The sequence below is a fragment of the Lissotriton vulgaris genome, chromosome 11 (genome assembly GCF_964263255.1).
Source record: "Lissotriton vulgaris chromosome 11, aLisVul1.2, whole genome shotgun sequence".
Classification (NCBI taxonomy): domain Eukaryota; kingdom Metazoa; phylum Chordata; class Amphibia; order Caudata; family Salamandridae; genus Lissotriton; species Lissotriton vulgaris.
Genome location: NC_141699.1, coordinates 830,527,958 through 831,104,673, shown reverse-complemented (window position 1 = coordinate 831,104,673; position 576,716 = coordinate 830,527,958). Strand labels below are relative to the sequence as shown.

Sequence of the window (576,716 nt, the reverse complement as noted above, 5' to 3'; positions counted from 1 at the left end):
GTTCACCCATAGCACAAATTCATTCAAAGATTCGCAATCTCCCCTACATATGAAAAAAATGTTGTTGATGAAGCGCGACCAGGCTTGCACGTTCTCGAAGAAGGGTGCCATTTCATTGTAGATGCTGTTATCCTCACATTTACCCATATACAGGCAGGCAACACTGATGGTAGAAGAGGCCCCCATGCTGACGCCTTGCACCTGGTGAAAATACTCTTTATCAAACTCAAAATAGTTTTCACCCAAGACAATCTTGAGGCAATTCAAAATCAGAGGGGCATTGGAGGATTACTCTGGTTCATCAAAATTTCTTCTAGAACCTGGATCGCTCCATCCTTAGGGATGTTTGTATAAAGCGATTCAAGGTCCATTGTCACCAAAAGTTCAGTCTTACCATCAAAAGGCATCTTCTCCACCTTGGAGATGAAATGTCCAGTGTCTTTCACGAACGATTTGAGTTTGCTTACCAGAGGTTTTAAAAACTGGTCCGCATATTTAGATAGGGGTTCTGTAGCCACCCCGATCGTAGATACGATCGGTCGTATGGGGAATCCCTTATGTCCTTATGGACCTTGGGTAGGCCATAAATTATGGGCATTTTAGTATGTGTGGGGGTGAGATATTCTGCTACCTTAATTCAGATATATCCTTCCTCTACGGCGGCGTTACCAAGGCCAGGATACGATGTTTTAAGGGTTCCTCCTGGCACCTCATTATTCGATGGTAATGTCTCGTGGACGAGAGAAGTGTAGTAATTTTTTCAACATAGGTTGAAGTTTTGAAAACCACAATCCCCCCACCTTTGTCACAAGGTTTGATTGTAAGGTTTTGGTTTTCACGAAGTTCCTTCAGAGCCGCATTCTCTCCAATCAGCAGATTGTGATCAGACTTGGGGACAAACTTTATCATTTTTTCAATCTTTTTAGTCACAGCCTTTTCAAAGATTCCCACCTCGGGTCCAAGAAGGTCCAAGCTGGGAGTAAAGTTCGAAGGTGGTTTAAGGCCTGATGTATTGTCTGATCCCAAAAGGGTTGGACAGGTGAGAAAGAACTTTTTAAGACGTATTTTCCTAAAGAAGGAATGAAGATCTTTAGTGAACTCAAAACGGTCAAACCGAATACAGGGTACAAATGAAAGCCCTCTCAATAGGAGGGTCATGGATTCAGCAGAAATTTGGGCATCAGACAGTGTCTATGGCCAACGGCAGCACTAGCTTGCTGACAGACCCGATAAAACAGTGTAACAGGTTTGGCGCAGCCATTATATAGTTAGACATCTCATAATGACTGATGTCGACTATATGTCTTAAAATGGCTGACCACACTTACACTGCCTGGAGAATCGACTCTGGGGTTTGTAGGGGTGTACTGCTCATGCAGGGGCACACTTACACTTAAAACCAAGCAACCTTCACTCAAAAATAAAGGGCTTACCATGGGGTGACTTATAGGTTTTAAGTGCAGTGACTACAAATATTAGACTGTGCAAGCACCATCTCACACAGGCTGCAACGGCAGGCCTGTAGTTAGAGTTTAAGCGGACCCCCATGGGCAGCACAGTACATGCTTCATCCCAAGGGAGACCCCTGCCGTAGTTAATGCCCTGGGTGCCTTCGTATCATAAACTAGGGACTCAATAGGGTACCCCAGTAGCCAATTGTGAAGGTACCAAAGTACTTACCGAAAGCCATTTTGAGAGTGTGAGCTGGGGTCCTGGTTAGCAGGATCCCAGCAAATTACAGTCAAAACATACTGACAACAGCCAAAAAAAGTGTGAGTAACCATAAAAGTAAGAACCTACCCAGGTGGTCAAGACCCGCATTATTCAACATAAAGATAGAATCAGGCGTCAAGTTGAAAATGCCCCATTTCAAAGGTTTTAAACCATGTTAAAAACAACTTTATGTGGCAAGCAGTGACCTTTACTTCTACAATCTGAATGACGCTGGACTTCCTGGTGCAATCTGGTCAACACTGGCCTAAACATTTTAGAGAAATTGAATTGCATGGTTTCTACCTGAGCCCTTTGGATCCTCTTGCTATACTCCAAATTTGCAGTAGGCTAACTTTGATCTGCCCTTTAAATTTCTGCCTCTGAACTAATTATGTTTTACTACCTTGTGTTGCTATCACAGTTGATGCAATGATGAAAATGTACCTGTTCTGTAGCCAGCACAATCTAAAAGATTGTAAACCTCCAAGGGATACACCCTTTTGCGAGCCACACTCCCCTACAAACTTCTTTCCTTGGTCAGTGCCCCTGGGGCACCACGCATGCTACCACTTTGCAGTTTGTCAGTGGTCCAGTGTAAGGAACAAATCCAGGCCTATAACTGCTTTTACACCAACCCGGCGCACACCTCCTGATTCGTTGAGGACACACTGTGACTTTGAGCCCAATGCTGCCACCATGTTACCAGGTCATTTTGTTTTGTGTTTTCCTCAATCACTTGCCCCCACCGCCTTCCGCACCCTGCGTCCAGCACATGCAGAGCATACGTGTTTGTCTCTGCTTACAGATTCATTCTTATGTCACGACAGCATACCAATTGAGGTTAATTTCTATGCCTCACCACTCTCTGACGTATGCCTCCTGTAACTCACTGACTGTCTGAAGGAGATTGTTCCCATACCGATCTGCTTCCGAGTGCACACCACCTATATTATTACAGGTCGGTACTAGCACAGATTGGAGCTGGCCTTTAATAAATGACGCTTGCACATTAATTAACACTATTCAATTTGAATTTTAGATCCACTCATTACTTCCACTGGCAGCTCCCACAAGGACAATTAATATAATTCGCTCCAGCGTGGCATCCCTCCTCCTTGGAGGTTATACTCACCATGTAGGTGAGTTTTTTGCCTGACTATTCAGGACTTTTTATTTCATTTGCAATACAAACTGAGTACTGACCGTTGGCTGCCTGCTTTGTGTTGACAGCTATGAATATAGCACACATTTCGGGCCTTACACACCCCACTTGGAACTGACTCGCAACTCTTAGAGGGAACGCAGTGGCTCCTCTCTTCATTCTCTGGCGACCAGCAGTCTGGCTCAGACCCGGGCTTTTACTAATGACCCCCCATATATACCTCTGTGACAAAATAGTTGTCTAGAGATTTTAATTTTTGATTTGTGGATCATTATAGAAGTAATTTAGCTTGGGTAGGCATTGCAGAACCGGGACGAATACTTCTGGACTACATTTGTAAAAATGGCAGGAGTGCTGAAGTGATGATGGTATATTTCAGGAACCATGAAACCTACATACTTCATTTTGGTGTCAAAACATAGGTTTTTGGGGGTCAAGTAGTCTTATAGAGACAGCAAATGACTCTTCAGAACAACCTTTCTGGCATTTTCCAATATGGCGCCTATAATAGAGAATGAAGAGAAATATATGAAAAATGAAACAAATAATAATGTTTTTTAATCCTGTTATGTATACACCATACCAAGTTTATGATCTGCATATAAGAAAAAAATGTTTATCACACCTGGTTCAGACATATTTTCATATTTCACTTTATTTATTTGTTTCGGCAGTCGCTCGTGGTATATTTGGCTAATGTTAAACATATGAGAAGAGCATATTGACAGGGACATATTTTTGTACCTCAGGTTTTGCAAGTACATGTACGTGTAAGTTCTGTGGGTAGAGGCTCTAGAAATTTCATAGGTTTTTAGCACCCCCCCCCCCCCATCAATATCTTTGCAACCAAATTCAGACTGCTCTTTCTCTACATATGCATGATCTGAAACATGTACACAGCTTCTGATCAAGTAGAGCTCTCTTTTAATGTGTCTACGTATGAAATATCATGTTATCGAAGTTCATTTAGCAGGATTGATCTCTTGAACTCATTGTACTGAAGATTGTCATATGTGTGACAGTTAGAACTAGTTTTCCACACATGCACAAGGTGTTTTTCTTCCTCTTTAAAGTCACATTCTTCTTCTGTCTCAGAAAATCCTTTTAGAAACTTCACAGGTAAAGCAGTTAAAGCTTTAAGCTTTGCTCCAAATTTGCTCATGGTGTCATCATCCGTAAAAATATGTCTTTATAAGAACACTGCATCTCTGGTTTAAGTTTTTTGTACAGAAAACGAAGCAGGATTTAGTTCCTTTTCTGGATGTTACATAACGTATCCGTAACTCTGACAATCCTTGATTTATGAACATTGCAACAAGTCTATGTAGCATAATATTAACATCTGTGTCATTTGGCATTAAAATAATTCAATTGGAACCATTTTGAACAGCCCACTCAACATGTAGCCCCACACGAAGGTCAGCTTCCTCCAATTAGCTGTTAAGTTCTTGAACAATACACCTTTTGAATATATCTCTGCAGGCACCAACTCCTCTTTGACAATCATTGTTGCTAGCAATAATTGGAAATGCAGTGTTGACTGAAGCATCAGCAAAGATTTGTGAGTTAACATCTACAAGTTCATCTTGTTCGGTGTTGATGACTAGAATTTATCAAGTTGCACAAGTTTATCAAGGTGTCACATTTTTTATGCAGGCAAGGTCAATTGTTCCACTTGCAAACATCCATCTGATTCTCTCACATTCTCCGACAGATAGTTCAAGATAACTTTCAAAGGCAATGTGCAGTGCTTGCAAGGTGCACACTGATTTCGATATATGTAGAACAGTCTGAAAGACGTCTTCAAAGTTTTACCTGAATTAAATCTTGAGCATTCCTGAATAGCGACATACAGTCCACAACAACAACAGTTTCCAGTGAGGACACCTTTTCGAATTAAAATTCTTCAGGGGAAAGGTTTTTTAGTAGCTCTTGTTTGAGTTTGTGCTTCGCTGGTTGGCTTGCAGCCTCTATCAAATAATGTGTTTGTTGGAAAAAGATCATGCAAAAGAATGTCCTTGATAAATGTACCCATGTCTTTTGCTACATCCATCCATCTATGTGTTTTTGCAGCGGTTGGTTAGAAAAAAACTCTTACTATGGCAATTAAAGCATGGAAGTTTAGATTTAGTGATTATGTCAAACAGCTTTTTCTTTTTCAATACAAATCTATCATGCTTCAGTTCTTGGTATAGTATATAGTTGTGATCAATGTTCCAGGACATCTAGTAGACATGTCTTTATATTGTTATCCACATATTGTTTGGTCACAAAGTTGTGTAGTCACACAGGCTCAGTTATTTTGGAGGGGTTTCCTTGCTGCTGCATGAAATGAAGAAGGCTGTCAATATGTTCACAAAATGTTCCCCTCTCTTTACCAAAAGTTCGTGGTGAGGAAAAGTTGCACGATAGCCTACTCATTTTGAATTTGTCATCTCTCGGATAACATTGCAAATAGAAAGGACTTTGTAGTAAACTAGCTGCCATTGAGCAACTTATTCACTTTTACTTGTCTGACGAACAATTCGCTTGGAGCTTTTCTGTGATCTCTGGATCGTATGCTCCAGTTTCATATCTCGAGCCTCAGCATTCAACCTTCCCTCTCTGTCTTCACCACAAAATATCTTTGGATGAATTTTCGGAAGAGGTATGTTTTTAACACCTCTAGCTTCCTCAGTCTTTCCAAATACCAGGACCCATATCTCAGGTAGCTTATGCAATTGAATGTGCAAAACACAGTGGGCGAGATGTATGAACACATTTTCCCATAGACACAGAATGGGTAAAACTGCTTGATACATCTGGCCCAGTAATCAGTAACTTCACAGTCTTCATGTGCAGCTCCCAAACACCTTCACCAATCAGCATGTACCAAGTTTATCAATAGAGCTATCATGTGTAAAACTTTTCCCCAGTACTTGCAAAGTTCAGATTTTTCTACACATCTTTGAGAATATCTACGAACTTGGTTTTCTGATATTGAACTGAGTGTATTGAACATTCCCTCGCTTTGCATTATGCCTTTTGTATGAAATGCACCCTGTGACTTGTTCAATTCTCAGATACGATATGCAAAACCTAATTTGTCATTCTTGTTCCAGAAAGTAGTTCAATGCAATGTTTCTACAGCCTCATATATAATAAGTATACCTTGTAATGAGCGAAAATAATGAGTTCTGTTCAATACTGACCGGATAGTTTTTCTTCCAAAGATTTCAGCCTCAATAAGTGCATTGTCTATGCCACATAAACTGAGATAGCTTCCACATACACTGAGATAACTTCCTGCACACTGCAACACAACTTGTGTCATATGGAAAACATCCATAATTGGATAAAGATCTTCAATTTCTTCTGGATTGCTCATACAAAATGTCAGTTACAATATGGAAAACACCTTCATCACAGAAAATTGGCAGGATAGACTGATCTTCAAGCTGAGCACAGACATTTTGGATTTTTTTTAGAGCTGTGTATACTGTTGCGTAGTTTGTGACTGGAGAAGGCATTACTGGTGAAAACCCAACCTTCTTCAGTAGGACGATATGCTGGGAGATCAGAAAATGAGTCCAACCCATGGAGTGTAGGAAGGTGGATACCTGACTATGGTTACCCCAGATTTTTTGCCCAGTGTTTAGCTGGTTTTCGACTTAGGTGGCCTGGGAACCTGCTAATCAGGGCCCCAGGCTATCCGCTCTCTCTTTAAAAATGGACTCCATGTACCCTAGGTACATCTCCAATTGGGATTGGGTCACCTTATCAGCCCCTGTACAGTGTACTATAGGTACCCAGGGCATAGGTGCATCCAAGGCCTACCAGGGGCTGCAGCATATCTTTTGCCACCCCTGGCTGGCCATCCAAACTGACACAACTGGCTGATCACTCAGCTGGGGCAAGGTGGTGTAATAAACCCTTGCTTAGATATAGTATACTTATGTCTAAACCTATATCTGGACACATATACACCTATAAGTCACTCCTATGGCAGGCCTAAACAATCCTGGAGGCAGAGTGCTTGGTTTTATGTGAGATGGTGCTCTAGCATGAGCTGAGCCTGTATGCAGCTTTTGGAACCATGTCCTTATAGATGTTCTGGGATATTGCCATACCATATACTCTTAAGTGCATTATGAACCTTGCGGTTAAATGCTATCTATGGTTTGGCTTTATCAAAACATGTCGTGTAAGGTGTCATGCGCTTTGGAATACTACCCCCTTGCCAGTCCTGGCAACGGGGGTAGCATTCCACCCTTCTAGAGGGAGAAGACATGTTACTTTCCTTAAACGCGGTTAAATCTAACCAGAGCCTCAGCATAACAAAATGGATGCTGCTGCCACAGACACAAGTCTGGCCTCCTGCTGCTGACCGAAACTCCGGCAGGGGAGGCCTGGACAAAAGGTTTACTGTCACAGGGAGGTGTTACACCACCCCAGACAGAAGATAGTGGATTGGGGCAGGGAGGGCTGAATGAAACTAGACACTGCCTGGGGCGCACAAGGTGTCCCAGGCAAAGCCCAGTTCAAACCGGTGCTGGGGCACTCCAGCCCCAGCTCTGGCGTGAAACTGGACAAAGGGAAAGGGGTGTAACCACCCTCTACCTGGGTCCCACCCGTAGGAGGGACCTAGCAGGAGATCCAGCCCCTTGATTTGGAATAAAGGTAGGAGCTGTGCCCATAGAGATTAGATCATCCTGACTGAAACTTTGAAACAAAACTCTGGACCATTCGACATCCTACTCGATGTTGAAGACTGAAGAATCTCCCTTGTGATCAAGGAGAGGACACCCTGTGCAAGCAGGCACCATCAGCGCTCAAAGGTTTTCTTTGCCGTTGCTCCTGCTGGAGCTCGAACAACAGAGACTGACAAGACCTAGTCTCCCAGACTTCCAACAGCCCGATCCACAGTCCTAGCAAAGCTGAGACCCGTGGAGGCGACGTCTTGGAAAACCAGCAAAGTGCTTCCTGTGCAGTTCCTGAGGCACCCTCGAAGCTGCGCATTGGGGATTGAGAAGCACCAGCCCAGAGCAGCCTGTGCACCGAAGATTACTTCTTCACACTCACCGAGTGCTGCGTGGGGCCCTTTTGCACTTTTCCTGCTCGACGTGTTGTCTGGTCACTTGCCTGTTCAACTTTACACTGCTGGTCTGGTTGCTCTAGACTGGCCCTAGCTCCCCTGAAAAAGAGCCACCGATCTGACCTTGCTGGTCTGATCCAGAAGCCATCTTTGATTCCTGTGTGGGTTGCTTTTGCCAAGGCCTGTTGACTCCGATTTGAGAACTGACACTGCCAACAGCGAGAGCCTTTGTGGGACAGCCTGTGTTCAACTCCTGGTTGTCCTCGATACTTCCTGGTCCACGTGGCAGTGGAGACAACCTACTCAACATCACCTGATCGTAACCCAACATCGCCTGGTTCCTTCCTGGTTCCATCCTGGTCACTGGCTAGTGACCTAGACTCTGTCCCCTCTGCTTTCAGGTACTCTACATCTTCAATCCACCCTTGGATCTAACCGGACTCTTCTTTCCTGGTAAAATGTAAATTGATACTTGTATAGCGCACTACTCACCCGCAAGGGTCTCAAGGCGCTTGTACCAATACCGCTGTGGAACCCATCCTGGCTTTCCCTGTGAGGCGTCTACTCCTGGGCACCCCCAAGGTGGAGGCCAGGCATCCTTAGCGTTGTGGGGGCCGTTGTGGAGATTAAGCAAGCTATTGCCCAGAGTTGCAGAGTGGGACTCCATGATTGGAATAGGCACCGAGGCGAGAATTATCAGGTCCGTGGAGTTTTGAGCCCAAGACCCACCGAGGCGGGGAATTGAACTCTGGTCCCGGGCTAGACCTCTGCATCAGGGTCTGCCGCTCTAATCATTGAGCCACACTTCTCCACACAGCATCGCCTGCAGCATCTTTTCCTCCAGGCTCCAAAGAACTCCATGACGAAACCCGACGCACTTTGACACCTATGCACCCGCTTCCTGTGGGTGAGGTAACGAGAGTACTCCGGTGCTCCTGTAGTGGTTTACACCTCTAGTGTCCTAGTTTTACGTGGTTAAGTTCTAGTCCAGTTGGAAGTCTCCTAAAACAGTAACTTTCTAACTTTTACGCACCATTGACTTCTATCGGTGCAACGGTTGCCTATAGACATTGCACCCGTATCCTGTGGGCCTCCCTGACCTAACCTTCATTAGTCCAGTGTAGCCCCAGCGATTCTCAAGGCCCTAGGCCTTACCATTGTTCGTGACGTGGTTCTTATACCACTATTTTAATATATGGTTTGAGAGGCCACCCGGCCTATCCATAATTGTGCAACTTTTGTATGTTATAAGAAGTTCTTTGTTTAACGCTTGTGCTTCTGTGCACATAAAGAGTATAAGGGATTATTCTAGTAATAAATACATATATTTTATAATATATAACTTGTGTGGTGTCCTTTCATTTGATATTAAAAGGATTGCATATGGTAAAACAGCTGGCTTCACATGCCCTCTTGAGTTTAGCCTAAGACTGCTTTTGTCCATGCTACCATTAGGATAGCTGGTCTATAAGGTTGACTTACAACCAATCACCATAAGGGTCGTTTGGACTGGTGCAAGGTGCTCACTGGAATAGTGATCATCATATACCAGGCCAACTTCTAACATTGGTGTGCAGCAGTTGGGATTTGAGCTTGCTGTTTGTTTTACCAATTGTAATCTTTGACAAATATCATTTGAAAGATCACTTCAAGTACCTTAGGTACATATAAACAAAGCTTTAAATACTTAAGTTCTACTGAACTTAGTGGTTGTAGACCAAAGGGCTTAGCACACCCTGACTACAACCTCTGGAGAGGTTCAAGTAGGAAAACACTTAGTGTAGGTAGGTGCACACACCCACACCTCACTAGTCATGCCTGGCACAGGTCAACCATCCAGTTCTCTACCTGTGAAAGGTGACCCTCACAAGGCACTATCCAGCTATGAAAAACTCAGCTTCAGGGACTTGAGTGCCTTGTGCACTGCATGGGGGCTGAGAAGGGGTCATAACCCCACCATCCCAATCCTGATACATATCCTGGAGACAGCTGATATTGAGAAGGCTGCTGAAGCCCTCTCAGGTAATGCAGGAGCATCCCCCCCCACAGAAGATGCCACCATCACTCCAGAGGTTGAGGAGGTAGATGGGGATGAGTCAGATGATCAGGGGGATGGCCAGGTGCAGGTCAGAAGACTGAGCAAGGCTAACCTAAGCCTACATGGGGATGGAGAAGTGTTACACCTTCCCAGACCTAATAGTAGACTTAACCCTGGCAATAGAAGGGATAGATCTCCTTCCAGGGAGTCTAACCAATCTAATGCCTCAAGGGGATCTCAAAGGGGAATGACTTCCCCCCAGAGAAGAGAACATGAGGCTAGGATGAGAGCTGTCCAAATTAGATAGAGAAAGAAGAGATAGCCCTGGCCCAAGCTAACTTTGCTTTAGCAAGGGAGCACAAATTAAGTGTATTGGATTCCACTGGTGGCAGCAGTATCCCTAAGGATAACGACAGGTCCTATGATCATAGAAACCTGAGTAAGATTGTGCCCCCCCTACAAAGATGGGGATGACCTCCACAAATGGATAGCTGCTCTGGAGAGAGCCTGCATGGTACAACAGGTCCCCCATGATCAATGGGCAGCAATCTTATGGCTCTCCTTTTCAGAAAAAGGGAGAGACAAGCTCCTCACTGTTAGACCTGAGGCTGCTAAAAACTACACTGTCCTGAAGAGTGCTCTTATTGAGGGGGTTTGCCTAACCACTGAGCAATACAAGTTGTTGTTCAGAGATACCCAAAAAGCTCAGACTCAGGACTGGACTGATTTTGTAGATTGTGCTACAAAGGCTCTGGAAGGTTGGTTGCTTGGCAGCAAAGTACATGACTATGCAGAATTATATACTTGATTATGAGGGAGCAGATCCTTAGTAATTGTCAAAACCAGCTTTTACACCAGCACCCGGTGGGCTTAGATCTGACCTCTCCACAAGAATTGGGTAAGAGGGCAGACAAATGGGTCAGAACCAGGATTAGGCCTAAGAATCAGGGTGGTGACCAGAAGAAAGACAGTTCCAAGACTCAGGAGAAAGGAGGGGATAAATCTAAAGACAAGACTTCCCCAGGGCCCCAAAATTCCCAAGATGGGGGTGGGTCCCAAAACACTTCCTCTACAGTTAAGAAACCTTATTGCCTTGCTTGTAAAAAGAAACCTCTCCCTCCCACCAGACATTAGACGAGAGTCAGCCTTCTCAGGGAACTGACCCTACCCCTTATGAAGGAACTGCCCCAGAGGTAGTCAGGCCTAGCCTGGCAGAGCCTCTAATGTCAGTGGACCCTTCCAAGGTGGGACCCAGTCTGGAGAAGGTAACCTGCCCCTCTCTACTCTGCCTCAGTTAGCCCAGGGCTGTAGAGGTCAGGGAGGCCAGTGGTGGACCCCAAAGGGCCCCCTGTCCACAAACACCACCCCATCAGCATATTAGGTAGCAGCCCTAGCAAGGTGAAAAAGTCAAAAACTCCTGAGGGATCTCCCTTACACTTAGTTAGGAGCCTCCCCCAGATGGATTCTGTTGGGCACAGCCAAACCTCGGACCCAAAGGCCCCAAACCTGACTTGTCCCTCCAGTAAGCCAACAAAAGGGACCCAGCCTCCCGCGGTAGGCAGCCAGAGGTTGACCCTGAGAGCACAGTGCAACTCAGTCCTGGAAAGAAATGCATCCATGGCTGATAGTGATTGGAGGAAGCTGAGCCCTACATTAGTGGAGCTTCACTTCAATACTCCATTCCCACACCAGCCTTTTACTTTGCCAAAACACACCACAGGTAGAGATTCCCTATGGTGGAGACCCTCTGATACCCTTAGGGTGACGGATTGCTTAGTGGACCATGAGACAGGGGGTAACCATGCTAGTGCAGGTACTTCCTTATATGGCCACTTAGGCAATATAGGCTTACCTGGTCAAGGATAGCCTTATCTCCTTTCATTTGGGGGGGTTATGTAGGAAGGTGGATACCTGACTATGGTTACCCCATATTTTATGACTAGTGATTAGCTGGTTTTCGACTTAGTTGGCCTGGGATCCTGCTAATCAGGGCCCCAGGCTATCTGCTCTCTCTTTAAAAATGGACTCCATGTACCTTAGGCACATCTCCAATTGGGATTGGGTCACCTTATCAGCCCTGTACAGTGTACCATAGGTACCGAGGGCATAGGTGCATCCAAGGCCTACCAGGGGCTGCAGCATATCTTTTGCCACCCCTGGCTGGCCATCCAAACTGACACAACTGGCTGATCACTCAGCTGGGGCAAGGTGGTGTAATCACCCCTTGCTTAGATATAGTATACCTATGTCTAAACCTATATCTGGACACATATACACCTATAAGTCACTCCTATGGCAGGCCTTAACAATCCTGGAGGCAGAGTGCTTGGTTTTATGTGAGATGGTGCTCTAGCATGAGCTGAGCCTGTCTGCAGCTTTCGGAACCATGTCCTTATAGCTGTTCTGGGATATTGCGATACCATATACTCTTAAGTGCATTATGAACCTTGCGGTTAAATGCTATCTATGGTTTGACTTTATCAAAACATGTTGTGTAAGGTGTCATACGCTTTGGAATACTACCCCCTCACCATTCCCGGCGACGTGGGTAGTATTCCACCCTTCTAGAGGGAGAAGACATGTTACTTTCCTTAAACACGGTTAAATCTAAACTGAGCCTCAGCATAACAAAATGGATGCTGCTGCCACAGACTCAAGTCTGGCCTCCTGCTGCTGACTGAAACTCTGGTAAGGGAGGCCTGGACAAAAGGTTTACTGTCACAGGGAGGTGTTACACCACCCCAGACAGGAGATAGTGGATTGGGGCAGGGAGGGCTGAATGAAACTAGACACTGCCTCGGGCGCACAAGGTGTCCCAGGTAAAGCCCAGTTCAAACCGGGGCTGGGCCACTCCAGCCCAAGCTCTGGCATGAAACTGGACCAAGGGAAAGGGGTGTAACTACCCCCTTCCTGGGTCCCACCCATAGGAGGGACCTAGCAGGAGATCCAGCCCCTTGATTTGGAATAAAGGTAGGAGCTGTGCCCATAGAGATTAGATCGTCCTGACTGAAACTTTGAAATGAAACTCTGGACCCTTCGACATCCTACTCGACGTACAAGCCTGAATAATCACCCTTGTGGTCAAGGAGTGGCCACCCTGTGCAAACAGGCACCATCAGCGCTCAAAGGTTTTCTTTGCTGTTGCTCCCGCCGGAGCTCGAACAACAGAGACTGACAAGACCTGGACTCCCAGACTTCCAACAGCCCCATCCACAGTCCTAGCAAAGCTGAGACCTGTGGAGGCTACGTGAGACGTGGGACCGGCCATCTTGGAAAGCCAGCGAAGTGCTTCCTGTGCAGCTCCCGAGGCACCCTTGAAGCTGTGCCTTGGGGATTGAGAAGCCCCAGCCCCGAGCAGTCTGTGCACCGAAGATCACCTCTCCACACTCACCGAGTGCTGTGTGGGGCCCTTTTGCACTTTTCCTGCTTGACACATTGTCCAGTCACTTGCCCATTGGCTAGTGGCCTCTGTGACAACGATCCTTTGACTTTACACTGCTGGTCTGGTTGCTCCAGACTTGCCCCAGCTCCCCTGAAAAGGAGCCACCAATTTAATCTTGCTGGTCTGATCCAGAAGCCATCTTTGATTCCTGCGTGGGTTGCATTTGCCAAGGCCTGTTGACTACGATTTGAGAACCGACACTGCCAACAGCGAGAGCCTTTGTGAGACAGCCCGTGTTCAACTCCTGGTTGTCCTTGATACTTCCTGGTCCATGTGGCAGCGGAGACAAAGTACTCTACATCACCTGATTGCAACCCGACATCGCCTGGTTCCTTCCTGGTTCCATCCTGGTCACTGGCTAGTGACCTAGACTCTGTCCCCTCTACTTTCAGGTACTCTACATCTTCGATCTACCCTTGGATCCAACCGGTCTCTTCTCTCCTGGTCACCTGCAGCATCTTTTCCTCCAGGCTCCATAGAACTCCACGGCGAAACCCGATGCACTTTGACACCTATGCACCCGCTTCCTGTGGGTGATGTAACAAGAGTACTCCAGTGCTCCTGTAGTGGTTCACACCTCTAGTGTCCTACTCTTACGCGGTTAAGTTCTAGTCCAGTCGGAAGTCTCTTAAAACAGTAACTTTCTAAAGTTTACGCACCATTGACTTCTATTGGTGCAAGGGTTGCCTATAGACACTGCACCCGTATCCTGTGGGCATCCCCGACCTAACCTTCATTAGTCCAGTGTAGCCCCAGCGATTCTCAAGGCCGTAGGCCTTACCATTGTTCGTGACGTGGTTCTTATACCACTATTTTAATATATGGTTTGAGAGGCCACCCGGCCTATCCATAATTGTGCAACTTTTGTATGTTATATGAAGTTCTTTGTTTAACGCTTGTGCTTCTGTGCTCATAAAGAGTATAGGGGACTATTCTAGTAATAAATACATATATTTTATAATATATTATTTGTGTGTTGTCCTTTCATTTGACACAGCTGGCTTCACATGCCCTCTTGAGTTTAGCCTAAGACTGCTTTTGTCCATGCTACCATTAGGATAGCTGGTCTATAAGGTTGGCTTACAACCAATCACCATAAGGGTCGTTTGGACTGGTGCAAGGTGCTCACTAGAATAGTGATCATCATATACCAGGCCAACTTCTCACATGGAGGATCTGACTTTTCTTTGTCCTTCAGTCCACACAAAAAGTGATCTGATAAATTCAGTTAAATCAGCTTTGCAGACCACAGCATCAGGTAGAAGAAGATCCATGTCCTCAGCTACTTTGAAACTTTCTGGTGGACTTGAATGTGTTGATGGCCTGTAGTTATTTTGCACATGTTGGAAAGGCAGTTGGGTTATATGTTTGCTGCTTCATTTGTTTATGTCTAAAGCTGACACAGCTTGTTTTGCCAGCAGCTACTTCATCGGTACAGGCTTTAAAAAAATCAGCATGGCAGTATTATGTGTGATGGATGTTCCAGACAAAGAAGAGCTGTCTACAAAATCAAAATTATCAAGAGCAGCAAATTGTAAATCCTTTCCTGGTAAAGTTACTTGGAAGTGGTGTGCTGTTGGATTCACAAGATTTTACAGACATGACCTGCTAACAAGTTCCTGCTCCATACTATGTCATTATAACTTGTTGATACACCAATCCTACTCATTGAAGCAATTACCTCACTACTTTTGCATTAGTCATTGATTGTGTGGGGAGTCATCATGTGTGGCGGAGTTTTCTTTTTGCTTTGATGTAATTCATGAAACATGATTTGGAAAAGACAGTAGATTTGCACATATCTTTAAAGCCATCATCAATATTGTCGGCTTCTGTTCCGGACTCAAGAACTTTAGTTTGAAACAGTAATGATTTTCTGATATTAAACAATGATGTCAAAAATGTTAAGACAACACCATTCATTCTTGTTAACTTCCCATGAATTGCTGAGCTCTGAGCTTCACAAAAGTTGTAATTAAGTAAAAAAAAATGTTATTGGTTCTGGCTGATTTTACTGCATCCTGTGGTCTTATTTTGGTAACAAGAACTTCATTAGTCAAATCAGGTGAGAACACCATAAGTGACACATTCATTGTGTTAGACTGACAAAAATTAATTCTGTCATTGTACATTCTCACAAGAAAAATCTTAATTTCATTACTATGGATCAATACAGTTTAATCAATGTTGACCATTATTTCTCTGATCGCACTAAGTGTAAGCAGCACACCAGAGTGACTTTGAAACTTCATTTGCTTTTTCAAAGAGTGCAAACTTAGCTGAAGGCTGGTGGTTACGTTGCTGCTGAGAGCTAATTTTACATTCATATTTTCAAATGTATGTATGCATGTGGTTTGGGTGAGCATACAAATCCACTGCAAATACATTTACCTCACTGTTTAGATCAGCTACTCAGCTAAAAACTTCATCTTGGAAAAAACTAGCTGCAGATTAAAATATGTTCACCCTTTGAGACCCACATGCTCTGTACTTTGTTCTTTCGTCAATCCTTTTGGCCCTTGTTCTGGCTAAACCACATTGAAGATCCGCTGCTTCCTGATCAGTTGTTGGGGGGGAAAAGGGGTAGCCATCGATCCTCAAAATCTTATTATGATTCATTGGTTTCTGCTATTTTTTTACAATTTGTTTTTTCATCCTCTTCACCCATCAGTTTCAATCTTTTGTGAACTTTGTCTTGCCGTATTTCTGCTGCATCTCGAGCTCTCTTCTGTCCAGCTGCGGTTTGATGTCCGCTTTTCTTTCAGAATAGTTGGCAATGATCCATTTTTCTTTGTTGAAGGAGTCCTCAGATTTTGAAATTAGCAACACTCTGTCAGGAGGTAAAGACCCTCTGTTACCACCTGCTTTGCTCATGTTTACATAGTTGAATCAACAGAAAAGCTGAATAAAAAACAATATTAAAATAAAGTACCAATATGATGGCTAAAACATATCATTCTAGAGCAGCCATTTTGGAAAATGGTGGAAGGGTTGCTCTGAGATGTTATTTTCTGTCCTTATGAGACTACTTTAACCCAAAAACCGATGTTCTGACAAAAAAAATTAAGTATATAGGTCTTGTGGCTCCTGAAACATCACATCATCAATGCAACACATATCTCATGCATAATAATTTTGCAAAATATTCCCCATATGCTGTTTTACTTTGTCTTTCACATGTTTCACTTCTGCCATTTGAAGGAAGTGACCCAATTAGGCTCACTCGGGTCACTCCTGACCACCACTCAGCCTTCCTGACAAATTAAGAGTCGGTCAGACAGTAGAGAATACAAACCAAAGGTGTTGATTAGAAGTATACTTGAGTGGAGTCCAGTCTGACCAGCCTCCTTGGATTGCTGCAGAGGGACTGACTAATATTTTGGGAACGGTCTATAGCCAAGTGAATGTGCTAAAGATACAAAGCTGTATATCTAAAAAACCACCACTAATAAAGAACAGAGTGTTGCCCAACAATACACAAACTGAAAACCCATGTGATGATTCAATCATTCATTTTATTATTCATATATTGTATTATCTTTTTTATAGAAAAAACTTTTTTATCTTGATTTTATTTTTTTCTGTCTCTCTTCTTTTTTTGATAAAGTTAATACAATTCATGTACAAAAATTTTAAAAATGCAATACAAACAAAGGCAGTAGATATGGCAGATGATGGAGGCAATGCGGTATGAACTACGTGCGTTTCGGCTTGGCAGCCTTCCTCAGGTGACCGTCTATTGCACTAAAACATTAAAATCACTATGGGTGAAAATCTTACAAAATCAGTATATGTACAGTGGGCACAAAGGGACAGCAAAATAGTATATCATATACAATTCAAGGTACTGCATATAAATGTATCCTTCGTATATATTTCATGTAAACAACCATTATCTCATTGTATTCTGTTTATTTTTAAGTGGCATAAAAGCACCAGTAGACATGATATGGTTGAGTTATGTGAACATAACATCAAACAGGCACTGCAGTAGAATTCATCATAGTGTGTATTTTTAAGTAGCATAAAAGCAACAATAAACATGATATGGTTGAGTTATGGAGACATAACATCAAACAAGCACTACAGTAGAATTCATCATAGTATGTATTACAAGTAGTAAATGTTAATGTTAATGTTAAGGGGATGCTTCCATAGCGCACGGCTACTCCGAGGAGTGTCCCGGCGCTGAAAGAGCCTCAGCAGGCCAGAGAATAAAAGAACGGATGGGTGACAGAAAGCATAGAAGCACAAGCGGTGTCTATTGCAGGAAGAGGAAAGTCTTCAGGTCTTTTCTAAAGGCAAAAAGATTGGAGCAGGATCTCAAGGAAAGAGGGAGATCGTTCCATAACTGCGGGGCAAGGAATTTAAAAGAGCGCTCCCCACAGCGGGCACGCCGGATCCTGGGAATCGCTGCCTTGGCTTGTGAGGAAGAGCGCAGAGATCTGGCTGGAGAATAAAAGCGGACCCATTTCTGAAGATAACGGGCACCTATACCATGCAAGGCTTTAAATGCAATGGTCAAGGTCTTAAAGATGATACGCTTCTTCATGGGGAGCCAGTGGAGAGTTTTCAGAAGCTCACTGGCCCTTGATCTCCTGGGGAGGCTGAAGATGGCACGGGCCGCTGAGTTCTGAGCCACCTGCAGACGCGATAAGAGGTATTCAGGCAGACCGAGGTAGAGAACGTTGGAATAATCCAGCCTGGAGCCGATCAGGGCCTGGACAGTGATCTTCCTATGTTCCAAGGACAAGAGCGGCAGGAACTTCCTCAGCATTTTTAAAATGGCAAAGCATTTGCCGACTAAGCCTGAGACTTGGGCCCTAAAGGAGAGACAATTATCAATCTGAATACCCAGGTTTTTAGCAGCTCCAGAGTCGCAAGTAGGGGGAAACATGGCTGCCAGCCACCAGTCTTTCCATTTAGGGTCGGCGGGGCAGCCAAAGAAAAGAACCTCGGATTTGTCGGAGTTGCACTTGAGACTGTGCCGACTGAACCAGTCAAACACAGCCCCAAGGCAGCCCCGGATGGAAGCCCCGTCGAAGTCCTGTCCCTTGTCACAGGTGAACAGGAGTTGAGTGTCGTCAGCATATGAAACGATCTGGGCCCCTAAACTCTCCACAAGTGCCGCCAAAGGGGTCATATAGATGTTAAAGAGTGAGGGGCTCAGTATTGAGCCCTGCGGCACTCCGACCTCCAGAGGCGGCATAGCGGCAGAGAAAGGTGGAGCCCAGATTGTTTGCTGCCGGCCAGTGAGGAAGGACCTGAACCAACTGAACACCGTCCCCCTTAGACCTATCTCCCAGAGTCTAAATAGGAGGCGGTCATGGGGGACGGTGTCAAAGGCCGCTGATAGGTCTAGCATCACCAGCATAGCTTTTCCTCCCCTGTCCAGGGTCTCTCTAATCATCTCCGTGACCTCGAGCAAGGCAGTTTCAGTGCTCAAGTTAGAGCGGAAACCAGATTGTGATCTATGCAAGATGTCATGGGACTCCAAAAAATGGGACAGGGTGGAATGAACATGTTTTTCGGCCACTTTCGCCAATGCTGGCAGAAGGGAGATGGGTCTGGAGTTGAGATGAAGCTCTGGTGACAAGTTGGCCTTCTTCAGAAGGGGGAGGATGAGGGCCTGCTTCCAAGCTTGAGGTACAACGCCTGTGTTAAGTGAAAGGTTCAGAATAGGATTAATGATATGATTGAGGGTGGGGGCCATGCGTGCCAAAAATTTTGCGGGGCACGGATCAAGAGGGGAACCTGACTTTAGTTTGGAAAGAAGATCAAGAGAGGACTGAAGGGAAAGTGGGGGGAAACTCCAAAGGGAGGGAGTGGGCAAAGTCTGAGAGGGGTCAGAAAGACTTGACAAGAGGGGGGAATCCTGGGTGATGGTTCCAAAAGAAGCCTGGATGGCCCTAATTTTATTAGTAAAGAAGTAGGCCAGTTTGATGATCCATGACTCCGAATGGGTCAGTTTGGGAGTGACCCAGGGGGGTGAGATGAAATCCTTAACTATTTTGAAAATTTCTTTACAAGAGTTGGAAGCACCCTCAATTTTACTAGCTAGATAGGATTTTTTACAGGCTGCAATATCATGGTGGTAATCCCTAATCAGTTCCCTATAGGTATATTTGGCGCTGGCGTCGTAAAATTTAGGCCAGGTCCGTTCTACTTGTTTGCATTGTCGACGTTTAGCGGCTAGCGCCGGGGAGAACCACGGGGCAGAAGATCTCACAGAGCGTGGCTTGGGAGGAACAGGGGGGGCAAGTATGACCAGTTGTTTCGTGAGCCAGTCCTGAAAAAGATCAAGGTCGGTAGAGAGTGAACCTGTCAGTGGGCAAGGGTGAGTCTTGAGTGAATTGGCCAGCATGGCTGGAGTAATATTCTCAAAGACCCTGGATGGAAGCGCATCGCGCCAGTGGCCTTGGGCAGCTTTCCTAATAATAGAAGGGATCTCAAAGGCCGCTAAGAAGTGGTCTGACCATGATACAGGGTCAAGGGAGGTAAGCATGATAGGGACAGTGGAAAAGATTTGGTCTAAAATATGCCCTTTACAGTGGGTAGGGAGACCGAGATAAGGTAGGAGCTGAAGGGTAGAGGTAATGTCTTTAAGTTTGAGGTTGTCTGGGTCGTCCTCCTTATCCATGTGGATATTGAAGTCGCCCAGCAGCAGACAATGGTCAGCTTTAAGGCATAATGAAGAAATAAGTGCTTGAAGTTCTTCTAAAAAGGTGCCCATAGGGCCAGGGGGTCTATAAATCAGCAGGCCGATACAGGATTGGTGAGGAGGTAGTGAAAGGGAAAAGGCAAGAACTTCACAACCAGTGATGTTATCGACTGGAATAATAGAGCTTACAATAGTACTGTCAATGATCATGGCGACACCACCCCCCTTTCCCTTGCATCTATCTTTCCTATGGATCACATAGCTCGGGGGAATGGCGCAGGCAATGTCCGGTCCCGAGCCCTTCCCTAGCCAGGTCTCAGTCAGGAAAATCAACTATATATGAGAGTTAGATTCTAAACGATTGTTTAGTTGGTTCATGCTAATCACATTGCAATACATGAAGAAGTGCAGGTAAAATGATACTTACAAAGAAATAATTGTCCAGACCATATAGATGGAAGGGGGCATACGTATAAATATCACCAAAAATAGAACGCTGACTTCCTTTGTAAAACTAATATGAAGAAAAAACATATGAAGAAAAAAATAAAATAAAACCATACATGATACTTGATCTCAATACTATGGTTTGGTGAAGAAAACATGTTCGTATGAAATGCTTGAAAACAATTTGTTAGGGTAACTTCAATTATCCAAATTCAAACAGATATAATGGCCAAACTGGGATAATATAGAGTCCCAAAAACACCGATATGATGAGTTACCGCGGCATAAATACTCGTTGTCACAGTATAACTGTCCATTTTTAAAACTAACCGATTAGAAATAAGGAGTATGCCCAGTGATTAATATCACGACCTCTGGTGCTGTAAGTAGATATTCCTAAGTAATAAGAATAATAATAAGACTAAATATAAAGTAAAGGGGTTTGCATATAATTACCGCACAGAATGGGCGTGATAATGGCGTAATATGCTCCTAAATGCTGATGAATTACACCTCAAGGTGGTGCTCCGTGTTTCTAAAAATAGTTTGATAAAAATTGATAGCAGGAAGAAGAAGGAACATAACTGTGAGGGCAGAATCCTTCCAGTCTAAAAAAAGAGAACGCTGCTGTGGTCAGAGGGTCACAATCGATCACCAGTAAGTTAAAGACAAGTTAAGAAGTATCAATGAAAGTACCTAATTTTGTTGGTTTGCGGAAGGACGAGAACCGGAGATGCGATAATATTTGGAAGATGTTGACTTCTAATGAGAAGACAGACAATAATAACTACTCATGTGTCATATATGAATATAAGCGTAAATAACTTATGATAGCGGATTTAAGACAAAAAAGATCTAATTTGTCTAACTAACGCTCAAAAACGTGCATATCTTATTTTAAGAGCCATACGCGAGAGCAAGGGCTCGAGCATAATAAACGTTTGGTGGAGAAATGACAATCTGAGAGTACACACGAGCCGCATATAGGCAGCAGAGTCAAATCAGTATGTATGGTACTATCAAGCACATTAAACGCGGCGCAGGTACGTCGCAACTTACCCTGGTTATATGAGTTGAATTCAGGATACGGTTCTAGATAATGGCAGGCACAATGCAAGAATGCTGATGTCCGGTGAATGGCGTGGTACAAACGGCCGCGTACCGATAGTCGCCATCTTTATATGGGATGGTGTAACAAGTTGACCCGGAAGTCGAAGAAGGACCATAACGTAATAATTAGAAAAGAGCCAGGTATAGAAACTAGCGACTAGCGTCAATTTAGGCGCCATGTTGATATAGAGCGATATGTGCGACCAGCATGACATTAAGCGCCATATTGGTGTAAAACAATATATAAAGATGGGATTGCAATAAATGACGCACAGTACAGATTCCAGATAAGAGATCAGACAAAGAAATGGGACTAGCACACATCAATGTGTGTGTTATATTTATGTACAAATTCTCGAAAAACCAATACTAAAAGACTTAACCAGGTTAGATGAAATGACCACGAAAATCCACAAATAATCCACAGCCTATGAGTTAAGCACAATTACTGGTCCAAATCTGATATTGTTGTCTTATAAAACATAAACCAATGTGCGGAATTTGTTTATAAAAATATATATAAAGGATGCAAGCCTGCATCTAGTGAGCAAAAAAAGCATGTGATCGCGCAACTGAGATCATGAATAGAAAAGTTCTGTCAGGGGAATCTGCTCACATATACGGAAAGTGCCTTCAGCAGATAATATCAGTGTATGTATAGGAAGCTAAAAAACGACCTAAAGTGACATTGCGAATGGAATCTGACAATAAAGGTATTGCAGTGTGAATAGAGTATGGCTAAAGAGCATAACAGAATCTGGGGGGTATGCAATTATATACCACTTATCCAGAAACTTGCATTTATATATATGATGTTCCTATGTTTACAAATGAGAGTTGAATAAATTAAGATAAAAGAAACATATTGCAAAGATGTGATTCCATGATATAGGCATAACAATTGATCTCCACCTAAAAAACCAACAATATACAAGTCAGTACTTGTGCAAATAACATGTAAAAGAATTACATATACATGGTGAAAAAGTAACATCATGGGTCATCGCTGGCAAATAAACTTATCAGATAATGGCTTGATCCCATGGGATTTCAAGATTCAGCCCATTGTTGACAGTATTTAACATGAAGATATAATAAACCTCGCACTTTCTTCTCACTTTGTCACAGCAGAGCCCTGCTGTCGGAATGATTTTTTCTAATAGAAACCAGCGTATATCATCTGTGAATGGTTATTCTCCAAAAAGTGAGATACTAATGGCGCAGTAAGTTTCTGGGTGCAAATGGCAGATCTATGTTCTGTCAATCGAATGTTCATAGATCGAGAGGTTTGTCCAACATATGCTTTTTGGCAAGGGCATAACAATAGGTTGACAAGATTCTTTGATTTACAGTTAGTGATTCCTTTACTTTCCATGGTTATGCCGTTGTAACATATAGACTTGCTTTCAATGCATTGAGAGCATGACTTGCAAAGACCACATTTAAAATTCTCCTGAATTGGAAGAGAGTCAACTATACTTCATTGAGTCAATTGTTTAGGGGGGGCATTCGAGATCTGACTACTAAGTCCTTGATGTTCTTCTTCTTGCGATAAATGACCATAGGTTTTTGTATATAGTCCGTTCGCAACTTATTTGTATTCAGCAAATACCAGTGTGAACATATTATTTGCTGAATTTGATCATTAAGGATAGAATGTCTTGTAACAAAGACCAAATTGTTATCTGTAGAATGAATGTGGTCTGATAAGAGATGTTGGCGGTCAAAGAATCGTGCCCGTTTGTAGGCATCACGGATAACCCTATGGGGGTATCCCCGATTTTTGAATTTGATTTTCATGTCATCAGCTCGACGATCATAGTCTGTTAATTTAGTACAATTACGACGTAGTCGTAAAAATTGACCGAATGGAATGGCATTTTTTGCTTCAAAGGATGGAAACTGGTATGATGTAAAATGGTATTTCGAGCTGTGGGTTTTTATATACAAGTCAACAGAAAGGGAGCTGTTTTCATGCTTTATCAGGATATCTAGAAATTCAATTTCAACATTACTGTGATGTGAGGTAAATTGAAGGTTATCATCACATAAGTTGAGCCATTGAGTATATTCTTATAATGTGTCCTGATCATCGTTCCATATAAAGATGATGTAATCTATGTAACATGACCATTTATGGAGTGTCTCAAAGAAAGGCGCCTCTTCTTTAAAAATGAATTGGTGCTCAAAGAAAGTTACATAGATGTTTGCTATTGTTGGGGCACAAGATGTGCCCATGCTAACACCTTTGGTTTGCTTATACAGTGAGCCATGGAACTCAAAGATGTTTTCTGTCAGGAGGATGTTAAGGCAGTCGATGATAACTTTACAATTGCAGTCTACTTGGTATATTTCAATAAACCATGCTACCGCTTTAAGGGTTCCTTCACATGGTATATTTGAATAAAGACTTTCCACGTCTAGAGTCACTAGCCACTGGTTGTCTGGATTGTATGGGGTCCCTTCAAAGGAATTAATCACTTGACAAGTGTCGTTTATGTACCCCGGTATGTCTGCATTATACGGGCAGAGAATAGCATACAGATATTTCGATATGGGCTCAGAAACAGAACTGATGGTGCTTACAATAGGTCTGAGCGGTGGGTTAGTAACATCTTTATGGACTTTGGGGGTCCCATAAATACAAGCTAATTTGGGAGTTTCTACATTGAGGTAATCGTATTCCTTTTTGCAGATTATATTGTTATTGAGTGCCTGAGTGGTTAGACGAAGAATTTTTGACTTAGTAAGGCTGATGACATTTTTAGTGATCTTGGAATAAAATCTAGTATCATCTAACATATTTTCTATTTTCTCAATGTAGTTTGTGGGGTCCATAAGGGCTATTCCTCCACCTTTGTCGCAACATTTTATTGTGACTTCTGAGGAATTTTGAAGGCTTTTTAATGCTTGATGTTCTTCATGTGAGATGTTAAAAGGAGTTCTTGGAATATATTTGCTAGCTAGTAAAAATGTATTATAGACTACCTTTTCAAAAATTCCAACTTCAGGGGCAATCTGGTCTAACATGGGCATGAAGTTGGATTTGGGTGCCAGTCCTGATTTATTGACCCCTTGAAGGTCGAATTGATTTTCAGAAAAGAAAAACTTGAGTCGGACTTTACGTAGGAACGCCATGAGGTCTGAGTATAATTCAAACTTGTTAATGCCAGAGTGAGGAACGAAGGATAGGCCTTTAGATAATAAAGACAGGGTGGGTGGTATGAGACTAGTTTTGCTCAGATTGAAGATTGAAATAGTGTCTACTGCCTCCAATAACGAGCGTTCCTGGTCTCTAGGAACTGATTGGGATTCATAATTGGAGGTCCCTGGAATTGATGGGGATATGGGGCCTGCGGTTGGTATTGAATAGGCTGCTGAAAGGGTTGTTGTTGATGATTGTAATTCTGATATCTTGGCCTCCAAATCCCTCTGTAAGGGTTGCATTTGCCTAAAAAAGGCCGCCCTCCTTGATTATATCTAGATGTATATCCTTGTCCTCTGAGGTCTGAAGAAAAAGATCCTCCATCACTGTCTGAATCTGATGAATTAGAAAATGTAGTAACTTTTCTGTTACTGTTAAATGGTCTATTAGACTGATTTATGGTTGGATCAAAAAGTGTATCATCAGATTGATAGTAGAATCCATCGGCCAGATATGGATAGATTTGTTCCTTACTAAAGTATCTGATGTCTTTCTGCAACTTGTCGGTTTTACGTTTGATCAAATAGTCATTGTATGAACATAGTTCTGTCTCAATATCATCAAGGGCTTTTTTTGCATCGGCCAATGCTGGAGATGACTTGATTTTACTTTCTAGCTCCTCGATCTCTTTGAGCAATTGTAAAATTAGATCTTTTGCTGTTTCAACAATAAGCATCATAAGATCTCTTGAACAACGATTCGCTATTTGGGACCATTTATCTAATAATGCTTTTATGTGACCAAAGAGCCCAGGAATGTTTTTAATTTGTAGGCCTTGTGGAATTATTCCGGCTCTGAGATATTTTAACATAAACTCTCTGTGTAGCTCAATTTGTTTAGTTTTCTTTCTTAGATCTAAAAGCTTTGTATATTCAGCATTGTTTCCCGTATCAATAGGTGTTCTGTTATCAAAGGATGCAGATGTGCCTACCATTGATGTCGTAATTTGGCAGTGATCGGGTTAGCGTTAAGCTTTGCTACACGCATTTACCCTTAACTTGACTATGGTTGTCGGACGCCATTTTGAACATGACGGCGGCCATTTCATATGAACGCGTTGCCTCGTGGCCAGCATGCCCTTTTGTCCTTTCTCTGTACCACTGACCACTCGAGTTTGCCCAGCAACAGGCTATTTTTAGTATTGGTCAAGCCTGCACATGCGCAGTTAAACCCTCTGTACTGGTGGACAGTCATCACTTAGGAATGTCCCTCCAAACTGACCAGTGGTGTTGTAACTCCTCCCATGAGTTGGCTATGTTCCAAAAATGACCATATATGTACCTAAAACTCTGTAAATGTGTTCCACCTACATTTTTATTACTGTAAAACTGTATAAAAGAGGTCTCGCACCGATGTTCGGGGTGATACTTCTTGCATTGCCGAAGGGTGCTGTAGGAATGTACCACCACCCCATGGGGTCTTAATAAACTTGTCTTTTGCATTTTCCAGTTTCCGTGCCAACATCTGTTTTATGGTGTAGCGGGTTTTGCGGAATATGTAGGCCTGGAGAGCCAAATACCACAAATTGGCGACCACGAAGGGACTCATCGGCGACTCGGATGCCCGAAGGAGAGGTCGTGACGAAGGATTGGAAACTCGCCATGGACGCGTACGCTGCCACTGAGTGACCCGAGTCTTGGTACCCACAGTATTTTTTTCCTTTCCTTCTGATCTGACCTTCCAGGTGGCGCCGGTCCTCGACTGAGATCCTGGTCGTTCGAGTTGTCGTATAGTGCCGATTTGGATGATTCGATTAAAGACCTTGGCAGTTGGAACCTGGATATCTGAGAATTTGGTAAGCTTGTGATTGGTAAGATAGTCTACGGACGCTTACTGTGGCTCTTTGAATATGTTTTGAGTTAGCTAACATTTGTTTCTATGATTTGAATTATATGTGCAGTGCACTTCACATAGGCGGGCATGTAGAGATATTTCTCTAAATTTGTTTTGGTTTGAGCAGCACATTTGAGTGGAGTATATTAAGTGCCATTTTTGTGATATCGCGTTTTCGTGATATTTTTGACATGCCTGTTTTAAGCACACTTCGAGGAATGTGCTGTCTTGGAAATGGTACCAATTATCGATTAAATGAATCTCAGCCGGCTCCCCCAGAGGGGACTCCTAATCGGGAAATGTATATCAAATTTGGCCTTCTCCCTATATTATACAGTAAATTGTGGAACAGGTACACAAAATCTGATCCCGAGTTGCAATGGCCACTACATGGGTCGTTTGATTTACGAAAGGTTCAGTATGGGGAGCAATGTTTGTTTCAGCGTAGGTCTAGACAAGATATGTTTGATTGTGTACGAATGTGGGAGAAAGCAGTGTGCGAACGAATGAAGCGTGAAATAGCCTTGGCGGACAAAGAACAACGGAAGGCTGCTCGGGATAAGGCTTTACAGCTGGAGGAGAAAGAGTTGCAGGAAAAGAAAGAGAGGGAGGCACGGGAACGTAATTTGCAAACAAATGGTCAATTCCCTATTCGACGTCCTCTTTATCCTGTCCTTACTAATGAAGTTGATGATTTTTCATTATTAGATCGGTGCCCGCCTCCGTATGTTCTGCCTACGGCCACAGATGAGGAATCGGACGGAGATGGTCAAGGGAGTAGTCATGTCAAGCTAAGTGCTAGTGAGGCTGCGGAATTACGCAGTTTTGCCCGTAAACTAAATTTGAACAAAATTACTATGTCAGAGATTAATAATGAGATGAGTAAGTGGTCCGAATGACAACGGTTGTATTTTTTGAGCCAGTTTGGAGATGAAGTTGTAGAACGATTTAGGAAACATTCAAGTGATCTAGAGCCTAAGGATATATCAGTTAACCGTGAGAATATGCGTAAAGGTTTATTTGTTATTGCAGATGCGGATGGGTTTTTCCAGCGATTGGTCCAGCTACGAGATGAGGCGTCAAGATTACGGGAAGCACGAAAAGTATCAGACGTGCATGCACCGGGGTCGACGGAGATATCCAAAGAGTGTTCTATCTTTGGAACAGATAAGAGTTCTACGGTTCATGTTATGCCTATGCGTGAAGCTGCACCTTTGTATGTCCCTCCTAAAGGGCAAGGTACAAGTGACGATAAATTGTCCGGGGATGCTAAGGGCTATTTTTGTATATAATTGGGTTTATACACCTTGGAATAGAGCAGATGTTATGGCACTGAAAAACGCTTTATCTGATCCCCGTAAAAATCCGGCAGCTTTCTATGAAGGAGTGGAAGGGGCTATTTCCTCATGTGTTATGACGTTAGTTGATATTGATCTTTTCTTTGGGTTAATATTGCCCCCTGATATGTGGAGAGCGATTCGTAAGTTTGACGATCAAGCGACCTGGGGAGCGGATTGGAAAGCTTTAGCCAAAGCAAATTTAGACAGGGAGCCTGCATGTAAGCCGTGTCAATTAATATTAGATCTTCCGACGGCTATTTTAAACAAATTAAAAACGCTTGTCCCCCCTAAAAAGATTGATTGGACTATGTTAGCGTCATGCAAACAGAAGGCGGATGAGTCGGTGTCTAACTTCTTCTCACGTTTTGAAGAAGCATTCCATGATTATAGTGGGCAATTATTAACAGATGACACGGGTAGGCATTTGTTTATCGACAAGTATGTGGCTAATCTCCTGCCGGAGATTGCAAAGCGTTTAAAGACTAGCGAAAGTTCCTGGACCACGGCGACCCCTGCGTCCTTATTGACTATGGCCCAGTATTATGAGCGACAGGAATTAGAGGCCAAAAAAAGTACTGATAAGAAAGCGAAGGAATTAAAGACGAAAGTGATGTTGGCTCAGGTTCGTGCTACACAGCCGAGAGGGAACGATAGAGGCAGGCATGGAGCGTATGGTTCGTCTTCTGGTCGTACCGACATTGCTGAGGATCAATGTGCATATTATAAAGAGTTTGGACATTGGGCTTCAGATTGTCCGGTGCTTCGTGAACAATGTAATCAGCGTGGTCGAGGAGGTGGAAGGACACGGAATAGTTATTCAGAAGCGAGGGGCGGTGCAAGTGATCGTGGTAGGTTTGAGGCGAGGGGTCGTGGTCAGGACGATCATAATACCTTTGATCGACGGAATCAGTATCAGATATCGGAGGGTGAGAATGTGGAGTCTCAGGACTATGTGCATGCATAGGATTGCGTAGGATGGGGTGTGGAATCGGTTGAAGTACCAGTAGATCAAAGAGGTCCATATGTATCAGCAGGCGTTTTGGGTTCTACTGATCAGTTCCTGGTTGATACAGGAGCTACTCGTAGTGCTCTGTCTAAAAACTTGGTTCCAAGGGCTCCCCTGTCTGGCGAAACGATTACTTCTATAGGGTTCGATGGAACACCCTCTCTTAGCCCATCGTCACAACCCCTTACGTTTTACATTGACAGATTCTTTGGTCCGTGCCCATTTTTACTGTCACCGAATACTCCAGACAATATTATGGGCATAGATTTGCTTAAATACTTCCGAGCGACAATACGCTACGCTCCTGAAGGAGTGCGGGTTATTCTGAATGACAATTACCCAGATGTAGAGAGATTATGTACTATGCAGGAAATTGAGGCGCTGGCATCCCTCCCACAGACGTTATGGGCTACTTCGGATACGGATGTGGGACAGATGCTTATTCCTCCTATTCTAATAACTGTTAAGGAGGGTGTGTCTCTGCCACGTGTACCACAATACAAAATCTCTAGGGAAGGTGAAATTGCCTTAACTCATATTGTACACGATTTGATTATTGCAGGAGTAGTGGAGGAAGTTCCCTATAGTGTCTGTAACAGCCCGATTCTTCCGATTTTAAAGAAAGATACTGATGACAAAGTCTATTGATTTAATAATGATTTGAGGGAAATTAACAAGATTGTAGTGCCCCAGTACCCGGTGGTGTCTGATATTAACACCTTACTCACTTTGATTCCGCCCACTGCTACCACGTTTACTGTGATAGACCTCAAAAATGCCTTCTTTTCCATTCCCATACATTCCGATAGCAGATATTTATTTGGCTTTACATTAAATAATAAATCGTAGAGATTTTGTCGAGTTCCTCAAGGCTATACAGAAAGTCCTAGCATTTATAGCCAGGCTTTAAAAAGACAGCTCGATTCTTTTGATTTGCAGTCTGGAGTGGCTCTCATTCAGTATGTCGATGACATTTTACTGGCAGCAGATACGCATGAACAGTGTGAGGAGAGTACTCTTGCTTTGCTCTCCTTTCTTGCTCAGAATAATCATAAAATATCTAGGAAGAAACTACAATATTGTAGACCAAAGGTGACCTACCTCGGTCATCTTTTGTCTAAGGAGGGGCGTGCATTAACATCTGATCGAATTCAAGCAATTTTAGATACACCAGTCCCCCGCACTCAGAGAGATGTGCGCGCCTTTATAGGCTAAACGTCTTTTTGTAGGCAGTGGATAATGGGGTTTTCACACATTATAAAACCTTTGTTAGCGTTATTGTCCAAAACTACACCAATGCCCCTTGAATGGACAGATGAATGCCAGAATGCTTTTGAACAATTGAGACAAGCTCTTTGCTCTGCACCAGTGTTAGGTACACCAGATTACACGAAGATTTTCATGTTGTATGTACACGAGAAAGATGGGTGTGCATTGTCAGTTTTAGTGCAGACACACGGGGATAAGCAGAGGCCCTGTGCATATTTTTCGGCAATACTTGACCCTGTAGCACGAGGATTACCTGGGTGCTTTCGAGCAGTTGCAGCAACAGCAGTGGCTATACGGCAGAGTGAGGGAATAGTTTTGTCACACAAATTGCTGGTGTTAGTTCCCCATGCGGTAGATGCTCTGTTAAACCAAACAAAGACCCAAGATCTCACGAGTGCGCGTTTAACAGGATATGAGCTCACACTGTTGGCGCCACACATCACACTGAAGAGATGTGCTACCCTGAACCCTGCTATTTTATTGCCGTATCCAGTTGCTGAGGGCCAGGAGGAAGAACACCATGATTGTGTTTTCCTGACTGAAGAACAAACAAAGGGTCGTGTCGACTTACAGGATACGCCACTTCCAGATGTGGATGGGGAACTGTGGGTTGATGGATCGTGTATGAGGCTGCCAGATGGTACAACTTCTGAAGCATATGCAATCACGACACTTAAGACAGTGGTAGAAGCAGCACGAATACCACAGAAATAGGCCCAGGCAGCGGAACTGATAGCCTTAACAAGAGCATGTGAATTGAGTGCTGGCTTATGTGTGAACATCTTCACTGATAGCCGTACGCCTTTGGAGTAGCGCATGATTTTGGCCTACTCTGGAGAGAGCAAGGGTTTTTGACCTCGCACGGAGTGCATATCATGCACGGAGAACTAGTGCGTGATCTCTTGAATGCGTTACTTTGTCCAAAGAAAGTGGCGATAATCAAATGCAGTGCGCATAAGAAAGTGACTGACAAAGTTGGACAAGGAAACGCCTTTGCAGATAGCATAGCGAGGGAAACTGCTATGTTACGAAATGCCTCGCCAATGTATGTAGTGAAATCACAGGCTGAGCGATGGCATGATGCTAGAGAGGAGATATTAGATATTCAGAAATCAGCGTCTGAAGCAGAACTCGCAACCTGGGCAACGGAGGGAGTGCTGGATGATGAGGGTTGTTGGAGAAGTAAAGATATGGAAAGATGGAAATTGCCTGCAGCCTACTTGCAAGCGATGGTTCAAATGACACATGGATTGGCACATGTTGGAGCTCTTGCAATTACTTGATTGTTAACGCGAGTTTGGGAGCATCCTGAGATTGCCAATACGGCCAAAAGAGTAGTGCAGACCTGTCTGATATGTTTACAACACAATCCTGCCAAGGGGACCCATACTCCGAAAGGAGGGTTTGTTCCACCTACTGCACCATTTGAGGTACTACAAATGGATTATATCCAGCTTGAGCGTTGCAATAACCTTAAGTATGTCTTAGTGGTGGTGTGTGCTTTCAGTAAATGGATTGAGACCTTCCCCACGAAGGATAATACAGCGCTGACAACAGCTAAGGTTTTGCTCAAGGAGTACTTCCCCCGCTACGGTGTTTGTAAATTTTTGTGGAGCGATAACGGTCCTCATTTTGTTGGGAAAATTGTGGAATATGTAATGAAGGAATTGGGAATTCAGCAAAAGTTCCATGCTGTATTTCATCCGCAGTCAGCAGGTCTCGTGGAAAGATATAATGCAACTCTGAAATTAAAGCTAGCAAAGATCGTGGCATCCACGTCTTTGAAATGGCCGGATGCTCTGCCTTTGGCATTGCTATCTATAAGATCAGTGCCCCATTCCGGAACTGGCCTCACACCTTATGAAGTGGTGTTTGGAAGGCCTATGAATATATTGGGAGTTCCTAAGCCTCGATTGTTACATGATGTGCCTTGTATAATGATGAACGATTATTTGGCACGATTAACAAATGATTTACTTTCCATTCATCAACAGGTTCGAGAAGCGCTCCCTGACAATTCCATTGGAGAGGCTCACAATCTTCGTCCTGGCGACCATGTGATGGTCCGATCCTTTGAGAGAACAAGCAGCTTGGAGCCGAGGTGGTGTGGCCCCGAGCAGGTGTTACTCGTAACTCGTACGGCTGTGCGAGTTACCAACAGGAAGCGGTGGGTGCACTCAACTCACTGCCGCGTGTCTCTCCGGATCTGGTGAATCCAACAGTGCTGTCTGATTATCGAGACATTCTGGACGCGGAGAAGAGCCCAGCTGTTACGTCTACTGAATCGGAGAGAGCCTTCCTGGACCACACCGTCTCTGGAAGAGAGAGATACAACCTGCGGCCGAGAGAAGCAGTTATTTTGTGCGAGCCTGGTTGAGTTACCGCTCCAGGTTTGTGAAACGGAAGCCGGAAATATCAAGGGGGGGGGGATCTGTTCTGCCAAGTGTAGCGACAACCGTCTTGAATCTCGGAGAAGAAACCAACGGCTACCTCGGAGCTCAGCACTCATATTTTTATTTTTTAGTTGTTTTTTGAGACATTTTGAACTTTTGAACTATGGCATCTTCTACAATGCGAAATAAGAGAATTCTTGGTGCAGTACTATTTGTTATGACAATTGTGGTGATAGCTGTGATAGCTTGGGTAGTAGAACTCCTGGTGCCGGCAAGAGAACACTTATTGCCAACTACCCCAATTCCGTCTGAGCATTTTCATTTTACTCTGCCTTACCATGAAGAACGACACAGACAGACTTATTTGAATAACAGTTTCATCCAGATTCTGCATCACACCCATAATATGACAAATACTTCGAACTGTTGGGTATGTGGGATGTTGCCTGGACATCAAAAGAAAGGAGGAACACCACTTATTCCACTCCCGTTTTCCCATAATGGTTCTTGTAATGCCTGGTATACACTTTTGTTTACTTTGCGATGGCCAACGAAAGGTGGACTACTTTTCCGACTTAATAAAATTTGTTTTAATGATCGAGATGGTTATCCACAAGCTGAAGGAACTAAGTTTGAATGGGAAGAGTACCGTCCTGATAATGTATCCTCACCACGAATTTATAGCAACCAAAGAAGTGTAAATATGTCTAATCTGCACGTGATTACTGTTATTGATACAAAAGCTGACTTATGCGTTCGTAATAAAGGTACAATCCCAGTCGGAAGAAGTGAATTTAACACCACTCTCACCTTTGACACTCCAAATGGTATTACGTTTGTGGCCTCACGAAACACATACTTTATTTGTGGAAATAAAGGTTATCACCGTCTCCCTGTAGGATGGTTAGGAACATGTTATATATCCTTTGTATTACCTCCTGTGTTTATTGCCCCGCCTATGTATCATAATGATTACGTGTTGTATCATGATTTTATATTGAATAGAGTGAAGAGAACATTAGTTCTCGAGGAGATCGACCAAACTGACACTTCTCTACAACAGTATGTTGATTTTAATTTAGGCCTCTTTTCATTTGTTGGGGCTGCTTTAAATAGTCGAAAAATAAGACGACCGACACGTGTTGTAGAAGCTGTCGCTAATGAGACAGTCTTCGCCTTAGGAAATTTAACCGATGAACTTCAGATTACTAGAATTGTAACGCTCCAGAATCGTATGGTGTTAGATGTAATATTAGCTGACTGTGGAGGTGCATGTCATATTATCGGAAGTAGTTGTTGTGTATACGTGCCAGATAATTCACCTTCTGTATATGATGCAATATCTAAATTACATAAAATTGCTGCTGAGATACATCCTGGTAATGGTACTTGGACACTTTTGGGGTGGTTTTGGACATTACTTAGTACGTGGGGTTGGAAGTTGCTGACAATTCTATGTGTAATAATTGGGATATTATTCTTCCTATGTCTCTGTATTCAATGTGGCCCTATGTTGTGTTCTATGTGCCTTTCTGCCTGTATCCCGTCTAAACGAGCTATTGTAAAAAATGAACAAATGATTCATAGAGAAGTAGTGAAAATAATGTCCATTGATATTGAGGATGAATATCCTGATTATGTCCACTATGAGGTAGCTTCAGCTAAACGCTAAAAGGGTCGTCTGTAGTAATTTGGCAGTGATCGGGTTAGCGTTAAGCTTTGCTACACGCATTTCCCCTTAACTTGACTATGGTTGTCGGACGCCATTTTGAACATGACGGCGGCCATTTCATATGAACGTGTTGCCTCGTGGCCAGCATGCCCTTTTGTCCTTTCTCTGTACCACTGACCACTCGAGTTTGCCCAGCAACAGGCTATTTTTAGTATTGGTCAAGCTTGCACATGCGCAGTTAAACCCTCTGTACTGGTGGACAGTCATCACTTAGGAATGTCCCTCCAAACTGACCAGTGGTGTTGTAACTCCTCCCATGAGTTGGCTGTGTTCCAAAAATATATGTACCTAAAACTGTGTAAATGTGTTCCGCCTACATTTTTATTACTGTAAAACTGTATAAAAGAGGTCTCGCACCGATGTTCGGGTGATACTTCTTGCATTGCCGAAGGGTGCTGTAGGAATGTACCACCACCCCATGGAGTCTTAATATACTTGTTTTTTGCATTTTCCAGTTTCCGTGCCAACATCTGTTTTATGGTGTAGCGGGTTTTGCGGAATATGTAGGCCTGGAGAGCCCAATACCACATTGACATAAAATCTGCATCACTAAATCCAAACGTTTGAAGAGTGGCCATAGTGGTCGCTACTGATGGTACTCTCTGGACTAAGAAGTTTTTTTTATTGTAGCTAGATGCAAAACATTGGTAATATGTGTACCAGTACCAACTAGAATATTCAAACCAGTATGGCGGTTACAAATAATTATCAAAACCTAATGACTCGGTGCCTGTGGAAGAAAAAGAAAATAGGTCTACCAAACCACAACTAGACAACCAGATATTATGTAGCAAGATTAGTGATTGAGGTAATGAAATATGCAGTACATACGTGAGCTGTCCCGTATTTCCTTCAGTTGTTTTAAACCATGTAAGGAAAAAATTGCAGAAAAATTACACAAAATTGACAATAGACAAAACTATACATAATATCCCCTCAGAGAGCAGGCTATGAGATTAAACAGTTTAGAAAGAAGGGGACCCCTATATAATAATATACACTTGCTATACATAGGGAAAATAAGTAATTTGGGAACGGTCTATAGCCAAGTGAATGTGCTAAAGATACAAAGCAGTATATCTAAAAAACCACCAATAATAAAGAACAGAGGGTTGCCCAACAATACACAAACTGAAAACCCATGTGATGATTCAATCATTCATTTTATTATTCATAGATTTTATTATCTTTTTTTATAGAAAATACTTTCTTATCTTGTTTTTATTTTTTTCTCTCTCTCTTCTTTTTTTGATAAAGTTAATACAATTCATGTACAAAAATGTTAAAAATGCAATACAAACAAAGGCAGTAGATATGGCAGATGATGGAGGCAATGCGGTATGAACTACACGTGTTTCGGCTTGGCAGCCTTCCTCAGGTGACCGTCTATTGCATTAAAACATTAAAACCACTATAGGTGAAAATCTTACAAAATCAGTATATGTACAGTGGGCACAAAGGGACAGCAAAATAGTATATTATATACAATTCAAGATACTGCACATAAATGTATCCTTCGTATATATTTCATGTAAACAACCATTATCTCATTGTATTCTGTATATTTTTAAGTGGCATAAAAGCAACAGTAGACATGATATGGTTGAGTTATGTGAACATAACATCAAACAGGCACTGCAGTAGAATTCATCATAGTGTGTATTTTTAAGTAGCATAAAAGCAACAATAAACATGATATGGTTGAGTTATGGAGACGTAACATCAAACAAGCACTGCAGTAGAATTCATCATAGTATGTATTACAAGTAGTAAATAATTGCAGAATTCTCATTAGGGGAAATGTAGTTGGTAAAAATCATTACAAATTACTAGATTGGAGAGAAGAAAACTTTTACACACGTATCATGGAATTAAAATACTTTTATCGTGATGGAATTTTACAAATTGAACTCAATTATATGCATAGGAAAATCAACTATATATGAGAGTTAGATTCTAAACGATTGTTTAGTTGGTTCATGCTAATCACATTGCAATACATGAAGAAGTGCAGGTAAAATGATACTTACAAAGAAATAATTGTCCAGAACATATAGATGGAAGGGGGCAAACGTATAAATATCACCAAAAATAGAACGCTGACTTCCTTTGTAAAACTAATAAGAAGAAAAAAATATGAAATAAAAAAATAAAATAAAACCATACATGATACTTGATCTCAATACTACGGTCTGGTGAAGAAAACATGTTCGTATGGAATGCTTGAAAAACAATTTGTTAGGCTAACTTCAATTATCCAAATTCAAACAGATATAATGGCCAAACTGGGATAATATAGAGTCCCAAAAACACCGATATGATGAGTTACCGCGGCATAAATACTCGTTGTCACAGTATAACTGTCCATCTTTAAAACTTACCGATTAGAAATAAGGAGTATGCCCGGTGATTAATATCGCGACCTCTGGTGCTGTAAGTAGATATTCCTAAGTAATAAGAATAATAATAAGAGTAAATATAAAGTGAAGGGGTTTGTATATAATTACCGCACAGAATGGGCATCATATGGGTGTAATATGCTCCAAAATGCTGATGAATTATACCTCAAGGTGGTGCTCCGTGTTTCTAAAAATAGTTTGATGAAAATTGATAGCAGGAAGACGAAGGAACATAACCGTGAGGGCAGAATCCTTCCAGTCTAAAAAAAGAGAACACTGCTGTGGTCAGAGGGTCACAATCGATCAACAGTAAGTTAAAGACAAGTTAAGAAGTATCAATGAAAGTACCTAATTTTGTTGGTTTGCGGAAGGACGAGAACCCAGATGCGATAATATTTGGAAGATGTTGACTTCTAATGAGAAGACAGACATTAATAACTACTCTTGTGTCATATACGAATATAAGCGTAAATAACTTATGATAGCGGATTTAAGACAAAAAAGATCTAATTTGTCTAACTAACGCTCAAAAATGTGCATATCGTATTTTAAGAGCCATACGCGAGAGCAAGGGCTCGAGCATAATAAACGTTCGGTGGAGAAATGACAATTTGAGAGCACACATGAGCCGCATATAGGCAGCAGAGTCAACTCGGTATGTATGGTACTATCAAGCGCATTAAACGCGGCGCAGGTACGTCGCAACTTACCATGGTTATATGAGTTGAATTCAGGATACGGTTCTCGATAATGGCAGGCACAACGTGAGAGTGCTGATGTAAGGTGAATGGCGTGGTACAAACGGCCGCGTACCGATAGTCGCCATCTTTACATGGGATGGTGTAACAAGTTGACCCGGAAGTCGAAGAAGGACCATAATGTAATAATTAGAAAAGAGCCAGGTATAGAAATAAGCGACTAGCGTCAATTTAGGCGCCATGTTGATATAGAGCGATATGTGCGACCAGCGTGACATTAAGCGCCATATTGGTGTAAAACAATATATAAATATGGGATTGGAATAAATGACGCACAGTACAGATTCCAGATGAGAGATCAGACAAAGAAATGGGACTAGCACACATCAATGTGTGTGTTATATTTATGTACAAATTCCCGAAAAACCAATACTAAAAGACTTAACCAGGTTAGATGAAATGACCACGAAAATACACAAATAATCCACAGCCTATGAGTTAGGCACAATTACTGGTCTAAATCTGATATCATTGTCTTATAAAACATAAACCAATGTGTGGAATTTGTTTATAAAAATATATATAAAGGGGGGGCGGAGCTTGCCGGCATCCATGAAAGACGTGTGAGCGTTGAGCTCCTCGCCTGAGCCCCGTTAAAATCCGTCAAACTTATCCTTTTGGCACCCAACTATCTCTAAAAGTTGGTGTGTACTTTCGGACTACGCTCCAGTCCGGTTGGAGTTCTTTGTCCCGCTGTAAATCGGTGCGGTGGAGCTTTGCTGGTCGAGAGACCTGGCCGGGGCGGACCAGGCCGGCATCCACGGACTTTCCTGCGGGGCTGCCCTGGGCTACGTCACGCTACGTGCGGTTCGCCGCACTGAAGAAGGACCGGTGCGACTGATCTGCGGCCAGGCACGGGTGGCTGTGCAGTGCTGATAGGAACTGCTCTCCAGTGACGGTGGGGAAAGTCGGCGTTCGTCTAAGTGGAGACAGGGGTGGCCCGCGTGGAGGTGTTTGCAGCGGTGCTCGCCGCCCGGGACAGTGATCAGCTAATTGCCCTCCCCTTGGGGCGATACCCTGTCCGGCTCTTGGACGGTGTGGTGGACGGGGAGTGCTTTCACAGTGGAGGACTCTGGCGGTTGGGCCTACTCGCTCTGCCGTGCTGACGGCCGCCATTTTGGGCTCACTTTCTTGCTGCGCAACACACTGCTATTTGGCGCCAACTGACTGAGCGGCTCCTGCTGGCCCTCCCTGCTGTACACTACAGTTGGCTGTGTGACCCACACGGATGTCTACTAGGAACACTATGGGGAAAGGCGACGGGACACAAACCAAACTGTCGTTTGACCAAAGTAAGACGAAGGGGACTGAAGGGACGACCCCGAAACTTCGCGCCGTACTGCCGCCTCCGACAGTTCATTGTATGCAGATATTCGCAAAATGCTGGTATCGATGGAAAAAGGCTTACAGGACAGCATGGCGTCGCTTGGTACTAAGCTTGACGCCCTGACATATCGCATGGATCGCATGTCTGAAAGAGTCGATAATCATGCAGAACGGCTCGACATGGCGGAAAGGCGTCTGACGGAGGCGCAGGAGGCACAGACAGAATGGGATAAGGACCGCAAACAGTTTGGCAGACTCCTACAGGTCATTCAAGACAAGACGGAGGACTTGGAGGCGCGCTCCCGGCGCTCCAACGTTCGCATCACTGGGGTGGCGGAGACCACCCACACTGGCAAAATGGAGTTGTTCGTTGAAAAGTTGCTGCGGGCACTGCTAGGGGACGATGTCTTCTCCTCTATGTTCATCGTTGAAAGAGCTCACCGCACTTTAGGGCCGAAGCCACAGCCGGGAGTCCCTCCGCGGCCGATTATAGCAAAACTGTTGAACTACCGTGACAGGGATCTAGCTCTTCGTCTGGCCAGAGAAAAAGGAGATCTACAGTATGAGGGTATGACCATTTCCCTATACCCGGATTTCACGGCAAAAGTGCAGGAGGAGAGGAAGCGCTTTGCTCCATACAAAAAGCAACTGAGAGACCTTGGGCTTGACTACGCCATGATGTACCCCACGAAACTCCGTATTAACAGGCAGGGGCATTCACATTTTTTCACTGATCCTGCGGAGCTGAAAAAGTCACTGAAGGAATGGGCTAAGGAGCGGCGGAACAGTCCGAGGAGTCAACGAGAGGACGCCGATGCCACCTCTCACATGGAGGAGCAGGAGTGAACAGGGATGCGGAACTGGATCGCCCCATGATGTCTCGCAGGGACGGAGTAGGAATGGAACTACTAATACGACACATAGCGGGACAAATGTGGCCCCACGGACATTGGAACTCGAAGGGCGTGTGCAGGCCCAATATGAAACGCTTCCAGGGTGAGACCTTTCCGGTTAATAATTGCACTGCTTTGCTTGTTCAAGGGTGATTGTTGGAAGCAGGGTCTACTGAACACTTGTTTGGGCGGAAGGTGCCCTCCCAGAAGCGGGAGTTTACTTGTTTGACTGCTGGACGAAACCTATTGTGGGTGCCGATTGCTATCAGGGAGCAGGGTGGAGGAGTAGCTGAGCATTGCAGTCACGGACTAAAGTTGAACATGTTGTCTGGCTGGGAACCTCTGCCCCTGCGCTTTAGGCATTTGGCTCTGTTTAAGAGGCACATAAGGGTTTGTTGGGTTGGCTTGTTGTGTGGGGGGAGGATGGGTGGTAGCGGGGTCTGTCTGACCTGGTTGGGGGTGGTCGGCTGTGGGTGGGGGGTGGGTGTTCTTCTCTGGACTGGTTTGGTATGTTCAACTGGAGCAGTTGGGATGTTTCTTTTTTTAGGCCTACGACGGGAATGTGTCTGCGATCCAATGTGTATGAGTTCACTAAACAGGTCTTATTGGAATGGCTGACACTGAGATCTTAGAGTTGGAGGGCGGCCCCAACTCTCTTAGAGTGATAACTTGGAATGTGAGGGGATTGAATGACTACCGTAAACTCCGGAAAATGCTGAGCTATTTACAAAGACACTGAGTTGACCTTGCACTCCTCCAGGAGACGCACCTTCCTCTCTCCAGCCCTATGCTGACGACCAGAGGCCTTGGAGGCAATTGCGCAGCAGCAGGCTTCACCACGCATGCAAGGGGGGTGATTACATGGGCCAATCCCAAAGCACAACTGAAGTTACTGCAGCTGATCGTGGACCCGGAGGGTCGTTATCTAATTGCACGCTGTGTGGGGAAAGGTCACGATTTAATTGTTGTGAATGTCTATGGCCCTAATTATGATACCCCTGCCTTTTACTCCTCTCTGGCAGCTTTGTGCGGATCTGGATAGGTCGGCTGGCTCGGCTCGCTGTCCGGCGGCCTCGCGCTACTTATGCAGACTGAAATGATAAAGCTCGATCTGGTGGATGTATGGTGCCATAGACACCCAGGGAGGGGAGGTTACACACATTATTCGGCCTATCATAACATACACACGAGAATTGACTATTGGTTTGCATCCCACTCACTACTCAACTCAGTGAAGGGGTGTGTGATTCTGCCCCGTACGCTATCGGACCACTCGCCATTACTACTGCTGCTGGAAGCCCCGGCTAGGAGAATTCCCCCGTTCACGTGGAGGTTACCCCCATATTCACTCCTGGATGAGGTTTTAAGAGGAGAGTTGGCTGAGGACATAGATACATACTTTGAGACCAATATAGGATCGGTGGATAGTGTTCAGACACTCTGGGACGCATTCAAAGTGTACATCCGAGGTATGACGATGGCTAAACACTCTGGGGTGCTCAGAGCTATTAGGCAGAGGCTGAAATACTTAGAGACACAGCTATCTGAACTGGAACAGCAATCTAGTCATGCAGGAAACACAGACGCTGAGGAACGGATTAAATCCCTAATAATAGAATTTAACGAGGAAGCAGATAGAGAAATACAGCACATGGGGAAGTATGCCACGGCACGCACCTATGGGGAGAGGGATCGCCCTGGTTCACTCCTGGCTAAACTCATACGCAACAGCAGGCCACAGTTGGTGGTTGAGGAGTTAATTACATCCAGTGGTGAGGTGGTCACAGAGGAGGGCGACATACTAGCGGAATTCCAAGCTTACTATACTGAGCTCTATCGATCACGGTCTGGTCAGCTTGAGGAGGAAAAAGATGACTATCTCAGTTATATCAATATGCCCTTCCTCGCCAATTTCCAGAGTGAATTTCTTATGATGCCAATCCAGAAGGAAGAGATATTAGAGGCGCTTGAGGGAATGAGATCAGGCAGTGCTCCGGGTGCCGACGGGCTTACGGTGGCCTTCAACAAGGCTTTTCAAGATAAGCTTATTCCGCACTTGATGTCTCTCGTCGACGATATTTGCCAACAGGGTAGTATGCCAAAGTCTATGAGGGAATTGCAAACAAAACAAGTGATGGACCGAATGTGGATCAATGTCACACATTCAACCCAGTCAAAAGATCTGGGCCCAAATCCATCGTTTTTTTGCACTCCACACCACCCTGGGTTAGACAATGGCGATATGCAAATCAGCTCTGACCCTGTGCCCCATGGGAACAGTCCAGTCCGAACTACAAAAGCCATGTCCTTCCCAGAACGGAATCAAGCATCCGAGGACCGGACCGGTTTCGAGGTAACACCTCTCATCAGCCCGGCTAGCTTGACTCCAGTGGCGTGGAGTGCCTGGGACCCACGTCTGAGCATCCCCAGCGCACTTATGGCGGCAATTGCAAACAAAACAAGTGATGGACCGAATGTGGATCAATGTCACACATTCAACCCAGTCAAAAGATCTGGGCCCAAATCCATCGTTTTTTTGCACTCCACACCACCCTGGGTTAGACAATGGCGATATGCAAATCAGCTCTGACCCTGTGCCCCATGGGAACAGTCCAGTCCGAACTACAAAAGCCATGTCCTTCCCAGAACGGAATCAAGCATCCGAGGACCGGACCGGTTTCGAGGTAACACCTCTCATCAGCCCGGCTAGCTTGACTCCAGTGGCGTGGAGTGCCTGGGACCCACGTCTGAGCATCCCCAGCGCACTTATGGCGGCAATTGCAAACAAAACAAGTGATGGACCGAATGTGGATCAATGTCACACATTCAACCCAGTCAAAAGATCTGGGCCCAAATCCATCGTTTTTTTGCACTCCACACCACCCTGGGTTAGACAATGGCGATATGCAAATCAGCTCTGACCCTGTGCCCCATGGGAACAGTCCAGTCCGAACTACAAAAGCCATGTCCTTCCCAGAACGGAATCAAGCATCCGAGGACCGGACCGGTTTCGAGGTAACACCTCTCATCAGCCCGGCTAGCTTGACTCCAGTGGCGTGGAGTGCCTGGGACCCACGTCTGAGCATCCCCAGCGCACTTATGGCGGCAATTGCAAACAAAACAAGTGATGGACCGAATGTGGATCAATGTCACACATTCAACCCAGTCAAAAGATCTGGGCCCAAATCCATCGTTTTTTTGCACTCCACACCACCCTGGGTTAGACAATGGCGATATGCAAATCAGCTCTGACCCTGTGCCCCATGGGAACAGTCCAGTCCGAACTACAAAAGCCATGTCCTTCCCAGAACGGAATCAAGCATCCGAGGACCGGACCGGTTTCGAGGTAACACCTCTCATCAGCCCGGCTAGCTTGACTCCAGTGGCGTGGAGTGCCTGGGACCCACGTCTGAGCATCCCCAGCGCACTTATGGCGGCAATTGCAAACAAAACAAGTGATGGACCGAATGTGGATCAATGTCACACATTCAACCCAGTCAAAAGATCTGGGCCCAAATCCATCGTTTTTTTGCACTCCACACCACCCTGGGTTAGACAATGGCGATATGCAAATCAGCTCTGACCCTGTGCCCCATGGGAACAGTCCAGTCCGAACTACAAAAGCCATGTCCTTCCCAGAACGGAATCAAGCATCCGAGGACCGGACCGGTTTCGAGGTAACACCTCTCATCAGCCCGGCTAGCTTGACTCCAGTGGCGTGGAGTGCCTGGGACCCACGTCTGAGCATCCCCAGCGCACTTATGGCGGCAATTGCAAACAAAACAAGTGATGGACCGAATGTGGATCAATGTCACACATTCAACCCAGTCAAAAGATCTGGGCCCAAATCCATCGTTTTTTTGCACTCCACACCACCCTGGGTTAGACAATGGCGATATGCAAATCAGCTCTGACCCTGTGCCCCATGGGAACAGTCCAGTCCGAACTACAAAAGCCATGTCCTTCCCAGAACGGAATCAAGCATCCGAGGACCGGACCGGTTTCGAGGTAACACCTCTCATCAGCCCGGCTAGCTTGACTCCAGTGGCGTGGAGTGCCTGGGACCCACGTCTGAGCATCCCCAGCGCACTTATGGCGGCAATTGCAAACAAAACAAGTGATGGACCGAATGTGGATCAATGTCACACATTCAACCCAGTCAAAAGATCTGGGCCCAAATCCATCGTTTTTTTGCACTCCACACCACCCTGGGTTAGACAATGGCGATATGCAAATCAGCTCTGACCCTGTGCCCCATGGGAACAGTCCAGTCCGAACTACAAAAGCCATGTCCTTCCCAGAACGGAATCAAGCATCCGAGGACCGGACCGGTTTCGAGGTAACACCTCTCATCAGCCCGGCTAGCTTGACTCCAGTGGCGTGGAGTGCCTGGGACCCACGTCTGAGCATCCCCAGCGCACTTATGGCGGCAATTGCAAACAAAACAAGTGATGGACCGAATGTGGATCAATGTCACACATTCAACCCAGTCAAAAGATCTGGGCCCAAATCCATCGTTTTTTTGCACTCCACACCACCCTGGGTTAGACAATGGCGATATGCAAATCAGCTCTGACCCTGTGCCCCATGGGAACAGTCCAGTCCGAACTACAAAAGCCATGTCCTTCCCAGAACGGAATCAAGCATCCGAGGACCGGACCGGTTTCGAGGTAACACCTCTCATCAGCCCGGCTAGCTTGACTCCAGTGGCGTGGAGTGCCTGGGACCCACGTCTGAGCATCCCCAGCGCACTTATGGCGGCAATTGCAAACAAAACAAGTGATGGACCGAATGTGGATCAATGTCACACATTCAACCCAGTCAAAAGATCTGGGCCCAAATCCATCGTTTTTTTGCACTCCACACCACCCTGGGTTAGACAATGGCGATATGCAAATCAGCTCTGACCCTGTGCCCCATGGGAACAGTCCAGTCCGAACTACAAAAGCCATGTCCTTCCCAGAACGGAATCAAGCATCCGAGGACCGGACCGGTTTCGAGGTAACACCTCTCATCAGCCCGGCTAGCTTGACTCCAGTGGCGTGGAGTGCCTGGGACCCACGTCTGAGCATCCCCAGCGCACTTATGGCGGCAATTGCAAACAAAACAAGTGATGGACCGAATGTGGATCAATGTCACACATTCAACCCAGTCAAAAGATCTGGGCCCAAATCCATCGTTTTTTTGCACTCCACACCACCCTGGGTTAGACAATGGCGATATGCAAATCAGCTCTGACCCTGTGCCCCATGGGAACAGTCCAGTCCGAACTACAAAAGCCATGTCCTTCCCAGAACGGAATCAAGCATCCGAGGACCGGACCGGTTTCGAGGTAACACCTCTCATCAGCCCGGCTAGCTTGACTCCAGTGGCGTGGAGTGCCTGGGACCCACGTCTGAGCATCCCCAGCGCACTTATGGCGGCAATTGCAAACAAAACAAGTGATGGACCGAATGTGGATCAATGTCACACATTCAACCCAGTCAAAAGATCTGGGCCCAAATCCATCGTTTTTTTGCACTCCACACCACCCTGGGTTAGACAATGGCGATATGCAAATCAGCTCTGACCCTGTGCCCCATGGGAACAGTCCAGTCCGAACTACAAAAGCCATGTCCTTCCCAGAACGGAATCAAGCATCCGAGGACCGGACCGGTTTCGAGGTAACACCTCTCATCAGCCCGGCTAGCTTGACTCCAGTGGCGTGGAGTGCCTGGGACCCACGTCTGAGCATCCCCAGCGCACTTATGGCGGCAATTGCAAACAAAACAAGTGATGGACCGAATGTGGATCAATGTCACACATTCAACCCAGTCAAAAGATCTGGGCCCAAATCCATCGTTTTTTTGCACTCCACACCACCCTGGGTTAGACAATGGCGATATGCAAATCAGCTCTGACCCTGTGCCCCATGGGAACAGTCCAGTCCGAACTACAAAAGCCATGTCCTTCCCAGAACGGAATCAAGCATCCGAGGACCGGACCGGTTTCGAGGTAACACCTCTCATCAGCCCGGCTAGCTTGACTCCAGTGGCGTGGAGTGCCTGGGACCCACGTCTGAGCATCCCCAGCGCACTTATGGCGGCAATTGCAAACAAAACAAGTGATGGACCGAATGTGGATCAATGTCACACATTCAACCCAGTCAAAAGATCTGGGCCCAAATCCATCGTTTTTTTGCACTCCACACCACCCTGGGTTAGACAATGGCGATATGCAAATCAGCTCTGACCCTGTGCCCCATGGGAACAGTCCAGTCCGAACTACAAAAGCCATGTCCTTCCCAGAACGGAATCAAGCATCCGAGGACCGGACCGGTTTCGAGGTAACACCTCTCATCAGCCCGGCTAGCTTGACTCCAGTGGCGTGGAGTGCCTGGGACCCACGTCTGAGCATCCCCAGCGCACTTATGGCGGCAATTGCAAACAAAACAAGTGATGGACCGAATGTGGATCAATGTCACACATTCAACCCAGTCAAAAGATCTGGGCCCAAATCCATCGTTTTTTTGCACTCCACACCACCCTGGGTTAGACAATGGCGATATGCAAATCAGCTCTGACCCTGTGCCCCATGGGAACAGTCCAGTCCGAACTACAAAAGCCATGTCCTTCCCAGAACGGAATCAAGCATCCGAGGACCGGACCGGTTTCGAGGTAACACCTCTCATCAGCCCGGCTAGCTTGACTCCAGTGGCGTGGAGTGCCTGGGACCCACGTCTGAGCATCCCCAGCGCACTTATGGCGGCAATTGCAAACAAAACAAGTGATGGACCGAATGTGGATCAATGTCACACATTCAACCCAGTCAAAAGATCTGGGCCCAAATCCATCGTTTTTTTGCACTCCACACCACCCTGGGTTAGACAATGGCGATATGCAAATCAGCTCTGACCCTGTGCCCCATGGGAACAGTCCAGTCCGAACTACAAAAGCCATGTCCTTCCCAGAACGGAATCAAGCATCCGAGGACCGGACCGGTTTCGAGGTAACACCTCTCATCAGCCCGGCTAGCTTGACTCCAGTGGCGTGGAGTGCCTGGGACCCACGTCTGAGCATCCCCAGCGCACTTATGGCGGCAATTGCAAACAAAACAAGTGATGGACCGAATGTGGATCAATGTCACACATTCAACCCAGTCAAAAGATCTGGGCCCAAATCCATCGTTTTTTTGCACTCCACACCACCCTGGGTTAGACAATGGCGATATGCAAATCAGCTCTGACCCTGTGCCCCATGGGAACAGTCCAGTCCGAACTACAAAAGCCATGTCCTTCCCAGAACGGAATCAAGCATCCGAGGACCGGACCGGTTTCGAGGTAACACCTCTCATCAGCCCGGCTAGCTTGACTCCAGTGGCGTGGAGTGCCTGGGACCCACGTCTGAGCATCCCCAGCGCACTTATGGCGGCAATTGCAAACAAAACAAGTGATGGACCGAATGTGGATCAATGTCACACATTCAACCCAGTCAAAAGATCTGGGCCCAAATCCATCGTTTTTTTGCACTCCACACCACCCTGGGTTAGACAATGGCGATATGCAAATCAGCTCTGACCCTGTGCCCCATGGGAACAGTCCAGTCCGAACTACAAAAGCCATGTCCTTCCCAGAACGGAATCAAGCATCCGAGGACCGGACCGGTTTCGAGGTAACACCTCTCATCAGCCCGGCTAGCTTGACTCCAGTGGCGTGGAGTGCCTGGGACCCACGTCTGAGCATCCCCAGCGCACTTATGGCGGCAATTGCAAACAAAACAAGTGATGGACCGAATGTGGATCAATGTCACACATTCAACCCAGTCAAAAGATCTGGGCCCAAATCCATCGTTTTTTTGCACTCCACACCACCCTGGGTTAGACAATGGCGATATGCAAATCAGCTCTGACCCTGTGCCCCATGGGAACAGTCCAGTCCGAACTACAAAAGCCATGTCCTTCCCAGAACGGAATCAAGCATCCGAGGACCGGACCGGTTTCGAGGTAACACCTCTCATCAGCCCGGCTAGCTTGACTCCAGTGGCGTGGAGTGCCTGGGACCCACGTCTGAGCATCCCCAGCGCACTTATGGCGGCAATTGCAAACAAAACAAGTGATGGACCGAATGTGGATCAATGTCACACATTCAACCCAGTCAAAAGATCTGGGCCCAAATCCATCGTTTTTTTGCACTCCACACCACCCTGGGTTAGACAATGGCGATATGCAAATCAGCTCTGACCCTGTGCCCCATGGGAACAGTCCAGTCCGAACTACAAAAGCCATGTCCTTCCCAGAACGGAATCAAGCATCCGAGGACCGGACCGGTTTCGAGGTAACACCTCTCATCAGCCCGGCTAGCTTGACTCCAGTGGCGTGGAGTGCCTGGGACCCACGTCTGAGCATCCCCAGCGCACTTATGGCGGCAATTGCAAACAAAACAAGTGATGGACCGAATGTGGATCAATGTCACACATTCAACCCAGTCAAAAGATCTGGGCCCAAATCCATCGTTTTTTTGCACTCCACACCACCCTGGGTTAGACAATGGCGATATGCAAATCAGCTCTGACCCTGTGCCCCATGGGAACAGTCCAGTCCGAACTACAAAAGCCATGTCCTTCCCAGAACGGAATCAAGCATCCGAGGACCGGACCGGTTTCGAGGTAACACCTCTCATCAGCCCGGCTAGCTTGACTCCAGTGGCGTGGAGTGCCTGGGACCCACGTCTGAGCATCCCCAGCGCACTTATGGCGGCAATTGCAAACAAAACAAGTGATGGACCGAATGTGGATCAATGTCACACATTCAACCCAGTCAAAAGATCTGGGCCCAAATCCATCGTTTTTTTGCACTCCACACCACCCTGGGTTAGACAATGGCGATATGCAAATCAGCTCTGACCCTGTGCCCCATGGGAACAGTCCAGTCCGAACTACAAAAGCCATGTCCTTCCCAGAACGGAATCAAGCATCCGAGGACCGGACCGGTTTCGAGGTAACACCTCTCATCAGCCCGGCTAGCTTGACTCCAGTGGCGTGGAGTGCCTGGGACCCACGTCTGAGCATCCCCAGCGCACTTATGGCGGCAATTGCAAACAAAACAAGTGATGGACCGAATGTGGATCAATGTCACACATTCAACCCAGTCAAAAGATCTGGGCCCAAATCCATCGTTTTTTTGCACTCCACACCACCCTGGGTTAGACAATGGCGATATGCAAATCAGCTCTGACCCTGTGCCCCATGGGAACAGTCCAGTCCGAACTACAAAAGCCATGTCCTTCCCAGAACGGAATCAAGCATCCGAGGACCGGACCGGTTTCGAGGTAACACCTCTCATCAGCCCGGCTAGCTTGACTCCAGTGGCGTGGAGTGCCTGGGACCCACGTCTGAGCATCCCCAGCGCACTTATGGCGGCAATTGCAAACAAAACAAGTGATGGACCGAATGTGGATCAATGTCACACATTCAACCCAGTCAAAAGATCTGGGCCCAAATCCATCGTTTTTTTGCACTCCACACCACCCTGGGTTAGACAATGGCGATATGCAAATCAGCTCTGACCCTGTGCCCCATGGGAACAGTCCAGTCCGAACTACAAAAGCCATGTCCTTCCCAGAACGGAATCAAGCATCCGAGGACCGGACCGGTTTCGAGGTAACACCTCTCATCAGCCCGGCTAGCTTGACTCCAGTGGCGTGGAGTGCCTGGGACCCACGTCTGAGCATCCCCAGCGCACTTATGGCGGCAATTGCAAACAAAACAAGTGATGGACCGAATGTGGATCAATGTCACACATTCAACCCAGTCAAAAGATCTGGGCCCAAATCCATCGTTTTTTTGCACTCCACACCACCCTGGGTTAGACAATGGCGATATGCAAATCAGCTCTGACCCTGTGCCCCATGGGAACAGTCCAGTCCGAACTACAAAAGCCATGTCCTTCCCAGAACGGAATCAAGCATCCGAGGACCGGACCGGTTTCGAGGTAACACCTCTCATCAGCCCGGCTAGCTTGACTCCAGTGGCGTGGAGTGCCTGGGACCCACGTCTGAGCATCCCCAGCGCACTTATGGCGGCAATTGCAAACAAAACAAGTGATGGACCGAATGTGGATCAATGTCACACATTCAACCCAGTCAAAAGATCTGGGCCCAAATCCATCGTTTTTTTGCACTCCACACCACCCTGGGTTAGACAATGGCGATATGCAAATCAGCTCTGACCCTGTGCCCCATGGGAACAGTCCAGTCCGAACTACAAAAGCCATGTCCTTCCCAGAACGGAATCAAGCATCCGAGGACCGGACCGGTTTCGAGGTAACACCTCTCATCAGCCCGGCTAGCTTGACTCCAGTGGCGTGGAGTGCCTGGGACCCACGTCTGAGCATCCCCAGCGCACTTATGGCGGCAATTGCAAACAAAACAAGTGATGGACCGAATGTGGATCAATGTCACACATTCAACCCAGTCAAAAGATCTGGGCCCAAATCCATCGTTTTTTTGCACTCCACACCACCCTGGGTTAGACAATGGCGATATGCAAATCAGCTCTGACCCTGTGCCCCATGGGAACAGTCCAGTCCGAACTACAAAAGCCATGTCCTTCCCAGAACGGAATCAAGCATCCGAGGACCGGACCGGTTTCGAGGTAACACCTCTCATCAGCCCGGCTAGCTTGACTCCAGTGGCGTGGAGTGCCTGGGACCCACGTCTGAGCATCCCCAGCGCACTTATGGCGGCAATTGCAAACAAAACAAGTGATGGACCGAATGTGGATCAATGTCACACATTCAACCCAGTCAAAAGATCTGGGCCCAAATCCATCGTTTTTTTGCACTCCACACCACCCTGGGTTAGACAATGGCGATATGCAAATCAGCTCTGACCCTGTGCCCCATGGGAACAGTCCAGTCCGAACTACAAAAGCCATGTCCTTCCCAGAACGGAATCAAGCATCCGAGGACCGGACCGGTTTCGAGGTAACACCTCTCATCAGCCCGGCTAGCTTGACTCCAGTGGCGTGGAGTTGCTGGGACCCACGTCTGAGCATCCCCAGCGCACTTATGGCGGCAATTGCAAACAAAACAAGACTGTTCCCATGGGGCAACAGGGTCAGAGCTGATTTGCATATCGCCATTGTCTAATCCAGGGTGGTGTGGAGTGCAAAAGAACGATGGATTTGGGCCCAGATCTTTTGACTGGGGGAATGTGTGACATTGATCCACATTCAGTCCATCACTTGTTGTTTTTGCAATTGCCGCCCTAAGTGCGCTGGGGATGCCCAGACGTGGGTCCCAGGCACTCCACACCACTTGGAGTCAAGCTAGCCGGGCTGATGAGAGGTGTTACCTCGAAACCGGTCCGGTCCTCGGATGCTTGATTCCGTTCTGGGAAGGACATGGCTTTTGTAGTTCGGACTGGACTGTTCCCATGGGGCAACAGGGTCAGAGCTGATTTGCATATCGCCATTGTCTAATCCAGGGTGGTGTGGAGTGCAAAAGAATGATGGATTTGGGCCCAGATCTTTTGACTGGGGGAATGTGTGACATTGATCCACATTCAGTCCATCACTTGTTGTTTTTGCAATTGCCGCCCTAAGTGCGCTGGGGATGCCCAGACGTGGGTCCCAGGCACTCCACACCACTTGGAGTCAAGCTAGCCGGGCTGATGAGAGGTGTTACCTCGAAACCGGTCCGGTCCTCGGATGCTTGATTCCGTTCTGGGAAGGACATGGCTTTTGTAGTTCGGACTGGACTGTTCCCATGGGGCAACAGGGTCAGAGCTGATTTGCATATCGCCATTGTCTAATCCAGGGTGGTGTGGAGTGCAAAAGAACGATGGATTTGGGCCCAGATCTTTTGACTGGGGGAATGTGTGACATTGATCCACATTCAGTCCATCACTTGTTGTTTTTGCAATTGCCGCCCTAAGTGCGCTGGGGATGCCCAGACGTGGGTCCCAGGCACTCCACACCACTTGGAGTCAAGCTAGCCGGGCTGATGAGAGGTGTTACCTCGAAACCGGTCCGGTCCTCGGATGCTTGATTCCGTTCTGGGAAGGACATGGCTTTTGTAGTTCGGACTGGACTGTTCCCATGGGGCAACAGGGTCAGAGCTGATTTGCATATCGCCATTGTCTAATCCAGGGTGGTGTGGAGTGCAAAAGAACGATGGATTTGGGCCCAGATCTTTTGACTGGGGGAATGTGTGACATTGATCCACATTCAGTCCATCACTTGTTGTTTTTGCAATTGCCGCCCTAAGTGCGCTGGGGATGCCCAGACGTGGGTCCCAGGCACTCCACACCACTTGGAGTCAAGCTAGCCGGGCTGATGAGAGGTGTTACCTCGAAACCGGTCCGGTCCTCGGATGCTTGATTCCGTTCTGGGAAGGACATGGCTTTTGTAGTTCGGACTGGACTGTTCCCATGGGGCAACAGGGTCAGAGCTGATTTGCATATCGCCATTGTCTAATCCAGGGTGGTGTGGAGTGCAAAAGAACGATGGATTTGGGCCCAGATCTTTTGACTGGGGGAATGTGTGACATTGATCCACATTCAGTCCATCACTTGTTGTTTTTGCAATTGCCGCCCTAAGTGCGCTGGGGATGCCCAGACGTGGGTCCCAGGCACTCCACACCACTTGGAGTCAAGCTAGCCGGGCTGATGAGAGGTGTTACCTCGAAACCGGTCCGGTCCTCGGATGCTTGATTCCGTTCTGGGAAGGACATGGCTTTTGTAGTTCGGACTGGACTGTTCCCATGGGGCAACAGGGTCAGAGCAGATTTGCATATCGCCATTGTCTAATCCAGGGTGGTGTGGAGTGCAAAAGAACGATGGATTTGGGCCCAGATCTTTTGACTGGGGGAATGTGTGACATTGATCCACATTCAGTCCATCACTTGTTGTTTTTGCAATTGCCGCCCTAAGTGCGCTGGGGATGCCCAGACGTGGGTCCCAGGCACTCCACACCACTTGGAGTCAAGCTAGCCGGGCTGATGAGAGGTGTTACCTCGAAACCGGTCCGGTCCTCGGATGCTTGATTCCGTTCTGGGAAGGACATGGCTTTTGTAGTTCGGACTGGACTGTTCCCATGGGGCAACAGGGTCAGAGCTGATTTGCATATCGCCATTGTCTAATCCAGGGTGGTGTGGAGTGCAAAAGAACGATGGATTTGGGCCCAGATCTTTTGACTGGGGGAATGTGTGACATTGATCCACATTCAGTCCATCACTTGTTGTTTTTGCAATTGCCGCCCTAAGTGCGCTGGGGATGCCCAGACGTGGGTCCCAGGCACTCCACACCACTTGGAGTCAAGCTAGCCGGGCTGATGAGAGGTGTTACCTCGAAACCGGTCCGGTCCTCGGATGCTTGATTCCGTTCTGGGAAGGACATGGCTTTTGTAGTTCGGACTGGACTGTTCCCATGGGGCAACAGGGTCAGAGCTGATTTGCATATCGCCATTGTCTAATCCAGGGTGGTGTGGAGTGCAAAAGAACGATGGATTTGGGCCCAGATCTTTTGACTGGGGGAATGTGTGACATTGATCCACATTCAGTCCATCACTTGTTGTTTTTGCAATTGCCGCCCTAAGTGCGCTGGGGATGCCCAGACGTGGGTCCCAGGCACTCCACACCACTTGGAGTCAAGCTAGCCGGGCTGATGAGAGGTGTTACCTCGAAACCGGTCCGGTCCTCGGATGCTTGATTCCGTTCTGGGAAGGACATGGCTTTTGTAGTTCGGACTGGACTGTTCCCATGGGGCAACAGGGTCAGAGCTGATTTGCATATCGCCATTGTCTAATCCAGGGTGGTGTGGAGTGCAAAAGAACGATGGATTTGGGCCCAGATCTTTTGACTGGGGGAATGTGTGACATTGATCCACATTCAGTCCATCACTTGTTGTTTTTGCAATTGCCGCCCTAAGTGCGCTGGGGATGCCCAGACGTGGGTCCCAGGCACTCCACACCACTTGGAGTCAAGCTAGCCGGGCTGATGAGAGGTGTTACCTCGAAACCGGTCCGGTCCTCGGATGCTTGATTCCGTTCTGGGAAGGACATGGCTTTTGTAGTTCGGACTGGACTGTTCCCATGGGGCAACAGGGTCAGAGCTGATTTGCATATCGCCATTGTCTAATCCAGGGTGGTGTGGAGTGCAAAAGAACGATGGATTTGGGCCCAGATCTTTTGACTGGGGGAATGTGTGACATTGATCCACATTCAGTCCATCACTTGTTGTTTTTGCAATTGCCGCCCTAAGTGCGCTGGGGATGCCCAGACGTGGGTCCCAGGCACTCCACACCACTTGGAGTCAAGCTAGCCGGGCTGATGAGAGGTGTTACCTCGAAACCGGTCCGGTCCTCGGATGCTTGATTCCGTTCTGGGAAGGACATGGCTTTTGTAGTTCGGACTGGACTGTTCCCATGGGGCAACAGGGTCAGAGCAGATTTGCATATCGCCATTGTCTAATCCAGGGTGGTGTGGAGTGCAAAAGAACGATGGATTTGGGCCCAGATCTTTTGACTGGGGGAATGTGTGACATTGATCCACATTCAGTCCATCACTTGTTGTTTTTGCAATTGCCGCCCTAAGTGCGCTGGGGATGCCCAGACGTGGGTCCCAGGCACTCCACACCACTTGGAGTCAAGCTAGCCGGGCTGATGAGAGGTGTTACCTCGAAACCGGTCCGGTCCTCGGATGCTTGATTCCGTTCTGGGAAGGACATGGCTTTTGTAGTTCGGACTGGACTGTTCCCATGGGGCAACAGGGTCAGAGCTGATTTGCATATCGCCATTGTCTAATCCAGGGTGGTGTGGAGTGCAAAAGAACGATGGATTTGGGCCCAGATCTTTTGACTGGGGGAATGTGTGACATTGATCCACATTCAGTCCATCACTTGTTGTTTTTGCAATTGCCGCCCTAAGTGCGCTGGGGATGCCCAGACGTGGGTCCCAGGCACTCCACACCACTTGGAGTCAAGCTAGCCGGGCTGATGAGAGGTGTTACCTCGAAACCGGTCCGGTCCTCGGATGCTTGATTCCGTTCTGGGAAGGACATGGCTTTTGTAGTTCGGACTGGACTGTTCCCATGGGGCAACAGGGTCAGAGCTGATTTGCATATCGCCATTGTCTAATCCAGGGTGGTGTGGAGTGCAAAAGAACGATGGATTTGGGCCCAGATCTTTTGACTGGGGGAATGTGTGACATTGATCCACATTCAGTCCATCACTTGTTGTTTTTGCAATTGCCGCTCTAAGTGCGCTGGGGATGCCCAGACGTGGGTCCCAGGCACTCCACACCACTTGGAGTCAAGCTAGCCGGGCTGATGAGAGGTGTTACCTCGAAACCGGTCCGGTCCTCGGATGCTTGATTCCGTTCTGGGAAGGACATGGCTTTTGTAGTTCGGACTGGACTGTTCCCATGGGGCAACAGGGTCAGAGCTGATTTGCATATCGCCATTGTCTAATCCAGGGTGGTGTGGAGTGCAAAAGAACGATGGATTTGGGCCCAGATCTTTTGACTGGGGGAATGTGTGACATTGATCCACATTCAGTCCATCACTTGTTGTTTTTGCAATTGCCGCCCTAAGTGCGCTGGGGATGCCCAGACGTGGGTCCCAGGCACTCCACACCACTTGGAGTCAAGCTAGCCGGGCTGATGAGAGGTGTTACCTCGAAACCGGTCCGGTCCTCGGATGCTTGATTCCGTTCTGGGAAGGACATGGCTTTTGTAGTTCGGACTGGACTGTTCCCATGGGGCAACAGGGTCAGAGCTGATTTGCATATCGCCATTGTCTAATCCAGGGTGGTGTGGAGTGCAAAAGAACGATGGATTTGGGCCCAGATCTTTTGACTGGGGGAATGTGTGACATTGATCCACATTCAGTCCATCACTTGTTGTTTTTGCAAAGTCTATGAGGGAGGCGCTCCTTATCACAATACCAAAACTGGGGAAACCCCCCAATGAATGTGGTTCCTATAGACCGCTCTCCCTGATAAATGTTGATGCTAAATTATATGCGAAAGTTCTAGCTGCGCGGCTTGCCATACTGGCCCCTGAGCTAGTTGCCCCAGAGCAGGCCGGGTTTGTCCCTGCAAGGAATTTGACGTATAATGTTCGCATGGTGTTAGGCACCATACAGCATGTTCGGCAGGAAAATAAGGCGGTTGCTATATTCTTGGACATGGAAAAAGCTTTTGATTCGGTGGAATGGCCGTTCATGCTCAGGGTCCTGAGGAAGTATGGACTGGGTGAACCTTTCTTGCAGATGCTGAAGGGGGCCCTATACTACAAGCCGACGGCTAGACTGAAACTAGGGAACATGGTCACCGCCCCAATAGCGATCAGTAGGGGCACCAGGCAGGGCTGCCACCTTTCCCCTCTTCTGTATGCCTTGGTAGCGGAGCCACTGGCGTGCGCTATCAGGGAATATCATGGGTTTGAGGGGATTAACTTCCCCACCTACAAGATTTGCATTTCTACGTATGCCGATGATACACAGTTATACGTTCGGGAGCCGGAGGAGAACTTGGTGTCTGTATTGAGGGAGGTGGTGAGATTTGGTGCATTGTCTGGCCTGCGAGTCAACTGGGATAAATCAGTGGCGCTTCCCCTGACTCCGGTGACTCACCCGTTTGAGTCGGAGTACCCACTACAGTGGACCACAGACTCCATACGCTATCTTGGGATATGTTTACATACTGACCCCGAGATCCTTGTGCGTGAGAACTATGGGGTGGCGTACTCTAAACTTGTAGATGACGTGGAAGTGTGGTGTAGGCTCCCATTGTTACTGATGGGAAGGATAGCGATCATGAAGATGGTGGTCCTCCCCAGGTTCCTCTTCCTCTTTACTAATATCCCGGAGGTGCTGTCTAGGGCCTTTTTCCGGCAGCTCACGCAGACACTTATCAGACTTGCGTGGGGAGGTAAACAACCCAGGGTCCAATGGCAGACCTTAATGTTCCCCTATGACCGAGGGGGATTAGGGGCTCCGTATTTAGCGCGTTACTACAGAATAGCGCAGGCGGCTCATCTTCACACCTGGATCCATGGGAACCCCGATATCCCGCACATGAAATTGGAACGCTTGTTTGCGGACCCCACTCCTCTCCCGGCTACGATATGCCGCCAAGTTGATTGCAGGACTGGGATCTTGGACTCTATAGCGGCTACGAATCACGCCTGGCATGAGCTGGTCCGCATGCGGGAAAGTGAGCTGCTGTATTCACCCCTCATGCGTGTGGAATGGGCGGTGTGGTTGGCCCCGTTGACAGAGAAGGGGGTACTTAAGGCACTACGATGGGGGATTTCTTCTTGAATGGCACTGTGAAGACTCTCCAACAGGTACTACAATCCCAGACCAGGAAGACGCTGTTGCACAGTTTTCAATGCCATAGGGTTCGTAGCGCACTACAAGAGTTGCTTGGCCCGGAATTGGCGGAACCCCCTGAGGTGCCGGAACTCACCTATGTTATCAAAACTCCATCATCCAGTAAATTGGTCACAAACCTCAAGAAACTGGGGGACCGACACAAGCAATGCCCGATCTCCAAGGCCAGGCTGGCTTGGCAGAGTGATTTACAGCTGACGATTACGGACGAGATGTGGCAATACTGCTGCACAAACACTAGAAATGTGTCGCTCAACAGCAGGCATAGACTGATACATTTCAAATATCTACAGCGTGTTTATTACACCCCGGAAAGATTGCACAGGTACGGCTTGAGGGACACGGCGGAGTGCGAGCGATGCCACATTCCATCGGCGGACTTTCTTCATATGGCTTGGTCTTGCCCTGGAGTTTACAAATTTTGGCAGGGGGTTTTCTCCGAATTAGGTCTGATGTTGGGAGTAGACATCCCACCATGTCCGGCCCTGGCTCTACTGGGCTATTCCAAGTCACTGCCGGTAGCCGTGAGGCGCCTGGCGGATATTGCACTGCTGACCGCTAGACGCCTGGTTGCTATATGTTGGATGAGAGGGCCGATACCAACCAAGAAAAGGTGGGTGGTGGACTTAACTGCTGCACGCAGTCGGAGACATACAACGAGCTGATGCCTCCGAAGAATCGGCCCAAGAACTTCTGGGGGTAATATAGGACTTATCTGTGTGCCAAGGATAGTGGGGAGTCGGAACCGGACTCGGAGAGGGAGGAGATGGGTGAGGTACAGGAGGGAGGAGAAGAGGCTTTGGAGAGGGACGCACTACACATTTAGCTATGGCATAGAGGGGAGGTGGTGTTCCGGTCCTCCAGGGCTGTCGCTGGCATTGAGTGGGGTGGACGGAGTCAGGGGGTGAGACACATGAGGCTGGCAGTTGGTGGTCATCACAGTAGGGACACTCTCACACAAGTGGGTATGTAGGAGCTGTAACTGTAGGGCATAGTGTTAGTCATTAGACTTCCAGGGATGACTCAAGTGGGTAGGTAGGCACATGTTCATGTAGGCTGGCTGTTGGGGGGGGGAATAGATTAGTGGTAGGAATCACTGTACTGCTGCATGGAAAATGCTGATTCTTAGCGTGAGGATTTGTTATGCACTGACGCACTAGCTGAACTGAAGCTGCACAATATCATGCGGTCCTGGGTTGCACTACGAGGCAATTTTATTCCATACTTGCTAGATGGCCGTGCTATGCAGGCATACTACTGTCTTCGTCTATGCCGCCAGGCCCCCGGGATGCTGGCACTGAGGCTGTGTAAACTGTTTTTGAGACCTAGAACAGATGCTTTCTACTGTAGCCGCTGGCCTCCGGGTTGTGGGCGATGTGTGCTGTGTGTTCACTGAATATGCAATAAAGTACAAATTTAATAAAAAAAAATATATATATATATAAAGGATGCAAGCCTGCATCTAGTGAGCAAAAAAAGCACATGATCGCGCAACTGAGATCATGAATAGAAAAGTTCCGTCAGGGGAATCTGCTCACATATAAGGAAAGTGCCTTCAGCAGATAATATCAGTGAATATACAGGAAGCTAAAAAACGATCTAAAGTGACATTGCGAATGGAATCTGACAATAAAGGTATTGCAGTGTGAATAGAGTATGGCTAAATAACATAACAGAATCTGGGGGATATGCAATTACATACCACTTATCCAGAAAACTGCATTTCTATATATGATGTTCCTATGTTTACAAATGAGAGTTGAATAAATTAAATAAAAGAAACACATTGCAAAGATGTGATTCCATGATATAGGCATAACAATTGATCTCCACCTAAAAAACCAACAATATACAAGTCAGTACTTGTGCAAATAACATGTAAAAGAATTACATATACATGGTGAAAAAGTAACATCATGGGTCATCGCTGGCAAATAAACCTATCAGATAATGGCTTGATCCCATGGGATTTCAAGATTCAGCCCATTCTTGACAGTATTTAACATGAAGATATAATAAACCTCGAGCTTTCTTCTCACTTTTTTCACAGCAGAGCCCTGCTGTCGGAATGATTTTTTCTAATATAAACCAGGGTATATCATCTGGGGAATGGTTATTTTCCAAAAAGTGAGATACTAAGGGCGCAGTAAGTTTCTGGGTGCGAATGGCAGATCTTTTCTATTCATGATCTCAGTTGTGCGATCACATGCTTTTTTTGCTCACTAGATGCAGGCTTGCATCCTTTATATATATTTTAATAAACAAATTCCACACATTGGTTTATGTTTTATAAGACAATGATATCAGATTTAGACTAGTAATTGTGCCTAACTCATAGGCTGTGGATTATTTGTGTATTTTCGTGGTTATTTCATCTAACCCGGTTAAGTCTTTTAGTATTGGTTTTTCGGGAATTTGTACATAAATATAACACACACATTGATGTGTGCTAGTCCCATTTCTTTGTCTGATCTCTTATTTGGAATCTGTCCTGCGCGTCATTTATTCCAATCCCATCTTTATATATTGTTTTACACCAATATGGCGCTTAATGTCACGCTGGTCGCATATATCGCTCTATATCAACATGGCGCCTAAATTGATGCTAGTCGCTTGTTTCTATATCTGGCTCTTTTCTAATTATTACTGTATGGTCCTTCTTCGACTTCTGGGTCAACTTTTTACACCATCCCATATAAAGATGGCAACTATCGGTAGGCGGCCGTTTGTACCACGCCATTCACCTGACATCAGCACTCACGCGTTGTGCCTGCCATTATCGAGAACCGTATCCTGAATTCAACTCATATAACCAGGGTAAGTTGCGACGTACCTGCGCCGCGTTTAATGCGCTTGATAGTACCATACATACCGAGTTGACTCTGCTGCCTATATGCGGCTTATGTGTGCTTTCTCCACCGAACGTTTATTATGCTCGAGCCCTTGCTCTCGCGTATGGCTCTTAAAATACAATATGCACGTTTTTGAGCGTTAGTTAGACAAATTAGATCTTTTTTGTCTTAAATCCGCTATCATAAGGTATTTATGCTTATATTTGTATATGACACAAGAGTAGTTATTATTGTCTGTCTTCTCATTAGAAGTCAACATCTTCCAAATATTATCGCATCTCCGGTTCTCGTCCTTCCGCAAACCAACAAAATTAGGTACTTTCATTAATACTTCTTAACTTGTCTTTAACTTACTGTTGATCGATTGTGACCCTCTGACCACAGAGGCATTCTCTTTTTTTAGACTGGAAGGATTCTGCCCTCACGGTTATGTTCCTTCGTCTTCCTGCTATCAATTTTCATCAAACTATTTTTAGAAACACGGAGCACCACCTTGAGGTACAATTTATCAGCATTTTGGAGCATATTACACCCATATCATGCCCATTCTGTGCGGTAATTATATACAAACCCCTTCACTTTATATTTACTCTTATTATTATTATTATTACTTAGGAATATCTACTTACACCACCAGAGGTCGCGATATTAATCACCGGGCATACTCCTTATTTCTAATCGGTAAGTTTTAAAGATGTACAGTTATACTGTGACAACGAGTATTTATGCCGCGATAACTCATCATATTGGTGTTTTTGGGAGTCTATATTATCCAAGTTTGGCCATTATATCTGTTTGAATTTGGATAATTGAAGTTACCCTAACAAATTGTTTTTCAAGCATTTCATACGAACATGTTTTCTTCAGCAGACCGTAGTATTGAGATCAAGTATCATGTATGGTTTTATTTTATTTTTTTCTTCATATTAGTTTTACAAAGGAAGTCCGCGTTCTATTTTTGGCGATATTTATACGTATGCCCCCATCCATCTATATGGTCTGGACAATTATTTCTTTTTAAGTATCATTTTACCTGCACTTCTTTATGTATTGCAATGTAATTAGCATGAACCAACTAAACAATCGTTTAGAATCTAACTCTCATATATAGTTGATTTTCCTATGTATAAAATTGAGTTCAATTTGTAAAATTCCATCACAATAAAAGTATTTTAATTCCATGATACGTGTGTCAACGTTTTCTTCTCTCCAATCTAGTAATTTGTAATGATTTTTACCAACTACATTTCCCCTAATAAGAATTCTGCAATTATTTACCACTTGTAATAAATACTATGATGAATTCTACTGCAGTGCTTGTTTGAAGTTATGTCTCCATAACTCAACCATATAATGTTTATTGTTGCTTTTATGCAGCTTAAAAAGTACACACTATGATAAATTCTACTGCAGTGCCTGTTTGATGTTATGTTCACATAACTCAACCATATCATGTCTACTGTTGCTTTTATGCCACTTAAAAATAAACAGAATACAATGAGATAATGGTTGTTTACATGAAATATATACGAAGGATACATTTAAATGCAGTACCTTGAATTGTATATGTTATACTATTTTGCTGTCCCTTTATGCCCACTGTACATATACTGATTTTGTAAGATTTTCACCCATAGTGTTTTTAATGTTTTAGTGCAATATACAGTCACCTGGGGAAGGCTGCCAAGCCGAAATGCACGTAGTTCATACCGCATTGCCTTCATCATCTGCCATATCTACTGCCTTTGTTTGTATTGCATTTTTAACATTTTTGTACATGAATTGTATTAACTTTATCAAAAAAAGAAGAGAGAGAGAGAAAAAAATAAAAACAAGATAAGAAAGTTTTTTCCATAAAAAAAGATAATAAAATCTATGAATAATAAAATGAATGATTGAATCATCATCACATGAGTTTTCAGTTTGTGTATTGTTGGGCAACACTCTGTTCTTTATTATCGGTGGTTTTTTAGATATACAGCTTTGTATCTTTAGCACATTCACTTGGCTATAGACCGTTCCCAAAATAGTTATTTTCCCTATGTATAGCAAGTGTATATTATTATATAGGGGTCCCCTTCTTTCTAAACTGAGGGACTGACTTCTGCCAACATGGTAACACATTGTAAGGATCTCACCGATTTGAAGACAGGTCCACAACTTCCCACCAACACCCCGTGTCAATCAAACTCTAGATCATGAGTGTGCTTGCGGGGAAGAAGGGAAACAAAACAAGGAAAGGTTAGGGGAAGAATCTGTGGAGCGATACCCTCTACTGGTTGATGCAACGATCCCCTCCACCGGCTGGCTTTAGCACTTGGCAGGAGCTGAAAGGAAAGGAAGAAATTACAAAGACAGCAGAAGGGGGTGTGTACAGGAAGAACCTGAGGGTGGAATAACTACCTAACTTTTTTCTCTGTATGCAAAATCAATTGGTCGGTGTGAAGGTTGATAGGTCTTCTTGGACTCAGGTAAGGGTAAAAAGTTCCTATAATAATAATGGAGAACAGAATGACCTTAATACATGTAAGCTGGATTACAACCTTCTAGCTCCCATCATCAACCCTTTATCTCACCATTTAGTTACATGAAGGGGTATTGCCAGGGATCTGTTATGGAGCATAAACAGTGCTTCTTCACCAATTACATTTAAAAAGTCACACAGGAGGGAAAAGGATGAGTATTAAATATTGTTGATTTATAGTGGCAAAAATATAAGAAAGAGCAGGGCAATGCGCTGTTATCAGTCTTTGTGGATGGCTTCTGGCTGGATTGGAGGCGTCTTGCAGGTAAGCAACCAACAAACTGGGTAAAGGGCTCCACGTAAGATGGGTCAACTGAAGGGGGGAATGAATAAAGGAGAACAAGGGTATGGGCAGAACTCCAAGACCACTAGACCCCCCAAGAGACCAGCGGAACCGCCCAGTCCAAGTCCGGCGGCCGACGAAACAACAAGTCCGGCCGGCGGGCGTAACCCGACCAGGAACAGTCCAGCTGACTCTCGGTGATCCAATGGGAGGAGTCCGGCCCCAGGATGATTTCACAAGGCAAGGGATAACTTGAGCTGCTGGAACCGTGCAGCGTGACAGCTTCCGAGGAATGCGGAACACGAATACGGCGTTTCAGGGCACAGCACCATGAAAACGAGAAATCTTCTTGAAGTGGACGCGAGGAACGCGGAAGTGTGAAAACAGGAACTTCAATGTCTCGGAAGTGACGGGTATCGGCAAGGCTAGAACGCAAAGTGTTGTGTTGAGGGGAACGCAGGCTTTTAAGCCTGCTTGACCTCCTTGCGCATGTGCGCTGCCGAGCTGCCATATTGCATACTACGGGAGCAGTTGTGACACACATCATGTACATCTTCAGAACCACTAAAGACACGTGCAGACTGGAATTTTTCAGTTGGTATCTGGTGAACAAAGGAGATACAGAAGGATGAGCCTCAATCCTCGGACTGGGCACATGCTATCTCAGCATCAAGGTTACTTTGCCTGTGCCCCACTGCTGTAATGGTGGGAGCAGGCCTATCTAGTGAGGAAGGTATGTCATGAGAAAAACAGTCTATTCATGAGTAGAGCTAAGCTCAACCTTGGAGAAATACAAAAAGAAAAATATTGCAGCTGATTTTTGCTGAGGCAGACAGATTGAGACAGAAATTTGTTCCAATCATCGCTCAACATTGCGGCTCAACTTAAAATGGTGCTGAGAATGTTAACATTACATAGAGCAAAATGCAAGCAAAATGAGTGCATAACATTTACATTTCAACAGACCCTGCTAACCATTGAAAGTTGACAGAATTTGGAGTGTACATGACATGTATATAACAAATGATCTTCTGAATTCAGAGCAATCGGGGGTGACTTGCTGCCAGAAGAAGATGGCTGCTCTCCGTTAATGCTCCGCGGCAGCTTGGGAGGGTTTTCGACCTCCGTTCCAGTTGTCTGCATGTTTGGTTGCTAACTAGATGCCTTTCAACCCGTGAGACTTCCCTGTCAGCACTGAAATGGATTTCGCCGACTAGTGAGCAGCCTTATGACTCCTTTTCTTTTGAATATGCAGCGCATTTTCTTCACGGGACTCGCGTGCGCCATTTTGTGTTTCTTGGCGGAGTCTCAGTTCTCGCCGCAACGTTGTTGTTTCTACTGCATACTCCCTCATTGATGTAAAATAGAATATTGATTGAATTGTTTTGTTGAAGTCACAGCCTTTACACCTCAACAAGCACCTGTATGGTCTTGTGGGCTGCCCCTATCAGATAGAACACTTTTTCCTCCTGATGATTCCAATCTCTGAGGACAGCCGCCTAACTTGCAAGCAAATATTTTAAGGAGACCAAAGAAATACTCGTAACTGGCAATAGTCATGAATATTAATTAAACTATTGAAGTCAAGGCGAATATCTTGTCATGATGCTGCATTGTTTCTATGCAGAATACCACTTGTAGTTGCTCTTTATTCATACAGTGGCAAGACAATTCATCGAGGCGTGGCTTGACTCCAAGAGAGGTTGGTCGTTTCTCTGTTGGTCATGTGTGATATATTGGGAAGTTTTTCGCCCTCCAGTCCAACTGCCTATTTTTCTACCTGCTGGCATGGGCTTCCTCAACTCATAGACCTCGCTGAAGTACAGAGGTCTGGCTTCATTGATCGGTGAGCAGCTTTGTGCTTCTATTTTTTCTCAGGTTGCACGACACGTTTTTATTCACTGGTCTTGCGTCCAACATGTTGTTTTTTCCTGACAGAATCTTTGCTCTCATTGCACCGTTGCTATTTTTGTTGATTACTCCTTTCAAATAATTTCATTATTTTTTTCGATCAGCATGTCTCCATGATACATTCGCAATGGCTTTCATTGGCTCACATTATGTGTAAGAGGTTTTTTTTCCAGTGCTCAACTTTTTTGCTATAAAATATACTGTACAAAGTATTTTCTTTCACAAATCTATTAACCTCTTCCAATAATTTTAATCACCCTTGTTGTGTGTGCGCGCTGTATATTTTATGGGGAAAAAAAAACAGTGAGGCGTTCCACACAATTGTCTGCTTCGTCACCTCCCCTTGAAGACTATAATCCTTTCAATATTCTTCAGTCCAACATGGAAGAGAGTTCTAGTAATAGTGTATCTCCCCAAGTGGGCACTTTTTCATCGTCTTCTAATATTCCACTTCCAACGACAAAGCCATTGCTCACAAATATCTCCGGGGGAAATGATTTATTTTTGTACAGTCTTACGTATCGATTGTATCTTCCCAATTTACACTTTTTAAAAAATGCATTCCATATTTTAACAGCAGCCAATAGTGTCTTAAATCTCGTTCTTTTGAAGTATCCATAATTTATACAATTTAAAAAACAGTCGCCCGCTTCCGCCCCTGCTACCGTTATATATATTTTTGTAGAAAAACAGCCAAACCTCGGATCGCTCCACCTCATAACTGACCATAGGAACTCCCAGGAGACCCTGTCAAATGCTTTTTCAGCATCTAAGAATAACGCTGCCATAGGGTCTCCTAGGGTATTTGCTGCATCCAACATCGTTATAACCTGCCTTATGTGCTGCGTTGTGCCTTTCCCTGGAATGAAACCATGCTGGGAGGGGCAGACCATTCTTTCTATCACCCTTGATAACCTTTTGGCCAATATTTTTGAATACATTTTCACATCCGAATTCATCAAAGTTATTGGCCGTTATGATCCTGTGTTAGTTGTAGGTTTTCCTTTCTTTGCAATTACAATAATGACTGCCCCTCCCCATGATTCCGGGATCGACTCTCCATTCTGTGCCTGCAGCATTATATTGAACATGTCCCCCTCTAGAATTCCTTTAAATGTTTTGTAAAACTCCAACGGTATCTGGTCTGGACCAGCGGCTTTCCCCGCTGGAAGTTCTCTTAGTGCTACTCCGAGCTCCTCTAGATGGAAAGCTGCCTCAAGATAAGTCTTGTCCTCCATCGATAACTCTGGAGGGGATATATCGCTCAGATATCTTTCTACCTCCTCCGTTCCTGCTGCATTGCCTGTGTCATAAAGGCCTGAGTAATAATGCCTAAATGCCTCTCTTATCTGGTCTGAGTCTTGTACCATATTGCCTTGTGCATCTTTGATCTCCCTAATATCGGATGTGGCCCCTTTCTGCCTAGTTCGAATAGCTAAGATGTGTCCCACCCGTTCACTAAGTTCATACACACTCTCCTTTCTTGCCAGATATTTCTCCACTGTCCTTTTAGCAATCCCTTCCGCTGCCTCTGCCTTTAGAGCTATACCTTTTAATAATATCTGATCTAGTGGGGATTGTTGTCTGATAGCCAGCTCTAGTTCACTCTCTGCTTTCAGGATATTTCTATTCATTTCTTCTAGTTTCAGTTTTTCCCTTTTTTGTCTCGAAAAGACATAACTCATTGTCTCCCCTCTTACTCCCGCTTTAAATGTATCCCAGACTATGCCTGGGGGTGCGGTATTCCTATTTATATCCCAAAAACTTGTCATCCAGTTTGTCATAGCTATTCTATATTCCTGATCCTGCAGCAAAGCTCTTTCGAAGGTCCAATGTGTCTCTCTTCTTTGGGTTTGCCCTAGTTTAATTGTTAATATTAGTGGACTGTGGTCTGATATGATACGTGGGTGTTTTTCTATTTCCGACCCTATTACCAAGCTATTTGAAATAAGGAAGTAGTCTAACCTGACTAAAACCTGATGTGGTGCTGAAAAGAAAGTACTTCCATCCAAATTCGGATGCCATTTTGTCCATGGGTCCGTCAATGCATTATTTAACACCATTTCTGACAAGGCTTTAAACGTTTTTTTCTTTCTACCTTGGTACTGAAATCCTGGTTGTAAAAATGTACTACCTGGATCATGTAAATTAAAATCACCACAACATATAATTGGTTCCTGCCATTGTGCCAGTTCTACATCCAGGTATTGGAACATATCCGGATCGTCATCGGTAGACCCATATACTGATACTAACGTTAGTATCTCCCCTTTAAATGCTAGCTCCAGTATTACCCATCTTCCCCATTGGTCTTCCTTTTTCCTTTTTACCTCCGTGTCCTTCTTTCTGCCCAGCACCACCACCCCTCTAGTTTTTGTCCCTTGGTTAGTTTTTGCCAACACTGCAAAACCCAGCTGTTCCATAAGTGATGCATTTTTGCCTTCTATGTGTGTTTCTTGTAAACAAACCAGATCTAGTTTCAATGAATTTAATAGTGCGGATACTCTATGTCTTTTGTTTATATTATTCAACCCACAAACATTTATTGAAACTATCCTACATGACATTGGAATTTAGTTTCATTACCATTCCCAATGAATACCACTATAACTTTGCTTGATCGTAGATAACTTTTGACTATGACTGTTGAGTATATCTGTGTATTATATACATTTTGTTCAACTTGTATTTCATGCATGTATTTCATCATACCTCCTCCTGTCCAAGTGTGCTGTGTCCATTTTGAAACTTTCCACCTTTGTGCCTCTTTCCCCCCCTTTGCCCGCCCCAGTCCTTCCCTCCCTCCCCCCCCTTTATCGCCCCCCTCCCCTCCCTCCCCCCCTTTACAGGCAAATAGGTCGTCCGACCTATATGTGACTGCGTTGAGTTCTGCTTGTCACCACCCCCCTCCAGCTTATTCCTACTGTCCTCATGCTGTGTTACTTTAGCTTAAACTTACATTTAACTGAAATTAGTTAGTTGATATTTCTGATTAAATGTTTTTTGAACAATTACGGTGGTTATTGAATATGTTTTGTTTCTACCTTCTTTTAAACTGTGTTTTTTATTATTTAATGTGTATTGTCAAAAATCCCCAATAAATATATATATATATTTTATATAATCACGTAGTTATTTATGGCAACTTTCCTTAGTTAAGACAGTATGTTAGTCTTCGATTAATATGAACACTCTTCTATGCATTGCACTTATCTTTGCCTAATACTACATCTAAAATCAGTTCAGTTCAAAGACTTTATTCGGTTATAAAACATTGATAACCATAAAAGTACATAAAAACACATATTGAAACACAATTTGTACGATATGAAACAGTTAAAATGTATATAAGTTATTAAAACACATGGGCTCAGTATAATTCGAAAGAACAGACTTTAAAACATTATCGATTTCCTTGAATAAAAAGCATTTCTAAGGAATATAGAGACAGATGCTACCGTGAATATATCTTCTAGTTTCCGGATTGCCAGAAAGGCTGGGCGGCATTGTCTGAGGTTCACATATTTTAAAATTGGCTTGATCCACCTCTCCCTAAGTGCTGAATAAAATTTACAAAAAAATAAAATATGAATATCCGATTGGGAGGATATATCATCACAGGGACATTTGCTTATACAGTATGAACAGTCATTATTAGCAGGAAAGCTCAATGTTCTAAAAATAATCCCAAATCTAAAATGTACCAGCAAAAACCTTTCATGTTCCGTCAACATCCCAAATCCTTTGGGAAAGAGCCAACTTAAAAAGAACTTGTTGCCATTCTTCCTCTCCTGAGCATCTTCATGTTCTTAAGATTCTGATATTGACTGTCCTGCAGTCTCTCCACCTGCCTCTCTTGCACTCTCAATGATCTCTCAAGCCTGCTAGATCTATACCACTTGTATGCTCTAATAAGACCCCACAATCCAATCACACATGCCACAACAATAATAAGAGGTTTCAACACATAGCCAAGGAACGCTTTCCCTGAGCTTGAAAACCAACCTCCTATCTTGCCAAATCCCTTTCCAACTTTCTCCCACACTGTTTCTTCAGTCAAATCCTCAATCTCATAATGAATCGCAGTGATGTTACTTATATATTTCTCCAGATCTTTGCTGTTATCTGGAATATAAGTACAGCTCTCTTGGACCTTTAAAGGTTTACAGACTCCTCCCTCTTTTGTTAGAAGGACCTCTAAAGTAAGACAATTTTGTAAAACCATGGTCCTTATCGATAACATCTCACCTTCAACCAACACCAATGACTTAGCTGTATTCATCGATAACTCATCCACAACAGTCGCTAACCTTTGTATCTTCACATCATTCAAATCACTCCCAGTGTTGGTATCATTGCTCCAAAAATATCTCCAACCATTGCTCCTGCACTTTCACTTCACTTTACCCTTACATGCTGTCCTCCTTCCAAAAGCTCCAAGTCTTCTGCATGGTAAATTTTGGGGGAAATGATCGCTAAATAACACGTTCCATACAATTTCGCAGGCAATCTCACATAGGCATTTCTTCCACAAACAAAATACACAGTTGGAATTATCTGAACCACACTTTGCAAAAAGTATTTCGCGTAATACTCAAGTGTAAAGGTATGTTCACACGTGGTCTGACCCACATTAACATTCTCATAATATGTCTGTGGTCGGTGTATGCACAACTTTCCCTTCTGCATCTCATCTAAAGCAATCGGACCATAACTCCCCTTAGACTTGTGTAACTTCTCTTCATCCGTCCAATCCACTTTAACCTGTCCTGAATCTCTTAATTGTTTCTGCTTCCTGTACCTATCCTCTACCTGATCTATGAATTTCTTCTCCACATCTGACAACAGACACGTCAGATTATGGCAATGAGCATAGCTGTATCAAACTCTTTAGTCGAAATGAAATACATTCCCAATCTATCTTCTGATTTGTAATAATCTTACTTATTCAAATGCTTGTAAGCGGGCACTTCAGGAAGAACTGCATCATAATTCAAAAATAAATACTCAAAATGATTTCGACCATAAAAAATGCCAAGCAATAACTACATGAAATACCATAGGTCAATGGAAAATGATGGTATCTGATACCCTCATCCACTGAAGCAGGTAATTGCATACACACATAACAATCTTTTGCATCCATTGCATCAATGTATTCATACAACAGCTTTGCATACACATTAAGCTTGAAGTTACCTCTAGACAAATCTGCATGTAATCTACGACTCTCCTCTAGTAGCAAAGCTCTTTTGTCTCCTATTTTGACCTCTTTCTGGCTAGGAGTGCTAGGTGTAGGTGTTCCCTCTACCTCTACTGCCTGCTCATGTGGTGCTAAATATGAAACTACAACTACCAGAATAATGAATAGTATCACTCCCCCTGCAAGTGTGCCTACAGTGCACCTAGCTCTACGACTTGGGCTTCCAGCCTCCATGGTCTCAACACGTTTTCAGATTCTTAGTTCAGCAACAGCACTCCAAAGTCTCTTTTCTCCTTCCGTTGCCTGAACCAACTCGAACCACACCTCAGAAGATGAAAGTCCCCTTTTAAATTTCAGCTCCTTATTTACAGCAAGCCAAAGACAACCCTAACCCTTCTCCATCCTCTATGGGAAGTCGCTAAATGTCTTCTCCTTCCACTGGGACCTAGGTTATCTTTTTCACTTTATTTACAACAAAGTCTTTTTAATCCAGAATAACATTTGCTCCAACAGCTTCTAGGACATGCTGCAAAAGTTCAAGACGAAGAACAATTGATTCATGAGATGGTATTTCAGTCCCAAATGTAGGAAAAATCAGTCTATTCAAAATCAGATTGAGAGTTCTGCTTAGTATCGGAGGATTAGGGACTGTGATGGTCAGCACTCCTTCAATTTCAAGTCATGGTACCAACAATACCACATCCAACTTCATATTAGGGCTGGTACTAACCACTGCTACTGTCCTCACTCTCTCGGACCACAGTACTCCTGGCATTTGTCACCACGTATGACCACTCTGGAGATAAATACTTTCCGCTAGGCACCCTCGTTCGTCTTGATCTCCTCAGACCTCCACAAGCTTGCCCTTCTTCATCTCCATCTGATTCGGAGTCTTCAGACACCGGTGCAAGATCTCTCTCAGAAACCAACCTCAGGTTCAGTCACCTCTGTCTCTCTGGCCGCTGCTCTGCTGCTCTGCTAATTGGCTTGCTTTCTTCTTGCTCACCCTGCTCACAACTTCTCTCAGCTGAATCTGACTCCGGACCACTATCACAGCAACTTTCCCTTTCAGTGGCGGTTTCAGTGTTGCTGTTGTTGTAGCCCTCTTCGGCTTGGTCTGGTGAGCAACCAGCTTCGTCAGACACCTTCACAGCTTGGCTTGTCCCCTCCTGTGGCCTTGCCACATCATCTGGATTTTCATTTGGGAGAGGAACTGTTTCTTCCAAGGGTGCTGAAACTCTACGGGTGTGAGAGGCATGCACCAAATTCGGCAGTCCTGCACACTTCACAGCAGTATTCCTTACCAGTATAATCTGATATGGGCCCCTCCAACGAACATCCAAGCAGCTCTTTCTCACTTTCTTCCACACCAGCACCCAGTCCCCCGGACTCAGGTCGTGACAGAGATCACTTGAAGCCAGAACCACAGCAGCCTGCACCTGATGGGACACAGAACGGACGACATCAGTGAGTCCCTTGCAATAATCGAGAATCAGATTATCTGTGATGCTCAATAAGGCTGTTGATGGCACCGCCGGTAACCTCATAGCCCTCCCCATCAGCACTTCATGAGGTGAAAGACCTGTTCTCCTGTCTGGGGTACTGCGCATACTCATTAATACCAAAGGCAAAGCATCAGGCCATTTCAAGGACGTGGATGAACACACTTTTGCCATGCGAGCTTTCAATGTCCCATTGATCTGCTCCACTATCCCAGAAGCCTCTGGACGATACCTACAATGGAGTCTTTGATCAACATTCAGTGCTGTGCAAAGTATCTTCATGATTTCACTGTGAAAATGTTTTCCTCTGTCCGATTCCAAAGAGGTCGGGTTCCCAAATCTAGGAATGAGCTCCCTCAACAACAGCTTAGCTACTGTGAGTGTGTTGCACCTGCATGTTGGGTATGCCTCCATCCACCTTGAGAACACACACACCACTACCAAAATGTACCTCAAATGATTGCACCTAGGTATCTCAATAAAATCCAATTGAATCCTGTTGAAAGGTCTCCCTGACCTTCCAATGTAACCACAGTCTTCTTTCCAGCATTCATTTGTTGACGCGTAACACATCTCTGACACACAGCCTCAGCCACTGCTTGAAATTGTGGATTGTACCACGTTTGTCTGAACACTCGCACCATCGCATCTCTTCCTAAATGCACTGCACCATGAATTTGTCTTGCCATCAGGCTCGACAGTTCATCTGGCAACACTGCTCTCCCATCACTTGAAATGAAATTAAATTAAATGAAATGAAATTAAATTTGATTTGTAAGGCGCATGGCTGCCCTAGAGCGCCCCAGCGCTACCTAACTGATAACAGAAAACTCTAAAGGATCCTGAATTTAAGGGGTTTTAGGAAAAAGAAAATTTTTAAGTGATTTTCGGAATTTAAGATGGCATGGTTCAGTCCGGATATACCTAGGGAGTGCGTTCCAGTTTTTAGCCGCATTTATGGAAAAGCGGCGGCCTCCTGTGCGGGCCTTCCTCACTCACGTCTGATCGGAGGGCCCGGGCGGGTCTATAGGGACGAATCAGGCTCCTCATGGCCGGAGGACCTTTGCCTTGAAGTGTCTTATGGGCGATACAAGATGCTTTGAAGGCAATTCAGTCATGAACTGGAAGCCAGTGGAGAGCTCTCAGCAGTGTTTTGGCCGATGCTCTTCTTGGCGCCCCCATAAGCAACCTGGCAGCAGCGTTCTGCACCCGCTGCAAGATCTTAATAGTGGCTTCCAGCGCTGCCAGAAAAAGAGCATTGCTATAATCCAGTCTGGATAAAATGAATCCCTGGATTAGTAGTTTCCTGGACTGAAAAGGCAGAAGGGGAGAACTTTCCGTACTGCCCGAAGCAAGCCGAAACACACACCTGCAACTTTCTGGGCGTGTGTCCTAAAGGTTAGCTCGGGCTCAAACCAGACCCCTAGGCTTTTAATTTTCTCCTTTGATTGAGGCAGCTCGCCCATACAGGGCGGCCAAAAATCTTTGGGCAGGGATGTAAATTGATGGCCCAAGATCATGATCTCGGTTTTAGCTCCGTTCAATTTGAGCTTTGACCCGGTCATCCAGGAAACCCAAATATCCGCATCTCCTTTCTCACAGCCTGAATTGATCCACACATTCTTCTCCTGATATGAAACCTGTTCCTGCAGGCACTTAAGTTCGTCCCAAGTATCTGCCATGGCAAACATCATGCTGAACTCGGTTCTTTCTTGGCTCCCTCCTATGTCTTGTTCAGTAAGGGCCCGATTCACAGAACTACCTTAAGACAAAATCCTAAACTTACTACTTTTGATATTCATAGAAGTTAGGATTTTGTCTTAAGTTTGTCTTAAGACAGACTTAAGACAAAATCCTAACTTAAGTCTGTCTTAAGACTATCTTAAGTCTGTCTTAAGACAAAATCCTAACTTCTGTGAATACCAAAAGTAGTAAGTTTAGGATTTTGTCTTAAGTTAGTTCTGTGAATCTGCCCCTAGAGGAGTAACCTTGTTCGGCACAGAAACGTGCAACTTCGTCCGCATAGCGGTTTCCAAGTGATACAAAGTTTATTCCCTTCCCATGTATTCCCTTCCCATGAGCCGTGATCTTGACAACTGCAATTTCCTTAGGGCGTTGTAAGGCCTCTAAGAGCAACCTCACAAACTCCCCGTTTCTTATTGGCGATCCAGACGATGTCATGTAACCTCTCTGGGACCATAGCTGTCCGAAGTCATGAACCACACCAACCCCGTACTGGCTGTCAGTGTGAATGGTAATTCAAATCTGGTCTGCTGCTAAGCAGGCACGAGTCAAGGCAATTATTTCAGCTACCTGAGCAAAGTACATTCCTTCCAGGCAGGCAGCTTCAACTACTCCCGTAATGGTACATACAGCAAATGCTGCTTTTAATTGACCAACACTGTCTCTTATGCATGAACCATCAACAAAGAAAATTTCATCAGGGTCAGACAATGGTTCATCAACAATGTCCGGTCTTGGCTCGGTGCAAAGCTCAGTCACATCAAGACAATCATGGTCCACACAATCTTCATCAAGTGTGTTTGGCAACAGCATCAGTGTGGAAGGATTCAAAACAGAACACCTCTTAAGGGTCACATTCTCTGCAGCAAGTATAACCTGCTTATAGCGTGTGAGCCTATTTTTTGTCAGGTGCTGTGTTTTGGTCCTGGTCATCAACTGTTCAACAGAATGTTCAATTTTATGGCACATGCGAATAAAACTGCGGCTTCAGCTCATATTGACCAACACTGTCTCTTATGCATGAACCATCAACAAAGAAAATTTCATCAGGGTCAGACAATGGTTCATCAACAATGTCCGGTCTTGGCTCGGTGCAAAGCTCAGTCACATCAAGACAATCATGGTCCACACAATCTTCATCAAGTGTGTTTGGCAACAGCATCAGTGTGGAAGGATTCAAAACAGAACACCTCTTAAGGGTCACATTCTCTGCAGCAAGTATAACCTGCTTATAGCGTGTGAGCCTATTTTTTGTCAGGTGCTGTGTTTTGGTCCTGGTCATCAACTGTTCAACAGAATGCCTCAATTTTATGGCACATGCGAATAAAACTGCGGCTTCAGCTCATATGAAATTGAGAATGATTAGGAAAATACTACCTTTCCTACCGAACACGGCCGGGAAAACACTGGTCAGCTCACTAGTCCTGTCCTCCTTGGACTATTGTAACGCTCTATTCTTAAATGCCCAAGTCCGAGTGACAAATAAGATGCAGTCAATCCAAAATGCAGCCGCACGAATGCTGGCTGGGATCCCCAAGTTCGCACCAGTTACAAACATCATTAGGGATCTCCATTGGCTCCCGATACGCAGCCGTATCAAATTCAAATCGCTGTGTATTGTTTACAAGTCACTCAATAATCAAGGTCCCCACTTTCTCAAACAGAATCTTCTCCATCATGTCCCAACCCGATCTCTTCGTTCCTCTATTCAGAACTTCTTGGCTGTGCCTTGCACTAGAACAGTCACCTGGGGCGACAGGCGTTTCCTGGTTGCCGCCCCTAGACTCTGGAACACCCTTCCTGCACATATCCGAGCAAGTCCCTCCCTATTCACATTCCGCAAACAGCTAAAGACGTGGTTATTTGACCAATAGCCTTGTATATCTTCTTTACCCCAGTTGCTGATCCATCACTTAACTAGCGCCGAGACGCCCACGGGTATTCGCCGCGCTCTACAAATGTCAATAAATAAATAAATAAATAAATGTGGTACGTGTACGATTAATTGGTGACCCATAACAATACTCTCACATCTCTCAATGCTTACACCCGTTGCGGCAACGGATTTGAGACATCCGGGCAACGCTGAAGCTACTAGATCTAAAGTAGCTGATAAGTATGCAACTGGTCTACGGACACCCCCATGATCTTGCACTAAGACTGCTAATGCACAACCTTCTCGCTCACAACAGAACAGTGAAAAAGGTTCGTTATAATCAGGCATTCCCAGTGCCGGAGCACGACAAAGGTCCTCTCGTAACTCCAAAATCGCCTTCATACAGGCGTCGTCCCATGGTACCGGATCACTCACATCCTTGTGCGTCAGTCTCTGCAAGGGCTTTGCCTTCAATGAGAAGTTGGCAATCCACTGACGACAGTAGCCAACCATCCCTAGGAACATCCTGACCTCTCTCTGGGTAGAAGGCACCATCATACCCATAATTGCTTCAATCCTGTCAGGTGACACTTTTCTATTGCCTTTCTCTATTCGGTGTCCCAAATACTGCACCTCATTCAAGAAGTACTGTAGCTTGTTCGGCGACACCTTATGTCCATTCTCTGCTAAATAATTCAGTAAAGCAATGGTATCAATCCTGCATGCATCCTCAGTTTCTGATGCAACAAGGAGGTTGTCTATGTACTGGAGGAGAACAGAGTTCTGCGGCAGTACAAGTCTCTCAAGATTCTTTTTCAAGGTATGATTAAAGATCGATGGACTCTCTGTATACCCCTGTGGGATAAAACACCATGGTAAAACACTGTTTTCCAGCTTAATCGCAAAGAGAAATTGGCTCTTTTCATGCAATGGTATTGAAAAGAAAGCCTGACACAGATCTCTCACAGTGAACCACTCCGCTTGACATGTAATCTGAAACAGTTTTACTGATGGATTCGGTACCACTGGACAACATGGAACAACAATATTATTGATCCAGTGCAAATCCTGAACTGTCCTACATTTTCCACTTGGTTTCTGCAATCCCATGATAAGCGAGTTACATGGACTGCCCATTACCTCCTTCAGAATTCCCTCCTTAATCATAGACTCAATCACAGGCTTTATCCCTGCAATCATCTCTGGTGTCAAATTTTACTGTGGTGTTCTGGGGAAATCAACATTTGGTTTAATCTGTATCTTTACCGGCTCAACTCCCTTAATCAAGCCTATGTCCTCACCAGTTAAGTCCCACACCTCTCGTGAGACTGAATCTCTCAGGTCAAGTGGAAATTCTTCCACTGTCACAACTGGGTACATTTCGATACACAAATGCTGATTTGTGACCTTAAAAGCAGCATCATCATCATTGGTTTGCAGCTCCACTCCCTTAGTGGTGCATTGATGGTGCAATTAAGCTTACACAGGAGATCTCTCCCTAGCAAACATACAGGACTCGAGTCACACACAATGAATTGATGTCTGGTTCAAAACTATCCTATCTTTACAGGAATTGGCTCAGTCAAGGGGTTCGTCATTTTCCTATTTGCAACACCTACAACTTGGGTTGATTGTCCCGAGAGGAGACAGTTAGGGACTACTGCAGATCTCACAGTAAAACGGGTAGCACCAGTATCAACCAGAAAAGTGGTAGGGTGACTATCGACCTCAGCTTCCACAAATGGTCCCCTCTGGTCTACCTCCAAGACTGCCCCAGGAGTATAGTCTTCCTCCTCTCTCAGGCACCGTCATGCCAAAGGGTCTAAGTAACAGTCATCTGACTCATCAAAAAGAGGCATCTGCACAAACAGTCCGAGTCCCATGCAGATCTTCGGGGGCTGTGGGACCTTTCATCGATCTGGGCTAAATTACAACTCTGGCCACTTCAGGCGCAGACGCCTGAACTACATCTTCCTCCTGCTGTAGCTGGTTCGCAGGATTAAAGGGACATTCGCGTCCGATCTGCTGACACTGATGGCACTCGGTAGTCTTCTTCAAAGTTGCAAAATCTGCCCTTGGTCTAGAATCATTTCCATTTCCATTTTTCTGACCATTCTGTTTCCTCCCCAGAGTACCTCCTCCTGACTGTACTTAACCCCCTTTGTCAGCCGATTGCATCTGAACCAGCATCAGCTTGTCTTTAAGTTTCCTGTGCTTCTAATCTATTTAATCACTACAATACCCAGCATACCTCAGTATTTCGTCCAGCAGCTTGTTCTGCCAACAAATTAAATGCTACTGGATCATAAGGCAAATGTCAGGTCTCAACCCTAGGACAAACTTCAAAACAAACTGTCCCATATCTTTAGGGTCCATTACATCCAGTCCACTGCATTGCTTAAAGACCTGCAACAATCTCTCATAGTACTCATGCACTGTCTCTTTTGGTTCCTGGACCATCCGATCTATCTTCACCCAGTCAATATCCTGTGGTGGTACCTTAGATTTCAACCATGTAATCACCTGTTCATATTTTTTCATCACAACTGGTGCTGGACCATTTGTGACGACATCTCTGTCCGGTTCAGAAATGGGCCATTCAATAGCAACTTTAAATGCTACCCACAAGTCTCCTGGACCTACAATGTTAAACAATGTGTTCAAATCAATCCACAACACCTTTGAGATCTTAATAGACCTCTCAACCTGTTTGTACCACTCAACTGGGCTCTCTCTCAACTTCAGAAAGTCGTTCGTGAATGCTGATAAATCCCCTTGACTCCATGGCACATGCACATATCCTCCATTAGACACTTCTCGCATAGGATAACTCCCTATTCCTGGTGTTTGCCCTCCTGGAGGAGGTGTCTCTCCAGCGTTCCTCTTAACACTCTTTTTCTTGGACCATCTTTCTTCCCACTTGTCAAGCCTACTCCATCCATGTATCCCTATGATCAACTCTCTAATGTGGATCTTCAGTCCGATCACCCTCTTTTTGTCCAAATCCTGATCAGTGTATTGTAACCTGTGACTTCCCTGCAGCATTTTAGACAAATCCACATCATACTTGCTTGCCAATTCAACCAATTTCTCATGGGTTGACCGTGCTTTGCGTGTCACATCCTTGCTACGAACAGCAACTCATCTGGCTCATAAAGTTCCACTCTCTCTATGGGTAGGTTTCCTTCGACAATCTCATCTACTTCTGCTTTTAACCACATCACATCCAATTTCTTTGCCCTAATTGCTGCACTCAGAGTACCTCTATTAGATGCACACATTGACTCTCTACAACCACTATCCTGTTCACTGCACCTGATCCCCTCGGGTGTCTCTCTAGGAGTAATCCTATTCTGTGTTGTCCTATTCTCGGTCCACCCATTGTCCCAGTCCTCCCTGGACCTATCACACGGTGTTCCTGCAACTGCTTCCCATATTCCCAAGTCTGACCTTAAATCAGCAAAAGACCTCGGTCTCTGACCCCTAAGATCCATCGGTCCTCTCAATTAATCCGCTGTAGCTGGTAAGGGGGTGCTTGAATCTACAAGCCTTGGTGATTGAACCAATTCGTCCCCTAGACAATTCCTTCCAAAGCTGGCATTCCCTTCCGTTCCTGTCTGTGATGTATTTCCATTCCTCACCTGCTCTGGATTGTACACCACACTATGGGACCAATGGTAACCGGTACTGTAAGAGCATCCGGCAACCTTTTAGAATCATCATTCTCCAAAACTCTGCATTCCCATACCTCCTGTCGAGAGTTTACCCACTACTTCATTACTAGGTGGACCTTACTTCCCTCCATCTGGGTCGATTTTCCCCCCTCCGACTCTGGATTGTATGGAGGTGGTCTCTCAGATAACAACCTTTCTATCAAGCTGTCATCAGTACCACTGTCATCTTCTTTGCCATCCTTTTTCTGGGTACCCCCTGTCTTAACCATCAACGGGAATAGCTTATCCCCTTCAATCGTCTCTACCCTCCATCTTTTCTCCAATGCGTCCCACCTTGCATCTTGGAAAGCCCTGACTGATCTTTTCACTCTTTCCTGTTGTCTGTCTCTGTTCCTTTCATGTGCCGCCCTAATCCAGGCATGTAATGCCTCAAACTGTGTCGTTCTAGGCAGAGGTCACAGAGAGGCCATAATCGATTTCAACTGATACAACACTTCGGATCTAAATGTTCCATAACGGGGAAAGGTCAATTCCTCATTGCTTTCAGTCATTTTGCAGCAATTCTCAAGCCAAAGTATAGTGTGCAAACCCACATTCATAGCCATGTAATGAGCTGGTGTGTCCTCGGGCGGAGCCACCCCCCCCGGGGTTCTAATCTCTTTTCCTTTTTTAACAAGTCTCTTAAAACTCTAAAACATTTCATGATGAAACCAACGTTCCCTTGTTTACAGCGTTCTTTCGCTTCCTGATGACAATCCATTAATCCAAGCGCGGCTTCACACCAACCACCCTATCGCAGCGCGGCACCACTTGACGTCACTCACCCCCACTTGCAGCATTTCCCCGCCTTTACAGTTCAGGTCTCACACACGCATACGTCTCATCCATACACTGAAATGACCACCTATATGTCCAAGCAATCACTTTGCGGACTGTACATTCACAGTCTTACTGTACGTCCACAGTCGTGTAATTGTCTACCGAAAACTGGCAACTGCCTGTCCACGGAAAGACCGGACAATCACCTCAACTGATAGGTTGCAAACACTCAGCAACCCATGACTAGCGTCAGTTACTCACGCACTCACACATTCGTTCCCCCTTTCTCGGTCCAGCGGGCAATCGATCATACCTCACGATTCCCTTAACAATGGTCGACAATTACTCCGGGTGTCTGTTACACCCAACTGCTTAAGCTACTCCTTGAGCCTAAGACTTTCCCTGCGCGCTCTTACAGCCTGATCTCCTTTCATACAACATGCATTCCAACTCCGCAAGACATTCAAACACAAACACAAAACACTGCAATCTAACAACATATACCCCAATTCATACTCACTCTCCGTGAACTGCTGCTTTCACCGCACCGTCACTCTCTGTCGGTTTCCATAAAACATCGTCTTCCACTGATAATCCACTGGGCAATAATCACCTGAATTCTATGGGCATCAGGGGAACTCTTATCCTAATCTAGATCTCCCCTTACTTTAAGACAACCAATTTCACTCCAGATCTCCCCTTACATTAGAGACAACCATCCTCTACGGCTACCAACTGGGACAGGCTGGATTCTTTACTAGATTTTTCCTTACCAATCCTTAGAATCCATGGTCGACTGGACTTTTATTGTCTGCTAGGAAGTGTGAAGGGAAGATCAACACAAGCATAACTCATGACAATTTAATAAATTACCAAGTCAATCCCAATTCCAAAGGACCACTGACTACGAAATACAATTTCAAAGATTTATTATAAAGCCAAAAACATCTGAACATACAAGCACCTCAGCAAGAGGTTTAGAAAATAAACCGGAACTAGTACAAAGATAATCCTACGCAGCAGTCTCAGATGACTCAAGATAAAAATCAAAGTAAGCTCTAAAAGCATTAAACAAACAATAAGAACTACTACTTGAGATGTTAACTGCATTTACTCAAAAGGAAAGAAAAAGCGTTAATCTGTCCCTACACTAGCTCTAAGGTGACATCCCTACTTAACATCCCTCCCAAGCAAGAGAAAAAGATGTCAGCAGTGAAGACTTCCTAAGAAGTACATTCACTATTTCCACGTAAGTGTAACCACGAAGCTCGTTCTAAGATGCTCCTTCTTACCCCTCCCCTGCCTGTTTCTCTCTCAAATCAAGCTAAGTCTACCTACATCCTGCTCTGTCAAACTCTCCGAACTGACTCAATACTGCCTCAAGACCAACTCAAGACTGACTCTCCACCCTAGGGTGCTGTCCCTAATACAAAACCCCAAAAAGAGTAACCACGCCTCGGCCCCTACTCCATGGGCAGGTATTAGCTCGTGGATTTTTCCAGTCTGGCTCCGTCTTCATCCAAAAACTGTTTCTGCGTCCTTGGGACCCAGGCACCTCTCCGCCAAAAGTATCGCTTGTACATTCCGATTCACTCCCTCCGTTCTTGCTTCTACCAGCCTAACTCCCAAACAAAGAGTTATTCTACCTAACAAACCAAATGTCCTTGCACCTGCAACAGAAACATATGAGAAACAACCTTACATACATTCTAAGTTACAAATGTGAAATTCAACTTGAACCAGAGCCTTCTCATGGAAAGCAAAGAAAAATAATTCTCCAGGCCTGCAATGTGCAGCTAACATAGAACACAATCACTGCCAGACCTGCCGTGAGGGGAACGGCCAAAGCACCAAAAGTACAACTACCTTGCTGGGAGCCTCGGAGACGCCATCTTCATGCCGCTAGAGCCGCGGAGCAGCCGTGAGGGGAACGGATCAGCGTACTTGCCATACTACAATTCCCAGAAGCCCCTGCGAGACACAGGGATCGTGACGCTGCCGGAGAGCGACAGAGGCCCTCATAACCGGCCCGTCCCTCCCACAGTGCTGGACACAATCACTGCCTGACCTGCCGTGAGGGGAATGGCCAAAGCACCAAAAGCACTCCTACCTGAAGTGTGGCTCAATGGTTAGAGCGGCAGACCCTGATGCAGAGGTCTAGCCCGGGACCAAGGTTCAATTCCCGCCTCAGTGGGTCTTGGGCTCAATTTCCGCGGACCTGATAATTCTCGCCTCGGTGCCTATTCTAATCATGGGTCCCACTCTGCAACTCTGGGCAATAGCTTGATTAATCTCCACAATGGCCCCAAAAATGCTAGGATGCCTGGCTTCACCTTGGGGGTGCCCAGGAGTGGGCACTTCACAGGGAAAAGCCAGGAAGGGTTCCACAGCGGTATGCGTACAAGCACCTGAGATACCCCTTCGAGGGTCGATTCGGTGCACTATACAAATACTACTACATTTACATTTACATTTACCTTGCTGGGAGCCTCAGAGACGCCATCTTCACGCCGCTAGAGCCGCCGGAGCAGCCGTGAGGAGAACGGCTCAGCGTACTTGCCACACTACAATTCCCAGAAGCCCCTGTGAGGCGCAGGGATCGTGACGCTGCCGGAGGGCGACAGAGGCCCTCATAACCGGCCCAGCCCTCCTGCAGCGCGGGACACAATCACTGCCAGACCTGCCATGAGGGGAACGGCCAAAGCACCAAAAGCACTACTACCTTGCTGGGAGCCTTGGAGATGCCATCTTCACGCCGCTAGAGCCGCCGGAGCAGCCGTGAGAGGAATGGCTCAGCGTACTTTCCATACTACAATTCCCAGAAGCCCCTACGAGGTGCAGGGATCGTGACGCTGTGGAGGGCGACAGAGGTCCTCATAACTGTCCCAACCCTCCCGTAGCACGGGACAAAATCACTGTCAGACCTGCCGTGAGGGGAACGGCCAAAGCACCAAAAGCACTCTTACCTTGCTGGGAGCCTTAGAGCCGCCATCTTCACGCTGCTAGAGCCGCCTGGAGCAGCCATGAGGGGAACAGCTCTGCGTACTTGCCATACTACAATTCCCAGAAGCTCCTGCGAGGCGCAGGGATTGTGACGCTGCCGGAGGGCGACAGAGGCCCTCATAACCGGCCCTCCCTCAGCGCGGGCCGCGTGCGGGCCAAGGGCAGGCCTGTATCAAGCCCGTCCCAAGCCGGAAGAGGCCGGGCCGGGCAACCCCCCTAGCCTCCCTGGATCCTGGGCCTCCGCTTTGAATCCCTGACCATTTGCTCCACCGCCTGGGCCTTCCTTGTCATGCATCTGAGGAGGTGAGGTGAGGACATCTTCATTGCGCCCCCGCCGTGACTGTTTATAGCCTAAAAGTCTCATTATAGTTGGGGGAGCAAAACTACCACTGTGGACTTTTTACCCCGTGGGGAGACACAGAGGAGTGCAGTAGAAGCTTTATAATGCCTCATAGACTTTGGACTCTGCTGCCTGGGTGGACAGTTATTGGGTAATCAGGGGTCATTTGTGATTTGCGATTTGCTTATCGAGTAGGATGAGCAGGAGGAAGGCGAGGAATTCCATGGTGGGGGGGAGTGCAAAAGGGACACTAGACGCATTCCTAGTGAGGGCGGAGTCATTATTAGTGCACGAGCTCCAATTCGCAGAGAGGAGACTATCACTGGACTCACTTGCATCACAGAAGAGGTCATCAATGGGGGCCATAGAATTGGCCAGGTCACCTAAAGCCGACAACTCAGTAGACAAAGATACTGTAAAGGGCAATTATATGGTCAATAGTCCAGATGTTGTGGTTATAGACTCACAAGCAACAGAATCGTCAGTACAGGCAATTGAGGTATTACAGGAGGGGTTGAGCATGATAACACCAGTAGGAGAGGAGAACGAGGGGTGTTGTGACCCACAAATAGTATCATCATGTGGGCTAGGTCAGACGAAGGGAACGCCTGCATTGGCAGTGTCTTCAAATAGAAATGGAGAAATTTTAAGGGAAGATGGGGAGGTGGTTACTCGATCAAAAAGGGCACGACTAGATAAAAGTGAGATTGGTCGGGTTACTTCCCCACAAGAGGTCCCAATGGCAAAAACCAAGCGAACTTGAGGGGTCAAAAGGAGAACACTAACTCCAAGAGGAAAGGAGCTCTAACCTCGGCCAGGGATACAACCATAGAAGGGCAATTGGAGAATTTCCAGTGCACAAAATGTATAATGGCAGGTAATATGGGGGCAAGGGCGCAGAAATGTGGTCCAGGTTGGAAATAATGCTTAGTACCCACCTAGGGCCCTTTCAGGAAAATATTACCCTAATAGAAGAGAAAGTGACTATGTTACTTGCCCAGACCAGTAATCATATTAATGTTGTAAGGGCACATACAGTAGACAGCTTGGGGGTCCCAGAAGTTTCTGACCTTCAAGGGGCCGTGCTGCCCCCAGAGAGACACAATGACACAACACATGGTGGTGAACAACTTCAGGGAATAATGGAGCTTGCCTATATAGATTTATTGGCAGGATCCAGGGTGAGTAATGTGCCATGTGTAAGACGTGATGCCAGAGATACTAGTTGGACAAGAGATGGAACCGAGGGTCAGAATCTGAAATCACATGGGGGTTTAGAAAATAGAGGGGATTGAGTAGAAAAAGTATCAGAAAGACAGGATAGTCGGTCTGTGCATGATGACTGGGTTAGGGGCTTCATGGCTTTGCCGGTTATAGATCTTTTACCAGCAGCTTGCCCTTATACACGTCTTGACAGGGGTTCCCGCGTATGGTGGAACTAAAGAGGAAACCTCGCAAATGTTAATCAATAAGTCTGCCCATTGGCTGAATAGGAACTTGCAATTTAATATTGCCAATCATAGGCACATCCTAATGGCGAGACGGGTGCCCTGGATCGGTCGCACCAGGAAGTGCTTTCCAGGAGACACTGTGATTTTAAACTTTAGGTTTCCTGGACTGGTACAAGATCTCCTCATTCCGGGCAAGGGGCTCTTTCAAACAGAAGACGATTCGACTATTAAGATGTTACCACTGGGGTTCTTTTATAGAGATAGGAAGGGAATAAACTCAGGTGACAACCAGACGATTGTCCAGGCAGATTATGCCCGAGGTGCCACCCCGGTTCACTTATTCAATCGATATGGTCTGTTTGCAAAAGTCTCAGCCTTAGATGACATTGATTGACGCAAAAAGAGTAAACTACCTGGGGAGGATGGAGCTTTGTATGCTGCATCACTGAATACAGGCAGGGGAGGGACACCACGACCACAGGCTGAGGGGCCTACGTCGCAGATTACCGTTCGAGATTGTGTGTGTGATTGAATGTTTTTTACTGGTACTTTTATGGTATTGTCTTGATGCCGAATAAGGTTTATATGATGATGAACATAGAAATCACATTTAGGCCTATGCTGGCTTCTTCACGTTAACAAGCCTTTGCACATTTAAAATGCACATCCATTATAAGCATTACAATTCAAACTCACTTCAAAGGTATTACTTCTTAATTCATTTCTAAAGCAACACATTTCTAACATTAGCATTACTCTTGTTTTGATTGTATGCAGCCTATACGTGCAACTTTAATATGGCACGTTTAATCTAATGCAACATTCTATACATAAAGCAATAATTTCTACATTATTTATGGCATCTTTCCTTAGTTAAGGCACTATGTTAGTCTTCGATTAATATGAACACTCTTCTATGCATTGCACTTATCTCGGCCTAATACTACATCTAAAATCACACGTTAATATAATCCTCTAAATATGCAGGTGCTGACTACGGGTGATTATAGTGCACCCCTACAATTTTCAAAATAACATGGCGTTCTATCATTCCCTTACCCACATTGTCAGTAATTGTCTTGTGGGCTCTGCACTTTACCATTTACCATTTCCTGGGGAGTGTCAAAGCCAACAAAAGCGGTTCTATGTCTAAACAACTACTGCCTTAACCACGACCTCCTGATCCATGAAAGCTTTACAACGAGCTATGCTAAACCACAATTTTTTTTTACAAAGACTTCCTTAACCACGAAAAGTATCTCCTCGTGACTGGCCATTAGATGGCAGTATTGTAATAACAGAATTAAACAGAAGGAGGTACCCCTGATGTCTATAGCAGGGAAGGGGGTCTTTGTAACAGAAAACAAGAATCCCTGTTTGAACAATTGTAGGCTAGTGTGGCCAAACAGAATAGTTCTGGACGGGGTAGGAGATAAATGAGTGATTATTCTTATCTAAATTAACTCATAGTAAGCTGTTCAAGCAGGCAAGGACTAAACATTCACACAGCAGTATTCAAAAATGTATAAAATATATACTCCACGGGTCAAGATTTGTTGGTTGCACCAAAATTAAAATAATTTATTCCCTCCCAGTATGGGTTACAGTCTACACATAATAAAAAACAGTGAGATTAAAAACCACAAAGGTGGTGATACAATTAATATATGGAAGAACAAAACAGTTGACGCGGCGTTTCGGTGTATTTCTAATTCTTCACACCTTCTTCAGGACTTTTGTAAAATATTCATTCAGTATAAAATAAACATAAACAGATCATAAGAAAAAGATGACCATTCTATCACATTGACGGTGGCTCCTCTGTGTACACGTAGGTTCTCTTCAATTTAATGCGAAGCCCATGATACACTATTGAAAGCAATTCAAGCTTAAAGAAAAGGAAAATTTAAAGCCTTGTCCGTATCAAATCAGATACTGAATGAATATTTTACAAAAGTCCTGAAGAAGGTGTGAAGAATTAGAAATACACCGAAACGCCGCGTCGACTGTTTTGTTCTTCCATATATTAATTGTATCACCACCTTTGTGGTTTTTAATCTCACTGTTTTTTATTATGTGTAGACTGTAACCCATACTGGGAGGGAATAAATTATTTTAATTTTGGTGCAACCAACAAATCTTGACCCGTGGAGTATATATTTTATACATTTTTGAATACTGCTGTGTGAATGTTTAGTCCTTGCCTGCTTGAACAGCTTACTATGAGTTAATTTAGATAAGAATAATCACTCATTTATCTCCTACCCCGTCCAGAACTATTCTGTTTGGCCACACTAGCCTACAATTGTTCAAACAGGGATTCTTGTTTTCTAGTATTGTAATAACAATATTTCCACGAAATATGTTTAAATTGCTCTTTACCCATTTTTTCATATTTTATTCTACGTATATTTTAATGTATATTCTTTTTTTTTCACACACGCCCGTGTTAATGTTTATTAACCTCTTAATATAAATATTACTTTGTTTTGGCCTATGTACTTACTATGTAAATAATGTGTGTATGACTGTATAACTATTATTTGTTATGGTTGACTTGATCCCCTTTGACTTTCTTTCAAGAATGGTTTTCAAAAAAGATGAGTTCTCTACTCGTTAAGAAGTTTTTCATGTAGTCTTGACTCTCTTCCTTGTTACTCATGCGAGGCATTTAGCTGCTGTTTAACCAGGAGCAACACGCTCTGTCACTGCCGTGCACGCTTCACGAGGCGCGTTCCGTCTTTATATGCGTGGCCCAGCACACAACCCTATTGAACTTCCTTCCAGTTGGACACAGGTTTATCGGCGGTGAGTGAAATAACATTTACGTTACCAGTATGGTCCGCGAGCCAAATGCAATTCTGCCCACAGCGTTAACAAGTATCTTTTTCCTCTTTACGGTACTTTAATAGCCTCTTTTCAACACAAGCCCAATCAATATCACAGATAATGGTTTCGCCGCTACTGCGGTGAGTGAAAGAGGAGCTTATCTTTATCATTGATGCTACTTTTACGGTCCACGACCCAACTACAATCCTGCCCACAGCTTTGACAATTATTCTCTGTGCTGGACTTTAACAGCCGTTTTTCAACACAGAAATTCTTCGGTGTTCTGAAAAGTTGTTGTTCCGACCTTCATTGTTCCAGACTTCGTTGAATGTGAGTCTTCGTTGTTCAAACTTCGTTGTTCCGGTTAGTCGTTGTTCTGACTCCGTTGTTTAGGATGTTTCCCAACAAAAGCCTATGAATAAGGAGGCCATTCTGGATTTTCATCCCATGGGAAGTGAGAAACCCTCTCTCTACCCAGAGCCGCCCAAAATTATGGACGACTCCAAAGGCATACTCACTGTTAGTATAGATATTGACAGCCAGTCCCTTACTCAGCTTGGATAAGGTCAATGAGCTCTGCAGCTTGGGCTGACTGATAGGGAACTTGTGACGTCTCAACTACCATGGACAGTGTTGTGATTGCATATGCAGCTGTCGTAGTGCAACCTGTAGCTTAAAGCAAGAGACAACGATATATAGTTCCCTTTAGGGGGTCAGATAAGGGAACATCAGTCAAGTCTACCCAGCCTTTTGTCCCTTCCTCCGTCCGTAAGATACAATCATGTATAACATTTTCTCACTCTCAGAAGGGAGGGGTAGTAACGTGGCTGGGTTCAGAGTGGCAAAAAACACAGTTGATGGACAGAATGCAGAACAATGTCTTACATTCTCCCCAGTACAAAGATCTGGGCCTAAATCCATCATTTTTTTGCACTCCACACCACCCTAGGTCAGACAATGGCTATATGCAAATCAGCCTTGACCCTGTGCCTCATGGGAACAGTCCAGCTCGAACTACCAAGCCATGTCTTTCCTAGACCGGAATCAAGCATCCAAGGGCCGGTTTCTGGCTATCAGTCTTCTTCAGCCTGGATAGCTTGACTCCAGTGATGTGGAGAGCCTAGGACTCACGTCTGAGCATACCCAGACCACTTGGGGGGAAAACTGAAAAAAACACAGTTGATGGACAGAATGCACAACAATGTCTTACATTCACCCCAGTACAAAGATCTGGGTTTAAATCCATCGTTTTTTTGCACTCCACACCACCCTAGGTCAGACAATGGCTATATGCAAATCAGCCTTGACCCTGTGCCTCATGGGAACAGTCCAGCCCGAACTACCAAGCCATGTCTTTCCTAGACCGGAATCAAGCATCCAAGGACCGGTTTATGGCTATCAGCCTTCTTCAGCCTGGATAGCTTGACTCCAGTGATGTGGAGAGCCTGGGACTCACGTCTGAGCATACCCAGCCCACTCTGGGTGAAAATTGCAAAAAGCACAGTTGATGGACAGAGTGCAGAACAATGTCTTACATTCAGCCCAGTACAAAGATCTGGGCATAAATCCATCGTTGTGTTGCACTCCACACCACCCTAGGTCAGACGATGGCTATGTGCAAATCAGCCTTGGCCCTGTGCCTCATGGGAACAGTCCAGCCCGAACTACCAAGCCATTTCTTTCCTAGACCAGAATCAAGCATCCAAGGACAGGTTTTTGGCTATCAGCCTTCTTCAGCCGGGATAGCTTGACTCCAGTGATGTGGAGAGCCTGGGACTCAAGTCTGAGCATTCCCAGCCCACTCTGGGTGAAAATTGCAAAAAACACAGTTGATGGACAGAATGCAGAACAATGTCTTACATTCACCCCAGTACAAAGATCTGGGCCTACATCCATCGTTTTTTTGCACTCCACAGCACCCTAGGTCAGACAATGGCTATATGCAAATCAGCCTTGACCCTGTGCCTCATGGGAACAGTCCAGCCCGAACTACCAAGCCATGTCTTTCCTAGACCGGAATCAAGCATCCAAGGATCGTTTTCTGGCTATCAGCCTTCTTCAGCCTGGATATCTTGACTCCAGTGATGTGGAGAGCCTGGGACTCACATCTGAGCATACCCAGCCCACTCGGGGTGAAAATTGCAAAAAACACAGTTGATGGACAGAATGCAGAACAATGTCTTACATTCACCCTAGTACAAAGATCTGGGCCTAAATCCATTGTTTTTTTGCACTTCACACCACCCTAGGTCAGACAATGGCTATATGCAAATCAACCTTGACCCTGGGCCTCATGGATACAGTCCAGCCCGACCTACCAAGCCATGTCTTTCCTAGACCGGAATAAAGCATCCAATGACCGTTTCTGGCTATCAGCCTTCTTCAGCCTGGATAGCTTGATTCCAGTGATGTGTAGAGCCGGGGACTCACGTCTGAGCATACCCAGCCCACTCAGGGTGAAAATTGCAAAAAACACAGTTGATGGACAAAATGCAGAACAATGTCTTACATTCACCCCAGTGCAAAGATCTGGGCCTAAATCCATTGTTTTTTTGCACTCCACACCACCCTAGGTCAGACAATGGCTATATGCAAATCAGCCTTGGCCCTGTGCCTCATGGGAACAGTCCAGCCCGAACTACCAAGCCATTTCTTTCCTAGACCGGAATCAAGCATCCAAGGACAGGTTTTTGGCTATCAGCCTTCTTCAGCCTGGATAGCTTGACTCCAGTGATGTGGAGAGCCTGGGACTCACGTCTGAGCATACCCAGCCTACTCGGGTTGAAAATTGCAAAAAACACAGTTGATGGACAGAATGCAGAACAATGTCTTACATTCACCCCAGTACAAAGATCTGGGCCTAAATCCATCGTTTTTTTGCACTCCACACCACCCTAGGTCAGACAATGGCTATATGCAAATCAGCCTTGGCCCTGTGCCTCATGGGAACAGTCCAGCCCGAACTACCAAGCCATTTCTTTCCTAGACCGGAATCAAGCATCCAAGGACAGGTTTTTGGCTATCAGCCTTCTTCAGCCTGGATAGCTTGACTCCAGTGATGTGGAGAGCCTGGGACTCACGTCTGAGCATACCCAGCCCACTCGGGTTGAAAATTGCAAAAAACACAGTTGATGGACAGAATGCAGAACAATGTCTTACATTCACCCCAGTACAAAGATCTGGGCCTAAATCCATCATTTTTTTGCACTCCACACCACCCTAGGTCAGACAATGGCTATATGCAAATAAGCCTTGACCCTGTGCCTCATGGGAACAGTCCAGCCCGAACTACCAAGCCATGTCTTTCCTAGACCGGAATCAAGCATCCAAGGACCGCTTTCTGGCTATCAGCCTTCTTCAGCCTGGATAGCTTGACTCCAGTGATGTGGAGAGCCTGGGACTCACGTCCGAGCATACCCAGCCCACTCGGGGGGAAAATTGCAAAAAACACAGTTGATGGACAGAATGTAGAACAATGTCTTACATTCACCCCAGTACAAAGATCTGGACCTAAATCCATAGTTTTTTGCAATCCACACCACCCTAGGTCAGACAATGGCTATATGCAAATCAACCTTGACCCTGGGCCTCATGGATACAGTCCAGCCCGACCTACCAAGCCATGTCTTTCCTAGACCGGAATAAAGCATCCAATGACCGTTTCTGGCTATCAGCCTTCTTCAGCCTGGATAGCTTGATTCCAGTGATGTGTAGAGCCGGGGACTCACGTCTGAGCATACCCAGCCCACTCAGGGTGAAAATTGCAAAAAACACAGTTGATGGACAAAATGCAGAACAATGTCTTACATTCACCCCAGTGCAAAGATCTGGGCCTAAATCCATTGTTTTTTTGCACTCCACAGCACCCTAGGTCAGACAATGGCTATATGCAAATCAGCCTTGACCCTGTGCCTCATGGGAACAGTCCAGCCCGAACTACCAAGCCATGTCTTTCCTAGACCGGAATCAAGCATCCAAGGATCGTTTTCTGGCTATCAGCCTTCTTCAGCCTGGATATCTTGACTCCAGTGATGTGGAGAGCCTGGGACTCACATCTGAGCATACCCAGCCCACTCGGGGTGAAAATTGCAAAAAACACAGTTGATGGACAGAATGCAGAACAATGTCTTACATTCACCCCAGTACAACGATCTGGGCCTAAATCCATCGTTTTTTTGCACTTCACACCACCCTAGGTCAGACAATGGCTATATGCAAATCAACCTTGACCCTGGGCCTCATGGATACAGTCCAGCCCGACCTACCAAGCCATGTCTTTCCTAGACCGGAATAAAGCATCCAATGACCGTTTCTGGCTATCAGCCTTCTTCAGCCTGGATAGCTTGATTCCAGTGATGTGTAGAGCCGGGGACTCACGTCTGAGCATACCCAGCCCACTCAGGGTGAAAATTGCAAAAAACACAGTTGATGGACAAAATGCAGAACAATGTCTTACATTCACCCCAGTGCAAAGATCTGGGCCTAAATCCATTGTTTTTTTGCACTCCACACCACCCTAGGTCAGACAATGGCTATATGCAAATCAGCCTTGGCCCTGTGCCTCATGGGAACAGTCCAGCCCGAACTACCAAGCCATTTCTTTCCTAGACCGGAATCAAGCATCCAAGGACAGGTTTTTTGCTATCAGCCTTCTTCAGCCTGGATAGCTTGACTCCAGTGATGTGGAGAGCCTGGGACTCACGTCTGAGCATACCCAGCCTACTCGGGTTGAAAATTGCAAAAAACACAGTTGATGGACAGAATGCAGAACAATGTCTTACATTCACCCCAGTACAAAGATCTGGGCCTAAATCCATAGTTTTTTTGCACTCCACACCACCCTAGGTCAGACAATGGCTATATGCAAATCAGCCTTGACCCTGTGCCTCATGGGAACAGTCCAGCCCGAACTACCAAGCCATGTCTTTCCTAGACCGGAATCAAGCATCCAAGGACCGGTTTATGGCTATCAGCCTTCTTCAGCCGGGATAGCTTGACTCCAGTGATGTGGAGAGCCTGGGACTCAAGTCTGAGCATTCCCAGCCCACTCTGGGTGAAAATTGCAAAAAACACAGTTGATGGACAGAATGCAGAACAATGTCTTACATTCACCCCAGTACAAAGATCTGGGCCTAAATCCATCATTTCATTTTTTTGCACTCCACACCACCCTAGGTCAGACAATGGCTATATGCAAATAAGCCTTGACCCTGTGCCTCATGGGAACAGTCCAGCCCGAACTACCAAGCCATGTCTTTCCTAGACCGGAATCAAGCATCCAAGGACCGCTTTCTGGCTATCAGCCTTCTTCAGCCTGGATAGCTTGACTCCAGTGATGTGGAGAGCCTGGGACTCACGTCCGAGCATACCCAGCCCACTCGGGGGGAAAATTGCAAAAAACACAGTTGATGGACAGAATGTAGAACAATGTCTTACATTCACCCCAGTACAAAGATCTGGACCTAAATCCATCGGTTTTTGCAATCCACACCACCCTAGGTCAGACAATGGCTATATGCAAATCAGCCTTGACCCTGTGCCTCATGGGAACAGTCCAGCCCGACCTACCAAGCCATGTCTTTCCTAGACCGGAATAAAGCATCCAAGGACCGTTTTTGGCTATCAGCCTTCTTCAGCCTGGATAGCTTGACTCCAGTGATGTGGAGAGCCTGGGACTTACGTCTGAGCATACCCAGCCCACTCAGGGTGAAAATTGCAAAAAACACAGTTGATGGACAGAATGCAGAACAATGTCTTACATTCACCCCAGTACAAAGATCTGGGCCTAAATCCATTCTTTGTTTTGCACTCCACACCACCCTAGGTCAGACAATGGCTATATGCAAATCAGCCTTGACCCTGTGCCTCATGGGAACAGTCCAGCCCGAACTACCAAGCCATGTCTTTCCTACACCGGAATCAAGCATCCAAGGACCGGTTTCTGGCTATCAGCCTTCTTTAGCCTGGATAGCTTAACTTCAGTGATGCGGAGAACCTGGGACTCACTCGGGGTGAAAATTGCAAAAAACACAGTTGATGGACAGAATGCAGAACAATGTCTTACATTCACCCCAGTACAAAGATCTGGGCCTAAATCCATCGTTATTTTGCACTCCACACCAACCTAGGTAAGACAATGGCTATATGCAAATCAACCTTGACCCTGGGCCTTATGGATACAGTCCAGCCCAAACTACCAAGCCATGTCTTTCCTAGACCGGAATCAAGCATCCAAGAACCGGTTTCTGGCTATCAGCCTTCTTTAGCCTGGATATCTTGACTCCAGTGATGTGGAGAGCCTGGGACTCAAGTCTGAGCATACCCAGCCCACTCGGGGTGAAAGTTGCAAAAAACAAAGTTGATGGACAGAATGCAGAACAATGTCTTACATTCACCCCAGTACAAAGATCTGGGCCTAAATCCATCGTTTTTTTGCACTCCACAGCACCCTAGGTCAGACAATGGCTATATGCAAATCAGCCTTGACCCTGTGCCTCATGGGAACAGTCCAGCCCGAACTACCAAGCCATGTCTTTCCTAGACCGGAATCAAGCATCCAAGGATCGTTTTCTGGCTATCAGCCTTCTTCAGCCTGGATATCTTGACTCCAGTGATGTGGAGAGCCTGGGACTCACATCTGAGCATACCCAGCCCACTCGGGGTGAAAATTGCAAAAAACACAGTTGATGGACAGAATGCAGAACAATGTCTTACATTCACCCCAGTACAAAGATCTGGGCCTAAATCCATCGTTTTTTTGCACTTCACACCACCCTAGGTCAGACAATGGCTATATGCAAATCAACCTTGACCCTGGGCCTCATGGATACAGTCCAGCCCGACCTACCAAGCCATGTCTTTCCTAGACCGGAATAAAGCATCCAATGACCGTTTCTGGCTATCAGCCTTCTTCAGCCTGGATAGCTTGATTCCAGTGATGTGTAGAGCCGGGGACTCACGTCTGAGCATACCCAGCCCACTCAGGGTGAAAATTGCAAAAAACACAGTTGATGGACAAAATGCAGAACAATGTCTTACATTCACCCCAGTGCAAAGATCTGGGCCTAAATCCATTGTTTTTTTGCACTCCACAGCACCCTAGGTCAGACAATGGCTATATGCAAATCAGCCTTGACCCTGTGCCTCATGGGAACAGTCCAGCCCGAACTACCAAGCCATGTCTTTCCTAGACCGGAATCAAGCATCCAAGGATCGTTTTCTGGCTATCAGCCTTCTTCAGCCTGGATATCTTGACTCCAGTGATGTGGAGAGCCTGGGACTCACATCTGAGCATACCCAGCCCACTCGGGGTGAAAATTGCAAAAAACACAGTTGATGGACAGAATGCAGAACAATGTCTTACATTCACCCCAGTACAAAGATCTGGGCCTAAATCCATCGTTTTTTTGCACTTCACACCACCCTAGGTCAGACAATGGCTATATGCAAATCAACCTTGACCCTGGGCCTCATGGATACAGTCCAGCCCGACCTACCAAGCCATGTCTTTCCTAGACCGGAATAAAGCATCCAATGACCGTTTCTGGCTATCAGCCTTCTTCAGCCTGGATAGCTTGATTCCAGTGATGTGTAGAGCCGGGGACTCACGTCTGAGCATACCCAGCCCACTCAGGGTGAAAATTGCAAAAAACACAGTTGATGGACAAAATGCAGAACAATGTCTTACATTCACCCCAGTGCAAAGATCTGGGCCTAAATCCATTGTTTTTTTGCACTCCACACCACCCTAGGTCAGACAATGGCTATATGCAAATCAGCCTTGGCCCTGTGCCTCATGGGAACAGTCCAGCCCGAACTACCAAGCCATTTCTTTCCTAGACCGGAATCAAGCATCCAAGGACAGGTTTTTTGCTATCAGCCTTCTTCAGCCTGGATAGCTTGACTCCAGTGATGTGGAGAGCCTGGGACTCACGTCTGAGCATACCCAGCCTACTCGGGTTGAAAATTGCAAAAAACACAGTTGATGGACAGAATGCAGAACAATGTCTTACATTCACCCCAGTACAAAGATCTGGGCCTAAATCCATCGTTTTTTTGCACTCCACACCACCCTAGGTCAGACAATGGCTATATGCAAATCAGCCTTGACCCTGTGCCTCATGGGAACAGTCCAGCCCGAACTACCAAGCCATGTCTTTCCTAGACCGGAATCAAGCATCCAAGGACCGGTTTATGGCTATCAGCCTTCTTCAGCCGGGATAGCTTGACTCCAGTGATGTGGAGAGCCTGGGACTCAAGTCTGAGCATTCCCAGCCCACTCTGGGTGAAAATTGCAAAAAACACAGTTGATGGACAGAATGCAGAACAATGTCTTACATTCACCCCAGTACAAAGATCTGGGCCTAAATCCATCATTTCATTTTTTTGCACTCCACACCACCCTAGGTCAGACAATGGCTATATGCAAATAAGCCTTGACCCTGTGCCTCATGGGAACAGTCCAGCCCGAACTACCAAGCCATGTCTTTCCTAGACCGGAATCAAGCATCCAAGGACCGCTTTCTGGCTATCAGCCTTCTTCAGCCTGGATAGCTTGACTCCAGTGATGTGGAGAGCCTGGGACTCACGTCTGAGCATACCCAGCCCACTCAGGGTGAAAATTGCAAAAAACACAGTTGATGGACAGAATGCAGAACAATGTCTTACATTCACCCCAGTACAAAGATCTGGGCCTAAATCCATTCTTTGTTTTGCACTCCACACCACCCTAGGTCAGACAATGGCTATATGCAAATCAGCCTTGACCCTGTGCCTCATGGGAACAGTCCAGCCCGAACTACCAAGCCATGTCTTTCCTACACCGGAATCAAGCATCCAAGGACCGGTTTCTGGCTATCAGCCTTCTTTAGCCTGGATAGCTTAACTTCAGTGATGCGGAGAACCTGGGACTCACTCGGGGTGAAAATTGCAAAAAACACAGTTGATGGACAGAATGCAGAACAATGTCTTACATTCACCCCAGTACAAAGATCTGGGCCTAAATCCATCGTTATTTTGCACTCCACACCAACCTAGGTAAGACAATGGCTATATGCAAATCAACCTTGACCCTGGGCCTCATGGATACAGTCCAGCCCAAACTACCAAGCCATGTCTTTCCTAGACCGGAATCAAGCATCCAAGAACCGGTTTCTGGCTATCAGCCTTCTTTAGCCTGGATATCTTGACTCCAGTGATGTGGAGAGCCTGGGACTCAAGTCTGAGCATACCCAGCCCACTCTGGGTGAAAGTTGCAAAAAACAAAGTTGATGGACAGAATGCAGAACAATGTCTTACATTCACCCCAGTACAAAGATCTGGGCCTAAATCCATCGTTTTTTTGCACTCCACAGCACCCTAGGTCAGACAATGGCTATATGCAAATCAGCCTTGACCCTGTGCCTCATGGGAACAGTCCAGCCCGAACTACCAAGCCATGTCTTTCCTAGACCGGAATCAAGCATCCAAGGATCGTTTTCTGGCTATCAGCCTTCTTCAGCCTGGATATCTTGACTCCAGTGATGTGGAGAGCCTGGGACTCACATCTGAGCATACCCAGCCCACTCGGGGTGAAAATTGCAAAAAACACAGTTGATGGACAGAATGCAGAACAATGTCTTACATTCACCCCAGTACAAAGATCTGGGCCTAAATCCATCGTTTTTTTGCACTTCACACCACCCTAGGTCAGACAATGGCTATATGCAAATCAACCTTGACCCTGGGCCTCATGGATACAGTCCAGCCCGACCTACCAAGCCATGTCTTTCCTAGACCGGAATAAAGCATCCAATGACCGTTTCTGGCTATCAGCCTTCTTCAGCCTGGATAGCTTGATTCCAGTGATGTGTAGAGCCGGGGACTCACGTCTGAGCATACCCAGCCCACTCAGGGTGAAAATTGCAAAAAACACAGTTGATGGACAAAATGCAGAACAATGTCTTACATTCACCCCAGTGCAAAGATCTGGGCCTAAATCCATTGTTTTTTTGCACTCCACACCACCCTAGGTCAGACAATGGCTATATGCAAATCAGCCTTGGCCCTGTGCCTCATGGGAACAGTCCAGCCCGAACTACCAAGCCATTTCTTTCCTAGACCGGAATCAAGCATCCAAGGACAGGTTTTTGGCTATCAGCCTTCTTCAGCCTGGATAGCTTGACTCCAGTGATGTGGAGAGCCTGGGACTCACGTCTGAGCATACCCAGCCTACTCGGGTTGAAAATTGCAAAAAACACAGTTGATGGACAGAATGCAGAACAATGTCTTACATTCACCCCAGTACAAAGATCTGGGCCTAAATCCATCGTTTTTTTGCACTCCACATCACCCTAGGTCAGACAATGGCTATATGCAAATCAGCCTTGACCCTGTGCCTCATGGGAACAGTCCAGCCCGAACTACCAAGCCATGTCTTTCCTAGACCGGAATCAAGCATCCATGGACCGGTTTATGGCTATCAGCCTTCTTCAGCCGGGATAGCTTGACTCCAGTGATGTGGAGAGCCTGGGACTCAAGTCAGAGCATTCCCAGCCCACTCTGGGTGAAAATTGCAAAAATCACAGTTGATGGACAGAATGCAGAACAATGTCTTACATTCACCCCAGTACAAAGATCTGGGCCTAAATCCATCGTTTTTTTGCACTCCACAGCACCCTAGGTCAGACAATGGCTATATGCAAATCAGCCTTGGCCCTGTGCCTCATGGGAACAGTCCAGCCCGAACTACCAAGCCATTTCTTTCCTAGACCGGAATCAAGCATCCAAGGACAGGTTTTTGGCTATCAGCCTTCTTCAGCCTGGATAGCTTGACTCCAGTGATGTGGAGAGCCTGGGACTCACGTCTGAGCATACCCAGCCCACTCGGGTTGAAAATTGCAAAAAACACAGTTGATGGACAGAATGCAGAACAATGTCTTACATTCACCCCAGTACAAAGATCTGGGCCTAAATCCATCATTTTTTTGCACTCCACACCACCCTAGGTCAGACAATGACTATATGCAAATAAGCCTTGACCCTGTGCCTCATGGGAACAGTCCAGCCCGAACTACCAAGCCATGTCTTTCCTAGACCGGAATCAAGCATCCAAGGACCGCTTTCTGGCTATCAGCCTTCTTCAGCCTGGATAGCTTGACTCCAGTGATGTGGAGAGCCTGGGACTCACGTCCGAGCATACCCAGCCCACTCGGGGGGAAAATTGCAAAAAACACAGTTGATGGACAGAATGTAGAACAATGTCTTACATTCACCCCAGTACAAAGATCTGGACCTAAATCCATAGTTTTTTGCAATCCACACCACCCTAGGTCAGACAATGGCTATATGCAAATCAGCCTTGACCCTGTGCCTCATGGGAACAGTCCAGCCCGACCTACCAAGCCATGTCTTTCCTAGACCGGAATAAAGCATCCAAGGACCGTTTTTGGCTATCAGCCTTCTTCAGCCTGGATAGCTTGACTCCAGTGATGTGGAGAGCCTGGGACTTACGTCTGAGCATACCCAGCCAACTCAGGGTGAAAATTGCAAAAAACACAGTTGATGGACAGAATGCAGAACAATGTCTTACATTCACCCCAGTACAAAGATCTGGGCCTAAATCCATTCTTTGTTTTGCACTCCACACCACCCTAGGTCAGACAATGGCTATATGCAAATCAGCCTTGACCCTGTGCCTCATGGGAACAGTCCAGCCCGAACTACCAAGCCATTTCTTTCCTAGACCGGAATCAAGCATCCAAGGACAGGTTTTTGGCTATCAGCCTTCTTCAGCCTGGATAGCTTGACTCCAGTGATGTGGAGAGCCTGGGACTCAAGTCTGAGCATTCCCAGCCCACTCTGGGTGAAAATTGCAAAAAACACAGTTGATGGACAGAATGCAGAACAATGTCTTACATTCACCCCAGTACAAAGATCTGGGCCTAAATCCATCGTTTTTTTGCACTCCACAGCACCCTAGGTCACACAATGGCTATATGCAAATCAGCCTTGACCCTGTGCCTCATGGGAACAGTCCAGCCCGAACTACCAAGGCATGTCTTTCCTAGACCGGAATCAAGCATCGAGGACCGTTTTCTGGCTATCAGCCTTCTTCAGCCTGGATATCTTGACTCCAGTGATGTGGAGAGCCTGGGACTCACATCTGAGCATACAAAGCCCACTCGGGGTGAAAATTGCAAAAAACACAGTTGATGGACAGAATGCAGAACAATGTCTTACATTCACCCCAGTACAAAGATCTGGGCCTAAATCCATCGATTTTTTGCACTTCACACCACCCTAGGTCAGACAATGGCTATATGCAAATCAACCTTGACCCTGGGCCTCATGGATACAGTCCAGCCCGGCCTACCAAGCCATGTCTTTCCTAGACCGGAATAAAGCATCCAATGACCGTTTCTGGCTATCAGCCTTCTTCAGCCTGGATAGCTTGATTCCAGTGATGTGTAGAGCCTGGGACTCACGTCTGAGCATACCCAGCCCACTCAGGGTGAAAATTGCAAAAAACACAGTTGATGGACAAAATGCAGAACAATGTCTTACATTCACCCCAGTGCAAAGATCTGGGCCTAAATCCATTGTTTTTTTGCACTCCACACCACCCTAGGTCAGACAATGGTTATATGCAAATCAGCCTTGGCCCTGTGCCTCATGGGAACAGTCCAGCCCGAACTACCAAGCCATTTCTTTCCTAGACCGGAATCAAGCATCCAAGGAAAGGTTTTTGGCTATCAGCCTTCTTCAGCCTGGATAGCTTGACTCCAGTGATGTGGAGAGCCTGGGACTCACGTCTGAGCATACCCAGCCCACTCGGGTTGAAAATTGCAAAAAACACAGTTGATGGACAGAATGCAGAACAATGTCTTACATTCACCCCAGTACAAAGATCTGGGCCTAAATCCATCATTTTTTTGCACTCCACACCACCCTAGGTCAGACAATGGCTATATGCAAATAAGCCTTGACCCTGTGCCTCATGGGAACAGTCCAGCCCGAACTACCAAGCCATGTCTTTCCTAGACCGGAATCAAGCATCCAAGGACCGCTTTCTGGCTATCAGCCTTCTTCAGCCTGGATAGCTTGACTCCAGTGATGTGGAGAGCCTGGGACTCACGTCCGAGCATACCCAGCCCACTCGTGGGGAAAATTGCAAAAAACACAGTTGATGGACAGAATGTAGAACAATGTCTTACATTCACCCCAGTACAAAGATCTGGACCTAAATCCATCGGTTTTTGCAATCCACACCACCCTAGGTCAGACAATGGCTATATGCAAATCAGCCTTGACCCTGTGCCTCATGGGAACAGTCCAGCCCGACCTACCAAGCCATGTCTTTCCTAGACCGGAATAAAGCATCCAAGGACCGTTTTTGGCTATCAGCCTTCTTCAGCCTGGATAGCTTGACTCCAGTGATGTGGAGAGCCTGGGACTTACGTCTGAGCATACCCAGCCCACTCAGGGTGAAAATTGCAAAAAACACAGTTGATGGACAGAATGCAGAACAATGTCTTACATTCACCCCAGTACAAAGATCTGGGCCTAAATCCATTCTTTGTTTTGCACTCCACACCACCCTAGGTCAGACAATGGCTATATGCAAATCAGCCTTGACCCTGTGCCTCATGGGAACAGTCCAGCCCGAACTACCAAGCCATGTCTTTCCTACACCGGAATCAAGCATCCAAGGACCGGTTTCTGGCTATCAGCCTTCTTTAGCCTGGATAGCTTAACTTCAGTGATGCGGAGAACCTGGGACTCACTCGGGGTGAAAATTGCAAAAAACACAGTTGATGGACAGAATGCAGAACAATGTCTTACATTCACCCCAGTACAAAGATCTGGGCCTAAATCCATCGTTATTTTGCACTCCACACCAACCTAGGTAAGACAATGGCTATATGCAAATCAACCTTGACCCTGGGCCTCATGGATACAGTCCAGCCCAAACTACCAAGCCATGTCTTTCCTAGACCGGAATCAAGCATCCAAGAACCGGTTTCTGGCTATCAGCCTTCTTTAGCCTGGATATCTTGACTCCAGTGATGTGGAGAGCCTGGGACTCAAGTCTGAGCATACCCAGCCCACTCGGGGTGAAAGTTGCAAAAAACAAAGTTGATGGACAGAATGCAGAACAATGTCTTACATTCTCCCCAGTACAAAGATCTGGGCCTAAATCCATCGTTTTTTTGCACTCCACACCACCCTAGGTCAGACAATGGCTATATGCAAATCAGCCTTGACCCTGTGCCTCATGGGAACAGTCCAGCCCGAACTACCAAGCCATGTCTTTCCTAGACCGGAATCAAGCATCCAAGGACCGGTTTCTGGCTATCAGCCTTCTTCAGCCTGAATAACTTGACTCCAGTGATGTGTAGAACCTGAGACTCAAGTCTGAGCATACCCAGCCCACTCGGGGGGAAAATTGCAAAAAACATAGTTGATGGACAGAATGCAGAACAATGTCTTACATTCACCCAGTACGAAGATCTGGGCCTAAATCCATCGTTTCTTTGCACTCCACACCACCCTAGGTCACACAATGGCTATATGCAAATCAGCCTTGACCCTCTGCCTCATGGGAACAGTCCAGCCCGAACTACCAAGCCATGTCTTTCCTAGACCGGAATCAAGCATCCAAGGACCGGTTTCTGGCTATCAGCCTTCTTCAGCCTGAATAACTTGACTCCAGTGATGTGTAGAGCCCGGGAATCAAGTCTGAGCATACCCAGCCCACTCGGGGTGAAAATTGCAAAAAATACAGTTGATGGACAGAATGCAGAACAATGTCTTACATTCACCCCAGGAGAAAATCTGGGCCTAAATCCATTGTTTCTTTCCACTCCACACCACTCTAGGTCAGACAATGGCTATGTGCAAATCAGCCTTGACCCTGTGCCTCATGGGAACAGTCCAGCCCGAACTACCAAGCCATGTCTTTCCTAGACCGGAATCAAGCATCCAAGGACCGGTTTCTGGCTATCAGCCTTCTTCAGCCTGGATATCTTGACTCCAGTGATGTGGAGAGCCTAGGACTCACGTCTGAGCATACCCAGCCCCCTCGGGGTGAAAATTGCAAAAAACACAGTTGATGGACAGAATGTAGAACAATGTCTTACATTCACCCCAGTTCAAAGATCTGGGCCTAAATCCATCATTTTTTTGCACTCCACTTCACCCTAGGCCAGACATTGGCTATATGCAAATCAGCCTTGACCCTGTGCCTCATGGGAACAGTCCAGCCCGACCTACCAAGCCATGTCTTTCCTAGACCGGAATCAAGCATCCAAGAACCGGTTTCTGGCTATCAGCCTTCTTCAGCCTGGATAGCTTGACTCCAGTGATGTGGAGAGCCTGGGACTCACGTCTGAGCATACCCAGCCCACTCAGGGTGAAAATTGCAAAAAACACAGTTGATGGACAGAATGCAGAACAATGTCTTACATTCACCCCAGTACAAAGATCTGGGCCTAAATCCATTGTTTGTTTTGCACTCCACACAACCCTAGGTCAGACAATGGCTATATGCAAATCAGCCTTGACCCTGTGCCTCAAGGGAACAGTCCAGACCGAACAACCAAGCCATGTCTTTCCTAGACCGGAATCAAGCATCCAAGGACCGGTTTCTGGCTATCAGCCTCCTTCAGCCTGGATAGCTTGACTCCAGTGATATGGAGAGTCTGGGACTCACGTCTGAGCATACCCAGCCCACTCGGGGTGAAAATTGCAAAAAACACAGTTGATGGACAGAATGTAGAACAATGTCTTACATTCACCCCAGTACAAAGATCTGGACCTAAATCCATCGGTTTTTGCAATCCACACCACCCTAGGTCAGACAATGGCTATATGCAAATCAGCCTTGACCCTGTGCCTCATGGGAACAGTCCAGCCCGACCTACCAAGCCATGTCTTTCCTAGACCGGAATAAAGCATCCAAGGACCGTTTTTGGCTATCAGCCTTCTTCAGCCTGGATAGCTTGACTCCAGTGATGTGGAGAGCCTGGGACTTACGTCTGAGCATACCCAGCCCACTCAGGGTGAAAATTGCAAAAAACACAGTTGATGGACAGAATGCAGAACAATGTCTTACATTCACCCCAGTACAAAGATCTGGGCCTAAATCCATTCTTTGTTTTGCACTCCACACCACCCTAGGTCAGACAATGGCTATATGCAAATCAGCCTTGACCCTGTGCCTCATGGGAACAGTCCAGCCCGAACTACCAAGCCATGTCTTTCCTACACCGGAATCAAGCATCCAAGGACCGGTTTCTGGCTATCAGCCTTCTTTAGCCTGGATAGCTTAACTTCAGTGATGCGGAGAACCTGGGACTCACTCGGGGTGAAAATTGCAAAAAACACAGTTGATGGACAGAATGCAGAACAATGTCTTACATTCACCCCAGTACAAAGATCTGGGCCTAAATCCATCGTTATTTTGCACTCCACACCAACCTAGGTAAGACAATGGCTATATGCAAATCAACCTTGACCCTGGGCCTCATGGATACAGTCCAGCCCAAACTACCAAGCCATGTCTTTCCTAGACCGGAATCAAGCATCCAAGAACCGGTTTCTGGCTATCAGCCTTCTTTAGCCTGGATATCTTGACTCCAGTGATGTGGAGAGCCTGGGACTCAAGTCTGAGCATACCCAGCCCACTCGGGGTGAAAGTTGCAAAAAACAAAGTTGATGGACAGAATGCAGAACAATGTCTTACATTCTCCCCAGTACAAAGATCTGGGCCTAAATCCATCATTTTTTTGCACTCCACACCACCCTAGGTCAGACAATGGCTATATGCAAATCAGCCTTGACCCTGTGCCTCATGGGAACAGTCCAGCCCGAACTACCAAGCCATGTCTTTCCTAGACCGGAATCAAGCATCCAAGGACCGGTTTCTGGCTATCAGCCTTCTTCAGCCTGAATAACTTGACTCCAGTGATGTGTAGAACCTGAGACTCAAGTCTGAGCATACCCAGCCCACTCGGGGGGAAAATTGCAAAAAACATAGTTGATGGACAGAATGCAGAACAATGTCTTACATTCACCCAGTACGACGATCTGGGCCTAAATCCATCGTTTCTTTGCACTCCACACCACCCTAGGTCACACAATGGCTATATGCAAATCAGCCTTGACCCTCTGCCTCATGGGAACAGTCCAGCCCGAACTACCAAGCCATGTCTTTCCTAGACCGGAATCAAGCATCCAAGGACCGGTTTCTGGCTATCAGCCTTCTTCAGCCTGAATAACTTGACTCCAGTGATGTGTAGAGCCCGGGAATCAAGTCTGAGCATACCCAGCCCACTCGGGGTGAAAATTGCAAAAAATACAGTTGATGGACAGAATGCAGAACAATGTCTTACATTCACCCCAGGAGAAAATCTGGGCCTAAATCCATTGTTTCTTTCCACTCCACACCACTCTAGGTCAGACAATGGCTATGTGCAAATCAGCCTTGACCCTGTGCCTCATGGGAACAGTCCAGCCCGAACTACCAAGCCATGTCTTTCCTAGACCGGAATCAAGCATCCAAGGACCGGTTTCTGGCTATCAGCCTTCTTCAGCCTGGATATCTTGACTCCAGTGATGTGGAGAGCCTAGGACTCACGTCTGAGCATACCCAGCCCCCTCGGGGTGAAAATTGCAAAAAACACAGTTGATGGACAGAATGTAGAACAATGTCTTACATTCACCCCAGTTCAAAGATCTGGGCCTAAATCCATCATTTTTTTGCACTCCACTTCACCCTAGGCCAGACATTGGCTATATGCAAATCAGCCTTGACCCTGTGCCTCATGGGAACAGTCCAGCCCGACCTACCAAGCCATGTCTTTCCTAGACCGGAATCAAGCATCCAAGAACCGGTTTCTGGCTATCAGCCTTCTTCAGCCTGGATAGCTTGACTCCAGTGATGTGGAGAGCCTGGGACTCACGTCTGAGCATACCCAGCCCACTCAGGGTGAAAATTGCAAAAAACACAGTTGATGGACAGAATGCAGAACAATGTCTTACATTCACCCCAGTACAAAGATCTGGGCCTAAATCCATTGTTTGTTTTGCACTCCACACAACCCTAGGTCAGACAATGGCTATATGCAAATCAGCCTTGACCCTGTGCCTCAAGGGAACAGTCCAGACCGAACAACTCAGCCATGTCTTTCCTAGACCGGAATCAAGCATCCAAGGACCGGTTTCTGGCTATCAGCCTCCTTCAGCCTGGATAGCTTGACTCCAGTGATATGGAGAGTCTGGGACTCACGTCTGAGCATACCCAGCCCACTCGGGGTGAAAATTGCAAAAAACACAGTTGATGGACAGAATGCAGAACAATGTCTTACATTCACCCCAGTACAAAGATCTGGGCCTAAATCCATTGTTTGTTTTGCACTCCACACCACCCTAGGTCAGACAATGGCTATATGCAAATCAGCCTTGACCCTGTGCCTCATGGGAACAGTCCAGCCCGAACTACCAAGCCATGTCTTTCCTAGACCGGAATCAAGCATCCAAGGACCGGTTTCTGGCTATCAGCCTTCTTCAGCCTGAATAACTTGACTCCAGTGATGTGTAGAGCCCGGGAATCAAGTCTGAGCATACCCAGCCCACTCGGGGTGAAAATTGCAAAAAATACAGTTGATGGACAGAATGCAGAACAATGTCTTACATTCACCCCAGGAGAAAATCTGGGCCTAAATCCATTGTTTCTTTCCACTCCACACCACTCTAGGTCAGACAATGGCTATGTGCAAATCAGCCTTGACCCTGTGCCTCATGGGAACAGTCCAGTCCGAACTACCAAGCCATGTCTTTCCTAGACCGGAATCAAGCATCCAAGGACCGGTTTCTGGCTATCAGCCTTCTTCAGCCTGGATATCTTGACTCCAGTGATGTGGAGAGCCTAGGACTCACGTCTGAGCATACCCAGCCCCCTCGGGGTGAAAATTGCAAAAAACACAGTTGATGGACAGAATGTAGAACAATGTCTTACATTCACCCCAGTTCAAAGATCTGGGCCTAAATCCATCATTTTTTTGCACTCCACTTCACCCTAGGCCAGACATTGGCTATATGCAAATCAGCCTTGACCCTGTGCCTCATGGGAACAGTCCAGCCCGACCTACCAAGCCATGTCTTTCCTAGACCGGAATCAAGCATCCAAGAACCGGTTTCTGGCTATCAGCCTTCTTCAGCCTGGATAGCTTGACTCCAGTGATGTGGAGAGCCTGGGACTCACGTCTGAGCATACCCAGCCCACTCAGGGTGAAAATTGCAAAAAACACAGTTGATGGACAGAATGCAGAACAATGTCTTACATTCACCCCAGTACAAAGATCTGGGCCTAAATCCATTGTTTGTTTTGCACTCCACACAACCCTAGGTCAGACAATGGCTATATGCAAATCAGCCTTGACCCTGTGCCTCAAGGGAACAGTCCAGACCGAACAACCAAGCCATGTCTTTCCTAGACCGGAATCAAGCATCCAAGGACCGGTTTCTGGCTATCAGCCTCCTTCAGCCTGGATAGCTTGACTCCAGTGATATGGAGAGTCTGGGACTCACGTCTGAGCATACCCAGCCCACTCGGGGTGAAAATTGCAAAAAACACAGTTGATGGACAGAATGCAGAACAATGTCTTACATTCACCCCAGTACAAAGATCTGGGCCTAAATCCATTGTTTGTTTTGCACTCCACACCACCCTAGGTCAGACAATGGCTATATGCAAATCAGCCTTGACCCTGTGCCTCATGGGAACAGTCCAGACCGAACTACCAAGCCATGTCTTTCCTAGACCGGAATCAAGCATCCAAGGACCGCTTTCTGGCTATCAGCCTTCTTCAGCCTGGATAGCTTGACTCCAGTGATGTGGAGAGTCTGGGACTCACGTCTGAGCATACCCAGCTCACTCAGGGTGAAAATTGCAAAAAACAAAGTTGATGGACAGAATGCAGAACAATGTCTTACATTCACCCCAGTACAAAGATCTGGGCCTAAATCCATTGTTTTTTTGCACTCCACACCACCCTAGGTCAGACAATGGCTATATGCAAATCAGCCTTGAGCCTGTGCCTCGTGGGAACAGTCCAGCCCAAACTACCAAGCCATGTCTTTCCTAGACCGGAATCAAGCATCCAAGAACCGGTTTCTGGCTATCAGCCTTCTTCAGCCTGGATAGCTTAACTCCACTGATGTGGAGAGCCTGGGACTCACGTCTGAGCATACCCAGCCCACTCAGGGTGAAAATTGCAAAAAACACAGTTGATGGACAGAATGCAGAACAATGTCTTACATTCACCCCAGTACAAAGATCTGGGCCTAAATCCATTGTTTGTTTTGCACTCCACACCACCCTAGGTCAGACAATGGCTATATGCAAATCAGCCTTGACCCTGTGCCTCATGGGAAAAGTCCAGACCGAACTACCAAGCCATGTCTTTCCTAGACCGGAATCAAGCATCCAAGGACCGGTTTCTGGCTATCAGCCTTCTTCAGCCTGGATAACTTGACTCCAGTGATGTGGAGAGTCTGGGACTCACATCTGAGCATACCCAGCCCACTCGGGGTGAAAATTGCAAAAAACACAGTTGATGGACAGAATGTAGAACAATGTCTTACATTCACCCCAGTTCAAAGATCTGGGCCTAAATCCATCATTTTTTTGCACTCCACTTCACCCTAGGTCAGACATTGGCTATATGCAAATCAGTCTTTGACCCTGTGCCTCATGGGAACAGTCCAGCCCGACCTACCAAGCCATGTCTTTCCTAGACCGGAATCAAACATCCAAGAACCGGTTTCTGGCTATCAGCCTTCTTCAGCCTAGATAGCTTGACTCCAGTGATGTGGAGAGCCTAGGACTCACGTCTGAGCATACCCAGCCCCCTCGGGGTGAAAATTGCAAAAAACACAGTTGATGGACAGCATGTAGAACAATGTCTTACATTCACCCCAGTTCAAAGATCTGGGCCTAAATCCATCATTTTTTTGCACTCCACTTCACCCTAGGCCAGACATTGGCTATATGCAAATCAGCCTTGACCCTGTGCCTCATGGGAACAGTCCAGCCCGACCTACCAAGCCATGCCTTTCCTAGACCGGAATCAAGCATCCAAGAACCGGTTTCTGGCTATCAGCCTTCTTCAGCCTGGATAGCTTGACTCCAGTGATGTGGAGAGCCTGGGACTCACGTCTGAGCATACCCAGCCCACTCAGGGTGAAAATTGCAAAAAACACAGTTGATGGACAGAATGCAGAACAATGTCTTACATTCACCCCAGTACAAAGATCTGGGCCTAAATCCATTGTTTGTTTTGCACTCCACACAACCCTAGGTCAGACAATGGCTATATGCAAATCAGCCTTGACCCTGTGCCTCAAGGGAACAGTCCAGACCGAACAACCAAGCCATGTCTTTCCTAGACCGGAATCAAGCATCCAAGGACCGGTTTCTGGCTATCAGCCTCCTTCAGCCTGGATAGCTTGACTCCAGTGATATGGAGAGTCTGGGACTCACGTCTGAGCATACCCAGCCCACTTGGGGTGAAAATTGCAAAAAACACAGTTGATGGACAGAATGCAGAACAATGTCTTACATTCACCCCAGTACAAAGATCTGGGCCTAAATCCATGGTTTGTTTTGCACTCCACACCACCCTAGGTCAGACAATGGCTATATGCAAATCAGCCTTGACCCTGTGCCTCATGGGAACAGTCCAGACCGAACTACCAAGCCATGTCTTTCCGAGACCAGAATCAAGCATCCAAGGACCGTTTTCTGGCTATCAGCCTTCTTCAGCCTGGATAGCTTGACTCCAGTGATGTGGAGAGTCTGGGACTCACGACTGAGCATACCCAGCTCACTCAGGGTGAAAATTGCAAAAAACACAGTTGATGGACAGAATGCAGAACAATGTCTTACATTCACCCCAGTACAAAGATCTGGGCCTAAATCCATTGTTTTTTTGCACTCCACACCACCCTAGGTCAGACAATGTTATATGCAAATCAGCCTTGAGCCTGTGCCTCGTGGGAACAGTCCAGCCCAAACTACCAAGCCATGTCTTTCCTAGACCGGAATCAAGCATCCAAGAACCGGTTTCTGGCTATCAGCCTTCTTCAGCCTGGATAGCTTAACTCCAGTGATGTGGAGAGCCAGGGACTCACGTCTGAGCATACCCAGCCCACTCAGGTTGAAAATTGCAAAAAACACAGTTGATGGACAGAATGCAGAACAATGTCTTACATTCACCCCAGTACAAAGATCTGGGCCTAAATCCATTGTTTGTTTTGCACTCCACTCCACCCTAGGTCAGGCAATGGCTATATGCAAATCAGCCTTGAGCCTGTGCCTCATGGGAAAAGTCCAGACCGAACTACCAAGCCATGTCTTTCCTAGACCGGAATCAAGCATCCAAGGACCGGTTTCTGGCTATCAGCCTTCTTCAGCCTGGATAACTTGACTCCAGTGATGTGGGGAGTCTGGGACTCACATCTGAGCATACCCAGCCCACTCGGGGTGAAAATTGCAAAAAACACAGTTGATGGACAGAATGTAGAACAATGTCTTACATTCACCCCAGTTCAAAGATCTGGGCCTAAATCCATCATTTTTTTGCACTCCACTTCACCCTAGGTCAGACATTGGCTATATGCAAATCGGCCTTGACCCTGTGCCTCATGGGAACAGTCCAGCCCGACCTACCAAGCCATGTCTTTCCTAGACCGGAATCAAACATCCAAGAACCGGTTTCTGGCTATCAGCCTTCTTCAGCCTGGATAGCTTGACTCCAGTGATGTGGAGAGCCTGGGACTCACGTCTGAGAATACCCAGCCCACTCAGGGTGAAAATTGCAAAAAACACAGTTGATGGACAGAATGCAGAACAATGTCTTACATTCACCCCAGTACAAAGATCTGGGCCTAAATCCATTGTTTGTTTTGCACTCCACACCACCCTAGGTCAGACAATGGCTATATGCGAATCAGCCTTGACCCTGTGCCTCATGGTAACAGTCCAGCCCGAACTACCAAGCCATGTCTTTCCTACACTGGAACCAAGCATCCAAGGACCGGTTTCTGGCTATCAGCCTTCTTCAGCCTGGATAGCTTGACTTCAGTGATGCTGAGAACCTGGGACTCACGTCTGAGCATACCCAGCCCACTCGGGGTGAAAATTGCGAAAAACACAGTTGATGGACAGAATGCAGAACAATGTCTTACATTCACCCCAGTACAAAGATCTGGGCCTAAATCCATCATTATTTTGCACTCCACACCAACCTAGGTAAGACAATGGCTATATGCAAATCAACCTTGACCCTGGGCCTCATGGATACAGTCCAGCCCGAACTACCAAGCCATGTCTTTCCTAGACCGGAATCAAGCATCCAAGGACCTGTTTCTGGCTATCAGCCTTCTTCAGCCTGGATATCTTGACTCCAGTGATGTGGAGAGCCTGGGACTCACGTCTGCGCATACCCAGCCCACTCAGGGTGAAAATTGCAAAAAACACAGTTGAGGGACAGAATGCAGAACAATGTCTTACATTCACCTCAGTACAAAGATCTGGGCCTAAATCCATTGTTTGTTTTCCACTCCACACCACCCTAGGTCATACAATGGCTATATGCAAATCAGCCTTGACCCTGTGCCTCATGGGAACAGTGCATACCGAACTACCAAGCCATGTCTTTCCTAGACCGGAATCAAGCATCCAAGGACCGGTTTGTGGCTATCAGCCTTCTTCAGCCTGGCTAGCTTGACTCCAGTGATGTGGATAGCCTGGGACTCACGTCTGAGCATACCCAGCCCACTCAGGGTGAAAATTGCAAAAAACACAGTTGATGGACAGAATGCAGAACAATGTCTTACATTCACCCCAGTACAAAGATCTGGGCCTAAATCCATTGTTTGTTTTGCACTCCACACCACCCTAGGTCAGACAATGGCTATATGCAAATCAGCCTTTACCCTGTGCTTCATGGGAACAGTCCAGACCGAACTACCAAGCCATGTCTTTCCTAGACCGGAATCAAGCATCCAAGGACCGGTTTCTGGCTATCAGCCTTCTTCAGCCTGGATAGCTTGACTCCAGTAATATGGAGAGTCTGGGACTCACGTCTAAGCATACCCAGCCCACTCGGGGTGAAAATTGCAAAAAACACAGTTGATGGACAGAATGCAGAACAATGTCTTACATTCACCCCAGTACAAAGATCTGGGCCTAAATCCATTGTTTTTTGCACTCCACACCACCCTAGGTTAGACAATGGCTATATGCAAATCAGCCTTGACCCTGTGCCTCATGGGAACAGTCCAGCCCGAACTACCAAGCCATGTCTTTGCTAGACCTTAATCAAGCATCCAAGGACCGGTTTCTGGCTATCAGTCTTCTTCAGCCTGGATAGCTTGACTCCAGTGATGTGGAGAGCCTGGGACTCACGTTTGAGAATACCCAGCCCACTCAGGGTGAAAATTGCAAAAACACAGTTGATGGAGAGAATGCAGAACAATGTCTTACATTCACCCCAGTACAAAGATCTGGGCCTAAATCCATTGTTTGTTTTGCACTCCACACCACCCTAGGTCAGACAATGGCTATATGCAAATCAGCCTTGACCCTGTGCCTCATGGGAACAGTCCAGCCCGAACTATCAAGCCATGTCTTTCCTACACCGGAACCAAGCATCCAAGGACCGGTTTCTGGCTATCTGCCTTCTTCAGCCTGGATAGCTGGACTTCAGTGATGCGGAGAACCTGGGACTCACGTCTGAGCATACCCAGCCCACTCGGGGTGAAAATTGCGAAAAACACAGTTGATGGACAGAATGCAGAACAATGTCTTACATTCACCCCAGTACAAAGATCTGGGCCTAAATCCATCATTATTTTGCACTCCACACCAACCTAGGTAAGACAATGGCTATATGCAAATCAACCTTGACCCTGGGCCTCATGGATACAGTCCAGCCCGAACTACCAAGCCATGTCTTTCCTAGACCGGAATCAAGCATCCAAGGACCTGTTTCTGGCTATCAGCCTTCTTCAGCCTGGATATCTTGACTCCAGTGATGTGGAGAGCCTGGGACTCACGTCTGAGCATACCCAGCCCACTCAGGGTGAAAATTGCAAAAAACACAGTTGATGGACAGAATGCAGAACAATGTCTTACATTCACCCCAGTACAAAGATCTGGGCCTGAATCCATTGTTTGTTTTGCACTCCACACCACCCTAGGTCATACAATGGCTATATGCAAATCAGCCTTGACCCTGTGCCTCATGGGAACAGTGCATACCGAACTACCAAGCCATGTCTTTCCTAGACCAGAATCAAGCATCCAAGGACCGGTTTGTGGCTATCAGCCTTCTTCAGCCTGGCTAGCTTGACTCCAGTGATGTGGATAGCCTGGGACTCACGTCTGAGCATACCCAGCCCACTCAGGGTGAAAATTGCAAAAAACACAGATGATGGACGGAATGCAGAACAATGTCTTACATTCACCCCAGTACAAAGATCTGGGCCTAAATCCATTGTTTGTTTTGCACTCCACACCACCCTAGGTCATACAATGGCTATATGCAAATCAGCCTTGACCATGTTGCTCATGGGAACAGTGCAGACCGAACTACCAAGCCATGTATTTCCTAGACTGGAATCAAGCATTCAAGGACCGGTTTCTGGCTATCAGCCTTCTTCAGCCTGAATAACTTGAATCCAGTGATGTGTAGATCCTGGGACTCAAGTCTGAGCATACCCAGCCCACTCGGGGTGAAAATTGCAAAAAACACAGTTGATGGACAGAATGCAGAACAAAGTCTTACATTCACCCCAGTACAAAGATCTGGGCCTAAATCCATTGTTTTTTTGCACTCCACGCCACCCTAGGTTAGACAATGGCTATATGCAAATCAGCCTTGACCCTGTGCCTCATGGGAACAGTCCAGCCCGTACTACCAAGCCATGTCTTTGCTAGACCGGAATGAAGCATCCAAGGACCGGTTTCTGGCTATCAGTCTTCTTCAGCCTGGATAGCTTGACTCCAGTGATGTGGAGAGCCTGAGACTCACGTTTGAGAATACCCAGCCCACTCAGGGTGAAAATTGCAAAAACACAGTTGATGGACAGAATGCAGAACAATGTCTTACATTCACCCCAGTACAAAGATCTGGGCCTAAATCCATTGTTTTTTTGCACTCCACGCCACCCTAGGTTAGACAATGGCTATATGCAAATCAGCCTTGACCCTGTGCCTCATGGGAACAGTCCAGCCCGAACTACCAAGCCATGTCTTTGCTAGACCGGAATCAAGCATCCAAGGACCGGTTTCTGGCTATCAGTCTTCTTCAGCCTGGATAGCTTGACTCCAGTGATGTGGAGAGCCTGGGACTCACGTTTGAGAATACCCAGCCCACTCAGGGTGAAAATTCCAAAAACACAGTTGATGGACAGAATGCAGAACAATGTCTTACATTCACCCCAGTACAAAGATCTGGGCCTAAATCCATTGTTTGTTTTGCACTCCACACCACCCTAGGTCAGACAATGGCTATATGCAAATCAGCCTTGACCCTGTGCCTCATGGGAACAGTCCAGCCCGAACTACCAAGCCATGTCTTTCCTACACCGGAACCAAGCATCCAAGGACCGGTTTCTGGCTATCAGCCTTCTTCAGCCTGGATAGCTTGACTTCAGTGATGCTGAGAACCTGGGACTCACGTCTGAGCATACCCAGCCCACTCGGGGTGAAAATTGCGAAAAACACAGTTGATGGACAGAATGCAGAACAATGTCTTACATTCACCCCAGTACAAAGATCTGGGCCTAAATCCATCATTATTTTGCACTCCACACCAACCTAGGTAAGACAATGGCTATATGCAAATCAACCTTGACCCTGGGCCTCATGGATACAGTCCAGCCCGAACTACCAAGCCATGTCTTTCCTAGACCGGAATCAAGCATCCAAGGACCTGTTTCTGGCTATCAGCCTTCTTCAGCCTGGATATCTTGACTCCAGTGATGTGGAGAGCCTGGGACTCACGTCTGAGCATACCCAGCCCACTCAGGGTGAAAATTGCAAAAAACACAGTTGAGGGACAGAATGCAGAACAATGTCTTACATTCACCTCAGTACAAAGATCTGGGCCTAAATCCATTGTTTGTTTTGCACTCCACACCACCCTAGGTCATACAATGGCTATATGCAAATCAGCCTTGACCCTGTGCCTCATGGGAACAGTGCATACCGAACTACCAAGCCATGTCTTTCCTAGACCGGAATCAAGCATCCAAGGACCGGTTTGTGGCTATCAGCCTTCTTCAGCCTGGCTAGCTTGACTCCAGTGATGTGGATAGCCTGGGACTCACGTCTGAGCATACCCAGCCCACTCAGGGTGAAAATTGCAAAAAACACAGTTGATGGACAGAATGCAGAACAATGTCTTACATTCACCCCAGTACAAAGATCTGGGCCTAAATCCATTGTTTGTTTTGCACTCCACACTACCCTAGGTCAGACAATGGCTATATGCAAATCAGCCTTTACCCTGTGCCTCATGGGAACAGTCCAGACCGAACTACCAAGCCATGTCGTTCCTAGACCGGAATCAAGCATCCAAGGACCGGTTTCTGGCTATCAGCCTTCTTCAGCCTGGATAGCTTGACTCCAGTGATATGGAGAGTCTGGGACTCACGTCTAAGCATACCCAGCCCACTCGGGGTGAAAATTGCAAAAAACACAGTTGATGGACAGAATGCAGAACAATGTCTTACATTCACCCCAGTACAAAGATCTGGGCTTAAATCCATTGTTTTTTTGCACTCCACACCACCCTAGGTTAGACAATGGCTATATGCAAATCAGCCTTGACCCTGTGCCTCATGGGAACAGTCCAGCCCGAACTACCAAGCCATGTCTTTGCTAGACCTTAATCAAGCATCCAAGGACCGGTTTCTGGCTATCAGTCTTCTTCAGCCTGGATAGCTTGACTCCAGTGATGTGGAGAGCCTGGGACTCACGTTTGAGAATACCCAGCCCACTCAGGGTGAAAATTGCAAAAACACAGTTGATGGACAGAATGCAGAACAATGTCTTACATTCACCCCAGTACAAAGATCTGGGCCTAAATCCATTGTTTGTTTTGCACTCCACACCACCCTAGGTCAGACAATGGCTATATGCAAATCAGCCTTGACCCTGTGCCTCATGGGAACAGTCCAGCCCGAACTATCAAGCCATGTCTTTCCTACACCGGAACCAAGCATCCAAGGACCGGTTTCTGGCTATCTGCCTTCTTCAGCCTGGATAGCTGGACTTCAGTGATGCGGAGAACCTGGGACTCACGTCTGAGCATACCCAGCCCACTCGGGGTGAAAATTGCGAAAAACACAGTTGATGGACAGAATGCAGAACAATGTCTTACATTCACCCCAGTACAAAGATCTGGGCCTAAATCCATTGTTTGTTTTGCACTCCACACTACCCTAGGTCAGACAATGGCTATATGCAAATCAGCCTTTACCCTGTGCCTCATGGGAACAGTCCAGACCGAACTACCAAGCCATGTCGTTCCTAGACCGGAATCAAGCATCCAAGGACCGGTTTCTGGCTATCAGCCTTCTTCAGCCTGGATAGCTTGACTCCAGTGATATGGAGAGTCTGGGACTCACGTCTAAGCATACCCAGCCCACTCGGGGTGAAAATTGCAAAAAACACAGTTGATGGACAGAATGCAGAACAATGTCTTACATTCACCCCAGTACAAAGATCTGGGCTTAAATCCATTGTTTTTTTGCACTCCACACCACCCTAGGTCATACAATGGCTATATGCAAATCAGCCTTGACCCTGTGCCTCATGGGAACAGTGCATACCGAACTACCAAGCCATGTCTTTCCTAGACCAGAATCAAGCGTCCAAGGACCGGTTTGTGGCTATCAGCCTTCTTCAGCCTGGCTAGCTTGACTCCAGTGATGTGGATAGCCTGGGACTCACGTCTGAGCATACCCAGCCCACTCAGGGTGAAAATTGCAAAAAACACAGTTGATGGACAGAATGCAGAACAATGTCTTACATTCACCCCAGTACAAAGATCTGGGCCTCAATCCATTGTTTGTTTTGCACTCCACACCACCCTAGGTCATACAATGGCTTTATGCAAATCAGCCTTGACCCTGTGCCTCATGGGAACAGTGCAGACCGAACTACCAAGCCATGTATTTCCTAGACTGGAATCAAGCATTCAAGGACCGGCTTCTGGCTATCAGCCTTCTTCAGCCTGAATAACTTGAATCCAGTGATGTGTAGATCCTGGGACTCAAGTCTGAGCATACCCAGCCCACTCGGGGTGAAAATTGCAAAAACACAGTTGATGGACAGAATGCAGAACAATGTCTTACATTCACCCCAGTACAAAGATCTGGGCCTAAATCCATTGTTTCTTTGCACTCCACACCACCCTAGGTCAGACAATGGCTATGTGCAAATCAGCCCTGACCCTGTGCCTCATGGGAACAGTCCAGCCCGAACTACCAAGCCATGTCTTTCCTAGACCGGAATCAAGCATCCAAGGACCGGTTTCTGGCTATCAGCCTTCTTCAGCCTGGATAGCTTGACTCCAGTGATGTGGAGAGCCTAGGACTCACGTCTGAGCATACCCAGCCCACACGGGGTGAAAATTGCAAAAAACACAGTTGATTGACAGAATGTAGAACAATGTCTTACATTCACCCCAGTACAAAGATCTGGGCCTAAATCCATCATTTTTTTGCACTCCACACCACCCTAGGTCAGACAATGGCTATATGCAAATCAGCCTTGACCCTGTGCCTCATGGAAACAGTCCCGCCCGACCTACCAAGCCATGTCTTTCCTAGACCGGAATCAAGCATCTAAGGACCGGTTTCTGGCTATCAGCCTTCTTCAGCCTGAATAACTTGACTCCAGTGATGTGTAGAGCCTGGGACTCAAGTCTGAGCATACCCAGCCCACTCGGGGTGAAAATTGCAAAAAACACAGTTGATGGACAGAATGTAGAACAATGTCTTACATTCATCCCAGTACAAAGATCTGGGCCTAAATCCATCATTATTTGCACTCCACCCCACCCTAGGTCAGACAATGGCTATATGCAAATCAGCCTTGACCCTGTGCCTCATGGGAACAGTCCAGCCCGACCTGCCAAGCCATGTCTTTCCTAGACCGGAATCAAGCATCCAAGGACCGGTTTCTGGCTATCAGCCTTCTTCAGCCTGGATAGCTTGACTCCAGTGATGTGGAGAGCCTGGGACTAACGTCTGAGCATACCCAGCCCACTAAGGGTGAAAATTGCAAAAAACACAGTTGATGGACAGAATGCAGAACAATGTCTTACATTCACCCCAGTACAAAGATCTGGGCCTAAATCCATTGTTTGTTTTGCACTCCACACCACCCTAGGTCAGACAATGGCTATATGCAAATCAGCCTTGACCCTGTGCCTCATGGGAACAGTGCAGACCGAACTACCAAGCCATGTCTTTCCTAGACCGGAATCAAGCGTCCAAGGACCGGTTTGTGGCTATCAGCCTTCTTCAGCCTGGCTAGCTTGATTCCAGTGATGTGGATAGCCTGGGACTCACGTCTGAGCATACCCAGTCCACTCAGGGTGAAAATTGCAAAAAACACAGTTGATGGACAGAATGCAGAACAATGTCTTACATTCACCCCAGTACAAAGATCTGGGCCTAAATCCATTGTTTTTTTGCACTCCACACCACCGTAGGTCAGACAATGGCTATATGCAAATTAGCCTTGACCCTGTGCCTCATGGGAACAGTCCAGCCCAAACTACCAAGCCATGTGTTTCCTAGACCGGAATTAAGCATCCAAGGACCGGTTTCTGGCTATCAGCCTTCTTCAGCCTGAATAACTTGACTCCAGTGATGTGTAGATCCTGGGACTCAAGTCTGAGCATACCTAGCCCACTCGGGGTGAAAATTGCAAAAAACACAGTTGATGGACAGAATGCAGAACAATGTCTTACATTCACCCCAGTACAAAGATCTGGGCCTAAATCCATCGTTTCTTTGCACTCCACACCACCCTAGGTCAGACAATGACTATGTGCAAATCAGCCTTGACCCTGTGCCTCATGGGAACAGTCCAGCCCGAACTACCAAGCTATGTCTTTCCTAGACCGGAATCAAGCATCCAAGGACCGGTTTCTGGCTATCAGCCTTCTTCAGCCTGGATAGCTTGACTCCAGTGATGTGGAGAGCCCAGAACTCACGTCTGAGCATACCCAGCCCACGCGGGGTGAAAATTGCAAAAAACACAGTTGATGGACAGAATGTAAAACAATGTCTTACATTCACCCATGTACAAAGATCTGGGCCTAAATCCATCATTTATTTGCACTCCACACCACCCTAGGTCAGACAATGGCTATATGCAAATCAGCCTTGACCCTGTGTCTCATGGGAACGGTCCAGCCCGACCTACCAAGCCATGTCTTTCCTAGACCGGAATCAAGCATCCAAGGACCGGTTTCTGGCTATCAGCCTTCTTCAGCCTCGATAGCTTGACTCCAGAGATGTGGAGAGCCTGGGACTCACGTCTGAGCATACCCAGCCCACTCAGGGTGAAAATTGCAAAAAACACAGTTGATGGACAGAATGCAGAACAATGTCTTACATTCACCCCAGTACAAAGATCTGGGCCTAAATCCATTGTTTGTTTTGCACTCCACACCACCCTAGGTCAGACAATGGCTATATGCAAATCAGCCTTTACCCTGTGCCTCATGGGAACAGTCCAGCCCGAACTACCAAGCCATGTCTTTCCTAGACCGGAATCAAGCATCCAAGGACCGGTTTCTGGCTATCAACCTTCCTCAGCCTGGATAGCTCGACTCCAGTGATGTGGAGAGCCTGGGACTCAAGTCTGAGCATACCCAGCCCACTCGGGGTGAAAATTGCAAAAAACACAGTTGATGGACAGAATGCAGAACAATGTTTTACATTCACCCCAGTACAAAGATCTGGGCCTAAATCCATCGTTTTTTTGCACTCCACACCACCCTAGGTCAGACAATGGCTATCTGCAAATCAGCCTTGACCCTCTGCCTCATGGGAACAGTCCAGCCCGAACTACCAAGCCATGTCTTTACTAGACCAGAATAAAGCATACAAGGACCGGTTTCTGGCTATCAGCCTTCTTCAGCCTGGATAGCTTGACTCCAGTGATGTGGAGAGTCTGGGACTCACGTCTGAGCATACACAGCCCACTCAGGGTGAAAATTGCAAAAAACACAGTTGATGGACAGAATGCAGAACAATGTCTTACATTCACCCCAGTACAGAGATCTGGGCCTAAATCCATCGTTTTTTTTGCACTCCACACCACCCTAGGTAAGGCTATATGCAAATCAGCCTTAACCCTGTGCCTCATGGGAACAGTCCGGCCCAAACTACCAAAGGTTCAGAGTTGCACATCTTTTAATCGTGACATGTGGTGCAAAGAGAGTTACTCAATATTCAATAATCTTTATTTCGGTTGTAAAAAAACATAAAAGATATACATACAATAAAAACAGTCAAGTTTCAAAATCCACGCCCATCTCTTCCAACAGACTTTTCAATATACTAATTGAAGGCCCATTAAAGGTTAATGCAGGTATTTAAAAAAAAATACAATTTTAGAATCTAAAATCATAAAACATCCAGAAATATAATGGTCATAACCTTACGATATTATCGATTCATTTGAACCAACTATAATTACATCATGTTATTTCATTTTTTTAAAGATACAAATTTTTGCATTTCTGACATTACATTCTTAAGTCCATATCATACCTTTAAATACTTGTTTTACCTCCTCTAGGGGTTATACTGCAAGTCCCTATAACTTCGAGCCCCTTCTCCTCTTTACTAGATCCACAGAGAAGAGGTATCTACTTTTACTAAAGACAATCGATTGAGTAGTTTCAGTTTTAAATATTCTTTCCGCCTCACTGAAACGTCTAAATCCCAGAAGACGGCAAATAGGTTTTATCCATTTTCTTCTAGGGTGGATGTAGGCAGGACAAAAGAATAGTAGGTGGGCTTCATCCTCCTTTGCCCCAGTGTTACAAAAATCGCAACTAGCCACGTCGTCCTTTCCTGCGTTGCACATCCAATTAGTAGTATTTGCTTTGATCTGCAAAATACCATAAAGAAATTTTAGGTACAGGCCTGGTAGAATTTCGTCCATAAAGGGCTCAAATCTACTGTCTGTTTTCATCTCAAGATACCTCAATGATAAAGTGTCTAGTTTGGGGTTATTTAAGTTGGAATTTAAAACAAACACCCAATACCTTAGTTTTAACACCTTTTTACAACTCAAAGTTAGGCTTTCAGTGTCTTCCCAGTAATGTTTCAGCCCCAACTTGATGAACCAGTCCTCAATGTGGGTCAGCCATGCCAACCTCGTGTTATTTTTTATTCTCAGGATTTCTTTTAGTGCTTCTCTATAATCGACTAATTCGTCTGTCGACCACACGCGACCCCAGTACAGTAGGGGCCTCAGGACTGCGTGGTCATCAGTACGATGAATAAGTAGATCCATTATGAGGGGAAGTAAAGGTGTACGCCATGGAATACCTAATAATTTCCTGAAAAAAATATTTTCTTGTAGCCTAAAAGTACCCCATAATTCTGCCCCATAAAGAGAGGCAGATCGTGCCTTAAATTTATATAGCTCTAAAGCTTGGGACACAGCCTTGGATTGGCTACTCTTATGCTGCCTTGCTATCTGGACTAAGTACTGAGTAAGGGTTGTTTTACTTTTGTCTATTTGCGACTTCCAATCTAATTTGGTGTCTAAAGTAATGCCTAGATAATTAAAATTGTGCACATATTCGATCCTTTCCATGTTCACAGTCAGGGTTTTTTTTAAAGTTCTGAGAGGATTGACCGCCATATATTTGGTTTTAGATGAGTTAATCTCCAGACCTTTAGTTTCTAAATAAAATCTGAAAGTATCATGTAAATTTTGTATGCCTTTTGGTGTCTGTGATATTGAAATAGTATCATCTGCGAACAGGAGTGCTGGTACGTGGCCCCTGCCATCTTGGGAGAATCATGTTCACAGCCCAAGAGGGAGTCTGGTATATCGTTCACATATAAAGAGAACAGTGTTGGGGCCAACTCTCATCCTTGCCTTACGCCCCTGTTCACATTGATGCGGTCTGTCAATTCTCCATTTGGGCCCCACCTCACCCTGGCATAGTTGGCCTCATGGAGCCTGACGATCTGTGCCAAAAGTTCCCCAGGGACGCCCTGATCCCTCAATCTTGTCCAAAGTGCGCCCCTGGGGACCACATCGAAGGCTGCCCTGAGGTCAACAAATGCAATGTACAAGTGTGCCCTTTTTATTTTAATATACTTCCAGATAATGCAAGGAAACCTAAACACCTGGTCAATTGTGCTGATTTTTTCTCTGAAACTTGCAGGGTACTTGGTTAAAACTCTGTTTTCTCCAATCCAGGAGCTCAATTTAATTAAAATTTGCTTTGCAAATACCTTTTGTAGGACATCAATTAGACTAATTAGTCTATAATGGGCCGGGTTCAAATGGTCCCCCTTCTTAAAAATGGCTACAATCTCTGCCCCCCCGCCATGAATCAGGGATAGGAGCACCCTTTGCAATGGCATTAGACAGGCAATTAATGTACGGGCCCATATCATATTATCATGCTTCCATAAGTCCCCAGGTATCCGGTCCAGCCCAGGGGCCTTCCCTGGTTTTATAGCATTTATGGCTTCCATAATTTCCGACATACTAAAAGTCAAAGGTTTCTTCCTTAAGTTGGGAATTAGGACACAATTACCAAGGGTAGCCTCGCTATTAGTGGGAGAGTATAAATCTGAGACATGGGATACCCAAGTATTGGCGTCTAGATACAAATCCCTTAGTCAAGTTCCAATTCTATTACCCTTTGCGATCAAGCGCCAAAACATTGCCTGGTCATTTATTTTGCATGTGTGAAGTAACTCAGACCAAATGATCTCATCCCAACATTTCTTTGCCTTAAATACTGCGCCCTTGTAGCACCTCCTTTTCTCCTTAACCATAAAACATAATTACCTTTTGCTGCCTCTATAAGTTCCTTTTTGGCATTGCAGCATTCTTTGTTAAACCCTAAGTCACCTTTAAGTGGTAACTCTGGTTGTCCATCTTTTGGGGGCTTTGGGATGTTAGTTAATATTTGTACAAGTCCCTGTAACATCTTATCGTGAATCCACATAATAGGAATCTCTTTTATTGGAAGATTGGCATATGGGGAGACTAATTCTACATATGTCTCGTAGATTTTTTTTACAATATTTTCGTTCCCTAATACTAGCGGCCATTTCAGAGCTCTGCAATTATTTGAGACCATAGGCTCCATCTCGTTATGCATAAGGCTGTTTTTCCCCTTGCCATTAGAATTGAGTATTGACGCACTAAGAGGCAAAGTAAGAGGAAAATGATCACTCTCTATGCGTTTTTCCACTACAAGATCACTTGCCACAGACCAGAGAGAAATTGAGACCATTACGTAATCTATATAGCTGTAGCAACTGCCCTGCTTAAAAGTTGGCTGGCTTGGACATTCTGATGGTAAGCGCCCATTACAGGCACGTAGGCCATGGGCAGCAGTCAATCGCAGTAACTGTGCTACAGCAAGCGAGCAATGGAATGCAGGACTGGTGTCAATTGCAGGAATATTATTTGCATTATCCTCTGCCTCAAAAATATTTTCTAGACCTACTATCGCTTCAAACTTACGATTAAAGTCCCCCCCAATAATTACCATAACTCTCTGATCAAGCGTGGAGATAATTTTATCTAGCTGTTCAATAACTTCCACTTCTTTCTTGGCAGTGGACAGCCTGCTATAGATATTCAGGATGCAAACCTCCCTTTTATTGGGGCCTATGAACTTAACTTCTAATATGTCCTGGCAATTGGAATCAATTTGCTTAAGGTCAATGCCCAATGTAATTTTTGTCCAGATTACCAGGCCCCCGAGGGTCTTCCTTTAGTTAAAGTGGTGGCAGGTATCCTAAAAGTTTTATAACCCAGTTTAAACAGACTTTCAACGGCCCATGTTTCTTGAAATAAAACCATTTTGCTATTATCAATATACTCTTGCCACATGGGATCGCTTAATTTTTTCCTAATGCCCGCAATATTCCAAGACGTTGACTGTATATTTAATTTTGCGCCTGTGTCGGGTATATTATCGTTTATCCTTACATTATTAGTTTCTACTGCTTGTATAGGCTCTGTGCTATTACATGAAACTTTACTAATACTAGAATGGCCTTTGATTTTGTCATCCTGGTTTTCCATCACGATGTATTTATCGTGCATCTTCCCTTTAGAAGTTAGATGTACATAACTTCTAACGTTGGATCTCTCATTATTTGTCTCGTTAGACGAGACCTCAGTATTTGTAAAATTTAGGATTAAGGGCTAGATGTAGGTAATTTCTATTTACCGATTCCTTAATACCGAATTTTACCGATTCAGTATTTAAGAATCGGTAAATAGAATGTAGGTAAACAATCAGTAAATTTTACCGATTCGGTATTGTTCGTTATTACCGATTCTGTATTTACCGAATCCGTAATAAGGAATACCTTCCCATTCATTCATATAGGCCTGGAGGCCCATAGGAATGAATAGGAAGCCCTTCACTATTACCGATTTGGTAAATACTGAATCGGTAATATGGGGAGCATATTCAAGGGTGGCAGGGTGTCACATTGACACCCTGTTGCACCCCTGAATCGTGCATGTGTGCACATGTGGCGCACATACATGCCCTAAGGGCATGTATGTCTGCCACATGGCACTTTCAAAAAAGCACAAAATTGCTTTTTAAAAGGTATTCTGTATTTACCACCAACTTGTAGTTGGTGGTAAATAACGAATCCTTAAACCAAAAATGCACTAATTTGAGTGCTCCCTACATAGGATTTAAGGATTCTGTGATTTACTGATTCCTTAAATTACAGAATCAGTATTTTACCGATTCCTAAAATAACGAATCAGTAAATTACCGAATCCTTAAATCCAGGCTCCTACATTGCAAAGGGCTAAATACCGGTCGGTAACGGGAAATTTACCGATTTTCGGCCGTTACCGACCAGTATTAGCCCACCTACATCTAGCTCTTAGTCCTCTATAATACTTTTAGGGGGGAGTCAAGGGCCATATTGCTAACACTCAGAGGTTCTAACGCCTTAGAGTTTTCAGAGGACACCTCACTACAAACACTTACTATTCTATTGTCCATAGTACCAAAGCCTAATGGTATACTATTGTCCTCAGTCAATCTACTCCTTCAAGCCCGTATAGCAATTCAAAACGGTTAGTAGTGGGAATATTGAAGTGGTTTTTATACCCAACCAGAATCCCGGCTTGTTGTGCCCCAAAAGGATTAGGATTAGGATTAGATGTTACAAAGTCAGTTTGACAATAAAAATAGCTTAAGTCATAAGTCTATATGCCACTATTGCTTCTTTGATAGTGCGGGTCACAAATATGGCCAACCACTCACCTATCCCTAAAGTTGACAATAATGCAGTCTCCAGCTATGTCTTTAGGTCTTCGCCCTACCCAGCTTATTCTTCGGGCATACAAAATCTCGCCATCTATGTGGCTCGGGAGAGGTCTGTTCTTTTTTAACCAAAAGGTTACCTTATTTTTTAATTCTGGGTAAGTTTCTATTTTACCATTCTCTAACTCAGGGACCCCAGTAAGTACATCTTAGCACACATTTTTGCTTTATGGTATTAGGTGTTTCCTTGGCTACAGATGTGCTTTCTTTAGTCTGCCTCGCTACACCATGCCCCTGAGCCAACCTCCCCTGCCTCACCCCCGGTCGGCCCTCTCTCTCTGGAGTCATCACCCTACCTTCTAAAAGTGTGGCAGCTTGGCTATTTCTATTTAGTGTCAAGGGGGGTACATTAACTACAGTCGGGGTAGACAAGAGGGGAGCTGTACCTGATATTTCTTGTGGTATATTATCTACCGCTATACTTTGCCTAGGTATACACTCAAGCAATTTTTTCAGGGTGCCAACATTTTCTACCGTAGTTTGTTCGAGCTTCCCCAGTCTTTCACTAATTATCTTAGTCCTCTCTAAAAGGGGTAAAATTAGGGACTTAATCAATTGCTCAACATGTGCCATCAAACCCTCAGCAGTTTGCGTTGGTGGCAAGGTGAGATCAACCGTCTTGGTAATTGGAAGTATTGAAGATGGGGTAGGTGGCAATACAGATGGTGACAATGTGGTAGCTCGAGGGGCCAGGGCTTCATCTGTACTATTTTTAAGTGCTTTAGAAGTTTTTATTATCTTTGGGCTCCTTCCTTTTTGGGGGCCACCTCCACATTTCCTCTTGACAGTGTATACTATTCCTGCAGTTTGCTTTAAGGTTTGGGATTTAAGATTTTGTTTAGGTACAGACCTTGTGGAGGAACGTGGGGCAGCATCATTAGATGGATCCTCCATGAGAGAATTATTACCTAAAACAACAGGACTACTCTCATTTATTGCAGGTAAGTCAGGGGAGTCAGACGGCCTCTCTATCTAGTATACATTTCTGTCACCCGCATTATTGTCTCTGTTGTGCGAATACATTTCCAAATGATTTGGTGAGGTGGCCGACATTATAGTCCCAGAGATGATTGTCTCAAATACATTGGTTCCAGTGAGAGGTGACGTTCTGTCAGGGCTATTTCATTTTCTAGCACTGATGTTGCCCTGATAATGAATTGGTCTAATGTCCCATTGATAGAACCCCCGTCGCATCCCTCCTTCCTTTCATTAAAGTAATAAGTTTCACTGTAAATAGTTACCTGATTCACCTAGCCTACCCCGAAGCTGTAACCTAATAGAGTGTCAGTTTAGCACAATATTTACCATCAAATTATCGGTATCCTTACAGTTCAGCTAAGGTTCGTGGGGTGGCCCAGGACAGCCTCATCCGGGCTATGACGGGCGTGGACAGGCCCGCCCTTGGCCCGGGCACGCCCACGCGCGTCACGCGCTGCGGGAGCCCTCAGTTGAATTTAAAGCACTGCCCGGCGCTTGGATGATGAAGCGCGGCTTACGGTGGAGGACGCTGGGAGTTGAAGTCCTCGTCCCTGTAATGCAGCAGCACAGTAAATACAGACCCTCCTGGGACCGCAATGGCGAGCAATGATAGCAGAGCGGCAGGCAGGCTCAACGCAGTCTCTCCTGGGGCTGCTCCAAGATCCGGTAAGTGAAAAGAGCCAAATCTTCATGAGGGACATGTGGTGCAAAGAGAGTTACTCATAACCGGTCAGACGTGCACTGGTGAGGTGCTGTGTCTTGGTCCTATTCAAAAGAGTATCCACAGCATGGGCACCATTACTGTGAGGTCAGTATCAAGTACGAGCCTAGCCGATTGCCTTATAGAGACGGCCACAGCCATGACAGCTCTTAGACAGCGTAGTAGAGCGCTTACGAAAGGGTCAAGAAGGGCAAAAAAATAAGCGCATGGCATTTGCTTACCTCCAAAGGCCAGTATTAAAACAGAAAGCGCACAACCAACCGTCTTGTGTACGTTCAGCACAAACGGCTTTGCAAAATCAGGTGTACCAAGCACAGGCGCAGAGCAAAGCGCAACTTTTATTTGCCCAAAAGACTGCTGACATTCAGGCATTCAAGGCAAGGGTTCATGCACATCTTTAGTGGTTAGTGCGAGCAGGGGTTTTGTAAATAACTAATAGTTAGGGATCCACTGACGACAATAGGAAGTAATGCCAATGAAAGCACTCACATTCCTTTGAATTTTTAGGGATAGGCATTTTAATAATGGCGCTGAGGCGCTCAGGGGTCAATCTCCCACCCTCCTTCGACAGTAGGTGACCCAAGTAGGTGACCTCCTGTCGACAATATTGAATTTTGGAAAGGGACACTTTATTTCCGTGGCGTGTCAAAGGCAACAATTTAAGCGTACCGTTTTTGCAAACTGTGATGACCTGTCTCTGTGTGTGGTCTGGTTCCATGCTAGAATTTAGAGCTTGGAACCATCTGTCACCAATGTTCATCTAATATGTAAGTTCCATATTTGTCAGTTGTTAGCTGACTGTTGGTTGGGGCCGAATAAATACTACATGTTAACCTTATCCTGGATGAACCCTACTTTGTTACACTGGCGATGTTTGAGGAGGAATCTACATGTGCAAGTCGGCCTCAACAACAGGTGTATAGCTAAAGGAAAAGAGGAAAACTCACTTGACTGCTGTGTGGAAGAAGGAAGGTCAAACGATATCTTCCAGGAATAGGTGTGGCACAGCGAAGGAAACGCGGTGAGAAACAAAAAGAAAGAAGAAAATGCGGCGAAAATCGGCAAAGGTAGACAATTTAAACGGTTTAAGAAGGAAAATATGTAAAAAACAAAGTTTTAATGTGACGTCGATTTTCGAGGGTAAATTCCCAAAGAAAAAAGACTATTTGTTGGAAGAAAGTTGGCTGACATCTTTGAATGGGAAAGTTTTGAGAGAAAAAAACAAGCGAGATTGGCCAAAGAAAGAGGTACAATTGTTGCGTGGCGGCCATTTTGAGTCGGTCTTAAAAAAAAAACAAGCTCGAACAACCAAAGAAAGAAGTACTAATGTTTCGTGGCGGCCATTTTGAGTTGGTTTTTAAAAAAAAGAAGCTCAATCTACTTAAGAAAGAAGACCGAATGTATGTGACGAATTAGTGGGGGCCATCTTGAGAGAAATTTTTTTTTGTTGTTTTTTTTTCTGTTAATTCGAGAAAGAGGACAACAGGAAAAGCGGTAGTTCGGCGTGTGGCATTGTCGAAATTCAAAATTGAATGGTAAAAGGAGGACAGAAAGGCCTGTTGGGCACAAGAAAGAAGGAAAAAGTCGTCTTAGAAGGAGTGAAAAAAACGGAAGGAGGAGTGAAGTCGGAGGAGCTTGTTGAACAGAGAAAAGCACACAAACTGAAAGAGGTGGCAAGAAGTGCTTGAAAGGAGAATGAGGCTCAACATGTGAAAACTGCACGGGAAACTTGGAGCCTGTCAACGGTGATGGGCACACCTTTTGGGGGAAGAGAGGAAGTACATTGATGGCTAAGGGTATAAAGGGGAATAAGGTTAAAGTGTGTTAAGAGGAATAGGGGTAGCAAAATGTAGAATGTAACTGCGCCTCCTTTCTTTCTGATGGAACCAGGGGAGCCACTGATTAGGTGGAAAAAATGGAAGAAAATATTTGAGAACTACGCGAGGGTGTGTGGTGCGAATTTGAGTGGAGAAAGAAAGCATGCCTTATTAATGCATTGTTTGGGTGGAGAAGGCCAGGAGGTTTTGGAGACTCTTCCACTTATTCCACAAGCAGATCAAAGGGGGTTGAATGAGTTTGAAATATGTGTTAGGCAGTTGGATTTGCATTACCTTCCTAAAGTAAGTACCATCATGGAAAGGTACTATTTCGGGTTACGAGAGCAAGGTAAGGAAGAGAGTGTTGAGGAGTACATTACTGCACTAAGAAAGCTGGCATCAAGTTGTGAGTTTGGGGGTTTGGTGGAAGAAAGAATAAGGGATCAGTTCGTTTTGAGATGTGTGAGCGATAAAATAAGGGAGGAGTTGTGGTTAAAGGATGAACCTGCACTTGAAGAAGTGATAGGTATTGCAAAAAGGGTTGAACACATGTTAAAATGCGTTGGAGAACTGAGAAAGGAGAAGAAGGATGAAAACCCAAGTAGTTGTTCAGCACAAGAAGTGGTGTGTCAGGCTGTGAAGAGAGATGATGAGAAGAAAAAAAAGAAGGGTGCGAGGGAGAAAAATTGAAAGGGGAGGTTGATGGAGGTAATCCGAAAATACAGACAAGTAAGAAATTCACAACGCCTTTTCAAGGAAATTGCTATAGATGTGGGAAATATGGGCATATGGCGAATGCGAGAGAGTGTCCTGCCCTTAAGTTCAATTGTAATGTGTGTGGAAGAAAGGGGCATATTGGTAGAAATTGCAGATCAAGGGTTGGGAGAGATACGAGGACAGAGACTAAGTTGGTTAGTTTTCAGATTAATGATGATGTTGTAGAACATCCTTCTGATTATGTGTTGGTTGGGGAAGCAAGTGTGTTGATGAAATTTGATTCATGCTCACATGTCACTTTCATTTCAAAAGAGGTGTTTTAAAATGTGTTTGAAAAGAAAAAGACTTTGTTGAAACCAGATATAAGACCAACAGGTTATCAAGAACAACCCATGAATATAATGGGTTACTTTTTTGACTGCATTGAATATAAGGGGAGGTTTGTGGAAGCAAAAATTTATGTGGCAAAAAGGGGAGACAACTTGTTGAGTTGGTCTCATCAAGCAAGGTTGGGTGTGAGTCTCAATCCAAATGCTCATCCAGTTATTCAAGTACAGTCTGTAGATGATGAAGAGAATAAGTTTATAAAGGATTTTAAGGAATTGTTCAGTGAAAAACTTGGATGTATAAAGGGTTACAATCACAACATCAAACTGAAGTTGGGTGCAGTGCCTGTTGCTGCTAAAGTAAGGCGCATTCCAATTTGTGTAAAGGATGCTGTGGGAAAAGCGATTGAGAGGTTGTTGTCGACTGGGGTTATACAACCAGTAGAGGCAACTGAATGGCTCTGGTTCCTCCTTTACCATCAGATCTGATCACAAGCCACTAAAGGAGGTGTTTGAAAAGAAGGGGTTGGACTCAATCTCGGCGAGAATTAGGAGGTGGGTAATTTCTTTACAGGAGTTTGTGTTCAGGTTTGAGTATATTCCAGGAAAAACTAATGTCTCGGCTGATTGTCTGTCAAGGCTGGTGGATGTCGTAGAAAATGTTGATGAAGCTTTGGTTGACTATTTTGAGTGTGAATTAAAGGTGTGTGACGTTACTTTGGGTGTGGTGAAGGAAGATGCTTGGAAAGAAGAGTTGGGTAAGGATGCGGAATTAAAGGAGGTCATTATATTGTTGGAAGGAGGTATGTCTCGTTCTCTAAAGAAACCTTGGTCAATGGTTGCTGATGAGTTAGCAATGGTGGATGGTTTGCTTATGAGAGGTCCTAGATTAGTCCCACCTGTTAATCTCAGAAGTGTTCTGGTGGACATGGCTCATGAAGGACACTTGGGCATTTCTAAGACGAAAGAACGCATACGAATGGACTTCTGGTGGCCAGGTATTGATTTGTTGGTGGAACGTACAGTTAGGGATTGCTCTTCTTGTCAGGCAAGTGATAAAGTTTTGAAAACTAGGTTTTCCCCAATGGTTTGCAGGAGGTTGCCTAGGTCCCCCTGGGATGAGATTGCAGTTGATATTGTGGGGCAGTTACATGGTGAGCATCAAACTCAGTTTATGTTGGTTTTATTGGACTTGTATTCAAAATGGGTGGAGGTTAGTTTGGTAAGGGAGATTACAAGTGAGCCTGTTATTTCTTTCTTGGAGTCTGTCTTTAAGCGTGAGAGTTTCCCGAACTCTATTCTTTCTGACAATGGGCCACAATTTTGTTCTGGGAAAGTTGAGGATTATCTCAGTAGGTGTGGCATAGTTGACAAGAGGATTTCTTTGTATCATCCTGAGGCAAATGGTGCTTTGGAGAGACTTAACAAGACTTTGAAGGAAAACATTCAGTTGGCAAGGGTTAACAATTTGGACTGGAGAAGGGAGTTACAGAACAGAATTTCTGCTTATCGATTCTCTCCACACTCAACTACAGGAAAGACTCTGTTTGAACTCTTCAAGGGTAGGGCGCCTAATACTTGTTTATGTCCTGCCTGGATGGCTGCAGACAAGGGTGTAAAAAATAATGATGTGGGTGCATGGAGAGAAAGGGAATTGAAACTACAGAGGCAAAGGAAGATGTATATAGATAGGAGAAATTCTGCAAAAGAATCCAAATTCAAGGTGGGGGAAGTGGTAAAGATCAGGGCTCCTGTGGGTTGTCAAAACTGGTCAAAGTTTTCTGTTCCTAGAACCATTGTAAAAATTTTCAAAAATGCTGTAAAGACGGAGGATGGTCGTATCTGGAACAATAGTCATGTTTCTCATTTTGGGGGAAAAGGGAAATGTGAAGACAATGTTGTGGTTCCTGATTTGCATACTGATTCTTCTCGTAAGAGTGTGAGAGTACGCAGGCCTCCTGTTCACTTGCGTGATTATGTATAGGAACCTTCTCTTTTGTTTCTTCATATGTTTCTGTTGCCTATTTTATTGCTGGACATGTAAACCTGTTTAGTGTTTAAGAGGGAGAAGTGTGATGACCTGTCTCTGTGTGTGGTCTGGTTCCATGCTAGAACTTAGAGCTTTGAACCATCTGTCACCAATGTTCATCTAATATGTAAGTTCCATATTTGTCAGTTGTTAGCTGACTGTTGGTTGGGGCTGAATAAATACTACATGTTAACCTTATCCTGGATGAACCCTACTTTGTTACACAAACCTATTCAGTGTCAGAAGCGATGAGAAGGTTGTCTACATGTTGGAGCAATACATTACCTGGAGGAAGCTTAAGGGAGTCCAATTGGGCTTTTAAAGCTTGACTATATATACTAGGGCTCTCAGTTTAGCCTTGAGGAGCTCGACAGAATTTCACATTTCTGCCAGCTAGGGTAAACCCAAACAAGTACCTGCAATCTGGATGGATCGGAAAACTAAAGAATACATGTTTTATTTCAAAGACAGAGAAGAATTTAGCAGTAGAAGGAATCGTTATCAAAAGGGCAGTGATGTCAGGGACCACCGGGAACTGGGGAACTACTATTTTATTTAGTGCGCGCAAGTCAATCACAAAACAATAAACATGTGGATGATCATCAGATGAGCCCAAAGGTGCCCTCATAAGAATGGGAAGAATAGGGCCATTACACACATTAGCAGTCGTCTCCACAACAACTCCTGACTTAATCAAGTCCTGTATAATTTGTAACAAGGCTCGCTCTCCTGCTTGCAGTATTTTGTACAGAGGAATACGAAGCAAAATAGCACTGTCTTTAAATTTGATAGAAACTAGGGGTATCTGCAATAGTCCTATGTCCGTGTCACCCGTTGACCACAACGTGGGCGGCATGTCCTTAAATTCAACAGGGAGGGGCGCATCTTTGGACAGACACTGATTAGTGCTGACCACATTCGGGCCCATCGTCATGTAAACACCTTCCGGGGAACAATTAATAGCAGCATGCAGCTTTATTAATAAATCTAAGCACATCAGATTTTCTCCGTAATTAGATGTCAACAAAAATGGCGAATCCACAGTAAAAGGACCAATAGTCAGTGTAAGAGGCTTTGAAATGAGGCTCACAACCGGTACACCACAAAATCCTACTGAAACATTATTCATGGCACCATTATCTGCACAAATTCCTTAGCCGAGCCATGCAAATCTGCATAATGTAAGGACCCTGCTGTTCTACAGGAATCTGAACTGGTCCCTCACCCTGTCCCTGAATGTCCCAGCTGTGAGACATACCTGTCACCTCATCTATATCATAGTCATCATGATAATGCTGGCCGCCCCTATTGTCATCAAAGTAGTTACTATCCGGGCGATCCTGTAATGTTGCAGTATGCTGAGCTCTGCCTGTCCACTAGCTCGATGACCCCGGCCACGAGAACCTCGTCCTCTAGAGGGTGCGATTTTTTGCCACAACAACAGACACTCGCTACACCAATATCCCTCCTCTTTACAATACACACACTAATTCGGCCCTACAGGCATAGTATTCTGGCTAGTGTGTGGAAGCTGTCAAGCCATACCACCACATCCTCTACCATTCCCTCATAAAGCCTGCTGCAACAATGCTATTGTCTTCAATTATTTATGCTTTTTATCCACCTTCTCCTTCTCCTCATTTTCCCTGTGCTCATAATACTGTGCCATACTCAAAATTAAAGAAGAGGAGATGGTAGTCATGTGCTCTCCGAGGCCTGTTACTGAGTCGTGATCTCAGGAAGCAGGTTCGTAATAAATCTAATAACAAACAATCGGACACCCCCCTCCACCGACAAATCCTGGCTGCTAAAAACACGCCTTCAAACCGAGTGAAAACATTAGACACACTTTCATCCTTCTTCTGACGACATGCTGTTGTCATTCGGAATCTCCCTCCATCCGGAGTGTTATTTCATATAACTTATGTGGAGAACTAACCCTAGTATCTGCAGTTTCAACTTGAACTAATTCATTCAAGTCCGCTGTCTCCAGATGATCCTTCAAGTTCTTGCGAGCTATGGTGACTTCTGCTGCACTGTCCAGCATCGTCTGAGCCCATTCCCCGTTCTTGAGTTGTGTCCTCAAGATCCTCGGCATGTCTGATTTTTAGACCTGCTACCTTCTTATTGGTGAATTGAGGTTTCTTGCTTTTCTGAACGTGTTGATCGTCTTTGGAATTCACTCATTCTTCCTTGTGTTCTGAATGTCCTCTCCTTTCGGATTTCTGTGATGAAGTCTGAAAGGTACGATAGGAACGTGTATCAGTATCTTGATATCTATCAGGTTTTCTCAAATTATCCCTATTCCTGAGGTTGTACCTCCTTTCAGAGGGCTCCTTTTGGGGAGACCTACCTCTTGAGTGAGACTGCTTCTCTTTAGAAGTTTGTTTATTATTCTCCCACTTCTTTTTAGAAGAGGTAGGAGTGCTTTTAGTAAAGACCTTTTTAGGACTTTCAGACAGTGGGAGTTTCACTGGTTTCCCTGCCAGACTCTCTCAGCCTAATTCTTCATAGGATTTTTCTATTATTCTGGCTAGTTCTTGTGGTTGCTCAGTTACATCAAATTCCCTTAATTTCTGGCGGATCGCCATGGATGCTGCTTCACCTTTAATATTAGCTAATATTATTGATGAGACCTGTTTGAAATCTTTCAGTAGTTTCATACCTAAATTTAAAGCAGGCTATGCCTCATATTCATTTTGAATCCGTTTCAGGACGTCTGGTATTACCACCATAGACGGAACACCATGTGTTTTGGTGTAAATTGCAGCAAAGACTGTACCCCAAGTGTCGCAGTCCACCAGATGTGGTGCGATCCCCATTGTCTGAGAACACACCTTAGACTAATCACAGACAGAACCTTAAAAGGCCCGTTATGCGTCTTGCTGCTCCCGTAACCTGTCTCCGAGAGAGGACGCCGCTCTGCGGTCCGTGTGGAGCCTTTGAACTGAGGTAAAAGTGTGCAACGCCCCCCCCCCTAGCGACCTTCCCCGTGCGCCCCATTACCAGCTGTACCCTCTGTGTTTTGAGCATTTATAATATCGGACAACCACCCATGAAATCTGATCCACTTAATTGAAAAAAAAATGTTATGTCTGCCACAGGGCCCTAATGCACTATATGCTTATCAAGCCCTCGTCACATCTTTGACTGCGACCATCACGCCCATCTGCCCTTTTAAGAACACGCCGCTTTGCGGTCCCTTCTTAATCCCGGGAACTAGGTAAGAGCGTTCTCTCTTAAGCAGTGCCGTGTAACTGTTACGCTAAGCTTTGTTATTAAATGAGTTTCCTTTTTCTTTTTACATTGGATCCCTCCACTTCTCCCTTAGGTTGTGGACCCTCATCCTGCTCCCTGTGCGTCCCGCTGACCTTCCGGTGATTGTAGCATTATCGAGTTTCCTCCTCGAAGGGAGGATCTCAAATCTCATTAGCATTTATCTATATGCTAATACGATGCTCTTAAATCAGCATAGCATCTACCCGACGCATCTTTCCAGCGCTGCATATATCCTTTAGAATGAACCATAAATCTTCTGCATACATTCTATCTGCACTGCAAAAAACGGCAATCAACCTAATTAAACACCGCCTAGCCTTATGTATATCTTCTAAAGTATATGACAACCTTTTGCAGACATTTCTTCCGAATCTCTGAAAACAGCTACTGACTCAATTTAAAGCCCCCACCCAGAGAAAGAAGCCGATCCTTCAGACTGGGACTATTCTGCACACCAACAGCCCTAGGAATGGTACTTGATTGCTTGCTTTCCGTATGAACTCTTTTGCATTAGGACCTGATAGCACTATGGGAAACTCCTAAAAGAACGCTATGTGATGAAGTTACATATATAAAAATATTATCCCCCCCCCAGACTATCTTGATCCTAATTCTATCGAACATTCTTCTACTCTGGCCTGATTAAAGATTCTAGCACCCCTGCGCATAAAAAGCCTTTGTCTTCGCCTATGCAGGAGAGGATCCCTCATCACAAGTACTCTATTTATTATTGGATGAATTAGGACTAACGACCTAAGACCCTTTCAGCCCCCAGATGGGGTAGATTTAGTTCTCATAAGATGCGGCTTCTCTCCACAGATGTCTATCAATTATTGACGCCGCGAGAGCTTGTTATCCACCGGGTATTTACCCTCTTCGTGTTGTTTGGAAACTGGTAACCGCCTGTTCCCCACTCGGGATAAGACCCCACTGTGATTTATGAACATCCCTCATATTGAAATTCCCGCCCCCCTCTCTGACATACTTAGTCACGATCTTTTCATATGATAGGATCTCCTCCTTACTGTGCTGTCCCTATTGATTGAAAGATGTTATGCTTATGAATGAATGGAATAATTTGTCTCTACTGGTTTTCTGCCCGCCCGCCTCTATTGTCCATTAGTGTTGACCATTTGTTCTTACCCATTAAGGAAGAACCTATATGCTTTTGAGTGACTATATGATATCAGAGCCTTAACACACATATTGGTGAAGTAAACATTATGTATATTCTGGAATTGTTTATCAAATGTATCTCTTTATAACCATATGCAATTTTAATGAACATTTTTTTTTATCTACAGTGTGTGAGTCCCCGCCCCCTGGTCATCACCGCCCTGTTGAAGGTGCAGCCTTGATAGGCTCAACACCGAAACGCGCGTCGGCGTGATCGTTGTGGATGGCGACTTGTCTAGTCATTGTCAACTATTTTTTTCTATCCACTTGCCTCCACTACCTGACCTTTGTCCATGTAGCCACATGATATTCTTTCTGCAGGCCTTGATGCACCGTGATGAATGTTATGAATAGATGTATGTGACTGTGAATATCTGTATGTGGTGAGTCTGAAAGTGATTGTTAGTTTAGTGGATGTGTCTGAGAGTGTGTGGGACGTGTATATATATTTTATGAACTCCTCTTGGTTCAATCAATGTTTGTGAAAAAAACGTCTATTTTTTCCTTTTATAGATGATATGAAGAGTTTAAAGTAACCCATGTCAATCTAAATGATCTAGATGAACTTTTCATACAAATTTAATAAATAAATCCAAAAAAGCTAAATGAACCTTGTATGATGTGTATTTGGCTCTGATACATGTTTTATGTCACCACCTATTGATATTTAAGGATTCTTGAGGGGACCATAAAATATCACCTGGAAGGGTAGTTGCTGATTCTATTGTATTAATTCTGTGTTTCTCATGAGGGCTAGTATTAGGAAATACTGCTTCCGTGTAAGTCATTTTTTGAGCTATCCAGAATGGAATTTGTTCCCATTTTGCGGGCGACTTACCAAAGACTGAGTGTAGAGTTTATGGCGTAGTTTTTTGTGTGTTCCCCTGGTGGGGGGGGGGGGGGGGGGGATTTTGTGGAATCATTATTGCAGGTTTGACTGTAAGAGTCCTCATGACATATTGAACCAATTGTATTTAGATTTTAAATAGCTCTTTGAGTTGAGCTCGTAGTTCCACATCTGTCATTTCATTAATTTCAGGATGTGGTGTATAGCTAGCCATGTTGCTCCTGGTCTACCTAGGGACCGAGCCTGGTAACGTGATTTAAATGTTTTAGGGGGCCTTTAAACCAGAGCGCATGCTCTTGGTATGTTAGTGGAATTTCTATATCCTCGAAAGGAATGTATTCTTCCAGTGGTTCATCTTCTTTGTAGAAGTGGAACATTTGTATTACTGGATTTGCTTCGGAGAAACTATCCATGAATAGAAAAACCTCTGTCTGGTGATATTTGTGTGCCTCTATCACACAAAGTACCCTACCACCTCTTGCTGATAGGTCATTTTTTATAAGTTTTATAATGATGGCTTTCCTTAAATTTAGAGGCATCGCTATAGCATCCTCGTCGGTTTCTTGTAAACCTGAAATAATAAAAGCTGGTACGGCAACAAGGAAACAAAGATAAGGTGCACAATATTTGGAACAGTGTATCCTTCAACGTTGAACAAACCAAAAAACTAATACATAAGATTCTCGCCCTACTCAGCTATGGTGAATATTATCCTTTAACCCACTCCAGACATTTATTAGAGTATTTTACAGGAAAAAGGGGTCTCTGAGAAAAGCACGACTGAGTTACTTTAGTATCTAGCGTTAAATTAGTGCCTTACCAAACGTTGGGTGCCAGGTAGTGTAGTTGCTTTATTCCCAATAGGCTCTGCGCATTGGAATAATATATCCTATAGATATGACGTAGGACTTAAGTCAGTAGGTCTCTATCGAATATTCTAAACCTAATTGTGAATGCCAGCTAGCTCAGAGGTCACTAGAAACCTCCTCGAGTACACAAGAAGGGATTCGTTTCTGACAACCGCATAAACATTTCAACTTTGTTTCCCCTAGAATTGGAACAGTATCTTCAGAGTTGTGGAAACAATAGATAACTATTTTAGTCAGTCAATCGTGCATGCTTCGTTGCTACAGGGTTGCAGAGAAATAGAGAGACGGGCGTTTTCAATAAAAGGGTTTATTGAACAGTCTTCTTTCTCATGCAAGAGAGGTAAACTGCTACAATCGTTAGACAGAATGCAAAATATAATGCGTACAGCGTGAACAGTAATATAAAATAATACTGTAAAAGCATTGTATGGTTTCTAAGCCATATAAAAATACATACATAAATAACACAGGCTAAAATACTCAACTGGTGCTTCTAAAATATGCCTACCCCAATGTACTTAACCTAGGTATAGTACGAGGGAAGAAGTAAGTATTGCTTACCATAAGTTTTAGTTCTTCCAAGAACTGCCAAAGGTTTCTCTAGGTTCTAATCAGCTCCATACCTTAGAATGAAAGAGGTTTAGTATCTTTGTCTTGGACTTGATTTCCCAGGGGAGTCAGAAACACTAGAGCTGGATTCTTGGCAGGAGGATATCAGCTGCTGTTCAGTGTGTCAGCTGGAGAGTTGGCTTCCTTCGGCACTTGCTGTAGTGAGCTGCGTCGGGCAAGTAGGTAGTCGAACTGCACCGAACCACACCGCACTTTGCCATAGCACGTGAAGGTATATTTATACTTTGAAGGTGTTTAGGAATGCCATCTTTGATGTAAAATCGGGTATATGAACGTCATGGATTAACCCCTGGTTGTTCATGCATAATAATGAGTTTCTTGGAAAAATCAATATTTAGGATAGGGGAAGTCCCTTCTGCTTAAGAGTCTGGTTTTCCAAGAAATCGTTGTGACGTTGATGAACGGATGGAAGTAGCCATGCCTGTATTTGGGTAGCATGGGCTACGCCTAAATAAATGCTTGATTTCTAAGCCTATATAAGGGCAACGCGAATTGTACCTATATAAGGGCATGAATCGGGAAAATTCATTCGGAATCTAAAAACGCCATACAACAAACTTGTCCCAATCTACTCTTCTTGGTAGAATAAGAGAATGCATATACGTAATAATTCGGCCAGGCAAAGCTAGTATCTTGGCCTAAGGCTTCAACCAGGCTTCCTCTCCTGGTCCCATGCTTTAATCTGATCCTAGATACCACCCAATTCCACAGCATGGTCCTGTGTATGCACCTGTCTCCAAATATCAACGGGCACCAATAGACCAAAGACCATCTCAATATCCGCAAGCGTCATCACTATTGATGAGGCAGCCTCAGTCAATTTCTTATAATATGCAGTTGGGTTTGTCCTTTGACAACTAAGTGTTAAGGGATAAAACTTCACTCCTTTTCCATGGAGTGTAGACCCACTGTTCTTGGAACCGGGCCTCTACCCACGGTCTAGTAACAACATTATGTTGATCCCATAGCTCTGGTATTTCAGGGTGATATATGGGGTGGACTTCCCTCATCGGAAACTGGGAACTATCGTCTGGCTCTTTCTTAAGCAACCTATAACGATAAGCGATCAACGCCGCAATATTACTAAAAACTTTGCCGGGTGCCATATCAGCAGCATATACATGGTCCCTAATATCATAAATAATATGGGGTGCTACATCATTGAAACACTGTTCCCACAGTCCAATCAAAGTAGCCGACATGTGCTTAAAGGCATTCTGCTGCACAAAAAGCTCATAATCTTTCATCACTCTCCAGGCATCTTTCACACTGTTAATGGGGTTACGAGACCACTGGGCAGCCTTATTGTCTACTATGATTTTCTCTTCATCTCCCACATCTGATCGTATCAATATCCTGCCCAGTTGTTCCCTAGCAGTTGCCAAGTCTCCGTCCCCTAGTCCACGTACCGGCGTTCCGCTGCACAGTAATGTCGGGGGATGTGGGAACAGGGAAGGAGTAGCGACAGATGTAACAGGCACCAACGTCACCGCCGGCTGCGACGTAGGTGTAAGGGCTGGAGAGAGAGATGCCGAAACAATAGGCGTAGCAGGGAGACTGGCAGTCATCATAGCTGCAGAAGGTGAAGTTAAGGAAAGAGAGGAGGCGCTGTGGCCGAAGTAGCTTGATCAATAGCAGAAGAAACAGAAACAGCAGAGACAGAGGGAATGGATGACTGAGGCTGGGGCATGGTAGGGTATATCCTCTGTGGGGTCTATGGGGGTGGAAGTCGAGTATCTAACAATTCCTTCACAAAGGTATCATTTCCTTTTCGGGCAACGTAAGACTTTTCACATTGTAATCAAATTTCCTATCAGCACACTCTATTCCTTTTTTTCTATTTTCTCTCTATCATGCGCTACAGCTTTCGGTGTTAAATGTCTGCATTCTCCCCTTCCGGGACTTCTTCTCTGCTTTCATTCATCTCTGTTTAGCCTCCTTTTGCCATGTTCTGAGGTAATCAAATATCGACTGCCTACTCCTTTTTGCAAAAAAACATTCTTGCAGGAATTAATATTCTGTTCATCAGAAGTGCCCGTCAACGGCCACTGAAACTCGCTTCGTCCCTCAGATATTTGTGCCAAAACGTACGAAACATATTAGGGCCAAGGCCATGTTTTACGTACATGTGGATATTCGGAGTACCTTCTGGAGGCGCTGACTGACTTTCTTCCAATCGAGCATCAGTAGAACAACAATGACAGCCCAAACAAATCAACTTACTCAAACAAGGCATTTTCAAAAAAAACAAGTTCACTACTTATGCCTAACAGATATTTGCAAATATCTTTACCAAAATCAGTCTTCAGACCGCATCAAATACAATCAAAGTGGTACCATGTTCATAAAGAACTCAAAATAAAATTAAAGCGCTTGTCCAAAGACAGTCCTCAGACCACGTCAAATACAAATTAAAATGGCACCCTATCCACAAAGAACCAAAACAAACTCACCTGGTGCACACAGGTCAAATGAGTTTTTTCTCCACTGCCGACTCTTCGGACCAAATGGTCAGATCCAAGGGTTTCGCCGTTCAGGACCCCAGTTGGAATGATCGCAGGACGAGGCACCGCCTGGTCAGACAGACGGGTCAGCTGCGAGTACAAGACTCTCTCGTGCAGGGATCCCGTCAACCCGTTTGACCTGACGTGGCCCGACCCCCTCACCTGTCCGCAGGCAAGAATGGGTCACCCAATGAAGCACTTGTTCGGGCACCAAATGATGGAAGTGACCCAATAAGGGTCATTCGGGTCACTTATGACCACCACTCAGCCTTCCTTGCAAATGAAGAGTCGGACAGGCAGTAGAGAATACAAACCAAAGGTATTTATTAGAAGTACACTCAAGTGGAATCCAGTCTGACCAGCCTCCTTGGATTGCTGCAGAGGGACTGACTTCTGCCAACATGGTAACACATAATGTACATCTTCAGAACCACTAAAGACACGCCCAGACTGGAATTTTTAAGTTGGTAGCTGGTGAACAAAAGAGATACAGAAAGATGAGCTGCAATCCTGGGACCGGGTACATGCTATCTCAGCATCAAGGTTACGCTGCCTGCACCCTACCGCTCTAAGGGTGGGAGCAGGCCTATCTAGTGAGAAAGGTAAGTCATGACAAAAACAGTCTATTCATTAGTACAGAGAAGCTCCCCCCTGGAGAAATACAAATGAAATATATTGCAGCTGTTTTCTGCTAAGGCAGACAGAATGAGACAGAAATTAGTTTCGATCACGGCTCAAACTGCAGTTCACCTTATAATGGTGCATTGAATGTTAACTTTACATAGAGCAATAAGCAAGCAAAACAAGTACATAACATTTTCATTCCAACACGTTTTAATATTTCTTCTTGAGCACAATGTGTTCACCTTGCATTTAATACACATTCTAAAAGCATGGTTGATGCTGCATTATAGCCTGTGCGGCATACTTCTATGCCTCTATTGATAATAGTAGGGTCAAGACTGATTTGCATATGGCTGGGTGCAAACTGAGGTGGTGTCGTATGCAAAAGAACAATGGATTCAACTTAGATCTATTGACTGGTGTGAATGTTTTATTCATTCAGCATTCTGTTCATCATTTGTTGTTGCAGCTCTCTGTTGATAATATAACAACATTTAAATGAAAAGTTGGGTCTGCGTGTTTTGTGTTTCTTGCATAATTAATTTACTCTTTGAATTGTGCCCTTCTATTGACTCCAATTGAAAAATCTTTGCATGACAGTATATACTCCCAGGTGTCGGCTAATAATATTTGCTCTACATGTGGCAGCAACCTGCAGCCACAGGCGTTCTCCCTTGAGCGGCACTGCAAGCTTTACCCAGTGATCAAAGACTCTCCCAACCTGTGAAAATGAGGTAAGTCAATCTTCCCCACACAGGAGGGGATTCAATCCTCTAGCTCCTGACCGGACCAACATCTTTTGTGGCATCCTTTCCGGTCCTCGGGTGGATAGTCAGTCAGGGGAAGGTCGTGGTTTGCGGGATTCCCCCTCTGGTCACAGCCGCAATTTTCTTCTGGGCAACGGTTTAAACTTCTAGAGATTTTGGTACTGGCAGCTTTTTCTAGCATACCGAATTGCTGCAGTACTTTCTGGCCTCTGCGCAGAACCCTTTGTTTCAATCTCCAACACCACGTCGGCCCCTCTTAGCAGATGGGGCCAAAGGTAAACATGAGTCTCAATGCACTGGCAACAGAAACTTTAACAGTGGCCCTCTCTGGCATATGGGCTCACTACAAAAAGGCAGTGCAGGTTTGGCGCTTCCATCACATCATTCACTACACATCTTAGTCAATGGCAGCCCTTTTATTGGCATATAGGCATGGCCAAAGCACTGGTGCACAAGGGTAACTACCCAATTGGGGCACAACCATTTCCTCACACCTTGCTCAGGGAGTCCTCTTACTGAGGTTTCTCACTAGACCTCGCTCCCCTCCAATATTTTCTACTTTTTCACATAGCACACTGGTATTGGCTAGCAGGCAGGTGCTAGAGCTTCAGGTACCAGGGCAGGTGGTCTTGGTTTTGTTTGATGAGGTCCCGTCACCCAGCATGGAGACTAGGAGACCTTGCCCCCCAGTCTGGTCACAGGCAGACTTGAAGAGCCTCTCCTCTCATACAGCCCATTCAGCTGATTGGCAGATGACAAAGTTATTGTTCTCAAACTCCCCTTCTTATAGTCCATCCAGAAACCAAATATGGTTAAGGGCCTTGGTCTTTGAAGTTTTAATTTGAGGTTCTGCTTCTTTTGAAGTGCACACTCTTCTTTATCTTCTTTCCTCTTGAAAGACTGTCTGTCACATCAGGAAAGATTCCAGAGCTGATTATACCACAAGAGAGGACATGGGAGTAACCAGAGTTGACACCTGGATGTCAACCACAGTGCAATTAGCACCAATAGCTTAATTCTGGGCTCCCAAGCATACTCTTTATGATTACCTTATCAGCCTCATCTCCTTACTGAGATGTGTCCAGGCCCCTTCCTTAGGATCTATCACTGAATCAAAAAGAAACCTTTTGAAGTGTGAAGGGGGAGTATCATTTTACCTTCCTCCAATTTGTGCCCCACCCAGCACAAAGGAATACAGCAATACACAAATCTGTGGTAACTCGTCTGCTCCTCATGTCTTCAACATGCAGGCCTTGGCTTCCCAAAATGGAATATAGGACACTCCATGTAATGTACCGTCCCAGGCACACTTGCACTCAGTATACTTTCACAAAAGACATACTCCAGGACTGTTACCTCCATGCATTCTGATACTACAGACACACATCCAGTCTGTACACATTGTTCAGTACTGTAGCCTGTACCAGGGTGTGCTGCTTGCAAACACACACTTACTGCCCGCACACACACACTCACTATGTGTATGGTCACAAACCTTCAACCTTCATGTATTGCATTTCTTGCAAGAACACATACACCTAGCACGTGTTTCACTGCACATACACTGCACAACACTACATCTTTCATGTAATGTATTCCTCTCAGGCATACATTCACTCAGTACATGCACTAATTCCACATGTACTTCTCAATACAGCTCTACCTCTGCACTGTACCCTTCCCAGGCACACATATATCCAGTTCAGTCACTACTCCTGTGCTACGCAGCACTCTACACATGATTTAGGACAAGGATGAGTTAAGCACACAGCACCAGAATTTTAAAAGGATGAGTGATCCTGTAGGCTGCAGTCCTGTGACACAGGGTAAAAAGGACTTTTTCACTCCTACTGATCATGCACTTGTGCTGCTTAACTCTTGGTGACGGCAGTAGCCTTCCACCACTATGAGGGTTGCGCTTTGGGTGCCCCTCCTGGTCCAACAATACCGCAATCCGCGAGACAATCCTATGTCATGGCTAACACGCATGATCCATGTTTGCCTATGACAAAAAATCAGCATTAGGGACTCAGACAACAGTACACTTGGACACTCAGGGCAGGGGTATAGGTCTCTTGCCATGAGAGGACTTTTCCATCCAAATACCTTGACAAAACAAAACAAGCTTTGACAAAGGTAAGAGGCTGGCAGACACTACCTGACCTACTTATTTTGTCAATGCTTGTTTTTTTGACAAAGGAAAATTAGTATTACAATGCTTAGAAAAGAACTTTAGAAACCCATGGCTGTGATAACAGTAGAACTGTAAAACATATACTAAACAGTATACCCATAGGATATCCATAACATAATCCTTTAACCAACCCTACCACAACCTGTCATTAACATGGATCTGTTCTTGCAGCAAACAGATGATCAATCACAAGCATTGTGAACAATTGCGGATGCTCAGGGTCAGAGGAGGGGTGGTAAAAAGAATAGAAGTTCACCTGGGAACAACTGATCTGCTGAAAATATCATCGTACCTCGGATAGACTGACTCTGGCGGTCCTTCGGCTAAAAGACATGAAAAGAAATTAACCCTTTCTGTGGAGAATGCATACAAGCACCCGCGTTGAATGAGATATTGATACCAAGCTTTTGAACCTTCACGCAAGCCAGAAAATCTAAAGGACAGCCATTGTGCATCCCAGAATTGCTGCAACTCACACACTTATTAGGGAACCCGGCTGGGTTTCCTGGTAAGTATTTTACTTCACCTGCACACAGTTGATCACATGCACTACGAATACTCTAGCAATTTCAAAATCCGATGTCCCCCACATCATAGGTCCTGAAGAGACCCTACATCCATATTAGGGTCGAAACGCCATCGACAATTAAGAAAAAGCGAACCATTGCAACTGGCATTCTATCATCATATGGATGTCATGTACTTGAAAAATGAAAAAAGATAGTGGTCGCTTTTTGCAAACCACAAAGTGTATCTGAAACCGCACACATATTTGCCATATAAATGTTATTCTTATGGTTTTGGTTCATAATTTCACTTGGGACACACAACACAACTGTAAATATTTCTTGTACATCGTTTAAAATTGTTTTCATTGAAAAATGTATTTTTAATACAAACATTGAAGAACCGAATCAATGTGTCTGTGTCTCTCTCTATCTGACATCTCACCCCAATCCCTGCATATATACGCGAACTTTTCGCCAATTCTTGAATCAGCATTTAAGTAACTTTTCCCACTGGAGCCACTGTTTTTTCTTATAATACTTAATCACCCAGGCTCCGTTGTGAGTAGGGTTCCATTGTTTTTACTTTATGAAAATATTTAGAAGGCTAGGTGTAAAATCCAAGCCCTCCTGGAACTCGGAGGGCCACATAGGGCTCTCTCGAGACCCACACTAATGCCCCGTTAAAACCATGCTGTCTTGCTTTGCCTTCCGATAATACAGAATATGCCACACAGTTGCTCAAACACAGCAGAGCAGGAGACATAAAACACAGCAGCACCTAGAAGGGGCTTTACTTTACAAAATACAAAGACTCTCTTTTTAGAATAAGGCTTGGATTTTTATTTAGGCAATGCTCTCTAACAGGAAGGTTTACCCAGACGTCAAATGAACCTCATTCAAATGTATATAGAGATATATATTTATATGCAAGCAATAATAACTCACTAGGCTAGGTGTAAAATCCAAGCCCTCCTGGAACTCAGAGGGCCACAGATGGGGTCTTCTCGAAACCCACACTAGTGCCCCATTAAGACCATGCTGTCTTGCTTTGCCTTTCAGATAATACAGAATCTGCCACACAGTTGCTCAAACACAGCAGAGCAGGAGACATAAAACACAGCAACACCTAGAAGGGGCTTTACTTTTTTTTTTGTAAGACCTTTATTGCACATTTGTTCTTTTGAACACAGCATTGCGCCTACAACCTTAGAGGCCGGCTGCAGCAATCACAGGTTTCTCACAGTACTGTTCGGAGTTACGCAGCCCTTTAGCCGACAACCATAGGTCCGGCGGCGTGACAGAGGTATCATGTGCAGATTATACTTTTTGGTATAGAATAGTTGTTGTCTTACAGTTTTTCTAAACTTTTGATTTGCGTACTAAAGTGAAACAACAATAAAGAAAAATAACATCGACCACTGCACCACAGCATTCTCCCTCCCATCACCTGTACAATGATATCATTAAGCTTCCAACATCATGCCATACATGTTGCCTGTACTCCACTCACTTTGTTCCGGCGACTGCGCATTAAGATAATCAAGTAAATAAAACCAATAGTCTTTGGGACTTGACCTTGCCGGAAGTTCTTTTTCATATGTTGCTAGTGTATCTCGACAATAGACTAGGTCCTCTAACCAGTGCCGTACCGTTGAACATCTTCTGCCGTTCCATTGGAGTGAGACTCTGCGCTTAGCCATCAACAGGGCAATAATACAAAACTTTCGTTTCCTTGCTCTGACCTGAGGAACGAGGCCTAGTAAACACACACGCATCGTACAGTCAATTTCTGTCTCCAGCATAGTGCTGAGTGTTCTCGTCACCTGAATCCAGTAGTCTGCAACTTTCGGGCAATGCCATGCCAGGTGAATAAAGTCAGCATCTTCCTGCCTGCATCGCTTACACCTAGAATCCACACTTAGCCCATATCTATAGAGCCTATGTGGCGTATAATACATTTGATGCAAATATTTGTAATGAATGATTCTCAAATTACCATTTGGAGTCAGCAGGTTGGTCAACATACACATTGTGGACCATTCCTCTGTGGATAAAGGTTCAGACATAGCAGTGCTCCATTTATTTCTCATTGTCTCAGTGTTGCCTGCAATATCCTCGTGTAGCCTAGCATATAGTCTCGATACTATGTGTGTTGCAGTGGGCGTCGTCAGTATAAACTGTAATGATGTAATTTGTTGGGGCTCCTCAGGATATGTCTTATAGTGTCCTTTTACTGCTCTTTGCAAACGATAATACGTGAAATTGAATAATAGTGTGGGATTACTGATATAACTGAGTTTCGCTCGCGGTTTAAATACACCTTCATGATACAGATCACTCATTCTATCTATGCCCGCTTGTCGAAGTAGGTCCATGCCCACAGGCTCTTGAGTGACTGAGAGTGCCGGGTGGTGTGGCAGCGGTAATGCCAGAACATATAATGGTAGCTTACCCGCTTTCTTGCCCATCAGTCGCCAAGCTTCATTAGTGGTGTCTATAGTGTTTATGTCACAATTGTGTAATTTCGGCTGCTTATGAGGCAGTATGGCCGATAGTGGGATCAGGAACGCATCCCCTGTCTCGCGAGGCCGGGATCGCTGTAGAACCGTGCTATCTGCTCCGTTGCTATATGTACTTGCATGGAGAGGTGTAATCAAGCTTGGGAGCAAAGCAGCTTGCGAACAGTATCTTGCCACTACGCAAAGTCAATAGTGTGGGTCCCAGCTCCACAACTTCAGCGTCGCAGGTCCTCCCTCAGTAATATACAATGGGCACCCCAGTAATCAGCCTGGATGTCGCTTCACAACGGCCCTTTATGTTAATGCGGTATATTCGTGAGTCGTGAGTGCCGGTGCCGCTTTGGTGAAAGGCGCTGACGGATTGGTGTCACTACAACGCATGCTTTTACATCGCATGCCTTTACAACGCGGTTTTTACCACGCAGTCCATTACAACGCATAATGCTTTTAGGAGCTGGATAGTGAATTATTTAATTTACTATTCCAACTCCAGTCCCCGTGGATAGCAGGGAAGGTGTTGGATAGTAAATTAAATATATTCCCTATCCTAGAGCGCCCCCCAGTGCAATGCGTTGTAATGGTATGCGTTGTAATGGTTGCGATGTAATGGTAGTGCGTTGTAAAAAATGCGTTGTAAGTGATGTTCCCCGCGCTGACATGTATCGCTGAGGATCCGGCCCTATTGCTGAAGCCGATGCATAATCGCTTACAGTCTATGTTCTCTGCATTCCACGTAGCAACAGCACCATTTCAGGAGGGAGCCGCCAAGTTCACTGGTCACTGTGACAGTGGCATACATGCGCCATTCAAAACATTAGGGGGATCCAGTTACACTGCCATCTAAGCGCTCGCTTTCCATGCCATATTTCGCCGCCTTTCACAGATAGGACTCTGCCGCGCTAGTGTTTGCCCACCGGGAGATATCTACATGCAGGCGGCTTTGTGGTGATGTCCTATAGTCCCTGCTGCTGTCAGCAACACGGTGCAGGTTGACCCTCCGTTTGTGCTTGCCTGCTCTTATCAGCCCTGAGTGGTATGGCGCCTCGTCTCCCCTTCTACACAGCGGTCACCATCCCGAATTTTCGTGCGTTCCAGCAGCGCCGCCATCTTAGCCATTCATATCTCCTCTTGGAACGCATAGCCAGCGCACCTACCAACCATGCCGAATTTGATGTTTGCGGCCTTCCGCTGTCATCCGCGGCCAGCCGCTGTCCTCCCCAGGCACTCGATGTTGATTTAGGGCAGTCTTCCACGGGGTGTTAGAGTTCCACTACCTCTCGGCTAATGATCCCGAGCACCGCCATTTTGTGCCCGCAAGATGCGATCACTCTTTTTTCATCTAATGTATCTTGCCAAGTAATCAACGGGGCCACAGATCTTTTCCCGTTATTGTCCCGGCATTCCGATCACAATATCTGCCATTAAAAGTCGCCGTAGCCAGCGCAGCACCACTTTTTTAGCAATTTCAGGCACCCGTCCGGCAGAGCTGCCTCAGGAGCCAGCAATCCCGCAGTGCGCCCTCTAGCGCCCCCTAGAAGGGGCTTTACTTTACAAAATGCAAAGACTCTCTTTTTAGAATAAGGCTTGTGGTTTGATTTAGGCAATGCTCTTTAACAGGAAGGTTTACCCAGACGTCAAATGAACCTCATTCAAATGTATATAGAGATATATATTTATATGCAAGCAATAATAACACACTTGATAAATGCAACAGTTAAATGCATGGATAATAATATGAAAAATAAGCAGCAAATAATATGAGATAAATCTCAAGCAAATATACTGGATGTCCTGCAAGATATCAGAAAGATACATATTCACTAAATACATCAAATGATTACTTTGGATGTGCACTCTGATTCATTCACACACCACAAAGAAAACACCTCAAATGAAAACAGCCACGGGATCCACGCATCACAATGGCACTAGTCAAAAACAAATCACCTCACCCGATCATTCACTCAACATCCTTGCCAACTCAAGCTGGGAGAACCCATTACAGCCAGGCAATGGTCTCTCGATCAGGACTCAAATCCAGATTCTTGTGGCAGTACGTCTATTCCACAGGTGAACTCTCACCCTGGCTGTCAACAACCCTCAGCTTTAAAGTCTTAAAACACACTAGAAGGTTTGAGACACTTCCCTTCAGTGCCAAGGAACTTACTGGAACTGGCCGGCTTCCAGGCGTTCCACGGCAGGAAGGAGTTCCCACGTTCCCTCTAAATTCTCACATGTTCCAGCCTTTATCTTGATGAAGTTTACGAAAGCATTTCAGGGTACATTAAACAATCTCTCACAAAACAATCCTTGAACGTGATAAACCCAAGCAACTTGCAAACATTCTGGGGGTCTGTCTGTGCACTTGAACGTGATTAACCCAAGCAACTTGCAAACACACTGTGGGCCTGTCTGTGCACGCAGAAAAGCTCAAGCAAGGCAGAGTCAGAAATCAGGATGACATGAGGCCATGTCAAAGCCAATAGAAAGAAATTAATAATACTGGCCAATGTACAACATAATGCTCATTTGTGCACCAATGCTTATCGCATCACATACCTCATCTCTCAATGTACAACACAGTGCACATTTATACACCACTGCTCATAACACTGCACTTCGTGACCTAAAAGTACATTCTGCACCCCTCTGTCGCTCATGCTTTCAAATTCGCATCCCACATGTTCTGTTTTTGGCCACGGCTGTTCTACTCAGTGACAGCTCCCACTTCAAAACTACTAGAAGAAAAACAAGACATATGCAGGATGCCGTACATTCAGGCTAGGATCAAATAACACACCACAGTCAATTAAAATGATAGTAGTCAAATGTAATGACGTTGAGTCCCACCATAAGAGTGTCTCTAGCACTACACATGCCCATCTAAGATATTCTTATCACAGCGTACATTTGTATTATATGCCCAACTGACAGCCGTGCAGACTTGATGATAGATCACATAGGTAGCAGGATAATGAAGTGGACAGATTTGTTTCAAAAGCAGCCCTATCTCAAGTTTCATGAATGAAATCAATTTGGATGGGAGCTGTAGTTAAACCATACATACAGAAGTAGGCTGAAATATTTGCCATAGGTAATACCTAAAATGAGGAGAAAAAAAGGAGAAAAGGAGGAGAAAAAGAGGAGAAAAAGTCTGCAGCAGCAGAAAACTCAGCTGGAAAAGAGTGAGTTTTGCTGGAAGCCATTGATCCCTCTCCCTGACCCAGGCAATCTTAAGACAATCCTTTACAGAGAAACGAAAGTCCCTTAATCCACCCATGACTCATGCACCCCAAGAGATTAGGTAACCCATATTGTAGTATAGCAAACAGCACAGGGTTCGTTGATATCCAGTAGAAGCTCAAAAAACATATATTCCTCCTATTCTTGAATGCAACCCACACCGTTGTATTATAACTAAAAAAATAGCCAAAGGTGGGCTGAATTTTAACCGCTTTAGAGTTAACTCTAGACAGAGTTGCCGTAACAGGAGTAATCCTAAAATTGAAATAGCTGAAACAATAAATACAAAAAATTAAATATGTCAGATATGCTATTCGATTCTGTGAAAAAAATATTTGTTAAAATACATAATGACTTGAATTTAAGTGAAATCGAAACATGAATGATTTTGGACAACAGGATTTAGGGCCAAATGTATGACTCATCCGGCTGTTTACGACTAGTAAAATGCCTTTTCAAATGCACCTACCCTATTTTGCTAGTCCATAACCTATTACCGACTCGCAAAACAGGGTTTGCCAGTTGCTATTAGGACGGGGTAATCCAAGGGCATCCCTTGCTACTAGCGAGTCGCACTGGTATGGAAGAATGTTTTGCAACAGTTACTACCATTTCAAATTGATGGTAAGCCATTTGCAAACGGGAATGGGTCCCCTAGGGACTCCTTCCTTTTTCTGAATGGGGCACCAACATTTTTTCAGAGCAGCAAGTGGTCCCACGGACCACTGCCCACTCTGAAAAAAAAGAAAAGAAACTGTTTTATTTTATTTTTGAAATGCATCCTGTTTTCCTTTAAGGAAAATGGCCTGCATTTTAAAATATTTTTTTTTTTTGAAAAAGCAGTCACAGACATGGTGGTCTGCTAACTAGGGTGACCAACCGTCCATAAATTTCACGGACAGTCCGTAATTTCGGCCGTCTGTCCGTTGTCCGTGAAGGATTCTTTAACGGACGCCATTTGTCCGTAATTTTAACCCCGGGCACCGGTCGCACTACCCTAAAGCTGGCACAGCTTCCACCCTCCTCCCTTCTTGACTCTGATGCAAAGCTCAGATACCCCGCAGCATTGGAGAGGCACAGCGGGGATGGCAACCCTCACACCTCCAGCCCTTGATGAGCTGTTAAGAGGTGCTTGAAGATGACCAAGAGGGAGGGGCGGCAGCTTCAGGAGCAGGGGCATCTATTCAGATGCAAACAGCCCTGGATGCGCCATGTCTCTGCGATTTAGGAGGGCTTCACACATTCCATTTCTGCCCAGGGCCCCAAACATCATAGAATCGGCCCTGATTACACTGCGCAGCACTGGTTCTCTTCACAGGGCTTAAATACTACTGTCACTAAATTGTAAACAAACCTCGTTTCTTCTAACATGCAGTCTTAATGTAATAAAATTAAGAAATGTCACAATCGCACCCACACTGATTAACAAAGCATGGAGGACAATCAGTTAAATCAGTTCTCTTGGAGCATTTCCTGTAAGTACTGTACATCACAGTGGGGGATGGCAAAACTAACATTTTGGAAAGAGCCTGTATTCTCTTTGTCTTGTCCAGGAGGGGGTGAGGAGCCCTACCCCACCCTGGAAGAGACCAAGATTATATTAGAATACTGCATGCCCACCCCTGTGCCCACCCTGGTGGATCCTGTTCCCCCTCCTATGATTGCTCCTGTCCCCCCACCTGCCCTCCCCATGTGATGGCTCCTGTCCCCCTCCTGTGGTGGATCCTGTCTCTGCCCTAGGTGGCTTCTGTCCCAGTCCTGGAATGGCTCATGCAGCGAGGGTGAAGTTCTTGATGGGCCTCTTGTCAAAAAGGCTCAGCTCAAAATTAATATGAAAAGGTGGGCGATGAGTAAGTGAAGGGATGAGTGGATGGCTGGATGAATTAGTGAAAGGGTGAATGGTTGAATGAAAGATTGAATAGATGGATAATGAGAGAGGATGGATGGTTTGATAAGTGAGTGGAAGGATGGAAGAGAGAAAAGGTAAATGGCTGGATGTATGGGTGGAAGGGTAGCTGGATGGGTAAACGGGTGGATGGATGAGTGAAAGGATAGATTAGTGAAAAGGTGGATGATGAGTGAGTGAGGGGGTGGATGGATAAGTGAAATGATGGATGGATTGATGAATTGATAAATGCAAGGCTGAATGGATGGACAAATGAGTGAAAGGGTGGATGTAAGGATGGATGAGTGAGTGAAAGGGAGGGTAGATGGACAAAAGGATGAATAGATGAGTGAAAGGATAAATGGATGAGAGAAAGGATGGATGAGTGATAGGGTCAATGGATGGATTCATGAGTGGATTAGTAGATGGATGGGTGGGTGGATGGATGGATGGAAGGAAGGATTGCTAAGTGAAAGGGTCGATGGAGAGAGAGAGGGAGGATGGATGGATGACTGATAGAGTGGAAGGGTGGAAGGATGAGTGAATGGGTGCATGGATGAGTAAGTGAAAGGATGGCTGGATGGGTGAAAGGGTAAATGGCTGGATGGATGAGTGAATGGATGGATGGGTAGAAGAGTGGATGGATGAGTGTACAGATGGATAGGGTAAAAGGGTGGATGGATGGATGAGTGAAAGGATGGATGAGGGGATGGATGAGTGAAATGATAGATTGAAGGTTGCATGATGGATAGGTTTGCAAATTGTTGAATATGTTTGGATATGGCTGGGCTTACTTCTATACTATTGCACGACCTCTGATGTGTCTGTAAAACGTGTCCAATTGTCCTGAAGTTTTGTCCTGAATTTTGACCTCCTGTCCTGAATTTGTGTCCTGAATTTCGACCCTTTGTCCTGAATTTTTACACTCACCGTCCTGAATTTACACCAATGCCAGTTGGTCAGCCTAATGCTAACCCGAAGCAGGCCACCATCTCTGTGAGTGCCACATGAATATTAATGAGGCAGGTGCCTTTCCACCCATTTGTATATCGCAAACCGTGTCTGAAAAACTGTTGTGCATTTAATTTTGGGACTCGTTGATTGTGATTAAAAAAATCAACGCTATTTGTGAGTGGGAAAATGAAATGATCATAAATGTGGACCTGTTTCCTTTATTACAACAAATGGTCCTGGCACTACGAAACGTGGGACAACCTTGAAAATAAGACCGTGTTCTATCTCGAGGAAAGCCTGGACTGCTGGGATTATCAAAAGTGATTTGAAGATTTCAAGCAGAATTCCGATTGAAGGATGTGAATCACAGGCGTCTATTACTACCTGAGTACTTGAAGCGTAACTTACCTCTAAAACGATCCAAGCAACGAATTATATTTATCACATGAAGACTGGCGAATCTTTTATAATGTCTCATGTTGCCCGAAGCCGCCAAAATGTGAAGGATTTTGGGGCATATTATCAAGGGGGTTTATCTCCGCTTTTTTGGCTTTAAAAGCCAAGAAAGCGGAGATAAAATTATCTCCCTATTACCTAGCTGTCGCTAACACCAGTTAGCGATAGCTAGTAGGAGATAGCGACCATCTTGAGCCCCACTTTGCATGTCAGTGAAATTTATCACTAATGACATGCAAAGTGGGCGTGCCAAGATGTTAGCGACTGGAAACAGTCGCTAACATCGCTATCTCCTATTACCAACTTTTGGAGATATTCGCGCTAAGCGCAATTATCTCGAAAAGCTAACACCTGCCCCTGAGCAGTTCTTAGCCATGTTATCCAATGGTAGGTGGATAACATGGCTAAGAGCATTAGTTCGGTAATGCATGAATATCGCTGACTTTTCAGCGATATTCATGCATTTCGGACGATTTTTATCGCTTAGGAGATAAACCTTGAAAATAGCAAGGTTCCTAAGCGATAAAAATCGCCGCAGCTCGGCGATAAAAATATTGTTGCTAAGCCAACATAGCGATAATTATCGCTAGTTGTTGGTAATATGCCCCTTAGTTTCTCCAAATCGTGTTTCGTGTTGTTCTTGGTCTGTTATCTTTGCCGTTGGAAGCCATGACCCGGTTAAGTTTTATTTGTTAATCACCACCGGGTCAACTAATTTTCAGCCTTCTCCAAAAATATTTTTTTTGCAAATCCTGAATCTATTTTCTTGTACTCAGCTGCGTGTCATTTTGTGCGCTCACGTATTTTGTCACAAACTAACATATTTGTGGTAGAAATAGAATCAATGTCCTGCTGCTACAACCGAATTGTTTTTTAAACAGATTACTTTTTAATATTTGTTTCTGTGTCAAATTCATACCCTGTTACTTTAATGTCTTGATCTAAACAGTGATTGAGCTCTGTTGCATTCTTTTGGCTGGGGGTTGGAGTATCTATTACTCATCTAGGAAGAAACATTTTATATTCGAAAGGCAGAAGCGGCGCCACGCTACAGAGAAACTCATGCTAGACAGAAACGTTGATCAATAAAATACTGTCGACATGAGTTGCTCAGTCGCTTCTGGAAGTTTACCAGGGTTGGCTTTAGCTGTGGTAGCACGGGTCACCCTCACTGGCAACGCCCCCGAGGAGAGAGGCATGTCGTGCAGCGGGCTACCCTTTGAATAGACCTGTCCCGCACCCCCTCGCCGAGCCCTCACCTTGACCACTCCGTCTGCTCTGTCTTTACGTGCCAGGATGAAAGGGCATTGTGCACAAAACACTGAGGAGAGTGGAGGTGGAGTAGATGAGCTGTAACTGGAGATAGGGGTTTCAAAGGGAAACTTTTGGGAAAGGACGATGGGTAAACACTGCGAGGTCACTGCTCCTATTTACGCAACTAATCCTGCCCTCCATACAAAGGGCATCGCCGCTGCCTGGGCGCCACACTCTGGAGGGCAGACATTGTGACCACACACTGCGGGCGAAGGAAGGGAAATGGCGCCTGTCTTCCGACTTACGCTCTTCTTTGGTCTGATTGGTAAGTGATCGCGGGTGTAGTTCTTAATAGTGCAGCAGGTGCAGTGGCACCGGGGCAAATGAGTGTGAGGGGCCCACTAAAACAGAGCAGGATGGCCGAGCATGACCCCAAACTGTCCTCACGGCACCATTCTAGTCTTGGCCGGCTGCAGGGTGGGGCTGGTTTGAAACCTTTCCAGGGCATACATCAGTTGCTGGGCTCTGCATTGGAAAGTCTGAAGGGCATTGTTTTCATGTCGACTTTATTCGGGGGACGGGTCGTGTTGGGACAATAGAGCTCTCAAGTTACTACTGGGGCGCTTGGCACAAATTCCTGTGCACAAAAGAGCACTCAGGGACATCACAGAACAATGTGCCAGAGAGGGTGCCAATAACGAATCACAGACTATCATGGGCATTTCCCTTTTTGTGATCTCATCTCTTCTGGTTCACCGAAAGAATAACATTACAAGGCGAATGTCGCATGTATGTAGGCCTCACTATTGTGGTTAAGAAGGGTGGAGAGAGAAGAGTGAGAAGGCAGAATTGAAAGCCTTTCATTGACAAGATAGGCCAGCGAACCCGGTGCCTTCTGGCATTATGTGATCATGAGTTCAAATCCTTGCAAGCCCTACCGACCGCTGTGTACTCGCAAGTCAATACATTGAGGATAATTGCGCTCTAAATGTAAATTGATACTCTGTAATAGAAATATTAACACCTTAAGATTACAGCACTTACAAATTTCAAAACTCGAGTGAATTTCTACCGATAAAATCCATTTTTTTGTACTGGTGTAGGGGGTGCATGGGCACCATTTCGTTGCACGTGCTCGTGGCGGCATTCCTGATTGTGTACCAGCAGATCGTGTGTGATGCGTTTTCAAACCCACGAGGTTCATTGTAGAACAAGGGAGGAGGCTGTAGACCAGGGCTCAGGCGAAGTGGGGAGATCCATAGGTGAGAGACTGCAGAGCATTCGATGGGGATGCTTTAGGTTATAGTAGAGGCACATTGAGAGAGGTGCTTTGCCCATCAGCACTTAAATAGAAGGAAATGCTTGATGGCCCGTGAGCGCTACATTGCCACTTGAAACGTTTGTTTCGCAGTTGTGTCTCCCAGAGTAGAGGGCCAACTCTCAGTGATTCTTCTTAGCATCGGGGGTGAAAAACTATACTTTCGGCAGCACATTCATTTCATGATTTCTTGCTGGTATTATTTTGTTGTTAAAGTAGAAGAAGCATCATCATTTGTGTCTGCTGTCTGCCGTGCTCGGGTTACATGAGCACTAATGAAAAAAAAAATGATGCCATGCACCACTCACAGCTCCTTTCTGAAAAGAGATCAGCGAATCTGTTAATGAAGTATTACAACGGCAACACCCTTGCCTTGCCACGTGAAAGAAGACCAGGTACACACTTTTGTTTGTCTTTTATACGTCATTGAATTGTTATGTTCATTTCCAGGGTTTTTTCAAATAGTGATCACTACTCCTCCCCCACAGTAATGTGTATTTTGGCAACAACATGGATCTCCCCTAAACATTCGTATTGAATTGCAGAAATTATATAGAGCATCATATACATTGGTGGAGAACTGAAGCATGTTATTGGACATGTGGCATGCTAAACTATGGGTGAGTGTGGTTGGCAGAGTGTTGTGTTTGTTGTGATCCTAGTGGGAAGTGTTTCAGGGTTGTATGTGAGTGGTCGGGGAGGGGCTCTGATCTTGTCGTGCTGCGCAGTGCCAAGCAGTGTGATAGAGGATGGATGACGTGTGAGACAAGCTCACACAAAATATAATAGTGAGCAATTAGTTTATATGCCATGATGACTGCAGCAGACAGGCCAACCACTCTGCAAAGCTTTGTGAATCTGTTAGGAAGCCAGAGGGAGGGAAGAAGAAACGGGAAAGAGGATGGATCTACCTGGACCGTATGTGTTATATGTAGGGCAGTTGCAGGTGGTAGGGGTGCTCAAACAGAGCTACCCGCACAGCACAATCATACCCAGAAGGGCAGCAGGGTACACCAAAAATGGGGTCATCAGAGACGGCCCAGTCATCCACATATGAACATGCACAAGGCACGATGCTGTTGAATGAGTTCAATGGTGACAAATGGCCAAGAATGTAATGTAATGTAATTGCCCATTTATACCGCGCTACAATCGCTCCAGGGAGCATCTCGGCGCCAATGTGAGGTCAACCTGATGTCAAAGTTGTCTTACTGCTTGGAGTGACCAGGTGAGATGTGAGATGATGACATGGGCAGTGGACATGCACCTTTCTTAAGGCAGGGTTACTTACAACTGCTGTATTATTCACCTTTCGAAGGAGGAAAGAAGAGGAAGAGAATACAAGTTTAGCAACATCACCAGAGACTACACAACCATTAAAGTCCTGATTTCCCTTACACTTGCTAAGCCGAAGGGACCATGATTTTGGGCAGGGTGTCAAGTCTGAAGATCCTCTTATGCTCATGTAGATAGGCGATCGCTAGTCAAGTCATTGCTCAGACCGTGACAGACTGGCACACTGTCCTCGCAAGGGTGTGAGATGAAGTGCTTAGTACATTGGTCTCCAAGGGTTCAATTACAAGTCAGTTAGCCATATGTTATAATTTTTTGTATGTCCCATAAATCCTTGCTCTTTCATTTCGGGCTAAGGAAAGGAGTTGTGGCAGCTTGTGTCGTAGGTCGACCCACCCATCTTATTTGCAGGCCTTTAACACAGTCTGTTTCTATCTTGTACTAGATTTGCAATACCTTAAGGGATTGACCTGGTTGCCTAGAGAGCGCACTCTAAGCATGGTCAGGGTGCCAGGAAATGACAGGAGCCTCACTATGCATAGAGGTCTGCATGAAGCAGCCAGGTCTTCCATGTCCCGTCACTGAGAATCCTCAGTTTTGGAAGTCCATCTTCAATGTTTACGTGAATGGAGACTGACTTCCAGTGGGTGTCTGTGCCACTGCTGCTAGATGAAAATGACTTTGAAACCTCCGTAAAATGCATCAGCACTATGTACTTTATTCACAGATTCTGTAACAGGTGCCTTTTTGAAGCTTCTTAGCACAATGCATTGGAATTTTGCCCTAATTACCTGTGCTCAATTATGCACTAGGGGCCAGATGTACGACCATTTGCTTTTGCGACTCACAAATTAAGGAAAATTACGAGTCACAATTTGCGAGTCACAAAAGCAAATATACAATGGTGCCAGAGACACTGTTAGTGATTCCCAATGGGGTCGCAAAAAGCGTGGCTCATGAATATTAAAGAGCCACTCGCAATCTGCAACCCGATTGGGAATGGCTGGCCTTTACATGGATGATGGCCTGCTGGGCTCAGCAGAACGTCATGTCTGGGACTGCTTTTAAATAAAGCAGTTTTTTAAAAACAATGCAGCCCGTTTTCCTTAAAGGAAAACAGGATGCATTTAAAAAGAAATACATTAAACGTTTTACTTTAATTTTTTAAGGGCAGTCAGTAGTCTCTGGGACCACTGCTTGCCCTTAAAAAATATTTTCCCATGCATTCCCAAAGGGTTTGCATCTGGGGACTCCTACCCATTTGTGAATGCTTTACCACCTACTTGAAGTAGGTGGTAAATTGTGGCTGCTTTGCGACCGCAATTACGGTCACAAAACAGCCATACATAGGGGTCAGACTCACTATTGGAAAGAGACACCCTTGAAACACCCCTTCCTGATAGCTAGTCGTAAATCCTTATTAGCGAGTCACAAATAAATCGTGACTCATTAATTAGCATTTTTTACAAGGGCCATTGGTATTTTTGCATGCGCAAACGGGTCACAAACCCGTTTGCGCATGCAAAAATACTTCATACATCTGGCCCATAGAGATTTAGTTAGTTCTGATATACATTCTGGCCTAGGTCGACATTTAGCAGGATGTGGATCTTCACAACACTCAGACCTTACCCCAATCAGAAGAGGCATAAGACAACTTAAAAATATTAGATATAATTTTTTTTTGTGTTTTAATCAAACAACTATTTGCTGATTCTATTGTAATAACTCCAAAGCCCACCAAGCTAAAGGCGTAGTACCCAGACACTTGAGGTAATACAGTTGAGGGTGGAAGATGGAAAAACATCAACAAAGAGGCAAAACAGAGAAGCTAACAACTAACAAAGACCTACACAAGAGAGAACCAAAAAGGGGAGAAAAACAACAAAGATGTGGGTACACAGAACTCATGGGAGTGAGAAGATAGGAGCAATTAATGAAGTGTTGCCGGGTAAAGGTGTCCTCAGCAAACTCGCTTTTTGTGCTGATGTTTTCTACCCTGGTCTGGAAGAGCATCAGTCTGACCCAGCTGTCCCACTCCATGGCCTCTGACAGGCCAAACACCACATGCCCATTCGCCACAACTCCCTGGCTTTTGATCTGTTAATTCTAGACGCAATGTGATTGTGATGCGGCATGAAGTGGACTGCATGTGAAGAGTATCGGACGTAGTGGTGCTGTGACTATCATGTTAATATATGCAACACAATGGCAGAGATTTGCAAACAGTTTTCATTACTTTTTTACTGCAAACTCGATGCAAAGTGTAATGGTGGTATTTGCAGTCCGCCCCAAATCATAATTTGCGTTGGATTGTATCCAAAAGTAACACAGTGCAGCATAATGCACTGCCTTGCGTTACTTTGCATCAAATGGGCGTTCCATGGGTGATACAGGGGTGTCCCATCCAACCAACCATGGGGGAAATTCACAAGGAAGTGGCGGAGAGAGGCGTTAGCCTTCTTGGCTTAACGCCTCTCTCTGCCACTTCGGAAAAGCAAGGCTGCACCATATTGGCAAGGACATGGTTCAGCCTTGCTTTTCCCCCTGCGATGGCGCTAAGTTTCACAACTTAGCACCAATGCAGGCACTGTTGCACCAAGTGCAAGGGTGTCTGCAAGCAGGGAAGTTTGTTTATGTACAGGAAGGTGTCCCTTCCTGCACATGAACAAACCGAAAATGCCAGTTTGTAACTTACATGTGTGCTGCTTCATGCAGCACACATGTTAGTTACAAAATGGTATTTAAAAAAAAGGTTTGTTTATGTACAGTGAGGGACACCTTCCTGTACATAAACAAAAATAGCACATGGCAGCACACATGGAAAATGCAAAATCGAGGAGACATTTTTTTTTCTCTTCGTACCGCCAACTTAAGACCAGAGTTTTCCTGGTCTTAAGTTTGGTGTTAGCTCATATTTACGCTGCCCTTGTGAATAGAGAGCAGCGTGAATATCAATGGGTGTTGCGGTGGAATGCCCACCACAACACCCACTTTCACGTTAAACACACCTTGAAAGGGGGCCTATTCACAATACAGCGTTAAGCACCATCAAGTGGCTTATCGCTGCCTTGTGAATAAGGCTAGGCCCCTATTGCCACTGAAAGTGACATTGTGGTGGCGATAGGGGCTTGTGAATCTGCCCCCATGTGTCTTGATGCAAATTTATTTCTGCAAAGATTAATTTATAGGAATTTGTATCAAAAGCCTATGCCTCCTTGAGCAAGGCATAACAAATGATTAATTTCTTCAAATTTTTCCCTTTTTATATGTGGGCTGCATTCTACAACACACATATAAAGTGGGAAAAGCCTAAAAGCATAGTCTCTGTACTGAAAGGGACAACCTAAAACCAAACCTATGCCTACCACAACGCAAACAGCCTGTCACTATAGCCCAAGGGAGTCTACAATGGTGCATGGCAGACAAAAGTGCGTCAGCGCAGGGAGGGAGAGGACACCGCCACATCTTAGTAGATAAGGCGTTGTTCTCTTTTCTCCAGTTCACGAAACACAGTGCAGCAACTTTACTTGCTGCACTGTGTTGCATGATATTTTTAGTAAATCTGGGCCCTAGTTCCTTGCCTCAACCCCAGCAAGAGAGCTGACAGTTACCTAATATCTTAAAAAACATTATGATAGGATTAATATATGGGTCATAATTTGGATGAAGTGAGTTAAGTGTCTTCACGATATCCACACAGAGTAACTGCTTCTAACCAACAATATTTACTATTTTTTGCTATTTATTATAAATAGTCTTATTTTTTTATCTTTTTTGATCTTTAGTAAATGTGCACTTGAGTTTGAGTATGGGAGGTTTAAACTACTATAGAGTCTTATGGGGGTTAAAGCAAAAATAACAACATGGTTTAAATTAGTTCAGAAGACCTTACATCAAAGTAGATGAGGACCATAGAGCCCCAAATAGCCAATTCTGGTTTTGAGCTCTTGTTTTGAAGTGACTGTATTAAGAGGAGAGATGGACACAATATCCTTCATGGGGAAATCATCTAAGTGTTCATCAAATCAACGAAAGCTTTGTTTACTAGAATAATCCGTGTAACAGCAAACTCTATACATTTACAAAGACTATATTTGGAGTGTTATATTATTTGTAAATTTGAAAAGGAAAAAAATAGTTCTAATATTCTTTGAAGATTCAGACACTATTCATTTCGAGGGAACAGAGCCACAAAATCTACAATTGTAGAAGAAAAACAAATTTGAAATGCTGGCTTTTGGTCTTTGTAAACAGAAAGATGTTTTATAATACCAGGTGATCAAACACATTGATTTATAGAATCCTAAATCATAGTTTCAAACTGCTGAGTAGGACTATTTACAAAAGCTGGAACCTGTTGAGTTCAACCTACATTGCAAACTGCAGAGTGAATAACTGGAGCCTCAGGTTCAGAAATGGCCACGACAAATGGCCTGTAGATCGTTTTGGAGAAGGGAGCAAAATCACTTTTGAATTAGGCACCAAAAATGACAACATTCCCTCGGAGGGAGGCATTTCGACCATTCTCTTCTTTTTTGCCTGTTATATTTTAGCAAGATTTCTGAATTCCTTGATTATAAAATAGAAAATACATTTCCAGCTTTGAGGATTTCACAGAATGTCCATGTTATCCCAATTTATTTTATTTAGTTGTTGATGATAGAATCTGAGCAACATTGTTTAAAAGCATGTATTGGATCTTGCTTCTGTAGGCATTTTAATGCTGTCTGAATTTAGAATTCTTCTTTTTGCTTCGACTCACTACTGAAGGATCACATTGATAAGTATCACACAGCTCAACTTGTGAGCCATGACTGGAAAAAGCCATCAAGGCCCGCTGGTACGGATACCTCATTTAATGTCAAACCCTTTTGAGTAGAAGACAATGTACAAATTATATTTTTTTCTTGATTAGTCAGTCAATGCCTTCAGAATGTAAGAAACCACAAACAGGCTCGGTCACAGTTTATAGTTGTTTTTTTTATAAGATTTAATAAAGAAGGTAAAACTCTATTCAGTTTAAGCAGTGCTCAAGAGAGGCCAAATGAGTCGCCTGGGAAATGGTAAGAATGAAACACATTAAAAATAGGAGAAGCTATTAAATTTAACCAGTGATTAACTTGCCCTATCAAAGAGACACTTGTTTCCCTAAAGGCTTCTTAAGAGTGTGGCGATGAGTCCTTAATGGGGACAATGCTATAAGAGTTGGAACTAGGCGTACCTTACCTAATTTAACCTTAAAATGGACCTCAATGTCTGGAAGAGAGTAATCATGCATATTCAAACTCAACATTCTTTTTATAACCCAATTGCACCCGAGGGCTAAGCATAGAGGGCCAGATTTAGATTCTTGGTAATGACTAACTAACGACTCGTTGACTACATATTAACATTCAGTATTTCTGTTTCAACCTGTGATTTCACAACAACCCTTTCTATAGAACAAGATGCTTGATATCGGTGCAGGTATCCACTGTAGAAATAAAAGTTAGTAATACAAAACATTTTTATCACTTATTGGGAATACGTTTCGGTATATATGATTTTCTCTAGTACAGCACTTCTCACTTTATTTCAAAATTGATATAACTTCTTAAGAAAATAGAACACTCATGCAGCACCTTAATAGTCATTTCAACATGTGGATCCAGATGCAAAACAGGCCAATCCAAATAACAAAATAAATAAGTAAAAAATACCTCTATGTTTAGGAGCTAAAAAAATGTAAATTGGGCAGAATTTCAGTCCTTTGTCTACCATCTGGTTGACTCACCAGCAACATAGTTAGCACACTTTGGACACTGACAGCTTGATCATCAAAAAAGGAGTAGATGAGTTGAGTCAACTTGAGCAGTAGAGAAGCGGTATGGGGCGAGGCAAGGAGCAAGTCAATTAATCACAGCATAAAAGACAGAGACACTGTTTTCCTGCTGGGCCCTGGTGCACTATCAGTCTGAAGCTTTACCAGAACATAGGAGGCTAGTTCTATATGGTGAACTGGTTTAAATAAAGTGTAAAGTCCAAAGTTGAAATTCCAATGTCCCCAACACTCCACAGCATCTCAAGAGTTAAAGTGAAGGCAGTGGCTAAATCCAAGGGAGGGTGCTAGTAATTACTGATTGACAGACAGGGGCTATTGACTTCCTGGAGGGTCTAGGCATTGCTGCGATCAGCCTAAGGCTATGAGGTGCACTCATATAGACATAGAGTAAAGTCATACGCACTTCCATAGATAAAATTAAAATGTAAACTCATGCTCTGTGTCAGCTCAAGTGTTAAAGAGTTGGAGGCAGGTGGAGTGAAAGTGGCAGACAGTCAATCAAAGTGCGATAGAACAGGGACCTTGACTCCTTGTGGGATCTTGGCATTTCAAAACACTGAAGTTCCTTAAAGTGCACCTTTGCTGACATAAAGTAAAGTTAGACAGAGCTGCAAAGTTGAAATTAAAATATCCACTTCTTATGTGTTTCATTACCCTTTTAACATAGAGTCTAAACCTGCATATTATTGGACAGTCAGCAACTTTGGCTCATCCTTGATGCATGTGTAGTCTTCACACTGGATGTTAAGACTATTACAAATTAATATTAACTTATTTCTCAAAGTACCTTTTCCCCAGGGCATCTTCTTGCCTTCTCTCAACTTGATTGGTAATTAGAGTTTTTGAGTGGCTTCTAAACCTCGCAATCCTTATTTTATTGTATTTTTCAGAACATAATTTCGAAATATGCACAACTTTTCCCATTCTTTAAAGCTTTTTTTGCTACATATAAATATCTCCTGATCTAAACTTGCCCAGGAATCCTAAAATGTTCGAAATGGGTACTTGCAAATAAATACACATAAATATTGGACTTTTATTATAATATCTGGTTGTTTTGCTTCATATATTTACATTATTTTTTTTCAATGAACCTTTACTTGCTCTTCAGCCTCTCCGAACACATTACATTTGGCTGCATTTTGTAATTACCAGGTTTTCTTTACACAGTGAGATGAATTTAGTCTATGGGAACTCCTTTGACATCACCTCCAGTGAATTCTAACCGAAAAGTTCTGGTGCGTTGAAACATCCCATCCCATGCAGGATCCTAAAGCCGTAAATAGTTTATGTTCTTGTTTAAATGCAGATAGCTTTTCAGTACACTAAATATGTGCAGGTGCTTATGTTCCTGTGTCAAGAACACCTTGTACAAATACCAGATGTTCTACACTGATCAGAACTGTTACAATAATTCAGTACAAGTTTAGTTGCATGGCATTTCCCCAATAGGGCATATTAGTAACACAATTAAATGGAGATCTTGAATGGGGATTCTGAAATGTAAATACTAATAATGTCTTAGCATAAGTGGCTTCACTTACTACCTACCTATTGTCATATTCTGAATATTTCAGCATTTTTAATATGATTTCGCATGTAGCCAAGATACCCACAGAGAAGGCACCCGCTAGAAGCTACTAGAAGATGTATCAATTCTCCAGAAATCCAACATCAATTACCTTTGTACAATGTGTTCCCATAACTTACATGCATGTGATTTTGCCACATGAGACATATTTTCTAAACAGTGTCAAACTCTGCAATTTCCTTTTTAAAAGACATTTTTGGTGCTGTGCACAGGAAAAATAATATGATCCACCCATGTATTTCTTCTGAAAGACTTGACTGCTAAATTTTTTTGCAGTGAATGATGTCAGTATCACTTTGAATAACCACATTTTGGGAAGAAAAATGGCAGCATATAATGCCACTTTTTAAAAAATATTTGGTATGTCATTTCTGCTTTATTCTTGGCAATTTGTAACAACTAAACATATTGAAGTCTTTGAATTGAACTGAACCACCACTGGTAAAGCTTCAAGTGAAGTTTGATTGTATCTAAATCTAATTGCATAAATGCAGTATTGTGAACATGTCAACACCTGAAGTTGTCAAAGTGTTTCTATTGTTGTAATTTAATGGACGCCTTCATCTCAAATGGATTAAACATGACACAAGTCTTTAGTCTCCATCTAGCAGTAATTTGCGAGACCTACCTGAACTGCAAACTTAGAGGGACTCCGAAATCTATTGATGGTGGAGTAGAAAACCACGGGAGAATTTTAAATGCATATTCAGATGGATGTAGTGCACAGAGGAATTATTAAGGACCACAACTCAGGGAACTTCATAGCACAAACCTATGCTGTTGAGCCAGAACTAGTGGAAGCAAACTATAACATGGATTTCAACATTGCCTGTTAAAATAATTAGAAACAATACTTTGCATGTTAAACACATTTAATCATGTTGAACATATGTTTATATGTTTAAAATACAGTACATTTGTCAATAGAATTGTGCAGAGGTGGCGCAAAAGGGGAGAGGGAGGTATTTGTGCAGCAATGTGCGAAAGTGAAGGTAAGTTAGAAAGGGAGGGCAGCAACCAATATATACATCAAAACATGAATGGCCTATCCAGCCTTAACCAAGGCTAAAACTATTTACCGAACCATAATGTTAGAATTGACTCAGGGAAGTTATCACTATCGTCCACACTTGGCACATAGAGTGGAGCTGTCGACATTTCGACCCAATGGGAGTGTAGGAAAAGCCAATCTTTACAGGAGGGTCTTCAGCAGGACTGTGAAGGGCACCTGAGGGTTATTAAGAGGGACCTTTATTGTATTCAGGGGATGGATAGAAATTTGTTGTAACAACATTTACTACAAGATAATGGGTCGAAAAATTACCCTGTGCCCACCAATTTATACAGTGGAAAATTGACAATGCAAGGCCCCTGGGCTCCAGAGTCAAAGAGGGATTCTTATGGAAGGCTGAAAAAACGAATATCAAAACATAAGCGTTTCGAAAAGAAGTATAAGGTGTATAAGGTAGACAGTCAAATTACATAAAGGAAGAAGTAGATCTGCCACGTATTTAATCAAGTATAGGCTCTTATAGAGTCCACAGTTTTCAATAATCACCCATTTAAGCGCTCACCAATTAGTCAAGGCCAGATTAGATTTAGACAGAAGCAATTTTATAGAAAAAATATCATTTTTATTCTTATTTTCTTCATATATTTTTATATAGCACAGTTATACATGATCATTTTGAAAAAAAATCACAATTACAAGGTAAAACAATATATATACAACCCATCAACCTTCCAGCATTCAAACTTCAACATATTCATACATCACATCCAGTCATACTCATACAATATTCATTCGTACATTCAACTCAGATAAGATTTAAGACAAATTGCACTGAGAACATCCTGAACATTCCTCTCAGCCATAGGTCGGGGATAGATGATAATAGGTTCAGGGTAGATGGTTTCAACGCCGACGCGCGTTTCGGTGCCAGGCCCCAAGATAGGCCGCACCTTCGTCAGGGCAAGGAAAGGGAAGGAGGGGTTGTACTCGACAATAGGGAAAATACTTCTGATATCCAGGCACTCTGTAGAGAAAACACATCTTTTAGTATAATGTTTAGCCCCTATTTGAAGCAACATTTTACAATAATATATTCTGTGCTGATCACATAGTAATTAATCACAGTGAAGGATCCACAAGTACGAGAGACACTCATTGGTTATCCTCATCCTTTTCCTTTTTAAACAGTTTTCAGTATATCGATACATAGGGGAGCTGGTTGCATAACACTTCAGCACAATGGTAATATCATACATTGGGGGCATTGGTGAGCTCGAAAAATGGGTGACATACAGGATAGGGCTTAAAAACACACAGTTATTAGTAAGAATTCAAGATATCTACAAGACCGATGCAGTGGACCCTCATACACACAATCATTCACCTGTTTCATTACTTTTATACGGTGAGCATTGCTCATAAGAGCATTACTCCATTCATCTATCTTTTGTGTATAAAAATATACACACTTACGTAATCTATCACATGAGGCCTGGTTTTTAGGACGCTAATTCTTTCAGCATGTTTTCAAACCCCATAGCACATCACATTTGTTTATTATGGGCGTTACCTGGCATTCAAATACACATCCGCGGATAGCGTGCTGTTGGAAAAAGATTGATGGCGAGTGGGATAAACTTTTTAACTTAAAAAAGAAATCTATAAGAACAGAAGCCCATGCTAAATTCATGCTAGACTATTTGAAGGCAGGCACAATACCTATAGGCCTAAGGGTTAAAAACATCCCGGGCTATTTGTGGAATTACGCCACTTTCTGGAAAAATGGACTCTAATCTCCAACAGATGTAGCAGGGACTATATGATGCTCATTATTGAGACTGCACATGAGGTCCTGTCTATGCTAGCCAAAGAGATCCAAGAACTAGAAGAAAAGCTAAAAAAGGATAATCCTTCTGACCTTGGGAAACAGATTCTCGGGGAAATAAACATCGAACTGGACTCTTTTGCTGACTATCTGTTAAAGAGAAAAGTTGAAAAGTTCAGAAAAGATGTTAGACTTTTTTCGCAAGAAAAAGCATATCCGTACCTGAACCCCCAATTCTATACCACCAATGGAGGGACGAACCAATTTGGTAACCAGAGAGACACTAAGAGACGAGTACAAACGTTCTCTAATTCAACAGACTCTGAGGGCGAGAATGAAATGAACAATGACCCCAATTACAACTATGGGTTTCAACAATACACTGAACAGTTCGATATATCAAATGGACAGGATCATTTTTTAGGCAATCGCCGGGGCAACCATCGTCCGAGAAGTCGGAAACCTCAATTTGTTCGAGGCCAGGGACCTCCGCAGAGATACATCCAAACCCGGCAAACACAGTACTGGAGGAGGTAAAAGAGATCCCGGTCTTCAATCTATCTGACCTTGATATCTCTGAAGAATCATTATCCCTACTTACTCATGGTCTATCATACGTCCCCTCTACTCAGGTCGATAGGTTTGGGATATTCAGAGACCTACATGCCTTCTTTAGAAAGATACGTCTAAAAAAAATCTTTCTAAATAGACCTGATTGTGAGAACACTGATAACATGTCTGGACTAAAACCTCCCTCTAATTTCACCCCCGGTCTTGACACTGTGGGACCGGAAGTAGGGGTCTTTGAAAAGGCGGTTGTCCTTAAACTGACAAAAGCACTAAAATTCACTCCCTCCCCCAAACATAATCTTACTGTCAAGGAGACGATGGGCTTGAAAGCCCTAAGAAATAACTCTAATTTAACGATCAAGCCATGTGATAAAGGCGGAGGAATCGCGGTTATTGCGACCAGCGACTACATTGAAAAGATGGACAGCCTTCTGGCCTCAGATGCCCACTATAAGCGGATCCTGAGATGCCCTGAGGAGAACCTGAAGCGACAAATCCTAGCTATTGTGACAGAAGCAGCAGATGAGGGGATAATCTGCACAAAAGAAGCAGAGAATCTAACCCCCACACACACAAGAATGCCCATTATTTACGGGCTCCCTAAAGTGCACAAAAGCCAAACCAATCCTCCCATGCGTCCAATTGTCTCTACTATTGGATCTGCTACGGAACCACTGTCCAAATACATTGACAAGTTCTTGAAACCCCTAGTGTGCAAACTGAAATCGTACATCAGGGACACGGGTGATTTCATCGGGAAGATGGAAATCTGTGTATTCGATCCGGAAAAAGAGTTTATGGTTACCATGGACGTGGAATCGCTTTATTCTAACATTCCTCAGGAAGGAGCCGTTATGGTCTTGGAAGAACTGCTTCTGAAGGAAGATGTCTTACCCAATGCCCAGCTCCTTATCGAATTCTCGAAAATCGTACTGAACAAAAATTACTTTGAATTCAATCAACAGTTCTACCACCAGGTCAAGGGGGTGAGCATGGGGGCGTCATGCGCACCGAGTATAGCTTGTCTATACATGGGCCAATTCGAAAACAAAAACATCTACAACGAAATGGCCCCGTTTTTGGAAAATGTGAGAGCCTGGTCGCGCTTCATAGATGACATCTTTTTTATTTGGAGTGGCGACCAGGACTCTCTAGATGAATTCATCAAATGGATCAATCTAGCAGATGAACATATTAAACTCACTGCCAAGGCGAGCAATACACAAGTCGAGTTTTTGGACTTATGGGTGAGACACAATGGCGAATGCCTATATGTGTCATTATACACTAAACCCACCGCCAAAAACACGCTCCTAGAGTATGGAAGCTACCACCCCCGTTGTCAACGGGACTCTATCCCTTTCAGCCAGTTCTTACGACTAAGACGAAATTGCTCCCGGATGAGTGACTTCTTAGAACAATCCGACCTTCTGAAAGTCAAACTCATGAAACGAGGGTATCCCCATCGTTTAATCAAGGAGTCCTTTAAGAGGGCCAGATACTTTAATCGTGAAAGCATGTTCCAGACCCAAACAAAAGGTGAATTAGACAGACTGGTCTGCATCACCAATCACTCTACGGTGAATGACAAAATCCGCCAAGCCATAAACTCTCAGTGGCATATCTTGAATGGCAATGAAGGGGAGGGAATTCTTACCAAACCGATCTTTGCTTTTCGGCGTAACAAGAATTTGAGAAATCATCGTGTTCAAGGTGCAGTTCGGAGCCAAGTTGGCCCAAAACAATTAGGCATATTTGTCCTATCGCCGATAAAAGGAAACCATCGATGTGGTAGTTGCCACATATGCCCTAACGCCATTTTGGGCGAATCTCTCAGCATCGGATGTCGCCAGATAAAACTGAATACCATGAGTAACTGCCGATCATCCAACATAATTTATGTGATCATCTGCCCCTGCGGATTGCCATATGTGGGCGAAACCAGTCGAGAATGTAGAACCAGAGTGGGTGAGCACAAAGGAAACGTCCGAAATGAAAGACAGGGTGCTCCCCTCGTTGCCCACTGGACCAAAATGAAACACACTGAAGATGACATAAGATGGTCCATCTTAGAAAAGATCCGAGAAATCCCAGGCAAGAACACTACCTCCATTCGGAAAAAGAGGGAGGTCTTCTGGATCTTTTTATTGGATGCGGCGAACACAGGCCTGAATGAGGCATGCCCGTGGGAAAATGCGATTTACTAAAACCCTGCTTGCTACCATAGCACTATGTAAAACCCTGTTTGCTACCTACAGCACTATGAAAAATTAAAATAAAAATCCGAATTGCGGCGATCACAGACCGAAATGAGGCATGCCCGTGGGAAAATGCGATTTATTAAAACTCTGGTTGCTATTTATAGCACCTTGTAAAATCAAAATTAAGATCTGAATTGGCACATTCCGCCCCGGGTTTTGTGAAAAACCAGGAATCCGATCCGGAGTTTCCAACTCGCATGTACCGCTCATTGTCCGAGCGCACCTGTAAGACGTTTGGCACTGATTTCACTCCTTAAAAAGGCGGAAGCGGTGGGCTGAGCTGTCGTCCACCGGCTGCCGGATGTGAAACGAAGAGGAATTTCCACGAGCACTGGCCGTGTAAGTACCACGCTCTGAAACTCTTTTCAGTTAAGCGCTAGAAATCCAGACTAGTCGAAGCTCACTGAAGGTGTTGCATTTATCTATTTTTATCGAGCAACGCAAGATTGTATTAAGTTGCTGTGTTTCTAAATAATCTCTCTACACGCATATGTGTGGTAACGTGTAGTTTAAATTTAAATCTTTATTTGCGCCTTTTTTCCGGTAGACCCCGACGGCACCCCTCGGTGAAACCGCCGCTTGGGCTGACCTTCTAACCATAACGCGGATGCGCAGTGTGAGCTGTTAACCGCACGAGCATATCGGTATACAGAGGACGGAAAGCTATGTAACCGTTTAAACTGCAAACGCAATCTAGCAGGTAACCCCTGACCTCCAGTCATCTATGCTCTTTATCCCAGCATTGGAAAGGAGGGGCTATTAACACCTTGGCTGCTAGGGCGTTTTCCCCTCCGGTGCTGAACATCGTTATTTCCCATTATTCATGACAAGGTCAACTCGTCATAAGCACAGGGCAGGTAAAGCCCATGACGAGTTGACCTTGTCATTAGCATGGAAGGGGTTCATTGATTTCTCTCCCTGTTTCAGGCAGACCTCGATTCTCGATCCTAACCTGTCTCTACGCCCCGCTTTTCGTCCACCAGAACCACTATTTAGGTAAGAAGGGAGGTATATAAATCCTAGAGAATAGCAGTTCAGTAAGTGGTAGACTGGATTCTGAAATATGATAATCACTTTTATGTAGGACATCAGGGAGGCGCCGAAAACGTGCCATCAATTAAAAAAAACAGGCCATCAATTTCCAACAGCACGCTATCCGCGGATGTGTATTTGAATGCCAGGTAACGCCCATAATAAACAAATGTGATGTGCTATGGGGTTTGAAAACATGCTGAAAGAATTAGCGTCCTAAAAACCAGGCCTCATGTGATAGATTACGTAAGTGTGTATATTTTTATACACAAAAGATAGATGAATGGAGTAATGCTCTTATGAGCAATGCTCACCGTATAAAAGTAATGAAACAGGTGAATGATTGTGTGTATGAGGGTCCACTGCATCGGTCTTGTAGATATCTTGAATTCTTACTAATAACTGTGTGTTTTTAAGCCCTATCCTGTATGTCACCCATTTTTCGAGCTCACCAATGCCCCCAATGTATGATATTACCATTGTGCTGAAGTATTATGCAACCAGCTCCCCTATGTATCGATATACTGAAAACTGTTTAAAAAGGAAAAGGATGAGGATAACCAATGAGTGTCTCTCGTACTTGTGGATCCTTCACTGTGATTAATTACTATGTGATCAGCACAGAATATATTATTGTAAAATGTTGCTTCAAATGGGGGCTAAACATTATACTAAAAGATGTGTTTTCTCTACAGAGTGCCTGGATATCAGAAGTATTTTCCCTATTGTCGAGTACAACCCCTCCTTCCCTTTCCTTGCCCTGACGAAGGTGCGGCCTATCTTGGGGCCTGGCACCGAAACGCACGTCGGCGTAGAAACCATCTACCCTGAACCTATTATCATCTATCCCCGACCTATGGCTGAGAGGAATGTTCAGGATGTTCTCAGTGCAATTTGTCTTAAATCTTATCTGAGTTGAATGTACGAATGAATATTGTATGAGTATGACTGGATGTGATGTATGAATATGTTGAAGTTTGAATGCTGGAAGGTTGATGGGTTGTATATATATTGTTTTACCTTGTAATTGTGAATTTTTTTCAAAATGATCATGTATAACTGTGCTATATAAAAATATATGAAGAAAATAAGAATGAAAATGATATTTTTTCTATAAAATTGCTTCTGTCTAAATCTAATCTGGCCTTGACTAATTGGTGAGCGCTTAAATGGGTGATTATTGAAAACTCTGGACTCTATAAGAGCCTATACTTGATTAAATACGTGGCAGATCTACTTCTTCCTTTATGTAATTTGACTGTTTTTCCCCCGCAGACCTGCCTCATATCCTACCCCGGGGGGCCCCTCACTTTGTGACTTATTAGATAATGTATAAGGTAGACACTTATCATTAGTAGTGTCCCCAGTAAGAGTGAAAAAGCACTTAATCAGCTGATTGAACTATTTCATTTAGTTCAGTTCAGTTCAAAAACCTTTATTTCAGTCACTAGGACCATAAAAGTATACAAAGATAAAAAGAACTAACATTGTAAATTTAAAACATTACGTACTGTGCAAAAAACACCTATTCCATCGGAGATAATTTGCCTGCACATGACAACATTAACATTTCCTTCCATACAGTACAGTGCTAAAGAGGCAAAGAGGAAGGAAAGAATAACAATACATGGGCAGAATACCAGGTAGCAGATCAATTCATTTAGTGTAAATAACCCAATGCATACGAGACAACAGTGGTAATAGAATAAATAATTAAAACTACAAGATTCAGTTAAGTCAAAAACTAGATTCAACATAAACATTTAAAAGCTGTTTCCCATTAATGAGCGACACAATAAACTATGCATTGGACACTTGTGTAGATAATGCAATCTGGCTAGCAATTTTTAATTGTTTTTCCTTTTTTAAGAAAGCCCATCTCCTCCACCACATTGCGTTTAGAAATCGAGAGACAGAGAAGACAATGGGTTTGGAAGTGTCATGCTTCAAAACTCTAAATGCCGCCTTTCATTGCACAAACCCCAAATTCCCACACAGTTGTATGAGCCAACACCGCCTTGCTGCTTGATACCCAGGACAAAGGAATAAAACATGCAGTTCAGACTCCTCCTGGTTATTGCATGCCGGACACCCACGTAGTGGCAGTCCAGCCCATTTGGAAGTAAAAGCCAGAAGGGGTAGAGTACTGTATCTGAACTGAACATATAATTTCTTTGCTGAGAAGGGTAGGATATCATCCAGAAAGGGTTCTAATGTATAGTCCCGCTTAACAGTGAGGAACTGTGTGGTTAAAACACCTAATTTCGGATTTGCCTGGATGGCCTCGAGTTTTTAGATTCAATAAGTTCTCAGCAGTTCAGCTCAAGAAACCAAAAAGCTGGTTTCTTCAGGATTACTCCACAGGGTTGGTTTACCTATCCTTACACATTCATGCCTTACATGCGCAAACCAAGGAACTTTTTTTAATTCCCCTGGGTAGGCTAATAGTTCCTTGGTTTCTGCTTGGTACTCTGCCAATTCTGGGGTCACCCACAGCCTACGCCAAAAAGTAAGGGGTCGTAAAGCAGCCTCATCTTCGATCGGGGCTATGCAAGGGGATTAGCGGGGTACTAGGTGGGAGGCCCAGAATTTGTCTAAGGAAACTGTTCTCAACTTTACTTAAAGAGGCAGAGGAACAGTGACCCCAGAGTTCGGCACCATACAGCGTGGCTCCCCTCGCTTGCGCCCTATAAATCTCAATGGCAGGGCCAAAAGGTTTGATAGACGATTCCGTTATCAATTTAGCTATACCCCCAGAGGTCTGGGCTAATTTTATCCTGGCTTTGGCTATTTGGGGCGCCCACTCCATGTTTTCAGTAAGGGTAACACCCAAATATTCAAATACAGAGACCCTTTCCAGTGTAATGCCATTTAATTATGGATTTGGGCTTGTTTTCTTGGGCGGATTAACTACCATGAACTTGGTTTTCATGGTGTTAATCACCAGGCCTCATTCTTTATGTGGTTAGGGCATGGTTAAATCAAGATGCTCCAAGTATCTTTTGATAAAAGTAAAATTTGGAAAATAATTAGCTTCTCCACCAACATGGATGTTGACTGAAGTTTGTTGTTAAATTAGTGTCTAGGAGCAGAGGAAGAAACATAACTCAAGAAGAAAAACATGTCAGTTCGCTGGCTTGCAAAACGGAACACTGAGCACGTTCATATTAAATACTAGCTGTCAAGGCCGGGAACGTGCACGCGGTACGTTCGGCGGCTAGCCGCTCAGTGCTGTTCTCGCCTTACTGGGCATGGTAATGGACCCAGTCGGGGAGCCGAGCGCTCCCTGGATCAGAAAAGCCTCCTGTGGAATGTGGTTTGGCTGTAAGCAGTACTTGGGGGCTATGTCAATGAGACTGCATGTGACATTTCAAATTGCGTAAGAGTGAATATCTTTTAATACCTGTGACAAGAAAATACATATAAACAGAACCTCCTCGTGGGTTCTTTGTGGCTCTAGACTTCGCCCACATGAGACATTAAAAAATCACATTGCACAAAAATGAATGTTGTTGCGTTCCAGTGACATGACAAAACATTTACATCAATCACTCAATCAATCAATCAATCAAGAACATTTGTAAAGCGCGCTACTCACCCGCTAGGGTCTCAAGGTGCTGGGGGGGGGGGCTACTACTGCTCGAAAAGCCAGGTCTTGAGTTGCTTCCTGAAGGAGAGATGGTCTTGGGTGAGTCGTAGGTGGGTGGGGAGGATGTTCCAGGTCTTGGCCGCCAGGTAGGTGAAGGATCTTCCTCCGGTGGTGGCTCTGCGGATCCGTGGGACGGTGGCGAGGGCGAGGTTGGTGGAGCGGAGCTGGCGGGTTGGCGTGTAAAACGTGAGGCGGTTGTTGAGGTAATCGGGGCTCAAGTCGTGGAGAGCCTTGTGTGCGTTGGTGAGGAGTCTGAACGTGATCCTTTTGCTGATGGGGAGCCAGTGCAGGTCCCTTAGGTGGGCGGAGATGTGGATGTGTCTGGAGATGTCCAAGACGAGTCGTGCTGAGGCGTTCTGGATGCGCTGGAGTCTTTTCTGTAGTTTGGCGGTGGTCCCAGCGTAGAGGGCGTTCCCGTAATTCAGACGGCTGGTGACGAGGGCCTGGGTGACCGTTTTCCTGGTTCCAGTGGGGATCCCGCGGAAGATCTTAAAGAGCATGCAGAGTGTTTGAAGCAGGAGAAGGTAACAGTGTTAACTTGCCTGGCCATCATGAGGGAGGAGCAAGGATGAAGCCCAGGTTGCGTGCGTGGTCCGTGGGCTTGGGTGGGGGGCCCAGAGCAGGGGGCCACCAGGAGTCATCCCAGGCAGAGATGTATGGGCCGAGGATGAGGACTTCCGTCTTGTCTGAGTTCAGTTTCAGGCGGCTGAGCTTCATCCAGTCTGCGATGTCTTTCATTCCGTCCTGGAAGCTGGCTCTGGCAGAGGTGGGGTCATTGGTAAGGGAGAGGATCAGTTGGGTATCGTCGGCGTAGGAGATGTGATGTTGTGCTTGCGTGCGATGGCTGCGAGGGGGCTCATGTGGACGTTGAAGAGGGTGGGGCTGAGCGAGGAGCCTTGAGGTACGCCGCAGATGATCTTGGTGGCTTCTGCGAGGAAGGGCGGGAGACGGACTCCTTGGGTTCTGTCGGAGAGGAAGGAGGTGATCCATTCCAGGACCTTTCCTTGGATCCCGGCGTGGCGGAGGCGGGTTGTCAGGGTGCGGTGGCAGACCGTGTCGAACGCAGCCGAAAGGTCGAGCAGGATGAGGGCGGCGGTTTCTCCGTTGTCCAGCAGAATCCAGATGTCGTCGGTGGCCGCGATGAGGGCGGTCTCAGTGCTGTGGTTCGCTCGGAATCCGGACTGCGATGGGTCAAGGGAGCCGTTCGTCTCCAGGAAGGCTGTCAGCTGTTTGTTGACGGTTTTCTCGATGTCTTTTGCAGGGAAGGGGAGGAGCGAGATGGGGCAGAAGTTCTTGAGGTCTGAGGGGTCCTCGGTGGGTTTCTTTAGGAGGGCGCGGATCTCTGCGTGCTTCCAGTTTTCCTTGAAGGTGGCGGATATGAAGGAGTTGTTGATGATGTCCCGAAGTTTGGGTGCCATGATGGAGTCGGCTTTGTTGAAGATGTGGTGTGGGCAGGGATCGGCTGGGGAGCCCGAGCGGATGGTGTTCATCGTGGGGGTGGTATCTTCCGTGTTGACCTGAGTCCAGGCGCACAGGGTGGTGGTGGGGGGTGTAGGTTCAGTGGTGGGGTACAAGTTCTGAGCGCCGAAGCTGTCGTGCATGTCGACGATCTTACGGTAAAAAAAGGTGGCCAGAGAGTTGCAGAGGTCTTGAAAAGGCGTGATGTCGTTGTTGCTGGCGTTGGGGTTGGAGAGCTCTTTCACAACGTTGAAGAGTTCCTTGCTGTTGTGGGTGTTGTTGTCCAGTCGTTCTCTGAAGGATGACCTTTTGGTGGTGCGGATCAGCTGGTGGTGTTTGCGGGTGGCGTTCTTGAGGGCTGTAATGTTTTCCGTTGACTGGTTGTGGCGCCAGGCTTTCTCGAGGTCACGGCAGGATTTCTTGGAGTCTTTGAGATCGTTGGTGAACCACGCTGCTTTCTTGCTGTTGAGGTTGCTGGGAGGGTTGTTCAGTGGAGCAAGGGTGTCGACGCAGTCAGTGATACACTGTGTGAGGTTGCGGGCTCCTTCGTTGGGGTCCGTGGTGTTGGTGGGAGGGTTTAGGCTCAAGGAGGTGGTGAGTCGGTCGGTGGTGATCTTGCTCGATTATCTTCGGGGGGTTTGTTGAGGGCCGTGGTGGGTCGTTGTTTTCCTGAAGTTGAAGTGTACGCAGCTGTGGTCGGTCCAGTGGAGCTCGGTGGTGTGGCTGAAGGAGATGTGGTTGCTGGAGAAGACGGGGTCGAGCGTGTGGCCGGCGTAATGGGTGGGGATGTTGACCAGTTGCTTGAATCCGAGGTTGTCGAGGTTGTCTAGTAGGGCGGTGGTGTTGTTGTCCTGGTCGTTCTCCAGGTGGAAGTTGAGGTCTCCTAGGAGGATGTAGTCGGGGGAGGCAAGGGCGAGCGGGCTGATGAAGTCTGCGATGGCCTCGCTGAAGTGTGAGCATGGTCCCGGGCATCTGTAGATGAGGGTTCCTCTGAGGGTGGTCTTGGGGTCGGTGTGAATCTGGAAGTGCAGGTGCTCTGCGGTGGCGAGGGTGTGGTTGGTGTTGGTCGTGATGCGGATAGTGTTTCTGTGGGCAATGTCGATGCCTCCTCCGGTCTGGTTGACGCGGTCCCTCCGGATGATCTTGTAGCTGTCCGGGATGGCAATGGTGATGTCGGGGGCTGTGGAGGCGTTCATCCAGGTTTCCGTGAAGAAGGGGACGTCTGGTGTTGTTTTGTCCAGGAGGTCCCATAGTTCGACGGCGTGCCTGTGGATGGAGCGGGTGTTGAGCAGGATGCACTTGAGGTGGTTGTTGTTGGTGGCAGTTTTGGCTGGAGCGGTGCGAGACTGAGTGCAGGTGAAGTAGCAGGCGTGGCAGGTGAAGGCTCCTTGGGTGTGTTTCGGGGTGGCTTGGTAGCAGGCTGGATGTCGGCCGGTGTTGAGTGCTGGAGGGTGGCGGCATCGTAGCTCCGTTGGGTTGGCTGGCTCTGGCGGGGTCCAGGGGTTCTGGCGCTGGGCGCAGTCCGGGCGTGGACGGGCTTGCCTTTGGCGCGCAATCGGCGCGCCCGCTGCACTTGGCTGCTGCGCGTATGCGCAGTCCCCGCCATTCATGGTGAAGTTGGAGGGAGGAGCAGCTGGGAGGTGGAGCGGGGCGGCGAATGGGGAGCGGGAGACAGGAGAAGGGGGCGGGGCCGCAGGAGAGCAGCGGCGGGGAGCACAGGGAGGGGTTGGAAAGAGCGGGGAAGCAGAGCGGGGGAGAGCGAGGGCAAGTCTGGGCAAGCCTGGAGAGCGAGGGCAAGCCTGGGCAAGCCTGGAGAGCGAGGGCAAGTTCGGAGAGCAGGGGCCCTAAGGAGAGGCGGCAGCGAGAGGGCCAAGCAGGCAGCGGCAGCAGAATCCGGGCACACGGGGGCCGTGCGGTAGTGGAGTGACCGGGTCAAGGGTCACCATCACTGTCGTCCACACTTGGCACATAGAGTTGAGCTGTCAATGTTTCAACCCAATGGTAGTGTAGGAAAATCTAATCCTTACACGGAGGGTCTTCATCAGCGGTGAGGCACACCTAACATTCATGAGTAATAAAGGCCGTAGCCTAAATCAACCCAATGGTAGTGTAGGAAAATCTAATCCTTACACGGAGGGTCTTCATCAGCGGTGAGGCACACCTAACATTCATGAGTAATAAAGGCCGTAGCCTAAATCAAGTTGTACAGAGTGTCAATGAGGCTTCATGTACCATTTTAAATTGTGCAAGAGTGAATATCTTTTAATTCCTGTGACAAGAAAATACATTTATACAGAATCTCATGGTGGGTTCATTGTGGCTCTAGACTTCGCCCGCATGAGACATTACAAACTCACATTGCGAAAAATGAATTTTGTAATGTTACGGTGAAAAGACAATACATTAGCATAAATGCTTACTAATGGGTTCAATATGGCTATCGATTTCGTCCCTATGGGTCGATGATATAGCACAAGCCAAATTTTCCAAGTAACTGTGTGCAACATTTCGCCAAAACCATTTCACAACAATAAATATTTATGTGCTCCGGTGACATAGGAATACATTTACGTATAAACATCGTGATGAGTTTATTGTGGCTAGAGGCACAATGCATGTCGTCTGTATGCTTCAGAGGAAAATATTAGCGCTCTTGAGCAAGTTACATAGACAGTTGGTTTAAGGGCAGATTAAACGAGGATTTACTCACTGTACATGAATTTTAATGTAAGAACCCAGATAGGTCAGTACCCTGAAATGTGACATGATCAGAGTACGGTCAACTGACTAATTTATTCGTTAATGAAGCACGATAGTTGGGCACTGCTAGCATCCAGCTCATTTAACCCATTATGGATGGTGTCAAGGGAGTGCATTTATTTGCAATCAAGTGTGTTTAAAACTAGCTGGATGTCTCCTCCCCTGATGCCCAATGTGACTTTTTTTTAGGGCAACCCATTTCAAGCTTTCTGGTGAATGTTTAACTCTCTGGAAATGTTCCACCAGGGGTGCCCCAACTACACCACATCTCACTCTACTGCAGTGTTGTAAAACCCGTGCTTTAACATTTTGTAGTGTCTGTCCTATGTACATCATATCGCATGGACAGATTATGGCGTAAATAACATCCAATGTGTTTTAATTTATGTGAGCTTTGAGATCCAATACATGGTGTTTGTAATGCGGTTGTTTGGTCTGGATGGTGAGACTGCATGCCTTACAATGACCACATTTTGTTATGGCCTGTTATTTCTGGAAGATGCCACAGGGTCTGAATAGAAGGTGCCAGGGGTGTCTCTAAGAGAGAGCTGACCACATGATCTTGTATGCTCTTTCCTTTTTTAAAAGAGTGCATGGGCGGTCCTGCCAGTTCCAGGTAATCTGAGATGAGCTTCCAGTAGTGGTTTATAATTTGTCTAATTGCATGGCTGTGGGTACAGAAAGTGGTAACGCATATCATCATGTTACTCAAATCCTTATTGCGTGTCTTTGGCATGAGTAAGGTTTCCCTTGGGTTGAACTAAGCTCTTTTGTGGGCATGTTTCACAAACCTTTTTGGGTTGCCCCTTTCCATGAGGCGATCCATGAGGTTTTCTGATTCCATCAGGTAGTCCTCCTTGCGTGAGCAATTACGACAAATCCTCATAAATTGTTTATAGGGCAAATTATCATGCAATCCTCTAGGATTGTGACTGTTGTATCTCAGTAACAAATTCTGCTCCATCGGCTTCCTGAATAGAGTTGTGTATAGTAGGTTATTCTCTACTTTGATGGAGATATCCCAAAAATCGACTGTACTGGAGTCTGAGTCCATGGTTCATTGGACCTCTGATTCAGCCACAAAAATAAATTGTCCATTTCGATAGAGTTGCCAGTCCAGATGAGCATGACGTCATCGATGTAACATCTCCGTAGGGTTACATGGTCATGGTATGGATTGCTTTCATCAAACACAAAGGTGCTCTCAAAATGGTCCATGTATATGATGGCCAGGTCTGGTGCAGCCATTATTACTCATGAAACTTTTTTGTAAATGTATTTTCTTATCACCGGAATGCGACCATATTCATTTTTGCGCAATGTGATTTTTTTATAAAGTTTCATGCGGACGGAGTCTAGAGCCACAATGAACCCACTATGAGGATCTGTATAAATGTATTTTCTTGTCACAGAATTAAGAGATATTCACTCTTACACAATTTTAAATGTAACATGCAGTCTCATTGACGTACTCCCCAAGTACTCTTTATGGCCGAACCACATTCCACAGGCGGCTTTTCTGATCTGAAGAGCACTCGGCTCCCTGACTGAGTCCATTACCATGCCTAGTTAGGGGAGAACAGCACTTAGCGGCTGTCTGTCGAATGTAGCGCGTGCACGTTCCCAGCCTTGACAGCGGGTATTTAATCTGAACATGCTCAGTGTTTTGTTTGCAAGCCAGCAAACGGACGTGTTTTTTGCCTCAAGGTATGTTTCTTCCCACCGCTCCTAGACACTAATTTAACAATAGACTTCAGTCAACATCCATGTTGGTGGAGAGGCTAATTATTTTCCAAATTTTACTTTTATCACTAGATACATGGTTCATCTTCATTTAACCATGCCCTAACCACATAAAGAATTAAATAAGTCAATCAGCTAAGTAAGTGCTTTTTCACTTTAACTGTGGACGCTACTAATGAGAAGTGTCTACCTTATACACCCTATACTTCTTCCCTAAATGCTGATGCTCTGATATTTGTTTTTGCAGCCTTCCATAAGAATCCCTCTCTGACTCTGGAGCCCACGGGCCTTGCGTTATAAGTTTTCCACTGGATACATTGGTGGACAGAGGGTCATTTTCATACCCATTATCTTGTAGTAAATTTAGTTTGAACTATTTTCTATCCATTGCCTGAATACACTAAGATCCCTTTTAATTACCCTTAGGTGTGCCTCACCGCTGATGAAGACCCTCCGTGAAAGGATTAGATTTTCTTACACTACCATTGGCTTGAAACATTGACAGCTCAACTCTGTGTGCCAAGTGTGGGCGACAGTGATAGCTTCACTGAGTCAATTCTAACATTATGTTTTTTTTAATAGTTTTAGCCTTGGTTAAGGCTGGATAGGCCATTCATGTTTTGATGTATATATTGGTCACTGCCCTCCCTTTCTCACTTACCTTCACTTTTGCACATTGCTGCAAGAATCTTGCCCTCTCCCCATTTGGGGCACCTCTGCACAATTTTATTGACACATGTACTGTGTTTTGAACATGTAAACATATGTTCAACATTATTAAATGTGTTTAACAGCAAAGCATTGTTTGTAATTAACTTAACAGGTGATGTTAAAATCCATGTCATAGTTTGCTTCCACTGGACCACCCCCTTCTGGTACAGTACGTTACCCAGGTCATGGTGACTTCTCTGGGTCATACTTATTGTTTTGAAACTCGTTGAGCCAGAACTAGGCCGGGCCATGGTTAATGTTCCCTCCATCCCCCCTGGCCGGGGTACTCGCCCAGTACGGATTGATCCTGGCCAAGGGAGGCTTATGGAGGAGGGTTCCGACCTTGCCCCTTGCACTCCGCTGTCGTCTGCGTTGGGGTCCGACCTAAGGTTAAGTGATATGACATATGCCGGACACAGATTTGGGCATGCAACTAAAATTATGATCTCTGCTTCCCTGTTTGATACTGAACCAGCTCAATTGAATAGAAGCTCTCTGCTGCAGTTGCTTGCCGAAATAGAGGATTTAGGATTAGTGATAAGCAAAGACATTGAGCTAGTCTATCTAGATTTCAGTAGTTGTCCACCAAATACCATAGTCACATTTAGCTCAGGGATAATTGCAATGCTAGTGTTGGCTAACGCTGATTCTTTTAGGGAAAAGAGGGATAGTTGTGTTTCCATATGTGGACCCCTTAGTGGCCCCCTTGAATCTCACAGGATAGATTGCCAGGAGTCAGGTAGTAGGTTTATCAACACAAGGGGTGTCATAAATCCAAAAGGTATTACAATTTTGGTGGGTAGTTCTTCAGGAAGAAGATAGATCAACATTATTGGACCCGATGTTCAAAGTTCTAATACATTCATAGTGGATGAAGCGATCGCCCTGTGGAGTTAGGTAGCTGGCTCGCTAAATGGCTCAAAAGGAAAATACAAAACCCTCCTTGCTGCACAGGTAGCCTATTGGGAAAAATCTTGTCTTGGAACCTAGCGGGTGTTGGAAACTCCAATCTTAAGTTAAACTCCGTACTAGAACACAATCCCAAAATAATTTGTCTCCAGGAAACCTGGAGCTGCTTGGATTTCAACTTTGAGAGCTGTTTTGTATATTGTTCTGCAGCAAACCTTCAACTAAGGTTGCGCTAGTGGTGCCCTAGCCATTTTACTTAGCTGCACTATAAATTGGAATACTGTAGTTTTTCTCCATCCTTCCAAGTTTTCCATGGGTATGGAACTTAGGTCAGATAAAGGTACACATGGCCAGACTGCATCACTTCTGGTAAATGTATACATTCCCCCAGGGAGAGCATCTGACTCACTGGTTGAATCTATTTTTTCCTTTGTACATAAGACAAGTATCTCCGAAGAGTGCACCTCGATATTGATGGTGGGTGATTTTAATGCTAAAATCTCAAACTGCTCTTCTATGGTTTTTTCTAACCCTGAGTTGGAGGACGCATGCTCCATCCCCGAATCCTTCGTGAGTGCCCATGTTAGATCAGGTAGGCGAGGTTTGTCTCTCTAACATAACCTGAGAATCTGTGATCTTGTGCTGTTGAAAGGCAGATTCTCAGATGATTTTCCTGCCTCTTTCATCTTTCATGGCCCACTTGGGCACTCACTGATTGACTATGTGATGAAATCCTACCAATTCTTTAGTGCATGTACGCAATTTAAGGGACTGCCTACAAACATGAGCTATCATGGAGTTCTGTCTGTGGATGTTAACATAGAACTAGAGTTGTTGGAACCTTGGAATCCAAGGGATGAAATCATCCCCCCTCCCTTACACCAGAACCCACCTCCCTTTGCTGCATGTTGATTAACTGCAGATCTGCCTCCTGTCATGCCACTGAAATCGCTGAAACCATTCTTAGCGAAAACATTGACATTGCCTTCCTAACCGAAACATGGCTCACCCCCCACTCCACTCCTATCCTCGACTTGCTTATCCCCCCTGGTTATTCTATCATTTGAAAAGACAGAAAAGACCAAACAGGCGGTGGTCTCGCCATAATTTTTAAAGCTGAACTTAACATCTCTCTAGTCAATCTACAAGTCCCTTTATCCTTTGAATACCTTTGCGCCGATCTCATCACATCAGACTCCACCACTACCCGGTTACACGCTATCTACCACCCCCCTGGAAACAACATCCCCTTTACGGAAGACTTGACTGATCTTATCATACAATCGTCACTCTCACATTCTAAAAATCTCTTCCTCTGTGATTACAACATCCATTGGAACAACAGTCTTGATCCCTCTGTCATCCTACTTAACGATACCATTGGCATCACCAATATGTCCCAACTCTGCCATACTCCGACACATAACAAAGGTGCCACTCTTGATGCTATTATAACGAATAAAGATCTAGCCTCCCTCTCCAATATTCATCCCGTTGATTGGTCTGACCACTACCTTATCCTCTTCACCATGACTAAATCCATTACTCTCCCCACCCTCAGCAGCACACTATCCAAGAAATCCACTCGCAACCTTCACCTTATTCCTCCGGACAAATTGGAAACTGCAATTAAAGCTCACCTAGCTCTCCCCCCTCTCTCAGACAGCACCAATGACCTTACCAACCACTAACACAATTCTATTCTTGAAACCCTCGACCAAATTGCCCCAATCAAACTTAAACTACAAAAAAACATTCCTCCCAAGTCTTGGTTCAATTCCGAACTTAACAATGAAAGACGGTCCCTTAGACATTCTGAACGGACTTGGAGAGCTCATCCAAGTGTAGACAATCTTGCTATCCTTAGAACCACAAGATCCCAGTACAAAAAACACATTTTTAACGTAAAAGCCTCCTTCCTACGTTCTCAACTAGAGCAGGCCAGAAATCGCCCTCGAGAACTTTTTAAAATTGTAAAAAAACAAACCTCCACTGGCCCTCCTAAAATTCTAGCCTCCATTGACAAATGCGAAGAAATTGCCAGCTTCTTTACTAACAAATTCAACATGATCGAACTTTCGTTCTCTTCCCTCCCACCCTCACCTCAACCTTCCACCATCCTACACACCATCCCAAACTCTGATAACTCTCCTTCGACCACCTCCTCTTTACCACTCGATACCTCCGTTCCCCTCCCTGCTATACCCCTACAGGATATCCCTCTAATAACAAACCCCACTGCTAAAAACAATGCCTCCTGGAGTGACTTCAGTCCAGTAACAGAATCTATGATCACTAATATCATTGCCAAACTAAAACCTTCTGCCCACTCCAAAGATCCTCTCCCCCCCACTCTGGTTCAAGAACTCAAATCCATCATTGCCCCCATATGGACCAAAATCATCAACTCCTCTCTTTCCACTGGATGTGTCCCCGCCTCCCTTCAACTCGGCCAAATCTCGCCTATACCCAAAAACTCTGCAGTTGACCCAAATGACCCTAACAACCTTTGTCCAATCTCTAACCTTCCATTCCTATCCAAAGCCCTTGAAAAATGTGTCCTATTACAACTTGAGAATCATATCGCCTCCTTCAACCTCCTTGATGTCTTCCAGTCTGGCTTTAGAAAGGGATGCAGTACAGAAACTGCTAAGCTTAATATCATTGATGACATTTATCTTTCCCTTGACAAAGGAGAATCCTCAGTACTAATCCTTCTAGACCTCTCAGCTGCATTCGATACCGTTCACCACCCCACCCTTCTCAGCACTCTCAAAGACCGGTTTGGTTAGAAGGCACCGTTTACAAATGGTTCTCATCATTCCTCCTAAATAGATCTTTAACAAATTAAGCTTAGCTATTTCCTCTCTAAACCTAAACCTGTCTCACTTGGCGTCCCTCAAGGATCCATCCTCTCCCCAACCCTATTCAATTTGTTCATGGAACCACTCACCCTCATCCTCAAACACTCCAATATCAACTACCACCTCTATGCTGACGACACCCAATTATACTACAAGATCAAATCTCACAAAGACATCCTTCACCTCAATGAGACCCTGATAAAAATTCAAACCTGGTTCCATCTGAACCATCTCAAACTGAATCCCCAAAAAACGGAAATCATCATTTTCTCCCCCAAAAATAGCTCTCTTCCCATTCAACTTTGGTTAAATGACATCAAAGCTCTAAACTGCCCTCTCTCCACCTCCAATTCGGTCAAATCCCTAGGCATCAGTATTGACCAGAATCTGAATCTCATCCCCCACATTAAAAATGCTTCCAAAAGCGCTCTTTTCACCCTTCTCCATCTAAAGAAACTTAAACCTTTTATTCTTGCAGAAGATTTCAAACTTGTTGTCCAATCACTGGTCCTCTCCAGGATTGACTATGGCAACGGCACTTTGGCGGGCACCCCTAAAATCCATCTTGCTCCAATTAAATCTGTCCTCAACCTTGCTGCTAGACTCATCTCTGATTGTAGAAAATTTGATCACATCTCCCCCGTCCTCAAAAATCTCAAGTGGCTCCCAATAGAAGGTAGATCAACCTACAAGATTGCCTGCATCACTCACAAAACTTTCCACCAAAACACCCCTTCTTACCATGCAACAAAACTACACAAAGCAGGCTGCTCTAGATCCCTGAGGAGCACAAACTCCCTTGTCCTCATCCCTCCTAGACTAAAATGTAAAAAAACACAATCCCGTGCATTCTCCGGCAACGCTCCCACTATCTGGAACTCTATCCCAAAAGAAATCCGTTGCAACCCCTCCTACCCTCTCTTCAAGAAAGAACTAAAAATACTTCTTCTTAACAAATACTGGGGTATCTAATGTTTCTGACACTTTACATGAACCAAGTATTAGGATATCTTATGTAAATTGACTCCCTACCTGCTCACTCCCCTCTCCTCTCTATGCACCCCTCCTAACTCCACCTCTCTTTACCCTCGTACTCTTACTCCCCCTCTCCTCTCTCCCCTCTCCCTACTAACCTTCATTTTCCATTCCCATCCCAACCTTTATCTCTATTCTCCCTGCCCCTTTTAGACACGCCGGCAATCAGTAACATTTTGTAACTCGTTCTCGCTTAAATTTCTTTTAATCTACTTAATTGTTTTTGTGTTCTCATGCCTTGTAAAGCGCTCTGATACTCTCGGGTCCAGTAGCGCTATATAAAACCTTTGAAATAAATAAAATAAATAAATAAAATAAATAAAAATAAAATAAACCTCATTGGACTCCCCTGGGTATCTAGTTTTCAGAAATGTGTGGGTTTGGTAGGTTTCCCTAGATGGGGGCGAGCCCGGGGCCAAAGAACCAGGTGCCCCCCCTTAAAACCAGGTAGTTTTGTTATAGGAAATTTTGAAGTCTCCACAGTATGATTTGGGCCATTTTCTGTTGCAGCCACTATGCCTACCCACACAAGTGAGGTACCATTTTTATTGGGGGACCTGGGGGAACGCTGGGTGGTAGGAAATTTGTGTCAGCCCGGTGATCCTACAACTTCCCCACACAGGAATGTGAGAAAAAATTGTTTTTTTCAACACAATTTGAGGTTTGCATGGGGATTCTGGGTAGGAAAATGTTGGGGGACCCATGCAAGCCATACCTTGCTAGACTCCCACCGGTGTCTAGTTTTCAGAAATGTGTGGGTTTGGTAGGTTTCCCCAAATGGCCGCCAAGCCCGGGACCAAAAACCCAGGTATTCCCCCTTGCAAAACCAGGTTGTTTTGTGATGGGTCATTTTGATGTCTCCTCAATACGTTTTGGGCCCTTGACTTTTGCGGGTACTTGACCCACCCACACAAGTGAGGAAAAGTTTTTATTGCCATACCTGGGTAAAAGCTGTGTAGAAGGAAATTTTTAGATCCATGTAGATTCCAGAACTTTCCCACACAGAAATTTGAGAAAAAAGTGTTTTTTTCAGCTAAATTTAAGGTTTGCAGGGGATTCTGGGTAGGGAAATGTTGGGGGACCCACGCATGCCATAACTTGCTGGACTTCCATGGGTGTCTAGTTTTTAGAAATGTATGGCTTTGGTAGGTTTCCCTGGATGGTGCCGAGCCTGGGGCCAAAAACTCATAGGACCCCTCTTGCAAAACCAGGTTGTTTTGTGATATGTAATTTTGATGTCGCCTCAATAGGTTTTGGGCCCTTGCCTGTCGCCGGTACTTGACCTACCCACACATATGAGTTACCATTTGTCTCGGAAGACTTTGGGGAATGCAGGGTGGGTGGAATAATTTGGACCCACACATATTCCAGAACTTTCCATGACAGAAATGTGAGGAAAATGTATTTTTTTGGACAAATATTGAGGTTTGCATAGGATTCTGGGTAACAGAACCTGGTGAGAGCAAGACAAGTCACCCCATCCCCGATTACCCTGGGTGTCTGTTTTGAAAAATGTATAGTTTTGCTAGGTTTCCCTAGGTGCCGGCAAAGCTAGGGTTCAAAATCTACAGCTAGGTACTTTGCAAAATAGTATCAGCTTTCACTGTAAAATGTGGTGTGATCACGTTGCGTTTTAGGCCGTTTCCTGTCACGGGCACTAGGCCTACCCACACAAGTAAGGTACCATTTTTCTTGGAAGACTTTGGGAAATGCTAGGTGAGTAGAATTTTGTGGATCCACGCAGATTCCAGAACTTTCCACCACTGAAATGTGAGGAAAATGTGTTTTTTGGCCATTTTTGTAGGTTTGCAAGGGATTCTGGGTAACAGAAACTAGTGAGAGCCACACAAGTCACCACATCCTGGATTCCCCTCAGTTTCTAGTTTTGAAAAATATATAGGCTTACTATGTTTCCCTAGGTGCTGGCTATGCTAGGACCCGAAATCCACAGGTAGGCACTTTCTGAAAAAACAGTCAGTGCCTAGTGGGCTTTCTGCCGCCCTGTGGAGGGGAAAATCAGGGGCTATTGCCCCAATATGCCCCAGAGGGGGGCAGAAAGACTGTGGCTAAACATTTGGGGGGTTGGGGGCATTGGGATGCCCATTCTGGTCAGCTCCCACCCCTGTGTATAAAAAAGCTAGCATATTTGCTGGTGCATAGTGGGGTTTCAACCCCCTGGAGGAAGATCAGGGGCTACTGATCCCATCTGCCTCCTGGAAGGGTCAGAAAATGGTGGCATTTTTTGGGGGGTTGGTGGGGGCATTGGCATGTCCACTCTTGGCAGCCCCCACCCCGAAATTTGGAGAAAAAAAATCCCTGGTGGCTTGTGGGCTGTCCCCCCTGGGGGTGCAGATAAGGTGCTATTGCCCCATCTGCCTCCCAGGGGGATGTAGAAAGACTGTAGCATTTTTAATTTGGGTGGGTGATTGACATGCCCATTATGGGCAGCCCCCACCCATACCTATACAAAAAAAATCCCTGCCGCTTAGTGGGCCTTATGCCCCCCGGTCGGGCTGATCAGGGGCTATTGCCCCCGTCTGCCTCCTGGGGGGGGGGGCAGAAAGTCTTTTGTTTTCTTAGGGGTATGGTGGGGGCATTTGCATGCCCATTCTGGGCAGCCCCCACCCTGGGCCCATAAAAAAAATAATTCCTGGCATCAAGGGTACTTTCTGTCCGCCCAGGGGGGGCAGCTTGGGATCTACTGCCCCATCTTTCCCCCAGGGGGCAGAAAGACTGGAATTGTGTGGCGGGAGGGGTGGGGGCATTGGCTTGCCCATCTTGGACAACCCCCACCCCTAAATTCATCCGGGGGCAAACAACTGGTGCCTAGTGGGCTTTCTGCCCGCGGGGGGGGCAGATTGGGGGCTACAGTCCTGATCTGCCCCCCAAGGGGGGGGCAAAAAGACTTTACCTTTGCAGCGGGGGTAGGGGCATTGGCATGCCCATATTGGGCAGCACGAAATTATAATTTAAAAAAAAATCTGTGCTATCTAGTGGTCTTTCTGGTCCCCCGGGGGGGCAGAAAGACTGTACATTTGTGGCAGGGGGTGGGGGCATTGGCATGCCCATATTGGACAGCCTCCCCCCCTAATTAAAATATAAACAAAAATCCCTGGTATCTAGTGGGCTTTCTGTCCTCCCAGGGGGGAAGATTGGGGGCTACTGCCCTATCTGCCCCTCAGGGGGGGGGCAGAAAGACTAAATTTGCCCAAGTTAATACGGGTGAGCAAAGGCCCTTGCCCAAGGGGCTACTCCCCAATCCATGATGTCTAGGGGGTGGAACCCTGCTTGGGGATCACCCTCCTGTGGCAATCCCCAAGGAGATTCTCCCCTTTCCAATGATATCTCTCCCGTCTTTCTACGTGCTCAGGGGGCTGAGTTAGCCCCCTGACCATGTAGAAAGTGAAACTGAATTGAGCCTAAAGGCTCATTTCAGTTTCGGTTTCTTTGAAATGAAGGCAGCGCGAAATGCGCGCTGATCGTCAGTTCACAGAAACAGCAGGAGGGGCCCTTGGGAGCTCCCGAGGCTTTGGGGGAGAAAAAGAAATCCCTCAGCTGTCTGCAGCAGAGGGATTTCGTGCCCCTGTCCTCATGATGGAATGGTTCCATCATGAACACAGGAGCACAGGTGCTCATGACGGATCCATTTTGTCATGAGCATCGAAGGGGTTAAGCTGCATCTTTATTCTCTTTTAAAGGAGAAGGCTGGCATCCTAGCATTTGTTTGCATTTTATACACAGAATAAACAGACAAACAAAAGATAAAAATTCCATTACAACTCAGATTGTGGGAGTTACATATTTTGACACATATTGAAAGAGTAAGTTACGCAGCATCTTTTTTTTAAAGGGTGGGAATCCCAGGCATAGGCTGTTTTGCCTTTGTAATAATAGAAGTCAACTGGAGTTTAGCACAAGATATTAAAGGAAAATCTAGAAGAATATCTTTATCTAATAGCGAGACTGTCATTAAGGATGGATCTTGATTCCAATGGAAGCTAGAACAAAATCTTTTGGACTGAGTTAAGGTGATCTAATTAACATGTATGGAAATACAAGCAGACTCTAAATGCAAGACATTACCTGGCAACATATGGATAGGTGTTCTTAATTATTTCTAAGTAGGTGGGACTTTCACTGGGATCAATTCTTCAACTCTACTTTCCCCACTCCTTATATGATCTCCATATTTCATTCCGCTAGTGTCTCCTTTGATCCTTACAAAAAAATCACCCAATCTCTACATAATATTTTTTTTATTAACTATATGATATCCAGTATTTAGCTCTTTATGTTCTCTATTAGTCATAGTTTAGCATCTACCTTATCCTTACCCTGTTCAACACCTACATGATCCCCTTGGCCAACATCGCTAGAACCAACAGACTACATATCATATCCAAGGCAGACGACCCCCAGCTAATCCTCATGCTGTCGGAAGACCACTCCTCCACTAGGGCCAACATACGAATTTGCATGACAAGCATCGCCGACTGGATGAAAGACAACTGCCTTAAACTCAACACAAACAATACAGGAGTACTGATCTTTGGGAACAATACCTCATTGTGGAAGGACTCCTTGTGGCTTTCCGAACTTAAAACCCTTGCCAACTCTGACTGACCATGCCCCAAACCTTGGCATCCTCATTGACAGCAAGCTCTATGAAAAACCAGATCAAAACTGTCTCCTTTTTTTGAGGAGCTACGCTAGCAACCAAGATGGCCGCCTAGGCTCCCGGCTCTGCCGACCTCCGTCTTCAGCCAGATAATCCTGTCATATATCCTGATCGTACGCCCGACCTCCGAGTAGATGAACCGTTGCTGAGTGTGATGGAGCAATCCCGGGAATTTTATCGCCCTGATTGACGGAGTTGTGTCGTGTTTTCGATCTCGGCCTAACCCAGCGTGTGAGCCGGGGCCTCGAGTACTGGCCCAGCCTGGTTACAGTTGAACAACATCGGCCGTGGGACTCAGACAGTGTCCGGTCTCTTGCAGTGGAGGTTATCCTGGCCAGATTCTGAGGTGGTCGTTTGGCCTGATTGATATCGAAGGAGTAGTGTCAATTTTCATCTGTGGCTCTGTGGAGGGGAGTCCCCATCCCGGCGCCCCGGTTTGCGGCCCCCGGGGTTTGCTGGGTTGGGGCCCTTGCCAGCGGTAGCGGGACTCACACTAAGGCTGTTTGTCCGATGATGCACCCTCCGATGCCGTCCTCTCCGCTCTTGCTTATTCTCCCGGAGAAACCGGGCTCTCCGGCGAACACGCCTATGATTGAAATCGACAGAGCGGAGATGGGTCGGCCGAATTGTGAACCGTCATTGAAGACCGTATTGGCCGCCATTGGGGCACTTCATTCACATCTGGAAGCCATTGTTCATAAAATGATCGCTGGTATCATCGAAACTGGGTGCCCGAGTCCAGACCCTGATTTATCGCAAGAACAACAACGACCTGAATTTCCCACGAGGTACATAGTGCCGGAGGATGAGGACCCCGTGCTAGAAGAAGTGTTGATGCCCTTGGCTAGAACGCAGAGGGCTTGCGGACTTGGTTCTTTGACTGTATCGCAGCAATCACCATCGCTGCCGATTGAGACTGATCTACTTGGTTTTCCACTCCTGGGGACTTCCATTAGTGACTATCGTAAGGCAAACACGTCTTTTCCCTCCCTAGCGGTTTTCCTACATCTACGGAGGAAACAACATCTGGACTTCATGTTGGTGAGGGAGATCATATGTGTGGCTGAGGTTTGCAAAGACTCATCGTTTTTGAACTGTCCAACACTGATCTTTATTGAACTCCTTTCGAACTTTGATTCTCCTGGGATTGTGATGGTGTTGTCAGACAGAGTTCACATGAGGGATCGGAAGGGCCAAGGATGAGATTGTTTGTCTGGGTCTGATTTCGGGGCTTTAGAGGAAACGGGATCTGTTACCATAATGTTTGCGGAAGGTTGGGCGGTGTTTAAGTTCTCCCCTGTTTAGCTCTGTCTATAACCTCTGGCTACTTTTTGGTTTCTACAGAGGTTGTTCGTTGCTGGCGGGGGGAAGGGAGACCGGGAGCCTGTAAGAAACGCTCCTCCTCCGTTTTTCTTTTCTACTTTTAGAACTTAGTTAGTTGGGGCGACAGGCACACTGCTAGTTGGGGTTAGGCAATAGCCATATGCAGGGGTGCAGGGTGGGGGGATGGGCCTATTGTCTCATTTTGTTTTAGCTTTAGTTCTTATGGTTTCCTTTTTTTCCCCACTCTCTCTTTCAGTTTCTTTTCAATAATATTGGGAATTATCCTGTACTTGTCTATCTTCTAGTATCTGGTGAACGTGCTTCTTTTACTATCCTGATTTTATGGGTGGATGGGTTCTGAGGATTTGCGCCTGAGTTGGGTGGTAGATTGAAATGTCGTAAATCCTGTTTTGAAATTATTAGTGCAGGCGTCTCAGCTACTCCCTTATCGCATCGTGTTTATCCTGTTTTTGTACCGATTCGCCTATTATTATGTTTGAATGTATGACACCAGATATGTCTATTCCTTTTCCTTGTTTTTAAAACAATAAAAAGATTTTTTTTAAACTGTCTCCTTTGCCTGCTTCCTCACCATTCGCATGCGCTGTAAGATCTTCAAATGGCTCCCCATCAAAACTAGAAAAAAAGTTATTCAAGCCCTAGTCATCAGCCGGCTGTACTATAAAAAGGCACTCTACGCAGGAATTACTGCACACTTCTTGAAAAGATGACAGACAAAACACAGAACTTGGCAACCAGACTCATCCTCGACCTCCCAGATTAACTCACATCACCCCTACCTCAGGAAGCTTCATTGGCTGCCCTTTCAGAAGAGATGCCAATTCAAAATGTTCCTCAACACCTGCAAAGTACTGCACAACCTAGGACCATCATACATCAACCACTGCATGAACTTCCACCAACCCACCAGACACCTATGCTCAACCTCATCTACCGAAGCAACAGTGGATGTCGCTCCTTCGCCTACCTCACTGCCAAGTCCTGGAAAGAGCTCTCTCTTCACCTCCAAACCTTATCCTCTCTGCTGGAATTGAGGAAAGGGCTCAAGACCTGGCTGTTACACTGAACCCCCTCCACTGCAGGGTTCACAGCTCCTGGAGACCCTCACGGGTGATTAGCTGCACTTTACAAATCCTGTCTGATTCTGAATATCCATTCTTCACCAATTTGTATTCTTTTCATTCTTTTTAGCTTTCTTCATTTTAACCCTTATAAAATCAAAAGCCTGTACTTTCTTAACTGCACCCTCCCATACTTGATCTTCTGATACCTGCACCTAACTCATTTTACACTTTAGCTAAAATTGGCATCCAGTATTTTTAACTAATAGGTCAGGTTTGTTTTAACATTGTATGTACCTCATTCTGTAATATGCAGTGAACTTAACACTTACTTTTGTTTTATACTACACTGTGATTATTTGCTGCAAAGTTCAATATCATGATTAATGAAATGTAACCAGTACCATGTGGCGATATAGTGCCCACCCTGTCTATTTTTTTGGATGATGCTCTCTTTTGATACTTCTCCAATTCATGGTCTTTGCACTCTATTTGGATTTGACATGCAACATTTTTAATTAGGCGTTCAGTTTTTTTTTTAAATTATGTAGATTACTCGATATACACAGTGGACGTAATACTTTTGTTTTATGCTATTTTGTGATTACTCGCAGCAAAGTCTTATGTCATGATTAGTGTAATAAGTACTAGATTTTATGATTGCATTTCTTTCTATTTACACTAACCGATTTTTAATATTTTATCTTGTGCTATTTTTATGTATGTTTTTATGTTTCTGGGAACCTAATAAAGCGCCTATTTACAATGTCGCTCAGAAAGCCTCCGACCGCTGGTCGGAGGCATTCCGACTGCCATTCTAGGTTCAGACTCCGACCGCCCAAAGGGCTAGTCGAGCCCCTCTGCCAGTCAGAATGGCCTCATAACACCTAAAGGACGGCATTCCCCCCATCGGGATTATGATGCCACTTTCTGGAAGCAGTTTAAAGATGGCCTTTCCTACATGCAACTGCTTTGGAAAGTGTCTTTGGGGGCTCCTAGCAGGTCCCCTTGCCCCCTGGCCCTCCGCATATGGCCCTGGGTGCACCTATGGTGCCCCCTTCACATCCTGCACAATATGCTTCCGCACGCTGCAGGGATGTGTAAATACTTAAAACTTTCCAATGGCAGCTTGTGCTGTGGTGTGTTCTGGCCCGCCACACAAGCTCCCATTGAAAAATGGAAGTTTGCGACTGCACCATGTGCAGTCGCATCCTAATTGCAGTGTTGGAACCACTGACTTGATGCCAGTCGGTTCATCATTGCAGCGATGTCGGTCGGAGGCAACTCTGACCCACATCGTAATCAGGGCCGAAGTATTTTGATTAATACCATGGTATATTTTTCAACATTGATATTTCCTATCTTTCACAGTTATGTGTGCATTTATGGGTGATTATCCTACAGTGTGGTTAGTTACACTTTGGCACAATGACAGAAAACTCCTGACACACTGATTAACCACTGTAATATGGGCTTTGTTCACAATTATATGGATAACCTTTCACAATAATCAATAGATTTTGGCAGATTGGTGAGGACTAGTCTGGAATATGGATCGGTCAGATGATGGTTTAATGATGATAATAAACTAATACAGCGGTAGGTGATAGTTTAGCCCATAAGTGGATGCTAAACCAAGATTGGGAAATTCTGTTAAAATGCCAGGAAAGTAATGGCAATGAGACTTTGCTCTCTGCTGATTCCCTGATTTTTGTTAAAAACAGATGGTATTATTTTCATTACAGGTACAGCATACACATTTGACTTTGTATGTAAATCTATCATAAACGCATTCAACAGAAGGCATTGTTACATTTTCTTCATTTGTCCAGCATATTGATGTAGATACCCAGCATTCTCCCCTACTCTGTCTACCCCTCTATCCACTCCGTATTGTCTTACATTTCAGCTTGAGCTGTCCATTGTATCTCTCCCTCTGGGAGCCCAGAGTGTCGTTTTCAGGGACCCCATATATTTTTTAACTTCTTGGGGCATCCACAGGCTTTGTATGTTGTTCCCCCCCCCCCCACCTTATATAGGTTCAAACCTACGCTCCATTCATGTTGTGGGGGTGGTGTATTCCTCCGCCAGTGGCATGCCACGTCCCGTTTGGCCACTACTAGACCTAGATTTGCTAGCAGTAACTTGGTTCTGGGTAGGTCTATTTCTGTGGGTATTTTCAGTCTGCTGATTCACTGATGTTGATTCTGAGAGTAAATTGATGGAACTTGTTGGAAAATTTCACTCAGCTTGTTGGGTCAATGCCACACTGATATCCTCTCTGACTCATGTCTGTCTCTTTCCAGAAATGTGTCTTGCATCTCCTCAGCCTAAGAACTCCATTGGATGGTGCTGCAAGTCCGAAGCAGAGTTTAAAAAATGCAAAGACTTCAGTGATGCAATGAAAACATTCAGGACGTCACTTTCCTGCATTAAGAAGAGCAACACGAAGGAATGCCTGCAAGCAATTGTGGTTCGTAAAAAGGTTTTATCAAAGAAGAAAGTATGAATTTGTATACATTTTCCCCGTAACGAGTGGTAAATACCTAAAACCCGGATCATCCTAAGGCTGAATGATCTGCATATTAAGGTTTCTTGTTATTTTTGGACTGCACATTTATATCTTTTTATATCGTATTTTTTTACCAATGTTCTCCAGGTCTAAGTCTTCTAAAAAATAGGTCTAATTATTACCTGTTATCTATTTAAACACATAATCTTCAGATCACGACAGGGAGCAGTGATCCATCTTTTGGCTTTTTAACCCCTTCTGTGCTCCCGTTCGCCGTTGGCCGTCGCGACCACTACCTCGCTGGTGCTGCAAACTGCCAACGGCTAACCCAGCCCCGCCCACTCTGTGGAATGCCCGCACTGCGGTGAAATAATCGATGCAGTAAACGGTTTAAGAGAAAGCACTGCAAAAGCCAGTGCGTGTGGCTTGCATTTTCTGTTGTAAGCCAGACCTACAGGCAGTGCTTTAAATGGGCCGGTACTCACCGGTACGGAGTACCGGCACTTTTTATTTTTCTCCCTTTGAGTACCGGCACTTTTCCTTCGCTCAAGGACAGTACCGGTACTCTTAGGGGAAAGTCAGGCAAGAGACTCGATGGCATTGGCGCTATGCTGCTGCGCAGAAAGTGCTCTGCTCAGCTGCTGCTGAAAAAAGAGAAGGCAGAATGGAGGGAGGGGCAGTGTACACCTCTGAATGGAGCCGCTGCTGAGCATCCCGCAGCGGCTCATTTGCATCAATTAAGGTCTCGTTTAGGGCTGTGGATGCCCATCGCCCCTCCCTGAATAAGAGTTAAGGGTCCAATCAGACGCTGCCGAGTCAATCACACTGTAGGTGTAGGACTCGGAGCCTATCCCCTACCCCACAAATCTAATTACAGCGTGACACCCAAGATGAATGCACCTCTCAGCACAAGTCTGGGAGGAGGGGTGATGGTGGGGTAGATTTCACACACTACCCAGCATCAGTTTGGGAAGGCAGGCATTGGGCGATGAGATGGTGCCTAAGGGTCTCTTTGCTTTTCTTCCCTGCTTGTCCGGGCTAGCGCCCTGAAGCTATAGTTTGCCGGGAAAGGGGGAGAATTAGTGAATTGGCTTTACTGTGTGCCTGTTGTTAGCACCTTCGCTCCAGTGTCTTTGTAACAGTTTTAATTAACCTAAAGCAATCAAAGTTTACAGTGTCTTTCAGGCCTTGGTGCGGGGGAGGAGGTGGGGGGGTATGTTTGCATTGACTGTGAGGCATCTTTCCCAGATAGGAAAATTGTGAGGATGTAATGTTAGGGTCAGAGCTGCCTAATAAGGAACTATGGAAATAGGTTTGAGTCCCAGCTTCAGCTCAACATCCTGTGATTCTGGGCAAATCACTTTTATGTTTCATATGTGCCTAGGCTCAGAGACAATCTGCATTGGTATGACATTCCCACAATAATAAATTTATCCTTTTGCACATGGGAGGAAAAACCAAATACTCTACAGATAGCAGAAATATTTCTGTATTATTAAGTACAATTGGCACTAAGAAAATGTGGCTCCCATTAAATGCCTGCCTCCAAGCTCCGCCTCTAGCCCCGCCCACAAATGCCCCACCTCCATTCACTGCTTAAATTGATGAGTACCTGCACTTATTTTTTTCCATTTAAAGCACTACCTACAGGCCTGCTATTGCTCTGGAATCAATAATGTATTTGTACAGATATAGGAATGGAAAGGTATGGAAAAGCAGAAGGTCACTGAGACATGGCAAGGAATTGCAACGAGCAAGGGAGGTGCCAGCCAGGATATTGGTGGAATTAATTCTGTGAGGAATCAGAGAGCATTAAACCTTCTGTAGGAACTCACTGTGCTTCAGTGTGTTATTTAAGTGCCACTTTTGGCAACAAGGATGGGACACATCCACCCAGGTCCCAATGCCTGCAGATGTACTGTGTCCCACCTTGAATGAGACTTCTGTTTGCAAGCGCCATTTCTGCTTTGGAATGGCTGCTCACTCCATTGTTCCTGCGCCTGCTCTACTTAGCACTATGAGCCTTTGTGATGAATGCATGAATGAATGAATGAAATATAGCGCAGAATGGCTACTCAAAAGAATGTCCCTGCGCTGATACAGATAGGCAAAAAGGGAAGACCATAGACAACACTGCTAAGTTTTGAAAAGCCACATTTTCAGAAGTTTCTTAAAAACGGAAATCTCAGAGATGGAGCATAAGGCTACTGGGAGCCTGTTCCAGGCCTGGGCTCCTGAGAAACCAGAGGATCTGCCACCCATCCAAGCCAACAGTACTTTAGGAGTACAGGCGCGGTGGGAGGATGAAGATCTTAGGGTAGGGCTGGGGTGTAGCAGATGACTCTTCTAGTAAGGTAGCTGGCTCCTTTCCCATGGAAAGCCTTAAAAAAGACAATAAGTGCTTTAAATTTGATCCTCTCCTTCAATCTAAGCCAATGCAGGGATTTAAGAAGGGGAGCCATAGAGGACCTGGGTTTGGGTTGGAGGATCGCCCTAGTTGTGGCATTTTGTACTACCTGTAAGCCCTGTACAAGATAAGAGGAAAGTCCTAGATAAACACATTTGCGTAGTCCAGTCTTGATGTCACCAAGGCCTGGACCACTATTTTCCTCGACTCTAGAGTGAACAGAGGGAAACATTTTTTCAGCATACGGAGGATGCCGAAGCAAGAGCACACTAATATTGAGCCTAGGATTTCATGGACAAAGTGTTATCCATCAATACTCCCAAGTTTCGAACAATTGACTGCTTGGTGTACAGTGACGAATATTCTTCAGGCCACCAATTGTTCCAATTACTAACCGTAGGTTGGCCAAAAAAAACAATCTCAGATTTATCCGAGTTGCATTTAAGCTGATTAGCCTTAAGCCAGTGAAAACCTTGGAGAAACACACTCTGATACTAGCACCATTGAAATTAGATCCTTTTTCACAGGTGAAAATCATTTGCGTGTCATCCGCATAGGATATTATCTTTACACCGTTTGCCTCTGATATATTCGCCAGGGGGGACAGATACAGATTAAAAAGAGTAGGGCTAAGAATGGAGACCTGGGGAAACCCAACGCCCATGGCTGGCATAGTTGCTGAAAAAGGGGGAAGCCATACCTCTTGAACTCTGTCCTGCAGGAAAGAGTCCAGCCAGGACAATACTGTCCCGCCGACTCCCAGATTCCTCAATCTGTCAATTGGTCGCTCGTGCAGGACAGTATCAAATGCTGCTGACAGATTGAGCAATATCAGGACAGCCCTTCCACCCTGACCCAATATCCCTCTAATGTGTATGTAATGTGATTCTGCCTCTTTCTGAAGGATGCAAAAAACAACAGGTGATGCACAGAATGCATAACAATGTCATACATTCAACCCGGTACAGAGATCTGGGCCTAAATCCATCGTTTTTTTGCTCACCATGCCATTCCAGTTTGAACCCAGCCTTATGCAAATCAGTCTTGACCCTGTGCCCCATGGCAACAGTCCAGCCCGAACTGCCAAGCCAGGTCCTCCCTTGACAGGAAACAAGCATCCAAGGACCGGTTTCTTTCTGAAGGGCCACAACCTCTTCCCCTGCTTGGATGAATGTCCTGGGTAGCAGCCCTCCGCTCTGATGATTGCTTTAGGGAGGAGTTCCTTGTTAAGTCCAAGGGCACTGAAACCACCACAGAAGCGTCCTTAGCAACTGATGCTACCTTGCAAGGGGCCTTATACTCTATCCTTGCTGGCATATGTCAACAGTGAAAAAATAAACAAATACAGACTGTCTGGAGTAAATGAGAGATGGACCAGTGGTCTGCAAATTTCAAAGGGTTTCCATAGTCTGAGGCAGTTCATGAGCTAACTTGCTGGCATTTAGTAGAAGCAACCCCCTCACAGTGCATTTTTAATATTATTATGTGGAGTACCGTAATCTCCCAATCACTGCGAATGCACGCCACCTTGCACCAGGGAACTTTCTGCATCACATTTTCCAGTGCCATTACATTTAGCATCGACTCAGGAGTTTATATTGCAGATGTTTTATGAACAGAGTTTTATTTCTGGCCACAACCCAGTAAGTCCCTGGTGCACTTAAAGAACGATGGGACCAATAGTTCAAACATTTTGAAATGCATCTTGCTGCCATTGTAGGAACAGAGTACCGGATCTCGGTTCCAGCAGCTATTTCTGGGCTGAATCTGGGATCGAACTGACCCCGGAAAACATGCTGAATTTGTCCTGGAGTCATTTTTTAACACTGGGACATAATTCAACAGTGGCCAAATGCTGTCTGCATTCTGCTCGGAGCAGACTGCGCCGGGTCTTTCCTATTTTAACTTCCAGCCGGGCACAAAGGCCTGATGTAAAGGGTCATCGGCCCTTCTTTTGTTCAAGTTTTACCTTACCTACATGCCAATGCAATGGGAGGAAACAAAGGCACAGAGCAAATCACTTCACAAGTACAAAACTATGATTTGGAGGCAGGTTTATGACTTTTTCAACCCTATGTAAGAAATGTGCATGCTCTGTAAGAATGCAAGATTTTTCTGTGTGTATGAGTAATCACACAAATAATGATTTAAATGGCACCGCTATTTTTTATTTAATTTTATGACAGCGAGATACACTCAGAGACACAATAATTCATGCAAGTGTACAAATCAATGCACGGGAAATGTTACATAAGACAATGAGGGTTATAAGAGGTAGGAATCACATATTGTCTGTACTTGTCGGCATTATATGTTGCGTGATTAGGTGGGAAAAAACACAGAGTCAGAATATAAAACGTAACGCAATGATTGTTGTTGTTTATACTAACAAGGCTTTATTACTTCCCAAAGCAACCATTCTTTGCAATCTTAAAATGGCAGATTGAGCAAAAAACAATAAGGATCTAAACTCATGACTTACAGTTTACATGGCGCTCCTTGATACCGGTAAAAGGATCACTGTGCTGTATTAGAATGATTGCAACTTATGAACTGGAAGCAAAAAAATTATCTGTGTCAAAAGCAGTAACCCACTTACCTTTCTATGTGACATACAAATCTGTGATGTGCATGTTACATCATGCGCTTTGCTGTAGACAAATTAACTCTATGTGCTAAGCGCCAAGACACCTTTGGGTATTTGCGCTTAAAAAATATTATCAGTATCAATATGTGTAACTTTATGAGTCAAACTCTGCAGGACAAAACACAGAACTCTCCTGGAGCTGTGCTAACCCGTAAAGTTAACTTACTACTATCCTAATCGCCTCAAAATTGCTGGGCACACAAAGAACCCAGCAGCAGGTGTATTAACCTTGCAAGATGTTTTAAAATGTAGCCTCGTTGTGGCCAATTAATCTAGAATAGATTTACTGTCACAAATGTCCTTGGAGGTAATTTCTTTGCAGGACATTATTTTTCGAAATACATCTATACATTGAAAGTTAGGCTCTACATTTGAAGCTCCACCCCTTCCTCTGTCATACCATGACCCCCAATTTATGGGTTCCCAGAGTTAATTTCCCAGAGTATTTTTTTTCCAATTCCAGCACTGTTGATCAGATAGTCATGAGAACTATGTGCATGAAAGATTTTTCCGTCCCAACAGGTACATGCATCATTGAATGAGTTTGCGATTCCTTAATTGCGATTTTTAAGGAATGGCAAATAAGGAATCGCAAAATAATATGCAGCATGAAATTTGCGATTTTTTAAGGAATCGGTAAAATTCGGAGAAAATATTGTGAATTTTAGATTTTGCGAACTCGCAAATTGCGAAATTGCAATTTGCGAATTCGCAAATTGCAAGGTCGCACATTGATGCATGTCTATGACATCAGAACCAGGAAGTGTGCTGTCCAAGCCTCATTTTCATTGCTGAGGCTCGGGGGGGGGGGGCTGGCTCTGGGAACCAGGAAATGTGCTGTCCAAGCCTCATTTTCCTTGCTGAGGCTCAGGGGGAGGAGGGAGCTGGCTCTGGGAGCAGAGGAGAGTGAGAGGGGGAGAGAGACACCTGCAAAGAACTGCAAAATGAAACCTGAAAATCAAGTAGAGGACAGCCAAAGTTCAAGGAAGAGAAAAATTAAATTCTCTGAAAAAGAATTAGAAACTCTAATTGAGGGTGTAGTGCACAGCAATGACAAGCTATTTGGGAAAGCCTCACTGAAGGTTCCTGAGCAGGAAAAAAGGAAGATATGGATCAGGATTCAGAACCGAGTAAATGCCATTGGGGTGACTCACCGTACCACAGAGGAACTGAAAAAGAGATGGTACAATTTGCGCAGTCGTGCCAAGGCGCGCATTGCAGACCGCTTGAAGGAGGCACATAAGACAGGAGGGGGCACACCACCAGACACTGGAAACACTCCCATGGAGGAATTGGTGGAGTCAACCATCCAGCCTGAAGCTGTTGTTGGAGTCACGCAGCTGGACACCTCCGGAGCTGCACACACGTCTGAAGGTAAGAGGAAAGCATGTTTAAATTGCCCCAAGTACAGAAGTCAGAATGTCAGCTCAGCACAGAGTAAGCGCACACTGTAAAGCATGTAGAACTATTACATTACTAAGGGAAGTGCATCATGGGAGTTGTAGTCAGGCCAAGTACTTACAATGACACACACACACAGACATGCCAAAAACGCTTTGAAATAGTGTAGCAGATGTCCAAAAGAACATGAAATTTATTATTTGTGAACTGTGACATAATCTCACTAGCATACTAGCATACATTGATGCAGTTTTGCACTGTTTAACCTCACAGATGCAGAACGTAATGAGGCCGGGGACAGTGATGGTCTGGAAATACACCACAGCAGCGCATCAGAACATGAGGACACACCAGCTCTGCCAACTACCCAGTCACGTGTGCCTCATTCCCGTAGGTCACCTGTCCCAACACAGCGTCCCATGGCGTCCGATGATGAGGTTAGTGCTGCACCTGCAGTCAGTGTACGGCAAAGATTCAGCGCAACACACACACCAACACAGATCCGGAGAGGCAACTGTAGATCGCTACGAAGAAGACGCAGAGCACGCAGACCACAGCAGGTGGAGGCGAGAAATCCGGTCTGGGGTGGCTTGGAGGGACAGATGCTCCGTTCACATCGCTTGCAGGGCAAGAACACTCGGTTAGTGAAGGAGGAAATAGCTAAGATGTCAGGCAACATTGCAGTACTGGCCAGTGTCCAGGAACTGAACCGCACCGGCAACTGATGCAGCAGCTCAAACATCAAGGAAAGTCCAACAATAGGCTGGCCACAGCAACAACACTGCTGGCGCGTCGATCAGTGACTATGTAGACGGAAATGTGTCATTGGAGCGGAGATGTTGCCAAAGCACTACATCAAGTGACAAATGCAGTAGACATGATGTATGCATCTGGTAGCCGAGTGAACATGACTGCACAGGATGTAAGTAGTGAGTGTGCCTCAAGCCTGAGCAGTACAACAGTGCCTGTTGCAAGTGCAGTGAGATGCAATACTCGCAGCGCCACCCCATCCACTACCAACGAAAGGCAAGAAGATGCTGCCGCAGACAGACGTCTGGGTGTTCGAGGGAAAAAACGCTAGGCTCCCATCAAGAAATTTGGCTTTAAATGGTGACTTAACCATTGACACGCTGTGACCTAATCACTGACTCTCAAGTACATTTCATTTTACTTTTGGACTTATTTATTTTATTCCAATGAGTCTTGTGACATTATTCACTTTGGCAGTTTGCTTCTGTTCCCTGGTCACAATTCATTTACATAAAGTATACTTTGCATTGCATGTAATGTGTTTGTGTCATCATTACTCACATCAGAAGTAATTCTGTGTAATCTCCAATCTGCGCCTACGCCCTTCTGCTGCGCCTGTGCCTTGTAGGGCAGGGTGGTGTTGCACTTGTTGGTTTCCATCCTCCGAGTCACTGTCAGACAGCTCCATTTCCAAACCTCCCTTTGTCACTATGTTGTGCAGCATGGCACATGCTGCCACTATCTTGCAGCATTTGACGGGACTGTATTTCATTGCTCCTCCGGTCTTATGAAGGCATCTGAATCGGCTCTTGAGCAGCCCAAATGTTTGCCCTATCACGTTCCTTGTAGAGATATGTGCAGTATTGTATCTCCTTTGTGCGGCAGTGGCTGGATTGAGATATGGTGTCATCAGGTAATTTCGCAAGGGGTATGCGCTGTCACCTACATGTGAGGGATGAAAGGCTGTCAGCGGTTGTTTGACTTTAACATTTGTACAAGGAATGGGATGATGTACTGCACATAATTACCTAACAAATGTCCCTCTCCAAACTCTCCCCTTGCTAGACGGGTCTGAATGCCACTTTGCCTGAAGATATATGAATCATGTGCACTGCCAGGAAATTGTGACACAATGTCCGTGATGATATTTTTTGCATTACACACATCCTGAATATTCAGGAAATGATAACTTTTCCTATTCTGATACATATATTCCTGAGCTGCAGGGGGACATATCAACACATGGGTGCAATCAATACAACCCAGTACTTGGGGGAAGCCCGCAATTTGGTAAAACTCCTGCTTGGTCTTAGCAATTTCATGGGCTGTGGTAGGGAAACTTATGTGTGTGTGTATCCGGACCATCATGGCATCAAGGAAAGCCGCCAATATTTGTGACATTGCACTTTGCGACACACCTCCTGCTACTGCAATGACTCCCTGAAAAGTGCCTGACGCAAGTAGATGTAGGCAACATAAAATCTGGACATGTGTTGAAATTGCATTGGTCCTATGAGTCTGTCGTTTCAGGATGGGGTCCAATTCATTGATTAAATCATGTATCATTTGCCCATTCAGCCTATACTTATCATGTATTTCGTCCTCCTCCTGTCCGAGCAAAGTTATGCGGACTCTGAAGATGCGCTCATTAATTTGCCTCTCTCTCTGTTGGGCAGCTTGCAGCCTCATCCTCCTCGCCATCAGGTACAGACCAGCCATATTGGAATCTGGGACCTCATTGTGGGTGTGTTTATATCAGTTTCTGTTGGTCTTCAGCTGTTTCTGATTTGCACTCATTTTTACCACCTGGTTGTGTCCCTTCTTAAATTGCGATAGCAATTTTGCGATTTTGATAAAATCCCTAATTGCGATTTTTCATGCATTTCTATTGCGATTCCTTATTTGCGATTCTTTATTTGCGAATCGCAAATGAGAAATCGCAATGGTTTTCGCATAATATTTTTGCGATTCCTTCATTTTGCGAAAATTTACACTTTTTCGCAAAATTAAGGTTGATGCATTTCTACACTTGGAATTGTGATCGCAATTGCGATTTTTTTGCGATTCACAATTTTAGCGACATCAAAATCGCTTGATGCATGTACCTGCAAGTACCTTAATTTAGACAAAGTAATCAGCACCATCAAAAGTGCAGAGCAATCTGCCAAGGGAAAACAAATTCTGACAAAAAATCAGATTCACCAGCTGCTGACATGAATGTAGTAAGAACTTGAAATGAACTGACCAAACCAAGGAATAAGATATTGTCGAAAGAAACCAAATATGATGGAAGAATCAGGCAAAAATGCATGTTATCAGTGTGAGTGACTCAGTGCTTAATTTGTAAAATATTAAGTCCAAGTGCTCAAATTTTTGTAGGGGGCCACACCCACTTTCCCTCGCTCCACCCACTTCTGTTCACTGGCTTCACCCACTTATTCAGTTGGCTCCACCCACATCCTCAACTGGCACTGAAAGCGATATGTAATACCCGATCTGAATTCCTACCTTGGTAATATGATGGTTGACTTGAAACACATGATGGTTTTCCAGCTCCTTGGGAAACATATCTTAATAAAATCAAGGCAACACCGCATGAGAGACTGGATGTCATGACTTTTGAAACCAAACATAAAGGAACCTTTCTGACCATGAAAGCCCCGACTTTAAGGTTATGCTGAAATGACTATCTACTTCTGTTGTATTTTGTGTCTCCCCAGGCTTGATTTTCAAATAACACTCTAAACTGCCCAGGACCAGTCTAGTAGTAAAAGACAGTACCACAACTTACACACTTCTCAATTCTTTTGCTCTGAGAATTTGGCGCATTCACCACTGATATGTGTACATTTTGTTGCCAACGGATATATGACATGATAGAGTTCAGAGGATCAAGCCCAATAGGAAGGCATCTATCACATGAAGAATATATTGGATCCTGCTAGATGCACAATATGCACCTCTCTGGCATATGCATGACCTGTAACTGATTTATGCACATCATTCAATCCTGTAATATGCCCAATAATGACATCTAAAACCTCTGATTATATGCATATATCAGGTCTCCAAAATGTGCATATAACATAGGCTCATGTAAAATGTAATGTCAAAAATATGTCTAGAGTATACAATGCAGACCCTTAATATGCACAGTATGTAATGCTGTGGTATCTGAAAATTGCACTTTTCATATGTGCAATGACTTAGGCATTACAGCCCCAATAATGGAGGTCTGTAAACTGCACATACCCATATAGTCAGAAATGTCCATCTATGCAGGCTTCTGTTTGGATCTCTCACCCTTTGTTCACACAGGCCCTGTGCTCACCCTGCACTCATACAGGCACAGTGCTCACTCTGCAGCCTTGAAGGCGCATCGCTCAGCCTGCAGTCATACAGGCATGTCACTCACCCTGCACTCATACAGGCACAGTGCTCCACCCTCACTCACAAAGGGACAGTCCTCACCCTGCACTCATAAAGGAACAGTCCTCACCCTGCATTCATAAAGTCACAGTCCTATCACTTCACTCATACAGGCGCACCGCTCAGCCTGCAGTCATAAAGCTGCAACGCTCAGCCTGCAGTCATACAGGTGCATTTCTCCCCCTGCACTCTTACAGGCACAGTGCTCCCCCTGCACTCATACAGGCACAGTGCTCACCATGCACTTATAAAGGCACAGTGCTCACCCTGCACTCATACAGGGACACCGCTTACCCTGCACTTAAACAGACACAGTGCTCACTTTGCACTCATACAGGTACACTGCTCACCCTGCACACATTTACGCACACCACTCACCCTGCTCACATACAGGCACAGTGCTCATCCTGCACTCATACAGCTCACCATGCACTCATACAGGCACACAGCTCAAAATGCACTCATACAGGCACACTGCTCAGCTTGCACTCATACAGGCACACTGCTCAGCCTGCACTCATACAGGCACAGTGCTCACCCTGCACTCATAAAGGCACACTGCTCAGCCTGCATACAGGCACACCACTCACCCAGTAGTTATACAGGCACATCACTCACCCTGCACTCATACAGGCACACAAGTCACTCTGCCCTCTTACAGGCACACCACTCACCCTGCAGTCAAACAGGCACACCACTCACCCTGCACTTATACAGGCACCTAAGCCAACCTGCACTTACACTGGCACACCGCTCACCCCACTTATACAGACACACTGCTCACCCTGCACTCGTACAGGCCCAGTGCTCACCTGGCATTCAAAGAGGCACACAGCTCACCCTACACTCATACAGGCACACCACTCAGCCTGCATACAGGCACACCACTTAGCCTGCAGCCATAAAGGCACATAACTCACCCTGCACTCATTCAGGCACACAAGTCAACCTGCAGCCATACAGGCACCCTACTAACCCTGCACTCATGCTGGCACACAAGTCAACCTGCAGCCATACAGGCACATCACTCACCCTACACTCATTCAGGCACACAAGTCAACCTGCAGTCATACAGGCACATCACTCACCCCGCACTCATACAGGCATACAAGTCAACCTGCACTCATTCACGCACACTGCTCAAATACTATACTACAGAATGACAGGCCATACCCTACAACACTATGGAATGACAGCCCTTTGCATACCACACCACAATGCAACACAAAACTAAAAAAAAAATGAACAAAGCCAATATATCCTGCATATACGAGACCTATTGGCGTCAGTTCCTCCCAGTTAGCGGTGCTTTGACTAATAGAAACTGAAAGACCCGTGACCATCTATGCAATGGGCCTGCTGTGTGAGAATAAATGGTGCTCACATTCACTGTCATGTTTCATTTTCTTGCCAATTCCTTTGGGGAAGAAGATTTTAAAATAAATAAATGTATGAATTGACCGGTCAGGATGCTTTTTGAGGCTACCCCATTTTCGTTGCCACACCTTGGCCACCCCAATTTATGGCTTCAAGGAGTAACGTTTTTTCCAATTACAACACTGGTTAAAGCACAAGTTACTACTTGTGTAACGATATATCTGTAAGAGATATTAGTTAGTGATAGATTCCTTACCTTAGAATATCCCCAGGCATCAGACTGGATCCGGAAACTTTTGCGGAGCAGTACCCTTGCGCGTCGGTAGGCGTCGTCTGCGGCTCCGCGTCCGTCATCGGCGTCATGGGCGCCGTGATGACATCGTCGGAGTACTTAGACGCCGCCTCCGCGTGCTGACGTCAGTTCTTAGACACAGCTTTTCCGCGCCAGAAACGCAGAGCTATGCCAAAAACCAACACTGGTGCCATAAAACTAGGGCCCTGAAAGGGGATGACCTTAACCCTAGATATCGGTTCGCAGAATGGGGAGGATGGGTGGGTCGGTAAGGAATCTATCACTAACTAATGTCTCTTACAGATATATCGTTACACAAGTAGTAACTTGTGCATCTGAAAGAGACATGTTAGTGATAGATTCCTTACCTTAGAATAGATACCCCAGCAATACCATCCCCGTGGTGGTGGGTCTGCGAACCAATAATCACACCAGAAAGACCTGGAGGACGGAACGGCCGAAGTAGCCGTCCCTCCGGACTTGACTGTCCAGGCAATAGTGTCTTGCAAATGTGTGCAGCGAGGCCCACGTAGCCGCCTGGCAAATATCCTGCAAGGGCACACCTCGGCCCAAGGCAGTTGTTGTGGCTGTGGCTCGAGTGGAATGAGCCCTCAGCCCAACAGGGGGTTCCTTCTTAGCCAAGGAGTAACACGCTTGGATGCACAAGATAATCCACCGGGAGATGGTCCGCTTGTGCACCGCTTTCCCTTTCTGAGCGCCCGCATACCCAACAAAGAGTTGATCATCCACCCGGAACTGTTGTGTGCGATTCAGATAAAATGAGAGCGCACGTTTTGGGTCCAGACGATGGAGCCGCTCCTCCTCTCTCGAGGGGTGCGGAGGCGGAAAGAAGGTGGGCAATGTGATTGATTGTCCAATGTGGAAGGCCATGACTACCTTGGGTAGGAAGGAGGGCCTTGTCCGTAACACAACTTTGTCCGGATGGACTGAAAGAAAAGGAGGTTTACAAGATAGAGCCTGGAGCTCACTCACTCTCCTGGCAGAGGTGATAGCTACCAGGAAGGCAGTCTTCAAAGAAAGAAGGCGGAGAGGACAGTTGTGAAGTGGCTCAAAGGGAGCACACATCAGAAACGTAAGAACCAGGTTCAAGTCCCACTGAGGCATCACGAAGGGAACACGAGGGAACGTATGAGTGATGCCCTTCAGGAATCGATTAACGATAGGGGACTTGAACAAAGAAGGTTGGTCAGGCAGCCTCAGAAAGGCTGAAAGAGCTGAAAGATAGCCCTTGACAGTGCCCAGAGCAGAGCCCTGCTGGGCAAGAGAGAGAAGAAAGAGGAGAACGTCAGAAAGAGGGGCATTGAGGGGATCCACAGCCTTTGCTGTGCACCATGCCACAAATCTGTTCCACCTGCAGGCGTATACCGACTTTGTGGAGGGACGCCTGGCTGCCAGAATGATGTTACAGACTTCAGGAGGCAAGTCAAATGGCCTCAACTGTCGCCGCTCAATCTCCAATCATGGAGGTGGAGACTGGACAGGTTCGGGTGGAGGACCGTCTCCTGCTGCTGCGACAGAAGGTCCTCCTGAAGAGGCAGACGAACCGGGGGATCGACTGACATACTGTGTAGCTCCGGATACCAGTACCTTCGTGCCCAGTCCGGAGCCACAAGGATGACTTGTGCCCGGTCGCGCTTGATCTTCTTCAGCACTCTGGGCAGAAGTGGTATAGGCGGAAAGGCGTACAACAGACCGCAGCTCCACTCGCGACAAAAAGCGTCTCCGAGCAAGTGCCGCCTTGGAAATTCCAACGCGCAGAACTGATGACATTGCGTGTGGCAAATAGATCTAACCAAGGCTCTCCCCACTGCTGAAAGAGGCCTTGCGCCACGTCCAAGTTCAGACGCCATTCGTGATCCATCGAGCACCGTCGGCTGAGCTCGTCCGCCCTGGCGTTCAGAGAACCTGCCAGGTGTTGAACCATCAGAGTTACGCCCCGATGTTCCAGCCATTGCCAAAGGCGCAGAGCCTCCTGGCAGAGGGTCCACGACCCCACCCCGCCCTGTTTGTTGCAGTACCACATGGCGGTGGTGTTTTCCGTGAACACTTGCACTACACTCCCTCGGACAGACGGGAGGATGCCTTCAGTGCTAGATGAATCGCCCGCAGCTCCAACAGGTTGATATGGAGCCGGGACTCCGCCGGAGACCAGAGGCCTCTGATCTCCGCCTCTCCCAAGTGGCCTCCCCAGCCCTGGAGGGAAGCGTCCGTCACAACTATGTGCTCCGGTTGGGGAAGGGAGAGGGATCTGCCGTTGACCCAATCGCGGTCCGTGAGCCACCACTGCAGCTGTCTCGCAGTGCCCTCCGAGATCAGGACATGGTCGCACAGGTTGCTCTGATGCTGGGCCCACTGAAACTTCAGGTCCCACTGCAGAGCCCGCATCCGCCACCGTGCGTGACGCACCAGAAGGATGCAGGAGGCCATCAGCCCCAGAAGCCGCAGCATCAACCTTACCGAAACTCGGGATAAAGACCGGAAGATCGGAATCAGAGCCTGTATATCCCGAACCCACTGTTCGGGCGGGTAAACCCGAAACTGCGCCGAGTCGAGAACCGCTCCGATGAAAAGGAGCTTTTGAGAGGGGCACAGGTGTGACTTCGGCACATTGATGGAAAATCCCAGCTGGTGCAGGAGATCCGCCGTAGTCTGGAGGTGGCTGACGACTGTCTGGGGCGAGCCCGCCTTCAACAACCAGTCGTCTAGGTAGGGGAAGTCTGACAACTCTAACCTGCGCAGATGAGCTGCGACCACCGCCATCACCTTCGTGAACACCCGTGGGGCGCTTGTAAGGCCGAAGGGGAGCACGGTAAACTGAAAATGCTCGTGGCCTACCGTGAACCGCAGGTAACGCCGGTGGGCCGGCAGGACGGGGATGTGGAAATACGCGTCCTGCAAGTCCAACGCTACCATCCAGTCTCCTGGGTCTAGGGCAGCTAAGACCTGAGCCAGAGTCAGCATTTTAAACTTCTCCTTCCGGAGGAAGCCGTTGACGTTCCTCAGATCCAAGGGCGTAGGCCCCCTTTGCCCTTCTTGGGTACCAGAAAGTAGTGGGAGTAGCAACCACGTCCTACTTCTGGCCCAGGAACACGCTCAATGGCCCCCTTGGCCAAGAGGGCCGAAACTTCCTCCTGCAGGAGCTGCAAATGATCCCCCGGTACGCGGTGGTGTTGCGGTGGCATGCCTTGAGGAGTCGTCTCGAAGGGTAGGGAGTAGCTCCTCCGGACGATCTGCAGCACCCACCTGTCCGAAGTGACAGTGCGCCAGTGAGAGTGGTGATGGCGAACCCTGCCTCCCACTGGCATCACATGGGCCGAAAAGCACGGACTAGGAGGGTTTAGAGGTGGATGCCGCGGGGGCAGGTGTGGACTGACTCCGCCTGTTTCCCCGACCGCCTCCGCGGCGGTTTCCACGTCCGCTGCCGTGCTGGATGACTGTCTGCGGCAAGTGGCTGGCGGCATGTGTGGGGAAGCCCCTTACTGTGCCACGAAAGGAGCGAAAGGCACCCGATTGCTGGCGCGGGGCCGAGAGGCCCAGGGACTTGGCCGATGCTCTGGAGTCCTTAAAGCGCTCAAGCGCCTGGTCTGCCTTGTCGCCAAAGAGGCGACGGCCATCGAACGGCATGTCCATAAGGGTGTTCTGAACATCTGCCGAAAAATTGGCGGTTCTCAGCCAGGCGTGGCGCCTCACCGCCACTGTCGTAGCATCGCTCTGCCCAGCGAGTCAGTAGTATCCAGCCCACACCTGATGGAATACTTGGCTGCGTCCCGGCCCTCCACAAGGGCTTGGCCGAGTTTGGCCCGTACCTCCAACGGGCACTCTGGCAGCACTTCCGCCACCGTCTCCCACAGAGAGTGGGTGTAGCGGCCCAAGAGGCATGCGGTGTTGGAAGACCGCAGTCCCAAACTAAGGGATGAGAATATCTTCTTTCCATAATTCTCGTACCTCTTGGATTCCCTGTCCGGCGGGGCCGTCGGGAATGTGGTCTGGGAATTAGAGGCCTGGATGACCAGACTCTCGGGGTGGGGTGGGAGGACAGGAAACATGGGTCGACGGAGCCGGGCGGTGGCGTCTGGCCACGTTCCTATCTACGGGCGAACCCGTAGCGGGCCTGGACCAAGTGCCCAAAAGAACGTCGGACAAGGCCTCATTAAACGGCAGCAGAGGCTCTATGGAGCATGACTGCGGCTTAAGGACCTCTGTGAGGAGGTTAGTCCTCACGGCCGCGACGGGGAGCTCAAGGTTTAAGGCCTTGGCAGCCCTCGTCAACACCACACCATAGGTAGCTCCCTCCTCCGAAGCGACGGTAGGAGGAGAGACAAATCCAGTGTCTGGAGAGGTGTCAAGGCCACTGGCCTCCCCAAGGTCTCCTGCCCAGTCCATATTAGACTGACACTCCTTGGTCAGAGGGTCCTCAGACCCCTCCCAATCCTCCTCATCACCCATGTCCTGAGAATCAGGGTCGTAATTGCATGAGGTCGGTTCGTAGTAGTAAAAATCTCCAAACGGCGTCGGGTGCGGCGCCGATGGGGACACCACATGGACCGATGCCGGGGGTGTCGTAAGGTCCACCGGTGACGATCCATCGCCCGAGGAGGGCCCAGCGGAGCCGCTGTACCCTGCAGCGCCGGGCCCGAGGACACCAGCGGTGTCGGGATCGTGGGGCCCTGCGGCGCCGGGCCCGAAGGCGTCGGCGGCGTCGGGGCCGAAGCACCCAACGGCGTCGGGGTGGAAGCCCCTGACCCACTAGGGCCCCCAGATGGGTTCGCTGGGCCTGAAGGCGCCGCGGAACCCATTGGAGGAGAAAGGGACCTCATGGCCATGAGGAAACGCTCAATCCCCTCCGGCGTCGCGTTCAGCCCAGGGACCGGAGGGTATGGGGCCGAACGCGGCGCCCGCGACTCCGGAGGAGCCGCGTGGGCGGTGTCACCCGAACCCCCGGCCGCATCGCGCGAGCGTCGGGGGAGTCAGAAGAGCGATGATGTCTCTTCGACTTCTTATGCTTCTTACCTGACGACTTGGACCCGGAGGAGTGGCGCCGACTCCCGGAGCTGTGACGGCTCCATCCCCGCGACCTGTCCCTCGACCTTCCGTGGGACCGGGACCGGGACCTCACACGCCGCGGGCCGACCGCCAGAGTTCGAGCCGCCTGCGGGACCGCTCCCGCCTGGCTTTCCTCGAAAGGGCCCGACAGTCGGGGCAGGCCTCGTCGTCATGGTCGACGCCCAAACACGTCAGGCACAGGCGGTGGGGATCCGTAACCGACATGGTACGGTCGCACTCGTCGCAATGCTTGAAGCCGGGCATCCCTACGGCACCGTTGGAGTCGTACAGACTTCGAAATGGATCAAAAGATCACCAAAAACGTAGTCAAAAATTGACTAGGGTAACTGCTCTTCCCAGATCTGCGCTGGCTGGCGCAGAAAAAAGAAGAACTGACGTCAGCACGCGGAGGCGGCGTTTAAGTTCTCCGACGACGTCATCACGGTGCCCACTACGCTGACGACGGACGCGGAGCCGCAGACGACGCCTACCGACGCGCAAGGGTACTGCTACGCAAAAGTTTCCGGATCCAGTCTGACGCCTGGGGATATTCTAAGGTAAGGAATCTATCACTAACGTGTCTCTTTCAGATCTGTTGTTACATTATCCAGAGCGAGCAGCTTTTCTGGCTCTGCCTTTATTTATGTTTGACAATTTTGACAACAAACACAAATCTTTGCCTGGTGCTTATTCTTAACCAATTTTAAACCCACTTCTTTTGGTTTTTTTCCTTCACACCTTTTTTTGCACTGCACACCCCAGTCCCATCTTTTCTACCACTCACCTACATCGAGTGGTATACCACACTGTCGTCTCTTTACTCTAGTGAGGATACCACCTACCACCGGGTTGACCTCCTAGGAGAGTACCAATAATCTCTGACGGGTGGTACGGATAAAATCCCAAATGATGAAGGGCGGATCCGAATGGTGACTGATGGGTATTTGTCCTCACCCACGGAGAGCTCTCTGTGACATAACCTGTTGTAAGGGTGAGTTCTTGTTTGGTTTTCTGTGTTTATGGGCACATTTACCTGAGACCCTCTGGTACCTTTGTTGTTAATTGACAATTTTGACAAACAAATGTGACTGCTGCCAAATCGGACAACTTTTGTACTTTGCAAAATTGTTCTCTCCGGTAGACGACAACGTTTTTGGTGGGAATAGTGTACGTTTTGAAATTTTGTTTGCGTGAAACATTTCTGAAAAAAAACAACCTTGACACAGATATTTTCTCCTACCGTTTTTAATGTAAGCAGTATATTTCTCCACAACTTGGTTCCGTTCTCTCTGGCACTTTTGTGGCTCTGGTGGGAGCACACATTAGCAGCTAGAGCTAGGTGACCCCCAGTGCCTCCCCCGCCCCTAAATGACAACCCTGCCCACCCCCACATAACTAATGCTCATAAACACAGCTCCTGATTGTCTTGGGTTCCCCTCCCTTACCTCAGGCCCGCAGTCAGTGCAGTGGTTCTGTTCACCCCCTCAACTCACCATCAGCCTCCATCACATCCAAGTCCTTCCACCTCTGTAGCACCTCACTCAGCATGAAGTGCCCCCTTGGCATGCAGGCCTCGGGCATCGGCCACAGCACCTGTGCCTTCAGCTCAAGTAGAGTTTCAGCCTCCTTGGGGAGAGGGCTGGCTGGTCTTGGGATCGGGTCCAGGGCCCCTAAGCATGGCCTTGCCGCTCGCAGTCCGTGCCTCATAGTTGATGCCACACCCGGAATTGAAAGTGAAAGCAGCCCCGGAGTGTCATGTGCGAGCCGCCACTCCACCCCAGCTGCCATGGCAGCCGCAGAGAAAGAAGCAGAACTCGGGCAGCCAAGGTCTGAGGAGGGCCTAAGAGTTCTGGAGAACACAGCACAGCAGGGGCCTCGGAAGGGCCCAGAACCGGGGCTCCATGAGGGATCCAGTTGTGTCACCATCCTGATGACACAACACTACCTTGTGTCTCGAGGGCGAGTACACTCTACGCCAAGCTTACATATGCGATGCTGCATCCACTTTTACAGTGCTAAAAAACAATTTTCAGGTTACATTCTGCCTGCAACTGAGCACCACGGAGGCTTTCATGAAAGCAACTGGGTTTTTCTTTTAATTAGTGGGGCAGCCACCCCTTTTAGTAGAGAAATAAGTGCTGGTGCTTAGCACCGGAAAGCACCAGCACAAATTAAGCACTGGTGAGTGTATGCCACATTTACCATAACATAGAAATTATCGGACACTTGAAAAATAGTGCTGCAAAAGTTCCAAGTAAGGACACTTTTCCAGAGTATTCAAGGCACAAATTCGGCCAAGGAGAGCAGAGTAAATAGAACTGAAGACGTTGGAGGATGATGCCATTAGTTTGGAAGAGGACATGGAAGAAGTGTCCTATCAGTGGCAATCCTGGGGAAGAACGCAGGTGAAACTTAAGTATTTGCTGCCAATCAATAGGTAATATGTGGGACTGCTGGTAGAGACTGGCTCATGTATAACTATTATCCCAGTGGAAACATAAAGGAATTGACTTTTCAGAAGGAACTGGGATGGCTGAAAGGATTCCACGATCATGAAGCTCTGAAAGATGGAGCACAAACTGTGGAACAAAAAGTACACAATTTTCCATTGTTAATAAGGAAGGAAGTAAAAGGAATACTTATTCAATGTGTAGGCTAATTAAATAGTTGAATGTATTGCAATAGCGGAGTGGTTATCACTAGTGGCTGCTGCTTAAAGGAAAAGAAAAGCAAAATTATGCGTACACTTAAGACAAGTGAATCGCCTTGTCGGTGGGTTTAAGCTTACTACTAGTCCCATGGCTTTCCCCTTCTTAAACTTGGCTTTGGATTTGGACTTAGCCTTATCCCTCCTATTCAAAATATATTTAGCCGTGTCTGAAGGGGAACCCACCTCTGTTAAGTCCTCAAATTCGTCGTTAGAGATTTCACCCTCGGCCATGCCCTCTACCGCCTCCTCCTCTGTGTATAATCTTCCATTCGAAGAATTGGTTACCTCCGTGCCGTTAACCGGTGAGCCAACAACTGACTCACCCGCCGGGGAGAGATCCTCACTAGAGCAGTCTACCGAGCGAACTATCGGTGTAGCTTCTGCTTCTACTATAGAATCCCCACACGGTGAGCACTCTGGTGTAACTTCAGTGAGGGCAGCTATGTTAGTTGAATTCACCTCCAACTCCGCTTCACTCTTTCCCCCTTTCATTAATTTGGCATTGGTTGCATTGATTGTGCCATTTCTAGTATTGCTGTCATTCACAGAAGCGGGAACTGGTGAGGGCAGAGGCACGAGCAAAATTGGAGGTCTCAGGACTTGCTTGCCATATACAGTGGAAGCTGTAGGAGGGATAGTTGTGCTAATTTCCCCCTCTGGAGATGAAATGGGTTCACCTGCCATAGTAGTAACAGTTCTCGAAGCGAGACCCCCCTCTTTAGATTTAGATTTTCCGAAGATCGCGGGACCTTGTGCTACAGTTGTTGCAGTTGTTGCAGTAACCGCTAGTACTACCTCAGTGTTGGGTTTGTTTGCCCTCGTAGCTCTGGGCAAGTTCTTTGGAGCCATCTGTAAACCACCGTTTTGTGCAGAGTCTGCACTCACCTGCAATCCAGGTCGTAACCCAAGACCCGACCAGCCGAGGACCGATCCGCTGATCAGCCGCGGGAAGAGGTGCCGGGCAAGCAGCAAGTAAGTACGTAGCAGTCTCTGCATCCGTCTTCAGTTATAGATGTAATTTATGTTCACTGCTAATTTCGAGAGCACTCGTAGTCTCTGGGTCCACCAGCAAGTTTCCCAGCCCAAGTGTGATCTTAATGTGCCTCAAATGTCCCCCTCACAGCCGCAGTCTCCGCTCCCTGCGATTGTTTTCAGAAGCCTCCGTCGGTTCCCTCCAGCCTCGATTATCGTCCTTTTTTTTTTGCTCGCACGTCGGCTGCAGTCACTTCACCGAAGATACAAAGTAACTGCTGCCTCCGCCAGCAACATATGAAAAAGAAAATGCTCTCAGATGATCTCAAGCGCTCTCGGAGCCCCGGACTAGCTGTAGCACCATAGCGTATCTTGAGAGCTGAATTAGGCCGTTTCGGGTAGGATCGGGGAGCTCCCACTAGCCACTACTGCTCAGCGGCGTCCTCAGTCCACCATCTTGCGCCTCCCCTAATAGTAGTAAGCTTAAACCCACCGACAAGGAAAAACCTTCTGGTTGAGAAAAGCCCCCTCAGGAAATGGATCCAGGCCAAGGGGTTGGTGAATAGCATGACACTGAGGCTCTCTGGTACAAGCCCGTCTGATCCTGATGGCACCGATCCCTCTGCAATGTTCCCAGAGGATCTTGCAAGCACGTAGGCATAGCGCGACCGCCCTTAGCTGGACCAACCGGATCGACTGATGTATCTAATTTGGTTGGACTCCAGGATTTGGTCTCAGGAGAGAGAGGCTCCACAAGGGTCTCCCCAACTAACGAAGTTTCCCCTAACGGCACCTCTATGGTTAATATCACTACTGTCATCAGCTCTCCTGATAGGGTAAAATCATCAGGAATTCTACCTCCACCAGATTCTTTGGCTCCTCAATGCATAAACAACCCCAACGGAACTTTAGAGCTGGGATCTTCTGACTCGCCACTGGATATCATCTTGCAGACTTTAACTGGTCATAGGAAAGAAGCGCAAGAACATTTTTTGCAGCTGCGAGACGACAATACTGAGCTCCAGAGTGCTCTACTCGAGATTACATCTAAGATGGGGGGATAACTCAGGAAATGGAGGACCTGCAGCAGTGAGTGGTTCAGGTGGAGGAGGGTTAAGTTAGAACTGATGCTTTGGTCAGTCAACACAATTCTCAGCTTCTAGATCTACAACTGAAAGTTGAGGATTGGGAGAATCGCCAACGGCGATCTAATCTCAGGCTCTTTGGTATTCCAGAGGGGGTTGAAGGGGACGACCCGAGGGCATTCATGGTAGGCCTACTTCAGAAAGCTTTTACGGATCTCTCCAATTGGGACTGGGATTCCCAACTTCAGAGAGTTCACTGGCTGCCACTTGTTCAGAGGAACAAACAAAATAAATTCCCACGTCCATTTATTATCCACTTTGGAAACTATCTGCTAAGACTCCCTATAGTAGTCTGACTAATTTCCCCCTCTTACCTACCAGCAGTTAGACCTGCTTCTGACTAAGACTAAATCTGGTTCTCCTCTGGACCCCTGCCCCCTTAAGATCCTGAAGGACTGTAGGGAGGTCCTGCTGCCCCACCTCCTTGAGGTAATGAACCGTGCTATGACTGAAGGCATTTTTCCACCTTCTTGGAAAAAAGCAATGGTCAAGCCTTTGCTGAAAAAGCCGACATTAGATCCGGAGATATTAAAGAATTTCCGCCCAATATCTCTGCTACCGGCCCCCGCAAAGATGCTTGAGACACACCTCAACCAACATTATCGGCCTTTCTTGATGCCTCTGGCCTCCTTGATCCATCACAACATGGTTTCCGGAAGTTTCATAGCACCGAGTCGGCCCTCACCGTGGTCGTAAACAACATTCGTGCGAAGGTCGACCAGGGGCCAGGCTACCCTTCTGGTTGCTCGACCTGACAGCAGCTTTCGACACCCTGTCTCCCACTATTTTAACAGCACGTCTTAGGGAGATAGGGGTGGAGAGCACAGCACTGAGCCTTCTGACCTCCTTCCTCACTCAGAGGGAGCAGAAGGTCATGTTGGGAGTGTACCTGTCCCCTGCTACGCCGGTGCAATGTGGTGTCCCATAGGGGTTGGCGTTGAGCCCCACTCTTTTTAACATTTATGTGGCTCCGCTCGCCAGGCTAGTAAGATCTTTTGGGATGGAGGTGGTGTCATACGCCGATGACACCCAAATCATGGTGTCCCTTTCCCAATCGGGGGGTACCTCCGCCTTCAGCTTCAGAAACTGCATGGAGGCAGTCGCACAGTGTATGGTCTGGAACTCATTGAAGCTGAACGGAGACAAAACCGAGGTCCTGGTCTTCGGTGGAGATCAGGACATCTGGTCAAGTGACTGGTGGCCCCCATCTCTTGGAGCCTGTCCACTGCCCACGAAATCCACTCGGAACTTGGGCATGATGATTGATACCTCGCTGACCATGGTTCAGCAGGTAAACAGAATGGTCTTCACCTGTTGGGGGGTTATCAGGATCCTTAGGAAAATCACCCACTATCTTTCCTCTCAAACCCGTAAACAGATCGTGGTTGCCTTAGTCGCCTCACGGTTAGACTACTGCAATGCGCTCTACTCAGGCATTAACAAAGGCCTGATACAACGCCTGCAGATTGTTCAAAATGCGGCAGCCAGGTTTGTCCTTGCTGCTCCCGGCCTCTCCTCTGCCACATCAGCTAGGAAGAGCCTGCATTGGCTCCCGTTTCAAGCCAGGATCTCTTTTAAGATCCTGTGCTTGGTCTATGGGGCCTTGTTTGGTGAAAGCTCTGACGGCATAAAATCTATGCTCGTTATCTATGTACCCAGCAGAAATCTTCGTTCATCCAGCAAGAAGCTCCTGTCTGTTCCTCGGGTTGGTAGAGTCAGGTGGGGAGGAAGGGCCTTTTCCTTCTTGGCCCCTAAACTGTGGAACACCCTCCCCCCGGAACTGAAAGCACAACCCTCTATCGTGCTTTTTAGGAAAGCACTAAAGACGTGGCTTTTTGCCGAGGTTTATCTGTAATCTGGCACTTTAGTTACCATACTATGCTTTTTGATAGGCGCCTTGATGCCCGAAGGGCTAAGTTGCGCATTATAAGATGGCTTTCATTCATTCATTCATTCAGGCAGGCAGTATCATTAAAAGCCAGGCCTAATCTACCAGTCTCAGTAGGAAATCTGTCTTTTTTTGTTAAATCGGATCTCAGTAAGGCTACCATGGATAGACGGTGGCAATTACGTAAACTCATAGATCCGTTTAAATCTCATGGTGGACAAGCTTTCCTACAGGAACCTGCCCGCCTAAAGGTTATCAAGGGAGGTCACACTTACTTCTTTACAGACGTAAGGGAAGCCGAGAGCCTTCTAGCTTCATTCTCCTAAACCTATAGAGAATTGAAAATGATTTTGTAATACAATACTTCATATTTAATCATTCACTCATTAGTATCGCTCCCTTCTCTACCCTTTTTTTTTTCTTCTCTTCTTTTTTTCCATCGGATCTTGTATCTCTCAATTAGACACATGTAGATTCTCTTAGTTCGGGTGGGGATTGGGGAGGAACCACTGGCTGCTCCTCAGGATAGCTGCCATTTCAGCGGCAGCAAGTGTTCAGGGGGGAGAGCTCCTTCCCGAGAGGGGGGAGCGGGTTGGAGGAGAGGGGGGTTTTGGGGGGGGGGCGGTACTTTTTGGGAAAAGCAACTCCGGTAGTGGAGTTCCGGTATTATTTCAAGAGTATCTAATTTTTCGTTTCAGCCTTACAGAATGATAAGATTTATTTGATTTCTCTTTCCAAATGGTGCGTATAAAATGCCTAGCATGGATTGTTGCAGGTTTAAACAGTAAAAGTAAGAGAAGGCTGGTCCGGGAAGAATTAGCTCTTTATGATCCAAATTTAGTTTTTTTGTCTGAGACACATATAGCTTATAAAGATAGGAAGTTACTTGGTCAATTGGGCCATGATGTGATTGTTTGCTCTACTTTTAACGCTTCAATAAGAGGGGTCACCATTCTAAAGGACAAACGCGTTAAGATAGAGATTTGTAGAACTGTTTGTGACAAGAATGGAAGATGGGCCTTAGTGCAAACACTAATTGAAAAATGTAAATTTGTTTTCTGTGTGGTCTATGGGTCAAACTCTGACAAAGCATTTATCTTTGATCAAGTAAATATGGAACTGTTACAGTGGGAAGGGGAATTAGTTATCATGGGTGACTTCAACTGTATAATGAATTACGAGATTGATACCACCAGGTGCAACGCCTTCCAACGTATGCGGAGAACCTGTGCTGCCGTATTAGAGTTAGGCCGCATTCATAATATCAAGGATGTTTGGCGCAGTGCCTTCCCCAATGCGCCAGGCTACACATATTACTCTGCTCCCCATAAGCTCTGTCCACGGATTGATATGGTCTGGGCACCAGACAACCTGGTGAACGACAGTACCATAGAACTTTGCCCAAGAATTAACTCCGACCACAACCCCATCTTATTTTCCCTTGACACCAAACAGAACCGCACAATGCCCCGAGCCTTTTCTTTTCCTAGGCACTTGTTTACAAACACTCTATTCATTTCTCAACTTAAATTGCATATTATGGATTTTATCGAACTTAATCTTAATTCCACTACATGTCTTATGGTTTGGGACGCTTGCAAGGCAAGCATTCGGGGGTTCACGCAGCAATTTCTTTACCAACAAAATGCTGAGCGCCGCAAGAGAGATAAAATATTGGTTAATGATACCTTGACTGTTGAATTGCAATTGGCTGATGCTCTTCGCTAGCGCCCCGAAAATGTGATTCCACTGGGGTTACAACTAGGGTTCTTGAAGGCTAAATTGAAAACTATTTTCGGGGAAAGGAGTTGTATAAATCTACACAAATCACTCCTCTCCCAGTATGAGAGCGGGGACAAGGTTGGGAAACTGTTAGCCTACAAAATAGCAGATGAAAAAGCTAATACCTTGATAAAATATATTAGTGGTCCTAATAATATGATATATGATCAACCATCTCAAATCTTGGAGCAATTCGCAATGTTTTATGAAAAATTGTACACCCCCAAAACATGCCCCACCTCGGCTGCCATTCAAAAGTATCTGGATCATCTTACAGGAACATCCGAACCTCTTGAACTGGAACAACTGTCTAATTATATCAGGCAACAGGAGATCAGACAGCCGATTTCTTCCTTACCATCCGGAAAAGCTTCCGGAGAAGACATAATACCTATAGAGATCTATAAAATGTGCCTGGACGAACTGATTTCGCTTTTCCAACAAGTTATCAACTATATCGGTTATCATGGGAAAGCCCCTTGTTCGTGGAATAGGTTAAATCTGGTGTTTTTCTTGAAAAAAGGGAAACCACCTGATTATTGTGGCTCTTATAGCCCTATTTCATTGGTTAACGCTGATGCCAAAATATTCGCCAAAGTGCTGGCCAATCGGCTGGCCCCGTATATAGCAAAAATAGTCAGCCCGCATCAACATGGCTTTGTAATGGACAAGACGTGCACAACAACGCGCGGGAAGATCCGCGGTACTGGAAAGGCAGGGGATCAGTTGTTCCATGGAGAAAGGTCTCCGAACCAAGAGCGACTCAAAAGCAACCCTTGAACAGAAGAGGGATAAGGGAACGAGAAATGCAGGACTGGAACAGGGAAAAGAGCGAGACGCTAGGGGAATGGCGGATAGCTCGTATCGGGAACAAGGAAGGGGGCGTGGTCATGGAAGTAAGCCAAGCGTTTGCTTACGGGTAGAGCGTCTCTTTACGTCTGCTAGCGATTGTCCATAAAGGACCCCATTCCTGGCAGACGTCAAGGGGGTGGCAATAAATTGACATGGGGTACTCGCCTAACCACTTGTCAATGTCTATTTCTTGCTGTATGCCTCAAAACCCTAACAATTTGCATGCACAAAGCGGGAGGCACCACGCAGTGCCTGCTGCTTTGTGCACGCAAATGCAGGGGGGTACCATAGGTACCCCCCATGTGCATCCCCCACCCCCCTTCACCCAGGGGGCCCACAACGGGCCCCCGAAGTGAAAGCCTGTATGCTTTTCCACGGCGGAAAAGGCACCACGGAAAAGCATGTCATTCCCACCATCCTAATATGGCTGGCGGTGTCTGATAGACACCGCCAGCCATGTTAGAGCTTTTCCGCCGCGGTCCGAAGGCGACCGTGGCGGAAAAGCTGCGGATGGAATTCCAGACCCACCAGTCATCCTAATATGGCTGTGGGTCTTTGGAGGCTCCGCAGCGTTTTTCCCGCATCCTCCGGGCCGGCGGTGGCTTCCGCCGGCCCGGAGGATGCAGAAAAACCGCAATTATAATTGGCCCCTTGGTCTGTACACGGCATAAGGACACTTTGGGACTTTTATGGAGCACAAGGATTTTTGAGTTTTGACACATTAAAAACACTATATAAAGCAACCGACTGCATGAGATACAAATATATACAGATACACGATTTCCTCATCCGAAAGATGAAACTCTTTAGTATCTTGGATTCGGATATTTGGGACTGTGTGTATCTACATAAAAATAAGGGGTTAATCAGCGCTGGTTATAAGGGCTTCAATACCTATAAAAATACCAAATGCAATAAACTTGCCGAAAAATGGAGCAAAATGCTAGATAGTAACATTACACCTGCGATGATTAACACATCGCTGCGTAACATCAGTAACGCCGTCTCTTCGTCTAGTTTAAGAATCCAGCAATTTAGAATGACTTGTATGCTCTATCATACTCCAGAAAGAGTATCCAAGTGGGCCGGGAACTCCTCACATAATGACCAAACTAAATGCCCCAAGTGCGCGCTAGTAGCGGCAGATTTGGTACACATTCTGTTTTCATGTCCCATATTAGTAGAATTCTGGAGAGCCGTGGATAAGATAATTAATAAAAAACTGAATTGCATTCTTCCGCTCACAGCTACCTCAGTTCTACTAGATATCAACACCATCAACACCCCACACAAGTCTATTATTACTATTATGCTGTCCTGTGCCACACTTACAATCGCCCGTGCCTGGATCTCCCCAAATCCCCCGCTAATCATGGAGTGGTGGGCTTTGTTTAATGAAATTCACTGTATGGAATCCTCGCTAGCTAGACTCAGGGGCACCAAATAATTAATGAGGTTTGATAGGATCTGGGGATCTTTAAGCATTTGAAGGTTATTTGTTTGCTGGAATTAGTTTTCTTCTACCTGCAATGTCTTACGCCATATAAATCTACTATGTATTTTTGGAACTATTTTGATATTGTTATTTATGTAATGTTCATTCTGGTATCGCTGTTTTATTTTTGTGTATGTTATGGCCTTTTTGTAAATGTTTTTCTGAGTTGCAATTAAAAAAAATAATAATAATAAAATAAGACAAGTGAATCACCAGGTGGTGATAGAGAGCCAATTCTCGTTCCAATATCTTCAGCGTCTTTGATTTCACAGCCACAGACTACCAGGTAGGCTTGCACAGACTGTTCAAAATTCGATTCTTTGATCATGCCTATGGGGTATTGCAGTTTTGCAGCATGCCCTTTGGCCTGAGTGCTGCCTCAGCAGTCTTCCATAGGATCATGAATCATCTCTATGTAGGCATGGAAGGTGCATTTTAGGATGATGCCATAATGGATTAATTAGGAGCTATTGGACATTTTGCATGACGTGCTGCATAGAATTCACAATAGTGAGCTTACACTCAGAATAAAGAAATGCAAGTTCATGTGACCAAGAGTGGAATAGCTGGGGCAAGTCATCAGCTTTGAAGGGGCGGCACCCACGCTATCTCTGATTTACCCAGGCACTTAGACCAAGCAATAACGAGGAGCTCACCTCAGTCATGGGATTATGCAAATACTATGCTAGATACTTAAAGAACTGTGCAGATCTGCCGCCACCAAATGCCTGTTGCTGCACTAGTGCCCAGCGCCCGTGAGGAGGTATGCTGGTTGATAACTGGAGGGCTCTGGAGAGCCCAACAGGAAGACTCTCAGGTTGAGTTGGCCCAGGCTGGTGACCAGGAATGAGGCTATTGCAGCTCCCATTACGAAGGGGGCTGCGACTTGTGACTTTTGGCCTGCTGTTGACTCAAGGGGCAGGGTGAGGAGCACCCGCTACTGATAGACACCCCAGGAGGGGGTATGACCACCTTGTGCCTGCTAGACTAGCTGCCGTGTGTTTACCATTGTGACCTGGAGGATCCTGCTGTGGGGCCTGCTCCTGTGCTAGAGCATCTGTGCTATGCAAGGGACCTGGGACGTCACTGGCAGAGGCAGACCTGGTTTTGGAGCACTGCTGCCTGAGTAGAGCAGGGCTGCTGACACTGTGTTAATCCCTGGCCATGCAGGTGCCACTTAGTCCAACAAACTCTTCTTGTGGACCCTAAGGTGCCTAGGGTAGTGGCTGCGGATCTGCAATGACATTTCATGATTGGAGGATCATTGATGTGAACGGGGTTTGGGTGGCAGGCTCATGCTCCTTGGAGGAAGTAGTTGACTGGGCCTTCACAAAGTGGGTTTACTGAATGACTAGGAAGAGGAAAGACATATTGACCAAATCGGCGTAGTGTAACATAATAGACAAATATACATAATCTCTGCAGGCAGGTGCCGCCGGGGACAAACAGCCTCAACTTGCGTAGAAAGGGACGATGGCGGCCGAGACATTGACAGACCTCCTAGCAGCGATATAAGAATCCATGGAGGCCATGTTGGCCAAAATTGATACGGTGGCCATTGAAGTGGATCTACTTTGCATCGACCTTAGCAAAATGGAGGATGGGATTACACACACTAAGGACAATGTCAGGGAGCTGCAGCAGGAGATGGAGGTCCTAAAGAAAATGTTTGCTACTCTTCAGTCCCAGTCATCCAGACTGGAGGAGCAGATGAAGACTCAGAAGGGCGTTCACGCAGGAATAATTTGAGATTTGTAGGGTTCCCGGAGTGCACAGAGGGGCAATCTGCAGAGTTGTTCTTGGAAGACTGGCTCACCAATTCTTTGAAGCCCATGAAACAATCAAAGTTTTTCACCATCGAGAGAGCCCTGATGCGGAAGATGTGGCTTACTCATCTCTTCAACTACAGAGACCATGACACCATCCTTCAGAATGGAAGGGTACACGTGTCATTAAAATTTGAAGGACAGAACATTATGGTGTTCCCAGATTACACCCCCAAAAGTGCAAAACCTTAGGAATGACTACATGCAGATTAAAAAGAGACTGCGAAAGTTGAACCTTCAGTACAGTTTGATGTTCCTGGAAAAATTAAGAGTCCAATACAACAGAAAGGCATTCTTCTTCTCCACCCCAGGGGAAGCCAGTGACTGGGTGGACACGCTTAGTGGCACACCACAAAAACAGTTCACATGTAATAACCATACTGTAGGGGGCCTAGCTGGAAGTCAGCAAGACTAAGGATACCCTCTGCGGGCTCAGAAGCCACAGCAGAGCCCATCAAGTGGGCAGGATTGTGGTCTGTCCAAATGGCACACTGGATGACTCTAACTTTGTACTAGACACCTGTGAATCCTTTCTCCACAGAATGAGGGAACTTCTCTGATTAACAGCACATACCTGGGCTAACCAAAAAGAGACGGAGGAGCACACACAACTGAGGCACTAACACTACACCTTCTGCCCTGTACTAGGGAGAAGCTCACAGCAAGCACCAAGCTCAGGTGCTACGGGTGTCTAAACTTGGAAGATTGCTGGTGTGGTGACACTTAAGGCACACTTCTATTGAGGTTAGGACTGGTCCGATTAAATCATTAAAAAAAAAAAAACGTTTTTATTAAATTTGGAAGATTACAGCAACATGAAGAATCACATGTATCACATGTAGTTGACCATACAGTGTACCATCCGTCTACATTAAATAAACATTGCTGTTGATTAGTGGTTTATGTCAAATATACATTTGATGTTATTGTAGACACAGCTGCAATATGAGTCACAATAGGATGTTTATATTCCGCAGTTTCTGTTTCACTTTGCGCAGAGTCTTACAGATCGTACAGCTCAGGCAAGTGCACAGATGCCATGACAGAAGAAAACAACCAACAAAAGTTCAAAACTAGCAGCATGTATTGATGTTCAGGTGTATGTGTCGCTCCCTGTCTCTCCCTTCCCCATTCGCAATCCCCCTTCTCCCTGACGCCCCCTCCCCGGGAAATCCCCTCCCCATCTACCTTCCGCGCCCCAGCGCACCTTGGATGGCAGGTGGCACTCATACCCCTACCTGTCATTGCAGTTGCTCGCTACCAGGTCACTCCTCCCCTCTACCGGGGCATCTATTCCACTCCCCTGTTGTCCCTCCAGGTCATCTCCTTCGATGTGTTCCAACCAGGGCTTGAAGTATTCCCTCCCATTGCATTGCCAATGGGTGTCTTCCTTAGCCCCAACATTTCCTCCCGTAGGATGGCAATCCCTTCTGCCCTGGCCCACGCCAGGAGTGAGTACCTCCATGCCCGCATGTGCGGTGGGTCTCTTGCCTTCCATTTCTTGGTTAAGAGTCGTTTGGCTACCACCAAACCTAGGTCTAGGAAACAAGAGGATACTTTTGTGGTTGGGACCTGCGAAAATGGTGTAATAGATAAACGGACCATTCAAAGGGTATGTCTCGGCCTGTAAAGGTGTGTAGCGCAGCGCCTACAGCTTGCCAATAGGAGTGTTGCTTGTGGCAGCCCCATAGTATGTGTACTATTCCAACCCCCACCTCCGTACACCGGGGGCATTGCGCATCTGTGCGGTGAAAGTACCTGTTTATCTTTTCGGGTGTGAGGTATGCCCTGTGGATTATGAATAGCTGTATTTGCCTGAATCTCATGTTCTTGGGGATTCGCGTTGGACTTTTTAATATCCTTTCCCATTCCCTGTCCTCCAACGGTCTGTCTAGGTCTGCCTCCCACTTACGGCGTAGCAGGACTAGAGCTTTCGGTGCATGTATACGAAGGGATGCTGAAAACCAATGGATCAGATGTGAATCACGTCCCATCACATGCAGGTACTGTGTGGTAAGATGCTGGTTTGGCTCCTCCTGCATTTCTCCCCATCTAGAGGACAATGTCACGATGAGCGAACGGTGCCTTAGGAATTGACCCAGGGGAAGCCCTGCCTCGTCAACCAGGGACTCGTATGGTATGAGCCTGCCGTCCCGATACATGTCTCCCAATGTCTCTATTCTTGCTTCATTCCAGTCCATGAGCTCAAGAGGTGTGAGCACCCCAGACCCCCTGGGGGAGCCCGCTAGTGGTATGGCTGGTGCTTAGGGGACTAGTGTCTTGGTGAGATACAGGCAGCGTCAATGGCACCTGTAAGCCACTTCCAGGAGGAGAGGGGCAGGCATTGGGGCCTTGGAAACTGGGTGGAAAAGCTTTGTGATATATTCGAGAGAGTGTGGGGGGCTAAAGTTGCAGTGTCTTCACGTCCCCTTTAAGCGAGCCAACGGGCCACCCACTGCAGTTGTGCAGCTAAGTAGTAGTGCTCGAAACAGGGTGCAGCCAGTCCCCCTTGATCAGTGGGCAGGTATAGTTTTGCAAGCGCCAATCTGTGGCGCGTCTTGCCCCATAAGAAGTCTCAGAGCGATTGTTGCAAAGAAGGCCGCTGGGACGTAGAGAGGCAGATTGGCAAAGTAGTACAGGAGCCGGGGAAGGATCACCATCTTAGATAGTGCCACCCTGCCTGTGATAGCCATCAGAGCACAAGTGCGCTTTTGGAGTACGTTACTGCTGACAGTCATTGCCCGTCCCTGGTTACTGTTGAATAGGTCTTCTGGTTGACGGTATATTTGGATGCTGAGATAGCAGAAAGTGTCCGCATTCCACTGCACCCTCGTACCCTCTAAGACGTAGCCCGGATCCTGCTGGTCCCCTCCGAATGGGTAAATGCAGGACTTGTTAGCATTCACCCGGAGGCCCGAGAGAGCAGCGAAGTCCAGCAGCGCGTGTTCTAGTTGGGCTGGTATGTTTCCCACGTCTCTCACAAATACAAGAAGGTCATCCGCGTATAGCGACACCTGGTGGGTCTCATCTCCCAAGGGTATGCCATCTCCTAGTGTTGCGCGCATAGCCGCCGCCAGAGGTTCAATTGCCAGGGCGAACAGGAGAGGCAATAGCGGGCATCCCTGTCTTGTGCCCCTACCTACAGGGATGGCTTCAGAGATGTATGGTCTCAACCGCACTCTAACTGTAGGGTTTTTGTACAGTAGATCGACCATATGGAGGAACCCCAACCCAGGTCATACCGCAGAAGCACCGCTGCCAGGTAACTCCACTCCAAACAGTCAAAGGCCTTCTCTAGGTCGAGCACCAGGCATACCGCCCTAGACCAGTCCTTCGGCCCGTCCGCAGCCACTCTAAAGAATCTCCGTAGATTCAGTGATGTGCTACGTTTGGGCAAAAATCCATTCTGGTCAGTATGGAACAGCTAGGGGACTATCGACGCCAACCGCTCCACCAGGACTTTGACCAGGATTTTGTAATCCACTTTTAGGAGTGCCAGTGGCCTTTATGACCCTAGGCTTTCAGGGTCTTTGCCTGGTTTTAACAGAGACACCAGGTAGGCTTCCCGCATCGACGGGGGTAACATTTGTTCCTCCAGGGCTGTGGAGTACAGGGTATGTAGATGCCTTGTCAGAGGTTCCCGATAAGCCTTGTAATATTCAGCTGGTAGGCCATCTGATCCCGGCGTTTTCCCGGAGGCCATCAACCCTATTGCGTTGCTTATTTCCTCTAGTGTGAGGGGACCATTGAGTGACTCTTGATGCGCTTCTGTGGCTGCGGTGAGTCGGACAGATTCTAGGAACCTCTCTAGGTCGGGCCGGAGCAGCGTACTCTGGATTGGTACAACCGTGAGTAGTGATCCGACATTACTCTGTGTATTTCCCTATGTGTGTGCACCAGATTTCCATGTGGTGTGCGTATGACTCCTATTGGGGCATGCCTATCTTCATGTTTCAATAGCCAGGCTAGCAGGCAACCTGTTCTCTCTGCTTTGGCATGGGTGCGGGCTGTGTGAGCAGTGTAGTTGTGGCACCTTAGCTTTTCTATGAGTTCCGCGTGTTGTGTCCTGAAATCCTCCAGCTGGCTGGATTGTCCACCTCCACCCTCTCCCTCCCTTTCATACTGTAGGAGCTGTAACTCGAGGCGATTGAGCGACAACGACAGCCGCTTGCGCACATTCCACGTGGCGCCGAGACAGTGGCCCCTAACAGTAACTTTGTGAGCATCCCATTCTGCCAATCTGGAACTCGCTGACTCCTCGTTGAGTTCAAAGTACTCGAGAACCATCATCTCTAGGGATGCATGAAACTCTGGGTCTGCCAGTGCTGTTGGTTGGACACGCCAGATGGGCACAGGGGGGTGTCAGGCTCCCAGTTCAATCTTATTGTCATAGGGTTATGGTCCCAGGTAGTCAGCCACTTCCACTAGGGGGATCAGTGATTGGGAACCCACCACCCTGTCTAGACGCACATGTAGGTCATGCACTGCAGAGTAAAATGAGTGGATACAGGCCGTGGGATGGAGGACTCACCACAAGTCCAGCAACGCCCACTGCGTCAGCCAGTTCGAGAGTGCCCGCACATTTGATCCAGCTATCGTCGTCCGGAGGGGTGGGAAGGATCTATCCTTGTGTACATCAAGCACCGAGTTGAAATCTCCACCCAATAGCCAGGGGAGGCCAACATGAGCGGTCAGTGCAGCAGACAGTTGCGTCAGAAACAAGGGTTGGTCTGTATTCGAGGCATATATGGACCCTAGTAGTATCTGTTGGCCATTGAGTGTCCCCTTCGCTAGGGTGTACCTGCCTGCGGGATCTGAACACAGTTTCCGCACAAATGAATGGGGTACCCGCCCTCACCCAGATTAATGTGCCCCTTGCGTGTGCTGAATATGCCGTGCCATATACCTGTCCCCTCCAACGCTTGCACAACCTGTCCAGTTCCATCTGTGTCATGTGTGTTTCCTGCAGCAGGGCTATGGCAGCAGAGTGCCTCTGAAGATACACAAATATGGAGTAGCGACGTGCAGGTGTGTACATGCCACGCATATTCCATGTGATTATTTCAGCTCGCGTCAGGGCTGGTGAAGTTTAGGTAATAGGGACGCTAGGGGCAAGAAGCACCACAGGGTATGGGAGGCAGGGGCAGGCATGACCGTGTCGGCGTGCTGCATTAAAATCAACAACAGTAAGTATACTAAAAACATCAACATTATAACATCTGGGGCAGGCATTGCATGATGTCTGTCCAAACTTCATACAACAAATGAGTGAAATAAACTAGGCCAATGTGTTGCCTATTGGGGTGCGTGCACTAGTGGAATTTTGTTATGGCTACCCCTTGGATTCCAATGTGCGTGACGCACCATCTATCTAATCCTCAAAGTCATCTCATAGGACAAATGTGCCGCTGGCTCAGCGGTATGGTTTGGGTGTGAGTGTGTTTTCTCATATCGTGTGCATTACGGTGTATGGCAGCAGTGTGGCTGCTGCATCAGTGCAATGTGAAATTCACGTCTTGGTTGATCTAGTGGGCCCAGTTCCACACACTCTAGTTAGCAACGGCAAAGGTGACAACCAACCTAGTTCTACGCATGAGTTGCTTATGGCATCACAACAGCGCCCCTTGGGGGATAATAGTATGCGGGTTGGCATCCCAAACAGGCCTATATGCGACCTCTAGGATAGCCCTTTTTTGGCCCAGTGATAGGCACTCTATTAAGTTGTCGCCTCGGGTTTTAGGGTTGTGTAATGTGCAACCCAAGAAGGCCTCCACCCTCCAGTGCGCCAACTAGCAAGACTATAAGTTACAGGGAATATGTGTCTATTTGCTGTGGACGGCGACGAAGAGCCACTGATCACCAGCATGTCTTGTGTGGAACAGTCTGACCATTCATGGAGGTGTGGAGATCCAAAAGCTGTGACTGCCTCCAGCGCGTCCTGCCTTTCCTTTCTCATGTGTTCAGGTGTTGGAGCCATGGTCCCCTGGTTTCCAGCTTTCTGTTGTCCCAGTCTCCGCCATCGCCTGGTTTTCCTGCTCCACGTGGTGTCGTCTTCTGGACCCAAGGGCCGCACTCCCATCCACAGACCCGATTCTTCTAGCCAGTCCCATGCCTCCTCAGGGGAATCAAAAAAGCGGGTTCAAGTTCTCGTGACCACCCGCAGACGGGCCGGGAACAGCAGCGAGTATGGTAGCTCCAGAGACAGGAGTTGGCGCTTTACAGCCGCGTAGTTACTCCTACGCTTCTGCACGAGTGCAGTGTAGTCTTCGAAGAGCATGACTTGGCTCCTGCTCACTTTAAGGGAGTCCATCTTGCCCGTTTCATGAAGCACTGCATCCCTGTCCTTAAAGTTGAGTAATTTGAATATGAATGGTCGTGGCCTGGCACCCTGCTGCGGTTTCTGTATCGGTATGCGGTGGGCCCGTTCAACCACAAATTGCACAGACAGTGTTCCCTTGGGCAGAAGTTTGCGCAGCCAGTTCTCTGTGAATTGTTCCGGGTATTTGCCTTCTTCGCACTCTGGCTGACCCACCACGCGAACATTGGTACGGCATGAGCATTCTTCTGCATCTTCCGCTCGGTCCTCCAGTATATGAACACGGTCTATGAGATCCTGTAGAGCGGCTGCATGATTGTGCGTCACAGGTTGAAGCTTCCGCGGAGTTTGGTCGTGTGCCGTTACTTTATGGACCAGCTTGCGATAATCAGCGTGGAGCAAGGTGAAGTCCGAGGTGACTTTGTCAATCCTGTCCTCCAGGGAGGTCCTAGTGTGATCCATTGCAGTCCCAATCCGCTCCATTGCCGCAAGGACAGAGTCTATTTTGGCTGCTAGGGCTGTGGTCATCGGTTTCGGCATCTCTCCCTCGGATCCCTGCAGTGGATCAAGACTGGAGGCCCTCAGGTGGCCTTGTTATCTTGGCTCGTATCCGGCCCATTACAAGCTGTTGCACCGTGGGCATTTGCGAGTTGTGAGGAGGGATAACAGCGTATCAGCAGTTAAGGGACCCTCGTTTGCGGGGACCACCTAGAGGGCGTTATCAGGTAGGCGCTGTCCACAGTTGTCTCGCCATTCCGCTCTCCTGTTGTATATTGTCACTGGCACCAGACTGCGGGAGCCACGGCTCGGCTCCTCCAGGTCTGCTCACCGGCCCATGATGCAGACATGGCAGAGAGAGGGCAACCCAGCCAGTATTAGGTCTCTAGCGTCTGCTTACACACTCACAGCAGCGTTCCTTAGGCGTGGGAGCAGGGAGCTGTAGCAGGCTGTTAGTGACTTTATGATGCCTCCGGCCTGCAGTATGTCGTTTACTGAACCTCCCGGCTCCAACCAGGGCCCGTCCCAAAGCCTGCACGTGCCTCAGGTCTTGCCAGCAGCCACCGCCAGCAGGGGGCACCGTCCACTCTTCCTCTCTGATCGGTGCTGCACAGTTTCCCCCCTCTGAAGACACCTGGCCGCCTGGTCTCGCTACCTGGACACCTGGTCACCTCAGCAGATTTCCAGGCCCAGAATCCCAGGGAGGGGTTCTTCAGCCTCCCCTCTGGCCGCACCCCCACAATGTCGACCGTATTTCAGGGGCTCCCACCAGAAGCTAGGGACAGCCTCTGCCAGACCCACTCTCGCTTCTGCACACCTTGGGGATCTCAGCTCCCAGTCACAGATCACTCCTTTCACCCCCCGCTGTGTGTGGCTGCTTCCCAGTTATGTTCCTTCACCATGCAGCCTCCAGGCCTCAAGCTCCCGTGCAGGGGTACTGCCCGCTCTGCTGTTCTGCGCTTCAAGGGGGCTCGGGGGGACTCCCAGCTTCCCCCCCTAGAACTGCGCAGTCCAGTGCCTCTCCGCCCCTAGCCCCTCGCTGTTCACAGTACCTGGGTCCTGTTGTGCTTGCCTGCTGTCTTTGGCTGCAGGCGAGGGCAGGCGGGGGTATTTCACAGTCACCACAGCGCCCGCACACTCGACCGCTCGCAGTGGGCTGTATCGCTTCTCCCGCCCGCCGTCTACTCGTCTGGCGCCTTCATTCGCGCGCTGAGTGCCTTTTCGAGTACCAGTTTCACGGAGGATGCCGCAGCGGGTCCCCAGTTCCCCAGTCACAATGGGGTACTTCCACAACTCGGCCCCACTAATGCCAAGGGCTCCGCCGAAGCCTCAGGACGGCCACTCCACCGCGGGCGGCCATCTTCCTCCACAAAATGTCCGTGCGCTGCCCAACCGTCCACAGGGTCGCGCGTTTGCCGCTCTCACCGCTGCACTCCCAGCAGGCTAAATCACCCGGCACAGCGCTTCACAGGTGCAGCGCGCCATCCGACGTCTGGTCCTATGCTTCGTTGACACAGATGGCGCTGTCAGGGTAACTATTGAGGATAATAGGGGATCGATGGACGGAGCGCTAACAAGTTGCGTACGCCATGTTGGCTGGCTGGCCATACCCTCCCTGGTCCGATTAAATCATGGCGATGATTAGGGGAATGTTAAGGTCTGCGCCCCAAAAGGCAAAGGTTACCAAAAGCATATTGGAACGGGGAGTAAGGGGGTGAATCTGTGTTACCCATTTGAAATACAGCTATGCCTGGACTTTAGTCCATTTTGGTCAGGCTTTTGGAGATGCGGTCTCCTGGAGGTGGTTTGAGGGTCCTTTGGGGCTCGCCGCTTCCACAGAATGGTATGCTCTATGTTATTTGCACACAGGGAGATTGAGGCTGAGACCTCTATAGGGTGGGTTAAGTGGTGGACGCTTCTTATTGGCCATTTGGTTGTGGGCCAGAGTTGTTTGGGTTCACTTCCTTTGTTTGGGGAGAATAGCTGGGGCATCTGTTGAAGTTTGTGGTTGAGTTTTGGGAAATGGGAATGCTCTAATGTGTGAGGTCTTGGTACAACAAGTATGGAAGTGCGTGGATGCGGGACATGTCGTATGTACAACTGGGGGTTGGTGTGGGGTAGGCTTTGGTGCATGATACCAGAAGTTCCTAACTTCAGTCAGTCAGTCAAGTCACTTTATTCAATGCTTACGTAATAAGATCATAAAAGTGCAAATGTGAAAAAGGCATTCATCAGAGTACAAAGTGGTGAGAGTAACAGTTAAAAAACATTCCTAAGCAAAAAACCATTCATCATTGTGCAAAATGTTAAAAAAAACAGATGAAAAATATCAATTTAAAACAGGATAAATGATACAATCCATACATGAGTATTGTGTAATTGCCTGGTCTCCCAGGAAACGAGTAAAAAAGACTCCATGGAACAGCAAATTAAGTGATCAGGCAATGATTGCAAAAAATAAATTTCTGGGCGGCATTGTGTGAAATTAAGTTTGCGAAGAAGTGGCAGAATGAATCTCTTGTGGTGTTCCACATAAAATTTGCAAAAGAAAACAATGTGTAAAGTTGATTGTCTGGAAACACCATCACATGGACAGGGAGGGAGATCATGTATGGAATATATTCCTGATGGATGGGCCAACATACAAGGGATGAAGTTCAGAAGGAACCTTAATAAAATTAATCTGTAGCATACGTTTGTGATATTAAGTGAATATGAGGCTATGCCTTCATGGTCAATCAGACCCTGTGAATACAATTTTACAGAACTTTTTAGACAGTTGGATTTGAAATCTTAGTTGCCCCTTGTTTCAAGAATTGGGTCCTGATCTCCTTTTTTGAGATAGTAGAGCAGTTAGATGGTGAAATAAATAAGTGCTCTAGAACAAGGGAGGAGAGGATATTTTTTATGTATTTGATCCACGGGATTCTAAATCCATATTCAAGAGAGAGACAGTCTTCTATTAATTATTAACATCTGTGTGAGGTTGACAGATTCTCCTCTCCAAATAGCATGCCATAGTATAATTGGTACCAGACTGATTATGTAATTATATCATTAATATATGGAACATCCAATTCTGCATGACAGATGAAGTTAGAGCAACCGGCGGGGAGGCCAAATAGTTTTTTCCAGAAATTGTCCTCAGTGGTCTGGAGAACCGAGTGATTAGAAAATCCCCAGATGCCTGCCCAGTAGGTTGCTACTCAGACAGATTCAGCAGTATAAACTTTTGTAACCATATCAATGGGTTTCGCTCCCAATTGTTTTATAAAATAATGTGGGGCAACAATACTTTTATCCAACAATATACCCCTTGTGACAATCATACTGGACCAGTTTAGTTGACTATTGAATGTTACCCCAAGATAAGAAAAGGTATCAGTTTGAGCTATTTTCCGACTAACTATATAAAAATTTGGAACCTTCCTATCTTTTCGGGCAGTGATTAAAATAAAGGACTTCGCCCCATTTTTTTTAGATCCAGACTGCTATGTAACTCATGTAGACCTCTAACAATTTCTGTAGGGCTAGGCCGGTGCGGGCAATTAACACCACATTATTTGCGTAAAGGAGAATTGGGGAGCTCACATTATTAATCTTAGGAACATCTGAGGTTGAATTCGACAGGGAAGTTTCCACCCCATTCGTGTAGATGGAAAAAGAAATGGGGCGCGTCCACAACCTTGTCGAACGCCCCTGTTGATTGGAAATTACCTAGTGCACTCTCCCTGCATCCCATTGGGGACGCAGGCCGAAGCTGAAGAATAAAGCTTCCCTATAAAGACCCTAATGGCCTCATCAATGCCCATTTCTTGCATTATCCTCCAAAAGTGGTGATGGGCAAAGCAGTCGAAAGCTGCATATAAGTCCATAAAGGCCAAGTATAACTTGCCTTGCTTGGCTAACATGGAACATCCAAGGCCTGAGTCAGGTGACCAAGCAGTGTAGAGTGTTTATATTTAAGGTAATATAGAATCTCTGTGGCCTTTCTCCAGGAGACGCATGTATGGGGGAAGTGTTTGTGACCTTCCTTTCTGGCTTTGTGTGGGGGGTATTGCTTTGAGTGGCACTGGAGACTCTGTTTTGTGCAAAAGGCATGTAAGTGGACACATAGACATGGTATTTGGGTCTCTTTGTGACCCTGGATGCCAGGGTGAGGTGTTTCATGAATGTCTACACTCCTAATGTGGATGACCCTGGTTTTTTTCGTTACTGTGATTGGTGCAATGGCTGACTACTTTGGGTCAGAGGTACTGCTGGCTGGGATCTAAATTGTGTGTTGGTTGGAGCAGTGGCTCATTCTCCACTGAGAACAGACACTAAGCCTGCCATAACTGGGGCCATCTGGGGGTAAAAGACTGTTTGGAGGGCATGTCACCCTGAAGTCCAGATCAATTGTGCTATACTCCTGCAACAGGGACGCATAGTAGACTGGACTATTGTTTGATGTCTGATGGTATGATCCATGGTGTGATGGATATCACGGTTATCACATATTTGGCATGATATTTATTGGACCATTACCCATTGTTGTTCACCAACAGTGCAGGGTAGGAAGTCTACCAGGGTCTCGCTGTGGAGACTGACGGTGGAGACGTTGCTGGACCAGGTTATCACTTACACTGTTTCTGAAGTGCTAGACCATTATTTTGAGGGGAACTGGAATAGTACAGCACGCAGAGCCACAGAATGGGATGACTTAAAGGTGGGTTTTCTCAGGGAGTTGCAGTGAGGCCTCTTGGACCCTCTTTGGTTTAATTTTTTGTTTTACATTTTTATATCAATTAATTTTAGACATATTTTATTTACACAATATTATTCTAGGAAGACGCTGTACATGCAGGCTTGTTTTCAGAAAGTCTTTTTTGCTACACTGTCTGTACATTTTGTTCAAGGCTAAGAACAGAATGAGATATCCTAGCGTTTGCGTTGCCTGCTCGGAGACAGCTTCTAACATCTATACACATAATTGCATCAGAGCTGTACCTCTAACACAGCAGTTTTTTATATAAACAACGCACTGTCCCTTTATGGGTCAGAGGGTCACTCCAGCCACGATGGACCAAGAACCAATGCTATGTTCGACATCCAGCTCTGCTAACGCTGAACTTCCATTCTTATCCTGCAGAGAGGGATTGCCAATCCAAATCCAGACCAAGTCTTCCAGCTATGGGGTTTCTGGCTGACCTAAGAGGTCAGGCAGAGGGTACACCACTTTGCCCTCAGAGTAGGGATTGTGATATATATATATATATATATATATATATATATATATATATATATATATATATATATATATATATATATATATATATATATATATATATATATATATATATATATATATATATATATATATCCAACAGAGTTTTGCCCACAGCATTGAGAGCGCACACAATTTCAGAAGTAACCATCCGGTTTATTTAAATGAGAAAACGAGCAGCAGCATTCATCTTGGCATTTCATTTCCGTCCGACGCGTTTCAAGGCTCCTGCCTCTTAATCATGGACCTTTTCATGGACTTGGCAGCTGACTCTGATTGTTTGATTTTAGGCATGCCTCCTTTTACACTCCCAGTGAGCCTTGCTGTTTTCGTCACTCCCTCTGCATATATATATATATATAGACAGATACTGCAGAACCCACTAGATTGATTTTGTCTTTCTCTCGACAGGAGAAACAAATTAGGTCCATCGAAAGAAAAAATGGGGCCATTGTGAGAGGGGATCCAGTGATTGGTAAGCTGCTACCTAATTATCCGTCTGTCACATTTAGAAAGACTAACAGTATGGGCAGCTCGCTTACCAGCAGCAATCTAAAGACAAGGGTTAAAATCACGTGGCTATCAGCAAGGAAGGGATTTTTTAAATGTGCGGCGTGCAAAGCTTGCCAATATGGTGTCAACACAACTAGCTATACTACGGCATTCAACATCAATCCATGCAGCATAGAGCAACATCTTACGTGCAAATTGAAATATGCCGTGTATGTATTGACATTTAGCTGTAATTTGAAATATATTGGCAGCACCAAGCTACAAGCACACAAGAGAGTCCTACAGCATATGCGTGCAATTGTAAACAGCGATGACAGTTATCCTGTAGCAAGACATTTTAAGTTGATTCACAACAATGAGCTCAAACACCTAAGATATTACTTCATAGACGCAGTAGGTCCCCAAAAAAGAGGAGGGGATCGAGAATCAAAACTCAGAAGGTTGGAGACATCATACATTTTAGAATTTGATTCTAAGCACCCAAGGGGCCTCAATAATAGCAAAGATCTGTATACGTTTCTACGAAAGTATTGAAAGGCGTATTTTAGACATGATGTGGCAAACTGAACCTAGTGGAATGATTTTATTTATAGCTCCTTGAGAAGTACTGTTTTTCATATATGAGAGTAATCAAATATTTATTTAAAGGCACATTTTAGGACTATTTATATATGTATTGTGTATATGTATTTATGATATTTATGGTCAGATTTTAGACATGTTTTTTTGGAAAGTATATTTTATACCTATTTATAATGGTCCGAGGTTCTGAATCTTTATCAATAGTGATACATATAATATATTTATTGTTCTTTGTGCATTTGCACTTTACAAAATTAAGTTCTTTAAGATTCTTGCTTGATGAGAGGATACATGAATTGATTCCAGCAATTTGAGGCATATGAACATGCATGAATAAGTAAGGGGAACGCTCAAATGAAAAGCTATGCAATGCTGGAAATTGTATTAGATTAATTGGTGTGTTTTCTCAAAATATTTATGGGTATACAGCCTGATTCATGAACGGGCCGTTTTGCGAGTCTATAATAGCGATTCATAAGGAATTGCTATTACAAACTCGCAAAACGGGATTCATGTAGGAATTGCAATATTAATTGCGATTCCCACTGATTCCTTATTTGCGATTAGCTAATTGCTAATCACAAATAAGGAATAACTCCCCATGCATTCCTATGGGCCAAAAGGCCCATAGGAATGCATGGGGAGTCATTCCTTATTTGCGATTAGCAATTAGCTAATCGCAAATGAGATTGCGATTACAAGAGTGCCAGGGGTGTCCAAAGGACACCCTGTAGCACCCCTGCAATGGAAATTTACACAGGTGTTGCACACACACATGTCCGAAGGACATGTGTGTGTGTAACATGCAACTCAGAAAAATGCATTTAAATGCATTTTTCTGAGTTTTCGCAATTTACCACGAGGTTTGACCTCGCGGTAAATTGCGGCCCGAAATTGCGATTTCGCAATTGAAAAATGGATGATGAATTACATTTAAGGAATCTCAAATAGAGATTCCTTAAATGTAATTCCTCGCAAATATGCGAATTAGCAAATAGCGATTTTTGCATTTGGGATGTTGAATCCCAAATGCAAAAATCGCACTCGCAAAGGGCCAGATTCTCAGAATCTGGCCCTTTGTGAGCCCATTTCGGCATCATGAATAAGGCTGATAATGGTTTTAGTTCGGCACATAAGGATATTGTTGTTTTGCACAAAAAATATGTAGGCACTTTATAGTGAATGGTCGATGACTTTAACATGGAAATTGTTACCAGTTCATACATGCATTTATGAACTGGTATGCACAAAGCGGCAGGCACCACGCGGTGCCTGCCGCTTTGTGCATGTAAATGTAAAATATAAAACATGCATTTTTAACCTTGCGGCGGGTGCTGTTTCAAGCAGCACCCCCCGCAAGGTTAAAGATACAGGATGTGACCGCCAGGGTGGCAGTCACATCCTAATTGCCCCGGATGGACCGCCGCTGCCCCTGCGGATGGTCCCTCCAACTCAGGGGTGGCGTCCGTCCGCCATCCTAATAGGCCCCTTAAGTAGGGCGCTTTTAATCATTGTCCTCATCGGATAATTTATGTCTTTTTTGTAACCCCTAGATTGGAGCAAAAAATGGCTGTATTCAGGGTTAAATCCCCTTGTCTAGAGTACCCTGCATGCGATAATTTGCAAAATATGTCCATGAAGTAACCTCCAGTGCATGTACGAAAATTAGATCTAGTGATGAAAGAATCCTGGTGCAAGTGGCTGGTAAAAACTTGAGTGCTTCATCTTAGACAGTTACCTAATTTATTATAAACTTCATTGCAGTGTAAAAGCTATCCTGTACTCAGAATGCGGTGTATGGACCAGTTCACTAGTTGCCCCCAGGATTAAAACATTGTTACATATAACCAACTAGTTAAGTCTTAGGTATAGAATACCAACCTTTATGTTACTAAACATGTTAGAAGACACAACACCCGCCTCAGAATGCTTGGTTTACTAATATCCAAATTCAGTCGGTAGGCTGTGGGTCCCTGTCACTTGAATGTTTTATTTATTATATCATCACAGAAATCCCTCCTCCTGCTAGTATATAAATATATATAAATAAAAATATAAAGAATATTACCTACTGGCGGTCGCCAGTAGGTAGTTATAGTTAGGACCCAGTTTTAAAAGGAAATCCGCAACATTCTATTTGGAATAACTTTGGCGCTGGTTGACGAATCTTTGCAAAATTCTCAAAGAAGATGGGGCGCACCGCTCCGCTCCTTCCCTGAAAGTTTCGGGGCGATTCGTGAAGCGGGGGACGAGAAAAAAGGGGGTCCCAAAATGTGTTTTCCCCATGCAATTTTCCATAGGCACCTTCAGACACGGCTACTGCCCGAACTGCTGAACGGAATTACACCAAATTTGGCAAAAAGGTAGAGTTTGGTTCGCAGATCACGCTTTTTGTTAAATGGTGTAAATCCGTTCAGTAGTTCCTGAGAAAATCAAAAGTAAAATCATAGATATATCTATAGACGAAGTACGGTATGCGTACAGTACGCTTACCCTCCCGAGCACGAGCTTTATGCTAATTGGCTGTCAACACTCCAAACCAGGAAGTGTTGGCAGCCATCTTGTGCCTCGGTAGAACCGAGGCACAAGAAAACAGAAAAAGAAACGCAAAAAACGCAAAAAGCGGGCAGGGTAGAAACACCCTGACCCCATAGTCCTGCTTAGGGGGTCCCACAAGGACCCCCAAGGTCCAAATTTTTTTTTTATTTTTATATCGCGGGATACGCGTACCCTGCCGATACAAAAAACAACGAAGCGCAGCTCCCGTGCTTTAATGTAAATTAGCCCCCGGGGGCCAATCCCGGGGTCTTTATACAAATAAAGTGTGTGGGGGTGCCCAAACCCCCCCCACACTGCCCGGGGACTGCCACCCCCCGGGGCAAAGTACATATTATAGCAGGGGGGCACACGGCCCCCCTGCAGCCCCGGGGACCGCCACCCCCGGGGGCTTAATTGTATAATGATGGGGGGCCTCAAAGGCCCCCCGAGCCCCAGGGACTGCCACCCCCAGAGGCTTAATTTTATAATGATGGGGGTCCTCAAAGGCCCCCCGCAGCCACGGGGACCGCCAACCACGGGGCTTCTTTTTAAAATAATAAAAAATAAAAACCTATGTGGGGGGTTCAAGCCCCCCCACATGCCCCGGGGACCGCCACCTCTTGGGGCTTTACAAATGATGGGAGGGGGCCACGTGGCCCCCCCTCCTGGAGCATGTGATGGCCCTGGGGACCGCCACTTACCCAGGGCCGGCTCCTGCAGTGTCCCGGGGTACCCATCCCGGGACACTGCTGTTTGCTATGGTAGGACGGGAGCCCTGCGGCTCCTGCCCTACCATAGCAAACTGCTTTGGTTTTTGAAAGAGAGAGCAGGAAACCTGCTCTCTCATTCTAGGAATGAGGATGATGTTGGGGTTATTAAAGGGTCCCGTGGGGAAAATAAAAAAAAATTGATTTTTCGCGGTAGAAGCGCTTCCCGGTTCGCGAACCGGGCCGCAAACTGGTAGCGAAACGGGAATTCGCCATTTTGTGTTTCGGTTTAATTAAATTACAGGGTATAAGGGGGTACGGGAGACGTATCCTGACCCCTTATGTTTTCTGAGGGTGGCTGAGGAGGCTCATATATGTTGATACATGTCTTCCAGCGGCTGTGCGTGAGCGTATTTTTTTTTTGCTGCGTGACGTCTGTTAACATTCAATTCGATGGAAATCAGAAACTGTTGACCGCCATTTTGTCACTGCGAGTAAATATTTTGTTAAAAATAATTGTTATAAATTAATCCTTATTGATCAAGACAAATTGATCAAGATAGTTTGGATAAAGTGCTTGCTGTTTTTGATAACAGTATTAATATGCTGTCTTCTTGTATTTATAACTTAAATAGCCTGGTGTTGTCTGTTACTGATATTATGCATTCTTGTATTTAGAACGTAAAAAACATTGTGCTGTCTGTTACTGATATTAGCAAAGTGATGTGTCAATATTGTATAATTGCAAAGTCATATTATATATATTATTTAGTTCAGATTAACATTTGAAACACTTAAGAATGGGCGTGTACGATGGAGCTATCTGGATTCCTGTAGTTTACCTTTACCTTTTCATTTAACATGCAAACAACGACTGATGGCAATGAATGACGCAACCTATACAATGCTGCACTTGCAGAAGTCAGAACAGCTTCCATTCACTATAGCTGAAACACCATCAGCTGTGTGGTTCACTGCATTATCTCTTTACCTATTTTGACATTTAAGTTCACGGCTTGCATGAAACATTTTCCTTATGGTAGTATTAACCCATTTGAGACAGCTTCATTCATGAGTTATGGTCGCTTCCCTTGATTGATTGTTGTGAACATGCTAATAAGGAAGTTTTCCTTACTAGAGAGGAATGCAACTCTTCTGTTGAAAATTCACTCATTTGCAAAGATGCTAAAATCCATGGCGCATGCAATGCCTCCATGCCAAATTTGACCTGTTATTTAAAAGGAATACTTGTTCCCACAATTCTCCCACTTATTACAGTCCTTTCAAATGAAAATCATTTCATGATTAGTGCTCAAGATTGTTGCATTATGCGGGCGGTAGATGGTAGTTCTCTATATTTTGTCAGTTTCCCAGCTCCTCAATTGTTGAAACAATTGTTAGAAGTTGTCCTGGTATATGCTGGCCACTAATTAAAGTGGGCACCTTGCACCAGTCCAAACGACCCTTATGATAAATGAGGTCAAAGATAGCCTTTAGAAAGCTATCCTAGCGATAGCTGTGGAGAGCAACCTTCAGGCTTAATCTTGAAAGAATGTAAAGCAGCTTTTTTTACCAGAATCTCACCTTTAGTACAAATCAAATGAAAGGAGAACCACACAATAGTTATAAAAATATGTATTTATTTATATAACACTCCCTAGTATCCTCTACACGAGGGTACAACACAAAGCACACAATACTTTAGCAAAAAACTGTTGCAAGTAGCACAATACAGAGTGGGCTCCAGAGGTAGACCAAACCATATACTAAACTAGTGGTATAAGAACAACGACTGGAGTCGAGACAGTGTCTAGAACATATAGAATTGCTGGGACCCCAAGGAACCACCCAAGGTGAGTAAAAAAGGACCCCACAGAGGACGGGTGCAGTGTGCTAACACTACCGCATGCTCCGTACAATTTTATGGGAAGTTGCTGTTACAATTTTAAAGTTTAACGACCCTTCTCTCTGGACTTCGAGGAAACCCTTTGGAACTTAGGAGGTTGGAGAGCCACCCCACCCATGGATACCAGAGTACTCGAGTTACCTATCCCAGGGGAGCCGGGTGCATAGGTCTGGAGTGGTGTCGGAAACCGCTGTTGTTTTCAATGGAGGGCTTCAAAAAAGAGCTGCTGCCGGGAAGGGAGAAAGTGTCCGTAGGAATCTAAGGGTGGATTTGTGATGGAAGGAACCTGAAAGCAGAGGAGACAGAGTCTGGTTCACTTCAGGGTGAGGAGGGGCTTGTTAGACGAATGCCCACCGATGTTGGGTGTTTCAAGTGCAAAGAAGGGATGCTTGACTCTACAGCCACGAGGTCCAGGAAATGTTGAGGACAACCAGGAGCGGGATACGAGCTGTCCCACAAAGGATGTCGAGAGCTGAGGGGTCAGTGTCCGGCGGGAGCATCAAACAAGCTTTGGCAACAGCAACCCATGCAGGAAGGTCAAGCAGGTTACAATGTGGACCAGCAAGGTCCAGGGGACTCACCAAGCAATGGAAGTCAGGGCACATCTGGAGCAACCAGGGAAGCCCAACAGAATTCAAGATGAACCTCAGGAGCACCCACAGGTTGAATGACCATGAGTCGCGGGGGGACCTCCAGCAAGATCACAAAGTACCAGCCCAAAAAGCACTCTGTGCGAGGAGGCCAGAGTTCTTTGGTGGAAATACTGCTCAGGGTCAGGAACAGATGGAGGGCAATTCACAAGCTTGGAAATTGGCAACAAGCATATGCAAAAGTATGCAGTGCAGAGGGGTTTGCGTTATGCGGTCCCCACGAGGGATACTGGCCTAAAACTCAGTGAGAGGTCAGCTCAACCTCAAAGAACTATGAAACCCACCTCTTGTGTTGCTAGAGCCTTCGGAGTCTGCAGGAGCTGTGGATTAGCAGACGGGTCAGTTGCGTTACGGTGCCTGCGAAGACAGAGGAGTGATTCCTTCACCCAAGGGAGATTCTTCAGATGTCCTTAAAGCTCCACAGGTCCTGCATGGAGCCTGTATAGTGCAAGGGCACAGACGATGCTTTGGATGGAGAGGGAGATGAAGTTGGGCCCAGGCGAAGTCCAGCGAAGTCCAGAGGGTCCAGGTGGTCAAAGGTCAGTGGTTTCTTGTTTCAGAATCTTGTCCATGTCAAATCTAAGGTCCTACAGCCAGGTAAGCCCTTATTTACCCACAGGAGAGGGTTGGACAGATTCAGGGGACCCTCCTAGGGGAGGGTCAGGATAGAGGGGAGGTTACTCCCATTGCCTTTGTCCAGTTTAGTGCCAGAGCAGGAGCCAATGGCTCCCAGAACTGGTTTGAGCTTGCTATGCACAGGGACACTAATTGTGCCCCAGATGCAGACTTTCATGCACTTTGGAAGCACACCCACACAGCCCCAATACACTAAATCCTGTCTGGGAGGTGCTCACACCTCTCTGTGACAGGATGCCTATTGTGCTGCATTCCTCTGCTCGCGCTTGGCTCAGCAGCAGGAACATAAATGTGTCTCTGCTCTGCAGCATCTATTTTGTGCTGTCTGCGTCGAGAAGGCTGGCACCGGAAGGCCCAGTGACCCCACGAAGCTTGCTTCAGAAGGGTGGAATCATACCTCCCACACTGGCTACCAGTGTGGAGGAAAGATTCCAAGGTATTTGATACCAAACACAACATGTTTTGTTTCAGCCATTTTCGAGATAGCATTTACTGCAAGGTTATAATGCACTTCTACCTATTTGTCTGGCTGAGTTACAGACAACCCGGGAGAATGGTCTCCGAAGGCTGCCAAGGGGCTCAGCTCATCCAGGGGCACCCTATCACATAAAACCCAGCACCCTGCCTTCAGGATTGTTAAGGCCTGCTATAGAGTTGGCTTATACATTTTAAGTGTAGTGACCTATAGATATAGTGAAACCATATCTAAAGTAAGTGGTACAAGCACCAGCTTACACAGGCTGCAATGGCCTACCTGTAGTTCCATTTTGCATGGCCTCTCATGGGTGGCATAATGCATGCTTCAGCCCAGGGCAGGCTTCTGAGGTACTAATGCCCTGGGTACATGTGCACCATATTCTAGGGACTTATAAGGGTACCCCAGTTTCCAATCTGGAGTGTACCAAAGTACATGGCATAACATTTTAAGGAGAAAGTAGATAGACTGAGGTCCTGCTTAGCAGGATCACAGTCACACTAGTCAAAACAGTGTAACTCCAGGCAAAAAGTGGGGGTAACCATAAGAAGCAAATCCTACTTTCCTACAACGTCCTACATTCCCCCTACACATGGGATTGTAAATAACTCATTGTGGACTGCCATTCCAACTTTGAAGGTAGATTTCAACAAGCTAAAGAGACTCAAAGGACTATATTTTCAAAAAGAGGTGGCTCTCACATCTGCTACAAAAACCTTCGAATTGCAGGTCCCTAGAACTTCCAGTCAAATACAGTCATTGTTAAATAGCAATCTTCCCCTGCATTTCGGGGAATTAGTGCATCATACTTTTAATTCCTCTAACACAGCAAGTCTTGCACACTTCTTTTTTAAGTTGTTAGCTCCAGCTATATCAGCTTTTATTCATTCCAATTTTTCCAATGTATTCAAGAGGATTTCTGTTGCAGTTATTCCTAATTTGAGCCATACTCATCCTATTTCTGTTTCTCTGCTATTGATGTTCTTTTTTCAAGCCCTCTGGAACTACAACGACTATCATGAGCGAATGCTTCAGCCTTTTTGAATATTTTTACTACAAGAACTGGATTTCGATTGGTCCTTAACATTCCAGCCTGCCTACTTTACCTGCGTACAACCTGTGTTCCACTGCCTCTGGTGCCCCTTCGAATGGGCACTGGATATTTGAAGTGCTTTGCAGACACCCGCTATCATGGACATTGAACTGCTAATCAGTCCACATGACGACCCATTTTCAGAACTGTCCTTTAGGTTGGCTGCTACTCCGCAACGCGAGGTTTGAGTCTCTCTCCTTCGAGAAAATATATGCATTGGCACATGGATCATGGAATGCAGACTCAACGAACACAGATGCAGGTTGTTCGGTAACTATCTCAGCACCGGCAGAGATCATGTTTATAGTTTGGAACTCTTAACTTGGGGTGTTAACCAATCATCGTTTGGTAGTCGGACTCCTTTATGGAGTCCCTGGCCTTTGAATTGGTGAGTTAGACAATGTGGGGCATATTACCAAGGGCAAGTATCGCTGCTTTTTCGGCGAATTGTGCCGAGAAAGCGGCGATACTGCTAGAGCCCTATTAACAAGGGCATTTTAAAGCCTGGCGCAAGCCCACTTTGCAGGTCGGTGACAAACATCGCTAATGACATGCAAAGTGGACGTTCCCACGTCCAACCACATGTAAAATGTGGTTGGAGGTGGGAACACCCTATTACCTAGGCAGGCGTTGGGAGAGGGAGACCTGCGATAAACTCGTTTATCGCAGGTCTCCCAACGCCTGCTCTGACCAGGTGTTAGAAACAGGGAAATGAACTACCTATCGCTCATCCCACAAACCACTCTTTCAGTCAAGGTATTTAACAAAAATATTTGATTTTATTTTTTTGGTTAAATTTTTCTTTTACTTTTTAATTTGGAGGCCTCATCAGGGCCTCCAAATTAAAAAGTAAAAGAAAAATTTAACCAAAAAAATAAAATCAAATATTTTTGTTAAATACCTTGACTGAAAGAATGGTCTGTGGGATGAGCGATAGGTAGTTCATTTCCCTGTTTCAAACGTTTAAACAGGAACTTATGGGTACGCACACCATTTTACAAGAGGCCTCATACTTAGGAGTAGCTTAGTAGCCGCACCACGTTCTTAACATGCATTTTGGAGATTGCGGCCCACACTGTTCAAGTTAAGCACCTCACCGTTTATATCATGCACATGCCTAGTTGAGAGACATTGTCAGAAGAATTGTGTTGCCCTATTGCCTGTATACCCGGTAAGGGGGTGAGGACCTTATAGAAGCAATCAAATGAAAGATGACCAGTTAACCTTTGAGAAGGGCCTACCACTGTGCGCAAACACATGTGACTGTTTATTAAGGTTTTCTCCATCTGATCTTTTTTGTTAAAATTTTCAGATTGTGGACCAGGAGATGGAATATTTGGATTATGTGGCAAATGCAGAAAATCTATAAATAATCAAAAAAAGCTACAGCCACAGAATCACATAAATCCAGTGACCTGGATTAGAGTATTGCGTATACAATTAAAATCCACACCCCAAAGGCATGCAGCCTGTAGGTCCTGCATTAAAGCTTGGGACAGAGGTTTGACAAACACAGCATGAATGGATTGGGAGCATAAATTGCCACCAGCACCAGTGGGTCCCCTTATAGTATCCCTTCAACCACTAAATACCTGCATTCTATATCTATGAAACTCCTAAGATGTACAAAGCAAAGCCCTCAGAGGCGGAACTGTGCTGCACATATTAAATGTCACTAACTTGAGCTTGGAGTCTGCAGAATGCTGTGGGAAGCTATGTGCTGCCATGTTAGTATGTGTGACTCACACTACCCTCTGTTCGTTACTAGGTCCCTCACACCACACTCCTTTTTAGCCACGTATTTAGTCAATACTGAAGCAGATCCCATGCACAATGACGACAGTAATACTAATGCCCAAATACCCACCCCTGGTGAATAGAAAGAGCATTATCTTTGCCATAACAAGTCTGAAGTTGTGGCAATGCTTAACTTGAACAGTGTGGGCCGCAATCTCCAAAATGCATGTTAAGAACGTGGTGCGGCTACTAAGCTACTCCTAAGTATGAGGCCTCTTGTAAAATGGTGTGCGTACCCATAAGTTCCTGTGCCAGTATTCATCTAAGGAGTCTGGCAACCTCCCACCCATACACAGTTGGGCATCTAGCTCTGTGCTGCACAAGTATGCATCAGATGATCTCATCTGCACTCCTGGGTGTCAAGGTGGATCCCCTTGGTCGCTCTGGGTCCACTTCACTCGAACTCCGGGTCCCCAAATCCACTTCCTTATAGATATCCAGGGCCAGCAACTTAAATAAATTCTTGCTGTGCTGCAGTGCATTTGCTACAACTTCTCTCTTTAGCCACCTGTGCATCTGTGAGGAGGCCCTGGGACCTCCTGCCCCCTCTCCTCCTTGTGCATCTTATCTCCCAGCCCCCTTTGAGAGCTGTAGGGTGAGATCCCTGTCCCTATAGTTTAGTAGTCAAACAACCACAGGGCATGGCCCAGCCTCTAGTGGAGGTGGATGTCTGGGCACACGGATGACCCTCACAATGGGGAAATAGTTTGGAGCCCAACCAGCTAGGAACTTGGTCGTTGCCAGGCCTCCAGGCACAGCTCCTTATTCTGTCGTTCCGTGCCCTCTGGAAATCCTACCAGGTGCACCTGCAGCACCCTTCGGAATCCTCTTCTGTGATCCTAAGTTCTTTCACTTCTGATTGCAGGGTTGGCTATTGAGACAGTGCCTCTTGCAATGTGAGGTGTAATGAAACCAATAGGGTCTCATTATGATCAACATGTTCAAATTCACCTAAGTCATTTCTGTGTCAATTTTGGACCCAGGGCACTTTTAGAGTCAGGTTTTGCTTGCTAGATCATATCAAACCACTCAGTATGTTTTTCTAAAGAAGATTCAATTTTCTCCAAGGGATCAGAGGCGGCCATCATCCCAGCTGGTGCCTCCCTAATGACTTTAGCTGGGGGAGGTCTATTGAGTGTTGGCTTCACCATTGTCCTTGATAGTAATTAGCCCCCTAGACACTGATAACAACGCAATAGGATATGTTGGAGTCCCCTAACTATACAATGAAGAGACCAAGTGTTTTTTCTCAGGCACACTCCATCAGTGGAGACCAAGCGGCTTGTATGATTGTTTTTGGGTAATTTCTGGTGAGTAGTTTTTCTTAGAGTACTTCTGACTGTGATAGGTTGAAAGATCGGAACAATTCCGCTGAATTCTAAAGAACTGCCCAAAGAATACATTATTGTTCTGGGCCCAGGGATGATGGCAGCAAAATGAAGTAAGGAATTCTTGCCCATGGGTTTATTGTAAATTTCCCAAATAAAATGTCCATTCTCAGGTTTGATTGATGTCAGGAAAAGGTATTGTTGCATTGTCGACATGCGGGGTAAACCTTAAATGCGGATCCAGTTGGTTAAGCCAATAACTTGCTTGGTTTCTTTGTTACTTCTATGCCAGATAAGATGCCATTGATGTAACATTTCCCTATGGACAGATTTTTCTGACAGTGGTTTGTATTTGCATAAATGTATCTTCCCTCAAAATCACATACATACAGGCATGCCAGGCTGCTCGCAAAAGTGGTGCCGATCAAGGTTTACCTATCTGATGGTATTAGTGGGCTGTAGATTGGTACTAGTTAAATGGTATTGCTGTTTGAGCTCGAGCCATTCGAAGTCCGATTGGAGTACGGCATTCTTAATTTGAGTGCCTACTGAGGCTTTCCACATCTCTCACTGTTGCTTTGTGTGGAATATTGATGTATAGTGCTTTGTGTGGTATGCTGATGTATAGTGATTCAACATCAGTTTGATTGAGCCTAAGGAAATGAACAGGTCCACACACAATCCGGTTTCATAGATGACAAAATAATATGCTTTCCAAAGGAAAACAATAGAGTAAGAGCAGATATACTGATATACCACAGTTCTCTCCTGTTGAGAGTCTACAGCATTTTGGGATAGATGTCTTAAACTTTTTTTGTGGTTGCAACCACTCCAATTTAGAGTCTGTGACCCAAAACGTTTTTGGACCATTTGCAAAATCTTTTTAAGGATTCAGTGAAGTTTTACTGACTTCTAAAAAGGGCATTGCAACATGATTCAGTATTTGGCAGGGTGTGGTTTGGACGTCCCTACCTGGTACCTATTTGGTATCAGATGTTTCAATGGCTTCAATGGTTTGCAACTGCAAACCATTGAAAAAAAATAACAAATTCCAAGTTGTAGTGGTAACTCATTCTTCCCGCTTTGGGAATCAGGATCAAAGTAATGTATGGGATCTGTACTAGTGCACCTTGTAGGAAATTGGCTCAAAATAAGGAGAGGCCGCGAATTAATTCTTTCTCTTTTAGCGAGTTTATTGCATAGTGTAGAGTGAGTTCATTCACAAGGAATACAAAAAACAAAGTTCGCCAGTCTCGATTCTTTCTCTTGACAGGCATCGCGTGGGCTCTACTTGGAGATCTCGTCGTCCAGAGCCTCAGAAAACAAATACAAATAAGGAGACTGGAGTCAGTGGCCATTTTGGCGGCTTGAGTTGGACACGGGGTGGGTAGTGACGGCTACCCCTTAATTAAAGAACCTTCACCAGTACTCTGAGTGTCACAGAGTCTCTGACTCAGGTATATTACCCCAAGGTTACTCTAGTGGCATTAGACAGCCGCCTCCTGCCTAAACCCCTTAAACGGTCTGGTACCTGTGTGAGCCACGCTCATCCCAGAACATGGCTGGCTTCTGCATGGGGTCTTTGGTTGGTCTTGTCTCCTCGGACAGCTCTAACGGATAACGCTGTTGTCTCTCCAGGAGTCGGGTCAGGTCTCCCTGTCTTAGCGTCCTCTACGCAGGAAATGTTCTCCCGGTCTTGGCCATAGAGCCATAGCTGCCAAGGTTTCAGATTGCTTATGTGTGACATTTTCATAATTTCACTGTAATTATGAGTGACATTCAACGACTATGAGTGACACTTTCTCGTGATCAAAATCAAGCAATGAAATAGAGGGAAACATGTAAATGTCAGAAAAAACTACCGCTTAAGCAACTAGAAACTCTAAGATCATCTTAAAACTACTGCAAAGCACCAGCAATAGAAAGGCACTGGGAACCGACTATACCAAACAGGACGTGAGAGACCATAATGCCTGTAAATGAGTCTCGCCCCCCCCCCTCCACCAAAAAAGAGGGTAGATCTTTCAAGGGTGGACATACACAGAACAATGTAACTCCCTCAGCATGAACTGATCATGCTGTGCTGAGAATCCCATGCAGAATCCGAGGCAAACCACAGTAACACATGCTGGGCTGGAGCTCTGCTGTCTCACGCAGGCCTCAGACCTGGAATGCATTGCTTTTCACAAGCAGGTGCAATCTATTGCTTCCTCTATAAAGTTTTTGAGGTGGGGGGTGGTGAATCTTTGAGCACAATTTACTACTCAATAAGAGAGATGGCTCACACACCATGCAAACAATGAATGAACATCAGGCCCAACCTCTTTCCTATAAAGTTTATCTTAGACAAATCGATTTGTTCACGTTATGTAAATGTGCCACATAAATTGTCAGACAAGTCTTTCTAACAGAAATACCGATATGGAAATGTTTGCAATTCTTGCGAAGATGTAAGGTTTTCAATAGACCTACACAAAGGCTTCCACAAATCCCTTTATAGCTCCGCGCAAACCTGCTAGGAAACATTATTATCATGCATCACTGTCTGAAAGTGTGCCTGCTTGAAACAGGGCAGCGGGCAGCTGCAGCTGATCATCATGCCCATGCACTACTTAATTTGAAGGATTAGAGGCAGAAGTTTACCTCCAGCACATAACTTGTGCCCCCACCTCTCCCACCAACCACACATCGAATATATTAATGGGCCTGAATTCCAGCTCAATTGCTAGTTAAAACCACCAGACGCTCTGCAAAGTCCTCATGTGGAGGAAGTGGTTGTGTTCCATGTGGGAACCCAGAATTAGGTTATATAAAGACATCTTCGCACCAACCTTGTTTCGATTTGGGTAGTTGCATTTATAGCTTTGTTCTTCCATGGACTCTTAGTTCCAACCTTTTCTGCCAGCAGCAGCGTTAATTAGGAAACAAGTGCAGGTGTCCCGTTTTTAGGTCTCGCGCCTGCGATTGCAGGGCAAAGCCCTGCGTCACAAAGCGAGCCTATAGTGATCGTTTCTGCTTTCAAGGAGTACAGAGGAGAGGACAAGAGACTGGCACGCGCACGCAGCCTGCCGGAATCGGATCAGGTCGCGCGCGTGAACACGCGCTCCGATTTCGGCAGGCTCTTCACACACACACACACAATGGATACAGCCGCGTAGGTAGGGGGGGCGAGGGGGGCGGTCCGCCCCGGGCGGCACCTATTTTGAGGCGGCTGCACAGGCCGGGACTGAGTCTGACTGGAGGCCGAGGCCCGTTGCGGCAAGTGACAGTGACAGTGTGACTGTAGGGCGGCGGCGCTGCCGCTTTACACAACACATCACATCATGCAGAGTGAGACAGTCATCACTTGTTTGATAAACGAACCCGTCGGTTACACAGCCATCTCCCATCTTTAGTTAGCACTAAGCACAGACAATGGGGGTTGCATGGCATATCTAAATACATCAATGCATGCCATGCAATTAAATAAATACGTTCGAATTCGAAATCGATCAGCTCACGTTGTTGGGGCAACCACCTCCCACTACCTCGCTCACACTAGTCCTCCAGGGCCGTCAATCAGTGGTAGCGGGCGCGAGCGCAACCAATGACGGTCCTGTAAGGACACTTTGGGCCAGCCCTCGCCGCACCGTAGCCAGCCAGTGTGACACGTTACGCGCTGCGCGCTCACAGCCCCTCCCGTCGTGTCGTGTCGAGGAGTCGGAGATGGTGTGTGACACCACCATTCCCCTGACCATACTTCTTGCCTGGCCCTGCTGCAGCCTGTTGCTTGCTTTACTGTCTGTCTGTGGCTGCGGGCGGCACGCAGATGCAACGAACTTTAAAATAATTCAAGGTGAGAGAGTCGCATAACAAGAGAATTTACACAGGGTCGGGGACTTTGACCAAACCGGGCATCGCGTGACTAGCCTCTGTATAAAATCGATGCCAGTCATCTAAGCCATCATACGTACACCACAGAAAAATTGGTACTTTTCTCTCTGTGGAATGCTTTAATTTTGCCTTGGCCTTGGAATTCCTTTAAATTTTCCCTCCCTTATCTGTGATCCACATTGTTCTTCAGACCACACAGAATCTTCAATGGCACTCTGTGATCTCTGTAGCATCAGCATTCTCATCCTAGCATTAGTTTATCGGACTACGTTCCCTCCCAATACCCTTGATCATCTTGCTCATCAAAAAGGGCTTGGTTGTTCATCTGTGTTTCAACTCAGGTTTTTTTCCAGTTGAACTGACCTCTGACCTTTTTAATCTGCAAAAATCTAATTTCAGGATACTGCCCACTACCAAGTGACATTCTGATTTTAGCTAAAAAGCAAATTGCTTTGGTGTTATTCCTAAGGTGTAGACGGACAGGTTTATTCTGATTGACTAATGACGTTATGAATTTAACATATTGAAACCCTACTAAGAGATATCTGAATCTGTCCCAAAGTCTGATATAATTAAAAAACACCAATGAATTCTCAGGTTTTATTAAGATTTTTAGATCAAGTTCTCTTGTAGACATGGAAACATGTTTTGCTCTGAAACGGTATTTAAGACTACATTCTAGGCTGTGTTAGGCTTCCACCTCGATTTCTGTGGTTTACCCTGCATCAACCAAAAAAGGTATTTTGGCTCCATCTTGTTTTACACCTGGCATCTTTCTTCTGAGAAGCGCCACAACACACACTGCTCCTGTCCGCGTTGTCTTAAGGATTTTTCGGGGCTCTGGGCAAGGCATATTTTTGGGGCCCCCCTGCTCGTAACAACTTTACATTTTATTACCCATTTTTTACTAATTTAATCCAGCGTAATGCTAAACTAACTTTTATAAAGAGGCTTCACACAAAAGCAGTTGAAAAATGTCTTCCCAGAACTCCAAAATCCATAGGATGCCATTGGGCAAAGAGAAACAGCCTCGGTGGTAGGCAGAGAAGAGACGTTGAGATAAATAGAAGTACACAGAGATGGGCTAGATAGAAAGAAACGTAACTTCTCCCTGGGGCAATTACCGTCTTTGCCCATGTCTTAAATCGTCCACTGCTGAGTGGAGCGTAGAAAAAGTCAATTCAAACGTTTGACCATTCTCCTTGGCGCCCTTTAAAAACCATTCCAAGCTTGAAAAAAATCACCGTTCTTGATTTTCAGAAGGAATCCTGTAGAAATAGTTAATGAAATAATTTGAAAGTTTTTATTTTTTGGAAAGAGCCACACACTACCGAAGCCTTCCATGATACTAAGCACGTTTCTGAGTAGTTTTGTAAATGCAGCAAGTGGTTTCAGAGCGAGTCAATAACACATTATGGCCCTCCCAGAGAGTCTCAGTCCAGAGATGGGGGCAGACATACCAGGGTGGGGCTATGATGGTGGAAGTTATAAGGCACCAGCCAGGAACTCGCACAAGGCACAGCACCTGCCACGTGACGCCAGAGAAAAATACTTTTTGGGGCATTTTAGACAAAGTATTTACTGCGCATTATCAAGTGATAAACAGTTCTGTAGAATCTCCTGATATAATTACGTCTCGAGCCTTAACCAAATTAAAATCTACCCTAACAGGGTTTGGAGCGCTGGTGTGTCAAAGCTGTAGTTAAGTGCTAATTCTTGATGTACAGAATACCCAGGAGTACATTGAAGAATACTCAAAAGACATTTGACATAATTTTTTCTACTGTCTGCAACACAGAAATATCGATATATCCCCATATATCACTTCCATATGTGACTGCAGAGATACATTTATTAGCTTGTTAGATCTTAATCACAACCTGCAGCACTTTCTTTTCTAGCCTGGAAGCAAAAGCTGAAACTGAAATATCCCTCATAAACATATTATTCTTAGTGCCAACTATAGGACGCCAAGTACACAAAGAATTAAGGGAGTAGTATGCTTTAAGATTACAAATATTAAAATCTTTGCACTTATGTAACTCACGTGTATAATATATGAAACTTGTGGTGCCCATGCATTTGTGAAAATAGAAGATGCTCACATGTTCTCAGTGATTTTTATGGAGCAGGGTCCAAGCATATATGCAATTCACCCATATCTAAGTCAAAGGCCTAACTCAACATGTTCCTTTTTCAATCTGTATTGATGTTAGCATAGGTGCCAGGGTTCTATCCTAACACATTTTGCTTTTGCACACAAACATATTTTCTCAAAGCCGCCATCTGGATTTAAAAGCTCTACATCAACTACTGTATTAATAAAATCCTTTAGGGATTATTTTTAAAAATTCACTTGCATACATTCATTAGTGGCTCAACCCAGAATGTATTTGAAGGAGAAAGAGTGCATTCTTATGCCCAAATTGTGGATACCTGCAACAGGGTACAGTTCTGGTTGTGCATTTTTTTTATTATTACTTGCAAAATGTTCTTGTGTGTATTTCTGTATGCACTGGCCTCAATTGTACTGTGCCTGTAAGCGTTTGCTGCGGCTGCACTACCATACTCCCACCAATTGCAGCTATTGAGCAACATAACAGTGTGAGTTTAAGGAATGCAGCAGTCTGCTCATCTTAGCCAATGTAAGGCAAAAATGATGGAGGGCCTCTTAGGATGGCTGCATGGCTCCTTACTTGGATTCAAGCTAGATGTGCCTGACTTCAGGCCTTAAAGAGGCCCTGAAAGACATCAGGAGCTGAGATAACATAATTGTTCACACAGCTCTCTGATGGATGTCACATGTGGTTTTTCTGAGTCCCCAGGTAGATCATGCAGTCTGTGTGTTCTCTTTTGTACTGCCAGTCACCGGTGTATTCAACTGTCTAGCCTTTGACCGTGTCATGTATGTGCATGTAACTTGCATGATCGAGGTAACTGTTAGCAGCAATACTACGTGTCTCTTCTCGAGACTCAGACATCTTTCAAGTGCTCACCGACCTTTTTCCCCAACACACCCCCAAGGGGCGGCAATCTGAGGGGTAGCCCCGGGCGCCACAAGCTCAGCTACGCCCCTGAATGGATATGGACACAGACACACACACACACGCGTGCACACACACACACATGCAAACATATGCAGACACACGCGCGCGCACACACGCACGCACACATAAAGAGACCAAGCACTGACGTATTTAGGCACGCTTCAGATGCGGGCATTTCATAAAAGTGAGTTAATTTCTAATTACTGTTTGTGACCGGATCATACCTGTCTGGCGTGGGTATCAAACATCATTGATGTGTTTCAATAATACAATAGATAGGGTGGTTTCATCATTCGCAACCAGGTTTTATCATTCGCGGTTGCGAGTAATCTCTACACGTCTCCTTGCAAATGTTTTTTTTAACCTTATGAAGGAGAAATCTGTTGCTCCTTCGGGGTTGGGAGGAAAAGCACAACCCAGTGAAAGTAATTCGTACGGAATATATTAATAACCGGACCAAATTAACCTTGTATCCCGGAAGATCTGAGGTGCGGAGCCTCGTCTGTCTCTCACCTTTGCTGTGCCTCTTGCGTGCCAGTGCTGCTGCCCTCCCCAATGCCCCAGAAATGAAAGGAGGTCGGAAGGAACAGCTTTTATGCTCAGACCTCGGGTGATACCGAGCCGAAAACATAGAAGAAATCCTTCTGGAGTTGATGTAGGTTTTGTTTAGATAAAAGGAAATAGGTAAAAATAGGCTAAAAAAATGACAAATTATCGTTTGTATTCAAATTGGAAGATTCTTGCAATGTATAAAGCAATTTGGTGTGGGTGTGTTGATGTTTTTGACGATTGTTACATTGGCCCTTATGTAGCGCCATCGGGGGATGTTACTATCTTTATTAGGTGTGCATTATTTCTTCCTTTTATGAATTGGACAGTGATAGTCCAAGCATATCATCTATTGCTAGTGACTCCCGTGTTTCAGTGGCAGAATGCGATATGCTGAATTTTGGTTATTAGTTACATTCTGCCTCTGGTTATCAGTCCAATCTTATGATCGTTCGTACATCTAGGTGAGTCATCCAATACTTGAAAAGTGGCAGTGATGCAGCCATGATCAATTTCCTTGGTTTAAATGGTAAGTACGTGATTGCTGGCTATACATCTCCTATTTCTGCAGAGCGGTCCTCTTTCACTTTCGGGACTGCGCTTGTTGTGAGAGGGTGTAGCGCTGTGGGTCGGGCGAGAAGTACTTTGGGACTGGCACCTGGTTATTGGTCACAGGTGAGTACTCAAAGTCTATGTATACTTTTCAAGTTGGCAAATATAGCGTACCTCCAGTAGAACTATGCGCCAAAAGTGCTGCTACGTTTAAACGGGATTTGTGTTTTGTGACAAAAGCTGTATGTTTAGACTGCTAATGACATTCTCTTTATGCACAGGATTTCCGTGACATTGGCACGTCCATTCCGATTCATTTCCAATTGGTTATTCATCATTGTCAAGAGCAGGCATATGCAGTATGTTAATATTTACATCCACTAGAACCTTTATTTGAAAACTAATCTTTTATTTTACATAGCGCTTCATTCCTCACATCTGCCGTTTCTAAGCACTGTAATGAACAGACAACACTCTCACAGGATTTAGGCTGCTCTATTTACTGGCCTCAGAAGAATGCACGGTTGAGAGGACAGAGCCCGAATTCGAATCAGTAACCCGCAGGAGACCGTATTTGTTTGCAGACACCGTATAACTCATTGAGCCACATAGGCGCTTTAAACGCAATATCTTTCACTCTATCTGGAAAAGAAGGATCACTACGGTTCATGTAACATAACGTCACTAATAACTAATGCCACTGAGGCGTGTTTCGTAGGAATGCCATTGGGAAAGCGCTGCGAAGGGAGAAGCCCGCATAACTACTCCGGGTTAGAAAGTTGCAAAGCATAGTTCAGAGTCCCTGACCAACAGTCTAATCCACGTTGAGTTTTGTCATCTGGGTTTCTTACTCATGCTACTAAAAGACAGACGTGAGCTACTAGTGAATCTGGCGCCTAGACACTCTTCAGGTGGCGATGTGTATATACAAGCATGCATACCTAAATATGTCACTTAAAGTGTTATCGAACAAAGAAACGAACGATAATATATTATTAGTAAATCATGATTATCGTAATAAAGCTACTACTACTAGTACTAATAATAATGCTCCAAATTGAGAAATATTTAATCGTGCAATAAGTTAAAATGCATAACTATTTTGGGGAATATTTTAAATCTGAGAAATCCTTAATTCGGTTTTTTAAATGTACCAATATTTTTATATGAGCCCCTTGATTTCTCACAGGTGAAAATTTTCAGGAGGATATACCACTTTTGGGGAGTCACAGCAGGGCAGCTGAGTGAGTTGGGCACCTGTTGCTGACTCGTGGGACCATATTAGACAAGCATTTGCAATGCATTCGGTCTCGCATTTGGGCGAGTTTAAGCTGTTGGCATTGTAAATGACAATGCCTTTTATTTTTGTTTTAAAAACGAAAATAAAAAGGCAATGTCATTTACAATGTTAATAGCTCAAAGTTGTGTAAATGCGAGACCTGTTTGTGAGAAGTTGGCCTGATATATGATGTCTCCAGTTCTGGGGGCACCTTGTATCAGTCCAAACAATCCCTTATGGTATCTGGTTGTAAGTCAACCTTATAGACAAGCTATCCTAAGGGTAGCATGGACTAAGCAGCCTTAAAGGCTTAACTCAAGAGGGCATCTGAAGCCAGCTGTTTTACCAATCACAATCCTGTAATATCAAATGAAAGGACACCACACATGTTATATATTATAAAAATATATGTATTTATTACTAGAATAATCCTCTGTACTCTTTATGAGTGCAGAGGCACAAGCGTTTAAACAAAAGCACAGTTAAACATACAAAAGTTGCACAATTATGGATGAGGGCGGGTGGCCACGCAAACCATATATTAAAAAAGTGGTATAAGTATCCCTAATCGAACAGTGGTCAGGCCTAGGGCCTGGGGAATCGCTGGGACCAATCAGGACTAGCAATGCTGAAGTCAGGAAAAGCCCGCGGGAATCGGGTGCAGCGCTTAAAGCACACGCATGCACCAATGCAAAGTCAATGGTGCGTAAAAGTTACAAAGTTACTGTTAAAGGAGTCTTCCGACTGGACTAGAATGACCAAACTTTAGACTTAGACACTAGAGGGGAATACCAATGCAGGAGCACTGGCGTTCACGAGTTACCTCACCCACAGGAAGCGGGTGCATAGGAGCCAAAGTGTGTCGGGTTTCGTCACTCAGTCTGATGGTGCCTGGAGATGATGATGCTGCAGGCGTCCTGAAGAGAAGAGACCGGTTGGATCCAAGGGTGGATCGAAGCTGAAGGGTACCTGAAAGCACAGGGGACAGAGTCTGGGTCACTCAGCAGTGACCAGGGTGGAACCAGGAAGGAACCAGGCAATGTCGGGCGCAATCAGGTGGTTATCGAGAAGCTTGTCTTCGCTGCCACGTGGACTCTGGGGCACCGAGGATGTCCAGGAGTGGATCACGAGCTGTCCCACAAAGGGTCTTGCTGTCGGCGGTGTCGGCTTCCGGATTGGAGCAAACAAACCTTGGCAAGCGCAACCCACACAGGATTCGAAGACCGCTTCTTACTCGGACCAGGAAGGTCAGAGCGGGTGCTCCTTTTCAGGGGAGTGAGGGCCAGTCCAGAGCAACCGGACTGGCAGAGCAAATTCAAAGGTTTGTCGGTACTGAGGGCGCTAGCCAACGGGCAAGTGACCGGAACAACACGTTGAGCAGCAAAATGCAGAAGGGCCCCACGCAGCACTCGGAGAGTGTGGAGGGGTAGCTTTAGTGCAAAAGCTGCTCAGGGCTGGGGCTTCTCAAACCCCAATGCACAGCATTGAGGGAGCCTCGGGAGCCGCACGGTCAGCACTTCGTGGTTTTTCCACGATGGCCGGACCCACTCTTCAGGTCGCCTCCACGGGTCTCAGATTCACTGGGACTGTAGATCAGGCTGTTGGAAGGCAGGATAGCTGGGTCTTGTCAATCTCTGTTGCTCGAGTTCTGGTGGGAACTGCAACAAAGCAAATGGTGAGGCGCTGGATGGTGTCTGTTTGCACAGGGTGGTCACTCCTTGACCACAAGGGAGATTCTTCAGTCTTCGCCGTCGAGTAGGATGTCGAAGGATCCAGAGTTTTGTTTCATAAGTTTCAGTCAGGATAATCTGCGTGCACTAGCACTGCTCCCACCTTTATTCCAAACTGGGGGGCTGGATTACCTGCTCGGTCCCTCCTATGGGTGGGACCCAGGAAGGGGGTGGTTACACCCCTTTCCCTTTGTCCAGGGTCGTGCTGGGACTGGGGCTGGAGTGCCCCAGAACCGGTTTGACTGGAATTTGCCCGGGGACACCTTGTGCGCCCCAGGCAGTGTCTAGTTTCTTTCAGCCCTCCCTGCTCCAATCCACTATCTCCTGTCTGGGGTGGTGTAGCACCTCCCCGCGACAGGAAACCCTTTGTCCAGGCCTCCTCTGCCAAGTTTCGGTCAGCATCAGGAGGTCAGACTTGTGTCGGGGCAGCAGCATCCATTTTGTGATGCTGAGGCTCTGGTTAGGATTAACCGCGTTTTCAGTAAAGTAACATGTCTTCTCCCTCTTGCTTGCTTGAATCCAGTGGTACTTATGGCGGCCAAAAGCGGTACAAAAGGGGGTGGTGATGGAGGGAGCATCTGAATCAATCAAACACTCACACCCAGTCAAAAGATCTGGGTTTAATCCATCACCGTTCTTAAGCCCACTCTGCCACCCCAGTTCAGACATGGCTATATGCAAATCAGTCTGACCCTGTGCCTCATGGGAACAGTCCAGCCCTTTTGTACCGCTTTTGGCCACCATAAGTGTGGCAGGGTATGCTCAGACGTGAGTCCCTTGCTCACTTTGCCACTGGATTCAAGCAAGCCGGGCTGAAGACGGCTGGAATGCCAGAAACCGGTCCTCGGAAGCTTGTTTCCGGTCCAGGGAAGACATGGCTTGGCAGTTCGGGCTGGACTGTTCCCATGAGGCACAGGGTCAGACTGATTTGCATATAGCCATGTCTGAACTGGGGTGGCAGAGTGGGCTAAAGAACGGTGATGGATTAAACCCAGATCTTTTGACTGGGTGTGAGTGTTTGATTGATTCAGATGCTCCGTCCATCACCACCCCCTTTTGTACCACTTTTGGCCGCCATAAGTGTGGCAGGGTATGCTCAGACGTGAGTCCTTGCTCACTTTGCCACTGGATTCAAGCAAGCCGGGCTGAAGACGGCTGGAATGCCAGAAACCGGTCCTCTGAAGCTTGTTTCCAGTCCAGGGAAGACATGGCTTGGCAGTTCGGGCTGGACTGTTCCCATGAGGCACAGGGTCAGACTGATTTGCATATAGCCATGTCTGAACTGGGGTGGCAGAGTGGGCTAAAGAACGGTGATGGATTAAACCCAGATCTTTTGACTGGGTGTGAGTGTTTGATTGATTCAGATGCTCCGTCCATCACCACCCCCTTTTGTACCGTGTTCTCTGGGCTGGCGCTGCTGGGGAACCACTCCAGCAGCCACAGCGGTCCCTGCGGTGCTCATAGCCGCCAGTGGGTCGTCGGGTGTCATGATATCCCCCCATTTTTAAATAATGTACCTTGGGACACGTGGTGCGATCAGCGCTGCCATTGACTCGAAGAGCCTGAAACTTTATTCTCCTGGAAGCAGCCGCAGGCGGCAGCAGCAGGACATCCCGTCTTAGCTACTGAAGCGTGCATCACGTCCTCACCGATTTATCAAAGACGCGCCAGGTTGTCGCGGTTGAATATTGTTACATTGTGAGAGTGCCAGCTAGCTCTGTGGACTCTGAGCCAGCTCTCAAGCATGCCGGGAATATCGCTGCTGCTGAGCTCCAGCTTAATTTCAGTCTCAGTATGGTAGTGAACTAGCGCTCCAGCTTGACAGCTGGGGAGGCGCTATTATGCGTGACTTTGCATTTCAGTGCGGTGATACGGATCACCACACTGAAATGCGTTAGTATTACACCTGGTGCGTGATACTTGGCAGGGCTGTAGAGCCCTTCCAAACTGCGAGTCTCCTTCAGTGAAGTCATCGGCGTCCTATCGAGCCTTCCGGCAACGCACAGTCCTTCAGAGATTACGGCCTTTGACTTCCGCGTCAGCTGATCATTGGATGCAGTTGGTTGGAGGACATCAATGACGTAGTCCTTGGGGACGGCTTTGGATTATAGGAAATCATCCTCATTAACTGACCCGCTGGTATATTCCTTCTGTGCGGTTAAAACGGCTGTAAAAGAAGAAGGGGTATAGCATGAGGAGGTAACGAGTGTTCATCGAGTTCATCAGAGTTGGTGTTCTGTTGGAGAACCGTGACTCCATGACACACCATAATGTAAAAAAATTCCAGTCCTCAATTTTTTTATAAATTGGGACACAAATGATCTTCCCACATTGCCCACATAGACTACAATCTACCAAAGTTTTCGGGGCAGGTAATTCATGGAATGGGTAAGTAGGCTTTTGCTGGTTCCTTGTAGTCTATTACTTTCCACATCAGTCCTAAACTTTACAAAATACATCAATGTTATATTTGTTTAGGGCAAGTAAAATATAATTTGAATTTATCCTGTCGTAAATGTATGGATTTACTTGTAGAAAGTTCTGCATGTTTCATGATTCAAGAGTATGTTCTCTTCCAGCAAGCTGAGGCGGATGCTATTTGCGTGGATGGCGGTGACATTTATGAGGCAGGCCTAGCACCCTACAACCTGAAGCCGATCCTGGCAGAGAACTATGGAACTGGGAAAGGTGTGTTTGTACAATCAGTACCACCTGTGAGGTCCTTTATGGCTATTTATACCACCTGTGGTCCATAAAAACAATTGTAAGGATAAATATGCTAACCTCTGGTATCTCAGACTATGTTGACAATGCCACGTATACTGCAGTGTTATTAACATTAAAACAGATGTTCCTTGTTCAAGGGTAAGTGGTGGATGAGGAGGGTCCTGTGGGTGGACTTGCTGGGCATTTTTGATATGCTTACTTGATCTCAGGATCTACATACACTTGTGATTACTGAGTTTTGGGTCCGATATGAACATTTATTACTGAGTGACAGTGCAAATCAAAACACGTACCAAGTGCTATTGAGTGATGTGTAGACCTGGGCATGCTGTGATGATTACTTAGAGATGTGGCATATCTGAACGCGCACTAAGAATTACTGACTGATTGTGCAAATCTGCAGTTTGCATCACTTTGCACTATACAAGCACTGGTGCAAATAAATAGTAAATCTAGGTCACTGAGCTTCCACCAAAAATTGGAGGATTACCAGCTAATCTAGAGGACCACTGAACTTCCTCCAAAAACTGGCTAGTTACCAGCACCCTGGGGCTTTACTCACTGATAATAGCATCAAGACAAGTAGCATGCTTTCTGTCAGAAATTGAGTTACTGGTTGAGAGGGGTGAAACCCTACTCAAGCAGCCACTACAATCCCTGTCAGGTGAGGCGCAAGCACCATTGAGTAGAACCTCTGGTAGCTTGGCACAGAGCAGTCACAGTTAATGTAGAGGCAATGTGTAAAGTATTTATGCAGTACTTCAAGCAGCATTAAAGTGAAAACACAACACAAGGAAAATCCCACACCAATTTAGAAAATGGAACACATTTTAATAAATAAAACAGGAGCAAAGCTACAAAACTCCAATCAGTAGAACTGAAGATATGCAAGTTTAAACATTTCAGTTAAAATGGAACCAACAGCACAGAGTGCCAACTGTGGATATCTGGTTGTGCCAGAATGCGACAACGTCACAGGTTCAGGCTGACTGCGATGGAACTTGGGCTGGCTACAGGGACCCACTTGTACTAAACAAGTGTACCTTACATCCTGGTTGTGGAGCGTTGTGAGGTCACGCATTCGGGATGCATCTCCCAGCTGAGATGATGCATCAGTTCAGAGGGACTGCAAATCTACAATGCAAGATCGAGTACCCTGTTGACAAAGGATTGCAATGTGTAGTCCGGCATCAGGGATGTGACGCAAGGATCTGTGTCACACAGTGGCGGCTCGGATACAGGTTACAAGCTTGATACAGAGTCCTTGGGCTGGGAGAATCCTCACAACAGAGGCAATGTGTCGGTTCTGCTAGAGGTTGCACCGTGCAGCAGAGAAGATGAGTTGGTTCTGCTTGATCCACGGATGGGCCGACCGAGCACCCGCAAGCCCACTTCCAAGGGTCAAGGACTGGCATGTTAGCACTAGCTGTCCCCACCAGAGAAAATTATTTTACCTTTTCCACCGTGCCTAATTCATATAACGCAGGGGCTCCAGCAACAGCAGTCACCATAACTAAGCCATCCGTGTCACAGCACCAAGACTGTAGAGGAAAATTACATGTACTCTGCAGTTCAGGTAGAATATGAAGTATGCATTTATTAGTAATTACAAAAACTGACTAAACTCGAGGCAAGGGGTCCCCTACCTGATGCTAAAAAGTAGGGCTCTCTCGAGCACAGGATGATTTCAACATCATCATACGAACTAATGATGGGCGTGACCTATGAAAAGAAGAGTATCTGTTAGTTTTCCTTTGATACTATCTGTTAATTTTGCTTGTGAAAGAGGCTGCAGTTCCTGAAGACTACATTGATCTTCACTTTTTCTATGTGCCTCAGCGCCAATATGCCTCTTCATTAAGCAAAATCTACTCCTTTCACAGCTAGATATGAAAAGGCACAACCTCCCATTTGTTGCTATTGCTTGTAAGGAACCTAAAGTTAATGATGGGAGACTGGTCAAAGGACCCTAACAGGCCTATACTGCATTAACTTAGATCATAGGTAGGGAGGCACAATGTTCCAGAAGGTTTCACTAGCCTAGTTAACTTTCCTTCCACAGCAATGTAAGATAAGTTGTTTGGGAAAGGTTTACGGTAGGTGCATAACTTTGTACAATTCACAAGTATAGTGGTAAACATTCAACCTCTTTAACCATGATTTTTCCATAGTCTTTTGAGTTTGCCACAATTTGTTTCCTTTTTATCTCTACAGTTTTGCATGTTACTTTCACAGACACAGTTTTCTAAACAGATATGCAGTTTGCCCCATGCCTTCTGAGCGTTGTATGTTAATACTTCTCCTGCCACTGTATCACTTGTCACTACATTCTCTCCACTGCATCAACTGACATGATATCATCTCCAGGGGCAACCCAGACCCACTTAAAAAAAAAAGATTTGAGTTAACCATTATTTTATTAAATACGTATTACCCACAACCTATTTTAAATACCTTACCTTTGACAGTGTATTGTCAGGCTATGGACTCAATCAATCAGGATTTATAAAGCACAGCTAATCATCAGATAGGGATCTAGGCGCTTGCAGGTCTCCGTATCTTATTCAAACAGCCAGGTCTTGTGGGCCTTTCGGATTTCCGGAAGTGAGGTGATGGTCCGGTGGTGCATGGGGAGGCTGTTCCAGGTCTTTGCTATAAAGTGGGAGTAGGAGTGTCCTCCAATTCTGCTTCAGTAGATGCGGAGAGTATGGACAAGTGAAAGGGAGGCAAAGCACAGTTGTCTCGACAGTTTGTGGAAGTTTAGACAGTGGTTAATGTGTGTGGGTCCTTTGTTGTGTAGAGCCTTGAGTGTGTGGGTCAGCAGCTTGAATTGGCATCTCTTCTGTACGGGGAGCCAGTGGAGTTGCCTGAGGTGGAGATTTGATGTGGGTTCATTGGGGAATATAAAAGGATGAGTCTGGCGGCAGCGTTCTGTATGGTCTGAAGCCTCTGCAGGAGGTGTGTGGTGATTCCTTTTTTTTTTTTTTTTTTAAATTGTTTATTTAAAATTTTGATGGCACATCATACAACAATTTGTCATTTACATACACAGAGATCACAATACACAATATAACTCAAATAATTACTATGTATAAAAAAAAAAAATTATAAGTCATCAACACATTCAGGTGGAAAACTTAAACAAGCCTTATAAATTATTAACCAAGGGGTACCCTTACTCTCTCTTTCCACCGATATATAGGATTCCAAATTTTTAATCCCAATTTTCTAGTTCTTTTTCCCTTCCTGGCGTATATACCTTTTTCAAGGTTAAATATCCCCAATAACAAAGCAATCCATTGTTGTATTGTAGGGGGAGTAGGATCCCGCCATGCTCTTGCGATTAATAGTCTGTACACGGCCTTCGCTAGGAATATAAATTCAGTATTATCGTCCCTATATCCCCTAACCCCTAGCATGATAACCATTGGTGTTAAAATCTCATTTACACCCAGAGTAAGCCTCATAAAATCTTCAATCCCCTTTCGTAAATTCTCTAATTGGGGACACAGTGCAAAAATGTGGATACTGTCTGCTACTGGAGCATTGCAACGAAAACAAGTTGTCCCTGTGGTCGCCCCCCACTGTGCAATGCGGTCCGGTGTGTGATAGAGTTGAAATACAGTTTTAAAATGCTGCGATTGAAGAGGAGCAGAACACAGCACAGAGCATCCTAACTCTAGTGAATCCAGAAAATATTGACTCTGTACGCCTAGTTTCCCTGCCCATTTATCTCCAAATTTCTCAGTATCGTCTTTTTTTAGGCCTGCTAGACTGGCATAAAAGAATCGTATAGAGCACTCTCCCCCCTGAGCTAGAGATTCCATAAGGTTACTCTTCCGAAATCCACATTCTCCCCCCTTTTTCTTACCCAAGAAGCTCCTGATTTGCAAATACTTAAAAAAACTATTTCTTGTAATGCCATATTTACCCATCAAGTCTGAAAATTGTAATATATTCCCATCCATTCCCATCAAATCCCCTATACTTTTTAAGCCTTGCATATCCCATTCCGCCATTATAGAATCCGAAAATATCAAGGGGGGTAGTGTTCTATTCCTATACAATCTAGTATACCTATTGTATCTTCCTAGTCCGCATTTCTTTGCTACTGCTATCCAAATATTATATGCAGCTTTAACTGTTTTAAATCGTGTATGCTTATAGTAAAGGAAATCTGCGTGATTTAGGAAAGCGTTTGCGGCGTCTGCCCCCATTACAATAGAATATACCATTGTCGAGCAAGATCTAACATTCAACTCTAGATTATCTGCCCCCAACAAACCCTCGGTGTATTGTAGTACAGATGCCCAATAATATAGCCTGAAGTCTGGGACCCCCCACCCTCCTCTAACCCTTGGTAGCGTCATAAACTTATAGGCCCTTCTCGTTTTCCCATAAGACCATATAAATTTATTAAGTATTGATTCTAGTTTACTAAACCAGATTGTTTCAAAAAAAAGAGGAATAGTGCGAAAGAAATAAAGGAATTTGGGAAGAATAATCATTTTTATTACATTTGTACGTCCTTATCAATTCTGGCCAGGTCTGTACTTACATCTTTAATTAAAGGAGAAATATTCCGTCCTACCACTGTGTCCAAATTGGGTGATATCTCAACTCCTAAATACGTTGCTGCGGGAACCACTCGAGCATCATTGTATAAAACCATTGCGTTTTTGATGATTTGTGTTTTTGCGCTGTTTAATTTATACCCGGATATTCTTCCAAATTTGCTAGCCTCCAGCTCAACCTCCTCCACTGCTTTGGCTGGGTCTGAGGTGATTATAGCAACGTCATCTGCATATGCTAGAACCTTAACCTCCACTCCATTCGAGATAAGTGGTGGGATATTTGGGTTAGATTTTAAATAACGCAAATATGGATCCATATATAATGCGAAAAGGAGGGGAGAACTAGGACAACCTTGCCTAGTGCCTCTTTTAATTTGTACAGGTGCCGTTAAATCTCGATTTATTTTAATTCTGGCTGTAGGTGCCTTGTATAGAACCTGGATTGCCCTTATAAATTTATCGCCAAGACCATATACTTTCAATATTTCCCATAAGTATAGCCAAGCCACCCTGTCAAAAGCCTTCTCAGCGTCGAGGAACATGGCTGCCAATGGGCCGCCAATAACCTCCATAGCATCAAAGCAAGTGATTACTGTTCGAACATGTGTAGTGGTACCTTTTCCTGGAATGAATCCATGTTGCTCTGGTGCGACTAGTTTTTCAATAACGGTAGACAGCCTTGTTGCCAGAATTTTAGAATATAATTTCACATCCGCATTCATAAGGGCAATTGGTCTATACGACCCTGGTGTTGTAGGAGGCTTGCCCTTTTTAAGAATGACGATGATCTCAGTGCCCCCCCATGAATCTGGAACTGAGACTTCCCTCTGTGCTTGTAAAAGAGTATCTAAAAGCTCCGCATTTATAGAAGAAAAAAATGTTTTATAAAATTCAATTGGAATGAGATCTGGTCCTGCGGCTTTAGATGATGGGAGTTCCGAAAGTGCTGATGCTACTTCCTCTAATGTTATATCGGACTCTAGCTTAATCTGATCTTCTATTTCCAACGTATCTAGCTGTATATTTCCCAAATAATCTCTTATTTCAATATTTATTTCCTCGGAACCCATCCTGTTGTCGCTGTCATATAAGTTCGTATAGTATTCCCAGAATTCATTCCTTTACCATTAGAATCTAATATCACATTTCCTAAGTTATCTACCATGCTTTTAATATCACCAGCATTAGCTTTCTGCCTCGTCCTAACCGCGAGGATATGCCCCACCTTCTCACTGTATTCAAACACCTGTTCCTTTTTTGCGAGATAGTTTACGGCTGTTCTATTTGTAACCATTTCAGCAATGTCGTTCTTTAAAATCATTATTTCTAATATTTTTTGATCTAGTGGACTCCCCGCTATAATCAATCTATTAAGTTCTGCTTCTGCAGCCAAAAGTGAGTTCATCTGTTGTTTAGACTTCTCTCTTTCAACTTTCCGTCTAAAAGATGTAAAACTAATCGTCTCGCCTCTAATCCCTGCTTTAAAAGCATCCCAGACATTACCATTGCTTGTGCTACCCTTATTATTAAGCCAAAATTCGGTTATCCATTTCATCATATGCTTACAGTAGCTCTCATCTTTCAACAGCGCTCTTTCAAATGACCATTTATACACCTTTCTGCTTATTCCATTGAGATTCAATGTCAATAACAACGGGTTATGATCTGACATCATACGTGGTAACTTTGTAATAGATGCATTAGATAACAACACGTTAGAAATTAAGAAATAATCCAATCTAACAGTAATTCTATGGGGCGCTGAGAAAAAAGTGTCCCCATCACTCCCTGGATTCAAATTTGCCCATACATCTGATAAAGCATTATGTGTAGCCAGATCTACTATCGCCTTATGTACCCTCTTCTTATGCCCAGTATAACCATAATTCCTTTGAAGCTCTACACTGGCAGGTCGATTAATATTAAAATCCCCACAACATACGATAGGATCCACCCATGTTGTCAATTCCTGGTCCAAAAATTCAAATATGTCTGGTTCATCGGCTGTTAAGCCATAGACTGAGACCAAAGTAAATCTAGCTCCTCTGAACACTACTTTCACCATGACCCATCTTCCCCACTTATCTACCTTCTTCCTGATCACCATACACTCTCTCCCCCTTCCCAGGATTGCCACCCCTCGTGTTTTTGAAGCTTGTGTAGTGTAAGCTAATACTTCGAACCCCAGCTGTCCTAACAAAAAACCTTTACCTCCCTCAACGTGGGTCTCTTGGAGACAAATCAGATCTGGATTTAATGCCTTAGGCGCTTGCAGGTCTCCGTATCTTATTCAAACAGCCAGGTCTTGTGGGCCTTTCGGATTTCCGGAAGTGAGGTGATGGTCCGGTGGTGCATGGGGAGGCTGTTCCAGGTCTTTGCTATAAAGTGGGAGTAGGAGTGTCCTCCAATTCTGCTTCAGTAGATGCGGAGAGTATGGACAAGTGAAAGGGAGGCAAAGCACAGTTGTCTCGACAGTTTGTGGAAGTTTAGACAGTGGTTAATGTGTGTGGGTCCTTTGTTGTGTAGAGCCTTGAGTGTGTGGGTCAGCAGCTTGAATTGGCATCTCTTCTGTACGGGGAGCCAGTGGAGTTGCCTGAGGTGGAGATTTGATGTTGGTTCATTGGGGAATATAAAAGGATGAGTCTGGCGGCAGCGTTCTGTATGGTCTGAAGCCTCTGCAGGAGGTGTGTGGTGATTCCTATGTAGAGGGCATTGCCGTAGTCTAGTTTGTTGGTGATGAGGACCTGTGTCACGGTACGTCTCATGTGTAGGGGTAGCCACTTGAAGATCTTATGTAGAATGTGCAGAGTGAGGAAGCAGGCAGAGGAGTTGGCGTTGATCTGTGATTTCTTGGTGAGCTTGTTGTCAATAATGATTCAGAAGTGTCTACCGTGGGTGGAGGGGGTGGATGCTTGTCCTTGGTCTGATGGCCACCAGGAGTTATTCGATGTGTTGCTGCTGTTGCCAAATATCAGTACTTTTGTCTTGTATGTGTTCAGCTGCAGGCAGTTGTTTTTCATCAAGTCAGTGACGTTTGTCATGCATCTGTGGACGTTGGTTCTGGTGGTGGTGGGTTTGTCTGTGAATTAGAGGAAGAGTTGGGTGTTGTCTCAGCAGGAAATTAAGTTGAGACCATGGGATCTGACGATGGTGGTTAGCAGGCTCATATCCGCGTTGAAGAACATGATGGGATTGAGTGAGGAGCCCTGGGGGGACATCACAGGTGATTTTCCTGGGTTTAGAGGTGAAAAGTGGGAGGTGTGTCCTCGGGATTCTTCCGGTGAGGAGAGGGGTGATCCATATGAACCTATCCTCTTGGATGCCGATGTGGTGGAGTCTTGATCAGCGTGTGGTGGGATACACTGTTGAAGGCTGCTGAAAGGTCAAAGAGGATCAAAGCTGCTGTTTCTCCTCGGTCAAGGAGGATTTGACCAAGGCGGAAGCCGGGAGCTGGAGGTACTGAACGAAGAACACTTGGCTAATCCAAGTTTTTAAACCTTGTGTGGTGTCACTTGTAAATCTGTGCTTTTTTAAAAAACAATTGAATTGCCAAATACCCCCTGAAGCACTCAGCGGTGCATACGCTGTAGCGCTACTTATCACAACAAAGCGGCCGCCATTAGAGCAGGCGCGCTCGCCGGACACGCCCACTGGAGGCCACGCCCCCTTGACTATAAAACGCTGCTCCACAGCGCAACGACAGATCAGCTGACCCAGTCCTGAGGCGGAAGCCGGGAGCTGGAGGTACTGAACGAAGAATACTTGGCTAATCCAAGTTTTTAAACCTTGTGTGGTGTCACTTGTAAATCTGTGCTTTTTTAAAAAACAATTGAATTGCCAAATACCCCCTGAAGCACTCAGCGGTGCATACGCTGTAGCGCTACTTATCACAACAAAGCGGCCGCCATTAGAGCAGGCGCGCTCGTTGGACACGCCCACTGGAGGCCACGCCCCCTTGACTATAAAACGCTGCTCCACAGCGCAACGACAGATCAGCTGACCCAGTCCTGAGGCGGAAGCCGGGAGCTGGAGGTACTGAACGAAGAACACTTGGCTAATCCAAGTTTTTAAACCTTGTGTGGTGTCACTTGTAAATCTGTGCTTTTTTAAAAAACAATTGAATTGCCAAATACCCCCTGAAGCACTCAGCGGTGCATACGCTGTAGCGCTACTTATCACAACAAAGCGGCCGCCATTAGAGCAGGCGCGCTCGCCGGACACGCCCACTGGAGGCCACGCCCCATCGCTCTACAAATGTGCATCTACAGGAAGCGCAGCGGGAGCGCCGTTTGCGCGCCGAAGGCGCGCCTAAGGCAAGCCCGTCTGCGCCCGTCCGCGACCAGCCGGGACCCAGGGCCATAACCCCTGTCCCCTTCCTCACCTAGAGCAGGACTTACAGCTCGGCGGTCCTACACAAAATAGGTAGGAATTGTACTTCCCAATGCCCTCGTATATACGCCCCCACCGAACTACCCGGTTCATGTCAGGGTTGCAAGCACCCCTTCCGCAAAACTCCGCCGGCAAAGGCACAAGTATTCCATATGCTTGCACTAAACTGCCGTTCGCTACCGAAACACCATACGGAGATTGCCATATTGCTCGAGGAGAAAAAACCTGACGCAATCTTCCTGACAGAAACATGGCTCACTGCCCACTCCGACCCAGATGTGGTGCGAGCACTACCCGCAGGCTATCACATTTTCAGAGTGGACAGACCGGTCGGCAGAGGCGGAGGTCTAGCGATAATTCTGAAAAACCAGTACCAATGCCGTTTCTCGGCAGACAACATCCCTGACTGTGAAAGCGCAGCTTTCTGCTTAGAGTTCGATGCAAACAACTCCTTCTCAGGTACCCTGATCTATCGCCCCCCGGAACCTGTAAAACTGTTCCACAGGTCCCTGCCAGAAATCATTGCATAAAGAATCCTCACATCAGCCTACCACACGATTTTGGGGGACCTCAATCTTCATTTTAATTCCTCTGCTGATCACATCGCTCAGGACTTACTAGAAGATCTGGAGGCCCTCCAACTCACCCAGCTAGTGGCGGCTCCGACCCATGAAAAAGGCAATCTGCTAGACCCCATTTTTAGTAATTGCCTGGACCTAACTGTTGATCAACCCTTTCCCCTTCCGTGGTCATACCACTTTCTGATCCCCTTCTCGTGGGTCACTCATAAAAATCCCCAAGCACCCCCCCAAGTGACCATCAGGAGGAACTGGTCAAAACTCCCGCTGGAATCCTGGTTGTCCCAACTGGACTCCACCCGCCCCTCACCCTGCCCGGATCCTAATGTGGGAAATGACATCTACAGAGACTGGATCACCTGCTCACTAGACTCCACTCTACCGATGCGTAAATCCTCCTCCAAGAGACTTCACAGATCTGCCCCCTGGTTTTCTGACTCTCTAAAACAGCTTAAACGCACTTGCAGACAAAGAGAGAGAGCCTGGCGCCTAGATTTCCTCCCAGAAAAGAAGACCTCTTACAAAGAGGCCATTAAGATATATAAAGAAGGGATTAGAGCAGCCCAGGCTACCTATTTCTCTGAGAAAATAATGGAAGCGAAGTCAAAACCCAAGGAAATCTTCCAAATCATAAAACAATGCTCCAGCGCCACCACGGCCCCCCCCCCTATCAAATCCCAGGAGCAATGCAATGAGCTTGCAGATTTCTTCTATAACAAAGTTTTAAAAAAATCTATTCCACCTTCCCACCTGTAGCCACTTCCCCGGAAGCGTGCAAACCACCTCTCCTCAGACCACCTCCTCCTCCAGGTCAACCGTCGCTCGAGCATTTTCTCCCTCTCGACCTCGACACTTTAAGTAAAGTGGCCCGTACGGTCAAGTCAGGATCTCCCCGTGACCCCGCCCCTCCAGACATCCTGATGCAGGCAAGCAAAGCCACCTTGCCTGTAATCTTGGACCTCTTGAACTCGTCCATCTCTGCATGCTCTGTCCCCACAGCTTGGAAGCAGGCCATGGTACGGGCACTGCTAAAGAAACCTAGCCTAGACCCTAACGACCTGTCAAGTTACCGTCCCATCTCACTCCTCCCTGGACGAGCAAGGTGCTAGAGAAGCACATAAATGCACAGCTGGTACAGTTCCTGGAGGATCACTCGCTGTTGCACACATCCCAGACTGGTTTTAGACCACAACATGGGACAGAAACCGCCTTATTAGCAGTCACCGAAGACACGAGAAAGATTCTGGACCAAGGAGGATCAGTGGCAGTGATCCTCCTTGATCTAAGTGCCGCATTCGATACGGTCAGCTATTCCACCTTGCTAGACCGTCTCCATAACATCGGAGTTTCAGGTGACGCTTTAAGATGGTTTGGATCCTTCCTGTCTGGGAGGTCGTTCCAGATCTTCGACGGTGCAACAGTATCCTCCAGCAAACCCCTGAGCTGCGGAGTTCCACAGGGCTCCTCCCTGAGCCCTGTGCTGTTTAACGTCTACATGAGGCCGCTGGCAAGTGTCGTCGAACCGTATGGCATTAAAATCGTGTCATACGCCGACGACACTCAGCTGGTGGTCTCGCTGGCCACCGAGAACAGCAAGTGCTCCCCAGCCGATCTGCTACACTGCCTAGAGGACATAAAGGGATGGATGACCAACTCCTCCCTTAAATTAAATGGAGATAAAACGGAGCTCATGCTCCTAGGCCCACCCTCTCCAGTACCATTCACCTCTCTGTGGCCCAATGCACTGGGTCCCCCCCCTACCCCAAAGGAAAGCGTGAAGAGCCTGGGAGTGTGGTTGGATAACAAACTCTCCTTTTCCATCCAGGCCACAAAACTATCTGCCACTTGCTTCGGCCTTCTAAGAACCTTGAGGAAGGTTCTTCCGCTGCTGCCGCTAGAAGCCAAAAAAGTTGCGGTCCAAGGGCTAATCCAGTCTCGCCTTGATTCGAACAACGCCCTATACATGGGGGCACCTGAGTTTACACTTCGAAAACTACAGGTTGTCCAAAACTGTGCAGCTCGTGCCTTGCTAGAAATTCCGCGCACTCAGTCTGCTAAACCTGCCCTAAAAACTCTCCACTGGTTGCCAGTGAGGCAGAGGATAGCCTTCAAGGCACTGTGCCTAGCGCACCGCACCTTCTGGAACACAAGCCCAGCGATCAACAGAAACCTTGTCACCCCCTACCACCCCAACAGGAACCTACGATCAAAGGAGGCCTTCCTTGCCGTCATTCCGAGAGTAAAGCGAGCCAGAGCAGGGGGAAGAATGTTCTCGCTGAATACCGCCAGGCTCTGGAACGACCTTCCCCTTTCTCTCCGGTCCAACCCAAATCTCCTCTCATTCCGCAAAAACTTAAAAACATGGCTGTTTGACAAACCAACTGTACCATAGCACCTCTTCCGTCACTTTCTGGTCAGCTCAGCGCTTGGACGCCCACGGGCAGCAATCGCGCTTTACAAATAACGTTACAATACAATACAATACAATTGTACGAAAAGTACAATCTTTATTTACTAGATGGGATTCACTACCACTCACTATTATGGGACGGGTGGCACTTATAAAGAAGGAAGGTTTGGATGTTGTTGGTGGCAGCGATCGCTGTTTCACGCTGTGATTACTGTGGAAGCCGGATTTGGAGGCGTTGAGTAGCTGGTTCTGCTCCAGGAGTGTCATAACTTGATTGTTGATGATCTTTTCCAGTATCTTCACTGGGAATGTGAGCAGGGAGATTGATAAGTAGTTTTTGAGTTTGCGGGGTCAGCAGATGGTTTTTTGAGTAGTGGTCTGACTTCCGTGTGTTTCCAGGTGTTGGAATGGATGGAGGAAATATGGAGGCGTGTGCCTTAGTTCGGGGTCTCAAGTAGACTATCCTCATGTCTTCCAAAGAGTGTAAGTTCCTCATCTCCATCTACGGCTGGGGGATTTTTTAAGCCCAATCATGGGCCATTATCAGGTAGCAGCTTTCAGGAATGCCATTGACAACATTATCTTTTCGTAGCCCTAGTTTTACATGGTGGCCAAAGGGTAACTGGCAAATACCCATGCCCTTCCAGCTCCCCAGCAACTCCCAGTTTTCATCAGGTGGTGACTGGAAAGAGAAGTTATTCTGACCGGGCATTACTAGCCAAAATTGCAGTTCAAGTTTTTAGTTTGGGCAATTCTAAGTAATTCCTGTTTATGTAACCATGCAATCCACAGGCTGCTGGAACTAGGATGAGGAAGATGAGTGAGGAGGTAGTTTATTATTCAATTTAGTCTAGACTAATAATATCTACATTTCTTAGTTATTTGGTCGAGCCTAGACAGCGCTTGTGCTGTCTGGAAGATCTGTTGAATGTACTTTGTGGACTCTGAAGATCAGCCCCAGGACTTGTCTGCTTCCGCTTTTGCTTAGGGACTTTTTTTCAATTCAACTGTCTCTATATAACTGTCATTATAGAAAATGAGTAGAGGTCAGTAAAATACCAGGATTGCTTTCTGCTTAGGGTCTTTCTTTTTTTATTTTTTTGGCAACTTCCTATATTTAAGCTTCTTAACAGAAAACGACCAGCAGAGGTCAGAAAAATACCACAATCACTTTAGCATACCCTAGATTCCAGGCCATAGAAACTTGTCTTCCAGGAGCACCCATAGGCAATAATATTTTTTTCAAATCTTGTATTTTCAGTGATATGACCACAGAAGGCACTGATTTTATATTAAAAACAGAGCTTTGAAAAACAGTATTTCCCGCTGATAGGCAGTATTTCTCTCCATGTGTTTCCATACCTGGCTTGTTTTGCAGTTTGGTGCTTACTTCCCCCATGTTAAAGAACAGTAGATGTTTCAGCACCTAGTCTAATGTGCTGCATAGCTAAATACATGTAAGGTCCCAAAGGCGAGATCGATTGCATTGTAAATGCTTGCTTATCTAGCTCCTAATGCTGGGGCTAAGTGTGTCCCTAGGCGTTCCCGTTGTTCACAGATGGGAGCTGTGGCACAGCAGAATAGAATAACGTCTTCAGTGTTTTAGAATGTAACTTCATTCATTCATTCAATAAACTTTATTTTGGTTAGTTTTAACCATCAAAGTACATACAATATACATTTTCACTTTTCCACAGTTCATAATTAAGATAACATTTGTTGATCCAAATAGTTCTCACGTCTCAGCAGATAAATACATAGGGTGCCTTAATATTTAAGTAATTTCCTTCGGGTAGACCACATAGAGAACAGAAACTTAGTTATAGCAGACACCAGACTTCAAAATCCTAAGAAGACTTGGTAGTCCCTTATGCCCAAATTATTACATAATTGTATTATCCACTTTCTTCGTATATGTGAATAGGGTGGACAGAAGAGAGTAACATACAGAATGGTTTCATTTTCAGTTCTACAGCCGGGGCATAAATGTATGGAACCCCCCATCCACCTGTCTGTCATAGAGTAAAGGGGCAGGGTTCCAAATCTAAACTGTAAGTACAGCTTCTTTGTTAAAGTAGGTTGGATTACGTCTATTTCTTGTTCAAAGCTGTATATGGACTTATGACTCAGGAAGGCGCCGGTCAGGCTCGTTGATGGTACTGAGCAAATGGTCCTCCCGAGGCTAAAGTCCTTCACAGCACCGAACAATGTTTTCTTAGAAATAGTTGAGGCTGTGACCTCAGGGTTTAACCATAGGTTTTCGTATCCAATTTGAGCGAGAGACTTTCTAACAAAACGTAGCCATGGAATTCTACCTGCTCCTGGGGATGCTAGGACCACCTTTAATTCCCTTTTGTAGCTTTCCAGTTCTGGGGTGCTCCACAGCCTCCTCCAATAGAGAAGGGTGCGTGAGGCAATAGCTTCGGCTATGGGCCTAATATTCAGGTCTAGCCTAAGTGGGACTAAAGGAGTGCTTCTAGGCAGGGTTAGAATTTGCCTAATAAAGTTGTTTTCTGAAGTGGTTAGATCGGTAGAAGGAACATGTCCCCAAAGTTCCGCCCTGTAAAGGGAAGAAGATCTTGCTTGAACTTTGAAGATTTCCAGTGGGGCACTAATAGTTTTCTGCGCACAGTTTTTTTGGACTTTTGAAATTCCCCCAGTTGTCTGTACAAGTTTTAGATTGGCCTTAGCCATTTGTGCTCCCTACCCCATTCTGTCAGTTAGAGTCAACCCTAGATAATCAAATGTTGGGACTCTTTCTAACGGTCTGCCTTCCATCATGGGATGTGGACAGTTAGTGGTATTGGCATTGAATACCATATACTTAGTCTTATCGATGTTAACTACCAGATTTCTAAGTTTGCAAAATTTAATGAACTGGTTTAAGACCCTCTGCATGCCCATGGTGGATTTTGAGAGGAGCAGAGTATCATCTGCAAACATTAGTGCAGGAAACCTCTGCGAGGCTAATTTTGGGGAGTCAATATCTTTGATTGATAGTAGGTCTTCAATGAGCCCATTAAGAAAAAGGGAGAAGAGGGTAGGGGCAAGGACACAGCCCTGCCTAACCCCTTTCTCAACTGGAAAGGGCCCTGTTAGCTGACCATACTTCCCAAAGCGTACTCTGGCATAGGTGCGATCATGTAGATGTTTGAATTGGTGGCACAAATAAGGTGGCACCCCCATTGTTAATAAAATAGCCCATAGTTGGTTATGATCCACCATATCGAAAGCTGACTTTAGGTCCATGAACGTTAGATATAAACTTCCCCGGTCCAGGATAACGTGCTTCCACTAAAGAACTTGGAGCCGGAAAAGTTGATCAATGGTAGACGTTTTAGGCCTAAAGCCTGCCTGGAGGGGAGTCAGTATATTATTATTGTTTACCCAGTCCTGTAGGCGTTCTACGAGTAATCTCGCATAGATTTTCTGGCTTACATCGATAAGGCTGATTGGCCTGTAATTTGATGGTTCTAGCGGGGAACCCTTCTTAAAGATGGGAATTATCTCCGCCCCCAACCATGTGGCTGGGAGAGGTAGGCCCTGCAAAATTGCATTGTAAAGTAATAAAAGGTAGGGGGCCCAGACTACTGGTTCTTCTTTGAAGAGGTCGCCTGGGATCCTATCTAGCCCATGCGCTTTGTTCGATTGCAGGGAGTGCACTGCAATAAGAACCTCATCCAAGGTAAAAAGCGGTGTGGGGCAGTTAGGGTCCATAACCGTCAAAGCAGTAGGGGCTGAGCTATTTGATATTAGGGGGGTAGAGTAAAGCTCTTTAAAATATAGAGACCAAGATTCTTCAGGTATATTTGGATCAATTGAGGTCCTACCTCTGGTTTATCTGTGTGAACTAGATTCCAGAAGGACCGTGAATCTTTGGCCTCAAGTGCAAATCTGGTGGCGTGCCATCGTTCTTCTTCCCACTCTTTTTTTGCATTTAAAATCATTAATTTATAGGCACGCCTAGCTTCAGTCACGGCGGCCGGGGAACCTTGCTTCAGTGCCGTAAGTAGCCCCTGCTTCAATTCTTTACAGCCCCAGTTAAACCAAGGGTGTTTAATAACAAGAGGCTTGGGTTTAATAGGGGTTGTTTTATAGAAGGAGTTCGCCAATAAGATAGTTAGTTCCTCATGCAACCCCGACAAGGACCTTTGTGCGCTGTTACCAAATGGTTGGGTCAAGATTAAGTTTGCCTTTTCTAGGAGGGGGATTATGCTCAGGTACAATTTACCCATATCTTCAGTGGATTTCTTCATGTTTGCCCATCTGATCCTCATCCCACCTTGAATTATTCTGCGGTCACTATTTTCGTAAGTTTCATTGGCCTCAGTTATCAAGTCAAAGTTAATCTCGGTTGACAGGGGATTGTGGTCGCTTTCCGTGCGGCTAGAGATTTGGAAGTTGAGGATCTTAGGCCATAGGGGCATACTGACTGTGAGAAGTTGGCCCGATATGCAGTGTTCACTATTCTAGCGACCACTATGCATCGGTCCAAACGACCCTTATGGTGATTGGTTGTAAGTCAACCTTAGACCAGCTATCCTAGTAGCGTGGATACGAGCAGTCTTCGGGCTAAACTCTAGAGGGCGTGTTAAGCCAGCTGTTATACCATCACATACCCCTTGAACACCAAGTGAAAGGACACCACACAAGTGCAACAAGCCTTGGCAGATTTCAGGGCCACGTGGTGGGCCTAAAAGGGCGTCTTGAGTGGACCAGGAGGGTCCGGGGTGCTCCTTTCGCAGAAGGGAGCAAAGGCCAGTCTGGAGCAACCAGACCAGCAACGTTGGTTGTCGTTCGTCGTCAAAGAGTCACAAGCCAGCGGCTAGTGATCGGACAACGGGCTGAACAGCGAAGCAGAAGGGCCCCACACAGATCGTGGAGATGCTGGGAGGCTGCACTTCGGTGCTGGAGCTGCTCAGGGTCGGGGCTTCTCGGACCCCAGAGCACTCACCAGAGGATTCCTTCGGTGGTCGTGCTGGTTAAGAAAGCGTGCAGGTTTTGATGATGGCCGGTCCCTCGAGGTCTCGTCGCACCCACAGATCTCAGCTGAGCTGACGATGTGGGTAGAGGTCAGAGGTGCCAGGGAAGCCGGTTCTCGTCGAGCTGGGCAGTCGGATTCCTGAGGAAGGACTTGCAGCAAACCGCAGAGTTCTTAGATGGTGCTTGCGGATGCAGGGTGACTACTCCTTAGCCACAAGGGAGAAATCTTAGGAAGAGTCTCGAAGTCCTTTCGTAGAAAGTACTCTTGATTCAAAGATGATCTAATTTGGAAGGGTCCCCGCTCCGGCCTTTATCCTAAAGAAAGGGGTGGATACATGACTAGGTCCTGCCCTCGGGGTGGGACCAGGAAGGGGGGTAGTTACACCCCTCTCCTCTGCCGGACTTTCCCCAGGTCAGGGGCTGCGCGCCCCTGGAACTGGTTCTAACCGGCAGATGCGTAGTGAGCACCTGGGTGCCACTCCGCAGTCATCTTCTTGCAAAGCCCTGCCTACCCAGGATACACAAAACCCTGTCTGGGATGGTGCGAACACCGCCCCGGACAGGAAACCCTTTGTCCAAGCTCTCCTCGCTGGAAGGACTCCCAGCCGCAGGAGGTCAGACTCGTGTCTGTGGTGGCAGCATCCATTTTGTGGAGCTGAGGCTTCAGTTAACTTTAACCGGGGTTCACAGTTACGTGCATGTCGTGTCCCTCTAGAAGGGTGGAATGCTAACCTCGTCGCCAGTATTGGTGAGGGGTCAGCATCCCGATTCCTATGACACCTTACTCGACATGTCTTGATAACGCGATACCGAAGTTACCGATATGGTACGCGTTATCATGGAACAGCCATTGGGTCTTGGTTCCGCAAGCTGCAACCGGGCTCGGCTCGTGCCAGAGCCCACTTCACACGGTTCCACGCACTCTGCCTTCAGGATTGTTTAAGGCCTGCCATAGGAGTGACTGATAGGAACTCGGGTGTCCATTTTAGGGTTAGATATAGGGATACTATACCTATAGCAACGGGCGAGCACGCCCCGTTGCCCCAGCTGTCGTGCAGCCAGTTGTGCCAGTTTTAGATGGCCATCCAGGGGTGGCATAATACATGCTTCAGCCCCTGGTAGGCCCTGGGCACACCGATGCCCTGAGTTACAGGGTCTGACAAGGTGGCCCAGTTCCAATTGGGTAATGCACCTAGGGTACACATCAATTTAGCGAGAGAACAGCTAGGCTGTGGGTCTGATTGGCAGGCCCACAGCCCGAGAAAGTCGTAAACCAGTGAAACAAAAGCAAAAAAATCTGGGTGATCATAGGATTGCAGACCCTACTCTCCTACATGACCCCCCCCCCCAAACGTTGGGACAATAAACTAACCTTGACCAGGTGAGTCTTCTTGTTCTAAGTGGAAATACCTGGAGAGCCCATCTGCATTGCCATGATCAGTGCCAGGTCTATGCTCCACCGTGAAGTCCATCTCCTGTAGGGAAATGGACCACCTAAGCAGTTTTGGGTTTTCACCCTTCATCTGATTTAGCCATAGGAGGGGCTTATGGTCGGTCTGAATCTTGAAATGAGTGCCAAACAAGTATGGCCTCAGTTTCTTCAGGGCCCACACCACAGCGAAGGCCTCCCTCTCTATAGCTGACCAATTTTTCTCTCTGGGGGTCAGCCGTCTGCTTATTAAAGCAATGGGCTGGTCATTACCATCAAAATTCAGTTGAGATAGAACAGCTCCCATACCCAACTCAGAAGCATCTGTTTGGACAATGAATGGTTTGGAGTAGTCTGGACTCTTGAGGATAGGTGCCGTGCACATGGCCTGTTTTAGGTCATCAAATGCTTTTTGACAGCTCGCTGTCCACTGAACCTTTTTTGGCATTTTCTTACTTGTCAGTTCATTAAGCGGAGTCACAATCGATCCGTAATTTCTGACAAACTTTCGGTAGTAACCAGTCAGGCCTCGAACCTGAGTCTGGGTGGTTGGAGGAGCCCAGTCCCTGATTGACTGTATCTTGCTCTCCAGTGGTTGAACTTGGCCTCCACCGACAAGGTGGCCCAAGTATACAACCTGTGTCTGCCCTATCTGGCACTTGGTAGCCTTGATAGTGAGACCTGCTGCTTGCAGAGCCTCTAACACTTTCCGCAGGTGGACCAGGTGATCCTCCCAGGTGGAGCTAAAGACAGCAATATTGTCAAGATACGCCGCACAGAAGTCAACCAGCCCAGTGAGAACGTGATTCACCAACCGTTGGAAGGTGGCAGGTGCATTTTTCAAACCAAAGGGCATTACCACAAATTGATAATGCCCACCAGGGGTAGAAAATGCTGTCTTGGGCTTGGCGTCCTCAGCTAACCTGATCTGCCAATACCCAGCTGTCAGGTCAAACATACTTAAGTAGTTGGCAGAAGCCAATCTATCTATAAGCTCGTCTGCCCTTGGTATTGGGTGGGCATCAGTCTTAGTGACCGCATTGAGACCCCTGTAGTCTACGCAGAACCTCATCTCTTTCTTACCACCCGGGGTGTGAGGTTTCGGCACTAGAACTACGGGACTAGCCCAAGGGCTATCCGAGGGTTCAATGACTCCCAACTCCAACATTTTCTGCACTTCAGTCTTGATGCAGTCTCTAACGTGATCGGGCTGCCGGTAGATTTTACTCTTGACGAGCAAGCTGTCACCAGTGTCAACCTCATGGGTACACCAATTGGTCTGACTGGGTGTTAGAGAGAACATATGCCGGAAGGATTGAAGAACCTGTTTACAATCCTCCTGTTGATGTTCGGAGAGGCTGCCACAAAAGACAACACCGTCTTCCGATCCATCGTCAGTATTCTGAGTGAGCAGGTCTGGGAGAGGGTCACTCTCTTCCTCCTGTCCCTCATCTATGGCCATGAGCAAGCTCATGTCCTTCCTGTCGACATATGCCTTGAGCCTGTTGACATGGAGCACCCGATGGGGGCTCCTGGGAGTTCCAAGGTCCACCAGGTAGGTGACCTCTCCCTTTTTCTCCAGGATGGTGTAGGGCCCGGACCATTTGTCCTTGAGTGCTGCTGGGGCCACTGGCTCCAACACCCACACCTTCTGTCCGGGCTGGTAAACAGTCAAGACAGCCTTTTGGTCATGCCAAGCTTTCTGGAGTTCTTGGCTGGCCTTAAGGTTTTCGGATGCCTTCTCCATGTACTCAGCCATCCGGGAGCGGAGGCCAAGCACATAGTCCACTATGCTGGTTGCAGGCTTTTTGAGAGGTCTCTCCCATCCTTCCTTCACCAAACACAGGGGTCCTCTTACAGGATGTCCGTACAAAAGTTCAAAAGGGCTGTAGCCAACCCCCTTCTGTGGGACTTCTCTATAAGCGAACAAAAGGCAGGGAATCAGGACGTCCCATCTACGCCGGAGCTTTTCAGGTAGTCCATGAATCATCCCTTTCTGGGTCCTGTTGAACCGCTCAACAAGCCCATTGCATTGTGGATGATAGGGTGTAGTGAACTTGTAGTTGACACCACATTCCTTCCACATAGCAGTCAAGTAGCTCGACATAAAGTTTGCACCTCTGTCAGAGACGACCTCCTTAGGGAAGCCCACTCTGGAGAATACTCCAACTAGGGCTCTTGCCACCACAGGCGCTGTAGTGGTCCTAAGGGGAATAGCTTCAGGATACCTGGTGGCATGATCCACTACCACCAGTATAAACTTGTGCCCTGATGCTGTTGGGGGTTCCATTGGACCGACAATGTCAATCCCCACACGTTCAAAGGGCACCCCCACCACAGGCATTGGTATAAGGGGGGCCTTTGTCGTGCCACCTGACTTACCACTGGCTTGGCAAGTGACACAGGAGCGACAAAACTCCTTGGTATCTTCGTTCATGTGAGGCCAGTGAAAGTGCGAGACAAGCCTGTCCCACGTCTTCGTCTGGCCTAAGTGTCCTGCTAAGGGAATCTCGTGGGCCAAGGTAAGGAGGAAACCACGCTGAGACAAGGGGATAACCAGCCTCCTGGTCATGCCAGGCTTGGGGTCTCTTGCCTCAGTGTACAGGAGTCCCTCTTCCCAGTATACCTTGTGGGTACCTGTGGCGTTCCCAGCAGCCTCAGCAGCAGCCTGCTGTCTGAGGGGTTCAAGGGAAGGGCAGTCTAACTGGTCCTTCCCCAGGTCCTCTCGTGTGGGTCCCCCTGAGCCCAGAAACTCAACTTGATCAAGTTCGAGTTCTTTAGGTTCAGTTTCCCGCAATTCCTGGAGGTCAGCCTCCTCTGAGACTTGATCCTCGACCTGGGGCAAGGGGGAAGGCGAGGCCTTAACCCGACTGCTCTTCTTCTTGGGAGGTGTCTGGTCCGTTGTTCCAGGATCCAGCACCTGTTCAGTGGGGCATCGTCTGACCTGTGACCTAGTCACAGCAAGCACATGTGCTGGCAAGCCTAACATTTCCATGTGAGTCCGGTGCTCCACTTCTGACCATTGCGATGACTCCAAATCATTGCCCAACAAACAATCCACTGGGAGGTCTGAACTAACAACAACCTTTTTCTGGCCATTTACCCCTCCCCAGGAGAAAGCAACAATCGCCATACTATGACTGGTAGTGACGTTGCTGGCATTGGTCACCAGGAAATCTGTACCTGGCATGATCTGTCCAGGGTCCACAAAGTTAGGCGTCACCATGGTGACACTGGCACAAGTGTCCCTATAGGCCTGAGCCATTCTTCCATTAATTAAAGGCGTCTGTCGGTATTTGCCCAAGGTATTGGGACTGACGTCAGGGGACATATCCACATCCCCTGTACAGACAAGGACAGCCTGAGTGAGTGTACCAACTAGGTTGTCACACCCCTCAGAACCCAAGGTTAACCCAACTAGTCCCTTGGGAGGCGCACTACTACTGCTGGCTGTACTAGGGGGCACAGGTGCCTTAGGGGCTGCAGTAGCAGGAGTCTGCCCTCCTTTCTTGGTGCACTCACTAAACCAGTGAGTTTTACTTTTACAGTATTGGCACCACCTTTTCGATTGGCCTTCTTGATTCTTCTTTTTCTGGGAAGCCTGACACCCCCCCCCTCTTTGGGTTGTTGGGGACCTGTTGAAGACTTCTGGTCATTTTGTTCCCCTTTCGAATCTTTACCCTTCTGGTCTGCTTTCTTCTGACCACCCTGGTTCTGGCCCTGGTTTTGCTTAACCCTTGTTCTGACCCATCTGTCTGCCTTCTTTCCCAATTCTTGGGGAGAGGTCAGATCCGAGTCGACAAGGTGCTGATGCAACAACTGGTTCTGACAATTGTTTAAAATCTGTTCTCGCATGATCAAATTATACAATCCTGTGTAATCAGTAACCTTACTGCCCAGCAACCAGCCCTGCAAAGCCTTAGTGGCACAATCAACGAAATCAGACCAGTCCTGAGACTGAGTTTTCTGGGTATCCCTGAACAGCAACCTGTACTGCTCAGTGGTTAGGCCGAACCCATCAATCAGTGTGTTCTTTAGGACCTGGTAATTGTTAGCATCCTCGACTCTAGTAGTGAGGAGCTTGACTCTTCCTTTACCCTCAAAGGAGAGCCACAAGATAGCTGCCCACTGACTCTGGGGGACGCACTGTACAGTGCAGGCCCGCTCCAAAGCAGTAATCCATTTGTGGATGTCATCCCCTTGCTTGAAGGGGGGCACTATCTTACTCAGGTGTCTAGTGTCTAAACTCCTGTTTTCCCGTGGGGGAATGCTGCCACCAGTGGGAATTGTCCCACTCAATTCTTGCTCTCTAGCAAAGGCGAGTCTTTCTTTGGCTAGGGCAAGTTCTTCCCTTTCGATCCGCAGATTGACTTCCCGCTCCTTCGCTTCGCTTCGTACACTCTCCTCTGAGGGGATGTCATCCCTCTTCGAGCAGAGCCTCGAGAGCCATTGGTTCGAGCGGACTGTTATAGCCTCTCGACAGAGACCTAACTCGTCCACTCCCAATGTTAAGCTGGCCTGAGAGGGGCCCCAGGGGTCTCCTAGTACCATTTTCGTGCCGGCTTAAGTTGTCCCTAGTTAGCTGGCTAACCACTACTGGACCTTTGTCTGCCTCGTCCCCAGATGTCTCTGGCTCCTCGTCCTCCTCTTCACCTTCCGCGGAGAGATGGATAAGGTCAGGGTCACCTCGGGTTCCCTCGAGGGGGGGCATACTCTCTTCTGGATGAGAAGGGTTGGTGTTACCCGCCCTCCTAGCATCATAAGTCTCCAAGAGACCAATCAGAAACAGAGTTGTAGGGTTTGAACCCTGTTTTAGTTTCCGAGACGTACAGAGCTGTCGCATCTCTTGGAAGCTAAGTACAGCATATCTGGACGTGACCTGTGGAAGGTCGACTGACACAAGGGGAGACTCAGAGTTTCCTCCTTTGTCGGACATGCTGCTTCTAGTGTGGTGTAAGTGATGCACCTACCTACACTATATGTTTACCTACTGATCCCTTGCTAAGAGTTGTAGCCAAGGTGTGCTACGCCTTGAGGAGCTACAACAGCTGGTTCAGTAGAACTCAGAGTATTCTAAGCTAAGTTATATGTACCTGGAGTACTTATGCGATCTTTCACAAGATATTCTTAGGATACGCGTGGTAAAACAACAGCAAGCTCAAATCCCAACTGCTGCTCACCAATATGGTGATTGGTTGTAAGTCAACCTTAGACCAGCTATCCTAGTAGCGTGGATACGAGCAGTCTTCGGGCTAAACTCTAGAGGGCGTGTTAAGCCAGCTGTGAAGGGACACCACACAAGTGTTATGAAAATAAACAGTGTATTTATTAGAATCACAACAGCCCTGGACTCTTTATGAGGACAGGGTACTAAGCACAGAACAAAACTCCTAGGAAAATACTTCAAGTGCACAATCAAAACAAGTGCCCGAGGGCACGGAAAGTTTAGTGGTCTCGGGCGGACCCGATAAGGCAAGTCGGAAGCGAGGGACTCGGGACCCTTAAGTAAGGAGGCTATGCAGGCACAGAAATGCTGAAGTTACCTAGCCACGAGGGCTGCGGCTGCACAAGTCTTACAGGCGTCGGGGGTCTTCACTGACGAGCCAGGAGCCGGAAGGAAGGAAGTGCTGGCCGGCGACCAGTGGAGAATAGTTCGTAGAGATCCAAGCCTGGATCAGAGATCGATGATACCTGAAAGCAGAGGGGACCAAGTTCGTACTACTAGCCAGTAGTCAGAGGGTACCAGGAGGGCACCGGATGATCGTCACCTCGACCAGGTGAGTGGGCGATGCTAGGCTCTGCAGTCTCACGGACCAGGAGGCATTGTCGGCGACCAGGATGGAGGTGCGAGCTGTCCCACGAAGGTTGATGCCGTCGGCGTCGCTGGGCCCAGGATTGGGGCAACAAGCCTTGGCAGATTTCAGGGCCACGTGGTGGGCCTAAAATGGCGTCTTGAGTGGACCAGGAGGGTCTGGGGTGCTCCTTTCGCAGAAGGGAGCAAAGGCCAGTCTGGAGCTACCAGACCAGCAACGTTGGTTGTCGTTCGTCGTCAAAGAGTCACAAGCCAGTGGCTAGTGATCGGACAACGGGCTGAACAGCGAAGCAGAAGGGCCCCACGCAGATAGTGGAGATGCTGGGAGGCTGCACTTCGGTGCTGGAGCTGCTCAGGGTCGGGGCTTCTCGGACCCCAGAGCACTCACCAGAGGATTCCTTCGGTGGTCGTGCTGGTTAAGAAAGCGTGCAGGTTTTGATGATGGCCGGTCCCTCGAGGTCTCGTCGCACCCACAGATCTCAGCTGAGCTGACGATGTGGGTAGAGGTCAGAGGTGCCAGGGAAGCCGGTTCTCATCGAGCTGGGCAGTCGGATTCCTGAGGAAGGACTTGCAGCAAACCGCAGAGTTCTTAGATGGTGCCTGCGGATGCAGGGTGACTACTCCTTAGCCACAAGGGAGAAATCTTAGGAAGAGTCTCGAAGTCCTTTCGTAGAAAGTATTCTTGATTCAAAGATGATCTAATTTGGAAGGGTCCCCGCTCCGGCCTTTATCCTAAAGAAAGGGGTGGGTACATGACTAGGTCCTGCCCTCGGGGTGGGACCAGGAAGGGGGGTAGTTACACCCCTCTCCTCTGCCGGACTTTTCCCAGGTCAGGGGCTGCGTGCCCCTGGAACTGGTTCTAACCGGCAGATGCGTAGTGAGCACCGGCGTGCCACTCCGCAGTCATCTTCTTGCAAAGCCCTGCCTACCCAGGATACACAAAACCCTGTCTGGGATGGTGCGAACACCGCCCCGGACAGGAAACCCTTTGTCCAAGCTCTCCTCGCTGGAAGGACTCCCAGCCGCAGGAGGTCAGACTCGTGTCTGTGGTGGCAGCATCCATTTTGTGGAGCTGAGGCTTCAGTTAACTTTAACCGGGGTTCACAGTTACGTACATGTCGTGTCCCTCTAGAAGGGTGGAATGCTAACCTCGTCGCCAGTATTGGTGAGGGGTCAGCATCCCGATTCGTATGACACCTTACTCGACATGTCTTGATAACGCGATACCGAAGTTACCGATATGGTACGCGTTATCATGGAACAGCCATTGGGTCTTGGTTCCGCAAGCTGCAACCGGGCTCGGCTCGTGCCAGAGCCCACTTCACACGGTTCCACGCACTCTGCCTTCAGGATTGTTTAAGGCCTGCCATAGGAGTGACTGATAGGAACTCGGGTGTCCATTTTAGGGTTAGATATAGGGATACTATACCTATAGCAACGGGCGAGCACGCCTCGTTGCCCCAGCTGTCGTGCAGCCAGTTGTGTCAGTTTTAGATGGCCATCCAGGGGTGGCATAATACATGCTTCAGCCCCTGGTAGGCCCGGGGCACACCGATGCCCTGAGTTACAGGGTCTGACAAGGTGGCCCAGTTCCAATTGGGTAATGCACCTAGGGTACACATCAATTTAGCGAGAGAACAGCTAGGCTGTGGGTCTGATTGGCAGGCCCACAGCCCGAGAAAGTCGTAAACCAGTGAAACAAAAGCAAAAAAATCTGGGTGATCATAGGATTGCAGACCCTACTCTCCTACACTGACCATAAAATAATCAATTACAGAAGTGTGACCCCTTCCACTGTAGGTTGGTTGCCCTGGGCTGTCCCCCTTAAGACGCCCATTACATGCTCTAATGGAAAAAGAGTAGGTTATGGAGGTTAGCTGAAGTACCATGGTTGACCATTGTTTAGCTGGATACATATTTGGGTGGGGGATTGACCATATTTCATCCTCGTCTGTTGAGATTTGGGGGACTCCAATAAGTGGTTCGTAATGACAATTGAAGTCGCCACCGATCATCAACTCAACATCTCCCGGAAGGGAGTACAAAGAGTGGACAAAGAGTCTAGGGTTTTGGAGGTGCCCCCCTGTCCTACTGGCCTCGAGTAAATATTAATAAGTGCCAGTTTAGGTGTTTTAGTATGTAACAATATGATGCAGGTTATATCAGGGCTGTTGGTGTCTATTCTTTTCGCAGAAAACCCAAGATGAGCATCTATCCAAATACATAATCCCCCCGAAGGTCTACCTCTAGGACCTTTCAAAGCTGGCTCCATAAACGTGAGGTAAGCCAGTCTATGTATGGGGTTAAGAGCCCATGTTTCCTGGAATATACATATCCCATGGAGGTCTACAAAAGCACACCAGTCAGGATTGTCCTGATTGGCGGCGAGACCTGCTATGTTCCAGGTTAGAATTTTTAGGGTTGTATTTTGGTTATGATTTCTAAGTAACTGATTACCACAATTAACCAAATTATTTAAACCATCAGAGGCGTTCATAGGCCCTTTTCGTACTGGGTTGGATGGTGCAGGGGTAGGGACAATAATGTGAGCTGATGGTAAGATTGTTGCTGATCCCCTATCCAGGGGGAGTTCATCACTGGGGGATAACAGGTCAGTAAGATCTTCTGCAACCTTCAGCTCCAATCTCCCTCTGACATCTAAAGGTGGCTGGGCAAAATCTTGTCCAAACCCCTTTTCCACAGATCCCCCGATACGTCGTGCAGTGGACACGTCGAAACTGTCAAGAATACCTGACATATCCCCCGACGACCTTGCAAAACTGTGCAGACAGGTTAAGTCTGGCTCCCCCACAGACCCCATGAGACCATCCAAATTCCTGGACTCATTGGAATTTTTTCTTCCCTCGCTTTCTAGCTTACTCAATCTCTCTTTTTCCTCAGCTGTGGTTCCCACCCGCTGGAAATCCGCTTGGGTCTCTCCTATTATTAAAAAGCCCACATTAGACCCCACAAAACCTGAAAACTACAGACCCATCTCGCTGCTCCCCTGGACGTCTAAACTGGCCGAAGCTCATGTCAATAAAGTGCTATCCCATCATATGCTGTCCAACCACGTCCTTGATCCTTCACAAAATGGCTTCAGGCCAGGACATAGCACCGAGTTGGCCCTGCTGACCACCACGGAACACATTCGGGACGCCCTGGACGCTGGTCAAAGTGCCGCGCTGATCCTGTTGGATCTCAGCGCGGCCTTTGACACGGTCTCACACAGCATATTGCTGACTCGACTTGAGGCCATAGGGATCAACGAACTCGCCCTTGAGTGGTTCCGGTCCTTCCTCAAAGACAGGTCCTTTCAAGTTTCAGCCCCACCTTACATCTCCCAACCCCATTCCATCGAACAGGGAGTCCCCCAAGGATCGGCGCTCAGCCCATCACTTTTCAACCTATACGTCCAGCCTCTTGCAGCAGTGGCAAAAGAGTGGGACCTTACGCTTGTATCGTATGCCGACGACACACAGCTGGTCATCACACTCTCTGAAGGCCCTTCTACCTTGGCCACTAAATTCAAGGATGGGCTAGCGGCAGTTGCACAGTGGATGACAAACAACTGTTTGCAGCTGAACGCCAGGAAAACGGAGGTGCTTCTCCTTGGCAAAAACCCTAGCCATTGGAGTGACCATTGTTGGCCCTCTTTGCTTGGTCCCACCCCCGTGCCGAAAGACGTGGTGAAGAACCTAGGTGTTTGGCTCGACTCCTCTCTTAACTTCCAGTCTCACACAAAGAAAGTGGCAGCTATGTGTGTGGGCCTAATGAGGAGTCTTAGCCCGATACTCGGTTTCTTCGACTCTAGAACTCGCCAACTCATCATCCAGTCCATGATTCTTGCCCGGCTGGACTATGCCGATGTGCTATTCTTAGGGGCAAATAAAGCAGAATTAGTACGGATGCAGCGTATTCAGAACTCGGCCGCCAGAGCAGTGGTTGGCCTCCCACGCAGGTGCTCGGCCAGAGCTACCATCCGCAATCTGCACTGGCTGCCAATTGAATCCCGCATCCATTTTAAAACCCTCACCACGGCATTCAAAATTCTTAACTCCGACTGCCCTGAACTCCTACGCCCGCTCCTTGTTCCCTACACCCCTCAGCGTACTTTACGCTCTTTAGGACAACACCTTGTGACAGTCCCCCGTTCCAGGCTGTGTAGAATGGGTGGACGTTCCTTCAAGGTCTTGGGGGCAAGACTGTGGAACTCCCTGCCTCTACACATCCGCACCCTAACCAACTTAACTGCCTTTCGGAAAGAATTAAAAACGCATCTCTTTTCCCTTATCTAGTCCTCTGTTGGTTATCCTCCTTCACCCCTCAGGTACTGGTTGGGTTAGCGCCGGGACGCCCCGTTGCTGGGGCAGCTGTTTGCGCTTTAAAAAACTGAATAAACTGGATAAAACTTAGAGATATACTATTCTGTACTGACGTTTGGGACACGGAGCGTCAATCGCAATCCCCCAGACCTGAGAGGGCATCAAATCTATTAAAGAGCATAATGTTCCCCAGAGGGCATGTGTTCGGCAATTCATCCTGTGGAAATAGGTCTCTTGTGGTTGGGTACCGGGGTTCATAAAAGTGGGACAGTGGCAGTGTAAGAATTCCAGGCAACAAAATATTTTGGGGCCAATTACAAATACATTCGACGCACCTCCAGTCTCTGAAATTAATTATAACACAGTCCCCCAGCATGGTTTTAGTGCTCTTGCCAATCCAGTTCACTCTCCTGGCAAACAGAATTTCTGCTGTAATGTTTGTTGGGAGTGGTCGTTTCTGATTGAGCCAGAAGGTGCACTTATTTTTGAGTTCTGCGTATGTCTCCCTTTTCCCATGTGCCAGAACGGGGACCCCCGCCAAAACCACCACATAGGGCGCTGAGTGTGGCAGAAGATCAATGTTGGGCAGGGGATCATTGCTCTGAACCAAGGGGGGTTTTACAAGTCTTGGTGCTGTACTGACGGCAGCTGTTTGATGGGGTTTGTCCCTTATAGCTGTATTTGCACCTGCTGGCAAGCTGGGAGCTAAGACATCAACAGTGGTTAAGGCAGGAGATCTTTGGGTAGGGACAGTACAACTGTTTGATGTTACAACAGCGTTGAGGTCAATTGGCCTTTGGCCTGGAGTTTTTGTCTGCCTGTGAGTGGAGTCATTAGCCCTCAGACCCACTTGCTTCTGGAGTGATGCGACTGAGAGTTCAAGGCAGACTAATCTATTCTCAATTGAGTCCAGTCGTGTGGTAATTGGGGTGCAGAATTTTTTGAAAGTGCTTTCCAGTTTCTACCAGAACAATGGGCCCATATCAGGTTGGTCTTCTCCCCCCCGAGTGATGTTTGGCCCGCTACGCTCTTCTATGGCAATCGTTGGTAGATGGGGTGGACTAGGTGAAAGTCTGGCAGCTGAGACTTCATTAGGCACGTCTCCTTTTACCAGTTTTAGCTTTTTTGCCTCCTAGAGTAGTTTGTGCGCCAGTGCGCTTCCTTTTAGCAGCCGCTCCCACATCTCGCTGTGGAAGACCTGATTTTGCGTTGGAGGCTGAGCGGGTTTTAATATTGGGGGAGAGTTTAGCCTTGGCGGCATTATGGACATCCATCCCAGTAGGGGAGTTTGAGCTAATATCATGGATAACAACTAGCTGTGATGTGTCACTTCGCTCAATGACTACCGAGGGAGGCAGTGTATCCTGAGAATTAGATAGGTGGCGAATTGGTGATCTTGCCCTCGCCAAGCTTCCCAATGAAGATCTTTTATCAAATGGGGTTTCCAAGGAAAGTCTCTGTTAGGTGAGTTCGATATCCTTGGCCAGAGCTGACGATACCCTAACTAGGAAGTTGTCCATGGTGCCTAATAGTGAACCTCCGGTTGACTTCCTAATATTTGGGGCTTCAGATGGTACAGTTGTCTTGATTACTTTAGAGGGCCTGTCACTTATACTCCTTGATGAGAGGGGCCAGATACAGTAATTAAGAGGGAAAGTGAACTGACCTTAAATCGCAGGGGCAGATGAAAGAGGGATGGCCCGTCCCGTCCTTGTCCGGTCTTGGACGGGCTTAAACGGGCCTGTCCTTGGCCCGGGCTTTGCCCAGCTGCTCATGCGTGCCACTCGTGGGGCGAGAGGCGTTCCTCGCTTTTCTGGCGCCTCCTGGTGCAGTGATGGCGTCAGGGACGCGACCAGGCCGCCGGGGCACCTGGGGGTTGTGATTCGGGCCCCCGCGGTGGTTGTGGGCTGTGTTGTGGCCTCTGATGCAGCTGTTCCCCTCACGGAGCCTGCTGGAGCCCGCTGGTACAAAGAAATGGTGAGCCGTTGCCCTCACGGCAGGATGTAGGTATGTCCGTGAGTTTTTACAAGTGTCCTTCATAGAGTGGGGAAAGTGGGATTTGTTCCAGAGTCACCTGGTTTCTCTCCTTGCAGAGACGCACCGGCGTGTAGTGATGAAGGAGGCAGGCCGGGTGGAAGGCATGCAGAAAGATGAAATGTGCTGGCAGCAGATTTCATAGGTTTTTATTGTTATTGAAGGCAATAACAGGGTCAACCTTCACACTAAAACCAATATCCCGGCTCAATCTCTGTGACAACAGCTCAGATTCGTGGTGCAGCTCAGTCATGTCCAGAGCCAAGCGGGCTAAGTGAAGAAAAGGAATATGGAAGTAGCCTAATGCCAGAAAGCATGGCTGGACAGACATGTCCTTTTGGGCGCTATCTTGGTCTACGTCCTGGGTTTGAGATGCCAGGCGACTGGGGATCAAGGAACGTGCAGACTCCAATCTAGGTCAAGAGACAGTCAGGCATTTCATTGGCTAGAAGCCGGCTCCCTCAACTCCATCCTTCTCTGTACCAGAGAGTGTAGCACAGGGGCCGGCACTGTGGGCACACCTAGTCACATTTTGCCAGGTTCTGTTATGTTGCCAAGATTAAATGTGATATGATGATGTTACTTACAGTAATGGCATCACATTAAAGGATGTCTGTTGCCACTTCCTGTGATATCACAGCTGGGAGAGAGGTGCATGATGTCTCATCTTAAGACTTCTATGAAATGACGACGTAGTGTTTCTCGATTTTTAGTCATGACTGTAAAATGTCTGGATTTCATGATTACTTCTTTTTACATTACCATAATGTATATTTGCACCCCGGTGGAGGTCAAAATGTAGAAAATCATAAATTTTAGTGCAGCACATGTGAAACAATGTCAGTACCCTCTTTTAGATCTTTCCTTTTACATCACTTTCTTGCTAATCTCCTCCTCTACTGTTTTATTTTCTGAATTGCTGGATTTCCGCGATAAAATAACCTCTAGGAAGTGGCGTAGTGAAGTCCCCACTTTAGCAGCTTTAGCGGGGGCTGCCACTGGGGCCCATATGATGATTAACTGGATCCCGCTAACCGTTAATTAGATATTGATGTTTTTTTTATGTCTTCAGGCATGCAGACAAGGTCCTGCTAATCAATACTGCAAGGGAGTTCAATGACACAGGGCTGTGGGAGTTAGGCTTACATGCACGGTAAACTAAACGAAACGAGAAATTATGAAGTGAACACATTAGGGCAAATTACAGAAAAAAGACAAATAGAAAAATGAGCATAAGATAGAAAACAAAGAAAAAGAAAGGTGAAAGGCAAAAGGTGGGTGGGAAGAGAGAACGGATGGAGAAATAAAGGGCACATTGGAATAAGAAAGGAAAGGTGGATGGGTGAAAGCAAGTGTGAGAATGGATGGAGGGGTAAAGAATGGATGGAGGGGTAAAGGAAGGATGGATGGAATAGTAAAAGGACACATAGGTGAAAGGGTGAATGCATGAAGAATAGACCGCTAGAGCAGAGTGGAAGGATGGGTGTTTAAAAGGATGATGCATGGAGGTATTGATGGGTAATTGCATGAAAAGAAGGATGTATACAAGAAAGGGTGAAAGGGCGGGTGGATGGAAAGGTTAAGGATGGACAAGGATTTATAGATAAAATGTGGAAAGGATGATTGGATGGATTGAAGGAACATGAAGAACTGAAGGGATCTTTTTTAAGGATCAGATTTGGTTGCTTCGCATCCTCTGTATGATTAGTGGTATGATTAAAGTGGAGGCTATTTAAGGTTTTTGGTTACTTCCTTGTCCCTCTGTATATCTGCATCCACCTGGAAATTTGCCTCTTAGTCTGATCTCTGGGTGTTCATCTTTTTGTACCATTACAGATGCAGACACCTGCTACTATGCTGTTGCTGTGGTTAAAAAAGGAAGCAACCTTTCACTGAAGCAGCTGCAGGGCAAGAAATCCTGCCACACCGGCCTGGGAAAGACAGCTGGCTGGAATATCCCAATTGGAATACTGCTGGAAAAGAAGTACCTTTCCTGGGATGGCCCAGAAAATGAGCCCATTGAGAGAGGTAAAAGTGGGCATTCTGATTACTGGAGATTAGTTCATTTCATTGCTAAAAGTGGCTCGCTGTCAAATAAACCCCCCTTTGAAGTTCTACCTAAGCCCTGGACCTCTCTGCGGTGTAACATTCATTCTAGTTTCCATGTTTTAACTCTATTTTTCATACCTTCTGCAGCTGTAGCAAAGTTCTTTGCTGCTGCTTGTGTACCTGGGGTAGAGAAGGAGCCAAACCTGTGTCGACTGTGCAAAGGGAAGGGGAAGGCCAAGTGTAGCCGGTCTGGCAGCGAACCCTACTACAACTACAACGGTGCCTTCAGGTTGGTGGTGACCTCTAATATTTTTATTGACACATACATTTTATTGAGGTTTATGGAATAAATCAGCCTTTCGCAGAATATACATTTGTCGAAGATCATAGGTATAAATTACCATCTTGAATACAAAAGACCACATAGGACTCGAAGAAATTTTCATCTCTTGCTTATCACCTAGATCCAGACGTGCGAAGTGCTGGACTCGAAGAAGCCAATATTATTGGCGAGCTGTGGATCACTGAACAATTTGGTTGCCCAGTGTGTCAAATATGATAAAATAAGGAACCTGATAAGGTAGTTTATAAACAAGAGCATATTTACACATGAGAACAATGTATAATGTACTTGCAATAATGCAGACGGGATAGTCGTCATGTTTGTGACAGAGTAACCCATCCGCCAAACTGTAGGTCAAACCCTTAAACTGGCTGTAGGTCTTTGGGCCCCAGTAGTCTTAACTATCACCTTGACCACCCTCAATGTACAAAGATTCATCACAAACCAGACCTTGCAACTTGCATACAGACTAGCTTACTAATGGGTGTGCAATTTCTGGTGCAACCTTTGTACGAATAGTTTGCCTTGGAAATTGTACATTGACAAAACAACCTGGCTAGTGAACATATTTTGGCAGCTTGTAATTTGGAATCTCCTGTGAATAATCTGCAAATTCTGGGACGGTGGCCTGAAAGGGACAGCTGACAACCATCTTTGCATTTGCTCCCCCAAATCGGAAATATTTTTTCAAGCAACCCTTCCTCATTAAAGGGACGGATACTGCTCCTAAAACAATATTTCACATTTGTGAACACACCGAGTGAGCAGGCAGTTGCCCTCTGGATTACTTCCTTCTCCCCTTGAGGCTGCCCAACACTATTCATCATATGCAACCCGTTCGTGATGTCAGTATCTGATAACTGATTTTCGACCTCAACTGTAGTCGCAATTAGTTGATGCTCTCTATTGCATTTGTCATATAGGATGGGATGCCCATTATATGTCCTTTTCTGTTAACGATTCGTATTGGGTACCAAAGCGCCTTTTGTAAGTCAGTCTTTACGACTCACAAAAGGGGTCTCTTGAGGTTGCAAAGCATGTTTTTTGTGAATTGCAGGCTTTGCCATTGCAAAAAAGCTTTGTACATGAGATACCTAGTGCTTACTCCCCTGTTCTGGTACTCCGATGTTTGCAGCAGCCCACCTCGGATTTAAGTCGAATTGTTCAGAATGAAGGACACAAATGGAAACAAAGCTCCTGGACCAGAACTTCTAAGAAGGCAATTGACTTATTTAAAGACGTTCTCTCGTCCCCACTCCTGTTGCGCTCTTGCTTGGAGCCTATCATCTTCAGGTAGGGTTTACAGTCAGTGGAAAACAGAAATATTCAGAATGGCTTAATATGATCTGACAGCATCAGAGTTCTCTCACCCAAGTTGAGGAGGGACAGAGAGCTGGAACAGGAAGACATCCCATCTGTGGTGTGTTTCAGAAAAGCAGTTGAACCCAGCCATTGTTTACTCCCCAGTAAGAAGAAGAAATAAAAGAGGTTATGGCTGCAGTCTGAAGAGCTGAAAACCTCATGTTGGGCCCGATTGACAAAACTAACTTATGACAAAATCCTAAACTTACTACCATTTTGGTATTCACAGAAGGCACTTACTCATTCTTGTATTCACAGAAGGCACATACTCATTGATGAGTAAGTGCCTTCTGTGAATACAAGAATGAGTAAGTGCCTTCTGTGAATACCAAAATGAGTAAATTACTCAAAATGAGGCACTTACTCATCAATAAGTAAGTGCCTTCTGCGAATACCAAAATGAATAAGTGCCTTCTGTGAATACCAAAATGAATAAGTGCCTTCTGTGAATACCAAAATGAGTAAGTGCCTTCTGTGAATACCAAAATGGTAGTAAGTTTAGGATGTTGTCGTAAGTAAGTTCTGTGATTCGGGCCCGTTATGTCTGGTCTGTTTCAGAGAGACCTAGATGAGTTACAGAGGTGAGGAGTTTCACAAATTCCACTTGTTGAGTTTTGCTTACACACTTCCAGATATTTCTGAATCAGGATTGTTTTAACCAATTCATTTCTTTCGAGCATGGCAATCTAATTGTGTTACTTGTCACTTAAAGCATAACAATTTCTGTGTTTCTGAAAGGGGTTAGGCTACATCATTTGGGACATTAGGCCATACATTTAGTTTGTAGGTAGCTCAGAAATCATCTAGATGACTTGATGAATGATATAGAGGGAGATGTGTTTGCCTGTATGTGTTTGATTAAGTTATTTATCAGCTCATATAATAATGTCCTCTTATTTTGCAGATGCCTGAAAGAAGGAGGAGGTGATGTCGCTTTTGTGAAACATAACACGGTACCAGGTGTGTCATGATACCTTCAGCACTTTGGTTAAAGACCACACACAGTTACTCTGCCTGAGTGGTAATCCAACTCATGTAATCATTGTGGAGTACACCACAGGTAGTAGACAATGTCTATGCAAAAGCACAGAAAAACTCACACTACATGATACAATCAATATAGGAAATCTTCATTCTATAAGTAAGATTTTCACAGTGTAAGCCATGGGCATTTTCATTTTTCCAGACCTGTCTACCCAGTGTTTCGTGACCACAATTCCCTCATCAGAAGGGACTCATTTTGATTGTGTGCTCTTCATGGGCCTGTGATACTTTGAATTGCATTTCACTTCCAGGGAGGACAGCCCAAGGACAGCCCACGACTGTAGACATTATGGAAGGAGTTACTGGGTACAGCAGAAGAATTACCAGAATGCAATGGGGGACTTCAGCTGTGATGCTAACAGTGTGTGCGCTCCCTCTCCACCTCGTTAAATAATAAAAATATTTGATGCGTCCACGATTCCTTGCATTCGTATCTCCCCAGTTCTAGGTCTCAATGAAGCTAAGTAATCCTACTGCACAAGACCCCTCTAGTTAATACTCAAGTTAAGCATGTGAGGATTGATTTATCACTCTTTTTTTTTTCTAAACAGCTAAACATGATTGGATAATCCTGGAGCAAATCTTGTTCACTTAGCCAGTAATATATGTATAACCGAGACATCCACTTTTCAATCTTTGAACTCATTCACAAGATCGTATTGATTTGCTGTTCACCCGGAGTCTTCATCTAACCCCTAGCCTCCAGAGGTATTTTAATAAGATTAGTGAAGAGAATGTAGGAGGGGAATATTAAGAGTATTCTTTTGGGAGTGTAACATGGTGTGAGATTCCATGATTGGTACTGGATAGTGGATCCTCTTTCCTATCAGACATATACTATTAATGAGAAATAAATGTCATCATTTTAATCACCATTGAATCCAAACATCCTGATTTCACTTGCCCAAAGTTTAGCTATATATTTTCACGCAGCCTTGAGCTCTTGACTCCATTTTAGACATAATGTCCACATTCCACTGAGTTTAGGTCTAATACCGTTAGAATTCATCATTGAAGACTGGCCCATCTCTTGAAGAAACGTAAGCTAGCTTCAGCTTATGGTCAAAACAGGAGTCTGACATTGCAGCTTCTACTACCATAGACATTGATGGGGCGAAAAATCAAGCCTCAAATTGACAAAGGCATTTACCAACATCAACAGTCGTAAAACTGCAAGAAACAGAAGAACTTTTCCAATCTTTTTTTAATGAAATGGGTGATATTGTGCTTCACTAAAGATTTGATTTTATAATTGAATGATTATATAGAATAAAGGCTCAATCTGCATGTCCCATACTTCCATGGACGGTTGAGGAAGATAGTGTTAAGGAAAATGTTCAACACTGTAAAGTAATTCAATCCTGACTAAGAGACATGACAACAACTTACTTATCTTCTAGGCACTACATTCACAGACCATTAAGGTGTGAGTGAAGTTCAGTTTCTGCCTAGTATTAAGAGTGTTTCTTTGCACTTGATGTACTGTTCTAGTTGACAAGTACACATAATAAAAATGTTGTCATCAGCAACTTCTTTTTTTAACATCTTTCTTTATATCACATGAACTTGTTGGTTTGATTCAGTGGCACGTGTTTTCAGTTCAAGCTGCCTACCTCTGGAAAAGCACAATTTAGTTTGTAGTGAAAAAACTAATTTAGGGTTCAAGTACAGAAACAGTGCACGGATGATGCATTGTAGTGCCTTTCTGAGTTTTTGAGTGATGACTGCTGTCTGGTTTCCAGCCTTCTGTGAGATGGATTGCTGAGCCTCACTCAGCCCTCAACAGTCAAGAGACACCGGCATTGCACCTGGGATCCAGTAGGAAGTAGACAGCAAGGGGGTCAGACAAATGTGAGGCCCCAAAGGGCTCACCCGTCCACCTGGAGCCAAGATAGCAAAGTCTGTCTTCTCACGACATAGCATCTGGGACCTCATTTAATGAGATGGTTGGCATTAGGTAATCGCACATAAAAAAAACTGCAGGAGATAGTAGGATGGTTGTCTTGAGGCCTGAACTTGAGATAATTGGCAGAAAGCTCAAAAGAAATGCCCCCATAGCCCCCTTGGTATTGTTGTTTATTCTTCTCCAGAGAGTGCTGTGTAGATGAGATGGAGAAGCTCTTAGGGAGCCATAACTGTGCGAGTAACACAAGCACAGTGGTTCAATGTCAAGAGACCTTCTTCCTTGCCTCCTACTGCTTCAAGGACGAGACTGCAAGAGCCTCTGTTTGCATCTGACAAGACCAGAAACCATAGGGTTTGGGGTAAAACACAGGAGGAAGTGGAGTTGGGGCACTGTGGCCGCTCCACAAACAGTTAAAGGGCGATACTGCGGCAGAGAACTGCTTTTAGTGGCACACTCTGCCTCAAGCTGAGATGCCTGTGAAAGAGCAAGAAGATATATTGAACCTGAAAAGGGTGTAAGACAGTTTAGTGATCTCCATAGGATAAAACATGATACATTGTACTCCAGGGGACAGCAATGAGGGCTTTCGAAACTAAACTGCACCATATTGAATTATGAAGGAATTATTGAAGGCAAATTCTGCAGGGAGTAGGATTAGAAAAACAAAGATGCCAATGCAATAGGTGAAAGTTGGGAAAAACTCTGTGTTCTAAATCTGTGCATCAATCTTGATTTTCTGCGTACAAAACCTATTGGATACCTTAGAAGGTCCAAGACCATGAGGGTACTGGGCTAAGTAGAGCTTGTAATCACAATATATTACAACGCAGCAAAGCTAGTACTGAATCCAAAAAGCTTCCATTTAAAATACATAGTCGACAGGACTATATCCAAAGATAACACCAGGGACAAAAGCATGGTCTCAATACTATGTCAGGGAGAGATGGATGAGACGCAATCCTAAGAGCAGTAGCAGAAGAATGCTCCTGTATCTCAACCTGACCTCCAAGACAATCACGAAGAAGCAGAAGATGACAACACTGAGAAGGGAAGTTGTGAGATGGCTGACTCGAGCTTTGGTCCTGTATCCTGGCGGCCTGGGGGTGGCTGTCAGATAGAAAATATCAATGTTTTCTCTGATTCACTCTATAGCAATGCATGTGAAGACCCCTGGATGCAGGAAGGGTGAATAATGAGGGATAACGAGTTGTCTAAGAACTGTGACACTATGCCCTTGTATTTGGTTGGTACCTCTCTTTTTACATTAGCTGTGTTTTCAACCTGTTGCTGGGGTTGCTCTATTTTGCTACCATGATTGGAGAATCATTCTTAAAACAGACTCTTTGTAATCGCAAACTGCCCTTTTCGGTATGTACTAAATCCAAATTGCAATTTGTTACCATGTACTGTAATGTAATTTAGTTTTTCAACTATATACTGATTCGCTATTTGAAAGAGGTGAGTTTAGGGTGTCCCTTCCAAATAACGATGGAATGTATTAATGTTTTGCAACCAATATCCAAAGCCATTGTAAAACGTTAACATTTTACTGACTATTCAAAGGTAGTGGTAACCCATTCGCAAATGGTAAGGGGTGTCCAAGAAACATCTTGTAACTTGTGAATGTTTAAATAAAACATTTTAGGAGTAGCTAGTGGTCCATATAACCACTGCTTACTCATAACAAATGTTTGGTAAAGTTAAATTTTTTTTGAAAAGCATCCCTTTTTCCTTATAGGAAAACAGACTTCATTTAAAATGAAAAAAATTACTTTATTGAAATGAAATCACAGACGTTGTGGTCTGATGACCCCAGCAATCTACCTTACATGCGATTGTAGCCACTTGTAGCAGATCACAATTTACGAACTAATCTATGCGTAAACAATGAGGTAGGTTGTATTGTGACCTACTATGAATGGTCATTTGTAAAACTACTGGGTCATACATCGGCCTCTTTGCAAAATCAGAATCGATTTGGTAAAAGTCAGTGCGAAATTTGCAACCACTTTTACCAAATCTATTCTCAGCACGTCTGGCAATGGGTTCCTAATTCAGAGTATTTGCTACATGTACACTCTATGGTGAAAAATTCAAATATCATTATAATATTGTTGGTGTATTTGTGTCTTAAATATCCTTGGATGATTAATTCATTTGGGTTAAAAATCATGTGTTCCGAAATATTTAAACCATCAATCAATCTCAATGGAACCTCTGTCTCCTTAATTACATATAAAGCAGTAATTGTACAGATAACTATATTTTTCTGAAACATTTTGTAAAAGCTCTTCAAAGAAATTGTTCACCCTCACAAGCATTTCTGGATCATTAGCTAAGACTCCAGTCATAGAAGCCACAAAACGTACTTTTTGCAAGTGCTGTTTTTCGTTTCCATGCTTTCTGTGGCCTTGAGTTCAGATTTGATATTCTGGAAGCAATGATGACCTTAGCATTTGCTGATGAATTTTGATATTTAAAACTCACTAATATTCAGACCATGCACATAACACTTGGTATCGTCAATAGTAATTTGACATTGTATGAAATCAGGTTATTGGTTTGGGGTTGTGGAAACCCCACTCAGGCAACAACTAAAATCCTTATGAGGGGGAACCATAAAAGTCACTAAATAACTTGTGCATCCCTCTGGTAGCTTGGCACAAAAGTAATCAGGCTTAACTTAAAGGTAGTGTGTAAAGTATTTATGCAGCACACAAACTGTAATAAAGCGTAACCACAATGCAAGTAAAATCTCAAAAGAATTTGGAAAAATAGAGAACATTTTAATAAATAAAATTACATCAGAACGACAAAAATCCAATCAATAGAACCGGAGATATGTAATTTCAAAGTTTTAGGTAAAAATACCTCCTAGAATCACAAAGCGCAAACTGCGGCTAACTGGCCACAACGGACTGTGACGAAGTCACATGTTTAGGTGGACCACCATAATTTGCAGGCCGGGTAGAAGGACCAGGTTAGTCCTGCTGAGAATTGTACCTTGTGTCCTTGATGCGAGGCTTTGCATTGAGCTGCTATGGTTATGATGAGGAGCTACGAGGGCTGAGATGTAAAGTCCTGTCTTAAGTTGCATTGGGCTGCAAACGTTCTAGTGAGGCTGCTGATCATGAGCTATGATGCAATGGTCTTTGTTGAGTTGCATCGTGCTGCATGGGTTCTGATTAGGCTACTGATCAAGAGCGGCGATGCAAGGGCCTGAGTCAAGTTGCGTCACACTGCATAATTTCTGATGTAACCCACAATTATACAGGAGTACACTATGATGCTTGCCAAAGGACCAGGTCCTGGAGAGGCACCTCTTGGGGATCAGGAACCCACTCCAGTAGAGGCCAGCTGGGCTCAGGCATGTCCTGTTGCAGGTCCAGTGCAGCAGTGCAGTTGCAGGGAGGTCTCTGGCGTTTGTTGTGTGCCTGTAGCTCAGGCAGGAGATTGGCCAACTGACCCTTGGAGTCACTCAGGTTAACCTGGATGAAGGGAGTAGGTCACAGCTTCCTTATCAGAGAGCAAGGCAGCTCTCAAGCAGCAGGGCAGTCCTCTGGCAGCAGCAGGGCAGTCTTCTGGCGGCAGGGCAGCCCTTCTCCTGTAATGTCCACAGGTCCCGGTGTGTACTGGACAGTTGTTCTGAGGGTCAAATACTTAGACCTGGTACTATCCCTTGTGTTTAGAGGGAAACCCCTTTGAAGTGCAAGTGAGGCAGGGAACAGCTCCTTCTCCAGCCATTCTGGTCAGATGGCCAACACCCAATTCCCTTTATTACTGTCTGGGAAGAATACACAACCCCCAACAGCAGAGCCATTCACGGTAATGTGATTCAGTACCCTGGCAGAAGGCACAAATGGTTAATACAAGAAAATGCTAACTTTTTAAAGTGCCATTTTCAGAACTGTGACTTAAAAATCTCACTTTATCATTAAAGAGGATTTTAAATTACAATTTATTTGAATCCAAGCCGCATATCTCTACCTGCTAACAGTCTAACGTTAGCGCTTATTAAATTAATAAGGTACCCAAGTGTTCAACTATAGAAGAGATAGGCCTTACAGTAGTGAAAAACGAATGTAAGTTTTTCACAACTAGGATATGTAACACTAAAACCCACATAATCTGATTTTTAATCACAGTGCACTGTACCCTATGTACCTTTTGGGCCTCCATTAGGGGGTGACATGTGTACTAAAAAAGAAGGTGTAGGCCTGGCAAAAGGTTTATTTTGGCAGGTCAAAATGGCAGGTAAAAGTGCACTACAGGCCGCAGTGGCAGGCCTGAGCCTTGCTTTAAAGTGCTACTTTAGTGGGCGGCACAATGAGAACTGCAGGCCTACTAGTAGCATTTAATTTACAGGACATGGATACATGTAGTACCACTTACTAGGGATGTACAACTTATTTAAATGCACCAATTAGGTGTTTGTAAGTTTTACCATGTTTTAAGAAGAGATCACAAGCATTTTAGCACTTGTTAGCAGTGGTAAAGTGCACTGAGTTCTAAAACCAGCAAAAACAAATTCAGCGAAGCAGGAGGGGCGAAGGCAAAACATTTGGGGTGTTGGGGTGACCCTGTAGAGAGGACCAGGTCCATCGGTCATCAAGTGGTGAAGGCAGAAATCTGGTGCCCTTTTTTAGAGATGTTATAGTCTATTTGCCTGGTACTTGACTTCTATGTCAGAAGAATTTGGAACAGAGGAGATAGAATGTGCATGATAATGACTGTTAGTTTAACCTTCACATCTCTTTCCATATCAGAGGAAGTAACCAAACAATATGAGCTGCTGTGCCTTGATAATACCAGGAAAGCCATTGATGAGTTTAAGGACTGCCACCTGGCCCAGGTTCCTGCTCATGCAGTGGTGACACGCAGCACTGGAAACACAACAGAAGTCATCGTGGAGTTCCTGACGGCTGCCCAGGTACCTATATCTTTTACATTTCTTACAATTTGTAAATCGGTAATAATTCCTTGGAATCCACAGTTCTGTTTAAAGGCAATATGAATAGCAGTGGTGGCCGGTAATTTTAGCAGTGAGGGTGGGCAGACGGGGCTCACATGCACACTCACTCACACCAATGCATTCATGCAGACGCGCACACACACACACACCCATTCACAACACTCGTTCCCAAATATTCATACATACATGCAGACATGCACTAAACATTTTTAAAAAATCACACTTACCCTTTCAGCTCTGCCACGGAGCTCCCAGGAGGGTTGTAACTACTGCCTTCTGCCATTGGCTGACCTTAGGTCAGCTAATGAGATGAGGCAACAGTCCCTACCTCGCCACAGAGTGAAATGGGGTCAGTGAAAGTTAATCTGTGACAAGGTGCTAGTGATTGGTAATCAGCCCTGAGCACTTTAGGGCTTAAAGCGGAGGTGCCCAGGTCTGTGGCAATCAGTGACACTACCCCTTGTCATGAGGGGGAGGACCTTGAGGTACTTTACCAGGCCAAAGAGGTCACACCGGCAGGAGCTGCGACATCTTCAACCCAGCAATGTTAAGAGCAGGTAGCCAGGTGCCTTTGCAAATTTGTGCATGTCTAGCTCCTGACTTCCTGACCTGAAAATAAAGAGTGGCTGTCAGGCTGATATATGCTCAGTCTGACAGACACTCTTCTTGTTGGGCAAAAGATGAAAAGGTGTGGCCCCTTCACCCATTAGGAAGGCTGCAGCTGACAGATTGGAACAATATTCTAGCCTGACTTTAACTCTGAAAGCCATATGGCGGTACAAAATGGTATCCAAAAATAAAATGACTGATGTTGTGCTCTGGGTTAGTATTTTCCTATTTTGCAAGGGAAAGTACAGATTTGACGGTGCTTCATATATCATTTTAAAACCTGCTTTTGTCTGTAAATATATAACATTCAATGGTACAAACACAGAATCTCAGATTTTTGGTTGGTCTGGTGTTGTAGCAACACAGTTAAACACTATCTTTGAGGTAAGAAGTGAGGTGATCTAGCGCTGCACATGGAAAATCTAGCCTCTTTACAGCCCTCTCAGGAGGAATGTACTGTAACCAGTGGTTTACACTGAAGTAAAGAAAGAGCATCTGATGACTAGGTAGGCCTGAACTTAAGTAGTGCTATTCCTACATGAGAGTAGTCTAGCTCATATGCTATAAGACTTATTTCCTTGATGCAAGACCCACCACTGATATAATCTCTAAGCGTTTGTCTGTGTTAAGTGAATCATGAGAACTCTGTTGTATTGTTGAATTATTCATGTAACCAGTGAGATATTACTACAATATTACTGATTCACAATCCAGCTGTTCTTTCTTAAAAGAGTTCATACATCTATGAGATAATAAAACCACCGCTGCTCACCAGACAGTGGTTGCGTCTGAAGCTTTTGTGCATGTGTGTTAAAATCTTGCCTTTGCCCTGCCTGACTCGAGGATTAGTTTGCACTACAATGGGGTAATTATCCCACTCATTAAAAAGCATGCCATTTATGGTTGACTTGGAAAGTACAAGTCTATTGCACTCCTCACCACCATCTACAAGGTTATGAAGAAGCATCTGACACTGTGTCACTCCATCTTCTTGAACACTGCTAAGCTATTCAACTGGATGCGGGTTGCATTTGCTCCAAACATAGCACCAAATCAGTTTTCCGGTCTGTGTTCGATGTATTTTGTGCCATCAAGGATGAAGGAAATCTGGCCAGTAACTGCTGTTACACAATCATTTGTGATATTTAGATTGACTACCTTGGTGCATTTAGACTGGGGCACAAGTTACTACCTGTGTAACGATATATCTGTAAGAGACATTAGTTAGTGATAGATTCCTTACCTTAGAATATCCCCAGGCGTCAGACTGGATCCGGAAACTTTTGCGTAGCAGTACCCTTGCGCGTCGGTAGGCGTCGTCTGCGGCTCCGCGTCCGTCGTCGTGGGCGCCGTGATGACGTCGTCGCAGTACTTAGACGCCGCCTCCGCGTACTGAAGTCAGTTCTTAGACACAGCTTTTCCGCACCAGAAACGCAGAGCAATGCCAAAAACCAACACTGGGGCCTTGAAACTAGGGCCCTGAAAGGGGATGACCTTAACCCTAGATATCGGTTCGCAGAACGGGGAGGATGGGTGGGTCGGTAAGGAATCTAACACTAACTAATGTCTCTTACAGATATATCGTTACACAAGTAGTAACTTGTGCATCTGAAAGAGACACGTTAGTGATAGATTCCTTACCTTAGAATAGATACCCCAGCAATACTAACCCCGGTGGTGGGTCTGCGAACCAATAATCACACCAGAAAGTCCTGGAGGACAGAACGGCCAAAGAAGCCATCCCTCCGGACTTGACTGTCCAGGCAATAATGTCTTGCAAACGTGTGCAGCGAGGCCCACGTAGCCGCCTGGCAAATGTCCTGCAAGGGCACACCTCGGCCCAAAGCAGTCGTAGTCGCTGTGGCTCGAGTGGAATGAGCCCTCAGCCCAACAGGGGCTCCTTCTTCGCCAAGGAGTAACACGCCTGGATACACAAGATGATCCACCGTGAGATGGTCCGCTTGTGTACCGCTTTCCCCTTCTTAGCGCCCACGTAACCAACAAAGAGTTGGTCATCCACCCGGAACTGGGGTGTGCGATCCAGATAGAACGAGAGCGCACGTTTTGGGTCCAGACGGTGGAGCCTCTCTTCCTCTCTCGAGGGATGCGGAGGCGAAAAGAAGGTGGGCAAGGTAATGGATTGCCCAATGTGGAAGGCCATGACCCCCTTGGGTAGGAAAGAAGGTCTTGTCCTTAACACAACCTTGTCCGGATGGACTGAAAGGAAAGGAGGTTTACAAGATAGAGCCTGGAGCTCACTCACTCTCCTGGCAGAGGTGATGGCTACGAGGAAGGCTGTCTTCACAACTGTCCTCTACGCCTCCTTACGTTGAAGTGGCTCAAAGGGAGCGCACATCAGAAAGGTAAGAACCAGGTTCAAGTCCCACTGAGGCATCACAAAGGGAACCGGAGGGAACATTTGAGTGATGCTCTTCAAGAATCTGTTAACAATGGGGGACTTGAACAAAGAAGGCTGATCAGGTAGCCTTAAGAAGGCTGAAAGGGCAGAAAGGTAGCCCTTGATAGTGCCCAGAGCAGAGCCCTGCTGGGCGAAAGAAGGAAGAGAAGAACCTCAGAGAGAGGGGCAGAAAGAGGATCCACAGCCTTTGCTGTGCACCATGCCACAAATCTGTTCCACCTGCAGGCGTATACCGACTTTGTGGAGGGACGCCTGGCTGCCAGAATGATGTCACAGACTTCAGGAGGCAAGTCAAATGGCCTCAACTGTCGCCGCTCAATCTCCAAGCATGGAGGTGGAGACTGGACAGGTTCAGGTGGAGGACCATCCCCTGCTGCTGCGACAGAAGGTCCTCCAGAAGAGGCAGACGAACCGGGGGATCGACTGAAATACTGAGTAGCTCGGGATACCAGTACCTTCGTGCCCAGTCCGGAGCCACAAGGATGACTTGTGCCCGGTCACGCCTGATCTTCTTCAGCACTCTGGGCAGAAGTGGTATAGGCGGAAAGGCGTACAACAGACCGCAACTCCACTCGCGACGAAAAGCGTCTCCGAGCGAGTGCCGCCTTGAAAATTCCAACGCGCAGAACTGATGACATTACGCGTTCTCTTCGGTGGCAAATAGATCTAACCAAGGCTCTCCCCATCGCAGAAAGAGACCTTGCGCCGCGTCCGAGTTCAGACGCCATTCGTGATCCATCATGTACCAGCGGCTGAGTTCGTCCGCCCTGGCGTTCAGAGAACCTGCCAGGTGTTGAACCACCAGAGTCACGCCCTGATGTTCCAGCCATTGCCAGAGGCGCAGAGCCTCCTGGCAGAGGGGCCACGACCCCACCCGCCCTGTTTGTTGCAGTACCACATGGCGGTGGTGTTGCCCGTGAACACCTGCACTACACTCCCTCGGACAGAGGGGAGGAATGCCTTCAGTGCTGGACGAATCGCCCACAGCTCCAAAAGGTTGATATGGAGCCGGAACTCCGCCGGAGACCAGAGGCCTCTGATCTCCGCCTCTCCCATGTGGGCTCCCCAGCCCTGGAGGGACGCGTCCGTCACAACTACGTGCTCCGGTTGGGGAAGGGAAAGGGATCTGCCGTTGACCCAATCGCGGTCCGTGAGCCACCACTGCAGCTGTCTCGCAGTGCCCTCCGAGATCAGGGCATGGTCGGACAGGTTGCCCTGATGCTGGGCCCACTGAAACTTCAGGTCCCACTGCAGAGCCCGCATCCACCAACGGGCGTGATGCACCAGAAGGATGCAGGAAGCCATCAGCCCCAGAAGCCGCAGCATCAACCTGACGAAACTCGGGATAAAGGCCGGAAGATTGGAATCAAAGCCTCTATATCCCGAACCCGCTGTTCGGGTGGATATACCCGAAACTGCGCCGAGTCGAGAACCGCTCCGATGAAAAAGAGCTTCCGAGAGGGGCACAGGTGTGACTTCGGCACATTGATGGAGAACCCCAGCAGGTGCAGGAGATCAGCCGTAGTCTGGAGGTGGCTGACGACTGTCTGGGGCGAGCCCGCCTTCAACAACCAGTCGTCGAGGTAGGGGAAGACTGAAACCCCTAACCTGCGCAGATGAGCTGCGACCACCGCCATCACTTTCGTGAACACCCGTGGGGCGCTTGTAAGGCCGAAGGGGAGCACGGTAAACTGAAAGTGCTCGTGGCCTACCGTGAACCGCAGGTAGCGCCGGTGGGCCAGCAGGACGGGGATGTGGAAATAAGCGTCCTGCAAGTCCAACGCTACCATCCAGTCTCCTGGGTCCAGGGCAGCTAAGACCTGAGCCAGAGTCAGCATCTTGAACTTCTCCTTCCGGAGGAAGCCGTTGACGTCCCTTAGGTCCAAGATAGGGCGTAGGCCCTCTTTGCCCTTCTTGGGTACCAGGAAGTAGTGGGAGTAGCAACCACGTCCTACTTCTGACCCAGAAACGCGCTTGTTGGCCCCCTTGGCCAAGAGTGCAGACACTTCCTCCTGGAGAAGCTGCAAGTGATCCCCCGAGACGTGGTGGTGTTGCGGTGGCATGGCTTGAGGGGTCGTCTCGAAGGGGAGGGAGTAGCCCCTTCGGACGATCTGCAGCACCCACCTGTCCGAAGTGACAGTGCGCCAGTGAGAGTGGTGATGGTGAACCCTTCCCCCCACTGGCGTCACATGGGCCGAAAAGCACGGACTAGGAGGGTTCAGAGGCGGATGCTGCAGGGGAGGGTGTGGACTGGCCTCGCCGTTGTCCCCGACCGCCTCCACGGCGATTTCCACGGCCGCCACCGCGCTGGAAGTTAGTCTGCGGCGTGTGGCTGGCTGCACGTGTGGGGACGCCCCTTCCTTGGCCACGAAAGGAGTGAAAGGCACCCGTTTGCTGGCGCGGGGCCGAGAGGCCCAAGGAATTGGCCGTAGCCCTGGAGTCCTTAAAGCGCTCAAGCGCATGGTCTGCCTTGTCGCCAAAAAGGCGACGGCCATCGAACGGCATGTCCATCAATGTACTTTGGACATCGGCCGAAAAGTTGGCGGACCTCAACCAGGCGTGGCGCCTAACCGCCACCGTTGTTGCCATCGCTCTGCCCAGTGAGTCGGTGGTATCCAGCCCACACCGGATAGAATATCTGGCTGCATCTCGGCCCTCCACAAGGGCTTGGCCGAGTTTGGCCCGTACCTCCAACGGACACTCTGGCAGCACTTCCGCAACCGTCTCCCACAGAGAGTGGGTGTAGCGGCCCAAGAGGCATGCGGTGTTGGAAGACCGCAGTCCCAGACTAAGGGAGGAGAAGATCTTTTTCCTGAACTGTTCGTACCTCTTGGATTCCCTGTCCGGTGGAGCCGACGGGAATGCGGTCTGGGAATTAGAGGCCTGTATGACCAGGCTCTCGGGGGTGGGGTGGGTGGACAGGAAAGCTGGGTCGCCCGGGGCCGGGCGGTGGCGTCTGGCCACGTTCCTATCTACTGGTGAACCCGTAGCGGGCTTGGACCAAGTGCCCAAAAGAACGTCGGTCAAGGCCTCAATAAAGGGCAGCAGAGGCTCGGCCGAGCTTGACTGCGGTTTAAGGACCTCAGTGAGGAGCTTAGTCCTCACGGCCGCGACGGGGAGCTCAAGGCCCAAGGCCTTGGCAGCCCTCATCAACACCACGCTATACGTTGCCCCCTCCTCCGTAGCCACGGTAGGAGGTGAGACAAAGCCAGTGTCTGGAGAGGTGTCCAGGCCACTGGCATCCCCAAGGTCTCCTGCCCAGTCCTCATGAGACTGACACTCCCTGGTCAGAGGGTCTTCAGACCCCTCCCAATCCTCCTCATCACCCATCTCCTGATACTCAGGGTTGTCAATTAATGGGGCCGGTTCGTAGAAGTGAAAATCTCCAAACGGCGTCGGATGCGGCGCCCAGCGGCGCCGCTCCGACGTTGGAACCGGAGCAAAGGAGGAATCGGGGCCGGCGCCGCCAGAGCCAGAGGACAGCGCCGGAGGCGACACTTGACGGACCGACGCCAGGGGGTCGTAAGGTCCACCGGTGATGATCCAGAGCCCGAGGAAGGTCCAGCGGTGTCCGGCGGCACCGGGCCCGAAGGCACCGGTGGCGTTGGGGCCGCTTGGACCTGCGGCGCCGGGCCCAAAGGCGCCGGCGGTGTCGGGACTGTGGGGCCCGAAGGCGCCGGGCCCGAAGGCGCTGGCGGCGTCGGGGCCGAAGCACCCGGCGGCGTCGGGGCCGAAGCACCCGACGGTGTCGGGCCGAAGCCCCCGACCCGCTAGGGGCCCCAGATGGGTCCGCTGGGCCCGGAGGCGCTGCGGAGCCCGTCGGAGGAGAAAGGGACCTCATGGCCATGAGGAAGCGCTCAATCTCCTCCGGCGTCGTGTCTCGCCCAGGGACCGGAGGGTGTGGGGCGGAACGCGACGCATGCGGTGTTGGAAGACTGCAGTCCCAGACTAAGGGAGGAGAAGATCTTTTTCCTGAACTGTTCGTACCTCTTGGATTCCCTGTCCAGTGGAGTCGACGGGAATGCGGTCTGGGAATTGGAGGCCTGGATGACCAGGCTCTCGGGGGTGGGGTGGGTGGACAGGAAAGCTGGGTCGCCCGGGGCCGGGTGGTGGCGTATGGCCACGTTCCTATCTACGGGCGAACCCGTAGTGGGCTTGGACTAAGTGCCCAAAAGAACGTCGGTCAAGGCCTCGTTAAAGGGCAGCAGAGGCTCGGCCGAGCTTGACTGCGGTTTAAGGACCTCAGTGAGGAGCTTAGTCCTCACGGCCGCGACGGGGAGCTCAAGGCCCAAGGCCTTGGCAGCCCTCATCAACACCACGCTATCGGTTGCCCCCTCCTCCGTAGCCACGGTAGGAGGTGAGACAAAGCCAGTGTCTGGAGAGGTGTCCAGGCCACTGGCATCCCCAAGGCCTCCTGCCCAGTCCTCATGAGACTGACACTCCCTGGTCAGAGGGTCCTCAGACCCCTCCCAATCCTCCTCATCACCCATCTCCTGATACTCAGGGTTGTCAATTAATGGGGCCGGTTCGTAGAAGTGAAAATCTCCAAACGGCGTCAGAACCGAAGCAAAGGAGGAATCGGGGGCGGCGCCGCCCGAGGACGGCGCCGGAGGCGACACCTGACGGACCGACACCGGGGGGGGTCGTAAGGTCCACCGGTGACGATCCAGAGCCCGAGGAAGGTCCAGCGGTGTCCCGCGGCACCAGGCCCGAAGGCACCGGCGGTGTCGGGGCCGCTTGAACCTGCGGTGCCGGGCCCGAAGGCGCCGGCGGTGTCGGGACTGTGGGGCCCTGCGGCGCCGGGCCCGAAGGCGCCGGCGGCGTCGGGGCCGAAGCACCCGACGGCGTCGGGGCCGAAGCCCCCGACCCGCTAGGGTCCCCAGACGGGTCCGCTGGGCTCGGAGGCGCCGCGGAGCCCGTCAGAGGAGAAAGGGACCTCATGGCCATGAGGAAGAGCTCAATCTCCTCCGGCGTCGCGTCTCGCCAAGGGACCGGAGGGTGTGGGGCGGAACGCGACGCCCGCGACTCCGAAGGAGCCACGTGGGTGGTGTCTCCCAAATCCCTGGCCGCGTCGTGCGAGCGTCGGGGGGAGTTAGAAGAGCGATGACGCCTCTTCGACTTCTTGCGCGGTGCGGGACCGACTGCCTGAGTTCGAGTCGCCTGCGGGACCGCTCCCGCCTGGCTTTCGAAGAGAGGGCCCGGCGGTCGGAGCAGGCCTTGTCGTCGTGGTCAACGCCTAGACAAGTTAAACACAGGTGGTGAGGGTCCGTGACCGACATCGTGCGGTCGCACTCCTCACAGTGCTTAAAGCCGGGCATCCCTACGGCACCGATCGGAGTCATTAGACTTCGAGGAATGATCAAAAATTGATCCAAAAAGTTAGTCAAAAATTGACTGGGTAACTGCTCTTTCCAGATCTGCGCTGGCTGGCGCGGAAAAAAGAAGAACTGACGTCAGCACGCGGAGGCGGCGTCTAAGTACTCCGACAACGTCATCACGGCGCCCACAACGCCGACGACGGACGTGGAGCCGCAGATGACGCCTACCGACGAGCAAGTTACTGCTACGCAAATGTTTACGGATCCAGTCTGACGCCTGGGGATATTCTAAGGTAAGGAATCTATCACTAACGTGTCTCTTTCAGATAGCCTCTGCAATGGGTGAGTTTAAATCTTTCCTATTCCTGGATGTGCAATGTGCTTTCCTACCTTGAACATTGGCACATGACTTCTTATTTATGTCTGTATATATGTACTCCATGCTATTCCATTCTACAACTCTGCGCTATTCCACTCCATGCCACTCAACGCCACTTTACTCAATTCCACTCCACTCTATGCCACGCCACTCTACTGAGTGCCACTCCACTCTACTCTATGCCCTCTTAAGCCTCTTTGCCCTCTTAAGCCACTCCACTCTATGTGATGCTACTCTACGGCACTCTACGCAAACTCACTCTACACCACTTTACTCTGCAGCACTCTACTCTATGCCAATCTTTTTTATACCACTCTGTGCTCCTCCACTATATGCCACTCAACCCTACACTGCTCTACTCTAGCCCACACTATACCACTCCACTCTATGCCACTCCACTCTACACCACTCAACCCCACTCCATGCCACTTTAATCTTCACCACTCCATGCCACTCCGCTACATACAATGCTACTCTACCTCACTCTACACCACTCCACTCTACACCTCTCCACTTCATGCAACTCTACTCACCACCACATCATTCCACCTTATGCCTACTCCATACTTCTCCACTCAACTCTATGCCACTCTACGCCACTCCACGTCACTCTACACAACTCTACCCTAGGCCACTCCACTCAATTCCACTCAATGCCACTCTACTGTATGCCACTCCAATCTACTTTTTACCAATCCATGCCACTGTACTCCTACCCAGTCTATCCTACTTCAGTTTATTCAACACCACTCTACTCTGCATCACTCTACTCCACACCACTCTGCACCACTCTTTGCAACTCCACCCCACTCTGCCGCACTCTACTCTACGCCACTCTACTCTTAACCACTCTGCTCTATGCCTCACTATGCCACTTCACTCCACTCTACGCAACTCTGTACTCTATGTATTGTAATCTGTGTCACTCTACTTTAACCAACTCCACTCCACCCTATGCCTTTGTATGCCTCTACTCCTGTCCACTCCACTCTACACCACTCTATGCCACTCCACCCCATACCATGCCACTCTACTTTTAGCTACTCAATGCCACTTCACTCTATTCCATTATGTACACCACTTCATTCCACACTACACCGCCAACACCACTCTATGCTACTCTACTCAACTTCACTCTACTCTACGCCACTCTTTACCATTCTACTCCATGTCACTACTACAACACTTCACACTACTCAACACCACTTTACTCTATGGCACTCCACTCTACTGTACTCTTTGCAACTCTGCTCTACGCTACTCTAGTCTACACCACTACACACTACTCTACGCTACTCTAGGCCACTCAACTCTCTGGCATTCTACTCCATGCCACTCTACTCCCTACCACTCTAATCCACACAAACCAACTTCATGTCACTCTACTGTATGCCACCCTAGCTACTCTACTCTACTCAGCTTCCCTCTATGCCACTCTACTCTGCACCACTCCACTCTGACACTCTACTCCACTTTACGCCACTCCACTTGACTCTACACCACTCCACTCGCTCTACACCACTACCTGCTACTCTACCCTATTCTCCTCCACTCTCCTCCACTCCACACCACTCCATTTCACTCTACACCACTCGGTGCCACTCTACACCACTCCATACATCGCTCCAATTTTTACAATATCATCATTATCCTTACTCTGAGGCCTCTATTCTTATAGCTCATGAGTATAACCTCAGGGGGGGATCTCAGGTCACACAGCAGAAGTCCAATAATTTCAGCATGAACTTTGGCAAATACCAGCAAGTGCTATCCCAAGACAAATAGACATCTGGGAGTTACTTTGGGGTCAATTCCGATTCGGTAAAAACCCGTCCGAAACGTCGTATGTAGCCTTTTTTCCGTACGAATCGTATGGAGAGCCGTACCCGTACGTACGATGTAGTACGATGTGTACACAATGCAGTTCTCCGTACAATTTGTACCAAAGGCCGTACATACCATTAATCCGTACGAATCATATTCGGAACACGCAGTACGCGACATCCGTACGGTTCGAAGCAGCTTTTTCCGACCCAACGAGTACGATTCGTGTCGATAACACTCTGTACGACCCTTTTGCTACAGGAGTTATAAACGTCCGTAAAACCAGATTTTGAGTCAAAATGAGTACGGAATGGACCCCTGTGTATGGTGCGTACACCCCAGCATTTCAGGGGTACGGTGCGTACGTGTATGGTGAGTATACCCCATCATTGCAGGCGTACGGTGCGTAGGGGTACGGTTCGTACCACCCATGACTGCAGGTGTATGGTGCGTAGGGGAACAGTTCGTACCCCCCAAGGTCATAGGTGTATGGTGCGTACACCTGTGCGTACACCCCTTGAATTTAGGGGTTCGGTGCGTATGCGATAGTGTAGCACTCCGTAAGAATTGCTCATACGCGACGTATCCATATGAATCGCGTCCTCATTCCCCGGTCCGGATGGTACTTGGTGGGTGTACGGCATGTTTACGATTCGTACGGTTTACCGTGCGGGTCTATGTGGTACAGTTTTACACTTGACTTTCGTACGGTACACGACGATTCATACGGATTTCGGGCCTACGGATCATACTACGAGATTCGGACGGATTTGTACGATTCGTACGGAAACGGCTAGGAATACGAATCGTCGTACGGATTCGTTTTCCGAATCGGAATCGACCCCCTTATGTGCACGTTTTTCAGACTTAAACTTTTAAATATCAACACAATATCTTCACAAATAGAGGTCTGAAGCAAGGTGGTATGTTTACATTCCTCCTTTTCCACTTCTCTACAGTTGATGGTGGCACTTCTTTGGATAAAGCTAGATTGTATGCACATAAAATTGGGAAGCAGTACATGCAGTTGCTGTTTTATACAGATTACACATTTTTATTGGACCATATGGTCGAGCGTTCACTAGATACTTTAGCAGCATATACCATCTCTATCATCAAAGAGGGCAGTGAAACATTTGAAAATCTAAACTTATCATTTTTGGATGCAACATGAATCTACGCCATTGTCACCGATGGGGAGGGGGTGGGGGGTGGGGGGTAGAGCACAATAATCTGTAAGGATAGTGTATATGTATAGAGGTATCTGCAGGTAGTAACAACCTGCAATTTTTGTAATATCAAATCTAAAAGTAGGGGCCTCTATTTCATCATGAACAAAATCTATACTAAAACTCGACTGAAACTCTGATTTCTGATGTTAAAGTTATCTTTTTACCTGCCCTTACTTACAACTGCGCAAGCAGTGGATGTGTGCTGCAACTTTCAAACGTAGTGCCTAATTCCAGACTAATGGGACCATTAGGATCGCGGACGGACTTGCATCCGTCCGCGACCCCAGAGTAGGAGGGAACCTCCGCATGGCCTGCGGAGTTCCCTCCTGTGAATTTAGGATGTGACCGCCACCCTGGCGGTCACATCCTCTATTTTTACCATTGCGGCGGGTGCTGCTTCAAGCGGCACCCGCCGCAATGTTAAAACTGCATACATTGCATTTGTATGCAGAAAGCGGCAGGCACTGTGCGGTGCCTGCCGATTTCTGCATACAAATGCAGGGGGGTATCATAGGTACCCCTCCATGTGCACCCCCACCCCTCCTTCACCAAGGGGGCCCGCAACGGGCCCCTGCAGTGAAGTTCCACATGCTTTTCCACGGTGGAAAACCCGCTGCGGAAAAGTATTTTTTTAAAACCCATCCTAATATGGCTGGCGGTGTCTGAGAGACACCGCCACCATATTAGAGCTTTTCCGCCGCGGTTGTAAGCCAACCGCGGCGGAAAAGCAGCGGACTGAAACCAGGTTGGTGTGTGAGGGGTATTTAAAAACAACACTCTGTGCTCCCCACCACTGTAGGGATCACTACCACTACTAGAGTGGATTCCACTTTGTTTATGAAACCAGGACCCACCAGCCATCCTAATGTGGTGGTGGGTCTTTGGTGGGTCCGCAGTGGATTTTCCGCATCCTCCAGGCCGGCGGTGGCTTCCGATGGCCCAGAGGATGCGGAAAATCAGCTATCCTAATGAGCCCCTAAGTTTAGAGTTTGGCTTTAACCGCCTATGATTAGATTGTAGGCCACATACATTAATAGTATCTATAGAACTCATAACGGGACCAAATGAGATTTGAATTACGTTATCTGCGGAGAAATGTTTGTTCCTTGGCATGAATTAACAAGTTCAGTGCTATAATTACTTAATAACTTCTATGAAACAGGATTCACTATGCACTATTTGAGCTTCTGACATAATTCCTTTATAAATGGCATATTCTTTAAGGAGACAACTTAACTTGATCAAACTTGATCTATGTATGTATGTATGTATGTATTTCACATTTATGGAGCACACTGTAACCCTTTGGGCATCCTGGGGCTGAGACACAGTAAAGAGTAGAAGAGTGAATTACAGGGCGCCGAACTACCGGCTACACTCTCGGAAGAAAGTTAAGACTTGGCTTTTCCCCAAACGACAAAAGTTGTCCTGCTGGATTTTAGAAGTAAAAAAATTAAATAAACACACATTTCAAACATATAAGACATGAGTTGCTCACCCATACCTCATTGCCCGTTTTTCAGCATTCAGGCAGGGTACCGAGTTGGAAATGTTGACTTGCACAAATATCTAGTTGGAAAAATAGTCACAAGGAAATTTAGACTGCAAGATATCGTGGTCAAAAATATCGAACGTAAGATAAGAAATATCGTTTTCAAAAATATAGAAGTCATTAATATAGTTTGCACAAATCTAGTTGTTTAAAATATCTATTTTTTTATTTAGTGTTATGTATTTTAGTTTATATTTTAAATGTATGTGATCTATGTTTTTTGTATACATATTTATGTTTTTTAATATATGTGTTACATTTTTAGTAGTTATCAATTTTATTTTAAGTACATTTTGCATTTTTCAGTTCCCTAGCGGGTTGTGGGTTTTAAGGGGAATAGGGTGGGGAGTAATTTTAATATTATAAATTATTGATTATATTTTATTTATTATTATTTAATCAATTGAGTTTTTATAGTGGTAATTGTGGGAAGTAATTTATTTGCAAATAATGATTAATTGGTTGTTTATTATTATTAATAAATTGATTGGCAATTAATTATGGTAATTGTGTAGTAATTTTCCTAGGTGCAGGTGGTGGGGTTTATAGAGGTAAAGGGTGGGAAGAAATGTATTTCTATTTAATTATTAATTTGTTGTTAATTAATGTTAAGTAATTAATTGGTAATTATGGTAATTGTGTAGTTTTTTTTAGGCGCGGATTGTGGGGTTTATAGAGGTAAAGGGTGGGTAGTACTTTTTGATTAATTAATAATTAGTTGTTCATTTATATTAATTAACTGATTAAAACATAATTATGGAAATTGCGTATTTAATTTTAGGTGTGGATTGTGGGGTTTAGAGGAGTAAAGGGTGGGCAGTAATTTATGTTTAATTAATTAATAATGAGTTGGTCATTAATATTATTCAATTGACTGCAAATTAAATATGGAAATTGTGTAATTAATTTTCGGTGTGGGTTATAGTATTTATAGGAGTAAAGGGTAGGAAGTAATTTATGTTTATTTAATAAATAATTAGTTGATCATTAATATTAATTAATTAATTAATATTTAATTAGGGTATTTGTTTATATTTTTTTTGTGTGGGTTTTACTTTTATAGGGGTACAGTGTGGAGAGTATATTCATTTTACTTACTTTATATTGAGATGTTAAATACGATTTGTTTTTTAATTGAAAATGTGTTTTAATTGTGTAAATCATTTTTTTACAGTTCCATTTTAGCTGTGGGTTGTGGGGATTCTAGGGGTAAAGTGTAGGAATTAAATTCATTTTTATGAGTTTTAATTTGTTTTGTAATTAATAATATTTCTGTAATTGGTTATTTATTATGCAAAATAAGGAAGTACATTTTAAAAAACAAATTAGATGTGGGCTGTGAATTGTGTAGTGTTATAGGGTAGGAAATTAAAAAAGGAAGTGTTTGTAATAATGAATGTTTTTCGTTTCTGAATAATTTCTTATTAAAAATATTTATTAGTTTGAAAATTATTTTTTATTTTATTTAATATAATATTTGTAGGTATTTGTCATATGTATTTAACACTATAATATTTTTTTTCAATATTATTAGGTATATTTGTATTTTTATTTCGAACATAGGCATATCTTTTTTAATTTATTTTGTTTTTTAAATATATTTTTGTTGTTAATATTTTGTTTGTTTTCAATTTTGAACTGACTGGAGTGAGAATATTATTTGTAACCCCTCCGCAATCCAACACTTTCCCTACTGTTGCACTCACTGGAGTGAGAATATGTATTTTTACCCCTTCGCTATCCAACACTTTCCCTACTGGTGCACTCACTGGAGTGGGAATAGTCATTTTTACCCCTCTGCTATCCAAAACTTTCCCTACTGTTGCACTCACTGGATTGGGAATAGTAATTTTACCCCTCCGCTATACAACACTTTCCCTACTTTTGCACTCACTGGAGTGGGTATAGTAATTTTTACCCCTCCGCTATCCAACACTTTCCCTATTGTTGCACTCACTGGAGTGGGAATAGTGATTTTTACCCCTCCGCCATCCAACACTTTCCCTACTATTGCACTCACTGGAGTGGGAATAGTCATTTGTACCCCTCCGCTATCCAACATTGCTGCACTCAGGAAAATTTGGAAAAAGAAGTCAACTAGTGCAATTTACTACCCAATTTTCACCTAAATATGTTTCAAAATGCATGCACTATAGGCACTTATTAACTATTCATGTATTTTTTAGAGTCTGATTTGAAGGGGGAAAGGACTGGGGTGGGCAGAAAGGCATTTTAAATGGAAAGGTGTAAAACACAGGTTGAACAAATATCCTTTGTAATACACATGAACAAAACACTTGTGTGTGGTGTGAGTGAGTGGTGTTGTACGGTTTATGTGGTGTGAGTGAGTGGTGTTGTACAGTTTATATTATATCAGTAAGACTGTGCGTTTGTGCAACATAAACGTCAAACCCTGTGAGTCTGAGTCCACTCATACTATCAGGATATGTTGGTCCTAGTCCTTTCTAGCTCACAGTGCACCTTCTGGACCTCTAACCTTAATGTTTTGTGCAACCTCAGAACATGACAACTCTGACTCCCTACGGAAATCGTGGAAACAGGTCAGTTCCTTTTGTTAGAAACTCATACAGCGGCAGCCTGTGCAGGTAAGGTGAGGCGGGGTGGGGTGGGGGATTCGATAGATGACAAAAAGGGAAAATTGTCGTCTGTCGAATAGCCCCCACCCGCCCACCACTCTTACATGCACGGGCTGCTCCTGAACTCATGCATGCCCAAAGAGAGACACAAGAAATGCTCAAATTAGCATTTCAATCATTTAATTCCCCCTTGGGACATCCCCTCACATGCAAGGGGTACATTTACCATGCCAATGAGGCATGCTGCATGCCCAGCACCTGTGTTTTATTGAAAAGCCATCACTAGGCCAGGATGGGTTAAATATAAGAAAAGGAGGAATCAATCTACGTTTAGTGTCTCTTCTCCTCTACAAGTATATACTTTAAGATGAAGGGATCCTTTGTAGTCTTGCACTGTGGAAAGGAACTATGACTCCTTCCTGGCTCCAACCCCTAGTGGTCTGCGTGCACCCTCCCTCATGATGGTCACAAACGAGCCCCAATCAAAGTTAGTTCGTGGTGAGGGTTTACACTGGATAGCAGTTAGTACTAATATGGTGAATCGTTATCTCACTGTTGCGTGTGCCGCGTGACATGGGATACTTTTACTTGTACTTTGCTTCTGTCATGACCTTTAAGGTGAAAGAAAGCTTTCTTTGAGACCACGCTTGAGGATTTGGGGCATTTGTATTTATCGAATCTTTTTCCATCTTTTGTGCTAGACTTCCTAACGTTTTTGATGTGCTTTTAACACATGTGTTTACGGTTTGATTAATTGATATTTTATTGCTGGGTCCTTGCAAAGTGCTTCCCCTACTCACAAGCTCTAACTTTGAATTTCCGATCTGTAAACTGGAGCTGGCCTTTTCCGTACCGTATCTTTTTTGCTTTTTAAGAATTGTATACAGGGCTGCACTAGAAACCAAAATCAACCCTCGCACAAAATGTTCACCTACACCGCCAGAGGGCGTGACTCAAATGAAGCATGGTATAAATACAATGGGGGAACCCTGTGTCGCTCACAACCTGGGTAAGTATAAGTAGAGATACAATGGTTCTGTCAGGGAGACAACAATTACATTGCTGATAAAGACGAATCTGTTGTGATCACTTTATAAAACTCTCTACGTAAGCAATATGCCAGAGAGTACAAGTGGGCTAAATCACAGCGCGTAACAACCTGAATATTGGAACACAACAATAGAACAAGAAACTCCAAATTGCTTCAAAAAAATGATTATTTGTTTTTTTCGAGTTTTCACAAACCATTTATAAAAACACATTTTCCAAGGGCTGTCAAAGTGAGGCACAAGTGTGAAGTGACCAGTGTTTTAAAGTGACACGGGTGCTCAGTGCTGGTAGCTGAAGCTATATGCAAGTATATACAAAATGATGATTGGTCAGAACAGCAACTAAGACAATATCTCTGGTTGTGGCAAAGCCGCTTAATACCATACACCAAGAGATTTGTTAATGCTGAACCATGTGTTATTATTGACGTTTCGAACCTTATGATGCGTTAGTATGGTGTCATAGCGGGTCTTCTTCGGGACAAAAGGACAGCCCAGCAAGTGGGAGGTATCCCAAGGCCTCCTTCGCTGAGTGGAGGCTGCTAGAAAGATCTGCACTCGTCAGGAATGCTTAGATAAGGCGAATCTCATGAGATGAGGTTAAAAGAATAATTCGTCTTAAAGTGACACAGCAATGTTGTGCCCTCTTGAGCTGAGGTTAAAAGAATAATTTGTCTTTAAAGTGATACAGCAATGTTGTGCCCTGTGTCAAGTTTTTAAGGAATCAATAAAACCAAACAAAAAGTCCGCGTTGTCTGCGCTTCTCATTTAGCAGTCCTGCTGGTTTGTGAAAACTCAAAAAACCCAAATAATAATACTTTTTTGCAAGCAATTTGGAGATTCTTGTTGTATTGTTGTGTTCCAATATTCATGTTGTTACGCGATGTGATTTAGCCCACTTTACTCTCTGGCATATTGGTTACGCAGAGAGTTTTATAAAGTAATCACAACAAGATTCGTCTTTATCAGCAACGTAATGGTTGTCTCCCTGACAGAACCGATTCAGCTCTGAAACTTGCCCCCTGCAGCACCCTAAGAAAATGACAGTGTCAGCATGGCCAGTTCAGCAATGAATGTATAGGTTTTTATTACCCTTAAACATTTACTCGCTTGGGTGAATGGAATAGGTCAAATTATTTAGCATTCTATTACTTAAGATTTAGCTTTCTACAAAAGTGAAAAGAAAAACAAGCTAAAAAGACAGGACCTGATATCACTCAACAACGTGGTTTACTTTTCAGTTATTTTCTCCTAATTTTTTTCTGTAGTCCACGTCTTTCTTAACCCCCTGTTTTATTGCTTATCATGTATTGATACATTTTACCCCTCTAACAGGCAAAGTTTGGCAAGAAAGGGCAGGGGTCTTTTCACCTCTTCAGTTCTACTCACGGGAAGGACCTGCTCTTCAAGGACTCTGCCATGAGCCTGGTCCGCGTACCCGAAATGATGGACTCTACACTCTACCTGGGCCCCGAGTACTCCGCCGCTATTCGGGCTTTCAGGAAAGGTAAGCCATACTCACATTAAACTCCAAAGGGGCATATTGGCTGAAAATTATTTACGCCTCGCCTAGAAAGTCATTTCTGTCTTTGTAGACAGGTCTGTGCATATGTGCAGTGAAGATATGTAAAGGTAATGGCAAGGGGAGATCCAAGTACTTGTTTCATGAAGATTTCAATACAAACAATTAAATAAACTACAAAAACATACTTTAGGAGTGCAAAGTACAAAGACATAAGCAGCAAATAAATTGAGAGAAGATGCTGGTAGAAAAAAAATGCAAAAAGTGTATAACAAACTGAAAACGTGTACAAATGGTTCACAATAATTAACATTAGTTGAAAAATCAATCTTTGTCGTGTTGCTTAAAAGGCGAAGTGCGCTTGAACAGCCAGCTTTTTTTCCCATTTTAAAGTATTTGTAAGGTGGAATTGTCCTGGTAACTGGAGGAATTGGGCTGCAGGCTTGAGAACCATCATTTTGTTTGTGGATGCATAATCAAACTATCTCTTCCCTTTTTTCACTTGGACTGTGTGGCACGACGTGCTCAGAATCAGACATCAGATCCTTTTGTTTCTATCTGGCTACATAGTGCTTGTGGGAACTTTTTCAGTAGTCCTTGAGCAACCAGAGATTACTGGCCTTCAGTTGTGACAATCAGCAGTGTCCAGGGGCTTACTTTTAATACTGAGCATAAAATTGAACACCAAGTATACCCTTTTTTCACTTCAACAACCAGTGTAGCCGAGTCGAGCAATCCAAGACATACACAGGGAGATGGTATAGGGTTAGAGACTCAGAACTCAATAAAACGTCTGATAAAAAAGAATTCTCCATCCCAAATTTTAGTTTGACATAGGAAATCACTTTATTACTAACACACACTGCACACTAAAGGGTGCCACAGCAAGGAAATGGAACGCCATCAACTGCGAACAATTTATTCACACACTTAGTAGCACCCCAAACACCATATCAACCACCACAAGGAATCTTTCTCGAACTGGCTCTTAGTAGCCAGTAATACCCACGCCCCACTCAAACAAATCAGACTGACCCGCCGGCATGAGGACCAGAGGTGGTTCTCCCCCGACCTAAAGTCTCAAAAATGTTCCCTTTGCCAATTAGAAAGAGATAGAGGCAGAACAATTCACTAGAAGGGAAAGATACTTATGTCAGTGCCATGAAGGAATACAAAAAGGCCATCTCCACAGCAAAGGCAACTTACTTCTCCTCATGAATCCTCAACTACAACAATCAAGCCAAAGAAATCTTCACTATTGTAGACGAGCTGTCTAACCCAGAGAGAGTACTAAACAAACCCAAACCTTCTCAGGCCTTCTGCGACTCCCTGAACGCCTACTTTACGACAAAATAAATACCATTAAAGCTAGCATTCCCCCTAAGACCTTGCAAGGAACCGCCTCACCCACCTTCAGGAACCCCAACACAATGGATTCCTTCACCCACATTGATACGGAGACCCTGAACGAACTATTAGCTAAGGTCAGATCTGGCTCTCCTCTGGACCACTGCCCCTCAAGTACTGAAAACAGCCTTCATGGCTCTCTCAGACCCAGCCCTTGCCCTCCTTAATCACTCCCTGGACCAAGGCTGTGTACCCAATGCCTTCAAGGGAGCCATTGTACTCCCCCTCGTTAAGAAACCAGGTGCAGATACCAGCTAACTACCATCCCATCTCTTTACTCCCTTACATGGCCAAATTACTGGAAGACCATGTGACCAGAGGCCTGTCTAACTTCTTGGAATGAACAGGCTTCCTTAACCCTAGTCAAGCCGGCTTTCGACCATCACATTCCACAGAAACTGTGATCTTAGCAGTACTTGACTCCCTACGCGAAAAAGCGGATACAGGCATGCGCCAGGCCCTGGTGCTGATTGATCTCTCGGCGGCCTTCGACACCGTCGACCATGGCATTCTGGCGATCGTGTCAAGGAGGCAGGCATCCAGGGCCCAGCACTCAGCTGGATAAAATCTTTCCTAAACAACCGCACTCAGGCAGTCCGTACCGGCCTTTTTACCGCCCCTAAACTAATAACAACATTTGCGGTTCCACAGGGCTCCTCCCTCTCCCCCCACCTGTTCAACCTCTACCTCCTCCCACTAATAAGCTCCCTCAAAGAAAGAAGAGTCACCATTTTTAACTACGCGGACGACTTCCAACTCATGTTCAAGATCGACAACTCCCCCCAGCCAATATCGGACTTCCAAGACACCATGACATTCATCCGCCAATGGATGGACCACAATCTTTTGAAACTGAACCCCAGTAAAACTGAACTGATACTGGTGGGCGCTGCACATAGACTCTGGGGGCCACACTACTGGCCTAACACCTTGGGTCCTCCAACCACTCCCACCACCTCAGTAAAAAGCCTTGGGGTCACCATTAGCAATGACCTGTCCCTCAAAGCGCACATAGGCATCATGATTTCCACCTGCTTCCTGCAGCTACGAAAAATAAGGAAAATAAGCAGGCTATTAGCTCAAACTGCACTGGTCCAGGTCGTGATAGCCCTGGTTTTATCTCGGCTTGACTATGCCAATGCCACTTTCGCGGTACGCCCACTTGGCCTTACCAGGCGACTCCAAATGTTTCAAAATCAAGAGGCAAGACTCATTTTCCAACAACCCAGATGGCAACACGCCTCCCCTCTCCTCAGGAAACTTCACTGGCTACCTATCCCCCAGCGCTGTGCCTTTAAAGTTGGCTGCCTGGTGTATAAATCCCTAAACGGTCACAGCCCCAAATTCATCACCGACCACATTTCCAGTTATACCCCTCGTGTAACCTCAGCTCAGCTCAGCTCATCTCCACCTCCTCGCAGTTCCGACCTTTTAGCTGAAGCGGCAAGGGGGATGCTGGTTAGCGACCCTTGCCCCTCGACTATGGAACTCAATTCCACTGGAAATTAGACTAAGCACAAACCTGATACATTTTTAGGAAATCCCCCAAAACATGGCTATTCACATGTGCCTATGAATGATCTGCCTCGGACTGGTGATCCCTTTGCCTCATTAGCGCCTAGAAACCAACCGGTGAACAAGCGCACTACAAAACATTTCTAACATAACATAATTGGGGCTTCCGATTTTATGATATCATTAACACCTGAATTTACCCATGTATATTTTTGGGCCATTTTAATGGTTTTTGGACATTTTTTTTTATTTTGAAAAAAAAGTAAGTTGCAAAGGAATATATTTCCGCCTTTAAATCAATCAGGATTTATAAAGCATGGCTAATCACCCAATAGGGTATCCAGGTGCTTGCTGGTCCTGAAGGTTTATTTAAAACAGCTAGGTGTTGAGCGCCAATCAGAATTTTGAAAGTGAGATGATGGCCCAGACTTGTTTGGGTATTCTGTTCCAGGTCATTGCTGCGATGTGGGAGAAGGAGCGTCCTACACTTCTGCTTTGGTAGATGCGGGGGTATGGGCAAGTGATAGGGAGGAGGAGAGTAGACTTCTCAACCGTTATGGAAGTTCAGGTGGTGGTTAATGTAGACGGGTCCTTGGTTGTGTAGAGCCATATGAGTGTGGGTTAGCAGCTTGAAATAAGTGGTATCTCTTTTGTGATGGGAGCCAGTGGAGTTGCCTGAGGTGGGGAGTGATGTGGGATCATCAGGGAAGGTCGAGATGAGTCTGGCTGCAGCGTTCTGTATGGTCTGAAGTCTCTGTAGGAGGTGTGTGGCAATTCCTATGTAGAGAGCATTGCTGTAGTCCATTCGGCTGGTGATGAGGGCCTATGTCACGGTTCTCCTTGGATGCAGGGGCAGCCACTTCAAGATCTTACGTAGCATGAGCAGAGTGAGGAAGCAGGCGGAGGCGACGGCATTCATCTGTGATTTTATGGTGAGCTTTTTGTCAATGATGATTCAGAGGTTTCTGGCGTGGTCCGACGGAGTGGGTGAGGGTCCTAGGTCTTATGGCCACCAGGAGTCATTCCATGTGTTGATGCTGTTGTCTCAGATCAGTACTCCTATCTTATCTGTGTTCAGCTGCAGGTAGTTGTGCTTCTTCCAGTCAGGGATGCTTGGTTCAGGTGGCGGTGGGGTCGCATATAAGTGAGAGGATGAGCTGGGTGTCTTTTGCAAAGGAAATTATGTTTTTATCTCCCAATGCTGTCTATCTGCTCTGCCGATGGCCTGGAATTTATGAAAGGCAGCATGGAGAGCCACTTACAAGAAATCCTACTTTCTGAATTTATACACATTTAAAAATAAATAGACAGAAAACACTTTATTTTCTGTCTGCATTTAGCTATAAAAATCAACAACAAAAAACTGAGAGTATTATACATAATCACCACATGACATTGCAAGTAATCCACCGATTGTAATTTAACAACTACAGTAATGTGCGGGATATTCTAAACTGTTTCCTTTGTACAGTTCTTGTGTGGTATTGGTCATTGGCCTTTGCTTTCATGGGAATCTCATGTGCTCTTGTGGCTCAATTTACTCTTCCACCCTGGAGCCACCATTTCTCAACGCTGAAAATAGGTGAACGTTTCTCCTCCACTTCTGGTGTCATAATTACATAGTATAGTATCTTTGTATACGTAGTTGTAGTTCATTGGGGCTGGGCCTCCAGCTTGTCCGTGTTTAGTGGCCTTCCACCCAAACTGGTGGGCAATGCAAACAGCCTAGCTAGCGAGACCTGCTTACTCCATTCTTTGACCCAGCTGACTTTGCTTGCATCTATGTTAGATGCACCTGTCTACACTCAGTGTGCAGAGTGTAGGTGGCATCAGTTCCAGCAGTAGAGCCGCAGTGCCTAGCTTTGTTAGGTACTCTTCGATTCCACCACACTCCTACAATCTCATATTTTATGTCTACCCAGCATTCTATCTGATTCTGTTCCTTTCATTCATTCCTATTTGATCATCCCACTAAAACCTTCCTTCACAGACCAGTGCTGGATTCCATGTCAATATAGCCACTCATTCTACCCATTCACGTTACCAGATCCCTCTCTCCTACTTCAGATAACATATTCTTAATGGTTTGTTCAATTTCATTTCAATTACTTCTTAACTAATTCGCCCTGAAACCCAACGTATTTGTCCACGTGCATTTATTTAAGGGATATTCATTCATAAAGACTTTTATGTACCAACGGACCAACCACCTTATGAATTACGAACAGGCCACTTGTAAATACATACTATAGCTGAAAGAGCAGAAAATAGCAAATACGTATAGCATTCTTCGGGAAAACAGACAATGATAAATGCTCACGTCACTTTTGTATGCTCCTTGAGATTAAGCTGCAATCTTTTCAAGAACTTTCACAGTGCTTCGATTTCCAAGATGCACATTGATGCACTTGTTTACAGTCTTGCTCCATCTCGTGGGTCTTTAACTTTTTTTCTTTTTTTAATATGTAAAGGGCTCTGCTTACATTATATTGGATTACTTGTTCACATAGTTTTTTTTAATGGGATGCGAGCCGGCCTGTCCTGGCACCGGCTCTGATCCCCCACTCCTAGAGCCAAAGTTGTCTTTCTGAAATGTAAATCCTTTAGGCATAATTTTGATGTATGAGCTGATAGAGAAGAAGTAACCATCCCTTCTGTCCTTAGGCAGGTGAACAACCATTTGGTGCCCAGGCGCAGGACCAGATGCTAGGATGGGCTGACACCCTGGGGCAGGGAGCCCTCCCAACCGTGGACAGTTGTCAAACTTGTGATCTCAGGAAATACATATTGGGTGGTGTGGCTTCTGTGAATGTCAGTTTATTCATTCACATGACAATCTCTGTATGAAAGCATGCTATGACTAAAAACAGTTAACTGGCAGAATATTGTGACAAAAATGTCATGATACAGAAATATTGTGTCAAAAATATTGATCACAAACATATCGTTCTCCTATACATATAATTGTAAGTACAAACATATCAATCAAACAAATCATAGTACACTAATATCGAAACAATATTTACAAAAATATAGTTTTTTAATATATATATATATATATATATATATATATATATCCAAATTCAATTTTTGCTCCTTCCGGATCGTCGGGGACCCACGGAAAGTGCCGCACATGCCAGCAGAGAGTACCGGCAATCAAATCCCTCACGCAGTACCCATGATCATTGGGCTTTCAGGAAACTGATTAAAACTAGGCTTTCCTTCTCTATCTAGCCTAATTTCTTCTGGTAACTTGTCCGCTAGCGATGGGACGCCCTGTTTCTGGGGCAGCCATGCGCTTTATAAATGACCATAACATAACCACCAGTACATAAGATGATAATAAAACGGGTTTTAAACCTGTTTTATTATTGATTTATTTTAATCCAGTGGACCCGCCCAAGACTCTCACGAGTCTTGGGGGCAGGTCCAGGAGATGACACTGCTTATGGGGGAGGATGGACACTTCCTTCACTGCGCATGAGGTGTTTCGCTGGCCGTCTCAGACTGGCCAAACCCTCCTTGTGCACTGAAACTCTCTCCAGCCTGAATATATGATTTTACCACGATTGCAAGTTCTACGCATGGCATTACCACGCAAATTTTAGTTCGCAAGTGGCTTTACCACGCTGGAATTTACAACAATGGATTATAACACGCGTAGAAACGTCCACTAAGCACAAATGAAACATAATGAAACTGATAGGCAAAAAAAGTATGTTTAGAGTTTGTAGTAACTGCTTAACCCAATCGATCGTTTTTTTTCAACATTCAAAACAACAAATTACCCTAGATTTATAAATTCTTTTATTTTACTGTGCGCTTAAATATTTATATATTTTAAATAAAGATTATTTACTTACCTTACACCTTCCCGTCTTCACCAGCAGCCCTTGCTTCCATCCACCATCGAAACAAGCGTCAAAACACGTCTACCAACATTAAAAACGGACTGCTATTTTGACGTACACGGCACGTCTTTGGGGGAGGCACTTTCCTTTTTCTTCAGTGGTACTGAAGTGCGTATTTTTTTTTCTAAGTAACCTGCTCCTTTGTTTTTTTTGGGGGGGGAGACCCCCCCAGCCGCCCCAAGTACCCCCCAAGCCCCTCCCCAGCCCCCAAGCCCACGCAGAACGAATGGAAGGAATACCACGTCTCCCCCCCAGCCCACGCAGAACGTACTTGCGTGGTAGTGGAGGTCGTGGAAGGCACCCGCGTTTAAAAGACGTTTGCGTGGTAAGTGACTCGTGGAAAACGTTATTAGTGGTAATTACTTCGTAGTAAATGTTTCCCCTCCAGCCTCAGCTGCATTGCTGGGGCTGGAGAGAGCAGGCACAGGCTCCTAGTCTGCCTGGAAGCACACATTGCAGACACTCAGGTGAATCCTGAAGCTGCTCTCATGCGAGAGCAGCTTCAGGATTGGTCGTAGGGCAGTTTGGGAGCCTGGAAGCCTGTGCCCAGAGCCAGAAGCAGAAAGAGCTGATGCATGGGAGACCGCGGCACCAGCAGCAACATTAAAGTAAGTTATTTGTACCCAAACCCTCCCCACTTCCCTCCTCCGGCCTGGCTGCCCACCCACTCACTTTTGTAGGGGACGGGACTGTTATTCCTAAACACAAATTCTATGGAACATTAAAAATGCAAACAGATTCCGCACACCCATTTGTCATTCATTGGATTTTGCCTTATAAATTGATGCATGGTCGGTACACAATGAAAAACCACTATAGGCTGTAACTGGGTTGGTGGCTCTGGAAATCAAATGTTTTTGGACAACCAACGAGCACAAAATATCCATGCAGCAGAAGGGGTTAGCAGATGTAATGTTAAATTACTTTTATAGGTCGGCAGTCAGGGTAAAAAAAAATCAGATGAAAACAGCCACCTATTTCTATTTTTTCTTACTTACTTTAATTACTTTTTGATTTTACATACTGGTTTCTCTGGGAAAACCAAAAGTGAGATACATAAATAACCCCTTGCAGATTTCAGAATTTTGTACAGCTTTACGGATTCACCCATATGTTTTAAACCTCTTGGAAGGAAACAAGGTACTGCTGTGCTTAGAATATTCAGCTGAAGGGACATGAGAACATTTTATGGTTGTCCCACAGCAAGAAGGGCATAGTGAACAAAGAAATGGAAGCCACTCATGTGGAACAGCTACTCATACAGGCTGCAGAATACCAGTCCTTTTTCTTAAGACTATACCTGAGAAAGGGAAAGCCAAACCCGCCAGGCTTTAAAGAACTAGCTCCAGAATCTATTCACAAATAACACAACTTTCCAAAACTTTAACATCGTATACGCATGCACTGGATACACGCATGCCTGACATTTTACAGAATGGAGATGCAGTAACATATGAGGAAGGTAGGTGCCGCCAGTGATGATGCCCCTTAGCCTGAGCAAAGGGAATACTCCATCAAAGTGAAAGTGTGAGTCCTAAATGCATTGGAGTGGCAGAGAAGTGAGAGAGCTTAGAGGAAGGAATCAGCTAGAGCAATAACCGCAGTTGATTTTCTTCTTTCTTCTTCTGGTATGTCACAGCCATTTTCCGCTAAAGTGTCCCATCCCAAGCAATATGCTGCCTATGGCAAAGAACTTTCAGTGCAGTTCCTCAGCTGAGGGGCATGGTAAGAATTCAGCAGTCCACGACGGGTGCACCTGTGATATCGAAGCAAAAGGAGCACCAACGAATAAAAGACTCAAGAGCAGGGCTTAAACTGTAAAATGATAAGTGCCAGGGCCTTCACCAGGAGGCCACTGCAGCTCACACATCCACTTGCCTCTTCTAGTGCTACCGATGACAGTACCAGTGTAGTGTAGTTCCTATGTTCCCAATAGGCTCTGCGCAATGGAATAATATATCCTATAGATTTGATGTAGGACTTAAGTCAATAGGTCTCCAGCGAATATATTAAACTTAATTGTGTGTGCCAGCTAGCTCAGAGGTCACTAGAAACTTTCTCGAATTCACAAGAAGGGATTAGTTTCTGACAACCGCATAAACGTGACAACTTTGTTTCCCAAGAATAAGAATATATCTCTCAGAGTCGTGGAAACAATAGATAAGTATTTCACACAGTCAATCGTGCATTCTTCGTTTCTACAGAGTGTGCAGAGAAATAGTGAGACAGGCGTTTTCAATAAAAGGTTTATTGAACAGTCTTCTTTCTCATGCAAGATATATGAACTTCTACAATCGTTAGACAGAATGCAAAGTATAATGCGTACAGTGAGGATGGTAATATGAAATAATACTGTAACAGCATGGTATGGATTCTAAACCATAAAATACATACATACATAACAGACTAAAATACTCAACTGGTGCTTCTAAAATACGCCTACCCCAGTGTACCTAACCTAGGTCTAGTACGAGGGAAGAAGTAAGTATTGCTTAGCATAGGTTTTAGGTCTTTGCCAAGAATCTACCAAAGGTTTCTCTGGGTTCTAATCAGCTCCATACCTTAGAATGAAGAAGGTCTGGTATCTCTTTCTCGGGACTCGATTTCCCAACACCCCGCAAGGGGAGTCAGAAACACTGGAGCTGTATTTCTCAGCAGAGGAGGGCAGCTTCCTGATCAGTGCATCAAATGGAGAGGCCGCTTCCTTCGGCACTTGCTGTAGCGAGCTGCATCGGGCAAGTAGGCTGTCGATCTGCTCCGAACCACCGTGCTTTGCCATAGCAAGTGAAGGTATATTATACCTTATCAGAACTGGTCCCACTCCGCAAAGAATAGGAGAAAGGCCACTCAGGGGGTAACTTTGGAAGAAATGTATTCAGTCAATTACAGCTACGCATAATGCATTTCGGCTCCTGCCTTCTTCAGATGCTGCTGCCTGCGCAAAGAGTGACTCCACCCTCACCTTCCAAGTGTCCAGAAGCAAGCACTGCCTTTTGGCAGAAATCCGCTGACCACAGGTCACATGTAGAACTCGACTGCAGTTCTCTCAAAACTACAGCTCCCAGAATGCTGTTCGACTGGGTAAGTGTTCGTGGGCAGTTGCTGCAAGTTACAATCCCTGTAGAATTAAAGGGTTTTTGGTTTCTGGAAAAGGTGCGGAGTGTTCAATTGTGAGTTTTTGTATCAGGTGAAAAAATATCTTCCTCCGGTCCCCTTCAACGTTCAACCTCGGGTGTGTGTGCGCCATGCTGGAACATCGAGACAGTAGCACAGTGACTCCGTCTCCTTGTAGGTTACAAGCTGCTCTGTGCAGTAGTTGCAGAAATGCTGGCGTGCACCTCGGGGTGAGCTGGAAAATTCAATCCCTTGAAAACGTGTGGTCGCTGCAGGCAGCGAAAGTCAGTAAAGTTTCCAGCCTCTTCAAGTAACGGGACCTCTCACGAGCCTCTGACTGGCCCGTACAATATCAGAACTGGTCCCACTCCGCAAAGAATAGGAGAAAGGCCACTCAGGGGGTAACTTTGGAAGAAATGTATTCAGTCAATTACAGCTACGCATAATGCATTTCGGCTCCTGCCTTCTTCAGATGCTGCTGCCTGCACAAAGAGTGACTCCACCCTCACCTTCCAAGTGTCCAGAAGCAAGCACTGCCTTTTGGCGGAAATCCGCTGACCACAGGTCACATGTAGAACTCGACTGCAGTTCTCTCAAAACTACAGCTCCCAGAATGCTGTTCGACTGGGTAAGTGTTCGTGGGCAGTTGCTGCAAGTTACAATCCCTGTAGAATTAAAGGGTTTTTGGTTTCTGGAAAAGGTGCGGAGTGTTCAATTGTGAGTTTTTGTATCAGGTGAAAAAATATCTTCCTCCGGTCCCCTTCAACGTTCAACTTCGGGTGTGTGTGCGCCATGCTGGAACATCGAGACAGTAGCACAGTGACTCCGTCTCCTTGTAGGTTACAAGCTGCTCTGTGCAGTAGTTGCAGAAATGCTGGCGTGCACCTCGGGGTGAGCTGGAAAATTCAATCCCTTGAAAACGTGTGGTCGCTGCAGGCAGCGAAAGTCAGTAAAGTTTCCAGCCTCTTCAAGTAACGGGACCTCTCACGAGCCTCTGACTGGCCCGTACAATATCAGAACTGGTCCCACTCTGCAAAGAATAGGAGAAAGGCCACTCAGGGGGTAACTTTGGAAGAAATTTATTCAGTCAATTACAGCTACGCATAATGCATTTCGGCTCCTGCCTTCTTCAGATGCTGCTGCCTGCACAAAGAGTGACTCCACCCTCACCTTCCAAGTGTCCAGAAGCAAGCACTGCCTTTTGGCGGAAATCCGCTGACCACAGGTCACATGTAGAACTCGACTGCAGTTCTCTCAAAACTACAGCTCCCAGAATGCTGTTCGACTGGGTAAGTGTTCGTGGGCAGTTGCTGCAAGTTACAATCCCTGTAGAATTAAAGGGTTTTTGGTTTCTGGAAAAGGTGCGGAGTGTTCAATTGTGAGTTTTTGTATCAGGTGAAAAAATATCTTCCTCCGGTCCCCTTCAACGTTCAACCTCGGGTGTGTGTGCGCCATGCTGGAACATCGAGACAGTAGCACAGTGACTCCGTCTCCTTGTAGGTTACAAGCTGCTCTGTGCAGTAGTTGCAGAAATGCTGGTGTGCACCTCAGGGTGAGCTGGAAAATTCAATCCCTTGAAAACGTGTGGTCGCTGCAGGCAGCAAAAGTCAGTAAAGTTTCCAGCCTCTTCAAGTAACGGGACCTCTCACGAGCCTCTGACTGGCCCGTACAATATCAGAACTGGTCCCACTCCGCAAAGAATAGGAGAAAGGCCACTCAGGGGGTAACTTTGGAAGAAATTTATTCAGTCAATTACAGCTACGCATAATGCATTATATATTGTATATTATACCTTGAAGGTGTTTAGGAATGCCATGTTTGATATAAAGTCGGGCATATGAACGTCATGAATTAACCCCTTGGGAATAGTTGTTCATTATAAAACTACCCGAGTTCTTCGAGAAATCAATATTCAAGCAAGGGGAAGTCCCTAACGGCTTAAGCTGGTTTTCCAAGAATTTGTTGTGACGTTTGGTGAACGGATGAAGTAGCCATGCCTGTATTTGGGTTGCATGGGCTATGCCTGAATAGGGGCTTGGTTTCTATGCCTATATAAGGGCAACATGATTTGTACCTATATAAGGGCATGAATCAGGAAAATTCAGTGGGAACCTAAAACGACACACAACACCCACTCCACTTTCTTATGTCCGACTTCTGATAAATACTAAGTTCTAAACATTTATAAATAATATCTATACAACAAGTGTTTAAAACCCACCCAAAATACATAAAAATGCATTGGTACTAGTTGTACACGAAAAGAGCATTTGTGCTGTACGCATTTAAAAGCAATGATTAATTCAAAGCATAAAGTTTGACATTTGAAAATGCTATCCGAATGAATCACGAAAATACATTTATGAAATGGCTCGTAAATACAGAAGAAAAAGCCGAAACCATTACATGTCATATTACATATAACTGTTTTGAATGTGGACAAGGTCAAATATTGTCTCTGGAAGTTTTCAAAGAATTCCAGTTGTCCATGAATAGTTCTACTTTAAGAATATTACTTTGTGCCAAAAAATTAAAAATACAGATTTGGAAAAATTAATAATCATAGAAAAAATAGAGTTCCAAAGTTAGATCTTTGTTCTCTCAGAACACTGTGTGTCAAATCAAAAGTCAGTGTTATTGTTTGGAGAAAACATCCAATCTTCTAAGTCTGTAAAGAATTTGTCTACCATTGTAGGTGAAAGTTGGATTACCTCGTTAAGGAGATCAATTGCACAGAGATGTGAAGCATCGCCATCAGCGTTGGTCGCATTAGCAATGTTCGAATCAGATGGTACTTGTGCGCCTGTCGCTTCTTGTACCTCACCGTCAGCATTTTGCGTCTGTGAGATCTCAATGAATGCCGTCATCAGAATTGGTAAAAACCACAGTTGATGGAAAGAACGCAGAACAATGTCATACATTCACCCCAGTACAGAGAACTGGGCCTAAATCAATCGTTTTTTTGCACTCCACACCACCCCAGTTCAGACATGGCCATATGCAAATCAGTCTGACCCTGTGCCTCACAGTCCAGCCCGAACTGCCAAGCCATGTCCCATGCTCTCCACACCACTGGATTCAAGCAAGCCGGGCTGAAGACGGCTGGAATGCCAGAAACCGGTCCTCGGAAGCTTGTTTCCGGTCCAGGGAAGGCATGGCTTGGCAGTTCGGGCTGGACTGTTTCCATGAGGCACAGGGTCAGACTGATTTGCATATGGCCATGTCTGAACTGGGGTGGTGTGGAGTACAAAAAAACGATGAATTTGGGCCCAGATCTCTGTACTGGGGTGAATGTATGACATTGTTCTGCATTCTGTCCATCAACTGTGGTTTTTGCATTTGTCACCCCGAGTGGGATGGGTATGCTCAGACGTGAGTCCCATGCTCTCCACACCACTGGATTCAAGCAAGCCGGGCTGAAGACGGCTGGAATGCCCAGAAACCGGTCCTCGGAAGCTTGTTTCGGGTCCAGGGAAGGCATGGCTTGGCAGTTCGGGCTGGACTGTTCCCATGAGGCACAGGGTCAGACTGATTTGCATATGGCCATATCTGAACTGCGGTGGTGTGGGGTGCAAAAAAACGATAGATTTGGGCCCAGATCTCTGTACTGGGGTGAATGTATGACATTGTTCTGCATTCTGTCCATCAACTGTGGTTTTTGCTGCAGTCATCAGAATTGGTAGCCGCTGGGGACAACACAGTGCATGAGCCATCACTGGTCCAAGCAAAGTATCAACATCCATTCGCATGACTGATGGGAGCGTCAGACAGGTGTCTAGCACGACTTCTTCTCTGCATAGCAAGCAGCGCAGAACAGGTAAGATGCAATCTTGCCAAATTGGTCTGAATGATAGAAACCATGTGGTATTCAATTCTCTTAAACAAGTTAATCCCAAAATTTGGACGATGCGCTTACGACACTTCATTGCCAGTAGAGTTGTCTCCACGATGATCTAGGTGTCGCTTGTGGATTGGCTTGCCATATCGAAGCAGTAGGAGCAATAATAGAATCCCTGCAGCGAGTCCCAAAATAAGAAGCAGTCAGCCAAACACAGTGCACGAAGTTTGGATATATTCCTAGGACTGTTTCAAAATGTGCTAATAGTCCCGAAATAATTGTCTTAAATACATGTACAATACCATTCATATCAGACATGTTTAAGATACGACCTAACATTTCTGAGAAATGTATAGGGCAATTTGTGGTTAAGAGGGCATGTATCTCTGCAGAAGTCCTTGCGACTTGCAGATCATAGGTCTCTTTGGCCGAGGTCAGTGTCACAGTTTTCTATACAAGAATGGCTTTAATTCTGCTTAAAGTATCAATTCGTATAGAAGAGATGTTCAGTAAAGGCCATAATGGCGACTCCCGGTCTGTCTTCGTTTTTGGAAACAATACTTGCATACAGCAAGTGACCCTGGCTGACACAGTTACTAGATAGGGTAAACCTGGCAACATGCCACAGCAGCTGTGATTATTCAACATAATGTAACTTCCATTTTAAAGTTGTCCAAAAATTGGATCAATCACCGCAGCTGGTGAACCTTGCAGGTGGCAGGACAAGTTGTTAGAGGAACCATCGCAGGCCCCATGTAAATTATTACCCTGACAGAGGAGAGAACCGCTTAGTCCGTTTTCACAATTTTTACCACTAAGAAACACTTCTTTCCCCCCACTCCAACATCTGTGTGTGTATTGTAATTCCCAGGATGTCTTGATGTATTCTTAACCCAACCTTTCATATATGCCTGCTGGTATATGTTTTAAGCAATACTGAAAATGGAAAATTGTAACAGGCAGAGTGACTGTTCCATGTATAGTTCATTCTGTTGCTGGCTTTTCAGCGACAGTTAATGGCAATCTTTCCAGTTTTTCAATGCCCAGTACCGTACAGTCCGCTCCCCTCTGTGCCAGTCTGATCTGTTTATCAGTGAGATTGAATTCTGAAAACAGTGACGTAGTATTGATTAAACGCTAAGGCACATAGCCTGAATGTAGGTATTGTAATGTCCAGCCTAATAGTATGATAGAACATAATTGCGACTGACCATGTTGCAGCATGACCAAGTCCTGTTCCATTATGTCTATGGCAGAGGATACTATGCTGTCCAAAGAATATATCCTGGACGATAGAGTCATTAACCCATTGTCAACCACAGAGAGAGATTTCTCTAAGTTAATACAATCAATTTCTTGTATTCGTTCTGCAGCCTCTGCTTGCGTAATCTTCCATGCTTCATTATACATGGCATAGATACCGTCGTATATAAAACAATTTTGACGCAGTGTTCTTGGTGCTAGCAAGAATTCCCTAAGATCAGCGCCATCTTTAAGTAACGATCAGTGTTGTTTAACATCTCTAAATGTAGATCTTTGTAGCCATTCAAGGCAAAGTTTCCCTACACTGTATGTTGTTACTATTCCTGGATGCTGTCTCTGAACATATCTTGGATCTGGCCTAGTGAATGTGAACCCCCGTGTTTTATTCAGGAATCTATCTTGACAGGTGTTTGTGTCTGTGGGCCTGATTAACCATTTTTTCCAATCTGAATCTCTTCTGTTGTGATGCAAAATAGTATGTACGTCGACCTCCCCCTCTGAAGTGTCTTTACTATCAGGTGTAGGTGTAGGTATGGGCAGATTGTTTAAGTCTTTTATCTTGGCTAGCCCAAGACAAGATGTTTGTTGGACAGTGTCATTCAAAAACATAATATGCTCTGGGATGATACAGGCTCGAAATAAAGCCTCTATCCCCTGCACTTGCCAGTCTTTTGTGCCCCAGACAGTTTTCGTCTCAATGTTGTCTTTCCAAAAGTCAAAACCTAATGTAGACAGCTGAGCATAACAGGCCGCAGAATACATTTGCTTGGTATTTGTCAACATACTTTTCATCCCTGTCTTGATAACATTTTTAAAGTAATATGATTCAGGATTGGAAGTATTAAAACCTGAAAAGTATGAAAATTTGCCATAAAATGTTTTAGAGCTACCCTTTGGTGGCGTAGGATAATGTTCCCATTGATTATACAGTAATATATTTCTAGGATTTGCAGATTTGTGCAAGAAATGATGACCATAGTGATTAAAACAATACGTTTGTTCATAACCTGATGAACCTTCTAAGTATTCATGATTTTTAAACTTTTCAGACATTTCTAAGTCTGACATCATATTATTAACAGTCTCAAAGTCCAAATAATCAGAAAAGGTACTAGATGAAACAACATCATTCAAGGAAATCTTGAACTGGTGTGGAATCTTCAACAGCTCCGCAGGGCCAAAAATGTCATAATCAGTTCTGTCCCAAGCTATACCTCTGGAAATCACTGGAACCACTTGATCACTTGTTACATTTGTATAGTCAGATGCTATTTCATTGTAGACAGGCGTTTCTTGACGAACTGTTATTTTGGTTTCAAGAGGTACAAGTTCCATAGCTTTGTTGCTAAGTCCTTCATATCGCCCTGCAGATTCTTCAAAGGTGATCAGTCTCTCAGTTTGAACCTCTTGGATAGTAGCCAGATTCGGGCATCTGCTACATCTTTGGAGTCCACTTGGCCTACTGCTTATGATCGGCCGCATGATGTGATTTGACCAGGTCGATTGACACAAACCTGTTCTCCTTCTTTCCAGCCAGGGGCGGCAGTAATACTGTTCTTGATCCGTGTATGACTAGGACAGGTACTGGTTGTCTGTAAGAAGGCCCAAATTCCTTCTTGTCCATGATCTTTTCTCTGACTAGATCCCCAAGCTTAGGAATCCAGACAGGCCTTGCTGGGACAGTCAGTTTCTCTTCAGTGGTTGTTGGCTTCCGGAACACATTACTTTGTTTAGTTCCTATTTCATTTAAGTCCTGCAAAACAGCCAATCGATCTTTGATATCTTTTTTTTATTTTTTTAAATTTTTTATTGACAACACAAGTCAACTAAACTTAAAGAGAGACATTTTTTAACATAAAAAAATACAATGTACATAATATTTTTAGAAACATAATATTACATTTTTCTGCAGACTAAATCAATAGTAAACAGTCAGACACACTATGTAAACAGAATAAAGAAAAGAAAAACAGCAAGAGAGAAAAAAAGAAAAAAGCAATAATGTTAATTTAAGAAAAAAGTTCCCTAGATTTTTTCCAGTTTCTTAAGTGACTGAACCCCTCTAGTTCTAGCTAGGGAGGATTCCATGACATACAATTCATTCACCAATGACCACCATTCGCATACATGAGGTGGGTTCTTGGATATCCATGCCCTAGCTATGATCAATCTTGCGCATGAGACCAAAACAGTTAATAATTCTTTATATAAACCAGTAGTAGGTTGTATGCCGAGTAATACCATTGTTACTGAAATTGGAGTAAAGAGCACTTGTTTCCGCTTCAAAATACTTTCTATCCCTACCCAGAGCTCATGTAGCGATGGACAAGAGAAAAGCATATTTTCTAGATCTGCTGCCGCCAAACCGCATTTAGGGCACTTAGTACGATCACTTGTCATATTGTTTTGGGACCATTTAGTAATTCTTTGCGGGGTGTAATACAAATAACATATTGTATTGTATAATTGAAGTCTTAGACTAGAAGAATGAACAAGATTGTTAATACTGTTAAATGAAGAAGAGATATTGTGTGTAGTTATATGTGTCCCCAATCTCGTTGACCATTTATACCGCAAGTTTGGGGCAATCATCAGCCTTAAATTGACTAAGGCATTTAAAGCCTATACATATTAGAGATTTATTTTTGTTCCTATGAATACAAGTCCATATATCTGAATCTGTTAATTCTCTTAAGTTCATTTTACGTTAAAAAAATCTCGGATTTGTATATATTTAAACCGCTTCTGATCAGGCAAATTATAAAGAAGCTTGAGTGTCTCAAACTCCAATAAACCTGTGGAGCCATATAGATCCCCTAAAGTTGTTATTCCAGATTTGGCCCAAACACTGCCTGCTCTGTCATTAAAAATCCCAGGTAATCCTGGGTTGTCCCACAATAAGAATTTAGGGTGAAAAAAAGAAGTCCTGCCAATGACCATAATTATATACCATATTCACACTGCCTCCTTAGTGGTCTTAAACTTAACTCTCTTAAAGTAGTTAGGATTGTTGGCTCTGGGCAAAAATTGATTAGAATCTGAGCCTAGCAAAAATTGATGGAAATAAAACGGGTTGTGAGAATTAAAGAGGCTATGAAGTCGACCCAAGAAAGTAGCATAAAAATATATTCTGAAGTCTGGGAAATTAAGACCCCCTTTAATAAGTGGTAACTTCAGTAAGGATAACGACCTTCTAGTTTTTTTGTACCCCCCAAATAAAACTTCAGAGAATCCCATCCAGTTTTCTAAAGAATAGGTTACTAACACATAAGGGGATGGACCTGAACAAATACAAGAATTTAGGTAGGATACTCATTTTGATAAGATTAATCCGCCCAACCAAATTGAGAGGGACCTTATGCCATTTATTAAGAGGGCTGTAGTTTCCTTCAATAGAGTATCATAGTTAAGTGTATTAATATCTCTTATATTAGATGAAATTTTAATCCCTAGATAAATGGCCGTCCGACAGATAAGAGGAACTTGATCTTTGATATCAAAGGGTTTTTGTTCTACCACTGAAGTCTGACAATCGAGATCCGATATTATCATTCTGGTCCCAAAAAGGAATTCATATGGAGTGATATCTCCTAGAGAACTTCTTTGCAGATTAATAAGACTACGTTGGACACTTATTAGATGTTTGACCCACCCGTCACCCGAGCCTAATACCCTAGCTCTTATAGATTGCTTTATGTCCCGGTTTTTTCTCTCCACTAACAACTTTCCTTCAGGATCGAATGGACTAGAGTACCGCAATGCAACACCCAGATTGGCCATGACCCTGGTCAGAATATAGCATGCCGACTGAATATGTGCCAATAAAGACTCACAAATCTTCTATAACAGTTCGAGCGTCAGCTGAGCGCTGAGGCCACATCCAAATGAACCTTGTCTTAATATTTTTGGGACCGCATTTGTCCACGGGGACGTTTGCGTGTAGAAAGTCTAATGCTGTCTTACACTGGTGTCTGTACTGGGCTGGCTATGCTATAGTCAGGTATCTGGCGGCGTTCTGTGCTGCAATCTCTGTTGCTGTTAATGCAGTCTAAGACAAATATATGAATGTGAGCATTCATCCCTGGCCACCAGTAAGTCTCTTTTACAGTTAATTTATTTTTTTAGATCCCTTGATGTATCAGACCCTCTCCCAAATGTGCTTTGTGTATCAAAGCTACTCTACGTTTCCTGTTTGGAATCACTCTATCCCCCACTCCAGGGATTTGAGCAAAAGGAACGGAGTTTGCATCAATTATGTATGAGTATTTGAGTGGGAATTTATTAGGCAACGCTGCACCGCTGCCTTTGCTTGTGGCATTGACAGCTAGCATTATTTCGCCATCTATTTTTGTTTTAGAATGAGTGATTGCAGCTACAGAAGCCGTTTGTACAGCTGCCTTCGCTGCTTCATCAACCAATGAATTCCCTTCAACGTGAACGCCATCACGTTGATGACTCCGCGTATGTATCACGTGAGTGTTTTGTAGTTCTTGTTTTAACTGAACTACTTGTTCCCAAAGCAACTTATGCTTGATTGTGCCACCTTTTGCATCCTTGTAACTGTTTTGAAACCAGTTTTGCAAGTATTAATTGTAAGATTGAACACAATAATATGAATCGCACACTATGAGTGTGGGGAATTCGCGAACCATATTTTCAAGTGCCATCTTGAATGCTTGTAGTTCAACTTGCTGAGATGTACAATCTCCTAGAGATTGAGTTTTAGTGACCATTGGTCGGAATTTGCCATCGCGCCAATGACCTTTAACGATCGCGCACGCAGCACTATAGGCTTGTTTACCCCCGTAGCGGGTTGAGTTGATCCGTCAGTATAAATTATACATTTGTATTTTTCTAGAGGCAGAATTTCAGTACGCAGAGGACATTCTTGTTCGTATTGTAGAAATACTTGTGTCTTCAAATAAGGGTCAAAAACGTATTCAACGTCTGTTGCAGCAAGAGAACTAACCCATTGTATCCATCTCAGATGTAATGCTTTAGCATTGGGAATGCTTGCATTTGTTACTGCTTCTAAGGCAGGTACAGGTGTAACGGCCATGATGCGTTTACCTTGTGCGAGGGCTCTCTCTTTTGCTACTGCACTTTGAACCGCTGTCAAAATCTTTTCTGTAGAAGTGAATTTCATTTCTGCTTGTGTGTACAAGTTTGATTTGTAAGCTATTGGTACTTTTTCTCCTTCGTTAAAAGTTAAGTACGTGAAGCCGCATTGTCCTGGAATGATTCGTATCACTAAATTGCGTACGTTTACGCGTATTTGTAAAAGTTTTGCTGCTAACATGTCTGTTTGCAGTGAACGCAAAATTTCTGTGTGTTTTTGTATCCAATTAACTATTTTAAAATCAGGTTTTATTAATTTGTAGAGAGTTTTAACCCTTTCTGCGCAGTTCAGAATGTATGTTCTTCCAAAATTTAGGAAACTTAGAATCAACTGTAAGTTTCACCGCGTTTTTGGAGGTTGGAGCAGCGCACACTTTTCTAGAAAGTTTGCTGCCAGGCTTTTGCTTTCACTTGAAAGCTCGTATCCTAGAAAAAGGACGTTGAGATGGGCAATTCTCGATTTCTTAAAATTGAATTTATACCCTTCAGAGGCGAAGCCTAGAATAATGGTGTTCACCCTGTTCAAGTGCCTATCCAAGTCATCGTCTGTTAGATAAATGTCATCTACTTGTGATAATGCTTCATCATCATATGTCTGTATAACTCTGTTATCGCTGAGAATATCCCAGGACTATTCAGGAATCCCTGAGGGAGACGACAGAAGTGACGCTGTGTCCCCATGATTGAGAAAGCGGTCAAATACCTAATTTCTGGTGCAATGTTTTGACAGAAGAAACCGTTAAAAATATCTAATGTGGTTTAATATTTTTTACGCACAAAGTTATTCATTAATGCTGCACTACGTGCATTTTGTAGTGCTAATATTTTGCAACAAGACTTTAGATGTCTGTAATTCAATACTAGACAATATGTTTTGTCTGTTTGGAGACAGGAAACAAAGGATTGTTCATTGACGAGGTGCATGTTTCAATCACCCCTTGGTATTCAAGTTGCTCTAATATCTCCCTGACCTGTTTTTTAGCTTCTTGCTTAACTGGGTACTGCTGTTGTGCAGTTGGTTGATGATTTTTTAGTTGGATTTTATGGGGAGGAGAGTCCTCATCCCATCCTACATGATTTTTGTATAATGCTGGAGCCTGGGCTACTGCCCATTTCCTGGCATATGTATATTTTAAATGAATTGGAATGTGGTTGGAGAAGGCTGGCATAATGATGTCTTCGCCATGTGGGCACTCCCTGACAAATTCTGGTGGCCAGTCTTGTTCAGCAAGAAGAATGTCATAACCCTGAGAGAGCCGCTCCCAAAAGAGTGCTCTTATTTTTCTTGTTATATCTCCCTCCATCCGGAGTGCTACTTCATATAACTTATGTGGGGAACTAACCCTAGTATCTGCAGTTTCAATTTGAATGTACTCATTCAAGTCCACTGTCTCCAGATGATCCTTCAAGTTCTTGCGAGCTATGGTGACTTCTGCTGCGCTGTCCAACATTGTCTGAGCCCACTCCCCGTTCTTGAGTTGTGTCCTCAAGATCCTTGGCATGTCTGATATTTAGACCTGCTACCTTCTTTTTGGTGAATTGGAGTTTCTTGTTTTTCTAAACGTGCTGATCGTCTTTGGACTTCACGCGTTCTTCCTTGTGTTCTGACAATCCTCTTTTTTCGGATTTCTGTGACGAAGTCTGAAAGGTACGAGAGGAACGTGTATCAGTATCTTGATATCTATCAGGTTTTCTTAAATTATCCCTATTCCTGAGGTTATACCTCCTTTCGGAGGACTCTTTTTGAGGAGACCTACATCAGGATTAAGAGCACTTCTCTTTAGAAGTTTGTTTGCTATTTTCCCACTTCTTTTTAGGAATAGCAGGAGTATTTTTAATAAAGACCTTTTCAGGACTTTCAGACAGTTGAGGATTAACTGGTTTTCCATCCAAGCTGTCTCTGCCTAATTCTTCATAGGATTGTTCAATTATTCTGGCCAGTTCATGTGGTTGCTCAGTTACATCAAATTCCCTTAATCTCAGGCGGATCGCCACGGATGCTGCTTCACCTTTAATATTAGCTAATATTATTGTTGAGACCTGTTTGAAATCTTTCAGCAATTTCATACCCAGATTTAAAGCAGGCTCTGCCCTGTATTCATTTTGAATCTGTTTCAGGACGTCTGGTATTACCGCCATAGACGGAACACCATGTGTTTTGGTGTAGATTGCAGCAAAGACTGTACCCGAAGTGTCGCAGTCTTCCCGATGTGGTGCGATCCCCATTGGTAAACAGATTGTTAGAATTCTGTGTTTCTCATGGGGGGTAGTATTAGGAAATACTGCCTCGATTTGAGTCATTTTTTGAGCTATCCAGAATGGAATTTGTTCCCGTTTTGCGGGTAGTTTACCAACGACTGAGTGTAAAGTCTGTGGTGTCATTTTGTTTGTGTTCCCCTGGTGGGGGGGATGCTGTGGAATCATTATTGCTGGTTGGACTGTAAGAGTCCGCATTACATATTGAACCAATTGTCCATAGATTTTGAATAGCTCTTTGAGTTGACCTCGTAGTTCCACATCTGTCATTTCATTAATTTCAGGATGTGGAATATAGCTGGCCAAAACCGGACATGTTGCTCCTGGTCTACCTAGTGGACCGAGCCTGATAATGTGATTTATATGTTTTAGGGCGCCATTAAACCAGAGCTGATGCTCCTGGTAAGTTAGTGGAATTTCTACATCCTCGAAAGGAATGTATTCCGTTGGTGGTTCATCTTCCTTGTAGAAGTGAAACACATGTGTTACTGGATTTGCTTGAGGGAAGACTATCCATGAATAGAATACCTCTGTCTGGTGATATTCATGTGCCTCTATCACAAAAACTACCCTACCACCTCTCGATGATAGGCCATGTTTTATAAGTTTTATAGTGACGATTTTCCCTACATTTTGAGGAATGATTATAGCATCCTCGTCGGTTTCATTAAAACCTGTTGTGTCAAATGCTGCTGGATCAGCCGCAGATCCATCGTTCTGGGTGTTGTTGCCGTCCAGCATTTTGTTGACTGAAAGATTGCAGAGCAAGTTTCAAGGAGACAAAGATAAGGTGCACGATATTTTGGAACACTGTATCCTTCAACTTTGAACAAACCAAAAACTAATACAGAGGATTTTTCGTCCTACTCAGCTATGGCGGATATTATCCCTTTACCCACTCCAGACGTCTATTGGGGTATTTACGGAAAAAGGGGTCTCTGAGAAAAGCAGACGGAGTTACTTTAATAGCTATCATTAAATTAGTGCCTTACAAAACGTTGGGCACCATGTAGTGTAGTTCCTATATTCCCAGTAGGCTCTGCGCATTGGAATAATAAGTCCTACATCAAATCTATAGGATATAAGTCAATAGGTCTCTATCGAATATATTAAACTTAATTGTGTGTGCTAGCTAGCTCAGAGGTCACTAGAAACTTTCTTGAATTCACAAGAAGGGATTTGTTTCTGACAACCTCATAAACATGACAACTTTGTTTCCCAAGAATAAGAATATATCTCTCAGAGTTGTGAAAACAATAGATAAGTATTTCACACAGTCAATCGTGCATGCTTCGTTTCTACAGAGTGTGCAGAGAAATAGTGAGACGGGCGTTTTCAATAAAAGGTTTATTGAACAGTCTTCTTTCTCATGCAAGAGATATGAACTGCTACAATCGTTAGACAGAATGCAAAGTATAATGCGTACAGCGAGAATAGTATTATGAAATAATACTGTAACAGCATGGTATGGTTTCTAAGCCATAAAATACATACATAAATAACAGACTAAAATACTCAACTGGTGCTTCTAAAATACACCTACCCCAGTGTACCTAACCTAGGTCTAGTACGAGGGAAAAGTAAGTATTATTTAGCATAGCTTTTAGTTCTTTGCCAAGAATCTACCAAAGGTTTCTCTAGGTTCTAATCAGCTCCATACCTTAGAATTAAGGAGGTCTGGTATCTCTTTCTCGGGACTCGATTTCCCAACACCCGGCAAGGGGAGTCAGCAGAGGAGGGCAGCTTCCTGATCAGTGCATCAAACGGAGAGTCGGCTTCCTTCGGGCACTTGCTGTAGTGAGCTGCTTTGGGCAAGTAGGCTGTCGATCTGCTCCGAACCACCATGCTTTGCCATAGCAAGTGAAGGTATATTTATACCTTGAAGGTGTTTAGGAATGCCATGTTTGATGTAAGGTTGGGCATATGAACGTCATGAGTGAACCCCTGGGGAATAGTTATTCATTGTAAAACTAACTGAGATGTTGGAGTAATCAATATTCAAGCAAGGGGAAGTCCCTAACGGCTTAAGCTGGTTTTCCAAGAATTTGTTGTGACATTTGGTGAACAGATGAAGTAGCCATGCCTGTATTTGGGTTGCATGGGCTATGCCTAAATAAGGGCTTGATTTATATGCCTATATAAGGGCAACATGAATTGTACGGGCATGAATTGGGAAAATTCAGTCGGAACCTAAAACGCCACACAACACCAGCACAACTACTGCCAATCAAACTCCTAAAAGTGTGACAATTCAAACTATTTCATGTCCCCAAAGCTATAGGCATGGCAGGAAGGCAGGTATTAATGAGTTTTATGCTCAAGAGGCAGGATCACAGACATGGATGGAGATGCAAAATGCAGAAAATCTGGTGAAGGATGTAAAATCTTAGAAGATCAAACCAATGTCAGCGTTCTGGTCGGAGCTAAAACAGAGGTGTTAATAGAAGTAGAAAGGCAACATGTTTCAACCACGACGGTTAGAGGCTCACAGGTGGCCATCCTCTATGAGCCTTCCTGTAGGAAGCATCTATGCCTTATTCCGTTGGACACCCTGGAGACACTATCTCTGTTTGGATTAAGAGAAAATGCCTACTCTTAATAAGGAATTATGAAAGTTGATCTTTGTCTGTCCCATGATTGCCAGTGTGTACCAGAAGCAGACAGAAATGTCACTTATTTGTCCCTTTTTAAGGAGTGGAAACTGGTAGAACCTGGACCAGTGGGTGACGTAATTCTGCCCAAAGGACAGCCAGTGATTTTTCAAGCTAGGTTGTGGGAGATGATCAAATGAACAGCATTAATGAAAGAAAGAGCCTACAAACAGGGAGTTCTGCCACTGCCTGCCCTTACAAAATTAAAATAAAGCTTTTAATTTTTCTCTTTTAAACGCATCCTGTTTTCCTTTAAGGAAAATGGGTGGCATTTGAAAAAATATAAGTTGCTTTATTTAAAAAACACACGCAGACAAGGTGGTTTGCTGTCAACAGCAGGCCTCCATACCTGTGATTGTAGCCTATTCCCAATGGGTCGCAAATTGTGACCTGCCTTGTGAATATTGATGACGGAGGTCATTGCAACTCCGTTGGGAATCTCTAAATGTGTCTGAGACATATTAATACATTCCATTTTGCGATTTGAAAATTGTGAGTTGCAAAAAATTAAAATATTTGACCCACAAAATGGAAAGGTTGTACAAGTTAATAGAGCTGTAGCGTTTTTAATTTTGTTTCTGTAGGTTTTTATTTAAGTTCCTACCTTCATTATGTTCTATGGTGGGGTCGGGGGCTGTTTCAGTAACAGTGACTGGGCATGTGTGTTCCTGGCCTTACTCCAGATCTGAGCTGGAGTAATTCACAGCTGTTTTGGTCCCCTGTTTGGCTGTAGTTACTTTAGAAGTGCAGTTCGTGAACATCAATACACTTACTTTTTGTGGGTGGATGCCGGTCCCTCTCTGAACATATCTTTAACGCTCCGTAAACCCCTCCAGTTAGTAGTGAGTATTCCCCATTTTTTCAGCTACTCCCCCGATCCCTTCCACATTCACTACTACATAGTGAACTTACCTGTGTGACTATTTCCCCAAAGAAAAGTTAGGTGAGGAGCAGGTGGCGATTTACACGTATAGGTTTGTGAACAGCATGCTGTAGTACTTAAGAATCAATCTTTTTTATTGTGTGGTAAAATATCTTATTACACAGCTCAGCTGCCTACATCAAATCACCGGCAGAGCGTAATCTCTTGTCTTTAAACAACATATGGGACCACAACCCGGAGGGCGACCCTGCGAAAGAGATTTCGAGCCATCACGGACAGCAAATTCAATTGCGTAGATACCACTGTTATTAGAAAAAACAAACAAAGTAGACAAATACCCCAACCCTCCACCCCCCTAACCCCCTCCCACCCAGCTCCGCATCAGCCTCTAGCTCCACCGTCCACCCTCCAAGACCCTCAAGCTCATCCCACTACCACTCAGGCAACATTAGTGGCCCCTACAGGTTCCAAAGGAATGAGCTGGAGTATTTGTAGGTACTTCGGGCATGTGACCTCCCTCAGATCTTTAGAAAGGAGGTGTATGTGGAGAAGTGTGGCTCAATGGTTAGAGCGGCAGACCCTGATGCAGAGGTCTAGCCCGGGACCGGGGTTCAATTCCCCGCCTCGGCGGGTCTTGGGCTCAAAAATTCCACTGACCTGATAATTCTCGCCTCGGTGCCTATTCCAATCATGGAGTCCCACTCTGCAACTCTGGGCAATAGCTTGCTTAATCTCCACAACGGCCCCCACAACGCTAAGGATGCCTGGCCTCCACCTTGGGGTGCCCAGGAGTGGACGCCTCACAGGGAAAGCCAGGATGGGTTCCACAGCGGTATTCGTACAAGCGCCTTGAGACTCTTGCAGGTGAGTAGTGCGCTATACAAGTATCATTTTACATTTTTACAATTTACCCCAGAGCTTCGATATTCAGAACCCTTTCCATCAAGGCCCAACGAGAGGCGTTCTATAGCCAAGAGATGCCAAAGCCTTTGGAGCCAATCCCTCGGAACCCCACTGCGCCAAAAGGACCTGCTGAGCCTCAATCTGTCTACCCCTCAGCGAGCGCAGCAGAAAGGATTTAGGATGAGGGAGCCCCAACAGTGGGTACTCAGGTGCTCGGGGAATGTAATCTGGAAGACATCATCTAGGTCATCAAAAACCGCTTTCCAATGCTGCACCAACTTCGGACAATTCCACAGTAGATGTAACAAAGTATCCGAAAGGCCACATCCCCGCTAGCAGAGACGTGACTTTGCCACATCCCATGCCTTGATGTGCGCCGGTGTATAGTACCAGTAAGCGGCCACTTTATAGGCAGATTCGGTACCCGCAGTGTTAGAGGCAGTATGGTGTACGCGGTAAAAGATGGGCTCCCATTCTTTACTTGTCAAAGGGCGCCCCAGCTCCGTCTCCCAGCAAACCTGCGCCTTTGTACTCTGTTTCTTGGGGTGTAAGGGAATCATTGCATAGAGTTCAGATATAAGCTTACGGTCATCATTCTTGCAGACTAGCCATTTCTCTAAAGTAGTCAAGGGGCGGGACATGGAGGCGACGTTAGGTGGATGAGTCACTCAATGCGCTAACTGCGATTAGTGAAAAGTGTCGGCCTCTGGCAGATGGAGGTATTCCTTACACAATTGGGGGAAAGGGATCAGGTCATTAGGATCGAAAAGGGAACCCACCCTTTTACAGCCCTCCTCCCGCCAGCGGTGGAAGACTGGAGATGCACACCCCGGTGGAAAATCAGGGTTAGCAACAATGGGAGTCATTGGGGAGGGAAACGTAGTCCAACCCCTACGCTGCGCTAAGTGATCCCAGGCCTTCAAAGTCTGGGAGGTCACCGGGGAAGAGTAAAGGCCCCACGCCCTATGCTTGCGCGGCAGCCACAGCTCGCGCCAGATATTGCAGCAAGTGCCTATTCCACTCCGTGATATATCGGAGACTGAACGCCTGAAAAAAAGCCATCAGCAAGGGAAAACCCAGCCCACCTGTGGCATTTGGCGCGGTGACGAGGGATAATGGAAGCCGTGGTCGCCTATTGCTCCACAATAATATATTAAGAAGCCCTTTAAGTTTCCGAAGAGTGCCCAGCAGGGGATTCAGAGGAAGCATTTGGAAAAGATACAGAACATGAGGTAGCACCGTCATTTTCACCGCTGCCATCCTCCCATACCAGGACAGGTTGAGGCGTGACCAGTCCGAGAGTGCTTTGGCAGTTTGATCAACCAATAGTTTGTAATTAAGGGAGACCGTGCTAGCGATGGAGGAGGTCAGCCGGATACACAAGTATTGAATATCAGAATGCACCCACTGAAAAGCAAAGTCCTGCTGCAAATCTCGTACCTCCACATCGGGTTTAGAGACATTAAGAATTTGCGATTTTGAGAAGTTAACTTTGAACCCCGCAACCTTTCCAAATTCGAGGAGCTCTGATTTTAGGTAGCACATGGAAGAGTGAGGCTGAGTCAGCGACAGAATAACATCATAAGCATATAAACTAATTTTGTGAATATCAGCCCCAAACCTAATCTCTGCAATACCCACATTCGACCGTATGCACTGAGCAAAAGGTTCCATATAGAGCGCAAAAAGCAGCGGGGATAGGAAACACCCCTGTTGTGTCCCTCTATTGATGGGGAAGAGGGCTGATTTGCACCCATTCACTTGCACCACCGCCTTATGGGCCGCATATATGCACCGAACCCATCGCACAAAGTTGTCGCCCATCCCAAAGGCCTTCAGAACTGCAAACAGGTAGTCCCAGTCCACCCGATCAAAGGCCTCCTCGGTGTCGATGGAAAGAAAGAAGGCCTGAGCTCTAGATCGGTGGACCAGGTCTGTGAGAGGAGAGCTGTTAGGTATTATCACCCCCCTGCCGCGTTGGAATAAAGCCTGCCTGATCCGGATCAATGATTCGTCCATTAGTGGGCTGAGCCTCTCCGCTAGAATACTCACATTGAGTAAAGAGATCGGCCTGTACGAGCCACAGTCTTTAGGGTCCTTCCCAGGTTTAAGAATAGCTGTAATCACTGCTTCTGACATGGAGGGAGTCACCTCTCCTGTATCTAGAAAGGAGTTGAATAGGCGGGTTAAAAGAGGAGCCAGTTCCACACAGTAGGTTTTATAAAATATGGCAGAGAAGCCATCCGGCCCAGGGGACTTAGCCACCTTCAACCGAGCAATCGCAGATATGACCTCCTCTATGCAGATCGCGGTGCTAAAGCGTCAGCCGATGTCCGAAAAAGAGGTGTAATGTCACAAGACGCCAAGTATTCCGCCATTCCCCTTAAGTCCACCGTCTCCCCTGTATAGGTTCTGATAGAACTGACGAAAGTATTCAAGATAAGAGCATCAGTAGTATGCTCCCCTGCCTGAGGGTCTCTAATGGATTGTATGGCCGTCAACTGAGCTCGCGCCCGCAATCTATGCGCTAGCATCCTCCCCCCTTTACCCCGCTAAGGAAGAATTTGTGTCGCAAGCGCAGTAGGGCGTGGGCAGCTCTATCTAAATCGAAATGCTTCAGCATACGCCCCTTTGTCTCTAACTCCCTCCAAACTCTCGAGCCCCCGTCCTCTTATGCATCGCCTCCAGAGCACCCACCTCCTTCTCCAACTCAGTGCGCTTTTCTGTGTGCAATCGCGAATATGTTGCTGCTAGCGCTATAAACTCCCCCCGCACCACTAGCTTCAATGCCTCCCATTTCGATGCCAGGGATGTATTTTCCCGGTCATTATCTGCAAGGTAGTGGATGATAGTATTCCTTACCCGTGTGACTACTGATTCCAAGTGTAACAGGGAGTCAAGGAGGCGCCAGCCGGGCGGCGACGGCCGCTTGCCATGGGATGTGAGAAGAACCGAGATGAGGGCATGATCCGACAGTGAGCGTGGAGTAATAGCCGCTGTGGTTAAATGAGGCAGGAGAGAGGACGTGGCCAGGAAGTAATCTAACCAGCCTTACGTCTTGTGTGCTGCGGAATAATAGGTGTAATCGCGCTCTAGGAGGTGCTGGATGCGCCACACATCATGCAACCCTCCCTCAAGGAGCCACTGCCTCTCCCCCTGCGTCATCGCACACGACTGGTGAGACCTCTGCTCAGACCTGTCCATCCCCGGGTCCATCACAACATTCAAGTCCCCTCCCACTAAGATCGCTGCATCTGGAGACGCTAAAACCTCAGAAAGGGCCACCCTTAAAAAGGGCTCTTGTCGTTCGTTCGGTCATACAGTGATCCTATAGTCAGCAGCATCTCACCCAACTGGACTCGGACAGCTAAACCCTTACCCTTAATGTCAGCTACCTGAGAAAGGACTTTGCAGTGCACGCGCGCGATAAAGAGGATCGCCATCCCATGTTTCTTAACCAGACCTGAGGACCATAGCTGTAGGGGAAAGCGCTTGTCTTTCATCCGCTTAGTATTCCTAGAAAGGACATGAGTCTCCGGCAGCAGGCACACATCACCCCCATATTTTCCAAGAGGGAAAAAATGGCCGAGCGCTTGACAGGGCTGTTTAAGCCCCAAACATTCAGGCTCACTATTTCTAACTCCCTACCCATAACACCCAAAGGAAAGGTATTAGCTCATGCGATACTCAATGCCAGTAGGTCTAAGCGGATAATGATGCACTGTCTGCAATCCGGGTCCTCGCCTGGCCTGTCGGAGAGCTGATGTGGAGCCCCCAAAACAACCCCAAAACCCCAACAAAACCGCTTACCCTCACCCCAACACAAGAAAACACAAACAAGAAGGAGACTCAAGAGTCACCCAGAGTGACAACAGTTCATCTTACAGGCCCAACTAGCAGGGGAACATGGCGCCATCATGGAAGACTTCTCTTCCTGATACAGGACACTTGAACTTACAAGGACTGAGAAAAGCAACCAATCCACATCAGAGAACAACCTGCCTCCGGCGCCAGATAAGGCCCCAACTAATGCCAGCTGTATGGATCTCAAGAGACCCCAGAGTTATCAGTCACCACTGCCACGGAGGAAACAGCAGCCTCCCTCTCCAGTAGACTTGCAGACACATCCGGCTTCACAGGTGGAGAGGGCCTCCCAACGCGTTGCCATTCGGTGGAGCGCCTGCGCCGTCTGGCAGGTGATCCAATGCCCCCCGGCGGAGAGAGGCTGGCCGCTCCAATCTCAAGATCTAAAAGGCAGCATCCAACGAACGAACCTGTACGAGCTTGCCCTTATGTTTAAAAATAAGTCAAAACGGGTGGCCCCACGAGTAGGGGATGCCTTGCTCACATAAATGGTTAGTGATGGGTTTAAAGTCCAGACGCTTGACAAGGGTGGAGGCCCCCAAATCCTGGAAAAACGCTGGTTGATGGTCCCGAAATTGCACAGGGTTGAGGTCACGAGCCTTCCGAAGAATCCTCTCTTTAATCTGGAAGTCGTGGACACACACCAATATGTCCGGGGGGTGGCCTTCGCACTACGCGGCAAGCGAACTCGGTGTACACAGGCCATCTGTATGTCACAATCCTCCTCTTAGCCTGCGCAAGTATGTTGGTGCGCTTTTTCGGCAGATTCTAGGCAATCTCCCTCCCCCTTCCACGGAACCGCCCGGATTCGAATGTTGTTCCTCCGGGACCGGTTCTCCAAGTCCTCAGCATGCGCCTGAAGATCTAGGTTTTGCTCCGTGAGGTATAGGACGTCTTGCTGGAGTTGATGGATTTTGTCCGCAGCCTCCAGGTCGTGTTCCTCCAATGTCACCACCCGCTCCCCGACAGAGTCTACATCGCGCCGCAGCTCGCGCAGGTCTGAGGAGAGGTGTGAGCGAAGCTCCTGAATGTCCTCCTTTATGAGAGAACGGCTCTAGCATAAAGGCCTTGGTCGCCGGGAGCTCATTGTCCTCAGATCACAGGGATGTATCATCTAACTGAGAGGCAGCCCGTCCCGCCGCCTTCTAAAGCATGTCTTTGAGAGGTTTGTCCTTCCGATTTCTGGCGGAGGACATCATGCCTCAGGCAAGGGCCTGCGCACCGCAGCTCGCAGACCATGCAAAGGAGCAGTAAACAGCCCAGTTAGTATCTCCTCACAGCCCAGAACCATGTGATCCTCGTAACCATCTGGAAGGAGGAGGGCCCCAGCGTAGGCAAGCCCCCACCCAGCCCCTCAGTAGCTCCGCTGATTCCCAAAGCAGTGGTGACGGATCAGCAAGTAGGGAAGGGCGCACCCGAGAGTCCAGCCAGTAGCCACGACAGAGTACAAGGGAGGGCAGGTACTCCACCCACCCCGCAGCGAAGCCCCCTCACTGCTGGGCCCCGCTTTACCGCCGTCCGCCGAAGTACGGACCGAGCAGGTGGCCAAGGCACACCACACACCGTCCCCCACCACACTCACACAGGGGCTAAACTCAAAGTCCCAATCGGGGCAACTGCCCCTTTCAGTCTCTGCCCGCAGCTCTCCCTTCACGGTGGGCTCAAACCCTGATTCGGAGGCACTGCCTGCCGACCCACGGGCCGAGGGTAGGCCTCACACCCCTCGCCAGGCACTCAGGCCCCAACAATGCAGCTGTGCTCACCAGGAGGAACCGCTCTTCCCCGCCACCGACTTGCAGGCCTCGCTGTTCCAGCCTCTCAGGCCAGGCACTCACATCCGAGGCAGGCCCTCTCCCACACAGTTAAAGGGGGCCCACAGAGTGGCACAAGTAACAGCGCAGTACCAGGGCCCCAGAGCATAAAGTGAGGCCCCGCTCTTCCAAGGCTCACAGGGCCTCCCACCGTCCGCTGAACCGCGGACCGAGTTCACAGCCCCAGACCAGCCGTCCCTCCTCTCCTCACCTCGTGGTCTGCGGGCCCCCGCTCCATGGCCCCCACCGCAGCCTCTCACAAGCTCTCAGGCGGTCACCAAGGAAGCTAAACAGCCACCTCTCCTCAGCCAGGGCCGCCGGGCACCATCATGGAGTATCGCGTCCGCTCCCAGGCTCCGTCTCTTCCTCACACAGCCCTGGGCCTCCAAACAGTAAAATGGCAGCGACAGCCCGGGCCTGTCACCGCTCACGCTGCACTGCTTCTCCTCTCCCGGGCCCGCCACTCAGCCCGGAAGACTGCAGCTGTTGTCTCACTGCTGGCCGCCCCACCAAATAGCAGAGGCACCACAGGGCAGAAGACGGCCCACGGAGCCCCGCTCAGCTAGGTCCGCGGGCCTCCACAAGGTTAGGGACAGGCCATGTAATTAAGGCAGCGAACTGCTCCGGGTGCAAAAAGCCTCCACAGCCAGCAATACCAGGAGGGGCAGTGGACCCCCGTGGCCAGCGCTGATGGGCAGTTGAAGGGGTGATAACAATGCTGTGCTCAGGCGGCGCCAGAGGGACAGGAAAGCACGTCCTACTCTGCCACCATCTTGGCCACGCCCCCTGCTGTAGTACTTTAGCAGTACAATTTTGGCACTTCTCTATGCACTACAAAATTGAGTTTGTGAATAGACCCCATTATTTACAGTGTCTGGTAGAAATACTTCATTTACTAATAACTATTTCATATATAAATAAAATGCTTGCATATGTTACAATGTGTACTTGTACCCCAGGTATAAGTACCCAGACTGGGTATAAGTATCCAGTCTCGTAAAGGAACTGTAGCACTGTCTACAATGTTTACTGTAATTTAGTCACACAATAATCCACTCAACATCTAAATCTGAGATTATTACGGTTTAATTATAAATTCAGTAATAGATTAATATATATTAACCTCAGCATCACAATAAAGAAATATAGAACAAACAGAATGAGTCCAAATCACCTGAAGTGATTTACCTTATATAATAAGAAGCATACAACTAATTCTGTTGTGACAATGCAAGTAATCTGGAAAAATAATTGAACACTAATTTAATTCAAATGATTCGTAAAGGTATGCATGAGCATGCTGTCTCTCCCTAAACTGCCTTAAAAGGGACAGCCCTAAACTAAGAAATATTAAGGAAGAATGATTAATTGATTAATAGAAAGGTGTCAGCTGTCAGAATCTTCAGTATAAGAAACTCCAAGTAAGGGTCAAGTGGCATAAAGCCACACAAAGCAGAAGCAGAGGTATGTACCTCATGAAGCCCTCAGATGTCTCTCTAACCCTCACTACATTACAGCATAAGACATTAGTTGAACTGAAAGAATGTCACATGTTCATCTCCAGTAACTTTCCATGATTCCAGGACAAAATTAGCTACTGGCTCCACTTTTCCCACATTGATAAGTTGCTACTTCAGTCGTCCTTGGGCATGGGAACTCACCTCCTTGCTCGTTACTGTGTTTCTCCTTGACAAAATCCATCTTCTTATAACTTGCTCTCTGACTAAAACAAAAACCCTACTTTTCTAACTAATAAGGCCTTGTCCACACTAGCAGTAGAATCGAACAAATGCAAGCAAACACATTCTACAGTGAAGATTAAATACAAATTACGTGTTATACTTTAAATGTGATATTGTACTGAAACAGTTCTCTAGACCCAAAAATCATGTCAACTTAATAGTGCACTGGGTTACGAATACGTGCACATTTCTACATACATAACAAATGCAGTTTCCTAACACATGAATACATTGCAAAAAGATAGCAATTTCTTTATTTCAAATACACCAACATGAATATGATTTCTTGTTTTACGTATACATACTTAAACATTAATCTGCACATACTCCTAATTTCATTAACTTCACAGTGCGACACATCTAAACTTTAACTTCTTTTAGAATATTAATATGTAAATGTTGTATAGACCTTTAATAGTCGCATTTACATGCACACAGTTTATAAATCTCATTCATTTTCATGTGGAGTACTTTAAATATGCACTACCCCGTCTTTTCCTAGCAACATTAATCACACAGTATATATTCGAATGCTGACTATACATGATTATAATGCACTCCTACAGGATCTTAAGATAGGATCAAAATATGCTACTCCAATCCCCCTCTGATGGTGTATCAAGCCATCACATAATCTCTTATCTTATCATATGATCTTATCAGAGAAACCAATCTAAACCTTTGTTGTTTCAATTGCTTTTCATCTGAATTTCTCCAAACATTTCATTTCATGTAGAAATGGCTTTTTCTCCAACTCTATATCTTTCTGGGATATTCCTTTCTTTGCCTTATATCACCTGTAAACTTTCACTGTCAACATCACAACCACTGTACAAAAAGCAATGATCAACAGAAGCTTCAAGATGGAACCAAATATAATACTTCCTAGGTTCGCAAACCATCTATCTATAGCACCAAATCTCCAACTGAATTGCAAACTCCTGCGGTTGTCAGTGCGCTCAATTACCTTTCTATGTCAGTAATTACATACTACTTCTGTAAGTCCCTAATTATATCTGGGATAAAAGTACAACTTCGGTCAACTTTCAACATCCGTCAGACTCCACCTTCTTTTGCAAGCAAAATGTATAAAGCAAGTCGATTTTGCAAAATCATAGCAACGATTACAGTATATACAAGAAATAGAGCTCCAGCAGTATTAGTGGATAGCCTATCAACTACTGTAGACAACTTTCTAATCTTAATATTGTTCTATATCACACCTACATTTGGTATTATAGCACCATAAATATCTCTCACAATTTTTCCCACACTAGAACTTCGTCAGATCTAGATATTTCCTCTTAAACTGAATTATCAAAATGTTCTACATGATAGATCTTTGGAAACACTATTCCTAAATAACACCTAACACACCATTTATTAGGCAACTTGAAATAAGCATTCTTCCCACAAATAAAACAAGCTCCAGGAATCACAAGCTCACCACCACCCATAAATAATTTCCAATATTCTCAGACCTCAAATGTATGATCACATACACTCTTCTCTAAAAGGATGGTATCATATTCATTTGTATCATTCTTCTTATGCACAGTTTACCTTGAGATGCCAATCTAATGTCGATGCTCCAGTGTTCCTTGCTATCTGGTGATCCTTTTCTTCTTGTGACCAAATGGGAAAATGTGTTTCTTTAGTTGCAACAGTCTTCACTTCTGTATACCTATCTTCTACTTGACTTAAAAATGTATTTTCAGTATCAGTTAGAATACAAGTCAAATTGTGTTGATGTGCATAAGCAGTATCTAACATTTTAACCGGTGCAGACTATCTACTTGCTATTTCAGTAATCTGAGCATATACAAATCTATTCAAGTGTTTGAATAAAGGAACTTCTGAAGGATGTAATTCATAATTAGAATAGTAGTACTGAAAATGACCCTTTCCATAGAAAATACTCACCAGTAAACTACAAGTGATGCCATATGCTAGGGATATAAGATGGTAAGTAATTTCTTCAGCCACTGAATCAGGTACCTGCATACATAGTAATCTCTGGCTTCCATCGTATCAGCATACTCATAAAGCAACCTAATGTAAGCGTGTGATGTATAATCTCCTCTAGATAAATCTACATTCAAGTTCTGCTCACTTAATGAGAATAAACTTCCATCTATTTCTTATGATGATTTCTGCTCAAGTTTATGGTTCTCTTCTACAGCGTAGCGCCAACGGAATCTGAATATAATCCTACAAGCACTATTATTAAGCCCAACACTATAATTATTAATACAGTGTTTTATGAGTGGCACAGTTACTTCCATAGAAGTCCCAGCGCTAGGGTTTCGTGCCCTCTATCATAAGCATAAATGCAAGACACTGGACTAGATGGATCTAAAAAGGCAAGTTTTCAGCTTTTTTCTAAAAGAGAACTCTGACTTCTCTTGTATAAGGGAAAGGGGTCATGAATTCCACAATCTAGCCATTAAAAATCTGAATGAGCATCCTCCGATGCATGATTTTTTATTTCTAGGAATGAGTGCAAGCTGGGCATTGGCTGATCTGCGAGATCTTTTTGGACTGTAAGCTAAAACCATAGTCTTCAAGTAACCAGGGCCTTTGCCATTAAGAATTCAATGGCAATAGCATAAAGCTTCGAAAGAAACTCGTTCCTTAAATGGGAGCCAATGCAATTTGGCTAAGACAGAAGTTTAGGGGGAGTGTCTAGGCAAGTTCAGGAGCAAATGTGCTGCCATATTCTGTACCCTCTGGTGTTGCATCATGCGTGCCTGTGAAACTCCGAGATATAAAACATTACAGTAGTCCAGTCTAGACATAAGAGACTGGACCATAGATTTCCTGGATGCTTCAGGCAGATAAGGAAGAATATTTTAAGAACTGAAGCACTGTCCTGCCAAGCTTGTAATTTGGCTTTCAAATGACATTTTAGAATCAAACCAAATGCCTAGACTCTTCACCTTAGGCTCACGCGTAGGAAGCGGTCCCAAGGTGTTCAGCCACCATGATGTGGACTAAACAGACAGTTGTTAACCTAGGACCGGAACCTCGGTTTTACTTGCATTTAATCAGGCAGCTGAGACTCACCCAATTTGTAGTAGTTTTGCAGCCGTTCTAAAAGGAGACTGAGGGACACAGTATCAAATTCTGCATTGAAAACCAGTAGGAGCAATGCAATCGTGTACCCTCTGTTCCCAGCTTGGCGTAAAGATTCAGAAGCAAACAGAAGAGCGCATTATGTCCTGTACTATGGACAAAATCCTGATTGAGTCCCATGCAGGATATCGTTTGCTTGGATAAACAAAGAGAGTTGCTGGTTTACACATTTTTTTGCAACCTTAGATGTAAATGGGAGCAGCGAGATGGCCTATAATTCACTGACTTGGTTGCGTCAAGCTATAGTAGCATGTTTCCACAGGTGGGGGACCTGACAACTAGTGAAAGAACAGTTGAAGAGGTTACACAACTCCGAGTAATGCGTGAAGCCCCACGTTCCAGAATCGTATGAATCGCAGGGTCAGAGGGAGCCCCTGATTTTATTGACGCCATGATCTGGATGACATCTTCAGTCAGAGAGCTTCTCTACCTTCAATAGCTTCGAAATAAGTTTGGAGGCAGGGAATATTTCGGGCAGCCTCTGAAAATGTGGAATGAATGACTGCCACTTTATACAAAGAAGCCATGTGATTGGATGTTGCACCTGTCTTCAAAGGGAGGTATCACGGCTGAGATGCGCTCAAAGGAAGAGAGGGATTTAACTATAGAGAAAAGCTAACGAGGCACATTCTGCACTGTCTCAATTTTCCCTATTTAGAAACTTCATTGCATCTTAATTTGCTTGTGATAGCTTTTTAGGGTTGTGCAAGACTGGGCTTTGTCACAAGGATCATAATGTCGCCATGTGCGTTCTAGCCATTTGCAGCCGGTCTTTAGGATGAGTAGCTTTTTATTGAACCATTCGGCCGAGGGTTTCAGTCTTTTTATCACATGTTCGGTTATTGGCGCGATCTGATCTACTGCACACTCGATCCACTCTACTACTTGGGAATTGGTCGCGCCTTTGCTATTCTCCAAAGCCAGGTTGTTCAGTTCCAAGGTTTAAGTGAAAGCTTTAGTAGTTACTTTAGCCCATCTTCAGGTTTTGGTTGGCTGATTTGAGGTGGCTCGATGTCCTGTCAGACAGGTTAGCCAGCACATAGAGGCTGCAAAATGGTCAGCCCATATCAGCGGGATGGGAGGGTCAATTCTTAAATTCCCTAGATTTGTGAAGATGGGATCTAAAGTATGACCCGATCTATGGGTCAAGCCTGCACTAGTTGCCTCAGCTTAAGTGCTTCAAGACCAGCAACTAGCGTTGAAGCTGTGAGACAGCTTGCTTTCAACATGAAGGTTTAAATCACCAACAATGGTGAGGTTGGAGTATTCGGGTACTATGCTAACTAATGAGGTACAGAAACTAGTGGCAGGGCCAGGAAGCTTATAAATCAGAGGTCCTATTAAGATGATATTACCTGCATCATAAGGGAGATGACTGCTGCATCCCTCTCCACGATTGTGATTTCAGAGAGAGTACAATGAAGAGAATTTTTAAATACTATAGCTATCCCATCTCCTCTCAAATGAGGCCTGTCCAACCTAACAATGGCATAACCCTGAGGGATGGCCCTCAGAATGTCTGGGGATGAGTTCTCTGTCAAAAAGATGGTGTCCAGAGAGAAATCTGTTAAAAACTCAAACAGTTCTGAACTGTGCATGGCCAACAAGTGGCAGTTAATAGAATAAAGCTGTAAGGCTCCGAAGCCCGAGAAAGAGCTTCTTCTGCAACTTTATGCTCCAAGGATGAATTAGGATTAAAACCACACTCACCACAGTAGAATCTTGGTGGAGTAACGTCCAAAGTATTACTGTGGTGAGAAGAAGTCACTGGAGTCAGAGCCCTTAATTCTGTGGCAGAGTATTGTATGATGCCTGGTGTCCAACAAGTTCATTAAGGAGCATTTCTAATATCATTATTTTTAGTCCATGAGCAAGCACAGGAAAGTCCCCTGAATCCAGATAGGGAAATTCAGCTTTAGTCAGTACTAGGTGGGTCAAGGCACTCAGTCTTGTCACTTGTCAGGTAAGGTAGTTCAAAAGTAAGAAGAAAGTTCAGATCAAGTTCTAAAAGCTTCTGATGAGTCTCCACTATTATTCCAGAATCGCCCAAATTCACCCTCGCTGTCATCTGTTGCAAGATAAGGCCACTCAGGAGAAGAATATCTCCATCAAGGCATTCTCGATCTCTTGGACCTTCTTAGATTAGGCCGTTCACTTTCGTCTCCACTTAGCTCAAATTCTCCAGATGATTCACCTATGGGTGCATGGGCTCTTTCAGAAGACAACTTTAGTCTTTTCCTCACTTGACTTCTTGGCCAGCTTTTTTTCACTACCACTCGTGGTCCCTTAGCACTAGTTATTTCGTTGTGGTCGCGATCTGCCTCATTCCCCACCACAGTATCAGCTTTCTCCATGCCAGCTTTAGTTTCTGATTTGTCTGGACCCCCCCTCAGATCACTCTAATGCTGTTTCAGGCTCTGTCTGGTCCTCTGCAGCTTAGCTGACTCCTTCCAATGCACTCTCAACCACTGCAGGTGTCTCTTCTGGGAGAGGAGCTGTTACTTCATCAAGGAGACACAGGACCCTACGAGTGTGGTATGTGTGCACCCAGTTAGGAAGGCCACCACACTTCACTGCAGTTGTATTAACCAAGATCTACTGATACGGACCACACCAGCGAGGCGCTAGACAGTTCTTTCTCACATGCTTTCTCATGATGACGAGGGGGTGAGCTATTGGATGAGCAAATAGTTACATGCATGGGTAGATGACTAAGATGAGCAGTAAACAATGATGTTGACCATGAATAAAATGTGGTGTGAAAGTATTTAATAATGAGTGGGTGAATGGATAGGCCAGATTAGTTTAGAAAATGAATGCATTTCAGGATATATCAGAAAGGTGCTACGTTATAGAGCATTTTTTTTAAATCAGATAATCTGTATTCAATCTTTCACAGATGAGCATAAGAGACAACCATAATATAAAACACACACAATTAATATAAAAAAGAACTGTCAAAAATGTTTTATTTAAAATACATCAATAAAAAGGAATGCATATCAAGCACAAGACCATTATCAAAAATCCAATCTAAAAATATAAACTGATGTATTACATAATAAGATTAAAACAGCAGATCATACAGTACTTTTTCAACAAAGTAGCCAATGACTGATTGCGTATCATTTTTGTGTGTAAAATGGTTACATTATGCAGATTAAGAAACTGGAACATGCAATCATTTGAAGGCATTGATTCTTTATATTTATCGACTGGGCCTTGAATTTTAGGTATTTGCTGGCTGTTTGGGGGCTAGCTCTGTTCCACGCTAGCAATGCACCTGCCATGGTTTGCATGCTCTGCCATATCAACAATAGGAATGGTAATCTAGTCTACCAAATTGTAATCGCGAAAGCCATCAACAGGTGACGGTCAATTTTCTGATCAATGTATGTTATCCAGACAAGGTTTTATCCATATTGTATGTAACTCTCCCTCAATTCATATATCATGATCCCAAAAAGTTCTCCAGTTGGTCGCATTGTTCCAACCTTTGGAAGCTCATCCCAGTACTTGCTCACTGGATTTTCAAATGTATTGTTCTTTTTCCAGAGACGAAAACCTCCACCTCGGTGAACAGGGTGCGCTGGTGTACATCAAGCAAGGAGGAGAAAGCAAAGTGTGACACATGGAGTGCCCTGAGCGGGGCCACCATTGAATGCACAGAGGCAAACTCAGCGGAAGAGTGCATTCTTCAGATTCTGGTAAGAGATTTATCGAAGGCAATTGGTTTATACCTGTTCTGTTGCTATCCTTCACCAAGACATTGCCACCAACCATATATTTTGCCGCTTACAAGACCAAACTAACTCCAGGACCTCAAGGAATAGCCTTATACACCCTGGGTGTGTTATGGGTAGTGCTGGAAACTCCTGGAGCCTACAGTCAGAATAAAACACCATCCATCTTTATGTCTGACTGGGCTGTTAATTCACGACAGGGATGCATGTGCCACATCCTCTCAATGAGTAGATTACTTGGGTAGACACGTGAACATTGCAGGCTCTTTAGCACTGAATATCATTTTGAGTGTTCTGGATAAATGGATGTAGGTTCTGGAACTGGTTGCTGTGTCAGAAGAGGAGACTCTTAGCGACTTAGGCTCTGTTAAAGCACTGAAAATGAAATGTCATTGGTCTTTGTTCTTCGATCCTACCTTTGTAGGAAGTCAAAGTCGTAGGACAGTTTTGGACAGGATCAGTCATGGCATTCAATGATCGTCAGTTATTATTCGATTTTAGAAACGAGAGGCAGATGCTGTGACCGTTGATGGAGGAGTTGTCTTTACTGCTGGGAAGTGTGGTCTGGTACCCGTCATGGGGGAGTATTACGACGCAGGTATGTTGTTATCAAAGACCTCTGAATTACAGGCGAGCTGGAGTTTGAGCATTTGTCTAACTGTTGTGTTGTGTCTATTGCAGATAATAAAACCCCATGCAGAAACAAAGGAACAAAGACAGGTGGGTACAGATGGTTTCTGTTCTGTCCAGTGTTTGAGGTCTGAGGTCATGAGACATTATGGGCCTCATTTAGGAAAAGTGACGCATCGCTGCGTGAAAACAGCGATGCGTCACTTTTCATTGCACCCTCCTTGCGACACCAATACAGATACGTCAGCAACTCCAGCAATGCGTCCTTTCACATGGGGCAAGCCCCATGTGAAAGGTCCTGCGTCAGTCTTACGCCTGCTGTGAGGCAGGCGTAAGATATTGACGCATTTGCATCCTAGAAGTGACGCAGTGAAATCTTATAGATTTCACTGCGTCACTTCTACGGCCCTTTCTTGCGTCAATACGCCCCCCCTTGCATACATTATACCTGGCGCAGGTATAATGTGGCGCAGGGGTTTACAAAGTGACGCATCTACCTAGATGCGTCACTTTGTAAATATGGCGCAACAAGGCGCATTTTTTACGCCACTGATGTGTCACAAAAAGTGACGCACCGGCGGCGTAAATGAGACGCACAGCCTCATAAATGAGGCCCTATATTTTTGACTATTGTAACGCTATGCAAGGGCCATTAGCCTCGGACAATCAACTACAAGAGTAAAGGAACGAACCAAAGATGATCTCTTTGCCGATAATGAAGGCGCACAGTTGCAATGACCGTTTGTAGATGCGTTAAGAAGATGTGATCCCAATAAATTGTGGGCTCCCTCGTTGATTCTTGCCTTAGCACTTCTCAGTCCACATCCCTGGGAGCTCTTAATCAAGTGTGTGGATGATAGCACTGTGCCACTCAGGTCATTTTACATATCTCATTTACGGTTATATTGTTCTCTGCTCTAGTTCTCGTCTGTATTTGAATTGTTTTGAAATTGCAACTCTTATTGTTCCGCTCCTCAAATTATTTCATTTGTGAATACTCTAGTGTAGTTTCTTTGTGTTACTAAGGGGCTTGGTCTGGAAATTCATTATATAGCTCTTCTTCAGTCAGTTATTGCGACCTCAGCAATTTAGCAATTTATTAGTCTCTACTTGGTAATTACACGTTCGTAGTGATGCAGCATTCTTGTTTGCTCTGTGGATGTTGAAATGAACTATCGGGATTACACAGTGTGGAGTGGAAATGTTCTCTCTGCTGTGGCTAGATAAGTACATATACACTGAAGTCTACCCCAATGGCGCCTCTATCCGATAATGAGTTCAAGAGCCTACTCAAAAACCTCCTGTCAGATGCAGTTTCACTCCTACATTTCCTTTTGTCATTATTCAAGGTACATACTATGCTGTGGCCATAGTAAAGAAGAGCAGTAGGGACATCTCCTGGAACAACCTGCGTGGAAAGAAGGCCTGCCACACAGGCTTCGGTAGAACGGCGGGATGGAATGTTCCAATTGGTCTGATACAGAACCAGACCCAGAACTGCAAAGTTGGTGAGTGGTCGACCCTATCTTTGCATTTTGTTTCTCATTTTGTTGTCACCAGTTTCTTGTGTGCATTTATTGTAAACACAAGGTAACATTATTTAAAGTGTTTGTGGATACATGTGTTTCGACATGGTGCTCCTTAAGGTTACATTAAAGCGCCCTTCCACACACAGGTTCAGGGGGTCTGTAATTGAAAGTTGATGTGAATGGAATGTAGAGGAGGTCTGAACATAGCAAAGAAAAAAAGTAAAAAAATGTGCAGATGCAATAATTGCACTGGTGACAGAAACCTTAAAAATTCTAATAGCCTGATTTATTGCATGATGATGATCGGCCCACTGAACTACCAATGGAGCAGGTGGGGCACTTTCAACACACTTGAGACAGATGGTCCACCATATTTTCAATTTGCCCCTTCATTCGTTGTTAGTCATTTTCTGAAGGCTTGTTTGGCTGTCGGCTCTGTGGCCTTCTCTCAGTTTCTCAATAAAACGGGAGAATGCACAGGTGCAAGATACATTTGAATATCAGGCTTCATGTGTTTGGTGATAACGGTGGTGGCAACGGCAAAACCACATTGTGATGGGCTCATGAAGTACTGGTGGCCAAGAGAAACGAATATTGGCAAATGCAATAGGTCTGGCTTGCATTTTCTGTTATAACTAAGCAAGTGGTATTGGCTTTTTAGTGCTTGTTTTACTACTGATTTATTTATTTGCAGAGCTTTATAAAGCATGAACATGACCCTTCTGGGTATCATGGTGCTGTACTTATAGCAGTCAGGTCACACATACATGAGAAAATTGAAGGAAGGAAATGTAGGAAGCAATACAAAACACAGAAACAGATACAGTATACCACAATGGCTTGGTAGATCCGTGATCCAGATGAGTCCACCTGAAAATGATCGAGCTGAGTGACTACAGATAACTAGTGGAGGAATCCATTCAGTAGAAGCTTTCTTACTTCAGGTACAGGAAGGGTTTGTCCTATTTTCTGGGGGCAGTATGTTCCATATTCTTGGGGCTAGGCCAGAGAAGAAACACGGTTGTAAGTCTGCTTTTTGTTGAACATCTGTGGCTTCAGCAGCAGGGAGATGAGCTATAGCTCAAGTTTTTGGGCCAGGTAAACATGTGTGTTCAAGGCAGAAAGCCAATTGGACTACAACTACCCCACAACTCACTCAGCAATATTTGGGTGAGATATGTTTCAGGTAATTATCAATCCTACCAGAAATCACACGCTTCAAACATATGCTCCCCGAAGCAACACCCCTGGCTTATCTTGTGATCCCAGCACTTCCTCAACAGTCTCCGAGGCCAGGGGTCGCAGAATTACTGTCAGGGATCTCAAGGGGAAAACCAGAGGTTGCAGTTGCGATCACTGGTGACCACTAAATGACGTCCATGGGCTATGCCCATGATTGGTGGACAGGCTACTCGAGAACATAAAGTTCTTTAATGTGTCATTCTGCGCTCAGCCTAATTAAGAATGGGACCATTCAAAGCGATACTATTAATGCCAAAACAGCCTTCTTCCATTTAAAGCATGATACTATACTCATAGGTATCACAGGGAGCAGAAAGCCATACTAGAACTAGAACTGATGGCTTTCCTGAATCTTTTACCTCTGGCACCATGAAGCAGACCAGACTCGGATACCCAACGAAACAGAGCCCAAAATGACTTGGGTGAGGCTTTTACTTCTTGCCAAATGGAATCAGGGGATGACACAACCGAGAAAAAGCTACATGTATGTCGTTACAACGCATTCCGTTGCAACGCATGCCTTTTCCACGCACGCGTTACAACGTGAATGCAATTACCACGAATATGCTTTACCATGAAAATACCTTTACCACGCATAGTTATACAACGATTTTCGTTGTATAACTATTCATGATAATGGCATTTTCATAGTAAATGCTTTCTCCAATCCCTGCCCCAATACCTTACATGTTCCCTCCGCCCCCAGCCCCCAATCCTACCATACCCTTACCGCCTGCTGTGCTTTTTTTTAGTTTATAACTATAAATATATTTTTAAATATGCCTAACATTAAAATTTAGTATAATAAATAAAATTACTCGCAGTTTTCCTTATTTTTCTATCAACAGACTTCTCCTTCTTCATACTCCGTTTTAAGTGGTCCTTTTTCTATTTTTTTGTAAATTCAGTACATAGACGCCCGTACGTTATTACGTAGTTATTGAGGCTCATTGAAAGACGGACAAGAAGCACAGAAGAGCTTTTTTTAGGTAAGACTTTTATTTCTTTTTATTAAACCCACTCGTTTTTTTTTGAGGGGGGGAACCCCCCCAAGCCCCCTTTTTTAATTCTTCCTTATACTCACATTACTTTACTACGTATTACGTAGTAAAAGAATGCGTGGTAAAGGCTATACATGGTAACTACGTATGCGTTGTAAAGCATGCGTGGTTAAGTATTGCGTGGAAACGGCTGCGTTCTAGTGGCTGTTTCCCCTTAATCTCACCATGACCTGGATAAAGTGTATAGTGCCACAGGGAACACGGAGGATTATACACTGCTTTAAATGTATGTATAAGGGATCTTTGGAACCTCATCAGTGCTTACACATTGACTTGGGCACTCAGTCATGCATGTAGCACAAGTACAACTGTACACCAAAGCACTTATTGCTTCATTAGGAGTTAGATTAATTTCTGCCAAGTACCCTACTCGTGGTACCCACATGGGGTCTTTAATTATCCGTCCATAATTATGTGGAGTTAGCAAATATCCATGATTATGGGATTTTTGGGAGTACCATGCATGAATCAGTATGTATACTCCCTCTGCGTCCTGTATGTGTTTGCCCAGTATTTCACTTGAAGATCTCCGCTGCTTTCAGCAGCCAAAACCTTGTGGTGATATAGTCCCAACCCCCAAGATGACCACAGGTGAAATAACCCGGATTCGGTAGCTAACTTTGTCCAGCCAAATCGGAAATACAGTGAAAGTCGTATTAAGCCCCTTAATGGGAGTGCACATAATCCAACCAGCCTTGATAGCTTTTAGGTTTGTTGCTAGGTTTTAGTAGCCATTCCTTTTTTCTGGTTTTGAACAGCATTGTAGCCCTTGTAGAAGCATATTTGACAATTAATCTTCTTCAGACCACATCCTAGAGCTTTTAAGCACAACTGTTTTTCTGGCTTTTAGAGGCACTAGCCAGTTTGGCCAGGATGAACATATGTACCTGGGGGTATGGCTATCCTTACGCCAGTTAGATTAAATAAAATATTTTGTTCATTTCACCCTCACACAACACAATACTGAACTCCCCAGAAACAATGGCCACACTTTTCAACATAATGATCATGTGCAAATAAAAACCAACAGTTATGTTGTCTAGGTGATATGTACTCGCTACGTTAAACAACTGGTAAACATAGTCATCAATGCATCCTCTTACACATTCCTAATTAGGAAAACATCATTGCACTTCGTCCATGCTGCATATGAAGAAATTAAAAACAGTGAACTGGGTCTTTTTCTAGGTCCAATCCCAGGCAATCAATCGGGGTAATGCCTACAATAATTCACTGGCTTCTTATCAGACAACAAGTCTCTTCTCAAGCACTGACCACATTACACAAACTTTTCTATTACACTGGCCCTCCTCTCCTGTTTCCCACCTTCTGAAAATATGCTCCACCGCAAATCCCCAGGGGTTAAGGGTTTAAGGGTGGGTAGGTAGGTGTATAGGGTGGTAAGGGCATTTTAGGGTTTAGGGTTGGGTAGGATTATCGAGTGGCAAGGGTGTTTTAGGGTTTAGTGGTGGGTAAGGGTATTGGGTAGGTAATACATTTTTAGAGTTTAGGAGGGGGTAAGTGTAAGGTGGTAAGAGTGTTTTTAGGGTTTAGGGGTGGGTAGCGGTACACAGAGTTAAGGTTATTTGTAGGGTTTAATGGGTGAGTAGAGGTATAGGGTAGTAAGGGATTTTTAGGGTTAAGTAGTTGGTAGGGGTATTGGGTGATAAGGACATTTTAAGGTTTAGGGTTGGGTAGGGGTATAGGGTGGTACAACTGTTTTTAGGGTTTAGGGCTGGGTAAGTGTATAGGGTAGTAAGGACATTTTTCGGGTTATGGGGTGGGTAAAGGTATAATGTGGAAAGGGGTTTTTAGTGTTTAGGAGTGGGTAAGGATAAATAGTTGTAAGAGTGTTTTTAAGGGGTTTAAAGTTGGGTAGGGTTTTATAGGGTGGTAAGGGTATTTATAGGGCCATTGGTGGGTAGGGTATTGGTTGGTAGGGCCATTTTTAGGGTTTGGTGGTCGGTAAGGGTATAGGGTATAAGGATGTAATGGTGTTTTTTAGGTTTAGAGGTGATTAGTACTAATGGGTGGTAAGGTTAAAAATCGGGGGAATAAAAATCATTTTAAAGAAGGACTGAATTAAACTTTTTTAAAAAGTGCTCTTTTTTGTTGAGTTTGAGCATGGAAAGTTTTGAGGTGATCCATTAAGTGGGGCAAGAAAAAAGAGGGGTCTCAAAATGTGTTTTCCCCATTCATTCATCGGAACTTCAGATGCAGCTGCAGCTGCAGCCAAAACTACGGTACGGATTTACACCAAAGTTGGTAGAAAGCTTGATCTAGGACCAGATAGAGTGCTTTGGATGTAAATCCATTCAGTAGTTCTTAAGCCATTAATGGTCAAAAACTTTTTACATCTAGGGATGGAGAGGCAACATGGATCCCAACAAATCTCAAGCTGAGATCTGATTGGCTGTCACCTCTTCAACCAGGAAGGGGTGGCAGACATCTTAGAATTTTGAACTCAGTCATGAGTCTCAAAAAATAAAAATAAAAATGAAGACACAAGGGGTCAGGGTAGGAATATCCTAATTCCATAGACCTGGTGTTTACATTATTTATTTAAAAAAAAAACTAGAAATACACTGAAAAAAAAGGTTACAGTTATGTTAGAATTAGGTGAAATATTCATTAACAACATAATGTATTAAACTCTAAAGCCACAGAAATTCACCAGTAGTCAGTCAGTCAAGAATACGTTATTCGGCAACTCAATGCCATAAAAGTGAACATATCATACAACATTACATTTCATTGACTATTTTAAAAAAACATAATTAAGATAAAACATTCTTAATATCAGTCAGAGGGCCGAGTTCTGTTTACATAATATAGCAAAAGCATTATTTAACCCCTTCGCTGCTCGGCACATTCCCCTGCTGTGCTGGGGGAAGGGGGAGTGTGTTCAGCGCTCCCATGCTCATGACGAGCTCAGCTCGTCATGAGCTACAGTGCTCCTGTGCTCATGACGAGCTGAGCTCGTCACGGCCGCACCCGTTTCTTTAGAACGTTCAGCACAGCAGGGGAATTAGCCCAGCGTGCGAGCGTTCTAAAGGCCATGACGAGCTCAGCTCGTCATGAGCACCGGAGCACTGTAGCTCATGACGAGCTGAGCTCATCATGAGCATGCAAGGTGATAAAGTGCAAAGTGCGAAGATCAGCCAAATGCAATAGTCAGGGGAAGACACGGAGTGGGCCCTATGATAAAATCACAGAAAAACTAATGACAGTTAAAAAGTAAATTTTTTCCTGCCCCTAATGGCTCCTGTTAAAAAACTTGCAACTCCAAAACAAACTATAGGGGGAGATAGCATTTGAAGGTACAAGAGGGCGGGCCTGACTTGAGAGAAAAATCACGATCTCTGAGTAATGGTAATATGAATCTCTTACTTAAAGAAACATAATAATCACAAAATAAAATAAAATGAAGAGTATCCTGCTCAGAGAAATTTTCACAAGGACAAGGTTTTAAAGTGGCAGGTTTTGAAAAGCCTTGGGGGACGGCCAAGAACCAGGGAACCATTTGCAGACAAAATCTGGTTAATAGTAAACGATGGAAGAGGTTGCCAATGATGAGTAGATATGGTTGAACTTGGTCATCCAAAGATATGTAACATATCACCTCATTGTTTGGTTTACCAAATCCCTTTCTTTCCTGAGTCCCTCGCGCTTAACCATGAACTGCTATTTGATATTTCTGATTTTAGGTTTACCCAGGTGTTTAGGGATAAAAAATAAGTCAGGACAACCTAACCATTTTGTCGAATTCATTATATACTTTAGCTTTAGCTAGGAAGTCAGTAATTATTATTTGAATTAGATTGATAATAGAACTTGCCCAAACTCTCAACCAGCGCAATAGGGGGGCTACCGCTATCTGATACGATATATATCTCACCCCTATTTCTTCAAGTAGTATGCATGCAGCAGTTGAGCGGCGGGACTGCCTAGAGCTTACGAAAAAACTAGTTTTCAGCATGCATAACGTACTTTCCTTCCTTATATCCTCATGTATTGCAGCCATAACTTGCCATGGGGATGCATTTTTCTTTATATATCTTCATCAGGGCCGAAATGGGTTTAGATCCTAATCTCTTGGCAAAATTTAATGTTGCCCCCGTCGCTCTAATGAGAGCTTTCTTTTTTTGTATGATTTTTGGGCAGCATGACCCGCATTCATTAAAAAGTACCCCCAAATAGGGGAATGTTGGAACCTTTGTTAATTCGACCCTTTACAGTAAAATGTAATCTTTTTTTGGGACTTTCCAGGAATGATAGACATAGTATGTTATTTCTTAAAATTTGTTGAAAGGTCTAAAGAGTCCATAAAAACTATAAAACCATCTAAAAGTGATTGAAGGCCCACTGCGGTTCTAGCTAATAAAACCATGTCAACCGCATATAAAAGTGTGGGAATCATCTTGTAACCAAACCTAGGGATGTCTTTACAGCTGGCTGTTAGAAAATCCCCTAACCTATTTATATATAGTGTTAATAAGAGGGGGGCCAGGATACAACCCTGTTGTATCCCTCTCTTCCCATCCCAGGGGGTTGTCAGATCACCATTTTTGTTATATTCGACAGCAGCTGTATTATTTTCATGGATAGTGTATAAAAAGGCCACAAGCTCTGGTTCTAGACCCATATCACTCAAAATTAACCATACCTTTGATCTGTTAACACAGTTGAATGCTTTTGTTAAATCCATGAATGCCAAATATAATATACCCTTTTTAGCAATGGTATACTTTCCTACCACTAGGTGAAATGTAAACATTGGTCCAAAGTCCCTTTGCCTGGCCTGAAACCATATCGCACATTGGCGATAATATATATATAGTGGTCCATCCATGCCGTTAGGTGGTTAAGTACGACTTTGCCCATTATTTTGGCGGCAGAATCTAGGAGTGAGATCGGCCTATAGCATGTAGGCTCGTCCCTCGCACCCTTTTTAAAAATGGGAACAATGACGGCCTTTCCCCAGGATACTGGCAATCCATGTAAACATGCAGCGTTAAAAACGTTTGCCAAAATATTAGCCCAGACATTCGGATCAGGCTTACATAAATCAGCCAGGACTACATCGGGGCCCGAGGCCTTTCCACCAGATGTGGATATGATTGCGTTATGGACCTCTTCTACGCTAAAGTGGAGTGGCGTACTAGTTTGCCCACCTTCTCTATACTCTTCAAATTCTCTTAACTTTGCATCACTAAATATATGGTCAAAAGGCAATACCCATTTGTCAGCTGGGATTAGTCAATCAGTGTTAGAGTTAGGAGTTTTGGAGAGGAATGGACTATTGACTACCGACCAAAAATTGGAACTATCTTTTAGCACACTAGCTTTCCCCAAGGCATCCCATGCATGCTCCCTTAACTGCTTCTTCCTATTCTGAACAGCTAGTTTATAAGCCTTTCTTTCGTCGCTGATTTCTACTTCATCTCTGGGCATGGATTTTAAGGCCTCCGCAAGCTCCGTATGGGTCATTGAACATGCACCACTGAACCCCCTTAGGGCCTTCCGGCATCTGGCCCCACCCACAACCGTGAGGTCAGATTGTATTTGTTTTGTTAGCTTCCCGAAGGCTGTTATGATAGAACTACCCTGCATATCGGGGTCTAGACAAGACTCAATTTCAGGGGCACAAACGGTATACAGATTATTCAAAAAGTTATCTGGAACAACCGTTTCCCGCTTTAGTACTAATATCTTTGTTTATTGGACAAGTGGTAGGTTCTACAATTTCGGTAACAGGGAGTGATATAGAGACAGTAAGGGGATTAAGGTCGTTAAAATCTGAACAGGCGACAATTAATCCCTCACTGAACAAAACTAGTGGAGCAGACAGTAGAATAAAATCGATGGTGCTTGACCTTCCATTCCTTACATAACTGGGTACTGACGCCAAACTGTCTGCTTGCTGAAGGCAACATAGGTTTTGATTTGAGAAGATGCCTTCAAGCAAGATACCTGAAGGCGTGTGCATTGTGAAACAATTTAAGTAACATTGATGAATATTAAAATCCCCTAAGATTATTATAGCATAGTAAAATTATTTGGTCTCCTCATAGTATTCCAGAAACTCCTTTAAATCTTGCAAATGTTCTGACTCGCGCCCTCTGGAAAAAGAATTATAAAAATGTACCACTAGCACAATGGCACGGTTCTTAAAAGACATTTCTACTGCCAAAACATGAAGTGATTTTCTCAACCAAACGTGTCCTGCACAAGAGCTTGAGTGAAAACATTAGGAGCAAATCCCCTCTAGCTCTCCCATGTTCGCTGGAATAGCATGTTTATAAACAAAATTAAATCATCTAGATAAAAACAGTTGTTTGTTTCCCAAGTTTCCTGGAGGGCAATAATGTGGTACATACAGAAAAAATCTTTCCAATGTAGGTTTCCTCTTTTGGACCTTATTACCGCTATGTTCCATGAGAGGATCCTTTCATGGGCGGCCATGGAGGGAATTAGGATAGGAGGAGTTCCAGGGGATTTAGTAGTTATTTCAACAGGGTCCAGGACTGGTGATATATGGGTGTTTTGAGTCATGTTAACTGGAGATGTACCCTGATATGTTTTGTCTTCTAGCCCTAGTCAGTCATTTTCATCCAGATTCTGGAGACTAGCTAGGGGTTGAAAACGGTTACTCATTGTTAAGATGTTATCTGTATTGCTTTAGTTAACAAACCTACCTGGGTTTAGGGGTAGATGCCATTGCCTTTGCTTAGGGCATATTCACTGGCTAGGGGGGGATAAAAATGTTGTAGCAAGACTATTCTGATTGAGGAATTTGAGCTACTCTTATATGCGCAACCCGTTAACAGCTTAGCTTTCTCGGGATTCTGAATGTTGAGTACTATGCAATCTCACACACCAGTCTTTTTTGCTTGGCGGCCTATCTATACCACTCTTCTGGCCATAATGATGTCAGATGATATATTCATGCTATTTACAAACTTGTTAGTACACCAATGAGTAACTTTATGTAGTAGGTCCTGGGAAGCTTCTCTGGATTCTTGAGAGAGAGAAGGGGCCTCCAATAAGACTGCTACTAAAAGGGGAAAATGCAGGAGGCAGATCAAGGATAGATCGAGGATACAACCTTAGATAAAACATGATGGGGTTGGGTGCATGTAGGCAAGAGGACACTAAGAATTTAGAGGCATGGTAAGGTCATTGCTTTGTAAACACATTGCATGGTAAATGATGCGAGGTAAAGGTATGCATGCTAAAGGGATGCATGCTAAAGGAATGCATTGTTCCATCGTACATCCGTGCTGCAGCATGCCTTTAACAGTATAATACACAAGATGATGGACGCAATGTTGCACAATGGCAAAACGTTCACCCCCAGTCAAAGATCTCGCAATGTTGCACAATGGCAAAACATTCACCCCCAGTCAAAGATCTGGGTTTAATCCATCGTTATTTTGCTCACCAAGCCACCCCAGTTCAGACATGGCCATATGCAAATCAGTCTTGACCCTGTGCCTCATGGGAACAGTCTAGACCGAACTGACAAGCCATGTCTTTCCTGGACCGGAATTAAGCATCCTAGGACCGGTTTCTGGCTATCAGCTGTCTTCAGCCAAGATATCTTGACTCCAGTGGCTTAGTGAGCACGGGACCCACGTCTGGGCATACCCTTCCCACATAGGGTGAACAGCAAAATACACAAGATGATGGACGGAATGTTGCACAATAGCAAAACATTCACCCCCAGTCACAGATCTGGGTTTAATCTATCGTTATTTTGCTCACCAAGCCACCCCAGTTCAGACATGGCCATATGCAAATCAGTCTTGACTTTGTGACTTGAACTGGGGTGGCTTGCTGAGCAAAATAACGATGGATTAAACCCAGATCTGTGATTGGGGGTGAATGTTTTGCCATTGTGCATCATTCTGTCCATCATCTTGTGTGTTTAACAGTATGCGGAGCACAGAGCTGGTCAGTGTGCCCTGTTACTGATAATTAATTCTCTCCAACGCAGCAGTGAACTCACACCTGCCCTAAGTGTAGCACATTTGTGAAAGGCAGACTGGCTGTTTGAAGCAGTCAGTCCATCTTTCATTCAGGTGGCATAGCAGCTTTCCTTTGCAAAGCAGGAACTAGATCGGTCTACAGGAGATGCACCAAGTCACTATACCCACCTACAGAGATGGATATCTCAGGTGGACTTCATGTGACCCACTTTCCCTTATTACAAGTGAAAACCGCAGAGAGTGCACAGATTGTTCACCATCTCTTTGTGGGTCAACGTCACTTTGTCTTTTGACAGCTTCTTTGCATCTGGACCTGCTTTTATAATAAGTTGTGGGTCTAGAGGTAAAGTGTTTCCTCATTTGCATGGAGCCATGCCACATTCAATAAGTGTAGGACTTGGCCCTTTTTGGCTAAAGTCGCAAAACTCATTGCTTTCCCCCCTAGACCTTTTTTTCTGACATGGTGTTGCCAACTTAGATGCTTTGGACACTTTGCCACTGCTAAACAGTGTCAAAGTGTAAGTGTTCCCTGAATAAAGTAATGGTAATTGGTTGTCCATGATTGGTATGTTTGCCTTACTAGTAAAGTCCCTAGTACAGTGCACTATGTGTGCCAGGGCTGGTAATGCAAATGCTACTAGTGGGTCTGCAGCACTATTTGTGCCACCCACACAAGCAGCCTTAAAAAGGGAACTCAGGTCTGCCATTGCAGGGCCTGCACGCAGTTTGTTAAACTGCCATGTTGTTCTGTCAAGTGCATTCATTTACCAGACCTTACCCTTCCCTTTCTAGGCACATCAGACACCCCTATGGTAGAAAGGTAGAAATATTTATTATGCTTGATTAATTAAAACCGTTGCATATGTTAAAACATAATTAAAAATATCTTGTTTATATACAATTAAAAAGCACTATTAAAAGGCCACATTTTAAACATCAGTTACAAAAAGGGGAGAGGAGGTCGCAATTATTAGACCTTTTCCAATGTACCCTTTAAAATTTTTCCAGATAATCGCAGTTCTATTGTAAAGCAGTCTGTGGCCAACATGGAAGGATTCTTCAGTGTCTTTTCCTTAAAACATATTGTCTGCCAACAACATTGCAACACTCCACCAGGATAAACCCCTACAGTTCGACTATGATGAAGAGGCACTGATGGCAGGCCCACGTTTTATTTGCCACAAGTTACTGAGTTTTTAAGGCATAGGCTCTGTTGGTAAATCTTCTGCTTCTTATTCTTTTAAGTAAGTTAATCCATCTAACAGAGCTTCTGTTGTAAAGTGTTCCAAGGGCAACAAGAGCGAGTTTTTCAGTCTCTTAGCTGTTATTGTGTAGGAGAGTAGGGTCTGCTATCCTATGGTCACCCCAATTTTTGCTTTTTGCTTCACTGGTTTTCGACTTAATGTGGCTGTGGGCCTGCTAATCAGACCCACAGCCTGCTGTTCTCTCTCTAAATTCACAGACATGTTCTATAGGTACATAACCGATTTGGTACTGGACACCTTGTCAGCCCCTATACAGTGCACTATAGGTGCCAAGGGCATAGGTGCATCCAAGGCCTACCAGGGGCTGCAGAATATCTTTTGCCACCCCTGGCTGGTTCTTAAATTGACACAACTGGCTGATCACTCAGCTGTGGCAAGGTGGTGTAATCACCCCTTGCTTAGATATAGTATACCTATATCTAAACCTATATCTGGACACATATAAACCTATAAGTCACTCCTATGGCAGGCCTTATCAATCCTGGAGGTAGAGAGCTTGGTTTTACGTGAGATGGTGCTGAGCCTGTCTGCAGCTGTCGGGAACAACTCCGTTAGCTGTTCCGGGATATTGCCATACCATATACTCTTAAGTGCATTATAATCCATTGCGGTTATGTGCTAACTTTGGTTTGGCTTTATCGAAACATGTCGTGTAAGGTGTCATATGATTTGAAATACTACCCCCTCGCCAGTCCTGGCAACGGGGGTAGCATTCCACCCTTCTAGAGGGAGAAGACATGTTACTTTACTAAAACGCAGTTAATCCTAACCAGAGCCTCAGCATCACAAAATGGATGCTGTTGCCACCGACACAAGTCTGGCCTCCTGCTGCTGACCGAAACTTGGCAGAGGAGGCCTGGACAAAGGGTTTCCTGTCGCGGGGAGGTGCTACACCACCCCAGACAGGAGATAGTGTATTGGGGAAGGGAGGGATGAAAGAAACTAGACACTGCCTGGGGAGCGCAAGGCTTCCCCTTGCATAATCCGGCCAAACCGGTTCTGGGGCTCGCCAGCCCCAGTCCCAGCGCGACCCTGGACAAAGGGAAAGGGGTGTAACCACTCCCTTCCTGGGTCCCACCCATAGGAGGGACCTAGCAGGTAATCCAGCCCACTAGATTGGTATAAGAGTGAGAGCAGTGCCAACGCACATCAGATTATCCTGACTGAAACTTATGAAACAAAACTCTGGACCCTTGGACATCCTCCTCGACGTAAAAGACTGAAGAATCTCCCTTGTGGTCAAGGAGTGCCCACCCTGTGCAAACAGGCACCATCCAGCACCTCACCATTTGCTTTGTTGCAGTTCCCGCCAGAACTCGAGTGACAGAGATCAACAAGACCCAGCGTTCCTGCCTTCTTACAGCCCGATCCACAGTCTCAGCGAATCGGAGACCGGTGGAGGCGACCTGAAGCGTGGGGCTGGCCATCTTGGAAAAACCACGGGGCGCTGACCGTGCAGCTCCTGAGGCTCTCTCGATGCTGTGCATTGGGGTCTGAGAAGCCCCAACCCTGAGCAGCTTTTGCATCAAAGCTACCCCCTCCACACTCTCCGAGTGCTGCGTGGGGCCCTTCTGCATTTTGCTGCTCAACGCGTTGGTCCGGTCACTTGCCCGTTGGCTAGCGGCCCCAGTACCGATGACCCTTTGAATTTGCTCTGCCAGTCTGGTTGCTCTGGACTGGCCCTCACTCCCCTGAAAAGGAGCACCCGCTCTGACCTTCCTGGTCCAAGTAAGAAGCGATCTTCGAATCCTGCGTGGGTTGCGCTTGCCAACGTTTGTTTGCTCCAATCTGGAAGCCGACACCGCCGACAGCGAGAGCCTTTGTGGGACAGCTCGTGGTCCACTCTGGGACCTCCTCGGTGCCCCAGAGTCCATGTGGCAGCGGAGACAAGCTTCTCAACAATCACCTGATTGCGCCCGACATTGCCTGGTTCCTTCCTGGTTCCACCCTGGTCACTGCTGAGTGACCCAGACTCTGTCCCCTCTGCTTTCAGGTTCCCTTCAGCTTCGATCCACCCTTGGATCGCACCGGACACTTCTCTTCTGACCGCCTGCAGCATCATCATCTCCAGGCTCCATAGATCCACACGACGAAAGCCGACACGACTTTGCACCTGTGCACCCGCTTCCTGTGGGTGAGGTAACTCTTGAACGCCGGTGCTCCTGTAAAGGTACACACCTCTAGTGTCTAGGTCTAAAGTTGTTTCCTTCTAGGTCAGTCGGAAGACTCTTAAAACAGTAACTCGATAACTTTTACGCACCATTGACTTTGCATTGGTGCATGTGTGTGCTTTCAGCGCTGCACCCAAATCCCGCGGGCTTTTCCCGACTTCAGCATTGCTAGTCCCGATTGCTCCCAGCGATTCCCCAGGCCCTAGGCCTGACCACTGTTCGATTAGTGATACTTATACAAAAGTGGTATGAGTGGCCCCTGGGGCTCATCCAAAATTGTGCAACTTTTATATGTTTATGAGTGCAAAGGCACAAGCGTTTAAACAAAAGCACAGTTAAAGAGTACAGAGGATTATTCTAGTAATAAATACTTATATTTTTATAATATATATTACTAGAATAGCAAGTTATATATTATAAAAATATAAGTATTTAACTTGTGTGGTGTCCTTTCATTTGATATTACAGGATTGTGATTGGTAACAAAGCTTGCTTTACATGCCCTCTTGAGTTAGGCCTTTAAGGCTGCTTATAGACAAGCGATCCTAAGGGTAGCATGGACTAGGGTTGACTTACAACCTGACACCATAAGGGATTGTTTGGACTGATATATGATGTCTCCAATTCCGGGGGCACCTTGTATCAGGCCAACTTCTCACATATGTCGAAAAACTTTGTAAGTCGACAATTTAGCTGCACTCTCTCTGGATTGAAACACAGCAGTGCCGCCTGTCTGCAGGTCCTAACTCCATACTGTCTGAACATAGGTTTTAACAGGGTTGTTCTTATATCCCTTAGGTTTTTACAGATGCAGATAACATGAATTAGGTCCTCCACTCCACAGCCACAAAGGCGATACAGCTGGTCACCGCCTTCTCTCTCCCATGGAGGAATAAATTGATTAATTGCGCGAATCCCCAAGGGGAGTTTTAGGAATTTTTCCTTGGTGATGGTTTTTATTCCGATGTTCAAGTATGATTGCGGTTTTAAGGCTTTGTACGTATTTAATACTACCCAGCCATGAGATAGTTTGCATATCGTGTTTTTGTCCTCTATAACTGACAGTTGGCGGGTTACCTTGTTACAGCTTTTTTAAATATGGAGTGTGACACGGTAATACTCCAAAGATCTGTCAGACCTAAAAGTTTGATGGATTCCTGCTGGTACTCTCTAGCTGGCGATTTTTTAGGGTGAAGTAACTCAGTCCAAAGATGGTTATTCAAGAACCCTTCCTCTGCTTCTTTGATTTTATGCCGGCATTTTATGTATGCTCCCCTTCTTTCAATTGACTGTTTCTAGGGTCCCCCCTGGACAGGGTGCAGTGCATGTGAAAGGTAGGACATGTACTAAGGTGTGTGTCATGTCCTGGCAGTGAAATAATCTCCATTTCGTTTTTCACTGTTGAAAGGCCATCTTGCCCATAGGACAGAATGGGAAGGCTGTGTAATATGTTTTCCAGCCTATTTTACTGAAAGCTTAAGATGGAAAGGTAAAGTTTAGTATGCCTGAACTCACAATGTAATAACGAATGTATGAGTTACTACGCTAGCAAATACCACACGGTAGGTTACAACACGGTCGTTACAACAACCACTTTGTTACCACACGTGGCTTTACATCGCAAGTCGTTTCTATGACTTGTTCTAGATGGCGCACTGGACTTAAGAATAGTATAAATTACTATTCCTATTCCAGTTAGCACAACAGCCGGGAATGTATTGGACTTAAAATCCAACACATTCCCTGGTGTTGCACGCCACCTAGTTCAAGTCGTAAAAACGACTAGCGATGTAAAGCCACGCGTGGTAACAATGCGGTCGTTGTAACAACCGCGTTGTTACCTACCTGCGTGGTAACAGCAGCATTGTAAACTCTGTTTCCCTGTAATAACACATCTAAAAGAGTGGCTTCTGAACACACTGTGCAAAACCACCTACATATAAAGAAGTGGTGAGTTTTTTTGCTCTGACATTTCTGTGTGTCTCTGCCTGGCTGTGAATTGACTGTCTGGATTTGGAAGCAATAGGATCTGGGGAACGTCTTGACCCAGGGGAGGAGGTGAGACAGTAACAGGCTGACCTGCATCTGGAGTGTAGGGGGAGGAGAAGCCCCTGGAGGTGAAGAGGCATGGGTTGCTGCTATAAAACAATTGTCCCATCTCCTGCTGAGTGATTGAGAATCCAGACCCCCACTAATCAAAGAAAGAAGGTGCCACTGGCAGGGAGGCACCCAGAACTGGTTTGAACAGGGGTCAGTGCCCCCTGAACACAAATACTTCAAAGCCATTGAGGGGTATACCAATGAGTGCTGAAGCCCCTGAACCTTGGAGAATGGCTTGATCAAGATAGAACAATACTGAAGCTACTTTGTGGTCAACAGGAACCTTTGCCAAGGAAGAAACAACTGAAGCGACTGCAGGCCAGCCCCAGATCACACAGCAGGGGTCAGTCCTATCCTTCAGTTTTCTGTTTCAACCAAGGAAAGGCTAAAGGGACTTTGCTGTGTGCTGTGTCCCCCTGCTTGAAGGACTTTTCTGTGTGCTGTGTCCTGAAATAACTATCCCAAAGGGCCTGAGGTGAGCTGGCTCCCTGTTCGGAAACCAAGGAGCACAAAAGTTTCCAGGAGAGTCTCAGCAGTGCTGTGTGAGCGTGTCTGTTGCAGCCTGATACCCTTGTAAGTACTGCCTGTGATCGTAGGAACCTGGCATCCAACTGAGCCTAAGTGGCTTTGTCTGTGCGTGTGCAGCCTGAACCCCTTTGTGGGGATTGTCCAGTGATCGTGTGCATCTGAATCCGAGTGAGTCTCATCAACGCTGTGTGTGTGTGATTTGTGCACTGTGAGACCTTCGTGGGGATTTGCCTTGTTATTGTGTGCACCGGAATCCAAGTGAGTCTCATCAATGCTGTGTGGGGGTGCATTGTGCACAGTGAAACCTTCATAAGGAGTTGCCTTGTTATCATGTGCACGGAGTAAAGTGAGTCTCATCGGCGCTGCGCACGGGATCTTCTTGCAGCCTGAGACTTGTGTGTGGAGTGCCCAGTGATCGTGCACCCGGAGTGAAGGACGACTCAGCGGCGCTGTGTGCGTGTGCTTTGTGGCAGCCTGAGATCTTCGTAATTGAAGTGGCCCGGACCGGCAGTCCCGGAGGAGCTGCGTTGCCAGTCCGAGCCACCGTTGCCATTTCACAAAAGCTGCATTGGAGACCCAGCCACTGGACGGAGAGAGGAGAGTGAGTTCACACCCCACAGGTAATGTGTCTGGACTCCTGGGGCGGAGCGCGGGCTCGGAGGGAGACGCTCTTGGCCTCTCTCTCGTGTTTGCAGTGCGAGCTTCCGCTTCGGCTCGTATCGCAGCCCGTATTGCCAAGGGAGTGGAGGTACAGGGGCCGGAGTACGAAGCTGAACTTTGGGATTACATCGTACTGTGTTAGGGGCAACTGTGAGAGGCTAACCACAGGTCAGACGGAGAGGCATAGAGACCACCTAAGTCTCGGTGATCGGGCCTGAGTGTATTACGCATTATTCCATTTCTGTAGAACGGAGTACCTGACTGCCTTATTACACAATGCATTCTTTCTGCATAAAGGAGTACCTGATTAGAGTATTACCCATTGCATTTTTCAGCATAACTAACTACCTGATTGTTATGCATAAACAAGGCAATACATCATTTGACAAACGACCTGATTAATGTACTGTGCATTGCATTATTCCTACATAACAAATACCTGATTAGTGTATACGCATTGCCTTATTTTTTTCTTTCTTTTTTTTCTTTCTTTATTTCGGCCTGACAAGGCCAAAAAATCACAGATAAAAACATATAAAAACAATTCAGATAATGTCACATTGTCCAAAGTTGCTAAACATACACTAGTCTAAAATTTACCAAGAAATAAACGAAAGAATTATAAATATATAAAAATAAAGATGCATATTTATAGCTCATTGCCTTATTTTTGCAGAACAACATAGCTGGTGGTTGTATTACGCATTGCATTCTTTTCATTGCAGAGTGTCTGATTGCTACGTTACGCATTACAATATTTTTACATTGCAAAAGTGCCTGATTCTAGCATTACGAACTGTATGATATGATATTAGGAGTACAGGAGAATGTTTAGAAGTGCTCATTGACATTTCCAGAACTTACAAGGGCTGGCTGGCGTAACAACCTGCCAGGAGAAATATTACAAAACCTCATATGTTGGTTTTATATTGTGTGGTTTTATCGTATATCTTTTTTCATAAAGTTTATACTCGTTTTATAAAACTTGTTTGGAGTCTATTTGTGGTGTAATCACTGGATTATTGTGAGCGTGGTTGCGAATACTTTACACATTTGCCTTGAAGATAAGCCTCGCTGCTTGTGCCAGGCTACCGAGGGGGTGAGCGGGGCTATCTAAGAAGGTGACCTTCCTTTCCCTGACGTTGGAACGCGGGTCCCTACTTGGCCTAAGGTACCTACCTCAGCCAACCAGGGATCCCGGGTCTAACAATGGGGGATCGCTACCTGCAGATCGCGCTGGTGCACATGTAGTGATAGCATGATCATTATTACAGAAGGGGCTGCAAACGTCTCTGCAGCCCCTTCTCTATTACAAACATGCTCCAGGGATAAAGGAAGAAGGGTACTTTCTGTAATCTGGTCACTGGTTGCATTTCTTTCTGCTGACTCTATATAAAATTCCTTGTTTGTAAGTTCTGAAATGGCTTCTCTTCCCTTACCCAATTAGGCAACAAAAACTGAGTCCTTCAGTTGGTGTCACACTGCATCCAGAGGCGATCTTCTTCACACTGCGCATATTATAATACTGAAATGTATACGTTAATTCAGCATCAGAACCCTCCATTTATGTCCAGTGTGTCTCATGTCAAGAATGCATTTTTTCTAGTGCCTCAGAATGCCCTGGCAATGCATAAAGACAGGTGAAAGGGTTGGAAATATAAGTGCACCGTGTAACGTGTGGGAGCTGAACTTGTAGAGAGTGTGCTTGGAGGGTAGCCAGTGCACCCCGCAGACTTAAGATTTGGATGCTTTAAATGCAGGGCCAGAGGGAGTGGTGACACCTTGCGGGGGGGGGGGGGGCTTGTCCAGTTTGTTTCCCAATATGGGCCTCAGTTAACACCTAATGCTGTCTTTTGATCTGGACAGGTGAGTTCTTTGGTGACAGCTGTGCGCCAGGAGCAGACCGTGGCTCCACACTGTGTGCCCTATGCAAGGGAACTCCTGGGATCAAACAACAAGACACGAAGTGCCTGCCGAGTGACAAGGAGCCATACAACGGGTACTCTGGTGCCTTAAGGTAAGTACCACAAGTTATCACAGGATCAGGCATGACATACACTGGCTTTCCGAGCACATTAAACATGTGCTTTCCTCTACTTTAGTGCCCTCCCACCTCATGAATATCCATCACTGAGTATCAGGATCCCAAAGTGAAGACACTTTTTTGACACTTTTTGAACTGACCTACAAATAAAATTCACATGCGAAAGTCCTTTCTATCATGATAGTTATCTTTTTACTCTACTGAAGCGTTTTTCATCTTTATTATATTTTATGTCGTGCTAGGTTTGAAAAGAAATTCTCCCAGTTTTATGCAGGGGGATTATGACACCACAAAAGAAGATTTACAATTACTTGGCATTCACTGTTTTCATTTTATTTGATTTTGTACTTTTGTAAGTCGTGCTGCTCTCCAAAAAGGATGTTTGTGCTAGTAACACAGTGTGGCGAGTCTGAATAAAAGAACATATCATTAATTCATTCATTTCAAAATGTATTGCGGCTAGATATAGCCATAAAAGCACATTCATTTCTCGACAATTATTAGTACAGATCCAAGGTGAATTTAAAAATTTCAAATGAACACTGGCAGATGGGCAAATAAATGAATACCATTAATTTACAATCGTCATTATGGGATTTCATAGGTGATAAAACACACTTTAAAAGTATAATTTAGCTGTACAAGTACATACAACTCTAAAAACTCTAAAACTAACCTCCCACATCACTCAAACCCCAGATGCATACCAACAAGACTCCCTCTTGATCAAATTCTCCGTAATTAAATCAAGGGGCTAGATATGACCGAAGGGGAATTACTATTCGTTACTTTTAGACTGTTCCAATTTTAGTAAATTCCTACGGATTGACCACATAGCAAACAAGAACTTTGATACAGTGACCACATAAACCGGATCAGTATCCGTTTTTAAGATCCTAAAGAAAACTAGATAGTTCCTGATGCCTAGGTTCCTACAAAACTGAATGATCCATTTAGACCTAGGGTGTTTATATGCCACGCAGAAGAACATAACATGAATAAAAGATTCTTCCTCTGTGTGGCACCCAGGACACAGATGAATAGGAGCTCCCGCCCATTTGTTGATGATCGCAAGTAGCGGGAGGGTTCCAAATCTGAATTGAAGGAACAACTTCTTTGCTAATGTAGGTTGTATGGAATCCAGGACCCCTTCACATTCATAGTGGCTCTTAAAATCAAGAAACCTGTACGTAAGGCTCGTTGGATTCGCTAACTGGAAGATTTTTGTCAGTTTATACTCTTTTAGGGCATTTGCCAATGATTTCTTGGAAATGGCTAGGCAGGATACTTCAGGGTCTATCCAAAGGTTTTCCATGCCAATTGCCCTGAAAGAGTGCTTTACATAAGAAAGACAAGGTATACTACCCGGCCCTAGAGAGGTCAACACCACTTTTAATTCTTCCCTGAAGCTAGACAGCTCCGGGGTAGTCCACAACCGCCGCCAGTAAAGCAGCGGACGTTTCGAGATAAGTTCCGCAACAGGAAGGATATTTAAATCCATCCTGAGCGGAAATAGCGGGGTGTTTTTTGGCAGGGACAGAATTTGTCTGAGGAAGTTGTTTTCAGTTACTTTGAGAGCATTATGGGCCTTATGCCTACACAATTCCGCCCCATAGAGGGAGGCTGACCTACCTTGAACCCTATACATTTCCAATGCTGGGCTTATGTTTTTCAAAACGCAGATTGTTTAGACTTTTAAAATTCCCCCAACTGCCTGGGTCAGTTTTAAGTTGGCCTTATCCATCTGAGGGCCCCACCCCATTTTTTTCAGTCAGTGAGAGACGCAGATAATCAAAAATAGGCACCCTTTCAGGGGACCAGCCTCCATCATTGGATGCGGACAATTAATGGAGTTAGCATTAAAAACCATGTATTTAGTTTTATTAATATTGACCACAAGATTCCTTTTTTTGCAAAACTGGGCAAATTTATTTAAAACACGGTGCATACCCATAGCTGACTTTGAAAGCAGCAGGGTATCATCCGCAAACATTAATGCGGGAAACCTAGCATGGGCCAATTTCGGGGAGGCTATGTCCTTGGTGGCAAGTAAATCATCTATCAACCCGTTTAAGAAGAGGGAAAAGAGGGTCGGCGCCAACACGCAACCCTGCCTAACCCCCTTCCCAACAGGAAACAGGACCGTCAATTGTCCATTCCTGCCATACCTCACTCTAGCAAAGGTACCTTCATGAAGCCGTTTAAGCTGAAAGCATAAGTATGGTGGAACCCCCAGAGCCAGCAAAATACTCCACAGCTGGCTTCGGTCCACCATATCAAATGCTGATTTTAAGTCGACGAAGGTTAGGTATAGGCTCCTTCCTTCCAAAACAACATGCTTCCAGTGATTTAACTGGAGCCTGAATAACTGGTCTATAGTCGAAGTTTTGGCCCTAAAGCCTGCTTGTCAAAATATCACGGTCGCTAATCCATTCCTGTAATCGTTGTAATAGTACCCTTGCATACATTTTTTGGGATACGTTAATGAGGCTGATTGGCCTATAGTTGGCAGGGACCATGGGTGAACCTTTTTTGAAAATGGGTATTATCTCGGCCCTGGCCCAGGTACAGGGGGTTTGGAGTCCCAGAAGAATAGCATTGAATAACAGTTGTAAATAGGGAACCCACACTACCTGTTCACTTCTGTACAGGTCTCCGGGGCTCCTATATAATCCTGGGACTTTGTTCAATTGAAGATTTTTTAAGGCTAACTGTACCTCAGCCGCTGTACACGGTGGTATACACCATGTGGGGTCTGCAGTTAAAAGACATACTGGGATCTCACTTTGTTCGTTTGGTGAAATGGTCTAAAGATTTAAAAAATATATACGCCAGGCTTCCTCACAGATATTTGGTTCGATTGTGGTCTTACCCGCTGTCTTCCCTGTATGAACCAAATTCCAGAAAGCCCTTGCGTTTTTTCCGTTTAGGGCAGACTTAATGGCCTGCCATCTATCGGTTTCCCATTCCGATTTTGCAATAAAAAGATTTTTTTTTAAATCAGCCCTTGCTGCCTTAATACATAATGAATCACCCGCCTTAAGGGATGATATGAGAGTTCGCTTAGCTTCCCTACAACCCCTGCTGAACCACGGGTTTTAATCCCCACGGGGTTTGCATTTAGTTGGTCGAGAGCAATAGAAAAAATCCCTCAGCAATACAGCCATTTACTGGTGGATTTTTCCCAAATCATTCCCAAAACTACTATCAAAAGTGTTTTTAGTAACAATAGCTGCCTTTTCTATTAGGGGAATAATACTATTATACATTCTTGCCATTGTGTCTGGGGATTGTATAATTGTAGCCCAGCGAAAACGCCTCCCACCATGTATTATTCTAAGATCACTAGAGGGGGCGTTAAAAAGCCTTGGTCTGTGTTGTTTATTTGTAGATCTAACTTAATGGTCAATGGTCGCTTTCAATGCCCTGAACAACTTTAAAATCTACCACTTTGTGCCATATTACTATACTAATTAAAAAGTAATCAATTACTGATTCCTGTCCCAATCTTTCAAATGTTGGGAGCCCAGGATTATCGCTCGGGAACCACTCATTACAGGCCCATATAGAAGAGGTCAGTGTAAGGGACGTCATTTGAAGTACTAATGGAGTCCACCTTTTTATAAGTGTTAGGGTGTGGGATTGACCAAATTGCATCCTCATCCGCAGTTTCATAGGTCCGTTGAGGGGTTCGTAGTGGCAATTGAAATCCCCTCCAATGAAAACGCCACTTCACCCATGAATAAGTTCAAGAGGTTTCAGAAAACAATCCAAGGTCGGAGAAATACCACCATACTGAGCTGGCGTGAATAGATAATAATAAGTGCCAGTTTTTTACATTTTTAATGGTCAAGAGAATACAGGGTATATCTGGGGAATGGGTGTTAACTCTTTTTACCACACATCCAAGGTGAGTCCCCACCCATGTGCACAAAACCCCGATGTTCTACCTCTAGGGTCCTTCACTGCTGGCTCAAAATAGGTCACACAACCCACCTTATGGATAGGTCTTAGGGCCCAAGTCTCTTGAAAGAGGCAAATCCCGTGGGAGTCAATGAAGTCTCCCCAGTTTGGCAAAACCATTTTATCCATAAGGCCCACAATGTTCCATGACAACATTGTCAGGCCTCTGCTTAAACCCTCTGAATCACTCCCGACTTTAACCACTGGTACTACATTCTCCGATAAGTTTGGGTCCAGCAAATCTAGATTAACAATACGTAAACGGGATGCTACTTCAGGGGATAATATAACTTCACTAGGCGGAATTGGCATTTTGTTGGTTAACACCTGATTCCCCACCTCTACCTCAAGATATTGCAAAATATTTTTTGCTGTTTTGTAAGCATCAAAGAAGGCGGCACAGTATTAGAAAATGTATGGACTAAATAAGCATTGTTCCTGACGCCAATACAGACACTGTATGCCTTTCCTTGCTAGAAAAACAAAAATGAGACATGACTGCTCTGCAGCCAAAGTCTCATGCGATTTGTCTGGCCAGTTATGCCGACTGAAACATCGAGTCAAGTTTTTCTACACTAGGAAAAACCAAATGTGAAAAACCTAACAACTAAGATCAGGCATACTGAAATTAATGCTTGAAATATTGCATTAATCCACCAGACTCATAATAGGGACTTGATGGCACTTTTTCCCTAATATGCCAATTTTAAAGTGCTTCTAACACACCAAGAGTGGTTTTAAATCCCCTAAGATGCCGTTGCTTCTGAAGTGGAGCTAGACAAAAATAAAAAGATTTAAAGGAATTTCAGAAAGCAACTAGAAGTCAGTCAATTAATCAAGTATCATATAATAGTGTGATGATCAGAATAAAATGCAAATAGTCAAATGGAAGAACAAAATATGGTTCAGTTAAAATAAATTAGTGCTACCTCCGAAATATCAGGGGAGGGTGAGACCACAAACCTTAGAAATTGGCTTCTTCTATAATGCAAAATGCAATGAAAACCATGATGAACATAATTATATTAGAATTGCACGAATTGGAGCAATCAGATTAAAGGAAGAACGATCCAGTTTCTGAAATCACATTATTCATCACTATCCCATAGGTTCACATTTTACAATTCCCACCCCTGGTGCTTTTCAGGCACCTTACAAAAATACCTCCCTAGTATACAAAGTCAAGTTCTCATAAGAATCACACCATGGTCCCAATAGGTGAGGACCTGGCAACATTCACTCACAATAATAGAACAGTGTGGTACAGGACTCTAAAGATAAGAACCAGTGAAAGAGATATTACATGTCAAAACATTGTTTACAAGATGTCTGTACACTGAAATATGGCAGCATGCAGAGTTGCCATTTTGAATTTGAGGACTACATTGAGTAATGTTAGCATAGCATAGATTCCCCTACATAATGCATTCATTTCAACAAGTTGATTTTGCTTTTATCGTGTTATTGCAGTTGTACATTTAATTATAGTACATTTAATTATAATACCCTGCATCAGTCCTAAGTGTTCAATTATTTTAATTTTTAAAATAAGTTATTACTTCTTTTCACAAGTGCGCATGTCTGCTGACATTTTTCAATCTGTTCACAATATTACCAAGATGTTATAAATGGTGATAGAGGAGGTTAGTGAAATATAAACAGATTGCTATCTATGTAACATGTAATTTTGACTGTCTACTATAAGTAATATAGTATCCTTTATATTGTCGTAAAATACTTCCTTTACTCTGTATCTAGTCAAATCCATTAGAAGGGATTGGTCTGAAATACATGTTCTAAATATATGTTAATGTATGTTAAACTATACATCCATCTATCATAGGGAGCCTCTCATGAGCTACCTGTATTTTTATGGTACATGATTGAGACTATTCTTCCGTACATGAAAGATATTTACTGGCCTTGGTAAGCCTAAAACAAAGTTGGAAAAAATATGTGCTATTTTGATGACAAGTGAATTTGCTAAATATTAAAACTAATTAATACTTAATATCCCTACGAAACGTATGTCAGGATAACTGGAAATGTCCCACCAGAGTTCCCATTCCTCACAGTTGCAACTTATGAATTTTGTCTCCTCCAATCAACACCTCATATTGAAATGATATGTCAGTCTACATCCTTTTAATTCTGAGCCAGAGTCTCGGAATCACCTTCTGAAAACATCACATCACACATTTTTTTTTTTAAACTTTTTAAATTATTTTCCATTCCATTTACAGGATTTTACATACATCCAATAAAGACAGTCATCTCTGCTTTAAGAGTGTATCAAATACAGTCAACTGAATACCTGCTTAGGGCACCGTGACATCACACATTCTTAATTTAAGTTTGTTGTCTCATCACATCACTTTGGAAGTTCAATCCAGATTTTCTACTAGCACTGTGTCCAGTGTGTAACCACCTATTCTAGAATTTATTTAAAGCTGCTCAACCAAACATATCACAAAGTGTAGGAACAATGACTGTTGCAAAACTGCAACAAGCAGATACCTGACATCTTCTCGTAAGGTGTAAACTCTACAATTACCTTACTTAAATTTTTGCGCACACCGCAAAGTGAACATGGATGACCTTCGGTGTACGTCATGTATATTGTCTATGATATATAACTCAAGAAACTGCCCATTGCATCTGTATCGTGACTGAATATATGAAGTAAACAAAAAGTTTAAGCTTCAGAACTACTCTCAAAGTACATTTAAGATAAAACAATTTATGAATTAATATACTAAATATGTAGTGTATTTCAGTGGCGTAACAAAACTTGAGGGGGCCCCCCCCCCCGGCAAGATACCTGGAGGGGGCCCCTCCAGACTCAATCAGGTGCTCTCCAGCCAGGGTATTGAGCTGAGGGGTCCCTTGGTGCTTGCCCTCGACCCCACACTGCATGTGCTGCGGGTGCCTATGTTACACCACTGGCCCGGTGCTTCAGCTGCCTTCCCCTTTACAGTCGCTGTACCTTGGTCTCTGCCCTTGGAGCCAGACATGCCCTCATTCGAGTAGCGCCTAGTTGCCTTGTCTATACTTGTGACACTATACTTCCTGCAGGAACCCAGGGATTTCTGAATGCTTTTGCAGACACGATGCAGGCCCTTCATGGCTGTTTTCTTACACTCTAAGCTACATCTGATTTGGATGGAGAGGCCACCCGTGAAATGTTGCTGGGACGTGGAAGACGATTACATTTACGCAAAGTGGAGCCCTCATACCGGAATGAGGAAGGGAGGGCCTTAATCTATAATTTTCTGTTCTATGCTTTGAGTTTATTGCCTCATTTGAAACAAGCTCATTTGCGTGCCAATTCCTACAGCCATGACCTTTCCATGTCCTCTCTCCTCACTTCTGATGATGCTTTGCTTTGGCACAAAGTTTAGGGCGTTAGGGGGGCAAATTTTCCACCCACAATTGAAAATGAGCCCATAGTCAGTCAAACACTGTTTCTGTAAGAAAATGTTGTCTATCCCTTAATAGTGCAGATTTGAGTTGGAAGAATATTTTGGAAAACGTTTGATATCGACTAGTAGTATCAGCACATCAGCAGAATCAAGAAGCCTCCCAGTAAATGATCCCAGAACTATTTAGTAATATCAGAAAGTAGGTTATCATTAAAATAGGAACAAAACAACAAACACTGAATCCGTCACTGTACAGTTATAGTATAGCAAAGTACTATTCCCATTCCACGTGAACAGTCCATTAATTCCTGCACAGTGCTCACAAGTGGCCCTGGAGACTTCTTCCCACTCCATTAGCACAGCATACCTCCCAGCTCCACTCCATTAGCACAGCATACCTCCCAGCTCCAGTCAACCTCTTGCCTTCAAGCAGAGTAGAGGGGCTGGATGCCTTCAAGCAGAGTAGAGGGGCTGGATGAGAGTCAGTCACCTTGTGCAGCCAGGCACAGTCCAGGTCCCAAACTTCACTGAGTTCTTGGGACCGTGTCTCTGGCTTGACCAATGGCAAATTAGCATAATACGACTTGGATTCATGCTTGGTTACCAATATTAAGTGCCCAAATGGGCAAGCAGGAGCAAACTAACAAGATACACATTCACAATAACTTGTGACTAACTACAGCTATCTTGTCAGGGAAAACAGGGGTCCTCAGGCACAGCTCAGAATTTTGTAAAAAACAAAATACAAAAATAAAAAGTCTTTTCACTTCAATGTAAGCAGATTTAAGAAAGCGGTGTATAAGGGAGCAATAGGTTGGTTAAAAAAATAGGTGGTAGAGCATAAAAAGTGCCTATAATCAGATTCCCTCTATGCAGAAAAGTAAAACAAGCATAGGTTTCTACTGCTACTAGTTGTCTCCAACTCACCTGAGGCCTGCAGCTTTGGTGGCTGGCATGGCCGGCTGCAGAAGACGACCATGACCAGCAATTATAAATTATGATCTCACTGTCTCAGTGCCTGGGACCCACCGACCGCCTTAAATGCAGTTTACACTGTGCATAACAATACAGGAAATTCAAAAGTGAGGGGGGAGGTAGAGGAATAAACAGCTAAGTTCGCACTCCACAGCAAAGTATAAGTCAAAAAACTATCTGAAATATCAGATCAAAAAACCTAGCTATCAAGAAGAGTCACTTTCAGCATTGGATGTGGCTCACACAAAGGAAAAAGAAAAAGGGGAGGAATATCCTTTTTCTTTAGTCCCCTCACTCACCGGAGTTTCCTCACGGTGACATGCTTCATCATAGGGGCTTCCCAACCCGCTGCGGGTTGAGGCGTGCTACGACTTGTGCCACTACGTAGGAGCACTTTTTAATTGAGGACTATGTGTGGTGTCATGTGAAAAAGGAAGTGGGTGGAGTGGTGTGAATTAAAAATATCCTACTAGTGGGCGGGAAAGACTTTATTTGTGCTCCTAGTAGATATATTAAAAGTGGGGGGGTTCTCTAGGTGAGCTGCTTCGATTATGAGACCAGGACCCTAGTAGAAAGCCAACTAGTTTCGAGTTGTACCCCTCAGCTCTTCTTCAGGACGTCACAGGGTCCAGCCCTATGAGTACCACTCCAAAAAAGTGAATCATATGCCTACCAATGAGCATGTACTAATATTTATACATACGACTCTTCTGCGATTCAGTGGCGTATCTGTAGGAAAAAGAACAGTGTTACCGTGTAGACTCCAGAAAAATTTCCATGTCTCGTCTTGCTTACTGTAAACTGAAAATGAGCTGCTTAGAAGTGTCTATTTGCTCAATTATGTGGCGCTCGTGAATATGAGCGTGATGTCCCTAAAAGGAAATAAATGGTAAAAACACAATTTTTGCATGCACCGCTTAACCCTCGTGTTTTCCTGTAATTTAGGAGCTCGAGTGCGGAAAAGAATTATATACAAATTTACACAATGACCACGAAATAGTGCAGTGCCTATGGACAACACAAAAAACAGACGTACAACAGGGGTTAAGATACGTTTTTTTAAGGCTCTGATGGGCCTCTGGGACATACAAGGGAAATAGAGGAAGTCCGCAGAACCATCTGTAAGGTTAAATGGTCGAAAGTTAGTTTAGCACGGACCTTACCGGTCCAGCCCAGGCGTGCCATGTGTCTCAAACGCGGACGCCCCATTGAATCCATGCGGTTTACAGACCAGGAAGGGTCTTACTTGTTACGGAGCTCTTCCTAGCTGTTACACCTAATCGGCATCCCTCGAGGCCGGCGGATGCCGTCTCAGTCTCGGGTGCTCGATATGAAGCTTTTCGAGTTGCCGCCCAGCTTCCAGTGGGAGACTAGACCGCGGGTAAATCCAAAATGGCCGCCCTGCTTGGGACAAACCAGCGTCCATCTTTGAATACCCGTGAGGAAATACTTGTGTATTTTAGACTACAAGAGTCACTAGACCCCTGAAAACAAACAACATAGACACAGTGGGACACAGATATATTTATTTACAGTATGTTAGGTGGGTTCTTCATCATTACACAATTACAAAAAATGGTTATGGTTACAGTTAAATTGCCCATGATGGTTTAATGTGAGGTGTTGTCACTAATAAATTCCCAGTATGGTTAGGTTGGGATTAGTTATTATAAGAGAATTGAAGGTTAGTGCTTTAAGCTAATGGTAACTTATGATTGTCTAGCCAAAACACCCCATGGAATGGCATCATTCAGTCCGTGGGTATCAGTCTTGAGTTTGTTCACCTAGCGCTGTTCCTTCTCCAGAAGGCGTTGTTTCAGGTTGTCCTGTCCATTTAGATGTTCCAGAATTACCCATTTCATGTCTCTAGGTGTGTGGTTCTTTTCAATGAAATGAGATGTCATTTTTGTGGTATACATTTTTGTATCTTATATTCCTTCTGTGCTCCACCATCCTCGTGCTGGCCTTCCTTGTCGTCATGCCAATGTAGTGTAGATTACAGATACAGGTGATCATGTATACTACGCCAGTAGTATTACAGTTAGCCACTGCAAGGAATTGCCTCTTAATCTTCGACAGTTTCCACCCGAGACAAATAAAAGAGAACCTACCATTCGGACAGTTTTTAAGATTGAGGCGCAACTGCAGCTCAAAAGACACATTCCATCAACAAGCGAATGACCTCACAAAAAACTTATTGACAGACAATACCCAGAGAATTTGGTCAAAAAAGCCAAAAAGAGAGCTGCTAATAACAACAGGGAGGCACTACTGGAACCAAAGGTGATCAAGGACACAACAGGCGAAAAAAGACCTATCTGTATCACTACATATAACATTGCTTCTGACAGAGTGACCAAAATCATCAAAAAACATTGGCGCACTCTGAATTGTGGGAATCTAAATATCCCAAAACCAGTGTTCAGTCACAAGAAAGGTAAAAATCGGAGAGACTACCTTGTCCCTACCCGCCCTAATGTGGAGGACAGGAACTCTAAACAAAGAACTATCACTACGGTACCCACAGGACACTACCCATGTAGTGATTGCAGTGTTTGTCATTTGACAAATGTGAAAGAAAATGACGTGGGAAATCAAAAATTTCACTAACTGTAATACTACGGGCGTAGTATACATGATCACCTGTATCTGTAATCTACACTACATTGGCATGACAACAAGGGAGGCCAGCACAAGGATAGTGGAGCACAGAAGCAATATAAGATGCAAAAAGAAGACCACAAAAATGACATCTCATTTCATTGAAAAGAACCACACACCTAACGACATGAAATGGGTAATTTTGGAACATCTAAATGGACAGGACAACCTGGAACAACGCCTTCTGGAGAAGGAACAGCGCTGGCTGTACAAACTCAAGACTGATACCACGGACTGAATGATGCCATTCCATGGGGTCTTTTGGCTAGACAATCATAAGTTAACATTAGCTTAAATCACTAACCTTCAATTTTCTTATAATAACTAATCCCAACCTAACCATACTGGGAATTTATTAGTGACAACACCTCACATTAAACCATCTTGGGCAATTTAACTGTAACCATAACCATTTTTTGTAATTGTGTAATGATGAAGAACCCACCTAACATACTTTAAATGAATATATCTGTGTCCCACTGTGTCGATGTTGTTTGTTTTCTGGGGTTTAGTGACTCTTATAGTCTAAAATACACAAGTATTTCCTCGCGAGTATTCAAAGATGGGCACTGGTTTGTCCCAAGCAGGGCGGTCATTTTGGAGATGTACCCGCGGTCTAGTCTCCCACTGGAAGCTGGGCGGCAACTCGAAAAGCTTCATATCGAGCACCAGAGACTGAGACGGCATCCGCCGGTCTCGAGGGATGCCGATTAGGTGTAACAGCTAGGAAGAGCTCTGTAACAAGTAAGACCCTTCCTGTTTTGTAAACCGCACAGATTCAATGGGGCGTCCGCGTTTGAGACACACGGCACACCCGGGCTGGACCCGTAAGATCCGCGCTAAACTAACTTTCGACCATTTAACCTTACAGATGGTTCCACGGACTTCCTCCTTACAGATGGTTCCACAGACTTCCTATATTCCCCTTGTATGTCCCAGAGGTCCACCAGAGCCTTAAAAAACGTATGTTAACCCCTGTTGAACGTCTGTCTTTTGTGTTGTCCATAGGCACTGCACTATTTTGTGGTCATTGTGTATATTTGTATATAGTTCTTTTCCGCACTCGAGGTCCTAAATTACAGGAAAACACGAGGGTTAAGCGGTGCATGTAAAAACGGTGTTTTTAACATTTATTTCCTTCTAGGGACATCACGCTCATATTCACGAGCGCCACATAATTGAGCAAATTGGCACTTCTAACCAGCTCATTTTCAGTTTACAGTAAAGCAAGACGAGACCTGGAAGTTTTTCTGGAGTCTACATGTTAACACTGTTCTTTTCCTACAGATACGCCACTGAATCGCAGAAGAGTCATATGTATAAATATTAGTACATGCTCATTGGTAGGCATATGATTCACTTTTTTGGAGTGGTACTCACAGGGCTGGACCCTGTGACGTCCTGAAGAAGGGTACAGCTTGAAACTAGTTGGCTTTCTACTAGGGTCCTGGTATCATAATCGAACCAGCTCACCTAGAGAACCACCCCACTTTTAATATATCTTCTAGGACCACAAATAAAGTCTTTCCCGCCCACTAGTAGGATATTTTTAATTCACACCACTCCACCCACTTCCTTTTTCACATGACACCACACATAGTCCTCAATTAAAAAGTGCTCCTACGTAGTGGCGCAAGTCGTAGCACGCCTCAACCCGCAGCGGGTTAGGAAGCCCCTATGATGAAGCATGTCACCGTGAGGAAACTCCGGTGAGTGAGGGGACTAAAGAAAAAGGATATTCCTCCCCTTTTTCTTTTTCCTTTGTGTGAGCCACATCCAATGCTGAAAGTGACTCTTCCTGATAGCTAGGTTTTTTGATCTGATATTTCGGATTGTTTTTTGACTCATAACAATACAGGCCCAGCCTTGCCCCAACGAATGCCTCACCCCAAAGCTGAAAACCACGCAGCTGCATGTCGTGCACCATGCAGCACGTACGCACCATTTAATCCGCGAGGCGGCGGGTGTAACTTTAACACTACGTTCCAGGCGGACCCTGCTGTCAGTTTTTCATTCCAGGCGGACCCTGCTGTCAGTTTTTCAAATACATTAGATGGAGAAGCAGTTGAGAAAAAGGAGCACTTCTACTCTCTCTCTGTAGCATAATGAATAGGATAATGTATCTTCAGCTGTACATTCTAAAGATTCAACAAGACCAAAAGAATTTTCATGACTATATAGAGGCATGAGGACAAAAGACTCAGTATATCAACATCACCATTGGAGTTCCATGCCCTTATAAAGGAACTGTTTTTTGTTCCTTTTAAAAAGTGTGAAAATGGAAACTCGTGTAACATCTACATTTTTGAAATATAATGGATATATAATTCTATGGCTAATGTCATTTGCAGGCCTACAGTGGCAATATGCCAGAGGAAAACATTGCTAGTAGCTTATAATAAGTTATTTTAAGCAGTGGAGGCTTATTTTTATTTACCGATTTGCCATAACATGAAAACATATACTTAATAATAAATAAAAATGACATAAATACAATGGTCCCCCACTGATTATAATAGCGGATTGTTCAAGAGAAGAAGATAGTGAAACCACCCTTTTTCAGCATTCCAGAATACAACCCATAGAAATGAGGTTACAGCATAGGCATTAGCATTGAGGAGGGAGAAAGAGTGCATTATACCAAGTCCCTCTGAGTCTTTGCATTTGATTCACTCACTGCAACAAATATTGAGACGGTTTCTTGTTTTCATTGAGCTGGATAAGAGGGCGATTACCGGAACTTCAATGCTTTGTAGTACATTTGCAGACTTGGAACGTTTCAGCCGGAGACTCACAGCTGCTAAAAGCAGGCAAAATATCCAGGATAATTTCTCAATGGAGGATCAGGAATCTATCTATAATACCTGTTAACACCATCCCTGGACTGACCAGTAGTGATAGTATCAGTAAATCCAAAGGCCGGAGGCAAGGGACGGGGGTGCAGGGCGAGCAACCTGAGACCCCCAAAATGTAATATAAGATATTTACTAGCTGAATAAAGAGCATTTGAGTTGCCAATCTTTGTTTGGGGATTTAATTGTAAAAGGTCCCACTTACACTCAAAGTTTATATTAAGATGATAACGCTGGATTTTTCGTATGACAAAAAATTACTCCAATGCAGTTTATATTTGTGATATTACATGTCACAATATCGACCCTTGAACCTTCTTGTGTCAGGGACCCCACAAGCCTTACCGTCTGCCTGTAGAGTAGTCTTGCAGGGATGATATGAATAACCACCACCGTCTCCCACCTGCTCCCTTGTCCTACCTTAATAGTACCAGACCGGGGCTTGGGGGAAACCGGGGAAAGGAATCCTGGTAGGAATGTGCCTGAAGGTATGGTGAAACAATAATGGATCCTCCTGGGTGATTGATTGTTGTCTTCCTGCATTGTAGCCTAGGAGAATAACCAACAATCACCAGCTACGCACACATTCATTCCCATGCATTAACTAATATAGGCAGGTATACAGAAATGATAGTCACCTGAAGGAAGTGAAGATTCCAGGGTAGGCAAGATAATACCCTGCAATATTGTGTGGTTGCTCCTGGCTGCAGAGTAGGAATGTAAATGTATGAAGCTTATATAGCGCATGACTTACCCTGGGGCATCTCCGCGCTTGCTTAGGGAACCCGTCCTGGTATTCCCCTGTGAGATAACCCTGGCAGGGTATCCACAAGGTGAAAGCCAGGCATCCCACCGCGAGGGGCCGATGTGGAGATTAAGCAAGCTATTGCCCAGAGTCGCAGAGTGTGAACCCGTGAGTCGAGAAGGCACCGGAGCGAGAATTAACGAGTCCGTGGAATTATTGAGCCCAAGACCCGCCGAGGCGGGGAATTGAACCCTGGTCCAGGGCCGAACTCAAGCTCCAGGTCTGCCGCCTCTAACCCCTGAGCCACACTTTGCGCTCCATGCTTGGTACCAGGAAATAAAGGAAAGGAAGGCTTGGTGAAGCGTTCCTGCGCTCACCACGATAATAAGGGGAGGAAGCAACAAGCATCAGTGTTACCACCAGGGTAACAAGGTACAGAAAGGTGAAGCGCTCCTGCGCTCTCTGTGATAGCAAAAAAATAAGGCAATGTACGGTGTTGCGCTCCTGCGCTCACCGTAAGGAAGCAAAACGAGGCAATGTACGGTGTTGCGCTCCTGCGCTCACCATAAGGAAACAAAATGAGGCAAGGTACGGTGTTGCGCTCCAGCGCTCGCTGTGATAATCAGCAATGCAAGGTACGGTGTTGCGCTCCAGCACTCACCGTGATAACTGGTTACAAGAAAGAACGGTAACACGCTCCTGCGCTTACCGTGTGGACGGGCTCCTCCACGTCCGATGCGAAATCAGAAGCACAGGCATCAAGGAAGTTGTCTGGTTTTGTTGACGTTACCCGGAAGTGGTCAAGTGGTGACCTGCGGTACTGCGCTGCTGTATAGCGCTAGACCGCTAACCTGCCACATTCACTCTTCGCTACGTTCAAGGACATGACACTTAGGCAGGTCACTCCCCATGCCGCACCGCACCACCTGTGTGCCCTGCTCTCTAGCGGCAGCTGCTGCTGCTGAGGAGAGTTTGAGGCCTTCCTCCACACACAGGCTACCACCTGAGCCTCATCCCTGGTGGCCAGTGGTAGGCCGTGTGTTTGTCTTCTGCTGTTATTGTAGTGCTTCTGTACTATTTGTCTATTTGTCTCTTGTTCCCTGTTTATTTTCTGTGCCCCTTTGCCTCCTGTTACCTCGCGCCATCCCTGCCCCCGTTTTCGCTGTTTTTGAAGTGCTCTGTATTATTTGTCTATTTGTTCCTTCTTCCCTGTTAATTTTCTGTGCCCTTTTGCCTTCTGTTTCCTTTCGCTGTTCCTGCCCCGTTTTTCCCGCAGATGCGTCCCCTGCGGCCTGCCCCCTGCTCACCCATTCAACCGCCCCCTCCTCCCAGCTGCCTCCTCCCTCCCACCTCCTGTTCTTATGGCAGCTGCTTCGCGGATGCGTGTAGAGGGCATGCCGCTTCGGCGTGTGCCTAAGGCAAGCTCGTCTGCACCCGTCAGTGACTGGACCGTGCCCCACAAACGCCACAACAACCGCCTCCGTTATGATGCCAGCAACCTCCAAGCACTTAAAACTGGACGACAACACACCTGCTTTCTGACCACCCCAAAGCGCCCCCAGGACCCTTCTCCTGCCGGAACTGCACCTTCACCAGCATCCGATCCGCAAACTCACCCACCCTGAAAGAACATAACCACCTCTGATGCATTCTTCTCAACACCCGCAAACACGCCATCAAACTCTGGGACCTACTCGACTCAACCTTCCCAGATGTCGCCTTCCTGATGGAGACCTGGCTGAACCGCTCCTCGGCACCCGACTTTCCCGGACGGCTACAAGATCACCCGCAGGGACCGCACCGACGGAGTAAGAGGAGGAATCGCCATCGTCCACATGAATACTCTCAGAATCTCGACCAACACAGACGACACCCTCAGCACTGCTGAGCACATGCACTTCCACATCCACACTGACCCCAACACCACCCTCAGAGGAACCCTCGTCTATGGACCCCTCGGACCCCGACCATAGTTCAGCGACCCCATCACCGACTTAGTCAGTACACATGCCCTTGCCTCCTCAACCTACATCCTTCTCGGGTACCTGAACTTCCACCTCGAGAAAAACAACGACTGCAACTCCACCACCCTGATTGACAACCTCGCCAACCTCGGACTCAGACAACTCGTCACTACACCCACCCACTCTGCCGGCCCCACGCTTGACAACCTCGGACTCAGACAACTCGTCACTACACCCACCCACTCTGCCGGCCACACGCTTGACCCCATCTTCTCTGAAGGAGACGTGGGAGCTTGCAAACACACCACCAAACTCCACTGGACCAACCATCGCTGCATCCACTTCATCCTTCAGAAACCCACCACTCACCACCACACCCAACAAATCTCCCGCCGCTGCTGGAGCAAAGTCACCGAAAACCAGCTAACAGCCACCCTCGACCGGAACCCACCTGCCGACCCCACCGACCCGGACTCTTCCGCCCGCTACCTCAGACAATGGATAGACGACTGCACCAACACCCTCTCCCCGATCAAGAAACCCTCCAACAGACACACCAACAAAAAATCCACCTAGTTCACTGAAGACCTCCAGGCCTCCAAGCAAACCTGTCGAAAGCTAAAGAAGAAATGGCACCATGAACAGACATCGGGTAGCTACGCAGCCCCCAAGAACGCCACCCGCAGACACAATCACCTCATCAGATCCGCCAAAAGGGCCTCCTTCAAAGACTGCCTAGACAACAACTCACACAACAGCAAAGAGCTCTTCAAAATCGTGAAGGAACTCTCCAACTCCAGCTCCAACACCAACGACATCCCACCTTCGCAAGACCCGTGCGACTCCCTTGCCACCTTCTTCCGTTGCAAGCTTCAACGCCACGACCGTCCCGACAACCACGGAGACCTCTGTCCCCACGGCTAACATCCGCACCAACCCCCTGCTCTCCAGGACCAACATAACCGATGACGACACTATCAAAATCATGAACACCAACCACTCAGGATCTCCGTCTGACCCATGCCCACACCACATCTTCAACAAAGCCAGCACCACCATTGCACCCTATCTCCAGAAAGCTATCAACATCTCCCTCGAGACAGCAACCTTCCCGGAGAGCTGGAAGCATGCTGAGATCAGCGCCTTACTCAAAAAAACCAAGGCTGACCCCAAGGACCTCAAGAACTTCCGGCACATCTCCCTGCTCCCGTTCCTGGCAAAGGTCATCGAGAAGACATTCAACAGACAACTGACCCGCTACCTCAAGGAGAACTGCATCCTAGACCCATCCCAGGCCAGGTTCCGCAGCAACCACAGCACCGAAAATGGCCTCATCGCCGCCACCGATGACATCAGGGCCCTGCTGGACTACGGGGAAACCGCAGCCCTCATCCCCCTGGACCTGTCAGCCGCCTTCGACACTGTGTGCCACCGCACCCTACGCACACGCCTCCATGATGCTGGGATCCAAGACAAGGCTCTAGACCGGACCACATCTTTCCTCTCCTGCAGAACCCAGAGCGTCACCCTCCCCCCTTTCCTTTCCGAAGCCACCGAGATCATCTGCAGCGTACCCCAGGGCTCAGCCCGACATAGTTCAACATCTACATGGCACCGCTCGCCCTTGTTGCCCGACTGCACGACCTTAACATCATCTCCTACGCCAACACCCAGCTGATCCTCTCCCTCACCAAGGACCCACTCACCGCCAAAACCAACCTCCATGAAGGAATGAAAGCTGTCGCCAAGTGGATGAAGAACAGCTGACTGAAGCCAAACTGGGACAAGACGGAAGTCCTCATCTTCGGCTCCACCCCCTTGGCCCGGGATGACTCCTGGTGGCCGACCACACTGGGAACACCCACCGACCATGCACGCAACCTAGGGTTCATCCTCGACCCTACTCTCTCCATGACAAAGCTGGTCAACAGCGTCTCATCCTCCTGCTTCAACACCCTCTGCATGCTCCACAAGATCACCAGGTGGATCCCCACCGAAACGGTCTCCCAGGCCCTCATCAGCAGCAGGCTGGACTTCGGAGACGCCCTCTACGCTGACCCTGGGCAAAGTATACATTACAGTATGCAAATTGCACGTAGCACAATGCAAACATGCGTAGCGGTCATTTTTTTGCTTGCTTGCGGTCCTCAACGTCAAGTTGGTGACCGCGAGCGAGCAAAATGACATCCCGGCGAGACTGTTTCCTTGTTCGCGATCAGCCTTATCAAGTTACCTATCGCGAGCGTGGAAAAAAAACCTCCCGGCGAGATTCTCAACGCGGGGAGGTCATGTTTCTCATTGCGAGTGGTCGCGTATGCTCGCGATGAGAAACTATCAGTCCGCATTGAGAAAGATGCCGCTCGAGTATAAATCTACTCGAGTGGCAGAAAATGACCGCTTGCACTGTGCAAGATGCGGTTTGCACTGATTGCACAGTGCTGGATGCTTGCCCGCACTGTGCAATCAGTGAGAACATCATTTTACACAGTGCACTACGCAGTTACTGTAGTGCAAAGTGCACTATGCGTAGCTACATATAGCGCTACTACGCAAACTATGCCCAGGGTTACTCTACGCAGGAGCCTCGGCCTAACTCCTGAAACGACTTCAACGCATCCAAAACGCCTCCGCACGCCTTATCCTAGACAGCCCTCACGGCAGCCACATCACACCCCACCTGAAAGACCCGCAGTGGCTCCCAATCAACAAGAGGATCACTTTCAAGCTCCTCACCCACTCACACAGGCACTCCACAACTCCGAGCCAGCATACATCAACAGACGACTCAGCTTCTACACCCCCAACCACCAGCTCCGCTCCACCGACCTCGTCCTCACCACAGTCCCCCGCATCGGAAAAGCGACCTCGGTGGCAGATCCTTCTCCCACCTCACCACCAAGACCTGGAACACCCTATCCATCATCCAACGGCAGACCCAGGACCAGCTTACCTTCAGAAGACACCTCAAGACCTGGCTATTCACACAGTAGCAGCATCTCCCCCTCCCCCCAGCGCCTTGAGACCCTCACGGGTAAGTAGTGCGCTTTACAAATGTTCTGATTGATATATTGAATGTCAAGGGTTCCCTTAACAAAAATTCTGCATTCGCCCTTCATGCATGGAAAAAGGTATTCCCTGAATTTAGTTGATAGTTCAAAACATTTGTTTTATCATCAAAACACACATAAAAAACCTTACAATTCCTCTACGAGCAGTCAACAAATAGAACAAATAAAAATCTGAAAGCATACAATAAAATTAATTCATGAGTTAAAAACAAGGGTAAAAAAATTGAAACCGCATGATCCCATTAAATAATTGCCACTATACAATCAAATGTCCTAACAATATAAAACCTGCAAGCAACAACCACCAACTCAGGCAATTCACATCGGCTGAATATGTTCAAGCCTTATTTTATCTAACATGTTGCCTCTGATTAACCACGCTGTGTGGAGAAATGTTGCAACAGTCACAACCACAATCGAGGTAGTTTCACTAAGGTGTACCTATATGCTTCTCTTCTCGTAGGTAGGCTCAAAAGCTTTCACATTCGGACAAGCCATGTCGATCTAGGGTTTGCGTAAAGTGGGCAAAAGGACAAGAGATGCTCCTCACTTTCATGTACATTTTTACAACAAAAACAATATTCGAAGCTCTGGTTACTTTTTCTTCAACCAGCAGTAAAAACTGCTACAGGCAGCGATCCGTACCTAAATTGAAGGTACAAAATTCGAGCACAAACAGGGTGAACAAAATTCGGAAATTCCTTGGCCTTGCACACTGATTTTATTACGAGGAAAGCACTTGTTAGAGTCCCTTGTGAGGCTGCGGATCTGTGGTCCGTGTGCCTAGAGGCCTTATCTTCTGTCTTCTTTTTAACTAGGGTCCTGTCCCCTCTCTTGATTAATTGTGGCTCACTTCAGATTTTGCCCAGGCAAATTCATTCCAATCCTTCTTGAGTGCCTTTAACCATTTGATTTTCCCCCCACCATTGGCCGCAATAATATCCTGCACACCCTCTATTAAAAGGGACAATTCTACAGTGCTCTAGATTCAAATCCAATATAATAGGGGTCTCAATGCTACCAATGAGGAGATCTCAGAAGTATGGTGAGCATAGGGAAGGACACAACTCTTGTTCCACTTCATATGTATCTGGAGATGACTAATACAATTATTGTCTGCTACACTCAGGTGAGTGATGTTATAGAATCCCCACAATTCTGCCACATAGAGGGCCACACCCCCCATGCTTGGGCCTTATAAAGGCCCCCTGCTGGATGTACGGGGTACCATTGGACCCTTTTGGCGAACTTGAGTGTAGCTGCTGTCCGTTGCTTTACAGTTAAGGTACTCTTTAGGATTTGTGGGTCCCAGGATCCAGACTCATCTCACCTGATACCAGTTACTCAAACTCCTGGACTCTTTTGAGTTACTCCACCCCCACCTTAATGGCTCCATTCGGCTTTCCCTTCTTAGTATGTGTCATATATTTGGTCTTGGAGGTATTTATTTCAAGACCAAAATATCTGCAAAACTGGTTAAAGCTGTCAATCAGCCTTCGCAGACCCCTCTTGGTTATGGAAAACAACAATGTGTTGTCCGCAAAGAGAAGGGCCAGTATTATTTCTCCTTCCACAGAAGGGAAATCATTCACACAGTTGGTAAAGGATGCAATGCAGTTATTAACATAAAGGAGGAAAAGGGTGGGTACAAGTACACAGTCCTGCCTAAAACTCTTCGTTGACTGAAAATGCCTCTAATAACTCTCCTTTTGCTTCGCACCTTACTTTGGCGAAGCTCCCCTTGTGCAGTAGCCTAATCAGATTTAAGAGTTTGGGTGGAGTTCTGATCCCCAGTAGCACCTCCCACAATTTCCCTTTGAGGACCACGTCAAATGCGGCACGCAAATCTAAAAATGCCATATAGAGGTGACCCCCAGCCATGTCGACCGCCTTCCACCTAACCAAGAAGAACCGGAAGACCTGGTCAACTGCGCTGACCCTATGCCTAAATCCGGCTAGGAACTCCGTTAGATTCTGCTTTTCTTCACACCCGCCCAGTAAAGGACCTGCTTACAGAAGATATTTTGGAGGTTATCCAATAAGCTGGTTAGGAGGTAGTTAGAAGGCACACCAGGATCGCCCTTCTTGAAAATAGAGATGATCTCAGCCCATTTCCAAGAAGGGGGACTTGCTCCTTCTGCCGCAATGGCATTGTGACAGCACATTGATGTAGACTACGCAGACCCCGCAATTAGATTTAAAAACGTTAGCCAGGATTTTATCAAGCCCCAGAGCTTTCTCGAGTTGAGCAATGCAACTGCATGCTCAGTTTCCTAGAGGGAAAAACGTATCAAAGGATGGAGGTGGCTCTTTGCACCAGGTGCATTCTCAGACGTATGTGGTCCCTGATGGGCAAAGTTAGGGGCATGGAGACTCCTGAAGTGCGCTACCCATTTACAGGGAAAAATGGACGATTCAATAAGGTTTCCATCCCTACCCTCACTTCTACTGACTAATGACTAGAATTTCTTCTGGTTGGTGTTAACAGCAGAGTCTAGCAAGTCAGCCCACACATCTTCCTCCCATGCCACTTTTGCTGCTTTTAAACTTGCCAGATAATTTGCCCTGTAGACCCTTATGGATTGAATATCCCACTTTTATATTGCTTGCAAGAGGTGTGCTTTTGCCACTTCACACTGGTCATTATACCATCCCTTTGGGCACTTTGGACTGGTTAGGACACTCCTCAGCTTCGAGAATGCCATGTGGTGCTCTGCAAGGCTCACCTAATTTAGCACATATATTCTTCATTTGAGTAGCCAGTAGCTAGGATTAAATAAGGAGCATAAGGTCCTCCGGAGAGGAGGCTTCTGATTCCCACCTCAGGTTTCACCTATTGTTTGCAGCTACACCACGTTCTGCAAGCGTATGACATCGGGGGGTCATGGGAAATCTCAACTTTAGTGACAGACTATTATGGTGGTTTTCCTCTCTCTCAATTACCACCATACTATTATGGTGGTTTTCCTCTCTCTCAATTACCACCATATCTGCCATCTCGCTCCACAGTCAAATGTCCAAAAGAATAGGATCAATTCTGCTGCAACAAGAGCCTCACCTAAAAGTCAGTGCAAGCAACTTATCCAACGGGAAATGCCCATTGCAGGCCCAAATACCATAGGTGATTGTGAGATCACAACCTGGATGGCCGCTCTCGGCTTGAACTGATTTCTGGAGGGGACTATGTCTGGGATACCCCACATCAGATTCTCATCTCACTAGGTCACTCACCAGACTACTCTGCTCAAAAGTGAGGTCCCCTGCTATGAGCATGTAGTGGGTACTAACATGTTTCTCCACAATTCTGGCTAGAAGTTGGAGCGTTCTGAAATCCTGCCAATGGCTCTGACTGAGTCTATTAAGCAACTTGCAGGGCATTGGGTGCTAGACATCACTCCTGGGAGATTATAGCCTTTGTAGTCACATCTGTTTACTTGAGATAATGCCCAGGTTACCTGGAAGAAGCATATATCATGGGTGTCAACAAAACTGCCCAAATAAGTATCTCCCAATTTACTTCTTATTTCTGCCATATTCCAGCTTAAAAAGCGTCTACGGAGGAAAATGTGTTGGGTTATGCAGTGAGGCTCCAAGCCACTCCCCCGGTGGGATGTTAAGGTTCCTGGGACTGCAGTTTGGGGATCTAGTCTGGGGCTGGTCAATAAGTCTGTGGGTCTTGAGTCCCTCAGCTGTGTATCAATACCAAACTCTGGAAGCCCAGAAATTCCCTTCTCATCACTGTCACTTCCCAAAGAATGAGACACCACCTTTATTCTAATCTCATCACTGACAGATCCCTTCTGAGCTGAGGTGAGTCAATCCACCGCGATTAAAGAAGAGATGGATTTAGATTGAGCAATATTTCCCTAATGGCCAGCCCCTACTCTTTGCACCCTGTTTTGTTGGAAATTCTCTGTTAACTGCTGAATTGGTCCTCTCATGCCCCTCAAGTGCAGGGATGAAGAGAGATGCTGGAATCTAGCTGGTTCAGATCTGGAGGGTGAGTAAGTAAGCAGTACACAAAGGCAGGATCCATGAAATTTACAACACAATCAACCCTATATGATTTAGGTAGAGCCCCCACCCATGTAACTCCCCTCAACATCAATATACACCAGGCATCTTGATATGAAAAGCCATCATGGGTGCCCAGCCACGGTAATGTTTTGTTCCTTTATTGAACAAAGGATTCCTCTGCTTCCTTGGTTAGGCAGGGCACATTAGGCAAAATGACATGTGGGCAAGCATCCAGAGGGAGGTTCAAGGAATGTGGCACATGCCCCTGCACTGGCTCCCTGACCGAACATGATACTTCTAGCGCCCCCTCCCACCTCCCTCTACAACACCCATGCCTTGCTCCACTCAAGGCTGGTCAGCCTCTCCTTGCTCGGTGGACAGATGGTTGGTGTTCATAAAAGAAGGTTTCACAATGGTGGATAACTTAGTATAATCAGCCTTCTTAGTGGGTGGGATTTTAGATAAATCAGATGTAACCTGGTTAGCACTCGTTGCATCCCTCTTGCTCCTCATCGCAGTCTCAAGCATCCCCAAGGGCTGGTAGATGGGCTCATGGTTTTCTTCTATTAATACAATCAGCTTATCACACCAGTCTTGAGATCCTTCGAGCATCCTGGGTGGGGATTCACCCTTCAGCGCTCCTGTCTTCCCTTTGGCCACAGAACAAATAGTTTTAGATTTGAGAGTTGGAGTCGCACTTTTCCTCTTGTTCCCTGGGCCTTTAGGCATCCCTGGCCCAGTGGGGACCTCGGTGTGATCACGGAGTTCTCCAAACCATTCTTCTGTCTGGTCAGTTGGGGGCATGCCTCAACTCTCAAAGTAGAGCGGAGTGCTTCATCTCCCAAGGAGCACCCTGACTCTGAGCTTGTCAGAATCCTGGCCTTATGAGGTGCAGGCCCTATGTGGGAAGGAGTTAGTGAAAGTCGCTGTTCCACCAACTCAATTTCTTTATCAACTAGGCCCATTGCTCTCTTAATGAACCCATCCAGAGTGTTACCCAGTAACATTTTAGCCCCCGACTCTGCTACTTTCTACTTAACCATATCGGCCCCAGCAACTTAGAATATCAAAGAATAAAAGAGAGAATCCAGAGAGCACTTCCCAGTGGCAGAACCTTTGTATTGGGCTGGTCAGCAGACAACAAGAGACGCTTCCAGGTAGTTGAAAATGGAAGAGAGGTGGCCCTGCCCTTCCCCTTCTTGCAATGACGGGTGCATGACAGGCCTGCCCTTGGCACGGGCCCAGCCCTGGTCCGTACCACGTCGCCGGGCTTTCAAAAGCGCTTCATAGGCCTCGGGGCAGCAACAGGCAGCAGGTATGACAAGGGGCCACCTCTAGCCTCACAGGAACCTAGGAGTCAACATTCCTTCACGGATTCCTCTCCCGCGCTGCAGGGCTTTCAAATGCGATTTATAGCACTCAGGGCAGCAACAGGTAGCAGGTGTGACAACTTAAGGGGCCGCCTCTAGCCCCACTAGAACCTGGGACTTGAAGTCCCTCCACGGATTTCTCTCCCAGTACAGTTATATACACACAATCTAGGTCACTAAAAGGATAACATCTGGGGGGACAGCAGAGCACCTATTTGTCTTATCAGGTAATTTATAGCATGTATCCTCTTTTTCAAGGCCTAATTTATGCAGGTGGTTGTAGATGGTGTGCTCTTAGATGCATTTTTGAGGCCTATGAGTTATTTTTCAATAACTGGGAGGAAGACGGGGAAGGGTAGATAGGAGACAGTAACAGGGAGAAAAGGCAGGCAGAAAAGGCAGGCATGATAAAGAACCTACTAAATATAAAGAGGTATGAAATGTAAGCTGGTGGAAGAAAGAGCTATGAAGTGAAATCTAGGCAGCTTTGGAATTCAGCAGTCTCAGTTTAGTGTTGGCTCCTAAGCAAATTCTTTGGACCCTGGCACTAAATGTTTTTAAACTAATCATTTCTCTTAACAATATGGAGGTGAGTCATCTTACTTGATCCAAATCCATTCTGAGGACAATTGGGAAACAAACTGCAGTCTAGAGTTGACTGAGGCACAAGAAACACTTCCACAAATCACAAACTACACTCCCTCATCAATAGTCTCCTCTAATTAAAAAGCATTTGCTGAGGGTGTCAATAAAAATGTTTCTGACACTGAGGGACAAAATTCAGTTAATACGGGATTCAAAATGTGACTGCTTCAGCTTCAGCATCTTTGTTTGGTTTCTGACAGGTGCCTGGTGGAGAAGGGTGATGTAGCATTTGCTAAGCATACCACCGTTTTTGAAAATACTCAAGGTATGTAATGGCAGCAGTTGCTGGAGCAATCTCCAAAGAATGAAGTATGTGTGTTCTCACACAAACGCACAGCCGCGATATTCTGCGTGTCACCGTTGACCTTGCAGTTTTAAATGTTTTGTTTTTACTTTACAGGTAGGAACCCGGCTGCTTGGGCAAAAAGCTTAAAACCTTCTGATTTTGAGTTACTCTGTCGGGATGGCACTCGGGCTGCAGTTAGCAACTACCGACGGTGTAACCTGGCTGAAGTGCCCGCCCATGCTGTGGTGTCCCTCCCTGAAAAGAGAGACCTGATTGCCCGAATTCTGAATGCCCAGCAGGTCTGTATACTGCAAGATGATTTCCAAGTGATAATGCGTTTAATACACTAGAGTACATTAGTATTGGTGACAGCTTTAAATCACTGTGAAACACAATGTGATCGAACAAGGCCTTTACTCTGTGAGCTAAACAATTTCAAAGGTATGCAAAGACATTGGAGAGTGCCCAGTAGTTAATTTGAACTTTCACAGCTATTGCCCCCAAATTCCTATTTGATTCACAAATACTGTGAAAAATATTTGTTGATCGTATTTTCAGTGTCTGAACAAATGTAGATCGAATTAACTACCTAAGAAAGTAGTGACTTTCACATGGTATTACTACACATTTTGCACAGTAATGTGTTATTGAATAGCAAATGATATGTATAAGTGAATATTAAAGTAAACCGAAAATACCCCTATCACTGAATGACTGATCAGGATATCAACTCTCATAAGGTAACATATAGAGACCATAAAAAACATAACTAAATGAATAACTTAAATACATTTGATATTGGAAAGTTAACAATTTTGAATACTAGTGGCACATTTCATTGTGCACTCAAGCCCACATAAAATTATACCTCAATATTCTTTTAACTTTTACCTGTCAAATAACATACATTTCTGTGTATCCAACTGATCAGCCTCAAAATAACTCCTCTCAATACATCATTGCCCTTTTTATCATTTAACTAGCAGCCCGCCCCGGCGTTGCCCGGGGCAGAAGGGGGCTGGGGGCAGCATTTTAGGCTTCTGTGCACTCCCGCCCGGGCCCCCGCCCGCCCCGACATTGCCCAGACCGCCTCCCGCTTTTAGGCTTCTGTGCACTCCCGACCGGGCCCCCGCCCGCCCCAACATTGCCCAGACCGCCTCCTGCTTTTAGGCTTCTGTGCACTCCCGCCCGGGCCCCGCCCGCCCCGACATTGTCCAGAACGCCTCCCGCCTCGCCTTTGCCTTACCTGAGCCGCCGCTCCTCCCCGCGCTCCAGACTTCACCGCCACTCCTCACCGCGTCACCGCTCCTTCCCGCCTGTTGTCATCACGCACGTCTAGGTCGCGGTCAGCGGTACGTCGCGGCCGGCGCTAGTTTTAGGGGACTACATTGTTTTTAAATTTACATTTTTTAATTTACGTTTTATTTTTATTTTATGTCGCTTATGTCCATCTACACACCCTGAGGATTCCAACAATGTATTGGGTGTGTGGATTGGCGCTGTGTTTTCCGCGTTTACCTTGCCAAAAGGTTTCTGTTCTCTCTTTATAATAGTAGTATAGATAATTTTTAAATTTCATTCTATATAAGTTCATCTTTTATTTACATTTTTGTTAATAACACCCTAACCTAATTATTAAATTTAACTAAATACAAAATGTAAATCTAGAATTCTACATTGAGATGTTTTTTCTGGTTTAATAGCATAGTCACTAAGCGTTTGTTTTTTGTATTACTCAAGATTGTACCTGATAAAAAAGAATTGTATACAAATTCTCATGTAAACAATTACTTTTACCTTATGATTTCCAATTCAGCCTATTTATATTTCTAAATGTGACATGACAGTTACTGCTTCCTCTATTCTGACAAAATTTAAGCAATGCTCAATAGGTATCCTCCATGCTATTCTTCATAATAATAAAACAATGTTGTAAGATCAGCTTCTTCAAGGAAACTGGAGGCCGTAGAAAAGTTGAGGGGTTTATTAGGTTAGAAATCATGAAGAACCCATCCAGCACCGGAGGCAGGCAACTGTCAACTGACAGCTCCACAACTATCAATGGCAACCAGGGGTTCCACATTCCGTGTCATGTGATAAAAGAATATTCTTTAACAAAACAAGACACTACATCATCTCCCTCCCAATATGCAACAAAATATAACGAAATAAGCTAAACCATGGTGCAGAATGGTATAAGAACAACAGGTTTGAAAAACGCAGAAACCCAATAGTATAAAACCTTAGGCAAAGTCATACAATCTGGCAGATCGTCTGATTTCCCTTTGGCTCCTTTCTGCAGAGCTCAACCCAGAGGTGGTGGCGTATGAATTGGGTACATTCAATGGAAGACATTTGCATACCCTGTTAAGATTCCAGACCCTTCCGTCACTGGTCTTAATGGTGTTCTTAAACAGCTTGATGTCTTTAAAGGGCTTGCTCAATTTGGAGCAACCTGTGCCCAAGCGAGGACACTTAGTTTTAACCCAGTCCCCAACAGAAACTGCAGTTTCTTTCACAGCTCTTCGGTCATCAAACCAAATCTTCCTCTTTTCTGCAACTTGCTTCTCTCTCTCTTTCCATCCTTCCACACTTCCAATATTGTTATCAACAATGGCCCTCTTAGACAGTACCCATGAGGGACAAACCTCGGTATTAGCCACTCTTCCTTTGAATAAGCAAAAAGGTGAAACTCCTGTGGAAGAGTGTGGAGTAAACCTATACTCCCTAACCTTCTTTCTCATAACTACCTTCCAGTCTAAACCTGACGCACAGCCCTGCTGCAAAGACTCCTTCAAGACTTTCAAAAACCTCTCAACCACTCCATTGCTGTCCAGATGATAGAGGGCTGCTTTCTTATGTATGATCCCCCTTAAAGATAAGAACTCCTCAAATACATAAGGTAAATTGAATGTCGTTATCAGACAATAAAGAGGAAGGGAAACCCTCCCTCTCAAACAGTTCATCCAAAAATCAATAACTGCAGTCGACTCTGTAGAGTTCACTATTTTTATTTCAGGCCACCGTGAGTGCATGCCCATACAAAACAGAACATACCGCTCACGCACATTCCTCTTTACCGGACCTAGAATGCCTATGGCTATATCGGACCAAGGCCCTTCAGACGGCTGTCTCGTTACCATGGGTTGAGTCCTGCACTTAAAAATCTTGTCACTACAAGCACACTCTGCACAATTTGTTACCGCTCTCTCAACATGAACAGCCACGCCAGGCCACCAATACGCTTCTCTAATCCTTTCTTTATTTTTTACAATTCCCATCTGACTGGCATGGACACTCGCCAGCAGCCGTTCCCTGAGAATACGAGGAGGAATTAATTTACTACCTCTTAAGAGAATCCCATCAACAACAGGTAATTCCTCTTTGACCTGCCAGAACACCTTGAGATCTTCACCACAATCCTTTTTGTCGCACAACTCACCCAACACCTTGGTCACCACCTTCTGCAGCAACTCGTCCTTGGCCAAGGAATCCTTCCATTCATTCTCAGAGACGATGCCTTCACTGATGAGACAAACAGCAAAACCTCTTCCTCAAGTTCCTCCTCTCCAAACGGATGTATGACGTTACAACGCATGCTTTTACCACGCATGCCTTTACAACGCGGTTTTTACAACGCATGCCTTTACAACGCATAGTGCTTTGGGGCGCTGGATAGTGAATAGTTTAATTTACTATTCCAACTCCAGTCCCCGTGGATAGTAGGGAAGGTGTTGGATAGTACATTAAACCTATTCCCTATTCTAGAGTCCCCCCAGCGCAATGCGTTGTAATGGTTTGCGTTGTAAAAGTTGTTTACCTCTCCAAACCAATCACCTTCACTAGCGGCTGCCACACAGTCATCATGGACATCTCCTAACCTGGATAGGCAGTCAGCCAACAAGTTAAAGGCTCCAGGGAGGCAGGAAACTATGAAATCAAACTCCTGTAGAGCTACAACCCATTTCCGTATTCGGTGAGACACCAGATCAATGCCCTTCCTCAAAAACACTTCCTTCAATGGTTTATGATCAGTCACTATAGTGATGTTAGAACTCCACAGGAACTTTCGCAGCTTACGGACGGCCCAAAATATGGTAAGGGCCTCCCTTTTGATTACGGAGTAATTGTACTCCTCATCTCTCAAGGGTTTGGACAAGAACAAGATTGGTTTCTCCTCACCACCAGAACTCTGGAGCACAGCTCCCAGACCCTTCGAACTGGCATCAGTCATTAAAAGAGACATTTCCTTCGGGTCAAAACTACTTAGGTTAGGGGCTTTGCTCAGACACACTTTCAAATTGTTAAACTTATCATCACTAGACTCGCTCCAGGTAAACTCACATCCTTTTTTTAGGAGACTTATCAAAAGTTCTGTTACACCAGCAAAGTTGTGGATGAATTTTTGATAAAACTCAGCCGTCCCTAGAAATGTTACCAGCTCCACTTTGTCCTGAGGGACTTAAGATTGCTGATAGTATTGACCAGGGCAGGTTTGGGCTTGATGCCATTGACAGACAACAAATGTCCTAGATACTCAAATGCTGATTTGACGTGGCAAAAATTAACTGCCCTCAAGGTTAGACCAGCATCACACAATCTTCTTAGGACCACTCACATTCTGCTATCATGCTCTGTGGTGTCTACATCAAATACCAGAACGTTGTTTTGCTAGACTTTCACACCATCCACGCCCCTCAAGATACTCTCCATGACTCTCTAAAAAACAGAGGTGGTGGAGATCAGGCCGAAAGGCATCCTCAATAATTTGAAAGTGCCAAAAGGTGTTACGTAAGATCTTGAGATGTTGGGTGCAGTCTGACATTAAATCAAGGGACGAGAAATGCTTTGCCCCACCTAGTGAGCACAACATGCCACTAATGTTGGGGAGAGGGTAATGATCTACTACTACAGCCTTATTGAGTTCCCTGAAATCAACACATAATCTGGCCTCGCCATTGGTCTTGCAGGCCTGTACAATCGGAGACAGCCACTCCGTAGCCTCAACCTCTTGTATGATACCATTGGCAATCATCTTATCAAGTTCTGCTTTCATACTTTCTTTTGTCAAAAGAGGGACACCCGGAACTTTGGCTACCTTTGGCGTAGAGCCACTTTTAACCTTGATGTAGTGTACGTAGTTTCTAGGACACCCAAGTTTGCTGTGGAACACCTCAGGAAACTCTTTCACCCAAGTTTTCCACCCTTCAGCGATTTGACTGACAGATGTGATCGCCTTCAGGCACACAGGGGAATTTCATTATGGTCTAAGAACACATGTAAATCCTGTTGGTGAAACCAACTGATAAGTGAATCACGCTTAATAGTTACATACACCTTTCCTGGGATGATCCTACCCTTAAAATCAATAGTGCCCCAAAAGTAACCCAGCAGATCAATTACTTCTTCACCGTAACCCTTTGGCTTTATGTCAGGTATGTATAACTTGACTTTCTTCACTAGATGTTGTTCAAAGAAGATTTTGGGTATTAAAGTGACTTTGGCTCCTGAGTCAAACAACATCATGGGACCCTCGCAATTAGATCCCTTGACATGACATATGTTCCTGTCCTTGAGATCTAAGTCATCATCAAAGAGATCAACTTCCCTGATCTTCTTTTGACCCTTACTCGATCTGCAACATTTGGTAAAGTGGCCCTTGCATCCATACACACTACAAGTGGCCTTCAAACCTGGACAAGCTTTAAACTCAGCCATATGACCGGGATTGCCACATCTGAAACATTTGCCAGAGAAAAACTTGGCCTGGGAATCCTTCGGTCTGGAAGTTTTGATTTCAGACCTCACATGAATATTGGGTCTAGATGCTTTTTCCTTCTTAAAAACCAAAACTTCATTCACATCACTCTTGGTTGAGGAATCATTTTTCCGAATAGTGTCAATACAGGCTCTGGAGTGCTTGTGGGTCTTACCTATGGTAAGCACTTCATGTAAGGGTGGCTTATCTTTCTGCCATAAGTTATCCCTGGCTTTATCGATGCTACAGCCCAACATAAATTGGTCTCAGAGTTTCTCGTCCAAAGATGCTGCAAAATTGCACGTCGATGCAAGTTTGCCTAACTCTGTGATGTACTGCTCCACTGTTTTTCCCTGTGTCGGCATCCTCCTTCCAAAATGGTATCTCTCGAGAACAGTGCTTCTCTTAGGAAAATAATGCAGATCCAGCGTTATTATCGGTATCTCAAATTCATTTAGACTAGCTGCATCAGCATCAGAGAGGTCAGGAAGGTGCTCAAAAACCTCTTGCCCCTCTGAGATTTACACACTGTGAGAGAGTGTGTGGTACAAGCCTTTTTCCACTTTAACCAAGCAAGAGATGGCTCCTCAAGGAAAGATAAGAACGGGGGAGCAGGTACATTTTTCATTTAGCAAAACTTGAAGGCAACCAATAAAGGAGAAGAATTAATAGCAACAAAACCTTTTAAAATTGGCAGGAAATTGAAACTTGAACAACAGAGCCAGAGCAGATATTTTCCCACACAATCAGTAGCAGCTTCACTCCAAAGCTACGAAGAGCAGTACTGTGAAAGTTGCAAGTATGCTGTGTATGTCGGCAATGAAGAAAGACACGATGTTGATGCCAAAGGAAAAATCAAACAGTGCGTGTCAGCGGATGCACACCGGTACACGCGGAAGGGTGGAGAAGGCTGCGCATGTCAGCGGTGAAGCGCAGCTACGCGTGGCAAGCCAACCACAAGATGGCGCTGAAAGCAGAAAAAGATTGTGATGCATGAAGGGCGGCTGTGTGGCAATGAGTGACAGTGAGAAATCCAACTCGTATCCTAGCAACCCATGAGTCCACATGATAAAGAACAGCGTCTTTGACATAATAACGCACTGGGATGACAGCCAGAAGGCAGTACAAATGGTTGCGAGGTAACGAGTGGCGACAGAACAGTCACATGCACCTTAGCAACCAGTAGACTCACGTGATGTGTGGTGGCGTCGTCAAAGTCCCAGGAGGGCCTGTCAGAATGTAGTTACTTCACCAGCAGGTTCCACCACCTCGAGCTGTACCACGCAAAAGAGCATGCAATGTCCTCATGGATCACAAGAGCCAGGGACGCTCCCAAAATCGGCTGAATTGAGAGACAGGTTCATTTAAGCTAGTGCGACACAGCAGGCATCAGCAGACGTCCTCTCGGGAACCAAAGCATGCTGGAGTCGTCAGCAGGAGAGACTGGAGGAACTCTTGCAAGAGGTGCGTTTGGGTCTCTTTGAGGTAAACGGGGAACGTCTCCTAATGTTCTGATCGTCGCCAAATGTAAGATCGGCTTCTTCAAGGAAACAGGAGGCCATAGTAAAGTTAAGAGGTTTATTAGGTTACAAATCATGAAGACCCCATCCAGCACCGGAGGCAGGCAACTATCAACTGAAAGCTCCACAACCATCCATGGCAACAAGGGGTTCCCCATTCCGTGTCATGTCATAAAAGAACATTCCTTAACAAAACAAGACACTGCAAATGTTATCCAAACCTTTTTTTTTATCATTCACCTTCATCCTTTTAACAACACAATTTTCCTTTACTTATTCACTAAATAAATTGAAAATGAAGCAAAATAGCTGGATATGTTGATGTATTTTAACAATAAAGACTCTTTTTTTTCCTGATGGCTAACTTTGAAGCTACTGAAGCAAGCTTCCTTAATTTGGCCTTGATTATGAGTAGAACCACTGGAATTATGGGATTGTGCGGCCGCAATATGTTAGCATGATTATAGATTTGCCACATAAATAATCCATCATCTACTGCATAATCTGCTGAATTTAACAAAAAATAGTGTCTAGCTCAAATGGTTCAAAAGTTGTAATCAGCGATATGTGTTACCACCTAGTGGAAGACCCTTTGAAAAGGTTCTCTAGTCACCTTTCTGTTGCTTATTGGTATATTTGGGTGTTGGAAAAATGCCCAGACAGTGCTCAGAAGTGTAAAAATGACAAAAGAATAGAGTAATACTATCATAATTTGTACAGCATTACTATGCATAATTTACCTTTTGTTGCCTCATAATTTACTCAACACTGCCACATAATTTGCCCTCCCCTTCCGCATAATCCCAGTGGGCTTGAGTATAAGTGCCTCAATAATTAGCTATTCTGAGGGGAGTGCCTGAGAACTCACTTCAATGAGGCAGCTGCTTGAAACTACTAGGAGGGCTATAGCTAATGTCCTGCGGAAATATGAAGGTACAGTGTCTTGCTGTCGCATGTACTATGATTGCCCAAGACGATGAACATTTGGGGAAGCCCAAGGTGTTGCAGAGCTGGTAGGCTTGAGTATGCATCAGCAGCACAGTGACTGCTGGCACTTGCAGCGGCCTGGAGATCCGGGGTACAGCTACTATACACCAGGAGAGAAGAAGATTGGCGTGTGAGACTGAAATTGAAATTGAAGATAATTTGTACCGCGCAACTAAAATCCTAAGGTGTCAAGGCGCCTATCAAAATAAATCAGAAAAGATGGCAGATCAGACTATGCATATGCGAGCGCGAAGAGACTGCAGATTTTCAGAAAAGCCCTGAAGACCAGAGTGGGGAGGGACCTCAATTTCATGGGAAGACCGTTCCACCACTTGGGTGCAAGATTGGAGAAGGCTTTACCTCCCCATCGAGCTTTTCTGATACGCGGGACTGATAGAAGAGCCTGATTAAAGGAACGTAAGTTCCTGCAAGGACTATAGCAGGACAGGATAGATCCGATTCCTATAGAGCTATTTTTTGCTAAGGTCCTATAGATTAAGCACAGGGTTTTGAACAGAATGCGGTCCTCCATTGGGAGCCAATGGAGCCGTTTCCTGGCCAGCGTGGCAGAGGTGCCCCGAGGCAGATCCAGAGCGAACCTGGCCGCTGCATTCTGGACCACCTGCAAGCGCTGCAGCAGGCTTTTATTCAGTCCCGCGTACAGCGCATTGCTGTAGTCCAGACGAGAGCCCACTAGGGCCACTGCCAGTTGTTTCCTAGCCTGCTGTGAAAGGTAGTGCCTAATCTTCCTCAGTATGCGTAGAACGCCCCAGCAGGTGGCAATAGTCCTGTTTACCTGTTGACACATACTGAGGGAAGGATCGATCACCACCCCAAGATTTTTAGCAGATGACGCAGGGACAGGACATGCTCCAAGTGAGTCCGGCCACCAGTCAGTTGACCATACCTCCTCCTTGCCTCCAAACACCATCACCTCAGTCTTCTCCCCATTCAGTTTCAGTGAATTGTGAATCATCCATTGTCCAACCGCCTCCATACAAGATCTAAAATTGGAGGCAGTCGTAGTAACTGACCGGGAGAGAGAGAGACGAGGATCTGGGTGTCATCCGCATAGGAAACTACCTCCATCCCAAAAGATCTAATAAGTCTGGCAAGGGGGGTCACATAGATGTTAAAAAGGGTTGGGCTAAGCGCCGACCCCTAAGGGACCCCACATTGCACAGACAGGGATGGAGATAGAAACCTACCCAGCTTCACTCTTTGCTCTCGCTTGTCGAGGAAAGAAGTGAGTAGAGCCAGTGCCTCCCCCTGAACCCCAATCTCCCTGGGCTGGGCTGTAACTGCAGCCCAATCGTGCTTGCTTGTGTGCGGTGGTGATAGGAGCTGGGCCGCATAAGACACACCACACAAACAAGCTAATGACACATGGCTGATGCCCTGCAAAAATCCTGGCAGACTAGGCAAGTCATGGCCGGCTAGATCTATTCCACTAAGGGGCCTAAAAACATGGTTGGGATAACCCAAGTGCAGATTTGCATTGCTAGATGGGCACAGGGAGAACCTGGATAAAACACATTTCTTTTTAATAGTGTGGCTATGGTTAATGCACTTTAGGGCTTGTTCGGGGTGCACATCAACTGTGGACCGCTCTGGTGGTTTCCCTTGCCCATCAGAGCTCGTATGGCACACCAACAGCGACTCTTGCCCCTTGATAGATTGCTGCCGGCCAGGCACCTACTGATGACAGGGCTTCAGCCCCGGGCAAGTGCAAACCTTGCCATCATAGTTGCTATTGCCACCACTCTGCATTGCTGGATAGCTCGCTCTTGATTGGGACGTGGGAGTCATCCTCTCCACATTGCATCCTGCAGTCCTCTCATCGCTGAGTCCAGATTCCCTCATGTCGTGAATTCTTTCACCAGTGGCAAATCAGATAATCAATCCCACCTGAACTTTGAGGCCCTCAAAACTATAGACAGCAGCAGGAATCCAATCATCAGGATATGGGAGATGGGAAGCTAGCGGGAGGGGACTCACTTTCTTCCCATGAGGTCACCAAACTATTGTGCGAGATGAAAACCAGCTTATCAACAATTGATTCCAAAATAGGCTCACTTACCCGCTGATTAGATGACATGAAGGAAAATATGGACGGCCAACATGGGCATATAGATATGACTGACACAATTTCAGATGTGGAAAATGAATTGGTAAAGCACACCACGACGTTAAAGGAGATAGCTTCAAAAATTGAAAAAATCAAACTGAAGAATGTGGAAGCACACTTATAGGAGCATCTTTAGAACCCTTGATGTGGCCAAATGGATGGCAATAAGGTGAACGGAAGACTACTTAGAAAAACCTCTCTGGGACATTTTTGGTGCGGACCACACAGGTGGTGGAAAGAGCACACCATGTGCTAACCCCCACACCGATACATGGAGCAACACCATGCCCCATCATTACAAAACTCCTAACTTATAGGGACAGGGGCATCATACTGAGACTTGCATAAGAAAAACATAACATTCAATATGAAGGTATGGCCCTGTCATTTTTCCCGGGCTTCACTCAGAATGCACAAGACGCTTGACAGGTATTCGCCGCGGTTATAAGGAAAAGCAACAAGAAATGGGGATCCAGAAGGCAATGCTCCACCTGGCCAGGCTCCAATTTTCCCTTAAGGGTAAAACCCTGATGTTTTCTGACCCCAAGGAAGCAGTCTCACTACTCAAAAAACTCAACAAAGACAGGGGTAGCTCTCACTCAGAATGCAGGGATGTAACAGAACATGGACTGGATAGTTCTACTTAATCAACATGGCCTTACATCTTCGGTGTTTAATATGCACTGAACCTGATACTGAGACTCTTCTGATGATGTTTGCATAAGCTTCCTGTCTCTTGCTCCATGTGAAGTCTGCAGACCTACACTGCAGACATACACTGCTACTGCATATCCTTTTCTACTTGCAGGTTCTCCACCTGACGTTGGCGGTGCTGGCTGAGTCCTTTGGGGCCCAGATAATATCATACGCCGACGATACTCAGCTCCTTTTTACGTGTGCAAAGGGGGCTGAGTTTGATGGAGAGAGGATTCGTGGTTGTCTTGGAGCTGTCTTTGAATGGTTCCAGGGCAACAGTCTCAAGTGTAATCCGGGCAAATCTGAGGTGCTCTTTTTCGGGTGTAAATCTGACCCGAGTTGGCAATCATGGTGGCCGCACGACATGTTTCCTCCGGCCTCTTCCTCCACCGTGGCTAAAAACTTGGGGGTCAAAATTGATAATGGGCTGACTATAAAAGCCCAAGTTCTTGGTCTTGTGGGCGTTTGCTTCGGTCTGCTTAGGATGCTCCGGAGGTTTCTTCCTCTGCTTTCATTGGACCATCGCAAGATTACCATGTCCTCATTGGTTCGAGGTTAGATTACTCGAACGTTCTCTACCTGGGTTTGCCCGAGTATCTGTTGCAACAACTTCAGGTAGTCCAGAACTCGGCGGCCCAGGCTATTTATGGTCTTCCCCATCGTGCTAGCACTTCTGACCTTTTAATTACCCTGCACTGGCTTCCTGTCCGGAAGCGGATTGTTTTTAAGGCCCTTACGTTGGCCCACAAAGCACTGTATGCCACTGGAGCTACCTATATTCAGAAAAGGTTGGCCTTCTATAAACCTGCTAGGGCTCTCAGATCTGAAACCCTCTCTCTTGCGGTGGTGCCTGTGGTGAAGAAGGCCCGGACTGGTGGAAGCTCTTTTAAGCATCTGGCGCCTCAGCTCTGGAACACCCTTCCCTTGTCACTCCGCAGCACTGCCAATTTGCTTGCCTTTAGGAAGGGTCTAAAGACTTGGTTGTTTTGTCTCTAGCTTTCTGTTATTTTTTTTTTCTGGTTCATTCTACTGTTGTGTTGTGTGTTAGTGTCTGATCTGTGGGTTGAAAGCGCCGGGACACTCCTTTGTAGTAGCTAAGCGCTATATAAAACACCCACATAACATAACATAACTGACTACACTCCTCTGATTTCACCAACTGCAGGGACATAGCTCATGTTTATTGCTTCTCTAGCTCCTCTAGGCAAGTAGCCATTTGACCTAATGGCGATATGTTTTTGCTAATGCTTATCCGTATTGCTAGGTTATGTTGGATGGGGATTTTGGGGGGACATCACTATGCAATTGGGGCTGGAAGGTGGGTGGGGGTGTTCACAGTTCTTTTAATGCATGCCGAGCACTCAGACTAGATCGGGACAACACCGGTACAGAATACCACTTATTCAACGTCACTAAACAAGATACCCTGACTGGGATCATGCTCTTTAGCAAGCTCTTCTCACCATGACCCTAAAATGGATGTTGCAGAATGTTGGAGGGCTAGGCAACTTGCAGCAATTAATCCAGATTGTTGCTTACCTATCACAACAAAACGTCAATGTGGTATTTCTTCAAGAAACACACCTGCCCCCCACATGAATCCCTGCTTTTGCGAAATCATTGGGATAACATTGTTATTTCTCATCCTACTCCTCGTACTCAAGGGATGTAGCAATTTAATTACCTGGTCGGCCAAGTTACACCACCTTCACATGATCGCAGACACTGAGAGGCATTATTTACTTGTCCAAGGAATATTTGGCAACACACAAGTCACTCTGGTGAACTCCTATGCTTCAATCACAGTTTGACCAGAATTGCATTATTTACTTGTGTGTTGCCTAATATTCCTTGGACAAGTAGATAATGCAATTCTGGTCAAACTGTGATTGAAGCATAGGAGTTCACCAGAGTGACTTGTGTGTTGCCTAATATTCCTTGGACAAGTCACTCTGGTGAACTTCTATGCTTCAATCACAGTTTGACCAGAATTTTTTTTATTTTCATATTTGCATGTCCATTAGGTGGACACATGATGTCAATACTGTGGGGTGGGGATCACAACATGGTATTAGTTCCCGTACTTGATTGCACCAATGGATTATCCAGAAGACACAAGGAAAGTGAACCTATAGTTAACATGCTACGAAGAAATTAAATGGTAGATATTTGGAGGGAATGCTACCACCATTGCCATGAATGCACATTTTATTCCTCAGTGCAATACTCCTCCTCTAGGCTATACACCTGGTTTAGCACAAAAGATGTCATGGGATGGGCAGTTCACTGCCAACATCTTCCCTATATGCTTGGAGACCACTCCCCAGTGATCCTTGACCTTGCCCTCCCTGCTGAGTCCCACAGCCTCTGGCAATGATGCCTGCAAACTGCGAACCTTCTGAGCCAAAATGGACAGGGAGTAATGTAATGAGGCTAGCAACACATGCAGGGCAGATGGTGCTTGGTTCTAATTATATCCTAGAGATCTTTACTAGATTCCACAGACACCTATATAGCTTCAGATCCAAGGTGTATGAAAGGGACACCTACACACGATTAGCATGGTTAGAACCTGACCAACGTGCCTCCCTCTGCTAGTCGAATACAGCCAAGGAAATACGTGAGGTTATCGCCCACTTAAAAATACCGTAGTGCTCCTGGAAGTGACAGCCTGCCTGCTGAATTTTATGAGGCATTTACAGAAGAACTGATCCTGGTTTTGTTGGCTCTCTCTAAGGAGGCATTTCACAAAGACAAACTCTACTACATGTTGGCTGAAGCCATTGTCATGATGCTCCTTAAGCCAGGGAAGCCAGCTGACAGATGTAGCTCCAATTGCTATCTATCCCTATTCAATGCAAGTGGTACAATACTCACAAAACTCCTGGCCAATTGGCTTTTACCATTAGTACCTGCCCTGGTGCATCCAGACCAGTCAGGTTTATCCCAGGCTACCCCACAGCAGATATTCTACATGCACTTTTCACGGTAACACACAATTAGACCCAGAGCTGGAGGTGCTGGCAATGTTCTGGATGCCGAAAAGGTGTTTTATTCCATCGAGTGGCTCTTCCTGTTCATAGTTTTGGAGATTATGTAAGTGGGGAGGGCCTTCCTACAATAGATGGATTACCAGGGCACCTCCATGACCACATTAAAGGTTAATTACCCATTATCAGACGTGTTAGAAATCAGCAGAGGGATGAGGCAAGGGTGTCCGCTATCTCAGCAGAGGGACGAGGCAAGGGTGTCCGCTATCCCAGCTCCTATTTGCCATTGTTATGGAGCCCCTAGCTTGCCTCCTAAGAAAGCAGTAGCATCATAGGGGAATATGATTCAGTAGATGTAATGTCCTGCTATATATGCATGACATCTTCCTCCTGATCAAGAAACTGGCCTGCAACTTACATCCTATTATATGTGATTCGGTAGTGTACGGAGGATGGTGAGGGTTACAAATAAACTGGAACAAGTCCATACTGATGCCGCTCACAGATTCCACAATGCAGCCGGAGCTCAAAGTTCTGATGTACTGGACTACTGTCCCAGGGTATAATGTACAATAGGGAGATAGATACCATTACAGCAGCAAATTATGGGCTAATTATATCCTACTTCCACTATCATGAACTTAGTGAAGAATTGGATATAACTTCCCTTCACTGTAGCCAGTAGGATCGCCCTGATTAACATGGTGGTTTTGCCAAAATTGCTGTACCTTTTCCAACCTTCCGATTCCTCTTAGCAGAACATTCTTTACCCAATTGAAGTAACTTATGACACCATAGCTTGGGCCAATTAACAACCGCACATCAGCTGCTCCAGGACGCAAAAAACATATGACTAGGGAGGGTTTGTAGCTCCAAACTTTGAGCTCTATTATAAAGTATTCAGGCCTGATTCACCCACCAATGGCTACACAGCTGTTGGAGAGTATGGTCTGCTATCCTATGGTCACCCCAAAATGTTGCTTTTTGCTTCACTGGTTTTCGACTTAATGAGGCTGTGGGCCTGCTAATAAGACCCCCAGCCTGCTGTTCTCTCTCTAAATTCACATACATGTACTGTAGGTACATAACCCAATTGGAACTGGACTCCTTGTCAGCCCCTGTACCATGCACTATAGGTGCTCAGGGCATAGGTGCCAACAAGGCCTACCAGGGACTGCAGCATATCTTTTGCCACCCCTGGCTGGTACTTAAATCGACACAACTGGCTGATCACTCAGCTTGGCCAAGGTGGTTTAATCCCCCCTTGCTTAGATATAGTATACCTATATCTAAAACCTAACTGAACACATATAAACCTATAAGCCACGCCTATGGCAGGCCTTAACAATCCTGGAGGCAGAGTGCATGGTTTTATGTGAGATGGAGCTTTAGCATGAGCTGAGCCTGTCTGCAGCTGTCGGGACCAATTCCCTTAGCTGTTCCGGGATAATGCCAAACCATATACTATTAAGTGCATTATAATCCTCGCGGTTATATGTTAACTTTGGTTTGGCTTTATCAAAACATGTCGTGTAAGGTGTCATACGATTTGGAATACTATCCCCTCGACAGTCCTGTCGATGGGAATAGCATTCCACCCCTCTAGAGGGTGAAGACATGCTACTTTTCAAAATCAACCGCGTTTTAGTAAAGAGCCTCAGATCCACAAAATGGATGCTTCTGCCACAGACACGAGTCTGACCTCCTGCTGCTGACCGAAACTCAGCCGAGGAGGCCTGGACAAAGGGTTTCCTGTCACAGGGAGGTGTCACACCACCCCAGACAGGAGATAGTGGATTGTAGCATGGAGGTTTGAAAGAAACCAGACAATGCCTATAAACTGTGCTGTGCTGAGTTTATAGGATGGCTTTTTTCCTGAAAAAGATTCTTAGTTTAAGGAAACAAATCCTTATCTAAATGTTCTTTTAAATTACAGTGGGAGCATAAAAATGGTTCTAATGATTTTAATATGAACCTGCTCCATGTACAATAAAGTTATAATTTTTTAACTCGAGAAAGCTGACAATTTAAGAATGTCTTATTCCCTATGGAATGCTAAACATTTTTTAATGTAATTAATTTGTATGAATCTGTAACACACATGTAATGTTGTAGTAATTATATGTTTTATGTGTTTTTATGATTGCCTGTCAGCAATCGAATAAAGCTCACTTTTGACTGACTACTTAACCCTTTTAACACTGAATAAATCTTTTACGAGCTCACCCAACTTTCAGATTTTGTTTCTTCAATCCAAGGAAAAATTGGGAATTATGCTGACAAACTACTATAACAGTAGATAAGATTCTATAAAAAGTATGGTAGTTTCTAAATTAAGGAAAGAGCTAGAAAGGTTGGTCGGTAGCAGTAAGGCTGCACGTGTTTTTATTTGGGTTGGGGATTTTAACACTAGCAAATGTCAAGCAGTAACAGACAAAGCTTGTGGGTATGTGGATTATTGGGGGAATGGCCAAACCCACTTCTTAGATGACATGTATGTGGAGATGATGAACAAATTGATTTATAAGTACAATTTAGAATTGATGGTGCAGAACTCCGGAGGTGAAAGCACTATTTTACTGACTTTTTGGGAGGGAGGTCACTTCTCAGTTGTAGATAACATTTTTATCTCAAAGCATGACCTGGAAATGCTGGATTCACTAAGGGTTTGTGCCGAGCTCAGATTCACAGCATAGCGTAAATTTGGGGAAGCACCAAAACTAATGCCTTCCCAAATCAGGCATAACGAAGCAAAATGTTTACATTTCTCCTTGTTTTTCCTCTTTCCGTGTGTGTTGCATTCTGCAGCACATATGGAATGAGGAAAATGCGTCCTTTGATTTTATGCAGGAAGGTGTCCCTCTTCGCACAAATTCAATCAATCATGCCAACAACACAGGCACCCTTAGTGCAAGAGTGCAGGCATTAACACTTGGCTGCAGTTTTTGAACCGACAGAAAGGACAGGAACGCACCGTACACGTAGATATGGAGCATCCTTGTGCTTTTCATTTGAAAAAGAGCAGCACAGCTAGAAGGCTTGTGGCGCTGCTGTGGGCCAAAATATTGTAAATATGCCCCCGTGTTCTGTGGCGTGTTCGATAATCTTTTTTTTTCCCCCGAATTTTCAAAAGTAGAAGTTTGTGAAAAATAAAAAAGCATTGGCCCCAGGACCCATTGCGTTTTCTCCCAGCACATGTGAGACATTGTTTTCTTTGACTGGTACTGCCATGATGAACCTGGGCAGGAAAAATATGTTACTGTCTTGGATTGGACATCCAGATGGCAAATAAGCAGTGGCGACTCGCACAGGTAAGGCTGTGTGGTATTGTGGTGAGTGGGTAGCGGAGTTCGACATACAATGGGAAAGGTGGAAGTAAATAAATAAATAAATAAATAATAACACTTACCTTGTGCTTGCCGCATCGATGAGTCGGCCATGCGGCGAGCGCAAGGTAAGTGGTTTTTATTGATCTACTTTAATCTTTCCCGTTGTATGTGTAACTTCACTGCCCCTCACCACGTCCTGCCCACCTCAGTACCCCACAGCCTTACCACACACACAGACACACACACACACACACTCTCTCGCTCGCTCTCTTTCTCACATGATTCACATGTTTTGAGCTTGAGTATATTTTTCAAATATGGACATACATTTATGTTCCTAATGAACTAATTTTACTTTAAAGCCTCCACATATGAACATTTCTGAAAAATCAAATGTACAACTTTGCAATTCCCTTGCATTAACGTCTGGCGAAGTCCTTGTAACCATATGACAACCCTGTCAGCAATGAAACTGTGTTGTTTTAAGATAGAAATGTATAACGGATGAATATAAGAATTCCCTATGTCAATTGTTTAACTTCGGCATCACCCTTCCTTCTATTAACCCATGCTGTCCCATTTCAGACTTTATATGGGCGCTCTGGAACAAAACAAGGTGAATTCAAGATGTTTGTTTCTGAAAACGGCAAAGATCTTCTGTTCAAGGACTCCACCCAATGCCTGATCGAGGTACCCAGTAGAACGTCCACCAAAGACTTCTTGGGAAAGGAATATTATGACGCACTTGTTGGACTGAACAAATGCTTCCCCACCTCAGGTAATTCCATGGGGTTTAAATACCACTATATTGTTCATATTTGGGTTTCCTAAAATTATGCTATGCTCAAGACGCTTTACCACCTCAGGGAAACCTATATGCTTCTCAATGAAAAGCTCCTACTTCAGAAAACTGTCCAGGGGATTTCTAACTTCAACTAATCTCATTGTGCATCTTTGACTGGCGCAACTCTATGGTACAATATGACCTACAGGAAGTGTTATGTTATGTTAATTTATATTTGTAAAGCACCAAATCACCAACAGTCTCTAAGCGCTACAAACCATAAACCCAGGAGTGCCATAATGCTTGCAAACAGAGCAACGCTTGGGATGAGCTTATCCAAACACCTCAGTAAACAAAATAGTCTTACATTTGTTCCTGAATGTGCGAAGAGTCACCTCATCATGCAGACTCTCTGGGAGCTTAGTCCAAAGCTGGGGAATCACAACCAAGAAGGCACGACCCCCAAAGGTTGTTCTGTTAAAACATGGACAAGACAAAAGATGTGCTTCTGATGAACGGAGACAACGACCAGGCACATAAGGCATCAAACGGTCTTTAATGTAGCTGGCCACCGCTCCATACTTGGCTTTATGTGCAATGCGCAGGCCCTTGAATCTGATCCTCTGCTTAATAGGGAGCTAGTGTAGCTGCTGTAATAAGGGAGTGGCATGAGTTCTCTGCAATTGAAGAATCAGTCGTGCTGTGTCCTTTAGGACCACCTGGAGGTTCCCCAAAAGTGTATCAGGGAGTACTATATATATACTGCATTGCCGTAGTCCAGGTGTTACAGGATTAAAGTCGACACCACAGTATGCATTGTCACAAATGACAGCAAGGGTACAAGTTTCCACAATTGCCTAATCAATCCCACGCAACATCCCACTACAGCAGCTACCTGCTTATCCATCACTAGCATGGAATCTAACCTAATACCCAGATTCTCTTGACAGCTGGCACCGGTATCGGAGTGGTGCCAAGCTCTTGTGGCCAGAAGAAGCTGGACCAGGGGTTAGCCCCTGTGGCAATACCAAGGAGCTCCTTCTTGTCACGGTTTACTTTGAGTGAAGTGCTGTGGTGGTCTCTCACGTCTCTTTGGGGAGTTTTAGTGACTTATGTTACCAAAGTTCTATTCACCCACGCAAAACTTTGTATTTGTTAAATCATGTGCTAAGATGACAGTAATGCAGTAGTCGTGGTTTTCTCCTTTCACCTCATTTAGCACCCAAACAATAGCATTTTTTTTGTATAGAGTTTTATGTAGTGCCAACGAGACATCAGGTATCAGATCGCTTTACATGAGCACCAGTTTCGTTACAGAAAGACCCAATCATTTTTGTTAGGCACAGGGAGATTAAGTGATTTGCTCAGAATCACAGGATGTAGAGCGTCCTTGCAGGGATTCAAACCCAGTTCCGCAGGTCCGAGGTTGACCGCTCTAGCCGTAAGGTTACATCCTCTCCACAATTAATGAGCATCAATGTGTAGCCTATGAAAAATTTTAATAATGAGCATCAATGTGTAGCCTATGAAAAAATTTTAAAATGACATCTTCGGTACTTAATTTATTAAAAAATATAAGTGCAGGGGCAAAAGTTTACTTAGGAGATCACCACTTGCATCGTAGAAAACCGGATTGCCAAATACCATTAAATATTGTCTTGATTCCATCTCTTGCCTCTTTGTGTGGTGAAAAAAGAGGCAAGAGATGGAATCAGTCTCCCAGTCACATTATCCATCTGTTGTTGCTTCCATTTCTATTTTCTCTCTTGTGCTCTGGGTCAACGTCTGATGATGAAAAATAAGTGCTGGTCCTCAAAAATGAGTGCTGGTGCCTACGGACACTTGCAATAAAGAGCACAAATTAAGCTGAGGAACCTGTATACCTAATAACATGGATAAACTTCACAGGTTTCTCAGCAGCATCGAGCGTCACCAAGTTCCCCAGTCCTTATAAGAGGGCGAGATCAATGCTTTAGTAGTTAAATAGGTTACTTATAATGTGTCAACATCTTTGCTTAACTAAAAAGTGAGTTCTCAAGAAAAGCAAACAGAGAATATACATCAGAACCTCCAGTTCAATATAAAGACTCCCTACAACTCGGCCTTCTTGGACCCACCTGTGTGAAAGTACCCAGTGAAAAACTAGGGCCGTATTAGAGATAGTGCAAGGAGAGAGGGAGGGGCAATGGATGTGTGTATATACTTTTTGTACCCGGGGGCACTATGGTATTGAAGAAGGGGCCGCAGATGCTTCTACAGCCCCTTCAGAAATGATAGCTCTGACACACATGTAGCATCAGTGCTATCTTCCGAGAGTATTCCCTTATATGCATGGTGTCATGGCTCCATGCAAATGAGGAAATCACTTTGCCTCTGCCCCCGTGCTGTATGATGGAGGTGGGTGCAAATGCAAACATGCTCTTGGGTGGCACAATGAAAGAGCGCAAACAAAAGGTGGTGCACTGCTAGTGTGCTCCCTCGGGGCAGCCTTCTGGAAGGGGGAAAAGACATCCTATGGATTCCCCCTGATATCCCCTTGCAGGCAGGTGCAGTCACTCATTGTAACCATCTGTAGGGAGATTTCTAGCCCCTCTTCAAAGGGCAGGTGGGTTGATATACGCACAGAGAAATATAGAGGGGCTTTGAAGCAGCTGCTACATATATATATCGATGCATGTAGCTTTCCTGAGGGCAGCGCATTCATCATAATAGAGCGCTCTATCCGCCTGACGCACCAGTTTAAATGTGCACCGTGACACGAACAAGGACAGTGCACCCTGCCAGTAATACTGGTCCTGGAGTGGCCAATCAGATTGATACTAAATCCCAAACTCCTTTGTTCCTTGCTGTTCCTAATGCAGGTAAGGGACCGAGGTCATTATGGCTCCAAAGAGTCCGTCTCACCCAAATTGAGGGTGAAGGGGAGTGCTTCTTACTTTACGTACAATATAGAAAATAAAATGATTGTTACGGTGATAACAAGCTACCGGAGTAGAATGGGGCGAACAACCGCCACATGCCAGCGATGTAAACACCAAGCCCATGGCTCTAATATACAGTTCTTAGATTAGAAAAGAATATGTGCCTGGGAAAAGACCAATGTAAGGCTTCAGAACAAAAGCATCTGGGGCTACAGGTTGTATTGTGTCCCCACTGAGCTGGATGCATACTTGTGCAGTTGTAATACAAACATGTATGCATATTCACATTACAAAACCTATTAAAAAGCTGTAGAGCACTATGTAATACATGATTGAGAACAGCAATGTGGATAGGGAAATATTTATTGCAGAGGGAGCAAAGGGCTGTCACTAAGGAGTAAGAAGGTAAATTTCAGACTACGGGCCTAATTTATTTGTTGCTGGTATGTATACTTCATCACAAGGGCAAAAGAGTATACATACAGCCAACATAATGATCCGCCTGTCGAATTTAATGCTGACAGACTTTTAGTTTAATCACGAAGGTGACTACTCCATCTCCACCATGATTAAACCTCTCCAACGGCCCTGCAGTATAAGGGCCCAAGAGGTTGACCTCTAATTCAGAAAACTCTGGAGGCAAGGGGCAATTAAAATTGTTAAATTAGTCCTCTCCAATGGTGAGCGGGGCATTTATTTTTTTCTTCTTGGGTTTTCTTTTTGAAAATAAAATATGAAATAGTTTGTTGCAGGGCCTTGCCCTGAACCAAAGTAAGAAAAGAATTGACAGGACCCGCATGAAGGCGGTTCATGCCTGCTTGGCGGTCATTTTTAAATCTAGCTCACAGTAGCTCTGTCAGGGCAATAGAGTAAGTAAAGTCAAGTCAAAAGATACTTTATTTGGCCACTGAAAGCCATAAAAGCAAACATTTATTAGTAGCAATTTACTCTGTCACCGTGGCAAGGAAACAGACCGTTTGCGACATAATAATCTTGCTCTCCATTGCCAAGAATATATAAGATTGGGATGACAAACAGGAGTAGAATAACTAGTCTCAAATCAGAGAGACAAATTTTGGAATAGGAATGGGCTATGACATTGTACGTGTGCCACCCCCTTTTCATCTTGTTAACTTTCTCATCATTAGTTTAGCAACAATATATCATCTACATTTGGAGAAAAGATTATTAGTCTAAGTATTCACACTGACAGATGGCAAGGTTCTGTCTATGGTATGGATTGGAAAGTTCCTGAGAGTCAGGGGTATCCAATCCTTGAGGAGCAAGGGCCCTCACACACCCCAAGGGGTGTCATGCTCCATCATTGGGCAGTTCCTCATTGGGCCCGCGCTGCAATGCCCAGCGGGCTCCATGTAGGGGCTCTTTGCCGGAGCAAACAGCACACAGCTGAGAAACGGGTAGATCGCATGCTGTCCGTGGTGATCCGGAACCACAGGACGATGGTTGGCGCAACTCCGCTCTTGCTCATTGGAGCACAGATCCTTATGTATAGCGGTCGGTACACTTATCGAGCCAAACAAGGTAGATTCCTTACCCTTTTGTATGTGGGATAGCATGGTACTAGATGAGACATGTCCTTTTGACTGCTTCCCTAGGAGTAGTTTTATTTTTTAACTTTCACAGCCCTGAAGAATTGCATAGATGTTTCACAACTTTATCGGCAAGAAACATGTTGGTCCACATTAGCTCATATTGTAAATATTGTTCATTACATCCACCTTGGCCTACACCTGTTTTTAACATAACCTAGGGTTTAACACATTAAACTTTAACTTACAATTCCCTATGAGTTATTTTTAAAACTTACCACTCTACTCACTCCTCCCTCACCATCACACTCATACTTTATAACAGCAGCTGAAAAGAGCTCCAGCAAGGCGCCTGTTTGTGGTGCCCGTTTGGGCCACTTCTCGTTGGGCTGGCACTGCAATGACCAAAGATGAAGTATGACACTCCTTGGAGTGTGTGAGGGCCCTTGCTCCTGAAGGATCAGATCCCCCGGACTCGATCCCTCAGGAACTTCCTACCCTACCTTCCAATAGGAACTGCACACCTTCTTGTTTTCCAGTTCCCTGGGGGCGTGTGTGCTGGACCTTTATTTAGCCCTCTGTCCCTCCTTGTGATTTTCTTTATATTGTATGGATTTAACTAAGGCAGCCCAATCACCATGAAGGGTTGTACTTGTGGGTATAACTTGGTAATGCTGGCTAGCTTCCAGATTTCAGTAATCTTTATCATTTATTAAACTTACTGAATACATTTTTAGCTCAAGCTTGCAGCCAAATGCATTTGTACATAGTGATATGTAGCCACAATTTTGTAATTGTGCATATCTTTCTGCATCAAGAGTAACTGATACCCACTGAGTACATGCTTTAGCCAAACTCATTTGTACTATGCCCTCAAACAATCTTTGTTACAGGCAAGCAGTGTCACTGAGTTCTCTGTGTGTAGGAAGTTCATCTGGTGCAAATTGACTGAATCTTAGATCTTCAAGAAGAATGAAGAATTTGTGTGGAAATAAAAGAAAAGACAAAGTCATGAGTAGTAGTATTGTGTTGAAAATGTATAAAACTAGAAGATGCTAACATTATTCCAATGGCTTTACCTATTTCTGTCATATAGAACTCCTCTCAGCCTGCACATTCCACAGCTGTTCATAGAAGCAGATCAAACATCAACATGTGACCAGGTTGTGTCTGGCCGAAAACGTTTGCGACCCATGAAAACTTTCTGCAGCAACTCGACTTTGTCCCTTCTTTCCACCTACAATAGTTCTCCTTTTACAACTCACTAATAAAAAATCACAAATAAATCCATGAAGTGTTCTGTATTTTTTTTCCTTCTTCAATTAGGTTCCAAATATTCAAGTTGAAAAAAATAATTGTTTTGTGACCTACCAACCTTGCACCTTGCAGCCACTTCACAGTGCTTGGACTGACGAGCAAAGATCAGGAAGAGATCCATCTACTGGGTTTGTGACCATCACAATGGGCCCCTTGGAGTAATTCCTTGGACAGGACAGGTTCCGTGTGGATGGTTGGTTGATAATGAGGCACAGTCCTGATTTTGAGGGGACTGGCTTCCTTGATGGCTATATGAGGAAGCAGGAATCCTCAACTGAAAGGAAGGGGCTTTACAGCACCCCAGAGGCTTGTAAACTAGAAAGGGCTCAGACAATATGTTCCACGTTACTGGACCTTGTATTTTGATCATTTGCCTCTGTTCTACTTTCAGCTAAATTTGAGTTGAGAAATTCAACTTAGAATTGCACAAAATGAGATGCCAAGTAGTGAAAAAGAGGCCAATTTCAAAGGAATTTGGGCCCAGTGCAGACTATCTCAAATGCTGTCATATGGTTACTACGCTTCTATATATTGTGTTAAGTTAGCATGAGCTTATTAAATGTTTAAACGCAATATTTTCTTTCAGCTTGAGTTTGCACACGACACCTAATTGTTATTGTAGCTTTCAACCTAGACGAAAGATGTGATTTATTGGAGAATAATATGTTATTGCTCTGGTATCAGTCGTGCTTGGTACACTTGGTACAACTGTCTGTACACCGAGAACTGCACACTCTAAGAATAACCTAACACAAGGTTGCTGAAGGCCTGATCCTCGCACCACGTTAGACATAACACAAATAATGTTGCTGCCAACATTGGGCTCTACGCGGGTTTAAGATACAGTTACAGGGAATGAATCAACACACTTGATGCTTCGCATGCTGTGAGCTGGTAGCTGTTGATGTGATCTCCTGCTACTGAGAATTAGAGGTATGGGTCCGCCCTGCTAAGAACCCAGATGAGACCTTCTTAGATATAATATAATATGCTAATTAGGGTGCGCGAAATATAGGTGATACAGAATTCTATAGATCTTTGCATCATAACATGCTATCACCTTTTGCTTATTATGGATTAGTGACTATGCTGCTAACTCTGATTTTTATAATATGTATGTTGATATTATACAAGATACTGTGTTTGAGAATGTTGCATTGAAAAATAAAAATTTCAAACTTACACGTGTGTTCTTTGCCTCCCAGGTTTGGTTTGGAATGATTATATAACGAAAGAGTGTTCATGTGTTCCACGATACCTGAGGTACCCTAAGTTCATGTTCTGGATTGTCTAAGTCATTGGTAAGTTATTACAACCGATGAGACACTGTAGCTAGCTTGGTAAGGGGATTTCTGAAACAAAGGTGAGTTTTGGGTCACCCTAACTCACCCAGGTTCTAGATCTCTGTGCACAGTTCTGTGGGAGAACGGAAACCCTGCTACATGGCGCCCATACGTTGATTGGCCTTATATCATGACACTCGAGTAGTATATCATTCAAACCTTAACGCCTTCATTCCCGTTTCCGGAAAACGGCAGTGTCGGAAAAACCTACCTATTTTTGAAATAGGTCTTTTTCAAGCTTGAATCTATCTGTAAACGGTTTCTTTGAATTACTACCCAGTTGTGCTACAAAGTAATCTTTGTGTTTTCACGTTCCTGTGCTGACATGACACAAGCCTTGGACATCCCGCAGCATAGTCGCATTGCGGTGCGTGACCATTTGCGGATGTATGATGTTCCTATGGAAGGCTTGGCTGTTGTTCTGGTAGTGAGTGCGGAACATGCGTACCCGTATGAACTGTTTTATTCGTGGGTGACATTTCCGCCAGTGAACGCTAATTCTGGAGTGTTCCATTCATACACTGCTTCAGATGTACCGGCTGCGTATGCTCCGTACAGAGCACTGGAGGTTCCTATTGATGCTTGGCAGCATGGAGTTTGGTTTGGTGGCGCCCTACCACACGCTTTATCCGCTTCGAGGTTAGGTCCTTTGTCCATTCCGGGCACACCTTGGCCCGCTTTGGCTGGATTCACTCCTCACCCTCAACGCGCCACTTGTAACGTGGCTGATCTGCGGCGGCTTCATGAAGTCGCGGTGGAAGTGATTAGAGCGCTTGTACATTACACTAGCCGTAATGTTCAGGACGCGGCCCCTAGGGGCGCACAGCTTCGTGCAGAACATGCTGGTCTGAAAATCAATCCGGTCATGGTAAATTCCGTGATGGGTAAAAAGCCCCAGGAAAAGGATGATTTTCCGTTCTGGCTTGCAGAGAAATTCGGCCAGCTGGAAGCTGTGTTTCCCAACACGAGTCCGGGTGATAAACACCGGATTCTTACACTAAGTTTGCCGAAAGATTTGGCTCCTGAACTTGTTGACTGTGAGACCTGGGGCAAGACGTTTGCAGCGGTCTATTCGAGGTGCTATGGATCCCCGTCTGTGACCAATCTAGGTGGGGTCCTTAAACGTGTTCAAGACGAACACGGACCAGAGTCGGCTGTTGAATTGGGTATGTGCCTGTGTGGCTCCTTTGATGTGGTTTGCGATCTGATCCTTGCGAATGTCAAGGGGGATGCAGTGAACTTTCAGGTTGCTAACGCATTGGCGTTGGTTCCCGAGGCCGAACGACCCCGACGGTTGGCAAGGATAATTGTAGCTGCTTACAAAATGGTTGGCCGCAATGCAATGGGGGTTAAAGCTTTTCCTGATAAGGAGAAGAAGCAGCCCCAGGGTCAGACATCGGAAACTAGTGGTCAACAAAAGTCCAAGAAACAAAATTGGCCTAAAAAGCAGAATCAGGGTAAGCAACAACAACAGCAAACACAGGTTTCTGCTCCTGCGTCTCCGTTGCCTGCGCAGTCGGATCGTGTTTATGATTTGCGCAACCGCGCGATGATTAAATCGCCTGAGAGGTTTCAGGCTTCTGACCAACGCTCTCCTCGTTCCTTTCAGGACTCATCGGCTCCATCAACCGGTGGTGGAGGGGGCGGCAGGGACTGGGGTGGCCAGCAAGGACGTGGTCAGCCCCGCCCGCGAAACAGTGGAGAGCAGCAGGAAGGCTCTACGCCCAAGAGACCACAGTTTGCCACGAAGAAAGTCGCCGCCCTGACAGCGCATCGTTATGCCCCAGATAGTGAGAACGCGGCTTCGGAACCTGACGTGGGCTCTGACCTTGCTTGACAGCGCAGCAGAGATTACCATAGTGAGAGAGGCCCTCCGTCCACTGTTGAAGGTGGCAGCGACTGATACTTATGTTGTGATTGAAACTGCTGATACGCATGTTGCTCCCCCTGAACGTCTTTTTGAAATTGTCCTGTTACTTGAAGGTGACATGCAGCGAACTGTAAAAGGGGTATTTTGGGAAAATCTCTCGTCTACGTATGACATTTTGCTTTCGGAGGCTGACTGGCCCCCACCTTTTGTTCTCGCAGCTCCGCGAGGGGAGGAGGTAATCCTACCCAGTTTCGCGCACACTGTGCCGAGAGTGGAAGCGCTGCATTTTGCAGAAGAGTGGGCTCTGGCGCTTGCGCCGGCTGTGTACCGCAATCAGTGTGGCTGCGATAAATTGTCACCGAGCCACGAGATTCCTTTACGGTCTCAGCCACAGCCTCAACCTCAATATCCCATACGGCGTGAAGCCAAAGCTTCAGTCGCGGCTATCCTTGAACAATTGGAATATCAAGGTGTAATTGAAACGTGTGTGTCACCGATGAATAACCCCCTTTTTACTGTAAACAAGCCGGACGGCTCATATCGTTTGGTTTTGGATTATAGGTATTTGAACTCGCATTGCCGTAACTGCGCAGTACAGAATACTCATGGCTCTGCGTTAGTGAATAGTCTTGAGCGTAAACGGTTCAAAACCACGCTTGACATTTCCAATGGTTTTTATGCCCATAGACTAGACGGTCTAAGTTCCCAGTGGACCAGTTTTACATGCGGCGGTGTGCAGAAAATGTTTCGGCGACTCCCAATGGGCTACAAGAACAGTCCTGGAGTATTCTCCGCACGCATTGTCTCTCTTCTGGAGAGCTTCGACCCAGTTGCTTGTTCGTATGTGGATGACATTTATCTCACAGACGACGATCTTTGGGAGCATCAGTGTCGAGTAAATAGCATAATTTGTAACTTTGCTGACATAGGTTACAAGTTTAACTTTGCAAAGTCGCACATTGCAGAGTACACAGTGTTGTTTCTAGGTTACGAGCTTAACAACGAAGGGAAGGGTTTAGCACCCCACTTCCTGGAGAAATGCGCACAGTTGCGTTCTCCGACAACACTGAAAAATTACAATCTCTGCTGGGCTTTTTGAATTTCGTGAGGACTTACATTCCGGAATATGCCCAGCGTATCAAGCCTTTGTATGCTTTGATACAACCATCTTTTTCCAAATCATGCTGGCTGCCTGAGCATTCAGCCATTCTACAATCTTTGCAGGCTGATTTGCTCGCTTCTGAATACTTACAGACTCGTGATAACCAAACCAACCTAGTGATAAGAATTATCCCTGGGGCGGTGGGTTTCACGTACCTGACTTTTAATGAGGGAGATACAGTACCTATTGCTTACAAGTCATACTTGTACACTTCGGCTGAATTGCGTTTTTCCACTGTGGAGAAAGTTTTAACGGCTGTGCAGATGGCGATTCTTAAGGAACGTGCCCTGTCACAAGGGAAGCGCATGTTGGTTGTTACCCCGTGTCCTGCCTTAGAGGCAGTTACGAAGGCCAGTGTACCTAATTCCAAAGCTTTGCACCCTCGGTGGATTCAATGGGATGCATCCTTGACGTCACAAGATGTCACGTTTATTTTTGACGCCACTTTATGGTCGCAGGAGTATTTACAGTATGAATTTGTTCATCCTGCTCCTTTAGCAATGCGGCCGTTGGAGGATTTCCATTGCATCATTTACACTGATGGTTCGGCGCAGGTTGCGCATGGCTCTAAACATGCCTACATTTCCGCTTGCGCCATTGTGGTCGGTGCCATGGTGAACGATGAGTTCAAGTCCAGTGTCGTGCACACGCAGACACTTGGGGACTGCACTGCACAATTAGCAGAGCTCCGTGCTCTGATGCTTGCATTGGAATACGCAGATGCTAGTGTGACGACTTTGATCGTAAGTGACTCTTACTACTGTGTCCAGTCTTACAATGAAAACTTGTTCTTTTGGATTCAAAATGAATTTCGTGATTCCAAAGGTAGCACAATAAAACATAAAATGATCTGGGTCCGAGTGGCGGAACTTAAAGAGAAGTTGCCACTCGTGTTTGTGATTCATACTCTCGGTCATCAGCGCGTGGGGGTCCACGCTGTTGGCAATTCGCTTGCTGATGAAGCAGCGAAATCAGCGGTATCAAAATACTTAGTTGCAGCAGTCACGAGGTCCAAAAGCAAAATAGATGATGACATCTTAGCAGCAGTTGCTGCGACAGAGAAGGGAATTAAATATCCTGCGGGGTTCCCTTCTAAATACACATACCACTTAAGTCCCGATAAGGTTCCTTATGTGAAAATTCCTGATGTTGGCGAACGTCTAGTTCCCAACTCGGATCGCAGGGCTGTTTTGATTGCAGCGGCTCATGAAGGTGTGGCGTCTGCGCATGCGGGCGTCTCAGCCACTGTAACTCAGCTACAACAAAGATTCTGGTGGCAGGGACTGTACAAACAGACGCGCGAATATGTTCTTCAATGTGACATTTGCCAGCAGATTAAGCCTTCAACTGCTGCGCGTCCGCCTCAGACACAGTTGTATATCTCGAATGAACCGCTTGGATGCGTTTATTTGGATCACTGCGGTCCATTTTCTTCTGATACTGCATACAAGTACATCTTAGTAGCAGTAGATTCATGCACACGCTTTGTGTGGGTATGGCCACATCGGAGCACTGATTCACGTACTGTCAATAAGGATTTGCGAGTCTTTGTGGGAATTTTTGCCTGTGGTACCTTCCATTCGGATCAGGGTCCGGCTTTTGCCTCTAAGGCGTATAAGGATGCTATGGTTTCGATGGGGGTCCAAGTCAAGTTTTCGAGTCCCTACAGACCTGAGGGTAATAGTGTAGTTGAACGAATGAACCGCGACTTAAAGCAATCTTTGACAGCTCTAGTTATAGGCACTGGCAGAAACTGGTTAGCCCACCTCATAGGCGTGCAGCGTGCGCTTAATAATCTCCCTAGAAGGTCTCTGGGTGGGCGGACCCCATACGAAATGCTCTTTGGTATCAAGATGTATGTCCCTGACCTCGATGGGCTGGACTGCAAGGCCCAGGCCACGGCCTTTGACGTAGATGAACATTGCAATGTTTTACAGAATCATCTACAAAAGACCAGAGACAGTCTTGCAAAGGAACATTTGCCCTCCACATCGGATGATGCGCTGCAGATCCCGGTAGTTGGCTGGCTACCCCAAGTTGGAGAACTGGTTCGAGAGAAGGTCGATAACAAGAAAGAGTTTGGTCCGTCATATCGAGCACCGGTTCGAGTTCTTGGAGTGAAGGGCACAAGAACAGTCATTTTACCACCACTTCCAGGTCGTAAGGAAAACAGATTTATCTCTATTGACAATGTCAAGACACACAGGGTGGCCGATTCTTCATAGCATGACACCGGCTGTATCCTGTCCTTCCATGGTGAGGCACTCTGTGCTAGCGATAAGATCTGGTGCAGAACAGGAGGTGTCCCTCGAGATGCCTGCCATATCCAGTCCTTTATTAAATACTATTCCTGTTACTAACATTGATGAGCTGAACTACACTTATCCTGCTGATTTATCGATGCCTGATTTACAGACCCGTTTGGCAGACCAATCCAGATTCTCTTTTGAATCTGTTTCGGAACTTTCAAAGAAACCCTCAAACATTTCAAAATATACCAAGTTATTTAAAAAACATTTTTTGATTCCTCCGTGGACATACATTTGGTTGATCCTATTTTCATTTTACCTGTTTATGTCAATTGGTTTTGTGTTTTATTTTTACCGCCTGATCGATGGTCACTACGTTAAAGAAAGAACAGGAATTCGGTACCTGAATGGAACATTGGCCCCTCTTTCCTCTTCACTTTCAGCGCACAGACTGAAACGAAACTTAAATACAGTCAACATTACTGCTTGGCCTGTCCTTGATGGGATTGTGTGGGATGCGGTTAGGTTTCAGATACATGGGCCCACTGAAGTGATTAATGTTTCAAATGTGCTTAGAGTAAACATGGGAGATGTGATTAAACAAAATATACGTTCTGATGATTGGGATATTCAGGCCGTAGAGGCATTATTTTCTGATTTGAAGCATTATGCTGCCTTCGATGCTGAGGATCTGTATTCAGATTCTACTAATTATGGTGATTTGTTTTGTTTTCAACACTATGGTAATCATTTTTTACATAAGACAAATTCCAGGCGGGTTGCTGTAAATTATACACAATGGGAACATTGCCCTGCTCCATTAGGTGGCAGTTCCAATACGTTTCTGAAAAAATACACTTATTTTACAGACTTTAATCAATCTAATCCTGAGTAATTTTATTTTAAAATGACACAAAAGTCCAAGTCCAAAGTTAGACTTACCGATACAAAATTGCTGTATTCGAAGTCCTTTCTGGACAGGTTGGCTGTAGATGGCTACGAGTTTTGGAAAGGAACAATTGACCTTAAATCGGTTTGGGGTACCAAAGATTGGCAGGTACAAGGCACTGAGGCTTTGCACCGTGCATGTCTCGTCCCGAATCACATGTTGTTTTTAAATTCTTCCATTTTCCAAACAACATGCTTTGGATTGGCTACTTCTAAAAAATTAAATACACCGACCATCCCAGATTTAGAGGAATATACAGGTTGGGGTAATTTTACTGATTTGTCCATTCATGAGTTGCAAGCTCTTTTGCACAATTCATCCTTTAACATTTCCATTTTGGATTCCAAGGGTTGGCTGATATGGCAGAAGAGTGCTTATTCTTGCCAACGCCGTTTTCTGGGTTTGGCTAAAGGGTTCACAGAAGTCAGGCCCGATCCCCGTTTTGAAGAAGACTATACTGTCACAACTTATTCTGTGGGGAAGCTGTGTCAAAATTGGTTACAACATTCCACATTAGCTGCAGTTAAACTACATCTGTCTCAATTGAATGATAATGTGGATTTGAATGATTTTATAAAAGGCCCAGCTAAAGGTAGATCTAAACGATGGCTGTATGCGATTTACAATGAAATTTGGAAAGTTTCCCAAATTGAGGCTGCTAAACGCCTGAGAGCTATTGATCAAGCAAATTTAGAAAAAGTGCTTGCAGTTGTCGATAACAGTATTAACACGCTTTCGTCCCGAATTTACACGTTGAACAATATTGTGTCTTCTGTTGTTGACATTGTACATGATGAAGTGTCCGTGTTATATCATGGTCAAAATCAATTGCGTTCTGTGATGCACTTTGCTTGGACACTACAGACTTTGAAGTCTGGTCGAGTGCCTTGGAATTTTTTGAACATCTCATCACTATTTGCCCCATTTAATTTGACTGAAAAACAGCGTATGCTATCAATGAGAGATGCATCTTTTTCTATGTTACACATTGAAAAACTAGAATCCTTGCCCTTTTCTGTGGCTGAGGTGACTACTGCTACATGGCTTATCCATGGTGTTATTACCTTACCTTTTGCTCTTTATAAATTTACAAATTGTATGAAATATATGGCTATAGGGCGATATGAACCATTAGGCAGTGCTTTCCTGCATGAGACATGGTCTTTACCATACACTTACAGATGCCTAAAAGAGGGAAATGAAGTGAATCTGAATGGTGAAGAATGTACACAGTCGCCTGACCGCTCACTAATATGCAGACACATCCAGTTGCATGGTTCTTGTAATCAGGACAAACCTAATTTGGCCTGTGTTTTGAAAGGGAAACCGGTTCCTGCAATAGTTCCCACGTTTACTTTATTGTCCAACGGTAGTTATTTACTTTTGAATAACGAACTGTGTTGTGGGTTACAGGCCGGTATCGCTTATGTGGTAACCGTGTCAGAGAGGGTGGTTTGTTGCAAGAATGTGTTATATCCACCCACGCATGGGAATTCAGAAGTTTCAATTTGGCCACGAATAACAACCTTGAAAGCTGAGTTCAATGGTTTAAGCCGTATAAGAGCCCTATTGTCTCAAAAGCAGGTGGCCCTGAGCTCTGCCCGCGAAACTTATGTCCTTCACATAGCAAACACACGCACAGAGGTGCAGGCACTTTTAAGTACTGATTTGCCGTTTCATTTCTCTGAGCTGGTTCATCAAATCTTCAATGCCTCCTCCACGACCGGCCTGGCTCATTTTTTTAAGATGGTTAGCAGTGGTCTCGTGACTACATTTGAAAAAGTATTTGGTATTATCCCTGCGTTCTTTCATTCTATATTCGCTAGCCTGTTTGGCGGATTTCCTGTTTTGCTGGCTTTGGCTGCAGGCGTTCTGGTGATATTTTACTTTATTAAACATGGATGCCCATCCTGCGCAAGGAAACGCTCAGCCCCTACTGATGCAGTTTCGCAACCGGATGCTTGATTACTATGGCTCCTTGCCGCTTGCGACTTTAAGCACGGCTTTTGGATTATCGTTCAGATTTTCCTATTTCACATGTGTCCAGCCCGTGTTTCATTGCCTGAGCTGTGATTTCGACTGGGCCATTGATTTGTGTCTCTGTTTACCGACTTCTCCTGACGTCGATTTTGATCAGCTGATGAACCCCGTAGTGGCTCACGAGTTGGTCTGTTCTGGCGAAAGGGTTATGGCTGTGGCAGCGACGCATGGACTAATGGGTCAGTGGGACATATTCGCAGCGGCGCATGACTTTCTGGCACATAGTTTTCTCTAGAACCCACTGAGTTGTCCTCTGATGTTGCTAGAGGAATCGGTGTTGGAGGAGCACGTATGTTCTTTCCCATTGCTTAATTGGATGGCTGAACTGTTTTCGGATGATGACAGTGATTTCATGTTGGAAGCTGTAGTTACCTATTTTGCATATTCATTCAACCCATGAGTGACTTTGAATACTTTCATTATTATGGCACGTGACTTTTTAGTAATTCTGAATGGTGCCTTTTTCAATACGAACATTCGATTTTCATATGTTCTGGGCCTATGAACTGAGAGTAGGCCTTAAGTTCGACTTTTATATTTTGTGTGGCCACTATAGGCATTCATACATATTTTTATTTTTAAATTTTACATACATTTGCATACATTTAGCTTGGCTCAATATCATTGAACTCTGCTTTCATGTTTTACCTTTCATATGGTATTAGCTTGTGTTTTCTCCTTTTTTAAACCGTCCTCGGATCATTGGGGGGGTGTCATATGGTTACTACGTTTCTATATATTGTGTTAAGTTAGCATGAGCTTATTAAATGTTTAAACGCAATATTTTCTTTCAGCTTGAGTTTGCACACGACACCTAATTGTTATTGTAGCTTTCAACCTAGACGAAAGATGTGATTTATTGGAGAATAATATGTTATTGCTCTGGTATCAGTCGTGCTTGGTACACTTGGTACAACTGTCTGTACACCGAGAACTGCACACTCTAAGAATAACCTAACACAAGGTTGCTGAAGGCCTGATCCTCGCACCACGTTAGACATAACACAAATAATGTTGCTGCCAACATTGGGCTCTACGCAGGTTTAAGATACAGTTACAGGGAATGAATCAACTCACTTGATGCTTCGCATGCTGAGAGCTGGTAGCTGTTGATGTGATCTCCTCCTACTGAGAATTAGAGGTATGGGTCCGCCCTGCTAAGAACCCAGATGGGACCTTCTTAGATATAATATAATATGCTAATTAGGGTGCGCGAAATATAGGTGATACAGAATTCTATAGATCTTTGCATCATAACATGCTATCACCTTTTGCTTATTATGGATTAGTGACTATGCTGCTAACTCTGATTTTTATAATATGTATGTTGATATTATACAAGATACTGCGTTTGAGAATGTTGCATTGAAAAATAAACATTTCAAACTTGCACGTGTGTTCTTTGCCTCCCAGTTTTGGTTTGGAATGATTATATAACGAAAGAGTGTTCAAGTGTTCCACGATACCTGAGGTATTCTAAGTTCATGTTCTGGATTGTCTAAGTCATTGGTAAGTTATTACTACCGATGAGACACTGTTTCAGAAATCCCCTTACCAAGCTAGCTACAAAGGTGAGTTTTGGGTCACCCTAACTCACCCAGGTTCTAGATCTCTGTGCACAGTTCTGTGGGAGAACGGAAACCCTGCTACAATGCAGTTCTATATTCTTGTGTTGTTTTTGCAACCCTGGCGGAGACATTTTCTTCATTAAGACACATGACACATCGTTGATCTACACAGTAGGATAAAGTGTGTTAATACTTGGCCCTGATTACGAGTTTGGTGGTGTTTGAGCCGGCCGCCACACCAGGGCCTCGCTCCCATACCGGCAAACCCATCCTTTGACACCGCGCCAGAGTAGGAGTTTTCTCCTGGTCTAGCGGGCGGTATTTTGACAGTCCCAGTCAGTTGGCCCTAGAAAGACACCGCATGGAAATGCCAAAGCAATTTCCTGCATGGCATGGACTGTGAAGTCCATTCTGTGCAGAAATTGTGGGTACATAAGGGGCACAACATGTGCTCCCCTGCATGCATTCCTTGGCCTAGAGGCAACAGGGGGCCCTGTAGGGCCCCCATAGTTTCCCCACCGCCACCCTTTTTATGATGGGCTCACCGCCATGAAAAGGGTGGATTTGACAAGACACAATATACGCTTAGAGGTGTTGCAGCGGCACTGCCAGCATATTATGGCCTCACAGTTGCGGTTGCAGCGGTCCTTTGGGGGACCGACTGCCAAACTCATAATAGAGCGGCCAGACTGCTGATGTGGCAGTGCCCGTACTGCCACCATGGATACGGCAGTCCATCGGACTGCCAGAGTCTTAATCAGGCCCTTAGTATACAGTGCTTCACTAACTACCCTTACAAGCTGTCTTTCTGTTATAAGTCTAGGGAGCTGGGTGTGCATATTGATATAACCATACACAATATGACAAATGCACTGTGTTCTCTAAGACAAAGATGTCCGTAAATTATACATAACTTTAAAAATAGTGAGCATTGCTGCTGTGCGAGTCACTAAATGGTTTTTACGCTATAATTCTCTCTGTGATTTTCCCTAATGGTAGTTAGTTGCCATTCCACGTGCTTTGCAACAGGTCTCAGATACCAGCCCAGCAACAAACCATTAGATTATTTCACTAAGCAACAGAGTACCATGTACATTGTGCATAGCAAGAGGTTGGCATGCCATTGCTGGAAGTCAAGCTTATGTACTTATGTGGCTATACCAATGATTGGTATAATTAGTATGTAATGTTTTGTAGTGTTTTAATTCTATATATTCATTTTAGTATTTGTGCTTTAGTAAGATAATTTATTAATTATGAAACTGTTAATATTTGTAGTTGTATTAATGTTTATAAATATTGGTTTAATAAATATTTTTAAAAGAAGAATAATATTGAGTTTTGAGGGGATAAGGGTGGGGAGTTTTTTAAAAAGTATATATTTTAAAGTTGATTAATGTTATTTATTTTAATGAATGCAAATTATTATTTTGCAATTCTTAAATTAGTTATGTAATATTAATATTTTGAATACACTTTCTTTTATAATTAAAATAATACAATATGTATTAGTGACATTGAAAAATAATTGCATATAAAAAATATTTAAATTAATCTTTTTTTTAAATATAAAAATGTACTTTAATAAAGTAAAATAATTCAAATCTTGTATATAAAAGTTTTGAATTTCATACTTTTTATAAAAAGACATTTCAATTATATATATATATATATATATGTAGTGAACAAGGCGGCAACGCCGAAACGCGTCTAAGCAGATACTGATCGAATAAATCGAGTTTGGATTCAGATTCATGGTGTCAGCGCTTTCTTCAAAATTTACAAGTTTGGTATGACTGGATAGTAGGTATATATAGTTAGGATTTTTTCCCTATGGGATTTCTGAAAATTCTATGTCTAATAACTTTGGTGTTTGTGGACGGAATTGGCTGAAATTTTCAGGAAAATGGCACATTTTGTTTCTGAGCAGCCCCTGAAAATTTGGGGGGGGGTCGTCAAGGGGGGGCCGAGAAAAAAGGGGGGTCCCAAAACGCGTTTTTCCCATGTTAATTTCCATAGGGCGGTTGGACTCACTTTTAGCCCGAACGGCTGAATGGATTTGCACGAAACTTGGCAAAATTGTAGGGACTGTTAGCCCGATGTGCCTTTGCTAGGTCTCAATATATGTGCTTCAGTGGATTTTGAGAAATTAACGTTTAAATCAAGATATATATCTGTAACAGCGCTCCGGGCAGCGATCCGGTTCGCGTACTTTTCGCGTTACGGAACTTTGCGCACGGAAAGCTGATTGGCTCTTCGGTGTCTGTCAACATTCTAAACAGTCCGGTGCAGCCGCCATCTTGTCTCTCGGTAGGATCGAGAGACAAGAGGAGGCCAAAACAAAGGGGGAAATTACCATAAGGGGGCATAGTAGATCCTCATTGACCCCCTAGGTTTTATGTGGAGGTTTTAAAAGGGCCCAGGAGGGTTCAAAAAAAATTTTTTTTTTTTTTTTTGCGTGGTTAGCGCCTAGTACGCGAACCGGAAAGCGTTCTGGGCAGCGTACTATAAGGATAATAGAATGATACACTTTTCAAATACTGTATGTTAATTTTTTGTTGTTTTTTTTGTTTTCTTTATTTTTAAATTTTTTTTTTATTTTGATTGTTTTTCATAATTTATTAAACTTTCTAACATTTCAGTGTCTGAAATGTCATTATTTTCTTGAAATATTGTTTGCAATCTGTGAGGTTGTAAAATGTCCTCATTTGCAAGGAGGGCATCTACTGCTTGGACACATTGCAGCAGTTCATTATCCAAGCTTTCAATTTGTTCAATCAATTCCTGGCTGCTCTCTTGCAGGTCCATCTCAAAAGAAACTTGGTTTTCGCCTTCCATTTTGCCTGAAATTTGGATTTTAAAAATATATATTAGTAGAGATAGGGCACTGTTGGGATTAATTTTAGATAGGCAGTTTTTATCAGTGAATTTATCTTTTGGCAGTGTATAGTATCAGAGTGGAAATAGGACTATAAAAAAGTGTATGTGATGTAACCAAGACAAGCCTAACTCCATTCATAACTATAACAGAGAAGTCTATCTAAATACATTACTACTGCAGAGGGATAGTGTATATCTAGCAGAAAAAGTCTACTATATTAAGTTATAGTGCACAATATATTTCATTTTTAAAAATTATAACTTACCTTCACAAAGAAGTTGAAGTTCTTGGAAGCTATTGAAATGTGAGGTACAACAAGAAGTAGTAGTCAAAATGGCTGTGTTTCCTTCTCTTCCTTTATATATATACAGGTATATAACCAATCAAATGTCAGGTAATAAAAGTAGAAAATGAAAGTAACATTTTCATTGGTTGTCAATTCCAACAGTTCAGATGTGTTTTGTGAAGTAATTTACCTCACGGTACTTGGAGAGGTCTACAGGCTAAATGGCTAAATGAAATTTCAATCAAATTTGTGAGAATGAAAGGGATTGTTATGTAGTATGAGCTAATTTATATTTGGTGAGAGTGTCTCTAGTCGTTTTTCTGTAAATTACTTTCCCACCTTTTTTTTGGACCGCTTCCCGGGAAGCGGTCCGGTCCGCGAACTAGGAGCGTAACGGGAGTCCACCATTTTGTGTTTCGGTCGAATCAAGGTATAAAATGGAGGGTAAATAATGTTCTGAATGGGTAGAAGGGGGCATGGTACAAGTATTTTGCCCCCCTACGTTTTCTGAGGGTGGCTGAGGAGGACTATATGTGCGAAGAAAAAACTTTTTTTTGAAATTTTGCGCGGTTAGCTTCCAGTTCGCGTACCGGGTAGCGCTCTTTGAGCGTAGTTTGTTGAAAATTACAGGAAAAAAGTTAGAAAAAAAATAATAAAAGTGTGTGATCAGATGAAGGGTAGCTCTGAGAAGAGCTTTTGGGTTTATGGTACATTTAGGTACTTATAAGTAGGTACCAATGCACAGTCTTAAATTCAGAATGAAAATTCTGTTGCCCTCATCTGAGAAGTGAACTCCATCTCCTCTGTAGATATCTTGCATGTAGTAACGCAAGTTATTGTTGTACAGAGAGCCCATTCCATGGTCTCTCATGAAAGCTGAAACAGATTTGTTTACATGCTTCCTCGCTTTCTCAATTTGTGGAGAAAATTGGTTGGACCACCTCCATTTCTGTCTTTGGCATATATTGGAAAATACCAAGGCAGTTTGAGGAAAAAGTGTCATTAATTGCTCAAAGGTGTCCTTTAAAAGCATTTCCAGACCTACCCCTGTCAAAGTGCCCAAATCATTACCTCCACAGTGCACTATTAACAGGTCAGGTTTTGGCAAATGCATAAAGGTTTTCACCAATGGTATCAATTGGTGACATTTTAATCCTCTTTGGCCCAACCACTTAATTTCCACATCTTGTAAATTGAGGTTAGGTAAATTTCTGTTCTCAGCATACCTTTGAGCCCAGTGGATGTAACTATGTCCAACAATCCAGACCTTAAACATGGTGGGAGAAGGTTGTTCTGCAGTCAGATGAAGTGTGGTAATGAAAGGGCAGTTGAAACAGTAGGAGTTTCTAAAGAAAAAAAAGTGTGGATTTCCAATGCTAATGAATCATTAGCAGTGATTGGTGCATTTCCATTTCTGAAAACAGAAAGTTAGGGTGCATGGATGTGTTCTTTGAAAGATGTAATTTGAATGGTCAAGGAAGAAACATTTAATGAAAGATTGAACTCTCAGTGCACCTGCGTATCCAGTGCAGAGTTCAATTGAAACATTGTTGTGTGAATTTGCAAACATGAGAGGTCTTCCAGGAGGTGGTTGCTATGGAAAAAAGGCAGAGAGGGCAGAGGGGGGAAGGGTTTTGATTTGAAAAAAGTGAGGGAAGAGTTATGATTGGCTAATATGAGAGATATGTGAAATGAATATCTGTATTTCTGTGCTTTCAATAGCTGCAGCATTTGGAGTGCATCCTTTTTCTTCTGCTGAAGACAATTTGGTGTATTTCTGAGACTGTTTTCAAAACTCAAAAAATATTTGCTAAGGTGAGAAAAGATTTATTTAATTTAGATAGAGAATAGTATGATTTAAGGAGAAAATGATGAAGAAAGCTGTGTTTTCAAAATGTGGTTTTGTCTCTAGTGATATACTAATAGAATTAGTTTCTTTGAGAAATTGTAATTGCATATTCGGTGTAGCATTCTGGCATGCAGTAACACAAGTTATTGTGGTACATGGAGCCCATTCCATGGTCTGTTATGTAAGCTGAAACAGATATGTTGTTTTTAAAAACGATTTTAGAAATCAATTACATTTCTGGATATGTACTGCTAGAGCTTCATAGGTTGTTTTGGGCCATATTTATAAGGCATTTGAGTGTCTTTGATGTTATGTTTTCCTTTTAAAATGGAAAGTGTTCCTCATGGGGCAAGTGTCTTGTAAATACGCTCCCACTTGCGCTTGGCAAATTTAGATTTTGATTATGGGAGTTACCTAGCCATGTTAATAGTGTCCCAAAAATGGTGCTAGGGCATTCCAGAAAACACTTTCATGTGTCTCAAGGACATTTTTAGTCATTTCTTCATGAATGCAGGTATACAATTGATTTATATGCTGTGTTTAAAAACGAATTTTGAAATCAATTACATTTCTGGATATGTACTGTTAGAGCTTCATAGGTTGTTTGGGGTCATATTTATAAGGCATTTGAGTGTCTTTGATGTTATTTTTCCCTTTTTAAATGGAAAGCGTTCCTCATGGGGCAAGTGTCTTGTAAATACGCTCCCACCTGTGCTTGGCAAATTTAGATTTTGATTATGGGAGTTACATAGCCATGTTAAAAATGTCCCAAAAATGATGCAAGGGCATTCAAAAAAACGCTTTCATGTGTCTCAAGGACATTTTCAGTCATTTCCTCTTGAATGCAGGTATACAATTGATTTATATGCTGTGTTTAAAAACGAATTTTGAAATCAATTAAATTTCTGAATATGTACTACTAGAGCTTCATAGGTTGTTTGGGGTCATACACCATTTGTGGGAAATTATTAACATGCCTATGTAACTCCCATAATCAAAATCTAAATTTGCCAACCGCAGGTGGGAGCGTATTTACAAGAAATTTGCACCATGAAGAACGTAAAATAGCATAATAGACACTCAAATGCCTTATAAATATGACCCAAAACAACTTATGAAGCACTAGCAGTGCATATTTCCAGAAATGTATTGGTTTTCATTTAATGATTTACTTCATTGGTAGGCCTTCACATGTTTTTTTACCTTGGTTTTTTTCAGTGAAAATCTTATCTGCAACCATGTGTTGGCCTCACCTCAAATAAACAAAACAGGTGATGGACCGAATGTGGATCAATGACACACATTCACCCCAGTCTAAAGATCTGGGCCTAAACAAACCTTTAGATAGGCTACATCTTATCGTCATCCTGAATTAATCGTTTAAAATATTAGGGAGTGATTTATGATTGTTCTATGCCTGTTTTGTACCATTGAGTGTCATTTTTGTGATGCAGTGCTGGTGGAAAACATTTGCTATGTTAAATAATTAGTAGGGCATTAAGTTTTAGATGACTGTTATTCATTTACTGTTTGGTAATAGTGGTTAATAACATTTTTTATTATATTTTTCCACAGATTCAACTGCAGATTCTTTCATAGTTTGGAAAATGCCTACAAAAAATTGACGTTTTCTAGCCTTTCTAATTCTAAGACAGCAGGATGATGTTTTATTGCAGCAGTCCTCTTCCCCAAATACTTGTCAAAACACCAAGAAAGGTCCGGGTAAGAGCACGAAATCATTCTTAAGAAATATTTGTAGTAAAAAAAGTTTTTCTCCAAAAAATGTTTCAGTCCACAAAAAGAAAAGCAATTTAAATGGAAAGGAGAGACCCATCAAAAATGTTACTGGTAGAGGAAGAGATAACTCTGTGCATGATAGTAGAAGGAAACAACAGTTTAGGGACATTCGAAATCGAATGTTCCGTAACAGGATAATAGTTAATTTATTGAAAAATATTAAAAAGAAAGGCCAACAGAAAGCGGCATTTTATAAGAAGAAGAAAAATGTAGAGAAAATTATTGATCATGCTTTTGAAATTAAGCGAAAGTTGTTTATTTTGGTAATCAATAGAATTAGGAAACTAAGCAAGGTAATTTCTGATTTCAAAACAAAAAGTAGATGGAAGAGAGTAGTAAATCATACTAACTTTTGTGAAGTTTTTTCCGGAGAATGGATGCATAGTTCAAGTTGTAAGGCATTTTTTAATGAGGAGAGTTATTTTCAGGATAATGATTTGGTGTTTGCAGTTGACACCAGTGGTCGAGCTTATGAAGTGAAGGATGGTTGTCCAGTTGAAAAAGAACAACTTGTGACAACAGAGACAGAAGAGGCGCTAAGTGATGAGGTTTTCGGAAGACGTCCTAAGGGTCCTGTGTACATTTGGAAGTGTAGTTCTATTTGCAGTGTGCGACAGGTTTCCATCAATTTGCTTTGTGATTTTATACGTACATTTAATAAGAAAAGTTTGAAGCAGAAAATGAAGTTGTTGCAAGATTTAGATCCTTGCAGAGTGAGACAAATGACAGGTTTGCGTGGCCATTCACTGGCTTGTCTTTCCAGGAGAGTATGCCAGAGTGTTTTTCATCATTTCAGGATGCTAGCAGTGCATCATAATAAAGTGAGAAAATTAGTGAGAATGTTGTATTATGCTAAGAGTCCAGCAATTATGCTTAAACAATTATGTGCTGCTCTTTTGCATGGTTCTGAAATAGATGTGAAGAATATTTGTGAAGAAATTGAGTTTTGTTACTTTGGTAGTAAAGATGAGAATGTTCAAATTGACCCTGAAGTAGAGGGTAATGTTGAAGATAATGTACAGGTTTCCAGTACAGATTATTTTCAGAAGGAAATTGCCACGTTTCAGATGAAATCAAGTGAGAGGCCTAATTTCACTTGTGTATGTTGTCGACGCACTTATTATAAGAATCAGACTAAGTTAGTGGATTTATATGCAAAAAGTGAAAGGGAAAATAATAGTGAATGGAAGGATTTTGCCACATACTTGATGGTAGAAAATTGTTTTGATTTGGGAGTGGACCAACGTGTGTGTACTTATTGTTGTAATAAATTAAATCAAAACCAGATGCCTGCTAGGGCGGTTCATAATAATCTGGAATTGGTTGAGATTCCTTCAGAATTGAAGGATTTAAATACTTATGAATCTATTTTGATTCAAAGTATCCATCCCTTTCAGGCTATTGTAAGAATGGAGCCAAAGACAGGAAAGTTGCCTCCAGCAGATTTACAGAGAGGATTAAAGGGAAGAGTTGTTTATTTGCCTCTAGATTTGAACAAAAACATTAACACAATTGGAGTTGAGAAAGTGGAAGAGGAACCTCTGGTTATCTTGGTTAATGGGGTTCCGACAAAGAATAAGAAAATATGGCAAGATTCAGTGGATGTTAGGAAAGTGAAAAATGCAACTTTGTATTTGAAGAAAAATAATAAGTACTATAAGAATGTATATGTTGCAGAAGAGGAAGTAAGTGATGAAGAGGATAGCGTTTTGTGTGCTGGCCAAATTGAGAAAGTAGAGGTGTCTAATAGTGAAGAAATATATGAACATTATAGTGTTCATCCTTTGCATTCCAAGGAAGTCATGGGGAATGCAATTGAGTTGTTTCAAATGAAACAAGCCAAAGGGAGTCCCATTAGTGTTTGGGAGGAACGTTTGGAAGCTTGGTGTTTCCCACAGCTATTTCCCACAGGTCAAGGAGGAAGATATGATGAGCGACCTCATCAAATTCCTGCGTCTGAATACCGGACTTTACGATTGTATGCAGAAGATCCTAGGTTTCGTCAATGCATTCCCTATTTGTTTCATCTCTTGTTTGAAAGCGATCTGTCAGGACTGTCATATGCAGTGAACCACATTTTAAAAAGTGGTATACAGATGCGAAACATCTCGGCAAGTGACTTTATGCATAAAGTCAATGTCCAAGACAGTATTTTGGATTCTCACTTAATTAATCTCATGGCGTGTCAGCGTGGTACTAATGAGTACTGGTACCGTCGTCATGGTGATTTAAAATGTATGCTGAGGAACTTAGGAACTCCAACATGGTTCCTCACTCTGAGCTGTGCCGAGTATGGCTGGGAAGACTTACTTGAATTTCTACGAGAGGCAAATGGAAATATTGAAAACATTGAATTCAAGACACCTGGAGAACTGTGTTCTTTGGATCCAGTGAATGTATGCAGGTACTTCAATCATAGATTTGAAGCTATGATGTCTTTCATCACAAATAAAAAGAATCCACCTCTTGGAGAGGTGTTGGATTTCTTCTGGAGAAAGGAGTACCAAGCAAGAGGTGCCCCTCATATACATATGTTGTTGTGGATCAAGGATGCACCTAAATTTGGAACAGATCCGGATGACTTAGTGATGAATTTCATAGAACAGTATTCTACGTGTGCTGTTCCAAACGCAACGGAGAAGAAAAGCCTAAGAGAACAAGTTCTACGTTTCCAAAGCCATCGTTGTGGAAAGTACTGTCGTCGTAAATTCAGAAACAAGGACAAGTTCTACACCAAATGTCGTTTCAACTTTCCACGACCGGTGATTTCTAAAGGAAGAGTGAACAGTTTGATGTCTTCGCTGCGACATAATGTGACGAGGAAATCACCCAAGAATACATACAATTTGAAAAGGAACGAAGAGTCCAAGTACATCAATGACTACAACCCAGTGATTTTGTCCATGTGGAATGCTAACATGGATATACAGTTTGTGGCTGACAACTGTATGGCTGTGGCTCGGTATGTGACATCTTACATCACCAAAAAAGAAAAGACCGAACTGAAGGATATGTGGGAGGACATTTCCCATGAAAAGAGCCTCAGCAAGAAGTTGTACAGTTTCAGTCTGAAGATGTTGTCGCATCGAGAAATCGGAGCTTACGAATGTTCTGATCGATTGTCTTCAGCAAGTCTCTATGCCAAATCCAGGAGTCTCGTTTGGGCGAGTCTTGGTCTTGCTGCAACGCGAAATCGAGTTCTAAAACCTGTCCGGGAAATTGAGTATTTGGCAGAAAAGGAACCAAACAGTACCGACATTTTGAAGACCAACATGTTGGATACATATTATCCAAATCGAAGCAGTCACCTTGAGAATGTTTGTCTATATGAGGTTCTCCAAAATTATATATTCAAGAGGAACATCAAAGAAGATATTGAGAAAGGAGTGTATGCTGTAATTGGAAGTGAGGGATGCCTGGTCAAGCAAAGAAAATGCCAATTAGTAAACCATCGAAAATTGAGTGGTGAATCTCCAGAAAAAAAGGAGTTTTTCTATTTAGCACTTTTGCAACTTTTCAAGCCTTGGCGTGCAGAAGAGGAACTGCTTGGAGATTTCCTCTGTTACGAAGACTCTTTCAATGCAGCCAAGGAGTCCATAGAATGTCCTGCTTTTTCTAAATATCAAGAAATGCTAACTTTGGAAATTGAGCAGGAAGCAACGATTGCAGCCGAGATTGCCAGAGACAGTTCTCAGGACAGTCAGAGTTCTGTTTCATTGAGTCAAGATCCACTTGGAGGACCTATTATCGAAAATGAAGCTGCCACTGCTATGAATGAAGTAGAAAGAGCCATGGCACATGCTCAGGAGGATTCAGTTAACTTAGAAGACTTGGAAAAACAACTCAACGTTGAGCAGAGGAAAATATATGATGAAGTTACCAAGGAAATTGAGCACGGATTAAGTCATGAGAAGAACGAGTGCTCATGTACATCGTTGAAGCCTGTCCGACTGTACGTGAGTGGAGAAGCGGGAACTGGAAAAAGTTTCCTCATTAAAGCAATCTCTTGTTATTTGCAGGAAAGGACTGAGTCATCGCTGTCTTGTGTTGTCACCGCTCCTACTGGACTGGCAGCACATAACATTAAAGGTATTACTTTGCATCGTCTACTGATGCTGCCGGTGGAGCATGACAACAAATTACAATACAACAAGTTATCTGGGGATGCTTGCTGTGAAGTTTCAAGAGTCTTGAGGAAAATGAAACTACTTATCATTGACGAAGTAAGCATGGTTTCCAATGTCATGCTTGCCTTTGTGCATTTGAGAATGCAAGAAGTACTTAAAACTGAATATGATGTGTTATTTGGTGGCAAACACATCATTGTTTTCGGAGATCTTCTGCAGCTGACACCAGTAAAAGGTCAACCTGTGTTCAAAATACTCACGCATGAAGATACCAGGAAGTGCCTAGGGAGCATTGGCAACGTCAATATATGGTTAAACTTCAATTATGCTGAACTGCATGAAAATATGCGTCAAGCAAAGGATGAAGATTACAAGAATATTCTACAAGATATTAGAATTGGAAAAGTGACCGAGCATGGGAAAGAAGCTTTAAATGCACGATTACTGTCAAATTTATATCCCAAACAAGAGATTGTGCCTGAGAATATTTTTAAGAAAATTACTGAGAAGAAATCCGGGATATGTCTCATGCCAACTCTTGCAGAATGTGCCATCTTCAACAACAAAATGTTGAATTTAGAAAAGCAAGAGATTGTGAAACTTGAAGCTATCGACAAATTAGAGCATATGGGATCAACAATTATTTTGTCAGACAATTTGAAATCAAAATTGGATTCATTAGAGAAGACTATATCTAAAACAGCGGGTTTTGAAAAGACTTTGAATGTGTGTTTAAATTGCCGAATCATTTTGAGAAGGAATTTACATGTAGAAAGAGGTCTGGTAAATGGATCAATGGGTAATGTTGTTGATTTTGAGAAATACAGAAATAGAGATGGAATAGAATTTTTAAGAATTAAATTTGATGGCATTGAGGAAGTACAGCAAATTGGTCGTTGTTCTGCTAGGTTTTTGCTTGTTAAAGACTTATATGTTCGCCGTAAACAGTTTCCTGTTTGCTTGGCATATGCGGTGACAATCCATAAATCGCAAGGTTTAAGTGTAGACAGTGCATTGGTGAATATTGGCAGTTCTGTGTTCAAGGAGGGTATGGCATATGTGGCATTGTCACGAGTTAGAACTTTATCGGGATTGTACTTGATTGACTGTGATGTCACAAACATTTGTGCGGATCTAGATTGTGTTAAGGAATACAATAGGTTAAGAAGAGAGTATGCGCCACATTTGCCTCAATATCCTTTGTTTGAGAAACGTGTGGTAGGCCGGAAACGTAGAAATATCAGTAATAGTAGGGAGGTTGTAGCAAAAAGACCAAAAGTCAATGAACCGAAAATTGTTAGCAGAAAGAAAGTGGATTCTGTTGAAGATGTTGTCGGTTTTCAATTTGAAAACAGTTCTGGTGTCAACTGCTATGCAAATGTAGTGGTTAATGTTCTCTTTTCACTAGAGAGTTTAAAAGAACAGATTCTGTTGAATTCAGAACAAATTTTATGCTGTTTGTTGAATTCTGTTTTCGAGAAATGTAGCACTGATCGAACAAAAGTAGAAAGTGTGTCTGAAGTTCGTTATCTGTTAGATGAATGTTCAGGACAAACAGACTTCTCTGAAAATAATCAGCAAGATTGTCAGGAGTTTTTAATGTATATGCTTGATATATTGCAAGATGAGGGTGTAGATGTAGATCACCTGTTTGGGCTTTCTTATCAATGGCAGCATGACTGCGAGAACTGTATGGTATCAAGTACTACTAGTGTAGACTCAGAAAAGATTTATATATTTAACTTTGCCAGACAGTAAATCAGTGTCCTTTAATAAGCTAGTAAATGCAGCGGATCACAACATGGAGTGTAGCCAATGTAATTGTGATATGATGTCAACATTATTTATACGTAGATATGGCCAGTATGTCATTTTAATGATCCAACGATGTAAGCCTGATGGATCAAAATTGTCAACTTTAATAAAAAAATTTGTGGCTTCTCAACTGTAGCAATTATCTATCACGATGGTCCTTCAACAACATCAGGACATTATACAGCTTACTTAAAGTCTCGAAACGGCTGGTCATTCTGCAATGATTCTGTTGTAACTTTCAAAAAAAAATTGCCGTTTGACCTTAAAAATTCTTACCTGGTGTTTTTAAAACCAAAATTTTAAAGAAAGTTTTTGGGGATTTCCTGTGAGGAATTGGAAATTGTTCATCAAGTAGAGGGAATGTAAGTCTGCAATGCTGTCTAGATTATTGGTCCAAAACTTTTAATTATAATGTCAATTTTAAAATCCAACTATATAAACCTGATGCAAGTAAGTCTGCTTCATAGTAAGCAGTATCAGTGTCATAGGAAAAGGAGAACATGAGTGACAAAGAAGAGTAAGATATTAGTAGTCCAGGATTGTGAAAATATTCTCAAATGTTTTCTTTTTGAAAGATGCGAAAATAGAAAATGACGGGATTTGATTTGAAGAATTACAAGATTTGCGAATCGCTGCAACATGATTTGGCCTAGTGGAAACATGTGATAGAATGTGAGAAGTCTTTTTTTGTATGTAACATATTTTTCGAAATGATGGAGGTTTTCTTTCAGAAAGTGCCGGGCTGAAAATATTTATAGCACAACAGAGTGGATGCTGTTCATAGGAGATCCTTTGACGGTATTGAAAGTAAGTTAATTTTAAGGAGTTTTGAATTCAGAATTCTTATGTTGTATGGGTTTTTTAAACACAATCATTTTGATTGTGTTTTTTTTTCCCCGCTGTTACATGATGAATACCTTCAAATCACTGATTTAAGTGAAATTTGATACATTCTGAGAACAGCAAAAATAAACCATTTAACATGTATAATTAATGTTCTGCTTTTTGTACTTATGATATACATTTAGAAATGTGAGGTAGATATGGAAAAAGTGAGTCTTCTGTAAGTGTCAATTCTAATGCTTACAGTGCTGTACTTCTGGGTACTGTTTTTTTTTGAAAAAAAAGAAATAGGCCTCACCTCTAAGAAAGCTCTTGAAAGCACACATCTTATTTGCATCCTGAAACAATCATTTAAAATGTTAGACACAATTTTATGATGGTTTTACATCTCTTTTGCGCTGTTATTGCATCACTATTGTGAGACATAGGCAATGCAAAAGAAGCATCATGTTTCAAAATAGGCCTCATTTCATCAGCATGAAGATACTGTTTGTTTAAAATAAATATCTTTAGGATTGTGTACGGGTCGTAGAGAAGTAGAGGTTTCTGTAAGTGTCAAAGTTGTTTAAAAACTGTTTCTTCTTGAACCTTTTCCCTTCTTTTTTCTAATTTTTAAATACATGTTTTAATATTTTTGGAAATGTTTGTTCTCTCATTTACAGATTGAATATATGAAAAATTTTCTTTAAAAGTTATCAAGAATTATAAGGTAAATGTTTTCTACTTTTATAACCCGCATTCCACTGCTGATGATGTCACTGACTATGTTATGAATGATGTAATAAGTGGGCATGTTTTACTACAATGGTAGGTCTTCACCTCTATTATCTCCTCTGTATTCTTCAACAAGCATAAATTTGATATGCAACCCAGAGTACGGTTCACCTTAAACAAACTTTTAGAGAGGACACACCTTATCGTCACCCTCAATCAATCATTTAATCTATCACATTTAACATCTATTAGTTCTACTGCTTCATTTCTTTAATCTTTACTTTCCTGTGTTTGCTACTTCTCTCATTCCTTTCTCTATTACTTAATTTTTCTACTCCTTCCAGTATTTTTCTCACTCCCTCTCTTCTCATACTTCGTCATTATTATTCACTAATTCTGTCTCTATTAATGTTACTGTTTCTGAATGATCTCCAAAAATTTTTAAAACAAGAACAGTAAGTATAAGGATAGGAAAAGACATTTATGTTACAAGAAAGACAGCTATAGGAAGTGAACAAAAAAAACTGTTACTCGCAATCCACTGCTGATGATGTCACTGACCATGTCAAAAATTATGTAATATATGACATGATCAGAAGTGAATTGCGGGTAACAGTATCTTTTCTTTACTCCCTATAGCTGTCTTTTTTGTAACATAACTGTCTGTTTCCTTTCCTTATACTTACTGTTCTTTTTTTTAAAAACATTTTTTGGGTTCGCTCAAAGTTCGCGTACCGGAGTGCGAACTGGGAGCGAACTAATAGAAATAGAGCTTGGCAGAGTTCAAAGAATTCTACCAATTTTTTTTAATAATGGGGAGGTAGTTCTGAAAAGAACTTTTTTTTTGTTTTTGTTGTTTTATTTTTATTTTTTTATTTTTTGAACATTTTTTATATTTTTTTGTTTTTTTCTGAACATTTTGTATTTTTTTTTATTTTTTGGGGGGTAGGGGGGAAACAAAAATGATTCAGTGAAAAGGGCTCAACAGGAGCAACGAAAAAAAGAAGAATTTATTTCTTGGGTCGTTTTGGGCACACATGATTGTTGATGGCTCTCATTATAAGGGTAATGCTACTTTCGCGGTAGCAAAGTGTCTGGTTGCACCACACACAGACTTGCTTCACTTCCCCCATGTTGATTTGGATGTTCGGGATCACCTCCCTCGCCTCCGGTCCCGATACCTCCTGAACAACGGATCTTCTCGACATTTCTGGGGGATTTTGTTGTTGGTCGCGAAGCTGGGCATTGCTGTAATTGTTAGGGTGCCACCGACCCATGTGCCTGTGCATTGTATAATTCCCATAGCTGTACTTTTTGTCAGTACCCCTGGAAAGACGTTCGCCGCAAATGCGGCAAAAGACGTATCTGGCATTGACTTTTTTTTGGTCAGCTGGAAATTTAAAAAATTGCCAGATGTAATTTTCTTTCCTGTTATATCTCCTGGGCTCTTCTGGCAAAAACTCAGGAATTTCTTCTTCTTCCTCCTCTTCTTGATTTTCTTCCTCTTCTATAATTAGTGAAGTATGTGGTCTTTTCTTCCCATGAGGAGGTGGAGGAGGTGGTGGGGGCACACTGGCTGAAGCAACCATTGAAGCCATTGCTGAAGAATCAAAAGGGGTCTTTCTCTCACCAAGATGAAAGTCAGAGTGAGGAAAGAAGGAGGGGTTTTCATCATTTGGGAGAAGGAAAAATTCTAAACCAATGAAAAGTGTTAATTTTACATCACATGACCAAGTATTACATCATTAGGAAACCAAAAGTGAAATGAACCAATGAAAAGTGTTATTATCGAGTCACATGACCTGTTGTATTTACGTTTCGCGCTTTGCTCCGCTTTCCGGTCCACTTCCGGGTCCGCTAACTTGGCGCGTCCAATGACGTATTACGCGATAACGCAAAACGTCATGCGAACGTAGCAGTTACGCTAAAGGAACGTTTACCGGTTCGCGTACTAAGCCGCGGCTTTAAATTAAGCTAACGGGAAGCAGACCGGTTCGCGGACTGGGAGCGAAACAAAAAAAAATGTTTAAAAAAAATTGTCTAAAGTACATGAAAAATATATTTCAAGATTTAAAGGAGAATACATTTTACAGCTACAGATATTAGCTTTTAAAAAACCATTGAAATTCAATGAAAAAAACCATAGGTTATAGACCATATATAGTTAGGAATTTGCATTTACAAAACCTTTAAAATTCAATGAAAAAACCATTTGTTAAAGAACATATATAGTTAGGAATTTGCATTTACAAAACCTTATTTTACTCGCATAAAACCATTGAAATTCCATATATAGTTAGATGCGCTAACTATATATCGCGCACCCGCAATCCACTGCTGATGATGTCACATATTACATCATTCATGACATGGTTAGTGACATCACTGATGACATCACTGATGACATCTCAAATGACATCACTGATGACATCTCAAATGACATCACTGATGACATCACTGAAGACAACATCCAGTGACTGTATGTTTCTGTAAAGTTAAAATATGTCTTACATATTGAAGAATGAGTGGATGTATAAGTGTCTGGATGAAGGATTTAGTAGGTGCATGACTGACTGTATGAGTGAGTGATTAAATGTGTCTCACTGAGTGCATGGGTTAGTGACTAAACTGTCTTAATTTGTGCATCATTATGTCTGTTGTTCTGTAAACTGTTGCATGTGTTGATATGTAGCTATATGAGTAACTATATGGGTTATTGATTGGTTGCCCAAGTATTTGTATGGGAAACTGAGTGTGTGTGTATGGGTGGCTGGGAGGTGTATGACTCTGTGCATAGATGTATGAGCAGTTGATTCACTAGATGTATGGTTTCAAAAGTACATGTGGAAACAGCTGTATGGGCGGTTGACTGTGTGCATGAGTGTATTGGTGAGTGAATGGATATCTCAGTGCTACGTGTCAAAGTAAGTACATATGTAAAACACAGTACATGTGAGAGTTGACATATATAAATAACTGTGCATAAGAGAAAGTGAATGTGTGAGTGGTTGTATGGATCATTGTGAACATGTATCAGGGATTGTATAAGAGAGTAAAGTAAATATGTGTTAGTATATATTTGAATAAGTAAGGTGTGTATAACTGTGTAGTTGAGAAAATAGAGGTGTGATTGATTTTTTGCATAACTGACTAGGTGTGTGAGTAACTCCATGGATGAGTGACAGTCTGTGACTGTCTGTTTACACTGATTGTATCGCAGGTTATATTAGAGTCTGAAGAGGTTCATGGTATTATCCCATGAAAGATATCATCAGTGATGTTATCAGTCATGTCAAATGAGATGTTTTCAGTGATGTCATCAGTGATGTCATTTGAGATGTCATCAGTGATGTCATCAGTGATGTCACTAACCATGTCATGAATGATGTAATATGTGACATCATCAGCAGTGGATTGCGGGTGCGCGATATATAGTTAGCGCATCTAACTATATATGGAATTTCAATGGTTTTATGCGAGTAAAATAAGGTTTTGTAAATGCAAATTCCTAACTATATATGGTCTATAACCTATGGTTTTTTCATTGAATATATATATATATATGTATATATATATATATATATTCTTTTAATTACAATTTTACATAAAAATCTTTTTCATTTTTTTATGTAAAAACAGTTTTTATATTTTATTATTTCATCATAGTTAATTTTGGAATATAATCTTTTTTATTTTATGGTTTAAATTTAGGAATTGTAGTAAATATTTAAAATATATATTAATTATTTATAGTAATAACAATATGTGTTTATTTTTGGTTTGTAGTTTTGATTAGTGTGTTTTTTCAGATTACATTTTAGTTTAAAGTTAAAAAATTGTGTGTGCGTATTGAGTATTAATTGTGTATATACATCTTTAATTTGTATTCCCTTGTATAAAACGTTTTACATTGCAGTGGAAAAAGTAGATTTCACCTCTTCTGCATCCAACAACTTCTTCAACTGATTTTAGATTTGAGTGGAATTAGTAAATGTAACACATTTTTGATCTAATAACTTCCCCCCAATATGGTTAGATTGGATTGGGAAAAGTAAATGACGCTCCTTTAGTGTACAGCACCCTCTCCCAATACGTTTAGATTGGAGTAGGAAGAGTAAATGTCACCCCATAGATATGCAACACCTTCCCCCAACATGGGTAGATTAAAGTGGGAATATTCATAGCTTCTTTATTCGATTCAAAGAATCATTAAAGCAACAATAAATACAATACATTAAAGATAAAGAAAGAGAGAAAATATATACAATTCATTAAACCTCCTCTCAGTTGCAATACAGTTCAGGGGATGCAATTTGTAGTTAGCAGCATATACATAAAAGTATAGAGGGCAGAATTTTTGATAAAGAAAAAAAAATTGGTTTTGGTTTTTTTCCGCAATTAGCAGCTATTCGAATAATTCTATAAAGTACAAGATACAAAATGCCAGGAACTTAGCCATCAGCAACGGATAAGCATATACATACCGCTACAAAGTATGGACTTTATCTTTTCATTCAACATCAATGGAGTTGGTTTAATAAAATTGCAAAGTGCAGAATGCAAAAGTACAAGGTGCAGTTTCATCAAGGATTTCTGTGTTATTATATATCTAAAAATAACGGTCTCTACATTATGAGTTTTTTGATGTCATTAGCTATATGCGACATCAACATTTAAAATTAAATATGGTTCCCATAAAAACATATACAATTTTAAATGTATGATTTGAAGTTTAGAATTTAAGCCCTTTTTTCATCCTAATAAAATTGGCAGCCAATAGAAATCTGCTAGTACCAAATACAATTAACTTAGAGCTGTCAGTTTTTAAAATGCGCAGCATTTCAGTATATTTCCTAATACACAACTTCCTGCCCAAGGGCTTTATCCATTTCTTTCTGGCATTTTCATATGCAGGGCAGAAAAATAAAACATGTGCAATAATCTCTTCACAATCTTGATGGCACTGGGTACATTTAGATTAATTTCCCTCTAGCTGCTTTTGTCCCCACCTCAATGTAAACAACTTTATTTAGAGGGTACCGTACCTAAATTTCATATACAATACCTTAGCAAGTAATGGTTAGATCTCGTTTAGAAACGATTCAAACTTGGGGGTGGTTTTGAACATTAAGAACTGGGTTGTGAGTGTACCATATCTATTGTGAGTGTACCAGATCTATAAGTTAGGATTACATTATACCTAATGAAATTCCAATAAACGGTTTTGATTTCCTGTTTTAAATCCGGAGTCAGCAGATTTGGTTGTTCCCAAAACCGGCTCAAACCCATATCCAAAAGCCATTTACAAATGTGGACCAACTAAGGAAAGGTTACATGAGTATCAAGGGTCAATAATTAACTCAGTGCTTGTCTATAATTTAACAATTCCTCGGTGGTCCATATTTTTGTCCAGTATGATAAAGTCATCCAAACTGCCTGTTGTTCAATTTGCTTGATGCCCAGATCGAGCGTTAGGGGGATTACAGGCGTATTTTGGGGTAAGGCAGCAAGCCTCCTCAAGATCTTATTTTCCCCCGTGATTAGAGGTAAAAGTGAGCTCCCCTACACAATTCTGAGCCTTATAAGGCAGCAGTTTGGGCCCTGGATTTATAAACTTCAAGGGCTGGTGTAAGAGCTTTTGTAGTAGTAACTGGTCCTGCGTATTGCATTAAAATTTATCTGGATTTCATGATCTGGGGGTTCCATGACAATTTGGAATCAAAAGTTACCCCAAGATAAACAAATTTAGAAACATGCTCCAGAATTGCTCCATCCGACTTTATATTATTTTTAAAACACTTATGTGGCCTAATAGTCATATACTTTGTTTTTAGTGAATTTATTTCCAGCCCCTTTTGTTTAGAATACTGGTCTAGAGTGTTTAAAAGGTTTTGCAGGCCCTTTGGAGTTTGTGACAAAAAAATTGTGTGATTCAGCAAATGTTAGTGCGCAGATATGATTCCGTCCTAATTTCGGGGAGTCGTGGTATGATTTTTGGAGGAAGTCAACCATGTCATTAACATATAGGAGGAACAGTGTTGATGCCAGGACACAGCCCTGGTGCACACCTCTCTTGACAGGTATCTCCTCTGTGAGTTACCCGCCTTTACCCAAACGCACCTTTGCATAGGTGTTTTCATGGAGCCTAATCAGCTGGACAATAATATTTTTGGGCACCCCAAGTTGTAGTAGATTTGACCATAATAGGTCTCTGGGGATTGAGTCAAATGCTGCCTTTACATCTATAAAGGCCACATGTAAATGACTAGATCTTAACCTTGTGTGTTTCCATATTATGGTTAAGAGCCTGAAAACTAGGTCTATGGTGCTTGTCCTCCTTCTAAACCCCGCCTGATACGGGGAAAGTACATCATTTATAAGCATCCAATCATTCAACCTATCCAGTATATGTTTGGCATAAACCTTTTGTGATATATCTATCAAACTGATAGATCTATAAATAGCGGTAACATCTCTACAACCCGTCTTATATATCTGGAAGATCTCCGCGCCTTTCCAAGATTCTGGGATGGGCTGACCTTGGGCTATTGCATTACATAGAGCATTAATGTATGGAGCCCATACCTCAGGCACGTGTTTAAAGAGATCTCCTGGGATCTTATCTGGGCCTGGAGCTTTTGCTGGCTTAATAGAATCTATGGCCAGTTTGGTATTTTCTATACTAAATTGTAGTGGGACTATCTCATTTGACGACATAAGGTCCTCAATACTACGCGGGGGATCTCTAATCATTGAGGCCAGGAGGGCGTATAGCTTAGCAAAGTGTCCATGCCAAGTCCTGGGATCCAGATTATAGTCCTGAGCCACAATAATTGCTTTAGTACCATTTGCAATGTGGTAATAGTAATTGTTACCTTTTTAGTGTCCAATGTTTCCCGGAATATGTTTAGATTGGACTGGGAATAGTAAATGTTACCCCTTTAATGTCCAACACTGTCCCAAATTGCTTTAGATTCTGTGTCGGTATAGGGTTTAGATTATTTACAGGTAGTGATGGCACTCTAGCAGGTGTGTATAAGAGTCTTGATTTTGGCTAGTGAATCTGGCTAGTGAATCCACGGTGCAAGTAGGTCAGGGGGAACAAACCCAAACAAAACAACCCCTGCATAAGTGTGGGTGACAACGCAAACACAACCAATGTAAGCAAAAGTCCTATGCACACGTATGAGTGAGTGGGTTTTAGCGCAAAATTTTAACACAATGTTCTTGTAGTAATAATGAAGGTTGATATCTTTAGTTTCAAGCAGAAGGATTTATAATCAATCAAAATCAGTACAGAAAGAAATACCCCAGCCGACATGTGTTTCATCACAACGTGTTACAGTTATGACTCTTCGCGGCTGGGAAGGACATAAAATGAAAAGTAAAATAAAATAAAATAAAGAACTCTCAATTAACATTATTATGAGAAGCAAAGAGGAAATACATTAGGAGTGATCATAATAGAAACACCCTGCTGACTGTGGAAACTCTATAGTGTAAAGGTATATCGGTGTAGTGACTTCCTAAATCATAGGAAAACTAAAACTGGGGGAAAAAGTTATAATCATTGAAAGTACGTGAACTTTATCGATGGATGCACAACGGAAGTGAGCCAATCTAAGAGAAGATAAATAGTATACCTTCATCACAAAAAAAAAACACAACCAGAATAATCTGCACTTTGTATGACGTTAGCTTGAAAAATCAGCACCTAAGAGAGAAGCAAACCATATACAAAACGTAAAGCTCGAAGATCGATAATGTCAGGAATTAACACATGTATTTTGAGTACTAGCCCCGGGTCAAAGGAAAAATAAAGTATACATAAGGTATTGAAAGAAACGGTGCTTATCAAATGTTCGCATGAGAAAAACAACATTATATGCACAGCCTCAAAATGAAACAAATTATTCCAAATGGGCGTCAAGTCATACAGTTGCAATGGTGCTTTCTGTAGACGGCAGGAAATCTTTGTGGCAATTGTGCATCATTGTAAATCATTAATAGAACCAACAATAGGTCGGTTTAGAAGACCGATAATGTCAGGAATTAACACATGTATGTTGAATATTAGCCACGATCAAAGGAAAATAAAGTACACATAAGGCATCGAAATAAACGGTGTTATCAAATGTTTGCACAAGAAGAATAACATATGCGAAGCCTCCAAATGAAACAAAATATTCCAAATGAGCATAAAGTTATACATTTAGCAAAGGTGTATGCTGTGGAAGGCAGGGAATCTATGTAGCAATCATGCATCTTGTAAATCATTAGTAAAACCAACAGTAGGTCGGTTTATGTGAGTGAAAAATAGTCAAGAATAAGAGAAACAAGATAGACCAAAAGGGGGACTTATTAGGTAGGTAAATACAAAAAGGCGCAACCCCAGGATCCAGTAAGAATGGAGCCATGTGGTGTGTTTAAAAAAGGGGGGGGGGAACAGAATGGCATGGACTCGGGTGAAGTAAGTCTTTCATGAATCCCAGCTACAATACAATTCGAAAAAATGATTTCAAGAAAAATGTACCTGTTGGTTTTAAATTTAGAACAAGTAAATCTGTGGGAAAAGAGAATAAACGGTCTGATTTAGAGACAGTCTACGGAGTGACAAAATTGTGTGACACGGTATAATTGTAAATTAAATAAGGCTGTGGGCGCCTACCGAGAAACCAGTGAAAATTCCAACCAGGTTGCGGTCAAAAGGGTGAGCAATCAAGGATAGAGATTGGGAGAATGAAAATCAACAACTCCTTGTGTCTCCGAGTAGAGAGGCACGATAGAACTAGACGGGTGCGCCCGTTACGGAGGTGAATCTGTAAAATATGGCGGAGGAGACATCTGAACAGAATATCCTTAAACAACCGGGACATGAATTTTATAGATGGATGGTCTAGCGAGGCATACCTAAGCTCCAGTCGCAGCGAGTGTTGGCGATCCATTCTGTAGTTCCGAGTAATGGAGACAACATCGGAAGCAGGAGTGTTAAAAGAAAGAATGATAGATGGAACACTAGAACGAGTCTGTTCAGATGTGTCCACCGGCGGAAGTGAGTATACAGCAAGCGAGGTGTTTTCATGAATGATGGAAGCAACAATTACGCTAAAATGTGTAGAACTGATCGAATAGTGGAACATTTGAATGAAAATGTAAAGAAGTGTCCACTAGTGGAAGGGAGCATGAGGAAAACCGAGAGCACGGGCAATTACATGTTCTAAGCGATAATAGTGAAGAACACAATTAAAAAAAATAGAATGAAGGAGGCAGTTGGATTGTATAAAAAAACGCCAATTCAAAAATTTTGTATAAAGTTATGTAGGCTGTAAGGGGGACGGATTGTGCTGCATTACAAAACCACAACGCTTCATGGTGAAGGTTGTAAAAATGAAAAGTTGGTCTACGTGAGGATCACGAAGGAGGCCAAAGGAAGATGAGAGGATGTGGTGAATAGCGCATCCCTAAAAAAGAAAGGAGATGCATGGAGAAATGATACAAAAGAGAGAAAATAGGTCATGAAAAAGAAGGTATATTGGAAATACAACACACAGGCAATGCATGCATAAACCATACATTATGCAACAACAAAGTGAAATATATTTACACGGAAATGTAATATAGTGAAGGTGGCTAAACGCTTGACATGGACAATATTGTTCAGTAAGGTTCTCATAGTTCATTGTTTATGTTTTGTCCAAATGTCTCTATTTGTAGGGATAAGAGAATGCATGGAAATGGAAGAAGTTTAGGAACCCAAGAAGTATTGAAGTTCATGGTCAATGTTCAGACCATGTTTTACAGACTGGAGACGCAATATCCAAGTCGCTTCCAGTCGTCTAAGTCTTAATTTGCGATTGCCACCTTTAACGCTAGGATCGGTGACATCCATTCCAAAGAAGGCCAGAGTCTTATTGGCTCCTTGTGTTGCACATGAGGCTATATGAGAGAACATTGAGTAACTGGCATCACCATTGCGCATCGCCCTGACATGCTCCATTATGCATTCCTTCAGAGCCCTGATGGTGCTGCCCACATAGTATTTCTTGCATGTGCAGTCCAGTATGTATACAACATATTTGGTGTTACAATTGATGTTGTGGGAAATGTTGTACTTGTGTCCTTTCCAGTCTTTAAATTCTTTAGTACCATTGAGAGCCCATTTACAGACCCCACAGCAACCACATTTGTGAAAGCCTATTGTGTGTGAGGTGAGCCAGGATGGTATAGTGCTAGAGCGTGTAACCGTCGGGCTGAGTCTGTTCCTCAATCTCCTGCCTTTCCGGAACGTGATCTCTGGTCAGGTAGTTATGCATTCACTTAGTGTCTTTGTCTGTTAGTAAGGTACCCCAATGTTTGTTGAAGCTCTGTCTCATTATGACACTTATCTCATTGTAGTCAGTAATGAGCCGCACAGATTGTTTGGTTTCTTTGTCTTTGTTCTTCGTCTGTAGTGTGATCTCTCTTTTTGTTTTGCCAATTCTCGTCGCTGCTTTGCTTATCGTCTGTTGTTTGTAACCACGTCTGGCAAATCTGTGTTTCATGTCAGTTAGACATTTCTCAAATTCTATATCCTCGCTGCAAATGCGCCTTGCTCTTGTGAATTCTCCATATGGGATTGTCTGTATTTGATGCAGGGGATGCAAGCTTTCCTCATGGAGAATGGCAATGCACGCAGGTTCCTTGCTGTATGCTGTAGAGTTTGTAGAGTTTGCTGTGTAGAGTGTTGTCCTTGATATATAGTTCGATATCTAAAAAGGAGTTACAGGAAGGGCTGGAATGGCAGGTGAATACCACATCCATATAATTTGAGTTGAGGTATAGGCAGAAAGAGTCAAGTTTGTCCTGGGGTCCGGACCAGAGGAGAAGACAATCCTCGATGTATCTCCCCCAGTAGATTATATATTCAGTCCATTGCTCTCCCTTCTTTCCCCGTATCCATTCACTTTCCAGTGCGCCCATATACAGGTTTGCAAAAGAAGGTGAGAACCTAGAGCCCATGGCTACTCCCCTTATTTGTCTTTACCATTTCTGGTTGTACATAAAACAATTGTTATTTAGTATGATTTCCATCATAGAAATGACCATGTTGGCATGTAACCAAAGTGTGACAGGTCTATTGTGTAGAGACTTTGTGATTACCTTCAGTCCTAAGTCAGCTTTGATTAAGGTGTATAGTGATACCACGTCCAAAGTGGCCATGATCATATTAGGTTGCCACTGAAAGTCAGCTAGTATCCCTAATTTGTGTCCTGGATGTGGGAGGGTACGTTTTTAACCATAGGGTTAAGGAATAGGTAAACATATTGGGAATGTCTTTCAGTGGGACCACCTATGCCCGAAATGATAGGTCTCCCCGGTGGGAAGGGTGCCTGTTTAGGCACTTTGGGTAGTGTGTATAACCAGGGGTAAGTTGGTCCGACCACCTTCATGTATAGTGCTTCTTCTTCATCTAGCAGACCCTGGTTCTGCCAGGTTTTAAAGATTCTTGTTGATCAGTAGGGTCAAAGGGCCCATCGGGTTGCTACTCAGTGGTTCATAACAGGAGCCATCCTGTAATTGGCTCATTATCTCATTGTGATAATCAGATTGGTTCAGGATGATCACGTTTCCCCCTTTATCTGCCTCTTTTATGATGATGTTGCTCTCATTTCGAAGTGTGTTAAGAGCCAGTCTTTCACCTCTGGTTAGATTGTCTTTTATTCGGTGTGAACTAGTGTGGCTTCTGATTTCGTATTTATCCAGATCACTCAATACCTGGTTGTGGAAGATATCAATGGGATTTCCACCTGCAAGGGTAGGTGTCCATTTGGACTTCGTCTTTAGGCCACTAGGAATTGTTGAACTTTGGTCAATTTCTAAGTCTTGCAGTAGCATATCCATGCTTTTTGGGGTTCATCTGTGTCAATTATGGACAGAAGAAGGTGTGTCTCTTCTATCTCATTGATGGTCTGAGTGTGTGCAAAATTACTATTGTAGGTACTTCTTACATTGTCAGTGATGGTAGGCATCAATGCAAAGTGTTTTTTTTAAATTTAAGTCCCAGGATAAATTTAAATAGATCAATTTTGGATCTGCACAGGTCCCCTGACTCATGGGGGTTGAAACTGAGGCCTTTGCTTAAAAGAGAAATCATATTGTTGGTGACTGGAGTGGATGAAAGGTTTACCACTTGGACTTCTTCTTTATCAATTATTGTTTCTTCCCGTCTTCTGATCTCAGTTTCTTTTTGTATTGATCCTTTTCCAGCTCTTTTCCCTCTCCGGGTTTGTTGTCTCTTGTAACCTGCCACTGTTGGGTTCTGTTTTTGCATCTGATTGTCAATGCTTCCCTCAAAAAATTGGATCATGTTGCTTTGGGATTGGACTGGCCTTGGTTCTCTGATTTGCTGACACTTGTAAGTATTGTGTTTAAAGTTGATGAACTGGAGGAGACAAAAGTTGTCTTGGGAGGGTTTTGTACTAATCAGTCGTACTTGCGGGCGAATGTAAACACTCGACCCTCTTTGTAATCTGCCTCGTCTCACTTCAATTGTTTTGTTTTCCTTTCTTTGATGTAATTTTGATGTTTTGCATGTACCTCCTTTAAGATAGTGTAATTCTTCTCGGAGGCTTCTTTTAGATCAAGTTCCTCCATCTCTTTCCCTAGGTTGGTGATTTCTATTTGTAGCTTGGTTACTTTACGTTCAGCGTTTTCTATTTGTATGTGGATTAGAGTATTAGGGTTCATAGTCAGCGTTTCTTCCCATTTGCCCAGGAGGTCGTCATCAAGGTCATCGAATGTCGGAAATATTTGTGAGCGGAGTCCCCTGGGAACTCTGTTCAGCCTTAGGTATTGCTTCAAGGTTGCACTGTCCCACCAATGTGAGTTTTCTGCTTTTTTCAATCTTTCCAGCTTAATTAACTTCTCTTTAAGTCCTTCCTTACGTTGTGTGTTGCTACCAGTGGCTGTACTGACCAATGAAATGCCTTTTGCTAAATTATCAAAAAGTTCTGAAGCAACCTTATCCCTATCCAGATTAAAACATGAACTGAATATCAAATCTCAGAAAATGGATGGAACAGTGCGGCTGCCCTTCCTGTGGGACAAGATTCTGTGTCGGAGAAGGGTTTAGATTGTTTACAGGAAGTGATGGCGCTCTAGCATGTGCGTATAAGAGTCTTGATGTTGGCTAGTGAATCCACAGTGCAAGCAGGTCAGGGGAAACAAACTTAAACAAAACAACCCCTGCATTAGTGTGGGTGACAACACACACAACCAATGTAAACAAAAGTCCTGTGCACACATATGAGTGTATTGGGTTTTAGTGTAAAAACACAAAATTCTAACACAATGTTCTTGTAGAAATAATGAAGGTTGACATCTCGAGTTTCAAGCAGAAGGATTAATAAGTCAATCCAAATCAGTACAGAAAGAAATAAACCAGCAAACACGTCTTTCATCACAACGTGTTACAGTTATGACTCTTCAGGGCTGGGAAGGACATAAAATGAAAAGTAAAGTAAAAGAAAAACAAATAACACTCAATCAACATTATTATGAGAAGCAAACAGGAAATACAACAGGAGTGATCACAATAGAAACACCCTGCTAAATGTGGAAACCCTATAGTGTAAAGGTACATTGGTGTAGTGACTTCCTAAATCATAGGAATCCCAAAACTGTGGGAAATATGTTATAATCATTGAAAGCATATGAACTTTATCGATGGATGCGCAACAGAAGTGAGCCAATCTAAGAGAAGATAAAAATTATACTTTCATCGCAAAAAACATGATCGGAATAATCTGTGCTTTGTATGACAATAGCTTAATATATCAGCACCTAAGAGAGGAGCAAACCATATACAAAACTTAAAGCTCGAAGATCAATAATGTGATAATGTCACGAATTAACACATGTATGTTGAGTACTAGCCCCGGATCAAAGGAAAAATAAAATATACATAAGGCATTGAAAGAAACGGTGCCTATCAAATGTTTGCACGAGAAAAACATTATATGCAAAGCCTCCAAATGAAACAAATTTTTCCAAATGAGCGTCAAGTCATACAGTTGCAATGGTGCTTTCTGTAGACAGCAGGAAATCTATGTGGCAATTGTGCATCATTGTAAATCATTAATAGAACCAACAATAGGTCGGTTTAGAAGACCGATAATGTCAGGAATTAACACATGTATGTTGAATATTAGCCCCGGATCAAAGGAAAATAAAGTATACATAAGGCATCGCAAAAACGGTGTTATCAAATGTTTGCACGAGAAGGTCAACATTATATGCAAAGCCTCGAAGCAAAACTAAATATTCCAAATGAGCATAAAGTTATACATTTAGCAAAGGCGTTTGCTACATAGATTCCCTGCCTTTCACAGCAATCATGCCTCTTGTAAATCATTAGTAGGTCGGTATATGTGAGTGAAAAATAGTCAAGAATAAGAGAGACAAGATAGACCAAAAGGGGGACTTGTTAGGTAGGTAAATACAAAAAAGGCGCATCCCCACGATCCCGTAAGGACGGAGCCATGTGGCGTGTGTACCTCGCTCAAAGTATAATAAGGAATACGGTTAAAAAAAAGAGGGGGGAAAGAATGGCATGGACTCGGGTGAAGTAAGCCTATCATGAATCCCAGCTACAATACAATTCGAAACAATTATTTCAAGAAAAAATGTACCTGTTGATTTTAAATCGAGAACAAGTAAATCTGTGGGAAAAGAGAGAATAAACGGTCAGATTTAGAGACGGTCTACGGAGTGATAAAATTGTGTGACATGGTATAATTGTAAATAAAATAAGGCTGTGGGCGATTACCGACAAACCGGTAAAAATTCCAACCCAGTTGCGGTCAAAAGGGTGAACAATCAAGGATAGAGATAGGCAGAATGAAAATAAACATCTCCTTCTGTCTCCGAGTAGAGAGACACGATAGAACTAGACGGGCGTGTCCATCATGGTGGTGAATCTGTAAAAAATGGCAGGGGAGAAGTCTGAAACGACTATCCTTAAACAACCGGCACACGAATGATATAGATCTACGGTCTAGCGAGGCTTACCTAAGCTCCAGTCGCAGCGAACGTTGCGATCTGTTCTGTTGAACACTCCCGCTTCCGATGTTGTCTCCATTACTCGGTACAACAGAAAGGCAGGCTGAGTCTGCTAGGGGGGCCCGTTGCGGGCCCCCAAGGACTCCATGGGGGTGGGTGGTGCACATGGGGGTACCTATGGTACACCCCTGCAGTTCCATGCACAACATGCCTCCTTAACATTGTGGCGGGGGGTGCTTAGTGCACAGTCCGCCACAATGTTAGGGATGCAGGATGTGCCCGCCACTGTGGCGGGCGCATCCTAATGGCAGGCACGGGACCCCTGCCCTTATGGCGGGGGGTCCCTCTGTACGACGGGATGGCGGTAATGTGCCCCTTAATTATCAAAATATACGTTACATAACACAATTTAACATAATGATACATTACTCAGAGCCAGATTACGAGTTTGGAGGTCCCTTAGCGGACAGTACAACAAACTGTCTGTCGTGGGAAAATATATACAAATATTTAACATATACTAAAAAACATATGTTAAGATGATGGTAAAAATATGTATATAAACAATTAAAGAAATCTTAAAAACGGGCTAAACAATGGAAAAAAATGGAAAATGTACAACACCCACTAGAATTTAAATATATATTACATCTATACTACTATTATAAAGAGAGAACTTGCACCTTTTGGCCAGGTAAACTCGGGAACCACAGCGCCAATCTACACACCCGATACATCTATGAAAATGTCAGGGTGTGTAGATGGACATAGCCTATATAAATTACAAAAAAAAAGTAAATTAAATAAATTACGTTTGTAAACAAAGTAGTTCCCCCCAGAAAGTAGCGCTGGCCGGGACCTAGCGCTGGACACGACGCGACGTGTGTCATGACGACAAGGAGGAGGGCGGTGCGGAAATGCCTCGATTGCAGTCTCTCAGGGCCTTGTCTCTCTTCTATGACTACGGCTCTGCAGCGAGCTGTGTGCGAGATGGCGACAACGGGGGAGCCGCGTGCCGGGCTGGAGAGTCCGAGCGACGAGTGTGGTGGAGCGGAGGGTCCGCACTTGAGCCCACTGAACGGAGAGTTCCTCTGCCTCTGACATCTGCCGCGCGGCTCGGAGCGGCCGAAGGTTGCGGGCCCGAGGAAAGGTGTGGGGGCAGCAGTTTTGGAGGAGGTAGCGGCGCGAGTGAGTCTGGGTGGGAGGGGGGCACGAGTAAGTCTGGGCGGGAGGGGGGCACGAGTGAGTCTGGGCGGGAGGGGGCGCGAGTGAGTCTGGGTGGGAGGGGGGCGCGAGTGAGTCGGGGTGGGAGGGAGTCGGTGCGGGAGGGGGTCGGGGCGGGAGCGGGTGTACTGCTCCCAGTCCCTTTCTGCCCCAGGCAACGCTGGGGCGGGCTGCTAGTACATCAATAAAAATGTTTTATTTCTTTAATTATATAAATGTTTATTTTTATTTTGTAATATATATGTCAAAATTGTAAAAATATGCATTAAATAAACTTTGAAAACATACATTTCTTTATTGTATAAAAAAAGTAATTCATGATATTATTGCTAACAAACATACATCTAACTTTTTCATTTCTAAGCACCATCAATACAAATAAAATAAAACAAAGAATTTCTATACTAAGAAAATAAAAACAAATGATTTCAGAAAAATTTATAAAATTAAATAGTCGTACTCCAACATAAACCTTTTTTGAGAAAGTGGTGAATAATAAATGGGTGATACTTACTGTTCATACTCCAATATAAAAAGGGCCTGATTACGATAAACGCACATTGTAATATGGCTGGCGGTGTCTGAAAGACATCGCCACCATATTGCAGCCTTTTCCGAAATGCGGCGGATGGTCTTTCCATCCGTCGCGGACCCTCCAGCCATAATAGTATGGCGGGAGGTCTTTTCTACACAGATGGCGGGCGGATTGCCCCCGCCGGGCCGGCGGTGGTCACTACTTGGTATGGCGGGCAATCCACCTGCCATACTAATGGGGCCCTAAGTGTGATGTATATGTATTTTTGGGATTCTACTGTGTTTTGCAGGTGGGATTCTTATTTACTTTACAGGTTTTTGTCTATGAACGTGTCCTATGGGCATTGGGAGAGTCTGTTTTTTTTTACTGAAATCAACTTTGGTTTGTAATAAACCAATGCTTTTCACTTTCATTGAATTGTTTTTTCTGGCTTATTCCCCTTCCTAGATTCTTTGGATTGCTTTGAGAGAGCTTCAGTGGATTTGTTTTACTTTTGCATTTTTTGGGGGGGCATTTTAGATAATATCTCCCCATTTTTGGGGGATTACTATTTTGACTACGAGATACAGAGAAAAATCTGCAGCAACACAAAGGTAAGGACACCATTACGATGGCAGTCAGACGAGCGTCCGACCACCATCACTGTGGGCAGGTGACCGTCCAACAATGAGGCGGTGGACCCATCTGCCCAATTATATATAAATTCCTTTATTCGGCTTTGCACAAAGGAAAACCATAAAAGCAACATTTAAAAATACACTTAAATATATAAACGAATAAACATGTTAAAGAAAAGACAATAGAAAGAAGGAAATATAATAAAATTCGTACAGAAACAAATTAATAAATTTTTAAAACAGAGTATCAAATTAATTCATTTCATCAACTGGGCTAAGTCCAGGATGCTTTTTACAGATTTTTCCTGTGCTTTATGACACATTTTAAGAAGTTGAGGACCAAATAACAAACAGATTCAGACTCTAGCATTTGGAGACGTAGCATTGCAGGACGACACTGTCTCAATCCCCAACGCCTTAATAACGGTAGTAGCCAAATTTTCCTCTGCGTGTGATGGAATTTACAGAACAATATTGTGTGTATATTGGACTGTTTAGATTCCTCATCACAGGGACAGGAAGGGGGGATTAGGTCCCATCTGTTACTCTCAGGGAATGCTACTAGTCTATGAAAAAGATCCAATCTGAATCTTGTCATTAGCATTCTCTCATGTGTACTAATCTGCAATGTAAGCTACGGCTGGATAGAATATGTGGCCTGAATCAGATTCGCATGATGGACCGAGGATTTTGACGACTCAGAGGTCAATCTCAAGGACTCTAAATGCCTGAGGGCCAGTTGTTTTAAAACTCCCTCGGGAAGATCGATGATAGTTTCAGGTTGGAAATAATATTTCTCAATACCAAGATCTTTAAGGAAGTTTCTGATATAGGAGAGCCACTTTACTTTTGCGGATTGATCAAGAGCCATTGTATCCACCACGATTGCCTGTGTCAGCTCATTTTTGAGTGAGGTCCAAATGCGCCGCCATAGCATCAGTGGTTGGATCTTCACTAGATCCTCTAAGTAGGGGATTCCGAGTTCTAGATGGGATGCATAGATTGAGGTGCATCTCGGGGTAGCTAAGAGGAATCTGAGGAAGGTGTTTTCTGCTACCTGAAGGGCACTAACATCTACATGTCCCCAAACACCCGCTCCATATAAAGCAATAGCCTGACACTTGGCACTATAAATTTTTAATAGCTCCACTGGGGCCCTCCTCCCCGGTCTCTGGGAGAAGCTCATCAGGGCCGCTATAGATCTTTTAAACAGGTGACACCTTGCCTCTACTGCTGGCCTCCAAGTCAGTCTATCGTCTATCGTGATTCCTAAATATGGATACTGGGCAGTTACCTCCAGCTTTTGGGTGTTGAGATAGATGTCCTTTACTCATTTTTTTACCTCTACCTGCTATCATAACAAACGTTTTTTTAACGTTCACTTGCAGGTCCAATCCACCCATAAAGTCCTTATATCTATTCAGGGATTTCTGTATTTCTCGTAGAGAGCGGGCCAGAATGACAGCATCAACTGCGTAAAGCAGAGCGGGAATCAGGTGCTGTTTTACCCGTGGGAGATCCTGTCCCCCTTCAACATCTCTAGCTCCAAGCCGTTAGTATACAGTGAGAAGAGAAAGGGGGCCAGGACACACCCCTGCCTGACTCCACGCTCTACCCCAAAAGATGCTGTCAGCTCTCCATTTACACCAAAGCGCACCCGCGCCGATGCCTTAGAATAAAGCTCTCTCAGAAGATCTAGGAGAGGGGGATCCACTCCCATTTGTCTTAAGACCGTCCAGAGTTTTGCGTGCGAGACGCAATCAAAAGCGGCGGACAGGTCTACATAGACCATGTACACTGTATCCTTCTTTGCCTGGGAGTATTTACCCAATATGAGGCTAGGATTAAGGGCCTGCTCTACCGTTCCGAACCCCTCTCAAAAGCCGAACTGGAGATCGGAAATAATGCCTCCCTCCTCCCCCCATTGCTGGAGTCGCTCAAGTATTACTCTGCCAACGACCTTACCGAGAGAGTCCAGCAATGAGATGGGGCGGTAGCATTTCACGTCCTGATGGTCCCCTTTTTTAAAAATGGGGACCATAATGGAGTTGGTCCAAGATTTTAACAGTCCCACGTTTGCAGCCGCTGTACACACTCTAGTAAGAATGGGGGCCCAGAGATCCAGATTATGTTTAAAGAGATCCACCGGGACCCAATCTGGGCCTGGGGCTTTCCCATTTTTACTTGTTTTGAGTGCCACTAATAGATCAGGAATGTCAAAGTGCAGGGGAATTGGATATTTGACTATTGGGAGTATGTTTTCTGTCCCACCTGCTGTTATAGTATTTTTAAAACTTTTGGAGAAGTGGGTCACCCATGTATCTTCGTCTATAGCCACTTCTATCTTGGGACTATCATTGTCTGTTAAGTTCGGTGATCTAACAGTTCGCCAGAAAGCCTCACTATTTTTGGGAACAGAAACTTTGGGAAGACCTGCATGCGAGTGCTGTTTCAATTCTTGGATTCTTAATTTACGTTCCCTTCCATAATGCCGCCTAAGGAGTTTGATCTGTCCCAGATCTCTAGGTGTTTTGTGCAGGGCCAGCTTTAAGTTGGTTAGGGCCTCGGTACAGCTGTGATCAAACCACCCTTTGCTAATTTGATTCGCGTTCCTTGGTTTTACAGTGAGAAGTCCCTTGATTTTCTCTAATATTTGATTAAAATTGTTTAGGACTTCTTCATCAGTTTCCGATAGATCTAGACATTTAATTATATTTGGATACGCCGCGTTTACCAGTTTTTTTGTGATTTCATTTGGATTTATTTTTCCCCATTTTAATGTATATCCGTTTTGTTTGCCTAACTCTAATTTATTCTGGGCAAGAGTTTTCGCTATGACTGTTTCGGGGCTTGGAATCGGACAGGTAAAGATCCATCCTCAGAGCGGAGTGACGGGTCGGGAGACGGCCGAGCAGTGCAGTGCTCCGCCCCTCCCGCACTTTCCTCTTTAAATCGAGGTCTCTCCACGCTCCACACTGATTGATAGTGCGAGCGCGGGAGAAGTAAGTGTCCTGAGGCGGAAGCCGGGACGGTGTCATTGCTATTTTAAAAAAAAACATAGCGATTGCTGCTCTGTTATATTTTTAAAACTACACTTGTGTGTTATTATTTTTCAAACTACACCTGTGTGTGCTTGTGAGATATTTTGAAATCTGTCACTGTTGGGCACCGGACTCGAACCCAGCATTGGAGGCTACTTGCTCCAGTGGGTTCCGCCATTTTGGGTCGGGAGACGGCCGAGCAGTGCAGTGCTCCGCCCCTCCCGCCCTTTCCTCTTTAAATGGCTCCTCTCACTAGGAAGCGCAGCGGGCTCGCCGAAGGCTCGCCAAAGGCGAGCCCGTCTGCGCCCGTCCGCGCCGGACCCGCGCCCAGGGCCAGACCCCCTGCCTCTCCCAATCTAAGCCCTATACCCAAACAGGCCTATAGTAGAGAGACACTCTGGGCTTTAAACATTAATCCCCCCAGCAAGGGCTGCATAGTATGGGAACCTGGGACCAAAGCCCCATTCACATCTGCCCACTGCCCTAACTGCTCTCAACAGCTGCCCAAACCCATCTGGCTTCCTATTTCAGCCCAAGGAAACCAAAATACAGTTTTCATTAGGAAAAATATCCCCCTGGTGAAGTTCCTCCTTCTCAATACGAGGTCGCTAGTCAAACACAGCTCGGAGATAGCAGAGCTAATCCAGATGAGGACATAAAAATAGCTTTCATCACTGAATCATGGACGGATGCAGCATCAGGCCCAGATATAGTGAAAGCCACTCCCCAGGACTTTGTCTGCCACACCCAAGACAGGGACAAGAGGAGAGGGGGTGGCCTTGCCATCATCCACCATAAAAACATTCGAGGCTCCTTTCAACCCGGTCCCGCCGGCCTTGATGAATCTCTGCTTTTTAACTTTACTCTCTCAAACCATCTGTCCCTCATAGGGTGCCTTGTTTACAGGCCCCCAGGTGAGAAAATGCGATTTTTAACAGCCTTAACTAAATTATTAGAAGCGGCAGCAAGTACCCAAAGGTTCACACTACTTGGTGATTTTAACTTTCACTTGGAATGCAATACAGACACAGATACTCAAGACCTAATAGACCTACTACAGGGGATTGATATGATGCAGCTGGTATCTGACCCCACACACAGAGCAGGACACACCCTAGACAGGATTTTCTCGAATCTCCCCAGTCTAAAAGTTACTTCGGTTCTACCAGTCTCCTGGTCCGACCACTCTGCAATTTACTTTGATATTCCCCTCACCACCCCTGAAAAACCACCCAGCACCAGAAACGTCCCGAGACAAGTCAGAAAATGGAAGAACATTAAAGGGGACGATCTGGATAACTTATTAAAAAATTCCCTGACGATTAACGGGGGGAGGAGCCAAGATGGCGACCGGAGCGGACCTGTAGGCTCCCGGCTCCGCCAGTCCGTCGCTGCCGTGAATATATCCTGCGCCTTAATCCTGACGACCTCGATGGCAGCGTGTGTGTGACACGACGCTGAGTACGACGGTGCCCTCCCGGCCCCCGGACCTGCCCGGCAGCCGGAGAAATCGGCTCCTGACTCCCGGCCCCGGACCTGGTAACAGCGAGCTCCCCCTCCCGTGTCTCCTGACCCTGCTGCCGGCCGAAGTGCCCCGCTGGTACACAAGGTGGTGTGCTTGGCGCTGGCCCCGAGAGGCGCGACTTGAGCCTGGTCGCGGGACACGCTGAGATGCGGGCGGCAAGGGGGCTGTAATTGCAGAGCTGCGGAATTCCACCACAGCGGAGCTTCTAATCGAGGTGGCTGAAGCGAGGGCGTGACGGACATCTTGGATTGTGCTTTGTCTGCGGACCCCATGCCCCGCTGCCTAATATTGCCGAGTGAAACGTAGCTGACCCGCATTGCTTGGGGCGCGGAGTGTCATCCACGGTTAGTGAAACGAGGGGGTGCGCTGGCTCTACCCTACGCCTGCTTGCGATGGCCGAGGGTGCCATCATGTCCTGTGGAGACTTCAGCCCCTCCGTGTCGAGGTCCAGTGCCGCCCTGGCTGCAGAACTACCCGCGCCACTGAAGATCCCCCGGGGGTGCAAGTACGGAGGTCTACGGTCCGATATATCTCTTGGCGCTGTCTTTTCGGCATTGTGTGAGCTCCGCGTAGAGGTGCGACATTGCACTCGGGAACTGGGCGACAAACTGGACCGGATGACACCATGGTCGAGCTTGAACATCGGTGGCCCTGAACTGCATGGCGACCGCCTATCACTGTCGGCAGCGTGTGAAGCGCCGGGGACCCCCCCAATAAGCGGTGCATCTGAACTCCCTGAATATCCTACGGACGCCCAGGACCACCTGACTGACGACAGCCCTCAAAATACTTTGTTTCTCCTCCAGGAGTGGATTGATACGTTGTGGCCAGACTCTCTAGTGTGGAATCCCCGAGTACTGCTTGCACCGTCCTGGCTGCCTTTTCTTTCTGCGCGGTGCTTTTTGCTTCCCCGGATTGAATTGTTAAGTATGCCTGGTGTGTTTGAAGTGCTTTCTGCCGCAATGGACAGACTTTCTGCTGACTCATCGTGGCCATTTTGTGTCACCGCTTTGTTGAGCCTTGCCCTCTCGCCATTTTGCTTCCTTGTTTCGTGGTGGGCGGGACTCGCTTGGACATCGCGACGGTGGGACTATCCGCGTTCAGGACAGGGCTAGGTTGCATTTCCCGATATTGGCTGCTGGGCGGGCGGGTCGGGAATTGGGCTGTATTTGGTTTTCCAGTCTGCTCGTATGTCGCTAAATCGTGCTTCGCTCCTGCATTGTTTCAATTCCTGCAGTCTATTCTGATTATGGGGGGCGAATGTTGTAAGACTGGCGGAGACCGGGTTGCCTGGAAATGTACCTCCTCCCTCCCTTCTCTCTCCCCTCTGAGAGTTGAGGATTAGGGTCTCCTTCTCTTCTTCTCTATGCCAGGGGGCATGTTTTGTCTTCTTTGTGCCTTTTCTCCTTTCCCTTCTTTCTCTTCCTTCTTCTCGCTATATTTCGGGTTTATGGGGCGACAGACGCACGGCAGGGGGGGGGCAGGCCGTAGCCTCCGCATGTGTGTAGGGTGGGGGGTTAGAAGTTAGAATATAGTTTATTTCTATGGTGCCTTCTTCTTTTTCTCTATTTTTCGGTTTAACTTTGGTCGGGATCCTTGTCTAGTTTTACTAGGGGTTGGGGGCGGTAGGGTTCGGGTGACGTATGTGTGGGGTCTCTCTTCTGACTCTGTAGATAATTGCCTTCCTGCCCGGGGGGAACTCACTGTTGGCGGTCCAATCCTGTGCATGTGTTTAACTATGGTGCTGCTCCCCCTGCATGGATCCCTCTTTTTCTTTCAGATGACTTTGTGAATTACGATGTGATACATTGCTTGCTTAAAAAACCTTAAAATTAACCTTCATTAATCCTGAGACGTGGTGTTCCGAAGTGCACAGTTTCTTTGAATGCTCGCTTGTACAATAGCTAATGCTATGTCGCCGTAATGCTGCTTTGGTGCTCAATGGTGTTCGTGGCCGGCCGCGAGGTTGTAGGCCCGTATTTGTTTGACTTTGAAGCGCAATAAAGGTTTTCAAAAATTTAAAAAAAAAAAAAAAAAAAAATTCCCTGACCTCTTTTCCTAACAACGTGGAGGAAGCAGCCAACTCATATACGGCCTGGCTGATCCAGGCCTGCTTACGCTTGGCTCCCCCCAAAACCACCCACTCCACCCGGACGAAACCGGCCGCCCCGTGGTTTTCTGAACAAATCAGGGAACACAAAATAAGATGTAAAAAGCTCGAAAAGGCCTGGCGAATGAATTATAGCGAGCTGGACAAACAAATTCTCAATTCCGAGCAAAGACGCTATAAAGAAAGAATCCTACATGCAAAAAAGGCCTTTCTTTCCCAACAGATTGGGGGTATTGCTGGCATCTTCAAAGAACTTTTCCAGACGGTCTCTTCCCTAGCTAACCCAAAAACCATAGAAATTCCCTCCAGTCTCGCACTATGTGAAAGCCTGGCCACCTTTTTTCGTGAAAAGGTCGAGAACATCTTCTTTTCCTTAGCTAGCCAGGTGAAGATTTCCCCCTCGACTGAGGATCCAGATTCCCCCAGACCTGCGGTCAGTCTTCAACAGTTCGAACCCATCATGGAAAAGGATGTGATGAGTCGCATACAAAAAATCAAATCAGGCTCCCCTCATGATCCTTGTCCCACTGCAAAAGCCAAACTAGCACCATATGCCATCGCCAGGGGACTCACTCCCCTCTTTAATCAGATGCTGGAGAAAGGGGAATATCCTTCCAGATGGAAACGAGCCTCCATCCTGCCCCTGCTAAAAAAAACTAACTTAGACATCACGGAAATGAACAACTATCGCCCGACTCCCCCTTCCTGCCAAAATAATAGAAGGTAGCCTGAATGCACAACTAATCACCTTTCTAAAAACAGGGGATCATCTTGACTCTTCCCAGCACGGTTTCCGTGCGGAACACAGCACGGAATCCGCTCTGATCAAATCAATGGAAGACATAAGGCAAGTGATGGAAACAGGAGGCAGAGCGGCCCTGATCCTATTGGATCTTTCTGCGGCCTTCGACACGGTCCACCATAAACTACTGGTGGACCGGTTGAGGGCCTGTGGAATCCAGGGAAAAGCACTAAAAATCCTCCAGGCGTTCCTGTCCGATAGAACACAGTCAGTGGCACTAGGAGACCATGAATCACAGTCACTTGTACTACCCTGTGGAGTCCCCCAGGGATCTTCGCTTAGCCCTACCCTTTTTAATGTTTATGTGTCTACCCTTGCCCCGGTGATTAGATCGTTCGGTTTTCAACTCACGGCCTATGCCGACGACACACAGATTGTGGTGTCCCTGCTACCCGGCAACACTGACAACACCGCAGACAGATTCAGAAACTGTATGCACGAAGTGGGATGCTGGATGGCACAAAGCTGCCTTAAACTGAACTCCTCGAAGACAGAGGTCCTGCTTTTTGGAGCTAGAGAGAACTTTTGGTCCCCGAGGTGGTGGCCAGATGAAATGGGACCACTCCCCATGCCGGTTGACAAAGTGAAAAACCTGGGCATTCTTGTGGACAGCTCACTGTCCTTTAAACCTCAGACTAACGCACTCTCTTCCTCCCTCCACTACACCCTCAAAACCATCAGAAAAATTCTCCCTTACCTGGAGAAGAAACATAGGAAAACCATTGTTACTGGTCTAGTGCTTTCTCGCCTAGACTACTGTAACAGCCTGATGTTAAACGCCCAGCAGAGTGTACTCAACAAACTCCAACTGCTGCAAAATGCAGCCGCCCACCTGATCACCGAGACTCCCAAATTTGCGTCAGTATCCCAGGACCTGGTGGCTCTACACTGGCTGCCAATTTGTAAGAGAATTGCATTCAAGGCTTTGTGTATGGTCTTCAAAGCCCTTCATGATATGGGCCCCAGACACATGAAACTGCTCTTTCGCTGGCATAAACCAGCACGAACCCTGAGGTCAGGAGAATTGGCCCTGGTTACGGTTCCCAGAATCAAAAGAGCTCGATGGGGAGGTAGGAGCTTCTCCCTTAGGGTGGCAGAGGCCTGGAACAAACTTCCACTCATGCTCAGACAAACTCAGAATCTGATGGCCTTTAGAAAAGGACTCAAGACTTGGCTTTTCACTCAGTAAGCATGCGCTCCCACGTTTGCCCTATCAAATCAGCGCCAGGACACCTCAGGGTAACAGAGCGCTCAATAAATGTGCTAAATAAATAAAATAAATAAATAAATCACTGAGTGTGTTGACCATAACCTGAAAGGATCTAGCTATATGTAACAGACCAGATGACAGGAGTATGTAATCAACTGTCGTTTGGTGTCCCCTGCCCACATAAGTCGGTTGAAGGGAGTTTAGGTCTGAGCTTGGGCTATTGGCAATTACAAGATCCAAGTCAGATAGCAGATTGTTCACAGCCATCCCCACCTTAGTATGGGCAAAATGCATTTGTGGAGCATCATGTTCATCCACTATCCCACAGCAATTTGTGTTGGCCTGTGGGCATGGGTGGAGATTAAAATCCCCTCTGCATAACAGATGAATTGCCCCTTGTCCTGCCTTCAGCTGGTAAAGCTGGGTTAATCTCTCTTTGATATTGCACAAAAGAGTCAAGAATTGATCATCCTCTAAGTTATTATAAACATTAATCAAGAGGATGGACTCCTTATTCATAAAGGAAAGAGAGAGTGCTTGAAAGTTTGGGTCAGAGTCAATTAGAGAGACTTTTAGGTGGTTCACGGTATTTGCAATGTACGTCGTTAGCCCTCCCTTAGGTCTGCCTACAATACTGTGCAGGGCTGGGATAAAGTATGTTTTATAGCCCAAGAGGTGATGCTCTGTCATAATCTGCCTCCAAGAGACATGGTCTATTTTGTAGGGCTCCAGGAAATGCCTGGCGGTCCCATCCTCGATCTTAGGGCGTAAACCCGCAACATTCCAAAAGAGGATAGGTGTGATCTGTGGCTCTAAGTTAGTCACCACAGCTTCATTTACTAGGGAAATTGATTTTATTTTAGGGATTAAGTGGGGTGAATTAAAATTAGAGGGTTCAATCTCCGTTGATGGTCAGTCGACCATTTCGAGGCCGCTAAATCTGTTCCTCATCGGGATGCTGAACCAGGGATCCCAGCGAGGCGGATCTCTATGAGCCGTTCTCAGCGTATGTGGGCCCCAATCGTTCCATCCTCCTCCCTGATAGCGAGGACCCACTGTGTGCCAAGAGCTATCGTAGTCATGGTGGCGAGAGCCCCCTGTTTGTCTTATATTGGGATATTCAAAGTGACGGGGGGTGCTACTCCCCAAGGGGGGTCATGGTCATAAAAAGGACCATTACGTTGTCTTGAGGGGTAGAAAAAAGAAAGTGGTTTAGTACCTATGCCTCCATTTGCACTCGAGTGGTCCCAAGAGCAGATATAATCTACAACTCGGGGGTCTTCAAATGTGATCACGATACAGTCTCCCGGGATCGTTTTTCTGCCATTTCCCACCCATGGGGTCCTACGTACTGTCAAAATCCTACCTTTCCAAGCTGGTGGAATGGGGCGATTGAAAAATAAGGCCCAAAAATAAGGCCCAACTCTGGCTAAATACCAGAGACCACATAGGTTCTACATTGTGGTCCACTAGCTCAGGCACACCTGTCATTACCACTACAAAAGGGCATGCTTCCGGTGGCATATCAACAGGAAATCTATCATCAGTGAATCCCCTAAGGCCATCTCTATTGGATACTGGGGCCAGGGTTTTAGGGGCTGAAGTTTGAGTCACCCAAGTTTGATGCCGCTGTTTTAGATGCAGATGTTATTATTGACGGGGCGTTTCCCTGTGCTAGGGTTGTGCCGACATTAATAGATGGATTCACTGTACTGTTATTCTTCAGTGTTTCCGGAAGAATTGATTTAGCCGTTGCAACTAGGGGTAAAGGTGCATTCTTTTGAATGGTTGCAGGCTTAGGGAGGGTATTTACAGGCTTAGGGAGGGATTGTTTAATCTGTTTATTTCCCTCCGTTTTTTGAGCCCCTGGCGCTTGATTAAATTGTGGGAGATTAATGAACTTGGATAGCTGAATCTCAAGGTGCGCTAACTTTGCTTCTACTGGTTGAAGAAAAGATTTTAGTAGGTCAGCGATCTTATTTAGCAACTGGGAGTTATTGCTATCAGTTGATTCCTTACTACAGGATAGCAGAATAGGGGATTCCAAATTAATAGGGACAGGAGTGTCATGTGCAGGGTGATGGATAGTCACAGAAACTACAAGCTGTTCTGCTCTAGGGGGTGGGTTCTCTAACATACTGGAAGTATTGCCGATCACATTAGGGATGGATTTTTTCGGACCGTTCTTTCTTTTCCTTATTGCACCCTCCCTCCTCCCTCTTGCTTGCCTTCTTTCGTCTGATGTAATTTGGGGGGAAGTTTGAGGTAGGAGTTCTTTCTAAGTCTGAGCTTATCTGGGAATCAGAGAGCTGGGAGGCAGACAGGTCCATGTTGTTTGGCAGGCTACGCCTGCCCTCACAGGGGGACCTCTGCCCAACATTATTAACAGTTACGGGAGTTGTAGCATCAGCCAAATTACCCATAGAAGATCTCTTAGCAAAGGCCAAGTCCAAGCACCCCCTTACCTCCATCAAAGAAATACTATGATCAATGAATGAGTTTGCCTTGGTAATAAAATCGTCCATGGGACCTAATAGCTTACCCACACTCCCGGGGGCCTTGATTTTGTTTCCTCTAGTTAGCACCATCTTTACTATTACACAACAACAGGGAAAAGGAATCTAGCATAAATTTGTAAACAGCGAAACAGGGTATATCAAGGGTCGCGGGAGCAAAGTCGATATAGAGACAGTACATATATTTCAGTAAGGATTGCAGGAGGTGGCGGTTAGAGGGGCGGCCCAGTCCAGTCTCTCACGTCCTCGAACAGCCTCAAACGGCCCGCCCTTTGCCCGGGCTGCGCCCCGCGCGCGTCCCGCGTGCGCGGGACATAATTTACCTTAAATAATGAGAGGAGGAAGGGGCGGGAAGAGGACCAGCTGCGGCAGGTTAGAGACCGCACTGCCCGCTGGTCCTCGCAGTCCCGCAGGGTCCAAGGAGAGTTCCAGTTCCCTTCCCTCGAGCCGGTGACTCTGCATACGAGCGGCGCCCGCGAAGCGGGGGCCGCGAGGAGTAGGTGAAAGTAGGTGAAAAGTCCAGCAGCTAGAAACAGACACAGGGATGCTTTTAAAACTCAGCTCCCACTTGCAGCACACACAGGAATCCACCGGAGTTAGGATCAGCTCGCTCCTTTAGCTAAACCGGGAGGAAGGGGCGGAAAGAGGACCAGCTGTGGCAGGTTAGAGACCGCACTGCCCGCTGGTCCTCGTAGTCCCACAGGGTCCAAGCAGAGTTCCAGCTCCCTTCCCTCGAGCCGGTGACTCTGCACACGAGCGGCGCCCGCGAAGCGGGGGCCGCGAGGAGTAGGTGAAAGTAGGTGAAAAGTCCAGCAGCCAGAAACAGACACGGGGATGCTTTTAAGACTCAGCTCCCACTTGTAGCACACACAGGAATCCCAATTACAATATAACAACCGTGCCGGTGGTCATAAAATGTCTTTGGCTATTGAAGCTTCTGCTGATGCCCAAAAAAGGGCAGCAGCACAAGTCGCAGTAGAAAAGACAGTTTTTAGGGGGCACAACCACAGGGGCCCGAAGTCCCTTTACGGATGCCTCTTCATGGCGGTGGGACTGACATGAAAAGGCCTCTAGAAAGAGAGATCCTACTCCCTACTGTGGTGCCTGTGCAGGCACCGCCTCCATTGTCTGATCACTGCCCTGACAGATTAATTGAGCATGTCGGGGTGGCAGTCTTCCCCACTGACATAGTTGCTCCGACCTCCAGTATTGTATTCCGACGGTCGGACAGATTGACTAGATGTCGGGCGGACCCCCACCTACGGCCTGTTGGTGGCCGGACCCCCACCTACGGCCTGTTGGTGGCGCTCTGCCAGACATCATAATGAGAGCCTTAGGACCTAATTACGAGTTTGGCGGATGGTAGTAGTGCCAAACCTGAAGTCGCACTGCGGGAGAAGTCGTGGACAACAACATTAGCGGTACACCTACTCTGTTACGACTGCAGCAGACGGACTTTCAGGGGACAGCCGCAACCACCAGGGATCCATGATCCCGGGAAGTCTTATGGAAATCTGGGGGCCAATATGCTTGGCAGTGCTGCTGCTGAATGGTCATGCATATTATGAGTTTGCACACCCTCAGCATTTTCATGGCAATGATCATGGCATGGAAAGGCTGGGGGTGGGGAAATAAAGTTTCTCTTGTGCACGGGGATGCATGCAGGGGACATATGTTGTGGCACCCTGTCTGCATGCACCCCCTTTCCTGCACTGCATGGATTGCACTGTCCATACCATGCAGGAACGCCCTTAGGCTCTCCCATTGGGATGCTTTTTCAAAAGGCAATGCAATGGGATCACCACACTGCCCACCTGGCAGACAACGAGGAAACTCGAAATCTGCCCGGTGGTGGTGGACTTTGGCAGTCTAGGAGAAGGTCGCTGGCATAGCAACCCACGCCCAGGCCGCCAAAGTCGTAATCAAGCCCTAAGTCTTTTTTAATTTTCTTTCTTTTGGGTGAAAAGTTATATTTCATAGTTTTTGGAAATATTTTGTGATTGTTGTTTGGAATTATGTGGGTTATGTGCTGTTGTTATTTTATGTGATGGATTGAGTTTGTTTTTTAGTTGGTGACAGACAATCAAATTATATATAAATGCAAACAAAAGCTTTAACTGAGTCTTCATGAATATTGGACTTTTGTTTAAGTCTTAGGGCCTTATTATGAGTTTTGCGGTTCGATGAGTGTGAAGGTCCAAGGTGATGGTGCTGCTCCCAGCGCACCAGTGGTGCAACCACCCTATAACAAGTAGGGCAGTTGGACTTCCATGGGACTCTTACGGCCGTCAGGGATCCATATTTCCTGGCGGTCTTGCATCAGTCTTGAGGCTGCAATATACTTGGCGTGGCCACTGCCACCCCACCAGGCATATTTTGAATTTCCTCCCAGTCTCACTTTTCATAGCAGTTAGCCCGCTGTGAAAAGTGTGGCAGTGAGGAAACAAAGGGGGGCCTAAAGGGCCCCTTTGCCTCTGGACCTGGAGATGCATGCATTGGGCACAGGGTGTGCCACCCTGTGTGCATGCACCCTCAGTCCCTGCAGGGCATGGACTGGGCAGTCCTCGCCCTGCAGGAACGTGCTCTGGTGTTCCCATTGCAGTGGCTTTTTCAGAGGCACCACCGTGGGAAAGCCACAGAACCGCCCACCAGTGACTGTACAAGCCGTAATCCGGCGGGATCGGTGGACACATAGGGTTGGTGGTGCGGGAGCATGGCAGTCCCGCTCCTGCACTGCCAAACGCATAATAAGGCCTTTAGACTGATGTAATAAAATATTATATTAATTATTATTAAAAAAGTATTTATCAGGTTGGTTTAGATATTGTCGTAATTTTTATTGCACTTTGGTAGTTGACTATTTTTTTTATAATCTGCTTTTGGCTATTATCTCCACGTAATCTACTCCTTTATTATTTATGAACAGTTTGACTTTAATTTTAGCATCTTGTACATTCTTTTGGTTTGTTTGCTAAGTTTATGATCAATTTGGCTAACAGATTGCTCCATTCATAGTTGTTGGTAGCTTTGCTCTTTTTTTAATACTTCTGTACATTTATAGAATGTATGCTGGGTTCTGCCAAGCCTGGTTTGGAAGGCAATGTGTCATCCTTCCACTATGTTGTGTGTTTTAGCTTCCTCTGTCAAGGTCTTGTCATAGACGTTCCACCATGGTATTTGGAATTTGGGTTGGTGTCTGTGTCCAGAGCGAAGCAATCTGCTATTTCGAGTATCTTTGAAATAGTCCATTAGGGGATTAGTTTGTCTTCTTTTTGTTGGTAGAAAGGGCATTCTATTTGTAAATTGTTGTGATTAGCTAACTTTGGGAGAAGGACAAGTGTCAGTGCTATAATTATTTTATTTCAAAGGCAAATTGACTGTTAAATATTCTAACTTGAGGGCATATTTACAAAATTGTCACACAGTGCAGCGCAGCAAGACACCTTGCTGTGCTGCGCTGCTGAGCGTGACAGGACAAGGTCAGGAATACACCAGATTTAAATCAATGCAGCACATTCCTGCCTTTTCCCCTGCGCTGGTGCCCTTTAGGCAGCCTATCGTCAATGCAGGCACCCTTGCACCATGGGGTAAGGGTGCCTCTGTTGCATGCATGATTGGTTTTGTGCACCTTCCTGCACAAAATCAGTCCCCTCAGGCATATTCCTCTCTCTATGTGTGTTGCAGAATGCAGCACTCATAGAAAGAAGAAGTAATAAGGACAAATAAAGATATTTTCCTTGTTACGTCTTTCCTAAGAAGGTGATCTTTTTGGCGCATTCCCAGGTTTACCAATTCTGGTAAATCAGGGAAGGCATCAAAATGCAGTTGCTTGAGAACACCCAGTCAATGCCTATGGAATGCCTTCCCAGGGCTGAGTAAGGCACTGGATTGATTTGGACAACGTTAATCCAGATTATGGACTCACTCATGGCACATACAAAGTGGCCTTGCATGGCGTGATAAATCTCACTTAAGAGTTGCGTTGTGCAAGCGCAACACAAACCAGGTCATAAATATACGACTTAGAGCCTAATTATGTTGCGTTGCAAACCGTCATGCCACCACTCTGCTGAAGGACACTTGTCTGCCAGATTACGACTAACAAGTAGTCTGGCTGGCAGGCGGGCGTCGAGGCTGTCCCATGGCAGTGCCTCATTTAAATGCAGCGGTGCCTTTGAAAAGGCACAGCCATGGGACTGCACTACAAGGTTCCTGAACGGCATGGACTCGAAAGTCCATGCCATGCAGAAACCTATGTGCATGCACACGGGGGGGAACATGTTATGCCTCCCTGTGTGCATCCACATATGTTTGAGGCACAAGGCCTTTCCACCAGGGTTTTCATGGCGGTGAAACCGCCATGAAAACCCTGGCAGAGAGGAAACTCTTAATATGCTTGGCACGACCGTGGCGGCCTGCCAAGCATATTGCTGCATCTGAACGCCACTCCGTCAGGGAACGGAGGTGCCCAGGTTGTAATCGGGAGGCCGGAACGCCAGTGCAGCGGTGGCTGGATTTGCCACTGGACTGCCAGAGTCGTGATAGGGTCCTCAGTGCAGATTTTCAGAGGTGTCCCCACATGCGTTGATTGAAATGATAGTAACGGTTTGTATGGCTGTGTGGGGGTACATTTTTCAAATCGCCGGAATCACGGCTTGCTCAAATTCTATGATCGTTTTGTGAGGGTAGTGGTTATTTATCTTATATTCAATGTGGTTTAAGCGGCTGTAGTAAATGCTGCTTTGTTTATTTGATAGTACGGCATACATAAAAAGCTATTTGTGTTTTAATATTCATCATGTATGATGTATATCTGAGTTAATGGTGTGGGACACATTTTGAAGTCCCATCCTTCATCCGGGTTTGGCAATGGCTTCGCTTTAGTAAGTTATTTGCTGTAGAGAAAATCAGCACTAGTTTCTCATTGTTTACGTTGGCATGTAAAAGGAAAGATCCCTCATTATGGGCCTCAATACGATGGTGGTTCGACAAGCGTCTCACTGCCATTGCAATTGGATGAAGACTGCCCGACAAGTAGTCGGTGGGACACCCGCCATATTATGAAGAGACCGCTGTGTATGTAGTCAGAAACATGCATTTCTATATCATGGCTTGTGCTGACACCTGGAAAAAGGCCATAGCACAGGTGCAGTAGAAAAAGGCTTGTTTGCAAACATCCATGCACTGTGTACCAGGCATGTACCATGAGCTGCCTGGCACATGTTGCATAGGTGTTTGGGGGGAGCATCACATGTGCCCACCTGGCAAAATAGTGGTGGTCCACGGGGGACCCCAAAGTCTTTTACCAACATCCTTTTGATGGCAGTGGGACCGCCATGAAAAGGCTGTTGGAAATGGACATCTTAATCCCTACGGCAGTGCCTGTTCATTGTATGGCTTACTGTCTGACCGCCGCCCCGATTGGCTCCTTGAGCCTGTCGGAGGTGGCAGTCTTTCCCACAACCCTCTGCACTCTGACTGCCGGTATGATAATCGGGCAATCGGAACTTTGCCCTGGATGTCGGGCAGACCGTCACCAATGGTCTGTAGATGGCGGTCTGCCTGACATCAAAATGAGGGCCTATATGTCATTGTTTAATGTTCAAGAACTTCTATGTCTTAGTACCCATGGTGGCTTATTTAGTTTGTGCAATCAAGTGTTTTAAAGTGGGTGTTAGACCTGACACCATTGGTGTGGATCTCCCTTTCATTTTTTTGCTGTTGTCTCCTGTGTTTTTGCTATGTTTTTGCTGGTCTAGATGCTTTGGGCACTCTGCCACTGCTGTTCAGTGCCAAAGTGTAAGTGCTTCCTATTGTAACTTGTTGTAATGGATTAGTGACTCCATGATTAGCTGCTTGATTTACTTGTCAGACCCTAGTACAGTGTAGCATGTGTGCCCATGATCTGTAAATCAAATGCTGCTGGTGGGCTTGCAGCATTGGTTATGCCACCCACAGAAGCAGCTTGAAAAATGTGGCTCAGGCCAGCCATTGCAGAGCCTGTGTAAAGTCTGGGACTGCCATGTCGACCTGGCAGGTGCACCCACTTGCCAGTCCCTAAACCTTCCCTTTTCAACATGTTAGTCACCCCTAAGGTAGGCCCAAGGTACTCCTGTAGGCAGGGTGCATTGTATGTGAAAGGTAGGACATGCCCTGATGGGTGTGGCAAGTCCTGATAGTGAATTACAACCAATTTAGTTTTTCACTATTGCAAGGCTATCTGTTCCCATAGGCCTGAATGGGCAGTTTGATTATTTATTTATTTATTTAGTGTATTTTGTATAGCGCACAGCTACCCCAATGCTCCTGTGTGATGGTGTACTGGATCTGACTCAGGTGGAACTAGCAGAATAGAAATGTTTTCAGGGCTTTTCGGAATGGTAGCTCTTCCTGGATCATTCGGATGGAAATAGGAAGCTTGTTCCAATGGGAGGCAGCACAGACTTGGAACGTTTTACCTCCGGAGCGTACTTTTTTTAATCTGGGGGTGATGAGAAGATTTTTTGAACTGGATTATAACATTTTATAATCCTAATTGACCCAGGGGACAAGGTCGAAAAACGAGTTTAGTATGCCTGAACTCAAAATGTTAAAATACATCTTTTAGTGTGGGTGATTTTTCCATTCTGTGTTTGAAAATACCACTTTTAGAAAGTAGGTATTTTCTAAAAGTGGTATTTTCAAAGTGGTATTTTCAAACACAGAATGGAAAAATAAGTAATCTTTATCTAGACTTGACACAAGACCAAACGACAAAAATCCACAATACAATATCAAGAACATGACTTTCAAATGGTAGAAATAGCTTAGTTCAATGAAGATGGTAAATGCAACACTTTACTCTCAAAGTACCTTAGATGCGTTACGCAATACAAGCAAAAAGGGTCACAGGGAAGGTAATGCGCCGTTCCTTACACTCAGGGCAGTGGATGTGTTGGTTGCTTACTGCTGCGCAAGGGAGTTGACACGCTGCTTCCTTACTGCGTGGGGAGTTGATGCATCGTACCGGGACGCAGTAAGAAACCAAGCAACAAGATGGCGCCTCGATGCAATGCTAAGATCCGATGCAATGCGTCTTTGATGCGATGCGACAACTTGGATGCGATGCGTGCATGCCCGACAGCCGTGCGGCGAACTCAGTGGATTCTTGATCCATGACAGGCCCTGCGACACGCTTCTCCAGTGATGCGACCGCAACCTCGGTGGCGGCAACACTCTTCTACGGTTTCTCTCGTTGGTAAAGGTTTGTCTTGATTCCCAGAAGTGATCTAAAGTTCTGGGGTCTGAGCCCCTCTTTTTATACACACAAAGTATTTGTTCTCTGAAGGCAGAGAGTGTCTGTACCTAGTCAACACCTGTTCTGTCCTCCCTAGTGCAGTTTCCTGGCAGGAGGTGGAGACAGCATTGCTGAAAGTAGACCTGGCCCAAGTAGCTGAAAGGAATTCTCCTCCCCCTACTCTCTATTCAACCCAGGTCCATTCAACCCAGCCCTTACTCATCAGACTGCTGGAACCAAAGCCTTCTCCAGCCCCCTGTCACTCACAAACCAGACATGTAATACACAAACCTAGCAAAGGCATAATGGGTGGTTAGGCAAGGAAATACCTACTTTCTAAAAGTGGTATTTTCAAACACAGAATGGAAAAATAAGTAATCTTTATCTACACTTGACACAAGACCAAACAACAAAAATCCACAATACAATATCAAGAACATGACTTTCAAAAGATTACTTATTTTTCCAAACTGGTGTGGTGTCCATTTGTAATGTTTGCACTGTCTTACTGTATGTGTTCACAAATGCTTTATACACTGCCTCTGAGATAAGCCTGTCTGCTCGTGCCAAGCTTCCAAGCGGGTGAGCAGGGGTATTTTAGGAGTGTATCTCCCTTTCCCTGACAAGAAGCAAGCGTCTCTATTTGGACAAAGGTTCAAACGATTTTTAACAGTGGGAATAGGTGGTAGTTGGCCTGTGATGTGTTTGGGAACTTTAGGCAATGTACCTTTAAGGATTGTGGTTGTGGGTCACTGGGAGTTAGTGCGTGCCTCTATTACAACCTGCAATACCTCCCTTACTGCTATTTCCATCACATTTGTGGGGTAGTTTTGCTCTAGTTCATTAATTACAACATCATCTTTTGTAGTGCCCCCTCCATAGGATGCACTAGAATAATATTTGGTACATATCTGATTTATATTCTCTGTTGATTCTCAGTTGGGATTGTTGGACTGACAGGGAACAAGGTGGTCAGTATCCCTCCAGACCTCTTCAAATCGGAGCCACTCTTTTTGGCACCGGTTCTTGTGGCCGTGTTTAATGCTGCAGCCAGGGCTGGTTGCCCTGATTCCTGGTCGACCTCGACTATCGTGCCCGTGTTCAAGAAGGGGGACCAAAAAAGCACCCATTGCTATAGACCGATTATAGGCCGATTTCCCTCCTAGACTCAGTGGTAAAGGTCATAGGAAGGGTGTTATTAATAAGGTTAGCGACCTGGGCAGGGGAGCACAATGTAATCTCTGATATCTAGTACGGATTTCGACCTGGGCAGTCAACTGTGGCCCAACGCCTTAATCTCTACAGCAGAGCTTTCCAAACTGTGTGTCCCGACACAGTACTGTGTTGCCTGCAAATGGTGGGTGTGCCACAGGATGACACCAGTATTAAGGGCACTTAGCACATAACTGCTGCTAATTAAGAGGCATTCCTTTGAAAGAGTGTCTCAGAGTCCGCGCAGTGGACTCTGAGACACTCTGCTCTATGGGGGCCAGGCGACTCACATCAAAGCCTCATTAACAAGTAAATGGTCTTTTAAAGACCTGCGAAGTACTCTGGTGTGGCTGTGTGTGTGCCCGGGAAGCTGGGGTGAGGTGACAGAGGGTGACAGACAGGCTGAGGGTGACAGGCAGAGGGAAATAGAGGGAGGAAGACAGAGGGAGAGAGGGGGAGGAAGACAAAGAGAGGTAGACAGAGAGAGAGGGAGACAGACAGAGTGAGTGAGACAGAGGGAGACCGAGGGAGACAGCGAGAGATAGAGTGGGAGGGAGAGTGGGAGACAGAGACAGACACAGATAGAGACAAATAGAGATAGACAGGGACAGGGGCAGACAGACAGAGGCAGACAGAGACAAAGACGGAAAGGGAGGGAGACAGGGACAGGCCCAGAAAGAGGCAGAGATTGTCTCCCTCTCTGTCTCTGTCTGTCTCAGAGAGGGAGTGGGAGACAGATGGAGGGAGACAGAGGGAGACAGAGAGAGAGGGAGACAGGGAGATAGAAGGAGAGGGAGACAGAGGGAGAGAGAGAAGGAGAGGGAGGAAGACAGAGGGAGGAAGACAGAGGGAAGGAGACAGAGGGATGGAAACAGAGGGAGACAGAGGGCAACAGACAGAGGGAGGAGGGCAACAGAGGGTGGGAGACAGATGGAGCTAGACAGAGGGAGACAGATGGGGGCAGACAGAGGGAGACAGACGGAGAGGGAGGGAGACAGATGGAGACAGAGAGAGAGGGAGGAGACAGAGAGAGGGAACAGGGACAGAGAGAGACAGGGACAGACAGAGGCAGGGACAGGGACGGACAGGGGCAGAGACTGAGAGACAGGGAGGGAGACAGAGGGTAAGAGGGAGAGGGAGGGAGACAGAGGGGGAGGGAGAGGGAGAGGGAGAGGGAGGGAGAGGGGGGAGACAGAGGCAGGAAGACAGAGGGAGGAAGGCGACAGAGGGAGAGAGACAGACAGAGAGAGACAGACGGAGACAGACTGAGGGAGAGGGAGGGAGGGAGCCAGAAGGAGAGAGAGGCAGACAGAGAGAGAGAGGGAGACAGACAGAGTGAGTGAGAACCCCCCCCGAATCCCTCTTAGGTGGTTCGGGCTCGCTCGCTACGCTTGTTCGATACACTACCCATCTCTGTCCCAAAATGATGCATCTCCAAAAAGTGTCACCAACATGAAAAGTTTGGAAAGCTGTGCTCTACAGGCTCCTCGGTAAGTACACGATTGCTCGCCCAGGTACAATCTACATGGCCTTCATGGACCTTTCATCCGCATTTGACTGCGTCAACCGCACCAAGTTGTGGCAGTCCATGAGGGGCATGGGGGTGGAGAACAACCTTGTTAACTTCCTAGAGGATATGCATAGGGCCACTAAGGCGAACGTTAGATTTGCTCAGGATCTTTGTGTCTCTAGGGAATTTAAAATTGGCAGGGGTGTACGGCAGCGTTGCATTTGGCACCCTTCTTGTTCAACCACTATATAAATGATCTGGATTGAGTGCTGGTTAGTACAGGGGGAGACTTCCCTATGTGGGTTGGTAAGCAGACAAAATATCGAGATTTTATTATCGACCTACAATAATATCGAAGTTTTAATATCGAAGGGACAGAATATAACAATAATATCGAAGTTACAGAATATAGAATCTAAGTAATATCGATTTGTATATGATTTTTATGTGTATTATTATGTATTTAATATGTATGTTATTTTTTTTTAATGTTATTTAAGTAAATTTAGTATTTTAGTACCGTAGCGGGTTGTAGGTTTATAGGGGAATAGGGTGGGAAGTAATTTAATTATACTAAATTAATTAATAATTTTTAGGAATTATTAATTTATTTTAATTAATTTTTGTGTGTAAGTTCTGTAGTAGGTTCTGGGTTTATAGGGGAATAGGGTGAACAGTAATTTAAATGTAATTAAGTAGTAATTCATTTTCATGACTTGGTATTGCTAATTATATTTAATTGATTTTTCATTGGTAATCAGTTTGAATTAATTGGTAATTAATTTGAATTGATTGATTATTATGTTAAGTGTATTATTTTATTATTTGAGTTTGTTGTGTGAGTATAGGGGAATACTGTGTAAAATAATTGATATGTAATTAAGTAATTCTTAAATTTATAGTTGGGTATTGATAATTTATTGGATATTAATTGTTAATTGGTAATTATTTAAAGGTATAATTTTTTGGTAATGAAAATTAATTTATTGTTTAAATATTAATTGGTCATTAATTATTACCAAATGTATTGATATTTTTAATTGGTATATTAATAAGTAATTATTAATTGGCAATTAATGTTTGATAATTAATATTTTTGGTATAACAAATTATTTAATTGTTCAATATTAGATACTTTTTTATAGTTCATATTTTTTGTTATAAAAATATTTTATTGTTCAATGTTTATTAATTGGTAATAATTTTTTGTTATTTAATTATTCATTCCTAATTATGTTTTTAATAATTATTTATTGGTATGTGTCAATAGTTTAGATGTATTTAATAATTAATTCATTAAATAATGTATTAAATATTTTAAAAATTAATTAATTTATAAGTATGTCATTTTTAACTTCTACGCTATCCAACACTTTCCCCTACTGTTGCACTCTCTGGAGTGGGAATAGTATTTTTTTTACCCCTTCGCTATCCAACACTTTCCCTACTGTTGCACTCTTAGGAGTGGGAATAGTAATTTTTACCCCCGCGCTATCCAACATTTTCCTTACTGTTGTTTTTTTGGGAGTTGCAATAGTTTTTTTATTCCCTCTGTTACTTAATATTTTTTTGTATTGTTTTTGTTTTTTTGGGAGTTGCAATAGTTTTTTTATTCCCTCTGTTACTTAATATTTTTTTGTATTGTTTTTGTTATTGTAGTATATAATTAATTAAAAAATATTAAAAGTAAATGTAATGCTTTTAGTTTGATTTGATAATTATTTAATTTTTATTTATGTTAATATTTTATGTGTATAGATGAATTTGTAATTCATAATATTTTTAATATAACTATTAAAACTGAATATTAAGTAAGTATCTATATTACATATTTAGGGCCCGATTCTGATGCGGGTTGGACAGCTCCCCGGCTGAATCGGTTTGGAAATGGTTTCCGACCCACTCGGAACGGGGGAGTCCTAGCGACTGAGTACGATGTATCCAGATACTTCCCGATACGATTTGATTGGACTCCCATTGACTTCAATGGGAGTATTTTTTCCTAACCGCATCATAATTGGGCGCTGGGTCGGGAAGACACATTCCCGATCTGACTTGGAAGAAACTAATGCCATTATGAACTGCATTGGAATCAGGCCCTAGGTGGGAATGCTTTCCTAACTGCATCTGAATCAGGCCCTATATGTATATGTTTAATTAATTTTTAATAAATTATATATATTACTTAAACAATTATTATTATATTTTTAATTATTATTTAATTTATTGGACATATTTTTTTAATTAAAAAAAATATTTTTTTCAAAACAATATTTTTGACATCGATATTTTTTTTCCGATATTTTTGTACTTACCATGTTGTAGATTGGATGTCGATATTGTTGACATCGTTATTTTTGCTCCAATATTTTTGCAGGTCGAAATTTTGTCTTTTGATATTTTGTCATACATTCATGTGGGTCAAGGGGTCTCCCCATCCTATTATATGCAGACAATGTAAATGTAAATGTAAATTGATACTTGTATAGGGCACTACTCACCCGCAAGGGTCTCAAGGCGCTTGTATGAATACCGCTGTGGAACCAATCCTGGCTTTTCCCTGTGAGGCGTCCACTCCTGGTCACCCCCAAGGTGGAGGCCAGGCATCCTTAGTGTTGAGGGGGCAGTTGTGGAGATTAAGCAAGCTATTGCCCAGAGTTGCAGAGTGGGACTCCATGATTGTAATAGGCACGAGGCGAGAATTATCAGGTCCGTGGAATTTTTGAGCCCAAGACCCGCCGAGGCAGGGAATTGAACCCTGGTCCCAGGCTAGACCTCTGCATGAGGGTCTGCCGCCCTAACCATTGAGCCACACTTCTCAATGCTGTTCTTCTAGCTAGAACAGCCAGGGGACTTTAATCCTTGCTTGACGCATTTCTGAATTTTATGGGGGATCGAGATCTAGCAATAAACAATGCTAAATCGTATATAATGCAGGTTGGGATTTGGCCTAGGAGAAAGTTTGTCTTTTCTGTGGGTCCCGAGAAGGTCCCACTGACGTCCATCTTCGTTTACCTGGGTGTTCTGGTGGATGATCGCTTGAAGTGGGGGCCGCTGATACAGAAGAAAAGGGGTGAGCTCACCAGAATTAACGCAGCTATCTTCAACTTGGCTGCAATTGGGCCCTTACCCATCTTTGCAGCAATGTTGAAGATTTATCAGGTCAAAAGCATAGCATTAGCGTGGGAAATTTGGTGGTACACTAGCACAGATGTATTACAAGTGGTTGAGAATACATTTTTAAAGTGCTTGCTGGGTGTGCCAAGCGGTTTATCGAACCTAGTGGCTCACAAGGAATAGGGGGTACCTTTTTTATGTGATACTTTGGCTTTCCACCCTTTAGTGTTCTGGCTCACGTGTTGGCTGACTAAGGAGCTAGCCCTCAGCCAGCAGATTATACTTGATTGTATGAGCCTTGATCACATGTCATGTATACCATGGTTGAAATATATTAGGGGGTGCTTTGAAGAGTTGGGGCGTCTTGAACTTTTTTCAAAGCCAGATTTGATTGTACAAAAGGATATCGATTTTATTTAGAATGCCTTCAGTAGATTAAGGAAGTTAGAAAGGGATGAGTTAGAAGTGTTTGCAAATTCCTTATCTCCTGGGGTCCCTGTCCACAAATGAGTGGTTTTTACTGGCCAGATTTTGGGTGTATAAGTTTCATTTGCTACTTGCTGTCCCAAAAGGGTGCAGAAGAGGCCAGGTGTTAACATCGCTGCTGCAGGGTGCTGAGTCTCCACAGGACGTGCTACACTTTATGATGTTTTGTAAATTCTACGAGGTACCACTGAGATATTTGTTAACCCCCCTTTTAAAGAATCTAAATTTTAATATGGTCCGTCCAGCGCTCTTGTATCTGCAACTGTTGAAGGCAGACTGCATATTTTTTATCGTGGGCTATTTGAAATCCACTGTGAGAACAAGGGCTTGTCTGGAAACTTTATATCCTCTCCTAGCGGTATGTTCCCATGGTTTTTATGTTGTATGCCTTGTACATGAATTTTTATCTGTGGGGTACCTTTTACACCTCATATTGCTATGAATTGCATGTAATTTTATTATATCATGTTTTTAGGTCATCTGGATGCTACGCAACTTTTATGGTTTTCATGCATGAAACCGAATATAGTGTTTTTGTTTTGATTTGATTCTGTTTCTTGGCTGTGTGTGTGTCATTGAATCTGAAAATAGTGCAATAGTATAAATATATACATGTTTGAAAGTTTGTGTGTGTTATTTCCATGTAAAATTATGCAACTACTACTATTTTGCTTACTTGCGTATATGTTCTGTTTAGATGTTTTACACTGTCTTGCAGCTTTTCTGTTGGGGTGTTCTAATGTGAAACGGGTTTTCTTTTCAGTTAGATGAAAAAAGAATGCTTGTTTCATTTTAAATGTTAATTTTTTGGTAGTTTGCAGAGGTTGAGGTTGTTAGGCTTATTTGTATCCGCTATATTAAAATTGTTATTGATTTATGTATGCCTATTTTCTTACATCTTTCTGCTGTTTTCTGATAGCAATTGTTTTCTAGCAGTTTATCACTTTCCCAAGTTGTAGTGTTTTCTTATAGGAAGTCTATGTAAAGAGATAGAACTTGGGGAATGTTTTATTAATTATTTGCTATTTTACAATTTTACAATTATTAACAAGAGATATTTTAGTTTAAATATAAATGTTATTCTCTTGGTTATGTAGCTGTTGATATGTTTATATTTTATTTTTAGTGGCCTGGTCAGATAATCCAGCAGAGTTTCCTGATTTTGCTGCGCTTGCCGTTTTTGAAGTATTTAATTGTTTGAATTAGTATGCCTTTTCTTTTGTTAATTTAATTATTTGTTTGATAGTATTTTTTAATTTTGTTTATTCTTAGATGTTATTGGTTGCTTTAGTTTTAGTTTGAATGTTTTTATCAGTTATGTCTTTCTATGATAAACGCTAATTTTTGGTTTAATTTATAATTAAGGCTCCCTGTTTTCCATTTTTACCAATAAATACAGACAGAAAACAATATGTTTTCTGTCAGTATTTATTGTTAAAAGTGGATAAATACAGAAAATGTTGCTGCTTTAAGTGACTTTACGTGCTGTCTTTCGTGAATTATAGCCCTACAGCCGAGCAGATGGACAGCATGGGAAATTAAAAAACAGGATGAAATTTCTTTTAATACCCGCATGTGTCAATATACATTTGTGGTAAAATGCTAGTATTTACCAGTGGATGTATTGTTATGTAATATTTGATATCTGTTGTGTTTAGCTATTTAAGCAGCCAAAGTATGAGTGTGCGTCTATCAGTTAAATATATGTGGGAAATGTACAGTTGAACAACTTCATTTATAGGCAAAACACGAAATAAATAGGGATAAATACAGATAAAAAGACCAAAAATAAAATATGGAAAAATACAGACGGAAATGTTAAAAAAATAAATACCATTAATACCATAAAACCGGGAGCCCTATTTATAATGTATGATATATAGTTTGATAGTTTTGAATATTAATATTTATTATATACATTTATTGAGATTTAGGTTGTTGTCTAAGTGTTTATAGTGAATGCTAATATTTGTGGGAGGTTGTATTGTTGTAATTTTAGTTATTTAATTTATTGGGGTAAATTGTAATTATTTAGGTGATGTAATATATTTATATTTCATTTAAACATGTAGAAAATGTTTTGGTGTAGTTCTAATAACTGTTTAACGTAAAAAAGGGATTTTTTTATATTTATTGACAGTTTAACTATTGCAGCAATATATATGTGATGGGGCGGGCAGCACACCCGAGGGTCCCGAAGCACAAATGGACTGGTGGTCCGCTGTGCCCCTCTCACCCATTTGTGTCCCCTTGCAGCAGCAGCCAGAACCTCATCAAAACCCCGAATGGGAGCAGACTAGCAACACGCATGGAACTGGGAAGAAGAAAAGGACACCGGCGCCTTTAACTGGGAACACCGACCAGACGAGACTCCTCCCCCTGTGAATGACGATCCGTCAAAAGAGGACGGAACCGGAAGACGGCGAACAGCGTTTCCGAAGAGGCGAGGAGAGAGCGAGGAGAGACTCCTCCCCCTGTGAATGACGATCCGTCAAAAGAGGACGGAACCGGAAGACGGCGAACGGCGTTTCCGAGGAGGCGAGGAGAGAGCGAGGAGAGACTCCTCCCCCTGTGAATGACGATCCGTCAAAAGAGGACGGAACCGGAAGACGGCGAACGGCGTTTCCGAGGAGGCGAGGAGAGAGCGAGGAGAGAGGAGAGCATTGCGAGATACATCGGAGGACGAAGGAGACGAGTGACCGGCTGTCCGTGGCAGTTCCAGCAAGCCCGGAGGCCAACGACCCCACGAGTCACCCCGCCACGTTCCCACGGGAGGAGCGTGGCTCCAACAGGTACGGGGCAAGTTAGCGGGCTGGGTGGGACAACGTACCACTCCCCCCTCTAGAACCAACACCATCCGGGTATGCTCGGCATACAGTGTATATTTTGTAAATATCCGACAGTCTCTGCACGTTCCCTCCCTTGCACGTGCCTCTCTGCACTGCCTCTGTACAGGAATACACTTGAACACCCGGTTTCCTTCACTCCCGGTCTCTTTGCGAGCCGAGCAAACAGGACGGCTGTCCTAACCCTTGTGTTCTGTTTCTTTAGTTTTGGGGTCTGCTCCGGTACGAGATACCGGGAAGCGCGTTCCCCACCACTCTGCTTGGGATTTAAAAGGACCTGACCGGCTAGACGCTGGATACCCTAAAGAATCCCAGAACTGATCCAGAGGCCTTCGCCAGAGAGAGAATCACCACCTGCCAGAGAGGAGTGTTCATGAAAATAAAGCCATTCTTAAAAAGCACACTTAAGGGCTCCGTGTCAGTTCCTCTTGTTCCAACTAGCAACCCACGCCCCCCGCAACAATAAATTAGTCAATATTGTGTGAATCTATATTTTTGACGTATTAAGGGGCCGATTCCGATTCGGTAAAATGCCCTCCGAATAGCCGTATGGAGCTTTTTCCCGTACGTATCATATGCAGAACCGTACCCATGCGTACGATGTAGTACGATGTGTACCCAAAGCAGTTCTCCGTACGAATCGTACCGAAGACCGTACAACTCCCTAATCCATACGAATCGCATTTGGAACACGCAGTTTGTGATGTCCGTACGGATCGAAGCTGCATTTTCCGACCCAGCAAGTATGAATTGTATCGACAACATTCCGTACGACTCTTTTTCTACGGGAGCCTAAAACGGCTGTAAAAGTAGATTTCGCCTCGAAATGTGTACGAAATGGACCCCACCAGGCACGGTGCGTACACCCCATGATTGCAGGGGTACGGTGCATCGGGGGTATGGTGCGTACACCCCTGGATTTCAGGGGTATGGTGTGTATGTCCCCGTGCGTACACCCCATGATCGTAGGTGTACGGACCGTATGGGTACAGTTCGTACACCCAAAGGTTGTAGGTGTGCGGTGTGTACACCCCATGCGTACACCCCTTGATTTTAGGGGTACGGTGCATATGTGATAGTGTTGTCCTCCGTACGAATTGCTCATACGCGATATTTACCGTACGAATTGTGTACTCATTCCACGGTCCGGATCGTACTTGGTGGGTCGTACAGCATTTTTACGCATCGTATAGTTCACTGTGTGGGTCGATGTCATACAGATTTACCCTTCATTTTTGTCTGGTTCGCAATGATTCAGACGTATTTTCTCGCAAAAGATCATACTACGCGATTCGGATGGATTTGTACGATTCATATGGAAACGGCTACAAATACGAATCGTCGTATGGATTTGTTTCCGGAATCGGAATCGACCCCTATATGTTTATTTAAAGGCGACCATATTTTTGTTTCCAATATTTGTCAAAAACATTATTTTGAACAACAATATTTTGGTTCTTGACATGTGTTAATTTACTAGTTAATTATGGGAAGTCAATATTTTTGTTATCAATATTTATTTTAGGATATTTTCCTGTTCAGATGTTGTATGCCTCTATGCTATGTCAGTGATGTGGGTGCATGTGTGAAATGATTTGAGAGGGCAATAGGAATCGGGTAAGCCCCTCACAGATCCAGCAACTTACCTGGAAGGTCTGTTGTCTTCCAAATGTCTTTCCAACAAGATATCTGTCCATTTTCTCATTCCAGACAGAGACAGGGCTATATTAAAAACTCTGTTGGGTATAGTAAACCCAAATATATTTTCCCATTCCTCAGTTTTCTCTGGGATTCAAGAAGGCACTTGTAAGATTTGTGAAATGTGGTTTGAATTTCCCAGTTTCACACAGAGCCTGGGTATCCAATACTGATTCTGGTTTTCTGGTGTTTCAATAATAGTTTTTTTGTGTGCCAGTGCATTCTAAACTACTGTAGTGTAGGCATATCGGAATTGTAGCTCTTAAATTTTACCATGTAGATTAGATGTGGGATCAGAAGGACCACCTCCTAGCATCGTACGTTGACAGCTGGAGTTTTTTTGGAATTAGTTAAATGAAGAATCCATCAAATGCCTGTCCATTTTCAGGTTTTTTTCCCGTAGAATTTCACCAATATTCCCTGCTGAAGTCCATATCATTTTCTGATGAGCAAATCAGGGAAGAGTTTTTACAGAGATCCCATTGGTATGTATGTAAATGCACTTCCCTGATTTAGACAGATCTGGTCGCAATAAAGTCGAGTATGAACAAAACTTTGATGGGATCAACTTCTACAATAACACGGTTGAAGGGTTTTGGCAAAAGGACTTAATAGGACGAAAGACTGCTCAGAATCAACTGTGTGAGAATCCATCATTAATAGTTTGTGTCCAAATATTATTTTTGAAGTTGGCATGACTTGTGATTGCCCTTTGCTTTTCTGGAATATGAGTACCATTATGCTGGGTGCGGTGTCATTTTGGCTGCTCGTACTCAAATAGGAGCCCCGCCAGTGTCTAGTGCTCAGTATTCTGCAGAGGTCAGTAGTTGGTGTAAAGAGGGTCCTGATCAGAAGCATGACACAACAGTATCAGTGTTGATTGGAGGAGTGGCAGGTTTCGCAGGAAGCACTAGGATGGAAGACAAAGGAGCAGCACTTTTTTTTTTATCAAGGGTTGAAGGAGGATTTAAAAAATGTGCTTCCACAAATACAGCCCCAGACAGAAGCTTGCATTTATCTAATAAATTATGACTTACCCATTGCTTAGCTGACCATAGACATGATGATGAGAGACAAGACTGTGTCATACCTTGATGTGAACAACCTAAGATCCATTTCCACTTGAAAAGGCTAGGGCTGGAACCAAAAGAAATTGGAGCATTTGTGTCCCAGCCTCAAACTCCGATAAAATTGAAAGGAGATGCAACTGGCTTTGTTTACATTGAGGTAAAAATGTGAATTTTGTGAAAGACTACCACAACACGTCTAAGTAATCAAAAACTACATTACAAACACACTGGCCAAGAAGTAATAGTTTACTGCATCTACATCAGTAAACTATTATGCTCAGAGCTGATAGAAGCGATGCCTTAGATTAGCAGCTTACCAACTCCTTCTCTTGATTTGACCAATACAATCCAGGAGGTTGTGGCTCATCTGACCTTAGCGGTCATGTTGTAAATTCTTGGAAACCAAACAGTGCATGTAAATGTTATGATAGATTGAGAGGCAAATGTTTTTTAATGTACAGTTAGCTTTACGGTTGCAAACCCCAATGAAAAAGGCCAAGCCTGAGCCCAGCAGAGTTGCGGATTGCATATTGTTATCTTTAGGCCCTAAACAACCTTCATCACTCCTCTTCAGGCAGTAAGCCTCAGAGCAAATGGTACACAGTGAACACATGCTTTTATATCAGAGATGCACCACAGTTTGGCTTGATAATGGGGATGCTTGGCATGTCCCTGTATAATCCCACCATAGATTGAATAAAAAGGAGTGTTTTTCTTATCTTTATATTGTGTCTATTGTCAGTCTCCTCAGCCTCTAAGATCAGGCATCTTGTTCAGTCCTCTTTTCCCAGGCACAGATAATTGCCACAGCAGTTGAAAAGGATCTTGAGTTACCTTGTTAACACACATGTTTTCATGATGGTTTGATTGTTAAAGATATGGAAATCCTGCTTTCTTACTGAAAACATGATTTTTAGATTTAATTCGGAAGGTGTATGTCCCATGTAGCCCGGATAGTTGCCATTACTGAAAATGAGACTATGCATCTAAGAATCATATTCTGGCAATGGGTACATTGGGCCCTCACAGTCACCCACTGCTTTCCTTCTGTTGTTCGTCCAAATACACAATAGCAAATTAAGCACATGCATAGATAAATAAAATAATGACAAAGAATAGATATCTCCTTCCCTTGATATCCTTCCTCCTGGATCAATGAATGAAGCACAGCTCAACAGATGTGGTCTTTTTTTGTGTGAGGGCAAGAGATAACTCAGTTATTAAATAATCATATCACATTCTGTAGTCCATCTTATAGTTATGTTTTTAGCCTATGTAATGTTCGGCTGCCTTTCTATAGTTTATTAATGATGTGCTCAATGACTTCTTGGATATGTGTTTAGGTGCTGTGTGTTTAACACATTCATTGTCCCACCAAGCATTACAGTATTACCTGAAGCAGAAATAAGTTGGTGTTTGTTATGGTATTTGTTATGCTTATCCTTTGTCTTTGTTAAGAGCCACACCCATTCTTGGACTCTGTTATAGTGCACATTTTTTAATGGTTTATCTTCCTAGAACTATAGAAAAGCAGATTGAATCAACTGGGTGGGAATGGATGAGCCGTGGTGTGTATGACTTCTGTTCTTCAGTACTGCATGAGCCTTATGGTGGACATTGGAATGAGGAGGAGCCTAGCTCAGCAGATGCCCAGCATGCCTTGCTGTAAACCTTCTTGCCCACCCCTCAGAGCCTTCAGCCTCAGTCTTTCTCCCTGTCACACACTTGGTATATGAAAATCAAATCAAATCAAATAAGACTTTATTCAGGTTTTCGCAAACCAAAAAAGTCACAGATAAAAGAAAAAACAAAATTCGGTCATTTGGAATTCAAAATCCTAGATCAGATACAATAAAAAACTATCAATTTAGATCTGTTTAAGTATATCAATTTTGTTAAACTTTTTCAAGCATGAGACCTCACCTATAGGTAAACAAGTTTGTATCTTTATAAAGTGCATAATGCTTTTGACCTTGGAGCCCCAAAGAGAAGACCTTAAAATTAAAATTCATAAGGACACCTCAAATTAAGGGCCTTCCGAATCAAGTCATTTAAAATTCAGTGTCCTAAATCAGGCACAATAAAACAATAATAATTTGGTTTTCTACCAGCCTTAGAGACAAACAGTTTTACAAAGTGCATTGTGCCTTTTTAAAAGTGCTAGAAAAGGTTTAAAAATATCCAGTGTTGCGAGTGACCTATTTAGGTAAGTAAGAATATCAAGTGTAAAACATAATCTTACAGAAGAGACCGAGCAATCATTTTCCCACTAACCTTCTTAGACAAATTGCAACAGAGATGAATCTATAAATCATTTCTGATTGGAGTAGCGGAAGGTGGAAAAGGGCCGGTGTACCATCGTTTTGACCTCCCCATCGGAACGATCTCCCCTTCGCATCTGCACATGCATACTTCAACGCTCTTGCCCACTTAATACAATCTAACTTTCGCCTGTCTTTCTGAGCTCCCCCTAAATCTTCAAATCAATTTCCATTAGATAATGTACTTTTATGGCCCGAGGTGGCCAAAATAAAGGTAATACAATCATAAAAAAAGAACAAGGAAGTTAATAAATATCATAAAATAATGCAATACAATCATGTATTCTACAGTTTTAGCAATTTAAAAAAGTGATTTAACCATCCCTAAATCAGATAGTTTTCAATTTTGATAACTTGTAATGACCTTTGAAGTTGTTCTAAGTTAATGAGTAATACAAATAGCCACATTATACGTGTCTTCATGGATTTCTTTAACAGACAGGCAAACATAGGGCTCCACACATCATTATTTAAAAAAAATCCTACGCTTATGCCACATCCCATTCATAAAGCACGAGACAGCATAAACAATAGGGGGATGGGTGTCGTACTTTAAAATCCTATAGTCTTGAAAACAGTGCCTAAATCCAAGGTTTCTACAGATAGGAATTATCCATCATTTGCGGGATGCAAGATAAACAGGGCAGAGGAAAAACACATGAATTTCAGACTCTGTCTTATATTTTCATGCTGGGCATTCTTGATTCTTTGCATTATCCCATTTGCTGGTGAACGACATGAGTAGAAGAGTCCCCGATCTGAATTGAATGTGTAGTTTCCTGGCCTTGGGAGGATAGATCAAATCTAAAAACTCTTCTTTTTTATATTCCGCTTTCACTTGTAAAAACTCTATTGTCAAGCGGCCAGGAGTAGAACTTACTTGTACGATTGTCAGGTTATGATACCTGCAGTGTCGCGCCAGACCTACCCTAGTTATTAATGGGCACGCTATATCCGGTGCTTCCCAGAGTTCCTGCCTCCCTATTCTGGTACCAAGAGCCCTTATGTGGCTAAACCAAGGGATTTTCTTATTACTCAGGATAGGGAGAATCTCCCTTTACTCAGGATAGGGAGAACCTCTGCGCTACACTCCCACCCCTCTCAAAACTTTTCCAAGCTGCAGTCACACCCGTGCTCACTCCTGTCTGCAAAACGATTAGTAAAATGAATATTAGTTTCTTATTTTGCTTTAGTTACCAGGTGAGTTTTATTCTTTTATTTGTTTTATTGTTCAAAATGTTAGCATTTTTGCTGCTTGAATTTCTAGATTATACCTTTCACCGTTAGCGCTTTTTGTCTGATGTTGCCAGAAATGTGAGCTTATTTATACTTTTTAGTTATGTCGCATTTTAGACAGGTGACTAAGGGGGGGCCCTCTAATTGGACTTTGGCGGCACCATTGACCTTGGGCTGTTGGCCCCCCTTGCGCCACCCCATAACCCCCCTTTTCTGCAGAGGACATATGGTGCCCCATAGCCAGTCCTCTGACCAACCTATTAAAAAAGACAGTAAAACCCTCACAACTGATTCAACCCTCAAACGAAGCAAAAGAGGCGTTTGAATACCTCAAAAATGCTATAACAACCAGTCCGGTCCTGATACCTCCTGATTTTAAGAGACCTTTCACGCTGGCAACAGATGCCTCAAATTCGGGTCTAGGGGCTGTCTTGTCACAAGAAGGGGAAGATGGTAACGAACATCCCATTGTGTTTCTGAGCCGGAATTTGCATCCTCGAGAAAGGAACTACCCCACAATCGAGAAGGAATGCCTGGCCATACGGTGGACCATTGACAAACTAAAGGAATGTCCCTCTAGGTTACACTTTATAGTTCTGTGGTGGTTTTTATTCCTCCAACCCTGTTCGTTCACAGTGAAACACCGCAAGGGACGGGACAACTGTAATGCAGACTTCCTGTCCAGGGCACCTTCCCTCCCCGAACGAGAGAGACCAGGGGGGAGGAGTGTAACGAGGTACACCGTCACGAGAGAGCGGACTCACAAGACGAATGGTGGCTCACGGATTCTTCCCCTCAGGACTACCAGGAACCGTGGCAGCCACTACCGCAAAGGGAGAGAAGTCAAAGCTGTGCCTTTAAGTGGGCGTGTCCCACAAACGAAGATCCACCCCAGCGTGACGCGGATCTCACCGCAGCGAATAAAGACCAGGAAGAACACCAGTCGGCGTGTGACGACACCGGAGAAGACGGAGTGAGAAGCGTGGAAGAAGACGAAAACAAAGGACGGTGCAAGCCAGGAGTAGAAGCAGACGAGCCAGGAGGCCAACGGATTCACGCTTCGCCTTGCCACACTCCCGAGGGAGGAGTGTGGCTATCACAGGTACGGCAGAAGCTTTCGAGGGGGGCGGGGAGGAGGAGTTCAGTTCCGCCATAGATCCGGAGGCACTGTAGTATCAGTACAGCCGGTTGTTAATAGGTGTACATAGTGTAACAATACCGGAACCCCTCCTTTCCCTTCACTCTTTCCCCCACCACGAAACCTCCACTATTGCCTGCAATATACAGCACCAGTCAGCCGTGTCCCTCACTTCCCCGGTTCCCCTCGGGATTTACACAGAAGGACCGTTACTCCCACGTCCTCATACTGTTTGTGTTCTTTTGTTCTACACAACCACGTCAAGAGAGAGGGTCCCAAGGAGCTGCCAGGAGGGAGACTGCGAAAAGAGAAGGGACACCACAAAGACCGCCTCACCACGGATCCCTCAGAGTTTGCCCGGGAAAGACTGACATTTCGCCGCAAAAAGCTATATGTAAAAATAAAACCTTCCTTACCCAGACAAAGTCTCCAGCCTCTTACTACCTCCCCTATTACAGAATGTTTCCAGGATTCTGAGCACCTCAAGAAGCAGGTGACACACAACACAATAAACAGCCATGTGCCTACCCCCTCCTTGCTGCTGTCTCTCCGGCAACAGCCTATCGAGGTCTGGGAAGACCACAGCCGGGACCCAGAGCATGTGGGGGATGAGGTGACGGCTTCCACCATGCCAGTGTGGTGGCTCCATTTTCAGCTTTACCCAAGCGATACTCCGGGTCCAGCACCTCTTCTGTTTGTTGTGCAGCAATGGCCCCCGCAGTCCTGACAGCCCCGACGATCTCCAGCAATATCTCCCCCTTCTCGTAGGCAGATACCTGTCTGGAAGACAAAGTAAAACAACATCACTACACCTGCTCCATGTCCCAGAGACACACTTGCACACCATCGATAATGTGAACAGGGCATAGGATGCTGACAGGACTAGCATCATTGTCCTGACAGGACTTGCATCATTGTCCATGTGAATTAGGCCTGCGGGCAAACGACAATGCAATACATGGCATTGAAAGACAACAGATGGCGTAACAGATGCAACACACACACTGATCATGGCACACGCTGGGGAACACATGCAACTGCAGGGTGTGGGACAGCAGGTGGCAAGCAATCACATATCCTACTACACTTAACAACCCTCAGCAGACCAGACAGACACTCCCTGGCACAGATCACTCGCCTGTCACTGACAACAGTGGATACAACCCTCACTTTGCACATGTGCCACTTGACGAAGAGGCGTCACAGGTGTCGTGCTAACTTTGCAAGTCAGGCACACTCCACTGCTTACATGTCACATCAGATGGCAATAGCTCCTGCAAACGCCATGCATCTGTGGTGCAACACTTCACATACACACTCGCCCAGATGACAATGAACATTCACACACTGCAATGTCCATGAGGTTAAACACATCTTTTGTACAATATCACCACAGGTCCCCACTAGTCATGAATATCTGTCAGTAAAGTCAGCTCCCACTCCAGGGGGGAACACTGTTACACCTCAGGACATTTGGGAATAAAGCCACCAAGGTCTTGCAGGGCTGAATGTGTCATGCACTATGCAGTGAATGTCACAGTAAGCACAATGCAAGTGAGGAGTGAACCCACATGAACTACATCATGCTCTGTATGAGAGACACCACCATGTACACCCCCTGGGACTCTCTCAAAACCACATTGCATGTCTGTCCCACCAATACACAATGCCTGTTGTGACACTCACACAACAGGTGCACAGTCAAAGCTACTGCAGTCAGCACTCGCCTGCTCCCCCTGGTCTCCCATACAGCTTGCTGTACTGTGGTAGGAGGGCATCCAGCAGGGCCTGGTTTTCCTACTCGGTGAATGCTGGTGCCCTCTCCATCGTACATGACATAAGAGTCCAGGTAATGCAGAGACCGCAGCAGTGTGGTCCACTGTTATGTTATGTTAAGAGGGTACTTTTATAGCGCACGGCTACTCAAAAGAGTGTCCCGGCGCTGAAGACCCTCACAAACCCAACGTGGAAGATAAAACAGGGGGAGCGGACAGAGTGAGGAAAAAAACGAATTTATTGCATAAAAAGCAGGGTCTTCAGATCCTTCCTAAATGCCAGCAGACTGGTGTTAGACCGGAGTGACAAAGGAAGAGCGTTCCAAAGCCGGGGGGGCGAGATGTTTGAAGGACCGCTCCCCGCAGCGGGCATGACGGATCACCGAAGTGACTGCCCTGGCCTGGGTGGCGGAACTCAAGGATCTGGAGGGAAGATAGAAGCTGATCCGTTTTCGAAGATAACAAGCACCGGTACCATGGAGGGCCTTAAAGGCAATGGTCAGGGCTTTAAAAGTAATCCGCTTCTTAATAGGCAGCCAATGAAGGGTTTTAAGAAGTTCACTGGCCCTGGCTCTTCGATTAAGGCCAAAAATGGACCGGCCGCCGAGTTCTGCACAACCTGGAGACGCGCAAGGAGGAAGTCCGGAAGGCCTAGGTATAGAACGTTGGAATAATCCAAGCGAGAGCCTATCAGAGCCTGTACCGTAGTCTTTCTATGCTCTAAGGAAAGAAACAATTAAGCAAAAGGGGGTGGTGATAGACAGAGTCTCTGAATTAAGCAGAATACTCTCACCCAGTCAAGAGATCAGGGCTTGATCCAACACCGTTTTTTAGCCCCGGAAGCTTGTTTCCTTCCCAGTATAATAATTGGCTTGGTAGTTTGGTTTGCCCTGTTCCCATCATGCACTGGGACAGGAACAGACTAATTTGCATATAGCCAGGTTCTGAGCTGGGATGGTGCAGTGAGCTAAAAAACGGTGATGGATCAAGCCCTGATCTCTTGACTGGGTAAGAGTATTCTGCATCATTCAGAAACTCTGTCCATCACCACCCCCTTTTCCAAAATCTAAGGAAAGAAACGGCAGGAACTTCCTCAACATCTTCAGGATCGCAAAACACTTGCCGGCCAGGGCGGACACCTGGGCCCTGAAAGAGAGGCTATTATCAATCTGAATGCCCAGATTCTTTGCAGCCCCTGAATCGCTGGCAGGAGCGAACATGGCAGTAGGCCACCACTCCTTCCAAAGGGGGTCAGCAGGACCGCCAAAGAAGAGCACCTCTGACTTATCGGGGTTGCACTTGAGGCTGTTACGACTAAACCAGTCAAACACAGCCCCAAGGCAGCCCCAAATGGATGGCCCGTCAAAATCGCAGCCCCTGCCACACGTAAACAGCAGTTGTGTATCATCTGCATATGAGATGATCTGGGCCCCGAAATCCTCCGCCAATACCGCCAATGGGGTCATGTAGATGTTAAAGAGCAAAGGGCTCAAAATTGAGCCCTGCGGAACTTCGACCTCCAAGGACGGCATGGCGGCCGAAAAAGGGGGGCCCAGACCATTTGTTGGCGATTCGAAAGAAAGGACCTAAACCACTGGAACACCGTCCCCCTTGGAGAGGAGATCTAAGGAGGCCTGTGCAGTCAAAGGAGGAAAATTCCACAGAGCAGGGTCCACAGTGGTCGGGCACAGATGTGGAGAACACGGGTCAGGAATGGGAGACGTATCATTAGTTCCAAAAGAGGCCTGGATAGTCCGAATTTTGCTGGAAAAAAAATCAGCAAATTCGGAAATCCAGGATTCAGAATGCTTAGATTTAGAGGTACACCACGGACGCGAAATAAAGTCCTTAACTATCCTGAAAATTTCCTTACAGGAACTGGAAGCATCTTCTATTCTGGTTGCCAGGTAGGACTTTTTACCAGCTGTGATGTCCTGGGGATAATCTCTAACCAAAGCCCTGTAGGTTTCTTTGGCGCTGGCGTCAGTGCTTACGCCATACCCTTTCGGCTTTTTTACACTGCCGACGCTTGGTAGCAAGTGCTGATGAGAACAAGGGGGCAGATGTTTCACTGATGGTGTCCTAGGGGGCACAGGAGGAGCTAGGTAGGCTAGCCGATGGATCAGCCAGTCCTGCAAGAGCTCGAGGTCCTTTTCCAGAGTACCCGTCAGCAGGCATGGGTGCGTGTCTAAGGCCTGTATCAGCATAGACGGGGAAACCCGATGGAACGCTCTGGAGGGATACGTTTCACGCCACTGTCCACTATAGACACTCCTCTCTTTAAGAGGGATCTGAAAATCTGCCACTCCAATGTTGTGCAGGCAAGTGCTCTCTCACAGCCACATGCAGCCTTAAATCAGTGCTGCTGAGGGGCTTTCAGTCTCAGGAGTACAGTGTGATAGGCCAGATTACTTTGCATCCTACGTTTCATCCAATCCCTTTAAACATAAGGCCCTGACACATAGTGAAGCTGAAGCTCAAATAACATTTTGCAACATTGTATATCTTTGCCCAACTGAATTTTGCAGGACACCTGTAACGCACACTCAAATCTCAGTATCCATGACAACCAGCCTGCATTCAGGACCTACTACTCGTCCCCTAGGTGTCCCCTAAGTATTTTTTGAGCTCCACACACGTGTACGTTTCACGTTGCGTATGGCACCATTTTAATAGTGAGACGATGCGCACACGCACGTAATGTCGGGGTATGGTGCGTTCGCGTATGGCATGATTACAATAGTGAGACGATGCGCACACAGGGGTACGGTGCGTTTGCATATGGCACGATTACAATAGTGAGACGACGATTACAATAGTGAGACGATGCGCACACACGCACATAATGTCAGGGTACGGTGCGTTCGCATATGGCACGATTACCATAGTGAGACAATGCGCACACGCACGTAATGCCGGGGCATGGTGAGTTCGCGTATGGCATGATTACAATAGTGAGACGATGCGCACACACGCATGTAATGTCAGGGCACAGTGCGTTTCACACGGTGTGTTTCTCATGCATTTGTGAGTGCAGGGTTACGGTGTGTTTCACACAATGCGTTTCACACGCATTTGTGAATGCAGGGGCGCGGTGCGTTTCACACGGTACATTTCTCACGCATTTGTGAATGCAGGGGTACGATGTGTTTCTCACGCATTTGTGAATGCAGGGGTACGATGTGTTTCACACGCATTTGTGAATGCAGGGGTGCGGTGCGTTTCACACGGTGCGTTTCTCATGCATTTGTGAATGCAGGGGTACGGTGCGTTTCACACGCTCATGCATGCCACCATTACAATAGTGATACGAGGCGCACACATGGCAGGGATGTAGGGGCACAGTTCAAACAAGGATGTGTATCACGTTCTTTTCATTTCATTCTTACATGTGCTGGCCCTAGGTGTGGCAGGCAGTGATATAGCACAGGGCATCTGATCCAGTTGCCCAATTGATGTGTGCAGACCTGTTGACACATGTCATGTGTGATGGGGCACTATGTGCTACACATAACCTTTACACTTGTCACATGTGTACCATCATGCAGATGTAGCCAAGCACTTCAACACTGGGATGGCACAGTCATCACTACGGGCACCTGTCTCATGATGCCATGGACGGGGGCACTTACTCACATAGGGTCATGCTGAGCGTGAAATGTCAAGTGACAATGTTCGGTGTGTGTCATGTCAAACCTTGAGCTTGTTGTTTGTGTTACGTAAACTGCATCTGCTGTTGGTGCATCTAACATGGGTCTGTGTTGAGATGGGGAATGGATTCACATGTATGCTCACCATGCCACATGTGCATTACTAAGGCTTTTGGGTATGATGGCATCAGACATCATTGTTCCCAAGGCAAACATGTCTGCATCCTGACAAGGGCTGAGTTGTTTTGTTAACAAGCACATTGAGATTAAGATGTGAATGTGATATGTACATTTGCTATTCCATGTGGCCTGTGTGTGTGCCTTGCAGTCCGCTGTCTAGATGGGTTGACAACCTTCCACTACAGGTTTGGTGACGTGTGTCACTACAGTGATATCTTGGGTTGTTCACTCAGACCAGAACAGCAGCTTGTATCAGGGCAGGTCATGTTTATTGCGGCAAACAGGTGTATCTGGGTTTTCGTTAGGGTGCCAGCAAGCTGCCATATGTGTCCTGGATGTTTTGCACACGCCTGGCTCCATAGTGACATGATGTCTAGTAGCAGTTTTGCATGTGCTATGTACCTTGCCATTGATGTTGTTTGACAGTTATTCTCCATTCTTCCCAGTTATGTCCTGCAGGGCACCGCCTCTACCAAGGCCATTTCCAGACTTGGCTACCATGAGGGAACATGACTGCATCCGACGTTACAGATTCACTCGACAGTTGATTCAGGACTTGACAAACAAGCTGGCACCACATCTCCAACCGCAACACAGGTATCCTACTGTGTTGACCCCCAAGATAAAGGGGATGGCAGCCCTCCATTTTTTTGCTACAGGTACGTTCCAAATAACCATAGCTTATGGTTGGTGGAATGTCCCAAACAATGTTCAGCAGTGTCTTGCGTGATGTGTTAGCAGCCTTGTTGGAGCAGATTGATGAATTCATCAAATTTCCTACTCCTGAAGAGTTGAGAGATGTCAAGGGTAAATTCTATGCCCTGGGAGGGATGCCACAGGTCATTGGGTCGATTGATGGTACACATGTGGCTTTGGTGCTACCACAGGCTCAGGAACAGGCTTATCTCAACAGGAAACATTATCACTCAATAAATGCCCTGGTGGTGTGTCTTGCTAAAATGCTGATTTTATATATGAGGACCGCTGCACTCCAAGGTAAATAAGATTAAACTGGGTAAGGTAGGTATTCTGTTAGATAGGTGCGCAGGAAGTCACCTTCCAGGTCCAAAAGGTGCGTTTGATATGAAAGCAGTGAGAGCCTTACAGGGGGTAAGGACAAATCCTGGGCACTCTGGTAGGCACCTTGGTGCGTAAATATGTTCAATAAAGTTCTGAATTCAATGTTGAACAAAACTTATGTTTGATTTATTTCAACAAATTTTCATCATGATAGTAGTTTGTTAATCATAGTTCAATATTTCCATCATCATATTCTGGTCATATGATCCAAAAAATCAAAGATTCAGTATTCTTGTAGGATTATACATTCAAAATCGTCCCCGATGCATTTCGTGCAGAGGTGCACTTCTTCAGGGGGAATCAAGTATGCGAAGATAAACCAGCATTCTACGTTGTAATCCAAGGAACCTCCGAGAAAGTGTTCGTAAACCCGGAAGACCGGGTTCACGAACACTTTCTCGGAGGTTCCTTGGATTACAACGTAGAATGCTGGTTTATCTTCGCATACTTGATTCCCCCTGAAGAAGTGCACCTCTGCACGAAATGCATCGGGGACGATTTTGAATGTATAATCCTACAAGAATACTGAATCTTTGATTTTTTTGATCATATGACCAGAATATGATGATGGAAATATTGAACTATGATTAACAAACTACTATCATGATGAAAATTTGTTGAAATAAATCAAACATAAGTTTTGTTCAACATTGAATTCAGAACTTTATTGAACATAAAATGCTGATTTCCCAGGTTAGTGCACATTTTCCAGGATCGTGCCTTCATGCATTCATCATGAGGCTTAGTAGGGTGCCAACAATGATGCTGCAGCTGCGCAACAATCAGCATGTCCTGTTGGTGGGTATACTCTGTGTGTCCTTTGTGTTTCAGTATCTTTTGCTCTGTCTGCATCTCATGAACCACTTATTTACATGATGTATCTTTGTAGGTGACTAGGGATATCCCAACATGCCATGGCGATTACACCTCTCAGGAACCCAAGAAAAGCTGCAGATCGGCTGTACAATAATCCACATGGGTCGTTCTCAGGAAGTCAGATTGGGCTCCCATAAATCCACCGCCAGGGAGCTCACCAGGGGTGTGCCACAGGGCTCATGCTTGAGCCCCACATTGTTTAATGTATATGTGGCCCCCCTGGCTGACTTAGTGAGATCGTTTGGGTTTATACCGGTGTCCTACGCCGATGACACCCAACTTCTGTTCCCCTTCAAGACCTTTTCCCCTGCTTTACAAAGAACATTTGCAGAAGGAATGAGGGCAGTTTCCAAATGGATGGCCAATAACTGCTTACAGTGCAACGTGACTAAGACCGAGGTTGTACTTTACGGGGAAGCAGCAACATTATGGTCCAGTGACTGGGGTGGGTCCTAGTTCACCAGGCCACCAATCCCCAAGCAGACCATAAGAAATCTAGGAGTGTTATTTGACCAGTCACTGACTTTTAAAGATCATGTCAACCAGGTTGCTGGTACCTGCTTTGGGGTTATCTCTTTGTTGAGAAGGGTGTTTCCTTTTCTCCCAGATCACCACAGAAAGACCTTGGTCCAGGCTCTGGTCGTTAGCAGACTGGACTACTGTAATGGCCTTCTTCTGTCATCTAATGAAGGCCAACTTAACAAGTTACAGGTGGTCCAGAATACGGCTGCGAGGTTAGTCATGAATGCTCCACCTAGGACTCCCTCCCAGCCACTGTTAACGGAACTGCACTGGCTGCCAGTGCGACTGCGGACCAAATTTAAAATCTTGTGTACAATTCATAAATGCCTGATGGGGATAGGTCCGAAATTTCTCAGCACAGTCTTTACACCATACGTCCCGGGCCGTGCACTACGATCTAGCAATCTCCAACTCCTCAAGGTTCCCAAGATTAAAAAAGCCCGTCAAGGAGGTAGGGCTCTGGCCTATACTGGGCCTGCTCTGTGGAACACCCTCCCCCTTTCACTAAAGCTCAGTTCTGATCACTTATTTTTTCGTAAAACCCTGAAAACTTACCTCTTCTCTAGCATTTAACTTTATTTCCCCACTGTTTATTGGTTTTGTCCGGGTACAGTAGCAGATCTCGCCTAGATGGCAAAGCGCAGAGATACCCCTTCGGGGGTTTATTCAGGCGCTATAAAAGCATATAAATAAATAAATAAATGGGCAGACCAGGCGAGTGATAGAGCAGACGTTTGGCGTCCTGAAGAGCCGATTCCGGTGTCTTGATAAGACCGGCGGATACCTCCCATATGCCCCAGCCAAGGTCTGAAATATCTTCATCATGTGCTGCATGCTGCACAACATGGCAGTTGAGAAGGCAGTGCCACTCATCCTGGATCCTGAGGAGCAGGAACATCCACCAGTTGAGGATGAAGGGCTTGGTCCCGATGCAAGTGATGAGAGGAGAAGGATGATATCCGGAGTCAGCTACCTCATGTCAGACAACTTCTTGCATTAGCTTTATGATGTCATCTCATCCTCCTGTGTGGTTAGCTTCCACAAGGACAATTGGTCCAGGGGTGTCTATCAGAAATTATGCAGTAGGTTACTATCTGTATTCATGACTGCCAGCCACGTAGGAGGGGGAATGGTAAAGGAATCTGAACCAGTCAAAGCACTGTACCTCAATCCCACTTTCAAAAAGGACACAAAGACTGATACTCAAGATGGATTGTTGTTAAGGATAATCTGAGTCCAACATACAGAGTGCAGGAGAAGAGGTTAGATGAGCTTCCTTCCGTGAGTATGTAACACTATTTTTCATAAGTGAGATGGTGCATTTCAGCCTCAAAGTCAGCAGTTTCCTCAAATAAAACATTCCAAGCACCAGGATCTAAAGCAGGTTTTAGTAGAGTTTGAGTCAGTCAGTATTTTATTAACTATCATGACTAACATAATGTGATCCATATTACTTCCATCTTGACAGAAATTATATTCAGGCACAGGCTCCCACTATAAAGTAGTGAGGACATTCCGAGGCTATTAACATCTTTTTAATGCCTAATAGAATGATTTGGAGTTTTACTTACCACATAAATTGGTAAAATGATGCAGTATGCCAGAAGACTTCCTTTTTTTTTTTTGCTTCAGTCTCGGCAATTCAGAGAAACTCTGCTGTGAAACACTGCCACTGCTGGCCATTCAGTATAATCTGCAGATGGAAAAGTCCACTGTTAGTACATTTAGTTTAAGCAATACAAAAAGTTTTGATTTTTATAAAGGGTAACCAGATCAATACTATGGAGTCTGTTTTAATGTGAAAATCAACAGCTCAATAAAAAAATCAAATATCAATTTGTGTTTATAACCTCTCATACTTCTCTGCATTCCCTTGCCTCATTTGCTAATACTCTATAAGCAATTATAGCACGTACATTGGGATATAAATCTTTTTGCCAGCCAAGTGGCAGCGCACCCTTCTCACTTCCTTTGTTTCAGGATATGGTACACCAGTAGCAATTAAGCCAGCTGGTAAGTTGATAGAGGAAGGGTTATGCTACAGTTAACGGGAATAATAGAAACTATGAATAGCATCATTTGCATCTTCTCTTTATCCAAATCCTACCTGTTCAGCAATGGTGAAGTTGAGACTCTTATGCTCAAACTTCCGTTCATACAAATGTGTAAGTCTAAATAAAGTCCCAATTTCTTTCTTCTTACCATCTCATCTAGTCGTCAGGCATCCTGTCTACCCTGCAACTCATCCCATTACCAAGATACATGTATCCTACTCCTTGTTAGGCAACAGAGTGGCTCTCATGTCAGACAACATCTTCCTTTACCTTCATGATGCCAGCTGCTTTGCAACAGAGTGGCCCTCTAGTCAGAAAACATCTTGCTTTAGCTTTATGATTTCAGACTGCTAGGCAACAGAATGGCACCTCATGTCAGACAACTTCTTGCATTAGCTTGATGATGTCAGACACCCCTGGACCAATTGTCCTTGTGGAAGCTAACCACACAGGAGGATGAGATATCAGAAGTTATGCAGTAGGTTACTATCTGTATTCATGACTGCCAGCCACGTAGGAGGGGGAATGGTAAAGGATTCTGAATCAGTCAAAGCACTGTGTCCTTTTTGAAAGTGGGATTGAGGTACAAAGACAGATTATCCTTAACAACAATCCATCTTGAGTATCAGAGTCCAACATACAGAGTGCAGGAGAAGAGGTTAGATGCGCTTCCTTCCTTGAGTATGTAACACTATTTTTCATAAGTGAGATGGTGCATTTCAGCCTCAAAGGCAGCAATTTCCTCAAATGGAACATTCCAAGCACCAGGATCTAAAGCAGGTTTTAGTAGAGTTTGAGTCAGTCAGTCTTTTATTAACTATCATGACTAACATAATGTGATCCATATTACTTCCATCTTGACAGAAATTATATTCAGGCACAGGCTCCCACTATAAAGTAGTGAGGACATTCCGAGGCTATTAACATCTTTTTAATGCCTAATAGAATGATTGGGAGTTTTACTTACCACATAAATTGGTAAAATTATGCAGTATGCCAGAAGACTTCCTTTTTTTTTTTTGCTTCAGTCTCGGCAATTCAGAGAAACTCTGCTGTGAAACACTGCCACTGCTGGCCATTCAGTATAATCTGCAGATGGAAAAGTCCACTGTTAGTACATTTAGTTTAAGCAATACAAAAAGTTTTGATTTTTATAAAGGGTAACCAGATCAATACTATGGAGTCTGTTTTAATGTGAAAATCAACAGCTCAATAAAAAAATCAAATATCAATTTGTGTTTATAACCTCTCATACTTCTCTGCATTCCCTTGCCTCATTTGCTAATACTCTATAAGCAATTATAGCACGTACATTGGGATATAAATCTTTTTGCCAGCCAAGTGGCAGCGCACCCTTCTCACTTCCTTTGTTTCAGGATATGGTACACCAGTAGCAATTAAGCCAGCTGGTAAGTTGAGAGAGGAAGGGTTATGCTACAGTTAACGGGTATTAATAGAAACTATGAATAGCATCATTTGCATCTTCTCTTTAGCCAAATCCTACCTGTTCAGCAATGGTGAAGTTGAGACTCTTATGCTCAAAAGTCCGTTCATACAAATGTGTAAGTCTAAATAAAGTCCCAATTTCTTTCTTCTTACCATCTCATCTATTCGTTAGGCATCCTGTCTACCCTGCAACTCATCTCATTACCAAGATAAATGTATCCTACTCCTTGTTTGCCAACAGAGTGGCTCTCATGTCAGACAACATCTTCCTTTACCTTCATGATGCCAGCTGCTTTGCAACAGAGTGGCCCTCTAGTCAGAAAACATCTTGCTTTAGCTTTATGATTTCAGACTGCTAGGCAACAGAATGGCACCTCATGTCAGACAACTTCTTGCATTAGCTTGATGATGTCAGACACCCCTGGACCAATTGTCCTTGTGGAAGCTAACCACACAGGAGGATGAGATATCAGAAGTTATGCAGTAGGTTACTATCTGTATTCATGACTGCCAGCCACGTAGGAGGGGGAATGGTAAAGGAATCTGAACCAGTCAAAGCACTGTGTCCTTTTTGAAAGTGGGATTGAGGTACAAAGACAGATTATCCTTAACAACAATCCATCTTGAGTATCAGAGTCCAACATACAGAGTGCAGGAGAAGAGGTTAGATGAGCTTCCTTCCTTAAGTATGTAACACTATTTTTCATAAGTGAGATGGTGCATTTCAGCCTCAAAGGCAGCAATTTCCTCGAATAGAACATTCCAAGCACCAGGATCTAAAGCAGGTTTTAGTAGAGTTTGAGTCAGTCAGTCTTTTATTAACTATCATGACTAACATAATGTGATCCATATTACTTCCATCTTGACAGAAATTATATTCAGGCACAGGCTCCCACTATAAAGTAGTGAGGACATTCCGAGGCTATTAACATCTTTTTAATGCCTAATAGAATGATTGGGAGTTTTACTTACCACATAAATTGGTAAAATTATGCAGTATGCCAGAAGACTTCCTTTTTTATTTTTTGCTTCAGTCTCGGCAATTCAGAGAAACTCTGCTGTGAAACACTGCCACTGCTGGCCATTCAGTATAATCTGCAGATGGAAAAGTCCACTGTTAGTACATTGAGTTTAAGCAATACAAAAAGTTTTGATTTTTATAAAGGGTAACCAGATCAATACTATGGAGTCTGTTTTAATGTGAAAATCAACAGCTCAATAAAAAAATCAAATATCAATTTGTGTTTATAACCTCTCATACTTCTCTGCATTCCCTTGCCTCATTTGCTAATACTCTATAAGCAATTATAGCACGTACATTGGGATATAAATCTTTTTGCCAGCCAAGTGGCAGCGCACCCTTCTCACTTCCTTTGTTTCAGGATATGGTACACCAGTAGCAATTAAGCCAGCTGGTAAGTTGAGAGAGGAAGGGTTATGCTACAGTTAACGGGTATTAATAGAAACTATGAATAGCATCATTTGCATCTTCTCTTTAGCCAAATCCTACCTGTTCAGCAATGGTGAAGTTGAGACTCTTATGCTCAAAAGTCCGTTCATACAAATGTGTAAGTCTAAATAAAGTCCCAATTTCTTTCTTCTTACCATCTCATCTATTCGTTAGGCATCCTGTCTACCCTGCAACTCATCTCATTACCAAGATAAATGTATCCTACTCCTTGTTTGCCAACAGAGTGGCTCTCATGTCAGACAACATCTTCCTTTACCTTCATGATGCCAGCTGCTTTGCAACAGAGTGGCCCTCTAGTCAGAAAACATCTTGCTTTAGCTTTATGATTTCAGACTGCTAGGCAACAGAATGGCACCTCATGTCAGACAACTTCTTGCATTAGCTTGATGATGTCAGACACCCCTGGACCAATTGTCCTTGTGGAAGCTAACCACACAGGAGGATGAGATATCAGAAGTTATGCAGTAGGTTACTATCTGTATTCATGACTGCCAGCCACGTAGGAGGGGGAATGGTAAAGGAATCTGAACCAGTCAAAGCACTGTGTCCTTTTTGAAAGTGGGATTGAGGTACAAAGACAGATTATCCTTAACAACAATCCATCTTGAGTATCAGAGTCCAACATACAGAGTGCAGGAGAAGAGGTTAGATGAGCTTCCTTCCTTAAGTATGTAACACTATTTTTCATAAGTGAGATGGTGCATTTCAGCCTCAAAGGCAGCAATTTCCTCGAATAGAACATTCCAAGCACCAGGATCTAAAGCAGGTTTTAGTAGAGTTTGAGTCAGTCAGTCTTTTATTAACTATCATGACTAACATAATGTGATCCATATTACTTCCATCTTGACAGAAATTATATTCAGGCACAGGCTCCCACTATAAAGTAGTGAGGACATTCCAAGGCTATTAACATCTTTTTAATGCCTAATAGAATGATTGGGAGTTTTACTTACCACATAAATTGGTAAAATTATGCAGTATGCCAGAAGACTTCCTTTTTTATTTTTTGCTTCAGTCTCGGCAATTCAGAGAAACTCTGCTGTGAAACACTGCCACTGCTGGCCATTCAGTATAATCTGCAGATGGAAAAGTCCACTGTTAGTACATTGAGTTTAAGCAATACAAAAAGTTTTGATTTTTATAAAGGGTAACCAGATCAATACTATGGAGTCTGTTTTAATGTGAAAATCAACAGCTCAATAAAAAAATCAAATATCAATTTGTGTTTATAACCTCTCATACTTCTCTGCATTCCCTTGCCTCATTTGCTAATACTCTATAAGCAATTATAGCACGTACATTGGGATATAAATCTTTTTGCCAGCCAAGTGGCAGCGCACCCTTCTCACTTCCTTTGTTTCAGGATATGGTACACCAGTAGCAATTAAGCCAGCTGGTAAGTTGAGAGAGGAAGGGTTATGCTACAGTTAACGGGTATTAATAGAAACTATGAATAGCATCATTTGCATCTTCTCTTTAGCCAAATCCTACCTGTTCAGCAATGGTGAAGTTGAGACTCTTATGCTCAAAAGTCCGTTCATACAAATGTGTAAGTCTAAATAAAGTCCCAATTTCTTTCTTCTTACCATCTCATCTATTCGTTAGGCATCCTGTCTACCCTGCAACTCATCTCATTACCAAGATAAATGTATCCTACTCCTTGTTTGGCAACAGAGTTGCTCTCATGTCAGACAACATCTTCCTTTACCTTCATGATGCCAGCTGCTTTGCAACAGAGTGGCCCTCTAGTCAGAAAACATCTTGCTTTAGCTTTATGATTTCAGACTGCTAGGCAACAGAATGGCACCTCATGTCAGACAACTTCTTGCATTAGCTTGATGATGTCAGACACCCCTGGACCAATTGTCCTTGTGGAAGCTAACCACACAGGAGGATGAGATATCAGAAGTTATGCAGTAGGTTACTATCTGTATTCATGACTGCCAGCCACGTAGGAGGGGGAATGGTAAAGGAATCTGAACCAGTCAAAGCACTGTGTCCTTTTTGAAAGTGGGATTGAGGTACAAAGACAGATTATCCTTAACAACAATCCATCTTGAGTATCAGAGTCCAACATACAGAGTGCAGGAGAAGAGGTTAGATGAGCTTCCTTCCTTGAGTATGTAACACTATTTTTCATAAGTGAGATGGTGCATTTCAGCCTCAAAGGCAGCAATTTCCTCAAATGGAACATTCCAAGCACCAGGATCTAAAGCAGGTTTTAGTAGAGTTTGAGTCAGTCAGTCTTTTATTAACTATCATGACTAACATAATGTGATCCATATTACTTCCATCTTGACAGAAATTATATTCAAGCACAGGCTCCCACTATAAAGTAGTGAGGACATTCCGAGGCTATTAACATCTTTTTAATGCCTAATAGAATGATTGGGAGTTTTACTTACCACATAAATTGGTAAAATTATGCAGTATGCCAGAAGACTTCCTCTTTTTTTTTTGCTTCAGTCTCGGCAATTCAGAGAAACTCTGCTGTGAAACACTGCCACTGCTGGCCATTCAGTATAATCTGCAGATGGAAAAGTCCACTGTTAGTACATTTAGTTTAAGCAATACAAAAAGTTTTGATTTTTATAAAGGGTAACCAGATCAATACTATGGAGTCTGTTTTAATGTGAAAATCAACAGCTCAATAAAAAAATCAAATATCAATTTGTGTTTATAACCTCTCATACTTCTCTGCATTCCCTTGCCTCATTTGCTAATACTCTATAAGCAATTATAGCACGTACATTGGGATATAAATCTTTTTGCCAGCCAAGTGGCAGCGCACCCTTCTCACTTCCTTTGTTTCAGGATATGGTACACCAGTAGCAATTAAGCCAGCTGGTAAGTTGAGAGAGGAAGGGTTATGCTACAGTTCACGGGAATAATAGAAACTATGAATAGCATCATTTGCATCTTCTCTTTAGCCAAATCCTACCTGTTCAGCAACGGTGAAGTTGAGACTCTTATGCTCAAACTTCCGTTCATACAAATGTGTAAGTCTAAATAAAGTCCCAATTTCTTTCTTCTTACCATCTCATCTAGTCGTTAGGCATCCTGTCTACCCTGCAACTCATCCCATTACCAAGATAAATGTATCCTACTCCTTGTTAGGCAACAGAGTGGCTCTCATGTCAGATAACATCTTCCATTACCTTCATGATGCCAGCTGCTTTGCAACAGAGTGGCCCTCTAGTCAGAAAACATCTTGCTTTAGCTTTATGATTTCAGACTGCTAGGCAACAGAATGGCACCTCATGTCACACAACTTCTTGCATTAGCTTTATGATGTCAGACACCCCTGGACCAATTGTCCTTGTGGAAGCTAACCCACACAGGAGGATGAGATATCAGAAGTTATGCAGTAGGTTACTATCTGTATTCATGACTGCCAGCCACGTAGGAGGGGGAATGGTAAAGGAATCTGAACCAGTCAAAGCACTGTGTCCTTTTTGAAAGTGGGATTTAGGTACAAAGACAGATTATCCTTAACAACATTCCATCTTGAGTATCAGAGTCCAACATACAGAGTGCAGGAGAAGAGGTTAGATGAGCTTCCTTCCTTGAGTATGTAACACTATTTTTCATAAGTGAGATGGTGCATTTCAGCCTCAAAGGCAGCAATTTCCTCAAATGGAACATTCCAAGCACCAGGATCTAAAGCAGGTTTTAGTAGAGTTTGAGTCAGTCAGTCTTTTATTAACTATCATGACTAACATAATGTGATCCATATTACTTCCATCTTGACAGAAATTATATTCAGGCACAGGCTCCCACTATAAAGTAGTGAGGACATTCCGAGGCTATTAACATCTTTTTAATGCCTAATAGAATGATTGGGAGTTTTACTTACCACATAAATTGGTAAAATTATGCAGTATGCCAGAAGACTTCCTTTTTTTTTTTTGCTTCAGTCTCGGCAATTCAGAGAAACTCTGCTGTGAAACACTGCCACTGCTGGCCATTCAGTATAATCTGCAGATGGAAAAGTCCACTGTTAGTACATTTAGTTTAAGCAATACAAAAAGTTTTGATTTTTATAAAGGGTAACCAGATCAATACTATGGAGTCTGTTTTAATGTGAAAATCAACAGCTCAATAAAAAAATCAAATATCAATTTGTGTTTATAACCTCTCATACTTCTCTGCATTCCCTTGCCTCATTTGCTAATACTCTATAAGCAATTATAGCACGTACATTGGGATATAAATCTTTTTGCCAGCCAAGTGGCAGCGCACCCTTCTCACTTCCTTTGTTTCAGGATATGGTACACCAGTAGCAATTAAGCCAGCTGGTAAGTTGATAGAGGAAGGGTTATGCTACAGTTAACGGGAATAATAGAAACTATGAATAGCATCATTTGCATCTTCTCTTTATCCAAATCCTACCTGTTCAGCAATGGTGAAGTTGAGACTCTTATGCTCAAACTTCCGTTCATACAAATGTGTAAGTCTAAATAAAGTCCCAATTTCTTTCTTCTTACCATCTCATCTAGTCGTCAGGCATCCTGTCTACCCTGCAACTCATCCCATTACCAAGATACATGTATCCTACTCCTTGTTAGGCAACAGAGTGGCTCTCATGTCAGACAACATCTTCCTTTACCTTCATGATGCCAGCTGCTTTGCAACAGAGTGGCCCTCTAGTCAGAAAACATCTTGCTTTAGCTTTATGATTTCAGACTGCTAGGCAACAGAATGGCACCTCATGTCAGACAACTTCTTGCATTAGCTTGATGATGTCAGACACCCCTGGACCAATTGTCCTTGTGGAAGCTAACCACACAGGAGGATGAGATATCAGAAGTTATGCAGTAGGTTACTATCTGTATTCATGACTGCCAGCCACGTAGGAGGGGGAATGGTAAAGGATTCTGAATCAGTCAAAGCACTGTGTCCTTTTTGAAAGTGGGATTGAGGTACAAAGACAGATTATCCTTAACAACAATCCATCTTGAGTATCAGAGTCCAACATACAGAGTGCAGGAGAAGAGGTTAGATGCGCTTCCTTCCTTGAGTATGTAACACTATTTTTCATAAGTGAGATGGTGCATTTCAGCCTCAAAGGCAGCAATTTCCTCAAATGGAACATTCCAAGCACCAGGATCTAAAGCAGGTTTTAGTAGAGTTTGAGTCAGTCAGTCTTTTATTAACTATCATGACTAACATAATGTGATCCATATTACTTCCATCTTGACAGAAATTATATTCAGGCACAGGCTCCCACTATAAAGTAGTGAGGACATTCCGAGGCTATTAACATCTTTTTAATGCCTAATAGAATGATTGGGAGTTTTACTTACCACATAAATTGGTAAAATTATGCAGTATGCCAGAAGACTTCCTTTTTTTTTTTTGCTTCAGTCTCGGCAATTCAGAGAAACTCTGCTGTGAAACACTGCCACTGCTGGCCATTCAGTATAATCTGCAGATGGAAAAGTCCACTGTTAGTACATTTAGTTTAAGCAATACAAAAAGTTTTGATTTTTATAAAGGGTAACCAGATCAATACTATGGAGTCTGTTTTAATGTGAAAATCAACAGCTCAATAAAAAAATCAAATATCAATTTGTGTTTATAACCTCTCATACTTCTCTGCATTCCCTTGCCTCATTTGCTAATACTCTATAAGCAATTATAGCACGTACATTGGGATATAAATCTTTTTGCCAGCCAAGTGGCAGCGCACCCTTCTCACTTCCTTTGTTTCAGGATATGGTACACCAGTAGCAATTAAGCCAGCTGGTAAGTTGAGAGAGGAAGGGTTATGCTACAGTTAACGGGTATTAATAGAAACTATGAATAGCATCATTTGCATCTTCTCTTTAGCCAAATCCTACCTGTTCAGCAATGGTGAAGTTGAGACTCTTATGCTCAAAAGTCCGTTCATACAAATGTGTAAGTCTAAATAAAGTCCCAATTTCTTTCTTCTTACCATCTCATCTATTCGTTAGGCATCCTGTCTACCCTGCAACTCATCTCATTACCAAGATAAATGTATCCTACTCCTTGTTTGCCAACAGAGTGGCTCTCATGTCAGACAACATCTTCCTTTACCTTCATGATGCCAGCTGCTTTGCAACAGAGTGGCCCTCTAGTCAGAAAACATCTTGCTTTAGCTTTATGATTTCAGACTGCTAGGCAACAGAATGGCACCTCATGTCAGACAACTTCTTGCATTAGCTTGATGATGTCAGACACCCCTGGACCAATTGTCCTTGTGGAAGCTAACCACACAGGAGGATGAGATATCAGAAGTTATGCAGTAGGTTACTATCTGTATTCATGACTGCCAGCCACGTAGGAGGGGGAATGGTAAAGGAATCTGAACCAGTCAAAGCACTGTGTCCTTTTTGAAAGTGGGATTGAGGTACAAAGACAGATTATCCTTAACAACAATCCATCTTGAGTATCAGAGTCCAACATACAGAGTGCAGGAGAAGAGGTTAGATGAGCTTCCTTCCTTAAGTATGTAACACTATTTTTCATAAGTGAGATGGTGCATTTCAGCCTCAAAGGCAGCAATTTCCTCGAATAGAACATTCCAAGCACCAGGATCTAAAGCAGGTTTTAGTAGAGTTTGAGTCAGTCAGTCTTTTATTAACTATCATGACTAACATAATGTGATCCATATTACTTCCATCTTGACAGAAATTATATTCAGGCACAGGCTCCCACTATAAAGTAGTGAGGACATTCCGAGGCTATTAACATCTTTTTAATGCCTAATAGAATGATTGGGAGTTTTACTTACCACATAAATTGGTAAAATTATGCAGTATGCCAGAAGACTTCCTTTTTTATTTTTTGCTTCAGTCTCGGCAATTCAGAGAAACTCTGCTGTGAAACACTGCCACTGCTGGCCATTCAGTATAATCTGCAGATGGAAAAGTCCACTGTTAGTACATTGAGTTTAAGCAATACAAAAAGTTTTGATTTTTATAAAGGGTAACCAGATCAATACTATGGAGTCTGTTTTAATGTGAAAATCAACAGCTCAATAAAAAAATCAAATATCAATTTGTGTTTATAACCTCTCATACTTCTCTGCATTCCCTTGCCTCATTTGCTAATACTCTATAAGCAATTATAGCACGTACATTGGGATATAAATCTTTTTGCCAGCCAAGTGGCAGCGCACCCTTCTCACTTCCTTTGTTTCAGGATATGGTACACCAGTAGCAATTAAGCCAGCTGGTAAGTTGAGAGAGGAAGGGTTATGCTACAGTTAACGGGTATTAATAGAAACTATGAATAGCATCATTTGCATCTTCTCTTTAGCCAAATCCTACCTGTTCAGCAATGGTGAAGTTGAGACTCTTATGCTCAAAAGTCCGTTCATACAAATGTGTAAGTCTAAATAAAGTCCCAATTTCTTTCTTCTTACCATCTCATCTATTCGTTAGGCATCCTGTCTACCCTGCAACTCATCTCATTACCAAGATAAATGTATCCTACTCCTTGTTTGCCAACAGAGTGGCTCTCATGTCAGACAACATCTTCCTTTACCTTCATGATGCCAGCTGCTTTGCAACAGAGTGGCCCTCTAGTCAGAAAACATCTTGCTTTAGCTTTATGATTTCAGACTGCTAGGCAACAGAATGGCACCTCATGTCAGACAACTTCTTGCATTAGCTTGATGATGTCAGACACCCCTGGACCAATTGTCCTTGTGGAAGCTAACCACACAGGAGGATGAGATATCAGAAGTTATGCAGTAGGTTACTATCTGTATTCATGACTGCCAGCCACGTAGGAGGGGGAATGGTAAAGGAATCTGAACCAGTCAAAGCACTGTGTCCTTTTTGAAAGTGGGATTGAGGTACAAAGACAGATTATCCTTAACAACAATCCATCTTGAGTATCAGAGTCCAACATACAGAGTGCAGGAGAAGAGGTTAGATGAGCTTCCTTCCTTAAGTATGTAACACTATTTTTCATAAGTGAGATGGTGCATTTCAGCCTCAAAGGCAGCAATTTCCTCGAATAGAACATTCCAAGCACCAGGATCTAAAGCAGGTTTTAGTAGAGTTTGAGTCAGTCAGTCTTTTATTAACTATCATGACTAACATAATGTGATCCATATTACTTCCATCTTGACAGAAATTATATTCAGGCACAGGCTCCCACTATAAAGTAGTGAGGACATTCCAAGGCTATTAACATCTTTTTAATGCCTAATAGAATGATTGGGAGTTTTACTTACCACATAAATTGGTAAAATTATGCAGTATGCCAGAAGACTTCCTTTTTTATTTTTTGCTTCAGTCTCGGCAATTCAGAGAAACTCTGCTGTGAAACACTGCCACTGCTGGCCATTCAGTATAATCTGCAGATGGAAAAGTCCACTGTTAGTACATTGAGTTTAAGCAATACAAAAAGTTTTGATTTTTATAAAGGGTAACCAGATCAATACTATGGAGTCTGTTTTAATGTGAAAATCAACAGCTCAATAAAAAAATCAAATATCAATTTGTGTTTATAACCTCTCATACTTCTCTGCATTCCCTTGCCTCATTTGCTAATACTCTATAAGCAATTATAGCACGTACATTGGGATATAAATCTTTTTGCCAGCCAAGTGGCAGCGCACCCTTCTCACTTCCTTTGTTTCAGGATATGGTACACCAGTAGCAATTAAGCCAGCTGGTAAGTTGAGAGAGGAAGGGTTATGCTACAGTTAACGGGTATTAATAGAAACTATGAATAGCATCATTTGCATCTTCTCTTTAGCCAAATCCTACCTGTTCAGCAATGGTGAAGTTGAGACTCTTATGCTCAAAAGTCCGTTCATACAAATGTGTAAGTCTAAATAAAGTCCCAATTTCTTTCTTCTTACCATCTCATCTATTCGTTAGGCATCCTGTCTACCCTGCAACTCATCTCATTACCAAGATAAATGTATCCTACTCCTTGTTTGGCAACAGAGTTGCTCTCATGTCAGACAACATCTTCCTTTACCTTCATGATGCCAGCTGCTTTGCAACAGAGTGGCCCTCTAGTCAGAAAACATCTTGCTTTAGCTTTATGATTTCAGACTGCTAGGCAACAGAATGGCACCTCATGTCAGACAACTTCTTGCATTAGCTTGATGATGTCAGACACCCCTGGACCAATTGTCCTTGTGGAAGCTAACCACACAGGAGGATGAGATATCAGAAGTTATGCAGTAGGTTACTATCTGTATTCATGACTGCCAGCCACGTAGGAGGGGGAATGGTAAAGGAATCTGAACCAGTCAAAGCACTGTGTCCTTTTTGAAAGTGGGATTGAGGTACAAAGACAGATTATCCTTAACAACAATCCATCTTGAGTATCAGAGTCCAACATACAGAGTGCAGGAGAAGAGGTTAGATGAGCTTCCTTCCTTGAGTATGTAACACTATTTTTCATAAGTGAGATGGTGCATTTCAGCCTCAAAGGCAGCAATTTCCTCAAATGGAACATTCCAAGCACCAGGATCTAAAGCAGGTTTTAGTAGAGTTTGAGTCAGTCAGTCTTTTATTAACTATCATGACTAACATAATGTGATCCATATTACTTCCATCTTGACAGAAATTATATTCAAGCACAGGCTCCCACTATAAAGTAGTGAGGACATTCCGAGGCTATTAACATCTTTTTAATGCCTAATAGAATGATTGGGAGTTTTACTTACCACATAAATTGGTAAAATTATGCAGTATGCCAGAAGACTTCCTCTTTTTTTTTTGCTTCAGTCTCGGCAATTCAGAGAAACTCTGCTGTGAAACACTGCCACTGCTGGCCATTCAGTATAATCTGCAGATGGAAAAGTCCACTGTTAGTACATTTAGTTTAAGCAATACAAAAAGTTTTGATTTTTATAAAGGGTAACCAGATCAATACTATGGAGTCTGTTTTAATGTGAAAATCAACAGCTCAATAAAAAAATCAAATATCAATTTGTGTTTATAACCTCTCATACTTCTCTGCATTCCCTTGCCTCATTTGCTAATACTCTATAAGCAATTATAGCACGTACATTGGGATATAAATCTTTTTGCCAGCCAAGTGGCAGCGCACCCTTCTCACTTCCTTTGTTTCAGGATATGGTACACCAGTAGCAATTAAGCCAGCTGGTAAGTTGAGAGAGGAAGGGTTATGCTACAGTTCACGGGAATAATAGAAACTATGAATAGCATCATTTGCATCTTCTCTTTAGCCAAATCCTACCTGTTCAGCAACGGTGAAGTTGAGACTCTTATGCTCAAACTTCCGTTCATACAAATGTGTAAGTCTAAATAAAGTCCCAATTTCTTTCTTCTTACCATCTCATCTAGTCGTTAGGCATCCTGTCTACCCTGCAACTCATCCCATTACCAAGATAAATGTATCCTACTCCTTGTTAGGCAACAGAGTGGCTCTCATGTCAGATAACATCTTCCATTACCTTCATGATGCCAGCTGCTTTGCAACAGAGTGGCCCTCTAGTCAGAAAACATCTTGCTTTAGCTTTATGATTTCAGACTGCTAGGCAACAGAATGGCACCTCATGTCACACAACTTCTTGCATTAGCTTTATGATGTCAGACACCCCTGGACCAATTGTCCTTGTGGAAGCTAACCCACACAGGAGGATGAGATATCAGAAGTTATGCAGTAGGTTACTATCTGTATTCATGACTGCCAGCCACGTAGGAGGGGGAATGGTAAAGGAATCTGAACCAGTCAAAGCACTGTGTCCTTTTTGAAAGTGGGATTTAGGTACAAAGACAGATTATCCTTAACAACATTCCATCTTGAGTATCAGAGTCCAACATACAGAGTGCAGGAGAAGAGGTTAGATGAGCTTCCTTCCTTGAGTATGTAACACTATTTTTCATAAGTGAGATGGTGCATTTCAGCCTCAAAGGCAGCAATTTCCTCAAATGGAACATTCCAAGCACCAGGATCTAAAGCAGGTTTTAGTAGAGTTTGAGTCAGTCAGTCTTTTATTAACTATCATGACTAACATAATGTGATCCATATTACTTCCATCTTGACAGAAATTATATTCAGGCACAGGCTCCCACTATAAAGTAGTGAGGACATTCCGAGGCTATTAACATCTTTTTAATGCCTAATAGAATGATTGGGAGTTTTACTTACCACATAAATTGGTAAAATTATGCAGTATGCCAGAAGACTTCCTTTTTTTTTTTTGCTTCAGTCTCGGCAATTCAGAGAAACTCTGCTGTGAAACACTGCCACTGCTGGCCATTCAGTATAATCTGCAGATGGAAAAGTCCACTGTTAGTACATTTAGTTTAAGCAATACAAAAAGTTTTGATTTTTATAAAGGGTAACCAGATCAATACTATGGAGTCTGTTTTAATGTGAAAATCAACAGCTCAATAAAAAAATCAAATATCAATTTGTGTTTATAACCTCTCATACTTCTCTGCATTCCCTTGCCTCATTTGCTAATACTCTATAAGCAATTATAGCACGTACATTGGGATATAAATCTTTTTGCCAGCCAAGTGGCAGCGCACCCTTCTCACTTCCTTTGTTTCAGGATATGGTACACCAGTAGCAATTAAGCCAGCTGGTAAGTTGAGAGAGGAAGGGTTATGCTACAGTTCACGGGAATAATAGAAACTATGAATAGCATCATTTGCATCTTCTCTTTAGCCAAATCCTACCTGTTCAGCAACGGTGAAGTTGAGACTCTTATGCTCAAACGTCCGTTCATACAAATGTGTAAGTCTAAATAAAGTCCCAAATTCTTTCTTCTTACCATCTCATCTATTCGTTAGGCATCCTGTCTACCCTGCAACTCATCTCATTACCAAGATAAATGTATCCTACTCCTTGTTTGTCAACAGAGTGGCTCTCATGTCAGACAACATCTTCCTTTACCTTCATGATGCCAGCTGCTTTGCAACAGAGTGGCCCTCTAGTCAGAAAACATCTTGCTTTAGCTTTATGATTTCAGACTGCTAGGCAACAGAATGGCACCTCATGTCAGACAACTTCTTGCATTAGCTTGATGATGTCAGACACCCCTGGACCAATTGTCCTTGTGGAAGCTAACCACACAGGAGGATGAGATATCAGAAGTTATGCAGTAGGTTACTATCTGTATTCATGACTGCCAGCCACGTAGGAGGGGGAATGGTAAAGGAATCTGAACCAGTCAAAGCACTGTGTCCTTTTTGAAAGTGGGATTGAGGTACAAAGACAGATTATCCTTAACAACAATCCATCTTGAGTATCAGAGTCCAACATACAGAGTGCAGGAGAAGAGGTTAGATGAGCTTCCTTCCTTGAGTATGTAACACTATTTTTCATAAGTGAGATGGTGCATTTCAGCCTCAAAGGCAGCAATTTCCTCAAATGGAACATTCCAAGCACCAGGATCTAAAGCAGGTTTTAGTAGAGTTTGAGTCAGTCAGTCTTTTATTAACTATCATGACTAACATAATGTGATCCATATTACTTCCATCTTGACAGAAATTATATTCAGGCACAGGCTACCACTATAAAGTAGTGAGGACATTCCGAGGCTATTAACATCTTTTTAATGCCTAATAGAATGATTGGGAGTTTTACTTACCACATAAATTGGTAAAATTATGCAGTATGCCAGAAGACTTCCTTTTTTTTTTTGCTTCAGTCTCGGCAATTCAGAGAAACTCTGCTGTGAAACACTGCCACTGCTGGCCATTCAGTATAATCTGCAGATGGAAAAGTCCACTGTTAGTACATTTAGTTTAAGCAATACAAAAAGTTTTGATTTTTATAAAGGGTAACCAGATCAATACTATGGAGTCTGTTTTAATGTGAAAATCAACAGCTCAATAAAAAAATCAAATATCAATTTGTGTTTATAACCTCTCATACTTCTCTGCATTCCCTTGCCTCATTTGCTAATACTCTATAAGCAATTATAGCACGTACATTGGGATATAAATCTTTTTGCCAGCCAAGTGGCAGCGCACCCTTCTCACTTCCTTTGTTTCAGGATATGGTACACCAGTAGCAATTAAGCCAGCTGGTAAGTTGAGAGAGGAAGGGTTATGCTACAGTTCACGGGAATAATAGAAACTATGAATAGCATCATTTGCATCTTCTCTTTAGCCAAATCCTACCTGTTCAGCAACGGTGAAGTTGAGACTCTTATGCTCAAACGTCCGTTCATACAAATGTGTAAGTCTAAATAAAGTCCCAATTTCTTTCTTCTTACCATCTCATCTATTCGTTAGGCATCCTGTCTACCCTGCAACTCATCTCATTACCAAGATAAATGTATCCTACTCCTTGTTTGTCAACAGAGTGGCTCTCATGTCAGACAACATCTTCCTTTACCTTCATGATGCCAGCTGCTTTGCAACAGAGTGGCCCTCTAGTCAGAAAACATCTTGCTTTAGCTTTATGATTTCAGACTGCTAGGCAACAGAATGGCACCTCATGTCAGACAACTTCTTGCATTAGCTTGATGATGTCAGACACCCCTGGACCAATTGTCCTTGTGGAAGCTAACCACACAGGAGGATGAGATATCAGAAGTTATGCAGTAGGTTACTATCTGTATTCATGACTGCCAGCCACGTAGGAGGGGGAATGGTAAAGGAATCTGAACCAGTCAAAGCACTGTGTCCTTTTTGAAAGTGGGATTGAGGTACAAAGACAGATTATCCTTAACAACAATCCATCTTGAGTATCAGAGTCCAACATACAGAGTGCAGGAGAAGAGGTTAGATGAGCTTCCTTCCTTGAGTATGTAACACTATTTTTCATAAGTGAGATGGTGCATTTCAGCCTCAAAGGCAGCAATTTCCTCAAATGGAACATTCCAAGCACCAGGATCTAAAGCACGTTTTAGTAGAGTTTGAGTCAGTCAGTCTTTTATTAACTATCATGACTAACATAATGTGATCCATATTACTTCCATCTTGACAGAAATTATATTCAGGCACAGGCTCCCACTATAAAGTAGTGAGGACATTCCGATGCTATTAACATCTTTTTAATGCCTAATAGAATGATTGGGAGTTTTACTTACCACATAAATTGGTAAAATGATGCAGTTTGCCAGAAGACTTCCTTTTTTTTTTTGCTTCAGTCTCGGCAATTCAGAGAAACTCTGCTGTGAAACACTGCCACTGCTGGCCATTCAGTATAATCTGCAGATGGAAAAGTCCAATGTTAGTACATTTAGTTTAAGCAATACAAAAAGTTTTGATTTTTATAAAGGGTAACCAGATCAATACTATGGAGTCTGTTTTAATGTGAAAATCAACAGCTCAATAAAAAAATCAAATATCAATTCGTGTTTATAACCGCTCATACTTCTCTGCATTCCCTTGCCTCATTTGCTAATACTCTATAAGCAATTATAGCACGTACATTGGGATATAAATCTTTTTGCCAGCCAAGTGGCAGCGCACCCTTCTCACTTCCTTTGTTTCAGGATATGGTACACCAGTAGCAATTAAGCCAGCTGGTAAGTTGAGAGAGGAAGGGTTATGCTACAGTTCACGGGAATAATAGAAACTATGAATAGCATCATTTGCATCTTCTCTTTAGCCAAATCCTACCTGTTCAGCAACGGTGAAGTTGAGACTCTTATGCTCAAACGTCCGTTCATGCAAATGTGTAAGTCTAAATAAAGTCCCAATTTCTTTCTTCTTACCATCTCATCTATTCGTTAGGCATCCTGTCTACCCTGCAACTCATCTCATTACCAAGATAAATGTATCCTACTCCTTGTTTGGCAACAGAGTTGCTCTCATGTCAGACAACATCTTCCTTTACCTTCATGATGCCAGCTGCTTTGCAACAGAGTGGCCCTCTAGTCAGAAAACATCTTGCTTTAGCTTTATGATTTCAGACTGCTAGGCAACAGAATGGCACCTCATGTCAGACAACTTCTTGCATTAGCTTGATGATGTCAGACACCCCTGGACCAATTGTCCTTGTGGAAGCTAACCACACAGGAGGATGAGATATCAGAAGTTATGCAGTAGGTTACTATCTGTATTCATGACTGCCAGCCACGTAGGAGGGGGAATGGTAAAGGATTCTGAATCAGTCAAAGCACTGTGTCCTTTTTGAAAGTGGGATTGAGGTACAAAGACAGATTATCCTTAACAACAATCCATCTTGAGTATCAGAGTCCAACATACAGAGTGCAGGAGAAGAGGTTAGATGAGCTTCCTTCCTTGAGTATGTAACACTATTTTTCATAAGTGAGATGGTGCATTTCAGCCTCAAAGGCAGCAATTTCCTCAAATGGAACATTCCAAGCACCAGGATCTAAAGCAGGTTTTAGTAGAGTTTGAGTCAGTCAGTCTTTTATTAACTATCATGACTAACATAATGTGATCCATATTACTTCCATCTTGACAGAAATTATATTCAGGCACAGGGTCCCACTATAAAGTAGTGAGGACATTCCGAGGCTATTAACATCTTTTTAATGCCTAATAGAATGATTGGGAGTTTTACTTACCACATAAATTGGTAAAATTATGCAGTATGCCAGAAGACTTCCTTTTTTTTTTTTTGCTTCAGTCTCGGCAATTCAGAGAAACTCTGCTGTGAAACACTGCCACTGCTGGCCATTCAGTATAATCTGCAGATGGAACAGTCCACTGTTAGTACATTTAGTTTAAGCAATACAAAAAGTTTTGATTTTTATAAAGGGTAACCAGATCAATACTATGGAGTCTGTTTTAATGTGAAAATCAACAGCTCAATAAAAAAATCAAATATCAATTTGTGTTTATAACCTCTCATACTTCTCTGCATTCCCTTGCCTCATTTGCTAATACTCTATAAGCAATTATAGCACGTACATTGGGATATAAATCTTTTTGCCAGCCAAGTGGCAGCGCACCCTTCTCACTTCCTTTGTTTCAGGATATGGTACACCAGTAGCAATTAAGCCAGCTGGTAAGTTGAGAGAGGAAGGGTTATGCTACAGTTCACGTGAATAATAGAAACTATGAATAGCATCATTTGCATCTTCTCTTTAGCCAAATCCTACCTGTTCAGCAACGGTGAAGTTGAGACTCTTATGCTCAAACGTCCGTTCATACAAATATGTAAGTCTAAATAAAGTCCCAATTTCTTTCTTCTTACCATCTCATCTATTCGTTAGGCATCCTGTCTACCCTGCAACTCATCTCATTACCAAGATAAATGTATCCTACTCCTTGTTTGTCAACAGAGTGGCTCTCATGTCAGACAACATCTTCCTTTACCTTCATGATGCCAGCTGCTTTGCAACAGAGTGGCCCTCTAGTCAGAAACCATCTTGCTTTAGCTTTATGATTTCAGACTGCTAGGCAACAGAATGGCACCTCATGTCAGACAACTTCTTGCATTAGCTTGATGATGTCAGACACCCCTGGACCAATTGTCCTTGTGGAAGCTAACCACACAGGAGGATGAGATATCAGAAGTTATGCAGTAGGTTACTATCTGTATTCATGACTGCCAGCCACGTAGGAGGGGGAATGGTAAAGGAATCTGAACCAGTCAAAGCACTGTGTCCTTTTTGAAAGTGGGATTGAGGTACAAAGACAGATTATCCTTAACAACAATCCATCTTGTGTATCAGAGTCCAACATACAGAGTGCAGGAGAAGAGGTTAGATGAGCTTCCTTCCTTGAGTATGTAACACTATTTTTCATAAGTGAGATGGTGCATTTCAGCCTCAAAGGCAGCAATTTCCTCAAATGGAACATTCCAAGCACCAGGATCTAAAGCACGTTTTAGTAGAGTTTGAGTCAGTCAGTCTTTTATTAACTATCATGACTAACATAATGTGATCCATATTACTTCCATCTTGACAGAAATTATATTCAGGCACAGGCTCCCACTATAAAGTAGTGAGGACATTCCGATGCTATTAACATCTTTTTAATGCCTAATAGAATGATTGGGAGTTTTACTTACCACATAAATTGGTAAAATGATGCAGTTTGCCAGAAGACTTCCTTTTTTTTTTTGCTTCAGTCTCGGCAATTCAGAGAAACTCTGCTGTGAAACACTGCCACTGCTGGCCATTCAGTATAATCTGCAGATGGAAAAGTCCACTGTTAGTACATTTAGTTTAAGCAATACAAAAAGTTTTGATTTTTATAAAGGGTAACCAGATCAATACTATGGAGTCTGTTTTAATGTGAAAATCAACAGCTCAATAAAAAAATCAAATATCAATTCGTGTTTATAACCGCTCATACTTCTCTGCATTCCCTTGCCTCATTTGCTAATACTCTATAAGCAATTATAGCACGTACATTGGGATATAAATCTTTTTGCCAGCCAAGTGGCAGCGCACCCTTCTCACTTCCTTTGTTTCAGGATATGGTACACCAGTAGCAATTAAGCCAGCTGGTAAGTTGAGAGAGGAAGGGTTATGCTACAGTTAACGGGTATTAATAGAAACTATGAATAGCATCATTTGCATCTTCTCTTTAGCCAAATCCTACCTGTTCAGCAATGGTGAAGTTGAGACTCTTATGCTCAAACTTCCGTTCATACAAATGTGTAAGTCTAAATAAAGTCCCAATTTCTTTCTTCTTACCATCTCATCTAGTCGTTAGGCATCCTGTCTACCCTGCAACTCATCCCATTACCAAGATAAATGTATCCTACTCCTTGTTAGGCAACAGAGTGGCTCTCATGTCAGATAACATCTTCCATTACCTTCATGATGCCAGCTGCTTTGCAACAGAGTGGCCCTCTAGTCAGAAAACATCTTGCTTGAGCTTTATGATGTCAAGACTGCTAGGCAACAGAATGGCACCTCATGTCACACAACTTCTTGCATTAGCTTTATGATGTCAGACACCCCTGGACCAATTGTCCTTGTGGAAGCTAACCCACACAGGAGGATGAGATATCAGAAGTTATGCAGTAGGTTACTATCTGTATTCATGACTGCCAGCCACGTAGGAGGGGGAATGGTAAAGGAATCTGAACCAGTCAAAGCACTGTGTCCTTTTTGAAAGTGGGATTGAGGTACAAAGACAGATTATCCTTAACAACAATCCATCTTGAGTATCAGAGTCCAACATACAGAGTGCAGGAGAAGAGGTTAGATGAGCTTCCTTCCTTGAGTATGTAACACTATTTTTCATAAGTGAGATGGTGCATTTCAGCCTCAAAGGCAGCAATTTCCTCAAATGGAACATTCCAAGCACCAGGATCTAAAGCAGGTTTTAGTAGAGTTTGAGTCAGTCAGTCTTTTATTAACTATCATGACTAACATAATGTGATCCATATTACTTCCATCTTGACAGAAATTATATTCAGGCACAGGCTACCACTATAAAGTAGTGAGGACATTCCGAGGCTATTAACATCTTTTTAATGCCTAATAGAATGATTGGGAGTTTTACTTACCACATAAATTGGTAAAATTATGCAGTATGCCAGAAGACTTCCTTTTTTTTTTGCTTCAGTCTCGGCAATTCAGAGAAACTCTGCTGTGAAACACTGCCACTGCTGGCCATTCAGTATAATCTGCAGATGGAAAAGTCCACTGTTAGTACATTTAGTTTAAGCAATACAGAAAGTTTTGATTTTTATAAAGGGTAACCAGATCAATACTATGGAGTCTGTTTTAATGTGAAAATCAACAGCTCAATAAAAAAATCAAATATCAATTTGTGTTTATAACCTCTCATACTTCTCTGCATTCCCTTGCCTCATTTGCTAATACTCTATAGGCAATTATAGCACGTACATTGGGATATAAATCTTTTTGCCAGCCAAGTGGCAGCGCACCCTTCTCACTTCCTTTGTTTCAGGATATGGTACACCAGTAGCAATTAAGCCAGCTGGTAAGTTGAGAGAGGAAGGGTTATGCTACAGTTCACGGGAATAATAGAAACTATGAATAGCATCATTTGCATCTTCTCTTTAGCCAAATCCTACCTGTTCAGCAACGGTGAAGTTGAGACTCTTATGCTCAAACGTCCGTTCATACAAATGTGTAAGTCTAAATAAAGTCCCAATTTCTTTCTTCTTACCATCTCATCTATTCGTTAGGCATCCTGTCTACCCTGCAACTCATCTCATTACCAAGATAAATGTATCCTACTCCTTGTTTGTCAACAGAGTGGCTCTCATGTCAGACAACATCTTCCTTTACCTTCATGATGCCAGCTGCTTTGCAACAGAGTGGCCCTCTAGTCAGAAAACATCTTGCTTTAGCTTTATGATTTCAGACTGCTAGGCAACAGAATGGCACCTCATGTCAGACAACTTCTTGCATTAGCTTGATGATGTCAGACACCCCTGGACCAATTGTCCTTGTGGAAGCTAACCACACAGGAGGATGAGATATCAGAAGTTATGCAGTAGGTTACTATCTGTATTCATGACTGCCAGCCACGTAGGAGGGGGAATGGTAAAGGAATCTGAACCAGTCAAAGCACTGTGTCCTTTTTGAAAGTGGGATTGAGGTACAAAGACAGATTATCCTTAACAACAATCCATCTTGAGTATCAGAGTCCAACATACAGAGTGCAGGAGAAGAGGTTAGATGAGCTTTCTTCCTTGAGTATGTAACACTATTTTTCATAAGTGAGATGGTGCATTTCAGCCTCAAAGGCAGCAATTTCCTCAAATGGAACATTCCAAGCACCAGGATCTAAAGCACGTTTTAGTAGAGTTTGAGTCAGTCAGTCTTTTATTAACTATCATGACTAACATAATGTCATCCATATTACTTCCATCTTGACAGAAATTATATTCAGGCACAGGCTCCCACTATAAAGTAGTGAGGACATTCCGATGCTATTAACATCTTTTTAATGCCTAATAGAATGATTGGGAGTTTTACTTACCACATAAATTGGTAAAATGATGCAGTTTGCCAGAAGACTTCCTTTTTTTTTGTTGCTTCAGTCTCGGCAATTCAGAGAAACTCTGCTGTGAAACACTGCCACTGCTGGCCATTCAGTATAATCTGCAGATGGAAAAGTCCACTGTTAGTACATTTAGTTTAAGCAATACAAAAAGTTTTGATTTTTATAAAGGGTAACCAGATCAATACTATGGAGTCTGTTTTAATGTGAAAATCAACAGCTCAATAAAAAAATCAAATATCAATTCGTGTTTATAACCTCTCATACTTCTCTGCATTCCCTTGCCTCATTTGCTAATACTCTATAAGCAATTATAGCACGTACATTGGGATATAAATCTTTTTGCCAGCCAAGTGGCAGCGCACCCTTCTCACTTCCTTTGTTTCAGGATATGGTACACCAGTAGCAATTAAGCCAGCTGGTAAGTTGAGAGAGGAAGGGTTATGCTACAGTTAACGGGAATAATAGAAACTATGAATAGCATCATTTGCATCTTCTCTTTAGCCAAATCCTACCTGTTCAGCAACGGTGAAGTTGAGACTCTTATGCTCAAACGTCCGTTCATACAAATGTGTAAGTCTAAATAAAGTCCCAATTTCTTTCTTCTTACCATCTCATCTATTCGTTAGGCATCCTGTCTACCCTGCAACTCATCTCATTACCAAGATAAATGTATCCTACTCCTTGTTTGCCAACAGAGTGGCTCTCATGTCAGACAACATCTTCCTTTACCTTCATGATGCCAGCTGCTTTGCAACAGAGTGGCCCTCTAGTCAGAAAACATCTTGCTTTAGCTTTATGATTTCAGACTGCTAGGCAACAGAATGGCACCTCATGTCAGACAACTTCTTGCATTAGCTTGATGATGTCAGACACCCCTGGACCAATTGTCCTTGTGGAAGCTAACCACACAGGAGGATGAGATATCAGAAGTTATGCAGTAGGTTACTATCTGTATTCATGACTGCCAGCCACGTAGGAGGGGGAATGGTAAAGGAATCTGAACCAGTCAAAGCACTGTGTCCTTTTTGAAAGTGGGATTGAGGTACAAAGACAGATTATCCTTAACAACAATCCATCTTGAGTATCAGAGTCCAACATACAGAGTGCAGGAGAAGAGGTTAGATGAGCTTCCTTCCTTAAGTATGTAACACTATTTTTCATAAGTGAGATGGTGCATTTCAGCCTCAAAGGCAGCAATTTCCTCAAATGGAACATTCCAAGCACCAGGATCTAAAGCACGTTTTAGTAGAGTTTGAGTCAGTCAGTCTTTTATTAACTATCATGACTAACATAATGTGATCCATATTACTTCCATCTTGACAGAAATTATATTCAGGCACAGGCTCCCACTATAAAGTAGTGAGGACATTCCGATGCTATTAACATCTTTTTAATGCCTAATAGAATGATTGGGAGTTTTACTTACCACATAAATTGGTAAAATGATGCAGTTTGCCAGAAGACTTCCTTTTTTTTTTTTGCTTCAGTCTCGGCAATTCAGAGAAACTCTGCTGTGAAACACTGCCACTGCTGGCCATTCAGTATAATCTGCAGATGGAAAAGTCCACTGTTAGTACATTTAGTTTAAGCAATACAGAAAGTTTTGATTTTTATAAAGGGTAACCAGATCAATACTATGGAGTCTGTTTTAATGTGAAAATCAACAGCTCAATAAAAAAAATCAAATATCAATTCGTGTTTATAACCGCTCATACTTCTCTGCATTCCCTTGCCTCATTTGCTAATACTCTATAAGCAATTATAGCACGTACATTGGGATATAAATCTTTTTGCCAGCCAAGTGGCAGCGCACCCTTCTCACTTCCTTTGTTTCAGGATATGGTACACCAGTAGCAATTAAGCCAGCTGGTAAGTTGAGAGAGGAAGGGTTATGCTACAGTTAACGGGAATAATAGAAACTATGAATAGCATCATTTGCATCTTCTCTTTAGCCAAATCCTACCTGTTCAGCAACGGTGAAGTTGAGACTCTTATGCTCAAACGTCCGTTCATACAAATGTGTAAGTCTAAATAAAGTCCCAATTTCTTTCTTCTTACCATCTCATCTATTCGTTAGGCATCCTGTCTACCCTGCAACTCATCTCATTACCAAGATAAATGTATCCTACTCCTTGTTTGTCAACAGAGTGGCTCTCATGTCAGACAACATCTTCCTTTACCTTCATGATGCCAGCTGCTTTGCAACAGAGTGGCCCTCTAGTCAGAAAACATCTTGCTTTAGCTTTATGATTTCAGACTGCTAGGCAACAGAATGGCACCTCATGTCAGACAACTTCTTGCATTAGCTTGATGATGTCAGACACCCCTGGACCAATTGTCCTTGTGGAAGCTAACCACACAGGAGGATGAGATATCAGAAGTTATGCAGTAGGTTACTATCTGTATTCATGACTGCCAGCCACGTAGGAGGGGGAATGGTAAAGGAATCTGAACCAGTCAAAGCACTGTGTCCTTTTTGAAAGTGGGATTGAGGTACAAAGACAGATTATCCTTAACAACAATCCATCTTGAGTATCAGAGTCCAACATACAGAGTGCAGGAGAAGAGGTTAGATGAGCTTCCTTCCTTGAGTATGTAACACTATTTTTCATAAGTGAGATGGTGCATTTCAGCCTCAAAGGCAGCAATTTCCTCAAATGGAACATTCCAAGCACCAGGATCTAAAGCACGTTTTAGTAGAGTTTGAGTCAGTCAGTCTTTTATTAACTATCATGACTAACATAATGTGATCCATATTACTTCCATCTTGACAGAAATTATATTCAGGCACAGGCTCCCACTATAAAGTAGTGAGGACATTCCGATGCTATTAACATCTTTTTAATGCCTAATAGAATGATTGGGAGTTTTACTTACCACATAAATTGGTAAAATGATGCAGTTTGCCAGAAGACTTCCTTTTTTTTTTTGCTTCAGTCTCGGCAATTCAGAGAAACTCTGCTGTGAAACACTGCCACTGCTGGCCATTCAGTATAATCTGCAGATGGAAAAGTCCACTGTTAGTACATTTAGTTTAAGCAATACAAAAAGTTTTGATTTTTATAAAGGGTAACCAGATCAATACTATGGAGTCTGTTTTAATGTGAAAATCAACAGCTCAATAAAAAAATCAAATATCAATTTGTGTTTATAACCTCTCATACTTCTCTGCATTCCCTTGCCTCATTTGCTAATACTCTATAAGCAATTATAGCACGTACATTGGGATATAAATCTTTTTGCCAGCCAAGTGGCAGCGCACCCTTCTCACTTTCTTTGTTTCAGGATATGGTACACCAGTAGCAATTAATCCAGCCGGTAAGTTGATAGAGGAAGGGTTATAATACAGTTAACGGGAATAATAGAAACTATGAATAGCATCATTTGCATCTTCTCTTTAGCCAAATCCTACCTGTTCAGCAATGGTGAAGTTGAGACTCTTATGCTCAAACTTCTGTTCATACAAATGTGTAAGTCTAAATAAAGTCCCAATTTCTTTCTTCTTACCATCTCATCTAGTCGTTAGGCATCCTGTCTACCCTGCAACTCATCCCATTACCAAGATAAATGTATCCTACTCCTTGTTAGGCAACAGAGTGGCTCTCATGTCAGACAACATCTTCCATTACCTTCATGATGCCAGCTGCTTTGCAACAGAGTGGCCCTCTAGTCAGAAAACATCTTGCTTGAGCTTTATGATGTCAAGACTGCTAGGCAACAGAATGGCACCTCATGTCACACAACTTCTTGCATTAGCTTTATGATGTCAGACACCCCTGGACCAATTGTCCTTGTGGAAGCTAACCACACAGGAGGATGAGATTTCAGAAGTTATGCAGTAGGTTACTATCTGTATTCATGGCTGCCAGCCACGTAGGAGGGGGAATGGTAAAGGAATCTGAACCAGTCAAAGCACTGTGTCCTTTTTGAAAGTGGGATTGAGGTACAAAGACAGATTATCCTTAACAACAATCCATCTTGAGTATCAGAGTCCAACATACAGAGTGCAGGAGAAGAGGTTAGATGAGCTTCCCTCCTTGAGTATGTAACACTATTTTTCATAAGTGAGATGGTGCATTTCAGTCTCAAAGGCAGCAATTTCCTCGAATAGAACATTGCTAGCACCAGGATCTAAAGCAGGTTTTAGTAGAGTTTGAGTCAGTCAGTCTTTTATTAACTATCATGACCAACATAATGTGATCCATATTACTACCATCTTGACAGAAATTATATTCAGGCACAGGCTCCCACTATAAAGTAGTGAGGACATTCCGATGCTATTAACATCTTTTTAATGCCTAAAAGAATGATTGGGAGTTTTACTTACCACATAAATTGGTAAAATTATGCAGTATGCCAGAAGACTTCCTTTTTTTTTTTGCTTCAGTCTCGGCAATTCAGAGAAACTCTGCTGTGAAACACTGCCACTGCTGGCCATTCAGTATAATCTGCAGATGGAAAAGTCCACTGTTAGTACATTTAGTTTAAGCAATACAAAAAGTTTTGATTTTTATAAAGGGTAACCAGATCAATACTATGGAGTCTGTTTTAATGTGAAAATCAACAGCTCAATAAAAAAATCAAATATCAATTTGTGTTTATAACCTCTCATACTTCTCTGCATTCCCTTGCCTCATTTGCTAATACTCTATAAGCAATTATAGCACGTACATTGGGATATAAATCTTTTTGCCAGCCAAGTGGCAGCGCACCCTTCTCACTTCCTTTGTTTCAGGATATGGTACACCAGTAGCAATTAAGCCAGCTGGTAAGTTGAGAGAGGAAGGGTTATGCTACAGTTAACGGGAATAATAGAAACTATGAATAGCATCATTTGCATCTTCTCTTTAGCCAAATCCTACCTGTTCAGCAACGGTGAAGTTGAGACTCTTATGCTCAAACGTCCGTTCATACAAATGTGTAAGTCTAAATAAAGTCCCAATTTCTTTCTTCTTACCATCTCATCTATTCGTTAGGCATCCTGTCTACCCTGCAACTCATCTCATTACCAAGATAAATGTATCCTACTCCTTGTTTGCCAACAGAGTGGCTCTCATGTCAGACAACATCTTCCTTTACCTTCATGATGCCAGCTGCTTTGCAACAGAGTGGCCCTCTAGTCAGAAAACATCTTGCTTTAGCTTTATGATTTCAGACTGCTAGGCAACAGAATGGCACCTCATGTCAGACAACTTCTTGCATTAGCTTGATGATGTCAGACACCCCTGGACCAATTGTCCTTGTGGAAGCTAACCACACAGGAGGATGAGATATCAGAAGTTATGCAGTAGGTTACTATCTGTATTCATGACTGCCAGCCACGTAGGAGGGGGAATGGTAAAGGAATCTGAACCAGTCAAAGCACTGTGTCCTTTTTGAAAGTGGGATTGAGGTACAAAGACAGATTATCCTTAACAACAATCCATCTTGAGTATCAGAGTCCAACATACAGAGTGCAGGAGAAGAGGTTAGATGAGCTTCCTTCCTTGAGTATGTAACACTATTTTTCATAAGTGAGATGGTGCATTTCAGCCTCAAAGGCAGCAATTTCCTCGAATAGAACATTGCTAGCACCAGGATCTAAAGCAGGTTTTAGTAGAGTTTGAGTCAGTCAGTCTTTTATTAACTATCATGACCAACATAATGTGATCCATATTACTTCCGTCTTGACAGAAATTATATTCAGGCACAGGCTCCCACTATAAAGTAGTGAGGACATTCCGATGCTATTAACATCTTTTTAATGCCTAAAAGAATGATTGGGAGTTTTACTTACCACATAAATTGGTAAAATGATGCAGTATGCCAGAAGACCTCCTTTTTTTCTGCTTCAGTCTCGGCAATTCAGAGAAACTCTGCTGTGAAACACTGCCACTGCTGGCCATTCAGTATAATCTGCAGATGGAAAAGTCCACTGTTAGTACATTTAGTTTAAGCAATACAAAAAGTTTTAATTTTTATAAAGGGTAACCAGATCAATACTATGGAGTCTGTTTTAATGTGAAAATCAACAGCTCAATAAAAAAATCAAATATCAATTTGTGTTTATAACCTCTCATACTTCTCTGCATTCCCTTGCCTCATTTGCTAACACTCTCTAAACAATTATAGCACGTACATTGGGATATAAATCTTTTTGCCAGCCAAGTGGCAGCGCACCCTTCTCACTTCCTTTGTTTCAGGATATGGTACACCAGTAGCAATTAAGCCAGCTGGTAAGTTGAGAGAGGAAGGGTTATGCTACAGTTAACGGGTATTAATAGAAACTATGAATAGCATCATTTGCATCTTCTCTTTAGCCAAATCCTACCTGTTCAGCAATGGTGAAGTTGAGACTCTTATGCTCAAACTTCTGTTCATACAAATGTGTAAGTCTAAATAAAGTCCCAATTTCTTTCTTCTTACCATCTCATCTAGTCGTTAGGCATCCTGTCTACCCTGCAACTCATCCCATTACCAAGATAAATGTATCCTACTCCTTGTTAGGCAACAGAGTGGCTCTCATGTCAGACAACATCTTCCATTACCTTCATGATGCCAGCTGCTTTGCAACAGAGTGGCCCTCTAGTCAGAAAACATCTTGCTTGAGCTTTATGATGTCAAGACTGCTAGGCAACAGAATGGCACCTCATGTCACACAACTTCTTGCATTAGCTTTATGATGTCAGACACCCCTGGACCAATTGTCCTTGTGGAAGCTAACCACACAGGAGGATGAGATTTCAGAAGTTATGCAGTAGGTTACTATCTGTATTCATGGCTGCCAGCCACGTAGGAGGGGGAATGGTAAAGGAATCTGAACCAGTCAAAGCACTGTGTCCTTTTTGAAAGTGGGATTGAGGTACAAAGACAGATTATCCTTAACAACAATCCATCTTGAGTATCAGAGTCCAACATACAGAGTGCAGGAGAAGAGGTTAGATGAGCTTCCTTCCTTGAGTATGTAACACTATTTTTCATAAGTGAGATGGTGCATTTCAGTCTCAAAGGCAGCAATTTCCTCGAATAGAACATTGCTAGCACCAGGATCTAAAGCAGGTTTTAGTAGAGTTTGAGTCAGTCAGTCTTTTATTAACTATCATGACCAACATAATGTGATCCATATTACTACCGTCTTGACAGAAATTATATTCAGGCACAGGCTCCCACTATAAAGTAGTGAGGACATTCCGATGCTATTAACATCTTTTTAATGCCTAAAAAAATGATTGGGAGTTTTACGTACCACATAAATTGGTAAAATGATGCAGTATGCCAGAAGACTTCCTTTTTTTTTTTTTGCTTCAGTCTCGGCAATTCAGAGAAACTCTGCTGTGAAACACTGCCACTGCTGGCCATTCAGTATAATCTGCAGATGGAAAAGTCCACTGTTAGTACATTTAGTTTAAGCAATACAAAAAGTTTTGATTTTTATAAAGGGTAACCAGATCAATACTATGGAGTCTGTTTTAATGTGAAAATCAACAGCTCAATAAAAAAATCAAATATCAATTTGTGTTTATAACCTCTCATACTTCTCTGCATTCCCTTGCCTCATTTGCTAATACTCTATAAGCAATTATAGCACGTACATTGGGATATAAATCTTTTTGCCAGCCAAGTGGCAGCGCACCCTTCTCACTTCCTTTGTTTCAGGATATGGTACACCAGTAGCAATTAAGCCAGCTGGTAAGTTGAGAGAGGAAGGGTTATGCTACAGTTAACGGGAATAATAGAAACTATGAATAGCATCATTTGCATCTTCTCTTTAGCCAAATCCTACCTGTTCAGCAACGGTGAAGTTGAGACTCTTATGCTCAAACGTCCGTTCATACAAATGTGTAAGTCTAAATAAAGTCCCAATTTCTTTCTTCTTACCATCTCATCTATTCGTTAGGCATCCTGTCTACCCTGCAACTCATCTCATTACCAAGATAAATGTATCCTACTCCTTGTTTGCCAACAGAGTGGCTCTCATGTCAGACAACATCTTCCTTTACCTTCATGATGCCAGCTGCTTTGCAACAGAGTGGCCCTCTAGTCAGAAAACATCTTGCTTTAGCTTTATGATTTCAGACTGCTAGGCAACAGAATGGCACCTCATGTCAGACAACTTCTTGCATTAGCTTGATGATGTCAGACACCCCTGGACCAATTGTCCTTGTGGAAGCTAACCACACAGGAGGATGAGATATCAGAAGTTATGCAGTAGGTTACTATCTGTATTCATGACTGCCAGCCACGTAGGAGGGGGAATGGTAAAGGAATCTGAACCAGTCAAAGCACTGTGTCCTTTTTGAAAGTGGGATTGAGGTACAAAGACAGATTATCCTTAACAACAATCCATCTTGAGTATCAGAGTCCAACATACAGAGTGCAGGAGAAGAGGTTAGATGAGCTTCCTTCCTTGAGTATGTAACACTATTTTTCATAAGTGAGATGGTGCATTTCAGCCTCAAAGGCAGCAATTTCCTCGAATAGAACATTGCTAGCACCAGGATCTAAAGCAGGTTTTAGTAGAGTTTGAGTCAGTCAGTCTTTTATTAACTATCATGACCAACATAATGTGATCCATATTACTTCCGTCTTGACAGAAATTATATTCAGGCACAGGCTCCCACTATAAAGTAGTGAGGACATTCCGATGCTATTAACATCTTTTTAATGCCTAAAAGAATGATTGGGAGTTTTACTTACCACATAAATTGGTAAAATGATGCAGTATGCCAGAAGACCTCCTTTTTTTCTGCTTCAGTCTCGGCAATTCAGAGAAACTCTGCTGTGAAACACTGCCACTGCTGGCCATTCAGTATAATCTGCAGATGGAAAAGTCCACTGTTAGTACATTTAGTTTAAGCAATACAAAAAGTTTTAATTTTTATAAAGGGTAACCAGATCAATACTATGGAGTCTGTTTTAATGTGAAAATCAACAGCTCAATAAAAAAATCAAATATCAATTTGTGTTTATAACCTCTCATACTTCTCTGCATTCCCTTGCCTCATTTGCTAACACTCTCTAAACAATTATAGCACGTACATTGGGATATAAATCTTTTTGCCAGCCAAGTGGCAGCGCACCCTTCTCACTTCCTTTGTTTCAGGATATGGTACACCAGTAGCAATTAAGCCAGCTGGTAAGTTGAGAGAGGAAGGGTTATGCTACAGTTAACGGGTATTAATAGAAACTATGAATAGCATCATTTGCATCTTCTCTTTAGCCAAATCCTACCTGTTCAGCAATGGTGAAGTTGAGACTCTTATGCTCAAACTTCTGTTCATACAAATGTGTAAGTCTAAATAAAGTCCCAATTTCTTTCTTCTTACCATCTCATCTAGTCGTTAGGCATCCTGTCTACCCTGCAACTCATCCCATTACCAAGATAAATGTATCCTACTCCTTGTTAGGCAACAGAGTGGCTCTCATGTCAGACAACATCTTCCATTACCTTCATGATGCCAGCTGCTTTGCAACAGAGTGGCCCTCTAGTCAGAAAACATCTTGCTTGAGCTTTATGATGTCAAGACTGCTAGGCAACAGAATGGCACCTCATGTCACACAACTTCTTGCATTAGCTTTATGATGTCAGACACCCCCGGACCAATTGTCCTTGTGGAAGCTAACCACACAGGAGGATGAGATTTCAGAAGTTATGCAGTAGGTTACTATCTGTATTCATGGCTGCCAGCCACGTAGGAGGGGGAATGGTAAAGGAATCTGAACCAGTCAAAGCACTGTGTCCTTTTTGAAAGTGGGATTGAGGTACAAAGACAGATTATCCTTAACAACAATCCATCTTGAGTATCAGAGTCCAACATACAGAGTGCAGGAGAAGAGGTTAGATGAGCTTCCTTCCTTGAGTATGTAACACTATTTTTCATAAGTGAGATGGTGCATTTCAGTCTCAAAGGCAGCAATTTCCTCGAATAGAACATTGCTAGCACCAGGATCTAAAGCAGGTTTTAGTAGAGTTTGAGTCAGTCAGTCTTTTATTAACTATCATGACCAACATAATGTGATCCATATTACTACCGTCTTGACAGAAATTATATTCAGGCACAGGCTCCCACTATAAAGTAGTGAGGACATTCCGATGCTATTAACATCTTTTTAATGCCTAAAAAAATGATTGGGAGTTTTACGTACCACATAAATTGGTAAAATGATGCAGTATGCCAGAAGACTTCCTTTTTTTTTTTTTGCTTCAGTCTCGGCAATTCAGAGAAACTCTGCTGTGAAACACTGCCACTGCTGGCCATTCAGTATAATCTGCAGATGGAAAAGTCCACTGTTAGTACATTTAGTTTAAGCAATACAAAAAGTTTTGATTTTTATAAAGGGTAACCAGATCAATACTATGGAGTCTGTTTTAATGTGAAAATCAACAGCTCAATAAAAAAATCAAATATCAATTTGTGTTTATAACCTCTCATACTTCTCTGCATTCCCTTGCCTCATTTGCTAATACTCTATAAGCAATTATAGCACGTACATTGGGATATAAATCTTTTTGCCAGCCAAGTGGCAGCGCACCCTTCTCACTTCCTTTGTTTCAGGATATGGTACACCAGTAGCAATTAAGCCAGCTGGTAAGTTGAGAGAGGAAGGGTTATGCTACAGTTAACGGGAATAATAGAAACTATGAATAGCATCATTTGCATCTTCTCTTTAGCCAAATCCTACCTGTTCAGCAACGGTGAAGTTGAGACTCTTATGCTCAAACGTCCGTTCATACAAATGTGTAAGTCTAAATAAAGTCCCAATTTCTTTCTTCTTACCATCTCATCTATTCGTTAGGCATCCTGTCTACCCTGCAACTCATCTCATTACCAAGATAAATGTATCCTACTCCTTGTTTGCCAACAGAGTGGCTCTCATGTCAGACAACATCTTCCTTTACCTTCATGATGCCAGCTGCTTTGCAACAGAGTGGCCCTCTAGTCAGAAAACATCTTGCTTTAGCTTTATGATTTCAGACTGCTAGGCAACAGAATGGCACCTCATGTCAGACAACTTCTTGCATTAGCTTGATGATGTCAGACACCCCTGGACCAATTGTCCTTGTGGAAGCTAACCACACAGGAGGATGAGATATCAGAAGTTATGCAGTAGGTTACTATCTGTATTCATGACTGCCAGCCACGTAGGAGGGGGAATGGTAAAGGAATCTGAACCAGTCAAAGCACTGTGTCCTTTTTGAAAGTGGGATTGAGGTACAAAGACAGATTATCCTTAACAACATTCCATCTTGAGTATCAGAGTCCAACATACAGAGTGCAGGAGAAGAGGTTAGATGAGCTTCCTTCCTTGAGTATGTAACACTATTTTTCATAAGTGAGATGGTGCATTTCAGCCTCAAAGGCAGCAATTTCCTCAAATAGAACATTCCAAGCACCAGGATCTAAAGCAGGTTTTAGTAGAGTTTGAGTCAGTCTTTTATTAACTATCATGACCAACATAATGTGATCCATATTACTTCCATCTTGACAGAAATTATATTCAGGCACAGGCTCCCACTATAAGGTAGTGAGGACATTCCGATGCTATTAACATCTTTTTAATGCCTAAAAGAATGATTGGGAGTTTTACTTACCACATAAATTGGTAAAATGATGCAGTATGCCAGAAGACCTCCTTTTTTTCTGCTTCAGTCTCGGCAATTCAGAGAAACTCTGCTGTGAAACACTGCCACTGCTGGCCATTCAGTATAATCTGCAGATGGAAAAGTCCACTGTTAGTACATTTAGTTTAAGCAATACAAAAAGTTTAGATTTTTATAAAGGGTAACCAGATCAATACTATGGAGTCTGTTTTAATGTGAAAATCAGCAGCTCAATAAAAAAATCAAATATCAATTTGTGTTTATAACCTCTCATACTTCTCTGCATTCCCTTGCCTCATTTGCTAACACTCTCTAAACAATTATAGCACGTACATTGGGATATAAATCTTTTTGCCAGCCAAGTGGCAGCGCACCCTTCTCACTTCCTTTGTTTCAGGATATGGTACACCAGTAGCAATTAAGCCAGCTGGTAAGTTGAGAGAGGAAGGGTTATGCTACAGTTAACGGGTATTAATAGAAACTATGAATAGCATCATTTGCATCTTCTCTTTAGCCAAATCCTACCTGTTCAGCAATGGTGAAGTTGAGACTCGTATGCTCAAACTTCCGTTCATACAAATGTATAAGTCTAAATAAAGTCCCAATTTCTTTCTTCTTACCATCTCATCTAGTCGTTAGGCATCCTGTCTACCCTGCAACTCATCCCATTACCAAGATAAATGTATCCTACTCCTTGTTAGGCAACAGAGTGGCTCTCATGTCAGACAACATCTTCCATTACCTTCATGATGCCAGCTGCTTTGCAACAGAGTGGCCCTCTAGTCAGAAAACATCTTGCTTGAGCTTTATGATGTCAAGACTGCTAGGCAACAGAATGGCACCTCGTTTCACACAACTTCTTGATTTAGCTTTATGATGTCAGACACCCCTGGACCAATTGTCCTTGTGGAAGCTAACCCACACAGGAGGATGAGATATCAGAAGTTATGCAGTAGGTTACTATCTGTATTCATGACTGCCAGCCACGTAGGAAGGGGGAATGGTAAAGGAATCTGAACCAGCCAAAGCACTGTGTCCTTTTTGAAAGTGAGATTGAGGTACAAAGACAGATTATCCTTAACAACAATCCATCTTGAGTATCAGAGTCCAACATACAGAGTGCAGGAGAAGAGCTTAGATGAGCTTCCTTCCTTGAGTATGTAACACTATTTTTCATAAGTGAGATGGTGCATTTCAGTCTCAAAGGCAGCAATTTCCTCGAATAGAACATTGCTAGCACCAGGATCTAAAGCAGGTTTTAGTAGAGTTTGAGTCAGTCAGTCTTTTATTAACTATCATGACCAACATAATATGATCCATATTACTTCCGTCTTGACAGGAATTATATTCAGGCACAGGCTCCCACTATAAAGTAGTGAGGACATTCCGATGCTATTAACATATTTTTAATGCCTAAAAGAATGATTGGGAGTTTTACTTACCACATAAATTGGTAAAATGATGCAGTATGCCAGAAGACCTCCTTTTTTTCTGCTTCAGTCTCGGCAATTCAGAGAAACTCTGCTGTGAAACACTGCCACTGCTGGCCATTCAGTATAATCTGCAGATGGAAAAGTCCACTGTAAGTACATTTAGTTTAAGCAATACAAAAAGTTTTGATTTTTATAAAGGGTAACCAGATCAATACTATGCAGTCTGTTTTAATGTGAAAATCAACAGCTCAATAAAAAAATCAAATATCAATTTGTGTTTATAACCTCTCATACTTCTCTGCATTCCCTTGCCTCATTTGCTAACACTCTCTAAACAATTATAGCACGTACATTGGGATATAAATCTTTTTGCCAGCCAAGTGGCAGCGCACCCTTCTCACTTCCTTTGTTTCAGGATATGGTACACCAGTAGCAATTAAGCCAGCTGGTAAGTTGAGAGAGGAAGGGTTATGCTACAGTTAACGGGTATTAATAGAAACTATGAATAGCATCATTTGCATCTTCTCTTTAGCCAAATCCTACCTGTTCAGCAATGGTGAAGTTGAGACTCTTATGCTCAAACTTCTGTTCATACAAATGTGTAAGTCTAAATAAAGTCCCAATTTCTTTCTTCTTACCATCTAATCTAGTCGTTACGCATCCTGTCTACCCTGCAACTAATCCCATTACCAAGATAAATGTATCCTACTCCTTGTTAGGCAACAGAGTGGCTCTCATGTCAGACAACATCTTCCATTACCTTCATGATGCCATCTGCTTTGCAACAGAGTGGCCCTCTAGTCATAAAACATCTTGCTTGAGCTTTATGATGTCAAGACTGCTAGGCAACAGAATGGCACCTCATGTCACACAACTTCTTGCATTAGCTTTATGATGTCAGACACCCCTGGACCAATTGTCCTTGTGGAAGCTAACCCACACAGGAGGATGAGATATCAGAAGTTATGCAGTAGGTTACTATCTGTATTCATGACTGCCAGCCACGTAGGAAGGGGGAATGGTAAAGGAATCTGAACCAGTCAAAGCACTGTGTCCTTTTTGAAAGTGGGATTGAGGTACAAAGACAGATTATTCTTAACAACAATCCATCTTGAGTATCAGAGTCCAACATACAGAGTGCAGGAGAAGAGGTTAGATGAGCTTCCTTCCTTGAGTATGTAACACTATTTTTCATATGTGAGATGGTGCATTTCAGTCTCAAAGGCGGCAATTTCCTCAAATAGAACATTGCTAGCACCAGGATCTAAAGCAGGTTTTAGTAGAGTTTGAGTCAGTCTTTTATTAACTATCATGACCAACATAATGTGATCCATATTACTTCCATCTTGACAGAAATTATATTCAGGCACAGGCTCCCACTATAAAGTAGTGAGGACATTCCGATGCTATTAACATCTTTTTAATGCCTAAAAGAATGATTGGGAGTTTTACTTACCACATAAATTGGTAAAATGATGCAGTATGCCAGAAGACCTCCTTTTTTTTTTCTGCTTCAGTCTCGGCAATTCAGAGAAACTCTGCTGTGAAACACTGCCACTGCTGGCCATTCAGTATAATCTGCAGATGGAAAAGTCCACTGTTAGTACATTTAGTTTAAGCAATACAAAAAGTTTTGATTTTTATAAAGGGTAACCAGATCAATACTATGGAGTCTGTTTTAATGTTAAAATCAACAGCTCAATAAAAAAATCAAATATCAACTTGTGTTTATAACCTCTCATACTTCTCTGCATTCCCTTGCCTCGTTTGCTAACACTCTCTAAACAATTATAGCACGTACATTGGGATATAAATCTTTTTGCCAGCCAAGTGGCAGCGCACCCTTCTCACTTCCTTTGTTTCAGGATATGGTACACCAGTAGCAATTAAGCCAGCTGGTAAGTTGAGAGAGGAAGGGTTATGCTACAGTTAACGGGTATTAATAGAAACTATGAATAGCATCATTTGCATCTTCTCTTTAGCCAAATCCTACCTGTTCAGCAATGGTGAAGTTGAGACTCTTATGCTCAAACTTCCGTTCATACAAATGTGTAAGTCTAAATAAAGTCCCAATTTCTTTCTTCTTACCATCTCATCTAGTCGTTAGGCATCCTGTCTACCCTGCAACTCATCCCATTGCCAAGATAAATGTATCCTACTCCTTGTTAGGCAACATAGTGGCTCTCATGTCAGACAACATCTTCCATTACCTTCATGATGCCAGCTGCTTTGCAACAGAGTGGCCCTCTAGTCAGAAAACATCTTGCTTGAGCTTTATGATGTCAAGACTGCTAGGCAACAGAATGGCACCTCATGTCACACAACTTCTTGCATTAGCTTTATGATGTCAGACACCCCTGGACCAATTGTCCTTGTGGAAGCTAACCCACACAGGAGGATGAGATATCAGAAGTTATGCAGTAGGTTACTATCTGTATTCATGACTGCCAGCCACGTAGGAGGGGGAATGGTAAAGGAATCTGAACCAGTCAAAGCACTGTGTCCTTTTTGAAAGTGAGATTGAGGTACAAAGACAGATTATCCTTAACAACAATCCATCTTGAGTATCAGAGTCCAACATACAGAGTGCAGGAGAAGAGCTTAGATGAGCTTCCTTCCTTGAGTATGTAACACTATTTTTCATATGTGAGATGGTGCATTTCAGTCTCAAAGGCGGCAATTTCCTCGAATAGAACATTGCTAGCACCAGGATCTAAAGCAGGTTTTAGTAGAGTTTGAGTCAGTCAGTCTTTTATTAACTATCATGACCAACATAATGTGATCCATATTACTTCCGTCTTGACAGAAATTATATTCAGGCACAGGCTCCCACTATAAAGTAGTGAGGACATTCCGATGCTATTAACATCTTTTTAATGCCTAAAAGAATGATTGGGAGTTTTACTTACCACATAAATTGGTAAAATGATGCAGTATGCCAGAAGACTTCCTTTTTTTTTTGCTTTAGTCTCGGCAATTCAGAGAAACTCTGCTGTGAAACACTGCCACTGCTGGGCATTCAGTATAATCTGCAGATGGAAAAGTCCACTGTTAGTACATTTAGTTTAAGCAATACAAAAAGTTTTGATTTTTATAAAGGGTAACCAGATCAATACTATGGAGTCTGTTTTAATGTGAAAATCAACAGCTCAATAAAAAAATCAAATATCAATTTGTGTTTATAACCTCTCATACTTCTCTGCATTCCCTTGCCTCATTTGCTAACACTCTCTAAACAATTATAGCACGTACATTGGGATATAAATCTTTTTGCCAGCCAAGTGGCAGCGCACCCTTCTCACTTCCTTTGTTTCAGGATATGGTACACCAGTAGCAATTAAGCCAGCTGGTAAGTTGAGAGAGAAAGGGTTATGCTACAGTTAACGGGTATTAATAGAAACTATGAATAGCATCATTTGCATCTTCTCTTTAGCCAAATCCTACCTGTTCAGCAATGGTGAAGTTGAGACGCTTATGCTCAAACTTCCGTTCATACAAATGTGTAAGTCTAAATAAAGTCACAATTTCATTCTTCTTACCATCTCATCTAGTCGTTAGGCATCCGGTCTACCCTGCAACTCATCCCATTACCAAGATACATGTATCCTACTCCTTGTTAGGCAACAGAGTGGCTCTCATGTCAGACAACATCTTCCTTTACCTTCATGATGCCAGCTGCTTTGCAACAGAGTGGCCCTCTAGTCAGAAAACATCTTGCTTTAGCTTTATGATGTCAAGACTGCTAGGCAACATAATGGCACCTCATGTCACACAACTTCTTGCATTAGCTTTATGATGTCAGACACCCCTGGACCAATTGTCCTTGTGGAACCTAACCCACACAGGAGTATGAGATTTCAGAAGTTATGCAGTAGGTTACTATCTGTATTCATGGCTGCCAGCCACGTAGGAGGGGGAATGGTAAAGGAATCTGAACCAGTCAAAGCACTGTGTCCTTTTTGAAAGTGGGATTGAGGTACAAAGACAGATTATCCTTAACAACAATCCATCTTGAGTATCAGAGTCCAACATACAGAGTGCAGGAGAAGAGGTTAGATGAGCTTCCTTCCTTGAGTATGTAACACTATTTTTCATAAGTGAGATGGTGCATTTCAGTCTCAAAGGCAGCAATTTCCTCGAATAGAACATTGCTAGCACCAGGATCTCAAGCAGGTTTTAGTAGAGTTTGAGTCAGTCAGTCTTTTATTAACTATCATGACTAACATAATGTGATACATATTACTTCCATCTTGACAGGAATTATATTCAGGCACAGGCTCCCACTATAAAGTAGTGAGGACATTCCGATGCTATTAACATCTTTTTAATGCCTAAAAGAATGATTGGGAGTTTTACTTACCACATAAATTGGTAAAATGATGCAGTATGCCAGAAGACCTCCTTTTTTTTCTGCTTCAGTCTCGGCAATTCAGAGAAACTCTGCTGTGAAACACTGCCACTGCTGGCCATTCAGTATAATCTGCAGATGGAAAAGTCCACTGTTAGTACATTTAGTTTAAGCAATACAAAAAGTTTTGATTTTTATAAAGGGTAACCAGATCAATACTATGGAGTCTGTTTTAATGTGAAAATCAACAGCTCAATAAAAAAATCAAATATCAACTTGTGTTTATAACCTCTCATACTTCTCTGCATTCCCTTGCCTCATTTGCTAACACTCTCTAAACAATTATAGCACGTACATTGGGATATAAATCTTTTTGCCAGCCAAGTGGCAGCGCACCCTTCTCACTTCCTTTGTTACAGGATATGGTACACCAGTAGCAATTAAGCCAGCTGGTAAGTTGAGAGAGGAAGGGTTATGCTACAGTTAACGGGTATTAATAGAAACTATGAATAGCATCATTTGCATCTTCTCTTTAGCCAAATCCTACCTGTTCAGCAATGGTGAAGTTGAGACTCTTATGCTCAAACTTCCGTTCATACAAATGTGTAAGTCTAAATAAAGTCCCAATTTCTTTCTTCTTACCATCTCATCTAGTCGTTAGGCATCCTGTCTACCCTGCAACTCATCCCATTACCAAGATAAATGTATCCTACTCCTTGTTAGGCAACAGAGTGGCTCTCATGTCAGACAACATCTTCCATTACCTTCATGATGCCAGCTGCTTTGCAACAGAGTGGCCCTCTAGTCAGAAAACATCTTGCTTGAGCTTTATGATGTCAAGACTGCTAGGCAACAGAATGGCACCTCGTTTCACACAACTTCTTGATTTAGCTTTATGATGTCAGACACCCCTGGACCAATTGTCCTTGTGGAAGCTAACCCACACAGGAGGATGAGATATCAGAAGTTATGCAGTAGGTTACTATCTGTATTCATGACTGCCAGCCACGTAGGAAGGGGGAATGGTAAAGGAATCTGAACCAGCCAAAGCACTGTGTCCTTTTTGAAAGTGAGATTGAGGTACAAAGACAGATTATCCTTAACAACAATCCATCTTGAGTATCAGAGTCCAACATACAGAGTGCAGGAGAAGAGCTTAGATGAGCTTCCTTCCTTGAGTATGTAACACTATTTTTCATAAGTGAGATGGTGCATTTCAGTCTCAAAGGCAGCAATTTCCTCGAATAGAACATTGCTAGCACCAGGATCTAAAGCAGGTTTTAGTAGAGTTTGAGTCAGTCAGTCTTTTATTAACTATCATGACCAACATAATATGATCCATATTACTTCCGTCTTGACAGGAATTATATTCAGGCACAGGCTCCCACTATAAAGTAGTGAGGACATTCCGATGCTATTAACATATTTTTAATGCCTAAAAGAATGATTGGGAGTTTTACTTACCACATAAATTGGTAAAATGATGCAGTATGCCAGAAGACCTCCTTTTTTTCTGCTTCAGTCTCGGCAATTCAGAGAAACTCTGCTGTGAAACACTGCCACTGCTGGCCATTCAGTATAATCTGCAGATGGAAAAGTCCACTGTAAGTACATTTAGTTTAAGCAATACAAAAAGTTTTGATTTTTATAAAGGGTAACCAGATCAATACTATGCAGTCTGTTTTAATGTGAAAATCAACAGCTCAATAAAAAAATCAAATATCAATTTGTGTTTATAACCTCTCATACTTCTCTGCATTCCCTTGCCTCATTTGCTAACACTCTCTAAACAATTATAGCACGTACATTGGGATATAAATCTTTTTGCCAGCCAAGTGGCAGCGCACCCTTCTCACTTCCTTTGTTTCAGGATATGGTACACCAGTAGCAATTAAGCCAGCTGGTAAGTTGAGAGAGGAAGGGTTATGCTACAGTTAACGGGTATTAATAGAAACTATGAATAGCATCATTTGCATCTTCTCTTTAGCCAAATCCTACCTGTTCAGCAATGGTGAAGTTGAGACTCTTATGCTCAAACTTCTGTTCATACAAATGTGTAAGTCTAAATAAAGTCCCAATTTCTTTCTTCTTACCATCTAATCTAGTCGTTACGCATCCTGTCTACCCTGCAACTAATCCCATTACCAAGATAAATGTATCCTACTCCTTGTTAGGCAACAGAGTGGCTCTCATGTCAGACAACATCTTCCATTACCTTCATGATGCCATCTGCTTTGCAACAGAGTGGCCCTCTAGTCATAAAACATCTTGCTTGAGCTTTATGATGTCAAGACTGCTAGGCAACAGAATGGCACCTCATGTCACACAACTTCTTGCATTAGCTTTATGATGTCAGACACCCCTGGACCAATTGTCCTTGTGGAAGCTAACCCACACAGGAGGATGAGATATCAGAAGTTATGCAGTAGGTTACTATCTGTATTCATGACTGCCAGCCACGTAGGAAGGGGGAATGGTAAAGGAATCTGAACCAGTCAAAGCACTGTGTCCTTTTTGAAAGTGGGATTGAGGTACAAAGACAGATTATTCTTAACAACAATCCATCTTGAGTATCAGAGTCCAACATACAGAGTGCAGGAGAAGAGGTTAGATGAGCTTCCTTCCTTGAGTATGTAACACTATTTTTCATATGTGAGATGGTGCATTTCAGTCTCAAAGGCGGCAATTTCCTCAAATAGAACATTGCTAGCACCAGGATCTAAAGCAGGTTTTAGTAGAGTTTGAGTCAGTCTTTTATTAACTATCATGACCAACATAATGTGATCCATATTACTTCCATCTTGACAGAAATTATATTCAGGCACAGGCTCCCACTATAAAGTAGTGAGGACATTCCGATGCTATTAACATCTTTTTAATGCCTAAAAGAATGATTGGGAGTTTTACTTACCACATAAATTGGTAAAATGATGCAGTATGCCAGAAGACCTCCTTTTTTTTTTCTGCTTCAGTCTCGGCAATTCAGAGAAACTCTGCTGTGAAACACTGCCACTGCTGGCCATTCAGTATAATCTGCAGATGGAAAAGTCCACTGTTAGTACATTTAGTTTAAGCAATACAAAAAGTTTTGATTTTTATAAAGGGTAACCAGATCAATACTATGGAGTCTGTTTTAATGTTAAAATCAACAGCTCAATAAAAAAATCAAATATCAACTTGTGTTTATAACCTCTCATACTTCTCTGCATTCCCTTGCCTCGTTTGCTAACACTCTCTAAACAATTATAGCACGTACATTGGGATATAAATCTTTTTGCCAGCCAAGTGGCAGCGCACCCTTCTCACTTCCTTTGTTTCAGGATATGGTACACCAGTAGCAATTAAGCCAGCTGGTAAGTTGAGAGAGGAAGGGTTATGCTACAGTTAACGGGTATTAATAGAAACTATGAATAGCATCATTTGCATCTTCTCTTTAGCCAAATCCTACCTGTTCAGCAATGGTGAAGTTGAGACTCTTATGCTCAAACTTCCGTTCATACAAATGTGTAAGTCTAAATAAAGTCCCAATTTCTTTCTTCTTACCATCTCATCTAGTCGTTAGGCATCCTGTCTACCCTGCAACTCATCCCATTGCCAAGATAAATGTATCCTACTCCTTGTTAGGCAACATAGTGGCTCTCATGTCAGACAACATCTTCCATTACCTTCATGATGCCAGCTGCTTTGCAACAGAGTGGCCCTCTAGTCAGAAAACATCTTGCTTGAGCTTTATGATGTCAAGACTGCTAGGCAACAGAATGGCACCTCATGTCACACAACTTCTTGCATTAGCTTTATGATGTCAGACACCCCTGGACCAATTGTCCTTGTGGAAGCTAACCCACACAGGAGGATGAGATATCAGAAGTTATGCAGTAGGTTACTATCTGTATTCATGACTGCCAGCCACGTAGGAGGGGGAATGGTAAAGGAATCTGAACCAGTCAAAGCACTGTGTCCTTTTTGAAAGTGAGATTGAGGTACAAAGACAGATTATCCTTAACAACAATCCATCTTGAGTATCAGAGTCCAACATACAGAGTGCAGGAGAAGAGCTTAGATGAGCTTCCTTCCTTGAGTATGTAACACTATTTTTCATATGTGAGATGGTGCATTTCAGTCTCAAAGGCGGCAATTTCCTCGAATAGAACATTGCTAGCACCAGGATCTAAAGCAGGTTTTAGTAGAGTTTGAGTCAGTCAGTCTTTTATTAACTATCATGACCAACATAATGTGATCCATATTACTTCCGTCTTGACAGAAATTATATTCAGGCACAGGCTCCCACTATAAAGTAGTGAGGACATTCCGATGCTATTAACATCTTTTTAATGCCTAAAAGAATGATTGGGAGTTTTACTTACCACATAAATTGGTAAAATGATGCAGTATGCCAGAAGACTTCCTTTTTTTTTTTGCTTTAGTCTCGGCAATTCAGAGAAACTCTGCTGTGAAACACTGCCACTGCTGGGCATTCAGTATAATCTGCAGATGGAAAAGTCCACTGTTAGTACATTTAGTTTAAGCAATACAAAAAGTTTTGATTTTTATAAAGGGTAACCAGATCAATACTATGGAGTCTGTTTTAATGTGAAAATCAACAGCTCAATAAAAAAATCAAATATCAATTTGTGTTTATAACCTCTCATACTTCTCTGCATTCCCTTGCCTCATTTGCTAACACTCTCTAAACAATTATAGCACGTACATTGGGATATAAATCTTTTTGCCAGCCAAGTGGCAGCGCACCCTTCTCACTTCCTTTGTTTCAGGATATGGTACACCAGTAGCAATTAAGCCAGCTGGTAAGTTGAGAGAGAAAGGGTTATGCTACAGTTAACGGGTATTAATAGAAACTATGAATAGCATCATTTGCATCTTCTCTTTAGCCAAATCCTACCTGTTCAGCAATGGTGAAGTTGAGACGCTTATGCTCAAACTTCCGTTCATACAAATGTGTAAGTCTAAATAAAGTCCCAATTTCATTCTTCTTACCATCTCATCTAGTCGTTAGGCATCCGGTCTACCCTGCAACTCATCCCATTACCAAGATACATGTATCCTACTCCTTGTTAGGCAACAGAGTGGCTCTCATGTCAGACAACATCTTCCTTTACCTTCATGATGCCAGCTGCTTTGCAACAGAGTGGCCCTCTAGTCAGAAAACATCTTGCTTTAGCTTTATGATGTCAAGACTGCTAGGCAACATAATGGCACCTCATGTCACACAACTTCTTGCATTAGCTTTATGATGTCAGACACCCCTGGACCAATTGTCCTTGTGGAACCTAACCCACACAGGAGTATGAGATTTCAGAAGTTATGCAGTAGGTTACTATCTGTATTCATGGCTGCCAGCCACGTAGGAGGGGGAATGGTAAAGGAATCTGAACCAGTCAAAGCACTGTGTCCTTTTTGAAAGTGGGATTGAGGTACAAAGACAGATTATCCTTAACAACAATCCATCTTGAGTATCAGAGTCCAACATACAGAGTGCAGGAGAAGAGGTTAGATGAGCTTCCTTCCTTGAGTATGTAACACTATTTTTCATAAGTGAGATGGTGCATTTCAGTCTCAAAGGCAGCAATTTCCTCGAATAGAACATTGCTAGCACCATGATCTCAAGCAGGTTTTAGTAGAGTTTGAGTCAGTCAGTCTTTTATTAACTATCATGACTAACATAATGTGATACATATTACTTCCATCTTGACAGGAATTATATTCAGGCACAGGCTCCCACTATAAAGTAGTGAGGACATTCCGATGCTATTAACATCTTTTTAATGCCTAAAAGAATGATTGGGAGTTTTACTTACCACATAAATTGGTAAAATGATGCAGTATGCCAGAAGACCTCCTTTTTTTTCTGCTTCAGTCTCGGCAATTCAGAGAAACTCTGCTGTGAAACACTGCCACTGCTGGCCATTCAGTATAATCTGCAGATGGAAAAGTCCACTGTTAGTACATTTAGTTTAAGCAATACAAAAAGTTTTGATTTTTATAAAGGCTAACCAGATCAATACTATGGAGTCTGTTTTAATGTGAAAATCAACAGCTCAATAAAAAAATCAAATATCAACTTGTGTTTATAACCTCTCATACTTCTCTGCATTCCCTTGCCTCATTTGCTAACACTCTCTAAACAATTATAGCACGTACATTGGGATATAAATCTTTTTGCCAGCCAAGTGGCAGCGCACCCTTCTCACTTCCTTTGTTACAGGATATGGTACACCAGTAGCAATTAAGCCAGCTGGTAAGTTGAGAGAGGAAGGGTTATGCTACAGTTAACGGGTATTAATAGAAACTATGAATAGCATCATTTGCATCTTCTCTTTAGCCAAATCCTACCTGTTCAGCAATGGTGAAGTTGAGACTCTTATGCTCAAACTTCCGTTCATACAAATGTGTAAGTCTAAATAAAGTCCCAATTTCTTTCTTCTTACCCTCTCATCTAGTCGTTAGGCATCCTGTCTACCCTGCAACTCATCCCATTACCAAGATAAATGTATCCTACTCCTTGTTAGGCAACAGAGTGGCTCTCATGTCAGATAACATCTTCCATTACCTTCATGATGCCAGCTGCTTTGCAGCAGAGTGGCCCTCTAGTCAGAAAACATCTTGCTTGAGCTTTATGATGTCAAGACTGCTAGGCAACAGAATGGCACCTCATGTCACACAACTTCTTGCATTAGCTTTATGATGTCAGACACCCCTGGACCAATTGTCCTTGTGGAAGCTAACCCACACAGGAGGATGAGATATCAGAAGTTATGCAGTAGGTTACTATCTGTATTCATGACTGCCAGCCACGTAGGAGGGGGAATGGTAAAGGAATCTGAACCAGTCAAAGCACTGTGTCCTTTTTGAAAGTGAGATTGAGGTACAAAGACAGATTATCCTTAACAACAATCCATCTTGAGTATCAGAGTCCAACATACAGAGTGCAGGAGAAGAGCTTAGATGAGCTTCCTTCCTTGAGTATGTAACACTATTTTTCATATGTGAGATGGTGCATTTCAGTCTAAAAGGAGGCAATTTCCTCGAATAGAACATTGCTAGCACCAGGATCTCAAGCAGGTTTTAGTAGAGTTTGAGTCAGTCTTTTATTAACTATCATGACCAACATAATGTGATACATATTACTTCCATCTTGACAGGAATTATATTCAGGCACAGGCTCCCACTATAAAGTAGTGAGGACATTCCGATGCTATTAACATCTTTTTAGTGCCTAAAAGAATGATTGGGAGTTTTACTTACCACATAAATTGGTAAAATGATGCAGTATGCCAGAAGACCTCCTTTTTTTTCTGCTTCAGTCTCGGCAATTCAGAGAAACTCTGCTGTGAAACACTGCCACTGCTGGCCATTCAGTATAATCTGCAGATGGAAAAGTCCACTGTTAGTACATTTAGTTTAAGCAATACAAAAAGTTTTGATTTTTATAAAGGGTAACCAGATCAATACTATGGAGTCTGTTTTAATGTGAAAATCAACAGCTCAATAAAAAAATCAAATATCAACTTGTGTTTATAACCTCTCATACTTCTCTGCATTCCCTTGCCTCATTTGCTAACACTCTCTAAACAATTATAGCACGTACATTGGGATATAAATCTTTTTGCCAGCCAAGTGGCAGCGCACCCTTCTCACTTCCTTTGTTTCAGGATATGGTACACCAGTAGCAATTAAGCCAGCTGGTAAGTTGAGAGAGAAAGGGTTATGCTACAGTTAACGGGTATTAATAGAAACTATGAATAGCATCATTTGCATCTTCTCTTTAGCCAAATCCTACCTGTTCAGCAATGGTGAAGTTGAGACTCTTATGCTCAAACTTCCGTTCATACAAATGTGTAAGTCTAAATAAAGTCCCAATTTCTTTCTTCTTACCATCTCATCTAGTCGTTAGGCATCCGGTCTACCCTGCAACTCATCCCATTACCAAGATACATGTATCCTACTCCTTGTTAGGCAACAGAGTGGCTCTCATGTCAGACAACATCTTCCTTTACCTTCATGATGCCAGCTGCTTTGCAACAGAGTGGCCCTCTAGTCAGAAAACATCTTGCTTTAGCTTTATGATGTCAAGACTGCTAGGCAACATAATGGCACCTCATGTCACACAACTTCTTGCATTAGCTTTATGATGTCAGACACCCCTGGACCAATTGTCCTTGTGGAACCTAACCCACACAGGAGTATGAGATTTCAGAAGTTATGCAGTAGGTTACTATCTGTATTCATGGCTGCCAGCCACGTAGGAGGGGGAATGGTAAAGGAATCTGAACAGTCAAAGCACTGTGTCCTTTTTGAAAGTGGGATTGAGGTACAAAGACAGATTATCCTTTACAACAATCCATCTTGAGTATCAGAGTCCAACATACAGAGTGCAGGAGAAGAGGTTAGATGAGCTTCCTTCCTTGAGTATGTAACACTATTTTTCATAAGTGAGATGGTGCATTTCAGTCTCAAAGGCAGCAATTTCCTCGAATAGAACATTGCTAGCACCAGGATCTAAAGCAGGTTTTAGTAGAGTTTGAGTCAGTCAGTCTTTTATTAACTATCATGACCAACATAATGTGATCCATATTACTTCCGTCTTGACAGAAATTATATTCAGGCACAGGCTCCCACTATAAAGTAGTGAGGACATTCCGATGCTATTAACATCTTTTTAATGCCTAAAAGAATGATTGGGAGTTTTACTTACCACATAAATTGGTAAAATGATGCAGTATGCCAGAAGACTTCCTTTTTTTTTTTTGCTTTAGTCTCGGCAATTCAGAGAAACTCTGCTGTGAAACACTGCCACTGCTGGCCATTCAGTATAATCTGCAGATGGAAAAGTCCACTGTTAGTACATTTAGTTTAAGCAATACAAAAAGTTTTGATTTTTATAAAGGGTAACCAGATCAATACTATGGAGTCTGTTTTAATGTGAAAATCAACAGCTCAATAAAAAAATCAAATATCAATTTGTGTTTATAACCTCTCATACTTCTCTGCATTCCCTTGCCTCATTTGCTAACACTCTCTAAACAATTATAGCACGTACATTGGGATATAAATCTTTTTGCCAGCCAAGTGGCAGCGCACCCTTCTCACTACCTTTGTTTCAGGATATGGTACACCAGTAGCAATTAAGCCAGCTGGTAAGTTGAGAGAGGAAGGGTTATGCTACAGTTAACGGGTATTAATAGAAACTATGAATAGCATCATTTGCATCTTCTCTTTAGCCACATCCTACCTGTTCAGCAATGGTGAAGTTGAGACTCTTATCCTCAAACTTCCGTTCATACAAATGTGTAAGTCTAAATAAAGTCCCAATTTCTTTCTTCTTACCCTCTCATCTAGTCGTTAGGCATCCTGTCTACCCTGCAACTCATCCCATTACCAAGATAAATGTATCCTACTCCTTGTTAGGCAACAGAGTGGCTCTCATGTCAGATAACACCTTCCATTACCTTCATGATGCCAGCTGCTTTGCAGCAGAGTGGCCCTCTAGTCAGAAAACATCTTGCTTGAGCTTTATGATGTCAAGACTGCTAGGCAACAGAATGGCACCTCATGTCACACAACTTCTTGCATTAGCTTTATGATGTCAGACACCCCTGGACCAATTGTCCTTGTGGAAGCTAACCCACACAGGAGGATGAGATATCAGAAGTTATGCAGTAGGTTACTATCTGTATTCATGACTGCCAGCCACGTAGGAGGGGAAATGGTAAAGGAATCTGAACCAGTCAAAGCACTGTGTCCTTTTTGAAAGTGAGATTGAGGTACAAAGACAGATTATCCTTAACAACAATCCATCTTGAGTATCAGAGTCCAACATACAGAGTGCAGGAGAAGAGCTTAGATGAGCTTCCTTCCTTGAGTATGTAACACTATTTTTCATATGTGAGATGGTGCATTTCAGTCTCAAAGGAGGCAATTTCCTCGAATAGAACATTGCTAGCACCAGGATCTCAAGCAGGTTTTAGTAGAGTTTGAGTCAGTCTTTTATTAACTATCATGACCAACATAATGTGATCCATATTACTTCCATCTTGACAGGAATTATATTCAGGCACAGGCTCCCACTATAAAGTAGTGAGGACATTCCGATGCTATTAACATCTTTTTAATGCCTAAAAGAATGATTGGGAGTTTTACTTACCACATAAATTGGTAAAATGATGCAGTATGCCAGAAGACCTCCTTTTTTTTCTGCTTCAGTCTCGGCAATTCAGAGAAACTCTGCTGTGAAACACTGCCACTGCTGGCCATTCAGTATAATCTGCAGATGGAAAAGTCCACTGTTAGTACATTTAGTTTAAGCAATACAAAAAGTTTTGATTTTTATAAAGGGTAATCAGATCAATACTATGGAGTCTGTTTTAATGTGAAAATCAACAGCTCAATAAAAAAATCAAATATCAATTTGTGTTTATAACCTCTCATACTTCTCTGCATTCCCTTGCCTCATTTGCTAACACTCTCTAAACAATTATAGCACGTACATTGGGATATAAATCTTTTTGCCAGCCAAGTGGCAGCGCACCCTTCTCACTTCCTTTGTTTCAGGATATGGTACACCAGTAGCAATTAAGCCAGCTGGTAAGTTGAGAGAGAAAGGGTTATGCTACAGTTAACGGGTATTAATAGAAACTATGAATAGCATCATTTGCATCTTCTCTTTAGCCAAATCCTACCTGTTCAGCAATGGTGAAGTTGAGACTCTTATGCTCAAACTTCCG

General features: G+C 44.5%; 1 protein-coding gene across 1 annotated transcript; it reads left to right on the top strand.

The window, feature by feature from the left end:
- Positions 1–155,299: 155,299 nt before the first annotated feature.
- Positions 155,300–437,674, top strand: LOC147683548 (serotransferrin-A-like). Its single transcript, XM_086943940.1, has 17 exons — positions 155,300–155,443; positions 196,363–196,529; positions 264,520–264,628; positions 297,038–297,229; positions 297,398–297,539; positions 299,860–299,915; positions 306,672–306,835; positions 325,192–325,363; positions 366,345–366,496; positions 367,034–367,130; positions 367,214–367,252; positions 368,512–368,670; positions 387,576–387,726; positions 413,636–413,700; positions 413,836–414,020; positions 431,715–431,907; positions 437,481–437,674. The coding sequence occupies exons 1-17, from the start codon at positions 155,401–155,403 to the stop codon at positions 437,516–437,518; spliced, it is 2,124 nt and encodes a 707-aa protein (XP_086800066.1). The 5' UTR covers positions 155,300–155,400; the 3' UTR covers positions 437,519–437,674.
- Positions 437,675–576,716: the final 139,042 nt, after the last annotated feature.

Bases quoted from the DNA above. Each gene is read 5' to 3' on its own strand.
- LOC147683548 (XM_086943940.1), top strand. From the start codon at position 155,401: ATGGCGCCTGTCTTCCGACTTACGCTCTTCTTTGGTCTGATTG. The intron at 325,364-366,344 runs GTAAGCCATACT...TTCTTTTTCCAG, and splicing joins TATTCGGGCTTTCAGGAAAG to AGACGAAAACCTCCACCTCG. The intron at 367,253-368,511 runs GTGGGTACAGAT...TCATTATTCAAG, and splicing joins AAACAAAGGAACAAAGACAG to GTACATACTATGCTGTGGCC.